General features: G+C 41.4%; 1 protein-coding gene across 1 annotated transcript; it reads left to right on the forward strand.

Annotated features, from left to right (window-relative positions):
* The first annotated feature begins 323 nt into the window (after positions 1–323).
* PHEX (phosphate regulating endopeptidase X-linked) lies at positions 324–240261 on the forward strand. Its single transcript, XM_075850790.1, has 22 exons — positions 324–611; positions 25746–25811; positions 73358–73519; positions 81381–81467; positions 83119–83345; positions 85177–85245; positions 100312–100428; positions 103211–103294; positions 105773–105918; positions 120738–120831; positions 122199–122327; positions 135535–135636; positions 190792–190869; positions 215038–215141; positions 219333–219391; positions 226028–226082; positions 231004–231071; positions 231232–231362; positions 234873–234938; positions 235510–235614; positions 236068–236144; positions 239844–240261. The coding sequence occupies exons 1-22, from the start codon at positions 488–490 to the stop codon at positions 239944–239946; spliced, it is 2253 nt and encodes a 750-aa protein (XP_075706905.1). The 5' UTR covers positions 324–487; the 3' UTR covers positions 239947–240261.
* Positions 240262–576716: the final 336455 nt, after the last annotated feature.

Here is a 576716-nt window from a genome sequence, read left to right on the forward strand (position 1 = left end):
GAACTCTCATTGAACACAATGTTACAAATAGTGTATGTCACAAAATATACACTCCTTTCCAGCTTTATATGATTCCAACCATCCAGCTAGCAATATGTAGATAATCTGAGGCTCACATGACAGCCCAGCACTGCAGCATACTTTACAGACCACAAAAGTTTGTGAATATGAAAAGTCACCATTCATTTTAGCAAGTCCCAGCCGGTGAGCTGTGTGTATTTTTTGTATTTTTTTTTTTTCAGAAGAGGAGGGATAGGGAAAGCCCTAGATTTTTTTTTTATTGTGCTCCATTCCCCCACCCCTCTATAGAAGGAGGAGAGACAGAGTCTGATGATTGAAAACTTGTAAAGATGTGTACTCTATGAAGAAGTCGTAAAGGCTAGAAGCTCATTCAGAACATGGGTTTGTGATTAAAAACCCTCAAGAGGAACATTAAAGGGAGAAGGAAATTTGTCCTCAGGCTTTTCTCTTCTCTCACAAGCGGTCTATGGAAAGAGAAGACATGGGCACTTCAAAGTCAGGCAACCAAAGTTCTACAAGTAGAACAATTAAAATAGCCCTGATCATCTTCATATGCATTACAGGGATACTTGCTTTACTGCTTCTACTAGGTAAGTAACTAATGTAACAACATGTGTAAAATGATAAATTACATTGGAATGTCTAGATTGTTAAGTTTAAATAATAATTTGCATATGAATAATACACAGCATAGAAGTACAATGTGATACATGTAGAATATACTCTCATTATAAAAGTATCTACCAATGGGCACGGAGGGGTATATATAAGCAAACTTAGTGTATAGCTTGGTGAAACGTATATTACATATAATTCTTAATATATTTGGGGGGATTGGCTAATTTACGTGAACTATCTGGGTAATAAAAGTTGTGATAGCTACGGAAGGATAGGAGGATTGTGGTTTGGACATCACATTGAGAGTGTCGAATAGTTTAGTAACAGGTAAATACAATGTGCTCCACATGTTAAGACTTTGTGATTAGATTAGGGATCCAGTTCAGTTTTTAATGTGCTGTAAATGGATACTATAATACTTATTTTGGCATTAGTTTTCATCAATTCCATTGGAATTTCATTTTTTAACATCCAAAAAAGATATATTTTTCCTTCCTTTTTTGATAGTGAGGTAAATAGAGCTACAGAAAAAAACCAAAAACTTTACGCTGTGACAAGTTTTCTTTATGTTTTTCGTGAACTGTTGGAGCTTTTCAATGTTTTTGTAAACTGTTGGTCCATTGACATTAATTAAAAATTATTAAAAAAGCATAACATTTTTTTTTTTTGGAAGAGAGCATAAATAAATAAATTTTCCCTAGAAGTAGCTTCATTTAAGATTTCCTATGTTACATAGAAATTATGCTGTAATTGGAATTCCGTCATCATAATATCCACCCCGTTTCTGCACTGATTGTGTTTAAATATGATACAAAAGTTCAACTAATATTTAAAAAAACGTCTGACATGTCACAAGTTTTGATCGGTGGAGGTTCGAGCGCTGAGACACCCACCGATCACTAAAACAAAGCTGCAGAAGCGCTCAGGTGAGCGCTGATCCACTTAGTTTCTAATTGGCTTTTCTCGGTAACTCGAACAATTGGTGTACGAGCTCATAGACTATCTATTGTTTTGTTTAGTTACCCTTTAACATACTCTCCGGGATGTGTTTTTTTTATTTTCATGCAAAGCAAAGGTGTTTCTGCTAACAGGAGAGAAAACTATTGGAATGAGCTCCTGTGTTGAGTACTATATGCACAGAAACGGGATAAGAATCAGGTCTATTGCTGGCCATAGATGGGTCAATTTGCCCCAATGCAACTCTTGCTCCAGTATTTTTCTGTATCAGGCATACATTGCAAGAAATCTACAATGATTAAAATGATTTCCCTGATTTATCACTTGTATTTTGCAGTACAATATTGATTGAATAATGATTAAATTCTACAATTATCAGTAACGATAGAATAAAATAGAAAATATTGAACACAAATTCTCAATCTGCTATAAACTATAGAACAAATGCACATAAACATACTGATCATACTGATAGGTTAATTGGCTGCCTTTAAAATTGACCTCAGTGACTCTCTCTGAGAAATTAGATTAGGAGCTCCTTTGGGGACAAGGACTGATGTGAGTGATGACAATCTTCTGTACAACTCCCTGGAATATGTTGATGCCATATAAGCAATGGAAAATATATAAATATTTTCTGATTATTGTAAACAATTATTTGTTACACTTAAATGCAGGCACAAGATGCCTAGAGGCAGTTAGGACAGTGGGTGTATAGCAGAGCTCGGGGGTGCTGTTCTCCTTTGTTCTGATGGCTCTGTCAGTTAGCTGCTATTTTCCAGTCACTGATGCCAAGTGTTAAAGCTCTGCACCCACTGTCTTGACTACTCATTGGTATCTTAGGCCATGTTCACACATTCATGATTTGATGTAGATTTAAGCGTGGATTCCATGTCTAAATCCTCATCAAATCCGCTCACATTCCACATTCAATGCAAATGAATGGGATAGTTTATAACCCATTCACATGAAGTGGAAAAAATCTCTGTGGTCATTATTCAAACTGGTCATTATTCGGATTTAAAATCTGCTGCATTCTCATTATTTGCATGGATTCCGTACAGAAAAGCTATAGATTAGCCCCCATTGAATGGCAATGTGGCTAATCTGTGGCACATCCACGGGAGAAATCCAAGTTTCAGCCTTGGATTTCTTCCATGTTTTTTTTTTTTTTTTAAATCCACTACAAATTTGCCTATACCAAATCGCGAAAGTGTGAACACACCCTTAGGGAGGTTGGTCTCAGGGGCGGACATACCGCATGTGCAGCCGGTGCAGCTGCACAAGGGCCCCGCGTGGGAAGGGGGCCCGTTCCTCTGCTGGCCGACTCAGTTCTCAGCTGCGCGATGCTGAGGACTGAGACAGAGGCCCGTGGACCACTGGCGTAGCTATAGGGGTCGCAGCGGTCGCAATTGCGACCGGGCCCCGAAGCCAGGGGGGCCCACGGCCCCCCGCACCACATCAATAAAAAGTTACTATAGTAACTCGGGCCGCGGGCCCCTGTTACTATAGTAACATACTTTACTTACCTTCCTGGTTCCGGATCGCAGCGGAGGTCCTGACGTCAGGCGCTGTGCGCAGCACATGACGTCACAGCGCTATGCGCCGCGCACAGCATCGAGACGACAGAACTCCCGCCGCGGCCGAAGAGGAAGGTAAGATAGCCCTGACTGGCGGGGTCCGACTCCTGGGACCCGCCAATCAGCTGTTTTGAAGGGGCCGCAGCACTCGTACGAGAGCTGCTCCCCTTCATTCCTGTCACTTCATTCCGGTCACACTGTGAATCGGTTTCGGCGATTCACAGTGTGGGCGAGTAGTGAAATGAAGGGGAAGCAGCTCTCGTACGAGTGCTGCGGCCCCTTCAAAACAGCTGATTTGCGGGTCCCGGGCGACACATCAGCTATTGATGGCCTATCCTGAGGATAGGCCATCAATGTTTAGGGACTGCACAACCCCTAAGCCTACGATGTAGCAGGCTTAGGGGGCCCATGAGACAGGATCACAGATTGTGTGATGCTGTCTGCTGGGCCCTGTATCTAAGCCAATCACATGGTAGGCTTAGATACATGGCCCATGCGTGATCCTGTCTGCTGGGCCCTGTATCTAAGCCTACCACACTGTAGGTTTAGATACAGGGCCCCAGCACACAGTAATCTTATACTGTATAAGATTACTGTCTGCTGGACCCTGTATCTAAGCCTACCTTGTGGTAGGCTTAGATACAGGGTCCCACAGACAGTATCACACATGGGCCCTGTATCTAAGCCTTAGGGTATGTGCACAGACACTAATTACGTCCGTAAGTGACGGATGTATTTCGGCCGCAAGTACCGGACCGAACACACTGCAGGGAGCCGGGCTCCTAGCGTCGTACTTATGTACGACGCTAGGAGTCCCTGCCTCGCTGTGGGACAACTGTCCTGTACTGTAATCATGTTTTCAGTACCGGACAGTTGTCCGGCAGCGAGGCAGGGACTCCTAGCGTCGTACATAACTATGATGCTAGGAGCCCGGCTCCCTGCAGTGTGTTCGGTCCGGTACTTGCGGCCGAAATACGTCCGTCAATTCCGGACGTAATTAGTGTGTGTGCACATACCCTAACACATGTGTTACTAATCATTTTTTGTGTGTTTTCTTACAGGTTCGGTCGTTGGACTACGGCGGATTCCAGGACTACTTCGATGACAGCTTTTTTTTTTATTAATAAAATGGTTAATGAGGGTTGTGTTTTTTTTTTTTATTTCAATAAAATATTTTTTCTATGTCTTTGTGGTTTTTTTTAAACTATATTACTACCGCCTTAGTAATGGCCGCCGGCTGATTGACAGCATCCATTGCTAAGGCAGGGCTTAGTGTTAGCCGGTGCAGAGGCTAACACTAACCCCCTTTATTACCCCGGTACCCACCGCCACCAGGGGTGCTGGGAAGAGCCGGGTACGATCCAGTACCTGACCATCTGTAGTGATGGTCGGCCACTGGGGTGGCCGCAGGCTGGTATTATCAGGAGGGGAAAGGCCAGATACAGTGGCCCTTCCTACCCTGGTGATGCTAGGCTGCTGCTGCTTTATTGTATCTGGCTGGTTATGAAAATGGGGGGGACGCCACGTCATTTAAAAAATAATTGGAAAGAACGATGTCGGGTCCCCCCCAATTTTCATAACCAGCCAGATACAACACAGCAGCAGCAGGCAGCATTACAAGGGTGGGAAGGGCCACTGTTTTTGGCCTTCCCCAGCCTAATACTACCAGCCTGCGGCCACCCCGGTGCCTGCCCGTCACTACAGCTGGTCGGGTACTGGTTTGTACCCGGCTCTTCCCAGTACCCCTGGTGGCGGTGGGTACCGGGGTAATAATGGGGGTTAGTGTAGACTCTGCACCGGCTAACATTAAGCCTCGCCTTAGTAATGGAGGTTGTCAATCAGCCAGCGGCCATTACTAAGGCGGTGATAATAAAGTTTAAAAAGATACAAGCACATAGAAATTTTTTTTATTGAAATAAAAACACAACCCTCATTAACCATTTTATTGAGAATAAAAAAAACGCCGTCATTGAAGTCCTCGTATCCGAAGTCCAACAACCGAACCTGTAAAAAAAACACAAACACACAAAAATAATCAGTAACACATAAAGAAGCAAAATTATTATTCTTACCTTTCCTGGGTCCAGCGCTGGAGCCGCAATGTCAGCGAGCTGGGCCCTGTATCTAATCCTATCATGTGTGATACAGTCTGCTGAGCTGTGTATCTAATCCAATCATGTATGATACTGTGCTGGGCCCTATATCTAATCCGATCATGTGTGATACTGTCTGCTGAGCCACTGTATCTAATCCTATCATGTGTGATACTGTCTGCTGAGCTGTGTATCTAATCCTATCATGTGTGATACTGCCTTCTGAGCCACTGTATCTAATCCTATCATGTGTGATACTGTCTGCTCAGCCACTGTATCTAATCCTATCCATAGTTTATAGGGTCGTAGTGCTATAGATATGCTATGCTGTCTCCTATACACACACTTTTTTTTGGGGCGGACACATATGTATTGGGGCTATTTCCCGGACATTTTAAGCCCTGAGGGTATGTTCACACGGCAGCGTCTGTTACGGCTGAAATTACTGTGCTGTTTTCAGGAGAAAACAGCACCGTAATTTCAGCCGTAATGGCATGTGCAGGCGTCTTTTGCTGCGTCCACTACGGAAGTAATTGAAGCTGGTTTTCCATGGAGTCCATGGAAAACGGCTCCATTTACATCTGAAGAAGTGACAGGCAGTTTTTTACGCGCCGCCTTTCGACAGCGGCGCGTAAAAAAAAATGACCATCGGCACAGAACATCGTAAGACCCATTCAAATGAATGGGCAGATGTTTTCCGACGCTTTTGAGCCGCATTTTCGGATGTAATTCAATGCTAAAACGCCCAAATTACGTCCGTAAATAGTGTGTGTGTGAACCCAGCCTTAGTGACGCCCCGGCTGCTAGTGCTGCATTGTTGGGTCACTTAGGAGACCCAGCGATGCAGCTGAAAGCGGACCGTCGGCCATGAGAAGTTTGCGGGGTGGGGGGGGGGGGGCCCTGGCACATTATCTGCACAGGGGCCTTTTGCAGTCTGTGTCCGCCACTGGTTGGTCTAATGACAGTGGCACTTTAAGTTAGAAAGATACAGCTGTTTCTTTTAACTGTGATTTAAGTAGAAGGTTGTTGTTGTAGTGATACCTTCTATTGGTTAGGCCCTGTTCACATATGCATTCGGATTTCCGATGTTCTGCTCTGTCAGAGGAGCAGAACAACCAAAATTCTGAAAGGCCTGGCTCCGTTGTACAATGGTGACAACCGGTGCCTGACAGAACCAATTGACTTTAATGGGCTCCTGCATTCTGCGCTACCGTTTTTGATATTTTTTATGGAATCTGCGATGGAGGCCCCTAACAGAGCCTTCAACGCAGATGTGAACAGGCTCTAACTGGAAAAGTTGAAAGTACAAGCTTTCAAAACCCCTTACGTTTCTTTGTCAGGCGTGTTACAGAACTGAATGTAAAAATCATATATTTCTAGCTAAAACATGAGAGAAGTTACAATGTTACCTCCGAAACACATGAAGGATAATAGCTGTTATAAAATCAAAGATACATGGAATATTGAAGGTCCAGTCTGATATTGCGTATGAGCAGCGATAGAAAACCGCACTTAAAAAACGCATAATTTGGTGCGTTTTTGATGAGGTTGTGGTAAACAAAAAAAACGCAACCACATCAACAAACACACCAAATGATGCGATTTTTCAGTGCGGTTTTTTTTGTTTTTTTTTAAAACTAGCATTTTTGGCCAAGTTATGACCATTTTTATATTTATGCAAATGAGGCTTTCTAAAGTACAATTGGGCGTGTTTAAAGTAAAAGTACAACTGGGCGTGTATTATATGCGTACATCTGGGCGTTTTTACTTCTTTTACTAGCTGGGCGTTGTGAATGGGAGTGTATGATGCTGACGAATCAGCATCATCCACTTCTCTTCGTTAACACCCAGCTTCTGGCAGTGCAGACACACAGCGTGGTCATAACTTGGCTAAAAATGCTCGTTTTTAAAAAAAAACAAAAAAAAACGTTACTGTTATCTACATTGCAGCGCCGATCTGCTGCAATAGGAGATAGGGGTTGCAAAATCTGGTGACAGAGCCACTTTAATGTCTGAATGGAACCCTAGGGTAAAACGATCAGGATCAGAGATAATAAGGAACCGACACATGATGATTAGTTGTGGCTCTCTTCACACTTCACAAGTGTGAGGTGTTAGAAATACAGTGTCTGTAGAGCTTTGATCATGGACAATATACATGGCAATAACATTGTTGTAATCCTCAAAAATTCTGCCTTTTGTAATTAATTTTTACGCAAATTCAGAACTCGAGAAGGAAGCTAAAACTGAGAAGGTAAATGTGTCGCTATACTAAATACAAAAACTTTGTTGCCATGTAAGTCTGATGAAAGTTCTGTGCGAAAGAGCTTTGATGTGTGAAGGGAGCTTATCTCCAAGCCATATGTCAGCTCCTAAATTACTCTAGTTTAAAGGGAATGTGTTGCCAGAAAAACATGTTTTTTTTTTAAAAATTAAACATTTAGTGTGTGGGTGATTAAACATGGTTCAAATTTTTTTTATTTTTTTCACGAGTCAGGAAATAGTCAGGAAATATTATAAATTAATTCTAATTTATAATACTACCCATTTTTGGTCACTAGATGGAGCTAGTTCCCAAAATTGCAGCATTGCAACATTGGGTTAAAAGCCCTCGCTCTAGTGAGCTCTCAGCATCCCCCCCTCCTTTATCCTGGCTAGTGCCGGGATAAACGAGGGGTTTGAAAGGTTTAACCTCCTACACTGTGTGTCGCCATTTTTTGAGGTAACCCACAGTGTAGTAGGTTTACATACAGTAGTAAACACACACAAACACTAACATACATTGAAATCTCTTACCTGCTCCTGCCGCCGCGGCTCCCTCCGGCCCGTCCGCTCCCTTTGCTGCCGCTGTTCCATGTGCACAAGTCCGGAAGCCGCGACCGGAAGTAGTAATATTACTGTCCGGCCGCGACTTCCGGTCCACATGAAAATGGCGCCGGACGGCGCCAATTTCGAATAGGACTGTGTGGGAGCGGCGCATGCGCAGTTCCCACACAGACGCCGTACACGGCAGTCAATGGGACGGGAGCCGTTCGCAGTCCCTATGGGACTGTGGCTGCCGTACTACATGTCTGTGTGTGTCGTTAATCGACACACACAGAAATGGAACAAAAAATGGCAGCCCCCATAGGGAAGAAAAAAGTGTAAAAATAAGAAACAGTAAAACACAAACACACAAATGAAAATAAACGTTTTTATTAAAGCACTAACATCTTTAACATATAAAAAAATTATTTGTGATGACACTGTTCCTTTAAGTTATACAGATAGTGATCAGGTACCGCAGAGTCAGACTGGCCCACCAGAGTACCAGGGGATCAGGGGCCCCATAGCAAACTTTTGACTGGGCCCCCCTCCCCTGGGTGCCACACACAGCCCGCCCTTGTAGATAGTGCTATACAGCCCCCCTGTAGACAGTGCTATACAGCACCCCCTGTAGACAGGGCTATACAGCCTCCCCATACAATGCTATACAGCCCCCCTGTAGACAGAGCTATACAGCGCCCCCTGTAGACAGGGCTATACAGCCTCCCCATAAAATGTTATACAGCCCCCCTGTAGACAGTGCTATACAGCGCCCCCTGTAGACAGGGCTATACAGCCTCCCCATACAATGCTATACAGCCCCCCTATAGACTGTGCTATACAGCGCCCCCTGTAGACAGGGCTATACAGCCTCCCCATACAGTGCTATACAGCCCCCCTGTAGACAGTGCTATACAGCGCCCCCTGTTGACAGGGCTATACAGCCTCCCCATACAGTGCTGTACAGCCCTCCCTGTATAATACAGTATAATGCCCACACAGATTCCCCCATACAGTATAATGCCCCACACAGTATAATGCCCCCTTATAGCTGCTCCCACAATATAATGCCCCCCAGAGCTGCCCCCACACTATAATGCCACCCATAGCTCTCCCCACAGTATAATGCCCACCATAGCTGCCCCACAGTATAATTCCCCGACAGTATAATGCACGTCATAGCTGTCCCCACATTGCAATGCCCCCATACAGTATAATGCAGCCCATAGCTGTCCCCACAGTATAATGCCCCCGCAGTATAATGCCCCCATAGCTGTCCCCACAATATAATGCCCCCACAGTATAATGCCCCCATAGCTGTCCCCACAGTATAATGCCCCCACAGTATAATGCCCCCATAGCTGTCCCCACAGTATAATGCTCCCACAGTATAATGCCGTCCATACAGTATAATGCCTCTCATATAGTAAAATGCTCGTATAGCTGCCACCATATCTGCCCCCCTTCCCTACCCAGTATAATGCCAAATAGTGCCTAATAGAAAAATAACATGACGGGTGGTGGATCCTTTCCCTCCGGTCTGTGCTGTGAGTGACTCGGCGCAGACAGGTGCGAGGCCACTCACGCCAGAGTGAATGCTGGAGCAAGGAGCCGTCTGCTCCTTGCTCCAGCATTCAGGAAGTGGGACCAGCGTGGTCAGTGCTGTGTGGTTACGGGAGCCCTGTGGGCCCCCCAGGCTTAGAGGCCCAGCCTGCAACCCCTAGAGCTACGTCACTGTTACAGTAGCCTATGGCAGAGCAGGGCGATACCTACCTGCTCTGTCATAGTGTTCAATAGCAACTGAAGGTAGCAGACACTATTGAATGTGGTGTCGCTACTGCTGTAGCAGCCATAGCGGCTGCTAGCGGCGCCTCCAGGCATGGCAGCATGGACCCCTCATGCCGTGTTACGCCACTGCAGGGGATCTTCAATGGCAACAGGGTCTGGCACTCTTATAATGGGCCTCAGCAGAAGACATTCTAATTTGGATCTGACATTGAAACAAAGCATTTACCTATAGGCTCTATTTATTATGGGAAGAGTCACAAATAACTTATTTGATTCGTTCAAGAATAAATCCTGCTTGTGCAATAATTACAACAAGATTACAAAGCAATAAAAAGTGGACATGCACATGTTCTGTATAGATGGGACCTCAGAATCAATTAACCCCATTTCAACACTGAGGATCAATGGTCCCTATCCTGTAGCTCCCCTGCTGTTGCTAATTGATTGACCGCCAGCTTGTTATGGCAGCGGTTAACATTGGCGATAACCCTAAGGGTATGTTCACACAGCCTATTTTCAGCCATTTTTCGGGCCATAAACGCCCATGAAAAACTGCTAAAAATACGGTGGCTGAACACCTCCAAACATCTGTCCATTGATTTCAATGGGAAAAACGGCATTCCGTTCCCATGGGGCGTTTTTTACACGGCCATTTTTAAAAACGGCGCGTAAAAAAGCTCCCCGTAAAAAAGTGCATGTCACTTCTTGAGACGTTCTTGGAACCATTTTTCATTGTCTCAATAGAAAAACAGCTCCAAAAATGGCCGTAAAAAAAGGCATCAAAAAATGCCTGATGCATAAAAAACGACTTTTAGGCTATGTTCACACGGGGTATTTTGCAGAGTTTTTTGACGCGGAAACCGCGTCGCAAAACTCGGCAGAAACGGCCCGAGAACTCCTCCCATTGATTTCAATGGGAGGCGTCGGCGTCTTTTTCCCGCGAGCAGTAAAACTGCCTCGCGGGAAAAAAAAGCGACATGCCCTATCTTCGGGCGCTTCCGCCTCCGACCTCCCATTGACTTCAATGGGAGGCAGGAGAAAGCGTATTTCTCGCTGTTTTATGCCCGCGGCGCTCAATGGCCGCGGGCGAAAAACGGCGCGATAATTGCCGCGAAAATCGGCGTGCAGGGAGAGGAATATCTGCCTCAAAGTTCCAAACGGAATTTTGAGGCAGATATTCCTCCCCCAAAATACTCCGTGTGAACATAGCCTAAATCAGAAGCTATTTTCCCTTGAAAACTGCTCAGTATTTTATAGCCGCTTTTTGTTAAGCGTGTGAACATAGCCTCAGAAAGGCCCCCATGGCTGCCATATATAGTTGCCTATTAGGCTATGCCTTAGGCATTGCCTAATACAGCTGGTGCCTATTAGTTTTTCACTGTCAGGCACTAATTCAATGGAATATATAGGTAAAAGCCCGCTACTGAAACAAAAAAAACAAAAACTTTAATAAAGTTGTTTAAATAAAAATAAAGTATAAACACATTTTTTTTACAAAGACTAACGTTTATTGAATAAAAGTCAAATCAAACATAAAAATACTGTACCTATTTTGTATCCCCGTTATTGTAACAACCTGCAGAAAGAAGGTAACATATGTTTTATACAGTATGTAAAAGCAAAAACCTTCAACATTTTTTAATACAAGTTAAAGAGGCTGTCACCACATTATAAGTGCCCTATCTCTTACATAATGTGATCGGCGCTGTGATGTAGATTACAGCAGTGTTTTTTATTTAGAAAATCTGTCAATTTTGACGGAGTTATGACCTATTTTAGATTTATGCTAATGACTTTCCCAATAGACAACTGGGCGTGTTTTTACTTTTTGACCAAGTGGGCGTTGTAATGTCGTATGACGCTGACCAATCAGTGACCAATCAGCGTCATACACTTCTCTCCATTCATGTACTCAGCACATAGTGATCTTGCTAGATAATGATGGGCTGTCACTTACTCACACATTAACGTTACTGAAGTGTCTTGACAGTGAATAGACATCGCTTCCAGCCAGGACGCGATGTCTATTCACAATCCGGACACTTTGGTAACGTTGTGTGGGATTTACAGCACAGCAAGCGTGATCTTGCTGTAAGCTGTCATTTACAGCGTGATCTCGCAAGATTACGCTTGCTGTCATTAAGTCCCACACAAACGTTACCAAAGTGTTGGGATTATGAATAGACATCAGGTCCTGGCTGGAAGCGATGTCTATACACTCTCAAGACACTTCAGTAACGTTAATTTGTAAGTGACAGCACATACTGATCTAGCAAGATCACGATGTGCTGAGTAAATGAATGGAGAGAAGTGTATGACGCTGATTTTTCTAAATAAAAAACTGCTGTAATCTACATTACAGCGCCGATCACATTATGTACAAGATAGGGCACTTATAATGTGGTGACAGAGCCTCTTTAAACGCTAAGATATACAGTATGTACCCCAAAATAATACAACTTGTCCTACAAAAAACAGCCCTCCTATATGTATGTGAATTGAAAAATTAAAAAGTTATGTCTGTCCAAACGCAGTGAGACAAAGGGAAAAAAAAATCCCCGCATCCTCAAGTCCAGAATTGGCTGCGTTCTTAGGCTGGAAACGCACACCGAGTTTTGCTGCCGATGTTAATGTAGATTCTTGAGCCAACGCCAGTAGTGGATCCAGGAGAAATGAGAAGTTGTTCTTCCTTTATGTTTCCCATTCCTTTTGAATCCACTTCTGGCTTTGGCCCAAACATTTGCATAAAAAAATCTGTTTCAAAATCTGGAATAAATACTTGATGTGTTTTCATCTTGTGTATCATGGAGGAAACATTGTAACCGCTTTTATGTTTTGGCTATAATTGTATGTTTTTTACATTCAGTTTTGTAACATGCCTGAAGAAAAACCCCTGGTGTTTCAAAAGTGTTCAATCCCAACCCAATCTTTCTATTTAGCATTAGGGTATGTGCACACGTAGTGTTTTCAGGCGTATTTCGTGGCGTTTATGTCTCGGAAAACGGCTGAAAAAACAGAAGCAGAACGCTTACAAACATCTGCCCATTGATTTCAATGGGAAATACGGCGTTCTGTTCCGACAGGGCGATTTTTTACGCCTGCCTTTCCAAAAATGGCGTGTAAAAAGATGCCCATAAAAAAGAAGTGCATGTCACTTCTTAGGATATTTTTGGAGCCGTTTTTCATTGACTCTATAGAAAAACAGCTCCAAAAACAGCCGTAAAAAATGCCGCCAAAATCGTGAGTGGCTTGAAAACAGCTCTGTATTTTCAGACGTTTTTGATTTTGTGTGTGCACATACCCTTTGGCTGGATTCACACGAGGTCATTACGTTCGTAATTGATGGACGTATTTCGGCCGCAAGTCCCGGACCGAACCCAGTGCAGGGAGCCGGGCTCCTGGCATCATACTTCTGTACAATGCTAGGAGTCACTGCCTCGCTGCCGGACAACTGTCCCGTACTGAAAACATGATTACAGAGGCAGGGACTCCTAGCATCGTAAATAAGTATGATGCTAGGAGCCCGGCTCCCTTCACTGTGTTCGGTCCAGGACTTGCGGCCAAAATACGTCCGTCAATTACGGACGTAATGACCTCGTGTGAATCCAGCCTTACACTAACAACAAACCTGGTCCAGGTAAATTTCAGTGGACATTTCGGCCACTTGTAAGAGCAATCTGCTGGGGTCGCAGTTTAAGAAAATGATTTTTGTTTATTTTAATTACATGAATATATACATTGAGGAATGTTAAAAGAACCCTAAACTCAACATAATGAAACAGTCAGGAATCCCCCCCCCCCAAAAAAAAACAGACATTGGAATCCAATGGGGGAAAGGAGGCTTTTATGAAGAAGGAGGAAGCTACACAGACATATGCACACACCATCAGTGGCATTCTGGAGGCTGGGTCAAAAATCCGATTTTTCTGACATATCTGCTATTCATAGAAAGCTATGTCGGAAACCCATTTGATATGGATTCTATATTTGTTTCTTATTTTATGCAAATTTCAACAAAGTCAATTATTATTGGTTGTTGTAGGTGATAATTATAAATGCAATATTAAGGAGCTAATGAGATTATTCTGCAATGCATTATGGTTCTTGCATGCCAATGTTTCAAAAAAAATTGATATTATTACAATGGAATCTTAACCAAATTGAAAAAATCATTGTAGCAGCCCAAGATAATTGAAACCCTTCTCATTCAAAATTAGGCTGTAGACAAATCGACAGGTACCCAGTGGTAACTCCAGTCCACTTCTTGTGCGTCAGGCTTCTGGCCTTGCTTTGCATTCAGGAGCCTTTGATGAATGACCCTTATTGTGGCACATTCTATGCCTGTCAAAATATTTTTTCAGTCTCCTGAGGCGTGACTGACCCTATCTGAAGTAATGTAGCAGATAATCGGGCTTTGTGACAGGAAGTGCTCTTCAGAAATCACATCAAACGCACCACACATGACAAGAGCTTTCTGCATTGCTCGGCAGAATCTGTGCCAGGCTGAAGTTCACACAGCAGAAGACAACAGAACCACATTACCAACCACAATTACATTACACTGCTAAAATGCCTTTTATTTCTCCACTGCTCAATACGTGTCGCATGGTCGCTGTGAGCTCATCCCATCATCTTCTCATGAGATTAATTACAAAAACATGACAAATCTGACGAGTTTATGGGGTATCCGGACGCAGCAGAGCTGAATATGTGACTGAATTGTTTCTTTTGCAAACACAATGACTAAGGCCTGATTCACACGAGCGCTGCGCATCTCGGACATGAAAAACTTCAGTTTTTCACATCCAAGGTGCATCCGTGCTCAGCGCTCTGGGACGCAATGTCACGCATCCCCCATAGTTGATAGTCTATGGAGGGATGTGTGATGCGTGAAAAGAGTGGACATGTCCTGTTTTCCCATGGACCCTTCACACGGTCCATTGAAACAACGGCTGTGTGAACGGCCACATTGAATTACATAGGTCCGTGGGATGGCCGCTGTTTCAACGGCTGTCCCACGGACGTTTAACACGCTCGTGTAAATAAGCTCATGGGCTAGCACAGAAGGGTTACCTACAGTCCTATGGAAAACTACCAACATCACATCTGAGTATGACAATTAGGTCTGCTACATCTGTATTTCTTTGCAACATCTGTGAATTTATATTGATAGACACTGCTTATTTTTTCTTGTTTTGCTATTATCAGTGCAATGCAGATGGGGTCGACTTCAGTGCATCGTCTTATTTGCTGTAATAGCAACACAAAATGGTACATGATATTAAAAAATGCTGCTGGTTAAGACTAAAATGATATGTAATTTGAAAATAATCTAAGATCTTTAAGGGAAATAGTTTACATAAGACTACATTTCCTGCATTTTGTGGAAAATATGCAGCATTACATATCATTATGAGGCATTTTATTATGGGGGCCTAATTTAGATGTATTTTCCAGTACGAACTGCTAACAAGACCAAGCTGATAGTAAACATTCTAGCACCAGTTTGTGGACTTCTTGGAAATCTTCCATGTCATATATGCAAATATTTATATAATTACTGTGTCTTTAAGACCCCCTGCAGACGCTGCAGATTTTGTTGCAGATTTTGTGCTTGCTGCAGAAATAACTACATTCAGATGAATAGAACTGATTTTCAGTCAAAAAATGTAATCTGTAACGTGTGCAAGGGGCCTAATACCATTAATTTAGGGTCGTCTTGCTCGACTAAATGCACATGTTCTTTTAATAAAAGGGATTGGTAAGCAGCAGCCAAAAAAGAACAGGATCAGGCAGGTAAAAATTCAACCCCAGCAATCTGTGCTTGCCCTGGTTGTGAACTGCTAAGTGCTATAAAAATCAGATTGTGAAGTGGTCCCTTCAACTAGATCTGCTGAATAAAAGCTAATGTCCATGTAGCAGCAGCTATCCCATTGTTATTGTCCTAGTCGATAACTCTGGGTACCATTTTGTGCTGCCCATAGGGGTTGTTCCACTCCATGCACAGGAGAATGGGGCTGGTAAAGATCTTTACTTGTCTGGGTCGGTTCACATCAGCGTTCGCTTTCTGTTGAGGGGTTCCATCGGAGGTTTCTGTCTTAGAACCCCGCAACGGAAAGTCAAACGGAAACCACAGCTTCCGTTTGCATCACCATTGATATCAATGGTGACGGAAACATTCCTAATGGTTTCCGTTTGTCACCTTTCCGGCAGGTTTAGGGCGGGTTCACACGTGGCGGAATTTCACTGAAATTCCGCTGCGGACACTCCGCAGCGTTAATCCGCAGCGGTGCCGTTTGTCCATTGACTTACACTTTAATTTAGCAGTGTTCGTTTAGACTAGGCGTAAAATTCCGCTGCGGAGCATAGGCTGCGGAGCGGAATTTGGTGTCCGCAGCATGCTCTGTCTGTTGCGGAGCAGTGGCGGACTCATGGCGGAATTTCTCCATTGACTTCAATGGAGAGTCAAAATTCCGCAATGAAGTCCGCAGATCTTATGTGTGCTGCGGAGCGTATTCGTTTTACTACCATGACATTTCTTCATTCTGGCTGGACCTATGTATTTCTAGGTCTACAGCCAGACTGAGGAAGTCAATGGGGCTCCCGTAATTACGGGAGCGTTGCTAGGAGACGTCTGTAAATAGTCACTGTCCAGGGTGCTGAAAGAGTTAAGCGATCGGCAGTAACTGTTTCTGCACCCGGGACAGTGACTACCGATCCCAATATACATGTATCTGTAAAAAAATAGATAAGTTCATACTTACCGAGAACTCCCTGCGTCTGTCTCCAGTCCGACCTCCCAGGATGACGTTTCAGTGTAAGTGACGGCTGCAGCCAATCACAGGCCAAGCACAGGCTGCAGCGGTCACATGGACTGGCGCGTCATCCAGGGAGGTCGGGCTGGATGCCGAAAGAGGGACGCGTCACCAAGACAACGGGCGGTAAGTATGAATTTCTTTGACTTTCACTAGGGAAAGTGCTGTCCCTTCTCTCTATCCTGCACTGAATAGGGAGAAGGGAAGCACTTTTCCTGCAGTCCGCAGCGGCCAGTCCGCATCAATTTTCTGCACATTTTGTGCAGATCCGCAGCAGAATCTGCAACGCAGATTCTGTGCGGCATTGATGCGGACAGTTGCGGAGGAAATCCGCCACGTGTGGTCATGCCCTAATGCTTTTTCGACGGAATCAATAGCGCAGTCGACTGCGCTATTGATTCCGTCGGAAAAAAGGAAACCTGACAGAACGGTGACAAATAAACTCGGAGCCCAGATGAGACTCCTAAATTAAATCATACCTCAGATAAAAAGCCCTTTCATGACCAAAGGTCATTGATGCCCCTGTGTACAGGTCGAACTTTCCATTTCTGATATGCACTTCTTTACGATAATATCTTTGCAACCGCTTTGAATATCACAACTATTTTTACTTTGTTTTTTTATACAAGACTTATGAGGCTTTAATTTTCTAGATTAGTTTAATTAATTCTGCGTTTTAAATTTTTATTATGAGCAGACAAATCACAAAAAATGTGAAAAAATAACCAATTTAAAATAAATTGTTATTTTTTATATATATATATATTTATCTATACTATACTATATATATATATATATATATATATATATATATATATATATATATATATATATATACATACATACACTGTACAGCTCTGTAACAATTAGTCTTCTTCTCTCTCCGTCACCCTGGATCGCTGTGGGGGGAGAGTGAAGAGGGATATATGCACACGACAGTAATAAAAAGTCAACAACGGATCAACTGTCAGTTTTTCATGGCTGTTTTACATCAATGTGTCTCAAACTTTTAATCTATTTCCCGGCCCTCTGACCGTTTTTAACCGCCATTTGCCATCTGTTTTTCATGGACATTAAAAGAAATGGATACATTTTTAATTGTATGTTTTTTTTTGACCCAACCCCCTGAAAACACCACAGTGCCCATGTAGATAGTGACACAATAGCACTGTAGATAGTGACACAATAGCACTGTAGATAGTGACACATTGCCCACATAGATAGTGCCAGTGCCCACATAAATAATGCCCACTGTAAATAGTGTCACAGTGCCCAGATAGGGCCACAGTTCTCCCTGTAGATAGTTCCCACATAGTGCCACACACAGTGCCCATGTAGATAGTGCCACAGTGTCTCCTGTAGGTCGTGCCAATATAATGCCACAGTGCCCATGTATATAAGGCCACACCACCTGTATATAGCACCCCTGTAGATTGCACCAGCCCCCTGTACATAGCGCCTCTCCCCTGTAGATAGCAACATCCCCCCTGCAGATAGTGCCACCCCCCTCGAAAATAGCAACCCCTTCCTGTAAATATCACCACTGTAGTGCCTTGTAGGAGCGGAATCCCTCTGGCTGGGGATTCTGTACCTACAGGGAGCCCCTGATGTCTCTGTCCATATATGGACAGTGACGTCAGGGTTAACTATAAAAGCGGAATCCCCTGCCAGAGCGGGGATTCCGCTCCAGGAGTAGCCCCTGGCGTCACTGTCCATATATGGATAGTGACACCAGGGGCTTCTCCAGTAGCGGAATCCGCGGCCAGAGCGTCGACCAGGGATTTCGCTCCTAGAGAGAGCCGCTAACGTCACTGTCCAAATGGACAGTGCCATCAGGGGCTCTCTAGAAGCGGAATCCCTGGCCAATGTGATCTGACACCGGGGATTCCGCTCCTAGAGGGAGTTCAGGTGGCGCTATTTACAGTGGTGGGTGCGATGCTATCTACAGCGGGGGGGGGGGGGTTTGCTATCTGCAGGGGTCGGTGGCACTATCTACAGTGGGGATGGGGAGATGGTGGGGGCTCCCTCTAGGAGGGGAATCCTCGGCCAGAGCGCTGGCTGGGGATTCCGATGCTGGAGGGAGCTTAGGTGGCGCTATCTACAGAGGGTTTTGCGCTACCTACAGGGGGTTGTGTGTGGCGCTATCTACAGTGGGGGTGTATGCCGAGGCTCTCACAGCCCCTCACATGAGAGTGCAGCGCTGCTCACACTGAAGCTGCACTGCACTCATTAAACCCATTCCAGGCGGCGCGTAAAAAAAATGACCGTCGGCACAGTACATCGTAAAACCCATTCAAATGAATGGGCAGATGTGTGCTGACGCTTTGGAGCCGTATTTTCGGATGTAATTCGGGCTAAATTACGTCCGTAAATAGGGTGTGTGAACCCAGCCTTATACTTATCTCTTCCTTCTCTTGGCTTCTCTCACCATGTTCAGGACCTTGTGTGCTAGACACCTATGAGGTGCTTGCATTAAAAAAATAAATAGATAATTGTCCTGTCAGTCTGGCTTAATATTTACAGCTGAGCAATAATGAGAGTGATTGGATGAGGCCATCTATATACAAACTCCACCCCAAAGAATTATACAGGGGTAGGCAAACCCCTTAGACTTCTTCACATCTTTGAAATATAATAATGTTTACTCTGATCATGTATTATAAGATGGTGGTTAACATTTGCTGGTTGCTTTTTTCGTTATATACTCTACATCTGTAATGTTGTAAGATCAAAGACTGAACTCATCTATATACGAAATACTTAAGAGAAACAAAACATGTTTTGAAAACGGCAGTGGGTTGTTTGACAGTAGGTTACTGTTATTACTGAACAACAACACAGTTTTACTGACGCATGAATGTCAATGGTCATATGGTTACTGTATAAATAAAGGAATCATTTTTCAATATAATGTCCTTTTTTTAAAAAGAGAATACATAATATGAGTAGACTACTTAGGGCAATGCACTGTGCACAGACCCTGTATGGTGGGACAACGAGTCCCTACAAGTTCGTAATAACCCATGTGCCATCGTATAGTTCATCCGTAGAAGGGATGCATTATGCCATGAATTTTTCTCGCAGATTCACATAAAATCCATGAGAAAAAAAACTGTGCGTGGCTCCGCATATAGAAGTATATGGCCAGTGTATTCAAAAAAACATAATACAGTCATATGCATGGTACTTTATTCATATTGGTACCCAGGGTACCTCAGGCGGCGCCACTGAAACCAGCTGCTGCCACCGCCACCTCCTGCTGCACTATAATTGTACCTGCATCTAGGAGACAGATACAATTACTGTACATGCGCTGCATAAGCGCTGGATGGCAGAGCACATTCCGTTCCCAACCAATCAGCGCCTTTCAAGGACGTAAGCAGCGCGATGACATCATCGTACTGCTTGCATCGTTGAATGGAAGGGCAAGGCACCCTGCCAATCAGCGCCTTTCAATGACGCAAGAAGCGCGATGATGTTATTGCACCGTTTGCATCGTTGAAAGGTTCTGATTGGCGGGGCAGAATGCCTTGCCCTGCTATTTTAATGCTTTAATGCTTTAATGCTTTTAATGACGCAATCGATGCAATGACGTCATGACATGCTCAGAAGAGAGCAGGCCTCCATTGCAAGAGGACGGCGTGGGAATGGGATCAGGTGAGTATGTAAAGTTTTTTTTCTGTTAAAAGTGTGAGGGGCTATATGTGGAGCACTATCTACAGGGAGGGCTATATGTGGGGCACTATCTACAGGGGTAGGTATATGTGGGACACTAGCTACAGGGGGGCTAAATGTGGGGCACTATCTTCAGGGGGGGCTATATGTGGAGAACTATCTACAGGGGGTCTATATGTGGGGAACTATGTACAGGGGTAGGTATATGTGAGGCACTATCTACATGGGTAGGTATATGTGGGGCATTATCTATGGGGGCTATATGTGGGGCACTATCTACAGGGGGGCTATATGTGGGGCACTATCTACAGGGGGGCTATATGTGGGCACTATCTACAGGGGACTATATGGGGAGCACTATCTACAGGGGGCTATCTACATGGACTATCTACAGGGGAAGCTATGTGGGTCACTATGTACAGGGGCCTCTATGGGGGGCACTATCTACAGGGGACTCTATCGGGGCACTATCTACAGGAGGCTCTATAGGGGGCAATATGTATGTGGGGCACTGTCTACAGGGGGCACTATGTAGGGCACTGTCTACAGAGGGCTCTATTTGGGACTCTGTCTACAGGGGACTCTATGTGGGGGACTGTCTACAGGGGGCTCTATGTGGGGCACTGTCTATAGGGGGCTCTATGGGGGACACTATCTACAGGGAACTCTATGGGGGCACTATCTACAAGGGGCTCTATGGGGGCACTATCTACAGGGGGCTCTATGGGGGGACACTATCTACAGGGGGCTTTATGGAGGGCAATATCAACATGAGGCACTGTGTATGGGACACAGTGTATGGTGCTATTATACTGAGGGACGCAGTATATGGCGCTATTATAATTAGGGACACAGTGTATGGCGATATTATAATTAGAGGTGCAGTGTATGGCGCTATTATATTTAGGGGCATAGTGTGTGGCGCCATGAGAATTTTATCTTCATTTATAGGTGCAGAAATGTTTGAAAAGTGAGAAGCTGAAGACATCTGAGCGACATACTACAGAAATGGGCTGTGGCCAGGAGAAGTCATCATAGAGGTGTGGACCAGATGGAGCAGAAAAGAGAAAAAGAACAATTAGAATCTGAGAAGACGTCACCTGTGAGTCACTTAATGTAAATGTTTATTCTGCCTCTAAACAGTACTGTAGTCACTGTATGATCTGCGCGAGATGATGGGTGGTATTATTATTTTTTTTTGTGTGAAACAGCAGCTCCCAGTATATTCTTACCATTGTTTGGGCCATTCTGGGAGCTGTAGTTTTACGCTGTACAAACCTATATGGCAGGGGGCACACTAAATTGAGCTGTATTTGGGCTGGTGCTGTATTTATGTACTGAGCTTGATTCTGGTGTTGTATTTATGTACTAAGTTTGGCTCTGGTGCTAAATATATGTACTGAGCTTGGTTCTGGAGCTGTATTTATGTACTGAGTGTCACGATCTGTGGGTATGTGGACCCACTAGGTCGCCCTGCCGTAGCAGAGTAGCAGCTGACCAAACAACAGTGTACCAAGTCTCTACAAAGTCCAAGCACAAGGGTACCTGTAATAGTCCAGACAGTAGCAAGGCTAGGCTCAGATGGTACTTTGACGGCAGGTGATGCAAAATGTGGCAGGATGTACCAGGCGTGGAAGATGACACTAGACGGGGTGTATGACTTCAGGTGTAGCAGACAGCACAACACGACTCCAACACTAGAGAGGGCACAGGAACAAATACAGCACGGGATACAGGATACAGGTAGCAGGGCACGGGGACACTGGGAACAGGATACGACTAAGGGACCAGGCAAGGCGTGAAAGGGCAGGGCCCTTTTTATAGTCCAGGGTGATCTGGGAGTAATTAGTAAATTCTTTACATGTGCCCATTGAGGCCGGGAATGAGCTCGTCTGCGCACCCTAGTGGTCACTGGACCGCTGCATGTGCTGGTATCTCCGGGGAGGGAGACGTCAGCAGGATGAGAGGGGTCTGTGGTCCGCGACCACGGCCTTTACACTCAGCTTGGTTCTGGTGCTGTATTTATGCACTGAGCTTGGTTCTGGTGTTGTATTTATGTACAGAGCTTTGTTCTGGTACTGTATATATGTATGAGCTTAGTTCTGGAGCTGTAATTATAATGTAATGTAAGGATATATTTATAATAAAATTGCAGATGGAATGGTTTTCAATTCATTGTATATTTAATGGGAACCTGTCAGGTAGTTTTAACCCCTTGAACCCGCCACCATACGGTAAAACATGACCTGACAATTTTTACAAACATTCCCTTGTATGTTTTTTTCAGATGCAGCAAAATCTATAAAATCCGCTTTTAAATCGGCACACACTATATGCTAATTTCTTATTAAAGGGTCATAGGGTGGTGCCGCTATCCTGAAGAGTCACATAATCCTGCCTCCAAACCCACCTTTCCATGCTTGATTGACATCCCCCTGTCTGTTATACATCACTACCAGTTTCCTACAACCTTCTCGTATGTGCCATTGCCATTGGGCACGCATCGTGCAGCGAGGTGTACTCTGCTCGGCTTCATCGCTGCACCGCGCATGCCAGTGGACTACAAGGCGACGGTGCACCAGCAAGAGTTGGAGGAGGCTGCTAGTGATGTGGAACAGCCAGGGGGATGTCAATAAAAATCTGGGGGGCGCCATTTCAAGTTTTGCCTCAGGCAGCAGAATAGCTAAAATCGGCCCAGTTGGTATCTTCGTCCTTTCTAAGTTCAGTATTTCTTCATTCTGGTGTTCTAGGGATATTCTAATATTACTGAAACATTAGATATTGCATGTCAGTGCTCATTTAGACACAAACACATTTTGATTATGGTTTTCAATATAAAATGTACCGGCTTTGTTTATGACTCAAAATATGCGCTTTATTCATTAACTTATTTCCCATTGCTTATATAGAAACAAAATATTCTGCAGCCCTGTGAAGAGATTGTCACCATTCTCATCAGTCTCTGTCCCCTTTGGGGTTTATAATCTAATTTTCCTATTTCAGTTACACACTAGAGACAATATCATAGGAAGCCAATTGACGTATCAGTATATTTTTGGAGTGTAGGAGGAATCCGGTGTACCCAGATAGTACCCATAGATGTTTGTCCATATACTGGGATTTATATGGATGTGAAAAGGTAATCTTTCGTCCTTAGGAGACTTTTCCACCATCAGCTCACTGAATGAGACACATTGAAATACAAAGTTCTCATCTTCTTATCTTCTTTGAAATGTATTACGGTCTTTTTCAAGCCCTAAAACAACCCCAACAAATATCATGTGCTTGTATTTTGAATGATTGTATTAGGTGTCAGGAGTTCTAATAATATGAAGGCAAAAAATGTTAGGTGTCAACATTAAAGGGGTTGTCCACCTTCTGACAACTGATGACCTATCCACCAGATAGGTCATCTGTATGTGATCGGTGTAGGTCTGACACCCGCACCCCGCACCGATAAGCTGCTCCGGTGGCCTACAAGCACCCGATGTTGTGGCACATAATGCTATGTACGGAGCCGGAAGCAGTTGGCTCCATACGTAGAATAGCGGCCGTGCTGTACAACTGCAGGTCCGCTCCAATTCATTTGAATAGGAGCAGAGCTGCAGTACTGCAGCTCGGCCGCTATTCCGCAGCTGGAGATAACTGCTTCAGGCATGTACAGTACGTCTGGTGCACGGAGGCACCGGACTAGGTGATCAGTGCTGGGCCCAGGTGATGTACCCCCACAGATCATGTACTGATGACCTATCCGGTGGATAGTTCATCAGTTGTCAGAAGCTGGAAAACCCCTTTAAGCAAATATACAATAGAGTAAAATATACATAGGTTTAGAAAAGACAGAACAACAAGTGGTAAAACAAAAATGTTGAATCTTGCTGTTCCTAAGAAGCTCAATGAGCCATAAAAAGTGAAAACAACATTTTCATAGAGGTACATTTTTTAAATTCTGGCTTCCTGCAGTCACAACTAGGGGGACTATAAAACTACTGTTGACTTCAATTTATAAACAGAATGCAGCAAAGTTCTACGTTCCACTAGTGGTAACTGCACACCAGCAATGAATCACGTCCGTGAAGTATTTGCAAAATGGGCGTCGAGTGTGGTGGGTCTCCTGATCGATATCCATTACCTTTTGGGGTTAACCGCAGTGAGGAGGACATTGAATGAAGTGGAGGTTGAGTATACCGCTCCATTCAAAGACTATAGGCATGACAGAAACAGCTGAGTACAGCGCTTGGCTGTTTCCGTCAATCCCACAGATATTGAATGGAGCACGGGCACATGCTTGACCACTGCTCCTGTCGAGCTTACTACAGGGGGTGCAGTGAATAGAAACTGGGGTATGGAACCCCCATTTTCGCAATCTATGAGTTTTAGTAGTGGGGCCCCCAGCAATCAGACAGTTATCACCAATCCTGTGGATAGATGAAAATTGTGCATTCTAGCAATATCTCTTTAACTACTTTTGGATCAGTGTTTACTATACTAGTATATTTCTACAATACTGCTAAGGGTCATTTGTTTTTTTGTACGTATGTGATCTGATCAGGTCTCCCAAGTTCTATTTTTGTACTGACTTTTTTAACGACTTGATATAATAAAGCTGAATATTTTCTTTATTTTATATTGGTCCTGCACTATTTGTTTGATTTTGGTATGTTAACCATGTCTAAGTGCATTTTAGACACCTTTGACATTTGAGGGAGATGCGATAGGTGCTACTTTTTGTAACTAAATTACTATACAGGAGATTTGAAGCTCTGTATCATAAAAATGGGGGTCCAGGTGCTATAAAAATACATTAAGAAAGTAATCAGTACAACATTTTGGACACATTCTGAAAAATAAAAGACAAAATGGTGTTATAATAGATATTCACTTTAATTTATACTGTTGAAAATTTGCTCTTTGTCCTTGCACAATGCTACATGAATCTAGAATTCTGCTGCATGATATCATATAATCTATAATATATATCATAAATCTGCCCTTTTTATTCTGAATTTCTGATATGTATCTAATATGTGAAATTTATATGTACCTTTATTTTGTATACTTGTCAGTGTCATTCGCTTTTATGCGTTAAGTCTTCCCTATAAATTTGTTCCATAAAACTTATTTTAAAAAGCCAAGCAAGTACATTTATATTAAAATGGACACAAGGTAAATTGATAGCTCTAAGAAACGGGTGAACAGAACATGAAAAACATCTGTATGTAATAATGGGGAACCAGATTGTAGTATCTATAATAATCACCATAAAAGGGAATGTTCTTCGCTTTACAGTTCTGTGCACAAAGTAGGTATTTGTATTTTACAGGATGCAGCACTCTGCGAAATGTCATAATGGCGATAACTAATGCAAATCTGTCTTCTTATTTTTTTAACAGTCACTCAAGGATTTATTAACTTTCACAAGGAACGCTATTGTTTAACTCCAGAATGCATTGAAGCTGGTAAGACGGAACAAAAGATACAATAATATATAATCCCTTAAGTAACTGTAAAAAGTCATATGAACACAACTTTCATTAGTCTCCTTTATTTCCTAAATGTTGTCTTAGGACTTTTAACACTGAAGCTGCTACTCTGCTTTAATTTCTCTGGAGACATTAGGCTTTGTTATCGGTGCGGATTCTAAGCATTAAATCCCTACTTCAGCTGGCATTGTAGAAATAGCAAACATGCTAATATAGCAAATTAATGCTCAGATATGGCAAAATATAACAATACAATCTACAATATTCTTAGGTATGAGGACACGGCTTGTAGATTCCATATTAATACATATGGGGCAGCAATATTTTAAACTACATTGCATTGACACCAAAAGAGTCTCGACAATCACATTGGGTTATCTAATATAAAACCTATTGATAACTAGTAGATTTTTAGCCTTAAAGGGGTTCTCTAGTTTACAAAACCTACTTTTAAAGGCGCTATTAGGGAATTATGAGTTAATAGATGTCGATCTTCTATTCAGAACTCTCATTTGTTGTCAAGAGTGGCTACAAAGAGCGTCTCCCTCCCTGAATAACCCAGCATGTTCAGGCATTACATAGACTAGTCCATTGATTTCAGAGGGAACTGTGTAATTCTTCATCTCCCCTGCAGTGGTGCTGCAGGGGAATTGAACACTTGCTGCTGGATACCGCCACAATCACAGCTGATTTCTTGGGTCCCAGGAGCAGGGTACCTTATGATCATCTTATCCTTAGGGGAACCTAATAGCAAACAGGAACTGGGCAAAGACAATTTTTAGCAATATTATACATTTGTTGAATTTTTTCTTTTTTTTTCTTAATGACAGATATGTCTTACTTAAGGTACACAATCTTTTTTTCAGCAGTATTAAGCATTATTAACCCAAGAAAAAGGTAAAAAAATATTGGTCATTGTCTGCTGCTTATTTTGATGTATACTTTATAGAGGTTAGGGTTTTTACATTGGGACTAGAGGAATGGAAAGGATTGGCAATACTTTTTTTTATTAATATATTTATTAACCCTAACGTCAGCTTAGGGTGATGGGGTATATGTATGTACAGTATGTAACAGGAACTGCTCACAATCAAAGCTAAGAGGTGCAGTTACGGCTGCTTCCCCTATTGTAATGGTCTTCAACGTGTGACTTTCCAGCTGCTGTAAAACTACAACACCTAGCATGACAGCTGAAGGAACTATTGTATACACAAGTGGTCACCAACCTGTGGCTTTCCAGCTGTTTCAAAACTAGTTTCGTAACAGATCGACACCAACAGCGACATCAAAAGACATTGCAGTAGGTTGAAATTATATGGTAAAATTAAGTGAAATTATTCACTGGTTATGAATCAATAACATTTAAATATCTCAAATTTTTGGCAGATAAATTTTATGTGTAGTTATATTTATAGTGTATTTACAGTGATAGTAGTAGTATGAATCATGGTAAGTAAAGTGATTATTAACTGTTTTCTAGTTAGGTAGCTTGCTCTGTATGGTTATATGAGCAAAATTCATATTGCAATGCTGTAATTCAACTTGAATACAAAGTTCTGATGTCACCTGGAATCTCCACATCGTTATATGAAAAAAAAAACCCTTCTAATCCAGAATTTAAGATAGCAAAAATTCAGGATTGTTGGATAGGCATGGTAAAAACATACTGTTACCTGTCTATATATTCAGATATTTTATGGTAATTCCAAATAGAAAGAAACTTAATAATGGTACATAGAAGGCCACAATATCCTCATACAACTTGAGTTAAATTGAGTTTCCATGAGGCATTAAAGGGCAATCTTAAAAACTCTTGATGTCAGGGTTATGATTTTTGACTTTTTTTTTAATCTAAATTAAACAGATCCCAATATTAAAGTTTATTTACCACTTTACATGGTAAGTAGCTTCTTATTTAAATTGTACCATATTCTGTGGTGCTTTTCTTTACCCACAGTTTATGCAGTAAACAACATATATTAGGTAATAGTATCTTTAAATATGTCCGCTGGAATCCTTACAAGCAAGTACATCCTATGAGAATTCTACATGTACTAAGTAAAAATAGATATCAAATGTCTGTCTTATGGAAGAGCACAAATGTGGAGGAAGGGATTCATTATTAATTTTTCTTGGGGTTGGGGGAACTTAACTGTTAGGCTGAGTTGACACAGGGCGGATAGGCTGCGTAAAAGCACGCAGTGAAAATCCACACCAAACTGTGGTGCAGTTTTTCGCCCGGAATATCCTCTGTGGAAACTGCAGCATTCAGACCGCTGCAGCCTGTGATTGGCCTGTGATTGGCTACAGCAGTCACATGGGATGAAATGTCATTCCAGAAGGCTGCGCTGGAGGGAGGAAGAAACACAGTCTTCTGTGTAAGTATAATATATCTTTTTTTATGAGTTGCATTTTTTGTGGTGGAATCGCTGTGATCCTGCTGAAAAAAACCGCAACAACTGCTATTTGTTGCGGTTTTTACCTTTCCATTGAATTCAATAGAGAAAACAAATAAGCGGAGTTTACGCAAATACAATTGACATGCTGCGGAATAAAATTCTGCACCACAGGTCAATTTCTGAGCAGTTTTACCGCTCACTATTTACACAGCGTGTGGATGAGATTTGTTTGCTGCTACTGTATTTGCCGCTGACTTTTCGCAACGAATTCCGTTGCTGAAAACCACAATATTTATGCTACGTGTGAACTTACCCTAAGGCCTAATTCACAGGACAGTGTTCGGTCCATGATATACGGACCGCATGTCGGACGCATTTCCCGTACCGAAAACAGTGCAGGGAGCCGGGCTCTTAACATCACAGTTATGTATGACGCAAGGTTCTCTGCCTCCTTGCGGGAAAGCTGTCCCGTGCTGAAAACATGATTTACAGTTTGGGAGAGTTTTCCCACAGCGAGGCAGGGGCTCCTGGCATCGTACATAACTATGATGCAAGTAGCGTTCCTCCCTGCACTGTGTTCGGTCCGGGAAATACTGCCGACATGCGGACCGTATATCACGGACCGTATATCACGGACCGAACATGCTCGTGTGTGGGAGGGCTAAATGTTATGTGTAGGGTTGTCACGAGACCAGAATTTAGACTTCGATACCGATACTACATGTAGTATTGTGATTCTCTATACCAAAACGATACTTTGCCAACAATAAGAAGAAAAAAAATAAATATATAAAGACCTTCCATTTTCTGAACATAAAATTTTTATTGGATTGAATCTGATAGGGGATATGTGTGGTTGCTGGGTGTCGGCCACTGGGTCCCCCAGCAATTAGCAGAACAGGGACCGAAAGTCCCCCGAAGTGCTACATGAGAATGGAGTGTTTGTGAGAATAATTGGCCAGCGCTCCAGTCATTTCTATGGTTCTTCTGGGACTGCTGTCTCCATCACTGGAGCTCTGGCTGAACATGCACACCAATGCTCCATTCACATGGAGCACTTCGGGGGACTTTCGGTCTCATTCTCCTCATCACTGGGGGATTAATGTGATTTGTGGGAAGACCTCTTTAATAGTAATGGCAACATTAGGGTTAATGTTGGTCACATTAACCCCAATGTTCCTTAATGCTGGCTGAAACAAATAGTACTGCCTATATTTTAGGCTTTTGTTCTGGTTTAATACCTGCCTGGGGCTTTCTTCTCAGTTACTACACTGCAGCGCGGTCCTGATTCCAAACTTAAGGCGCGAGCGACACAGGCATGTCAACAGGAACCCACTGCCTGTGCCACTCGTGTCATTCTCCTCCCTCCCTGCCCCTACACAAAGAAGCAGAGCCTTCCTCCTTCCTACTCTGACGCGCCCAGAATTAATGATGAGCGTCACGCTATTCAACTATTGAAATACATGAAGAGAACATAGCGCGCACACAGTACAGCACCCGCGATGTTGTCTTCCTTCAGTGATCGCCCCGATCACTGAAGGAAGACAACATCGCGGGTGCTGTACTGTGCGCGCGCTATGTTCTCTACATGTATTTCAATAGTAAGCTGTGCGGACGCACAACTTAGTATCGAAATATGTAAATTGACGGTATCAAATTGTTTCCCAGCGCACAGCATCGAAATAGTATCAAAATTTAGATGCATCGCACATCCCTAGTGGGGTGAGGGGATTCTGTTTAAAGGCTATGTAAACCTTGGAAAACTTTTTTTTAAATAAAAATGGCTCCCAGTGTATTTGGTGTAACTTTGCAATTACAGTTTATTAAAAACTATTTTTACTTTTTGACATGCAGCTGCTTTATATCCTTTTACCAGGGCAGCTGTATCTAGTTCTCAGACCTGAATCCATCAGGTCAGCGGGACTGACGGGTTCAGTGACAGCGGTCGAATCAAGCTGTTATCGATCACATCTTTGTTCATAACTTAGACGTGATCAGTAAGTCCAGGCTCCCACATAGCGTAAACGCTGCGTAAGTTCCGCAACGGAAATCTGTGTGGAAATTCTGCAGCATTTACAGTAGCAGCAAAGAGGATGAGATCTCATGCCCATGCTGCGGAAATAAAACGCCGCGTAAACGTTAATAAATTGACCAATGGTGCGGAAATAAAACGCAGCATATAAATTTATGCTGTGGTTTTGTTGATTTTCTGTTGCTGGTTTTCTCCATTGAATTCAATGGGGATGCAAAACCCGCAACAGAAAGCCAAGTGTTGCGACGTTTGTGGCGTAATTACAGCATTTACAATGCAAAAATTGCAAAAAAAAAAACAACATACATACCCAGAATTACTCAGAACGCCACCCTTCTTCCTGCAGTCCGGCCTCCTGGGATGATGTTCCATCCCATGTGACCCGCTGCAACCAATCACAGGCTGCAGCATTACATGGCCTGCAATGTCATCCAGAGAGGCTGGAGCGAACATGAAAGGAGGGATAAAGTATGAGCGCTTTTTTGCGGAGCGGAATTTCCGTCCTAAAGACCACACCACAATGTCCTGCGTGTTCCAGGTCGGACACGCTGCATGATTTTTATGCAGCGTATCTGACTCGTGGGAACCCAGCCTAACAGCTAGATCCTGCGTGCCACAGACACGCAGGACCCGCTGACACTGAACCCGTTAGTCCCACTGACCTGATGGATTCACTTTACAGCTGCTCTGTATCTCAAAAAGTTTAAACCAAGAAAATATGATCGACTACGGCACACAATATTGGAAAAAATATACAAATTTTATTAAATTACAGACATAGGACAATTTAAAAGATGGAATAGGGAATAAGTCACACAATAAAAAGACGTCGCATCAATCAAAAGGTCGGATATGAGTATTGTATCAACATGTAAGCAGTTTACATTGTGGCAGCAAGAGGAAATGCATATGATCACAGAGGAAACTGTGTCCAGTTGAGATCACAGCAAATAAGAGCCAGACATGTCCAAAAACAACGATATGGTCAGTACAAAGATGAGGTACTAGTGATTATAGCGATATCCGAATAGGAATGAGAGGTAAGTATAAATCGCAGGAAGTTAGGTAAACAATGTTAGAGGACAGTGTTACATATCGAATATATTTGGAGTCAAAGGGAAGTAACCAAAGATGATGGACATAACAGGGCAATAGCTGCTAGACAGGATAAGAGTTATGAAACATACCGGTGGACATGATGGAAGTGTGAGATGAGACGTCTGAACCCGACGCGCGTTTCGGCAACTGCCTTCGTCCGGGGTTAGGGTCAAACTACTTGTGCCCAGCTATATATAGTACACAGACCGTATATTTTATTACTTGATTAATTAGAACAGTGAAGGAGGAGGTGGCATGAACAAGGTGGAGGGAATCGGCGTCTGATGCGGGGTACAAAGATGGGGCTGCCCCACTTCCTGTACCACGTCATCAGAGAGGATGCGAGACGGCGAGGACTGACCACGCCCCCCCACATCCTACTCCAAATGCAGACAGCGGTCGGAAGAGGCCAGAGCCACTCCCCCCCCGAGAGTATGTTGTTACAAATTGTAAACACCATCAGCGCACAGCCACCCATGATACATATGCCGGCAATGTGTTGAACGGGAATGATATGTGAATGAGTGATGCAGCGAAAGTGAGTGTAATAGGGTATGACATGAGTGGTACGATGTAGAAGGAAAGTGAAGCGGATTACCTGAGATATGTAAGTGCAGAGATAAATGAGTAAATGCAAACATGAAAGTATAATAATGAATGAGAATGTGAGGGGAGGATAGCAATGAGAAAAAACGGCAGTTAAAAGTTAAAATAATATGGTGGAGTGGATGGGCAGTGATGAATGAAGAGTGGATGAATGAAGTTGTGCAGGGATATTGATGCATGAGTGAGAGGATACGTGAAACATGAAAGTGTAAGACGGTGCCAGAAGAATAATTCTGGGGCCGATGATATGAGTGATGAAGAATAAAAGATAAAAACAAGCAAAAGAATGAAAAACGGTGGATTGATGTGAGAGGCGTATACAAAAGAGATATTCAATAAAAGAGGAACTGCCCCTAAACAAGGAGCTGTGATGCAGCGTGTGTTGAGTACATATGACGAAATCTTGTAAAAGGAATAGAGATTTATACTTATACAAGTGCCTGATACGACCACACATGTGAAGTGCGTATTGTATTAAACGAAAATGCAATCGTATATCACATAAAGAGAGCATACTAAAAGTGGTGCATATAATGCCTCTGCGTAAGGAAACATATACCACGTGTATAAATAAAGTGACTAAAAATATTGTTGCAATGTTAACATTATATATATATGTATATATATATATAAAAAAAGACGGTAATAAAACAGTGAGATATACTATATTTATATTTTATGTTAATATTAAAATCGCAGCAAAAGTTAATGTAGACATAAACACAGACAAAATGTGCAAGATTCAAATTCTCGTTCTTGTTTTCTTTTGTTGAAAAGTTTTTTTGACAGAAGTCCGATCAGTGACCTCCTAATCACCAGGAGACAACATGATTCTGTGTACAAAAATGAGCAGAAAGAGGGTAGTTAGTACTAAAAAGTGACAACGGAAATGAGGGAAGGGTAAAAACCAAGACCCACAACAGGAGTCAATGGCTACAAAAACGGAGCATAGCTCAGAGATTCATTTAATCCATGTGGAAACATTGTCCCAAGAGTCCAGATCCAGCGAGTCTCGCATTGTGCGAGCTTTTGTTTTATGGCCCCACCTCTCATGCCACATATGATGTGGTCAATTCCCCTCACCTTTAATTTAGAGGGGTCGCAGGAATGATGCAATTTGAAGTGCCGGGCCACAGGTTTCAAGTTCTCCACATTCTCTGCCCCCGATGCCCGCTTTATGTCGGCCATGTGCTCTCGTACACGAACATTCAACTCTCTGGAAGTGAGACCAACATAAATTTTTGGGCAAGGACAAACCGCATAGTACACGACAGCTTTAGTGGTGCATGTGATGGAGTGAGTGATATTGAAGGTCTTACTGCCAGAGGCATCAGTGAAGGTAGTAGCTTTTTCTACGTTAGGGCACGCGACACATTGTCCACAAGGCTTGCAACCCCATTTTGGACCCTTGGTCCCGAATGGATATTTTGTTTTTGTCGGGTCATAATGGCTTTTGACAAGATGGTCTTTCAGATTTTTAGATCGTCTAGCTGTGACGCTAGGATATTTCGTAATAAATCTGTCTAAAGTGGGGTCAGTCAGTAAGATCGGCCAATACCTCTTTAAGATTTCTCTCATCTGTGGCCATCGGGAATGATACCCAGTAATGAATCTTACCTGACTGTGTTTGTCTGGCCTTTTCTTGGGAAATAATAGGTCATCCCTGGGTGTACGTTTAGCCCTTTGGTAGGCTTTTTTGATGGATCTCATGCTGTATCCCCGTTCCAAAAAACGGTCTTTGAGGTCATTTGCCTGTCTCTCGAATAATGAGTCAGAAGAGCATATCCTCCTTATTCGTAAGAACTGTCCAATGGGGATCGCTTGAATAGTCTGTAAAGGATGAGACGAGGAAGAGTGTAGGATGTGGGGGGGCGTGGTCAGTCCTCGCCGTCTCGCATCCTCTCTGATGACGTGGTACAGGAAGTGGGGCAGCGCCATCTTTGTACCCCGCATCAGACGCCGATTCCCTCCACCTTGTTCATGCCACCTCCTCCTTCACTGTTCTAATTAATCAAGTAATAAAATATACGGTCTGTGTACTATATATAGCTGGGCACAAGTAGTTTGACCCTAACCCCGGACGAAGGCAGTTGCCGAAACGCGCGTCGGGTTCAGACGTCTCATCTCACACTTCCATCATGTCCACCGGTATGTTTCATAACTCTTATCCTGTCTAGCAGCTATTGCCCTGTTATGTCCATCATCTTTGGTTACTTCCCTTTGACTCCAAATATATTCGATATGTAACACTGTCCTCTAACATTGTTTACCTAACTTCCTGCGATTTATACTTACCTCTCATTCCTATTCGGATATCGCTATAATCACTAGTACCTCATCTTTGTACTGACCATATCGTTGTTTTTGGACATGTCTGGCTCTTATTTGCTGTGATCTCAACTGGACACAGTTTCCTCTGTGATCATATGCATTTCCTCTTGCTGCCACAATGTAAACTGCTTACATGTTGATACAATACTCATATCCGACCTTTTGATTGATGCGACGTCTTTTTATTGTGTGACTTATTCCCTATTCCATCTTTTAAATTGTCCTATGTCTGTAATTTAATAAAATTTGTATATTTTTTCCAATATTGTGTGCCGTAGTCGATCATATTTTCTTGGTTTAGTCTCTTGTCAATCATTGATCGATGCACCAAGTATATCTTGGTCATTACTCAGGATCCAATATAGTGCATGTAATACAGTTGGCAACTATGCTTTACAGTTTACTGGTTATCTTTTCTTAGCACTACGTTTTATTGCATTCTGTCTGTTGGTATTCTATCGGTTTATATCTCAAAAAGTTTAAATAATTTTTAATAAAATGTAATTGCGAAGTTGCACGAAACAAACTGATAAAAATTTTTATTAAAAAAAAGTTTTCAAAGGTGTAGCCTTTAAATAGTTTTTGTGGGGGAGGGGGGATTTGACTGTAAATGCCATGTGTGTGGGAACTTATTTAGCATATATTCACAGGTTACGGTCATATTTCGTTTTTCTTTTTTTTGCAGAGATATTCGCAAATTCATGGCAAATGTCATTGTTATAAAGCAGTTTAAGGAAAACTGTTGCAAAAAACGTGATTTGACCTCGACGTGTGAAGAGAACCTTGTAGTTCATTCATGTAAAAAGTTTAGTTATAGTTTTTGTGCGGGGGAGGGTATATTCACCTGTAGCGTTTGAGGTACAGTTAAAAAAATGCATCAAAACCACGCTATTGATTCCGTCAAAACAACGAAAATCTTACAGAGCAGTGACAAACGGAAACCATTTGCAACGGATGCGTTACCATTGAAACCAATGGTAATGCAAATGGAAAGCAATGATTTCCATTTGTTCCAGTTTAGTTTCCATTTATGGGTTCCCCTGATGGAAAAGTCAGACGGAACCCATGAACGGAACCCTGACGCAGATGTGAATGAAGCCTTACATATATGGACATGAGGAACAGCCCCATAGTCCCTGGGCTAGTAGAAGATCTGCCCGGGAACTCCAGCCCTGGGAAAGCTCCACTCCACGGATGACGTATCCCACTGTATGCCATACACTGGGATATGTTTTGGCTAAATTGAACAAAATCCAGGGCATGAACCGGTCACTGCCTGCTTCATGTTTTCGTTCACTGTAATTGACGTTGGCACAAAAATCGGTTAACGCGTATAACGTACAAACATGTGCGCCACACTTTCCGTTCCCATCCCTGGTAATGGAGGGGGGCCCAGTCATCTTGGCTGTGTGGGGACCAGAAATTCCTGATAGCGGCCCTGTTAGGGACCACCATAAACACTTCGCCCAGTCATGATTTGTCTCTACCAGAGTTTGCTTCCCAGACATCTCCTTGCTTTTCCAGACCCCTCCCCACCTTTTCCTCACTGTCTACCCAAACTAGCCATCCTGCTCTTACCCGAAATTTTGTGCCTATTGCTGCCCAATTTGCACCTATTGCTATACCTGCTGTATTGTACAAAAAACCCAAAGACCGTACTCCAGAAATTATTAATAGTGCCACAAAGTGTTGCCAGACAACAATAGTGCCAGAAAGATAGTAACCCAGAGAATAATGGTGCCCCAGATGGTAATAGTGCTCCTCTCAGTAAAATCACTAACTTTGTGTCCACACAGTAATAGTGCTCCCTTTTGCGCCCCACATAGTAATAGTGCCACCTTAGATCCCACACTATAATAGTGCTCCTCTTAGTGCCCCACACAGTAATGTTCCCCTCTTTTATGCTCCACCCTGTAATAGTGACCCCTTTAGGCCCCACACTGTAATAGTTCTCCTCTTAGTTCCCCACAAAGTAATAGTGCCCCCTTTGTACCCCACACAGTAACTCTGCCCCCTTCATGCCCCCAAACAGTAATGACACTCCCCTTTGTGCCCCTACACAGAAATAACCCACAATTTGTGCACCAAATAGAATCAATGGCCCCCATTACTCTGCAAACACATTAATTAAATACCCTTTTGTGCCTCCCATATACGTTTAACTCTTTCCCGTCGCTCCACCGGTGATTTACGTTGGGAAAGGGTTTTAAAAAATGGCGCCAGCTCAGAAGCTGAGCGGGCACCATAGTCGCCGGGTCTCTGCTGTATTACACAGCAGGGACCCAGTGGCAATGCTTGTGATTAGAAACATCTCTGATCGCAAGCATTTAACCCCTCAGATACTGGTGTCAGATGTGACCACTAACATCTGCGCGGCGAGATTGCGGGAGTCCGTGTACTCTTCTAGCACCTGGGAACCTTCTGAATGCTCCCAGCCCTGCTATAGCAATGCATTGATTTTGCCATAGACTGTAATATTGTGATATTGCAGTCTATGGCATAAAAAAACGAATGATCGCACGTTCAAGCTGGGGCTAAAAAATAGTAATAAAAAAACATATTAAAAAAAATATAAAAATATAAATCACCCCCCTTTCCATCTTTCCATGTACAAAAAGACGCCTAACGCCTTATTGACACGAGCATATTTCACGTCCGTGTTACGCGTGTTAAAACAACAGACGTCACACGGACCTATGCAATTCAATGGGGCCATTCAGACATTCAGGGTTTTTCATGCAGCGTGTGTCCGCTGCGTAAAACTCACTGCATGTCCTATACTTTTTTTTGCGCATCACATTGAAGTCAAAGGGTGCGTGAAAAAAACACAGCACACAGACGTCAGCCATGTGCTGTCCGTGTTTTTCACGTACCAGTTGCTATAGTAATGATGAGGAAAAAATAAAACACCTCCTTCAGTTTTTTTGCTGATGTAAAAAACGCGTGACATACGGATGACATACGCGCATAAAAAATGCAGACACGTACCGTACACGGAGGCCACACAAAACTGCAATGCAGGAAAAACGCTGCTTTTTTGTTACGCGTGCAAAATACACACATTTGTGTGAATAAGGCCTAACACAGCTCTGTACACACAAATATAAAAAACTTACAGGAGTCACAATATGGAGATGCAAAAAAAGTTTTGTTTCTTTCAAACATTTACATTTTTTAACCCCTACCCGCACCAGGACGTAACTGTACGTCGTTGCGGGAAGTTACTTCCCGCACGAGGACGTACAGTTACTGAGTTAATCCCAGTGCACACTGTCGGCGACAGTGTGCACCGGGAACCAGGAGGTCAGCTGTCGCCGACAGCTGACACTCCCCTCTTGCCGGCCAGCGGTCCTTTGCCGCTGATTTCGGCGCATTAACCCCTTAAATTCGGCGATCGGGTGCAATCGCCGAATTTTAGGGGTTTCTAACATATCGGCAGACCCCCGTCCGAAATCGCGGGGTCTGCCGATAGTTAGTATGGCAAACGGAAGCCAAACAATGGCTTCCGGGTCTGCCACGGACAGAAGCCCATCAGGACCAACCTTCGGCTGGTCCTGATAGGCTTCCTGTCAGAGTGACAGAAAGTCACTGTGCCGTTCCCGATGCACACTGTCGGCGACAGTGTGCATCGGGAACTTGGAGATCAGCTGTCCCCGACAGCTGACACTCACCAGTGTTGCCGATCAGCGGCTCATCGCCGCTGATTTCGGCAATTAACCCGTTACATGCGGGGCTCGATTGCGATCTCCGCATGTAGCGGGTTTGTAGCGCATCAGCAGCCCCCATGCAATCGTGGGGGCTTCTGATGCTTGTGATGGCACCTGGGGGCCAGACAACGGCCCCCAGGTCTGCCATGTATGTCAGCCTATGAGGATCAGCCTCTGCTGATCCTCGTAGACCAACTGTCAGAGTGACTGTGACGTCACACTGACAGTTGGAATACATTACACTACCTAGGTAGTGAAATGTATTCCAGCAGCGATCAGAGCTGCAGGTCAAAAAAAGAAAGTGTAAAAAGTAATAGAAAAGTTAATAAACAAAAATATAAAGTGTAAAAAGTTAATAAAAATGTTTTATAAAAGTGTAAAAATAAAAGGTTTTGTTTTCCTATAATAAGTCATTTATTATAGGGAAAAAATGAAAACGTTAAAAAAAAGTACACATATTTGGTATTGCCGCGTTCGTAACGACCCAATCTATGAAACTATAATGTTAATTTTTCCGCACGGTGAACGCCGCAAACAAAATAAACGGAAAACTGTCAGCATCGCTATTTTTTGGTCACCACCCCTCCCAAGATATAGAATAAAAAGTGATCAAAAAGTCGCATTTACCCCAAAATGGTACCAATAAAAACTACAACCCGTCCCGCAAAAAACAAGACCTCCCTCAGCTTTTTTGACGAAAAAATAAAAAAGTTACGGCTCAGAATAGCGTGTCCCAGAAAATAAATTATTTTATAGAAACTTAATTTTATTGTGCAAACGCTGCAAAACGTAAAAAAAACTATACACATATGGTATCGGCGTAATCGTACCGACCGGCAGAATAAATTAAAACGTAATTTATTGCGCACGGTGAACGCTGTAATAAATAAAGAATTTAAAGCGCCAAAATCGCTGTTTTTTGGTCACCCTAGCTCTAAAAAAGATCCTGAGGGGCCAAAATGATCACTATACCACTAGAAAAATTCCTTGAGGGGTGTAGATTCCAAAATGGGGTCACTTTTGGCGGGTTTCCACTGTTTTGGTCCCTCCGGGGCGTTGCAAACCCGACATGGCACTGAAAACCAATCCAGCAAAATCTGCGCTCCAAAATCCAAAAGGCGCTCCCTCCCTTCTGAGCCCTGCTGTGGGTCCAAACATCAGTTTACGACCACATATGGGGTATTGCCGTAATCGGGAGAAATTGCTTTACAAATTTTGGGGTGCTTTTTCTCCTTTATTCCTTGTAAAAATGAAAAAATTCTATGTTTCCACAGAAAAATAGGTGATTTTCATCTTCACAGACTAATTCCACTAAATTCTGCAAAAAAACTGTGGGGTCAAAATTCTAACTATACCCCTAGAAAAATGCCTTGAGGGGTGTAGTTTCCAAAATGGGGTCACTTTGGGGGGGTTTCGGCTGTTTAGGTACCACAAGACCTCCTCAAACCTGACATAGTGCCTAAAATACATTCCTAAAAAAAGGAGGCCCCGAAATCCACTAGCTGCTCCTTTGCTTCTGCGGCCTGTGTTTCAGTCCATTAGGACACTAGGGCCACATGTTGGATATTTCTAAAATCTGCAGAATCTGGGCAATAAATATTGAGCTGCGTTTCTCTGGTAAAACCTTCTGTGTTACAGATTTTTTTTTATTACAAATGAATTTCGGCAAAAAAAATGAAATTTGTAAATTTCACCTCTACTTTGCCTTAATTCCTGTGAAACGCCTAAAGGGTTAAAATATTTTCTGAATGTGGTTTTGAATACCTTGAGGGGTACAGTTTTCAAAATGGGGGGATTTATGGGGACTTTCTAATATATAAGGCCCTCAAAGCCACTTCAGAACTGAACTGGTCCCTGAAAAAATGGCCTATTGAAATTTTATTGAAAATATGAGAAATTGCTGCTAAAGTTCTAAGCCTCGTAACGTCCTAGAAAAATAAAAGTACGTGAAAAAAAATGATGCAAACATAAAGTAGACATATAGGGGATGTTAACTAGTAACTATTTTGTGTGGTATTACTATCTGTTTCACAAGCAAATACATTTAAATTTAGAAAAATGCTAATTTTTGCAAATTTTTGCTAAAATTTGAAGTTTTTCACAAATAAATATTGAATTTATCGACCAAATGTTTTCACTAACATAAAGTACAATATGTCACGAGAAAACAATCTCAGAATCGCTTGGATAGGTAAAAACATTCCGGAGTTATTACCACATAAAGTGACACATGTCAGATTTGAAAAAATAGGCTGTGTCCACAAGGCCAAAACAGGCTGTGTCCTAAAGGGGTTAAAAGGTACGAAAACATAACAAAAACTATATAAATTTGGTATCAAATTTAAAAAAAGCCCTCATACAGCTCAGTTGATGAAAAAATTAAAAAGTCATGTTTCTCACAACATGGCGAAAAAATACATTCCTTAAACAAAAGGAATTTTATTGTGCAAAAAGTTGGATAATATAAAAAGTGCTATAAATTTGGTGTTGCCGGAATCGTACTAACCCACAGAATAAAGGTAACATGTAGTTTATAAGGCATGGTGAACACTATATAAAAAAAGAAAAAAAAAAACTTGCTGTTTTTTTGGTCACCTCGCCTCCCAATAAATAGATAAAACTGATCAAATAGTCGCATAAACTCCAAAATGGTACCAATAAAAACTATAGCTCGTCCCGCAAAAAAACAGCTCTCATACCACTACATCTATGAAAAAATAGAATTAGTTAAAGCTCCAATAAGTCAGGAAATAAAAACATGCAGTTGTGCAGGCCCGAGGGGAACATTTCTTCTGTTTCAAGAGGCGATTTATCATGGCCCTAAAATTAGGGAAACAGGAAGGGGAGGACACAAACATATCTGCTGGAAGCGAGGGCTCCCGTATTATACCTGGACAACACTTCCCAGCAAAATTCCCCAAACTGAAAATGTGCGGAGTGTGGACCAAAAGGGGGATAAGAAACTACACCATTTATCAGTACGACACTGGCCTGTGCATGAAGGATTGCTTCACGGCGTAATACACATCTATGGATTATTTTATTGTTTTTTTTTTACCCCATTATTATGCCAACTGACTATGCCCCTGATGTACTCTGCCCAGCTTACATATGCCCCCACATTATAAACAGAAATACCAGTAAAACTCCAAACAAAACTGCTAGTAAGCAAAATCCACGCCCCAAAAGCCAAATGGCGCTCTCTCTATTCTGAACCCTACAGTGTGCCCAAACAGCAGTTTACTTGCACATATATGGCATTGCCGAACCAGGGAGAACCCTTTTAACAATTTTTGGTGTGTGTGTCTACAGTGGCACAAGCTGGGCACAACATATTTGCCACTGAAATGGCATATCTAGGGAAAAATTAACATTTTTACTTTACACCATCCGCAGCGCAATCATTTAGGGCGGGTTCACACATGGCGGAATTTCACTTAAATTCCGCTGCGGACACTCCACTTTAATTTAGCAGTGTTCGTTTACACGATGCGTACAATTCCGCTGCGGAGCATAGGCTGCGGAGCGGAATTTGGTGTCCGCAGCATGCTCTGTCTGTTGCGGAGCAGTGGCGGACTCATGGCGGAATTTCTCCATTGACTTCAATGGAGATTCAAAGTTCCGCAATGAAGTCCGCAGCTGTCATGCACATGTCATGTGTGCTGCGGATGCGTCTTGCTTTTTTAACTTGACATTTCTTCATTCTGGCTGGACCTATGTATTTCTAGGTCTACAGCCAGACTGAGGAAGTCAATGGGGCTCCCGTAATGACGGGAGCGTTGCTAGGAGACGTCTGTAAATAGTCACTGTCCAGGGTGCTGAAAGAGGTAAGCGATCGGCAGTAACTGTTTCTGCACCCGGGACAGTGACTACCGATCTCAATATACATGTATCTGTAAAAAACATATAAGTTCATACTTACCGAGAACTCCCTGCGTCTGTCTCCAGTCCGGCCTCCCAGGATGAAGATTCAGTGTAAGTGACGGCTGCAGCCAATCACAGGCCAAGCACAGGCTGCAGCGGTCACATGGACTGGCGCGTCATCCAGGGAGGTCGGGCTGGATGCCGAAAGAGGGACGCGTCACCAAGACAACGGCCGGTAAGTATGAAAGTCGTTTACTTTCACTAGGGAAAGTGCTGTCCCTTCTCTCTATCCTGCACTGATAGGGAGAAGGGAAGCACTTTTCCCGCAGTCCGCAGCAGCTAGTCCGCATCAATGTACTGCACATTTTGTGCAGATCCGCAGCAGAATCTGCAACGCAGATTCTGTGCGGCATGGATGCGGACAGTTGCGGAGGAATTCCGCCATGTGTGGTCATGCCCTTATGGAAAAGATCTGTGGAGTGAAAATGCTTACTACAACCCTTAATAAATGCCTTGAGGGTTGCAGTTTCCAAAATGGGGTCACTTCTCAGGGGTTTCATTTATTATCTCACATCAGAGCCCTGCAATTGTGAACCAATACTTGGTAAATCACCAAATTAGGCCTCAATTTGACATGGTACTCTTTCACGCCTGAGCCCTGTCGATCATCCAGGCAAAAGATTAGCGCCCCATGTAGGGCGTTTCTAAAATCAGGAAACACAGCATAATAATTAGAGTGCTGTCTTTTCATGGTGGCGCAAGCTGGGCACCACATATTGGCATACCTATGGGAAAATTGCCATTTTCACTCTGCAACATCGAGTGTACGCTAATTTCTGTAAAACACATGCAGGGTTAACATTCTCACTACACCCCTAGGTTAATACCTTGAGGAGTGTAGTTTGCAAAATGGGGTCACTTCTGGGAGGGTTTCTACTGTTTTGGTCCCACTAGGTGCTTTGTAAATGCGACATAGCACGCAGAAACCAATTCAGCAAAATCTGGACTCCAAAAGCCAAATGCCGCTTCTTCCCCTCTGAGCCCTGCCGTGTGCTCAAACAGCAGTTTATGATCACATATGGGTATTGCAGTACTCGGGAGAAATGTTGGGGTGCCTTTTCTCCTTCTATTTGTTGAGTAATTGAAAAATATTGAGCTAAACTACGTCTTATTGGGAAAAAAAATATTTTTTATTTTCACTGCCCTATTCTAATAAAAACCATGAAACACTTGTGGGGTCAAAATGCTCACTACACCCCTAGATGAATTCCTCAAGGGGTGTAGTTTCCTAACTGGAGTCACTTTTGGGGAGTTTTCACTGTACTGGTCCCTCAGGGGCTTTGCAAATGCGACATGATGCCGAGAAACGAATCCAGCAAAATCTGAGCTTCAAAAGCCTATTGTGGCGCCTTCACTTCTAAGCTCTGCCGTGTACCCAAACAGCAGTTTATGACCACATATGGGGTCTTTACATACTCTGGAGAAGTTGCTTTACAACGTTGGTGGGCTTTTTCTTCTTTATTCCTTGTGGAAATTGTTGTTTTTTTTTAGCTAAAACGACATCTTATTGGAAAAATTAAAAAATGTTTATTTTCCCGTCCAAATTCTAATAAAATCTGTGAAACACCTGTGGGGTTAAAATGTTCATTACGCCCCTAGATGAATTCCTTGTGGAGTGTAGTTTCCAAAATGTGGTCTCTTTTGTGGTGTTTCCTATGTTTTGGCATTACTCTTCAAACCTGTAATGGTGCGTAAAATCTAATCTAATAAAAAGAAGGCCCCAAAATCCACTAGGTGCTCCTTTGCTTCTGTGGCCGGTGCTTCAGTCCATTAGCACACTAGACCCACATGTGGGATATTTCTAAAAACTGCAGAATCTGGGCAATAAATATTGAGTTGCGTTTCCCTCGTAAAACCTTCTATGCTACATAAAAAACTAAATTAAAAATGAATTTCTGCAAAAAAAAACTGAAAATTTGTAAATGTCACCTCTACTTTGCTTTAATTCTTGTGAAACGCCTAAAGGGTTAAGAAACTTTCTAAATGCTGTTTTGAATACTTTGAGGGGTGCGGTTTTGAAAATTGTGTTACTTATGGGTCTTTGTATTTTATGGGCCTCTCAAAGCACTTCAGAACTGAACTGGTCTATGAAAAAATAGCCTTTTCAAATGTTCTTGAAAATGTGAGAAAAATAAAAGGATGTTCAAAAAATGTTGCCAGTCTAAAGTAGACATATGGGAAATGTTAATGAGCAACTATTTTGTGTGGTATAACTAGCAGATACATTTAAATTAATAAAAATGCAAATTTTAGCCATTTTTTGCAAAATTTTGGTGTTTTTCACAATTAAATACTGAATGTATCGACCAAATTTGACCAGTAACATAAATTTCAATGTGTCACGAGAAAACATTCTCAGAATCACTTGGATAGGTAAAAGCATTCCAAAGTTATTACCACATAAAGTGAGATATGTCAGATTTGAACAATAAGGCTGTCAGGAAGGTCAAAAGTGGCCACAGCGGGAAAGGCTTAAGGAAAGTACCATAACTCCCTTGAAAAGTGCCAGGTTCAAGAAAAATATAATATATATCTTTCTAATCTAGAAATAACTACTTTGAAAGTAAAAATATAGAAAGAAATTAGAGTAGTGAATATAAGGAAGAACGGTTTATGATAGGCATATTAATTAGAGAATAGAAGAAAAGTATATTGAAGAAACAGTTAATTATTCTTAAGAAAAATAAATCCCGTATTTTTCGGACTATAAGACGCACCTGATTAAGACGCACCCAGATTTTAGACCACAAAAAAATTGGAAAAAAATAAATTTTTTACTATTTTTACAAAGCAAAAACTATTTGTTAAAAAAAACTAATTTGTTCTGTTTCACCACATTCTGAGGGACACTTTTTGGTACATACAATATTTTTTATCACTTTTTATTTCATTCCCTTTTTTTTATTTTTTACATTGTGCTTGGGGAAAAATTGTAAAATATTTTATTTTTAACTTTTAATATTTTTTTACACTCCTGAAAATGTATCTAACTTTTTTTATTTTTTTACACATTTTATTAGTTCCCCTAGGGGACTTAAACCAGCAATCACTGCAATACATGAATGAGTTACAGAAACAGCATAACTTGCTGATCTACGCTGTTTCAGTAACTCCCATAGTAGTGAATGGCAGTTACAGAAGCAGCGTAGCATGCTACGCTGTTTCCGTAACTACTATTCAGTTCTATGGGAGTTACGGAAACAGCGTAGCTCAGCGAGTTACGCTTTTTCCGTAACTCGACCATGTACGCAGTTTTCGAAGCTACGGAAACAGCGTAGCTTGCGTTGCTACGCTGTTTCAGTAACTCCCATTCACTTCTATGGGAGTTACGGAAACAGCATATCTCAATGAGCGCTCAGCTGTTTACGTAACTCCCGACCATCTGACCAGGAAGTGTCCGAGAGACAGCGGTTAAGTAAGAAGCGGTCTGAAGAGGTCAGGGGGCTCGACTGCCGACTATAAGACGCAGGGACTTTTTAGCAAGATTTATTCTTGCTAAAAACTGCATCTTATGGTCTGAAAAATACGGTAAGAAGAAGGCAAGATTATTTATTTAAGAAATACCGGTGGCTCTGCTACCCAAAAATTTACCTTATGAAGATATTGAATATATAATTCTTGTCATCTGTATCATATGATTTGTTGAAGTCTTCTTCTGCTGTCCAGAATATTTGAAACCTATAAAAAAAATTATTAAAAAGAGTTGTTACAAATTGACTAGAGTGAAAAATAAAAAGTTACGTACAGTAAATAAAAGTTCTTAAAATCGAACTTATTTCAGTATTAATTACATATATATTACATTTATCTATACTGTTATTGTATGTTTGGTTAGGCAAGAAGCAGAGAGAGAAAACTTATAGTGCTTTGTCGATACAGAGTTTGAAGTGGAAGGAAAAGAAGGATGAGACAGATGATGTACAAATTGAAATGCTGACATATATAAAGATCATGACCAAAGAGATATAGTTGAGTCATAGAAGTTAATGAGCAGACTGAGACTGCAGGCATGAATGAAGAAGAGGAGGAGTTCACGGATAGAATCTTAAGGTACACCAATATAAAGAGGAAAAAAATGGGACATGGTGTGCGATTGGCGCTCACTAAATGTCTGACTATTAGTAAGATATTTAGTAGGAAATATGGTGAAATAAAAGGCACAGAATCCTGAATCATATGGACTGCAATAACATGTGCAAAATGGTTCTATCAATTAAAGTGTAAATAAACCTTCAACAATCTTCTGTCATATCATAGTGACGTCAGAACTTTCGATCAGTAGGGGTCCGCGCACTGAGACACCCATCGATCACTAGAACGAAGCTGCAGAAGTGGGCGTTGAGCTGCTTAGTTTCTGTTCGGCTTTTTTCGGGAAGCTGATGTAGCGGTGTATGGGCCCATAGACTTTCTATTGAGTCCGTACACAGTTACATCGGCATTCCGAGAAAAGTTGATCAGAAACCAAGCGGCTCAGCGCTCACACGAGCACTTCTGCCGCTTTGTTCTAGCGATCGGTGGGGGTCTCAGTACTTGGACCCCCTCCAAAAATTCTGACATATCACTATGACATGTCAGAAGTTTATTGAAGATTTAGTTACCCTTTAAGAACAAGACTGTAAGTACCTGGTAATAATAATTAGACGGATAGAGAAATCTTTTACTGGCAGCATATTTAGGGCAGCTTAGGATGGGCAGAGGAGCTATCACTTTAAAAATAATAGCCCAAAACTGCCAAGGTATACAGACTCAAATAGACCCCCATTATTATCAATCGCTATTCACTTGCCAGCTTTCTATTGATAATGTTAGTTGCAGTCAGGCTGGCACAACGCCCACATCAACCAACCCTTAGCATAACTACCTCTTATTTGCTGTTTGCGCTGTCTGCCATGTTGTCACAGTTTACAGCAGTCATCCCTCTCTATATACCAAAAAAGTGCTCAGGGCAAGGGAGAACTGCATTGGCAGAACAGCATATCACATGGCAAATCATATGTGCAGAGGAGAGAAATCATTAAAAGCAGAAACTGAAGGAAAGATAAAAGAAACAATAAAAAAAACCCTAACAAATATGAGCCCAGGCGCAGGCCCCATCATTCCCTACCTCCCTAGGCACTAGAGGAGCAATGTCTCAATTGAATAAATACCCCTGATTAGAGATTTGCAAGTAAATTTATAGGTGGAGCTCCCCTTTATTTTATTTTTAAGTTAACTCCAAAATCTCCCTCTCTCTTTTTCTTTAAAGTTCACTGCAAATGGAATAAGCATGTAGCCATAATTCACATATGTCCGGCGTCCGCTTCAGTTTACCTCCGGCGTGTAGAAGAAAAGCCGGAGGCAAACTGATGCTATAACGGATCCCGTAGCTTTCTATGGGATCTGTTCTGGCACGGAGGACATCAGTTGTGGCACCGTACCTCCCTGGGAGCCGGATCTAAAAACGTTACCTGCAACGTTTTTGGTTCCGGCTCCCATGGAGGTCTGGCGCCATATCCTATCTATTTTAACGGTGGCTGGATAAATGCCGGGTGTTGCCGCATCCACCTTCCGGCAGCACCCGGTGGGAAGGTGGATGTGAGCTAGGAGCGGAATCCCCTGTGTGGCACTACCTTCAAGGGGACTGTGTGGCACTACCTACAAGGGGGCTGTGGGCTGTGTGGCACTACCTACAAGGGGGCTGTGTGGCGCTACCTACAAGGGGGCTGCGTTGCGTGGCGCTACCTACAAGGGAGTTGTGTGGCGCTATCTACAAAAGGGCTGTGTTGCGCTACCTACAAGAGGGCTGTGGGCTGTGTGGCGCTGACTACAAAGGGGCCTGTGTGGCGCTACCTACAAGGGGGCTGTGTGGCGCTACCTACAAGGGGGCTGTCTGGCGCTACCTACAAGGGAGCTGTGTGGTGCTACCCACAGGGGGGCTGTGTGACATTATCTGCAGGGGGCACTGTGGCATTATATACAGAGGGCACTGCAGAATTATCTACAGGGGCATGTGTGGCACTATATACCGGGGGGGGGGGGTGTGGCACTTTATACAGGGGGTGTCGCACTATCTAAAGAGGGCACTGCGGTATTATGTACTGGGGATGTGTGGCACTATATACAGGGGGGTGGCACTATCAACAGAGGGTTTCCGTTTCCATCACCATTGATTTCAATGGTGACGGAGCCGGTGCCAGTGGTTTCCGTTTGTCTCTTTTGTGCGCTGGATCCGTCGTTTTGTCGGAAACAATAGCGGGTCTGCTCAGGGTCCCTTTCTGATGGAAACCCCTAACGGAACGTCAGAACGGGACCCCAAAGCAGATGTGAACGGAGCCTAAGAGTAGTAAAGAGTAAGTCTACAATAGAAACAGATGTTGGTGTTGAGCACAGATTTCTAATGTATCCACTGTGTCTGCAGCAAATGAGGACAATTTGATCTTCAGTATATGCTTGCACTGCTTAAATGAATGTGAAATAAATTTAATTTGTCACAGACCTATGGTTATGTAGATGTGTAAATCGTGGTTTGTCAAAACCTTTTGATATATATGCATGTGTCTGAACTTAAACTTATAACAATGTGAATAAAATTACAGTAAGATTGTACCCAGTCGTAATACACACGACTATCTAAGATTTGCATGAAGAAGCTGTATTTTATTTAGTATAACTGTGGCTGAATCATCTTCAATTCCAAAGAAATGCTAATTCTTGAAGCAATCCAAAAATCAGATGTATAAAATGCATGAGGTCATGGAAGTTTCCAGTGTTTTGTATTTTTCGGTACGAATATTGACCTTAGTGTTACAATAATACCTAAGATATTATGGTAATAGAGATTATAATATAACATACAAATGTCCATACTAAGGCTTCGTTCATATCTGCGTTGGGACTCCGTTCATGGGTTCCATCTGAGCTTTCCGTCAGGGGAACCCATGAACGGAATCCAAACTGAAAAATACAGAAACCATAGGTTTCCGTTTGCATCGCCATTGATTTCAATGGTGACGGATCAGGTGCAAATGGTTTCCATTTGTCATCCTTGTGCAAGGGTTCCGTCATTTTGACGGAATCAATACCGTAGTCGACTGTACTATTCATTCTGTCAAAAAGACCGAACCCTTAAACAACGGGGACATATGGAAACCATTTGCACCGGATCTGTCACCATTGAAATCAATGGTGATGCAAACGGAAACCTATGGTTTCCCTTTGCTTCAGTTTGGATTCCGTTCATGGATTCCCCTGACGGAAAGCTCCGACACAGATGTGAACGAAGCCTAAGCTGCTATTGGTTTCTGCTCTGTGACAGAGAAGGAATATCTGATAAAGCATTGTCATTTTCCATGTATTATGAGAAGTGACAGAGCATCATGCTCAGGTCCAAGGTAAGAAGAATAGGAACACAGAAGAAAAAGGGCAAATAAATAATTTTTACGTCCTGTTGAAAGAATGTCAATTAGTCAAAAAAATAAAAATAAATGATCAGCTGAGTTTCATCTTTGAAAACCATTGTAAAGTTTACGTACAGATGTTATCTATGCCAAATTTACTATAGTTATTCACATCAGGCATTGTATAGTAATATGGTATAGGAAAAACGATCACTCCTAGAACATACTGCAGCAGAAAGCATCGCATTATAGGGGCTGTGCTAAGCTGCTAGGGGTGTGTCTGTCAACAAGCTGTTGACTGATTTTAGTAGGCAGTAACCACCAAACTGTGTATGCAAGACTTGGCAATAATACAATCTGTATCTCGGATAAATAAAACCTATCATTAACAAAGTTGCTCAAACTTTTTTTTGTAAATCTCTAAGATTTACGTACAGTATGTAAAAATTTTCAGGTCTGTATAAATCAACTTTATTGTATAAGATAAACACTATGTTTTCTCTCCATTTATTACATATTATATGTTGCATTTTGATCCCTAGGCTCTGATCTTGGCACCCTGGCCACAAGGGCTACATGGCTTGTTTATATGCAGTACATATATTACTAAGGAACTTATTTACACATTTCTCACCATGGAATGTCTGTGTGTCAACGTTCTAAAATAAATCTCATATTTATCCTGCTTCTGAGGAGACATTGTGCTTACAGGTGGACTAGCGTAACTAGTGATGTTACATTTTCCTTTACTTTGGATCCAACTCTACTCTATGAATATTATAAAATCGTCACTTCTACATTCCTAGGAGTACCCTCATAATATAACATAAATGAGTGTGTAACAGCGCTAGATAGGTATATTATCCCATAACCTTAGTACAGGGGCAGGTTCAGGACGGGCTATATATTTACACCAGATTCTATTGTAGCCCTATTTCTAGTATAGAACACTTTCAATGACAGTAATGCAATGTAATGGGAGGATTGCAATATATGCCTTACTTGAGGCAACACATTTAGAAGTAAGTACAGCAGGATCACTGTATTTCATAGGGTTTTCTTTCTCTTTAATTCTTTGGTTACGTGATGAGGCGTTGTCAGTATTTTGGGAATATTCCTGGAGCTGAACTGCTGTGTTAAAATACTGATGTTATCACAAAGTTGGCTTGGTCAGTGTGCCCCATGGAATTCAGATGATCTCACTCATAAACTATACACACCATCGCTCAAGTTATGTTCTGAGGCTGGTTGGTAAGCTGATTTGTTACCTTGCTCTCCAGTACAATATAATGGAAGAATGAACAATTCTCCTGTTTATTTATGCTAATGAGGAGGCATTTTTCATTTCTGTTTTTTAAGCCTGTACTAGAAGAAAAAAATAATACATTTATTTCCCCTCTAATCTCATTTCTCCTGTAGTCTGGCAGATAACTAAAATGAGTACATAAATAAGTACACATTGATATGTTACTGGAAGCAACACATTCATTTATATGTCTGAGACTCAATTGAAATGTTAAATCCCCCTAAAACTGTCCCACATCAAATAATAATAAACTTTGTGATATACCCACCTTTAAAATTTTGCCTCTGTGGTAATCTACTACTCTATGTTGTGATGGTGACATGATGACTTCAGTGTCGTTCATAATGCTTTTATGTCACATGATCAATTGCTGTCATGAACCATTATGTTTTGTCCATGGTAATCTCACGCCTTGCGACAGCGATAGTGTGTTGTCATGGTCAGAGCCGGATTTGGAATTTCTGGGGCCCCAAGGAAAGTTAAGTTTGGAGGCCCTAATAAAAGACACCTGTAGAGAGTGCCACACACAGTGCGTCCTGTAGGGAGTGCCACAGACAGTGCCCTCTCTAGAGCGTTTTACACACAGTGCCCCCTGTAGAGAGTGTCACACAAAGTGCCCGCTGTAGAGTGCCACACACCAAGCCCCCTGTAAAGAGTGTCACACACAGATCCCCCATGTAGCATTCCACAAACAATTCTCCCTTAGATAGTACCACACACAATGCCCTCTGTAGAGAATGCCACACACAGTGCCCCCCGTAGAGAGTGGCAAAACATAGTGCCTCCAATAGTGAGTGCCACATACAGTGCCCCCTGTAGAGTGCCACACAATGCCACCTGTAGAGTGCCACACACAGTGCCCAAATAGAGAATGCCCCCCAAACAAATAATAAAACTTATGCTTACCTATGCATGTTCCAATGATGGACAAAGCTGCACAGCAAGCCTCCTTAGGCCACATTAGGCCTGCAACCGATGAGACGCCGAGATAGGACCCGTGCATAGACCGGCGCAATGCAGTAATGTCATTGTGCCAGCCTGTGCAGGGATTCTGTCTCATAGGCTACAGGCCTTACATGGCATGTAGCCTAGTGAATGATGGAGCAAGGACCTGACAGCTCCCTGCACTGCCATAGTATTCATTTTATCTACATCCTGAGAGTGCAAATATAATTGAATGTGGGAGTCGCCGGTGGCATCGGGCCAAAGATCTGGGGCTTATGACAACTGTATCTGCGTTGAAAGATACAGTTGAAAGTTTTGGCACTGTCGGAACCCAACAAGGGCCCCCTGACCTATGGAGTACCACGCAATTGCGAGGTTTGATTGCTTGTAAAGACTGCTACTGTTGTAAGGTCACCATCACAAGATTATAAGAATATTATAGGTGGGGAGGAATAATGTATTAGACAATAATTACTGCAGATTTTAAGGTGGAAGAAAAAAGGATGGGACAGATGATGTACAAATGGTAACATTGGCATGCAGAAAGATCAGGACCAAAGAGATATAGTGGAGTCTCATATCTCTCAATCTAGCTGGCCTTGAAAACCATAGAAGTTAATGAACAGACTGAGACTGCCGGTATGGATGATGAAGAGGAGGGGTTCAGGGATAAAATCTTGAGGCACACCAATATAAAGAGGGAAAATTAGGACATGGTGTGCGAGGTAACAGCAGTTTAGGGATAACACAAGCCCCATTGCACTGGACTAGTAGAAGATCCCAATCTGACACTTCATTACTTTTTTCTCTATTGACTCAAAGTTGTCTACACTCATGACCATAAAGACTGATTAGAAGTTCTTCATTAAACTATACTGGTATTCTGCATAAGGAACAGAAAATGCTGCATGAACAAGAATGTGTATTAGGGGGATGAAGTATTTTAATGAGTGGAACAAGAATTTAAGGCCTAATTGTCATACAAGGAGTAACTGGCAATAGCTGTTAAATTCAAATATACTTCCATATATCATTTTATAATCAGCTTTAAAGGGATTGATACTAGACTAATGGAGAAACAATATAATATAGGTGGGAATAATTGCAGTTTGGCTACATTGGTTTCATTTTGCTCTTTTATATATTACATTCTGCTGTTTTGTATAACATATTAAAGGGGTTGCTTGGTTTAGAAAACATATTTTCAATATATAGGAACTCTAAATTAATACAAGGGTGTGAGATAACCATTTTAGCTACAAAAAGCTCTGGAGGGCCTAGCATGTCCATGCCTTACATAAATAGCACATTGATTTTAAATGATGTAATGTGTTGTTTCTCCTGTGGTGGCGCTGCAGTGCAATTAAACACTTACTACCGAGTTCCCTCACACATTGTAGTTTATTGCTAGGACTCCCAGCAGCAGGATTTGATTACCCTATAGTTGGGGAACCTTTTAACAAAATGGTATTGTCCAAAGTAGAGAACCCATTTAAGCCGTGCAGCAATTTGCTTATATTTTTGTTTAACCCCTTTACACACATTGGCTTAATAATACGTCAAGAGCGTCGGGTAATTGAGGCACATTGAAGTACTATGACATCAAGGTGATTGTATGGGCACAGTGGGGCAGGAGGATAGCTGTAATACACAGTTACACTTTTGCTGCAACTGCTAGGATCAGGGACAAATTTTGTCAGTTAACCCGTTCAGTGCCAAGATCAAACCCTGTATCCATGATCGCCTGGCCTCACTATGGAGACACCCTGGCATTAGACAAAGGTCATCAGGGTTGCCTTTTGTAAAACCCTGTTAGAGTGTACCAATTAGTGTGCCAGTATAGTGTAGCTTAATGTCAAATTAAAGTCCACTTATGGGATAAAATTTTTTTATAAAATAAAGTATTTTGAATTTTATTTTAATTTTATAAAACACATATAAAGTAATGTAAGCCCAATATATTTGGTATACCCATATCCATCACAACATGTACTATAAATATAGTCACTTATTTTAAGTCTGCAGATACAAAATATAACGTAAAAAAACAAAACGTGGTGAAATGTACGTACTCCAAAATGGTACACGTAGAAACTACAACTTGTCCAGCATATTGCTGTGCTGATGCAAAATGTTTAAAGTTATTGGTTCAGAAATGCTAAAAAATAGAAACATTTTGTGTAGTCCGAAAGACCAAAAATGGTTTGGTCCTTCATGAGTTAAAGGAATTGTCCCCTTTGAACAAGACCTCTCCATTTGACAAGTTCCCTGTTAAAGAGATTAACTGGGGGAGTGGTCTGATCATTAAAAAAATAACATGGTGCCCATAGAGATGTGATGTATGTAGAGTGATAACATCTCTTTGTTCTGGCTAATAAAGAGACCTCAATTGGGGGACTCCCTTCTTTAATAGGGCATGTGGAACGGACTTATCCAAAGATAAGATAAGATTATTTTTCCGAAAAAAGGAAAAGGCTTCAAGATGTCCGCTGAACCGTTTTCTTCTGCCTCTCATTTTGTAATTATAACTTGTACAATGTAACATTAACACATCACTATTATTAATAGAAATGTGACATTTTCAGTAGGATGTTCTATTTTAACATTTAAAGTATACATTTGCTCTGAAGTAAGTCATAATAAAGATTATATTCCTCACTTCTCAAGTGTCAGGTTTGTGGAATATTTAGCACTTGGCAGGTCAGAACAATTTTAAACCTTTTACTATTCGCTTGTTTTGGCATCTTGTCGTCAATTATGTTCCCACATATGGAAATTCTATATATATTTTAGGAATTTTGGACGTTTTTCCTTGGTATTTAGTTCTTTAGTTTAATCTCCATAAGCATTATATTCTTAGACACATTGCGCTAAGTCGCGGGACATGGAACATTCAAGCCATAAATAATAACTCTATTAGGGTGATGTCATGATGCAGGAAGGAGTAACTAATCTTTAAGACTAAAAACGCCATGTTGTGAAGTTTGGATAGGTCCGAGCATGCACCATATACTTCTGCATCAAGTAAAATTATTTCAGACCATATTCCAGCTTTTCCTTTGTGCTTTTTTTTTGTATCTAAATCTAATCTAGTTTTAATTTTTATGATTTGCGGACACAAAGTTGAAAGGTGGTGCCAAATGGAGCATATGAGCGGCACCACTCAAGCACATCTGCCTGACGTCCAAATAACAATAGACATTTACTGGGTGGAGATATTCGATCAGTACGTTATTTTACTGAATTTCAATTTACAACTGCAAAAATTCTATTTATTGTACAGCAATGCTTTCAATTCAAGTAGCACATGGCAATGTAATGTAAGAGGAGCTTCTTCTTTTTTTTTTAAAGGTATGCTGAAAAAAAAAGGTGCAACTGTATGCCCACTATATACTCTCTATTGACAAGTCTGTGAAAAATAGGCATACAGTTGCCATCTGTTTGACGGATCCGTTTTTTTTTTAAAGTGGAAGGGACATTTCTTACATATACTGTGTAAACGTATGCAACTATAGAGCCATATATTTGGATATGTCTGTCACTGATATACTATCTTGTTTGTGTATATATATATATATATATATATATATATATATATATATATATATATACATTATAGTGTAAACAAAATCGTAAAAAAGGGAAAGTGTGCCTGACATTTGCCAGAAAAATGTATGCCGAAATGACACATTTTGATATACATTGGTTCCATAGAAAACAATGGGATATTTTACATATCCTTTTGAATAATAAAAAAAAACCATAATAAACAATGTAGTAAAAAATGGAGACGTGCAACGGATATTTTTTTTTCACTCAATGATGTTGCAGTTATAATTTTATCCACTAGATGGTGGTACAATAGCATAACTCAAATCTAACTGTAGAGCTTGTTGCCAACAGATATAGAAGGTTTCCTTGGTAGACTGGCATCTGCTATATCTCTACGTACTATAGACATAATCTACTGTATGCAGTGGTTAAACAGTAGATAAATTAGGCTATGTAATATTTTAAATGGCGAGTAGTAAGGGATCTGAGTTTTTGTTCTACTGTATGCTTACGGGAAGGTGCCCGTGCCGTTGAAAAATATAGAACATGTCCTATTTTAGGCCGTAATTACGGCACGGGCAGGCCCATAGAAGTCTATGGGGCTCCCGTAATTACGGGTGACTACATGTGTGCACCCGTAATTACGGGAGCGTTGCTAGGCGACGTCAGTGTATAGTCACTGTCCAGGGTGGTGAAAGAGTTAAACGATCGGCGGTAACTTTTTCAGCACCCTGGACAGTGGCTACCGATCACAATATAGATAAAGCTGTAAAAAAAAGATGTTCATACTTACCCAGAACTCCCTGCTTCTTCCTCCAGTCCGGCCTCCTGGGATGATGTTACAATCCATGTGACCGCTGCAGCCAATCACAGGCCAATCACTGGCTGCAGCGGTCACATGGACTGCCGCGTAATCCAGGGAGGTCGGGCTGGATGTCGAAAGAGGGACGCGTCACCAAGACAACGGCCGGGTAAGTATGAATTTCTTTTACTTTTACTACGTAAAGGGCTGTCCCTTCTCGCTATCCTGCACTGATAGAGAGAAGGGGCTGCTGATTTGTGCAGTGCAATTTTGCAGAGAAAGCGTGCCCGTAAATACGGGTGGAATACTGGTGACACCGGACCCGTATTTACGGGCACGGGTCCGTAAATACTGGTTCAATACGGGTCGAATACGTGTGACCAAGGACCCGTATTTACGCCAGTATTTACGAGTGGACAAAAATACGGTCGTGTGTATGGGGCCTTAGACTGTGAATGAGAGGTGTTAGGGCAGATTCACACGAACGTTGCGTTTTTGCGCGCGCAAACAACGCGGCGTTTTGCGAGTGCAAAAACCATTTGACAGCTGCGTGTGTCATGCGTGTCTGATGCGCGGCTGCGTGATTTTCGCGCAGCCGGCATCATAGAGATGAGGCTTGTCGACGCCCGTCACTGTCCAAGGTGCTGAAAGAGCTAAATCTTTCAGCACCCTCGACAGTGAATGCCGAACACAACAGCGAAAAACCTGTAAAAAAAAAGATAAAGTTCCTACTTACCGAGAACTTTCCGGCCGTTGCCTTGGTGACGCGTCCTTGGTGACGCGTCCTTGGTGACGCGCCTCTCTTGACATCGGGCCCCACCTCCCTGGATGACGCGGCAGTCCAAGTGACCGCTGCAGCCTGTGATTGGCTGCAGCCTGTGCTTGGCCTGTGATTGGCTGGAGCTGTCACTTGAACTGAAGTGTCATCCCGGGAGGTCGGACTGCAGGAAGGAGACAGGAGTAATCGGTAAGTTAGAACTTCGTTTTTTTTTACAGGTTCATGTATTTTGGGATCGCAAGTCACTGTCCATGGTGCTGAAACAGTTTAACTCTTTCAGCACCATGCACAGTGAATGTCTCCGACGTCGCGGACCGGAAATTTTTTTGCCGGGTTCGGCCAAAACGAGTTTGGCCGAAACCGGTGAAGTTAGCTTCGGTTGTCGGGGTTCGCTCCTCGCAAAGACACTCCGTTTGGATGCTTGGAAACAGAAAAGCACGTGGTGCTTTTCTGTTTCCATTCATCCTTTTGACAGCTCGTGCGCTGTTTCAGTCGGTTTGCATGGAAGTGCTTCCGTGCGACCTGCCTGGTTTTCACGCACCCATTGACTTCAATGGGTGCGTGATGCATGAAATACGCAGAGTTATTGAACCTGTCGCGTATTTTTCGCAGCGAACAAACGCTGCGCAAAATACACGGACTGTGTGTACTGCCCCATAGACTTCTATAGGGCATTGCGTGCCGCGCGAAAACCACGCGGCCTACACGCTGCCAAATCACGCTCGTGTGAATCCCCCCTTAGTATGTGAACTCTGTGAGGCACAAGGATGCGATGTTGACGTCTTCAGATAGACATGGCCTCTTCATCACCTGGAAATATGGTTTGGTCCCAGCAGTTGGACTTCCACTTATCAGACATTCATGGCATATCTAGTTGATATGTCATAAAAACAAACGTTTCTTTTACCAACGTGTTGTTTATAGGTCCAATATTCTGTGCTGCTTTCTTAATATAACTTTTCAGAAGTTTAAGCTCTTTTTTAGCTGATTCAGAACTCCAAATTCTGTCTGTTTCTAGGGACCACTAAGGGTAGCCTAGAAGCTTACAGCATACTGTTTTATTGAAAGGTTCAATGTATAAATGTATGCAATAAGCGCCCCCCCCCCCCCCGCAGTGGCAGCTGCAGTCAGACAGATTTTTATCATTTAACTGTCTATGCAGGGGATTTAGAGTCAAAATAAATTAGAGCTCCAACCAATGTAACCGATATATTAACAGAGTTTTCCCCACTAAGAACCTTTATCACCTATCCACAGGATAGATGATAAATGTATGATCACTGGGGAAAGTACCAGTGGGACCCCCACTGATTAGTTGAGTGGGGGTCCCAAGCCCCTGTTCCTTCTCAATGTATGATTGCAGTAAGGAGGTTTTTAAATAGAGTAGTGGTTGCGCATATGCCCTAACGCTTTATTTAGTGTTTATGGGGCTGATGGAGACAGAGGAGAGAGGCACAGATGCTGCAACAGTTTATATTAAAGGCCATGTACACCTTTGTGGGCATTTTTAAACAAAAATAAATAGCTTAGTCAGTGTGTTTAGTGGAAAAGGTGCAATCCAGCACTGGTATGTTTAAAAGGAAATGGTATTCCAACTTTATTTCAGATAAAAAATAAAATCCAATATGTATGACTGGATATAAATGCAGGTTGTTTTGTTTGCAGCTTTTATAATGTGCCAGGACTAAGGACAAGCGATCTGTCTGAAACGCGTAGGCTTATTGCTGAGGCAACCACCCCCATACATATTGGATTTTATTTTTATCTGAAATAAAGTTGGAATACCATTTCCTTTTAAACATACCAGTGCTGGATTGCATCTTTTCCACTTGTTCCGATTATACCGTGTGCCGCCACGAGGATCCGTGCGCAGTCTAAACCTGGACATACAAACTGGTGTATTTAGTGTCAGAGACATGCAGGACCCGCCGACACTGAACCCGTCAGGTCCACGGGACTGTCAGATTCAGTGTAAAACAAGCGCTACAGCTTTTCTGTATAGAGAATGAAAAGTATCTCCAAAAGTAAAACCATTTTGTAATAAAGACTAATTACAAAGTTACACTAAACACACTGACTAATCTATTTGTTATTTATTTATTTAAAAAAAAAAAAATGCCCTCAAATGTATCCATAGCCTTTAAGTGTTTTATCTCACGCCAGTGCTGGATTCACAGCTACACTGCTCATTACTGCTGTATAATGTCTATGGGGCTGCAGCTTCTATTTATATGTACTAGATTGAGATAAGAGAGCAGCATTCTGCTCTTCTATGTGTGAGGTGCATAGCAAACATGATAGCAGTTACGTTCCGCCCACTAGCTGGGAAAAAACTGAAAATTAGAGCTAGAGCCTGAAGAGGGGAAAACTGTTAAAAAAAAAGCCATATACAGATTTAGCAATCCTAGAAGTTATCTTGACACTGATAACTTACTGCCGCATGATAACTTATCACATACGCCATTAAAAACCATTGATAAAGTCAAGTTAAAGTTTCTTGCCACTGCAAATTCAACACGTTAAAGTCAAGTTAAAGATTGCTACATCTGTATAAGTCATACGGATGTAGCCATCTTTATCTTGATACTAATAACTTGCTGCAGCGTGATATCCCACGACAAAAGCCATTTAAAAAGTCAAGATCTAGTGATTATTTATTTAATGTGTTAAAAGTCAAGGTAAAGACAGCTACATCTGTATAATGGCCAGAAATAGTTTTATTCCTCATGTACAAGCATGTAACCGCTTATTCTGAAACTCACATGAAAGGTTAGGTATTCTTTAAAGATAGCAAGCTGACTACCTGCAGCCTCCACTAGACGCAGATTAGGAGGTAACTGCATTCTGTCATACAGTAAACTTTATAATAACATAGTATGCAGTAAGCTCCTAAGCTCCCTCTAGTGGGGGCTGCAGGTAGCCAGCATGTTATTTTTAAAAATTATGTCTATGTAGGGGATTTGGATCTCCAACCACTATTAAGATAGTGTTAGAAGTTAGGCACATAAAAGGTGGAATCTTTGCCTGTAAATTGCAAAATATTTAGCAAATGTAGCAAAATAAAGCAAAGTGTAACATGTAGCAGCTTTATTGTGCACCGTGAAGCACATACCATATATCCTAGACATTCTAATAATGTATTTCTTTTAATGTCAGGCAACAGTAAGGACTTTAAAATGTTGAAGTCTATGAACAGTCTATTAAGAACTTTCCTATAACTGAAAAGTTCTTTTAATCCATGCTTCCAAGCCTTAATTATCTGCCTGCAAACAGATAACTATAAAAAATGATACGTGTTGTAAATTGTAACTCTAACTAGTTTTTTTTCAGTAAGATGGATTTGCTGGCAAACTGCTTCTTTGATGTGAGCCGCTGACTTCATCTAAAACTGGCATCTTGAATTCTGCAATCGTCTTGGTTGTGATGACCCACCTGTGTGGGGGTATTGATCAGTTTCATTGATTGAGAACTCTTGTAACATAGCTGCTCTCTCTGCAGCTTATTGTAACATCTATTTTACATCCTGGAAAGTAAAGCTGCTCTGTTCCAGTCCAGAGGATGTTTGTCTGAATGTATGCGAGTCCACCATGTTCCAGAAACACTGTGCTATCATGAGAATTAAAGCGTGATATCAAAACTCATTGTACCATAAGACTCGAGCATTTCAATTTACTTATCTAATACACTAAATTCATGTAACTGTTAAATAAACATAAAGTTATTAAAAGTGTTTATATATAATAAATTGCTATTGTAAAGGATTTGCCAGACATAGCTTCTGTGTCAACGCCCGTGGGCAATCAGTCTGCACCTGCTCCTATGTCTGTGAGACTGACTCCATCTTCCACCACTCAGGATGGCAGGCTTAGGAGTGGGAGAGCCTATCACAGCCTGGCAAGGCGGAGCTAGTCCCCGCCCACTGTCTATTTATACCTGCCTTTCCTGTTCCTCCTTTGCCTGTGATTCTTCTATGCTTGTTTCCTGGCTTGCTGCTGCTGCTTGTACTACTCATCCTCTGCTTGTTATTGACCTTGGCTTTCTGACCACTCTCCTGCTCAGCGTTTTGTACCTCGCTCTCTCCTGGTTTGACTCGGCCCCAGTGCTGGTTCAGCCCAACCAAATGGAGCCATTCATCGTGGAGGTTGACGCCTCCGGGGTGGGAGTGGGTGCTGTCTTGTCCCAGGGTACCAGGTCCCTCACCCATCTCCGTCCCTGTGCCTACTTCTCCAGGAAGTTTTCGCCCACTGAGAGTAACTATGATATTGGCAACCGCGAACTCTTAGCCATTAAATGGGCATTTAAAGAGTGGTGCCACTTCCTGGAGGGGGCTAGGCACCAGGTAACGGTCCTTACCGACCACAAGAATCTGGTTTTCTTAGAATCTGCCCGGAGGCTAAACCCGAGACAAGCTCGATGGGCGTTATTTTTCACCAGATTCAACTTTTTGGTCACCTATAGGGCTGGGTCTAAAAATATTAAGGCTGACGCACTGTCGCATAGCTTCATGGCCAGCCCTCGTTCGGAGGAGGATCCTGCTTGTGTTTTGCCTCCAGGTATAATAATTTCCTCTATTGATTCTGATTTAGTCTCCGAAATTGCGGCTGATCAAGGTTCAGCTCCCGGGAACCTTCCTGAGAACAAGCTGTTTGTTCCCCTGCAACTCCGGCTAAGGGTACTTAGGGAAAATCATGACTCTGCACTATCTGGCCATCCAGGCATCCTGGGTACCAAGCACCTCATTGCCAGAAACTACTGGTGGCCTGGGTTGCTTAAAGACGTTAAAGCCTACGTTGCCGCTTGTGAGGTTTGTGCTAGGTCCAAGACTCCCAGGTCCCGACCAGCGGGCTTACTATGTTCTTTGCTCATTCCCCAGAGACCTTGGACCCATATCTCCAGGGATTTTATCACCGATTTGCCTCCATCTCAAGGCAAGTCGGTGGTGTGGGTTGTAGTAGACCGCTTCAGTAAGATGTGCCACTTTGTGCCCCTCAAGAAACTACCCAATGCTAAGACGTTAGCTACCTTGTTTGTCAAACACATCCTGCGTCTCCATGGGGTTCCTGTCAATATTGTTTCTGACAGAGGGGTACAATTTATTTCATTGTTTTGGAAAGCCTTCTGTAAAAAGTTGGAGATTGATCTGTCCTTCTCCTTGGCTTTCCATCCTGAAACTAATGGCCAAACGGAGAGGACTAATCACTCTCTAGAACAACATTTAAGGTGTTTTATCTCTGACTGTCAACATGATTGGGTCTCATTCATTCCCCTCGCTGAATTTTCCCTTAATAACCGGGTCAGTAACTCGTCAGGGGTCTCCCCCTTTTTCTGTAATTTTGGGTTTAATCCACGGTTCTCCTCTGTTTCACCTGGTAGTTCCAACAATCCCGAGGTAGAGGTCGTTCATCAGGAACTGTGCACAGTCTGGGCCCAGGTTCAGAAGAACCTAGAGGCGTCCCAGAGCATACAAAAGACTCAGGCAGATAGAAGACGTTCTGCTAACCCCTTGTTTGTGGTCGGGGATCTGGTGTGGCTATCTTCTAAACATTTGCGCCTTAAAGTCCCGTCTAAGAAGTTTGCTCCCCGGTTTATAGGGCCGTACAAGGTCATTGAAGTCCTTAACTCTGTCTCCTTCCGACTGGAGTTACCCCCGTCTTTTCGAGTGCACAACGTCTTTCATGCCTCCCTCCTTAAACGCTGCTCCCCATCCTTGGCTCCCTCGAGGAAACCTCCGGTCCCTGTTCTCACCCCTGAGGGGGTAGAATTCGAGGTGGTCAAGATGGTGGACAGCAGGATGGTCCAAGGCTCCCTCCAGTACCTGGTCCATTGGAGAGGATACGGGCCTGAGGAGAGGACTTGGGTACCCGCCCGGGATGTTCACGCTGTGGTATTACTCAGGAGGTTCCACCTTCGTTTCCCCAATAAACCAGGTACACCTAGAAAGGGTCCGGTGGCCCCTCATAAAAGGGGGGGGGGGTACTGTAAAGGATTTGCCAGACACAGCTTCTGTGTCAACACCCGTGGGCAATCAGTCTGCACCAGTTCCTATGTCTGTGAGACTGACTCCATCTTCCACCACTCAGGATGGCAGGCTTAGGAGTGGGAGAGCCTATCACAGCCTGGCCAGACGGATCTAGCCCCCGCCCACTGTCTATTTATACCTGCCTTTCCTGTTCCTCCTTTGCCTGTGATTCTTCTATGCTTGTTTCCTGGCTTGCTGCTGCTGCTTGTACTACTCATCCTCTGCTTGTTATTGATCTTGGCTTTCTGACCACTCTCCTGCTCAGCGTTTTGTACCTCGCTCTCTCCTGGTTTGACTCGGCTCGTTCACTACTCTTGTTGCTCACGGTGTCTCCGTGGGCAGCTGCCCCGTTTCCCTTGCTTCTGTGTACCCTTGTCTGTTTTCTCTGTCTTGCACTTACTGAGCGTAGGGACCGTTGCCCAGTTGTACCCCGTCGCTTAGGACGGGTCGTTGCAAGTAGGCAGGGACTGAGTGGTGGGTAGATTAGGGCTCACCTGTCTGTCTCCCTACCCTGTCATTACAGCTATAATATAGAATTTTTATATTGATGGCCTTGGTGGATACGTCATCAATACTTTATAATTGGGGTCAGACTCCAGTACTACCGGGGATAAGCTGAATGACACTAGTTGTAGTATTGCTACTTGACTTTGCAGGAAAAGTTTATTTACACTTGATAACAGGGTAGAGAAACACATTTTCAGGAGTACTCCATGCTTTATTGTATATTCTGCACATTTAAAGAGGCTCTGTCACCAGATTTTGCAACCCCTATCTGCTATTGCAGAAGATAGGCGCTGCAATGTAGATTACAGTAACGTTTTTATTGTTAAAAAACGAGCATTTTTGGCCAAGTTATGACCATTTTTGTATTTATGCAAAAGAGGCTTGCAAAAGTACAACTGGGCATGTTTAAAAGTACAACTGGGCGTGTATTATGTGCGTACATCGGGGCGTGTTTACTACTTTTTTTTTTTTTTTAAATATCCTTTTTGTTGTCAGTTTTCACATTTTCTTACAAACATTTCACGTAAGAGTTACATCATGAGTGCGCAGCACTCAACTGTCATGGGATTAACTTTTAAATTAAATTCAACATAACATATAAACACACCAACATAGAAAATATGGCATAATTGTCGATCTTCAGATGGACCAAACAAACATGACTCCCCCAACTCCAACACCACCTAGATCATCAATGAGTTTCCACTCATCCTTTCTCCCCCAGCTGGTTCACAGTTGCATCCTCCCTAAAACGCCTGCCAAGAGCTGCGTGTAATACCACTTTGTGTACTGGAAAGGCCTAACAATTTCCGCTATTTCGGCTGTTGTACATTGCGTTTCTATAAATACTTGCCACTTATCAAATAGCTTCTTGGTTCCCGTTTCCTTCCGCCTTTCCACCTCCACCCTCTCAAGAACCAATAACTGTTTCAGCCGTGACACAATCAATTCTAACCCCGGCGTGTCTGCCTCTAACCAGTGACTCAGGAGGCATCTCAAAGCTACCAGTAAAATCGTGTGCACCAACACGGGAGGTGATCTCACTCCTCGAGCACCCTCTTCCTCTGGCGGCCGCGCCTGATGGAATAGTAGCGCTTGAGGCGTCATTGGGAGATTCGTTTTCCAATGGTCCTTAATATATTTCTGTACCATCTCCCAAAATCTTTTCGTATGCACACACCCCCACACTCCATGCCACAAATTCGTCAGTGGTGTATTGCACTTGGGACAATTTGTAATGCGATCAGGGAAAGAATGTGAGGGCAAGATATTAAAGCCATATATAGCTGCATGCATCAACTTAAAATAGGTTTCCCTCCAGCTCTCATTTATCACACTCTTCCATACCGTCTCCCAACCCCCCAGTATGGTCTCTCCTATATCTGGATCCTGAGTCCACCGTTCCCAGCTTTTAAAACGAATCCTTAATTGCGGACGAACAAAACCCTCTCTCAATGCTCTATACATTCCTGTAATGGTCGCCCGCCCAGTTGTTGGACCTATGACCTCATCCAGAGTGTGCGTAGTAGCTTCCTTACTCAAATCCCTGAGCCTGGAGGTACAAAATGTTCGTACCTGAAGTACTTGCAAAAAATTGACTCTATCTACTATGGGTCTGAGTTTAGCGGTGATTTCCTCCCCAGTTAACCACCTCTTTTCCTCTGTATGCATAAGATCCCCTGCGCTACCAATGCCTACCCTCCCCCATGAGGCAATTCCGTCCCCCTTGTCCATTCCCGGTAAAAACTCCGGATGACCGCTCAACGGCATATACTTCGATACCAGGTGGGGTAACCCAAACTGCTTACGTACCACTTTCCAAGCTAGAACTGTATCTCTCAATACAATGGAGGTTTTGAGATGGCACGGAAGAGAAGCGATTCTATAATGTAACAAAGCTTTCAGGTTCCAGGGTGAAGCATACTCCCCTTCCAGATCTAAATTGGAATAATTACTTGTTTCATGAAGCCAATCTACTACATGACGCAAAAGACAGACCACGTTATAACCCCTGACATTCGGAAAGTTCACACCCCCTTCTTGTTTACCCATCATGAACTTGGTGAGCGCTATACGCGGCCTTTTTCCTGCCCATATAAATTTAGTGAATGAAGCCGTCAATTTCGAGACATCCACATGCTTCAATAATAGAGGAAGTGTTTGAAAGGGGTATAGCAATCTAGGAAAACTAACCATCTTGATCAGATGACATCTTCCCAAGAGGGACAACGGCAATTGGCCCCATCTAGTGAGTTCCGCTTGTATTTTTTTAATTAACGGGGGATAATTTAAGCCATACAGAGTATCTGGTACCCTCCCTATTTTGATACCCAGATAGGTAATGCAATGCTCAACCGGTGATATCCCGCAACCCAAGGATTGCCAAAAGGTCTTTGGCAGTGGCCTGCCCAACTCCAGCAGTTCGCTCTTAGCTATATTGACTTTGTACCCCGAGCATTGCCCAAATTCCTGCAAAAATTGAAAAACCTTCCCTAAATGCTCCTGAGGGTTTGACATAAAAAGTATGACATCATCAGCGAACAGGGCTAATTTCACTGCACAAGATCCCACTTGAATGCCTCTGAACATATCCGATTCCTCCAAGAATCTGGCCATAGGTTCCAGTGCTAGATTGAATAGCAGGGGCGACAAGGGGCAACCCTGTCGTGTTCCTTTATGTAATTGGAAGGGATCTGATAGGAACCCCAAGGAGTGAACACGTGCTTGCGGGCTATTGTAGACTCCCTTCAGGAAGACCCGGAAATCTCCCTGAATGTTCATTTTGTCTAGCACCATCCCCAGTCATTCCCATTGTATGTTATCAAAGGCTTTCTCTGCGTCTAGCGCTAAAAGTGCCGGCCTGGTACCTGGCTGGGGATCGTGCCTGACTGTTTCTAGCACCGTCAATACCTTGCGTAAATTTGTCACTGCAGCCCTGCCCTTTACAAAGCCTACCTGAGATTTTCCCACCAGTATGGGTAGATACATAGCCAGTCGATTGGCCAAAATTTTTGTGAGCAATTTCTGATCTTGATCTATCGGCGAGATGGGGCGGTACGACCCCGGGTCAAGAGGATTCTTCCCCTTCTTGGGTAACACCTTTATATGCGCTACCTTGGCCTCTGCTGGTAAAGCTCCCGTTCCTAGTAAAGTATTATAATATGCCACCAAGGTAGGGCTGATTTCTTCTCTCAGAGATTTGAAAAACTCCCCTGTGAATCCATCCGGACCCGGGGCCTTCCCGTTAGATAATGTTTTAATGGCGCTCCAAACTTCCTCTAGTGTAATCTCCGCGCTCAAATGACCATTCTGCTCCTGGGTAAGCCCTGGCAACTTCACCTTCTCCAAAAATTCCCTCCCTTTTTGGAGATCTATGGGTGTTTCTGAGTAAAGGGCTTGGTAATATTTACTTAATATGGTATTGATTTTTTTTGGGTCCGAGGTAGGAGTTCCGTTTGATTCTTTAAGTGTTGAAATATGTGCCGGTGCATACCTCCCCTTTGCTAACCGCGCTAATAATTTGCCCGCCTTATTGCCGAAACGCATTAAATCAGCATCAAATTGGGACCGGTAAATACTCTCTCTTTTGTCTAACCATTGATCAAACTGTCGCTTGGCTTCCTTCCATTCCTCCCCCAATAGCATTGATGGCGAATGTAGGAATGCTGTGTACGCACGCCGCAATCTGTCGCTCGCTGCCTTGTATCCTTCGGTCGTCTTACGTTTAAGATTAGACATATACTGCATGATTTTCCCTCTTATTACCGCCTTGGCTGTACGCCAATACAATGACGGTTCCGAGCGATGCGCTACATTATCCCCATCGAATTCCATCCACCACCCCTTAAGCTTCTGTGTAAAGCCCTCATCCTTTGCCAGAAAAGCGGGAAACCTCCAGATAAAATCCGTTCCTCTAGCTACTGTGTCAGCCAATGTAATGGTAACCGGAGCATGGTCCGAAATAACTAGATCTTCAATTGCCGCTTCACGTAAACGTCGCGCCATTGCGTCACTAACTAACAAATAATCAATACGCGACCATGACTGATGAACATGAGAGAAATGTGTATATTCCCGCGCATCTGGGTGTAAACTCCTCCACGCATCTATTAGGGCCGTGTGTCTTAAAAAGTCGGGCAAGATCTTATCTCTATTTCTCTGCGAACTAGTCCCTGCGCTCCTATCCTCCTTTGAAGACCTTACAGTGTTAAGGTCTCCCCCTAAAATCAAAAACCTAGTGCGATCCTGCTGGAGTTGGGTTTCCAAGTGACCAAAAAAACCAGTGTTAACCGTATTTGGGCCATACACATTATAAATACTGATGGTTTCCCCTGCATGCTCCATCACTAGATGGATCCAACGGCCCTCGTCATCCCGCTCCAGGGACACCAGCGTAAACGCAAAGTTTTTATGTACCAGAATTATAACTCCCGCCTTACCCTCCCTTGCCGGCGAGCCAAAAACCTGACCCACCCAGAACTTTTGCAAATACTTAAACTCCGGCTCGGTAAGGTGAGTTTCCTGCAATAGGGCCACATCAGGATGCAATCGTTTCATGTGCCTTAAAAGTTTAGTCCTTTTCTGTGGGGATCTCAGCCCTTTAACGTTCCAAGAAACTATTTTCATGTTATTGGACCGTGTTTAAGATGAGCTAAAGTGCCTAAAAGTCGTGTGGAGTCCAGGGAGTCAGATCCGTCTTTTCCCAAGAGCCATGTACAAACATTAACATTAACATCATAACCAAACCCTGGCTTGTAAGCCAGAACCAACAAGGCCAACCATCCCTTACCTAACAAAATCATAAAATCACCTGCGGCAAGGGTTAGCATTCCCTTAATACCCACTGGTGTATGTGACTTCACTTTTTTCTGTTATGCCAGAACGCGCCCCTCCCTCCCCCTCCCCCCCCAGCCTGCCTATATGGCTCCTTCCATGAGGAAGTAACACCTGCCCTTGCCCCCTCAGTACCTCTTTGTCGCCTGCGCACCCTTATGTACATTCCCTTATCATTACTTTAACAGCCTAGAGTCCGTTAGGATTGCATCCTCACATTTCCCTATGAACCTTGCTTCGCTTCAAGGTTTCCCTACCTCCGTGTCCCCTATCTCCTACCACAATTTCCCTCAGTCTGCCATTGTAACAGATAACACTAATCCCTTGCGTGGGGGAGGCATTGTATCACTCCCGGTCAATCCCGCCCACCAGGGACAATCTCAGATCCTGATCTAACTCCCTCACAAATATCTTGCAGTGAAAAAGCAGGGAAATATCAGAATGCATATACTTCAACCTTGATAACATTGTAACATTGTAACAATAGGTCAACTATTGACCGGTACATAGTGCTGTATAAGACCGCAAAATATCCCCCTCAATAACTTTCAGATTATCTGTAAACTTATCTGTAGCTGGTCGGAATCTGCAATTGGTCTACAGCGTCCACAAAATCATCATCACAACAGCTTAAATAAAATGCGCCAAAAAGGACTTCGTCCGTCAATCAGGAGACGTGGATCGGGTGCGGTCCCGTGTTCGCCTCTGCGGCTTCGGAGAGTCACCTCTATTTCCGGCTCGACCCCCTCGGGATCTTCCAGGTGTGGGCATTAAGGCTTCTGCCCAGGTACGCTCCATATTTAGCCGGTTCCTTTTGTCTTCTCTTGACTTGAGCTGCGGACTATGTACTGGACTGTGACGCTCCTCTTGCTGTGATCTGTTCCCACAAAGCTCCGCAAGTGCGTCCTCCGCTTCCTGTGGAGTGGTGAAAACCTTATTCCGCCCGTTCTCTTGAAACACCCGCAGGATGGCTGGGTACTGCAGGCTAAAGCGTATTCTCGCTTGGAACAGCGCGGTGCAAATCTTGCTGAAAGCCCGCCTTCGTTTTGCAACCTCCGCCGAGAAATCCTCAAATAGTAGCACTTTCATGCCCATTATTTCCAAAGGACGCGATCTGCTGCGGAAAGCTTTCATGAGTGCCACCTTGTCATTGTAATCCAACAGTTTGAAGATCACTTGTCTGGGACGATGTGAATTGTGGTCAGCTGTTGCTGGGAGGTTTCTGGGGTCCGGCCCCACTCTATGCGCCCTCTCCACCCGGCATGGACGGGGGAGACCTAAGGCTTCCGGCAATGTCCTCTCACACACTCGTTGCAAATCAGCAGATATCACCGCTTCTTTCAGCCCCACCAGTCGCAGGTTGCTCCTCCTGGAGCGATTTTCCAGATCCTCCACCTTGTCCCCCAACTGCGCAGTAACAGACAGCACCCCTCTGAGTTTGGATTGCAGGCGTTCATTTTCATCCTCCAGCAGCGTCATACGCTGTTCTAACTCATCAGCTCTCATAGTGACTTGTGCCAACTCCGCATGCACGCGGTTTAGAGAATCTTGCACCGTTTTTTCCAGCGCCTTTTGCAGGTCTGGCGCTATCTGTTTGGCTACTTCACGGGCCAGGGTTACATAGTCAATGGCTACTGGATGAGCGGACAGTACATGCTCTGCCGGGCTTGAAAGCTGGGACTGATGGTGCTGCAGCTCATCTTCCTGTGTGTATAGCAGGGTCGCAGTGGCGGGAAGCGCCGCCATCTTACCTCCCTTTACCACGGCCGCGGCTGATTCCTCCATGGCTGGCTTCTGCGCGCTTCTGAGGAGGTACCTGTCCATACAGGCACCACCGATGATGTTGCCGTGTGCAGGGCTGGTGACTTCCCCGCTGATTATCGTCGCCGTAGCGACTATTGCGAGCTTACAGGCTGGACGGGAGCGGGAGCTCAGTCACTCGCGTCCTGCATCCCCAGCGCCGGAACCGGAAGTCGTTTACTACTTTTACTAGCTGGGCTTTCTGACGAGAAATATCATCCACTTCTCTTCAGAACGCCCAGCTTCTGGCAGTGCAGACACAGCCGTGTTCTCGAGAGATCACGCTGTGACGTCACTTCCCCAGGTCCTGCATCGTGTCAGACGAGCGAGGACACATCGGCACCAGAGGCTACAGATGATTCTGCAGCAGCATCGGCGTTTGCAGGTAAATCGATGTAGCTACTTACCTGCAAACGCTGATGCTGCTGCAGAATCAACTGTAGCCTCTGGTGCCGACACGATGCAGGACCTGTGAGTGACGTCACAGATCTGCACTGCCAGAAGCTGGGCGTTGTGAAGAGAAGTGGATGATACTTCTCGTCAGAAAGCCCAGCTAGTAAAAGTAGTAAACACGCCCCGATGTACGCACATAATACACGCCCAGTTGTACTTTTACTTTTCAACACGCCCAGTTGTACTTTTGCAAGCCTCATTTGCATAAATACAAAAATGGCCATAACTTGGCCAAAAATGCTCGTTTTTTTTAAATAAAAACGTTACTGTAATCTACATTGCAGCGCCTATCTGCTGCAATAGCAGATAGGGGTTGAAAAATCTGATGACAGAGCCTCTTTAAGTTACTTGAGATTCTGGTATAACATCTGCTGGACCAGCCAGTAGCGTTTCTGCAGATTAACTGATACTAGAAATATTTTGACCCATGTGATACTGTCACGATCTAAGGGTATGTGAACCCAATAGGCTGCTCCGCCGTAACGGAGAGGCAGCTGACCAACTTACAGTCTATGCACAAAGTCTTTGGTAGGAGTTTAGCACGAGGGTACCTGGGATAGTCCAGATGGCAGCAAGGGCTCTGGCACAGATGGGGCTGGAGGTGGTGGGTTGCGCCAGATGTGGCGGATGACAGGCAAAACCAGACGTGGAGTATTTCAGCAGGCAGAGCAAGGCACGGCTCAGGTACTATACAGACTCGGGAAAAAGGCACAGCATGGGATACAGGATATAGTAGGCAGGACAAGGGAACACAGGGAACATGAAAACACTAAAGGAACATTTGCAATACAGATATGGGAAAATGACAACAACGCTCAAGCAAGGAGTGGAAGGGCAGGGCCCTTTTTATAGTCTGGGGTGGTCTGGGAATTAATTAATTACATATGCACACGCTGGCCCTTCAAGGCCGGGAACCAGTGCGCACATGCCCCCACTCTGGGGAAGGCGATGTCGGCCTCAGAGAGGAGGTCTGAGGTCTGTAGCTAAGGGAAGGCTGCGGTCCGTGACCACGGCCATTACAGATACACATTATATATATATTGTATTATATACAAAGCGCTCATTAAATGCTGCATATATAATAATCAAGATGGTAAAAGCAGTAAAGGAAATAAAAAACACTGTCTTCTCCCTGGAGACCTTGGCAGTCACTTTGAGTCTGTTCTTTTGTCCTATGTTTTCACAATCACTCACTAGGAGGAATATATTCTGTACATACTTATAGAATTGTTTACAGTGTGGTTTGCAAGTGGTTAAAGAGGCTCTGTCACCAGATTTTGCAACCCCTATCTCCTATTGCAGCAGATCGGCGCTGCAATGGAGATAAGAGTAACGTTTTTTTTTTTTTAAAACGAGCATTTTTGACCAAGTTATGACCATTTTTATATTTATGTAAATGAGGCTTTCTAAAGTACAACTGTGCGTGTTTAACGTAAAAGTACAACTGGGCGTGTATTATGTGCGTACATATGGGCGTTTTTACTTCTTTTACTAGCTGGGCGTTGTGTATAGAAGTATCATCCACTTCTCTTCACAACGCCCAGCTTCTGGCAGTGCAGACACACAGCGTGTTTTCGAGAGATCACGCTGTGACGTCACTCACTTCCTGCCCCAGGTCCTGCATCGTGTCGGACGAGCGAGGACACATCGGCACCAGAGGCTACAGTTGATACTGCAGCAGTATCAGCGTTTGCAGGTAAGTAGCTACAGATGTAACGAACACAATACACGCCCAGTTGTACTTTTACGTTAAACACGCCCAGTTGTACTTTAGAAAGCCTCATTTACATAAATATAAAAATGGTCATAACTTGGCCAAAAATGCTCATTTTTAAAAAAACTAAACGTTACTCTTATCTCCATTGCAGCGCCGATCTGCTGCAATAGGAGATAGGGGTTGCAAAATCTGGTGACAGAGCCTCTTTAAAGCATATGTCCAGTCATACCAGACTGTACTGCAGACAGGAGCCTGGGAGTCAGAGCTACAGTACCAGTCACAGCCCCTGGACGACTGCTGCGACTGTGTAAGCAATGGTATCCAGTCAGCGCAGTGGCTCCTTTATTCTGCTGATTGACGTAGGCCTCAGGGGTCAAACCCCTTACGATTACACATTGATAGCCTATTCTCAGGAGAGGCCAACAATGTCTGACTGTTGACTACCACAAAACACATTAAATGAATGATTTTATAGAATGAAATTGTCGGCCAACAACACTATGCTTCCTGGACCTTAAAAACTTGACCTCATGGAAATCAATTTGGATTCATCTTTCCTTTTTCTTGCAGTGGTAAAAAAAAAATCTAAAAAAAAAATGAAGAAATGTATCTGAATGGTTTCTTTGAGCTCAAGTGTTTGTATGATTATCATGGGAAACCTGTAACTGAGGTTATGTTAGACTTTTTTTGGGCTGGTCTACAGTTGAAACTATTTACATATGGGGTGATTATCCGTCAATCGTTCATCATTTCGCCAAAGTAAATTTTTTACCACATATTTTGTTCCTCAAGTTGATCTATCAATTCAGTCTCATGATGTTTGATTGATCAGCCACACGATAACCAATCGAAATCTAATGTGTATAGCCAGCTTAAGACAAAATATATTCACATAACTAAAACATAGTAAATTGTACATCTGATAATGCTGTAATAAATGTAATAACTCTGGTAAATTAAATTTAGATTGATAATACAAGTTCGTCATTTGTTAGAGCAATCATTTGGTCATTGGTTAGGTATCTGTTAAAATTTAGGACCGCATTTCTCAATATGTTGTAGCTAAGACCATCGCACACACTATAGAGACACAGGGACTCTGTATGCTGCCGATTCGTTCCTCTGTTTAGTGCCCCATGCATGGTACTATTCTCCCCTTTTAGCAATGCTGAATCCAACAGTAAAAAACATCTGTATGCCTCCATATTAAACTGCATGTACCTCTAAGAATGCCTTATTATAGCTCTTTACTTAAGGGTGTGCAAATATTTGTTAAGTATTTTTGTTATATACAATTGTAAAAGTTTCTAATATAAAACCTTTTCCCCATTCTTCAGCTGCATCTGTACGAAACAAAATGAACCTTTCTGTTGATCCTTGTGACAACTTTTTCCAGTTTTCTTGTGGTAGCTGGATCGAAAGTAATCCAATTCCTGATGACCAATCAAACTTTGGAATCTATCCATGGTTGAGGAATAACGTGGACCTTAAAATTAAAGGTACGTTTTTGTCAGCTTTGTAGTAAATATTACACATATGGAATTATGTGTCACGTTGGGTACGTGGACCCACTGGGCCATACCGCCTTAACGGTATGACAGCTGGCCAACAGGACACAGGTCAAAGTCTATAGTTCGTATAGGTGTACATGTGGTAGCTTCAGACAGTAGTGTGGCAGGCTTGGAAGAGACTTTGGCAACAGGCGGACACCAGGCGTGGTGTAACAGGACAGGCGTGGTACACAAAACAGCACGACTCCAACTCCATACGGTATCTGACCAGGATAGCACGGGATACAGGTTACAGGTAGCAGGAACGGGAAACACTGGGAACTGGACGATACTAGGAAGCAATTTGCAGAGACAAACTAGGGTAACGACAAGAAAGCTCAGACAATGCAGGGAGGGCCAGAGCCCTTCTTATAGTCCAGGGTGATCTGGGAGCAATCAGCTCAATCTCACACATGTGTGCGCTATGGTTCCTTAAGGCTGGAATGAGCTCGCGAGCGCACCCTAGTGGTGGCTGTGGAACAGGACGGCCGCATGTGCAGACATCTCTGGAGAGAAGGGCGTTCACAGGATGGGAGGAGTTCGTGGTCAGCGACCATGGACTTTACATTATGTTTGTTGCATAGAAACTTTTAAACATGATAGAAAATATCTTTGTGATATCTAGGGATGCCCTCTACATAGTACTCATATACTGATTCATCAACGAATGGGAAAATCACCAGAGCTCAGTGCAGTCTACGTCACACGGTATATGTATATATATATTTATATCTATATATCTATATATATATATATAGATATATACAAAGTCCAGCAGCACCTGCAGCGTGTGGGTGCAAGCTCAAAGCCACAGACCAAGTCCCAGATACATAGAAATCCAAAAAATGAGCAGCAACTCCAATATAAAGGGTGAAAAATTGGGTACTTTAATGCCCGTGCAACGTTTCAGCTCCGTTCACTGGAGCCTTTCTCAAGGCTTGAGAAAGGCTCCAGTGAACGGAGCTGAAACGTTGCACGGGCATTAAAGTACCCACTTTTTCACCCTTTATATTGGAGTTGCTGCTCATTTTTTGGATATATATATATATATATATGGATCTATCTATCTATCTATCTATCTATCTATCTATTAGAAAAATATTATTCCTATGAATAGCAAGATGATAAATATACTACAAAACAATCTTTTTACCACATCTAAAATACTATAGTATATAGCAGATGCAGTCGTTTATCGCTCAAAAGGTATTGGGTTAGTTTATAGCCTATACCCTGAATCAATATACTACAAATATACACTAAAATTGCATATTTCATTTAACCCCTTTGGGCTAAGTGAATTCAGGGAATAAATGCAGTACACTTCCTGTTGTAATAAACGGATCGGAAGTTGCTCGTCACCTGATGCCCCTACCTCCTCCAGTACACACCACCTGAGCTTGCATGCTCTATGTTTATCTTCGAAGAAATGACTAGCTACCATCGTCTTTCCGAATTTCTTAAAACACTCACTATCTTTCTTATCTGGACCTTTCGGAATAGCTTTTTTTTGTGCATATGATCTTTTGCTGATAGATTCTTATTTACCTGAATTTTTAAAACTTTGACCCATATACGTTTTACCACATGGACATTTTAACAAACAAATAATGTTTTTACAGTTGCAAGTAAAATACCATCTGATTGAAATTTTATAACCCGTTGTGTGGTGGCAAACATACAAACCTCTTATAGCTTAACAATTCTGGCACCCTAAACATGGGAATTTCCTATTCTATTTTGTTTGTAAAAACATTTGTTTGGATGTCTTCCTCTTTCTAATATCTGCCAAAACAAACTGATTTCTTAGCTTGCCTTTTCGATACACAAATCGGTGTCATAAAAAAGATTTCCATATTTGCCCTCGCCTTTCAAAATATTCCAGTATTTATTAATGGTGTGTTTTATCAAATTTGGATAATTATCATAAGTGGAAACATACAAAGTTTTGCTATCCTGCACTATTTTAGGCGGTGTCCTCACGTTATTTTGAGATATACTCCCAACTTCGTGTTCCATGTTTAACACCTGGAGTATTACTGTATATTTACTATGATTCTACCACTAATTATGTATTAAAAAGATAGGAAAGAGTAATTCAATGCTTGTCATGCATTCTAAGGCCGGATTCACACGAGGGTGTGCGTTTTGTGCGTGCAAAAAACGCAACTTTTTGCACATGCAAAAGGTCCATAAAAGCTCCGTGTGTCAGCAGCATATGACGTGATTTTCGCGCAGCCGCCATCATTATGACACTCTGTTTTTCTGTTTGTAAACAGAAAAGCACGTGGTGCTTTTCTGTTTTCATTCATAGTTTTGACTACTGTAGCGCGAATCACGTGCGGCACACGGAAGTACGTCCGTGTGCCGTGCGCGGTTTTCACTCACCCATTGACTTCAAATGGTGCGTGATGAGCGAAAAACTGGCAAATATAGGACATGTCGTGAGTTTTACGCAGCGGACATACACTGCGTGATAATCAAGGACAGTCTGAACAGCCCCATTGACTAATATAGGTCCGTGCGATGCGAGTTAAAATCACGCGCGTAGCACGGACGTATTATACGTTCATCTGAATAAGCCCTTATACTGTGGACCCCATTTACATAACCACAATACTGTAGTATAATTGGATTTACTCACATAATTAAATGCTGTTGTAGCTAAATCATAAAATAAAAATATATCAGGAATTGATTTGTAGGCAGATCACATGAGGATGACTTTGCAGAATTATAGAGGTATTTGAGATTGTAACTTTTTGCTTTAGGCTTATAATTATTTTAAGTCAATTGCAGTCAGAGCAGCACATCCCAACAAGAGGCAATGCAGCCTAAGCCTTGCCCTTTCCCAAACCAAATGTTCCCATAGTCTAAGGAGGAGGGGGGAGAGACTCCGTCCAGAAAAGTATATATATATTTTTTTAACCCATTTAGTTACAATTTGAAGCACAAAAATATAAAGGAACTACAAAGTATTTTTTTTCCTTTAGTTGTAGTTGTAGACGTAGACATGTATATAGCTAGTGTTAAGTAGTTATTGATATTCTATAGTCTATAGTTTTTTTTATAAATATTGCTAAACTGATCCAGCACATGTAGTTCTCACATGTGATACAGATATTTTCCATGACTAGGGTATTTTCTTTCTTCTTTTTTTTTTATCTCATAATGATTAGACAATATTTACCAATATTTGACATGTGATGTGTTTAACCCCTTAATGACCAGCCTATTTTAAACCTTAATGACCAAGCCATTTTTTTAAGTTTTTCCATCGTCGCATTCCAAGAGCTATAACTTTTTTATTTTTGCGTCGACATAGCTGTATAAGGTCTTGTTTTTTGCGGGACAAGTTGTATTTTTTAATAGCACCATTTTGGGGTACATATAATTTATTCATTAACTTTTATAAACTTTTTTTGGGGGGAATAGAAAAAACCTGAAATTTCGCCTCTCTTTTTTTGCGTCCTAAATCTAAACGGTTTACCGTGTGCTATAAATAACACAATAACTTTATTCAAGTGGATGTTACAATTGTAATGATACCAAATTTGTACAGATTTTGTATGTTTTACTACTTTTACTATTTACTATTAATTTTTTTTCTCAAAATGATTTGTTTTTCTGTCTCCATATTTGAAGAGCAATAACTTTTTTATTGTTCCGCCGATGCAGTTGTATTAGGGCTTTTGTTTTGTGGGACGACTTGTAGTTTTTATTGGTACGATTTTTGAGTAGATGCGACTTTTTGGTCACTTTTTATCAATTTTTTTTTCAAGGCAGGATTCACAGAAAACAGTAAATTTTCCATTGTTTTTTATATTATTTTTTACGGCGTTCACCGTGCGGGTTAAATAATGTAATAGCTTTATAGTCAGGGTCATTACGGACGCGGCAATACCAAATATGTGTAACTTTTTAAGGGGCAAAAAGTGGGTTTTGCTTTTTTGTTATTAACTTTATTAAACTTTTTTACTAGTCCCACTAGGGGACTTTAATATGCGATCATCCGATCGCTTTTATAATACACTGCAATACTTTTGTATTGCAGCGTATTACTGACTGTCCGTTTAAAACGGACAGGCATCTGCTAGGTCATGCCTCTGGCATATCCTAGCAGGCATTCACTACAGGCAGACCTGGGGGCCTTTATTAGGCCCCTGGCTGCCATCGCAGACACAGACACTCGGCTATCTTATCACCGGGTGTCAGTGGGATGAGAGGGAGCTCCCTCCCTCTCTCCAAAACAACTCAGCTGCGGCGCTCGCTATTGAGTGCCGCATCTGAAGGGTTAAATGAGTGTGATCTATACTGATATCAATCTCACCCATTCGAGCAGGGACGCCCCCAGCCCTCAGCTACGTCTGGTAGCTGAGTGGAGGGAGATTTAACGGCTCCCTGCTCTGTTTATTTATTCTGATGCAGCTCCTTGAAAAGGCTTATGCATCAGAATAAAGCCCATTAGGGATTAGAAATCTAGTTTCTCATGTAGATTACTATTTGGGGTTCATGATAGTGGCTATAGGTATGGCCAGTGTTAGGGTACATGTTTTGTTTTTTTTAATTCTTTTTTTTTAATGTTAAGAGTAACCAGAGCTGTTCTTCAGAGTTATTCTCAGTCTTGTTAAACCAACGAGTTCTGCCTTCCTGAGCGGATTATAAAGTATAGGGCACTGTTGAATGCTGCATATAATGCTGGTGAACACTCTTGTTATAGAATGTGGCAATATTAGTCCTATTTACTTTTCTTGGCTCAAAACCATATGTTATTATCAGTCAGCATGTATAAGGTCCCATGGGTGGGCTGCCAAGCAGAAAACATTTGGAACCCACTTGTAAACATTGCAGCAGAAACAATATCTTCAGCCAAATACATAAGAATTTCTAGTGTCCAAGAACATTCAGTACAAATTTATTAGAAACACAGGTTTACATGTAACTGAATGTTGTATGTGGTATACCATCACACAAAATGCTTTAACATTTAATATTTTGTCCTGTTAATAAAAATGTTTGGAAGAAAAACATGTAATACAGAAAGAAAACTGTGAAATCATCACTTACTAAAAGATACACATATTTCATAAGCATTTTGATGTGACAGAGGAATCTGTAAAATTTCAAAAACTTAAATATACATTCAGTACTCCTTAAAGAATTTCAGGATACAGCATTTTACTCCCATTTTCTCCTGTCAGGGGTCAAGCGGGAATTTGATCAGGAGGAGCCATACAAGGAAAGACAATGGGGGAAAAACACACAACGATACCTTGATGGATAGGGTATGCTGCCGTTCTCTGCCTCAATGTGTGAATAGGATTTTATGAAATCTTGTTCACTACAATGGTATCTATACCCACAGTGGTAAATTACTGCAGAGACCAAACCCTATGAAAAACGACCTCTTAAAGGGTAGTTACTTTTTCACATGCGTGACATGGGTATTGGATAACTTTGATTCTTAAAGCCTACCTATCATCACAAAAGATAAATCATAATCAATCCATAGCAGGGTTGCCAACCTGCTCTTCAGAAATTTTTGGACAACTGATCTAAAATTCCCGGACAGACCAACATTTTTACGGACACATTACAAAATCATTGCCTGTGCACTGTGCAGTGTTCTAGGAGTGACTCACCAATAACAGCTCCAATTGTAGCTTTCCCCCGCTAACTTCACATCCCTCTCTTTCTCCATCCAGCCCAGACTGATGTGAACACTTATTTCAGCCACGACTCATCTCTGCAGAATTTGACACACAGACATGTTGGTTTCTCGCTTATCCAGCAACCTCCACACCTATAACCCATCCTCTAAACAAACTCGTAATCTACAGTGCCTTAGATGGTAATAATGACACCTCAGTGCACGACACAATAAAAGTACCCATACAGTAAACGTGCCCCCTGCATATAACACCACACACAGCACCCCTTGTAGATTATGCCACACAGCCCATCCTTGTAGATAGCACCACACAGACCCCCTTGTGGATAGCACCACATAGCCTTCGTTGTGGATAGCGCCACATATCTCCCGCTGTAAATAGCACCACACAGCCCCCCTTGTAGATAGGGCCACATAGCCCCCCTTGTAGATAGCGCCACACAGCACCCCTTGTAGATAGCGCCACACAGTCCCCATGTAGATAGTGCTACACGGAACCCTTGTAGATAGCGCCCCACACAGCCCCCTTGTATATAGTTCCACACACAGCCCCTTGTAGATAGTGCCACACAGCCCCTCATTGTAGATAGCGCCACACAGCCCTCCATTGTAGATAGCGCCACACACAGCCCCCTTGTAGATAGCACCACACAGCCCCCCTTGTAGATAGCGCCACACAGCCGCCCCCTTCTCTTGTACTTAGTGCAAACAGATTGGAGAGCAGTAGCCTACCGCAACCACTCTCCGCTTTGCCTGATGCGACTCACCGTCAAAAGGAGGTGGTCATGCGGCGAAGCTGCGGTGGATCACTATTGACTGGGGTCGGTGATGGCACAGGAGTGGACCAGTTCAGTCACCTGACCTGAGTGACCTGACCTCATGTCAGGTGACAGGTCAGGTGACTGGATTGGTCCACTCCCAGCACCGACCTTACTTGGCATCGGCCAGCCTGCATATTTTCAGATTCCGCAGAAGTCAAGCGAAAATATGCCCAGCCACAGCCTACTATTTCTATGCATTGCGCATGTACATTTTGGCACATGCGCAGTGCAAAGTTCCGGTAGACAGCAGAAAAATCCCGGATGGTGCTTTTTCCTGCCGGACGCTATGGACAGCAGAACAAAACACCCATTTTTGTGGACTGTCCGTAAATTTACGGACGGTTGGCAACCCTATTCCATAGGCAATTCCAGATGTATAATAGATAGGGAAGCAGGGATGGGAGCAGCACTCTTTATATTACCTGGTGGAATAGTGGTGCACGCCAAACCAGGTTCATGGTCTCAGCCTCCCCAATAGTACAGAAAAAAATGGAAAAAGCTGGATAAAGGCTTACACAAGCCGAAAGGTCGCTGTATACTGGAATAAACCACTGGTGATTCATCTACACGTATAATAGATAGAAATATTGTATCTAGCCTGCATAATTTAGGTGTTTTTCCTTCTGCAGGCTTATATAAATAAATATTTTCTCTCTCCATACTTGCTGAGTAGGTTTGTCTCTTCATGGTTTGATCTCAGAGCTCTAATCTAAGGAGACATCTCTCCTCTTGCTGCTAGCCCTCTTCTCTTACAGAGTACAGTCCCACATACAAACAGAGAGAGAAACTGCAGCTGCATCCCCCTCCTTCTCCCTGTCTAGTATTTGCTGATTTTTTAGAGACGGAGTACGTTAAATTTGCTAAGAGCCTGCAGGTAGGGAAACGGGAAATACAGTCTGCTGGAAAGTGAATAAGATGCCACTTTCTCTAATAAGATATATTATAAGGTTTTATGTATTTACATCTCCCACTGATTTATGTAAGAAAAACTGATAGTGATAAGGGCCCTTTAAATGGATCATTAATAATAAAAAACACATACAATGTATATGCTTTTGTTTTTACCATTTTAAAACAGCTTAGCACTGCAATATCATACATTCTAAGGTTTGAATTATTTACTAGATCCAACCCTATACAAGACATAGCATTAGAAGTGACATACAGTACTTTTCAGCTGCCAACACAAGGGACTTATTGATTGTTGTGTATTTAATTTGTCATGCCTTATGATATTGACATCACGGTGTTCATAGAGAAGTGCACAGTCATATTCTTATTGAGAGAAGCAGAAAAACTGTCATTGTTTATTTCCTAGCTCTTCTGGAGAAACCTATAAGCAAAAGACGGGATTCCGAGGCTGCACAAAAGGCAAAGACATTTTACAACTCTTGTATGAATGAAAGTAAGTGACAAATGGAATCTAGCATGACATTAATGGCCTGTGTACTGTATTTTCTATTGATAACTACAATGATTAATATAAAATCGTGATTATATTATATACCTATTATTCTTCTTATACAGCACTGTCATAATTTACATTGAATCTATTCCTTGCCATACCTTATCAGACGATCTTGGCTAATAAACCTATCAATGTTTATGATTGTGATAGAAATAGCAAATACCAAAGGAATTGAATCATCCCCAAATGCTGCAAGACAGAAAGGTCTGGTGGCTAGTGCTGTTGTATGGGTGTGGACTGGTATGTGTACGGCCCTGTGCAGGTGTCTCACGGCAAAGATAGTACGAAGACAGGAGATTTCTTGCAACCGTAACTTTACTAGTACAGTGTTTATGGCACACCCGGGCACAGCAGGAAAAATAATAACACATCACAATATGAGAGGCAGAGTTCTTAGACATGGCTCAGGCAGGTGGATGATGTCTGGCTGGCTTACACTTTGTCTGGGACAGATCCAAGGACTGTCCTTCCTGATACAGGGGTTGTTTTGGAAATTTCAGGTCTACTAGGCCGCAAATGACTTCACTGTACAAGCTGTACGCTCATACACATGAGAAAGCTTCATACCCTCCACAGCTCACACCACTCTCTCCCATTACGGGAAGGCTTCTGTCTGTCACTCGCAACTCGCTACAGTTTCAGGCCCAACAATAGTGCCGTCGCTTCCACATCTTCTCACGCAGCAACTCCTGCTCTCTATCTGTCACAGCCAGGTTCCTCGTCTTTTTACTTGAACAGTCACTCGTGGGAATAGCAGCTTTTAAAAGAATAGATGCCGTCCCCAGTGTCGGGATGTGACATAGCCACGCTGGGTTGTCCTGACGCTGTAATGCAGAAGTACAAAATTTAGCAAACATGGTGTCCGAGCAAGTAATCTAGACCAAGCCACTGAGCCAACCATCATTTGCCTTACAAATGAAAATGGTGACATTATAACATTACAGTGCAATAACATTGGCACAACATAACAGGTCTTAAAGTGATCACCTCCTGGGGGAAAAACACAGTCAAAGACATATCATGTACACCTTGGCCATTATTGGCCACATAAGTAAGTACACAGGCCAGACTAGCCACTCCACCTGTAAAATACCACCTTGGAGGATAAAGACAGCAGTAATAGCACAAATCAGCACATGTTGAGGAGCGGTGCACCAATAAATTACCCATACTGGTATATATAAAAATTAGGCAGCAATGTCTATTTCAAGAGTTGGGAATTCGCTCCAACCTCCTTAAACTGTCACAGGAAATACAACATATTTGTGGAGTAGTTATGTGTGACACATAACTCACTTAGGTATTGGTTTCCAGTCCGTTTCAGGAGCTTGACAAAACCCGGTCAACCTTGTCCTCGCTACACCCCCTTCATTCCTTCATCCTCCTCACCTGGCAAGACTGAGTAGTTATTACTATTAGAAATTAGTGTTTTTCAGATGAAAGTTCTATATTCATGTTCTATTCTAATTAGTATTTAGTATCTAATCTGTCCTAATTCTAATAGTGTGATGTTTAACACGTGAATGAGGGCTGAATCTTCATTATTTTACTTTTTTGATGTGTTCTTCATTTCTGTGCTATGTTCTAGCGGAAATAGAGAAAGTTGACGTCAAACCTCTAATAAAACTTCTAAAGCAGTCATCACTTCGCTGGCCGGTGCTAGAATCCAATATTGGAAGTGAAGGCAAGTGGTCAGAGAGGAAGTTTAACTTTCTTCAGACTGTAGCAGAACTACGGGGACAATACAGTACTTCAGTCTTCATGCGTGTCTTCGTGGCCACAGATGACAAAATATCGAATAACATTATAATAAAGGTAAGGATTTAGCTACATAAATTTTATGCATGTAGGGAATATCATACCTTATTTTTTATATATTTTTGACAACCAAAAAGGACCAATTCATTTCTTATTGAAATTTTTTTAAGATTAATTATAATTATCAATTATTACAAATTGGTTGCACTGGATAGATAAATCTACAACATTATTTAGCAAGGTCCAAACCATCTATGTATTGTGTATTTACAAAATACAATCTGCTGCTATCACTGTTAGGTCCGGTCTATATATTGCTGTATACAGCTCAGATCTATTCAAGTCAATGGGAACCGTATTTAACTGTTTGCAGCGTGGACTAGTGGCAGCAGCAGAGCACCAAGATTTTTGCCAGTTAAAGATTCAGAAGATGGTACTGCGTACTAAATAATTTACCATTTTTATTATTTCTGGTTTATAAGATATACAAATTCAAATTCTCTTTGATGACAAATTCAGCTTTGCTACTTTTGTATTTATTATATGAGTAGTCAGAAAGTAAGGCTCCCTGTTATCTATTTTTTAATATAGTCAATTGGCATTGAATTTTTTATTCTACTGATAAGAATACAACCCTAGTCTATTCAATAGACTCACCCTCTATTTCTCAGCTACTTAAGATAATCTAATGAAATCCCTCATAGTAAAATCTATCTTGTTAATGTAAACAATTTTGGAATTTCTTTTCTTTGTTGCCATTGGACAGGAAATATATAACTTCATCTCCATAAAAAGATGGAGACCAGGTGCTAAGTCTGGGCTTTAGGAAGGATGCTTAAAATTTCTTAATCTCAACTTTCCAAGAGATTTAGAGTGCCATCAGCAATATGGTGGCCATAGTCAACAACTTCAGCCTCCTGCATTGAACGGGGAAACTCGGAGGCATCTATACCATTGAGTCAGCTTTATTCTCTGGAGTGTAATTGAATAACCAAGTTTCATCATCTGTAACGATTCTTCCTAAGAAAAACCCTCTACGACGAATTGCTGGAAGAATGGGAACGAGGTCACCATGAGGTTCTTCTTGTGTTCAGCTGTCAGTTGCTTTTGAATCTACACACTACATACTTTTCAATATTGTAAATGCTTATGAACAGCGTCCCATATTGTACCATGACATTGTATTGTAGCATTGGAACATATCCATCTGCCCACAAAACTGCTTCAGTTTCTTGAATGTGATCAATGTGATTTATGGATGCCTTCTTCTTTTTTATCTCTACCATGGTAAATCAGGTTATTGGCCGCTGTGCATAACCATGCGGCTGACATACCGCTTCTTGTCTCACCGCCGCTCTCTCCATAGCAGTGTGCGCGAGAGATCTGCTACATCTTAAAGGGATAAGTCTTTTTTAAAACCGCCTATTTTTATGAATGGTGGCTACAGGAAATTATGTACAATGTTTAAACACTGCGGACAGCTGTAGAGCATGTATTGAGTTATTATTTTATGTTTTAAGGCCTCATGCACATGACTGCTTTGGTTTTGCGGTCTGCAAAACCACAGGTCCGTTGCGGTCCGCCGGACCGCAAAAAAACCTTGTTGTGCATTCGTGTGTCATCCGTACTGACGTATCCACAACAATTCACCAGTATTGCTGAACCCGCAAATCCGGACTGTAATATGACTTGTCCTGAGTTTTTGCAGTCCAGATTTGCGGCCCCCACAGCGATCCGTGTAAATCACGGTTGTGTGCACGAGGCCATAGAAGAGAATAAGTCTACAATTTATCCGCAAAAATGCAGGTAAATTGCGGCTGCAAAAATTCGGTCGTTTTTTAAGCATACATTTATTGAAATAAAAAAATTATTCATTTTTTATTTGCAGTTTGATCAAGCATCCCTGTCGTTATTTTCTCACGAGGATTACCTTGATAATAGCACTACCGCACTTAGAGTAAGTACCATATGAGCACTAATATATCTACTGAACTCTGAAATATATTCGTTTTTATTATTTAGACTTTTGCTTCTTTCCTTGTGCTCAGCAAGTGCACTTTGTAAGCACTTCTACTAACCTCATTGGAGGTGACAAATATTGTTGTGCGCTGCTCCTTTAAGACCAAAACACAGCGGGACATATTTACTATTTAGAGTGTGCCAGAATTCTAGCTCAAATTGAACCAGACTGACGCACATTCCGTGCTCCACACTTAAGATTTGGTTAAGACACTCTTTGTGCCTCACTAGACAACGAACTGGGCGTGACTTAAAGAAAAAGGGTGCGGCTTAAAATGTAACAAATTGCACCAATATTGTAAAAAGCAAATCATCCAAGAGGCTGTGTAAAGTTAGACGAAAATCTTTAACATTTCCAGCAAGATACACAACATTTATCATACAGCGTGAACCACTGTGATACATTTTCTGCTTGCCTAGTCTAGTTTTAAGCTGTCTAAGTTTAAGACAGTATTGATAAATCTGTCTTGGCCCCGCACCAGTTTTGCCTCGACAGTTCCTTTAACTGATGGTGGAGATTATCAATTAAAACATATCTCCAGCCAAATATAAAAACTTGATTGTGTGGTAAAATCCTTGTGTGCAGTAACTGTATGCAGTCTTTTGCTTTTAAGAAATACCTGTCATGTCCTCTGACATCTAAAACCAGTTGGATAGCGTACCAACTGCTGCAGCGCTGAGTGCAGCTCTGAGTTTAGCACTGGTTTTCTTTTCGTTCTAGCCACCCGCGTTCCCCTGCCATTGGTCCCGTTAGTTTCCGTGACGTGTACGAGTAAACTGTCAAGTGTGCGGTCCCCAGCGCTTAGTGTCAATGGTTAAGATTGACTCTGAGTGCTGGGAACTGCCCACTTGACAGTCTACTTGTACAGGTCATGAGAACTAATGGGACTGATTGCAGGGGAATGCGGGCAGCTAGAAAGAAAAGTCCTTTTTTAAGGGACTGTATCGCATATATATATATATATATATATATATATATAAGTCCAAATACAATGTCAGCCGCACAGCCTTGTAAATCGTAGGTGGGTGCCGACCTGCCCAGGTCAGGGCTAACAGACCTGCTGTAGTAGAATCCAAAAATCAGGCAGCACTCCAAGGTATAAGCAAGATAGAAAAAGGTGCTTTATTGGTCCATATACACACGACGTTTCAGCTCAACACAGGAGCCTTTCTCAAGTTGAGAAAGGCTCCTGTGTTGAGCTGAAACGTCGTGTGTATATTGACCAATAAAGCACCTTTTTCTATCTTGCTTATACCTTGGAGTGCTGCCTGATTTTTGGATTCTATATATATATATATATATATATATATATTTATTTATTTGTTTAGCTGATTAAGAGCAGAGGATGATACAATATTAAATTTTTTTGTTGATTTGTATTTGCTTATTGTAGATTTTTATATTCTATTTCCTGTACGTGATTATGGGATCAGCCATCTTGCCTGAGCTGCTGTTAACAGCATTTAAAGATATGCTTTACAGCAGCCACATGGACCATAGGAAAAATAGTCTTAAGATGACCCATTAAGTTGTATGGGAGAGTTTTCTAGGCATGCTCTGTGACCTGTGCAGAGGTCATTATGTAGGAAGGGATAGAAGGGAGCTGTGTCCATCACCTATTGTCAATGGTGGATCCTCTGTTTTCTATATATAGGTGTTACCTTTCATCATAATTCTGCATGTGATGATAAGGCCATGACTGCTGAGATGTGATCTCTACAGAACAGGAAGTGTCAGTCTATTGTAATGGGGGTTTTACACTGGAAGATTAAAAAAGTAAAAGATTATCGTTGTCGGCAGCACATCTCCCTGTGTAAACAGGGGGACGTGCTGCCGACATGATAATAATGGATGGGGATGAACGGAGTAACGACCGCTCGTCCCCATCCATAGCTCCGTGGGACAGGAGCAAACGAGCGCCAATCAACGATGTCTTGTTGATCAGCGGCCGCTTATTGGCCGGTGTAAAAGGGTCTTAAGGCTCAGTGGCCAGAGGGAAAACGGCAAGCTTTCAGGACTATTTGTATACATATATATTTTAAAATATAATTAAAAAAATAAAAATAAATATATATATATATATATATATATATATATATATATATATATATATATAATGTGTAGATATATAGTGACATGAAAAACAAATAAAAAACATTACCAAAAAGTCTTAAAAAATATGTTTAACATAAAATCTTGATTAAAACCATATTTTCTGATGACACATTTCCTTAAAAGTCAGTTCCATGCATCTGACTGGGCTTGTTTCTACAGCATACATATACAGTGGAGGAAATAAGTATTTGATCCCTTGCTGATTTTGTAAGTTTGCCCACTGTCAAAGTCATGAACAGTCTAGAATTTTTAGGCTAGGTTAATTTTACCAGTGAGAGATAGATTATATAAAAAAAAAAAAAGAAAATCACATAGTCAAAATTATATATATTTATTTGCATTGTGCACAGAGAAATAAGTATTTGATCCCCTACCAACCATTAAGAGTTCAGCCTCCTCCAGACCAGTTACACGCTCCAAATCATCTTGGTGCCTGCATTAAAGACAGTTGTCTCACATGGTCACCTGTATAAAAGACTCCTGTCCACAGACTCAATTAATCAGTCTGACTCTAACCTCTACAACATGGGCAAGACCAAAGAGCTTTCTAAGGATGTCAGGGACAAGATCATAGACCTGCACAAGGCTGGAATGGGCTACAAAACCATAAGTAAGACGCTCGGTGAGAAGGAGACAACTGTTGGTGCACTAGTAAGAAAATGGAAGACATACAAAATGACTGTCAATCGACATCGATCTGGGGCTCCATGCAAAATCTCACCTCGTGGGGTATCCTTGATCCTGAGGAAGGTGAGAGCTCAGCCGAAAACTACACGGGGGAACTTGTTAATGATCTCGAGGCAGCTGGGACCACAGTCACCAAGAAAACCATTGGTAACATATTACGCCGTAATGGATAAAAATCCTGCAGTGCCCGCAAGGTCCCCCTGCTCAAGAAGGCACATGTACAGGCCCGTCTGAAGTTTGCAAATGAACATCTGGATGATTCTGAGAGTGATTGGGAGAAGGTGCTGTGGTCAGATGAGACTAAAATGGAGCTTTTTGGCATTAACTCAACTCGCCGTTTTTGGAGGAAGAGAAATGCTGCCTATGACCCAAAGAACACCGTCCTCACTGTCAAGCATGGAGGTGGAAACATTATGTTTTGGCGGTGTTTCTCTGCTAAGGGCACAGGACTACTTCACCGCATCAATGGGAGAATGGATGGAGCCATGTACCGTCAAATCCTGAGTGACAACCTCCTTCCCTCCACCAGGACATTAAAAATTGCTCGTGGCTGGTTCTTCCAGCACGACAATGACCCGAAACATACAGCCAAGGCAACAAAGGAGTGGCTCAAAAAGAAGCACATTAAGGTCACGGAGTGGCCTAGCCAGTCTCCAGACCTTAATCCCATCGAAAACTTATGGAGGGAGCTGAAGATCCGAGTTGCCAAGCGACAGCCTCGAAATCTTAATGATTTACAGATGATCTGCAAAGAGGAGTGGGCCAAAATTCCATCTAACATGTGTGCAAACCTCATCATCAACTACTAAAAATGTCTGACTGCTGTGCTTGCCAACAAGGGTTTTGCCACCAAGTATTAAGTCTTGTTTGCCAAAGGGATCAAATACTTATTTCCCTGTGCACAATGCAAATAAATATATATAATTTTGACAATGTGATTTTCTGTTTTTTTTTTATATAATCTATCTCTCACTAGTAAAATTAACCTAGCCTAAAAATTCTAGACTGTTCATGTCTTTGACAGTGGGCAAACTTACAAAATCAGCAAGGGATCAAATACTTATTTCCTTCACTGTAGCTTTATGCAAGCCCCAATTATGTAAATGCACATCCGTGTGCGGGGCGTGATTTGCGCATCAATTCAATTGAAAATATTAATTTAAAAAAAGATGTGCTTTGCGAGTGAGTGAATAACGCATGCCACTCGCAAAGCTCACTGATGCATAACGCAGCACACACGGACCAGATGCACGTGCGTTTTTCACACGTGTGAATCTGATACGCTCGTGTGAATGTAGCCTTAGGCTAAGTGCCCTGTTAGGATCCATTACCTCTATGTGTTGACTGCACACTATCAGTAGCTGATGTTGCCATGTACAGTAGCTCAGTCCTTTATAGAGTAGAAATGAGTTATTTAATTTAATCTGACCCTTCCTTTATTAAAAATATCATACAATTGCTTTTTCTTTTTTTTCCCCTGCTTTATCTGCCCTGCGTTTTCACACAGCTATGGCATTGTACTTGTTTATTTACTGTATAATTAGAAGACTTTATTTCACAATTTTTAAACTAAGCTTCGGCTTGTCACATAAGGGGATGTAGTACGATGATGTGAAGTCTGCAGGCATCGACTCAGATGAGCTCCCGTCAGTGCTGATTCTATTGAGGCCAGTTATTGATCTAGCTTTATATCCTATCAAAAACACAATGCAAGGTCACTCTGTCACTCACAAGCAAAAACCTCACCAACCCTTTCTGGTCTGTTTCGCACCAAATGAACTGATTCTGATTTGTTTGAGCCTTGAAACAACACGGCAATTGACTGATATTTTACATTAATAGACTATAATCTTTTATATTTTTGAATCCTTTAGGATATTTTTAGAAAAACAAAGTTAAGTTTAATAGAATTAGGCCAACAAAGAACAAATATATGCAGGACCAAAAAAATTCCAATAAATGTATCACTTCATTTTATTAATTTATTAATAATAGACAAACATATACATATAGATATTAAAAACTGAGTGCGGACACAGGCTGGAAATGAAACAAGATGGTGGGCAACCCGGATGTCAGAAAAAGGTATATAGATCCTTATATACAACAGTATATACAGCATAAGACATAAAAAAACATTGTACACCAGGATGTATGCAAACAGAGCTCTCTAGAATTGGAAGTAATGGTCAGTTATGTCACAAAAACCCCCCAAGGGAGCAATAACGACACAACATTGAAAGTGTAATGAAATATACCAATGACGCTCGTAGTCACAGCCTAGAAAGGACACCAAGAGGCCAACCACCACTAGGACATAGCAAAAGTGAAATGTAATATTTCAACATATCCTCTATACTTTTACTTTTCATTTATCCGAATGAATGTGGTAAGCTATGACTAGCATTATGATCCTAACAGAGTTTTAGCCACAAAAATGTGTAAGTCCGTCTAAGCACATAAGCACAAAATCAGAAAAACCACCGGAATGCATATTTTATAATACTTTCATCAGCAAAATTAGAAAACAAGTTAACTTGATTAAAACAGATTACAGCAGGACTAGACAAATCGTACCCAGGCCAAGGAGCCATCTCCTAAATGCTGGGTTCACGCAACCTGGTTTAAAGAGGCTCTGTCACCAGATTTTGCAACCCCTATCTGCTATTGCAGCAGATCGGCACTGCAATGTAGATAACAGTAACGTTTTTATTTTTTAAAAACGAGCATTTTTGGCCAAGTTATGACCATTTTTGTAGTTATGCAAATGAGGCTTGCAAAAGTCCAAGTGGGTGTGTTTAAAAGTAAAAGTCCAAGTGGGCGTGTATTATGTGCGTACATCGGGGTGTTTTTAATACTTTTACTAGCTGGGCGCTCTGAAGAGAAGTATCATCCACTTCTCTTCAGAACGCCCAGCTTCTGTCGATCTTACCTGCAAATGCTGATGCTGCTGCAGAATCAACTGTAGCCTCTGGTGCCGATGTGGCCGACACGATGCAGGACCTGTGAGTGACGTCACAGATCTGCACTGTCAGAAGCTGGGCGTTCTGAAGAGAAGTGGATGATACTTCTCTTCAGAGCGCCCAGCTAGTAAAAGTATTAAAAACGCCCCGATGTACGCACCTAATACACGCCCACTTGGACTTTTACTTTTAAACACACCCATTTGGACTTTTGCAAGCCTCATTTGCATAACTACAAAAATGGTCATAACTTGGCCAAAAATGCTCGTTTTTTAAAAATAAAAACGTTACTGTAATCTACATTGCAGCGCCTATCTGCTGCAATAGCAGATAGGGGCTGCAAAATCTGGTGACAGAGCCTCTTTAAGTGAATTTGATGTACTCCTTCCTTCCTTCACCAGTAACCATAACAAAGCTTCCTGTTAACAGGAGTCACAGCACTATCTCACTATCTCACTACTATTCCCTCAGTATTCACAGCAGTTACAGGCTCCCTAACTTCCTCCAGCTGTCACATGGGGGCCTCTACTGCCTCCACCCCCAGCAGTCATTGTAGTGCCTACCGACTGCTGTATGAAGCCCTTCCCCCCAATTGCTGCAATGTATATCTATATATGAATAAAACCTATTTAAAGCAGTGCATGCATTTGTATTTATTATTTTTTTGGTAGAGCTGTCCTTTTTACATGCGTCAAATTATATGGAGAGGTCAGGATGAAGCTTTAAAGTCATAGATATAAGATATATGTTGGCACATTCTTATTATGTTTTAAAAGCTTGTGACAAGAAGATTATTTCAATAAAGCCGAGACCATCACCTCCTACTTGTAACATCCGTGGTCGCTGACCACAAACTCCTTCCATCCGGTCCACGCCCTTCTCTCCAGAGATGTCTGCACATGCGGCCGTCCTGTTCCATAGTGACCACCAGGGTGCGCTCGCGAGTTCAGTCTAGTCTTAAAGGCATGGTGTTGCCCGAAAAACATGTTTTTTTTTAAAAAATTAAACATTTAGTGTGTGGGTGATTAAACATTGTTCAAATTTTTTTTATTTTTTTCGCGAGTCAGGAAATATTATAAATTTTTTCTAATTTATAATACTACCCATTTTTGGTCACTAGATGGAGCTAGTTCCCAAAATTGCAGCATTGCAACATTGGGTTAAAAGCCCTCGCTCTAGTGAGCTCTCAGCATCCCCCCCTCCTTTATCCTGGCTAGTGCCGGGATAAACGAGGGGTTTGAAAGGTTTAACCTCCTACACTGTGTGTCGCCATTTTTTGAGGTAACCCACAGTGTAGTAGGTTTACATACAGTAGTAAACACACACAAACACTAACATACATTGAAATCTCTTACCTGCTCCTGCCGCCGCGGCTCCCTCCGGCCCGTCCGCTCCCTTTGCTGCCTCTGTTCCATGTGCACAAGTCCGGAAGCCGCGACCGGAAGTAATATTACTGTCCGGCCGCGACTTCCGGTCCACAGGAAAATGGCGCCGGACGGCGCCAATTTCGAATAGGACTGTGTGGGAGCGGCGCATGCGCAGTTCCCACACAGACGCCGTACACGGCAGTCAATGGGACGGGAGCCGTTCGCAGTCCCTATGGGACTGTGGCTGCCGTATTCCATGTCTGTGTGTGTCGTTAATCGACACACACAGAAATGGAACAAAAAATGGCAGCCCCCATAGGGAAGAAAAAGTGTAAAAATAAGAAACAGTAAAACACAAACACACAAATGAATATAAACGTTTTTATTAAAGCACTAACATCTTTAACATATAAAAAAATTATTTGTGATGACACTATTCCTTTAAGGAGCCAAAGCGCATACAGGTGGGAGATTGAGCTGATTGCTCTCAGAGCACCCTGGACTATAAGAAGGGCCCAGCCCCTTCCTGCCTTGACTGAGCTTTGTTGTCGTTACCCTAGTCTGTCTATGCAAATGGTCTCCTAAGTATTTTCCAGTTCCCAGTGTTTACCCGTTCCTGTGACCTGTATCCCGTGCTATCCTGGTCAAGTGCCGTATTGAGTTGGAGTCGTGCTGTGCTGAGTACTACGCTTGTCCTGCTTCACGACGCCTGGTGCCTGCCTGCTGCCTAAGGCCTCATGCACACGACCGTAGCCATGTGCATGGCCGTGATTTTCGGGTCGACCGGCTGTGGACTGTCAGCCGCAAGCCGCCCGCAAATCGCGGGACATGCACATGGCCGCGGCTATTATTTTCAATGAGCCTGGACCGCAGAAGACGGCCGTAATAAGACAGGTCCATTCTTTCTGCGGTGCGTGCTCCTGGGCCATGCACGGACCGTAAAAACTACGGTCGTGTGCATGGCCCCATAGAAATGAATGGGGCCGCAATTCTCCCGTGGATTTTCGGGGGAATTGCGGCCGCAAAAGCACGTTCGTGTGCATGGGGCCTTAGTCGCAGCCGAGCCAGTCTTGCTACTGTCTGAGCTACCACAGGTACACCTATACAAACTATAGACTGTGACCTGTGTCCTGTTGGCCAGCTTCCATACCGTCAAGGCGGTACGGCCCAGTGGCTCCACGTACCCAACGTGACAGTAAGCTCAGGCCATGGACCCCGCTGGTCAATCCAAGACCACGATGACGTCACAAGAGATGCGCGTGGATATGCTAGACCTCCGGTCTCGACAGGACCAACTCTTCCAGGCATTGAACATTGTTGCACATCGGCTGGATGTGCAAGCTGCCGTTCCTCAACTACACCTCCTGGCAGTAAAAATCATCCGACTACACCTCCTGGCAGTGCTGATCCTCGATTCTCTTTGACGCTTCCTGACCGCTATGATGGAGACGCGAAGACCTGCAGGGGATTTTTGAACCAGTGCCGGATCCACTTTAGTTTGTATGCAAGGGCATTTTCATCTGACGGCGCAAGGGTCGCTTTCATCGTCTCTCTCCTCACTGGCAGGGCCCTTGCAAGGGCGAACCCTATCTGGGAGAGACAAGGACCAGAGACCCGTGACTTCCAGGGGTTTCTACGGACATTTTGCACGGTATTTGAGGAGCCTGGATGAGTCGCGTCTGCAGCTGCCTCCTTGCTGAACCTACTCCAGGGGGACACCTTCGTTGGCAAGTACGCCATCCACTTCCGCACCCTGGCGGGAGAATTGTTGTGGAACAATGGGGCCCTGGTGGCTACATTCTGGCAGGGACTGTCTCCTGAGATTAAGGACGAGCTTGCCGCCTGAGATTTACCGTCTACCCTGGATGAACTCATCCTTCTGGACGCCCGGATTGATATAAGGATCCGAGAACGGTAACAAGAAGCTCGTCGGGAAGGACGACACTCTAGCCCGGTTCCTACTTTGCAGCAACCCCTGCTGTCCTCAGATGCTGATCCTCCAAAGGAGTCTGTGAGGACAGACCAGTTTAAGCTGTCTACCCAGGAGAGACAACACAGACGCACCTCGGGACTCTGTCTATATTGCATCCTTGGAGGCCATCTTGTGCGTCTGTGCCCCCAAAAGCCCCAGAATCTGGGGTTGGTGGGAGAGATAACCCTGTGCAAAGAAGGACTTTTGCCTAAATTGTCCATTCCCGTGACCATAGTATCTGGTGAAAAAACGCACCGGGTTTCTGCTTATCTGGACTCTGAATCCGCTGATAATTTCATTCGAAGAAACCTGGTGGATCTTCTCCAGTTGCCCACAAACCCTCTGGAGAGGCCTTTGATGGTTGCATCTGTGAATGGGCTACCTCTGTCAGACCCGGTTGTAGCTGTGTCCAAGTCACTGAGGCTCCAAGTGGGAGCCCTCCATTCCAAGCTCATCTCGTTCTTTGTCCTGGCTAAAGCTGTCAACCCTGTGCTGCTGGGCCTGCCCTGGCTCTGACTACATGCCTCAGTCCTGGACTGGAATTCTGGAGAAGTTCTCCAGTGGGGTTCCGAGTGTCTCAACCACTGCCTGGTACAGATTCGTTCGGCTCAGCCTCCTCTGCCTCGGTCCTTGGCAGGATTGCCTTGTCATTATTCTGCATTCTCAAATGTTTTCAGCAAGAAAGAGGCGCAAGCGCTGCCCCCACAATCGGGCATATGATTGTCCTATCGAACTGGTTCCTGGTACATCCTTTGCCCGTGGTAGTGTATATCCTCTCTCCTTGCCAGAGACTATGTCCATGTCCGCCTCTGTTAAGGAGAACTTGGAGAGGAGTTCCATACGGAAGTCCTCCTCCCCGGCTGGAGCCGGGTTCTTCTTCGTCAAGAAAAAGGATGGTTCTCTGCGTCCTTGCATTGACTACCCTGGTCTCAACCAGATCATGGTAAAAAAAAATCTTTATCCGTTGCTATTAATTTCTGAACTGTTTGATCGCATACGAGGAGCTAAGATTTTCTCAAAGCTAGACTTGTGTGGGGCTTACAACCTAATCCGGATTCGCCGGGGTGATGAATGGAAGACGGCATTTAACACCCGTGATGGACACTATGAATATCTAGTAATGCCCTTCGGCCTGTGTAATGCTCCCGCGGTCTTCCAAGAGTTCGTTAATGACTTCTTCCGTGACCTCCTCTATGTTTGTGCTATGGTCTATCTTGATGACATCTTGATTTTTCCTCCAGATTCTATGACTAATTAGAGACATGTCCGTCAAGTTTTGCTGCCTGGTTAAGGGAGAACCGCCTGTAGGCCAAGTTGGAGAAGAATGCTCTACCCTTCCTGGGCTGCATCATCTCGGATCAAGGCCTCAAGATGGATCCTGAGAAGGTAAAAGCCGTCCTGGAATGGCCATGCCCTGAAGGCTTGAGGTCCATACAGCGCTTCCTGGGATTCGCTAATTTCTACAGACAGTTCATTGCAAACTTCTCACTGACATATCCTATCTTTAACCTCACCAAGAAAGGCATGTACTCCAAGGTGTGGACTCCTGAAGCAGAATGCGCATTTTATAGCCTGAAGACTGCCTTCACATCAGCCTCTATCCTCCATCATCCAGATTTATCTTGACAGTTCTCGTTGGAGGTAGACGCCTCCTCTGTCAGTGCTGGTGCACTCCTGTTCCAGAGAGGTTCCAAGGGCAAGACAATGGTATGTGGCTATTACTCCAAACTCTTCTCTTCTGCAGAACGCAACTAGTCGATTGGGGATCGGTAGTTACTGGCCATCAAATTGGCTCTGGAGGAGTGGAGACATCTACTAGAGGGCGCAGTTCATCCCATCTTGATATTCACAAACCTCACCTATCTCCAAAAGGCCCAATGACTGAACCCTCGTCAGGCCAGGTGGTCTCTGTTCTTTGCCCGGTTCCAGTTTGAGCTCCACTACCGTCCGGCTGACAAGAATGTGAGGGCCGATGCCTTGTCCAGGTCGTTCGAGACAGAGGAAACTATGGAGTCTCCACAGAATTTCATCAATCCATCCTGCATCATCCCAGTCAACCCTCTGCAAGTTAGAGACATTCCCCCAGGGAAGACTTTTGTGCATCTGGCAGACAGAAGAAGAATCCTCCGCTGGGGACACAGTTCTAAACTGGCAGGTCACGCGGGTGCCCGAAAGACTCAGGACCTGATTGCTCGTCAGTTCTGGTGGCCCACGCTGCCCAAAGACGTCACAGACTTTGTCTTCTCCTGCACGATGTGTGCAGAAAATAAAGTTGCCCACTCCAAACCGGCTGGCCTACTCCAGCCACTGAATGTACCCAATGCTCCCTGGCAACATATTGCTATGGACCTGCCTCCCTCTGCGGGATGCAGTGCGGTCTGGGTGGTGGTGGACCGATTTTCGAAGATGGCTCACTTCGTTCCGCTGACCGGTCTATCTTCTGCTTCTCGACTGGCCGCTCTCTTCATTCAACACATCTTCCGCTTGCACGGCTTGTCTAGGCATATTGTGTCTGATCGGGGGGTTCAGTTCACCTCGAATTTCTGGAGAGCCCACTGTAACCTCCTCAATGTAAAGTTGGACTTTTCCTCAGCCTACCATCCTTTGTCCAATGGTCTAGTCGAGAGGATCAACCAAATCATGGAGAACTACCTACGACACTTCATCTCCAAGCAGCATGATGACTGGATGCAGCTTCTTCCTTGGGCCGAGTTCTCGTATAATAATCATACTAGCGAGTCCACAAGAAACACACCGTTCTTCATAGTTTATGGCCAACACCCACGACTCCCTCGCCTGGTGTCCGTTATGTCCGAAGTGCCCGCAGCTGATTCTGCTTTTAGGGACTTCCTGTGGATCTGGAAGCAGACCCGTTCCTCCGTTCTGCTGGACAACATGAAACGTAAGGCATACACAAGGAGAAGAGAACCTCCCCAGTTTTCTGCAGCTACCAAGGTCTGGCTGTCCTCCAGAAATATCCAGATGAGGGTGCCATCTTACAAGTTTGCTCCCAGGTTCCTCGAACCCTTCGAGATCTTGCAACAGATTAACCTGGTCTCCTACAAGCTTCGGCTGCCTCCAACCCTCTGGATCCCCAACTCCTTTCATATTTCTCTCCTGAAACCTGTGGTCCTGAACCGGTACTCTAACACTCTTAGCCCTGCAGTTGCCCCCAGCGGTTCTGCCGAGATATTTGAAGTTAAGGAGATCCTGGACACCAAAAAAGTAAGAGGAAGAACCTTTTATTTAGTAGATTGGAAGAGGTTTGGTCCAGCAGAGAGGTCCTGGGAGACAGAAGAGAATCTTAATTGCTCCTCAAAGTTTCTCTCTCATTCTTGTCCCAAGAGGAGGGGGCGTAAGAGGGGGGATACTGTAACATCCATGGTCGCTGACCACAAACTCCTTCCATCCGGTTGACGCCCTTCTTTCCAGAGATGTCTGCACATGCGGCCGTCCTGTTCCACAGTAACCACCAGGGTGCGATCGCGATCGCGACATCAGTCCAGTCTTAATGAGCCAAAGCGCACACAGGTGGGAGATTGGGCTGATTGCTTCCGGAGCACCCTGGACTATAAGAAGAGCCCAGCCCCTTCCTACCTTACCTGAGCTTTGTTGTTGTTACCCTAGTCTGTCTATGCAAATGGTCTCCTAAGTGTTTTCTAGTTCCCAGTGTTTCCCGTTCCTGCTACCAGAAACCTGTATCCCGTGCTATCCTGGTCAAGTGCGGTATTGAGTTGGAGTCGTACTGTGTTGAGTACTACGCCTGCCCTGCTACACCACGCCTGGTGCTTGCCTGCTGCCTAAGTTGCAGCCGAGCCTATCTTGCTACTGTCTGAGCTACCACAGGTACTCTATACGAACTATAGACTGTGACCTGTGTCCTGTTGGCCAGCTGCCATACTGTCAAGGCGGTACGGCCCAGTGGGTCCACGTACACAACGTGACACTACTGCTCAAATTGTGTCATGTTTATTACACTAGTATGAAAACCCTGTCAAGATTCATGAGCAGTTATAAAGTAGCCATAGATATTAGATATATTCAATGTTGAAGGAAAAATTTATTAAGTTGGATTTTCCTGTCCAATGGTTTTTCCTTCGAGATGCCACCAACATAATTTCTGTCAATTCAAGAAAATTTTTGTTCAGCTTCAGCCCTCCTTCGCATATGAAAGCTCATTACTTTGTTAGGATGGATTATAGTTTGTCTTTCCCAAAAATATTCATATGCTTGTAAAAACTCTTCAACATCTATACTCTATTCACCGTTACTATACTATACAAGAAAAAACTGCAACAGTTACTCTGGAAAAGCCTATAAATCATGCTGTCATATTTGTAATCCCCATGATAGCATTTGGGTTGAAGCCTATTGTGCGAATCTTTTTCTTTAAATGAATAAGAAAGCAGCCGCACAAACAATAGGACATTCCAGGTAGAACAAAATAAGAAAAATAGAAATCTTATCACTGTATAAAGCACAATTTGTCCACCATTTGAAATGTGGTTCATTGGATAGAAGTAAAGATTAATGTTAGCTCCGCTTTCTTCACTTCCCATCATTGTAATCACCAGTCATGATTGCATAAATCACCAGCAGTTTTATCTTATTGCATTTGTTCATTGTGGCTTAGCATGACTCATTCAAATTGCCTCTGTAGCTGACAAACAGTAAAAAAAAGATAAAAGTGTTTTATTCCTTAGTCAATACTATCAAACAAATAGGAATTATACTGTACTGAAGTAAGCGCACTGGAAAGACTAGCTCATTTATCTGGTTACTCATTTTAGCCAGTCATTCAGCCCTTGTAGACCACTTTTAATTTTGGGATAGGTATAATGGAGTTCAACCTCAGTTTATTGTGAAATAAAAATGAAGGGTGCTGTGTTTTTCCCAGAGTTGAGTGTGCCCTTCATTCCGAAATTTTACTTGCCTTTCTGGAGTTTCAAAGTTGTCAGATCCTGAGCAGTCAAGGTCAAGGCTTGGTCATGAGTTGGGAGGCTCAACTAAACTTGTAGCCTGGAGCATCACTTTATGGATTTGTGCACGTGATCGTTTTTTTGCAAACATTTTTGTGGCTGTACCATACACCTGAATGGGGTTTATAAAAATCCATGCTCTGCAGCACTAATAACCCGATCAGCGGTATGGTATGCATTTTCAGTTGTAGAAATTTCTGCAACAAATCTGACACGTGTGAACATTCCCCCATTTGTAATAAACATCAGGTAAATAATTGTGTAGTTAAAAATTTTACTGACCGCCATTCCGTTCCTTCCATTGTACTACATGACCGCACTCTAACTTTTCGGATCCTACAGTATGGACTTATGGTCCACACTGAACACGCAGTTTGATTTGAAGAGTCAGAGTACAGTTACGTGGTACAACGGAAGGACCGGAATAGAGGCTGCTAATTCAAGAAGAAAGGGATCGGAAAGATTTTTATCTGCACAACTATTTACCCGATGTCTATTATAAACGGGGTCGAAATATGAAAAATTATCTGGGAGTTCTTTTTTAGTACCTGAGGATATTGCTCACCTACTATTTAATTTATTCAGTGTTTGCTGCTTGGCTGCTATTTAGCCATGCTTTATTAGGACATCGCTATGATCAGTGACGGCAGCTCCCTAAAAAGGGAAATATATTAACCTTTCAATATTGAAATAAAGATTTAAAAGGACCTTATGTTCATATTTCATTGTAATAAATGTATTTCACATAGAATCAGATATGAAGACATTTTATAATACATACAGAAACAATTTACCTATTTGAGGAAGATGTTTAAATATATCACTGAGGAGGAAGTTGCAATGAGGAAACCATAAAGTAAGTCTATTCTTAGTTTCAGGATTTTATTTCACAGTATAATGATCTGTATTTTCTTCTACAGTATAGAGATGCTTTATTTAACTTCATGGTTGACGTGTCAGTTTTTCTTGGTGCCAATAAGACTCGAGCCGAATCTGATATGAAGGCATTAATTGATCTGGAAACAAAAATTGCTCAGGTAAGAACAAGTAATAGTTATTTTATACATAACAATATCTTTACTAATGTGAGCCAACTCTACTTTACATACCAACAGAAAATTTCCATTGCGTCTGCGCTTTATACAAATAAATCTACCTAAGAAGGGGTTGTACAATATGACCAAAACTTTGAATTGATAAATGATAACAAGAAATTATTGATTAAAATTCTTTGATTTGATATAGAGATAAATTATCCATTATTTACATGGTGGCAACATATTTTGGAGAACTAAACAAAGAATTTACGTCATTATATTAGCCCCTGTCCCTATTAGGCACACAGCATTACACACATGCTAGGGCCAATTGTATAGTCAGCCAGTAAGGCTAAGAATATTTTTGAGAAGTGGTATCAAAGAAACCAAACATGCAAACATGGAGCAAACTTTTTTAAGATATTGGATTGATTTTTGACAGTGTTCCAAAGCAGCAGTGATAACTATTGAGCCAATGTGCCACCAGTTTATATTCCATCTTGCACTCTATTTTAAGTTTACTGAATTGTAATTGTCATAATGCACATTACTATTGCAAACTATGTATAAATATAATAATAATAATAATAATAATAATAATAATAATTTTCCAATAGCCCAGCACCACATTTAAAACATTCATATTTATTAACTGGTTTTAATAGTCATTAAGACACATTCTGGAAGATTGTGATTCAATGTGAGAAGCTATTCTGCTGAGGACACTGCTAAAAGACATTACTTAGAGGTCATTCGGTAAAAATGGATTGAGCTAAGCGCATCTCCTCTGTCACAAGAATTAAATCATACATAATATGCCTTTAAGTGCGTTCTTATGTTCTGCTTATGGTTGTAAAAGTAATTCCCTATTACCCTGAGCTTTCATGCTTCAGGAGAAAATCATGTTCAAATCACAGCTCCACATATAATTTGTTAAGATAAGACAAAATTATGCGTTTCCAAATGTTAGAGCCCATTTTCAAATCTTACGAATCAGACTATGATGTTATAATGAACGTTCTAGCTGTGGTGGAATAGAATTAGGATGTCCTGGATGGAGGTGAGAGATAGACTGGCCTATAAGAGACCAATTCACTGTCAATGGTTATGTCCCCATACCTTTGAGAAATTCTAATGTAAGTGTGTGGAGAATGGTTTCCCAAATATTTATGTTGCCCATTTGGGATTCAGTGCCTGGCTACTAGTTTCATCATATGGCCATATCCCGTATAATAGTAGCTGATGTTATGTGATGGCTTCATTGGATGGCGCAAGGCTCTCCTTGACAGGTGGGCCTCACACATTAATGTTTGTGGCATTCATTGCCCGAGCTTCACACTTTTTGAAGACCATAAGAATGCCCTGGTAATGGATACAGTCACGTGATTGTGTATAACATGACAACTATCAGTTACGTTGATATGGATGAACTCGCCCCTGGTTTCTGTAATATTATTTATGTGGCTTGTGGCAGTACTGACTCTCGGAATAGGGGCACGACTACCTACACATGGACTACATTAGTATGTGAAATAACTTTTTATGGTAGGTATTGAGTGCAAATTTTATAAAACCAGATAACCCATTAAAGTTTTTTGTCTTAAAAAAATATTTTCCAATGTTTTGCTGACAATGATTTGCTTCCACAGTGCATGCCAATGTCTTCAATAGACCATTAACATTGACAGATAAGGTTTTCTATAGCTAAATAAATAAATTCTGATGCTGGGAACAATAGTATTGAAATAACAGAATACTCATAGACAGTTTCAATTCAGCTTTTTTGCTATTGTTGGTGATAACATCAGACCTGAGTTGCTCCCGTTGATTTTCATAGTACATAATGTTCACTTGTGTAAATAGAAATACAAGTTAATGCTAATATAAGCAATTTATATCTAATTTATTGCATCAATACACAAATATAATAAAATAAGTCTACAATCACATTTTTTTAATCAGAAATACAAGAATGAATTGTTGAAAAAAGAGACGTCTGAACAATTAAACCATTAAAGAGAACATTTCACCGTCCCATACATGTACAGTTGAGTGCAGCATGTAATAGGCAGGGCTTCACAAACACTGTCTCACTTGAAATCGTTTTTCTAACTTCCTTCATTATTTACAAATCGGTGCCGTTATAATTGCCGCCTGATATGTAAATAAGCCCCTGAACTGTCAATGGGGTGTTTCTGCCTGACCAAATGGCGTGATCTCTTCGCTCTGACACTGTCCAATCAGCTACAGACAGTGTCAGGGCGGCTTGCTCTGTGTTCCATCCCGCGAGAACACACACAAACTGAGGGAGCGCTCTGTGTTTGTGCAGCCCTGCCTATTACGTGCTGCACTCTGCTGCACATGTATGGGCAGGTGAAAGGTTCTCTTTAATCCTAAAGATGATGTATATCTGTCCTGCAGTCTTTTCTTTTTTTTTTACTTTCATTTGCAAATATACTCATGTCCTTCTATTAATATTAGGCTGCTATATAGTAATCCAAATAATATGTTATTCATATAACCCTTTGAAAATCATGGTGATTATCGAGTATTGTGTTTTTTAATAAACATTTATACTTACATAGATCGTACATAAGACATATGTCCATCAAGTTTAATGTTTGCAATATTTTGATAGAAATATTATGAATTTGCATTTTTCATGGTATACTGTATGCCAATAAGTGTCATTTAAGAGATAGTATATTACCAACTCAAGACAAAAGAATATTTTATTCTAATTTGGAGAGAATTTGAAGTATTTAACCTTTTGCTATTTTAGATTATTGTACCCCATGAAAACAGAACTAGTGAATCTATGTATAATAAGATGAACATCTCAGAGCTGAGTTCTACAATCCCTCAGGTATGTTACTAGATCTGTTTTCTTCTTTTAGAATAAAATTAATATTCATGGAATTGGAGAAGATTTTCCATGAACTATTAGATATTTAAAGTGGTTATTTCTTTATAGTTATTTAGGAATTTCCACCACAGACCCAAATTATATTTTTACCTATCAATCATTCCAGGACCTTCCTCAGAAACAATTGTCTGGTATCTTGCGACAAATGTCGAAGAAATGTGAGATGCTAAACAGCAATTTTTTGCATGGTGGTATTTCCAAAATACACCCAATTATTTTTGCATCGATCCGCTGTGTGTAGAAGTTCTTTTGTTTTCTTGTCATTGTGAATTAGGATCCTACTTCTGGAACCACAACTTTTTACACAGATTGTCCAGGAGCTACATTACTTTCATGTTATTGCAACAAATTCATATTTTCTCAATTTCACTTCTTTAGTATCAATTTAGGGCATATTTATCAGTGTCTTTACGCTAGTTTTCAGGCCAAATGTCATATTTATGAAGAACCTATAGCCCTTTTACATACACATACAAATGTTTGGGGAAAAAGTGGGCAGGGCTTCAGAGTTGCACCAAGTGTAACTCATTTATGTGGTGGAAAAAAATGGCAGCTCTAACCGGTTGATAAATCATCGCAGTGTTGCATGGGGGAGAGATACTGAATTGCCCTCATATGTATTACACTTTAAAAGCAACAGTTTGAAGTGTGAACATTAACACCATACATTATCTGGCCAAAAGTATGTAGACACCTGACCATTCCACCTATATGAGCCTGTTGGACATTCATTCCAAAATTATAGGCATTCATTTGGATTTGTTCCCTTTTTTGTGTGAATATAACTGCCTCCACTCTTCTAGGAAGGCTTTTAACAAGATTTTGGAGTGTGTCTGTGGGAATTTGTGCCCATTTATCTAGTAGAGCATTTCTGAGGTCAGACACTGATGTTGGACTAGAGGGCCTTGCTCACAGTCGGCATTCCTATTAATTCCAAAGGTGTTCGATGGGGTTTAGATCCGGGATTTGTGCAGACCACTTGAGCTCCTCCACACCAAACTTGCCAATCCATGTCTGTGGACTTTGCATTGTGCACAGGGGCACAGTCATGCAGGAGCAGGAAAGGGCCTTCCCCAAACTGTTCCCACAAAGAGGAAAGCATACAATTGTCCAAAATGTCTTTGTATGCTGAAGCATTAATATTACCCTTCACTTAAACTAAGAGGCCTAGCCCAAACCCTTAAAAACAGCCTTGGACCATTATCCAACAAATTTTACAGTTGGCACAATGCTTTCAGTAGGTAGCATTCTCCTGACATCCGCCAAACCCAGATTCCTACATCAGACTGCCAGATAGTGATGTGATTCATCACTCCAAAGTACATTTTCCACTGCTCTAGAGTTTAGTGATGGCATACTTTACACCACTCCAGCACACGCTTGGTATTGGGCATGGTGATCTTAGGCTTGTGTACAACTGCTTGACCATAGAAATCTTTTTTATGAAGCTCCCAAGGCACAGTTCTTGTGCTGATGTCACTTCTTGATCCACTCTGTAGTGAGTAATATATCAAAGGATATGCAATTTTTACGCTCCATGCACTTCAGAAATTTGGTGTCCCTGCTCTGTGGTCTACCGAATTGTGGCTGAGCTGTTGATTTTCATAGACGCTCCCACTTCACAATGATAGCACTTACAGTTGACCGGGGCAAATCTAGCAGATGAGAAATGTCAGAAACTGACTTGTGGCAAAGTCAGATCATGTGACAGCGCCACATTTAAAATCGATGATCTCCACAGCACAACATATACTTTTACCTATGTTTGTCTATGTTGATTGCTGTGTACTTGATTTTATGCCCCTTTTTTGGTGTCACTAAATCACTTGAACCCAATAATTAGGAGGGGTGTCTACATACTTTTGGCCATATTGTGTATATCTACTATACAGTAGATTACTTAAATGTGACTCATCACACAGTAGTATATCAAACAGGAGTTAGGTTTTGCCATATGTCTTTACTACCTTATAGGGGTTCTGTACTTTAATCAAATGATACCCCATTGACAACTTATTAATATACAGACCTTCCTATTTCTGCCTCCTCATTCCAATCTCAGGACTTGCTTAGAAACAAAATGTGGTGGTAGAGATCCAGGAGAGCATATTTTAAAGGACTCATCCAAGAAGTGAATCTCCTATGTACAGCGCCTTTAGCCATGCACATATTTACCACTGTTTTCCCGTAAGACGGATCGGTGTAGAAGCAGACTATAAACAGGGTATATATCAGTTACCCCCTGTCCCAATGCTGACGAAGCATAAGTGTTTTGTGAAAGTGTCGGACCATTTTAATATTAGATATGATGTTTTGTAATTAGGTATATATTTTAATATCATGTATATGATTGTATAAGAATGTAGAAAGAGTTCTTTTGAAAATAACCATTTCCTTGGGGCGTTTGTATTTTCTCAGTTTGACTGGCTAACCTTTTTGAAGAAAGTCATTGACTTCAAGATGTATCCTCATCTCAAAGATATTGATTCTTCAGAAGAAGTGATTGTCCGGGTGCCACAGTATTTTAAAGATCTGTTTAGAATACTAGAAAATGAAGATAAAAGGTATAATTTTCATTCTTTCTGTACAATGGCAGTTTATGAAACAATTCACAAGCAAATATAGTAAATAAGGATTAATAAAGATTTTTTATGTTAAACAATATATTAAAATGAATGCACATTCTGTGGATTTTTAAAGTGAAAAAAATTAACAAATTCTCTGCAGGGAACATACTTAAATATTCAATTTTTTAATGTTTTTTAATGCACCATGTCACGTACATGAACGTAACAGCTGCCAAGGGGGAAGTATGGAGTGTGCTCATGGACTGAGCATGCTTCATACTGAGTGGGTGTCAGCTGTATGTTACAGCTGACACACACCACTGCAACAGGCGGAATCGAAGATCACTTTGATTCCACCCAGTTAACCATCTAGATGCCGTGGTCACCAGCGACACGATCACAGGGTGCCGATGGTTGTCATGGTAGTCTGTGGGCCTAATAAAGGTAGTACTCTTTGAAGTACTCTTTGTACTCCTGTAAAAGTTTAAAAAAAAAACCTTTTCCCAAAAGTAATGTTAAAAAAAGAAAAAGTAACATAACTAGTATCACCATGTCCATAAAAAAAAGTCTGAACTATTCTAATATAACATTATTTAACCCGCAAGGTGAACGCCGTATATATAAAAAATGCCAGAATTGCTGTTTTTGGTCACCCTAGCGACCTAAAAAAAATGGATTAGAAAGTGATCAAATAAGTCGCATGTACCCCAAAATGGCATTAATAAAAACTACAGCTTGTCCTGCAAAAAAATAATCTTTCATACCACTCAATCAACAAAAATCTTAAAAAATTATGGGTCTCAGAATGAGGCGATACAAAACTATTTTCTTTTAACAAATAGTTTTTTTTTTTGTAAAAGTGCTAAAACATAAAAACTATATAAATTTGGTATCTTTGTAATCGTATCAACCTGTAGAAAAAAAGTACACATGTCTAGGTGGAATCGCTGTTTTTTGCCCATTTCACCCCATAAAGATTTTTTTTCAGTTTCCCAGTACATTAATTGGTACATTAAGGTGGAGAGAAGAAACAAAATGGACAATAATCTGAAAATTGTCTGTGTCTCCAAGGAGTTACAGAAAATCTGCCACCAAAATAGTATTTTATGATAAATATATTCTGCACTATGGGTGGAAGTTAACAACGTTTCTACCCTAGTTTTCTGATACTACTAATACTGTCTTAAATTTAGACATCTTAAAATTAGATCAGATGTGCTGAATTGATCACAGTGGAAAAATGCTGGATGGTAATTTTGTAACAACTTTAGACACTTCTATCTCATTTTATACCGACTCTGGGTTGGCTTATTTTAGACCACATTTTTGTGCCGAACTCTTGGTGCAATTTGGTACATCTTAGACACACTCCCTTTGACACTAGGCCATGCCCCTTGTCGAGTTATAAAAAGTGTCTAAAGCACTTTAGCGCAAGTTGTGTGCACCAGAATTTTAGCTTCATTTGAGCCAGACTTCTGGCGAATTTGATTAGTAAATCTGCCCCAGTGACTGCAGCTGTCCTGAAATGTATGTATATTAACAAAATGGCTGCTGATGAATATTTATCAGCGTTTCCGCCCTTGTCCAGCCCTCTTAGAATATAAGAATTAGCAGCTTATTGGTCGATTATGTGACCTTACATACTTTGCTGAACTACAGATGTAGCCATCTTTATGTTGACTCTGATAGCTTCCTGCAGCGTGATATCACACCACAAAAGCCATTGAAAAAGTCAAGATAAAGGATCTTGCCACCGTGTATTTAATGCGTTAAAAGTCAAGATAAAGACGGCTATATTTCTATACTGCATTTTATTGGTCAGAACCCTCACTGCGGCCTCCAACCCCTAGGGTATGTTCACACATGGCAGATTTGTTACAGAAATTCCTGCAACTGAAAAATGCGTTCCCTACATGGGAATGTGGAAGTTGTTTTCAATATGTTAATAGATTTCTGAAGGTTCTAATTAGATTAATGGGATTGTTGCAGAAATTTCTTCAACAAATCTACCGCGTGTGAAATTACCCCTCAAACACTAAAAAAGTCAAAGATTTAATTTATCTAAATGTCCACCAGGGAATATATCAGAAACTAATACTAATTACACCTCAATAATTAGTAACAGATACACTTTAATTTTTATTTTCATAGTGGAAAAATGTAGATTAACTTGCTGGATTTTGCGGCATTTTATTGTAAATCTACCCCCCCCCCCACGCACCTTCCAACCCCACAAACACTCCCTCCCCCCCATATACACGCACGCACATCTTACCTGCTGTGCTGCCATTCTTCATCAAAATGGCGCCGACTTTCCACCCACAAACCAGCTTCTCTGCTGGTCACTGTGAACTGCGCATGCCACAGAGCATGCGCAGTTCAGTCAGAACGGCAGAAGAATAGGAGATAGTCGGCTCCCGACTCTATTTCCTATGCCCTGTAGCTGCCATTGGGATTTATGTTACTGGCAAAATTTGCTCGATATGTTCAGTATTTAATTGTGAAAAACACCAAAAATTTGCGAAAAATTGCAAAAATTAGCATTTTTCTCAATTTAAATGTATCTGCTTGTAAGACAGGCAGTTATACCACACAAAATTGTTGCTAATTAACATCACCCATATGTCTACTTTAGATTGGCATCGTTTTTTGAACATCCTTTTATTTTTCTATGACCTCACAAGGCTTAGAACTTTAGCAGCAATTTCTCACATTTTCAAGAAAATTTCAAAAGGCTATTTTTACAGGGGCCAGTTCAGTTGTGAAGTGGTTTTGAGGGCCTTATATATTAGAAACCCCCAAAAAGTCACCCCATTTTAAAAACTTCAGCCCTCAAAGTATTCAAAACAGCATTTAGAAAATGTCTTAACCCTTTAAACATTTCACAGGAATTAAAGCAAAGTAGAGGTGAAATTTACAAATTTCATATTTTTCTGCAGAAATACATTTTTAATACAATTTTTTTTATAACACAGAAGGTTTTACCAGAGAAATGCAACTCAATATTTGTTGCCCAGTTTCTGCAGTTTTAGGAAATATCCCACATGTGGCCGTAGCGTGCTACTGGACTGAAGCACCGGCCTCAGAAGCAAAGGAGCACCTAGTGGATTTTGGGGCCTTATTTTTGTTAGAATATATTTTAGGCACCATGTCAGGTTTGAAGGGCTCTTGCGGTGCTAAAACAGTCAAAATCCCCCAAAAGTGACCCCATCTGGGAAACTAGACACCTCAAGGAAATTATCTAGGGGTACAGTGAGCATTTTGACCGCACAGGTTTTTTACAGAAATTATTGGAAGTAGGCCGTGAAAATTAAAATCAACATTTCTTCAAAGAAAATGTAGGTTTAGCGATTTTTTTTCTCATTTCCACAAGGACTAAAGGAGAAAAAGCACCGCAAAATTTGTAAAGCAATTTCTCCCGAGTAAAACAATACCTCACATGTGGTAATAAACGGTTGTTTGGAGACACGGCGTGGCTGAGAAGGGAAAGAGCGCCATTTGGCTTTTGGAGTTCACATTTAGCAGGAATGGTTTGCGGAGGCCATGTCACATTTACAAAGCCCCTGAGGTGACAAAACAGTGAAAACCCCAAACAAGTGACCCCATTTTGGAAACTATACCCCTTGAGGAAATTATCTAGGGGTATAGTGAGCATTTTGACCCCACAGGTTTTTTGCAGAAATTTTTGCAAGTAGGCTGTGAAAATGAAAATCTACATTTTTTCAAATAAAATGTAGGTTTAGCTAATTTTTTTTCATTTCCACAAGGACTAAAGGAGAAAAATCACCATAAAATTTGTACAGAAATTTCTCCCGAGTAAAACAGTACCCCACATGTGTTAATAAACGGCTGTTTGGACACACGGCGAGGCTGAGAAGGGAAAGAGCGCCATTTGGCTTTTGGAACTCAAATTTAGCAGGAATGGTTTGCGGAGGCCATGTCACATTTACAAAGCCCCTGAGGGGATAAAACAGTGGAAACCCCCCACAAGTGACCCCATTTTGGAAACAACACCCATTGAGGAAATTATCTAGGGGTATAGTGAACGATTTGACACCACAGTTTTTTTGCAGAAATTATTGGAAGTAGGCCCTGAAAATAATAATCTACATTTTTTCAAAGAAAATGTAGGTTTAGCTAATTTTTTCTCATTTCCAGAAGGACTAAAGGAGAAAAAGCACCACAAAATTTGTAAAGCAATTTCTCCCGAGTAAAACAATACCCCACATGTGGTAATAAACGGCTGTTTGGACAAACGGCAGGGCTTAGAAGGGAAAGAGCACTATTTGACTTTTTGAGATCACATTTAGCAGGAATGATTTGCGGAGGCCAGGTCACATTTGCAAAGCCCCTGAGGGGACAAAACAATGAAAACGCCCAAAAAGGGACTCCATTTAGGAAACTACACCTCTTGAGGAATGCATCTAGGGGTGTAGTGAGCATTTTGACCCCACAGATGTTTCATAGAATTTATTAGAATTAGGCAGTGAAAATAAAAACAGTCCTTTTTCTTCAATAAGACGTAGCTTTAGCGCAAATTTTTTCATTTTCTCAACAAATAAAGGAAAAAAAGAACCCAACATTTGTAAAGCTATTTCTCCCGAGTACGACAATACCCCATATGTGGTCATAAACTGCTGTTTGGGCAAACCGCAGGGCTCAGATGGGAAGGACCGCCATTTGGAGTGCAGATGTTGCTGGATTGGTTTCTGGACACCTGTGGGCCCAAAACAGTGGAAACCCCCCAGAAGTGACCCCATTTTGGAAACTACACCCCTCAATGCATTTACCAAGGAGTGTAGTAAGCATTTTAACCCTGCAGGTGTTTTGTAGAAATTAGTGTGCGCTCAATGTTGCAGAGTGAAAATGGGATTTTTTTCCATAGATATGCCAATATGTGGTGCCCGGCTTGTGCCACCATAACAAGACAGCTCTCTAATTATTATGCGGTGTTTCCCGGTTTTAGAAACACCCTACATGTGGCCCTAATCTTTTGTCTGGACATATGACAGGGCTCAGAAGTGAAGAGTACCATGCGGAGTGGAGGCCTAATTTGGCGATTTACAAAGTATTGGTTCACAACTGCAGAGGCTCAGATGTGAAATAATAAAAAGAAACCCCTGATAAGTGACCCCCACTATGGAACTGCACCCCTCAAGGCATTAATTAAGGGGTGTAGTGAGCATTTTCACCCCACAGGTCTTTTCCATAAATGAATGCACTGCGGATGGTGCAAATTAAAAAAAAATATTTTTCCCTAGATATGCCATTCAGTGGCAAATATGTCATGCCCAGCTTATGATGCTGGAGACACACACCCCAAAAATTGTTAAAAGGTTTCTCCCGGGTATGACGATGCCATATATGTTGAAGGAAACTGCTGTTTGGGGACGCTGCAGGGTTCAGGGCCGAGGGAGCACCATTTGGCTTTTGGAGAGCGGATTTTGCTTGGTAGTATATTTGTTTGAGTATTGCTGGTGTTTTATAATGTGGGGGTACATGTAAGCGGGGCGGAGTATATAAGGGGCATAGTCAGGTGGTATAAAAAAATAAAAATAATCCATAGATGTGTGTTACGCTGTGAAGCAATCCTTTCTGCACAGGCCGGTGTCGCACTGATAAATGGTGTCATTTCTTATCCCCCTTTTGGTCCACACTCCGCGCCTTTGTAGTTTGGGGAATTTTGCTGGGAAAGTATTAGCCTGGTATAATACGGGCACCGTCGCTTCCAGCGGATATGTTTGGGCTCTCCCCTTCCTGGTTCCCTAATTTTAGGTCCTTGATAAATCGCCTCTTGAAACAGAAGAAATGTTCCCCTCGGGCACAACTGCATATTTTTTTATTTCCTGACTTATTGGAGCCATAACTAATTTTATTTTTCATAGACGTAGCAGTATGAGGGCTGGTTTGTTGCGGGACGAGCTGTAGTTATTATTGGTACCATTTTGGGGTACATGCAACTTTTTGATCACCTTTTATCCTATTTTTTGGGATGCTAGGTAAACAAAAAAACGCAATTCTGGCACAGCTTTTTTTGTTTTTTTTATACAGCGTTCACCACGCATTATAAACTACATGTTAACTTTATTCTGCGGGTCAGTCCGATTCCGGCGATACCTAATTTATAGCACTTTTTTATGTTTTACAACTTTTTGCACAATAAAATTACTTTTGTAAAAAGAATGTATTTTTTCTGTCGCCAAGTTGTGAGAACCATAACGTTTTAATTTTTTTGTCGACGGAGTTGTATGAGGGCTTGTTTTTTGCGGGACGAGCTATAGTTTTTATAGGTACCATTTTTGGATACGTGCGACTTTTTGATCACTTTTTATTGTAATATTTGTAGGGCAAAGTGACCAAAAAACAGAAACTCTGGTAACGTTTTTTACGGTTTTTTTTTATGCTGTTCACCGCGTGCAATAAATAATATAATATTTTGATACCTCCGGTCGTTACGGTCGTGGCGATACCAAATACATATGGTTTATTATTATTTTTCAATAATAAAGGACTTGATAAGAGTAAAAGGGGGATTGTGTGTTATTTGATTACTTGAAACTTTTATTGTTTTCAAACCTTTATTTTTTGCACTTTTTTTTACACTTTTTTATACTTTTTTTACACTTTTTCTCAAGTCCCACTAGGGGACTTGAAGGTCCAACGGTCAGATTTTTTTTTTTCTAATACATTGCACTACCTATGTAGTGCAATGTATTAGATCTGTCAGTCATTCACTGACAGCAAGCCGTTTAGGCTTCGCCTCCCGGCGGGGCCTAAATCGGCTTCCGTAATGGCAGAGCAGGAGACCATTGTGTCTCCTGTTGCCATAACAGCAGTCGCCAGTCCCGATTGCCTGTCAGGGCTGGCGATCTGCTTGTAACTGCTACGATGCAGCAATCGCTTTCGATTGCTGCATCGAAGGGGTTAATGGCAGGGATCGGAGCTAGCTCCGGTTCCTGCCGTTACAGGTGGATGTCAGCTGTACAGTACAGCTGACTTCCACCGCTGATGACGCCGGATCAGCTCCTGACCCGGCGCCATCTTGCCGGCAGCTACGGAAGCCGATCAGGCTCCGCCGCCGGGCGGATCTTGACCGGCTTCGGTGCTAGGCAGACCGGGAGGCCAGTATTAGGCCTCCGGTTGCCATTGCAGCCACCGGAACCCCGGCAATTTCATTGCTGGGGCTCCGATGAGCTGCAAACACCTTAAGTGCAGCGATCGCGTTTGAGCGCTGCACTTAAGGGGTTAATGGCGGGGATCGAAGCTAATTTCGGTCCCCGCCGTTACAGTCGGATGTCAGCTGTAAGATACAGCTGAGATCCGACGATGATGGCACCGACTCAGCTTCTGAGCCGGTGCCAAACGTTTGACGTACATGTACGGCATTTTGCGGGAAGTCAATGCTTTCCATGACGTACATGTACGTCAAATGTCGGGAAGGGGTTAAATAAAAAATTGAAATAAATAAAAAACACATCAAATAATATAACATTTTTATGACACCTTTCCTCTAAGCAGGGTCGTAGGTATATGAGGTGCAGAAGTAGCAGTTGGAGAGATCTGCCCATATGGCTGGCCTAAAGGGAACCTGTTACTATCAATTCACGTATTGAACTCTACTCAACCCTCGCTGGCTGCTGCTGTGAAAAGTTCATTGGCGTTATCCCCTCTCCTAAACTCCAACCATAAATAACGGTCTGCAAATATTTTGCGCCTTTTATGGTAATAATCCATCAGTCTCGTTCGTTCCTCTTGCTGGTGACAGGTTCCCTTTAAGCTAGCCTTACATAAAATGACAGTTACTGGGGAGGAGGCCTCCACCAAATTGTATGCCCAGGGTTATCCACCTACCTTGATCCATCAATGGTCTACACTTAATAGTCTTAGGCTCCTCTAAGCGGCTGACTAAAGATCTGAAAATAAAAACAACTAATTCTCCAAAGTGGTAAATAAATGGGACTCCCCTTTAAACCATTTTTTCAGACTGAAATCTCACATTCCTTTTTATATAACAGTCATGTATACCCTTGTATTATTTATATGTGTATGAGTTATTGTTTTCCGTACATTTTATGGGGCACTGCTATCACAAGTATTCCGATTTTCTGCCATTACTCATTTTCACCATTATAACTTATGACACCTTAGCTATAAAAAACACTTTTCTAATACCAACGCCCAAGGCAACATGGAGTTGACTGATAATAAGATGCCTTTTTTGTCTTGACGACTATAAACTATTGAATAGTAATAAAATACCTGAGTGAAATAAAAGAGATTTTTTTAAGCACAAACCTACTTCCCTTGAGCAATTTTTGATTGGTGGCTTGTGACAGCTCTAAGAGGCGCTGGATATAGGACACTTAGCTGTAGATTAATAGAAATCCACAATCTCATCAGATGTCAGCACGACGTTTTTCAAAGCAAGACATTTCATTTAAGATTAAAGGAATTCCTGTGAAGACTTGAATTATTTCCTTAACAATGTATGTAGCTGCGGCCATCCAGGGGATAAGACACAATAAAATATCCCAAACGGCTGCCTCTAACTCGGGATCCTATTTTGTGAGCACATGCTACTGCCGTAAACATATTTTTACAGTTAAGCGTAGTATTTGCCAAGTCATTTTGGAAATAAATAATTTCTATTTTTTAGAAATGCACCTTCTCATGGCACTAAACAGATATTTCATGTAGTCCATTTTCTTCCTGTATCAGGGAAAATATAGGCTGTGACGAATCTGCAGACCATTCTATACCACCCTCTATGCTGTGAAAATTAATGAAAATTAATGTCATCCATTTGTTTTGTTTTTTTATATGTCATTTATCTAGCAATTTGGAATGAGAAAAAATTTGATGAATCTTCCTGTTGATTTATGGGACAGAGAGGCATTAGATTGAATAATCAAAATCTACTATAGTACAGGACAACAGCCTACAGCCCAGATAAGATTAATGGAGCCGGAGTAAAAAATGCACTTATACTGTATTTATATAATATGATACAAATGGCCAAATGTCGGCTTAGCACTTTAAGCAGATGTTTACATGGATTCCAAAATGTAAGCACAGGCATAAAATAATAATCAAAATTGGGTCCCCTTGTAATGCGGGGTTCACACCATCATACCCGTCCCCCATCATAGGGCAGTAGCCTGGTATGTTCAACTTTTCCAGTCCCATTTCTTTTAGAAGTGAAATATGACTTGACCCTTGACAAATTTACCTATCTCTTGTTTTCTAAGGGTGGGTTCTGGAATCCCGAGAAAAACTATAATTTTCAGAAATTAAATTAGGATTTTGCCGCTGCTTTCACTCAATACAATCCTGCAATTTCCACAAGAATTCAGCAAATAATAGGTCATATGATGAATTTTAATATCTGCTGCATGCCCTAAAACCTGCACTGATTATTTTTTTTTGCACTGGGGCTTAGAATCCCGTTCACTAACATCAATTGTTATGGAATCAACCCTGAGGCTGGAGTGACTCTGGAGAGGGAGAGACCTCGGCAGGTTTAAACTCGAGGCGGATGGGGTTGAGGCCAACCTTAGTTTGAGCCACACTACTCCTTCTCTTATATGACCCTATAATAGCCACAAGGGGTACCTCTATAGCATGGTCTATCTTACGAGATGTATATCATGATCAGGAAGTGTGATCACAAGTACATTTCTCTCCTCCATACAGTACTACTATGTAAATTAAATATTTGATGTTATCACTTACTATTATAACACTGTAGGTTTTCACATCATAGAATTTTAGAATATAGAGCATTATGCAAAAAACGTCTTTATATTACTAAGGGGGAGTTCACACTGAGTGTTTTGACACGTCTTTTGATGCGGAAACTGCGACAAAAAACAGCCGAAAATGCTTCCCATTGATTTCAATGGGAGGCAGAACCGACATACCCTATCTTCAGGCGTTTATGTCTCTGAAGTCCCATTGACATTAAACGGAGGTGCTCAATGGCCGTGGGCAAAAAACGCTCTGAAAAACGCGACAAACGGCATGCAGCAGATCAAAATCTGCCTTCAAATTCCAGACGGAATTTTGAGGCAGATTTTTCTGCCTGCAAGATACTCTGTATGAAAAGGGCCTAAGGTTAGAATCAAACATGCAGTTTTGTGTCAGTTTTTGATGCAGTATTTTTTTTTACCAACGCCGGAGTTACAAAAGGAAAAAAGGAATAGACGAGAGACTGATACATCTCCTCTCTTGTATCCACTCCTGGCTTTGGCTTAAAAAACTGCATTAAAAACTGAATGTGTCGGCAGATCATAGATTATCCTTTACATTATATTCTTTGTTTCTTACTTATGTTTACATAATTTTTTACAAAATTAGGTGACTCTATAAAATAAAAAATACTAGATATGTGCTTGCACATATTTGTGGTCATTTTTGGAGGGATGCAGTAATTGGGAGGACTTTTGACTTACAGATAACTTTATTATATTATATGTATTAGCTGATTTTTCAATTATACTTTTTTTTAATTGAATTTTTTATTTTATTTTACCTCAGAGATATCCAGGTCTACTGGAAGGTCATGTAAAGAATGCATAGACAGATCGCTGTTTTTTTTTTTATTACACACAAGCCTTGCTTACAAAGCACGGGAAAATAAAAATACAGTAACAGAGCCTTAATGTACATCATCAGTTTAGTCTCTCACTTTATTTTAGTAAGAATATGCTTAATTAATAATAAACAACATTTTTTGTACTTTTTGAACAGCTTCACCTAAAACAAAATACAAATGCATTACTATAAGATGGCATGAAAACAACAAGATCCCTATATGTTGTGAAAAGAACTAAGCGAAAATTATTTGAGTAGTGTAATGTTAGGCTGTGTTACATCATGAAATAGCGTTTTTCATGCTGTTTTTTTTTTTTGGGGAGGGCTATAACGCATCAGCCAGTGGTTAGTATAATGTCAACAGTAAAATATGTGAACGTCTACATACAAAGCATTTTAGTTTGTGGTGTTTTTGGGGTCAGTGGGCTTTTTATTAAAACAGAATCACTTTTTAATGCAATTTTTATAGGCTTCTCAATATAACTACAAGTGGATCTGTAAGTAAAATGTTAGCAGCATATTATAAGAATAGTTTCACTATAGCTGAAATACAAAACGGCACAAAAAAAAATACTGAGGTGTTTGCATAATAGCAAATTAGAAAAAAATACAGCGGACTCTTGCTTTGCTTTTTGAGGCCGTTAAGAAGAGGGTTGGAAGAGGCGGGTAAGCGGCGTGTAAACATAAGTCCACTTTATATGTTCTAATCAGCTATTATTAGGGGCGTAACTAGGAATGACTGGGCCCCATAGCAAACTCTTGACCGGGCCCCCCCGGGTGCCACAAGCAGCCCCCCTTATAAATAGTGCATGTATTTGGCTGTCGCTATCACCGGGGCCCCAAAGTAGCGTCACTACCGCTGTAGCAGCCATAACGGCTGCTAGCGGCGCCACCAGGCATAAGGGGGGCGTGTCGGCTGGCGGCACAGTCCCCTTCAAGACGCGGGCCCCGTAGCAGCCGCTACGGCTGCTACCGCGATCGCCACTGGCTATTATGCAATTAGAATAAAAAAAATTTGCGGAATGGCATAATAGTTCAGCAGACCTGGCATTATAATATACCGTCTTTAACTAAAGCGTATGACAGATCTTCTTTAAATAATTGCCCTATTTGTACTGTAGCTCAATATGCTGTACTTTGTAATGTAGAACTAGCTTTAGCATATGCCATAAAACTCAAACTATTGTAGTCACTTATACTAAAATTGTAATTAACAATACAACTGCAAGAGCCCAGAGAGCATTTTATTGTTATGATCACATTAGCTTACATTGTTTAATTATATCAGTCCGTGTTATCCACCTAATAAGATTCACAGTCTATCCTTGCAGGCGTTGCAGCTCTGCTGCTAAGCCTTTATGTCCACAAGTGGCCAGCAAGTTGTTCTGATGCCACTGTGAGCAAATGTATTGAAGATTGTAGTTATTGCTATGTAAAGCCAGCCATGTGCATGAGATAGCTGTGGAGATAATGGTGGAGTCGAGAGAAAAAAACAGTCGACCGGAAGGTCACTTCAATGGAAAAAAGGGAAAAATAATCCAACATGCCTGAACCCTCTTTCCCCTGATGGCAGAGGGACAGTTGGAAAGTCCCCATAAACATCAACCAACTTTTATGTCATGTGCATGACCAGTTCAAGGCTCTGTTTATACTGACATAGATTAAAAAGATTTAACTGGGGCCTCTTCTGTTGCTGGGAACACCACCGCAATCCCTAACCACCTGGGACATGAGAACTTTAAGCTTTATTGTCCCCTACCTCCTTGATTCCAGGGTTAATTAACCCGTTAGTGACCACCAATACGCCTTTTAACAGCGGCCACTAACGGGCTTTATTCTGATGCATATGCCTTTTTACGGCACTGCATCAGGATAAAGTAAACAGAGCAGAGAGCCGTCCAATCTCCCTGCTCTCAGCTGCTAGAGGCAGCTCAGGGCTGGGGGCGTCCCTGCTCTGCCGTGTGAGATCGATATAAGTATCGATCTCATCCGTTTAACCCCTCCGATGCGGTGCACAATAGCGTGCACCGCATCTGAGTGGTTTTGGAGACAGGGAGGGAGCTCCCTCTTTCTCCCACCGACACCCGGCGATACGATCGCTGAGTGTCTGTGTCTCCAACGGCAGCCGGGAGCCTAATAAAGGCCCCCAGGTCTGCCTGGAGCGAATGCCTGCTAGATCATGCCGGAGGCATGACCTAGCAGATGCCTGTCCGTTTTAATACAAAATTGCAGTGTATTATAATAGCGATCGGAGAATCGCATATTAAAGTTCCCTAGTGGGACTAGTAAAAAAGTAAAAACAAGTTTAATAAAGGTAATTAATAAAAAATTTAAAAAAAAATTAAAAACCCAGCTTTTCCCCTTACAAAATGCTTTACTATTAAAAAACCAAAATAAAGTAAAAAAGTTACACATATTTGGTATCGCCGCATCCGTAACGACCCAGACTATAAATCTATTACATTATTTAACCCGCATGGTGAACGCCGTAAAAAATGTAATAAAAAACTATGGAAAAATTGCTGTTTTCTGTGAATCCTGACTTTACAAAAATGTGATAAAAAGTGATCAAAAAGTCGCATCTACTCCAAAATCGTACCAATAAAAACTACAAGTCTTCCCGCAAAAAAAAGCCCTCATACAACCGCATCAGCAAAAAAATAAAAACGTTACGGCTCTTCAAATATGGAGACACAAAAACAAATAATTTTGAAAAAAAAGCGTTTTTACTGTGTAAAAGTAGTAAAACATACAAAAACTATACAAATTTGGTATCGTTGCAATCGTAACAACCCGCTGAATAAATTTATTGTGTTATTTATATCACACGGTAAACGGCGTTGATTTAAGACGCGAAGAAGAGTGGCAAAATTTCAGGATTTTTTCTATTCCCCCCCCAAAAAAAGTTAATAAAAGTTAATCAATAAATAATATGTCCCCATAGCTGTGACAGGATAAATAATAAGTCAAAATGGTGCTATTAAAAAATACAACTTGTCCTGCAAAAAACAAGACCTTATACGCAAAAATAAAAAGGTTATAGGTCTTGGAATGCGACGATGGAAAAACTTAAAAAATGGCTTGATCATTAAGGTTTACAATAGGCTGGTCATTAAGGGGTTAATCACACCCTTTGTTTACGAACATTAAAGGGCCTGTGGAAAAGGGATCATTGCACCGATTCTCACAGGTTCTCACCACTTATCAAAATTGGGGATACATCCAAACTGGACTTCCTCTACAGTATTTATGCCCTTGTCTAAGCTACTGTAAAGCTTTGGTGGCAACATTTAGGCTGCTTTTCTTCAGTTTGGTCAAAGGCTCTGATAAAGCTTAAAGCTTACCTATTGTTTGTGTGACTCTTCAGAATAAGATGTCGTGTGTGTACACGAGGAATTTCTGGCCATTATATGACTTGTGCATGGCATTTTAACCAGTTTTACCCTCCGTATGCTCTAGCTCTACTAAGTTTTGCCTGAGCTAGGGGGAAGGGACTAGCTGCTATGATGTCTCCTATACATTGCACACAGATAAAAGAGAAGATCAAACTCTCCTATCTCTCAGTAGCACACCCTCAGAAGCGGCAACAATATGGAGGAGACTATACAGCAGTAATAAACAGAGTAGCTGTGAATTCAGCAATGGGGTGAGGTATAACACTAAGTAGAAGCTGCAGTAGTATCTCTGTATGGCTCTGCCTCTGTCTCCCTCCATCAGCTCTTTCCTCTCCCCATAGATTTCTTTGGGCAGCATGTAACCTGATCCTTCAGTGAGCTTATAATCTATCTGGTCTCTCAAGATGGATTTTAGTAGTGAATTGAGAGTGAGTGACTAGTGCAAGAGGCAGGGGGAGGGGGAGAAGTGGCTTATAAGTGGAAAAAATGGGTTTTTCTTTAATAAGATATATTACAAATTTTCTTATATACGCTTGTACTATTGATTTATGCAAAGCTTGCTGAAAGGTCAGTAACCATTCAATGGAGTAATGGTACGGTTTATATAGGCATAAGACTATATGTGAGATGCTGTTATATGTAAATTTTTGCACATACGTTAGCACCAAATGTGAGTAAAAACCAGATCTAATCATAGAAATTCTCAAAAATATTCACCTGCTAATCGGTAAAAATATATTATGTTATAATAGACTAAAAATTATATAATTTTGGAATAAATGTGAATTTTCTAGATGTTCATATAACTCGGATTTGTTATTTTTACAGGACTATTGCAAATTACCTAATATGGAAATTTGTGTATTCAAGAATTCCAAATCTCAGTAGGCGTTTTCAATATAGACAACTCGAATTTATACGGGTAAGATTATGTATATTCTATTCATCTGTATTTTCTAAAGAAATATGTCCTTATATAAACCTTGGAAAGCTGTTATAGATTTTAACAATCTGCAAGAAGTTTGCTGTGAGACTCTGCTTTTTTTTATCTTCCTTTTTGGCTTTTGAGATGAGTTTATATATTACACAAGTTTTGAAACTTATGACAATATTGGGTTCATTTCATTGGAGCCAACAGTCTAGAATTTCTATGGACAGTCTAAGATTTTAAATATTTGGAAGTTCTGAGTTACTGACCACAAATATCCCACTTCTAAATATGTTAAAGAGGATTTCCACCAAAACGTAAAAAATTTGTGGCTGCAATTTTTGCAAAATTGGGAACAGGAAGTGCGGCCATATTAATTGTCACTTCTCAGCAACTGATGACAAAATGTTAGAGTGCATTCATTTATATCAGTTTTATCCGTTCAGTTGCATATTTTTTGCTTTAGCTGGACACAACTGATGGAAAAGTTGTCCGCTTTGTTCACCTGTTTGGAGTACAGTTTCTTTTTCCGGCTTGGAGGGATGTGCAGTGACTGATGCCATAGTAAACTATCAGTTTGGTCATCAGTTTCCCTTCAATGCTTTTTTTGTAGTATGCCAGAGGGAATAGAGACTGGAGGGCCAGACATATGTAAACCAACCTACCATGTTCCCTCAAAATAAACATGTAGAGTAGCTAATACAAATGTGACAACCAATAAGGATGCACTTTCTGTTGACACTTTTGCAAAAATCTCACCGTAACAGAAAAAATACAATATTTCTGCTATAACTCATGAATTACTTATATATAGCCATTTTTACATTTGGTGAAAATCCTCTGTAAGGCTGGGTTCAAACTGAGTTTTTTGCGGGCAGAAAATATGTCTCAAAATTCCGTTTGGAATTCCGTTTGCTCTGCCTGCATGCCAATTTTCATGGCTTTTTCGCTGCGTTTTTTGCCCGCGGCCAAAAACCGCTGTGAAATACGCTTCTTCTGCCTCCCATTGAGGTCAATGGGAGGTCAGAGGTGTAAATGCCCGAAGATAGGGCATGTCCCTTCTTTTTCCCGCGAGCCGTTTTTTCGCTAGCGGGAAAAAAAACGCCTCCACCTTCCATTGAAATCAATGGGATGCATTTTTGTCCGTTTTTTTGGCGCGTCTTCCGACGCGGTTTCCGCTTAAAAAAATGTGTAAAAGAACTCTGTGTGAACTGGCCCTAACAATCATAGTGCAAGCTTTATCAACTAGGTTTTTGCCACAATGTATTTATATTCTATCATTAACAGTCTCCTTATATATTTACTCTCACCGTCTTTTCAATCTGATTACATGGCTTTACAAAAATGTTTTTATTTTGCAGGTTCTTTTAGGTACAAATTCTTTAGCTGCACGCTGGGACAGATGTGTCAATTATATTGAAAATGCTCTCCCTTACGCTGTAGGAAAAATGTTTGTGGATTCTTTTTTCCAAGAGGACAAGAAATTAATGGTACTGTTCAATACATGTATATATATATATATATATATATATATATATATATATATTTATTTATTTATTTATTTAAGAAAGGGAGTTGACTTAAGCCGAAGTCAGCAGCAGTGAGCAGTCAAAGTCTCAGGAGATTTTGACTGCTCTGTGTGACTTCTTGCTTCTATGCTTGGAGAGTCCACTGTGATGGCTGGGGGAGACTGTGAATGTGCAGCTGTGTATAGAGGGGAGATCTCTGCTCCTATCTTACTTCATGATGGATATAGTTATATTAGCAGCAATATAACATGGATTCCTGTGTATTATGGATCAGCAGCAGGAGGAGGTTAGAAGAAGCAGCAGACATTAGAGAGGAGAAAGCTGTGACAGGATTTACTGTTGCTTTTTCTAGTCTCCTCCACCTGCTCCCTGGCTCTCTGTGTATGTAGTGATAGACTCAGATTAACACTTTACAAGCATCTGTATCCTACTCCTCTAGCAGATTAACCATTTACAAGCAGTTGTGTCCTCCTCCTCTAGATGAAAATCTGACTAGATAGCTGATAAGATAACAATATTCTGTATGAAGTAAAGTTCAGGCTCCTGGCTGGAGTGGAGTCAATTTTTTGCCTGATTTGCGTTTCATTGATTTGTCACCCATTAGGATGCATTGGAGATTTATTTCACCAAATTTAAGATTTGCTTTTGGTGAATTTTTTAGAAAAATAGGCAAATCTTTTGTCTTATTGTATTCTATGGACCAGCAAAATTACAGGTTAGCAAAACAGACAAATTAATTTGCTCATCTCTAAGCTGGGCCAGAACTAAGCACAAGGCACAAATTAAACATTTAGGTCCGGCATAGAATAAGCTCCTCCCCCACACAGTCACTTCCTCTCAGAGAAGAAGAGAATCTCCTGATATTTAGACTTCACTCTGCCGAATGATAGTAGAAACTATGTCCTGTAATATTGAGGAAAATCCGCTGTTCTGCTAAAGAGATATATATATGAATTCATTATTATTATTCAATTTACTGTCACTTTTTGAGTTTTTCTCCGAACCGATGACATCTTTAAAGGGCACCATTAATGGGACAAAAGTTGCATATAAATCACATGTAAATGACACATACAACTTTACGCAATGTTTAAAGCAAGATATTATGCTCCAGATGTTTCACATTGACAGTCGCCATGTAGCCCTAGCTGCATGATCTTTTTTTCTGTATGTTTTTTTAAAATGTATATTATTGCACTTGTTTTTCTATAGCAAATAATCGCATAATCCTCTGCATACTTTTGCCCAGGTGTTGCCGCCGTTATAGATACATTTGAATGCAGCCTCATTACAGCCATCTTAACCGGGCTAAAGATTGCTGTGTAGAAATGATTGTAAAACACCCACCTGACTGGGATTCTGTGGGGAGTTTAAAACCCCTCAAAATGCCCTCTTTATCACAGGATTGCTTCTGCTTGTAAAAAGGGCATTCCTGTGACAAAATTATAATATGGCATTTTCATCTATGGAATTCCCTATTGCATTCAATAATAAAGTTGAACTTACACTTATTTTTTTTAAAAGTGTATTCCAGCCGTGGAAATGTATCACCTATCCACAAAATAGAGTAGGTGATTAACGTTCAATCGATGGGGGTCCCAGCAGTTAGATAGAGACTAGTACCCCCATCCTTCCCCATCAGTATGTCTGCAGTGGGGAGGAGTTATATGGAGCGGTGGTCAACCATGTGCACTGCCACTTTAAATAGCTCTAGGAGAGCTACAGAAACAGCTGAATGGGAGCAGATGTGCTCATTGAGAGGGATAGAGGACTGGGGTTGTCCCTTCCAGCCACTGGTAAGAGAGTAACAGTGGTCACCTGTGGATAGGTGTTAAAGGGGTATTCCATCTGTGGCATTTATAATGTCCAAACAGTCTATTGATATATGTAATACTTATTTAGGATTTTGTTGTAGATTTCTACATAGTTTTGGCTTGGTAATCCAAATTATGTTCTCTAAACTTTTATCACTGGCTGCTTCTCTTTTTGAGAATGCACAGTCAGTTTTCATTAGAGAATAAAAACTGTATTGTTTCGATTAATGCCAATTGCACGCAAATGTCAATGTTTTGGATATTTAAAGCAGAGCCAAAAAATTTTAATATGCTGACAGATAACTTTTCATGGTTCTAGCCAATAGATGTGGGTTATGGAAATAGCAGCGCTGTGTGCTAACAATGTAATTCTAAAAATATATATTTTATGGAAATATTTCTCTAGGTTCGATGAGGACAAAAGTACAGTAAACCAAACCATATTCACTACCATGTTCCCTCACACATTCTCCTAATTCTTTGTGATTCCATGCTCTACATACAGAGTTATTTTATAGAATATTTTATGAAATTGCATAAATAGCAATTCATCAATTTTCTGTTACTGAACCAAATCCCCAAATTCTCCAATAAGTTGGTTTTTCAGGATTTCATTAAAGGGCTATTACAGTTTTAGCAAATAATTTTATATTGATAAGTTCTGCAGTTTTCTTATTTTCTTTTTGTACCAATGCCGCATGGTTTTTAAGATGATTTTCTATCACTAAATAGCAACCTTTGTTTACTTCCAGATGATAAAAATCTGTTCTGGTTATGTGATGCTCACACAGTTGCCGCCATAAGAGAGCTCTCATAACTGTCCTGTAACTGTATAATGATAGCAAACAGAAATCTTGAAAACTGAGGAATTAATTCCCAAAATATATTAGAAAATTGTATAATGTTTCATGATCTAATCAATAGGCTTAATTAGCTGAAACCAAAATACCTCTTTGATATTGCACTATTGATTCAATTAAAGGGCTATGCCATAAATGTCTTAAATGGGAATAACCCTTTAAAGAGGAAGTGTCAGGGTTTTTATGCTGTCCTGTCTGAGGGCAGCATAAAGTAGTGACAGACATGCAGATTTCAGTGGACTGTCACTTAGTCCGTTATCTTTAGTAGTTTAGGAGAATTTACATATTATATTTGCAGCGTGTGGCCAAATATAACATATAAATTCTCCTAAACTAATGAACATAACTGACTAAGTGACAGCCCACTGAAATCTTCATGTCTGTCACTACTTTATGCTGCCCTCAGACAGGACAGCATAAAAACCCTGACACATCCTCTGTAATGCCACTACATCATTATTTGCCACTGTTGCTTTCTCTATAGAGGATCCTGAAATCACGACCTTTTGGGATAATTTTAAGACCATATCAAGAAACACTAATATTTATATGTATATATATATATATATATACACATACATATATATATATATATATATATATGTACCTGGAGAGGTTCAAGTTGGACTATGCTGTATTTTCAAGACATGCTTTTTCTGACATACCTGCTTGTGAAGTTGCAAGCTGTGAGTTCACTGGGCGTTTACTGTGACCCTCTACCCTTCCTTCTCTCAAGGCTTGTGTGTCCTCTCCCTTAGTCGACCATATACATAACCTGTTCTGAGCACAGTTGCAGCCACAGTTTTTAGGAGGAGGTTAGCATGAAGCAAGGGGCTGAGGTAGGGGCATTGACTGGGCCCCTAAGTCTGGGGGGCCCGCAGAGCCCCCATTGCCACACAGCGTGATAATGATAATGATAGTGATAATGATTTAATACATTTTCTGTGCCATGGCATCGGCACTTCCTGGTTATAGTGTACCATGTGACCGTGACGTCATGTGAGGGGTGTTCCAGCCAGCGTGAAAGAGCCGGTGCGGAAGATCCTGGAAGACTCCAGGTGAGCTGCAGAGGGAGCTTGTAATGTATATGTATTGTACTGCCGGTGTTTGCGTTAGAGGGGGGAGAGGGGGGCCGTTAAATTACATCTCCCCTCCTCCACCTCTCTCCACCGCAAACTGCACAATGCAATACATTACAAACTGTGCGTCGTGACCCCCTGGGGGTCATGTGAAGACCTCCGGGTGGTCGCGAGTCACTCACTGAGGTCCCGGTTGCTGTTGAATTCAATGCTGGAGCAAGAAGCTAACGGCTCCTTGCTCCAGCATTCACTGTGCCTTAAACCATTAGCGTCTCGGCACAGACAGGCGCGATGTAGTGACGTCATCGCGACAGTCTGCGCCGAGTCAGCACAGGCCAAAGGAGAAGAAGTATCTCCACCACTCGGCATGGGATCAGGGTTAGGTAAGTAATTTTTATTTATTTATATTATGCACATATGGGGGGGGGGAGTATTATACTGTGTTGGGGGGCTGATAAGGCGAGGGGGCATTATACTTTATGGGGGCTGATATGAGGGGGGCATTATACTGTATTGGGAGTTCATATAGGGGCATTATACTGTACAGGGGGCTGATATGAGGGGAGCATTATACTGTATGGGGAGCTCATATGGAGTGCATTATACTCTATGGGGGGCTGATGTGAGAGGGCTTATATGGGGGGAGCATTATACTGTATGGTGGGCTGATATGGGGGAGCATTATACTGTATGGTGGGCTGATATGGGGGAGTATTATACTGTATGGTGTTATGATATGGGGGAGTATTATACTGTATGGGGAGCTGATATATTGTATGGGGGATGATATGAGGGGGCATTATACTGTAAAGGGGGCTGATGTGAGGGGGGTTTTATACTGTATGGGGGGCTGATATGAGGGGGGCATTATGCCATATGGGGAGCTCATATGGGGGCATTATACTGTATGGGGGGTTTTCTATGAGGGGGCGTTATACTGTATGGGGGCTGATATGAGGGGAGGCTTTATAGTGTATGGGGGGCGGATATGAGGGGGCATTATACTGTATGGGGGGTTTGATATGAGGGGGGGGGGGTGTTATACTGTATGGGGGCTGATATGAGGGGTCATTATACTGTATGGGGGGGCTGATATGAGGGGCTCAAGATACTGTATGGGGGGCTGATATGATGGGGGCATTATACTGTATGGGGAGCTGATATGGGGGGGCATTATACTGTTACTTGGCATTATACTGTATGGGGGGGCCGATATGAGGGGGCATTATACTGTATGGGGAGCTGATATTGGGGGTATTATACTGTATGGGGGGAGCATTATACTGTATGGGGGAGCTGATATGGGGGCATTATACTTTATGGGGAACGGATATGGGGGGCATTATACTGTATGGGGCAGCTATGTGGGCATTATACTGTATGGGGGCAGATATGGGGAGCATTATACTGTATGTGGGGCATTATACTGTGTGGGGGCAGCTATGGGAGCATTATACTGTGTGAGGGCAGCTATGGGGGCATTATACTGTGGGGGTGGCATATATAGGGAGCATTATACTGTATGGAGGCAGCTATGGGGAGCATTATACCATGGGGGCCATTATGGGGAACAACATACGGTGGGGGGCAGCTATGGGGAGCATTATACAGTGTGGGGGCAGCTATGGGGAGCATTATACTGTGTCGGCGCAGCTATGGGGGCATTATACCATGGGGAGGCAGCTATGGGGAGCATTATACAGAGGGGGCAGCTATGGGGAGCAATATACTGTTGGGGGCAGCTATGGGAGCATTATACTGTGTGTGGGCAGCTATGGCGCATTATACTGTGGGGGGCAGCTATGGGGAGCATTATACTGTATGGGGACAGCTATGGGGAGCATTATACCATGGGGGGCAGCTATGGGGAGCAATATATTGTGGGGGCAGCTATGGGGAGCATTATACTGTATAGGGGCAGCTATAGGAGGCATTATACTGTGTGGGGGCAGCCACTGGTGTAGCTATAGGGGTCGCAGCGGTCGCAATTGCGACCGGGCCCCGAAGCCAGGGGGGCCCGCAGCCCCCTGCACCACATCAATAAAAAGTTACTATAATAACTCGGGCCGCGGGCCCCTGTTACTATAGTAACAGACTTTACTTACCTTCCTGGTTCCGGATCGCAGTGGAGGTCCTGACGTCAAGCGCTGCGCACAGCATCGAGACGACAGAACTACCGCCGCGGCTGAAGAGGAAGGTAAGATTAGCCCTGACTGGCGGGGTCCGACTCCCGGGACCCGCCAATCAGCTGTTTTGAAGGGGCCGCAGCACTCGTATGAGAGCTGCTCCCCTTCATTCCGGTCACTTCATTCCGATCACACTGTGAATCGGTGTCGGCGATTCACAGTGTGAGCGAGTAAGTGAAATGAAGGGGAAGCAGCTCTCGTACGAGTGCTGCGGCCCCTTCAAAACAGCTGATTGGCGGGTCCCGGGAGACGGACCCCCGACACATCAGCTATTGATGGCCTGTCCTGTGGATAGGCCATCAATGTTTAGGGACTGCACAACCCCTAAGTCTACGATGTAGCAGGCTTAGGGGGCCCATGAGACAGGATCACAGATTGTGTGATGCTGTCTGCTGGGTCCTGTATCTAAGCCAATCACATGGTAGGCTTAGATACATGGCCCATGCGTGATCCTGTCTGCTGGGCCCTGAATCTAAGCCAATCACATGGTAGGCTTAGATACATGGCCCATGCGTGATCCTGTCTGCTGGGCCCTGTATATAAGCCTACCACACTGTAGGTTTAGATACAGGGCCCCAGCACACAGTAATCTTATACTGTATAAGATTACTGTCTGCTGGACCCTGTATCTAAGCCTACCTTGTGGTAGGCTTAGATACAGGGTCCCACAGACAGTATCACACATGCGCCCTGTATCTAAGCCTAACACATGTGTTACTAATTGTTTTTCTTGTGTGTTTTCTTACAGGTTCGGTCGTTGAACTACGTCGGATTCCAGGACTACTTCTATGACGGCTTTTTTTTTTATTATCAATAAAATGGTTAATGAGGGTTGTGTGTTTTTTTTTTTTTATTTCAATAAAATATTTTTTCTTTGTCTTTGTTTTTTTTAAACTATATTACTACCGCCTTAGTAATGGCCGCCGGCTGATTGACAGCGTCCGTTGCTAAGGCGGGGCTTAGTGTTAGCCGGTGCAGAGGCTAACACTAACCCCCTATATTACCCCGGTACCCACCGCCACCAGGGGTGCTGGGAAGAGCTGGGTACCATCCAGTACCTGACCATCTGTAGTGATGGTCGGCCACTGGGGCGGCCGCAGGCTGGTATTATCAGGAGGGGAAAGGCCAGATACAGTGGCCATTCCCACCCTGGTAATGCTAGGCTGCTGCTGCTTTATTGTATCTAACTGGTTATGAAAAATGGGGGGGACCCCACGTCATTTAAAAAAAAAAAAAAAATAATAATAATTGGAAAGAACGATGTGGGGTCCCCCCCAATTTTCATAACCAGCCAGATACAACACAGCAGCAGCAGGCAGCATTACCAGGGTGGGAAGGGCCCCTGTTTTTGGCCTTCTCCAGCCTAATACCACCAGCCTGCGGCCGCCCTGGTGCCTGCCCGTCACTACAGATGGTCGTGTACTGGTTCGTACCCGGCTCTTCCCAGTACCCCTGGTGGCGGTGGGTAGCGGGGTAATAATGGGGGATAGTGTTAGCCTCTGCACCTGCCAACATTAAGCCCCGCCTTAGTAATGGAGGTTGTCAATCAGCCAGCGGCCATTACTAAGGTGGTGATAATAAAGTTTAAAAAGATACAAGCACATAGAAATAATATTTTATTGAAATAAAAAAACACATCCGTCATTAACCATTTTATTGAGAATAAAAAAAACACCGTCATTGAAGTCCTCATATCCGAATTCCAACAACCGAACCTGTAAAAAAACACAAACACACAAAAATAATCAGTAACACATAAAGAAGCAAAATTATTATTCTTACCTTTCCTGGGTCCAGCGCTGGAACTGCAATGTCAGCGAGCTGAGCCCTGTATCTAATCCAATCATGTGTGATACTGTCTGCTGAACCACTGTATCTAATCCTATCATGTGTGATACTGTTTGCTGAGCCCTGTATCTAATCCTATCATGTGTGATACTGTCTGCTGGGCCCTATATCTAATCCTATCATGTGTGATACTGTCTGCTGAGCCACTGTATCTAATCCTATCATGTGTGATACTGTCTGCTCAGCCACTGTATCTAATCCTATTATGTGTGATACTGTCTGCTGGGCCACTGCATCTAATTCTATCATGTGTGATACTGTCTGCTGAGCCACTGTATCTAATCCTATAATGTGTGATACTGTGCTGAGCCACTGCATCTAATCCTATCATGTGTGATACTGTCTGCTCAGCCACTGTATCTAATCCTATCATGTGTGATACTGTCTGCTGAACCAATGTATCTAATCCTATCCATAGTTTATAGGGTCGTAGTGCTATAGATATGCTATTCTGTCTCCTATACACACATTTTTTTTTGGGTGGACACATATGTATTGGGGCTATTTCCCCTGACATTTTAAGCCCTGAGGGTATGTTCACACTGCAGCGTCCGTTACGGCTGAAATTACGGGGCTGTTTTCAGGAGAAAACAGCTCCGTAATTTCAGCCAAAAAGGCATGTGCAGGCGTCTTTCGCTGCGTCCATTACGGACGTATTTGGAGCTGTTTTTCCATGGAGTCCATGGAAAACGGCTCCATTTACGTCTGAAGAAGTGACAGGCACTTCTTTGACGCGGGCGTCTTTTTTACGCGCCGCCTTTTGACAGCGGCGCGTAAAAAAAATGACCGTCGGCACAGAACATCGTAAGACCCATTCAAATGAATGGGCAGATGTTTGCCAACACTTTTGAGCCGCATTTTCGGACGTAATTCAATGCTAAAACGCCCAAATTACGTCCGTAAATAGGGTGTGTGAACCCAGCCTTAGTGACGCCCCTGGCTGCTAGTGCTGGATTGTTGGGTCACTTAGAAGACCCAGCGATGCAGCTGAAAGCTGCGGAACGTCGGCCATGAGGAGTTTGCGGGGGGGGGGGGTGGGGGCCCAATAAGAACTTATGCATCGGGGCCCATGAGCCTTTAGCCACGCCCCTGGGGGCAGCTATGGGGGGCATTATACTGTGGAGGCAGCTATGGAGGGCATTATACTGTGGGGGCATCCATGGGGGCTGTGCATAGGAGCGCGCAGGGGTCTGGTGGTGTTGGGGAGGGGTAGGGGGCCTAAGCTGAATTCTTGCACCAGGGCCTATGAGCCTTTAGCTACGCCCCTGGGTAGGGGAATAACATATGACTGCAGGACCAGACAGCACTAAGGCCATGTTCAGACGTGGTGGAATTCATATTTGACAGGTAATTCAGACTTTGTGGATATCACAGCAGACTTGCAGCAGATTTGCAGCAGACTTGCAGCAGATTTCAGCCTTTGCAATGCAAAGGCTGAAATCTGCAGTGAAATTCCGCTGCTTCTCCGCAACATAATGAGCATCCTGCGGAGGGAAAATTCTGCACCGCAGCCTAAATTCCGCACCGTTATTTAAATGTATAGAAACAAATGTAAAAAACGGCTGCTGCAGAATTCCACTGCGGACTGTCCGCAGCGGAATTCAGCAGTAATTCCGCCATGTATGAATGTGCCTTAAGGGTTTGTTTGTAGTCTGTAACCATGGAGCAGCAGCGGCACATAGCATGGTAGCTGTATAGATATTCTTAAACAAAACTAATTGCAAGTTGCCATATATTGAGCAAAGAAAAAATGATTGAAAATGTTCATATAGCCTTTATTGTAATCAGATCGGCTCCTTTCTACTGCAGGAACATTTTCATGAAAACGTGTCGCTGCCCTGCAAAGCCCCCAGCAGATACAGAGAGGGAAATTTATCAACTTTGTTGTTAGATCTATAATTTATGAAAATGCCGCAACTCCCTAGGCATGTTATTCACTCTTCCTTACCACACCTAATGTACTTTACGCCAATATTTTGTTAAGAAAGTGTGCTATTATGTATTTGAAAACTCTTTGGCCTCATTCACACTTACGTATTTGATCAGTAATTTGCATCCGTTTTCTTTCAAGCCAAAATCTGTAATGGATGCAAAAAAGACAAAGATGTATAATTTTTTCCAGTATATATTTACTGTGTTTAGGATTCACTCCTGGCTTACCTTTTAAAAGGATGCAGAATACTGATTAAATATGCAAGTGTAAATAAGACCTTATCCATGTCCTTTTTCCAAGACACTTTTCAAAACTGTGGAGGTAGGTGTAAAAAAAGTGTCTAAAACATGTAATAAATTCAGCGCACAGCATGTATTTCTGTTACAGTTGTCTTATAGCACTGAGGTCCCATGTGAATATGATCAGGGGAAAATCTGCAAGGTTTATATGTTCTCACTGTGCCTTGGCTTCCTACCACATTTCAAAAACTTACCGATAAGCCAATTGGCTTCCTATAAAACTGGCCCTGATTATATATATATATATATGTGTGTGAAAAGGGGGAATTTGATTGTCCCTCTGTGGACAGAGAATAATATAACAATTTACAATCTTTATACAGTTCTGCTGAATGTGTAACCCTAAATAAACAGCGGGAAAATAAAGTAATAATATTAAATTATTTTTCATACTATAACACCTAAACCACTTTGAAAATGCAATTGAATGGGTTGTCTGTCTTAAAAAAAAATGCATTTTCAAATACCTGATTAGGTAATTCGGAGTTAATAGAGGGTAGTCCCCTGATTAAGACCCTCATTTATTAGCCAAAGTGGGGAATGGCTTCAAAGAGCATCTCTTGCTCTGGAGGACCCAACACGTCCATGCATTATATGGACTGCCCAGTAATTTCAAATTGTAATTGTTTATGTCTGATTTTTAATGTGGGGATGCTTAACCCCTTAGTGACCAGCCTATCTTAGGCCTTAATGACGAAGCTATTTTTTAAATTTTTCCATCGTCTTATTCAAAGAGCTATAACTTTTTTATTTTTCCGTCAACATGGCTTTATAAGGACTTGTTTTTTGCGAGAAAAGTTTTATATTTTAATACCACCATTTTGGGGTACATATAATTTATTGATTAACTTTTATAAAAAGAATTGGGGGGGATAGACAAAAACTGTGATTTTGCCACACTTTTTTGCATCTTAAATTTCCACAGTTTAACGTGTGGTATAAATAACATAAGAATTTTACGATAGCAACAATACCAAATTGATATAGTTTTTTTTTATGTTTTACTACTTTTACACAGTAAAAACACATTTTTTTTTTCAAAATTATTTGTTTTTGTGTCGCCACAAAAGAACCATAACTTTTTTACATTTTCCTCCGATGCAGCTATATGAGGGCTTTTTTTTGCGAGACGACTTGTACTCTTTATTGGTACCATTTTGGAGTACATGCGACTTTTTGATCACAATTTTATGAAGGCAGGATGAACAGAAAACAGCAATTCTGGCATTGTTTACTATTTTATTTTTACAGCGTTCACTGTGCGGGTTAAATAATAATAATCGTTTTATAGTTCGGTCGTTTTGGACTCGGCTATACCAAATATGTGTAACTTTTTACTTTTGTTTGTTTTTTCATAATAAAGCATTTTGTAAGGGGAAAAAGTGGGTTTTTCATTTTTTTTTTACTTGGGATTTTTATTTATTTATTTATTTTTTATTAACTTTATTAAACTACTCTTAACTTTTTTTTTAGTCCCACAGGGGACTTCACTATGCGATTATTTGATTGCTTTTTATAATACACTGCAATACCTCTGTATTACAGTGTATTATTGCTTGTCAGTGTAAAACTAAGGGCACGTCCAGACGTGGCGGAATTGCTGTGGAATTTCGCTGCGGACAGTCCGCAGTGGAATTCTCCAGCGGCTATTTATTACAGTTGTTTCAATACATTTTTAGGAAAGTTAGTTCAGACGTTGCGGAAAACTCCGCTGTGGACCATAGGCTGCGGTGCGGAATTTTCCCTCCGCAGCATGCACTGTCTGTTGCGGAGAAGAAGCGGAATTTCACTGCAGATTTCAGCCTTTGCAATGCAAAAACTGAAATCTGTGGCAAATCCGCTGTCTTTTCTGCAACGTCTGAATTACCTGTCAAATATGGAAATGTTTGTGCAGAATCGTTGCATAATTGCCCCAAATCTGCACCAACATTTGCAGCGGAAAAACTCTGCCACGTCTGGACGTGCCCTTACAGGCATTCACTAGAGGTAAACCTAGGGGCCTTATTTAAGCCCCCGGCTGTCACAAAAATTATTGGCACACCGCGATCGCATCGCGGGTGGGTGGGTACCGATGGGATGGGAGAGGGAGCCCCCTCCCTCTAAAATCACTGAGATGCAGCGGTCGCTATTGACCACCGCACCTCAGGGGTTAAACAGGTGGGATCGATGTGGATTTCAATCCCACCCACTTGAGCGGGTTTGCCTCTGGTAGCTGAGAGCAGGGAGCGTTTACTGCTCGCGGCGGCGTAAAAAGGCATATGCATCAGAATAAAAGGCCTATGGGTAGTCACTAACAGGTGAAGGGAAATTGAATAGTTTGGGGATTCCATGCAGATTACAGCTGATCGCTGAAGGTGACGGCAGCAGAATACTCTGTTCTCAGCTGATCAGGGGCCATTTTTACTCAGAAAAGAACAATGTCTAAAGCACAAAACCTACTTTAATTTTTTTTAATCATGTAAATAGTTGCTACGTTTATCGAAGCCTCAACATTGATATATAACTAATATAAAAATAATGCTGCCCATACGTATCATTATTGTGCCTTTATAGTATTCGTTTAATCAACCAACCACATGTCAAGTTCAGCCTAAAACCGGTCACTATGACAAATCCTAACATAGAACATTAGTGTGATCCACTAAAAGAGTTATACTATCCTCTAACACCCCCCATGTCCCAAATAGGAAGACTAAACAAAAAGCATTTCCTGTCTCTATGAAGTCACATGATGCATCACATGATCACATCCAGGCACTCAGCAGCTGGAAAAAGGATCATGTGACATACGCTTCAGGACTCATCGGAAACTTGAGTCACAGAATGCACCACATGATCCAAGATTCTATTTAGATCACCCCCTTTTGGTACTTTGGGGTGCTATTTAGTTGGTGTAAATATACCCTCTAGTATTATTCTATTAGAGTATCACATTAATGGCCATATTTTAATAGATCTGTAAAATTATCACCTTTCAGAATAGTCCGATATGAATATTTAAATGTAAAAATGTACTATTATTAGAACTATTGTTACAACGATTTGTTTCAGAGATTGTTAGATTGTACAGGTTCAGCAATTTTTTTTTTAAGGTAATGTTACTGTATTGAACTCTTTACAATATAACAAATTTTACTTCTGTTGAATAGATGGAAGAAGTTATTGAAGGAATCCGCTGGGCATTCATTGACATGTTGGAAAAAGAGAATGACTGGATGGATGAAGAGACCAAAAATAAAGCCAAAGAGAAGGTACTGCCGTTATTTATTTTACAATCTTAAACTTAAAGTATTTATGATTGCATTTGCTATACAGAATTAACGAGGTTTGTGCCAATAGAGGTAGCGTTCATGTAGGAGTAACAACATTATGATTTTTACATTTTGCATTTATTTTGATTTCTCTAAAAAACACTAAATTAGGGTTTACATTTTACCCTTTATCTTTCCCCAAGAGACTTTTATAATTATATAGCAGATGCCACCGAAGCTGCTGTCTGCCAGTCATGAGAGGATATTACGATATCAACTGACGCAGCATAGAGGGACCCACAATCATTGTCTAGCTAGTAAAAAGCCATGTCTCCTTTAGTAAAACACTGGTTAACTATCATGTTGAGGCGCTTTGGATTAAAGAATTCCAACATGTTTCAGTACCAAATGTTAGGTTGACACATGCGGTATCTTTAGAAAAACCCTCAATTATCCAATATCATACTGGTCTGGTAATTCATATTAAAATTTTGAGAAAAGAATGCCTAAAAACATGTATTGGGAAATTAGAAGATGCAATAAATTATATTATTGTCCATTATCCTATGAATGAGAACATGTGTTTAAGTAAATGAGAAAAAAAGTTAAATTTTCAGACAATAATGCTGAGATTCTAGGATGGCATTGGTGGAGGTCCGTGAGTTTGAACATTCTCCGGTCACCAGACTAAATGGGACCATTGTGTTCTACCAAGCTCTGTGCCCATTTGGCTTAGAGTTTAGAGACTTTTGTATTTTGTAAACTCCATCGATAGCATGCGTGCATTACAGTTCCAAGGAAGTTCTAGGTACATTTCCACAAAACGAAAAAAATGGAGGGGTACATTTGTTCTAGTAATCAGTGGGGGCCCCAGCTTACAGACCTTAACAATGCTATCTTCTGACATGCCTTAACTGACATGTCAAAATATAGATACATATTACATTTATTCATGTTGAATGTATTAAAAACCACCAAAGAAATTCTTCAGCACTAAATACTGAATTTATGAGAATGGGTAATACAATTGATATAGAGGTGGTAAAAAAAAAAAAAAAAAGAGTAAAAAAACAACACATACAAACGACATGGTGTTAAAAGGTGGACATTCACTTTAAGCATATCCTACTACTTTACCCTACAGGATACACCCCTGAGCTGGCCATATACTGTTATAGCAAAAGTAGTTGAGTACTGGACTACCAAGCTCAGTTTTAGGGATTCGGGATTTTCATAATTCTAAACTGCCCGAAAAATAATCCCTTTAAATCGTTCATCATTATTTTTACATGTGAAGAATTAAAGGTTTATCGTATGTGTGATGTAAAGCTCCACTTTATTTTAATGACTATTATACTGGTAGTTTCACACTAATTTAACTAATTTCATCTGACAAATGTTGCGGGAAAGTTATTGTTATACACTGAGTATTTAGATTACAAAATTCCAAATGTTAATTTTGAGGAGAGTCCAACTCTGTGAGTCATTTACAATCAGTACTTTCTAGAAGAGTTTTCGCACCCAATTAAGTAATTAATGCTTTCTTGCCAAAAACTTTTTTCTTCTAGGAAAAGGATTTTAACTTGTCAAGTGGACCACTATGGGACTTAAAACATTACTTTAGATGCACTTCTTGGTATATAGTTTTGAATTTCTTAAATATCAGTTGATATTTGAATCATTCTTGTCATTTGGGACATAGTATTTAAACATGTGCTTTGTCTAAACATTGAAATGGCTTTCTGCTTCCTGTATAGGTTGTTACTGAATCGTAGCAACTAGGGGCCCTTATCTTCATGACAAATAATTTCTTATTCTACAAAATTAGTGTTAGACTTCATCTCAGACTATGTTATTGCCTTTGTCTATTCAGGTGACAATAAGTACTTGCACATTCAGATGTGTCTACCCTTAACTTGATTTACGTTAAGTTATACAATTTGTCATGATACCAATTCAATACAATCTCGCGCCATCCAGTGAAAAGAACCTATATGTTAAATGTATACTTTTTTTTAACATAAGAGTCTATGGGCGACGGAAGGCATTGTCAGGTGGAATCCGTTGGAGGTATATGTTTTTTTTTTTACATGTTTTCCTAACATCTCGCGCCATGCAGTACATTTTAGGATATTTGGGGTTTAGAGACAAGTTAAGGAAGGACACATCTGTAGCTAAGCTCTGCCCTAAAGATTAAGAAAATGGTGGTTGGAAATGACGCATCATGGGATGTCACCAAAATAATAAATGATTGTGGGTGAAGCACTGGGGCGATCAAAACTGATTCACTTGTGAATTTTTCCAGAACACATTTTAAAATTTTCAGAGAGTAGAGCATAAGAAAAAAAAAGGGGCTGAAAACAATGTCTGTGATGGTAACTAGATGTTAGACTCATATAAGTAAACAGATGAGTAACCGCCACATGGCAGATAATTTCAATCAGGGCCCATATCTCAACCTCTCAATGTACAGTACAATGCCGGACATTACAAAATATGGGCATGGCAAAAGGTGGCACAACAAAGTATTAAGTAGGTGCTCTGAATACCAATAGGTTCATAGCTGCACAATAAAAATATTCTTCTTTCTTTTGGTTGAGTTCGTAACAACCTTTGGTGCTTCAAAACATATTAAGCCTACTATTATGATTGTGTGGTATTACTGCTAGTTGTGAGTGCCAGCAAAAATTTGAAGATTTCCAGCTGTCTGACATTCCTTATAGGCAGTACAAGACTAGACCTTGGTAGGACAGGATGGTTCATTATTGTATAAGTATAAGCAATAAGTATGCAAAGAATGTGCAACGGTAGACTATGTGTTGCTCCGTACAAGCTCTGCTCTGCGCATAAGACCTTACATTGTATTCTCTATGAGTTGATCTCAACATATTCTTAAGTCCGAATTCTGCTGTTCACTGCCATTTGCAAGTATGTAAAACAGCACAAAAATGTATATTACCATGTGATATAATCTAGGGGCTATAATAAAATTCAGAACAGGCAAGTAAAACAAATGTGGCAGAAGTTAAAAAAAAAAAAGAAAAGAAAATCATAAGAAAATGGAAATATATTAGGTTAGTTAAATGTAATGTTCAGTGTTCAATAAGTGTATGACAGTGTGCTGTGAGAGACTTCTAGTATGTCTTACAAATATGCAAATGAATTGCTTTACTTCCGTATACATTGCTAAGGTATTAAGCAAGATTTGGCTGTAAATTAAAATTTTATTCTCATTTAGAGGAAATTGTGAATGGATATATGATTAGATTTCAAATAGGAAATATGAGATCTAATTGCTCCATCCTAGACAAATTGGGTAGAAGCAGTGCTGGAGCATTACAATGGTGCACAGGTAAATGGAGTATTTTAGTAGATAAGATATTTCCTACTGCGATCTGCATTTTCTCAGCCATATGCTTCCACTAAAATGCACTGGGTGGAGCTCCTGTTACTTCTAATAGCTGTGCAAAATGTAAATCCTGGCAATGACCACTAATGGGCTGCTTGGTATTCATTGTATAGTCCAGCTTTCATTTGTTTTTCTACTTTGCAAATATTACTTCATTAAGCTATTTTAGATTGTCTTAGAATAATCTAAGTTTTATAATCAGAACTTTCTTCTATGTGCTCTTGGCTGAGTGTTATTTTTTTTATCTCCAGTGCCCACCAGGATACATTCTCTTTTTATTTCTATCTATGGCCAGTTTCTGTCTATGTGATCCACTTGTAATCAATCACATCTCTTAGATTGATAACAGCTCTATCCTGCGTCCGCTGACACTGACCTGACGAATACATGTTTCAGTGCTAGATACAGCTGCTCTGTATACAGGATACAACGCAGCTGTAGCGCAAAAAGTACAAATTATTTTTAATAAAAAGTCATTAGAAAGTTGCACCAACCACACTGATAGACATTATATATTGTGACAACTTGGGGACCACTTAGCTCACAGGATCGCCATCTCCCGGGTGAGATGGTTGGCACACATAGAAAGTTCACTCCAACTCATGGAATAAAAGTTTAAACCAGCCGCAGCTAGCTTTATTGTCTTCACCACAGCAAGCAGTGTTACAACAAAAACATACAAAATTAACCCTAGGCCGTCCAGCCTCTAACACACACATTCAGTGTCCCTCACTACGAGACACTGTGCCCAGCACCTCAAAACCTTCACAGTTTTACCTCACACGGTGGTGACTCTCACAGGCTAGCATGCCTGTCTTCCCCAGACTGAGAGCCCTGTGTGAACAGCACACACCTGAATTAAAGAGCCGTCTCAGGTGAAGCCTAACTAGGCTCATCAGACAGCCCAAGACATGGACTGTCTGTATTGAGTGGAAGCCGCCCTTCTCCTTCACACTTCAGCAAACCAGGCCCTATTCCGGGCTTTACACCCAAGCAACAGCAGAAAAAAACCCTCTCTGCTGTACATGCTCCCTGGTTGCTTAAAACCTGACAGTTTCTGCACTGTCCAGTAGCTGCACTGCTACAATTTATATATATATATATATATATATATATATATATATATATATATATATATATATATATATATATGAACGTTTTCAAAGATGCACTCTTTAAGGGAGTATTATTTGGATATTTGCCTGGTATTTTGGCACTATTTTGTACTATTATGCGGGCTCTATATAGCAGCGTTATTTTGCCATATTGTATGATAGTATCATTAAGGGCTTGTCCACACGTAACGGAACTGCTGCAGAAAATTTCTGCAGCAATTCCGTTGAAAGTAGCAGACTTTCCGCTGCGGCAAAAATGCACCATCTCCTCTGTTTTGACCGCAGAAAATGGTGCGTATTTTGCTGCGATTTTCTCAATGTTGGGAGATGGTGACATCTCCTCTGTAAAACGCAGCAATTCAGTTCACTTTCCTCAGCAGAAATGTACGTGCTGCAGTACGGAAAATATGCACCGCAGGTCAATTTCTGCTCAGAATATTTATGCAGCGTGTGGATGAGATTTGATAAATCTCCCTCACTTTGCTGCTACTGTATCCTGCCGCATTTTTTCCGTCCGCAATTTTGGACGGAAAAAAACGCAGCAATTCCGCAACGTGTGGACGAACCCTTAGGCTGATATAACTAGAATAACAATCTATAAAATCGCAAGGGGAAAACCCAGGCACATTCTGTATCCATTTAAATTCTCTAGACACTAAGTCCTCCTTTATGTCTGAATGTTTTTTTTATATACTGCTATTTTTTTTATTCATTGCTTAAAAACCCCTTAAAGACATGCCACGTACATATACATGACATCCATTAAGGGGAGGTATGGAGCGGGCTCACGTGGCTTAGATGTGTAATACAGCCGGCACCTCACTGCAACGGGTTTCCGGTTCGCCTGATTATTAACCGCAATAATTCTCAGCACATCATCAGAACCTTATTGGATGGAACAGCTCTCCTGAAACTGTGGGGTATAGCCGTTTCTGTCCCGGAGAAACTCCCTAACAATGTTCCCCAACAGCTTAAGGATGATTGACAAGCTGTAAAGCATCGTAAAGAGCCTATGCGTTGAGGAGATTTCATATGAGGCTATTACCTATTCCCTGTAAAGGGCTGCAGATCAGAACTTTCCTATGTTTAAATAATCCAATGAGGTATTTTACTTCTATATATGGTGCTAAGATGGTGGCCATTCATGGTTCAACTTTCAACTGACTGTTCTCCCCCCCTCCTATTGAACAGCTGCATCTGTTCTTATTTCTTTGCTTTTTAGGGACTTGTGATGTCCCATTTTGATTGTTTACTGTTATTTCTTGTTTATATTTTAGCTAGCATGCATAAAAAAGACCAGCTCTACAACCAGCGGACCTACCTTACACTGATCCGACCTATTTTTGGAAATGTAATGTTCACAATTACTATTTGTAGTGAGATTTTGCGGTTATCAGCATGCCTCTGTAATGAAAAATGGTTCTCACTTTAGGCTCCTTAAATGTAAATGGGCTTAATAGCCCACATAAACGTGCTCGAATGTGGGCGGAAGCTAAATCTTTAGCATGCGATGTTTTCTGTGCCCAGGAAACGCACCTTTTAAACACCGATGCCCATTGCATGAAACATAATTTATTCCCCCATATCTTTCAATCCCATTTTATGACTAAATCGAGAGGCGTTCTAATAGCTATCAGAAACTCGGTTGCTTTTCAGTTAATTCAAGCTCATATTGACCCTAATGGTCATTTTATCATACTAATCTGTATGATTAACAATGTGGTATATACCCTGGTGACCCTGTATGCTCCTAACAGACACCAAATCCGATTTTTACATAAAGTGTTTCAGTTTATGTAAAAACACATAGAACACATAAAAACCACACAGAATCAATGTTTGTAAACAAACATTTACAAGGGAGATTGTTGATATGTGGAGATTTTAATACTATAGTTGATGCCATGTTAGACACTAAGACACGCTCTCGCTATGTTCAGGCAACATTAAGCAATCTGTTTTGGAACAATAACCTATACGATGTATGACGACACAACAAATTGTGGAGAAAGATTACACTTTCTTTTCTAAAACCCACCACAATAGCTACTTACGCATTGACATGTTTATCATTGATAAGGAATTGCTCCTTCTAGCTAAAACCTCGACTATAGAGACAATAAAATGGTCGGATCATGCTGCAGTGACCCGAACCTTAGAGGAACACAATAATGCAAACCTATTTATGGAGATCTAATTTATTTTTACTTTCTCATCCATTGCATAAAAAGGATATAGAAGGAGACATTCGTGAATACTTCCATACGAATGACACTCCAGATATCAATGTGTACTCACTGTGGAACACTCATAAAACGTACATTAGAGGTACCCTAATAGGTATAGGTCATATAGTGAAAAAACAAAGATTAGCTACTATATCTTCCCTTACAAAGGACATTCAACACCTTGAATCACTAAATAAAGATACTCCAACACCACAGCGAGCAGATCAACTATTTAATCTCTGCCAACGTCTTCGCAATAGCTTATTATTAGACGATGAAAAAAACTTAGGAAGACCCAAGCTAGATACTATACTCAAAACAACGAAGCAGGAAAACTGCTTGCTTCCCGTCTCAAAACTCATCAGAAATCCAGAATCCCATTCCTCATAGATCGTAAAGAAATCAGCAGCACAGCCGAAAAGGTTCCTTATGAGGGAAACAAGGTAAATAATCCCTAGCAAGGGATGGTGCATGCAGCACAAATGTCCCAGGTCCAACGGGACAACTTGCACACAGTAGATTGAAGAAAAACTGCAGCACTCAGATATCCAAAAAAGTGTTGGTCTTTATTCACCAAGCAATAAAAACGACAACGTTTCAACCCCTGTTGGGGGTGACAAAGACCCAACAGGGGTTGAAACGTTGTAGTTTTTATTGCTTGGTGAATAAAGACCAACACTTTTTTGGATATCTGAGTGCTGCAGTTTTTCTTCAATCTACCATTCCTCATAAATCCTCGCACAAAGAGGAAAGTGTTAAACCCCAAAGACATAGCTAACCAGTTTAAGGATTTTTACTCCTCACTGTATAATTTGCCTAATGACCCCTTTTCCCCACACCCAACTGACAGAGATATCCAGAATTTCTTACAAAAGGTAAACCCTACCCAAACTGTCGGAGCCAACTGTATAGTCTAAACTCCCCAGTATTGGAAAAATAAATTTCTGAAGCTATTCAGAAATTACCTAATGGCAAATCTCCAGGCCCTGATGGACTTTCCAACACTTATTATAAATCCCTACATGACATTCTTGCTCCTTATCTATGCAGATTTTACCAAAAGGCCATGACATCTGGGATCCTCCCAGCAGAGAATCAATCAGCAGAGAATCAATCAGCATTGATTGTTACCATCCCAAAACCAGGAAAACCCTGATTTTTGCCCCATATCTTTGTTAATCACAGATATTAAGCTATATGCTAAAATTCTAGCGACTAGACTCACCACCCCTTTTGCCCTCGCTGATAGTAGAGGAGCAGGTGGGGTTTGTGAAGGGTAGACAGGTTTCTGATAATGTCCAAAGAGTTTGGGGTCTTTTACATCATATTGAAAAGCTAAAGTCACCATCGGTTATGCTAGCACTTGACGCTGAGAAGCCGTTCGACCGCATTCATTGGTCGTATGCTTTCTCGGCCCTCGAAACAATGGGATTCTGTGGAGATATACTCAGCACCATTAGAGGATTGTATTCTGCACCTTCAGCTAAAGTACACAATGGTGTTTTGTCAGACAATTTCCAAATATCCAATGGCACCCGTCAAGGCTGTCCACTCTCACCACTCGTATTCATTCTATCTATGGAACCGCTGGCTCAGCTCTGGAGAACACATAAAGACATACAGGGGATACAAGTTGGTACCAGAACCCACACTATTTCTTTGTACGCAGATGATATAATTCTTTCTTTATCTTACCGTGAGGCTGCAATAGAGGCCACACTGGAATGCATACATGCCTTTGGACAGATTTCCCTATACAAACTTAACACTCAAAAATCCCAAATACTCCCATTATATCTCACTCCTTCAAAACTCCACTTTCTAAGAACTAAATATCTCTTTGATTGGCAGAAGAAGGGAATTCAATACCTAGGCAATACCTTGACACCTATACATAAATCCTTATACTGAACTAATTATGAACCTCTTCTAAACGTGATACAGTCTGACATTTCTAAGCTTTATAAATTTGTGGTATCGTGGGTGGGCAGGGTTGCAACATTTAAATTGTTACTACTACCAAAGGTTTTATATTTGTTCAGAACGCTCCCAATAGCTATTCCGAGGGTATTTTTCCAACGTCTTCAAAAAATCCTTACGAGATTTATTTGGTCGAATCATAAACCATGAGTTGCTTCCTATATACTTACAATGGACAAAAAATTAGGTGGTCTGGGAATTCCTAACATGTATGGTTACTATATAGCCCCTTTGTGGCACAGTAAACTCCAGGATGGCATGCGAATCTCTCCAAACACTGGGTCCATATAGAATCGTCCTACATTTCACGTACCAGTCTAAAAACACTCTTATTTTTGTCTTTTTGTAAGATCCCGCCCCCTTCCCATTTATCACCCCTCACATCTGCTGCATTGACATGCTGGTCTTACTTTCAAAAGGAATCAATAGGCCAACTGCCTATTCCTAGATCGCACATCACTATAGATCTCCTTGAATTGGCTATCCCTAATCTAGATCTAACTAGCTGGAAGGGAAGGGGTATTCTGAATCTCTCACACATCTATCAACAAGACCAACTGAGCCATTTCAATTTTCTAGTGTCAAAATTCTCACTACCTCAAAGTGATTTTTTTAAATTTTGACAAGTTAGACATTTTCTTTCGAATCATGATAGTTTACGTCCCACTTGTAACTTGAAAATCTTTGGCTGGTTTCAAAAGGAAACATTCTAAAAACCAATGTGGGTTTCAGCAAACCCTATCCTATTAGATTATGGGAGAGAAATTTAGGAACCACATTTGATGACAAACAATGGCTACAAGCTTTTAGATTCATTGACATCTCATTACAATGTAGTTCACACGTGGAAGCAGCTATTAAAACTTCCCTACACTAATGCTATACCCCTGACCGTTTACACCAGATGTTCCCGAATTCTAAGTAGTCTGATTGTTGGAGAAATTGTCGTCATAAAGGGACACTCCTTCATATACTATGGGATTATCCTATTATTCATGATTATTGAAACAAGTGTTTAACCTATTGAAATCTCTGTTTACCTTTGAAGTTCCCATGTCTCCACAGCTAGCTCTACTTTTTCTGAATCTTGATATTGTCCCCATTCAGTTTAGGAAGCTGACTTGTAAAATCTTAGTTATGGCTAAACTTGTCTTGACTAGACATTGGAAAAACGCTACTGCTCCCACCTTACAAGAATTGCTGTCCTTGATCAGCACCTCTTATATGTATGAGAAAATAATTGCATATGGCAACTTTGCCTTTCTGACATTTGCAGGAATATGAACAACCTGGGCTATCAGCCCTTTTTGCTCTAATAGGTCATTTCCTTCAAGATCGTGAACAGTCTTGTGCTCTCTAACTAAATGTAAACTAAATTTGTAATTGCGTTTATGCATATGACAAATCCTGCTGGCTCTATGATTTCTATTTCATTTATTTAATTTATTTTTTTCTATATTCTTTATCTTGTTTACCTTTTGAAATATTTGCATTATTTTTTTGGCTGTGACTATGCTTTCTGTTCGGGTACGTTCACACGCTTTACAAAAAACGGCTGAAAATACGGAGCTGTTTTCAAGAGAAAGCTTCTGATTTTCAGCTGTTTTTTATGCATCAAGCGTTTTTTGCGGCATTTTTTACGGCCTTTTTTGGAGCTGTTTTTCTATTGAGTCAATGAAAAATGACTCAAAAAATGGCTCAGGAAGTGACATGCACTACTTTTTTGGGGTGTCTTTTTACGCGCCGTTATTTGAAAATGAGGCTTAAAATAACGCCCCGTCGGAACAGAACGGCGTATTTGACATTTGAAATCAATGGGCAGTTGTTTGTAGGCGTTCTGCTTCCGATTTTCCAGCCGTTTTTTGGTCTGTTTACGCCCCAAAAAGCGGCTGAAAATAGCCCGTGTGAATATACCCTTATGCTTTTATTCCTGTATTCTTGCTTCTTTGAAATTTTAATAAAAACTATTGAAACGAAAAAATAAATAAAAGTGAACATAACTGTTTTCTGTCCGTAAAACTCAGAACTATCACAATATAGCATTGTTTAGCCCGCTAGATGAACACCGTAAAAAAAATAATGTATAAAACACGTATATTGCTACTTTTTGGTCACCTTATCTCTTCAAAAAAATTGAATAAAAGTTATCAAAAAGTCGCATATCCCCAAAATTGGTATCAGTAAAAATTACAGCTCGTCCCGCAAAAAATAAGCCCTCACATCACTCAATTGACAGAAAAATATAAATAGTTAAGGGTCTCAGAATGTGGCGACACAAATCAAATTTTTTTCTTTATCAAATCGTTTTTTTTTCTAGAAGTGGAAAAACATAATAAAAACATATACATTTAGTATTGCTGTAATCATATCAACCCGCAGAATAAGGTGAACATGTCGTTTTTATCCTGATGGACGCTGTAAAAACCAAACACCTCAAAAAATTGTGTAATCGCTGTTTTTTGCCCATTTCACCCCACAATTTTTTTTTCAGGTTCCCGGTATATTATGAGGTACAATAAATGGTGCCATGAAAAACTACAACTTGTCCTGCAAAAAAAAAAAACAAGCCCTCATACGGCTATGTCGACGAAAAATAAAAAAGTTCTAGCTTTTTGAAGGAAAAGACAAAAATGAAAAAACTAAAATTAGCCGTGTCCTTAAGGGGTTAAAAAGACCAGTTATACCCTTCACCGATCAAACAGTCAAAACCTGTGTTTATCTTCTTTGGGATTGGGGGGAGGGGGCAGATCTGCATTCTAAAAGCATCACACCACTTTACTTAACGCCATCACTTTAGTCCTTTAAAAGATATCTTGGCTGTTTCAGTCACATGCACTTTATGGATTAAAATAAATATGGATGAGATAGAATTAGAACTCTTTGTTACATGTGTCACCTTTGTGTTTTTAAAGCCTTTTACTATCCTAGTTGAAGAAAACCCGTACATTTGCATTTCTACAGAAGTGCAAATGGAAAGTGCAAATGTGAATCTCATGATAGTTTCTGAGATGATAACTGATCTCTAGGATAACATTGGAAAATGAGGCAAATGGGCAGGCAAATATTAGATGTTATTCAGATATTCACTGTCAGCGAATGGGAACTATTATTATTATTATTTTTTAAACCTATCCAAACTGATTGATGGATGAATATATCAGTTTGCATCAGTCTTAGGGTATGTTCACACGGCGGGGGTCCGTAACGGCTGAAATTACGGTGATGTTTCAGCCTGAAAACATCCCCGTAATTTCAGCCGTACCGGCATGTGCAGGCGCTTGAACGCCGCATCAATTACGGCCGTAATTAGCGCTGCTATTCATTGGAGTCAATGAATAGCGGCTCCAATTACGGCCAAAGAAGTGACAGGTCACTTCTTCTACGCGGGCGTCAATTTACGCGCCGTCATTTGACAGCGGCGCGTAAATATACGCCTCGTATGAACAGACAAACGTCTGCCCATTGCTTTCAATGGGCAGATGTTTGTCAGCGCTATTGAGGCGCTATTTTCGGGCGTAATTCGGGGCAATAACGCCCGAATTACGTCCGTAAATAGGCCGTGTGAACATACCCTTACAATAAACCATTGTAAGGCCTCATTTACACGAGCGTATTATACGCGCGTGCGACGCGCGTGCTTTTCACGCGTGTCGTGCGCACCTATAATAGTCTATGGGGCTGTTTAGACGATGCGTGAATTTTGCGCAGCGTGAGTGCGTTGCGTAAAACTCACGACATGTTCTATATTCTTGCGTTTTTCACGCAACACGCACCCATTGACTTCAATGGGTGCGTGAAAACAACGCATGCCACACTGACGGTCCTGCGTTGCATGCGCGAAAATCACGCAAGAGCTGTCAAAAGGATGAATGTAAACAGAAAAGCACCACGTGCTTTTCTGGTTACAAACATCCAAACGGAGTGTCAAATTAGAGATGAGCGCACCGAACTTCACCGGGTTCGGCCGAACTCGTTTTAACCGAACCCGGCAAAAAATGTTCGGGTACGCGACGTCAGGAGACAGTCACTGCCCACGGTGCTGAAAGACTTAAACTGTTTCAGCACCATGGACAGTGACTTTCGATCACAATATACATATACGTGTAAAAAAAAAAAGAAGTTCTGACTTACCGATAACTCCCGGCTTCTTCCTCCAGTCCGACCTCCCGGGATGACAATTCAGGCCAAGTGACAGCTGCAGCCAATCACAGGCCAAGCACAGGCTGCAGCCAATCACAGGCTGCAGCGGTCTCATGGCCTGCCGCGTCATCCTGGGAGGTGGGGCCGGATGACAAGAGAGGGACGCGTCACCAAGGCAACGGCCGGGAGACCGGACTGGAGGAAGCAGGCAGTTCATGGTAAGTGTGAACGTCTTTTTTTATTCACAGGTTGGTGTAGATTGTGATCGGCATTCACTGTCGAGGGTGCTGAAAGAGTTACTGCCGATCAGTTAGCTCTTTCAGCACCTTGGACAGTGACGGCCGTCGACTACCTCATCTCTATGATGGCGGCTGCGCGAAAATCACGCAGCCGCGCATCATACACGGATGACACACGGAGCTGTCAATTGCCTTTTGCGCACGCAAAACGCAGCGTTTTTTTGCGTGCGCAAAACGCACACGCTCGTGTAAATGAGGCCTAATACAGTTAGAATAATAGGATTAAAAACACTTGAATTCACATGGGTGTTGTTTTTTTATTTGTTTTTTTTATGTTTTTTCATTAGAAAATAATAAAAAAAATACAGATTCATTTCTATGGGACTCAACTGGTGATTAAATTAAACAATGCACTTTGCTAGTTTAAGTTCCATAGAAATGCATGGGATGTATCGAGGCCAGGACCAACTTTACAACAAACCAATGATACAAAAATGTCAGGAAGAGAATAAAAAAATTAATCAATTAGTAATATATGGCGCAAGGCTAAACTAATATTGAGACAAAACATGTTCACCAGATGTCACAGATATGTCCTTTATTGTAAAGACCCATACTTACCTAGAATTTGCCTATTGAGCGAACTAGTAAAATTTAATTTTGTAATAAACTATACAAACAGTGTTGGTGGCCATCTCCAATTATTGCTGGTCCACTCTGTCACTACTGTGGATTCATCAGCAAGATAAATAAATCTTGTGAGCAAAAGTACTGAAGGAGTCAAAAAAGTAGAACCCACTGGCAGATCACTCCACTTTTCAATTTACATATATTGTACAGTGCAGGACATGCAGGGAAATTAGGGAAGTGGAGAATTAAAAAACTGACCAACTGCCTAGCGATCATTATGATTTTCATTTGATTTTGATTCTGACAGAGCAGTAAAGACTCACTGCTGCCTGTGGAGAGACTTTAGCTCCGCCTCTTAAATTGGCCAAAGCTTGTTAATGGGACAAAGCTTTTAGCATTAAATTAGAGAGGATTTTTTTCCCTATAAATATTTGAGAAAAATTTTGTTTTTTGGTCTCTTATTATTTCAAGAGGTTTCCAGGAAGTTATAGGCACTGTTCACACAGAGTTTATTTCAGGCAGAAAAAATCGGACTCAGAATTCCTTCAGGAATTTTGAGGCAGATTTTGAACTGCATGCATGGATTTTTCCACGTTTTTACAATGCGTTTTTCGCCCAGGGACATTGAAACTAATGAAAGGACCATGGGCAAAAAACACAGAGAAAAATGCTAAGGGTATGTGCACACACACTAATTACGTCCGTAATTGACGGACGTATTTCGGCCGCAAGTCCCGGACCGAACACAGTGCAGGGAGCCGGGCTTCTAGCATTATAGTTATGTACGATGCTAGGAGTCCCTGCCTCGCTGCAAGACAACTGTCTCGTACTGAAAACATGATTACAGTACGGGACAGTTGTCCTGCAGCGAGGCAGGGACTCCTAGCATCGTACATAAGTATGATGCTAGGAGCCCGGCTCCCTGCACTGTGTTCGGTCTGGGACTTGCGTCCGAAATACGTCCGTCAATTACGGACGTAATTAGTGTGTGTGCACATACCCTAAGAAACAAACTCTGCAGTTTTTTTTTTTGCCTCCCATTGATTTAAAAAGGACATGCCAATTTTTTTTACCCACGAACGCCCAAAAGCCTCCCGGGAAAAAGAACGTCTCTGCCTACCTTTGAAATCAATAGGGGGCAATTTCGGCCGTTTGCTGTTTCCGCATCAAAATTAGCACCAAAAAACTTTCTGTGAACTGACCCATAGGTAGTCTTTAAGATCATAATAAAAAAGATCAACAATCAAGGCTGCAGTCACACATGCAGTATTTGTGGCAGTTTCTTTTTTAATCAAACACAGGAGTGGATGTAAAAAGAAGAAAAATTTTAAGGCCAGGATCACACACACAATTTTGATGCAGTTTTCGTGGCAGTTTTTGGCTCAGTTTTTTGAGCCACAGCCAGAAAAAAAGGAAAGGTATAAAGAAAAGACTGTTGCATCATCTCTCTTTTGTGTCTGCTTCTGTGTTTGGCTCGAAAAACTGAGACAAAAACTGCACTAAAATTCTGTGTGTGATCCTGGCCTTAGGCCTCATGCACACGACCGTAGTGTTTTTCTGGTCCGCAAATTCCAGGACCGTGTTCCGTGAAATGTCCTCTGCAGTTCATCCGTATGTAATCCGCAGTTCATCCGTATGTAATCCGCAAAATGCGGATAAAAAAAAAAAGCCTAGGTAAAACAGGATGACGACAGAACTCATTCCCGGTCGTCGCCTAGCAACACTTCCGCAAATCCGCAAACTGCGGTTGACACACGGAGGTGTACCCGCATTTTCCACGGGCCCATTGACTTCTATGAGCATGTCCGCATCGAATTTGCGGGCCGTAATAAGACATGTCCTGAGTTTCTGCGGCACGGATTTGCGGACATGCGGAGACCCGTGAAAACACGGATAGTGTGTATGGGCCCATAGAAATGAATGGGTCCGCAATTCTCCCGTGGATTTGCGGGGGAATTGCGGACGCAAAAACACGTTCCTGTGCATGGGGCCTTAAAGGAGCACTCCACTTTATTTTTTTTATTGCACCCTCCATTTGTACATTGGTGTTTCAGTGGGGTGCTGTGTGAAAAAATACTTACCGATCCCCGCATCTTGTTGTTTTTTGGGTCCAGCGCTGCTCACGTGATCTTCATTCTAACCTGGTCTGGAATCGCTGCTTTTCAGAACACCGAAAGTCAGGCTCTCAGTGCATTCCTATGGACCCTTGTTCTGGCTCCCATAAGAATGCATTGAGAGCCTGAGTTCCGGATTTTTCAAAAGCACAGTGACTCCAGACAAGTCAGAGGGAAGATCACGTGAGTGGCGCTGGACCCGAAAAAGACCAAATGCGGGGATCGGTAAGTATTTTTGCACACAGCACCCCACTGAAACACCAATTTACAAATGGAGGGTGCAATAAAAAAATAAAGTGGAGTGCTCCTTTAAGGAAAGACTAATATGAATATATCCAACAAAGAGAGACGAGGCAGCACATCCAAAAAATGAGGAATTTATTCACCCAAATATAGAACGTTTCAATCCAATAGGACCTTTCTCAAGCAGCAGTCTCTCTTTGTTGGATTTCACCACAGGACTTTGGATGAGGTTCTGTTGGGGCTTGCACCCATATTATCTTGCATCTCCTGCTGTGATACCCCATTGTTTGACATAATACGTGCGGTTTTGCTGCGCGGAATTGCGTGCGGCAAATCCGCAGCGTAATACAGTTCCAGCATAGTCAATGAGATTCCAGGAAATCTCATGACCAAAACCTGCAGCGTGAAAACGCACCGAAAAATGCATCAAAAAGCGCGCGATCTGGTGCGAGTTTTGGTGCGTATTTTGCTGTAGAAAAACGTGTGCATGTAGCCTACATGTGCATAAGGACTATGTTTATGCACAAAATACGTGCATAAATCAACCTGCGGTGCGGATAATAAGGCTGGGTTCACACGTGGCGGAATTTCACTTAAATTCCGCTGCGGACACTCCGCAGCGTTAATCCGCAGCGGGGCCGTTTGTCCATTGACTTCCACTTTAATTTAGCAGTGTTCGTTTAGACGAAGCGTAAAATTCCGCTGCGGAGCATAGGCTGCGGAGCGGAATTTGGTGTCCGCAGCATGCTCTGTCTGTTGCGGAGCAGTGGCGGACTCATGGCGGAATTTCTCCATTGACTTCAATGGAGATTCTAATTTCCGCAATGAAGTCCGCAGCTGTCATGCACATGTTATGTGTGCTGCGGATCCGTCTTGCTTTTTTAACTTGATATTTCTTCATTCTGGCTGGACCTATGTATTTCTAGGTCTACAGCCAGACTGAGGAAGTCAATGGGGCTCCCGTAATGACGGGAGCGTTGCTAGGAGACGTCAGTAAATAGTCACTGTCCAGGGTGCTGAAAGAGTTAAGCGATCGGCAGTAACTGTTTCTGCACCCTGGACAGTGACTACCGATCACAATATACAGCAACCTGTCAAAAAATAGAAGTTCATACTTACCGAGAACTCCCTGCTTCTGTCTCCAGTCCGGCCTCCCAGGATGACGCTTCAGTCTAAGTGACGGCTGCAGCCAATCACAGGCCAATCACAGGCTGCAGCGGTCACATGGACTGGCGCGTCATCCAGGGAGGTCGGGCTGGATGCCGAAAGAGGGACGCGTCACCAAGACAACGGCCGGTAAGTATGAAATTCGTTTATTTTCACTAGGGAAAGTGCTGTCCCTTCTCTCTATCCTGCACTGATAGGGAGAAGGGAAGTACTTTTCCCGCAGTCCGCAGCAGCTAGTCCGCATCAATTTACTGCACATTTTGTGCAGATCCGCAGCAGAATCTGCAACGCAGATTCTGTGCGGCATTGATGCGGACAGTTGCGGAGGAAATCCGCCACGTGTGGTCATGCCCTAAATCCGCAGCATATCAGTTTATGCTGCGGATTCGCTGTGCATTTGTTGCAGAAGTTCCTCATTGAACTTAAAAAAGATATGTCACTAGTTTATTCATTCCCTATCTCCTAACTACTGATTCGTTTTAATTTTTTTTTTATTATTTGCAAAGTATTGAGCATTTGTCTAAATATGCGAATGTGGCTCTAATAGCCAAATGGGAGGTGACACTTTCTTGTCACTCTGGGTGGTGTAATGTTTTCTGTATGACGCTGTCCAGTCAGCCTCATACAGTTCTCCTCTTCCCAGCCCAGCAATACAGTGTGATCATATAGTATACAGCTTCCATTCCTGACTGTGTATTCAACTGGTGATATCTCCAGTTGTTTCACAGCTAGAACTGTGATTTTGGTGCCATGTGAAAGACTAGAATCTGTTCTATGTGGTCCACAGCCCGAGAGATGGCTGTTTGAAGTGATCGCCCTTCCCTCCAGCCTCAGTCTCTCACACTGTGTGAAGCAGCTTCATGCTGATAGGACAGCGTCAGAGGCTGTGAGGAGGCTCCACCTCAGGAGAATCGCTGGTGTTACCTCCCACTTGTCAAGTATTGCCTCATTTGCATATTTAGAAAAAAGCTCATAACTTTTAAAATAATAAACGTTTTGGGACACAATTTTCCCTAGCATTATCAGTGTGACAGCGCCTATTAGATTAGCTAGGAGATTGGGCATTACTAAACTAGTGACAAATCCTCATTAACTGTCAAATTCCGCAATAAATGCTTTCGCTTGTGGAATTTACTGCGATTACGCTGCATATTTGCAGCAAATTGCGCAGTTAAAATGTTTTAAAAATAAAGCCTATGCTTACCTCTCGCAGTGCTAACATAGCAACACGTCTTTGCTCTTCGGGCTGTTCTGTGTCGAGGTGGTCTCCTGTGATTCATCACATGTAACCCTTACAGCTAATCGCAGGATGCATTGGTCATATGTGATAAAATCTCATTAAAGTGGTTCAGCCTTTTCTCCCATTCACATCAATGGGAGAAGGCTGCAATACCTGTGAATCGCCGCTAAATGCATGTCGAAGATTCACAGTGAGCAAGTAGAAATAAAGGGGAAGCAGAGCTCATACGAGCGCTGCATTCCCTTCAAAAGAGCTGGTCGGCGGGGGTTCCTGGGAGTCGGACCCCAGTCCATCAGCTATTGATGGCCTATCCTGAGGACAGGCCATCAATTTTTACTGCCTGGAAAACCCCTTTAAAGGAGCATTGCTGAAGCAATGATAGGAGTGGTGAGTATAGGCCATTTTTTTTCCTCTGGCAGCTGTATTCTGCGACGCACAATATGCACCAAACTAATCACAATTTGGTTTAAATATTTGGCCTGGATTTTCTGTGTTCTGGTTCGCATACGCTGCAGACTTTTCCACAGCATATATGCCCTTTGTGAACATACCCTTAGGCTTTATTCAGACGAACGTGAATTACGTCCGTGCAACGCGCGTGATTTGCACGCGCGTTGCACGGACCTATATTAGTCTATGGGGCCGTGCAGACATGTCCGTGATTTTTACTCAGCGTGAGTCCGCTGAAAAAAAGTCACGACATGTCCGTTCTTTGGGCGTTTTTCGCGCATCACGCACCCATTGAAGTCAATGGGTGCGTGAAAACCACACATGTCGCACGGAAGCACTTCCGTGGGACAAGCGTGATTCACGCAACAGCTGTCAAAAGGATGAATGAAAACAGAAAAGCACCACGTGCTTTTCTGTTTACATTCAAATAGAGTGTCATAATGATGGCGGCTGCGCGAAAACCACGCAGCCGCGCATCATATGCTGATGCCACACGGAGCTGTTAAGTGGCTTTTGCTCGTGTGAATGAGGCCTTACAGAGATCTAGATGTCCGCACAAAAGTTGACAATGGATATTTTAACAAAGACTTTAACAGTATTTGCATTAATGTTGCATTATGTTCCCCCAAAATTACTACAACAACGATAATATCATATATTATATTACCAAAATAATTTGATAGAATTCCTGAAATTTCCTGTAAATTTACATATAATAAGGGAAATTTGCATGAATTTAAGAGACAGAGGAAATGGTGCAAAATGTATCAAAATAGCACACGTGACATGATGATTTTGGCACATGCCTTGTACTTAACTTTGTGTGATCAAATTTTAATGCATTTTACTGCTTAAATCTCCTCTATACAAAATTTCCTTGACGTTACATTTTGCTCTTATTAAGCTTTATAACAAGATAGCAAGTACAGGATGTATATGTGACATGAAATATGAGTAGAGATCTCTGATATTTGATTTATAGTATGTTTGTTTTTACAATAGATGCCATAACCCAATTTCTATATAATGGCTGGCAATCCAAGATCACCAATAATTGCTGCTTTGTAGCACCCAGTAACCATCTTTTAGACGTTATTGACAAAGCCTGAATGGTGAAAGCCATTATAGATCATTAATGTCCATCCAATTCCGTTCTCCTTAACGATCTGCCCTGTAATGGATATAACAAGTTAGTAAATAGTGTTTTAATGTATATCTACGGACAGGAGCCAGAGCGGTCTAGGCTTCTACGCCTGATGCAGTTTCGTTTACTTGCTTGTTACTATATGTATAACTTGCTTATTGGTTAAGTGTCTAGTCTGTGAATTCTAAGTTGTGTAAACTGCTAAGCAAGATGTTGTGTCAATTTGATGCTATAATGTTTAGATGATCAGGTAATGTGGTTTGTTTTATGCTGCCGTAGGATTTTCTTCTGTATAAACAGAATATATGGAAAGTGCACATTTACATAATTACCACATGGATTTCTGATCGTGCATTTTCAGGTTTTATGTTATCCATAAATGAATGTATAGTAAAATGTTCTTGCCTGTTAGGATCCTAAGATTGTGCATTACTCTAGCTCTGAAGGATGATGACTGATATAAAATACATTGCTCCTGTTATAAGCTTCACAAAATTGGGGGGGATAATTCTATAAATGTAAACAATTAATATTTCTAAAAGTTTTTTTTTTTTTTTATACATTATTATTATATTATTTTTGTTGTCCTTTTTATGAAAGTTCCATTTATCCAATAAAAATGAGTACCAGTCCTGCTGTGACTTATTTATACTGGAAAACCCCTAATATGCTTTAACTCCTTCTCGCCACAGCCATTTTGCATATTTTCATTTTCGTTCTTTTCCTCCCCACCTTTCAAAAGCCATAACTTTTTTATTTTTCCGTCTATATAGCCATATGAGGGCTTGATGTTTGCGGGTCAAGTTGTAGTTTTTTATTGAACGATTTATTTTAAAAGGGAAAAAATTCTTTGTAGAGTGGAATGAAAAAAAACTGTGATTCCTCCATTGTTTTTTGTGCTTCGTTTTTATGGCGTTCACCGTGCATTTAAAACGACATTTTAACTTTATTCTGCGGGTCAATATGATTACGGCGATACTAAATTTATATAGTTGTTTTTATATTTGTCTTGTGTCGCCATATTCTGAGAGCCATAACTATTTTATTTTTCCATCGATTGAGCAGTATGGGGGCTCATTTATGAGCTTTAGTTTTAATAGTACTATTTTGGGGTACATCCAAGTTTTTTGATCACTTTCTATTCAGTTTTTTTTTGTGGGAGATCAGGCGACAAAAAAATCAGCAATTCTGGGGTTTTGATTATTTTTACAGCATTCACTGTGCATGTGATAATGTGATATTGTAATAGTTCACACTTTTACACCAATTATGTATCTTTTTTTTACAATGCTTTAGGGAAAAAATTAGAATTATTTTTTTTTTAAACTTTGAATATTTTTTTGTAAATAAAAAACCCCTTTATTTTACTAATGTATTGCAGAATATCTTGATTTTGTCTCCTATTAAGCCATGCCGGAGGAGTACAAAAATTGCAGACCTGGGGGCCTTCAATAGGCCCCCAGGCTGCCATGCCAAACATCGGAACCCCACATTGCATTGCGGGGGTTGCCAATGGGCTGTCAGAGGGGGTTATCCTCCTATTTCTAACGCCTTAGATGCTGCGATCGCTATTGATCGCTATTAAACAAGTGGGACTGCTCGTTACAGTGAAGTGTCGGCTGTAACATACAGTTGACACCTGCGTTGTATGGACAGGGTTCAGCCCATAAACCTGCACCATACTTCCCATATGCGGTTATAAAGTAATTATATATGACATACGTCAGGAAGGGGTTAATATAAAATTCATGACCATTCTAAAATATTTGGGAAGAACGTTTTGTGGATGGTTGCTTCATTTTCCATTCAATTATATTCTTTCAACAGTAATGGCTATCATGTTTCCAAAGCCCTGGTAAGAACTAGAATATAGTGGTTACATCCTTTCCAGTCATGGATAACACTACTCTTTGGGGTAGATTTACTAATGCTGTTAGACATCATAAACTTAGACCAGGTGTAATGGCTGCCGTTCCCCGCCACCATATACTAAGCTCAACAGAGTGTTTTCTGGTTCCTAACCGGCGCTGCGCCCCTCCCTCTCATAGATCTTCCTCTCTTAGGTCTTCTTACGGCCTCTATCGATGCTGCTCTTCTTCTTAACTTTGGGCACTTCCTAATGTGCATGCTGGCCCTTCCACCAGTGTGTGCCAAATTACAACCCAGTTTTCCAATGTATAAAAGGTACATTTCCCTATCAATCCTTGCCTAAGCAATAAGGTTTCTTTTAGCTTTCTAGATTTAACCTGCATTAATGTTTGGTTGGATTTTCTGAGCTTGACCTCTGCCGGTACGTTGACCTTTTTCCTGCTTGCCGTTTGCCCTGACCTCTTACTTATTGCCCGTGACGACCCTCTGCTGGCTGCCCTCACCTTTGGCTTTCTTAACCATATATGATCGTCTGCCACCTCCCCTGACCTACGCTATACTGGACCCTGTATACCTGTTTTTAGTACCTTTCCTGTCAATGTCGGCCGATGCAAAGGGAAATTACTCTAGAGTTAGTATAGGGGATAAAGGGTGAATATCTGGGGATCCCTTATACTCTGTTCCCTGGATTAGCCCTAAACCAAATCCCTTGGTAACACTGTGGGTTAACGCCATCCTCTGTAGGCCACGTGACATTATCCACAGGACCCCTGACACCAGGCACCTTAAAAATGCTCCAAATTTATTACTATTGCTGCATGATAAATTTGGTTCATCTTGCTAGACATGTTAAACACTTTTCTCTTCTTTTTTTAATTGTTATTCTCTTTTTATTGAATATTTTTAACATACAAAATAAAACAGGTTATTTGTGTAGAATAGCAAATACAAGCATGAAAGGCATATACGTATGTGATGCATTAAATAGTACAGTCACTACACATGGAATCTTATCATGAAGGCATTCAAGGAGAGAATATTACAACAGAAAGCAAAGAACTATATATACACAGTTCCAGAAATAGATTAATCACATATTACCCGTTAGGTGAGCAGGTGAGGGGATGGGAGGGTAATAAGGGTTAAGGGAGGGGGGATGAGGGGTGAAAATCCTTTGGGAATTCGTAATACAAATGAAATAGTTAGCAAACACAGTCCACAATTAACACAAGGAGCCTCTATGTTCCCTCCAGACTAACCAGGTGACAGCGAACACATCGTGTCTTCTATCTGCCCAACTAGCTAATTCCTCCAACCTACAAATGTGGTCTACTTTGTCTACCCATTCTCTATAGGTTGGAGGAGAAATGGATCTCCATTTGAAAGGTATCAAGAGTTTGGCTGCTGTCAGTAAGTGGGTGGAACGATTTTTACCGGAGGGTTTAAAAGAGTCAGATGGAGCCCAAAGAAATATCATTGTTGGGGAGTGGGGTGCATTCCACCCAGTTATTTGGAGTATACTAGTTAATATCTCTAGCCAAAAAGGCTTGATTAAAGGACAGTCCCACCATATGTGGAGATATCAGCCCTTCTCTCCCAAGCATCTGCAGCAACGATCATCCAAGAGCGGGTTTATTTTATGCAGAAAAACTGGTGTACGATACGACCTGGTCAGTAATTTAAACGAATTTTCCTGAACCTTCACACATCGTGAAAAGCCATGAGAATTTTGGAGGATAATGGTGATCTCTTCTTTAGACCAGGTCATTGATAATTCTCTTTCCCGAGCAAGTATGAAGGAAGGTTTAGGAGGTGCATCCCTCCCTACAAGTTCATTGTACATTTTTTAAATCATTTTTTTCAGAGGGGAGGGGAATGAAAGTAGAGTATCTAACCAAGATGGAGATGACAAAGTTGCAAATTTATTTAGAAATTGTTTACTCATAGTTTTTATGATCTCAGAGTGAAGGAAATTATCCAGGATAACATCTAAACTAGGAGGTGTAGAGGATTGGAAGGTTTTATAAAGGGGTACATTATTCATATTGCTCCAAATACTTCCTTCAGTAAGTGAATAACCCAGCGTGAGGGAAAGTGGATGCTGGGGATATAGTTCTTCCCAGGACTACTAGAGGGAGTTTGTGTTTCCTGACATGGGAGATCAGGTGGATTAAACGTGATGTATTGTGTTTCCCATCTCTTCCTTGGACAAAACCTGTCTGTTCAGGACGAATGAGGGCTGGAAGAAGTCCTCCAATCCTATTAGCAAGTAACTTAGCCCACCATTTTAAGTCTGTGTTTAGGAGGGAAATAGGACGGTAATTCCCACAATGTTTTGCGTCTTTCCCCTCTTTAGGGAGTAATGTGATGTGAGCCTTTAAGGCTTGTGGAGGAAGGGTCGAACCCCGCATGAGGGAATTACAGACCTCTAAAAACTTAAGGAGGAGGGTGTCTTCAAATTTTTTATAATAGTAGATTGGGAGACCATCTGGGCCCGGGCTCTTTCCATTAGGAATGGAATGTAAGGCTGATTTTAATTCTGCTAGTTGGAAGGGTACAAGAAGACGTTCCTTATCAGTTTCAGATAATGTTGGTAATTTAATAGAGGATAGGAAATTAGCAGATAATTCATCTATGCCTGTTGTGGAGGGGATATTGTAAAGTGAGTTATAGAAGGATAAAAACTCCCTAGTGATGCCATCAATATTTGAAACCTGAGAGCCAGACTCTGTGATAATGGAGGCAACAAAGGACTGTTCCGTTCTCTTTTTTAATAGAGCCGACATTATTTTAGAGCCCTTATTGCCATGAGCATAAAACTTATACTGGCTGTGTTGATATAATTTTGCTGAACGAGAATTAAGAAGATCTTTTAATTTTCTTCTAAGCTCCTCCAAGTCTGTTTGCACATTAATAGCTAGAGACCTCTTACACAAGGCTTCCAGCGTGGCGATTTGTGCAAGTAGGGAATTCAGTTCCGCTTGCCTTTGTTTCTTAAGTTTAGAGCCCACGGCCAGGAACTCTTGTTGGATGAACGCTTTATGCGCCTCCCATATCAAGGACTTGGAAACCCTTAGTGTTTCATTAAATTCGTAAAACTCAAGTAAGGCCTTTTTGAACCCCATCACCACAGAGTCTCCATCTAGCATGGATTCATTCAATCTCCAAAACCATTCCCTAGGAGTAAGATTCGTCAGTACGAATCTCAGTAATACAGGGGCATGATCTGACAATGTTATGTGGTCTATTGTCGCTCAGGTGATTAGAGGGAGATGGGAGCTGGAAATAAACAGATAATCCAGTCTGTGATAAGAATTGTGTGGTTTAGAGTAAAAGGAGTAATCATTTACCTTTGGATTTAGAAGCCTCCAGGCGTCAACCATACCCATCGCCGCTAGTGATTTCTTAAGTTTGCTTACGGAGGAAAAAGAATGTGCAGAAGTTTTAGTAGATGCATCAATAATGGGTTAAGGGTGATATTAAAATCTCCCCCAATAAACTTCACACCTTTTGCAAATTCCTCAAATTTCTCAAAGACTGATATAAGCCAGGAAATTTGATTATGATTAGGGACATAAATATTTGCGATGGATATGGATGTGCCCGCAAGGATCCCTTTAATAAAGAGAAACCTTCCTTCTGGGTCAGTTAGTGTGAGAATGTGGGAATATGGGAGATTTTTGCGTAAAGCTATACTAAACCCCCTGGAGGAAGAAACGGATTGGGTGCTATGAAACCACCGTGAGTACGGACCAAATGAGAGAGACGGGATCTTGGAGGTTTTGAAATGGGTTTCCTGTAGGAGAACAATATCGGTGCGGAATTTTTTAAGTAACGTGAGAATCTGACTCCTCTTCCTAGGTTAGTTTAAAGAGGCTCTGTCACCACATTATAAGTGCCGTATCTCCTACATAAGAAGATCGGCGCTATAATGTAGATGACAGCAGTGCTTTTTATTTAATAAAACGATCTGTTTTCACCACTTTATTAGCGATTTTAGATTTATCCTAATGAGTTGCTTAATGCCCAAGTGGGCGTATTTTTACTTTAGACCAAGTGGGCGTTTAACAATACTGAAGTGTTTAGACAGTGAATAGACATTCCACGGGATGTCTATTCACAATCTCTGCACTTTGTTACTGTTTTTGTGATAGTTACAGCAGAGCAAAGCGTAATCTTGCTGTAACCTGTCATCTAATCTCGCGAGACTACGCTTCCTCTGCTGTAACTACCACAGACAGAGTAACGAAGTGCAGAGATTGTGAATAGACATCCCGTTGAATGTCTATTCACTGTCTAAACACTTCAGTTTTGTTAATGTGTTAGTATAAGACAGCACATAAGGATCTAGCAGGATCCCTATGCGCTGAGTAAATGAATGGAGAGGAATGCATGATGCTGATTGGTCAGCGTCATACACTCCTCTGTACAACGCCCACTTGGTCTAAAGTAAAAATACGCCCACTTGGGCATTAAGCAACTCATTAGCATAAATCTAAAATCGCTAATAAAGTGGTGAAAACAGATTGTTTTATTAAATAAAAAGCACTGCTGTTACATATATTATAGCGCCGATTTCCTTATGTAGGAGATAGGGCACTTATAATGTGGTGACAGAGCCTCTTTAAGCCTCCCACATTGCATGAGGCCAAACCAACAGAGTCACTCGCCATTTGTGTGTTGTATGTGGGGGAATGTGGGTGTACGTCCAATACAAGGATTCCCAAGGGGAAGGGTGGAGGGTGGAGAGGAATATAAAGTATGTGTTGTGATTGAAATAGAGCTAACGTTCTAGAACTGCTCAACACCAATGGTAGAGGTATTAGCCTCATCTCTGTATGATACATGGCGGTTATTAGCACAAGTAAAACGCATATGTATGTTACTCTCTTCACTAGGAAGAGAGAGCAGTCAATAGTGTGGGGAGGGGAAATGACTGGGTTTGTAATTTTGTATAGCAAGAGCGGGCAGCCAAGCCACTCTAACGTATTGCAAAAAGAACCGTTAAATAACATTTAAATATGTAACAGTATCAGTAATACCTGCTTTGAGAAAATACACAAAATTCAATAGGTCAAAGCTCAATGAATCTATGTAGGAAACATCAATACATTACAGTATAAGCACAAAAAGACCAAGTAACAAAGAGAGGCAAGAAAGAAGGCTCATATCCTAATCATAAATGCTAAAATTAGCCAGTATAAAAAGAAGGAGACCCTGTTCTAGGAGTAGTAGGATAAGAGACTAGCATCAATATCAGCAATTAATTTGACAGGATTAACTATACACGGTTATACATTTTTGCAAAGCAATGCAGAAAAACATTTCCTGGAATGCTCCAAGGAGCAATTAAAAGGATATTGGAGCCGTAGATTGGCTCAGGTGCAGTCCATATCAATCCGTTTCAGGGTGAGGTTCCCTGCGCCTTTACGGGATCTGGCATTTTTGCTGTAGCTCACTTTCCCACGGAGTGAGATGCGGAATTGCTGGCAAAGTTCCAAGTTCCTGAACCCGAGCCCAATCCGGAATCTGGAGATCCTGTAGATCAAGAGCCGAAACGACATCTTTCAGATCTTCATGTCTACGTATCATGAACCTATTCGACGATCTCTCAAGACATCATTCAGAGGTTTCAAAAGTCTCCTTTTGGAAAGAGTAATCGTAGAAAGGTCTTGGAAAAATGAAAGTTGAGATACTTCAAACATAACTTTGTCACCCTCTCTTGCCTTTCGTAGTATATCATCTCGGACTCTGGAGTTGTACAACCTGCAGATTATGTCCCTTGGGGGGTCAGGTGGTTTAGTTCTGGCCCTCTGAGCCCTGTGGAGACGTTCAATTGCAATTTCTTCCTGGTAACCATCACCTAGGACGGAAATGAATATTCGCTTAACCGTGGGTAGCATCATTTCGGGAGGAACCGATTCAGGAACGCCTTTGATCCTGATATTGTTGCGTCTACCTCGGTCACCTTGATCTTCTATACCGTCCGCTAAAGAATTTAAATGAGATTGGAGGGAGCAAAAGGAGGAAGCAGTGGCTGTGGTGAAGTCAATCAGCTGAAATTGGGTATTTTCCAACTGCACTACTCGTGGCCCGAGCTGTCTAACCTCTTGTTTTATATCTTGAAGTTCCTTCACCACTGGTTTTTGCGCCTTCCTTTATACTTTACTGATGAAGGAGCGGGACACAGGAAGTTCAGAGCTGGAAGAGGCATAATCTAGATCGCTGTCTTCAGCAGCATGTTGATCCAGTGGGCCTTTTGTGGGAGGCATTTTATCCTGTGATTTGGTATGAGACGCGTCTTTCACCGCCTGTGGATAGTGAGACTTGCGGTTGAAGGTATCCAGGTTTCCGCTTTTAGGTGTATCTTGAGAGTCCCTTGCTTTACTAGGTCCAATTTTGACCATTATAAGATGTGCAGGTGATTCTGATTATCGAGGAGTGGGTGGCTGCCCTGTAGTGCTGGGAGAGCTATCACATGGTGGCCGTTCTCTGGCTCTCCATTAGGCCATTAAAGTAATGTAGAAGAAAGGGTGTCGCTATTTAGCGCCAACACTCTCACTAGGACGTGCCCACAATACTGCCCGACACCAGTCCACAGTCAATTGCTAGCAGTGGGCGGCTTGTGTGGGTGTGGCAAATGATCCACGACTTAAAAATAGAGGCCGTGGTTTCAGGTGTGGCCTGAGTTCACCCGGACAGATGTAGCTCAATGCAGCTACTTAAGCCATGATCGTTCCAGTGGGAGTGGAGCAGGACACGGTCAGCGGATGGGGTATGGTTAAGGCACAACAGGTACCCAGCAGAGACAATGAGATGGCAGTATAAGTATGATAATAGTCTTTAGGTTGGACTAAAATGGCGGCCGTGCCTCAGGGTAGTGCTCCATGAGAAGCGTGCACAGTCCCCAACGATCTCACTAACCTTGGTGGAAAGTGTCCAGCAACCTAGTATCCTCTGGTAGTGCCTGCTCTGCGTTTCTTGGTACAATCACTGGACTTCCGGTTTGGCGAGGGCACGGCCCGTGCACTTCCGGTCTAAATTGAGGCTGGGGATCCAGTGTCACTGCTAGGCCCAAATGTGGAAATGATCCAAACCAGCCAAAATTGGTATTAAAATGTACCCCAGAGCAGCGGGCATCTGATGTGGGTGATTGCAGGGATGCTGTAATGTCCAGGAGGGCAGTTGGAGTAAGATTGTGGAAAGCCTGGCGGAGCTCTGCAGGAACACGTCTGCTCTCCACCACGTCCAGGCCACGCCCCCACTTTTCTCTTCTTTATACCAACTAGGGGTTGGTTTAGTTTTGGTGCATTCTAAGCCATGTCGCTTTCCCACTACATCATGCTCCCCCTCTAGACACTTTTAAAAAGTATCTAGTGAGGTGCAAACATCTGTTCTTATATGATTCTAAAATTAAATACGCCAAAATTTGGTGCATTTATTGACACATTCTAGGCACAGACATCTTGTCAATCTTGTCAAATTTACCCTTGTAGAGTGACTTATTTATTAGCTCAGGAGAGATGACTGCCCCTATGGTCACATAAAGATTTTTATATATGTATGTATGTGTATATGTATGTATGTATATATGTATATATATATATATATATATATATATATATATATATATATATATATATATATATATATATATATATATATATAAAGAAACTAAAAATATATTGAAAATAAAAGAGTCAGTATCTGATTTTAATTAGTAAAGAAAATATAGGTGATTCCTTCCCATTTGGACTAAATGTTCTACAAGAAATGGCAGAACCTTTGTAGTAACTAAAAAAAGATCAAAAAAATAAATAAATATATATATATATATATTTTAAAAAATAATGTTTTTTAATACTTCAATTTCCTTCTAATTTGTATTTTAAATATTAAAGATTTTAATTATTCTTTCTAATGTAATTCTTAGCAAAATCTGTAACCACATCTCTTTTTTACTTCATAATCGGTTTGGATTGTGCATTTTCCCGTATTGTACAGTTCTTACGCCAGCTGTTAAAAACCAAATTACTGCATGAAGTTAAGCCCAAATTAGAGGGATAACAATGAAACACTAGAATGAAATGTTTGTTTTTAAATACATTTCTGAATTCCAAGCCTCATTAAGATTAGTTAAGCAGATTAAGGGATGCTGTGATTTTATACTCATCGAAACATTGCACTCTTCCATAGTCATTGTGTTTCCACTGATGACAGGGAATTACCCTGAACCCATAACCTCTTCTCTGCTTGGAGCGATGGGTATGAGTAGCATGCCAAATCACTTGAGCCTGTTTAGCTATAGAGCCAATGACAACATGAACTAAATGAAGGTGATACTAAGAATATCATTGCATTTATACTGGGAAGAGCTCCAGATCGTTATTATCATTACGAGCAATGAACATGGCTCTTCATCAGACATTTCGACCAGCTATCTGCACATTAAACTGGATCTAAATGTAACCAAACTAGATGGCTACCAAATTCACCATATGAGCTGTGCCCTATAAAAGAAAGCATTACCGTTGGAGTTATACAAAAAGTTCTAAACATTTATTAAAAGAATACACAAAACAGTGATTTTTTTTTCCTAGGGCTATTTAGATTGTTTTCTCAAAGAAGCACTCTAGATTTTTTATTTTTTACCCCACCATTTGCAAATGTAATGTTGTGCAATGTACCTGTGTGACCTTCTGTCTGACTCCCTGTATCCTACAGCATCTGCAGTAAGGACTGGAAATCAGTCACTCAATGGAAGTCTGGTGGAAGAAAATAGGCCAGAGTGCTTGTTTAATCTTAAGGTGCAAAATTCTGTGCTAATCAGTTTCTTAATATAGATTTCTAGTGGTCTGAGCACCACATTCCTGCATAGACATATTGTAGTGTTAAAGGGAATGTGTCATCCGAAATTGACCTATTGTTTAAAACTTTTTTATGCTTAACATATTTCTTTAAGAATTTTTGGTAATTTTTTATATTTTCTATGTCGTTATCTATATTAAAAAATAATCCTAAAATCTTGCAGTTTTCACTCAGGGCACTAGGCCTAATAGTAGGCTGACACTTTCTGTTCTGTAGAGATCACTTATCAGCAGTTATCTATTATCATTACAGGCAGGATTACAATGACAGGTACCACCACTATATAGCTAACACAAGATCCACCATTCATAATAGACTGACACTTCCTGTTCTGTGGAGATCACTTCTCAACAGTCATCTCATTATCATCACAGGCAGGATTACAATGACAGGTACCACCACTATATAGAGAACACAGGATCCACCATTCATAATAGACTGACACCTCCTGTTCTGTGGAGATCACTTCTCGGCAGTCATCTCATTATCATCACAGGCAGGATTACAATGACAGGTACCACCACTATATAGAGAACACAGGATCCACCATTCATAATAGACTGACACTTCCTGTTCTGTGGAGTTCACTTCTCAGCAGTTATCTAATTATCATCACAGGCAGGATTACAATGACAGGTACCACCACTATATAGAGAACACAGGATCCACCATTCATAATAGACTGACACTTCCTGTTCTGTGGAGATCACTTCTCAGCAGTCATCTCATTATCATCACAGGCAGGATTACAATGACAGGTACCACCACTATATAGAGAACACAGGATCCACCATTCATAATAGACTGACACTTCCTGTTCTGTGGAGTTCACTTCTCAGCAGTTATCTAATTATCATCACAGACAGGATTACAATGACAGGTAACACCTCTATATAGATAACACAGGATACAACATTGACAATAGGTGATGGACACAGCTCCCCTTCTATCCCTTCCTACATAGTGACCTCTGCACAGGTCACAGAGCATGCCTAGAAAACTCTCCCATAGAAGTCAATGGGTCCCCTCCTGTTCACAGGTTTCTATATGGTCCATGAGGCTGCTGTAAGGCATATCTCTAAATGCTGTTAAAAGAAGCTCAGACAAGATGGCTGCCCCAATAATCAAGTTCAGAAAATAGAATAAAAATCTACAGTCAAAAAATCAAACCAGATTTGAAAAAAAAAGATTATGTTTTACTATCTGGTTTTAGTTAGGAAAAAAAATAAATATAGGTGATACATTCCCATGAAAGTTAACTGTAGAGCCTATTGTTATACATGGAACTCAGTTTAAAAAACGTACACAATGAGCTCCTTAGCTCCCCCTAATTGTGGCTGACGGATGCCAGAATTTTAACATTTAACTGTGTCTGTGCAGGCGATGTGGAGCGCTGCATCAGAAAAACCTAAGCTTCAACTATTATAAGATATAATAATAAATGAATCAGCCCAAAAAGAAAGATCTTAAACTGACACAATGATAAAAGGTGGACATTTACTTTAATGTTTTATTATTATTTTTTGCTAGAATTAGGACTTTTCATATGATGGTATTTGTTTTTTACAGTTATTTTGTATTTCATTTTATTGTTTGGAAGAACTTAGATTTATAAAACCAGCAGCCATAACACAATAGGGCTATGGTGATTGCAGCTTGCAGATGGGACAACAATGGCATCATGCTGCGAATGCAGCAATAGTGACATTTCCAACATTGATAAAGAGAATTTCTCCTAGAAAAAAAAAAGAATATTTTTGCAAATATAATTCGCTACGCTGTGCTCTTCCATTCTGCTATTTCTCCTACCAAGGTAACAGATGTTGGATTTCCAAAGGTCACAACAAACATTATTTGCATTTATTATAGCGCCTGGAGATGTTATCATGCATCTTTCTACAGACACTGAATGGCATATAAATCTGTATTATCGTACACATCTACCTTGCCCCTGCTCTTATTCTATCTTACTGCTCAGTCTGTAAAAGTATCAGTCTTCATTGTGATTCTACTCATGAAACATTGGGATCAGCATCACGGTTATAGGTCTACCCAAACAGGAGTGTTTGAAACTTCTGCAGCTTTTGGGAAAGAAAATTGGTTAAAACTGAAAGATAAATATTTTTTAACAACACATACTTTCAAATACTATGTATTCCACACATTTAATATAAGGAGTGGCAGTGTGAACAGAGCCTGTATAATTGGACAAATAATGCTTACTTCATTGTAGATTGGTGTGAATTTGTAAACAAATTGCGTTATTTTTTTTTCAAATAAAGATTATTTCTAGGTTTTCCTTCTTTGTAGACGATTCAATAATTCGTTTTTGAATTAAAGGCTATGTACACCTTTGAAAGGATTTTTTTAATAATTCCCTTTTATATTAAAAAAAAAAGTTTACCTTTATACAATACAGCTTCTATGTATCTTGTATACATAGAAGCTGATACATTCTCTCTCAGCCGAATCCGTCAGTTTAGCTGAACTGATGGCTCGGCTGAGAGCGGGTCCTGGGTGTCTCTGACACACAGGAACCAACTAATACCGATCACATCTAAGTTATGAACTTAAAGAGGCTCTGTCACCACATTATAAGTGCCCTATCTCCTAGATAAGGAGATGGGCGCTATAATGTAGGTGACAGTAATGCTTTTTATTTAAAAAAACAATCTATTTTTACCACTTTATTCGCGGTTTTAGATTTATGCTAATGAGTTGCTTACTGCCCAAGTGGGCGTACTTTCACTTTAGACCAAGTGGGCGTTGTACAAGGGAGTGTATGACGCTGACCAATCAGCATCATGCACTCCTCTCCATTCATTTACACAGCGCATAGGGATCCTGTTAGACCCTTATGTGCTGTCTTATACTTACACATTAACAATACTGAAGTGTTTAGACAGTGAATAGACATTCCACGGAATGTCTATTCACAATCTCTGCACTTCGTTACTCAGTCTGTGATAGTTACAGATAGTTACCGCGAGATTACGCGGTAAATGACAGGTTACAACGAGATCACTCTTCCTCGGCTGTAACTACCATAGAAACAGTAACGAAGTGCAGAGATTGTGAATAGACATTCCGTGGAATGTCTATTCACTGTCTAAACACTTCAGTATTGTTAATGTGTTAGTATAAGACAGCACATAAGGATCTAGCAGGATCCCTATGCACTGTGTAAATGAATGGAGAGGAGTGCATGACGCTGATTGGTCACTGATTGGTCAGCGTCATACACTCCCCTGTACAATGCCCACTTGGTCTAAAGTGAAAGTACGCCCACTTGGGCATTAAGCAACTCATTGGCATAAATCTAAAAACGCTAATAAAGTGGTAAAAATAGATCGTTTTTTTTAAATAAAAAGCATTACTGTCACCTACACTACAGCGCCGATCTCCTTATGTAGGAGACAGGGCACTTATAATGTGGTGACAGAGCCTCTTTAACTGAAGGATTTGGTTGAGAACGATACAGCTTTTAAGTATACAGGATACAAAGAAGCTGTATAGTAAAAATAAAAATAAAATTTGTATAAAAGTCAGTTTGAAAGTTGCTTAAAGAACACATGACACACATGTACTGTATGTTGCTTTTATTTATTTTTAGTACATATAGATTGTAATTTCCACTGGGACATAGCGTGATCTAAATGACAGTGTGTCAAATTACAATTGACTTGAAGATGGCATATATACTGGATCTTGAAATTAGCACCTCTACTTTTATGAACAACTTATGAATGGTCCAACATTTTTAAAATGTTGTATAGAGATGTGTACCCATTAATTCAGCATATTATATCAACTTGTTTTTGCTATATTTTCATAAAAAAATAAAAAACAGCGTACAACCAGGACTGTTTTTACATTGCTTAACACTATCACAAACCGCTTAAGACATCAGCACAACGCAAAGTAAAATTCATGGACCGTTTATGGCAGTACACAGAGTTCCTACAGGTTCTTATTACAGACCGATAGGCACTCCGTGTTAAACCTCATGGTGACTCCGCGAGGCACCGTATTCTCCCCTAGAAGCCGTACATTGGAACATGCCACGGTGGGTTTCCTTATAAAATCGGAGGTACAGCATGAGCACATAGCTGCTTGGGCGCTGCATAAGGGATTCTTACAACATGTTCTCTCTATATAGTATATATGAGATATATAAATGAGGTATAACAAATAATGCTAATACATATTTGGAAACAAAATAGCAACATTTATTAAGATATGTATTTGTCTATACCATACATTCTCAAAAGCTCTAAATAAAATTGTAGTTCTTTTGGATTTTGTGAGTTAAATACAGGCATTTTAGGGCAATACTGAATGATATTATTTTAGCAGTCTGATTCTTTTTTTACTGTACACGACTGCAGTGCTAAGCAAACTGCAATAAATCAATGTGCCCCGATGATTTATTCTGAATAATAAAAAAACAAACTGCAGAAAGGAACATACTTTCAAAGAAAAGTAAGCTGAATTAATCTTCATAATTAAATGGATAGTAGAATTGCTATTAAAATTTAATTCAATGTTAGTTTTTAGTCAAATGTAATTGTATGGAAATGATGAGTCTGGACTTAAATGTCAATGTGCATAACACAGACTATCTCAAACAATAAGAGAACATTTTTATTATTCACTTTTGTTTATTCACTGCAGACATGGAAACACATTATTCAGTTATTAGCTAATCTGTCTGTTTGCTTGTACACAATCTTCTATTTAGTGCCAAATATCTTTACAGCGCTGTTTCAAACAACATTAATGCAAAGCACAGTATGCTAAATCTCATTTTGTTCCTTTGGCATTCCTTAATTTCGTGTACTTACAATAAGACATCTCTTGGTTGCTAATGGCCAGAAATCAGTTACAGGGCTATGAGTGGTCAGGTTTGATAGGCATTGCAGTATTCGTAGTAGTAGAGACCTTAAAGAGGACCCGTAACCAGGTCCTAATATCCAATTTACATATATTACCTTTAGCCGGCTCCCTCCCTGTTTCCAGCGTAGTTTTCCTTTTTGTTCTGCTCCACCCCGTTCCTGAGTAATTGTGTGCCACTCTTTAGGCGCCCGATGTGGTAGTAATTCACTGTAGTTAGCCAATGGGGCTTAAACTACAGTGAATCTCCCTTAGTGGAGCACCTTCGCTGCCTCTGATTCTGTCCAATCAGTGTGAAGCAGCTTATGACAAATGTGTTTGATTAGAAGTCTTGCCCAGCGTGGTCTCGCGAGATCACGTTGGGCAGGGCTTGTTATAAGCTGCCTCATGCTGATTGGGCCTCGTCAGAGGTGCTCCACTCTGGAAGATTCAATGTAATTTACACCCTGTTGACTAACTACAGTGAATCAGCATATCGGGTGCCTAAAGTATAGAGAAAAATTACTAAGGAAGGGGGGGCAGACCAAAATGAAAAACAGAGCTGGAAACGGAGAAAGAGTACTAAAAGTAATATATATAAATTGTATATTAGGACATGGTGACAGGTCGTCTTTAAGATAGACATAAATAAGCCACTTTCTGGTCACACTCAATAGTTGAGCCAATAATTGTACTGTGTATGAGACGGGGGATATCAAATTCTTCAGACAGAAGATATTTTACAACATGGCAATTAACCTATTCATATATTTTATCATTAAAAATAGAAAAAACTGATATACGTACCACAGAGGCAGCACAATAGTCACTATGTGGCCTATTAAGAGGAAAAGGAATTGAGCGTGGGATGGCCACATCCCACTTCCCCATGGTTCGTGTCAACCTATTAAGAGTTTCCCATTCTAAACAATGAAGGAGGAACTGGCCCAAGAATTACACTAATCTTTCTGCTAAAATCAATGGCAGTTGGTAGACAAAAAAGCATTGGTGTTCTAGGGCAGGCTAAGGGTAACTATAATTAAATTTTATTTAATCTGAATAGTTTAGAGCTCAGTTTTTCTGATACAGAGATCTAAACCCCGATTCCCTTCACACAGTTATAAAGTTACATGATAAAATCAGTCTGTCTGCCTGCAGTCACCACTAGGGGGAGTATAGTGCACAGCAATGTATACATCTCCTATTAAACTCTATAGTAAATTCATATGCAGTGAGCTCCCCCTGTGGCATACAGAGCTACTCTTGTTGTGAAAACTAGGCAAACGAGGCAAAACCCTGACAGACCCATAAGTGAACGGGCTCTGTCAGGTACTGTTCTGATCTGTCGTATGAAGGTTCATAACAGATGTGAACAGAGCCTTAGAATTTTCCACTTTTGATTTTAAGGATTATATTTGAGGTTTTTTTTTGTTTTTGTTTTTACCTTAAGAATAGCCACCAATATTTTTATTATTCAGGCCGTTTTCAACATTGGGTTACCAAGTTTTATCATATTACAAGTATGCTTGTTATGAAACCATTATTCTGTAATATCATTAAAAAATGTGTCTATATCCAAATCTGTACATCCTTACATGTACCAGTGAGGAATTACTGCTTTATTTTATCACTTCTACCAAATATTTATGATTTGTGACATGGTAATCACCTCTGAGGTCACAGCCGTATAATAGTAATTGCAATTTCATTGTTGTGATGGAAACTGTCAGGTGTCTTTCAAATGTTTATGATGCCACCGTTGCCAACCATTATAAAGGCATTCTTTATTTGACTGTCACTATGTTGTCACCATTGCCATGGTAAAACGTATCTTGTCATAGTTGCCTTGATCTTCAACAGAATGTTACGGTTGACATTGGAACTCAGTTATGATGTCACCAATTGCATGTTTACTGGTGCTAGGTTAACCCTTATGATATCATTGTAACTTAAGCATGTCAAGGAAATTACTGTATCAACCTCGTATTGACAACCACTAAGATGTCGCCATTGGCATTGTAACCCTTATAATGTCACTGCATCCTAGGCCTATATTAGAATTTTACAGTCGTCATACAATGATGATATCACTGCTGATGTAGCAGACATTAATATGTTTACGGTTATCCTTCTAAAGTCATCTGGGCATTGATACAATTACAATGTCACAGTTGTCTTGGGAACTACTATGATATAATCGCTGTTGTATAATATATCGAACTCTGATATTAAGGTTTCCATGGCAACTTTTATATCAACCTCTATGTCATAACAGCTATAGGAATTCCATGATTGTCATATTAATTATTATGATGTCACCGCTGTCATGGAGAAAGTATGATCACAATTGCCTTGGTTTTATAATTCATCTGTTGTCATCAATTCCTTGACAACCACTGAAAAGTAGCAGTTGTCATGGTAACCACCTTAATCTTGCGATTTCCATGGCAAACCTTATCATATCACTGTTAACATGGTAGAGAGATCACAAATATGTTGGCATGATGTCAATCTTGGCATGGTGACTCATAAAGTTACGATAAATAATATATCTTTGATATCATGTCAACAATAATGATGTTCAAGGTCACCAATATAACCCTTATGACAGGGGCGTAACTAGGAAAGACCGGGCCCCATAGCAAACTTTTGACTGGTGCCCCCCCTCCCCTGGGTATCACTCAACCCCCCCCTTGTAGATAGTTCCTCCCTATAGTTTCCGCCACACAGGACCCCCTATAGATAGCACCATACAGCCCCCCTGTAGATGTCATACAGCCCTCCCCTTGTAGATAACGTCATACAGTCCTCCCCCTGTAGATAACGCTATACAGCCCTCCCCCTGTAGATAACGCTATACAACTCTCCCCCTGTAGATAACGCCATACAGCCCTCCCCCTGTAGATAACGCTATACAGCCCTCCCCCTGTAGATAACGCTATACAACTCTCCCCCTGTAGATAACGCCATACAGCCCTCCCCCTGTAGATAACGCCATACATCCCCCCTGTAGATAACGCCAGACAGCCCCCCTGTAGATAACGCCATACAGCCCCCCTGTAGATAACGCCATACAGCCCTCCCCTGTAGATAACGCCAGACACCCCCTGTAGATAACGCTATACACCCCCTGTAGATAACACCAGACAGCCCCCCTGTAGATAACGCCAGACAGCCCCCCTGTAGATAACGCCAGACAGCCCCCTGTAGATAACGCCAGACAGCCCCCCCTGTAGATAACGCCAGACAGCCCCCTGGAGATAACGCCAGACAGCCCCCCTGTAGATAACGCCAGACAGCCCCCCTGTAGATAATTCCAGACAGCCCCCCCTGTATATAGCACCAGACAGCCCCCTGTAGATACCGCCAGACAGCCCATAAATCACCCCTGTAGGTAACGCCATGCAGCCCCCAACAAAAAACGGCCTATAGTTTGTCCTACAAAAGACATGCATCCCCTATCCACGGGATAGGGGATACATGTGTGATCGCTGGCAGCGATAAGGAGAACGGGGGACCGAAAGTCCCCTGAAGTTCTCCATGACAAACCTTGGACTTCGGCGTCTGCGCAGTTCAATAAAAATAAAAGGCGCGCTGGTCACGCATGCGCACAAGCGCGACCGGTGCGCAAGTCACTTCTATGGAGCTGCAGACAGACCCCGGAAATCCGAGGTCTGTCATGGAGAACTTCGAGGGACTTTCGGTCTCCCGTTCTCCTTATCGCTGGGCGTCCCAGCGATCCCACATGTATCCTCTATCCTGTGGATAGAAGATGCATGTCTTTTGTAGGAACAACCCCTTCAGTGGCGTCGCGCTATAGCAGCCATAGCGGCTGCTAGCGGAGCCTCAGGCCTTGGGAGGGGTGGCCCGTGCCGGCGGGCGAAGCTGGCCCCCTGCCCTCTGATGTCCTCTTGATTTAGAAATCCTCTGGTTTTGAAAGATGCTGCTCTACTTAGTCTAGTTTCATATGCCTTGCTTAAAGTCAAAATCTTAGTTTACACTTTTTACGCTCTTCTATGTGTAAAGGGCGTCTCGGTATGCTGGTCATTAAAACTTTGTATTCCACATTTCCTTGTCCTACAAAACAAGCCTTTTGTGACAAACTACTTACATAATATTTGCTCATTCTCCCTCAGCGCCAGACTGGGGTTAATTGTGCCCACCAGAAGAAATGGTTCTGAAGTCTATATAAAACCTATGAGAGTCCATTTTTAGTTGTATTATCAATCTCATTGTATAGTTGAGCCACGCAGCCTTGTTTATCTGGCATTGCGATGCATCTGTCACCTTCTTGATATGGAGCTCCCATCTGGAAATATAATATCCAAATCTTTTGCTACCCTAAATGTAAATTAGACAACCCATTTTCCATGTGCTATAGAAGAATGAAAAATTCCCTTTAAAAAATAGGGCACTAAAATGTCCATGACTCTATCTGATTAGATCAACCTTTTAACGGTCAAACTATTTCCTTTTTGTATAGGGGCGTAGCTAAAGGCTCATGGGCCCTGGTGCAAGAATTCAGCTTGGGCTCCCCTACCCCTCCCCAACACCACAAGACCCCTGCCGTGCCTATGGCCAGCCGCCTTGCCCAACAGCCCCCCCAGTATAATTCCCCCCATAGCCGCCCCACACAGTATAATGCCCCCCGTAGCTGCCCCCATACAGTATAATGTTCCCCGTAGCTGCCCCCATACAATATAATGCTCCCCATAGCTGCCCCCATACAGTATAATGCTCCCCGTAGCTGCCCCCCACACAGTATAATGCTCCCATAGCTAACCCCCCACACAGTATAATGCCACCCATAGCAGACCCAATACAGTATAATGCCCCTCATAAATTCCCCCATACAGTATAATGCCCCCATAGCAGCCCCATACTGTATAATGCCCCTCAAAGCTGCCACCACACAGTATAATGCCCCCCATAAAGTATAATGTCCCCTATAAAGTATAATGCCCCCATAGCAGCCCCATACAGTATAATGCCTCCATAGCTGCCCCATACAGTATAATGTCCCCCATAAATGCCCCATGCAGTATAATGCCCCCATAGCAGCCCCATACAGTATAATGCCCCTCATAGCTGCCCCCACACAGTATAATGCCCTCCTTAGCTGCCCCACACAGTATAATGCCCCCATACAGTATAATGCCCCCATAGCAGCCCCATACAGTATAATGCCCCCTTTAGCTGCCCCCACACAGTATAAAGCCCCCATAGCTGTCTCCCTACCGTGTACTGCCCCCATAGCTGCCACCATATCAGCCCCCCAGACAGTATAATGCCCCCATAGCAGACCCCATACGGTACAATGTCTCTCCTAGCTGCCCAACACAGCATAATGGCCCATAGCAGCCCCATACAGTATAATGCCCCTCATAACTGCCACAATATCAGCCCCCCAGACAGTATAATGCCCCTCATAGATTCCACCATATCAGTCCCCCATACAGTATAATGCCCCTCATAGCTGCCACCAGGGGCGTAGCTAAAGGCTCATGGGCCCGGGTGCAAGAATTCAGCTTGGGCCCCCCTACCACTCCCCAACACCACCATCATCATTATCATCAGACCCCTGTGCGTGCCTATGCCCAGACGCTTTGCCCAACAGCCCCCATAGTATAATGCCCCCACAGAGTATAATGCTCCCATAGCTGCCCCCACACAGTATAATGCCCCCCCATAACAGCCCCATACGGTATAATGCTCCCCATATCAGCCCCCATACAGTATAATTCCCCCATATCAGCCCCCATTCAGTATAATTCCCCCATATCAGCCCCCATTCAGTATAATGCCCCCATCTTATCAGCCCCCATGCCATATCTGCCCCCATGCAGTATAATGCCCCCCACACAATATCAGCACCCCCCCCCCCATACAGTATAATGCCCCCATATGTGCATAATAAAAGAAATAGCATAATTACTTACCTATGCCCGTTCCCACGCCGGGTGCAGGATCCTTCGCCTCCTCCGGTCTGTGCTATGAGTGACTCGGAGCAGACAGGCGCGAAGATGTCGCTACATCCCGCCTGCCTGCGTCGAGCTGCTCAGGGCACAGTGAATGCTGGATCAAGGAGATGTCAGCTCCTTGCTCCAGGATTGAATGGAATCGGGACCTCGGTGAGTGACTCGCGACCCCCCGGAGGTCTTCACACGAATCCCCAGGGGGACGCGACCCACAGTGTAGGGATGTCACGATACCAAAATTTGGACTTTGATACCGATACTTCGTTTACAGTAATAAAAAAAAAAAGTTCTTTCGTTTTCTAATGTGAGGCACGAGGTGTGATGCTGAATTTTGAATGTGCCTCACGTTAATAGTAATTAATCCCGTCATGTTTCTCAGTCATAATGGGTTAATGTGTGAGGTACATGATGGGGTTAATTACTATTAATGTGAGGAACATGGAGGTTAAATTCTTCACACCTTGTGCCTCACAATAAGTGATAGAAAGCAGTTTATTTTATTTTTTTACAGCGCACACATCACAAATAATGCAAAAAAAAATCGTTGTGCAGGTTATTACGGCCGCGCCAATACCCAATATGTGTATATTTTATGTATTGAGAACTATTTTAATGTTTATAGTAAAAAAGGTGAATGTGTGTTTTTTTTATTTAACATTACTTTGTTTTTACTTTATTTTTAAACTTCAATGTATTGGCATATATCAGATATATGTCAGTACATTAACCTGTGGACAGATAGCACACAGGCAGTTGTTAGGACATACCTCAGTATGCCCTAACAGGAAATATGGTAAGACAGCCCTGGGGTCCTTCAATAGACCCCAGGGCTGTCTGCCCATATATGGTATGGCCCTCGATCGCGTCACAGGAATTCCCTGTGACACGATCCAGGGGCATCCCCCCTTCTCACTTTCCCCTGAATGCTGCAGTCGGCTTTGATCGCAGCATTCAGGAGAATAGCGGCGGAGATGAGAGGTTTCTCTGATCTCCGCCGTTATAGAGCGGGGCTGCGACTGTGTAATACAGTCATTGCCCCGCTCCTGACAACAAGTGCACGCGCGGTCAGCCTGAGGTGATGCGGCCGGCGCTGCACTAATGAGCGGCGGTTCAGGCATTGAGGACAGAACATGGGGGTGTTTTGCAGTGCACCCGCCATGTTCTGTCTTCAGTGCCGCAGATCATTAGTGCAGCGCTGGCCGCATCACATCATGCTGACGGCGCGCACATGTCAGGACTCAGGAGCGGGGCAATGGCTGTATTACACAGCCGCAGCCCCGCTCTCATAGTCATGTGTACTATACTGTATTGTGTTGTATTGTGAAGTTTGCGGTGGAGAGAGGAGGGGGGGCTGTGATTTAACGGCCCCCCCCCCCCTCCTCTCCACCGCAAACAGCACAATACATTACAAGGCATCACAACACATTACATCACAATACATTACAACACAACACAGACTGCAGCTCACCTGGAGTCCTCGGCACCGACTCTTCCACTCCACTGTCCGGAAGACGTGTCACGTGACAACACGGTCACATGGTACACTAAGTGTACCATGTGACCGTAACCAGGAAGTGCCGGCTTTACGGCACAGAAGATTTTTTTTGGAAGCATACAGTATGGCAACGGGGGCCCGTGGGCCCCCCCAGGCTTAGGGGCCCGGTCGCAAGTGCGACCGCTGCGACCCCTATAGCTACGCCACTGGCTGCCACCATATCAGCCCCCCTCCTTATACAGTATAATTCCTCCATATGTGCATAATAGAAAAATAATAAAGTTACTTACTCTTCCGCACCGGCTCTTCCACAGTGGCTGGAACGCCACCTCACGTGACGTCACGGTCACATGGTACACTGAGTGTACCATGTGATTGTAACGTCTAAACAAACCATGCCCGTAACCAGGAAGTTCCGGCATCAAGGCACATACAAAATTTGTTTTAGTACGCTGCGTGGCAACGGGGGCCCCGCGGGCCCCCCAGGCTTGGAGGCCCGGTCGCAACTGCGACCGCTGCGACCCCCTATAGCTACGCCACTGTTTCTGGATAATGCTTATATTGTAAGGGAATGAGCGGTTTGAACGTGGATACCCTGCGTCCACCAGAGGAAATGATTCAAAGGACTCACCCATCTGTAAATAACCTCTGCACGTCCATTTCTGCTGTTATCAGTACACATTCTAATAATGTCTAATATGTCATTTATAAATGAACCCATAAAAAAAAGATCTAGTGGTTAGTACTTGGCTCCAAAGTCAGCTCCACATGGGGTTATCTTTTTGATAAAACATTGAAGCCTTATTGTAGTAGGGGTCTAATATTGTGCCAGGTTTCCGGACTACCAGAGGATCCTGCATTGCATTGGGGGGACTGTCTGAGTTGCCATTTCTTGGGCTTGATGGATACAATATAATGAACACAGTCCACTCCAATGCTTTAATATATCCGACCTTAACTAGCTTTAAAATGAACCCTTGTTGCCTTAAAATCATTTATATTTGTGTAATAAACACATTTCTTTAAAAGATGCTTTCCTTTAAATACGTAGAACTTGGAACAATTTATAATAATCCCTATTCATTGATCAAACTGGTTCAGGCTAGTATATACATATATTCACACATAAACAAGTACGTGCTTATGGCTATGCTGCAGTTTAACTTTGTAATCCCTATGACGTGTTTGGATTCTGATTTGCTGCACCCAGGATGCTCCACTAATTGTCCACAGTGTTGCTGAGCACCGCACTACGCCGCAATGGGCCACTCCATGCCGTTTTATTTATTACCTGCCACAGTGCACCCAGATGTTACTATGCAGAAACAATTGTAAGAGCTCATCATTCATACTGGTACAGGATCAGATTCACCACTATACTTCAATAACTGAATGACTTTGCACTTATAATAGTCTACCTTTAGCTAAAAACACAAACCTATGATGTAATCAACAAGATGCAGCAGGGCTAAGGTGGGCAATGCAGCATAGTTGAATTTGTCATTTAACTTAAGTCATCTTGATAATACAGCATGTTATCAATGCTTTTCAATAGGACTGTAGGTGAACTGGATTACCACAAATTCAGCTATACTACTACATAGTTCCATAGTTAGTACAGTAGAAAAAAGACACATGTCCATCAAGTTCAACCAAGGGATGGCAAAAGGAAAGATAACATTTTCTACGCATTCCCATAAGAGCTGATATTTTTTCGTTCTAAGAAATGATCTAGGCCTTTTTTAAAGCCTTCTACAGTCCCTGCTGTGACCAGCTCCTGCGGTAGACTATTCAATAGATTCACAGTTCTCACAGTAAAGAAGGCTTGTCGCCTCTGCAGGTTGAACCTTTTTTTCTCCAGACGGAGGGAGTGCCCCTTGTTTTTGAGGGGTTTTACATGGAACAGGATTTCCCCATATTTCTTGTATGTGCCATTAATATATTTATATAAGTTAATCATGTCCCCCCTTAGTCATCTCTTTTCAAGGCTAAATAGGTTTAGTTGTTTTAATCTTTCCTCATAACTTAGATTCTCCATGCCCCTTATTAGCTTCGTTGCTCTTCTTTTTATTTTTTCCAACTCCAGGGCATCCTTTCTATGAACTGGAGCCCAGAACTGAACTGCATATTCTAGATGAGGCCTCACTAATGCTTTGTAAAGTGGTAATATTACATCCCTGTCCCGCGAGTCCATAGCTCTTTTAATACAAGACAATATCCTGCTGACCTTTGAAGCAGCTGATTGACATTGCATGCTGTTATTTAGTTTATGATCTACAAGTACACCCAGATCCTTCTCAACAAGTGACTCCCCCAGTGTAGCTCCCCCTAGGACATATGATGCATGCAGGTTGTTGGTACCCAGATGCATAACTTTACCTTTATCTGCATTAAACCTCATTTGCCAAGTGGAGGCCCAAACACTCAGTGCTGAACTGGTCTTGTTGATATATATGAGACGTATGGATAATACCTCTGGTCTTCCAGCTTGTTAAATTGAGGACAGGAATGGCCAATTCTAAAATGTTAATAGGGGTGTACGATTTAGGGAGTGAAATTTGGTCAATTGATTCCCTTTGTAGGTAAGACCAGCATGCTAGAGCAGCAGTTGTGGGTGTGGAGATACGGGGAGGAGGGGAGACATTCCAGAATTCAAGAAAAAGGATTGCTTTCATATTAGAGGGGAAAATGTAGAGAGATTCGATTTGAACCCAATGTTTAGAGGGGTTCACTTGCCAACCTGGACTTAAAAGTTCCACCAATGTGGCTACATAATATTCATACGTGTTAGGGATCCACAATCCTCCCAAACTTTTATCTCTAGTTAGTATATGGGAAGCAACTCTTGGTTTACGATAGGACCATATAAACCCCATGAGAACCTTTTGGAGGCGTTGGAAAAATGTCTTCGGAATAGCAATTGGGACTGTTCTAAATAGATATAAGATCTTTGGTAGCAATAACATTTTGAATGTGGCAACTCTACCCACCCATTATTCCTCAAATTAATGTAGCCTAGTAGTTTCTGATTGAATGACTGTTAAGAGGGGTTCATAATTAGCTCAGTATAAAGATTTATGTAGAGGTGTCAGAGTGATACCCAGGTACTGAATACCTCCTTCCTGACAGTCAAAGCTATATCTGTTTATGAGAAGATGAAGCGTCGAGGTGGAAAGATTCAGCAGGAGTATTTGAGACTTTTGGGTATTAAGTTTGTGTAAAGAAATCTGGCCAAAGGCTTGAATATATTCCAGAGCAGATTGCAGAGAGTCCTCTGGGGATGATAGTGAGAGTATAATGTCATCCGCATACAGTGAAATGGTATGGGTTATATTGCCTATTTGTATCCCGTAAAAATTATCATGTATTCTTGAAAGTTCTGCTAACGGTTCCATGGATAAAATAAACACTAGGGGGAGAGTGGGCAGCCTTGCCGAGTGCCGTTAGTGATTCGAAAACTATCTGATAACACACCTTTAGTATAGACCTTAGCTGAAGGGGTTAAATATAGTGTCTTAATAACTTTAAAGTGTAGCTAAACGTTTGACAAACTTCTGACATATCATGGAGACATTATTAATAAAATATAGTAAGGATGCACTCCTAATAGTTGGTGCTATTAATAGGTTTGGGTTGTACCCCAATTGTAAAGATAAAGAAACCTATAAGCACTCCAAATGATTGTGTAGATTTCCAAAGGCAATTAGAATTTTTTATTTTTTATTTTTTGTTCATACCAAAAGGTATAGTGTGCACAGAAGAACAGAAATTGAATGCAAGCGATAGAAATTATAGGACGTTTCGGCCCAACCAGGGCCTTTCTCACATTCACTGCAACTATATATAATCAAGAAGGAAGGTGTGGGATCTGAATAGCGTCTGTATATGAATCTGCATATGATCAAGGATAAGGATATAATAGGCGTCTGCTAGACGCTCCAAAGTCTGGCAGACGCCTATTATATCCTTATCCTTGATCATATGCAGATTCATATACAGACGCTATTCAGATCCCACACCTTCCTTCTTGATTATATACAGTTGCAGCGAATGTGAGAAAGGCCCTGGTTGGGCCGAAACGTCCTATAATTTCTATCGCTTGCATTCAATTTCTGTTCTTCTGTGCACACTATACCTTTTGGTATGAACAAAAAATAAAAAATAAAAAATTCTAATTGCCTTTGGAAATCTACACAATCATTTGGAGTGCTTATAGGTTTCTTTATCTTTATATCATGGAGACATGTCAGAAGTTTGGATTGGTGGGGGTCCGAGCACTGAGACCCCCGCCAATCTCTAGAACGAAGCAGCTGAAGTGCTCGCATGAGCGCTCAGCTGCTTCGTGTGTGTTCGGCTATTTCCGGAATTAAATGTATCGGTGTACGGACTCAATAGAAAGTCTATGAGCCCGTACACCGATACATCGGCTTTCTGGAAAAAGCAGAACAGAAACGAAGCAGCTGAGCGCTCACATGAGTGCTTCAGCTGCTTAGTTCTAGCGATTGGTGGGGTTCTCCGTGCTCGGACCCCCACCAATCCAAACTTCTGACATGTCACATGTCACTTCTTGTCTGCCCTTCACAAATCCTACCTGATTTTCTCCAATTCACGAGGGAAAGATGTTCATTTAGAGGAGAGGAGTAATTCTTTATCAGCAAGAAACATGTCAATGCGGGAATAGCTATTGTGGGTTTGAGTGTAGAAAGAATAGTCCCTCTCTGCACTATGTTGAGCACGCCATACATCATATAAGTCATATTTCCAGAATAAATTCCCCAACTGGGTTTGTTGTTGGCGGGAGGGATTCGTAGTATCTAGGGAGGCATCAATTATAGAATTGAAATCTCCACAAATTACTATTCTGTCTTGTCTAAGTTTGTGAACTTTATAGCCACCAGAACACCTCTTGACTTAGTCGTAAAGTGGGATTGGTATATGTGAGGAAATAAATTGTGATTAATTCGAGCGGCATCTTTTTGTAAAAGGTGTCTTTCTTGAGCACATAGAACATCGCATGCCGAGGATTTGGCTTCTATCCACATATGCGCATTGTGCGGGCTGTTAAGGCCATTAACATTCAAGTATGCTATTGTGATAACCATTGTATAAGAAGAAGGTGTGCTCATGGCTGCAAAACATTAAAATAAACATTACACGTCTGTGTCATAAAATGACCAAAAATAAAGTGGATTAAGGCGAGGCAGTCCTGGCTGATATTAGGCCGGTTTTCTATGACTCTGCTAGCTAAGAAATAAAAAAAGTAAAACAGCAAACAATCAAAATGAGACACCATGGTTTCCCTAGGAGACGGAAAACAAGAACAGTGAGGTCTGTTCAACAGATGGGGGGGGGACGGGGGACAGTCAGCTTGATGTTGAGCCAAGGTAGTCACTTCTGCACCAAGAGGATCTGCATGTGTAGCCTCATGTGAATCAAGATGAGATGCAAATTACGTACTCCAGTTACGTGTAAGGGACAGTAGGAAGCTGTATAGGTATGTCTTGTCAACGCTTTTGTGGTTTACGGTGAACTACAACTTGCCAATCATCGTGCAGTCGATGAGGGTTGGTATTAGGAGGTTTTTCTGGGGTAGTCACTGTTATATCCCACTGTCTCAGGAGAGCCACGCCGTCCGAAAGGGTCTGGACAATGTGAAGAGAATTGTTGCGGTGAATAATTAGGCGAACTGGAAAACCACAGTGGTACAAAATCTTGCGGTCATGTAAGGCCAGTGTGACAGGGGCCAGTTGTCTACACAATTGCAGTGCAACAGCAGATAGGTCCGTGAAGATGGACAGCATTTTATATTAAGAAGGAATAGCGTATTTTTTCCTAGTAGATGTCATCAATAGCTCTAAAATGCGGTAAAAATGGACGCGGGCTAGGACGTCGCGTTGCACATCTTCTGCTAGATATTTTGGTCTCGGGACTCTATGCACTCTGTCAATGATAATGTCTCTCGGGGTGCATCGAGGTAGCATAGTTTTGATAAAGCGTTGTACATAGTTGGTCAAGTCCTGCTCCGCAACATTTTCCGGGATCCCCCCGAAATTTGACATTATTCCGGCGAGACCTATCCTCCAGGTCCGCCATTTTAACTTTAACCTTATAAACCCCATGCTCCAAGTCATTATGAGCGTCAATTAGTTCGTTATGAGAAGTAACGAATTCGCTGATTTTGGATTCTACATGTTGCACTCTATGCTCTACTTCCTGCACTGCCATAGGCATGGGGTGAAGTAATTTAGCAAAGCCTGAATGTAAAGAAGTGCTGAGAGCTTGAAGCATGGTCTTCATGGTAAGCTCAGTGACTGGTTTAATGGAAGAGGGCAGATCTCCCAAAATGTCACCATAATTAAAGGATAGGGGGTCATGGGGTACATCTTCCCCTACCTTGTCTTTTGGCAAATCCAGAGAAAGCAGTCTCTGTCTCTGCTTTGTTGGGCTTTTGGATTCAGAGATGATGGAGAGGAAGGAGCGGAGCCGTGTGCAGAGTAAAAAAGTTGGCGCCCATGGCTAGCGGAAGTTGGATTTTCGGCGTCGTGTTAGCAGCTTTCAACGGAGTCGTTGCAGGTGGTCGAAAGGCAGGAGAGCTAAAGCCGGTACTGGGCTTCTTCTCTTTTGCGTATCCGCTTCAGTCGTGTGCCGGGCGGTGAATGCGGAGGCGGTTCAGAGGTGAGAGATCCGGTCTGGGAACAGGCATCTCTGCCATCATGTCCTCCGTCAGCATGTCGAGAAAGGTAGAAATCAGTGAGCCGGGTGGGTCTCACCACTGGCTTGCGGCGTCTGGGCATCTCGGTGGATATAGCTTTCAGAGGAGGGTAAACTGCTGCAGATCGGTGCAGTATTTGAGGCATACGTCGCTTAATTAGCTAGGATGGTGCAGGAGCCGAGCTGTCAAGTGGCCATCAGGTTCAGCAGCCAAGCCACGCTCCTGACAGGCAGTTTCTCAATGTTCCTACCCAAGTACCCCTACAGAACATCAAAGTACCCTCGAGGCTATGATCATAGAACAATGTGCACATTCCCTAGAGACTTGGTGTGTACTCCCTTGAATACACGTACCACAGGTTGAGAATCTAGATGTTTTCAATCTTGAACTAAGTAGGGTCACTAACATAGAGTGAGTACAATATATAGCAAGAGAGCAGCAGATAATGCAGTTAGAATCAAATCATATTTCCATTTGAATTCCCTATCTTTTATAAAGTTTCATAAGTCAAGGATCTAAAAATCGAAAATTATTAAGCACTTTAACCTCAAAGATACGCCATATTTAAAGAGCCACTGTTTTTTCAGGTTTTTTTTCTTCATTTTTAACTAGAATCATTGTTAGTTTTTTGGTATATATTATTCATTTATATAAATTATGTATGTAAATTATTTTTTGGTCTGGTTGAGTTAATTTTTCAAACATGCTAATTAGGTATAAACAAGTCTAATAGGTTTGCTTACCTCTGAATGGGTCTCTAGGGTGGGGATTGTAGACTTGTTCAGTGAGAACTTTCACCAATCATGTTCACTGCTGCTAAAAAGGTCACATGTTGGTGTCAGCATGTAATGTAGGAAGGCTGGAAAGGGAAGGGGCTCATAATAAATCTTTATAAGCAGCCATTTTGAATAAGAAATACAGATAAAATTCAGGGGGATCCCTAAGTAAGTAATCTTAAGAAAATTACCCTTTTGACAGCAATTTATTTGTTACATTATTTAAAAATAATTTGAGCAAAAACAGAATTTTTATTAGGGTGTTTTCACATATGTGAACACACCCTTACAGAAACATAATTTACATGTTCAGGATTAGACATGGATTTCGGTCCAGATCCTGTGCTGTTTCAAATTCGCAAACATTCCACATCTAATGCATGTGAATGGATTTTTTGTAAACCTGATCACATGCAGCGTAAAAAAAATCAGCACAGAATGTTGTCTGTGCTACACAGAAAAAAAAAAAAATCGACAAGAATAAGTAGTATGCTACTTATTCCCATGAATATAACATGGAAAAAATGGTGGATTAGCCCCATTGGATGGGGTTAATCCTTGTGTGGATCCCGGCATATGGAACTGCACATCTGTGTCAGAAATCTGAGTGTCAGCCTCGGATTTCTGACACAAATCCTGTAGTAAATACATGTGTGAATGGGGCCTTGAAATTTAGGTTTACATTTTTTTTATTTAAATATATATTTTTTATTTTTAGTACGGTATTTTTTCATATTTAACCCACTTGAGTGTTTTAGGTCATCAAACTACTTTTAATATTAGACAAAGATAACCCAAGTAAACACAAAATGCTGATATTAAATGATGATTTCATTTACTGAAGGAAAAAAGTTGTTCAGCTCTAACTGGCTCTACAGCAAAATGTAAATGCCCCCATAGCTATTAAATCAGCCAACTAACAAATTTCAATTGACAATTGAGTTTAATTTCACTAGCCACACCCAGGACGTGTAGAATCTAAAAATCACTTAAATAAAACCTGTCAGGCAATGTGAAACGGGCTAGAAGGTCTCAAAAAGCAGCACATGATGCCACGTTGTAAAAAGATACAAATACAGATGAGAAACAAAGTAATTCAAACCTACCAGTCTGGAATGGCTTACAAAGGGATTTGCTAAGGCTCTAGGACTGCAACGAACAGTGAGAGCCATTATCCACAAATGGAGAAAAAGGAAGAATGTGAACCTTCCTAGGAGTGTCTGGCCTACCAAAATTCCACCAAGAGCGCATCAATGACTCATCCAGGAGGTCACAATAGAGCCCAGACTGACATCTAAAGAACTGCAGGCCTCATTTGTCTTAGTTTAGGTCAATGTATACGATTCAACAATAAGAAAGACACTCGGCAAAAATGCCATTCATGGGAGAGTTTCAAGGTGCACTTCCTTGCTGACAAAAGAGAACACCAAGGCTCATCCCGCATTTTCCAAAAGAAACCCAGATGACCCCAAGACTTTTGGCATAGTATTCTGTGGACTGATGAGTCAAAGGTGGGACATTTTAGAAAACATGGGTTTTGTAACATCTGACGTAAAGCGAACACCGCATTCTACCATATGAACATTGTACCAACAGTCAAACATGGTGGTGGTAGTGTGATGGTCTGGGGCTGCTATTCTTCTGCAGAAACTGGCCGACTTGATGTGAAAGACTCATTACAAGTTATCGCAAACGTTTGATTGTAGTTGTTACTGCCGAGAGTGGCAAAACCAGTTATTAGGGTTAATGGGGGCAATTACTTTTTCACATGGGTGTAATAGGTTTGGAATAAATATTTATTCTCAATAAATGGAATAAATGTCTTTATCTTATATTAAAATTTGTAGAATTATCTGAAACATTTAGATGCGACAAATTTGCAAAAATAGAAGAAATCGGGTAAGGGGCTAATACGTACTTTATACTTTAAATTTGCTGACTAGTAATTTATTTATATATTTAAATTTATTCACTCCCTATGTAGAAAATAAATAGCATCTTGTCAGTATAGAGCAATACTGTGCTGCATTTACTTGAGAAATATTGAGTAGGATATCCAGTAAAGTGCAGACCAGCCACAGTGTTATAGGTTACAGCCCATATAACTTGTGATTTAATGTGAGTGTAACGTCGTATCTCTTCTCAATCTTATCACATAAAAGTACGTTCAATGAAGCCATAAGCAACCAAGCAATAATGTGTCAGCACATGTTTAAATGGCCCGGCATTAACCTGTATGCAGCTAAAGTAGGAAGCGAAAATACATTGCTTATTCAATGAAATACAACGCTACAGGTACAGACCCGGCAGAAGAGCTGCCACCCACTACTACATCCAACTACACCCATGGGGCATTTTCATCTAAGCGTGTAATTGACACATTTTATTATTGAACTTTAATATAAGATGTCAGCATATATTAGTGTAACCATCACTGGTAGATCAACAAACTGTACAATATATTGCAAAAATGCAGCCGTTCTCTTTTACCTGTGACATTACGTGTCTTTCAATATGATTACAGTTTTTCCACTTTTGACTATGTCTTTAACACTCACACACCCCCACCCCCATACCCACCCCAAAACACACCACAACACCTAGATTAAAAGCTTATGACCGTCAAATGTTATTTTTTTAATGTGTCACAAGATTTGAAAAATACCTCTGCAAATAAGTCCTGACACTGGATTGTAAGTTTAGACGGCAGTAAACAAAGATCCCTGAAGAACATTATGCCAAAAATCATCAGGTATCTTTTTTTTTTATAAAATCAATGTTTTGCTGTAGGTTCTGTGTTGGAGGCCTGAAGCAAACCATGTCTGGATGTGTACACCTTTGAAAGGCATTTTTCTTTTTAAATAAAAAGGTCAATCAGGGTGATTGGTGCAACTTTAGAAATAATTTTTATTAAAAATTATTTTTTACTTTTTGAGATACAGCTGCTCTGTATACAGAGCAGCTGTATCTAGCGCTAAATCCTGTTCTCCACAGGTCCACCGGACTGACAGGTTCAGATATAGATATGTCCGGGAGGTAAAGAAAAAGATCGGCACTGCTATGGCTCTTGGAGTACTATAAGTGTATGTGCACAGGACCTCTTTTCAGACGTAATGGAGGCGTTTTACGCCTCGAATTACGCCTGAAAAGACAGCTCCAATACGTCGGCAAACATCTGCCCATTGCTTGCAATGGGTCTTACGATGTTCTGTGCAGACGAGGTGTCATTTTACGCGTCGCTGTCAAAAGACGGCGCATAAAATTACCACCGCGTCAAAGAAGTGCAGGACACTTCTTGGGACGTAATTGGAGCCGTTTTTCAGTGACTCCAATGAAAACCAGCTCCAATTACGTTAATAAAAGACGCTACTTGTAAATGCGTGCACTTGTAATTTCAGACGTATTTGGCGTTCAGTTCAATTCAAAACTGGTGGTGCTTAGTGGTTGGAAGATTAAGTAATGGCACAATAATATTTGTAGAAAAATTCCACGGCACTCACAATTTATTGTGGCAGACAGATAAAAGCAGTATGGATGTGCAGCTCAAGCATCCATCCGTTTAGCATGTTCCAAAAAGTTAGTTGGTCCAAGATACAGCTGCTCTGTATTCTCTATAACTTAAAGTGATAGATTACAGGTGGATCCTGCTTGTCAGAGACACGCAGGACCCACTGGCACTGAACCTGTCAGTCCCGTAGACCTGAGGGGAACGAGATTTAGCGCTCGATACAGCTGCTCTGTATACAGAGCAGCTGTATCTCAAAAAGTAAAAAATGATTTCTAAAGTTGCACCAATCACCCTGATTGACCTTTTTATAAAAAAAAAAAAAATGCCTTTCAAAGGTGTACATAGCCTTTAAGTGTCATCACATCCAGACGCTATGCTATGGTAGGATCGGATTTTAATGACTTTCGATATGAGGTGAATCCTGTTTGTCAAAGACACGCAGAAACTGCTCTCAACCGAGCTGTCAGTTCAGCTGAACTGATGTAATCGGCTGAGAGAGAACGATACAGCTTCTATGTATGCAGGACAAAGTGCCGTGGAATTTTTCTACCAATATTTTATATATATATATATATATATATATATATATATATATATATAGATTTTTATATGGAGAAAAATGTGATTAATTAAGCATTATAATTGTGGAATATATTTTAAGTCAGAACATTATTTTCCAGGCACCGGATGTCATTGTGCAGTATGCTATGTATGGAGCCAGAAGCAGTTGGCTCCGTACATTGTTTAGCGGCCGTTCTGCCAAACTGCAGCTCCGCTCCTATTCATTTGAAGTACTGCAACTCGGCCGCTATTCCATGACTGGAGCCATCTGCTTCTGACATGGACGTCGGACCTGCACCGATCATACACTGAAGACCTATCCGGTGGATAGGTCATCAGTTGTCTGGTAGTGGACAACCCCTTTAAGTATAAAAAAAAATTCTCATGGTTAACAGTATTTTTATTTCCTTGACACAGGCAAAATCTGTATTGGCGAAAGTGGGCTATCCTGAGTTTATAATGAATGAAACCTACATAAATGAAGACATTAAAACAGTAAGTAAAATGCTGACATTTATCGTTTTCAAATCAGTTTCTCTGGTCTTATTACAGCTTGTCTGGCTCGTTTTAGCGTGTACTATGGTTTTGGAAAATACTTATTTTATTTTATTAAACAAATATACTAAGGGGATATTCCTATGATAGACATTTATAGTATACTGTATCTATAGGATATGTCATAAATGTCTAATAAATTGTGACCCTACTGCTGGGACCCCTATCTACTGGTATAACATGGGTCCTGTGCTTGGGTGCAACTCCTTTCATGATAGTCTGGTCAGCTGCTAATGCAAAAGTGGGACACGTGATCCTCACTCTACCAATAAGAAGACTTTTATAGCTTATCCTATGGCTGGACTATGTATATACTATAAATGTCTAGCATCGGAATATCCCTTTAATTTGAGTCATATTTTTAAAGTTGAATAGATTAATTTAACATTTTACACTCTTGAGGAAATAGTGGATTGAAATAAATATAATGTATAGGGAAAGATGTGAAAATATGATGCTGTTAATAATTTCAGTGCCTGACATTATGCAATGTCAAATACTTTTGTGTCAAAAAAGACAAAAGTATAGAAGGTATGATACCTTTATTGTCTAACCATAAAAGTTCTATATGCAGCTTTCAGAGCACACAGGCTCCTTCTTCAGGCAAGTTTACAAATGAATGACTGAGAAATAAAAGAGCACAACATTTAAGATGTTACACAAAGACAATTAGTACATGAGGTGATACATCAGTAAGATAAGCCGGGGCAATAAAACTGAGGTTATAGGGGTGATGACTTAGGAGTTAAGGCATCTGGAGTCAGTCTAAAGGGGGTGTGACGTGTGTCCATGTAGTGGCTCATAAATCCTGCTGTAAGGCTTTATTCAGACGAACGGGAAAAACGTCCGTGCAACGCGCGTGATTTGCACGCGCGTTGCACGGACCTATATGTGTCTATGGCGCCGTGCTGACATGTTCGTGATTTTTCCTCAGCGTGAGTCCGCTGAAAAAAAGTCACGACATGTCCGTTCTTTCGGCGTTTTGCGCGCATCACGCACCCATTGAAGTCAATGGGTGCGTGAAAACCACGTATGCCACACGGAAGCACTTGCGTGCGAACTGCGTGATTCGCGCAAGAGCTGTCAAAAGGATGAATGTAAACAGAAAAGCACCACGTGCTTTTCTGTTTACAAACATCCAAACGGAGTGTCTTTGAGATGAGCGAACCCGGACAACCGAACCGAACTTCACCGGGTTCGGCCGAACTCGTTTTGACCGAACCCGGCAAAAAAATTATCGGTACGCGACGTCAGGAGATAGTCACTGTCCATGGTGCAGAAAGAGTTAAACTGTTTCAGCACCATGGACAGTGACTTCCGATCCCAATAAACATGAACCTGTAAAAATAAACGAAGTTCTGACTTACCGATAACTCCCGGCGTCTTCCTCCAGTCTGACCTCCCGGGATGACAATTCAGGCCAAGTGACAGCTCCAGCCAATCACAGGCCAAGCACAGGCTGCAGCGGTCACATGGACTGGCGCGTCATCCAGGGAGGTGGGGCCCGATGTCGAGAGGCGCGTCACCAAGGACGCGTCACCAAGGCAACGACCGGGAAGTTCTCGGTAAGTACGAACTTTTTCTTTTTTTCAACAGGTTTTTCGATATTGTGTTCGGCATTCACTGTCGAGGGTGCTGAAAGAGTTTGCTCTTTCAGCACCTTGGACAGTGACGGGCGTCGACTAGCCTCATCTCTATGATGGCGGCTGCGCGAAAATCACGCAGCCGCGCATCAGACACGGATGACACACGCAGCTGTCAAATGGTTTTTGCGCGCGCAAAACGCCGCGTTGTTTGCGCGCGCAAAAACGCAACGCTCGTGTGAATCCAGCCTTACAAAGAGCACTTCCACACCCTTTATGAGGACCTGCATCTGTATACGGACAAATTTCAGGCCTTTTGTCAGATGTCTGTCACAACTTTTGATCGGCTGCTGGAGGAGCTGCGTTCCGGCCTAACCTTCAGAAATACGAACATGAGACGCAATATTTCTCCTGAGGAACGTCTCATCATCAACATGAGGTAAGAATACATACTGTCTGTCTGTGTTTAAAACTAATCTCCAGTGTGCTAGTGTAGAACTAAGATAAAAAAATTTCCGTGACGCGACGTCAGGAGATAGTCACTGTCCAGGGTGCTGAAAGAGTTAAACTGTTTCAGCACCCTGGACAGTGACTTCCGATCACAATATACATGAACGTGTAAAAAAAAAGAAGTTCTGACTTACCGATAACTGCCTGCTTCTTCCTCCAGTCTGACCTCCCGGGATGACAATTCAGTCCAAGTGACAGCTCCAGCCAATCACAGGCCAAGCACAGGCTGCAGCGGTCACATGGACTGCCGCGTCATCCAGGGAGGTGGGGCCGGATGTCAAGAGAGGCGCGTCACCAAGGACGCGTCACCAAGGCAACGGCCGGGAGGGAAGTTCTCGGTAAGTACGAACGTTTTTGTTTTTTTTAACAGGTTGCTCGATATTGTGATCGGAATTCACTGTTGAGGGTGCTGAAAGAGTTAACTGCCGATCAGTTAACTCTTTCAGCACCCTGGACAGTGACTGACGTCGACTAGCCTCATCATACACGGATGACACACGGAGCTGTCAAGTGGTTTTTGCGCACGCAAAACGCCGCGTTTTTGCGTCCGCAAAAACGCCACGTTCGTGTGAATCCAGCCTGAGATTGAGGCCTTGTGTCAATGACTGGAATTTTATCATCATCTTGAATTACCAAATTTTTCTTTCTCTGTTGTTTTTAAAATGACCCTTCAGAATTAGTACCTTGTACCTGACATTGAGCACCTCATAACATTTACGGCAGCTTGGACCAACTAACTTTTTGGAACATGCTATGCAAAATAGACTTTTTATTCAATTGGATGTTTTTGTTTTTTAATGTAAAATACTATACCTTTTATAGGCAGTGTGTATATATATGTGTACATATATATATATATATATATATATATATATATATATATACATATATATACCCACACACACACACACACACACACACACACACACACACACACACACACAAACACAATAAGTATTTGATCCCCTACCAACCATTAAGAGTTCAGCCTCCTCCAGACCAGTTTCACTCTCCAAATCAACTTGGTGCCTGCATTAAAGACAGCTGTCTTAAATGGTCACCTGTATAAAAGACTCCTGTCCACAGACTCAATTAATCAGTCTGACTCTAACCTCTACAACATGGGCAAGACCAAAGAGCTTTCTAAAGATGTCAGGGACAAGATCATAGACCTGCACAAGGCTGGAATGGGCTACAAAACCATAAGTAAGACACTGGGTGAGAAGGAGACAACTGTTGGTGCCATAGTAAGAAAATGGAAGACATACAAAATGACTGTCAATCGACATCGATCTGGGGCTCCATGCAAAATCTCACCTCGTGGGGTATCCTTGATCCTGAGGAAGGTGAGAGCTCAGCCGAAAACTACACGGCGGGAACTTGTTAATGATCTCAAGGCAGCTGGGACCACAGTCACCAAGAAAACCATTGGTAACACATTACGCCGTAATGGATTAAAATCCAGCAGTGCCCGCAAGGTTCCCCTGCTCAAGAAGGCACATGTATAGGCCCATCTGAAGTTTGCAAATGAACATATGGATGATTCTGAGAGTGATTGGGAGAAGGTGCTGTGGTCAGATGAGACTAAAATTGAGCTCTTTGGCATTAACTCAACTTGCCGTGTTTGGAGGAAGAAAAATGCTGCCTATGACCCAAAGAACACCGTCCCCACTGTCAAGCATGGAGGTGGAAACATTATGTTTTGGGGGTGTTTCTCTGCTAAGGGCACAGGACTACTTCACCGCATCAATGGGAGAATGGATGGAGCCATGTACCGTCAAATCCTGAGTGACAACCTCCTTCCCTCCACCAGGACATTAAAAATGGCTCGTGGCTTGGTCTTCCAGCACGACAATGACCCGAAACATACAGCCAAGGCAACAAAGGAGTGGTTCAAAAAGAAGCACATTAAGGTCATGGAGTGGCCTAGCCAGTCTCCAGACCTTAATCCCATCGAAAACTTATGGAAGGAGCTGAAGATCTGAGTTGCCAAGCGACAGCCTCGAAATCTTAATGATTTACAGATGATCTGCAAAGAGGAGTGGGCCAAAATTCCATCTAACATGTGTGCAAACCTCATCATCAACTACAAAAAATGTCTGACTGCTGTGCTTGCCAACAAGGGTTTTGCCACCAAGTATTAAGTCTTGTTTGCCAAAGGGATCAAATACTTATTTCTCTGTGCAAAATGCAAATAAATTTATATAATTTTGACAATGTGATTTTCTGGTTTTTTTTTTAAATATAATCTATCTCTCACTGGTAAAATTAACCTAGCCTAAAAATTCTAGACTGTTCATGTCTTTGACAGTGGGCAAACTTACAAAATCAGCAAGGGATCAAATACTTATTTCCTTCACTGTATGTATATATATATATATATATATATATATATATATATATATATATATATATATATATATATATATATATATATATATATATATATGTGTATATATATATATATATACATACTAGTCCTTTTCAATGAATTAGAATATCATCAAAAATGTTATTTATTTCAGTATTTCATTTCAAAAAGTCAAACTCTACAGTTATGACTACTCAGAAGGCTGGCGTACTGTGTGCTCTTCATAGGATTTGATGTCTATCCTCTGTTTGGGATGTATCCTATTTGTAATGTTCTTTTATTATGCGGACACATTTTCTCTGAATGTGTTGATAAATGTTTGTATTAAAACCAATAAAAAATGTTGAATTGGGGAAAAAAAAAAAGCCAAACTCATATATTATATAGATTCATTACACACAGAGTGATCTATTTCCAGCATTTTTTTCTTTCAATGTTGAAGATTATGGCTAACAGTTAATGAAAGCCCCAAATTTAGTCCCTCAGAGAATTAGAATATTGGGTAAAAGTTCAAGATTGCAGACTCATGGTGTCACACTCTAATCAGCTAATCAGTACAAAACACCTGCAAACGTTTCCAACATTCTGATTCAGTAGGTTACACAATCATGGGGAAGACTGCTGACTTGACAGTTGTCCAGAAGACAGTCATTGACAGTCTCCACAAGGAGGGTAAGCCACAAAAGGACATTGCTAAAGAAGCTGGCTGTTCACAGAGTACTGTATCCAAGCATATTCTTGGAGAGTTGAGAGGAAGGAAAAAGTGTGGTAGAAAAAGGTGCACAAGCAACAGGGATAACCGCAGCCTTGAAAGGATTGTCAAGAAAAGGCCATTCAAGAATCTGGGGGGGGGGGGGGGAGGATTCACAAGGAGTGCACTGTTGCTGGAGTCAGGGCTTCAAGAGCCACCACACACAGACGTATCCAGGACATGGGCTACAACTGTAGCATTCCTTGAGACAACATCAGAAATGTCTTACCTGGGCTAAGGAGAAAAAGGACTGGTCTGTTGCTTAGTGGTCCAAAGTCCTGTTTTCAGATTAAAGTAAATTTAACATTTTATTTGGAAATCAAGGCCCCAGAATCTGGAGGAAGAGTGGAGAGGCATCAATCCACATTGCTTGTGGTCCAGTGTGAAGTTTCCACAGTCAGTGATGGTTTGGGGAGCCATGTCATCTGCTGGTGTTGGTCCACTGTGTTATATCAAGTCCAAAGTCAACGCAGCGTCTACCAGGAAATTTTTAGAGCACTTCATGCTTCCCTCTGCTGACAAGCTTTAAGGAGATGCTGATTTCATTTTCAATGGGATTGAAGTCCTATTACTGGGTATGGGGAGTAACAGTGACTTAGCCCTGTTATACATACAGTATGTGGGGGATGTCATCTTTTTCTATAACTGACATTTTCAACAGTGAAAATGTAATGTGTTTTATGTGTTGTATTTCAGTTTCCTCCTTTTTATTATTCACGGGGGTACACATTTTTACAATACAAAAGCAATTAAGATTTTCATATGGAGAAAAATGAGATTAATTAAGCATTATAATTGTGGAATATATTGAAAGTCAGAACATTATTTTCCAGGCAAGGTAAAATAATACATTATCTTAATTTTACTTAACTGAAAATTGAAACGGATTATCCTTTAAGTTACTTTAATTGATTGCCGAGAAATCAAAGTCTAGGAGAATATTTAATGTTTATATTTACGAAGCATTATGCCAGAGAACACCTTCACATAATATGGCTAAATACATTGTACAGTGTCATACCGTGCCAAGCTGTACATTTACTTTTATTGGCTTTCAATAAATTCATAAAACTTGTTGTGCAATTATTGCATTTCAGTAGATGTTCCTAAATTATTATAAGTACTGTACAACATAATGACATGTGGTTATGACACCACAAATCATGTACATTCTGTGCATACTGTTCTGTGCAGTTTAGCGTTTGTACGGAGCCATAATAAAACACCCTTAGACCTCTATGGGGCACTATTGTACCTCTGTATGCCTCAGGTTTATATATGGGGGCATGGAGAGTTTTTTCTGTAAAAATGTGTCACTCTCCATCACATGCTTCATTACAGAGCTATTATCCACTATAAGCATTCCTTCTATGGGATAATATCTCCTACATGGTGCACAGAGTCCCTGCGCTTCCATAGTACAGAGCCACAGGAGACTCTGTGTGTCACCGTACAGCATCTAGAACTTTGCAAAGGCCTTACCTAATGTAAACCTTTGAGTTTCCATCAGATACCTCCAATCTAAGCTCATCTGCAGTAATAGATTACCACTTTACCAACATCCAACCTGCATAGGACCTATCTAGGACTCAATGGTATGATTCCTTTAATCTGATATTTCGTTACGTAAAGTATTTCTACACATCAGTGCACAAGATCATTGACATTTTAGGTCTCTCTTGTATCCTGACTACATTTGGGTGCTGACCAACATTGTACTATGTCAGGAACAACAGGTTGGTTGGTTTCTAATAACAACACTGGTGCTGGTCTTCCCTGGTGCACCTAAAGGTTCAGTTCACTGTTGAGTTTTTTGGAGCTGATTTTGATGTGGAAAATATATTGCACTTACCTTGCCCTGTTCATGCGACGGACATAGAGCTGCACAGGCTGCAGTGACATCATCACGCCGGCCTGCGCAGGGAGTCTTCCCGGCACCCTATAGGCTGCAGGCCTAAAGTGGCCTGCAGCCTCAGGGCTGCTTCTAGCTTTTCTGCTGCCTGAGGCAAAAATTGAATTTTGATTGACATCCCCCTGGCTGTCCTACATCACTACCAGCCTCCGCAAACTCTTGCGGATGTGCCGTTGCCTTGTATTCCCCTGGCATGCATGGTGCAGCGATTAAGCAGGCCAGAGTACACCTCGCTGCTGCATGGTGCTTGCCCAAGTAGTACAAGGCAATGGCGCATCCGAGAAAGTTGTAACAGCCAGGGGGATGTCAATCAAACATGGAAAGGTAGGCTTGGAGGCAGGAGTTTGTGACTCTTCAGGAAAGCGGCAACGCCCCATGACCCTTTAATGAGTAATTAGCATATAGCGTGCGCCGTTTTAAAAGTTGATTTTATAGAGTTTGCTGCATCTGAAAAAAACATACATTTGGAAATATTGTCAGGTCATGTATTACCGCATGGTGGCGGTTCAAGTGGTTAAAACTACCAGACAGGTTCCCATTAAATATACAATGAATTGAATTCCATCTGCCCTGCCATGTTGCTATTATAAATATATCCTATATAATTACAGCATCCGAACTAAGCTCATACATATATACTGCACGAGAGCCAAGCTTAGTACATATATACAGCATCGGAACCAACCTCAGTACATAAATACAGCACTTGAACCAAGCTCAGTACATATATACAGTAACAGAACCAAGCTCAATACATATATACAATACCAGAACCAAGCTCAGTACATATATACAGCACCAGAACAAAGCTCAGTACATAAATACAGCACCAGAACAAAGCTCAGTACATATATAGAAACACCAGAACCAAGCTCAGTACATATATACAACACCAGAACCAAGCTCAATACATAAATACAACTCCAGAACCTAGCTCAGTACATAAATACAGCACCAGACCCAAGATCAGTACATATATAAATCACCAGAACCAAGATCAGTATATATATATATATAAATATATATAAAATCACCGGAACAAAGCTTAGTACATAAATACAACTCCAGAACAAAGCTCAGTACATAAATAGAGCACCAGAACCAAGCTCAGTACATATATACAGCCCCAGAACCAAGCTCAGTACATATATACAGCACCAGAACAAAGCCCAGTACATATATACAGCACGAGAACAAATACAGCTCAATTTAGTGCAACCCCTGCCGTATAGGTTTGTACGTCGTAAAACTACAGCTCCCAGCATGGCCCGAACAATGGTAAGGATATGCTGGGAGATGCTGTTTCACATAAAAAGAAAAAATAAATGATATCATAATCAAACCACCCATCATTTCGCTGCAGATCATGCAGTAACTACATTACTGATTAGAGGCAGAATAAACATTTACATTAAGTTACTCACCGGTGATGTCTCAAATTCTAGTTTTCTCTTTTCTTCTCCATCCGGTCCAGACCTCTATGATGATTTCTTCCGGCCAAAGCCCATTTCTGCAGATTTCCGCTCAGATGTCTTCAGCTTCTCACTTTTAAAACATTTCTGCACCTATAAGAAAATATAAAAATCTCAACACCCTTAAATATAATCGCGCCATACACTGCACCTCTAATTATAATAGTGCCATACACTGTGTCCCTGATTATAACAGTACCATACACTGTGTCCCACACACACACACACACACACACACACACACACACACACACACACACACACACACACACACACACACTAGTGCCCCTATAGCCCCTGTAGATAATGACCCCCATAGAGCCTCTGTAGATAGTGCCCTACATAAAAGCCGCTGTAGATTTTGCCCCACATACATTCCCCTGTAGATAGTGCCAACATATCGTCTCCAGAGCTGCAAGGCAATAGTGCTAACCACTGAGCCACCATGCTGCCCTATATATAGCTCCCCCTATAGATAGTGCTCCACATATAGCCCACCCCTGTATATAGTGTCCCACATATAGCCCACCCCTGTAGACAGTGCCCTACATATAGCCCCCTATAGATAGTGCTCCACATATAGCCCACCCCTTGTTTATAGTGTCCCACATATAGCCCACCCCTGTAGATAATGCCACTCACAGTTTTATTATAAAAAAACAAAAACTTTACATACTCACATGATCCAGTTCCCGCGCCGTCCGGTGGCAATGCAGATCTGCTCTCTTCTGAGCAGGTGTGCTGGGGCTGAATGACTCAAGCGGTGCGATGACGTCATAGTGCCGCTAGCATCGTTGAAAGGCGCTGATTGGCAGGGCAGAATTGTTTGCCCCGTCAATCAGCGCCTTTCAACAACAGAAGCAGCGCGATGACGTCATCGTGCCACTAACACCGTTGAAAGGCGCTGATAGGTGGTGCAAGTCATATTGCCCTGCCAATCAGCGTCATTGTAAGGGGCTGAATGGTCACGGAATGTGCCCGGTCATTCAGTGCTAATGCATGTATTTGTACCTGCGTGCTATAGACGCAGGTACAAATAGTGCAAGATGGGGTGATGGCACTTGGTTTCAGAGGCACCGCTGCCCCCTCAGAGTGGCAGCAGCAGCCTATAATATTAATTTGTATCTATGTCCAGAGGATGCAGATACAAGTGAATGTGGCTGTCACTAGCACCGGGGCCCACTCCGTGCTTGCGTCGCCACCGGGCTTGAGCAGGGCCCATGCCACCTGGCCCATAAATATTAGAGGCTGGGCGGCACATACCCCGTAGCGGCGTCTCTACCGCTGTGTCTACCATAAGGTCTGCTAGCGGCGCCACCGGGCATGGGGTGCCCCCCACATGCCGTAGGCTCCCTGGCAGCTGCTACGGCTTTTACAGCAGTAGTTACGCCACTGAACTGGGCCAAAGATTGCACATTACTTCTCATCGTCATTGATTGAGTGATGTTCCTGATCCTCAAGTACCAAGAGGCCTACTATGGTAAAATTTATTTTATTTAGCATTAACAACATCACATTTCATACACTTTTCTATGTTCCTTTTTTAACTTCTGAAAATTGTCAGGATTGGAGGAGCCTTCGATCCTGGACATTTAACAGTTTGATCACCGCGGTCCATAGCAGCGGCATGATCAAGGGGGACTCCCCCTTTCGGTTGCATACCCAGGATGCTTAGTGACCCAATCAGAGACTGGATAAATCCTGTGGAGTCAGCCCTGGGGACCCAGAAAGGACCCCAAGACTGTCTGTTCTGTAAGCCTGCTGTTAGGGCACATTATGGGTATGTTCACACGGCAAACTAAAAACGGCCGTAAAATGTGTAAAACAAGGGAAAACAGCTCCTGATTTTGAGCCGTTTTTAAAGCATCAAGCGTTTTTTGATGTGTTTTTTACGGACGTTTGTGGAGCTGCTTTTCTATTGAGACAATGAAAAACGGCTCAAGAAGTGACATTTTTTCAAACGGCTGTGTAAAAAAACGCCCATTGAGAACGAAACACCGTTTTTTGGGTAGATGTTTGGGTAGATGTTTGGAGGCGTTCAGCTTCCGTTTTTAAGCTGTTTTTCGGGCGTTTACGGCCTGAAAAATAGCTGAAAATAAGTGTTCTCCTAACAGCAGCCTGTGTCGTAGTGACACATTATAATGTATTAGTATACAGGAGTATGCTAATACATTGTAAGTATAAAACAGAATTGTTAAAAAGTTATCCCTTCATGGCATTAAAAAAAATATATATATTATTATTAGAAATCATAATAATAATAAAGAAATGTCCACCAAAAAAATCTTTAGCATAAAATATATTTTATTGCCCATACATTACATAAAAACAAAAAACCTACATGTTAGGTATCTACACGACCGTAATAACCTGAAGAATTAATTTAACAGGTTATTTTGTGTAAGACGTGAATGGTATAAAAAATAAACAAAAAATATAATGCCAAAAATAGCTTTTTCCTATATTCCTGCTTCAAAAATAAATTCCATAAATTACACAGTAACTTGTACCCTCAAAACTGCGCAGAAAAAAAATATTATAACAAGGCCTTAAACAGCCACGTCAATGAAAAAGTAAAAAAGTTATGTTATGTTAACAGTTTGCTGAAAGACAAAAAAGGCAAAAACTAAAAAACTTAGCTAGTCATTAAGGCTTTTTCAGGCCTGGTTATTAAGAGGTTAGCAATATATTTGATGATAATAAAATGTGTTATATGTCCTCTGTTTAATCGCTATGTTTGGCAAGGTTAAAAGAATGAATCACACCAATACTTTTATACCTGAAATGTCCCCCTTCTATTTATTGTCATGAGTAGTGCTGAAAAACCCCTAGCTCAGCAAAGAGCCAATAAAGCAGCTCTAATAAATGACTTAAGCGCTCTACCTTCTGAGACTCTTATATAAATGACACTTAATGTAGACAGAACGCCTAAAGATATACCAGGTATGGAATAAATCCATCACAAGTCAGAAGAATTAAATGTTACCTTTCATTTTTATCAATAAAACAAACTGAAGCTTGAACAGAAGAATAAATCTTGGCGCTTATAATGTTCTATGTTCTTGGGAGGTGCGTGATTAACCCAGGAACTTGTTAGCTCAGCCAGAGGAGAAGACAAGAAAAATAGGATCTTCCCGGTCTTATTTTTTTCAGATAATCTTTTATACATGACAGCTGTAGTTACCGTTTCCATTCCATAGTTAATATATGCACGCAGTATTGATTTTTTCCTTAAACACTCATGTACTTTTTGCTGAGATAGAATTTGCTATGTAAAGTATGATCTAAATACCATGATTTTTCCCTGTATGCGGCGACATTTTTTCTTTGTTGCATATAGTCACACACTAATAGTTTAGTTACTTGATTTTAACACTGTTAAAAAAAATATTCATAATTGTTATGAATTGAATATAAACAGGATGAAAAATATTATTCTGCTCCAGTAGTGCCCATAGTGGACAGGTGAAGCCATAGCAAAACTAAAACCTTTCAGGTGCCGCTTAACATTGCCATACCCGGCTGCCCCATCACATTTTCATGACACGAGTGCATTTTCTACTCTATTATTTGCTAACATTGCAGTACCTGTGGAAACCACAACTCTGTGTAAGCGGAATAGGCCCTTTTGTCCAGGGCTGGCTCTATGGCACATACGGCCGTGTTCTGCTACCTTTGGCCGTGTTCACACAGGGTGGATACCTTATCTGCACCTTCATAAGGAGTATATCAGTAATGTGTCACCACTATATTGTCATCCTTCTTGCATAGGACCTATCTGACACATGACTATTATGATTACATACATATTTTTAAATGCCTTGAAAGAATATTTTCCGCATTGTTCCTCTCGGCGCCAATATATTCAGCAGCACTGTGCAAATATTGTCACTACCCACTTCAGTCCCTGTCTCCAATGGGGCTCACGATCTAATTAATATATTTTTGGAATGTGGGAGGAAACCAGAAAAACCCACACAGACATATGGAGAACATACAAACTCCATGCAGATTTTGTTCTTGGTCAGATTTGAACTGGAAATGATATTAGATTTCCTAACCTCCCAATATTTATATTATCAATTCTATTCATTTATATTGTTTTAACCGTTTCCGGACATTTTGAGGAACTAAGTATGAAGCCTGCTCTATACTCAGCAGGAGTTCGCTGTATGTTATAACCAACACTTCACTATACACTTCAGATAACTCTGAGCCTGGCTGTTTAACCACATACATGTTGCCATCACTAGAAACCGCGGCATCCAAGCCATTAGAAAGAAGAGGGGGTTCCGCCATCACCCTATCAAAGCCCTCCCCGTGATATGATCACGGGATGCTGATGGTTGTTAGGGCAGCCTGGGGGTTTAACCCCTTCCCGCTCCTTGACGTACTATTACGTCATGGCAGCTCTATCGTTCGCGCTCCATGCCGTAATAGTACGTCTTGCAGTTAGAACAGCGGTGCGCGCGCCCGGCGCGTTCATGCGCTGTGATAGCTGCTGTTTCTGACAGCAGGCTATCACGGCATAATGGGACGGGACCATTTACTATGGTCCCGCCTCGCCGATCGCCGCTATTGGCTAGTCAGTGAGTAACTAGCCAATAGCAGCGATCGGTCTCATTCAGCACAGCAGTGCTCGAGCCCGGCGTTCCTGAGCTGTGATAGCTGCTGTTTCTGACAGCATGCTATCACAGCATAATGGGCCGGGACCATTTACTATGGTCCCGCCTCGCCGATCGCCGCTATTGGCTAGTCAGTGAGTAACTAGCCAATAGCAGCGATCATTCTCGTCACTTCCTCTCTCTGACCTCACATCCTGCTGCAACCGCCCTGAACGCCCTGTTGGAGTTAGCGAGGCGTTGAGATCGGTTGTGAGCAGAGAGTCAGAGAGAAAAGAAGTGAAAAAAAGTGAAAAAAAGTTTCTAAAACAACGTTTTTTTTGCTTCCCACCACCCCATCCACTACCCACTCCTGTTCCCTTCCTCTTTGAGTTCTACCCACGTTTTTTGGTCAGTGATCTCCTATCACTGACCACTTTTCAGTCTTCAGGACCACATTTCTTGGTCCCTGGGGATTTTTTTTTCATTTTTTTCTATATAAAACATAAAACAAAAAAAAAAAATATAAAAAGAAAAAAAAGAAACAAAAAAAAATAGTTAGTTTAGCCAATTTTGAAAATTTAACTGGTTAGTTTAGTATTAGGGTTAGTTAGTGTCAGGGAACCGTCAAAAAGCGTAGTTAGGTATAGTGTCAGGGAATTTAGCGTCAGGAATCGGTCACCGTAGATAGGCTTAGCGTTAGGGATCCATCACCGTAGTTAGGTTTAGCGTCAGGGAAGCTCGGAATAATTAGATAGGTTTAGTGTCAGGCACCCGTCACCGTAGTTAGGTTTAGTGTCAGGGAAGCTTGAAATAATCTAGATAGGTTTAGTGTCAGGGAATCGTCGCCGTAGTTAGGTTTAGCGTTAGGGAAGTCCACATAAAATTTAGTTAGGTTTAGTGTTAGGAACCCTCGCCCTAGTTAGCTTTAGTGTCAGGGAAGTCCACTTGCTCTCTAAAAACAAAACACACATTTGTGCTAGTTGTGCTATCCTATTGCTCCCAGTTAGGGATTTATTTTTTTGCAGTATATAAATTTTGTCTTCGCACAACAAGCATGTCCCAACGGACATTTACTGCTGAAGAGGCGTATGCATTTCTGGCCTCCGACACAGACTCGTCGGATGGCGATACACTATTTTATTTGTCTACCTCCTCATCCAGCGATGAAGAGGAGGGACCCCCTAGGAGACGCCCCAGGACCACCACCATAGTAGAAATCCCTGAGAGAAGTGACCCCACAACAAGTGATACCCCTGAGCGAAGTGACCCCATTTGGACGCCCACACCAGACCATTATGAACCCCAAATCCCTGAGTACACGGGCAGCCCAGGCATCAAATTTAACACGGCAGGGTTCAGTGAGATGGACTTTTTCAAGTTCTTCTTCACTGATAACTTTATAGAGCTAATGGTCACCCAGACTAATTTATATGCCCAACAGTATATCACCAAGAACCCCAACTCATTTTATGCCCAATCCCAGAGGTGGACTCCTGTAAACGCAGCAGAGTTGGGCAAGTTCTGGGGACTGCTCTTGAACATGGGGCTTCTAAAAAAGCCATCCATTAGGACCTACTGGAGCACGGACATCCTATACCACACCCCGATGTACCGTATGGCCATGTCCAGGATGCGTTATGAGGCAATACTTCGCTTCCTACATTATGCCGATAATGAGCAGTGCCCACCCCGAGATGACCCCAGTTTTGACCGTTTATATAAACTGAGACCCCTATTAGACCATTTCAGTGCCCGGTTTGCCCAAGCATACACCCCCGAGAAGTGTATTTCCATTGATGAGTCCCTGGTACATTTTAAAGGGAGGCTTCAATTCCGCCAATACCTGCCAAGTAAGAGGGCAAGGTATGGCGTGAAGTTGTATAAGCTGTGCGAGAGTGCATCAGGGTATACATATAAATTCAGGATATATGAAGGGAAGGACAGCAGTATTCAGCCCCCAGAATGCCCCCCCTTACTGGGAATTAACGCAAAAATTGTGTGGGATTTGGTGCACCCACTGCTGGACCAGGGTTACCACCTCTACCTGGATAATTTTTATACCAGCGTCCCGCTCTTCAAGTGCCTCGCTTCCAGAAGGACTGCGGCATGCGGCACTGCTAGAAAAAATCTTAGAGGCCTCCCTAAAACACTGCTTGGGCAAACACTCAGAAGGGGTGAGAGCAGGGCACATTCTAGTAGCAACATATTGTGTGTCAAGTACAAGGACAAGAGAGATGTCCTTGTATTGACAACAATACATGGCCACACCAGTACCCATGTACCTGTACGAGGTACCAGTACAGAGACCCCCAAACCAGATTGCATCCTGGACTACAATAGGTACATGGGAGGGGTGGACTTGTCAGATCAAGTCCTGAAGCCCTACAGCGCTACGCGGAAATCGAGGGTGTGGTATAAGAAGCTGGCCGTGCACATCATACAGATGGCATTGTACAATGCGTACGTGCTACGTCGATGTGCAGGCCAGAGGGGAACTTTCCTGGAATTTCAAGAGGTGGTTATAAAGAACCTAATTTTTGGCGACCAGGAAGGAGGGGCACCCAGTACTTCTGGAAGCGAGGCCACACGCATCGTACCAGGGCAACACTTTCCAGGAGAAGTTCCCCAAACTGGCAAGAAGGGAAAAAGTCAAAAGAGGTGCAAAGTGTGCTATAAGAGGGGGATAAGGAAGGACACAACATACCAATGCGACACGTGTCCCGAAAAACCAGGGCTCTGTATGAAAGATTGTTTTAAAATTTACCATACATCCCTTGATTTTTAATTTACCCTGATGCACTCCGCACAGCTTATCCCCCTCATCTTTCCCTTTTGAGCCCTGCCATGTGCCCAAGCAGCAAATAACAGCCACATGTAGGGTATTGCCGTACCCGGGAGAACCCACATTACAATTTATGGGGTGTATGTCTCCGGTGGCACATGCTGGGCACAATATATCGGACACTGAAATGGCATATATGTATAGGAAATTGCAAATCTCACTTTGCACCATCTACTGCGCATTACCTTTTACACAATAACTGTTGGGTCAAAATGCTCACTACACTCTAGATGAATGTCTTAAGGGGTGTAGTTTTTAAAATGGGTTCACTTCTCGGGGGTTTCAACTGTACTGGTACCTCAGGGGTTCTGCCTACATGACTTAGCACCAGAAAAGCTCCAGTAGGCTAAATGGTGGTCCTTCCCTTCTGAGCCCTGTCGTGTGCCCAGGCAGCTAATAACAGCCACATGTAGGGTATTGCCGTACCCGGGAGAACCCACATTACAATTTATGGGGTGTATGTCTCCAGTGGCACATGCTGGGCACAATATATCAGACACTGAAATGGCATATATGCATAGGAAATTGCAAATCTCACTTTGCACCATCTGCTGCGCATTACCTTTTACACAATAACTGTGGGGTCAAAATGCTCACTACACCACTAGATGAATGTCTTAAGGGGTGTAGTTTTTAAAATGGGGTCACTTCTCGGGGGTTTCAACTGTACTGGTACCTCAGGGGTTCTGCCTACATGACTTAGCACCAGAAAAGCTCCAGTAGGCTAAATGGTGGTCCTTCCCTTCTGAGCCCTGTCGTGTGCCCAGGCAGCTAATAACAGCCACATGTAGGGTATTGCCGTACCCGGGAGAACCCACATTACAATTTATGGGGTGTATGTCTCCAGTGGCACATGCTGGGCACAATATATCAGACACTGAAATGGCATATATGCATAGGAAATTGCAAATCTCACTTTGCACCATCTGCTGCGCATTACCTTTTACACAATAACTGTGGGGTCAAAATGCTCACTACACCACTAGATGAATGTCTTAAGGGGTGTAGTTTTTAAAATGGGGTCACTTCTCGGGGGTTTCAACTGTACTGGTACCTCAGGGGTTCTGCCTACATGACTTAGCACCAGAAAAGCTCCAGTAGGCTAAATGGTGGTCCTTCCCTTCTGAGCCCTGTCGTGTGCCCAGGCAGCTAATAACAGCCACATGTAGGGTATTGCCGTACCCGGGAGAACCCACATTACAATTTATGGGGTGTATGTCTCCAGTGGCACATGCTGGGCACAATATATCAGACACTGAAATGGCATATATGCATAGGAAATTGCAAATCTCACTTTGCACCATCTGCTGCGCATTACCTTTTACACAATAACTGTGGGGTCAAAATGCTCACTACACCACTAGATGAATGTCTTAAGGGGTGTAGTTTTTAAAATGGGGTCACTTCTCGGGGGTTTCAACTGTACTGGTACCTCAGGGGTTCTGCCTACATGACTTAGCACCAGAAAAGCTCCAGTAGGCTAAATGGTGGTCCTTCCCTTCTGAGCCCTGTCGTGTGCCCAGGCAGCTAATAACAGCCACATGTAGGGTATTGCCGTACCCGGGAGAACCCACATTACAATTTATGGGGTGTATGTCTCCAGTGGCACATGCTGGGCACAATATATCAGACACTGAAATGGCATATATGCATAGGAAATTGCAAATCTCACTTTGCACCATCTGCTGCGCATTACCTTTTACACAATAACTGTGGGGTCAAAATGCTCACTACACCACTAGATGAATGTCTTAAGGGGTGTAGTTTTTAAAATGGGGTCACTTCTCGGGGGTTTCAACTGTACTGGTACCTCAGGGGTTCTGCCTACATGACTTAGCACCAGAAAAGCTCCAGTAGGCTAAATGGTGGTCCTTCCCTTCTGAGCCCTGTCGTGTGCCCAGGCAGCTAATAACAGCCACATGTAGGGTATTGCCGTACCCGGGAGAACCCACATTACAATTTATGGGGTGTATGTCTCCAGTGGCACATGCTGGGCACAATATATCAGACACTGAAATGGCATATATGCATAGGAAATTGCAAATCTCACTTTGCACCATCTGCTGCGCATTACCTTTTACACAATAACTGTGGGGTCAAAATGCTCACTACACCACTAGATGAATGTCTTAAGGGGTGTAGTTTTTAAAATGGGGTCACTTCTCGGGGGTTTCAACTGTACTGGTACCTCAGGGGTTCTGCCTACATGACTTAGCACCAGAAAAGCTCCAGTAGGCTAAATGGTGGTCCTTCCCTTCTGAGCCCTGTCGTGTGCCCAGGCAGCTAATAACAGCCACATGTAGGGTATTGCCGTACCCGGGAGAACCCACATTACAATTTATGGGGTGTATGTCTCCAGTGGCACATGCTGGGCACAATATATCAGACACTGAAATGGCATATATGCATAGGAAATTGCAAATCTCACTTTGCACCATCTGCTGCGCATTACCTTTTACACAATAACTGTGGGGTCAAAATGCTCACTACACCACTAGATGAATGTCTTAAGGGGTGTAGTTTTTAAAATGGGGTCACTTCTCGGGGGTTTCAACTGTACTGGTACCTCAGGGGTTCTGCCTACATGACTTAGCACCAGAAAAGCTCCAGTAGGCCAAATGGTGGTCCTTTCCTTCTGAGTCCTGCCATGGGCCCAAACATCAGTTTATCACCACAAATGGGGTATTGCCGCACTCAGGACAAATTGGGCAACAAAATGGGGTGTTTTATTCCTTGTGAAAATAAGAAATTTTGAACAAAAATTACATCTTAATGGAAAAAAATATCATTTTTTTAATTCACAGCCCAATTCAAATAGGTGCTGTGAAAAAACGGTGTGGTCAAAATGATAACAACAACCATAAATGAATTCCTTGAGGGGTCTAGTTTCCAAAATGGGGTCACTTCTGGTGGGTTTCCATTGCTTTCATACCTCTGGGGCTCTGCAAATGCGACATGGAACCCGAAAACCAATCCAGCAAAATCTGGACTCCAACAAACACATAGCGCTCCTTTCCTTCTGAGTCCTCCCATGGGCCCAAACGGCAGTTTATCACCACAAATGGGGTATTGCCGCACTAAGGACAAATTGGGCAACAAAATGGGGTGTTTTATTCCTTGTGAAAATAAGAAATTTTGAACAAAAATTACATCTTAATGGAAAAAATATCATTTTTTTAATTTCACAGCCCAATTCAAATAGGTGCTGTGAAAAAACGGTGTGGTCAAAATGATAACAACAACCATAAATGAATTCCTTGAGGGGTCTAGTTTCCAAAATGGGGTCACTTCTGGTGGGTTTCCATTGCTTTCATACCTCAACACCTCTTCAAACCTGGCATGCTGCCTAAAATATATTCTAATAAAAAAGAGGCCTCAAAATGCACTAGGTGCTCCTTTGTTTCTGAGGCTTGTGTTTTATTCCACGAGCGCACTAGAGCCACATGTGGGACATTTCTAAAAACTGCAGAATCTGGACAATACATATTTAGTAGTATTTCTCTGGTAAAATCTTCTGTGTTACAGAAAAAAATGGAATAATATTGAAATTCAGCAAGAAAAATGAAATTTGCAAATTTCACCTCCACATTGCTTTAATTCCTGTGAAATGCCTGAAGGGTTAAAAAACTTTCTAAATGCTGTTTTGAATACTTTGAGGGGTCTAGTTTTTAAAATGGGGTGTTTTATGGGGGTTTCTAATACATAGGCCCCTCAAAGCCACTTCAGAACTCAAGAGGTACCTTAAAAAAAAGGCTTTTGAAATTTTCTTAAAAATATGAGAAATTGCTGTTTATGTTCTAAGCCTTGTAACGTCCAAGAAAAATAAAAGAATGTTAAAAAAACGATGCCAATCTAAAGTAGACATATGGGAAATGTGAACTAGTAACTATTTTGGGTGGTATAACCGTCTGTTTTACAAGCAGATGCATTTAAATTCTGAAAAATGCAATTTTTTCAAAATTTTCTCTAAATTTTGCAATTTTTCACCAATAAACACTGAATATATCGACCAAATTTTACCACGAACATGAAGCCCAAAGTGTCACGAGAAAACAATCTCAGAATCGCTTGGATAGGTTTAAGCATTCCGACGTTATTACCACATAAAGTGAAATATGTCAGATTTGAAAAATGGGCTCTGAGCCTTAAGGCCCAAACTAGGCTGCGTCCTTAAGGGGTTAATGAGGACAGAGGAAGGACTTAATAGGAGCAGGTAAAAATGACAATGCACTGCAATACAGTGTATTGTACCAACAATGAAAAAAACGCTTGTTCAAGTACACTGGGGGACTTAAACAATGTTTTACAAAAAAAATGTAGACACATATTTTTTTAAAAAGTTTAAAGATCCCCCTTTTCCCATTTTTTCCCTAAAGTAATGTAAAAAATAAACATAATTGATATCGCCACGTCCGAACTAATATAATATAAAGTTATTTCTCCAGCAGGGTAACTGGGGTAAAATATAAATAAATAAAAAACGCCAGAATTGCTGTCTTTCGATCACCTTAGTACCTAAATTATGAAATAAAAATGTTAAAAAGTCGCAGTACCCAAAAATGGTACCAATAAAAACTACAGCTCGTTCCGCAAAAAAAAACACCTCACACCACTTCAACAACGGAAAAATAACAAAGAACAAATTGTTTTTTCTTTGTAAAAGTATTAAAAATAAATATATATATATATAAATTTGGTATTGCCGTAAATTGTGTTGACCTGCAAAATAAAGTTAACGTCCTATTTACAGCACGGTGAACACCGGAAAAAGACTAAACTAAAAACCAATGGAGGAATTGCTGTTTTTTCCCATTCCACCTCACAAAGAATTTTCTTTCAGTTTCCCAGTACATTATATGGTACATCAAATGATGCAATAAAAAACTACAACTCACCCTGCAAGAAACAAGCCATCATACACCCATGGTAATAAAAAAAATTAAAGTTATGGCTTTTGAAATGCGGGGAGAAAAAACAAACAAAAAAAAAACTTAGAACTGTAATGACAGGGATAGGGAAACAGACAAGTGAGCCCTAATCTACCCGCCACTCAGTCCCTGCCTACTTGCAACGACCCGCCCTAGGCGACGGGGTACAATTGGGCGACGGTCCCTACACTCAATAAGTGCACGACAGACAACAGACAAGGAAACACAGAACAAAGGGAAACGGGGCAGTTGCCCACGGCAACACCGTGAGCAACAAGAGTAGTAAACTAGCCGAGTCAAACCAGGAGAGTACGAGGTGCCAAACGTAGAGCAGGAGAGTAGTGAACAAGCCGAGTCAAACCAGGAGTGTACGAGGTACCAAACGCAGAGCAGAAGAGTAGTCAGTAAGCCAGGGTCAATGCGAAGCAGGGACAAGAGTTCAAGAAGCTGCAGCAAGGCCAGGAAACCAACAGAGAAGAATCACAAGCAAGGAGGAACAGGAAAGGCAGGTATAAATAGACAGAGGGCGGGAGCTAGCTCCGTCTGGCCAGGCTGTGATAGGCTCTCCCACTCCTAAGCCTGCCATCCTGAGTGGTGGAAGATGGAGTCAGTCTCACAGACATAGAAGCAGGTGCAGACTGATTACCTATGGGCGTGGATACAGAAGCTGTGCCTGGCAGATCCTTAACAATAACCTTACATTCTCTACTCTACTAGTATCTGCTCCTGTCACCACATTATAAGTGCCCTATCTCCTACATAAGGAGATGGGCGCTATAATGTAGGTGACAGCAGTGCTTTTTATTTAGAAAAACAATCTATTTTTACCACGTTAGGAGCGACCAATCAGTGACCAATCAGTGTCATACACTTCTCTCCATTCATTTAGTCAGCTCATAGTGACACTGCGTTATTCACTATGTGCTGTATTATACTGGCATATTAACGTTACTGAAGTGTTTAGACAGTGAATAGACATTCCTTCCAGCCAGGACGGGATGTCTGTTCACAATCCCGGCACTTCGTTAACGTTTCTGTGGTACTTACAACAGAGCAAAATGTAATCTCGCTGTAACCTGTCATTTACAGCGTGATCTCGCGAGATTACGCTTGCTCTGCTGTAAGTACCATAGGGAAGTTACCGAAGTGTCGGGATTGTGAGCAGACATCACGTCCAGGCTGGAAGGAATGTCTATTTACTGTCTAAACACTTCAGTAGTGTAAATATGTCAGTATAAGACAGCACATAGTGAACAACATAGTGTCACTATGCGCGGAGTAAATGAATGGAGAGAAGTGCATGACGCTGATTGGTCAGCGTCATACACTCCTCTGTACAATGCCCACTTGGTCTAAAGTAAAAACACGCCCAGTTGGGCATTAAGAAAGTAATTAGCATAAAGCTAAAATCGCTAATAACGTGGTAAAAATAGATTGTTTTTCTAAATAAAAAGCACTGCTGTCACCTACATTATAGCGCCCATCTCATTATGTAGGAGATAGGGCACTTATAATGTGGTGACAGAGCCTCTTTAACCATTTATTTTTAGTACGTGATTATGCTCACCATGGAGCTTTCTCACATACAAATAGTGTATAATAGTATGTACCATCTGAACATCAGCTCAATATGATCATGTAACACAATGCTGTTGTTTAGTCAACCAAGGCCAAGTTAATATAGAACGGGGATGTTTAGCCTTTTCTGGTCTAAGGGCCACATTGTTAGCTTGTACCGCTCTCAAGGGCGGCAATTAAACTTTAAAGGATCACGCTGGGTAAAACTGATGCACTGTGTAAAGCCCAGTGCAGGTCGTGAGGTGATTCAGAGAGCACCGAGGAAGGAATACCAGTTATGCATCGTCCCCTCAGGTCTGCACTAATCATAACAGTAACAGTTTTGCCTGGGTTGCTCCTTTTACGTTGCTTAAAATAGAATTCATACTGACCCACATTGCCCCCATAACACTTTCAGCCACCCAGTGCCCCCATAACACTGTCAACTACAGAGTGCACCATTAGCACTTAACTGTTCCTTCTCCCGTGCTGCACCCTGTACCTCACTACTGTTAGCTGCCCGTCTTCACTCTGACATGGAAACTACAAGTCAGCGCTGCACTGGTATCTATGATCAGTGCAGGGAATAGAGAACAGAGCTTCCATCATTAGCTGCTGGTCTCTGCATCAGAAGTATATGGCTGTCCTTTGACAGACATGTTTTTCTGAACTATTGGGACACAGACAAACATGTCTGTGATGGTTGAGGGCTGCACAGAACGACATTGCGGGCCACATGTGACCCCCCTGATATAAAAGCTAATAATTAGCAAGCACATTTTTCTGTGAGTTTCAGGATTTTAGAATTTCCTAACCTTGCTCGAAATGTAGAAATATTCTGATCAATACATTTAATTAAAGTATAATGTCTCGTTCACATCTGCATTGGAGCAATAGGGGCGCCAGTCTCAGACACTGTAAAAAATTCTCTATTTTATCCAGTTGGCGGAAACCTGATGGAACCCATTCAAGTCAATTGTTTCCGTCATGCAACTGATCTGGTGCTTCCGTTTTTTTTGTTGCTCTGCTCCTTTGACGGAGCAGAGCAATGGAAATACCAAACGCAGATGTGAACGAGGCCTAATTTTTTTTTTTGTATTCCTCAAATATTTATATATAAACATTTCAAATATTTCTTTCACATGAACTATGAACAATAGACTTGTTATACTATATACTGAATAGCAGATTATTTTATGTAATATTCATTGATGTGACACATTTAATGAACTATTTTTTTTTTTTTATTATATCCTTGGTAAATGAATAATTTATCTTTCATTTTTTTTAAAAGATTAATGCATTTAATGTGTTTACTTGTTTTTTAAGCTTTTAAATGAGCAAGCAAATCTGACTTTAATATATTAATATAAATATTGCTGGAATTTTGGCCTTTGTTTCTGATGTTCAGTTGAAATCTTCAGGTTTTTCCACTTTAAAGGTTATTGTGAACATGAATTTTGCATTCAAATATTTATAAGCTTTTGCCGGGGGTTCGTAGAATTGTCAGTATAAATTACACATTTCTCATTTAATCTATAATATTTTTAAAATACACTGTATGTCTTTCTCATGCAGCTGAAATTTTCGGAGTCAGACTATTTTGGAAATGTGATGCAGACAGTGCATTTTCTATCACAATCAGATTTCTATTGGCTGAGGAAAGAAGTTCCAAAAAAAGAGTAAGTGATGTATTTTACTTGACATATTTATTATGCGGCAGTAAATTCATGTTTGATATATAATGAGTATTATTTTTGTCCTAAAACATACCTCCAGTAATCCACTTCAAATATTTTAGGATTTGTGCCTCATTCAGGTATCTGAGTGCCCTATGTTGTATATTAGCTTCATTCACTTGAAGGCTGCTCACTACATTAATGTAAATATGAGGCAGAGCAGGAGGGGACTTGACTTACTGGGGCCTTTTACTTTCTTCTTGCTTGAGAAAGGTAGAGATATAGCTAAAATCACTTGAGTATATTTCTTAAACAGGGAAATGCAAGTGTCTATCAAGAGACCTTGCTAGATAATACAGTACTGTGATCGCAGCAGCAGAATCGGCCCTGATTCAAGCAGGTAGTCTATTTATTTCTGCAGTGTGAGATGGGTGGCAATTGTAATGTGAGCTAGAAGGCATGTAGACACAGTGACCAGGACCGGGCTGCAGTTCCACTGCATCTGTAACATGACAACCAACAATAACAATTTATTTTTCACTGAAGGTGCACCGTAAAGGGGTTGTCCTATCATTAAATATTAATTTACACTATGAGATCATGAAAAATATAAAAAAAAATTCAATTGCTATAATTTAAACATTTTTCCTGTGTCTAGATATTGCTGTTACTTGTAAAGGTGCCTCATGGTGTTCTTTATATTCTCTCTCAGAAAGTCCACCTAATATGTTTGGTGTCGGTAGACTCACATGCTTAGGAGCTCAGCACTACCATCTGCAGCTTCTTGTATACGGGCAGCGGAGTAACACAAAAAAGTAGAAAAAATCCTCCAGCTCACCTGGCACACTCCTGTGTGTCGTTGATAGCGCCCGGATCCTCGTGTCGGCACACGGAGTATCAAGTAGAAACAAAGGGAGAAGGTAGGATCCAGCGCTGGATCCTACCTTCTCCCTTTGTTTCCAGCGGAGTAACAACTATAATGTGTACTTTACCGCTCTAACAGCCTGTGTTAGCACAAAACCATCCAATCTCTTCAGATAACAGTTGTTCCGATCAGGACTCAACCATCCACGAATAGGCGTCCACCTGCACAGGTGTTGCTCTGTGTGGTTCCGCTGGGACTTGTATTTAACACGATCTCCACTCCCAAAGGTATGTAATGGGACTTTTTGAGAGATAGTTGTTTCAAATTAGAAAGGTTTCAATCATACTCACAAAGTTAAAATATAAAACAATCTTATCTAAAAACAACAAGTAATCAGCCCGATCCAGGGTTTTGCCTTTCCATCTGCTTCCGGAGCCTACATGACGACAGTGGAGTCGTTTCTGCTATTGGGCAGGCTAGCCTATAATAATCAGCGGACTAGAAGTGACTTCTTCTCACCAGCACTGAAAACATTGAATGGACGTTCTGAGAGGGGATCAAAAGAACACCATTAGGTGTCGTAACAACAATATTTAGACTCAGGAAAATCCACTTTAATATATAATAATTCAATATTTAAAGGATTCTCTTTTTGTATTGCTCCGTTTGCAATGCCACAGATAGTAACACATTTTGCAACCACAATTATTTTGCAAATGACTGTTTATTGTTGATTATACTGTGAAAACTCATATCACAATCCTTTTAACAACAGTACATTACAAATGAATTAGTAAAGCAATTTCATCAAAAAAATTCTAAGAATGTAAAACTTTTCTTTTTTTGTATATGTCACCTTTCTTTTATTAAAACACTTGTTTAAATTTGACCACCTAGCCTGAAGTTCCTTTATGATAAGCATTTCCAGGCAAGCAGGTTCCCTATTTCCCATATTTATTGGATTTGACTGATTATGGTACAAAAGAGTTACATTTGCCAGTCTGACCCTCCCTTATAATAGTATTTTACAGCTGCTTGCCAGGTCACTGCAGTTGGTTTTGGAGAGCCCCAAACATAGAAATATCATATCATAGAGCCAGTTACAGTATTTCTGCCTAAATTTAAGCCTGTCCTATAAACATGAACTCACGTTGTCTATATGACCTAAGTATTTACATGGTGTAGTTTACTAGCTAGTAGAAGTCAAGTAATAATTAGGGTACTCTAGGGAATCTGTGACTATTCAAGAAGCAACCCAAGTTTTCTATTGTTCTTACTATACTAAAGCCCAATTACACTCTCTTGTACCCAAACACTTCTACTAACTACTTTTAAAGGCAAGTGAGGAATAGTTAAGAAAGCTGGTCCTCTATTATATCAACTTATCTCAAACACATATCATGCACTTACTCGCTGATTGATATATTTCATTAATTTTCTTGTAAATTTTAAGAAATATATATCTAGCGTCAATAAGTTACAAAACTTTTTTCCACTTTTGCCATTGCGCTAGTTGTAATAAATGTGCCCCAGAGGATGCATTTCTTTCTAAAATCCTTACAGCCGACCTCAGTTATGATTCACTCAGGGATATCTACAACTCCTTTGCTACTCATGTTTAATCAGATTAATTGTGTTACATAAATCCTCAAAGCATTTTAGCTTCATTAATTAATATCCGTTTCTCTGAGGCACTACAAGAATTAGACACTGAGCGGTACAGCTTTTTGTAGGGCTGCCTGTGTTTGGATGCAAGATGAAATATCCCCTGCTGTGCTCATATTACACAATATTCTTGTGTATCTCCATCAAAGTCCCTTGCCTTCTATCCCCTTTCCATTTCTTACTCATTAAAATATAATTGTTTTATTTTTTGTTGTTGTATTGTTGTTTAGAAAAAAAATCTTCATATATTAGTTTATGTGCCGCAATTGACTAAACTTATTTATGCATAGATTTAGCGATTGTGCAGGTGTAGATAGAATAATAAAAAGTTTTATTTATATAGTGCCAACATGTACAACATGACAAATACAGAAATGAACCATCACTTACAGATGAGACCAATAGAGTGAGGACCCTGCAGTGAGAGCTTACAACCTCCGCATGGCGTCCTGAACGACTCTATACTACGGAGCCATCCCGAACCCTTGTGTTGCCGTATAATGCTTAATGCTTTTTAATGGAGAAAAGCTCTGTACATCCGACATGTGCATGCCACGATTGAAAACGGAGACATATGGAGCTACTATAAAGTTACCATGCACCTCTTTTGTGCCCTATTACGGCTCCATAATGCAGCCTTGTGCACAGGACCTAAAGAAAATGAGAAACAAAGTGCTGACTTGGTACACTTGGCAATCCTCTTGTGCATCCAATAGTAGTAATATAAATAAAGCTGCACAGAAATAAGATACTTTGTGAACCAAATAGAGTATTAAAGTTTTAGGATAGCAGAGTCGGCATATCAAGGAAATTTTTTTTTTCGGGACATAGGTAGTAATTATATGACTTGGGTGTCCTACAAGGCACTCTTACAGCTGTTAATGTTTGAGGTCTAATGCTCGAGAGCAAAGCAAAGCGTAGAGAGAAGTCCTGAAAATGTTAAAGAATAAATGTAAGGTAAACTGAGTTTTAAGGTGAAAGCCAACTGGTGCTTTCGGGTACTATTACCTCTCCTCTGTATAATTTTATAATTTCTACAAAGTTCTCTTGGGTCCAGAGCTGAGACTGCAGTTATTTTGCTAACAGAACAATATGAATCTACTACAGCAAAAAGAAGAGCATGGCATTCTAGCAAAAATGACCCACAAATGCCGAGGGCATTCACTGGCTAAGGGGTTTGTGGAAATGGAGGCCCTATGTCAGGCTGTCCACATTTCGCTACCCCATGAGCCATGTGAACCTATGCAGGGCTCCAACTCTACACAGGAACTGTCCTTAGGGTTATGCAACCGTTTTACTCTAAAAAGGGATTGGAAAGGGGAGGTAAATAAAAAATGTAGTGATTTGAGCCAGCACCAGGACAGGTTCCATTTTTATTTTTGATCTTCTCTGTATACTGTATCTCTTATGCATATTTGTGGGCTCAATTGTCCTCTCTATACAATACATTATATAAATGTTTAATTACTCTTTAAAGAACCTAAGTAATAGTTTTCTATATCTTTCCTTATATGACTTACATTGTCTCCTCTGATAAAGTCATGTATTTAATATAGGAAAACATCTGTTTGTACTTAGTACATTGCAATGAGTTAGTTGAAAATATTGAGTGTTGTAATGCAGTTTATAATACCTACATGTGTTCACATTGTTTTTCTTTGCAGATGGTATACCAGTCCTACCACTGTGAATGCATTTTACAGTGCATCTACAAACCAAATTAGTAAGTATTTTTATTGTTTTATTGCTTACAGTGACCATGAAAAGTTATACTGATGGGTCTGATAGGGATTAACTATTAGAAATGACCGCACTTACTTTCTTCCATTGTAATTGGATGTCTTCAGTCTTGAAATAAAGTTGGGGTTAGGATGGCTTGTAGCCAACAAACTAATAAGAGTATTTATAGGAGCAGGAGATGAATGGGCTAATGATGAGAAGACCTTGATGGGTCTAAAAGTGTGTTAGTGTGAGGCAAAACTGGAGACACTATCATTAGCATGACCCGCATAAACAATTGGGTGTTTTCAACATGTGTTAACATGATCTAATATAAACCCACTTTACAGAGCCAATGTAAAACACAGTGTAGCAATATATGGCTATTGGCTAAATCAAAATTCAGTAAACATTCTTGTGGGCCTCTCGATAACTGAGCTCAAAGCTAAAAATGACAGATTAGTCAACCTTCCACTCCTGAAATCTTTCTTACCAAAGGTCCACAAGGCTGAGATCTTAATGCCTCTTTCACATGGGCATATTTTGGTCAACTGGCAGGTATGTGGACCCACTGGGCCGCTCTGCCGTAACGGAGTCTGTGAGAGTCAGTAATGATAAAGTACCTGGAAGGTCAGAAGTGGATATATGCCAAAAAGACACTACATTGCTCAGGCAAAGTGGAAGTGGGCAGGGTCATTCTTAAAGTCCAGGTTGAGCTGGGATTGGACAGGGACTAAGTTGCTGGTGCGCGCACTGGCCCTTTCAGACCGGGGATGAGCACGAGTGCGCACCCTAGGAGAAACAGCAGGGGGAGACGGCAGTGTGTGCTGGCATCTCTGGGGGAGGAGATGCCGGCAAATCCTGAGAGGCCTACGGTCGTAGCTGCCGGTAAGTGGGGAATGCCGGCGGTCATCGACCTCGGGCATTACACATTAGATACTATACAATGCTTATCCTAGACATATCAAAACAATGAGCAATGTATACCTCTAAAATCCAAACGGAGGTGTTAATAAAATGGATTTATCAGAAAACAGTATATAATAAAATGGAGACTAATAAATTCCTCTTAAAATATAATACGCATATAATAGAAATTTAACGGTACAGACTCTTGCAATTTCTGTCAATTCAGTACAGTCTACACCAGGGGTCTCAAGCATGCGGCCCCTGGGGCTGTCATCTGCGGCCCGCGGGACACAGACCCGCTAGTATCGGCTCTGCTCCGAGACTCTGGAATTCCCTGACATCGCTGTCCACATATGAACAGCGATGTCTGGGGCTTCCCCAGAGCCGGAGTCCCGAGCAGAGCGCTGGTGTCGGCTCTGCTCCGGGACTCTGTGGAATTCCCTGACATCGCTGTCCACATATGAACAGCGATGTCTGGGGCTTCCCCAGAGCCGGAGTCCTGGGCAGAGAGCTAGTACAGGCTCTGCTCCGGGACTCTGTGGAATTCCCTGACATCGCTGCCCATATATGGACAGTGTGTCAGGGTCTTGCCCAGAGCGGAGCAGAGCGCTGGTGTCCCGCTCTGCTCCTGGACTCTGTGGAATTCCCTGACATCGCTGTCCACATATGAACAGCGATGTCTGGGGCTTCCCCAGAGCCGGAGTCCCGAGCAGAGCGCTGGTGTCGGCTCTGCTCCGGGACTCTGGGGAAGCCTCTGACATCGCTGTCCATACATCGACAATGATGTCAGGCGTTTCCCCAGAGCAGGAGTCCCAGTGATGTCAGGAGCACAGCTGGAGTCCCAGGAAGAGCCTACTAGCGCTATGCCTGGGACTCCAGCTCTGGGGTTGCCCCTGACATCTCTGTCCATATATGGACAGTGATGTCAGGAGCAGAGCTGGAATCCCAGGCAGAGTGCCAGAAGTGGCTCTGCTCCGAGACTCCAGCTCTGGGCAAGCCCCTGACATCACTGGGGCAGCCTCTACAGAGGGCACTGGGGCAGCCTCTACAGAGGGCACTGTGGCAGCCTCTACAGAGGGCACTGTGGCAGCCTCTACAGAGGGCACTGTGGCAGCCTCTACAGAGGGCACTGTGGCATTATCTACAAGTGGGTGTGTGGCAGTATCTGAAGAGGACACTGGCATTATCTAGGGGTGTGTTGCATTATCTACAGAGGGCACTGTGGCCTTATCTACAGAGGGCACTGTGGCCTTATCTACAGAGGGCACTGTGGCCTTATCTACAGAGGGCACTGTGGCCTTATCTACAGAGGGCACTGTGGCCTTATCTACAGAGGGCACTGTGGCCTTATCTACAGAGGGCACTGTGGCCTTATCTAGGGGTGTGTTGCATTATCCACAGAGGGCACTGCGGCAGCATCCACAGAGGGCACTGCGGCAGCATCCACAGAGGGCACTGTGGCAGCATCCACAGAGGGCACTGCGGCACTATCTAAAAAGGGGCTGCCCAATCTTGACATGTGTGCTAACTGAGCCGCCGGACTGCATTTAGCGACACTTAAACTGGAAAGCTGGATTGTTGAAATAAGCACGTGGAGAAATATCTCAAATTTTAAACCTAGCGCTATTATTATAGTAATGTAGTATTATTATTCTAGTAATATAGTGTTCTAGTAGTTCAAATAATTAATTGATTAACAATAATTTTGTATTGTATCAAATTTGAAAGTAATGCGTCCCGTCAACTTCCCATTTTTTCTATATGCGGCCCACTTACCCGGCCGAGTTAGAGACCCCTGGTCTACACTGTCCTCCACCAAATCTAACCACAACTGTACAACACAGTTTTTATTTTCATGGTATCTATGTGATGTTAAATCTAATTTCTACTTGAAAGTTGCCATACAATGGTCCTCACTGATGACCGTTCGGCCTCCTTCACACCATTGTGTGTTGGCTACGCTATCTTGTCATATGGAGTAAATACAGAATATGGAGCCAATGTTCTTTTTCGAGATGTTCACTGATTGTTTCCCGTGTAATATGGCATCCATATTAAACGATACTGTGCACTGTATAGTTATGTAATTCACAGCATATTACAGACTAAAATTCCCACGCAGGTGTTAAAAAAGGCCTGAAATAGAGCAGCACAATCACTAAACAGGTCAGTTCTCTATAAATTGACTAAGAGCATTAGGGTAAGTTTCCACGTAGCAAATATGGATTTTCTGAAATCTGAATGGTGTCATTTCTGTGCTATTTTGCACAAATCTGCCAAGTGTGTAGAATCCCTATAAGAATTCCTTCACACACATCCTTTTTTCAGCTTTTGTAGTGACATTTTTGGGTGCTGCTTTTTCTTTAGTGCAATTTTGTACATGCTTTTTTTCTGAAATTTTTTAAGTCTATAGGAAAACCCCCTGAAAAAGAAACGCCATACCCAGAACATTCTGCATTTTGAAGAGAACGCCAGTGACCACAAATATGCTTAAAGAAAGGCACAAATTAAAACACAGTTGTATGTAATACATTTTATGTTTTACTACAGCCTTTTATCTAACATCTGGCCACACAAAAAATAGGCATAAAAATGCAGCAAAAAACACCAGAAAAACACCACAAAAACGTACAAAAATGAAGCAATACGCTGTGTGCATGAATTCAGCCTGGTTTACAGCCATAGTTTCACATGTAAAGCCTAATGTTCGGTCCATGATATATGGTCCGCATGTTGGCCAGACCGAACACAGTGCAGGGAGCCGGGCTCCTAGCATCACAGTTATGTATGACGCTAGGAGTCCCTGCCTCCCCACGGAACTACTGTCCCGTGCTGAAAACCTGATTACAGTATGGGACAGTTTTCCCGCAGCAAGGCAGGGACTCCTGGCATCATACATAACTATGATGCTCTTAGCATTCCTCCCTGCACTGTGTTCGATACAGGAAATACTGCCGACATGTGGATCGTATATCATGGCCCGAACACACTCATGTGAATTAGGCCTAACAGTGAGCTTCAGCTGTCTTGCTTTATATTATAGCTCTGATTTTAAGGGTGTATTGAAATATCGATGTAATTTTGCATTTCTTTCCTCCGATTTTTGCAAAATTAGGGCAAATGTTTTTTAATTGGATGCTACATATGAACACACCCTTTCAGAGCTACAGTGGAGGAAATAAGTATTTGATCCCTTGCTGATTTTGTAAGTTTGCCCACAGTCAAAGTCATGAACAGTCTAGAATTTTTAGGCTAGGTTAATTTTACCAGTGAGAGATAGATTATATAAAAAAAAAAAAAGAAAATCACATTGTCAAAATTATATATATTTATTTGCATTGTGCACAGAGAAATAAGTATTTGATCCCCTACCAACCATTAAGAGTTCAGCCTCCTCCAGACCAGTTACACGCTCCAAATCAACTTGGTGCCTGCATTAAAGACAGCTGTCTTACATGGTCACCTGTATAAAAGACTCCTGTCCTCAGACTCAATTAATCAGTCTGACTCTAACCGCTTTCTAAGGATGTCAGGGACAAGATCATAGACCTGCACAAGGCTGGAATGGGCTACAAAACCATAAGTAAGACGTTGGGTGAGAAGGAGACAACTGTTGGTGCAATAGTAAGAAAATGGAAGACATACAAAATGACTGTCAATCGATATCGATCTGGGGCTCCATGCAAAATCTCACCTCGTGGGGTATCCTTGATCCTGAGGAAGGTGAGAGCTCAGCCGAAAACTGCACGGGGGGAACTTGTTAATGATCTCAAGGCAACTGGGACCACAGTCACCAAGAAAACCATTGGTAACACATTACGTCGTAATGGATTTAAATCCTGCAGTGCCCGCAAGGTCCCCCTGCTCAAGAAGGCACATGTACAGGCCCGTCTGAAGTTTGCAAATGAACATCTGGATGATTCTGAGAGTGATTGGGAGAAGGTGCTGTGGTCAGATGAGACTAAAATTGAGCTCTTTGGCATTAACTCAACTCGCCGTTTTTGGAGGAAGAGAAATGCTGCCTATGACCCAAAGAACACCGTCCCCACTGTCAAGCATGGAGGTGGAAACATTATGTTTTGGGGGTGTTTCTCTGCTAAGGGCACAGGACTACTTCACCGCATCAATGGGAGAATGGATGGAGCCATGTACCGTCAAATCCTGAGTGACAACCTCCTTCCCTCCACCAGGACATTAAAAATGTCTCGTGGCTGGGTCTTCCAGCACGACAATTACCCGAAACATACAGCCAAGGCAAAAAAGGAGTGGCTCAAAAAGAAGCACATTAAGGTCATGGAGTGGCCTAGCCAGTCTCCAGACCTTAATCCCATCGAAAACTTATGGAGGGAGCTGAAGATCCGAGTTGCCAAGCGACAGCCTCGAAATCTTAATGATTTACAGATGATCTGCAAAGAGGAGTGGGCCAAAATTCCATCTAACATGTGTTCAAACCTCATCATCAACTACTAAAAATGTCTGACTGCTGTGCTTGCCAACAAGGGTTTTGCCACCAAGTAATAAGTCTTGTTTGCCAAAGGGATCAAATACTTATTTCTCTGTGCACAATGCAAATAAATATATATAATTTTGACAATGTGATTTTTTTTATTTTTTTTTATATAATCTATCTCTCACTGGTAAAATTAACCTAGCCTAAAAATTCTAGACTGTTCATGTCTTTGACAGTGGGCAAACTTACAAAATCAGCAAGGGATCAAATACTTATTTCCTTCACTGTATAGTATAAAGCAAGTACAGCTTAAGTTCACTGTTACATTTGCAACAACTTTGACCTGTGGGTTTGATTTGATCTGCTGCAAGTTTTGCTTTTGATGCTTTTGGACACTCCATAATGTGTATTTTAGATGTTAAACAGTCATGAAATTCAGGGGTTGGAAGTCACAATGTTAAAATGACATTAGTGTTTGATTACGTGGTCTATCGTACAATATATTTCATATATTAATTAATTGATTTGTTGAAGTCTTTATTAGTATCTGTTAAATATTATGTGTTACAATATTAATGTAAACAGTATTCACCTGAAAGGGTTAATTACACTTTTTCTGTCATTCACAGTAGACCCAGCATGGAATTGAATTTATATGTTAAAGGGGTATTCCCATCTTAGACATGTATGGCATACTCACAGGATATGCCATAAATGTCTGATAGATGCAAGTCCCAGCACTGGTACCCACACCTATCTCTAGAACGGGGCGCACTGACCCCCGTCCTACCTTTTCTCGCTGTTGCTGAGTTCCGGCCACTGAGTTATGAGGTTAACGGAAACAGCGTAGCTCGCTGTGGTATGCTGTTTCCGTAAGAAGTACTTGCCGTAACTCCCATAGAAGTGAATGGGAGTTAAACAAACAGCGTAGCACAGCGAGCTACGTTGTTTCCATATGCCCAGCCATCTTTACACAGTCTCCACCTGGATGGGGTGCCCAGCGGTGCCTCACCAGGCAGGGACGGGGGACCTATGTTCTCAAGATAGGTGCAGGTCTCAGAGCTGGGACCTGCATCAATCAGACATTTATGGCATATCCTGCGAATATGCCATAAATTACTAGGATGGGTATGTTCCTTTAAGTTCATATTTGTAGTCTTCCATATGTGTGGAAACAAAAGCACCTTAATATTAAAGACACGACTGTCTCTTTGGGTATACATGACAGTATTAAGATCAACGCATCTTTTTAAATTTATTCTCTGTTTATGTGAACTTTAGGATTCCCAGCTGGAGAGCTTCAAAAACCTTTCTTTTGGGGAACAGAATATCCACGGTACGTAAACACATTCAGAATAGTGGAAGTGATGATAGTATTGAATAATGTTGAAGACCATAACTCTAAGGCCGGATTCACACAAGCGTGTTTGGTCCATGATATACGGTCCGTATTTCGGCCACATTTTCCGGACCAAACACACTGCAGGGAGCCGGGCTCCTAGCATTATAGTTATCTATGACGCTAGGTGTCAATGCCTTGCTGTGGGAAAACTGTCCCGTACTGTAATCATGTTTTCAGTACGGGATAGTGGTTCCTCGGGGAGGCATGGACTCCGAGTGTCATAGATACCTATGATGCTAGATTTCCCTAAGAAAAGCTAATTGAAATAGCACACTGCCGCGTTTGGACTGGTGCAATGTATGTTAGTGCTAACATATATCGATAAAAAAGTAAGAAAAAAATGGGGGTTGGTCCTCTAAAAATGTATCGTTTGTAAGGATAAGGGTACATGACTGGCTTTAGTTGTCAGCATCACCTCACTACTGGTTGCAGAATGGAATTTTCCATTTGATAATGTAATAAAATCATGGCCAAGGCTACATAACAAATAGTAATTGCAGACCCATTATAAGTGTCAGTGTGCCAAGAATGTATATGTTTATTAAGAGTTAAAGGATGATCTAAATGATTGAGAAGAATACCTTGATACAAATAAAAATGATAAAAAGTTGTGTAGAATTTCAGACTTTCAGACCCGTCTGACCACACTTATCCTAATCTTTATGCTCGGTTGCTTGAACTGACGCCATTATTATTTTGTTTGGCCACAAATGTAGATGGTTAAATTAAGCAAGGTTTGGTAACTCAATACTTTGGGGTGTACATCAGGATCATTTCTGGTTCCCCTTTACGTATACACTTGTCTACCGAGGTCATCTATAAGACTCTACTTTTTCAAATGTCCAATAATGGTTATGTAAATTTTCATAGGATAGTCATTGAGGATTATTGTTATTTTAATATGTAAGATTATTTAAAGTAGTTCCTAAGGATGCCTCCACATTGCTGCAATATATTTAAGCAATTACTGTACTACACTGAGAAAGCGCGTGGAAAAGATATTGAGGCTACAGCTAGTCCCTTGTCTGGTGTATCCGAATGGAAGCCAGTATGAATAATAGTAGAAGAAAAAATAATAGGAATTTCAGCACTGCCATAGGAATTTAGGAAGTACAGTATGGTCAAGATGCAAGCCTCCTTTCTTACTAACAAATCTTTTATTAATATTAAACAACCACAATGTATTTTTGGACAGATCCAGTCTTCACTGCTATGTCGGCTGCGAGCGTGGGATTGAGAAACATGGCTGTGAGGACTGGATCTGTCCTGAAATGAGTTGTGTTCGCTTACTATGAGTTTGTTTTTCACCCAGCCTGATTGTCAGCAATGATATTCCCATTTTCCTTTCCTTAACCACCCACATATTATCCATTTTTCTTCCATTAGTGGCAGGAGTATGTCACAGCAAGGCAACAAGGGAAAAAGGGAATTGCTATTTAATGGGGAACTGGTAGAAATTAAAGATCCCTTTTGTATTATTGATTAAGAAGTCTTTAGGATTCCCTAATATAAAATATCTACAAGCGTTGTGCGTAGTAGGCACTATTTCAATAGGTATGGGCAATAGCCGATGGCACCACTTGATCTTCACTGGAGACTGGGAATTTACACACTTGCATTTTGTCGGATGATGTGGAGGACAGTGGAGAAGACACCATAGGGAGATACTTCATCTAGGTGTTTGATCCCGGTTTTATTGATTACAGAGCTCCAAATGTCCTGTTTCTCTTTATATAGCCATAGAATTAAATGATAAAATTTTGTCTCCTTTCAGAATCACTAGTGGGATCCTTCTGCATACATATTTATACAGCTCCCATTAAACACAATAATAATTCCATATACAATAAGATCCTTAGCTCCCCCTAGTGGTGGCTACTTTCAGTCAGAATTTTATCATTTAACTCAATGGCTATTTCAAGAGAAGCAGAGAATTTTCATCTCTGTATTGAAACACAGACCATTGACCCCAATAATGATGTTATGAAATTTATAAGTCCAGAATTTTTGGACCTAAAAATTTTCTCTTTAAGCCGTCCTCCCATATATACTTGAACAATAGGTTCACCAAAGGTAAAAGCACACAATGAAAAGAGATGAGTCAAAAGACAAAAACAAAGGCTGGTTATTAGTCACTGTTTACAGGGGTTCAAGCTAAAGGAGACTGGAATTACGCAGTGCGCTAATAACCTTGTTATGCTAGGCCTGACGAAATGTATGGTTTATTTTTTTCTGAACAGTTACAGGAAATATGTGCAGCTTTGCCTCACGTCTCTGATAATAGAGAGCAGGACTTCAATATGCCTTATTTTAGCATTTATCGAAGACAACACTTTTGATATAAAAGCCTTAATGATGGCAGCCGGCCAGTTTCTCAATTTTCTAGCTCCCCAATTAAGCACAAAGCTTTCTCTGAGCACCTGAAATGATTGTTGCTCTCTTTATTTGTGACCTTATGAAAAACTGACAGTAATAACCTCTTGCTTTAAACCACTCAGGTCAAAGTGAGTGTTATAAACTCTTAACAGAAAATACCATTAAAGCTTATATTGATGTATTTGACAGTTCTAAGAAGGTCAAATGTCAGTGCTTACTCCACTATATAATGCACCCGTAATTTGTATTTCCTTTTTATACTTAGCTGGAGCGTTTATTTCATAGTAAGCAAAAACACTATTTTTTTTTTTATAATTATACTGCTTTCTGTAAGGCCTGTAAAATGGTAATTTGTGGTTGGTGATAATAGTTTTAAAAATTGTTAAAGCTAGAACTATATTCACATTGTGAATGTCTTGTGGCAGTTAATAACAAAAACATTTATCTCACTAAGAAAAAAAAGACACATTTGGTTAAATGGTTTTCACTGCAATTTGCGGGCATTTATTTTTCTTAAGGGATTCTTCCCATCTTATAAAGTGATGACATATTCTTAGGGAATGCCATCACTTTATGATCAGTGGAGGTCCAACCTGTGGTACCACCAATCCTGAGAATGAAGGGGCCACAGCGCTGATTTAGCGCTGCGTGTCATTCTAGGATTTCCCTGCAGGGTGGTGCTCCAGGCCATGGAATAGGTTCTCTGCACAGCTGGTGGCCGGGGCACCAATGTGCAGGGAAATACAGTCAAGGGGACGCAGCGTAGCAGCACCTTCATTCTCAAGATTGGTGGTGGTCCCAGATGTCGGTTCCCCACTGATCATAAATTGATGGCATATCCTAGTGATATGCCATCACTTTATTAGATGGGAATACCCCTTTCAAGAAACACTTCAAAACTAGAATGCCCCTCGAATTGTTTCTAATGAAATCTAATATGTGGTAATGAATGTTAAAGTACACACATTGTCAATAGGCAAAACACATAGGTAAAACACAATACAACAAAAAATTGATGTTAACTAGTTCTGGACTCTTAAAGGATTCTGTCTCACTTACAAATCTTTAGTGGCAGGTACATGAAAGAGTTAGCAGCCTAATGAGAAATAGTGTGCATTAAGTAGGGAGCATATCTGGCATTTCACAATATTCTCATGTGCTCTGTATAATATACAGTATATGGTAGTGCAGCATTCTGTATACATTCTGATGATCACATGCCAAGTGGTCCCTGGGATGCTGGGTTGGGACACGGTCGTTGGGTCATAAAAGACCCCAAAAAAACTGACCAAGGCCTTATTCACATAAAGCAATTTTGATGCTTTTTTATGTGCCTTTTGTTCCCACTTGTAGGGGACGTGGCCCAGAGTCAAGGTTGGCTTGGCCTGGCAGCAGGGGTGCTTCTGGGCCTCTGGCTTACTCCCTCGGGGGTTGCAGTATTGTGGTGGCGGGTGCCGCCGTGCGGTGCTTCAACCAATAAAGTAGGGACCCACTTAAAGGAGGTCCCCGTGATGTGGCAAGTGGTCTTATACAATTTGATCAAAATGTTAACAAAGAACCTCATGTTCATGTTTACTGATTAATATTGTGGATGTGCGTTCCTTAGTTTCCCCACTTCAATTTCAGTTTGTAAGGGAACCTGGCAGCCAGCGAGTGATCATTTCCCTTGCAGTGCCACCACAGGAGAAATTAAGCTTGTTATGGTACCTATTGAAATCAATGGGCTATATGTGTAATACACAGATGTGTTGGGTCTTCCAGATCAATAGAGAATTTAAAAGCCACTTACTGCTCAATCTAACTAATGGAGGTCACAACTTAAAGGGATATACCCATCCCAGAGATGTTTATGGTATATCCACATGACATGCCATAAATGTCCGATAGATGCGGGTACCACCTCTGGGACCCGCACTTATCTATAAACCAGTGCCCTATGACCACTGTCCTACCTTCTACCGCTGTCACTGGTCCCCTGCCACTGAGCTACGAGGTGACCCGAGAGTAAGGAAACAGCAGAGCTGCTGAACTACATGAAACTGTAATGCTGTAATTATGTTCTAGGAGACATTCTGCATTTACACTTAACATGGTGATTTCATGTACCGTATAATGAATAATAATTATCAACATGGATGGATATGAAACAGATTTCTGAAGTTTTCTGTTTGCACTGGAGGTAAGATGAAACTGGCCGCCAACTTGAAAATATAATGAAAATGGAATTTGCATGCATCAGTGTCAAACATTTGCCAACTTTCCCAGGGGAAATGATTAGAACTGGCAGCCCGATGATCCCATTTCATCTTTGATCTGTGATATTCCCAGGCAACATTGTGAAAATGAATAATTAAATTCTGAATCCTAGCTGGTTCCTGATAAGAAAATAAATGATGAGGTGAACATCAGAACTCTTTATGTAATAGGGGATTTGGCAGATTTTTTTGATATTTAGAAGCATTTGCGTGTTTTTTGACAGATCCCTCAGCTATGGAGCAATAGGAGTCATTGTTGGCCACGAGTTCACGCATGGATTTGACAGTAATGGTGAATATATTTTTTTATTTTCTGTCTATGTAAATAAAAAGCATTTACTTTTTTCGTATCCAGTTCCCAACCACAGCAATGTTCCATCTCAAAGAACAATACATGCAATATTTCAAATAATATACCAGTTGATCAAGAATAATGTATTTGTGTTATATAGGCCGAAAGTATGACAAAGATGGAAATTTGCATCCATGGTGGACTACAGAATCAGAGGAAAAATTCAAAGAGAGAACAAAATGTGTTGTGGACCAATACAATGACTATTACTGGAAGCTAGCTGGAATGCATGTAAGTGTCACAGCAAAGCTCTTTGATAGTTTGAATGATACAGTAATTTTCTGTGAAGCAATGTTAAACAGAAAGTAAAAACAGATCTCTCAATAAAATACGCTTCCTTATTTAAGGGCAGCATATTATAATGACAAGTCCGATAAGTTATTACACCAAACACTGCAAAAAATGTATTATTCATATACATTAGTTCATCATATTCCTGAGCATGGCGATCCACCCACCACTCCCTGATATTTTCAGCCCGCTTTAACAAGGATTGATGGCCACTGTTGAAAATGCCTGTACACATTGGTGGCTGTCAATCATTATTAAGGAGATGGGGGGAGCATTGGCTCATGATTACAGCCGATTCATAACTATAAGTCTACTGTATTCTGAGCTAGTGAGATACCTAGAAGACTAAATTGTTCAGGTGTATCAATCATAAACCCTCTTTTCGGTTGTGTAGTCAGTGAGGCTTGTCCAGTTCAGTCTTTCCAAGGACTAAATGTTAATCTATGAATCTAAAAGAAAAAAATTACACAAGGTGCCACCAATAAATGATGGATGAGTGAATAATGGAAGTAACACCGCTCACCTTTTAGGCTACATGCACACGTAGCGTATTTTGCTGCAGGACACCCTGAAGGTGCGTATTTATATGCGTTTTTCGGTGCGATTTTTACGTTTTGCTGTGTAAATAACTGCGTTTTCATGTTGCGGGTTTTGCTACGTATTTCTTTTGAACTACATTGATAGAATTCGCAAGCAAAATCTCATAGACTTTACTGGTACTGTATTACACTGCAACCGCACGTAATACGCAACGTGTGCATTCAGCCTTAGAGTTGTACAAATATAGGTTACAACACTGTTGTAGGCAGGGTTAAATAATAACGTCGGCTGCAGGTATCCCCAATTTGGTGGGCGTGAGGAACCACCGCAGTTAATGTGTAGAAAGGAGAAAAAAAGCAGGGGAAATACCAACGCAATGCTTGAAAAAGGTCCTAGATGGACGGAAACGTTGCAGCTTGTGCTGACTGAATAAACCACCTTTTCTTACTATATTGGAGTTCTGTGGGATTTCTTATATATATATTTATATATATATATATATATATATATATATATAGACAGGCACTTTTAAGAGGACTCTGTGAATAAGTGATAAAATGTGACAGCATGGAGCCCAGCACAGAATAAACGTATACTCCCACTGAGTGAGAGCTTAGTGAATGTTAATCTAGGGGTTATTTATGATTATGTAGTGTGAATTATGTAATGTGACTTTAAGACACACTCTTTAGCAAGAAAAAAATCTTTCTAAAAAAGTGTGTGCATGTTATAGTCCTCAGTCAAGGGGACCCCGGCAGTGCATGACCCCGTGACTGCTTCCTGAATAATCGGACAGAGCCCTCATAAAGGGCTGTACCCGATCATTGAGAGAACTGAGAGGCTGCTCATAGCTGCACTTTGTCAGACAGAGGGTTAAATGGTTAGATGCTCCCCTTGTGTAAGATTATATAAGCGTCCCCCTTAAGCAACTTTGAAAATAGTTTCTGATTTTCTATAGCTTTTTTTAAATATACTGCTTATATAAAGACCTATACGTCTCCATGGTAACAGACTACAAGCAATCCATGTATAGTCTGAGCTGGCAGTTGTACTATATTCCCTCTGTCCCCTTCTTGCTTGCTAACCTACCAAATGAAGATAGTCTCTCCCCCCAGGATCATCTAAGGAACCTTTCTTCCCCCTCCTCAGTACTATATCATCTAACGATAATATCCCCCCACCAAATTGTTTCTTCTTCTCTAACTCACCCAAGATCATCTCTTCCCCTGCCATCCAGGTATCATCTCTCATCTCCAAGAGGTACCACTCAATATTTCCACGATACTACGTCTGTCTCACGTATCATCTACCGTCCCTCCCCCAGGTTTAATCCCCCTTAGGTGTTACCCCCTAGGTACCGCTCTCCCAAGGTCTCTACTCCTACCCAGATATAATATCCCCCTCATAGGTATCATCTCACTCCTGTCCACAGGTATAATCTAACTCCTCTTTCCCAGGTATCACTTCTCCCTCCTCTCCCAGATATCAACACTCCTGCCTCTACTCTCCAAGCCAATATCATCTCTCCCCTTCCCTCAGTAATATCCCCCAGTATCCTCTCTCCCCTTCAAAATATAAACTCTCCCCTCTTCCAGTATAATCTGACCCCCCCCCAGTATTATCTCTTCCTAAGTATAATTTTCTTTCCTCACCCCAGTATCATCTGTCTCCCCCTGTATTACCCCCACAGTATTATTCACCCTATAAAATAATCTCTCTTCCGCAGTATTATCTCACCGCAAGTATTAACTCCCCCCAGTATCAGCCCCCCCTCCAGTATCACCCCACATCTAAATAAAAGGCAGCTGTCTTACCCACTTGTCAATACCATATCCCCGCTAGACTTGCAGCACAGTAACTAGAGAGAGGAGGCAGTTTCCTCTTACATGTTACGAAGTACAGGAGCTATGAGAGCCATGGGTTAGAGCTGCTGACAGCTTCTGTTGCATGTACTGCAGTACTATGCTTCAAGTCTAGAAAAGATATGGTGCCGTAAAACAGCTGCCATTTATGGGGAAGTATGGGCAATTATGCTGTCTGGAGTTGCAGTGCAGGTTTCCTATTTAAAATAACAGCGCCCCCTGTCTCGGGATGTGTGATGCACCCTGTTAAACCAAACAAGTCACACACCCTCAGCCCTGTTAGACAGGACACCACGGGACACATGGCTGGAGTCTGGGGAGGTGAGTAAACACTAGACCACCAGGTATTAAACCCTTATTTTAGCATAGATCACAAGGGAACAAAATATTTATCCCCCTTCTACTATAGAACAAGTGAACTAGGGCCACGAACCCTTTTACTAACTTACACTACCAGGAAAATTTTAATCAGTATGAAGTATTTTATTTTTTATTTTATGTTGTCTAAATTTGGGAGTGCTCTATAGTCTAAGGCGTCTTGCAGTCTGAAATATTCAGGAAAATGTTTGAAGGCAAATAATAAGAACACTTTTAGAATTTTCTACCTGTGCTAGAAAACATGGATTCTCATTGGTTGCTCTAAAGCCCAATATCTGTAGTCCACTAAGATGGCAAAGCACAGGAACAGAAAGTATTGCCATGTGAAGCTATTCTTATGTTGATAGATTTATAAGGATAGTAACCAATTTGAAAGATACTTATAAGTCCAAAATTAAATCCCAGATGCAGCTCTATGCTCATCAGAATTAATCCAGAGTTCCAGATTGATCTGGATTTACTTAAAACGGCAATGTATACCTAGGTCCAAGGTATAGACTTGCCACTTTGAATATCAATAGCCCATTTAAGTAAAATGGTAATACAGAAAGATACTTTACATGTATTTTATGTGATATTTATTCATCTTTTGTTTCATGCTGCTCTATCATGTTTGTGTGATCATATACTATTAATATGTTTGTGTGATCCTATAATATTAATATTTTAGGTAAAAGGAACAAAGACTTTGGCAGAAAACATTGCAGACAATGGGGGAATGAGAGAAGCTTTTAGGGTAAGAAACTGTATATTATACAAAAAAAAAATGACAACGTTAAGTTGAAAAATCAATCTCTTAATTTAAAGTATGTGACTTACTAATATTAAAAATGCAACCACCTTTCTCCTTCCTTTCAACTACTTTCCCCTGTGTACTGGACCAAATGCAGGAAGTAGCAGCTAAAAGGGGATTGAGAGGTCTCATTATTACCAGTTTTACATGTGGAGAACATGCAGGGGACAGCAGAACAGGAAGTCTGTGAGATGCAGCTTCAGCCAATAGTTGCAGAGTATTGAGTGATGTTAGCATCTTCTCTAGTACAGCACAGTGACATGCATCACTAGCTGTTATTGCCTGTAATTGTGATTTTTACAGTTAGGAATGTCTTATCATTATGTTTTAATCAATGTAAATTCAATAAAAAATATATACAAATATTGAAAAACGTATTAATTACATTTTTTTTTACATTTGAGAGTAATAAAATATACTTTCCATCAAACCCAAACAATTCAATTGCTCTTCTAAATCAGTGACATGTACTGTACAAGACAAAAACAAAATGTGTTATTTTTCTATATGTTAGGCCTATAGAAAATGGATTCAAGAAGAAAGAAGTGGAAAAGAGGAATTGCTTCTTCCCGGCATAGATCTTAACCACAACCAACTGTTCTTCATAAGCTACGCCCATGTAAGTCATAGAACAATGGCACATGATATTGCTAATATTCCACTTTAGCTACTATCCATTTTTGCCAATTCAGTGGTATTTTCACATTTGGGTAAATTTTTACTTATCAATGCTCTGCGGGTACTTTAGTGAATTCTTTCTAAATTAGACCAATTTCAGACAGGCATAATATGGCCACCTTTTAGGATTATTTTATTATGGCTGCAACCCCATCAACCCATGTGTTTCTATTGAATTGAACTAAGATCTCCATGGAACCCTTAGGTGATCTAACTTAAGTTCTTAACTACAGTCATGTCTGGTTTTGGGGAATATTACTTTTTTGCAGTCCCTTGTCTTTTGTGAATTTGAGTTTATCATGACATTTTCATGTTTCAGATCATACTGTGCAAAAATCTATATTAACACAATTAGAATGCTCCTAAATGTATCTTCTCTATTTAATTTCTTAAGGTGAGGTGCAATACGTTTCGCCCTGAAGCTGCAAGAGAAGGAATCATGAATCAAGTACATAGTCCACCTCAATTCCGGTGAGTCCCAGATCTGTGTACTATATTTGAAGTTCTATTTATTACTCTATGGCAATATCTTACACATGTCATAATTATGATAGAGACTACTGAGGATTAGGTAACCTTAATATCTTCAAATACGAATTAGAATTTTTACAGATGCACCAAATTCTGATGAAATCCTAGGGCATTCCTAGAAAAAAAAAAAAAATATATCAATTTTACGGATACAAAGAGAGAGAAAGTGTAGCTGCACCTCTCCTTTCCTCCCTCTCTAATATTTACTGTATTACTACAGAAGGATTGTTTTGGTGATTGAGGAGGTTTGTGAACATTTACAGTACATGTAGGCAGTAAAATGTGTACTACAGGTTGCTAAAAATAAAGAGGAAGACGCCACTTTCTCATGAGTTATATATTACAGTAAGAGATACATGTATTCACATGTATACTGAATTATGTGGGGGGAAAAAGAGTACCAGTACGCCTTAAATATTATACATTCATAAGTAATGTTGTTATATTACTGATTATAACAAAGAAATATATATAAATTCAAGTCAATCACCAGCAAAAGACTGGACACTGAACTCAGGTAAGAGATTACACTTACTATACTGAAAGTTTCCTTAACCCTTTGGAGACACAGCCAATTTTCGCTTTTTAATTTTAGTTTCTGCATCGTCATTACAAGATCCATTTCTTTTTTATTTCTCCGTTGACATAGACGCATGAGGGCTTTTATTTTGCGGGACAAGTTTTATCTTTAAATATATTATATAATGTACTGAGAAACTTTAAAAAAAATATTCTGTGGGGTGGAATTAAAACAATTTGTTCTGTGTCTCCATATTCTGAGACTAGAAATGAGCGAATTGATTCTAAATTAATCGAATTTGGTCTGAATTTCCCAAAACTTTCGGATTCAACAAAATCTAAAACTTTTAGAGCTCATGGCCGCCAGTGTTGTGTCGCAGCAGTAGTCACATGGGATAAAACAACATCATCTCAGGAAGCCGGCAGGGACGCGTCGCTATGTGAGACCAGGAAAGTGGAGCATGTTATTTTTTTTTATTTTAGGGGTAGAACTGCAAGTCCCCTGATAGCCCTGTTTGACTCTGATGTCTTTTAGGCTGGTATCGAACTTAGATACAAGTCCTAGAAGACATCAGAGAGTCAGACAGGGCAGTCGGAGAACTTGTGAGTTGCTGCAAATTTGCTGCTAATCTAATTACACAGCCGATTCGATAGAATCAGCCCTGAAACTAATTTTGAGAAATTGGCTCATCTTTATCTGAGACCCCTAACTTATTTTTCTGTCGATGGTGTGGTGGGGAGACTTATTTTTTTTGCGGGACAAGCTGTACTTTTTATTGGTACCTTTTTGGACTTTTTGATCACTATTTTTTCCATTTTTTGGGGAAGCATAGTGATAAAAAAAAACAGGTATTTCTGGCATAGTGATATTTTTTTTACCTGGCAGGATAAATAACGTGATATTTTAATAGTACAGATTCTGCAGACACAGCGATACCAATTTACTCTTTTTCCCGTTTATATTATTGTTTGCAAAAGAAAGGAAAAGGAATATATTTATAAAAATTTTATGAAACATTTATTTTCTTTTTTTAAATTCCCCTAGGGATGTCTCTAGGTTGTTAAAGAGGTTGTTTAGTGACAACCTTTAAGAATTCAGCCCTGCTGCTGTAACCCTTCCAAATCAGCTTTTATATGGGAAGAGAGATGCTTGTGCCTACCTTTTCCCCCAAAATGATGTAATACATAATCATACCTACATCCCAAGGTCAAGAGGTGCTCTTCGTGGTGGCTCTTTGTATTGGCTAATTTAGGGGGAAAAGGCCATGGCTTATCCTTTTAACCCGTTGACAAAATATGAGCTACATGTACATCTTTGGGGGAGATAAATCCTGCACAATGTCATACATGTACCTCATCACCATCGCATGGGTATAACAGCTCTGTGCGATCACCAAGGAGAGTGTGGCTGTAATTAGTCATCACTCCCCTGCAGAAGCAGACTAGCATCACAAAAAACACAAATCATTTTCATTTAATAAATGTAAAAAGAAACTGTTAAAAACATATACATATTTGTTATCCCAATACATATAATCAATACATACTACAAAGTTATTGCATATGTAATGTTAACGCTGGACGGTATAAAAAAAATAAATAATGAAAAAGCAATGGCAAAATGCATTCCACTATCATGAAAATCCAAAGGCCTTGATTAGCCACGCAGCCTTAAAAACAAACTCTAACCAAAACAAAAGTTTGCTATGTGTTTCATTAAGTAATTCCATGTGTCAGTCTGTTACCTGTTCTATCACTGGGAATCACACTGGGGCCATTGCATTTCTTGAGTCAATGGAGATAAGCCTGTCTCACTCATACAGGCACCAGAACTTCCTGTATCACAAAATTGCATGGACTGTTCCAAATAGACTTTACAGGGGAGGAGAGGATACTAATTTCCATCATAGCTACTGCTGATGATTAGACAGAATCCTGTCACGCAATTATAATGAAAAATATTACAGTTCAGGATCCCTGGCTCTATGCTTATAATCTATTATCCTTTTTAGGAGAATATTAAGGGAACGATAATCACACTGTCCTCCCAGCAGCCAAGGATGGTACTGGTTCTAGCTTCTATGCTATGCCATTAATCATGGGATGGATAGCAAAGAACAGAGGAAGAGAAAGCAGGGTGAAATCTAAAATTTAGGATGGTGTCTGATCAAAATCAGACCGAAGGCTGGATTAGGGGGATGTGAGTACAATACACATAAATGAAGTCCAGAGATGGAAAGACAGTTGGGTGGGGGGGGGGGGCATGTTGATAGAAAGTTGTGTTTCTTCTGGAGGACTTCTTCAAAATGAAGCAAGTTACGACTAAGGGAATTTGAGGAGGCAACAACAAGCAAAATACTCTTGTACTTGAAGGCCAACATTGTCTCGATCCTTAATATATTAAGTAGAAAATGTACAAGAAAAATTGGTCCGCTCACCACTCATTTGAAGTTAGGACGCCACATTCCATGATTGATCGGTGCACCAGAAGAGAGCTACGTCGGGAGTAGGTGGAAATCCAAGGAAAAAAGTTAGAGGTCCAGCACACGATATGATATGAAAAAAATACAAAAAGTCAAAATTAAAACAAGAAATTAAAAAATCCCAGGGAGAGAACGCCTACGCGTTTCTTGATTTAATTTTGATTAAATAAACAGTTTTGTATTTTTTCATATCATATCGTGGGCTGGACCTCTGACTTTCTTCCTTAATATATAAGGGGGTCACCAGTTTCCACTAGTTACTAGGGTTACCATGGCTATATGGCATGGTCACACATAATGGTGTGAAATTTGCAGACTTGAGTATACTGCAGGAGCTTTAGTGCTACAACAATAGTAACAAGCCTTCCCTTTTTTATGTGAATCCGTCAGCAGGTACAGGCTGTTTTACAGCTTATAGTCTGCAGCACATTCACAGAATATAGGCTTTCTAAAAAAAAGGTAATATATAGTCTCTGCACTTAGGAATGCGGTGCTTTTAATAGTTTTAACATCTGCCTCAAATACTACATGAATTATGGATATTAAGTTATTTGTACTGTGCAGGTAAAATAAATGTAGATAACCGTGCACAGAAACAATAAATTACTTTAAATATTTCATTTTTTTCCCCCCACAGAGTAATTGGTGCAATGAGTAATTTTGAAGAATTTCGTAAAGCTTTCAATTGTCCAGAGAACTCCTTAATGAATCGTGGAAATAATTCATGCCGAGTTTGGTAGAAATGAAAACTCATTTTATGTAATACGAGGACTGCTGTTTGAACTGCTGTATAAATTGTTTTATGGTATTTCATTTTTTTGAACCAAAGAGGATAATCCACTTTAATGTCTTAGAGCTATTTGGAAAATATATTATTGTGATTAAATGTCAATGATGTTTTAGGATTGCTCATGGACATATCTAAGATAGCACAGCCAAGTATATGCTGCCCTTGTGTACTGTAACACTGAGGTGGACGGACAACAAGCTATCTACTGAACGGTCTTTGTGAGAGTTGGCTATAAGCCAGTAAATAAAAATCAAAGGTTTATAATGATTGTTCCAAAAAGTTCTTTTTTTATTTAGTAAATTTAGAGTAACTTGGAAAATAACAAGACCAATTCAAAGAGGTTCTATACTTTTACATATTGAGGGGAAATAACTGACCACTCAATGTGCTCCAACTATTAAATATGTCCTAAGTCTGCCTTTATATAGGCCTCCAGTTCGCCCCATTCTGAGTTATATGAGAGTATTTGGGACCTCCCTCGTTTAGCCCAAGTAGAGAGCGGCTACTAAGAGCATCTTTCTCTCTGGATCTCTCTTTGGATTAATTTCAATGGGCACCATGTAATGCTTCATTTGACCTGTGGTGGCGCTGCACGAGAGTAGAACACCTGATGCCAGGTTCTCCTGCAAATTACAGCTGATTGCTGGGGGTCCTAGGAGTAAGAAAGACTAGGTACATCTAGTTTTTAGGGAACTCTTCTAACAAAATGGAATTGTCCTAAGCAAATGTTCCCTTTTAGTATTATGACAATTCCATCTCTGCTGCATATGAACATTACTACGTCTATCTACATAAGTAATAGTTATCAGTTCTCCTGTAGCTGTTGCCCCCAAGATTTGTATTTGGGGAACATTTTTTACATATACTATATTAAAAAGTTACATTGTACATTCAGTGCTCAGTTGTATGAACCCCAATAAGCCAAAACAAATAAAAAGCTTTATGAAGATTGCATTATTTTTTTTACAATAAAACACAGGTCAATTAAATATTACATGTTGCTTAGATATTAAAATGTGAAATAAAGAAATACACCCTATTAAAATGTATACACACATTTTATAATTAACTGGTCTATATTTCCCTTGTCTTTTTTAGTTCCGGTGTATTTTTGTCATATGGTACTTCAGTATTTTTATTTATCTCACAACAATTAAGAATTGGGCCATATTCTCGTACCACAAACTTTTTCTATTTTGCATATTTTCATTTTGCAACCCATAATCATTACAATTCTTTTATAGAGTTTTAATATAGTTTACTGGAATTTATTCTTTATATATTGATTGACTATAATCAGAATAATTTAATAAAAATGTTGATACATATGATACCTAAATACAGGGTTATTTACTTCTCCCAATTTTTACTTTAGAAGGCAAAGACAAATATTCTTAACCCCAGAATCTTGTGGTGATACAATTCCTTACATTAGCTTACATTGCTAGATTTATTGCAAGATTCCATAGAGTTTTCAGGTCAGTCATATTTACCCGTTTTTAGAGATACAGTTTAGTTTCTACTCATACTTATGCATCACCACCCAGTGGTTGCCATATGCAGCACAATGTGTTTAGCGCAGATGAGCAAGAATATATTTACTGTATATGTCTGAAAAATGCCTTAACCATTGCCATTTGTTACTTCATCTTAAATGCAATATCTGTGGGATAAATCTAAATATATTTACCAAGAGGGTCAATGATAGAGATCACTTTGGTAAAATTAAAAAAATATGTGTGTTTATACACAGAAAGATAGTAAATAATAATCATGTTAAAGGGGAGAACAGGGCAAACAGTGATTGGGGTGATGGGAAAAGATTTATATTCAACCCTGATAAATCTTTTTAAAGTAGTTCCATATTACAGTCTGGATGATTGTGCGTTCAGAAAAGTTTGTGCCAAATCTATTCTTATAATCTCACCACAATTGCATTGATTGACAGATTGGAAGAAATCACTGCAGAGATATCACAACTCTCCACCTGGACTTTGATGGGTTAAATTACAGTTAATGCAAGAACCTTAAAATCATAAAAAAGGGTTATCCCAAACCTGCTCAGAGACCCCTCTTTATCATGTTTCTCCAAATAAAAAGAAATAAGGATACAGTGGCGTTTCAACATGTGCTGAAATCTAGTGGCCACTTAAGGCTCTACACTACAAATCAGTTTAAAAAAACAAAAACATTTTGCTGTACAGCTTAGGCTTCATTCACATCTGCGCTAGGGCTCCGTTCCAACGTTCCGTCGGAGCTTTCCATCGGAAAGACACAAACGGAAACCATAGGTTTCAATTTCCATCAATATTGATTTCAATGGTGACGGATCCGGTGCCAATGATTTCCGTTTGTCTCCGTTGTGCAAGGGTTCCATTATTTTGGCAGAATGAATAGCGCAGTCGACTACGGTATTGATTCCGTCAAAACAACGGAACCCTTGCACAATGGAGACAAACAGAAACCATTGTGTAAAGACGGGGTAGGGAGACAGACAGGTGAGCCCTAATCTACCCGCCACTCAGTCCCTGCCTACTTGCAATGGCCCGTCCTAGGTGACGGCGTACAACTGGGCGACGGTCCCTACTCTCACTATGTGCACGACAGACAAACAGACAAGGGTACATAGAAGCTAAGGGAAATGGGGCAGATGCCCACAGCAACACCGTGAGCTACAAGAGTAGTGAACAAGCCGAGTCAAACCAGGAGTGTACGAGGTACCAAACGCAGAGCAGGAGAGTAGTCAGTAAAGCCAGGGTCAATATGAAGCAGAGGACAAATAGTACAAGCAGCAGCAGCAGAGCCAGGAAACAAGCAGAATCACAGGCAAAGGAGGAGCAGGAAATGAAGGTATAAATAGACAGAGGGCGGGAGCTAGCTCCGTCTGGCCAGGCTGTGATAGGCTCTCCCACTCCTCAGCCTCCCAGCCTGAGTGGTAGAAGAAGGAGTCACTCTATCAGACTTAGGAGCAGGTGCAGATTGACTAACCACGGGCGTCGACACAGAAGCTGTGTCTGGCAGATCCATTACACATTGGCACCGGATCCGTCACCATTGAAATCAATGGTTATGGACACAGAAACCACTGGTTTCTGTTTGTGTCTGTCAGGGCTCTGGTCCGATGGAAAGCTCAGACGGAACGTTGGAATGAAGCCCTAGCGCAGATGTGAACGAAGCCTTACAGTGAAATTGGATATCATTCACTCGTAGGTTAAGGATTAATGAATTTAATGCATTGCCTCAGACTAGACACAGAAGGAAATGGGTTAACAGCTGACAAAGACTAAAGTGAGGGGTGTGGCTAAGTGTGGAGGGCTTGTGATGTCACTGTGTCAAGTTCCAGCCTCTAATGACTCAATTCTGGAGCATTCCTTTATTGCTAGAAAGAGAGGGTGGTTGGCAGTTTTGTTGAGGACTGTCTCCAATATGTAGACAAAGTTTAATGCGTTAAAATAATTAAATTAAAATTAATGAATTTAATTGAAGACATATTTTACATTCACTAGCAGTTGGTTCTTTAAATAGGCTGAGATAATTGATGGAAAAAGTGTCCCTTTAAGCCCAAGGTCCCAATGACCTTTTCATCACAGTGCTTATCACCATTAAAGCATGGCACATGACATATATCAGGGATGGAAGAAATCTTGAATTAATAATAGAATGCGATAAAATAATGTGAATAACTACTGAAAATAGGTGCAATGTTAATTAGGTAATTTGTTTACTTAAAGGCTATAATTTCTATGGTAACACAGCATCGCCTGCAAGTCGCAGTAAATAACCTTGATTTTAAAGTTTCCATATGGGGAAAAAAGAAGTTGCAAGCGACCTTGTGACTGTTGTAAAAAATCAATCCATGCCTCGTCAAATTTTTTTTTTGAAGACCATGGCAAAACCACTCTATTTTTGTATATATATTTTTCCCATACGGAAACAGTTAAGTCATGGTAATATTGCAAATTTACTGCGACATGTGGGTTACGCCATGTTGTGGAGCCTTAAAGAGAGCTAGCAGGAAGAGGAATTCTTCTACTATTGGGATTCATTTTGGACAGATTAAATGGAAACTTGGCATCAACACATTTTAAATATATTTCTTTACTTGTAATGTTTTTGCTATTATGCTCATTCCATTTCATATTTTTACATGTAAAATAACCTTTAGGGTATGTGCACACACACTAATTACGTCCGTAATTGACGGACGTATTTCGGCCGCAAGTACCGGACCGAACTCAGTGCAGGGAGCCGGGCTCCTAGCATCATAGTTATGTACGATGCTAGGAGTCCCTGCCTCTCCATGGAACTACTGTCCCGTACTGAAAACATGATTACAGTACGGGACAGTTGTCCTGCAGAGAGGCAGGGACTCCTAGCGTCGTACATAACTATGATGCTAGGAGCCCGGCTCCCTGCACTGTGTTCGGTCCGGTACTTGCGGCCGAAATACGTCCGTCAATTACGGACGTAATTAGTGTGTGTGCACATACCTTTACATGTCACTGTTTTACATTTCTCCATTGACGTGTTTAAATTGTTTCTCCTCTATGGAAGCACTGAACTGGATAAAGAACAATTCCACAAAATACCTATGTTAAAAGCTTGCTGTTGGGTTAGGAGGACAACTCTGTTAAACTGCTCTGTTAAAGCAATATATATTTGCAGTTACCTTTACCTGTAAGTAATCTTTTAATAGAGATTTACAACTCACAATGTCACAACATTTAAATATTATATGACAATATTCAATTGCTTTTAAGTCTAAATATTGTTTATATATTGTTTGCTTTTCCTCAAGATAAGTAAATGAAAACAGGGGCGTAGCTAAAGGCTCATGGGCCCGGGTGAAAGAATTCAGCTTGGGCCCCCTACCCCTCCCCAACGCCACCATCATCAGACCCCTGCGCGCGCCTATGCCCAAGACGCCTTGCCCAACAACCCCCATAGTATAATGTCCCCACACAGTATAATGCTCCCATAGCTGCCCCCACACAGTATAATGCCCCCCATAACAGCCCCATACCGTATAATGCTCCACATATCAGCCCCCACAGTATAATACACCACATAGCTGCCCCCATACATTATAGTGTCCCCCATATCAGCCCCCATACAATATAATGCCACATATCAGCTCCCCATACAGTATAATGCCCCCATATCAGCTCCCCATACAGTAAAATGCCCCCCATATCAGCTCCCCATACAGTATAAGGTCCCTCCATATCAGCTCCCCATACAGTATAATGCCCCCCATATCAGCTCCCATACAGTATAATGCCTCCATATGAGCTCCCGATACAGTACAATGCTCCCCATTTGAGCTACCCATACAGTATAATCCCCCCATATCAGCCCCCATACAGTATAATGCCCCTCATATGAGCTCCCCATACAGTAAAATGCCCCCATATGAGCTCCCATACAGTATAATGCCTCCATATGAGCTCCCCATACAGTATAATGCCCCCCATATGAGCTACCCATACAGTATAATCCCCCACATATCAGCCCCCCATACAGTATAATGCCCCCATATGAGCTCCCCATACAGTATAATGTCCCCCATATGAGCTCCCCATACAGTATAATCCCCCCATATCAGCCCCCCCATACAGTATAATTCCCCCATATCAGCCCCCCATGCAGTATAATGCCCCCATATCAGCCCCCCATACAGTATAATTCCCCCATATCAGCCCCCCATGCAGTATAATTCCCCCATATCATCCCCATGCAGTATAATGCCCCCCATCTTATCAGCCCCCATGCCATATCAGCCCCCCATGCAGTATAATGTCCGCATATGTGCATAATATAAAAATAGCATAATTACTTACCTATCCCCATTCCCATGCCGGGTGGAGGATCCTTCGCCTCCTCCGGTGTGTGCTATGAGTGACTCGGTGCAGACAGGCGCGATGATGTCGCTACATCCCGCCAGCCTGCGTCGAGCCGCTCAGGGCACAGTGAATGCTGGATCAAGGAGACGTTAGCTCCTTGCTCCAGCATTGAATGGAACCGTGACCTCGGTGAGTGACTCACGACCCCCCGGAGGTCTTCACACAAATCCCCAGGGGGATGCGACCCACAGTGTGTAATGTATTGTGTTGTATTGTGCAGTTTGTGGTGGAGAGAGGAGGGGGGGGGGCTGTCATTTAACGGCCCCCCCTCTCCACCGCAAACAGCACAATACATCACAATACATTACAAGGCAACACAATATATTACAATACATTACAATACATTACAAGCCAACACAATACAACACAACACAATACATTACAGACTCTGCAGCTCACCTGGAGTCCTCCGTACCGACTCTTCCACTGCACAGGCTGGAAGACGTGTCACGTGACAACACGGTCACATGGTACACTAAGTATACCATGTGACTGTAACCTGGAAGTGCCGGCTTAACGGCACAGAAGGTTTATTTAAAAAGCATGTGGTATGGCAACGGGAGCCCGTGGGCCCCCCAGGCTTAAGGGCTCGTTCGCAAGTGCGACCGCTGCGACCCCTATAGCTACGCCACTGAATGAAAACTTAAATGTCAAACAGTTTCTAGCACATTTTCTGTCATTTATGTAGTAACCATAAGCACTAGTTATTTATATTACATATTTCTTTCCCTTAAATGGAATGTGTCACCTTCATTTTATCACCTTAATTTTATTATTTAAAACTATGTACTGAATCTTATTCTATTTCTAATCTGTTTTTACTTTCTGATTGTAATATGTACTTTATATAACTATGGGATCAGCCATCTTACTTGAGTTGCTGCTCCGAGCTGTGAACAGCAGTTCAGAGATTTGCTGTACAGCAGCCACAAGGAAATAAGAAACCTCAATCAGAAAATTACCTATTGACTTCTATAGGAGAGTGTTGTGGGCATGCTCAATGACCTGTGCAGAGATCACTGTGCATGCAGGGGAAAGCAGATGAGCTATGTCAACCATTTACTGTCAATCTTGTGGTCCTATGTTATAACAGAAGTGGGACTTTTCATTATAATCCTGCCTTATGATGAGAATGAGAGGACTGCTGAGAAGTGCGTATCAGCCTATTGAGAGCCCAGTGGCAAGTGTGAGAACTGCAATAATCACGTTTATTTTTAAAATATATAGTTATGGGAAATTATGAAAATCTCTGCCAAATTAAAAAAATTATGTCTAACATAAAAAGTTAATTTAAATACAAAGTCATTTTTTGACGATACATTTGTTTTAAGGCTATCGCTTACATAACTTGTCCACATGCTGATTAAATATCATTAGTATTTATCCAAAAAGTTTTTCAAGGGAAATGCATTTGCATATAAAACACATATCCCAAAGCTAATACCCATTCTTAATATAAGTAATGGAATCAGATTCTTTAAGAACATCTGTTGATGAAATGTTTTATATCATCTATGTGTGTGTGTATCTCTCTCTCTCTCGGGAGATATCTATCTATCTATCTATCTATCTATCTATCTATCTATCTATCTATCTATCTATCTATCTATCTATCTATCTATCTATCTATCTATCTATCTATCTATCTATCTATCTATCTAATGAAGTTATAATGACATAATAAGACATAGACATAATGATAGTTATGCCTCTGGAATGTATTTATTTTTTATTGTGGATTCGGCTCTTTTATCTTTGACAGAATTTATTAATCCTCTGTATCCTTACTGTTCTTGTAGGCATAAGTCCACAGTATAAACCCTTCAGTATACAACCACCAATGTAGGATAGGTATACTTATCAATAGACAAATGTGTTGTTGTTTTGTTACCAGATGGCAATGCATAATGTTATCACACGCCACCTAGTTTCAGGAACATTTAATACAAAGTAATTCAATACAAAGCAAATTCAATTGTTATTTTTTTTAATGTGTTTTGCAATTTATAGGTGTTATAGTATTTTATTGATCTATCAGATACTGTTGAAGAGCTCTAGTGCCAACATTTTGTTATTGTGACTTTTCATAAAGAAAAATTTAAAAAATTGGTGAAAATTCTTAATTATCAGAAAAAGTCACAATTGTGGCATGATCTGAGGAAGGACGAGCACATAAGGCATTCCAGAAATATTGATGAACTGACACACATTTGCAGGGAGGAATGGTCCAAAATGCCTTCTCAATGTTGTGCAAATGTTATTTAGCTACAGGAAGCTGCTGAAGAGGGATCTACAGGTTATTACATTCAAAGGTTCACTTACTTTTTCTCCCTGCATTTTACTAAATGTGCTCAATTAGTCTAGTTAGATTGTGTTTGTCGGCAATTGTGACTTAGATAACAATCAGACCACATTTTATTAGTAATCAATGCAGCACACAAAGTTAATGTTCTCGTACTTGTTTTAGTGAACATTGACACATTTTAATTCATGCCCCCTTTAGTTAACCATGCCCATTTTCACAATCAGCCATGCCCTCTTTTTGAGACACTTTAAAAAGTGTCCAGTGATGTGCAAACATCAAAATGGCATCAAGTTGTGCCAAAATGCACTAAATGTAACAAATGTGTGCCAAATTTTGGTGCATTTTTTGACACATTCTAGACCCAGTCACAGTCACAGTCACAGTCACAGTTGTAAATATGCCCCAGTATATTTAGCAATGCATGTGCAATCCTCAGGACAGGAAACCCTCAAGATGGAAACACAACATAGCTTGTAGGAGAAATATTCAATAATGACAAGCCTTTAATAACCAGATAATGGGGATGTACTATTTAATGCTGTCATTTTTCAAAAGGTTTTTGAAAATTGAAAGGTGGAATCTAATTGTTTGCTATCGGCAACTACTCCACTTTTGTCTTGCACTAATTTTGATACATCTATTCGACTGGGTGTGATTTGATATAATCTTCATATACTTTATGTTACAAGTAAGAGCATAAAATATTCCTGCAGTATCTTATGAGGCAAGTTTACTTCTTTATGTTATGTAATGTATACTGTATCTTTGCTTACATTATATTATATTATTATAAAATATTATTACATTTATTGTATATTTATCAATCAACCATGGTAAATTTGTTAGCACCATGTCTAAATAAATCTTGGAGTCAGTATTGAATTCAACCTCTTATTAACAAATGTATTAATCAGCTAAAATGAAAGAGGATTTTAGATAAAAAAAAATTTAATGGCATACCAATCAGACATGCTATAAAACTCAAATCTAGTCACTAGCGATTCTGACAGGAGAAGTGGATCCTTGAAATGCAATATTTTTAGCGCTGGTTAAACTGAGACGCGGTGTCTAAGGAATCTCTCCATTCTTCACCATTAACCCCCGTAAGTAGGTATGGACTTTCCAATTCAGAATACCAGGTTGCAGTCGTCTGAGTAGTCACTGATTGGTGGTGGGTACACTCAATGGCGGATCATCATATGGGCGTTTCGGGCGACCGCCCGGGGTCCGAGGCACGCAGGGGGCCCATTGCTGCCCAAACTGCACATAATCGTAAAAACTATGCAGCGCACTTGCGCTGCTAACTGTCACTGCAGAGAGAAGGTGCAGGCAGAACAATTCGGGGCGGGCTTAGCCGGGATAGTGAAAGTTACCTCTCTACATAAATGTGCTCCGAGTTGAAGGCTAAAGGACCTTTGATGACGTCGTGCCCATGTGACCCCCGCCCACCAATCAGGTCCGTCTATCACAGTGAAGGAGCAGAATATCTGCAGGGAAGAAGGCCCGCCCACCAGTCAAGTTTTTACACAGAGCTCCAGGCTGGTGAGTGCTTTTCCAAACCCCCATCCCTTCATCACTCACTCCCTCCATCTGTTCATCCCTCCCTTCATTCCTCCATAACTCACTCCCTCCCTTCATCACTGCTGTGTGTGATGCTATCTACAGGGGCTGTGTGTGTGATGCTATCTACAGGGGGCTGTGTGTGTGACGCTATCTACAGGGGGCTGTGTGTGTGACGCTATATACAGGGGGATGTGTGTGTAACGCTATATACAGGGGGATGTGTGTGTGATGCTATATACAGGGGGATGTGTGTGTGACACGCTATCTACAGGGGCTGTGTGTGTGATGCTATCTACAGGGGCTGTGTGTGTGTTTGGTGCTATATACAGGGGGATGTGTGTGTGATGCTATATACAGGGGGATGTGTGTGTGACTCTATATACAGGGGGATGTGTGTGACGCTATATACAGGGGGATGTGTGTGTGACGCTATATACAGGGGGATGTGTGTGTGACGCTATCTACTGGGGGGCTATGTGTGGAGCTATATACCGGGGGATGTGTGTGTGACGATATATACAGGGGGATGTGTGTGTGACGTTATCTACAGGGGGATGTGTGTGACGCTATATACAGGGGGATGTGTGTGTGACGCTATATACAGGGGGATGTGTGTGTGATGCTATATACAGGGGGCTGTGTGTGTGACGCTATATACAGGGGGATGTGTGTGACGCTATATACAGGGGGATGTGTGTGTGATGCTATATACAGGGGGCTGTGTGTGTGTGATGCTATATACAGGGGCTGTGTGTGTGATGCTATATACAGGGGGCTGTGTGTGACGCTATATACAGGGGGCTGTGTGTGTGACGCTATATACAGGGGGCTGTGTGTGTGTGATGCTATATACAGGGGGATGTGTGTGTGATTCTATATACAGGGGCTGTGTGTGTGATTCTATATACAGGGGGATGTGTGTGTGACACTATCTACAGGGGCCTTTGTGCACGTGGTGCTTTACTATACAGTGTTTGACACAATTATATTCAGGGGCGCAGTGTTTGGTGCTATTATATTTAGGGGCACAGTCTGTGGCACCATGATCATTTTGTTTTCGTTTATAGGTGTAGAAATGTTGGAAAAGTGAGCAACAGAAGACATCTAAGTGGCAAATTCTGCAGAAATGGGTCATGGCCGGGAGAAGTCGTCATGAAGTCTGGACTGGATGGAGAAGAAAAGAGGAAAAAAGTTACCAGAATCTGAGGAGTCGTCACATGTGAGTCACTAGATTTATAGAGAATCTGTCACCTCTCCTGACATGTTTATTATAGGAAATCCTTGTGTTTCACAAAGTCTTTGTGCAGTCCAGGACTGATAGACAAATGAGTGTTACCATTCCCCTTGTTAGGAGGATGTTTCCCTGCACAGTGTAATACTCTCAGCGATGGTTGGAGACTGTCAGTATGTAGGGACACAGCCCTTTGACAAGGGGAATCGTAACACCCATTTGTTAATGCTTGCACAAAAAGATAGTGTTACGGCTCGGCGGGGGAGAAGGGGGGCCCAAGTTTGGGTAACAGCCCAGGGCCTATGGTCTACTTAATCTGCCACTGGGTACACTACTAGGAATGTTAGCAGCAGAAGAAAAGATGATGACAGGAACAAAGCCAGGGGTCAGAACTGGTTGAGCTGTTAGGATGCTACAAACCAGGGTAGACGGATATGTAAACAGAAGACAGGCCAGGAGTCAAAACTAGGCGAATGGACTAGAAGTGCCAGGTGACAAATCCAAAAGAGCAAAAAAAAAAAGTAGGGTCCAGAGGCAAGTCCCAGGTCAAGATTAGGACCAAAGACAATTAATCAACACAGTTAAAACATCGTAATCCACAGGCGACAGTGAAGACCCTGATTTCTCTTTAAATATGCTGCATCGACTGAAGTCATGGTTGCTATGGCAACTCCATGTGGCAGGAAGCAGGGAAGCGTGGCCGACACCAGAAAATCATTTTTTGCTTGGGGAAAGGTAAGTATCAATAATGCTGTAAGGCAGCACACAGACTTTTCCGTGGCTCCGTATTATAGAGTCACAGGAACTCTGTATTCTGCTGTACCATGGTATATCGGGCACCGTTTGTACGGAGCTCCATATATATAGCATCTAATTGTAATGACGAGGAAGGGAGACAGACAGGTGAGCCCTAATCTACCCGCCACTCAGTCCCTGCCTACTTGCAACGGCCCGTCCTAGGCGACGGCGTACAACTGGGCGACGGTCCCTACGCTCAATAAGTGCACGACAGACAAACAGACAAGGGTACACAGAAGCTTGGGAAATGGGGCAGTTGCCCACGGCAGCACCGTGAGCAACGAGAGTAGTGAACGAGCCGAGTCAAACCAGGAGTGTACGAGGTACCAAACGCAGAGCAGGAGAGTAGTGAACGAGCCGAGTCAAACCAGGAGTGTACGAGGTACTAAACGCAGAGCAGGAGAGTAGTCAGTAAGCCAGGGTCAAAATGAAGCAGAGGACAAATAGTTCAAGCAGCAGCAGCAGAGCCAGGAAACAGGCAGAATCACAGGCACTGGAGGAGCAGGAAGTGAAGGTATAAATAGACAGAGGGCGGGAGCTAGCTGTGATAGGCTCTCCCACTCCTAAGCCTCCCAGCTGGACTGGTAGAAGATGGTGTCACTCTCTCAGACTTAGGAGCAGGTGCAGACTGATTACCCACGGGCGTCGACACAGAAGCTGTGTCTGGCAGATCCTTTACACTAATGGACCATGCCACAATTTTTTTCTGTCAGATTCATACAGCATCCAACAAAACCTGTATGCCTTTGTATATGAAATTGGAGACATACGGAGGTACAGTAATGCCTCATGCACCTCTATAGGTGTCCTGTTATGGCTCTGTACAAAATACGGCTGTGTACATGAGGCCTAAGTGTGAGTGCAGAGGTGGCCACACACATGCAGTTCCTCTCTATGAAAATGGACGGTTATATAAGTCTATGGGTAAGAGCATTCTGACACCAGTACGTGTCCTTCTTGCTAATTTATTAGAAATGTCTGGCATTACCTTCCTTCCTCTCTCTTTCCAGTCCCCACTCACACATTGTTTCAATACCTGTTGAACTTTTTTTTTCCTAACTCAACAATATTAGAATTATTATTTTGATAAATTAAGTCTGTTGAGTAAACACACTTGACCTAAGAGCCTCATGTTTGCTTGCAGTGTCTGACATGTTCAGGAATAATGCCGGTTTATGAAGAGTACTTATCTATAATTAGTGCTTAGTAACATTCCTTTCAAAATATATATTTCATTCAATTATACAAAAGAAACCCTGTCTGGTGAATAACATAGGGCAGCTTTTTTCAATATTCATTTTGCTAGTTTGTATCGATGATGATGTCAACATCTTATTCATTTTCCATGTACGACATCACAGGGAGCTCTGCAGAGAGTGTCCTCAATCACATTAGGTGTTTCTTTATTCTCGCGGTAATTTAATTAAGGTCCCACCTCTAGATGACACTATTTCTCTTCCAGGGAAGCTGAAGGAATTATACATCTTTCCTTTTCTGTCATAAACTGTCTAGCCACATCATTTTAGTCCGGACAGTGAAAATGACCTTATTCTTTCTCTAACAAGTCTTTTCAATGAATTTTTTGGAGAGATTCCAAGTTCCCAAATAGCATATTTATATCATGTTTTTATATGGCAGCCCATTTTGAAACTGTAATGTTTTGGAGATATCTCAGCAGGTAGGTTGACTTTGTTCAAATCATTATCCTTAATAGCAATTCTAAAGAATTTCAGGGTATAAGATTTAAAAAAACAGTATAATGTAAAGACGACCATTATTTTGAGAAACTTTATTCATAAAGGTGTGTAAAAAATGGAAAGATGTCTCACCAACACCAGAGAAAATTGAGGCATCTACATGCCCCCGTAATTTTTTTCTTTTTTTTTCCTTTAGCGATCCTCCTATGTTATCATAAACATCCTGAACTGGGTCAGTATTCGTGTTATATGGCTAGCTATAGGGATACAGTAGGACATTTTCCAGGGATATATTTGGTTACTCTTAGAGCTCCCTGCAGTATATACTATTGTATATTGACTTTTTGCAGCAACTAGGGCAGGGGTCGGGAACCTATGGCTCGCGAGCCAGATATGGCTCTTTTGATGGCCGTATCTGGCTCGCAGACATGAGCTTCATAACCCCCTCCATTTATATTCGTTGTGCTCCGCAGCTCTTACTTCCGCGTTGAACCGTGCATCTTACGTCGTGCTGCCACTGGTGCGCATACGCTGCCAGCAGATTCCATTTACCTCTATGGAGAGAGAGGGAGCAGCGTGACGTAAGATGCAGGGATCAACCCGGTAGTCGGAGCTGCAGAGCACAACGAATATAACTACATATTCGGCAGGTACCGATCGCTGCTAGTTCACTCTTGGGGGGCTTTAAATCAGTTTCTTATACCCCCAAGAGATGATTTAAAAGCCCCCAAGCATGAAATATAGGTGGCAGAAGTCCTTTAATTCCAGGGGAGTCCTGAGGGAGAGGTTTTATTTGGGGAAATGGCTATGTTCACACTGTAGAACAGATTTTATCTGTCGCTGAATCAGCGGCAGATAACATCTGCCGTAATCAAAATTTTCTCTATGCAGATTTCACTGCATTATGCTGATGCTTATTTATATTTACGGGAATGCAATCTGCAGCCCCGTAGAAGTCTATGGGAGTTCCGCCAAATATAGGACACTGCAATAGGTTGAATCGCAGCAGATTCTGCAACTGTGGCATGGATGCAGAATCCGCAAGTCTCCATAGACTTCTATGGATAGCAGATAAAATCAGCGCATATTTAAAAAAAAAATCTGCAGTGTGAAAGCAGCCTAATAGTGTCACAGGCCAATCACCGCTAACTGATGCCTGTATACAGCACTTAAGGCAGTGACACCCCGGTGCTTTCCAGGATTGCGGTGGAGGTGATAGGATGTGACATCTTGCACAATCCTATCACAGCCAGCGCTGCAGCCTCCACTATTCCAGGCAGCGGTATACAGGCAGCGGATAGCAGTGATGGGACTGTGACATTAGTGGTGGTCCTCTACTGTTAGAAGCCCACCGCTTCCACCAGGTGTTTTCTAAGACACCCCACGTTTTTGGGTGACAGTAATATAAGACTGTCTTATTCTCAGAGAAACTAGATTTTTGGCACACTTAGGCTCCTATTCACACTGAGGAATGAAGCACTGAAAATTGTACTTCATTCTTCAGTGTTGGCGCGATGAACATGACACTGACAGATACAATTGCTCCAGCGGTCACTTAGTACACAAAGGAGTGTTCCTCTCTGCTGCACTAAGCCACCGCTGGACCTAAACAATAATTCGCTGTAAAATAATAAAATAGATAATTGACATAACTGACAATGCGTTGTGTGACATGTCCAACATTCCAGCTTCTTTCTTCTGCGAATGCCTCAAAGCTGGCATTCTCTCAACATCAGGTGGGAAGAATGCCAGCTTCCAGTCATGCGCAGGAAAAAGAAGAAGCCAGACTGCTGGACTGATGTCATGCATCGCAAGCTCACAATGTAAGTTATTTATTTAATTTTTTTACTGCTAATTACCATTGTTTCAGTCCAGTTGTGGCTTTATACAGCAGGGAGGAGCATTCCTTGCTGTACTAAGTGAACATTGGAGCGATTGATCTGTCAATGGCCCTTTAAACATATTGTACGGCTCTCGCGGAATTATATTTCAAAATATGTGGCGTTTACGGCTCTCTTAGCCAAAAAGGTTCCTGACCCCTGAACTAGGGTATGTATTATACTGATAGAGGAATGCAGCATTTCCAATATTTTCCATTGCTTCCAGCCAATTCCCACTACATTGCCCCCAAATACAACTAGCAACAGTGCTCTCACAATACCACTAGTGTCAGAGCCAGTGTGCACAGAGACTTACAGTTCCAAAAATAACATTTAACCTTTCCTTTTACAGTAATTTAGTATATGTATAGCAAGATTAAATGTTTCACACAAGACAGTTTTAAAGTAACTTGTGACCCTAAAACAAAAATACATTTTCTTAAAGGCTATGTGCACCTTTTGAAAACGTTTAAGTTTTTTGTTTTGTTTTAATAAAAATGTGTATCAGTGTGTTTGGTGCAACTTTCTAATTACTTTTTATTAAAGTTTATTTTTAGTTTTTGAGATACAGCTGCTTTGTATCCTGTATATCGAGCAGCTGTATCCAGCATTGAATCTTGTATCCGTCAGGTCAGCGACACTGATGGGTTCAGTGAGAGCAGATCCTTTGTGTCTCTGACATCAGAGCTCTTATCGATCAGATCTAAGTTCATAACTTAGATGTAATCGATAACATGTGACACACAGGACCTGCTGACACTGAGCACATCAGTCCCGCTGACCTGACGGATTCAGTTCACAGAGCAATATCCAGCAGCTCTGTATACAGGATACAAAGCAGCAGGATACAAAGTTGTGCCGAACACACTAATACACATTTTTATAAAAAACAAAACAAAAACGTTTCCATAGCCTTTAAGAGGACATAGCAGAGCCATTTTCACCGTGTTGTATTAGAACATATAATGCTTGCACTTGCTGACATTTGAAAAAAACATCTTGCCCACAAAAAGGTCACTTCATTGTTGTCCTAAGCTGCACTTAAGGTTTTAACAATGGGTTTAGTACATTTTCCTGAAAAGCATATAGAGCCCTTCCAAACCCCAAACACTGTGCTCCGAAATAAAAGGATTGCCTTTGGTTGAAAAAATAGAGTAATTTTGATTTTGTGTCTAGTAGATGGGAAAAGAACATTAACAAAAAAAATGTAACCCCATAAGGACAAAACCCATTTCAGACATAAAGACCACAGGAAATATTTTCATTTTTATGTACCTAAAGCAGGACCATATTTAGAGTTGCTGCTGCCCTGGGCACTTTTAGTAGTGACACTCACTATAACTGTCAAAGTCACGTAAACAGCGTAGCTCGCTGACTTTGCGGCTCCAGCGCTGGACACAGAAAAGGTAAGTATAATAATTGATTTACTCTATTATGTGGCACTATTTTTTTTTGTGCTTTCTGTTTTTTTTTTTTACAGGTTCGGTTGTTGAACTACTTTGGATTCGAGGACTACTTCGATGATGGCTTTTTTTAATTCTTACTAAAATGGTTAACAAGGGTTGTGTGTTTTTTTTAAATTTCAATAAAATATTGTTTATGTACCTGTGTTTTTTTTTAACTTTATCACCACTGCCTTAGTAATGGCCACTGTTTGATTGACAGCGTTCGTTACTAAAGCGGGTCTTAGTATTAACCGGTGAAAAAGCTAACACTAGCCCCTCCATTATTACCTGGGTACCAGGGGTACCGAGAAGGAATGGCAGTGAAGGTCGTGTACTGGGGCAGTCGCAGGCTGGTATTATTAGGCTGGGAAAGCCCAAAACCCAAGGCCCTTCCCACCCTGGTACTGCTAGCTTGCTGCTGCTATGTTGTATCTTGCTGGTAATGAAAAATGGGGGTGACCCATATTGGTTTTTTTTCAATTATTTATTTATTTATACTGATACTCTGCCCGAGGACTCCAGCGCTAGGGAAGCTCCTGAAGTCACTGTCTATATGTGGACAGTGATGTCAGGAGCTTCCACAACACCAGAGTCCCTGGTAGGAGCACTAGTAAACGCTCTCCCACGGGACTCCGGTCCATGAAAAGCTCCTGACGTCACTGTCCATATATGGACACTGATGTCAGGGGCTTCCCCAGAGTCGCGGAGGGCAGAGCGCTAGTAGAGGCTCTGTCCTGGAAATCCTGCCCTGGGAAAACGCCTGACGTCACTGTGCACATATGGACAGTGACATCAGGAGCAGTGCTGTAGTCTACGGGCAGAGCATATGGACAGTGACGTCAGGAGCAGTGCCGTAGTCCCCGGGCAGAGCGTTAGCTAATTCTCTGCTAGGGGTCTCCAGCGCTAGGGACGCTCCTGAAGTCACTGTCCATATATGGACAGTGACGTCAGGAGCATCCACAGTGCCGGAGTCCCTGGCAGGAGCGCTAGTAAGTGCTCTGCCTCGGGACTCCAGTCCCGGAAAAGCTCCTGACGTCACTGTCCATATATGGACATTGATGTCAGGGGCTTCCCCAGAGTCGGATTCCGGACCTGGGAAAACTCCTGACCTCACTGTCCACATATGGACAGTGACATGAGGAGCAGTGCTGGAGTCCCCGGGCCGAGCGTTAGCTGATGCTCTGCCAGGGGTCTCCAGCGCTAGGGAAGCACCTGAAGTTACTGTCCATACATGGACAGTGACATCAGGAGCTACCACAGCACCAGAGTCCCTGGCCAGAGCGATAGTAGATGCTTTGCCCCAGGACTCTGCCACCACAAATCCCCACCCCCGTGAGTAACCTGACTGCGGGTCAGTCAGGTCACAATACATTTTTTTTTAAGGAAATGCCCCTGCAGCTGCCTCCACCACTGGACACCCTAGGCACTGCACCCTCAGTGCCTAGTGGTAAATACCGGGATGTCTATAAAAAGGCATGACATATATATTTTTTTTATTTGGTTAGAATACATCAAAAAAACCTGTTCATTTTTTTTAACATAGTTTACTGATCACCATAACAATTGTGTTGATAATAATAATAACAATAATAAAAATAATAATAATAATAATAAATTGTTATGGCAATGGGCAACACCTGGAAAAAAATCTCGGGGAACTCCTACCAATACATTTTTGTCAAAAGAGCAAAAATAAAGGCTAAAAACAAGTAATAAGAAAGTACATATAAAAAACATTACCGTAAAAAAAAATAGATGTCAGACCCCAAAATGAATTCAGATGACAGATTCCAAAATTAATTAAAATGCTAGACCACAAAAATTGTTCAGACCCCAGACAACAAAATTAATTTAGACCCAGATGTCAGACCCCAAAATTTATTCAGACCCCAGACTGTGTGACAGCACTCACAGTTTACACAGCAGCACTGCAGCTGATCTTAAAGGCTATGTACACCTTTAAAATAAATATATATATTTTTAAATAAAATTGTTTATCAGTGGGTTTTGTGCAACTTTCTAAATACTTTTTATTAAAAATTATTTTTACTTTTTGAGATTCAGCTTCTTTGTATATTTTATAAAGAGCACTGTATCTAGCGCTGAAACCTGTATCCGTCAGGTCAACGGGACTGACGGGTTCAGTGTCAGCAGGTCCTGCGTGTGATTGAGCTGTTATCGATCACATCTAAGTTCATAACTCTGCTGCTCTGCCCTAGTGACATGCCTTATCCACTGCTTGTTCAGATTGGTTATTATATATAAGCACGCAAATTAAATTCCATTACAGTAAGGATAAAATGACAATAAAACACCAGTGGGCAAATTATAAGATGCATCAGGTAACACTGACACCTATAATGAGGTGAATGCACTTCAAAAAGGGGAATCTTGGATATTTCATTCAAACTTTCAACTTATCAATACATTTATACAAGCCAAATAATGTAGGAAATGTGCGCTGAGGCATCATTTTTCTAATAGTTGTGTATGTAGGAAGACTTGAAGTACCAGTACATCTGAAAATAATAATAAATGTTTTCCCTCTGGAGAATAGAGATTTATATAGCCTATCAGAGGTCAATTATTTTATTGTAAGAAAGAAGTAAATAGAATGCCATGTTGTACAAGTACAAAAAAATTGATCTGCCCTAATGATTTTAACCTAAGCAAAGACACAGACAACGTATTGAATGCTGTTGTTTTTTTGTGAAATCATTAGTTTCTCTGTCAACTAGCAATATGTACTATGAAGAAATCACAACAGGTCAAGGATAGGAGAATTGTTTACTGCATGCTCTCATTGCCCTAACCACTGCAAGTGGAATGACTTAGAAGTCACACTATATGTAATGTTGAGATTGGACTATTGCACTAACAATATCTGAGCTCAGAGTTCCATTTATAGGTTGTATTACCCGAGGCCTCAATAAATAAATATATCCAATATAAGAACTAACAAAATATGAATTCAGCAGACTGGCCAAACAGAAACCAGAGGGTTCTCACGCTGCATTGAAGTCAATGAAAAACCAAACAGCAAGGCTCGCTCATACAGAAATCTACAAGCTATGAGCCAAAAGGACATGGCACTTGGAAAATCATCATGTGGGCCCCCTACGTTGTAATGATCAGTGGGGGGAATCAATGTGTAAACAACCCACTGATATCTTTACAGCAAGATTTTACCGCTCAGACGGCACTGGTAACACAGTCCAATTTGTAATCGATATGGACACTCTCCCAGTAAAAATGCAGTAGACAGTCCGCAATCCAGTGAGGGTATAGATGGTAATTCTTATCCTTGTAGTTCCACAGAGCTCTGTACCGTCTCTCGACGTTCAAAAGACTCCTGGTAGGACAAAATCGTATGTTTCTAATAGATGAAAGAAAGAGACATGGTGCAAAACCCTCTAAAAACTGTTCACTCCACGCTAGGTTTAATCCATACTCACAAAAGTAACAATAAATAAAAGCATCATATAGGTAAAAACTATATAAGTTCGTAGAAGGCACGTCAAACACTCTCGCCTGACCCTGGGTTTTGCTCTTCCTCTGGGGCACTGATATCTTTGCAGCTGCTGATGCCTAGCACAGTCATTATGCTCTCATAGGTTGAATACGGGGAACTTGGATGTCCAGATCCCACAGGAAAAACTATAGCTATGTAGTGAAAGAGGTCCTAAAAACCAGACACTGACTGACAAATAGCTTTTACAAGCATTTAACTTGACATGCAATGTACAGTATAGCACATACCAATTTTCCAGCCAATAGAACCAGTGGCGTAACTACCGCGGTAGCAGCCGTAGCGGCTGCTATAGGGCCCGGGGCTTGAGGGGGCCCGTGCCGCCAGCCGACACGCCACCCCATATGCCCGGTGGTGCCACTAGCAGCCGTTATGGCTGCTACAGCGGTAGCGCCGCTACTATGGGGCCCGCGCCGCCGAGCCTCCAAGTATGGGCTGGGCGACACAGGCCCTTTCATGCCTGTAGGTGTCGCTAGGACTGTAGGGGGCCCCGGTGCTAACGGCAGCCAAATACATGCATTAGCACTGAATGGCCGGTCATGTTCCGTGCCCGACCATCCAGTGCCTTACAATGACAGTGATTGGCTAGCGGCGCAATGACATCATCGAGCTGCTTCCATGCTTGGAAGGTGCTGATTGACGGGGCAAGTCATTCTGGCACGCCAATCAGCGGCATTGGACAACGCTCAGAAGAGAGCATGTCTGCATCGCTAGTGAACAGCGTGGGAACGGGATCATGTGAGTATGTCAAGTTTATATATTTTTTTCTCATAAAAATGTGACTAGCATTGTCTATAGTGGGGGGGTCTATCTACAGGAGGGGTCGTCTTTATGTGGGCCATTATATACAGGGGGGGAGTCTATATGTGGGGCACTAGCTAAAGGGGAGGTCTGTATGTGGGGATGTGGGGCACAATCTACAGGGGGGTGTACAGTGAAAAAAATAAGTATTCGATCCCTTGCTGATTTGGTAAGTTTGCCCACTGTCAAAGACATGAACAGTCTAGAATTTTTAGGCTAGGTTAATTTTACCAATGAGAGATAGATTATATTAAAAAAAAAAATATAAAATCACATAGTCAAAATTATATATATTTATTTGCATTGTGCACAGAGAAATAAGTATTTGATCCCCTACCAACCATTAAGAGTTCAGCCTCCTCCAGACCAGTTACACACTCCAAATCAACTTGGTGCCTGCATTAAAGACAGCTGTCTTAAATGGTCACCTGTATAAAAGACTCCTGTCCACAGACTCAATGAATCAGTCTGACTCTAACCTCTACAACATGGGCAAGACCAAACAGCTTTCTAAGGATGTCAGGGACAAGATCATAGACCTGCACAAGGCTGGAATGGGCTACAAAACCATAAGTAAGACGCTGGGTGAGAAGGAGACCACTGTTGGTGCAATAGTAAGAAAATGGAAGACATACAAAATGACTGTCAATCGACATCGATCTGGGGCTCCATGCAAAATCTCACCTCGTGGGGTATCCTTGATCCTGAGGAAGGTGAGAGTTCAGCCGAAAACTACACGGGGGAACTTGTTAATGATCTCAAGGCAGCTGGGACTACAGTCACCAAAAAAACCATTGGTAACACATTACGCCGTAATGGTTTAAAATCCTACAGTGCCCGCAAGGTCCCCCTGCTCAAGAAGGCACATGTACAGGCCCGTCTGAAGTTTGCAAATGAACATCTGGATGATTCTGAGAGTGATTGGGAGAAGGTGCTGTGGTCAGATGAGACTAAAATTGAGCTCTTTGGCATTAACTCAACTCGCCGTGTTTGGAGGAAGAGAAATGCTGCCTATGACCCAAAGAACACCGTCCCCACCGTCAAGCATGGAGGTGGAAACATTATGTTTTGGGGGTGTTTCTCTGCTAAGGGCACAGGACTACTTCACCGCATCAATGGGAGAATGGATAGAGCCATGTACTATCAAATCCTGAGTGATAACATCCTTCCCTCCACCAGGACATTAAAAATGGCTCGTGGCTGGGTCTTCCAGCATGACAATGACCCGAAACATACAGCCAAGGCAACAAAGGAGTGGCTCAAAAAGAAGCACATTAAGGTCATGGAGTGGCCTAGCCAGTCTCCAGACCTTAATCCCATCGAAAACTTATGGAGGGAGCTGAAGATCCGAGTTGCCAAGCCACAGCCTCGAAATCTTAATGATTTACAGATGATCTGCAAAGAGGAGTGGGCCAAAATTCCATCTAACATGTGTGCAAACCTCATGATCAACTACAAAAAATGTCTGACTGCTGTGCTTGAAAACAAGGGGTTTGCCACCAAGTATTAAGTCTTGTTTGCCAAAGGGATCAAATACTTATTTCTCTGTGCACAATGCAAAAAAATATATATAATTTTGACTATGTGATTTTCTTTCTTTTTTTTTAATATAATCTATATCTCACTGGTAAAATTAACCTAGTCTAAAAATTCTAGACTGTTCATGTCTTTGACAGTGGGCAAACTTACAAAATCAGCAAGGGATCAAATACTTATTTCCTTCACTGTATATGTGGGAATGTGGGCCACTATATACAGGGGGCTCTATATGTGGGCCATTATATACAGGGGGGGTCTATATGTGGGCCACTATATACAGGGGGTCTATATGTGGGGCACTAGCTACAGGGGATGTCTGTATGTGGGGATGTGGGGCACAATCTACAGGGGGGTCTATATGTGGGGATGTGGGCCACTATATACAGGGGGCTCTATAAGTGGGCCACTATATACAGGGGGCTCTATATGTGGGCCACTATCTACAGGGGGGTCTATATGTGGGCCACTATCTACAGGGGGGTCTATATGTGGGGCACTATATGTGAGACACTATACAGGGGTGGGCTATATGTAGAACACTATCTATAGGGGAGCTATTTTTAGGGTACTTTCTATAGGGGTGGGCTATATGTGGGACACTATATACAGGGGTGGGTTACCTGTGGGGCACTTGCAGCAGGGTGGCTATATGTAGTGCACAGTCTACAGGGGTGGGCTATATGTGGGACACTATATACAGAGGGAGCTATATGTGAGACACTGTCTACAGAGGTGGGCTATACGTGGAGCACTATCTATAGGGGAAGCTATATGTAGGGCAGCACGGTGGCTCAGTGGTTAGCACTATTGTATAATCTATGTGTCACCCATCACAGGCTTCAGCAGTTCCTGTACCGCACTAGTTTTGCACAGGGGGGACAGAAACTTATATCTTCAGCTACTACTGATACTTAGACAGGTTACTGTCACACAGGTATAATGTAGAAGAATATAGTGCAGCCTCTCTGTCTGTATACTTATGGTTCCTCAGCACATTTAGGAGAATATAGAGAATCATAATCACAATGTCCCCCAGCATGCAGAAATGGTATGGTATTTAGCTGGTCATGTGATGCTGTGCTGAAGCATCATGGGATTGATAGCAAACCAGAGCAGAAGAGAAAGCTGGGAAATCTAAGAATCAAGATAGAGGTTTTTTTTAAAGCACAGCCAAGGCAGCAGTTCATAAAGTAAGTACAGAATACATAAAAGAAATGTAGAGTGTGGTATACAGTCAGGTGGGGAATGCAGACATGGAAAGTTGTCTTTTCACTGGAGGTCTTCTTTAACCCCTTCCCGCCGCAGCCCTTTTTCAGATTTAAATTTTAGTTTTTTCCTCCCCACATTCCAAAAGCCATAACGTCTTTATTTTTCCCTCTATATAGTACTATGAGGGCTTGATTTTTGCGGGACGAGTTGTAGTTTTTCTTAGCACCATTTATTTTGCCATATAACGTACTAGGAAATGGGAAAAAATGATTTGTGGGGTAGAAAATTAAAAAAACAGCGATTCCTCCATGTTTTTTTGCGCGCCGTTTTTACGGAATTCACTGTGCAATTAAAACAACATGTTAACTTTATTCTGTGGGTCAATACAATTACGGCGATACAAAATATATATTGTTTTTTCTATATTTTATTACTTTTACAAGTAAAAACCTATTTTGTGTCACCAAATTCCGAGAGCCATAACTTTTTTATTTTTTCGTCGATTAAGTGGTATGAGGGCTTATTTTTTGGCGCAGGCAGGACTTAATAGGTGCACAAAGATGGCGGACCTGGGGGCCTCCATTAGGCCCCCAGGCAGCCATAGCAACCATCGCCCCACCCGCGATTGCGTTGCAGGGGGCGCGATGAGCTGTTAGAGGAGGTCGCCCCCCGCTTTCTAACGATTTAAATGCTGCGGTCGCTATTGACCGCAGCATTTAATGAGTTAAACGAGCGGGATCGCGCTCGAGCTCGATGCCGCTCATTACTCTGAAGTGTCGGCTGTAACAAACAGCCGACACCCGCATCGTATGGAGCGGGTTCACTCCGTGAGCCCGTTCCATACTTCCCCTACCCGACTTGGGCGTATGGATACGTCAAATGTCGGGAAGGGGTTAAGGAATCAACTATTAAAACAAACTGTTGTAAAAAGTTCCAGGATCTTACAGTGCTAACAATAAAGAAACCCCTTCTATGCTGCCAGTGAAATATTTTTCCTTTTACACATAGTGGACGTGAAACTTAAAGTTTATCTTTGTACAATTGTCAATTTGGTGTGTATTTGATAAAATCAACAGGTAAAAGAACAGTATCTGTAGTCACTGTAACACTGTAACATAGTTTTTAAGGCTGAAAAATATACATCCAGTTCAGCCTATTATTCTGCAATGTTGATCCAGAGGAAGACAAAAACCCGAATGACTCAAAAGCCAATTTTCCTCATCTTAGAGAAAAATATTTCTTCCCGACTCCAAAATGGCAGTCGGAATAAATCCCTGTATCAACCACCCATCTCCAGTACTACAGTAACCATAATTTGTAATATTATTACACTCAAGAAACATCCAGGCCTCTTCTGATCTCTTTCAGGGAATTCACCATAACAACTTCCTCTGGACAAGCGTTCCATAGTCTCACTGCTCTTACAGTAAAAAATCCACTTCTATGTGTGTGTAGAAACGTTTTGTCCTCTAGATGTAGAATATGCCCCCTTAGTATAGTTGCAGTCCTGGGTATTAATAGATAATGACAGAGATCTCCTTATTGACCTTTGATATATTTATACAGAGTTATTATGTCACCCCTCAGCAGATTTTTTCTAAACTAATTAACCCAACTTTTCATAATATTTCTAGGTACTGTAGTCCACTGTGTTACTGTATTACTTTAGTGGCTTGCCTTTAAACCTGTTCAAGCTCTACTATATGTCTTTCTTTTGTACACGCACATACACACACACACACACACACACACACACACACACACACACACACACACACACACAGTACCAGTGTTGGTGTGCTGGTGTTGTACATAAATACAACATCAGCACAAATACAGCTCAATTTAGTGCAAGCCCTACTGTATAGGTTTGCACTAAATTGTATACAGCTCCCAGCATGGCCCAAACAATGGTAGGGATATGCTGGGAGATGGCGTTTCACAAAAACAAAATCATACCACCCATCATCTAGCTACAGATCATACAGTGACTACAGTGCTGATTAGAGGCAGAGTAAACATTTACGTTAAGTAACTAACAGGTGACGTCAGATTCTAGTTGTCCTTTTTGTCCTTTTTTCTCCATCTGGTCCAGACCTCTATGATGATTTCTCCCAGTCACAGGCCATTTTTGCAGTTTGCCGGTCACATGTCTTCAGCTTCTCACTTTTCAAACATTTCTGCACCTATAGACGAAGATAAAGTTCTCATAGTGCCACACACTACGCCCCTAAATATAATAGGACACTGTGTCTCTGATTATAATAACACAATACACTGTGTCCCTGATTATAATAGCACAATATGCTGTGTACCTGATTATAATAGCGCCATACACTGTATCACACACACACACACACACACACACACACACACGCACACACACACACACACACACACCGTGCCCCCTGTAGTTAGTGCCCTACATAGATCCCCCTGTAGATAGTGACCTCCATAGAGCCCCTGTAGATAGTGCCCCACTTATAGCCACCCCTGTAGAAAGGGCCCACATATAGCCCCCCTTTAGATAGTGTCCGCACATAGGCCCCCCTGTAGAAAGTGCCCTACATATAGCCCCCCTGTATATAGTGCCCCACATATAGCCCCCTCTGAAAATAGTGCCCCACATATAGCCCACCCCTGTATATAGTGTCCAACGATAAGCCCATCCCTGTAGATAGTGCCTACATATAACTCCCCTATAGATAATGCTCCACATATAGCCCACCACTGTATGTAGTGTCCAACATATAACCCACCCCTGTATATAGTGCCTCACATATAGCTCACCCTATAGTGTTCCATATATAGCCCACCCCTATATATAGCCCCCACTGTAGACATAGCCCACCCCTGTATGTAGTCTCCAACATATAGCCCACCCCTGTAGATAGTGCCATACATATATCTCCCCCTATAAATAGTGCTCCACATATAGACCACCCTGTATATAGTGCCTCACATGTAGCTCCCCCTACAGTGCTGGACATACAGCCCCCCCTGTAGATAGAGCCCCCCTGTAGATAATGACACACCTTTTTATTAGGATAAAAAAGAAACATACTCGCCTTAATCCTGTTCCCGCGCCGTCGGGTGGCAATGCAGACATGCTCACTTCTGAGCAGGTCTGCTGGGGTTTGACGATGCAAGCAGCGCAATAACATCATCGCGCCGCTTGTGTCTATGAAAGGTGCTGATTGGCAAGGCAGAATGACTTGCACTGTCAATCAGCGCCTTTCAACGACGCAAGCGTCGCAAAGAAGTAATCGAGCCGCTTGCATCGTTGAAAGACGCAGGTACAATTAAAGTCCAGTTGCGCCCGGGGCACATGCTGCACCTGCCCCCTAGCTACGCCCCTGGTGCAATCCCTCTACAAGATCATTAATAAATATATTAAACAGAACAGGGTCCAATACTGACCCCTGTGGTACCAATAGTAATGGTGACACAATCTGAGTATGTACCATTAATAACCACCCTGTTTTCTATCACTGGGTCTGTTATATAAGTGGGTAACACTTACGCACATTTTCCCCTAGTTCCAGCATTCTCATTTTATGTACCGACCCTTGATGTGGCACTGTATCAAATGCTTTGAAAAAAATCAAGATACTGTATATGACATTCAATGTCTCAAGTCCCCAAGTCTAGTCTAAAGCTTACTTCCTCATCGAAAATTATTCAGATTAGTTTGACATGACCAATCCCTCATAAAACCATAATGATACGGAGTTCTGCATTTATATCCATTGGTATCTCATAATAACACTGATCATTTATCATATTGTCATTGTGTGATGCAGTTGTTTTATTTCCTATGCTTACATCGAAGTAATTCATGACAGAGCTGCTCCATTGTTACGACCAGAACAGCCTTCAGCTGTGGCCTAATAAAGCAGAGCAGGGTATGTCCAGAGTGATACCATTCTGGTAAATGAAATATTGGGGACGAGTAGAGCTTCATCGATAAGTCTGGCCAAAAGCTACATTTTCAGTTTGTGCCTGCAGTTAGAATTTACAGATGAATCATCGAGGTTATACACCTTACCCTTTTTACCTTATGACTAATGATATGAAAATAAATTCTTACATTTAATAATAACTTTTAAATTAAGTTGATGATCTATTGTTCTTCTTAGATAGGTATAAAAAAAGCTTGGGCAAAAAGTGAAGAGAAAATAAGTCAACGAGACAAGGACAGAGTGATAGGAAAAAAGATCATGTCCAGTCAAGATGATTAGTAACTGCGTCTCTTAAGAGCAAAAGATTAATATCACCAACATCATAAAGGGCTAGGACTACATTAGAAGGACTAATTGAAAATTCAGTTCATTTGACCCTTTTTTAATCTCTAAGGGACAATCCGTTATTATAAAAAATTGTGTCCTGCAAAAAGTCCTTCAAAAGTCCATATCTAGGACTTAGATAACATTATAGACTCATGGATAGATCTGAAATACACTTAGAAAGTTGTGATGATCCTTATGCATTGTCCATAGTCAGCAGTGGATTAAAGTGCAGATTCTAATGTTTATAATGTATCTTATTTGCATTTTGCATTATTTTGGAGATACACTTTCCCGACTGCCCTATCCTTTTCTGTGTTCTCCGTCAATTCATCTCTTATGTTAATTCAAGACTGTGAACAAACAGCCTAAGGCTTCGTTCACATCTGCGTCAGGGTACCGTTCTGATGTTCCGTCTGAGTTTCCCGTCAGAACGGCAACCTGACTGAAACTAACAGAAACCGTCGATTTCAATGGTGACGGATCCGGTGCCAATGGTTTCTGTTTGTCTCAGTTGTGTAAGTGTTCCGTCGTTTAGAAGAAATCAATACCGTAGTCGACTACGCTATTCCTTCCATCAAAATGACGTGTGACATTATCTACAGGAAGCAGTGTGTGGAGTTGTCTACTGGGGCCAGTGTGGAGCACCATCTTCAAGGGGCACTGAGTGTGGCACTATCTACGCTGGATTTTACACTGCCAGTAGTGGTCAGCACATATCGCCTAGCCCTAGGGATAAAGTGAGACGTCACCTGCCTGTAAACAACTGGATAACCATATAGCTACACTGGCCACCATAGTCGTCAGCTAAACTAGTGCTGAAATTCTTGTTCGTTTATTTGTATGTAGAAATTCTGTAAAGAAAGCCACGCCCCCATTAGCCACATCCACCAGATAAACTACACCCCATAAGACACACCCACCAAAGACACCACACCCTAAGTGTCCCTCATTGTTCCACAACAGTTCTCCCACCAGGGTATGGAAGTGGATGGCGTAGGTTCAGCAAGGAGGCGGCTGCAAACGAGTCTCATCCAGGCTCCTCAAATACCGTGAGAAATGTCCGTAGGAACCCCTGGAAGTCACGGGTCTCTGGTCCTTGTCTCTCCCAGATAGGGTTCGCCCATGCAAGGACCCTGCCAGTGAGGAGAGAGATGATGAACGCGACCCTTTCACCATCAGACGAGAATGCCCTTGCATACAGGCTAAAGTGGATCTGGCACTGGTTCAAAAATCCACGGCAGGTCCTCGCGTCTCCATCATAGCCATCAGGAAGTGGCAAAGAAAACCGGGGATCAGCACTGCCAGGAGATGTAGTTGGAGGATCAGTACTGCCAGGAGATGTAGTAGGAGGAACTGCAGCTTGCACCTCCAGCCGACGTGCAATAATGTTCAATCCCCTGGAGGAGTTGGTCCTGTCAAGACCAGAGGTCTCGCAAATCTGCCCGCATCTCCTGTGACATCGTCATGGTCTTGGATTGACCAGCGAGGTCCATGGCCTAAGCCTACAGTCACGTTGGATATGTGGAACCACTGGGCCGTACCGCCTTGACAGTATGGCAGCTGGCCAACAGGACACAGGTAGCAGTCTATAGTTCGTATAGTGTACCTGTGGTAGCTCAGACAGTAGCAAGACAGGCTCAGCTGGGACTAGGCAGCAGGCAGGCGCCAGGCATGGTGTAGCAGGACAGGTGTGGAACACAGCACGACTTCAGCTTTACATGGCACTTGACCAGGATAGCACGGGATACAGGTTACAGGTAGCAGGAACAGGTAACACTGGGAACTGGAAAACACTTAAGAGACCATTTGCATAGAAATACTAGGATAATGACAACAAGGCTCAGGCATTGAAGGGAGGGGCAGAGCCATTCTTATAGTCGAGGGTGCTCTGGGAGCAATCAGCTCAATCTCTCACCTGTGTGCGCTTTGGCTCTTTAAGTCTGGACGGAGCTTGCGAGCGCACCCTGGTGGTCACTGTGGAACAGGACGGCCGCATGTGCAGACATCTCTGGAGAGAAGGGCGTCGACCAGATGGAAGGAGTTCGTGGTCAATGAGAAATCAGCTCCAAAAATGCCTCAAGAAGTGACATCATACTTCTTTTTACAAGTCGTTTTTTTAATTCAGCATCGTAAAAATACACCTCATGTGAACAGCACTATGTATTTACCTTTGAATTTAATGGGAAGTTGTATGTAGGCATTTTGCCAGTGTCTTTCCACGTGTATTTCAAGGCGTTTAATACCCTGAGACTGTTAAAAGCAGCTACGGAGAGTTTGTTTTTGTCACTGTTCTCAATACCCAATACTTTCCTAAATACTCAATATACTTATGAGATCAGTTTATATGATGACTGCATTCTAGCGTAAATCACAATAAGGGTTAGAAAAACCATCAGGGATCCAGCTGTTGATTAAGTTACATGGACACTAAAATGCTGCTGTATTATAGCTGTGTGAAACTGGCCCTTAGGGCTTATTCACATGAGCGTAGAATACGTCCGTGTGACGGCCGTTATAACAACCGCTGTCACACGGACGCATGTATTTCAGTGGGGTCGTTCACACAGCCGTTGTTTCAACGGACCGTGTGATGGGGCCTTTGTAAGATAGAACATGTTCTATTTTCTTCTGTTTTCATGGATCCCTCGATAGACTCAAGTCTACGGGGATCCGTGAAAACGGGTCCCGCACGGGTGCAACTCGGACGTGAAAAACTTCAGTTTTTCTTGTCTGAGTTTGCACTCGTTCGTGAATCTGGCCTTAAGGAATAAGGCCAAGTTTATACTTTGTAGTACAGACGCTCAGTCCCATTCATGTGAGTTGGAAGAGCTACTCTACCAGACAAAGCCGTGTAAACAATAAAGTAAAATGCTGCTCCTATGCATATTAATAATGCAACCACATACTGCACATATAAATAATGCTGCCATATACTCTATATATAAATAATACTGCCTAATATTGTATATAAACAACATCACCAAACACTGTTCATATAAATAATGCCACTATATACTATATAATGTTATAATAGGTGTTATGAAGGCAGTAGGGCCAATACATCCCTCTCCCATCCTAGGACCACAGTGAAAGGGGGTCATAACTTTTACTGAAAGGGCATCTATATGAAGGGGAGCACAAACTCTCTTCCCCTCCTTTCTGTTTCAACTACTATTATTGAGTTGTCTACATCATGTTGTAATTTATTGCAGTAACTGTCAAAGATGGAGAAGGGGCATATAGGGTTTGCATCAGGTCTTGCTTGAATGAAAAGGGATGATGACGTGAGGGGGTTTTTTGCCTGCAAGCCTTTCTGTATGCCAAAGTGTAGAATGTTTTGAGGGGAGCAGCATGTGCTTTGGCTTAAAGGAAAAGCATGACATTCAGGGGTGCAGCGGAGAGGAGGCTTTAGAAGAAACATAAAGCAGCAAGCCCGCTGTAAATTGTTTCGGGGACTTATGAGCGGAGCCTCTAATACTGATCAAAATAAGCAGCTCCTTTCTCCTCTGCTCTGAAACTGCTATAGTCAGGGTTGAACCTAGCCCCTCTGCCGCCTGAGACGAATTATAAAAAGGCGCCCCCCCCCCCAAAATCTATCGGCGTTTTCTCATTCCTAGCTTTACACATCGAACACACAATATATACATTTTTTAAATAGGAAAGCATTTGATGTTTATTTGTTAGGCCCTGTTCACATGGAGTATTTTGACGAGTTTTTGGGCGCGGAAACCGCTCCGCAAAACTCGTCAAATACCGGCCGAAAATGCCTCCCGAGAAAGAAGGGACATGCCCTATCTTCGCGCGTTTACGCCTCTGACCTCCCATTGACATTAATGGGAGGAAGAGAAAGGGTATTTCGCAGAGTTTTTTGCCCGTAGCACTCAATGGGCGCGAGCGAAAAACGCGGTGAAAATCGCGGCAAACGACGTGCAGGAAGGACAAAATTTGCCTCGAATTTGCCTCGAAATTTAGCTCGAAATCCCAAACAGAATTTTGAGGCAGAAGTTTGAAGTATGGAAAATATTTAAAGAATTATTCTTACTGCCAATCAGTGCAGTGCAAATAGTACAGTCTGCCCTGCACCATATCTCTCCTCGGCAGCCAGTCTCATTTGCGGCGTCACTCTCTGCAATTACATTCAGGCCAGTCCAGGACGGATCGCGCTTAACGCTGTTTTGAAGCGGCACTTCCTGGGCCGGTTTCTTTGCTCTACCTGCTGTATTGTTGTGGTCTGCTTGTGCTGGCTTGATGCCAGTGGTGGATTAATATGATCTTAGGCCCTGGGCTGTACATATGTTATGGGCCCACATCCCACACGTAAGTATCACCTACATGTCAAAGTACATCACATGCCACTCTGCAGACTGTCTCTTACCCTGATCATCTGCTGCCACACTCACACTTCCCCACAGCCCACACCACAGTAATTTACATAGATTGTAAGACCAACATTACCAATAATATCCCATACTGTTACTGAATAATACCCCCATACTGTTACTGAATAATACCCCCATACTCTTACTGAATAATACCCCCATACTGTTACTAATACCCCATACTGTTACTGAATAATACCCCCATACTGTTACTGAATAATACCCCCATACAGTTACTGAATAATACCCCCATACTGTTACTGAATAATACCTCGATACTGTTACTGAATAATACCTCCATACTGTTACTGAATAATACCTCCATACTGTTACTGAATAATATCCCCATACAGTTACTGAATAATATCCCCACACCATAACCACATAGTGACTGAATAATATCCCCATACTGTTACTGAATAATACCCCCATACTGTTACTGAATAATACCCCCATACTGTTACTGAATAATACCCCCATACTGTTACTGAATAATACCCCCATACTGTTACTGAATAATACCTCCATACTGTTACTGAATAATATCCCCATACAGTTACTGAATAATATCCCCATACAGTTACTGAATAATACCCCCATACTGTTACTGAATAATACCCCCATACTGTTACTGAATAATACTCCATACTGTTACTGAATAATATCCCCACACCATAACCACATAGTGACTGAATAATACCCCTGGATCGTACCCAGCTCTTCCCGGTACTCCTGGTGGCGGTGGGTACCGGGGTAATAATAGGGGTTAGTGCTAGCCTTATTACTGGCTAACACTAAGCCCCTTCTTAGTAATGGACGCTTTCAATCAGACAGCAGCCATTACTAAGGCGGTAATGAAGTATTAAAAAACAGAGACATAAAGAAATTTATTTTATTGAAATGACAACTCTTCCACACAATCCACTTTAACCATTTTATTAAAAAAAAAAAAATAAAGCTTAAATCAGCGAAGTAGTCCAACGAATCTACGACATAGTCCAAATGGTCCAGCGGAACCTGCAAAACAAAAATGAGCAGTATGAAAAATAAAAATAAAGTTGGCTGTCCCCACAGACGTACAAACATATGAATAAATAGCTACCTTCGGGAACATATTAAAATAATTAGAAAAATTAGGCCCATATAATAAAACATATCAAATAAAAAAAAAAAATTATAACACCTTTCTTTTAAAGAGAACCTTTCACCTCCCCATACATGTACGGCTGAGTGCAGCATGTAATGGGGAGGGCTGCACAAACTCTGTGGCACTTTAGATATTTTTCTTAGCCTCCTTCGTTATTTAGATATCAGTGATGAAATATTTGGCGCCCGATATTTAAATAACCCCATGAACTGTCAATGGGGAGGTAATTGGCAAGGGGGCGTGTAACATCGCCATGACACTGTCCAATCAGCTCCGGTCAGCGTTACAGCAAGAGCTGGAGAGAGCGCGTGCACGCAGCTCCGCCACCACTAAGGAACACAAGAGGAGAAGAAGAGTGTGAATTCTTCTTCTTCTGTTCCATGGCATCAGAGCTGTGCGTGCACGCACGCTCTCACTCTTTAGCTCTCGGCAGACAAGGACGATAAGACTGATCTCTCACCTGAGATCACAGTCTTGTACTTGCCTGCCGAGAGCTGAAGAGTGAGAGCGTGTGCGCGCACATGATCTCCTCTCTCCAGCTCTTGCTGTTGACATTGTCCGTAGCGGATTGGGCAGTGTTACAGCGATGTTACATGCCCCCTTGCCAATTACCGCCCCATTGGCAGTTCATGGGGTTATTTAAATATCGGGCGCCAAATATTACGGCACCGATATCTAAGTAAGGAAAGAGGGTAGGAAAAAATATATAAAGTGCCCCAGAGTTTGTGCAGCCCTCCCCATTACATGCTGCACTCAAATGCAAATCTGTGGGCAGGTGAAAGATTCTCTTTAAAGTGTAACAACTTTTTAAAAAACTTTTGACATGTCAGAAGTTTTGATCAGTGGGGTCCGAACACTGAGACCCTCCACTAGTCGCTAAAACTAAGCAGCAGAAGTGCTCGGGTGAGCGGTGTGCCGCTTCAATTCTGTTTGGCTTTCCTTGGAGCAGTGTACGGGCTCAATAGAAAGTCTATGAGTCCGTACACCGCTCACTTGGCTGAAAGCCGATCATAAATGAAGCGGCACAGCGCTCACCCGAGCACTTCTGCTGCTTCGTTTTAGCGAACGGTGGGGGCCTCAGTGCTCGGTCCCCCACCGATGAAAACTTCGGACATGTCACTATGATATATAAAGATATCTATTAATGCGATTGGTGCAAATTTTAATTACTTTTTATTGAAAATGATTTGTACTTTTTAAGATACAGCTGCTTTGTATCCTGTATACAGAGCAGCAGTATATAGCGCTGGGACCTGAATGCATTAGGTCGCCTATTACTGATCACATCTAAGTTATGAACTTAGATGTGATCGGTAACAGCTCGATCCTGCAGGATTCGCTGACAATGAATCAGTCAGTCCCGCTGACCTGACGGATACAGGATACAGCGCTATATAGATTATATAATATATTTATTTTAATTAGCGGGGGCAGGTTTATGGGGAAGGATTAGGGCCTGTTCACATCAGCGTTGGCTTTCCTTTCCGGGGTTCCGTGGGAGGTTTCCGTCGGGTGAACCCCGCAACGGAAAGTCAAACTGAAACCACAGCTTCCGTTTCAGTCACCATTGAAATCAATGGTGACGGAAACATTGCTAATGGTTTCCGTTCGTCACCATTCCGGCAGGTTTCCGTTTTTGTGACGGAATCAATAGCGCAGTCGACTGCGCTAATGGTGACAGAAACGGAACTGTGGTTTCAGTTTGACTTTCCGTTGCGGGGTTACCTCCGACGGAACCCCAGAACGGAAAGCCAACGCTGATGTGAACAGGCCCTAAGGCTTCTTTCACACTAGCATTAATATACGTTTACCTCTCTTCCGTCAGAGGAAGAGAGGATCAATACGTTAAACGGAAAGCAACGGTTCCATTAGAATTACCATTGCTTTCAATGGTAATTCTTTTGTATCAGTTGCTTTCCGTTTGTCTCCGTTCGCTAAGTTTCCTTTCTTTTTTTTAAAGGAAACAAAAGTGCAGTCTGCAGAACTTTTATTTCCGTTCAAAAGAACGGAAACCTAGTGAACGGAGACAAACGGAAAGCAACTGATACAAAAGAATTACCATTGAAAGCAATGGTAATTCTAATGGAGCCGTTGCTTTCCGTTTAACGTATTGATCCTCTCTTCCTCTGACGGAAGAGAGGTAAACGTATATTAATGCTAGTGTGAAAGAAGCCCAAGACAAGATATAAATATAAATATATAAAAAAAAAAAAAAAAAAAACCCAGCTGGGATTTAAACCTTCAACCTTCCATGTGTAAGGCAGACAAGCTAACCACTACACTATAGAAGCCGTCATAGTCAATGTGTCTGAAACTGAAGTAGTTGAGGGTTTATTCAACGACAGGCACTATTAGTCTCTCCTGTCTACTGCGTGTGGGTGGTGACTGGTCAGAGACTCACAGTCAGACTGAATGCCGCAGCTGCTTCATGCAGTGTGCACTGGGAGTGACTGTGAGACTCACCAGTCACAGCCCTGATTGTAGCTTTCCCACGCTAATTAAGCACAGGAAAGCTACAAAGCCAGGAGTATACTGCAAGGGGGGGGGGGGATCTGGGCGTTATACTGACAGCAGAGGGCTCTATAGAGCCCTGACTAGTTACTATACTGAAAGGTTAGGGTGGTCTGAGCATCTGACTGACTGCTCTAAAGGGGGTGGGGCAGAATCCCCCCCCTATAGAGCTCTCTGCAGTAAGTCAGACAGACGCTCAGACCCTCCCCCACCCACACTAATCCTTCCATTATAGTGATGTGAGGGCTCTATGGGGTGGATTATTCCAGCCCCATAGAGCCCTCTGCTGTTGGTAAAATGCCCAGACCCCCCCTTGCAGTATACTCACGTCACGGGTCCCGGTCCCAGCAAGGCAGGAACTTACCTCGTGCTGCTCGTGCTGCTCGTCGCTCCTCCTGCAGACTTGCTCCTCTCTGGCTGCATGTGCTGTGTACAGCGTCAGAGAAGAGGAGGAGGAGTGTTACAGACGTTCGGCACGTCTGCTATGTGCGTCTGCATGGCCCCTCCCCCCGGTCCAGTCCGTCCAGGGCTGAAAATGCCGCCCCCCCCCCCGTTTGGGTAGGTGGTGCCGCCTGAGGCCGTCGGCTCACCTGGCCTCATGGCAGATGCGACACTGGTTATAGTATAGTAAGCATGCACATGGCACAATCAGAAGAAAGTGAATTAGGAGGGGGCAAGACCACCAGAGGATCCCTAGATCAACCGGTTGGCCAGTCCAACACTGCTTGGATATAGTTTATAAATCCTGTATAGTAAATCCAGCTTTGAAGCTTGTTACATAGTTACATAGGTTGACAAAAGACACAGGTCCATCAAGTTCAACCTTATTCAATCAATTACACATTTTTATTGCCATTCGTCAGTAAATAAACATCTAGCCCTTTTTTAAATGCTGACATGGTATCTGCCATTACTACCTCTTGGGGTAGGGCATTCTGTAGTTTGACTACTCTAAGGGTCAATTCACACATTTAGAATTAGTTGCGGAAAATCCGCAGCAAATACAGTAGCAGCAAATTGGATGAGATAAAAACAAATCTCATCCACAAGCTGTAAAAATATTGAGCAGATAAAACGTTCAGAAATTGACCTGTGGTGCGGAATTTTATTTCGCAGCGTGTCAATTGTATTTGTGTAAACGTTGCTTTTTTGTTGCAGGTTTTCTCCATTGAATTCAATGGAGAGGTAAATCCCGCAACAAATAGCAGTTTAGATACTTACCCAGAAGTCTGTGTTCCTCCCCCCACCACGGCCTCCTGGAATGACGTTTCATCCCATGTGACTGCTGCAGTCAATCACAGGCTGTAGTGGCGGTCACATGGGATAAAACATCATCCCAGGAGGCCGGCTTGGATGATGTCGGAGGGCCGGCCTCCTGAGATGACGCTTCATCCCATGTGACTGCCGCTTATGTCAATCACAGGCTGCAGCGGTCTCCTGGGATGAAAAGTGCTGCAGTTTTCCGCAGCGGTCATTCTGGGCAAAAAACTGCACCACAGTTTGGTGCGGTTTTACGCCCGGAATTCCCTGTGGCGCACCGGGCGGATACGCTGCGTGCTTTTACGCAGAACTCAGCCTTTCTGTAAAGAACCCTTTCCTATATTGATATAAAAAAGTCTTCCTTCCACATGCAATGAATGTCCCCTGGTCCTTTGTAAAGTCCACGGATAGAACAGATTATGTGCTAGTCCTTGTCTACTGCATAATCAGGGATTGACAAACATAACTTTCATACTCACAATATACAGTATAATATGGGAATTAGGGCTCATACACATTACTGTATTATGGCTCTGTATAACCTCCAAGCTATATAGAACCATAATACGTCACCTATAGAAGTCTATGGAGCCCTGCTGAACGTCTGTATGCCCTCCATTTTCATATGTGCCATGTTCCATCCGACGTTATATTACATAGCTATTCTCCCCAGAAGCAGTTCACTATATCTCCATAATATTGTGTTGTTCATAGGTGACAAAGACAATGCCTTAAAGTACGAGGCCCACAGAGACTTTGCATGTCTTCTTACAAGCTCCGTGCACATTAATTGGCACATACTTTGAGAGGCTTTAGATGTAGCAATAATCTAGCAAATTGACGTAAATTGCCCTATGCAATTTGTATGGTCACAGAATTTTATTTTGGCTTTATGGTCGCTTATTTATTTAATATCCCACACTCATCCACTGCAATGACCCCTGTTTATTATTATAATTACATTCAATTAATTCATACTAGCACGAGGATACACAATTGTTATATTTTGTGTGTATGAAATGAGCCACATTTTTGTTTTTACAGGATAGAAATAAGATATATGTGATTTTATTTGATAAGTAATCATTCAGTGTGTTTAAATGGTGAAAGAAAATTGCCTACAATCTCCGCCACCAACACAGGCTCAAATTAATCATCTGCTATGTTCAAAATGGGTTTTATAATGACACGTACAGTAAACACAGCAATTTATATTTGTTATCAATCAAATGGCCTCTGGGTTTGGTGTTCAATCTGCTATTGTGAATCAATGAGGCAAACCATAAATTGTATCCAATTAGGTGTAATTGAGCCAGCCAGAAAATCAGAATTTCCTATTATGCAGCAGCATTGTGCATTATGCAAAAAAATAAAAGTAATGCAGACAGAAAATTGTTGGTGGCTGAAATACAGAAATGTGATTTCCATACAAAAAAAGTTATTTAAATGTTACCTGAAAATGTTATTGTTTAAACAATAGAAATATAAATATTCTGTAGAAATTAGTCGGGTAGCCTTTTCTCATTTACTACATTCACATGTGTGATAACCACATATATAATTATTAATGCTCGTAGAAATTATGCATAAACTGTAATACTAAGAATAATAACGAAAATAATGCTGTTCATAAGTGTGCTGAGTAAAGGTGAAACTTAACTAATTGCATGCTTGATTTAAAAAAGGCAAGAATTCAGCCCTTACATTAGCCAACAAAACATAAAATGTGTGCAAATATAATAATAAAGATTGTTGACTTAAAGGCTACGCACACTTTTGAAGGGAAATTTTATTTTTTATATGTTTGATGTGATTTTAAACAACTTTTAAAATGTTTTTTATTTTAAAAAATTAACTTTTTGAATAAAAACTTCTATGTATCCTGTTTACATAGAAGCTGTATGTTGCCGTCAAAGCTGATTTAGTCAGGTCAGCTGGACTGACGGGTCGGCTGCAAGCTGGTCCTGCGTGTATAACACACAGGATTCTGCTACCAACGATCACATCTAAGGGTATGTGCACACACACTAATTACGTCCGTAATTGACGGACGTATTTCGGCCGCAAGTCCCGGACCGAACACAGTGCAGGGAGCCGGGCTCCTAGCATCATACTTATGTACGATGCTAGGAGTCCCTGCCTCGCTGCAGGACAACTGTCCCGTACTGTAATCATGTTTTCAGTACGGGACAGTTGTCCTGCAGCGAGGCAGGCACTCCTAGCATCGTACATAAGTATGATGCTAGGAGCCCGGCTCCCTGCACTGTGTTCGGTCCGGGACTTGCGGCCGAAATACGTCCGTCAATTACGAACGTAATTAGTGTGTGTGCACATACCCTAACTTAGATGTGGTCGTTATTAGCTGGATGCTGCATATCAGGGACACTCAGGACCAGCTTTCAGACGAGCAAACAGTCTAACTTTTATAGAATACATTGAAGCGGTATCTCAAAAAGATACCAAAAATAAAAACCAATTTGACAATCGCTTAAAATAATTTCAAACATGGTTTTATATATATAAAAAAAAAAAAACTTGCGTTCAAAGGTGTATATAGCCTTTAATTAAAGAAGCACACTTTTTTTTGTGTAAATCATTAGGTACCTATTCCCCCAATATATATAATCAGTGAGTAATTCCTTATTAAAGGGGTTGTCCACTACTGAACAACTCATGATCTATTCACCAGATAGGTCATCAGTATATAATTGGTGTTAAGCCGCTCCGGCTGCCTCTGGGCTTCGGATGTTATAGCCCATTACACAATGTATGGAGTCAGAAGCAGTTGGCTCCGTACATAGCATAGCGGCACTGCTGCCGAACTGCAGCTCCTATTCACTTGAGTCAACTGCTTCCAGCATGTACGTCCGGTCCTCGGAGGCAGCCGGAGCGGCTTAACAGTGCGGGGTCCGGGTGTCGAACCCCCACAGATCATGTACTGATGACCTATCCGGTGGATAGGTCATCAATTGTCCAGTAGTGTACAATCTCTTTATGTTAGTTCTTTCTATCTGAATTCTTCTCTTCAGTTGGGTCATGTGATCTCACTCTTAACTGATAACATCTGCAGCAGTTAATTTAGATAAGAGTCAGTCTATTCCCTTCCTGATTTATGGATTGTACCAAACAGGATCTCAACAGAGGAAATACAGAAACAACTGTCACTAACTACTGATGAGCAGACACATGACTATCATACAGTTATAAGGAAGCATGTCGCAGCTGAGCCTCCTGACTTATAACTGTGTGACAGTTATGTGTCTGCTCATTAGTAGTAGGTACTGTAACACAGTTTTCTCTATCCACCCTGTGGAGAACTTGTTTGGTACAGTCCATAAATCAGGAAGTGAAGAGGCTGACTCTCAATTACATTAACTGCTGTAGATTTTATCATGTCAGAGTGAGGTCACATGACCCGACTAAAGAGATGAATTCAGATAGAAAGGAATAACGAAATAAAGTAATATATATAGCAATAGAAAGCAGCAGCACTCACTAGAAACAAATGTGTAGGTGCCAAGCAAGTCGTCCAGATCCAAGGACAAAGCAGTATATAAAAGTCGAAATCTTGCAGCACTCCAAAATGTGAAAAATAAGTGGTTTATTCAGCCAACAAACAGCGACGTTTCTGTCCTACAATAGGACCTTTATCAAGCATGGTGACATACTGAGTGATAAGAGCAAAAGAGCATTAACATAATTTATCTCATTAAAATACAAATAAAGTGCAAAGTGCCAAAATTACAAAGCATTGTGTGTATGAATGGTATCAAATACAATCAAGACATTGATACATAAAGTGCAAGTGCAGATATATATATAATAAACAACAATATCGCATGATAAACATGCAACAATACGTGATTACAACATAATCATATATACAACAGTTGTGTCAGAACTAGTCACGCTAGTTCCCCTCACCAATCAGAGCTTCAGGACCTTCATCATCCAAATTGCGTACAGGCTATATATATAACAGCACTCAGTACACAAAGCATGGTATTGTAAGATATGTGGGTGTGTGTATATACGTTGCCGACATCCGGTTAGAAGACCGGAAGTTTTTACGTCGCTATGCAACAGGATGCTTCAGGAGCGCAGTGATGACAACGCATTCTCCGCCCCGAGCACCTCCCTCGCAAAGCGTCCACCGTTGTCAAGCAACCACCAATCACGAAGCACTGTGTGATTAAAGAGGTACATGTTGTAACACAATTACAGCTGGTATCGTATATAGTCCCAACCAAGAAAAGGATCAAAACTTGCTCTAAAATAGGCTCGTGGAGATAGTCAGTATTGTTATAGCAATATCTCTAGCGATTAACATATGTTGACGGATAAAGTGCACCCAAAGGTCCACACGCGGGTATACCAGATCCCTGGCCACACTTCCGTGGTCAGGAGGGAACTAGTCCCCAGGAACTCTAGGATCCAACCAAACACAATGTAATGTATATGGGGAATCCAAACAGATCACAAACGTGTAACGGACCTATATTCATCGATGCAATACCAAATCCGCAAAAGCGATATTAATATCAAAAAAGTTTGTACCTGGGTATTTAACCCCATCTTATCTACTGACTATCACCATACGAGACAAGAAATAAGCAATGTATATTGAGAATTATCTTTATTGTATAGGTTGGGACTAGATCTAACACCAGCAATCAATTTTTGCAAATACATATGGACCAATGATGATGAGAGAATGGTCCCGAAGTTCTGTTGGAATCTAGAATGATACAAAATAAATATATTAATAACAAGGAAAAATACTAATAAAGCGTAATATAATAAAATCATGTCACCAAAAAAGATGACCAATGAGGATCATATACGAGAGTACATGGGGGAGAGGGGGAGACAAGATGTTACACAGTAATCCTATCCACATTAAATTCTACATTGAGTCCATTAGGTCTCAATGTATTCAGTAAGAATATCCATTTCCGTTCCCTCTTATGCAAAGCCATATGTCTATCACCAACATTGTGTAATGGTGGAATATGGTCAAGGATCATAAATTTTAGATCTCTCTCAGTGTGTCCTTTCTCAGCAAAATGTTTTGCAACAGGTATATCTAGTTTTTTCTTCCTAATTTAAAATCTGTGATTATTTAGGCGAGTTTTAAACGTGCAGGTAGTTTCCCCCACGTATATTAATTGACAAGGGCACCATAGCGCATAGACAACCCAATCAGAGTCACAGGTAAGTGTGTGTCTGATATTATAGTTTCTCCCAGTTTGAGGGTGTATAAAAACATTACCTCTGCACATATATGTACAATTTACACAATGATAGCAGGGAAAATTACCCAATTTCAGTGGTTGTAATAAAGACTGTGAAGCATTTTTACATTCTTTGACTTTTGTCTTAACCAGTCTATCTCTAAAGTTTTGTGTACGTCTATATGACATCAATGGTCCATTGTTTAGTTCATCGATGTGTTCATAACTATCTTTCAAAATAGGCCAATGTTTGTTCATTATCCTAGAGATGTCCCCACTTAATTCATTGTATGTGGAGATAAAAGGGATTCTTTTGGGTCTATGTTGTTTTGAAGTTTTGAATAGTTTCTCTCTCGGTATATCACAAATTTTATCTCTATGCCTTGAGATTAATGATCTGGGATATCCTCTCTCCAAAAAATTGGAGGTCATGATATCCAAAGATCTAGACAGATCATCATGATCATCTGTAATCCTCTTTACCCTGATCATATGGCTGTAAGGTAATGATTTGATCCTATTTTTAGGGTGACAGCTTTCATATCTCAAGAGTGTATTGCGATCAGTGTCTTTCACATGCAATTTAGTTTTCAGAGTAGTATCGATGGCCATCACTGTAACATCCAAGAATTGAATAGATTCTGTGGAATATACCATGGTGAATTGAATGTCAGTATCTAAGGAGTTGAGAAATTGATGAAACTCTTTTAGTGAGGCTTCTGTATCAGTCCAGATGAGGAAGATGTCATCTATGTATCGCCACCACCTAATTTCTACTTATATATATATATATATATATATATATATATATATATATATATATATATATATATATATTTATTCGGAGGATAAGTATCTAATGATAAGAAAAAAAAACCCCTGTAGTCCTTCTTTATTTTTGTGTTAGGCTAGGTTCATGCTGGATTTGGGCATTATGTTAGGCAGGAGCGTTGGAAAAGTGCTCCTGAACATATGCCCCAGACATATGCAATTGTATCCTTATCCAGTTGCTTGGGCTTCACTGAAACTTTCTGTAGCAGATTTTATAGGTAATTATCGAGTGACAGCTGCAGTCCACAAGATTGCATACAACTCATTGGATTCCTTCTGACTGCAGCTGTAACTCCATACCTAGAATCAATCAGTTGCGCTGCTAAAAGTTTCAGTGTAGCCGAGGCCTAAATCTGCCATTGACATCCATTTAAGCCCTTCCAGCTGCAGCCATTTTTTGTTTTTTGTTTTCGTTTTTTCCTCCTAGTCTTCCAACAGCCATAACTTTTTTATATTTCTGTTGAGATATAACATATATTGTACTGAAAAACAGGAAAAAAATTCTTTGTGGGGTGAAATTGAATTCAAACAGCAATTCCTCCAGAGTTTACTGGGTTTCATTTTATGACATTCACTGATCACTAAGATGACATATTAACTTTATTCTGTAAGTCAATTTATATATATATATTTTTTATGTCGTTCTATTTCGAGACCCATAACTTTTTTATTTTTCCGTTAATGTGGCCTTGCAAGGCGAGCTGTACTTTTTATTGGTACCATTTAGTTATGACTTTTTGACCACTTATTATTCTGTTTTTTGGGAGCTGAGGTGACCAAATACAGACAATTGTGGAGTTTTTTTTTGCTTTTTTTTTTTATGACGTTCACCCTGCGGGATAAATATTGTTATATTGCTATAGTTTTTTATGTTTTACTTAACTGGAAAAATGGAAATAGGGGTGTTTTTTGAACTTTTAATACTTTGTTATTTTTTTTGTACAACTATTTTGTACAAGCTATTTTTTCCACGTTTTTTTTAGTCTTTGGGACTTTAACAAGCGATTGCATGGCACAGGGGTCGGGTGTAGTCACAGAGGGGCCTTGCTCCTCTTCCTAACGACATAGATGCCATGGTCGCTATTGACTGCGGCATCTAAGTGGTTAAACCAGTTATTTCTGATCCAGGCCATTAGTGCGAAGTGTGAGTGTAATATACAGCAAACACCCATGGTGTATGCCGTGTGAAACTAGCCTGACCTGTTTATTTTTATTACATTGTTATTCCACTTAATTTGGGAACTGTAAGGGTAACGTGACTATTTTGCCCATCCAGTGCAAAGGAAACTGGTGGCACAGAGCCATGATGCCAGTGTGAACAGAGCCTTACAATTCTAATCTACAGGTTAGAGGGTCATGCTCTCAAGTTTAAAATCTATAAGAAATGGAAAATGACACAAGAGGGGCAAAACTATATTTACAGTGGTGAACAAACCACATACCAATGGAAAGGGATATTTACCATGCATCCAGATAAGATTGAATATACTAAAAGAACAAGTCATGCCATATAGTTCACTGTGAACAATTAAGTGCTCTGCTTGCTCGTGGTACAAGGCTAGTTGAGTGGAGAAAGTGTTAGAAGGAGATAGGACTAAGGATCTGTTCACATCATGTTTTAAGTCTACGTTTCACATTTATATTTAACGTATACGCTACAAATCTGAACAAAAGTATGTCATTCTAATGCTTCTGTCTACTTTTTTTAAATTTATACGGTAAATGTATAGGCCTCAATATGTGTATGCGTTAAATGCATGTTTTTTTTTCATTCACCAAAAAGGAGTTAAAAACATATATGTTTAACATATGCAGACTAAAGACGAGTGAATATCCTGAAATTCGTTTAGGTCCAAGTAAATAAAGTTCCCTGATTGCCCTGCCTAACTCTCTGATGTCTTCTATGACTATATCCAAGTTGGATATAGTCCTAGAAGACATCAGACAATCAAACAGGTCGATCGGGGCACTTGCGATTCCACCCCTTAAATAAAAAAATTAACCTACTCCCCCCTCCCCTGGTCTTCCATAGTGATGTGTCCCTGCCAGCCTCCTGAGATTACATCATTTTGTACCATGTGAATGCTACAGCTAATCACAGGCTGCAGCAGTCACATGGGACAAAACAACGTCATCTCAGGAAGCGGGCGGGGACACGTCGCTACTGGAGACCAGGGGAGGGTGAGTAAGGTATTTAATTTTAAATCGTCTCTTCCCTCTTTTTTTCTCTAATCTGGAAAATGGCCGCCGGAAGTTTTGCAGATTCATGTGCCGCGAACCCCAAAAGTTTCATATTTCGGTGAATGTAAAACTTTTGGGAAATTCGGACCAAATTCAAGTGGTGCCGAATCAGTTCGCTCATCTCTAATGCAGACGAAAATAATTAGGTTTGCTTATGTTACTGACTGAATATAAATAAAAAAACAAAAACTTATATGTTGATTTTACATTTTCTTTGGAGGACAGAATAGCATAGTAGAATGCACTGTTCTGCTTTTCCCAAAAAAGTAAAAGCAGTTTAATAGGCACTGCATTTTGAACAAATTTCGCATAAACCAATAGTATAAGCGAATATAAAAAACAACTTTGTAATATATCTTATTAGAGGAAAATCTCTCTCTCTCTCTCTCTCTCTAATTGTCAGGTGCCATCCTACCCCCTCCCTCCTAAATTGTTCACTCACTCTGAATTTACTAATTTCTCTTTCTCATCTTAGATAATGGATCAGGTTACAGCTGCCCATAGAAGTTTATGGGGAGGGGAGGGGAGAGGAAGGGGAGTGGAGAGGAAAGCTGGAGCAGAATGAGAGAGAGGAAAAAGTTGTATATACACTACTTTGCAAAAGTTTTTGGTAATTGTGAAAAAATGCTGCAAAGTTAGAATGCTTTCAAAAGTAAAAGTGTTAACCCTTTAATGACCAGCCTATTTTAAACCTTAATGACCAAGTTATTTTTTTCCATTTTTCCATTGTCGCATTCCAAGAGCTATAACTTTGCATCGGCATAGGTGTATAAGGACTTGTTTTTTTGGGACAAGTTGTGTTTTTAATAGCACTATTTTGGGGTACGTATTATTTATTGATTAACTTTTATTAACTTTTTTGGGGGGTAATATAAAAAAAACGCTATTTCACCACACTTTTTTGCATCCTAAATTTACGCCATTTACCGTGTGGCATAAATAACACAATAACTTTATTTAGCGGGTTTTTACAATTGCAACAATACCAAATTTATATAGATTTTGTATGCTTTACTACATTTACACAATAAAATCTTTTTTTTTCAAAATTATTTGTTTTTGTGTCTCCATATTTGAAGAGCCATAACTTTTGTATTTTTCCGCGAAAGCAGCTGTATGAGGGCTTTTTTTTTGTGGGACGACTTGTAGTTTTTATTGGTACTTGCGACTTTTTGATCACTTTGTATCACATTTTTTTTTAAGCCGGGATTCACAGAAAACAGCAATTTTTGCATTGCTTTCATTTATTTTTTTACGGCGTTCGCCGAGAGGGTTAAATAATGTAATAAACTTTATAGATGGGGTCATTACGGACGTGACAATACCAAATATGTGTAACTTTTTTTTACGCGTTTTAATAATAAAGCCGTTTTTAAGGGGAAAAAGTGGGTTCTTTATTAAACTTTTCTTTTTTACTTTTTTTTACCAGTCCTATTAGGGGACTTCACAGTGTGATCATCCGATCGCTATTATAATACACTGCAATACTTCTGTATTGCAGTGTATTACTGCCTGTCCGTGTAAAACGGACAGGCATCTGCTAAGACATGCCCATAACATGGCCTAGCAGGCATTAACTGGGGCAGGGTGCAGGTGGGGTGAGAGAGGGAGCCCCCTCCCTCTCTCCAAAACTACTCAGATGCGGCGCTCGCTATTGAGCGCCGCATTTGAAGGGTTAAACTAGTGAGAACGATACTGATATCGATCTCGCCCTTTCGAGCAGGGATTCTCCCAGCCCTCAGCTACCTACCGGAGGTAGCTGAGAACAGGGAGATTTAACAGATCCCTGCTCTGTTTATTTATTCCGATGCAGCGCCGTAAAAAAGCTACTGCATCAGAATGAAGCACGTTAGTGGCCGCCGTAAAAACACTATGGGTCGGTAACTAACGGGTTAATAGTTTTTTTTATCAATTAATAGAATTCAATGTAAATGTACAGAAGAGGCCACCCTTTGCCAACAAATCAGCATGAATTCCTCTCGGCAGGGAGGTTGTTCCAAACATCTTGGAGAACTGACCACTGACTGTGGATGTGGGCTTCCTCAAATCTTTTTGTCTCTTTATGTAATCCCAGACTCGATGTTGAGATCAGTGCTCTGTGGGGGCCATATCATCACTTTCAGGGCTCCTTGTTCTTCTTTACGCTGAAGATAGTTCTTAAAGACATTGGCTGTATGTTTGGGGTCGTCCTGCTGTAGAATAAATTTGGAGCCAATCATACACCTCCCTGATGGTATGGCATGATGGATAAGTATCTCACTGTATTTCTCAGCATTGAGGACACCATTAATTCTGACTAAATCCCAAACTAAATTTTCAGAAATGTAGCCCCAAACTTGCAAAGAACCTCCACCCGTTTCACTGTTGCCTGCAGATACTCATTATTTTACCGTTCCCCTGCCCCCTGCCAGAACACCTGCTGCCTTTTTTCTGCACAGTTCCTATGTTTTCGTGCATAGTTGAGTCGCTTTGCCTTGTTTCCAAGTCAAAGGCATTGCTATTGGGCCGCAATACTTCAATGAAGACCACTTCTGGCCAGACTTCTCCGAACAGTAGATGAGTGTACCTGGGTCCCACGAGTTTCTGCCAGTTCTGAGCTAATTGCACTGCTGGACATCTTGAAAAAGTACCCGGCGACCATGGTACCCTTAATCCACCCCTGTATAGAAGACATGATAGCCATTAGGCTCTGCCCACTAGCTTAGAAAAAACTGAGAATTAAAGTCTGCAGATCGGAAAACTGCTAAAAAAATCTGCACAGTACAAGTCATATAATGTCCAGAAATAATGTTATTCCTCATGTACACACACACACACACACACACACACACACACACGACAGCTTTTTCTGAAAAGTCATCTCAAAGTGTAGGTACGCTTTAAACATTTTGACATCCAATCGTATACGCTCCACAGACAACGTAAAACTGATGTGAACTGCACCTAAGGAGTAAAACCACTTTAGTACTTAAATTGAATTGGTATGTTTTTAGGAACATATGAAGTATGATAAAATAGATAATAGCATTGCAGTCGTGGAGGTGAGAAGGGTGGAAGGCCCTGAATATGGAGCAGTTGAAGACATACCATATGTGCAACCTTTGCAGCTGTACAGGGGCCCGAATCTCGTTCGTCCACATACAGTTCAATGATTGCTCCATATATCTGCCGGTGTAAAAGGGCCCTTAAAGGGGGTGTGCTATGCTTAGCTATGTAAGAGCATTGGGCCCATATACTGTTCTAGCACGGGATCCCTCTGCGATCTGTGTCCGCTACTGTTATAAGAGTGTAGGTGCGTGATCAAGGACAAGGACAACAGTAAGTCATTTGTAGTTTTTGGCTAGGTACATAAGTAGAGACAAGAGAAGAGAGATGAGCGGGAGGAACATTGTTGATAGCTCTAAATCCGAGAGCAATGTATAAACAGCCCCAGGAGAGCTGCAACATCACTTTTATTCTATACAGACTCACACAGTATTTTCCGTTAATTCAATTAGACTAGTGAACTTCTTTATATAACAATACCTTGGATTATTTTTTCTTAACCAAAATACTGTTACCTTCGATTAGAATATTTATGTCAAACTTATTCAAGTATATGATGTTTTACTCACAGCACAATAATATGGGGCATGGCCTAGGGGGGAAAATATGTATGACCTATTTCAAAAAAGGATTTGATGTAATTGTGGAAATTGCCAGGCTTTGATATAACTAAAAATAAGGAATAGATACAATTGCCAAATGACAAATACCTTTCTTTAGAAATTGGCTCATTTGTAAAGACAGTATAACTAACATACAAAGGAAACTTAAACAAGATATAAGCACTCATATAACAAAATATTATCATGGATTTCCTATATCGACAAATTTTATCAAAGAGGTTAGACTGTTTGAACAAAATGAGGCATGCTGTTTGTGGAGGGTGCCACGTCTAGGAGGATGGGTCATCAGCTTTAAGAAGAACTGCTTTGTAAATTCTGAAAATGAAGCATTACACGTCCATCAATGAAAAGAATAAGTGTACATTTTGTTTCAATATGTTATCAGTCTCCCAGTGCAAAGAGCTGTTGATAAAAAGTTAATGACTCTAGCTAATATAGGAGTCCTCAATTGCTCTTTGAACAAGAGTTTAAATCATAGAAAATATTTTCAAACAGTGTATTTCTGCATCAAGTATTTTTTTTGGCCATGGCTGAGGCTTTCAAGGTCTAGGCCCTGATTCAAAATGTGTACCAGGGCCATCAAGGCCGACCTTAGGGGTGTACCACCTGTGTAGTGCCTCAGGGGCATTTGTAACCACCAGAAATCGTATTATTATTTGTATAGCACTGTTATTAAGCTGCACATTTAGCCGGGGGCGTAGGTTAAGGGTGATGGGCAAAAGTCCTTCCTAGGCAAACCCGCAAACTTCTTCTTAGTGACCCAATGATGCAGCACTAGCAGCTAGGGGCGTCGCTAAGGTCTTAAAACCTTAGTGTTTGTTTGTGTGTATATATATATATATATATATATATATATATATATATATATATATATACATATAGTAATGTAGTATTATAGTAATGTAGTGTTATAGTAATGTAGTATTATTATAGTAATGTAGTAGTATTATTATAGTAATGTAGTAGTATTATAGTAATGTAGTATTATTATAGTAATGTAGTATTGTCATAGTACTGTAATATTAGTATAGTAAGGCCTCATGCACACAAACTTATTTTTTTCCTCCCGTAAATACTGGCGTAAATACGGGTCCTTGGTCACACGTATTTGACCCGTATTGCACCAGTATTTACGGACCCGTGCCCTTAAATACGGGTCCGGTGTCACCAGTATTGCACCAGTATTTACGGGCACGTTTTCGCTGCAAAATTGCACTGCACTAATGATGCGGCAGTCCATGTGACCGCTGCAGCCTGTGATTGGCTGCAGCGGTCACATGGGCTGAAACGTCATCTCGGGAGGCCGGACCGGAGGAAGAAGCAGGGAGTTCTGGGTAAGTAGGAACGTCTTTTTTTTTTTACAGGTTGATCTATATTGTGATCAGTAGTCACTGTCCAGGGTGCTGAAAGAGTTACTGCCGATCCTTAAACTCTTTCAGCACCCTGGACAGTGACTATCCCCTGACATCGCCTAGCAACGCTCCCGTAATTACGAGTGCAAACACGTAGCCATCCATAATTACGGGAGCCCCATAGACTTCTATGGGCCTGCCCGTGCCGTTATTACGGCCTGAAATAGGACATGTTCTATATTTTTCAACAGCACGGGCACGTTCCCGTAAGCATACGGGAAGGTACCCGTGGCCAATAGAAGTCGATGGGCCCGTAATTACGGGCGTTTTTACGTTCGTGTGCATGAGGCCTAATATAGTAGTATTATAGTTATGTAGTATTATAATAGTAATGTAGTATTGTTATAGATATGTAGTATTATTATAGTAATGTAGTGTTGTAGTAATGTAGTATCATTATAGTAATGTAGTATTGTTATAGTAATGTAGTATTTTTATAGTAATGTAGTATTATTATAGTAATGTAGTATTGTTATAGTAATGTAGTATTTTTATAGTAATGTAGTATTATTATAGTAATGTAGTATTGTTATAGTAATGTAGTATTTTTATAGTAATGTAGTATTATTATAGTAATGTAGTATTGTTATAGTAATGTAGTATTTTTATAGTAATGTAGTATTGTTATAGTAATGTATTATTATTATTATTATAGTAATGTAGTATTTTTATAGTAATGTAGTATTATTATAGTAATGTAGTATTGTTATAGTAATGTAGTATTTTTATAGTAATGTAGTATTATTATAGTAATGTAGTAGTGTTATAGTAATGTAGTATTTTTATAGTAATGTAGTATCATTATAGTAATGTAGTATTGTTATAGTAATGTAGTATTGTTATAGTAATGTAGTATTATTATAGTAATGTAGTATTTTTATAGTAATGTAGTATTATTATAGTAATGTAGTAGTGTTATAGTAATGTAGTATTTTTATAGTAATGTAGTATCATTATAGTAATGTAGTATTGTTATAGTAATGTAGTATCTTTATAGTAATGTAGTATTATTATAGTAATGTAGTATTGTTATAGTAATGTAGTATTGTTATAGTAATGCAGTATTGTTATAGTAATGTAGTAATGTTATAGTAATGTAGTATTTTTATAGTAATGTAGTATTGTTATAGTAATGTATTATTATTATTATTATAGTAATGTAGTATTTTTATGGTAATGTAGTATTATTATAGTAGTTCATATAACTAATTGATTAAGAATAATTTTGTTTTGTATCAAATTTGAAAGTAATGCGGCCCGTCAACTTCACATTTTTTCTATATGTGGCCCACTTACCTGGCCGAGTTTGAGACCCCTGGTCTAGACCATTGCAGGTTAGGGAGAAAAATGGAAAATTATATTTGTCCCTCCTTCTTGATTATTGTTTTTTGCTACTTTGCATTGTAGTATTCTTAATAAAATAGGTCATGGGTAGTGGGGCAAAATATTTTGGGTGGCACAATTGCTTTCAGCTGTAACTATGGCCCATACTGTATACCTGGAAGTTGCCATAGCTACAAAGTTATATATTATATTGTAAACCTACCTGGACTTGACAAATTCTTTCCAGAAACTCATTATTCCAGTAGATCACACACTTGCCCTGGTATATTTTACCTCTTTTCATGTCTTAGCTGCAAGCATTACCTTATTGCTTCTCATTTGCTTGACTGGATAATATAACTTCTCCAACATGCATGAGTTAATGCTTCTTCTTTCTTCTTCCTAGATACAGATTTTAACATTTCAGAGAGTCAAAGCAAAACCCAATCTTTTATCTTGAAAATTACTGCTGCTTCTCTATGCCTCTTTTATGAAAGGTGATGGCTAAAATATACAGGCAAGATTAAATATATGCCAGCTCATGATTCTGCATATTTTATTTCTGCTACCTACCATTCCTATCTGTTCATGACTCATACTGATTCATAATGTAATTTATCCCCACAGAAGAAAAGTGTGATATTTAAAGAGGCTGCATCACTGCCTATTCCTTAGGCCCTGTTCACATCACGTTGTGAGATACTGTAAAGGTCTACATTTTATTGTAAACATAAAAAAGTATACCTTGAAAAAAAGTACACAAGCGTATATGTCTTTTTAACCCTATATAAACATTATTTTTCATTTGTGTTTAGCGTATTTTCATACTTCTGTGTACATTTGTATACGTTTTTTAAAGAAAAAAAATGCATATGCAATCTACGTTGGGGTTCCGTCTGAGGTTTCCGTCAGAATGGGACCCTGAGCAGACACAAACTGACACCGACGGAAACCAGAGGTTTCCGTTTCCATCACCATTGATTTCAATGGTGATGGATCCGGTGCACATGGTTTCCGTTTCGGCCTGTTGTGCTTGGGCACCGGATCCGTCACCATTGAAATCAATGGTGATGGAAACGGAAAGCTCTGGTTTCCGTCGGTGTCAGTTTGTGTCTGTTCAGGGTCCCGTTCTGATGAAAACCTCTAACGGAACGTTAGAACGAGACCCCCAACGCAGATATGAACAAAGCCTAACTTAGTTGAAATACAGGAAGTAGGTGGGAGTGTTTTTTCTGGCGGAAATTGTGATGAGATTTTTTCAGAATGGCAAGGAACATTATCCTGCTAAAATAGGCCTCTGCCATTAGGAAATATCGTTGCCATGAAGGGGTGCACTGGTTTAAGTAGTTGGTACTTGACACAGTCTGATTGCCATCTACTTATAGTACATTATGGTGCCAGCTCTTCTCCAGGAAAGTATGACACACACAGCCGACCATCCACACATAGTCTTTGTTCCCCTGTACACCCAGTCTGCACACAAGTATACACAAAAACTCCTCTGCTCTCTCCACTCTTTTCTCCCTTTCTTCTCTCTGTCTGTCAGTCATATCTATGTAGGTATTCCTACACTGAAGTAACAACTCCTAAATGACAGCCCACATGCACCATAAAATATATAAATGCACACTCCAGTTTTTAGGATCTCAATGGAAGAAGTAGTCATGTAGAAAAACCGCTATAAAATAATAAGACGGGAAATTATTAAATTATGCATACAAATATTTTCTAAGAAAACGTATTAGTGTTGCCCATAGGAACTAATAATTTTTCCCACACGCTGTAGAAAAATGATAGCAGCGTTATGACAGTAATGGGCAAAACTGACTTTGTTAGAAGAGTTTTTATGCATAAAGGTTCTAGCATTTTATCTCATACAGTATTAGTATATGTGTATACTTACAACATAATAAACAGTAACTTCATATAATTACACAGTGCACATTTTACAAAAAGTAGAAGAGAAGCAAGATGAAAAAGCTCAGGGAAATATATCTGACAGTGTAATTAAAGTTCAGAATAAACTCCTGTCATCTTATTTTGGAGAAGTATAGTCTTCAATTTGTTTTAGTAGTAGCCATGGGAGAAATTCAATGAATAGATGTCTTAGTAATCATAAAACAGTTCACAGGGGAATTTAACAGCCTTGAATACAGGACATTTTAAATAATTTTTGACCACAAATAATATAATTTTGTCACATCAGGAGGATTTTCCATCTGTGTTTATTTCACTGTCCTTGAAATGCTTAGCATTTTCCTACTTTTAAATGTTATTACTTTATAGAGTGGAGGTGCACCTGACAGCTATACTGTCAGCATTTATATATATATATATATATATATATATATATATATATATATATATACACAGCATTATACTGCATGGGAGCATCTGTGTGGGCATTATACTGTATGGGGTCATCTGTGTGGGCATTATACTGTATGGGGGCATCTGTGTGGGCATTATACTGTATGGGGTCATCTGTGTGGGCATTATACTGTATGGGGCATCTGTGTTGACTTTATACTATATGGATGCATCTTTGGGGGCGTTATACTGAATGGTAGCAGCTATGGGGGCATTATACTGTATGGTAGTAGCTAGAAGGCATTGTTCTGTGTGGGGGCAGCTGAGAGGCATTATACTGTGTGGGAGGCACTATGGGAGCATGATACTGTGTGGGCTGAGATGTGTGGGTGTGTATGGGCGGGATTGGAGGCGTTGCTTAAAAGGAAAAAAAATTGTCACGCTGTGCGATAATTGAAAGTTGGGAGGTATGATTTAGGCTGTGTCCTTATGTAACAAAGTTTTAGCAGCATTTACGCATGAAGTAGCGAACAATCCACAGCAGAAAATCTGCACCATTTCATACTTCTTTTTACTGCAGAATTAGGAGCGGATTTCCACTGCGGAAAATAGTGCGGATTTTGTGCTGCAGTTTCTGCTGCGTTTTACCACAGTTTTGTGAGCTTTTTCGCCCGGAATTCCCTGCGGCACACAGGGTGGATAAGCTGCATTCTATTACGCAGAGTATCCACACCGTGTGAACACAGCCTTAGAGTATTTCTTATGCTTTACCTCCTTTTAGGATTCCTTCCTGGCATTGGCTATTCAAAAGCTGCATCAAAACAGCCATATGTGAATCTAGCCTAACCTTTAAAATGACGGTCAAAAGTGAAGCTACACATATGCTTAAAGTAGAGGTGGTATATTTGTTGAATATTTATACCACATAAATGTTTTTATCTCTGAATTGGAAATGCATGAATCACTGTTTTAATTTCTGTTACTTTCAGAAAATACTTTACTCGATTGCCCTCTGAGCTGATTTAATCTACTGTATGTTTGGCATGAGAATGAGCCTGCCAGTGTTCTATACACAGATAGCGGATTATTTTTAGCTCTTGAAGATACTTGGTGAACTTTATACTGCTGTCTGATATGTTCACACAAAGAAGGTAGAAATATGATTATTGATTCTTACTGAGATTCTCAGTCTGGTGTCCCCTTGAAATGCAGAAAGAATCATAATGATATCACTTAATTTTCATTTCTACCATGTAAAAAATAATTTTGAGGGAGATTTTGACCCTCCTGCACTTTCTTGCCGCAATATTCGCTATGTTTATAGCTGCGTTTTTCACCCGCGGTCATTGAGCGCCGCGGTCAAAAATCGCCACGAAAAGAGGATTCAGTCCACCCCTTCCCTCAGTGTATAGTGACGTCAGGAATGACGTACCCGCCCATTGAGCCAGCTTGAAAAGGGAAGTAATAGCTCATGTACGGGGCAGCGCTGAAAGTTCAGATTTTACTGTTGGAGACGTATCACTTGACCGGCTTTGGATTATGGTGTTAGAAACAACAATGCAAACGCAAGTATATTAACCCCTTAATGACCAGCCTATTTTGGACCTTAATGACCAAGCAATTTTTTACGTTTTTCAATCGTCGCATTCCAAGAGCTATAACTTTCATTTTTGCGTCGACATAGCTCTATATGGTCTTGTTTTTTGCGGGACAAGTTGTATTTTTTAATAGCACCATTTTTAGGTACATATTATTTATTGATTAACTTTTATAAACTTTTTTTTGGGGGGGAATAGAAAAAAATCGGAAATTTCGCCACTCTTTTTTGCGTCCTAAATCTACGCCGTTAACCGTGTGGTATAAATAACACAATAACTTTATTCAGCGGGTTGTTACGATTGCAACGATACCAAATTTGTATAGTTTTTGTATGTTTTACTACTTTTACACAGTAAAAACACTTTTTTTTCTAAATTATTTGTTTTTGTGTCTCCATATTTGAAGAGCCGTAACGGTTTTATTTTTTCGCCGATGCGGTTATATGAGGGCTTTTTTTTTTGCGGGAAGACTTGTAGTTTTTATTGGTACCATTTTTGAGTAGATGCGACTTTATGATCACTTTTTATCACATTTTTTTAAAGTCAGTATTCACAGAAAACAGCAATTTTTCCATAGTTTTTTATTATTTTTTTTACGGCGTTCACTGTGCGGGTTAAATAATGTAATAGATTTATAGTCGAGGTCGTTACGGACGCGGCGATACCAAATATGTGTAACTTTTTTACTTTATTTTGGTTTTTTAATAGTGAAGCATTGTGTAAGGGGAAAAGCTGGGTTTTTCATTTTTTTTCAACATTTTTTTTAAATTAACTTTATTAAACTTTTTTTTAACTTTTTTACTAGTCCCATTAGGGGACTATAATATGCGATTATGCGATCGCATTTATAATACACTGCAATACTTTTGTATTGCAGTGTATTATGCCTGTCCGTTTAAAACGGACAGGCATCTGCTAGGTCATGCCAGAGGCATGACCTAGCAGGCATATACTACAGGCAGACCTGGGGGCCTTTATTAGGCCCCCGGCTGCCATCGCAGACACAGACACTCGGCGATCGTATCGCCGGGTGTCGGTGGGGGAGAGAGGGAGCTCCCTGCCTCTCTCCAAAACCACTCAGATGCGGTGCTCGCTATTGAGCACCGCATCTGAGGGGTTAAACGTGTGAGATCGATACTAATATCGATCTCACACGGCAAAGCAGGGACGCTCCCAGCCCTCAGCTGCCTCTAGCAGCTGAGAGCAGGGAGATTTGACAGCTCCCTGCGCTGTAAACTTATTCCGATGCCGCGACGTAAAAAGTCTATGGCATCGGAATAAGGCCCGTTAGTGACCGACGTAGAAACACGATGGGCCGGTCACTAACGGGTTAAAAACTGCATTCCTTTTAGATGTTTAGTTTACTAGGATTGAGTAAATTGGTTCCGGAAAACCCCTTTAACATCCATTGTGGGAAAAATGTTTGAGGGGCTATTGAGGGACTATATACAGGAGTATGTGACAAAAAATTTAATTGTATGTGACAGCCAGCACGGTTTTACTAAGGACAGAAGTTGTCAAACCAATCTAATTTGTTTTTATGAAGAGGTGAGCAGAAGCCTAGATAGAGGGGCTTCTGTGGATATAGTGTTTTTGGACTTTGCAAAAACATTTGACAATGTCCCCCATAGACGTCTAATGGGTAAATTAAGGACTATAGGTTTAGAAAGTATAGTTTTTAATAGAATTGAAAATTGGCTCAAGGACCGTATCCAGTGAGTTGTGGTAAATGATTCCTACTCTGAATGGTCCCCGGTTATAAGTGATGTACCCCAGGGTTCAGTGCTGGGACCACTATTATTCAACTTACTTATTAATGATATAGAGGATGGGATTAATAACACTGTTTCTATTTTTGCAGATGACACCAAGCTATGTAGTATAGTTCAGTCTATGGAAGATGTTCATAATTTACAAGCTATTTTGGACGCACTGAGTGTTTAGGCATCCACTTGGCAAATTAAGTTTAATGTAGATAAATGTAAAGTTATGCATCTGGGTACCAACAGCCTGCATGCATCATATGTCCTAGGGGGAGCTACACTGGGGGAGTCACTTGTTGAGAAGGATCTGGGTGTACTTGTAAATCATAAACTAAATAACAGCATGCAATGTCAATCAGCTGCTTCAAAGGCCAGCAAGATATTGAGGCATGGGCTCGTGAGGCAGGGATATAATATTACCACAAAGCATTAGTGAGGCCTCATCTAGAATATGCAGTTCAGTTTTGGGCTCCAGTTCATAGAAAGGCCCAGGAGTTGGAAAAATACAAAGAAGAGCAACTAAACTAATAAGAGGCATGGAGAATCTAAGTTATGAGGAAATATTAAAAGAATTAAACCTGTTTAGCCTTGAAAAGAGACGACTAAAGGGGGGACATGATTAACTATACATATAAATATAGAGAAATCCAGTTCCATGTACAGCCCCCTCAAAAGACAGGGGGGCACTCCCTCCGTCTGGAGAAAAAAAAGTTCAATCTCCAGGGGCGACAAGCCTTCTTTACTGTGAGAACTGTGAATCTATGGAATAGCCGACTGCAGGAGCTGGTCACAGCAGGAACGGTAGTTGGCTTTGAAAAAGGCATAATTTCCTAGAACTAAAAAATTTCAGCTCCTATGTTAATGTGTAGAATTTTTGTTTCATCCCTTCCCTTTTTCCCATCCCTTGGTTGAACTAGATGGACATATGTTTTTTTTCAACTGTACAAAATACCAAAAACCAGGGTGCACTATGGGAAGAAGGCAAGCTGGTAGAGACAGTGTGTTTCTCTGGGCAATGTTTTACTGAAAAACTTTGGGTAATCCTCAGGGCTCTGGAAATAATCTGCAAAGAATTCCCGGGTGCGGAGGCCAGATGTCCCAGGTCTTTCTTGCGCTGTATTGTCAAAAGTCAATGATCCAGTGGACATGAGGTGTTCCACGTCACCATCGGTTGCTGCGTCGTACATTCGTGTATAGTTGTGCAGGATGACACATGCTTTGATGACTAAATTTACATTATCTGCATCCATTTGTTTGACATAATCCCAGAGGCACCCTCCACATAGCGACGAGCTCTGGTTAGCCTGTAAGTGAATATGCGCCTTCGGTCGTCCAATGCACGCCTAGGATAGGGCAGCATAACATGTATGGATAGTCCAAAGGCCTCAACTGCCGTTATCACAAATTGTGCAGGGTGTCCAGAATATACGGGCAGTAGGCGGGGTTCAGGGAGGTATAGCTGGTTGCTTAGAAGCCGCTGACCAATTCTGGAAGCCCTGAAGATGCCAGCATCGCAGTGCTTCCATAGGAACCGATGTCTGCAATCACTGCCAAAGCCAACAGTACTACTGAGACAAACTGTTTGTAATTGTAGAAACGGGACCCTGAGTGTGGCGGCTTCCTTACCCGGATATGTTTTCCGTCCAGAGCCCCAATGCAGTTGGGGAATTGTGCGTTGTTCATTAACCCATCTACTATACTTAGCCACTGTTCTGTTGTGCGTTGAGGCATCACGGTATCTTTCAGATGACGCCAGATTAGATCAGAGGTAGAGACCTGATAATCCCAGAAATGGTCGACGTCCCCACTAGGAATTAGAAATGAAGGGACGCAAACGAATTTCCAGTGGCAAGGAATCTGAAGATAAAATAACGAAAATTAATAACATAAACTTAGTTATAATTGATAATTTTATCTTAGTTCTACACTAGCACACTGGAGATTAGTTTTAAACACAGACAGACAGTATGTATTCTTACCTCATGTTGATGATGAGACGTTCCTCAGGAGAAATATTGCGTCTCATGTTCGTATTTCTGAAGGTTAGGCCGGAACGCAGCTCCTCCAGCAGCCAATCAAAAGTTGCGACAGACATCTGACAAAAGGCCTGAAATTTGTCCGTATACAGATGCAGGTCCTCATAAAGGGCGTGGAAGTGCTCTTTGTAAGTATGTTGGGAGACAATGGGATGAACCCAATGCCGCCTCCTCCTCCTCGGTTCTTCCTCCATAATATGGCGTCTTTCTCCATATGTGTGAAAGATCAGCTATAAAATTAGAACATGGTCCATAGCTTTGGATGTCATGTTCACACAAATAAAATACTATAAAATCCCAAAACAACAAGCACAGGAATCACACCAACCTCTCTCTATGCTGTACAGCAATAGGAAATGGAGAATCCCGACCATATTACCTTTCTTGGGTGTTGCCAGAGGGTTGAGACCAAATTTTAGCTTATTAAGTTGCTCTTTCAGTTTTTTACGCGCCTGTAAATTGCATGCTACACATGCGTCGTACGCCAACAATCGGAAGCACAATGCATGCACTCACGCATGTATAACGCATGTCATTTGCGCGCGCAAATCGGACACGCTCGTCTGAATGGGGCCTTAGGCTGGTGGTCTTAAAGAGGCTCTGTCACCAGATTTTGCAACCCCTATCTGCTATTGCAGCAGATAGGCGCTGCAATGTAGATTACAGTAACGTTTTTATTTTTAAAAAACAAGCATTTTTGGCCAAGTTATGACCATTTTCGTATTTATGCAAATGAGGCTTGCAAAAGTACAACTGGGCGTGTTGAAAAGTAAAAGTACAACTGGGCGTGTATTATGTGCGTACATCGGGGCGTGTTTACTACTTTTACTAGCTGGGCGTTGTGTATAGAAGTGTCATCCACTTCTCTTCAGAACGCCCAGCTTCTGGCAGTGCAGCACTGTGACGTCACTCACAGGTCCTGCATCGTGTCGGCACCAGAGGCTACAGATGATTCTGCAGCAGCATCGGCGTTTGCAGGTAAGTCGATGTAGCTACTTACCTGCAAATGCTGATGCTGCTGCAGAATCAACTGTAGCCTCTGGTGCCGACACGATGCAGGACCTGTGAGTGACGTCACAGATCTGCACTGCCAGAAGCTGGGCGTTGTGAAGAGAAGTGGATGACACTTCTATACACAACGCCCAGCTAGTAATAGTAGTAAACACGCCCCGATGTACGCACATAATACACGCCCAGTTGTACTTTTACTTTTCAACACGCCCAGTTGTACTTTTGCAAGCCTCATTTGCATAAATACGAAAATGGTCATAACTTGGCCAAAAATACTCGTTTTTTAAAAATAAAAACGTTCCTGTAATCTACATTGCAGCGCCGATCTGCTGCAATAGCAGATAGGGGTTGCAAAATCTGGTGACAGAGCCTCTTTAATGTTATAGCTGAACAGTGCATATATATATATTGGTTATATGAACAGGATACATACGGAATTCTCCATGTATAAAAGTGAAAGACGTCATTTAAAGGGAACCTGTCACCAGCATTTCACCTATTAAACCAGCATACCTGGTTTCTATATAACCTATAATTGTCTTCTTAGGCTATGTTCACACGGAGTATTTTGGGGGAGGAATATCTGCCTCAAAGCTCCAAACGGAATTTTGAGGCAGATATTCCTCCCCCAAAATACTCCGTGTGAATAGCAATGATCGCGCCGTTTTTCGCCCGCGGCCATTGAGCGCCGCGGGCAGAAAACACGCTTTCTCCTGCCTCCCATTGAAGTCAATGGGAGGTCGGAGGCGGAAGCGCCCGAAGATAGGGCATGTCGCTTCTTTTTCCCGCGAGGCAGTTTTACTGCTCGCGGGAAAAAGACGCCGACGCCTCCCATTGAAATCAATGGGAGGCGTTCTCGGGCCGTTTCTGCCGAGTTTTGCGACGCGGTTTCCGCGTCAAAAAACTCGGCAAAAGACCCCGTGTGAACATAGCCTTAGTCGGCTCTGTAGCTGTAGTATTCAGTTTTTTAGTGTTCTTACACCGTATGCTAATGAGAATAAAAGAGTCAAATCTTCATTTGAAAAGAGTCCAATCTTCGTTTGAAAAGAGTCATATCTTCATTCCTCAAGTCTTTCCGAGTTTACCCCGCCTCCTTACTTTTGATTCACACCTCCTCGCCTTCCCCCAGGACACAATACCCTGCGCTTGTGCGTTGATGTCCTCTTCTGTTGTGTGCACACAAAGGGACACCGGATTATTACAATAAAAGGTGTGAAATGCTTGCAGACCGTTATTTACATTCGGAGGAGGAGTTTAGGAGAGGGGATAATGGCAATGAACTTTTGATAGCAGCGGCCAGTGAGGGATGAGTAAAGTTCAATCGGTGAAATTCTGGTGAAAGGTTCCCTTTAAATCTGTAATAAGAAATTGCTCCAGAAGTACTGTTGCCGGGATAATGGAATTTACATAACTCCTATCTTATTCAGCGGAGAAAGACTGTGGGGGGAATTTATTAAAGTCTGTGCGCAATAATTGCAGCGATAAAAGTTGCACATTTTAGCGCATGTTTTGTGCTGCCCTCACCACTTTTCTAAAAAGTGTGTGGGGCTTAGCAGAAGGGCTTCCACAGCTAACAAATTCACTATAATTTACAATTTACAATTTTAGTGTAAATTGTAGCGCAACTCTACACCAGCTCATAGCTGGTGTAGATTTTACTTTCTGGCGCAAATTACTTTAATGGGTACCGTCGGGTCTCCATCATGGTTTTCATGATTTTACCAGACATAATAGTGCAGCATGCTGCACTATTTTGTCCAACAGAAACTGCAAAATATGTAATGGAAGCCCCTAACAGAGCCTCAGACACAAAAGTGAACAACACTTAACCCCTACAGGACTGAGCCTGTTTTGGCCTTCAGGACGAAGCCGATTTTTCAAATCTGACATGTGTCCCTTTATGTTGTAATAACTACGGAATGCTTTTGCCTATCAAAGTGATTTTGAGATTGTTTTCTCGTGACATATTGTACTTTATGTTAGGGAAAAAATTTGGTCGATAAATTCAATATTTATTTGCAAAAAACACCAAGATTTGAAGAAAATTTGCAAAAATTTGCATTTTTCTAAATTTAAATGTATCTGCTTGTAAAACAGATAGTAATACCACACAAAATAGTCACTAGTTAACATTTCCCATATGTCTACTTTAGTTTGGCATCGTTTTTTGAACATTCTTTTATTTTTCTAGGACGTTACAAGACTTAGAACTTTAGCAGCGATTTCTGATATTTTCAAGAAAATTTCAAAAGGCGATTTTTACAAGGACCGGTTCAGTTCTGAAGTGGCTTTGAGGGCCTTATATATTAGAAAGTCCCCATAAATCACCCCATTTTGAAAACTGCACCCTCAAAGTATTCAAAACAGCATTCAGAAAGTGTTTTAACTCTTTAGGCGTTTCACAGGAATTAAAGCAAAGTAGAGGTGAAAGTTACAAATTTCATTTTTTTTTTACAAAATTCATTTGTAATAAAAAAAATTCTATACCACAGAAGGTTTTACCCGAGAAATGTAACTTATTATTTATTGCCCAGATTCTGCAGTTTTTAGAAATATCCCACATGTGGCCCTAGTGCGCTAATTTACTGAAATACAGGCCACAGAAGCAAAGGAGCACCTAGTGTATTTTGGGGCCTCCTTTTTTTAGCATATATTTTAGGTACCATGTCAGGTTTGAAGAGGTCTTGTGGGGCCAAAACAATAAAAACCCCCAAAAGTGACCTCATTTTGTAAACTACACCCCTCAGGGAATTTATCTAGGGGTATAGTTAGCATTTTGAACCCACAGTTTTTTTGCTAAATTTATTTGAATTAGTATGTGAAGATGAAAATCTACTTTTTTTCTGAAAAAACGTAGGAATTTTTTATTTTTTTCAAGGAATAAAAGAGAAAAAACTCCCCAACATATGTCAAGAAATTTCTCCCGATTATAGCAATGCCCCATATGTGGTAATAAACTGCTGTTTGGACCCACAGCAGGACTCAGAAGGGAAGGAGCACCATTTGGATTTTGAAATTCCGATTTTGCTGGAATAGTTTTCAGTGCCGTGTCGCGTTTGAAATGCACTGGAGGGAACAAAATAGTGGAAACCCCCGGAAAGTGACCCCATTTTGGAAACTACACTCATCAAGGAATTTTTCTAGGGGTAAAGTTAGAATTTTGACCCCACAGTTGTTTTGCTGAATTCATTGGAATTATTCTGTAAAGGTAAAAATCTACTTTTTTTCTGAAAAAAAAGGTAGCCATTTTTAATTTTTACAAGGAATAAAGGAGAAAAAGCACCCCAACATTTGTAAAACAATTTCTCCCGATTACGGAAATATGCCATATGTGGTAATAAACTGCTGTTTGGACCCACAGCAGGGCTTAGAAGGGAAGGAGCGCTATTTGTCTTTTGTAGCTCAAATTTAGCTGAAATGGTTTTTGGGTGCCATGTCGCATTTGCAAAGCCCCTGAGAGGCCAAAACAGTGGAAACCCCCAAAAGTGGAAATTACACCACTTAAAGAATCTATCTAGGGATATAGTGGGCATTTAGAACACACAAGTCTTTTGCAGGATTTATTAGAATTAGGCCGTGAAAATGAATATCGACATTTCTTCCACTAAAATGTGGCATTTTTTAAATTTCACAAAGTATAAAGGGGGTAAAAGCTGCCCAACATTTGTAAAGCAATTTCTCCCGAGTACGGCAATACCCCACGTGTGGTCATAAATGGTTTTTCATTAGAAAGTAATTAAGGCTGGGTTCACACGAGCACATTAACGTCCGTAATGGACGGACGTATTTCGGCCGGAAGTCCCGGACCGAACTCAGTGCAGGGAGCCGGGCTCCTAGCATCGTAGTTATGTACGATGCTAGGAGTCCCTGCCTCTCTGCAGGACAACTGTCCGTACTGTAATCATGTTTTCAGTACAGGACAGTAGTTCCCGGAGAGGCAGGGACTCCTAGCATCGTACATAACTATGATGCTAGGAGCCCAGCTCCCTGCACTGAGTTCGGTCCGGGACTTCCGGCCGAAATATGTCCGTCCATTACGGACGTTAATGTGCTCGTGTGAACCCAGCCTAACCCTTTCTGGACTGATCCATTTTTTTCTTTTCCTTTTTAGTTTTTTCCTCCCCGCGTTCCAAGAGCCACAACTTTTTTATTTTTCAGTCAATAGAGCGGTATGAGGGCTTATTTATTGAGGGACGAGTGGTCGTTTTTATTGGTACCATTTTTTGGTACATACAACGTTTTGAGCACTTTTTATTACATTTTTAGTTAGAGCCAAGGTGATTTTGCCATTTTAAATGCTTTATTTTTCACGTGAGACGCTCCATACATCACCCCCCACACTACGACATGCTATGTCGTGGTGCGCGCAGGGGTTAATGTGCAGCGGATGGTGCAGAGTGAAAATTTAAATTTTCCACTCATATGCCATTTTAGTGCACTACATGTTATGCCCAGTTTGTGCCACCGAAGACAAATACCTCATAAAATATTAACCGTGTTCTCCTGGGTATGGCGATGCCATATCTATGGACGTAAACTGGTGTTTAGGCACGCTGCAGGTCTCAGAAGGGAGGGAGCGGCATTTGGCTTTTGGGGCGCGGATGTAGCTTGGTAGTAGTTCTGTTTGGGGTTTTACTGGTGTTTCAGTTTATAATGTGGAGGCATATGTTATCTGTGCGGAGTACATCAGGGTACATGTTATCTGTGCGGGGTACATCAGGGTATAATAAGAGGGTATAATAATGCAGTAAATAAATAATCCGCAGATATGTGGCCGGGGTCGCACTGATAAATGGCGCCCGATCTTATCTGCTTTTGTAACACTCTGCACATTTTGCATCACCATATTCTGAGAGCCAGAACTGTTTTTTTTTTCTCCACCGGAGCTGTGTGAGGGTTTATTCGTTGCGGGACAATCTGTAGTTTTCATTGGTACCATTTTGGGGTACCAGAAATTTTTTTGATCACGTTTTATTCCATTTTTTGGCAAGAAAGGTGACCAAAAACCATCAATTCTGACAATGTTTTTTTATTCTTTTTTTTTATGGCGTTCACCCTGGGCTATAAATTACCATTATATTTTATACTGCGCCTCGGTACGATTATGGCGATACCATATGTATATAATTTTTTTTATGTTTTGCAGCGTTTGTTCAATAAAATCACTTATTTATAAAATAAATAATTTTTTGTGTCACCATATTCAGAGAGCGATAACTTTTTTATTTTTCAGTAAAAAATGCGGTGTAAGGGCTTGTTTTTTGCGGGACGGGTTGTAGTTTGTATTGGTACCATTTTGGCATACATGCGACTTTTTGATCACTTTTTATTGTATATTTTGTGAGGGTTGGTAACCAAAAAATTGTGATTCGGGCACAGTTTTTCGTTTCTTTTTTTTGCGGTGTTCACCGTGTGGGAAAAATAATATTACAGTTTTATAGTTGGGGTCGTTACAAACGCGGTGATACCAAATATGTGTACTTTTTTTAACGTGTTAATTTTTTTCCTATAATAAAGGACTTATTATAGAAAAAAAAAACATTCTTTGTTTATGTCATTTCTAACTTTTATTTTTACACTTTTTAAAAACATTTTTATTATCTTTTTTTTACTTTTTTTACTTGTCCCACTAGGGGACACTTAGACTTGCAGCTCTGATCGCTGCTGGAACACATTACACTACACACGTAGTGTAATGTGTTCTAACTGTCATTGTGACGTAACTGTCACACTGACAGGAAGCATCGGAGTACTGACCGGAGGCTGATCCTCTGAGGCTTCCGTACATGGCAACCCGGAGGTCATTGTCTGGCCTCTGGTTGCCGTGAGAAGGATCGCCAGCCCCCGCAAATACATGTGTGGGGTTGCCGATCCGCTGTAAACCTCTTCAATGTGGTGAGCGCAATCGACCACCGCATCGAAGGGGTTAATTGCCGATTTCAGCGGCGACAGGCTGCTGATCGGCAACGGGGAGAGCAGGGCTGACACCCTGCACAGTTAACCGCCGCTGCGGTGTAGCGCCGCGTGGCGGTTAACTGTCAAAGCACTGACGTTAGTGCACGTCAAGGTGCGCGTAGTTACTGCACACATTGACGTGCATTAACGTCAAGGTGCGGGAAGGGGTTAAATGTTCCATTGTTTACTATTTGGTTAACCACTTCCGGACCGCCCATAGACTATAAACGTCCGGGCGGTCCGCAATTAACTCTGCAGGGCCGTTCCAGAACGTCCTGCAGAGTTAGCAGGTTTGCCGCTCCCGGCGGCCTTTAGCTCCGCGATACAGCTGTCTCTAGACAGCTGTATCATGGAACTTTAACCAGAGACCACTCAGCGTGGTCTCCGGTCATGTGATCGTTGTGACAACCTGTCACAACGATCACATTGCACCGAACAGCAGCTCTTACATGCCGACTGTGAGGAGCTCTGTGATACAGCTGTCTAGAGACAGCTGATATCACAGAGCTTTCACCCGGAGACCACTCACGGTAAGGTGCTCAGCTATGTGAACGCTGTGACAGCTTGTCACAGCTATCACATGCGTGCTGACGCTAAGGAGTTCCATGATATAGCTGTCTAGAGATAGCTGTATCACCGAGCTTCAAAGTGGTCTCTGGTCAGTTGATCGCTGTGACAGCCTGTCACAGCGATCACCAGTTGAATCTTCTCCCTCTCTGGCAGATTGCCAGAGAGGGAGAAGAATAATGTAATGTAAAAAAAAAACACACACTTTTTTTTTCTATAAAATTTTTCTCTATAAATAAATTTGTCTATCTGCTACACGGCGACTTTGGCCATGCACAACACAGGTTGACCGGCCAAAGATCCCTATGTCCCGTAGCCTACATTGCATGTAATAAAAGTCAATGTGGTTGTGTCGCAGGTACTTGCAGGTCGCAACGACCACATTGACTTTCATTACTTGCGGTGTAGGCTATGGGACATAGCGATCTTTGGTCGGACTACCTGTCCACTGAGTATTTTGCAGGCAGAAAAGAATCTGCCTCAAAATTCCTGAAGGAATTGTATGGACAGTATGGAGAGTGAAGTGAGGGACTTCTGGAGCCGTCCCCTACAGGAAGGTAGTGGGGGGTGCCATCTATGGGGGGAGACTATGTACAAGGGGGCTGTGTAGCATTACCTACAGGGGGGCAGTGTGGCACTACCTACAGGGGGCTGTGTGGCACTACCTACAGGGGGGGCTGTGTAGCACTATCTACAAGGGGGGCTGTGTGGCACTACCTACAGTGGAGCTGTGGCAGTATCTACAGAGGGCAGTGTGTGGCATTATCTACAAAGGGAAGTGTGTGGTAAAAAATTTACAAATGAAATTCATTCGATCTTAAAACGGACAGGGGAAAAAACGGATGCAAAACGGGTCAAAATCGGCAGTTGAAAACGGAAACACAGACCGGAATGGATGCAAAACGGATGCAAAACGGCCGGGAAAAAAATGCAATTTTTATCGGCCGACACTCGGACCCTGTCGTATGAGTAGAGCCTTAGCCATCAATATCTGATTGGTGGTGTCCCGTCTCCCTGCAGCCCCACCGATAAGCTGTTTTGAAGTGGCCGCGTACCATCGTCGCTTCCCCTTCATTTCCTTTACTGCTCACACTGAATCGCGGACACTTGTAGCGGCGGTTCATATTATTACAGTATACACTTGAATGGGAGAATGCTGTAATACTGTGAACCGCTGCTACAAGTGTATCTGTGATTCACAGTGGAAGCAGTGCTCGTATAAGCACTGTGGCCCCTTCAAAACAGCCGATCAGATATTGATGGCCTATCCTGAGGATAGGCCATCAGTTTTTGTGGACTGGAAACGCCACAACATCTATAATGGTCGTATGGTGTCAGTGAACCAGCTTTGGAAATTTTTTCTCTAAAAGGCAGTTTGCGTACCATTCTTTGTAAGCGTCACCTTGCACCCAGCGTGTAAGAAATGCATACATATTTGGTATAGTTGAAGTTGGTAGAAATTGCCAAATATGTATTCAGGTGTGGTTACCCAGTGGCATGCACCAGATGTATTTAAAAAAAAAGTAAACTATATCTATTAGTTTTTTTTACACAATATGGAAGCCCAATATGTTCTGAAAAAACACAAGACCAAATACAAGTTAGTTGGAAAAATAATAGCACAACAATTTGCTTTTAAATTGGCACATGGCCAAAACTTGAAAATGGGCCTGGTCAGGAAGGGTGGTAAAGCTCCTGGTCAGGAAGTAGTTTTAAGCTAAAAAAAAATGATTATATAACAATGTTTTTTTGGTGGAAATGCATGTTTTCCAATTTTTTTTTCATTGAATGCTAATTCAAGTAGATTCAACCTATTTTTAAAGAGGATTTTTAATTTGAAAATTAACAATTATTTAATCAGGTTTTTATCATATGCTTATTTTTTTTTTACATATTTGGTGGCTTTTTTTCTTCTATTTGGCTATTTAACTATTAATACAAAACATATCATGAATATTATAGTTTTCATATTAGCTACTAGATCAATTACGATAGGCTGATATTTCCGATATTCTGCAACTCACTTTTCAGCTTTAGGCCTTATTTACACGACATCGCACGGACCTATGTTAGTCAATGGGGCCGTTCAGACAGTCCGTGATTTTCACGCAGCGCATGTCCACTGCGTAAAACTCACGACATGTCCTATACTTTGGCGTTTTTCGCGCATCACGCACCCATTGAAGTCAATGGTTGCGTGAAAATCACGCGCAGCACACGGAAGATCTTCCGTGTGTCGCGCGTGATTCGTGCAACAGTAGATAAAGAAATTAAGCAAAAAATAAAAGTACTTCCTTCATTTCTTTCTCTAAACATCAAAAACGCGTATCGTAAGGATGGCATATGGGTGAAAATCACGCAGCCACGCACCATTCACCGATGACACACGGAACTGCAATGCGCGCAAAACGCTTCATTTTTTGCGCGCGCAAAACGCACACGTTTGTATGAATAAGGCCTTGCAGTGTAGATTGGGACAGAGTTTGCAGAGGGTGAGCGACTTGATGAAAGTTCTGCTATACTGCTGGAAACCTAGAAAAGGCAGGATAGCAAGGCTATACACACAGATAAGGCTGTATACATACACCCCTGCCCCTTGCCCATAAGGGGACTGTACTCCATCTATTTTGTTTTTTGAAGACTGTATTAGTTTATTTAATTTTTTTTAACTCCTACTCATTGCAGCTGCCATAAAGGAAAGTTTATAAAAAAGAAAAAAAAGAAATAGCTACAGCATCTTTTACAGAAATAAAAAAAACCATATATATTTATATTTTTTTTATTTACTTCCCATGCATACACCGTGTTCCAAATTATTATGCACATTGGATTTAAGTGTCATGAACATTTAATTATTAGTTTTTCAATGAAACTCATGGATGGTATTGTGTCTTTGTAATCAATCTCAAACACCTGTGATAATTAGTTTGCCAGGTGTGCCCAATCAAAGGAAAACTAATTAAGAAGGACGTTCCACATTATTAAGCAGGCCACAGGTTTCAAGCAATATGGGAAAGAAAAAGGATCTCTCTGAAAAGCGTGAAATAGTGAAATACCTTGGACAAGGTATGAAAACATTGGATATTTCAAGAAAACTTAAGCGCGATCATCGTACTGTGAAAAGATTTGTGGCTGATTTAGAGCACAGACGGGTTCATTCAGATAAAGGCATAATGAGGAAGGTTTCTGACAGACAAATTAATAGGATTAGGAGAGCAGCTGCTAAAAAGCCATTGCAAAGCAGCCAACAGGTATTTGAAGCCGCTGGTGCCTCTGGAGTCCCGCGAACCTCAAGGTGTAGGATCCACCAGAGGTTTGCAAGTGTGCATAAAGATATTATTTGGCCACCACTAAACAATGCTCACAAGCAGAAACGGTTGCAGTGGGCTCAGAAATACATGAAGACTAATTTTCAAACTGTGTTGTTTACTGATGAGTGCCGTGCAACCCTTGATGGTCCAGATGGATGGAGTAGTGGATGGTTGGTGAATGGCCACCATGTCCCAACAAGGCTGCGACATCAGCAAGGAGGTGGTGGAGTCATGTTTTGGGCTGGCATCATGGGGAGAGAGCTGGTAGGCCCCTTTAGGGTCCCTGACGGTGTGAAAATGACCTCTGCAAAGTACGTAGAGTTTATGACTGACCACTTTCTTCCGTGGTACAAAAAGAAGAACCGTGCCTTCCGAAGAAAACTTATCTTCATGCATGACAATGCACCATCTCATGCTGCAAAGAATACCTCTGTGTCATTAACTGCTATGGGAAGAAAAAGGAGAGAAACTCATGGTGTGGCCCCCATGTCCCCCTGACCTCAACCCTATTGAGAACCTTTGGAGCATCCTCAAGCAAAATATCTATGAGGGTGGGAGGCAGTTCACATCAAAACAGAAGCTCTGAGAGGCTATTCTGACATCCTGCAAAGATATTTAAGCAGAAACTGTCCAAATACTCACAAATTCAATGGATGCAAGAATTGTGAAGGTGATATCAAAGAAGGGGTCCTATGTTAACATGTAACTTGGCCTGTTAAGTTTTTTTTATTGAAAGAGCTTTTTGATTTCTGTAAATATGACCTCCTGATGCTGCAAATTCAACAAATTACCATTTTAGTTCTCTTTACAAGCTTTAAAATGTTTTGATCTCTGTTGTGCATAATAATTTGAAACAGTGCATTTTGAGTTTTTTACTTCTAAAAAGAAATCTGTTATCATTAGGAGATTTGTTCAATAAAATTTGCATTATACTCCAACAGTTGATGGCTTGAAGATTATACTGACTGTCATTTGCATGGACTATTTAGGAAAATCAGCAAAACATAACATTTGCATAATAATTTGGAATGCGGTGTATACACTACCATTCAAAAGTTTGGGGTCACCCAGACAATTTTGTGTTTTCCATGAAAACTCACATTTATATTTATCAAATGACTTGCAAAATGACTAGAAAATATAGTCAAGACATTGACAAGGTTAGAAATAATGATTTTATTTGAAATAATAATTATCTCCTTCAAACTTTGCTTTCGTCAAAGAATGCTCCATTTGCAGCAATTACAGCATTGCAGACCTTTGGCATTCTAGCTGTTAATTTGCTGAGGTAATCGGGAGAAATTTCACCCCATGCTTCCAGAAGGCCCTCCCACAAGTTGGATTGGCTTGATGGGCACTTCTTGTGTACCATACGGTCAAGCTGCTCCCACAACAGCTCTATGGGGTTGAGATCTGGTGACTGCGCTGGCCACTCCATTACAGATAGAATACCAGCTGCCTGCTTCTTCCCTAAATAGTTTGGATAGTTTCCATAATTTGGAGGTGTGCTTTGGGTCATTGTCCTGTTGTAGGATACAATTGGCTCCAATCAAGCGCTGTCCACAGGGTATGGCATGGCGTTGCAAAATGGAGTGATAGCCTTCCTTAAAATCCCTCAAAATCCCTTTTACCTTCTACAAATCTCCCACTTTACCAGCACTAAAGCAACCCCAGACCATCACATTACCTCCACCATGCTTGACAGATGGCGTCAGGCACTCTTCCAGCATCTTTTCAGTTGTTCTGCGTCTCACAAATGTTCTTCTGTGTGATCCAAACACCTCAAACTTCGATTCGTCTGTCCATAACACTTTTTCCCAATCTTCCTCTGTCCAATGTCTGTGTGCTTTTGCCCATATTAATATTTTCCTTTTATTAGCCAGTCTCAGATATGGCTTTTTCTTTGCTACTCTGCCCTGAAGGCCAGCATCACGGAGTCGCCTCTTCACTGCAGACGTTGACTCTGGCGTTTTTTGGGTACCATTTAATGAAGCTGCCAGTTGAGGACCTGTGAGGGGGTCTATTTCTCAAACTAGAGACTCTAATGTAATTGTCTTGTTGCTCAGTTGTGCAGCGGGGCCTCCCACTTCTCTTTCTACTCTGGTTAGAGCCTGTTTGTGCTGTCCTCTGAAGGGAGTAGTACACACCGTTGTAGGAAATCTTCAGTTTCTTGGCAATTTCTCGTATGGAATAGCCTTCATTTCTAAGAACAAGAATAGACTGTTGAGTTTCACATGAAAGCTCTCTTTTTCTAGCCATTTTGAGAGTTTAATCGAACCCACAAATGTAATGCTCCAGATTCTCAACTAGCTCAAAGGAAGGTCAGTTTTATAGCTCCTCTAAACAGCAAAACTGTTTACAGCGGTGCTAACATAATTGCACAAGGGTTTTCAAGTGTTTTCTAATCATCCATTAGCCTTCTAACACAGTTAGCAAAGACAATGTACCATTAGAACACTGGAGTGATGGTTGCTGGAAATGGGCCTCTATACACCTATGTAGATATTGCATTAAAAACCAGACGTTTGCAGCTAGAATAGTCATTTAGCACATTAACAATGTTTAGAGTATATTTCTGATTAATTTAATGTTATCTTCATTGAAAAAAACTGTGCTTTTCTTTCAAAAATAAGGAAATTTCTAAGTGACCCTAAACTTTTGAATGGTAGTGTATATCAAATCATTTTATTTTGGGGTTTTTTTGCAAAATATTATTGTACATTAATATAAACCTTTATTTATCTGAAAGTTTCATAAGTAAATCTTTTAATGCAATATTTAAAAAATGTAAAACCATATTATTTTATTCACAGGTTTACAGGTATTCAGCTCTTCTGTTCCCAAATGAAAAAGGCAAGATGTTGCTGCTTGTAGGCTTGCATTTTCACACTGTGCAACTGACATGGCACAGAAGGCATATACTGACCTTGGCTGGGAACAGTACGGCATGACACAAGTGACATTTTCTACATGTTTTTATGAGTGTTAGAGATTTAAAATGTATTCTGCATCACGGACTCCTGTTAAAGGTCAAAGCAAGCATTCTATGAGAACAGCCTTCTGAGATCAGCAGGCTATTTCTGAGCCTTTTCAGCTAGAGATACATTATTTTACATAGAAAAATATCATTACCAGCATACAGTATCATATCCATGACTTCACAATGGACAATGAGGGTCATACATGTTTATGGTAGAGAAGGACATTATATTATTATTATTATTATGATTTTTAACCCCTTCCCCCTGCTTGCATTCTGGGCCCTAATGTCCAAGCCATTTTTTACATTTTTCCATTGTCACATTCGAAGAGCTGTAACTTTTTTATTTTTGCGTCGGCATAGCTGTATAAGGTCTTGTTTTTTGCGGGACGACTTGCAGTTTTTATTGGTACCATTTGAGAGTAGATGCGACTTTTTGATCACTTTTTATCACATTTTTTTTAAGTCAGGATTAACAGAAAACAGCAATTTTTCCATTGTTTTTTATTTTATTTTTTACGGCGTTCACAGTGCGGGTTAAATAATGTTATAGATTTATAGTCGGGGTCGTTACGGACGCGGCGATACCAAATATGTGTAACTTTTTTGCTTTATTGTAGTTTTTTTTAATAGTAAAGCAGTTTGTAAGGGGAAAAAGTGGGTTTTTCATTTTTTTTGTTTCACTTTTTTTTTTTTATTAACTTTATTAAACTTTTTTACTTTTTTACTAGTCCCACTAGGGGACTTCACTATCCTCCGATCGCTATTATAATACACTGCAATACTTTTGTATTGCAGTGTATTACTGCCTGTCCGTTTAAAACGGACAGGCATCTGCTAGGTCATGCCTGCGGCATGATCTAGCAGGCATTCGCTCCAGGCAGACCTGGGGGTCTTTATTAGACCCCCGGCTGCCATAGAAGACACAGACACTCGGCGATTTTATCGCCGGGTGTCAGTGAGATGAGAGGGAGCTCCCTCCCTCTCTCCAAAACCATTCAGATGCGGTGCTCGCTATTGTGCACCGCATCTGAAGGGTTAAACGGGTGAGAACGATACTAATATCGATCTCACCCGGCAGAGCAGGGACGCCCCCAGCCCTCAGCTGCCTCTAGCAGCTGAGAGCAGGGAGATTTGACACTCCCTGCTCTGTTTACTTTATTCTACAGCAGCGCCGTAGAATAGCGGCGCTCTAGAATAAAGCCCACTAATGACCGCCGTAAAAAGGCGTATCGGCGGTCATTAAGGGGTTAATAATAGTATTATTATTGTTATTACTATGAAATGCACATTATAATTCACCATAAGTTAACATTGCATTTTAATTTTTTAATTAAAGGATTTAACATTTTATAAAAAAAACACCATTTTTTTATGTTGTGATGGCTGCCCCAACCCAAAAAACTTAAATATTAACAATAACTTTGAAGAAAACCATGTGCTATTGTGTTTATTGTTACTTATGTTCTTTGTGATTTTCTAATGTAATATTTACTTAAATACAGTATATGTGAGCTTTAGATATTATGTCACATACACTAAATACCCTCATTTAACAGATCCATCGAGGGGTCGCTAGTGTATATAAAGATAATAAAAGACAGATCTCTTCTGTCATCTGATGTTCATCAAAATGTACTGTACTTATTGACCAAATCCTTTAATACACTGAGCTGACATGCAGGATTTAGAATGCATGTTTAGAGGATTAACTATACAGAAGGTTACATCGAGAAAATGTCTTAGTCACAAATAGAATGTGATTTTTATGTAAGGTAGAGAGGGACCAGAGATTTAAACAGACAGATATGCTTATCTGTTTAGCAAAGAGAAGATGGATGGTGTGGTCAATGGCAAGAGATGAATGGGAACAGGTCTTATCAAACATCAAGGACAGTGTTGCCTGTCAGTAAATGGTAATTGGAAATCTTGTATAGGGGAAAGAAAGACTCATTGACATTTGGATAACATGGTAAATGACTCCTACATTCCTTCTTTAAAATATTTTTCTTAGTCCTAATCAGGTTATATTTGGGGAACCTCTGTATAAAACTAAGTTTTAATATGTAGTGTTAAAGGGGTTTACCCATGAGAGACATTTATGACATATCCACAGGATATGTCATAAATGTCAGATAGATGCGGGTCCCACTTCTGCGACCTGCACCTATCTCCAGAACGGGGCCCCCTAAGCCCTGTACAGCTGCTCTGTGTTGTGGCTAAATGAGGTGAATTCCGACCATGAAAAAGGTTATATCGTCGTGAGTTATGTAAACAGCGTAGCTTGCTGAGCTACACTGTTTCTGTAACTCCCATTGTAGTGAATGACAGTTACGGAAGCAGCGTAGCATACAAAGGTGTTTCCATAGCACCTTTAAAAATGGGATCTGACACCTTGAAAAATGTGTGCACCCCAACACTTAACATTTTTCCGGTTGTCTTCTTTCAGGAAATATAAAACTCCTAACTAATAGAACAAAAGATCACAAGAAGTGCTTGACAAAAAAAGTTAAAAGCTGTGTCAGGCCGACGGTTTAGCCACAAAAGAGTTTCAAAAATAAATTTCCATGTGTCCAAACGTTACAAATAACACACATGTCTATATCTATATGCACAAATCTCACATCCAAGCAGAGGCTTAAACACAAAATACATTGTAAGAATAACAATGTGTGAAATGTTTGTGTACATATACGTCTTCATCTTTTAGATCTTGTGCTCAGAAAAATTCTAAAACAGTGGTCATGCAACATCTGGCCTTCACCAGCAAATTTGCTAGGAAAATATATTGAGCATCCCATACTGCTACTGTACACAACATGCTCTCTGTAAAAATAAAAAAAATCACTAATAATTGCACTCACAATCACCTTCATACAACTTTGCATCAAATATTTGAAGCTAAAATTACCAGATGTCTAATGCAAAATAAAAAAATAAAAAATACTAATTCATACATATTACGCATGTCTTTGTCCACTGGCATGCGTGAAATAGTTTTTGCATTTCAATTGCATGAAAGCAGGAATTAAACATAAATATATAATCCCCCCCCCAAATTAACTCTAAAATTAATACACAATTCCTAATCCTTAAACCTAACCTATAACCACAAATAAGGGGTTTTCCAGGATTTAAAAAAAGGTTCTGTTTTTTTTTTCTTTAAGCAACGTCACTCTTGTCCATGTGCTGTGCTTGGTATTGCAGGTCTGCCCCTTTCACTTGAATGGCAGTGAGCTTGAATATGAGAAACAACAGATGGACAAAATTGGTGCTGTTTCTGGAAAAATGTAGACTCACTTTCTTTGTGAAACTAATTGGCAACAATCAGTGAGGGAAAATTTTCTTTCTGACTGAATTCATGTCCATGAATTTGAAATGTATTGGACATTCTTCTCTAATGGTAATTCTTACCGCTATGATACCTTTTTTATAAGGTACATTTTATTAAAGAGACTCTGTCACCACATTATAAGTGGCCTATCTTCTACATAAGGAGAGGGGCGCTATAATGTAGGTGACAGCAGTGCTTTTAATTTAGATAAACGATCTATTTTTACCACTTTATGAGCGATTTTTAGCTTTATGCTAATTAGTTTCTTAATGCCCAAGTGGGCGTGTTTTTACTTTAGACCAAGTGGGCATTGTACAGAGGAGTGTATGACGCTGACCAATCAGCGTCATAAACTTCTCTCCACTCATTTACACTGCATTAGCGATATAGTTATATTGTTATGTGCAGATACACAAACACAAAGACTAATGTTACTGCAGTGTCCTGACAATGAATATACATTACCTCCAGCCAGGACGTGATGTGTATTCAGAATCCTGACACTTCTGAATCTTTTCTGTGAGATTACAGCAAGGCAAACGTAATCTCGCGAGATTACGATGTAAACTGTCATTTAAAACGAGATTAAATTTGCCTTGCTGTAATCTCACAGAAAAGATTCAGAAGTGTCAGGATTCTGAATACACATCACGTCCTGGCTGGAGGTAATGTCTATTCATTGTCAGGACACTGCAGTAATGTTATAGTGTGTTTATGCGGCTGCGCATAGCGATATAGATATATCGCTAGTGCTGTGTAAATGAACGGAGGGAAGTGTATGACGCTGATTTGTCAGCGTTATACACTCTTTTGTGCAACGCTCACTTGGGCATTAAGAAACTAATTAGCATAAAGATAAAAATAGCTCTTAAAGTGGTAAAAATAGATTGTTTTTCTAAATTAAAAGCACTGTTGTCACCTACATTACAGCGCCCTTCTCCTTATGTAGGGGATAGGGCACTTATAATGTGGTGACAGAGTCTCTTTAAGTCCTTCAAAGAAACAAAGGAACACAAAATGCATAATACAAGTGCAATGTACAAAAGACGCACAGGAGGTACCAAATTACAGAGGTCAATAAACAAGCAAACGACAGGAGATATACAGTTATGATGAGACATAGAAAACACAACATAAAAACAAAAAACAAAACAAAATACAGCTTCACAATGTAGCAGATACATAATGGACTTTAGCAAGAAAAATAGTACATAGTAAAATCCCGATGAAGGACTGGGCAGGGCAAAAGACACAAAGGTGAGCGCCATCCAGTAGAACACATTTTAAGAATAAGAAAGAAAATTATTAGGGACTAAAGACTAGTGTGTGGATTGGCTGTCCAGGAATGCCATATCTTGGTAAATTACTCTGAACAGCCCCTGGCTTTATAGGCGAGTTTAAAAAGGGGAAGACTATAGTTAACTACAGAGATCCACGCTTGTAGCATAGATACCTTGGGATGCTTCCAGTGCGCGAGAATAGTCTTTTTGGCATAAAATAAAAGAAGCATCATAAGTGGCCTGGATGCCACAGTTCCACAACCAAGAGCAGAAGACAGATCTTGTGGCCCAGTACTCTCGGGAGGCTTACCTTAACTCCAATATATTCCATAACATCCAGAAGCCAAGGATGATCAGGCGGTCCCAAAACATATGTATAAAGGAGCCCTCCGACTCCAAAGCAACGAGGGTCAGTGGGAGAGGCTGCTCATTTTAAACAATTTAGCAGGAGTGTAATAAATTTGGTGAAAAAAGTTACCTGAATAAGACGGTCTCTGGCTGAGATTAAAGGACCAATCAACGAGTCTAATAGCTCCCCGTGTTCCTCATCAGATAAAGAGGGGATGGTCTGGGACCATCGTTCTAAAGCCACACTTAAGTTTGTTAGAGGAGACACGTAACAGCTGCTTATAAAATAGGGACAGGGGTTTAACCAATGTGTTCTGCATCACCCAATCTTCCAAGTGGGAGGTACAAAGCCTGACATTATAACCAGCAAATTGAGACCAGTGGGTGTGCCTATGTTGAAAGTACTGAAACCTCATGTGGGGTGGAAACTGGTGTTTAGAACTATTCAGCGTGAAGGTGGCAACCTCGCCCTCCACAGCATCTCCCAGAGTCAGTATACCTAGAGCTGCACACTCACCAGGGTCAGGGATCATACATATATGTGGCAGAAGAGAATTGTACCGCAGCGGCGTAGCAGGTGCCCAAGTTCCTTCTTCAATGTGAAATAACAGCAAGGACCTCTGCCACACCTTAGAAGTAGTCTGTATGAGAGTGGAGAGGGAGTGGCCTGGCGGGGGTGCCAATCTATAGAGAGAATTCACTTGGAGATGTGGCAATTGGTGCGTACTCTAGCTATGGGCTGGGAAAAAAGAAGTTATATCCATTGATTAAACTTGGGACCAAAGCCAAACCTACTCAGTACAGACCAGATATACAACCATTAAACTGAGTCAAAGGCCTTTTCCAAATCTAATGAAGCAATAACTCGGGAACCAGAATTACTAGGAGCGGATGATAGGTTAGTAAATAATTAGCATAAATTAATATCAGTGGCCTAGTCTGGCATAAAACTGGACTTATCAGAGTGAATTATATGAGAAATAGCTTTATGTAAAGGCATCACTAAGACCTTGGCAAAAAAAATATTTCACAATTTTGAAGCAAGATGGGTCGATAGGATCCATATTCTTTAGGGTTCTTGCAAGGTTTAAGAATAAGGGCTATTTGTGCCTCTCTCATGGTGGGCGGGGGGCGGCCGCAACAAATATGGATCAGAAGAGGGAGTGGAGACAAGGGGTAATCAGCTCAGCATGAGCCTTACACCACTCAATAGGCAAACCATCCAAACCTGGTGTCTTCCTCTTTGGAAAGAGCTAAAAGCTGCAGAGATCTCTTGGACCTCAAGAAAATTAACATCTTCATTATCTAGGGTAGTAAAGGGTATAGTATCTAAAGAATCTTCCAAGTCAGGTGGGGTTTAAGCTTCTTTAGAGAAATATAAATCGCTAAAATATTTAGCAAATTCACGATTAACAGATATAGGATAAGTGAGCAACTCCCCTTCCTTAGACATCACCTCCATAATAGGGTGGAGATCTGTGCCATCTCTGGACAAATACACGAGCAACAACCCATTTATATCTCCCCGGTTAAAAATCCTCTATTGAGAATATGATGTATTTTTCCTACTTAATTCAGTAAGTAACAAATTATAGTCCCGCTGCTTTGCCGAGCAATGGGAGAAGGCCAAATGGATCCCTAGAGTGAAGATATTCCACTTCCGAGGCCACTAGGTCAGCCTCAGCCTGTAAACGCGGTTGGGCGAGTCCACGTCTATGGTAGGAGATAGCCCGTACGACAACCCCTCTGGTGTAAGCCTTAAAGGCATCCCAAATAATCACAGGGGCAGATGTACCCACATTAGGGTCTCAATAATTGGGTATTTCTACCTCTAAGGAGCTCAACATCTCTACAGGATAAACATAGGGGCCTCAGCCTCCAGATCTTACACTTAGCTGTCTCAGAAAACCCCAGCATGACCATTAATGCGGAGTGGTCTGAGATACCACGGGGTAAGTATTGGGCATTTACAACAAATAGCAGGGAGGCTGCGTTACCAACCGCCAGATCAATTCAAGAAAATTACCAATGGGCAGGAGAGTGACATGAGTAAGTAAGTGAGAAGGGATGACGCATATGCCAAATCTCCTGCACAGCCCAATGTGTCAGGGAAATAGGACCATTAGCCACCCCACCAAAGCAATCTAAGTCAGGGCGCAGTAGTAGATTGAAATCGACTAGTATTAGACGTGGTGCAGGGCCTAACCTCGCCACTAATAACGTAACATCATTAAGTAGTGTAGTGGTTTCCGGCGGAGGGTTATAAATATTGACCAGAATAAAGGAGGTGAAGTGTATTTGGCATAACATCACAATAAATCTCCCACTAGGATCTATTTCTACAGAGGTAACTGCAAATTGAAGAGATTTGTGTATCAGAAAGGAGACCCCAGAGGAGTAGCTGGCAAAAACCGAATGATAGCTGCGACCCACCCATGAACGCTTGCGGGCCTGTACTCTGTAGCCCAAGAGATGCGTTTTTTGAAGAAAAACTATATGCGGGCTATATGAAGAAAGAAAATTAAAGACTAAAAACCTTTTCAATTTATCATTGAGACCCCTTACAGTTCAGGAAATTATCTTAAGGTGTGTCAGTGTCTCCATGGGAAATAAAAGGGTAAACATAGGAGTTGCCCTGAAGGACAAACAGCACCTTGGAATAGGGTCCGCAGCAAAAAAATAAAATAAGGAGTTAGCAGTAATTGCAGAGGCCAGCCCACTGATCCACTGATCTACACTTGTCAAAGCATAAAAATTTGTATGGTGAAACAAACAAATCCTACCCACTCCCACCCTACCCATCCACCCAAAGACGAGATAAGCGTCATATCCAAAAGTACATATATACCCGTACAGTAAAAACAGTACAAAATAGTATTGTTAAATGGTTAGATGTGGGGGCAACCACTTTCCTCTATAGGCATTATATTTGCAAAGAGTAAATAGTGAAAATACTCTAAAACCATACTATACCAACATACAGAGCAGTGGATCCACTTATAAACCATGAGAGAAAATGGATGCATAATGTAGTGGTAGCAAAACTGTGGGAGTCCAACGAGAGTAAGTCAAGCAAAGGTTTCTTCCAGCCTGACATGGAGCACTGTAAAAAAGAAAGTGGCTTCATCGCTACACCATATCTGAAAACTGCATTGCAACACAGCAAAATATCCTGGGAATATATACAGCAGAAGAAGGAATAAGGCACATCAGTAGCTAGCCAGGAGGGAGGTTAGATCCCAGTACAAACACGTATTCCTGTCTATCCAGAAATGTTGTAGAACCGTTGTGCATCAACCTGAGCTTTGCAGGGTAGACCATCGAATAAGGGATTTGCTTGTCCCTCAAATGCTTCTTAGCTTCCGTGAATTTTTGGCATTGTTTTTGCACCACCAGCGAAAAGTGAGGGAAGACTCGGACATCCTGAGTAGTAAGTTTCAAGGGGCTATGTTTCCTTGCTAGTACCAGCAGCTTGTTCCTGTCCTTATAATTGAGGAACTTGGTTATGAACATGTGTGTGGGGGGCATCATGTGGAGGGGCACTTGATGGAATTCAGTGTGCCCGTTCCACACAGAACATAGGGTAAAAGGCATCATGACCATAATCAAACAAATCAGACATTGCACCTCTGTAAACTGTACTCTATGTCGTCGATTTCGGCTTGCCATGCAGAGACTCCAAATTATGGACTTCAGAGTATATGAGGGCTACTGTGTCTTATAGATTTTGTAGGTCTTTCACAGAGAGTATGAACATTCGCCCTGAGTAGACCAAAGTCGTCTGGAGAGCATCTATTATTTTGGTGAGTCCAGAATGAGAATCAGTAATGACCCTCAGGCCATCTAACATGGATGGTTCTGCTGGTAAGTCTGAAGAGGTGGAAGGTGGAGGAGTGGAGGCCAGCTATTATGGGATCCAGCCGCACCAACAGCCGTCTTTTCCATCTTGTCTGTAATTTTGAACTGTTTTGAGGGAGCCATGTTAGGTCTACCATAAATCAAATAGTTTAAGACAGGAGTGTAAAAGGAAGGCTCAGGTCAGCGCACAGAATTAGCAAAATGAGGAAGAGGGGGAAGTCCTGTAGTTATCACAGCATAATTCCAGGTTCGGAAGTACAGCTCTTTGGGATCCAGATCTCAGAAATCAAGGCTGCTGCTTTCAGGGCACAGCAGGCCGCAATGACAATCACAATAATAGTCCCACACTTAATGGGTTAGGACTCCAACACTGAATTGTGCATGTCGAGGTAGCATTTTCCTGCGGAAACATGTCTGCTAAGGCCAGCAGTGATACAAATAGGACGCAACATAGGGGTGGTGGGAACTATTGTAGGCAGTGTAAACCCCGATGTAGAGTGTTGGAAAGGTAGGAGGTCAGGACAGCCTCCAGTTTATAATTGGGCATCCACCTCCTATCTGGGCAGGTAGGATGGCCTTAACAATTCACGGCTGAAAATTTAGTACGTGGATCAGGTCGGCATGCTAGGCCCATATTTTCCAGACCAGTGATCCGGACAAGAAAGTTCCCAAAACACTCCACAGGAGGTAAGGAGTGTAATGATATTGGTGATGTTGCAGCTGGTGGGAGATGATGGCATCAAAATTCCCGTGAAACAAGACGTCCGTTCTGGTCCGCGTCTTGGCCATGTCCCCTCGCTATGATGACTTTGGTAAAAGAAAAAAAAGATTGTGGTATTTTCCACTGTATTGTGAACTTATTCTTCACTGGAAGTATTTTCTAGAGAAGAACACATTTTCATAATGGCACAGGAAGTCCCTAAATGTCTATAATACAGAGCCCTGAAATGATTGCTCATGACAACAAACAGGAAATGTGATTTCTGACTGACCGAAACTTGTTCTGTTGGTCAGAAATGTATTGGACAGTCTTCTATAGCAATAATCATTATTACTTAGCTTGCAACAAGTGGTACAGTACCTGAGTAGCAATCATAGGGATTAATACTTAAAGAGTTATTTTCATCACACAAAGTGATGGCACATCATTAGGATATCACTTTGCGATCGGTGAGGTCCGACTGCCAGGTCCCCCTTGATCCTGAGAATAAAGGGGCCACAAGCTGCTTCTCAGTTTTCCCATGCCCAGCGGCACTCCTGACCCTTGACTGCACACTTGAATGGTGCTGTGTTGCAATTCCCTGCACAGCGAGGGAACAACTGAAAAAGGGACACAACGCTAAAGCAGCGCTGCAGCCCCTTCATTCTCAGGATTGTGAGGGGCTTGGCTATGAGACAACCACTGATTGCAAAGTAATGGCATATCCTAGTAATCACTTAGTCTGATTGGAATAATTCTTTAAGATTGGACACATAAAGCGGTAAATAAAGTGTAAAATGTAAATGTAATGTCAGGATAGGGAGACAGACAGGTGAGTCCTAATCTACCCGCCACTCAGTCCCTGCCTAATTGCACAGCCCGTCCTAGGCGACGGCGTACAACTAGGCAACGGTCCCTACGCTCAATATGTGTACGACAGACAAACAAGACAAGGGAACACAAAAGCAAAGGAATGTGGGGCAGTTGCCCACGGCAATACCGTGAGCAACAGAGTAGTGGACGAGCCGAGTCAAACCAGGAGTGTACGTGGTAACAAATGCAGAGCAGGAGAATAGTCAGTCAAGCCAGGGTCAATATGAAGCAGAGGTCAATGGTAACAGCAGGAACAGCAGAGCCAGGAAACAAGAGAATCACAGGCAAAGGACAAGCAGCAAATGAAGGTATAAGTAGACCAAGCGCGGGAGCTAGAACCGTCTGGCCAGGCTGCGATAGGCTCTCCCACTCCTCAGCCTACCAGCCTGAGTGGTAGCAGATCGAGTCACTCTAGCAGACCTAGGAACAGATTCAGGCAGATTAACCACGGGCGTCGACACAGAAGCTGTGTCAGGCAAATCCTTCACAGTACCCCCCCCCTTTTATGAGCGGCCACTGGACCCTTCCTAGATGGACCTGGCTTGTTGGGGAACTGAAGGTGGAACTTCCTGAGCAATAACCCGGCGTGAACATCCCGGGCGGGTACCCAAGTCCTCTCCTCAGGCCCGTATCCTCTCCAATGGACCAGGTACTGGAGGGAGCTTTGAACCATCCTGCTGTCCACAATCCTGGCCACCTCGAATTCTACCCCTTCAGGGGTAACAACAGGGACCGGAGGTTTCCTCGAGGTAGCCAAGGACGGGGAGCAGCGTTTCAGGAGGGAGGCATGGAACACGTTGTGTATTTGAAAAGACGGGGTAACTCCAGTCGGAAGGAGACAGGGTTAAGGACCTCAATGACCTTGTACGGCCCAATATACCGGGGAGCAAATTTTTTTGAGGGAACTTTAAGGCGCAAATTTGTTGAAGACAGCCACACTAGATCCCCGACCACAAACAAGGGGTTAGCAGAACGTCTTTTATCTGCCTGAGTCTTTTGTATGCTCTAGGACACCTCAAGGTTCTTCTGAACCTGGGCCCAGACTGTGCACAGTTCCCGATGAACGACATCTACCTCGGGATTGTTGGAACCACCAGGTGAAACGGAGGAGAACCGTGGATTAAATCCAAAATGACAGAAAAAGGGGGAGACCCCTGACGAGATACTGACCTGGTTATTGAGGGAAAATTCGGCAAGGGGAATGAAGGAGACCCACAATGAGTTCAAAAACAGGGGTATGCTGCGTAAAATAACCATTAGCAAGTGGGGTGGAATCGATACCCACTACCGGGACAGGTTTAGGCAAATCAATCAATGGCATGGCTAGAGACATAGCAAATTCCACAAACATAATATTAGCAGAAGACCCTGAATCCACGAAGGCACTGCCAGTGGCAGACCTACCGTAAAAAGAGACCTGAAAGGGAAGCAAGATCTTATTAGGTTTCATATATATGGGAAATACCTGTGCGCCCAAGCGACCTCCCCGATGGTCACTTAGGCGCGGAAGTTTTCCGGCTGCTTATTCTTACGTCTAGGACAGTCGTTCACTTGATGCTTGCCATCCCCACAGTAGAAGCAGAGACCATTCTTCCTGCGGAACTCTCAACGTTGTTGGGGAGACACGGAGGCCCCCGAGTTGCATTGGTTCATCCGAGTTTTCCATGGAAGAACGAAGTAACGGAGCCTCGGGGGCCATCATAGGGGAGCCAGAGGAGAATGCACAAAAACGTTCAAGTCGTCGTTTCCTGAGACGTCGGTCAAGACGTACCGCTAAAGCCATAACCTAATCTAGAGAGTCACAAGAGGGATAACTAACTAATTGGTCTTTCAGAGCGTTCGACAGACCCAATCTAAACTGGCACCTCAAGGCAGGGTCATTCCACCGAGAAGCTACACACCACTTCCTAAAGTCAGAACAGTACTCCTCAACGGGTCTCTTACCCTGACGTAAGGTCACCAGCTGACTCTCGGCAAAGGCAGTCTCGTCAGTCTCGTCATAGATGAGTCCGAGAGCCGAAAAGAAAGTCAACAGAATAGAGTTCAGGGGCGTCAGGGGCCAAGGAGAAGGCCCATTCCTGGGGGCCGTCCTGGATCCGGGACATAATTATACCCAATCGCTGGCTCTCAGAACCTGAGGAGTGGGGCCTTAAACGGAAATAGAGCCTACAACTTTCCCGAAAGGAGAAAAAAGTCTTCTGGTCCCCTGAGAACGGGTCAGGCAACTTGAGGTGGGGGTCAAGAGGTGGGATGGAGGGCACTACCTGGGTAGCATCATGCTGGTTGCACCTCTGAGCCAGGTCTTAGACCTATAGGGAGAGACCCTGCATTTGCTGAGCCAGGGCCTCAAGGGGGTCCATAGTGTGTCAGGGACCAGGGTAGAAAAGGTATATGGGCCTGTGATTATGTAATGTCAGGATAGGGAGACAGACAGGTGAGCCCTAATCTACCCGCCACTCTTTCCCTGCCTACTTACACGGCCCGTCCTAGGCGACGGCGTACAACTGGGCGACGGTCCCTATGCTCAATAAGTGCATGACAAACCAACAGACAAGGGTACACAGAAGCTAAGGGAAATGGGGCAGTAAATTTAAACACACATTGCACATATTTACAGTTGAATAATATACAGGGAGCATCTTTTCAGGAGGGAGGCATGGAACAAGTTGTGTAACTGCAAGGAACTGGTCAACGGTCCCTACGCTCAATATGTGCACGACAGACAAACAAGACAAGGGAGCACAAAAGCAAAGGAATGTGGGACAGTTGCCCACGGCAACACCGTGAGCAACAGAGTAGGGGACGAGCCGAGTCAAACCAGGAGTGTACGTGGTAACAAATGCAGAGCAGGAGAATAGTCAGTCAAGCCAGGGTCAATATGAAGCAGAGGTCAATGGTAACAGCAGGAACAGCAGAGCCAGGAAACAAGAGAATCACAGGCAAAGGACAAGCAGCAAATGAAGGTATAAGTAGACCAAGGGCGGGAGCTAGAACCGTCTGGCCAGGCTGCGATAGTCTCTCCCACTCCTCAGCCTACCAGCCTGAGTGGTAGCAGATCGAGTCACTCTAGCAGAAGTCACTCTGCGAAGCTGTGTCAGGCAAATCCTTCGCAGTAAAAACCTTAGTAATAATGTGTTCATGTGTGTGGGGTTCCTGGTTACAAGGCCTCAGGACAGCAATAAATGACCGACTGGTCACCTGATCACTCCCATATTTTAGCTCTAGAAGGGCACTACTGGTACATTGGTTACGTTATTAAAACGTCCTTTCCTGTTACATTAAATAAAATCAGAAATTAAACAGAAATTAAGATTATTAAAATATATCACTCTCTTGATATATCTGGGATTTTAGCCTCAAGAGCCAGATGAGCGATTTTTATTTTAGTAAGTCATGTTTACACGGCGGATATTTCAAGTGGAAAAGTCCACTGTGGATTTGGACGAGAAGGCATGGCAGAAGTTCAAGGCTGACCCTCAGATATCTGCTGCGGATTTGAAGTTTCCTCTGCCGCTAACCCGCATGCCCCATTTGATGGAGCTAATTTGCGTGTGGCTCCACAAAGTGATTTTCGCTCGGTATACATGTTACATTTTTTTTCCCATGACACGGTTTTCAATTCATATGAGCCAATTTCTGATAAATATCAATGGGATGCTCTGTCTAAGTGTTGTATTGCATGTATTTCGGAGCAGATTACGTGCGGCTTCCACATTGAAAAACGGGTGAAAATCAGGCGTGTGAACATGGCTTTATAGTCTCCTTTGATGCCGTGCAGAATTTAGTTTCTCTAGATACTTACAAAATAAGTAACTAAATATACACTAAATGTAGTTTGCATCTAGTATGTCCAAAAATAATACCAATGTCTTTTCTTTATAATGCTGTTTGATATTTTTCTATTCTTTGAGGGGCAGTGGCTATAGAGGACCAGGATTATGATCTTATCTGTGATACAACACTTAATATAACAAAAAAAAGCACGAATTCATAGAGTAAGAAATTGGTTTTCTGTGTGTTTTCTCACCAAGCCAAAACCCAATATTCTCAGTAGACTACATTCTATAATTTCTATTTTATGTTCAATTTTATCGGTGGTCTACACTTTCTAATCCATGCAGCATTTTTCTTGTGATGTATGAGCATTTTAAATGCATTGCTCTTCTTAATTTCTTTAAAGATATTTTCTGGAGTGTTAACTCACATTATAGGTAAAATGGCCTAGATTTACAACAATGGCGTGTTTAAATGTTTGACAAATTCTCCCATTATTTTCACCAATAAGTTTATTTTGTTTGATATATATCATATTTAGTTTTATCTATGCTGTAGTTAAGAAAAATGACCTTATATTTATATATTTTGTATCTGTGTATATACTGTGTATTACAATAATTACTCAAGGAAAATGTATAATGTGCAATGTACTTTAGAATTGTACTACTTTAAAAGGGTGTGAGATTAGACGGATATATAAAGATCTACGAGGCAGTGGGGGTGGCAGGCTTTAGAAGTCATAATTTGAGATGAGGGGATCTTTATTATTTCTTTTATACATTGATTTCCAAAATACAAATCACTCGGATTTAATGCAATTCTTAAACCATAAAATAATAAAAATAAAATGAATTTATTAATTTACCCAACATGGTTGTTTGTGTGCAATGTTCCCAAAAAAGGTTGAATCTGGGATATGTCTAATAAAAGTCTCACAATTTGAAATATAAGCCTCCCCTACATGAACTCTATTCATCTGACCAATATAACTGGTATGATGAGAAACTACAATATTGCAACTTTTAGGCCACTTCCATTTTGAAGAGGCTCTGTCACCAGATTATCAAATCCCTAGCTCCTATTGAATGTGATGGGCGCTGCAATGTAGATAACAGCAATGTTTTTTGTTTTTTTTTAAAACGATCAGCTTCTGACGCCTGGAGCCGATGTGTCTTCTCTCTTCCGACGCCAAGGTTGAAGGACCTGTGGGTGACCTCATCGTTCCCACCCAGCTTCTTTCACTGCAGACACACAGCGTGACGTCACCCACAGGTCCTTCAACCTTGGCGTCGGAAGAGAGAAGACACATCAGCTCCAGGCGTCAGAGGGTACAGTTGAATCTGCAGCAGCATCACCATGTGCAGGTAAGCATAGCAAACTCCCTAGAGACGAGCATTACCCTTTTGGATGCCTGGAGTCGATGTATCTTCTCTATCCGACGCCAAGGTTGAAGGACCTGTGGGTGACGTCACGCTGTGTGTCTGCAGTGAAAGAAGCTGGGTGGGAACGATGAGAAGTGCATGACGCTGATTTGTCAGCGTCATACACTTCTATTCACAACGCCCAGTTAGTAAAACCAGTAAACACACCCAGTTGGTAAAAACACAATACACGCCCAGTTGGTAAAACGAGAAAACACGCCCAGTTGTCTTTGCTGTTATCTACATTGCATCGCCGATCACATTCAATAGGAGATAGGGATTTGATAATCTGGTGACAGAGCCTCTTTAAAAAGGAAAACAAAAGCTACTGGATCTATAGATAAAATTGAAAATTGTGCAATTACATTGATATTGACAGGGAGATAATAAGGGCAAATCCTATACAATATAAAAAAACAAAAAACCTGGGCCTCATGCATGAAAACTAGTGCAGACAAAAACGGATGGTGTTTTCCATTACAACTAATTAGAATTTCGTTTTTTTTAAAGAAGTCTGAAAATGAAAACGGTGTTAACATTGGCTACTATTGTCAACCCCTACTGTTGCTGTCCGCACAAGTTTTCATACATGGTGCTTACTGACAGAGGATCATTTGGGCCTTATTTATCAAAACTGTCTAGCGGTAAAACTGGCCTTGTAACCCATAGCAACCAATCACAGTGCAGCTTTCGTTTTTCCTGAGAATTTTAAGAAATTAAAGCTGAGCTCTGATTGGTTGCTATGAGCAATAAGGCCAGTTTTTCTGTTAGACAAATGAGACCTATTGTGTTATGATTGTACATTTTGTTATATTTGTCAGCTTTTTCTATTCAAATGATTTTTAAACTTATTGCTGATGTTTTGAAGTACTGTAACTATTCAGCAATATCTTGCGAGTTTATGTACGTGTCAGGCTGTAAAATAATTGAATACAACCAGACATTCTGTCATTCCAATTTCAAACAGGGTGGAACATGATTTCTGCATAACTAAACAATAATGTTCACTTAAGAAAATCAAATCTGATTAAATAGATTCAATTGGTCATGGTAAATTTGAACAAATTTCCAAAGACAAAAGTATAATGGCAGCTTACATTTGTAGTATGTAACAATAAAGAATGAATTATACTCCGCATACAGCGTGATACTAATATTATCAGGATCACAATAAACCCCATATTTTCCTCTAAGGTTTTGTCAAGTTAAATCTGTTGTTCTGCAGTAAAGTATTATGGTCAGTAAAAGTTGTAAAATAATCTCCTAAGGGAGAAGATGATCAGTTTTTTTTTGCGTTCTAAAGCAGCAAATTTCTGATAAAACCCAATGTGTAGGTTCACTTCTTATTAGGCAGCTGGCAAAAAGATCCATATATTTGCTATAGAGTATACTTTCATTAGATTTTGACACTTGGTTGTCTCCTGAAGCATCTTTCCGAAGTCAAAATCGAAATGGAAAATCAATTGGCAGCAGTCTGGTTGTGTAGTCTAAACCCCCCCCCCCCCCAAAAAAAAATGTCAGCTTGCATGTATAGTCTAGAACTGTGTTACTAAGCTAAGTACCCCAAAACTCAAATAAATTATGCCAAAGTACCTCCAGGGCTATGATAATACACTTTACTGTACGTTAAACGCATAGGGAAGAACCTAGGGTCTGGAATTGGCCCCATATCAGTAAGTCTGAACTACATTTAATTTTTATACAAGTTTAAGTTCTCTTTCACATTTCATTCAATATGAAAGAGGATGCAAGAACAGAATCTGGAATGGCTTTGAACTTGTTTGGTTTTGAGTTGGAATCTCCCAGATGTACTGGAATGTAATACAAAGGAGATAAATGATGAATAATTTGGTGTTTAAGCGGATCTGTCATCTTACCAAGCTGCCCTATTTAGGGGAACATAGTAAGGGGCCATGTCCGCTCTACTTTTAGCCCAAATGACTTAAAGTAATATTGTGCCATTTAGTTAATAGAGCCTAATAATTAATACTGAGTACTTTTAGTTATGAGTCCACTGTATTCACAAGGGAAGCACTCACTCTGCCCCTCTTACCAGTTACCGGTAGGCTACAGTGTATGTGCATGTATATATAGCAGACATCAATCACTGTTGAGAGGAGACCACACAGTGTTGCCTTTAGATAGGTCACAATATTATGGTGACAAATCCGCTTTATGGGGCCTGTATGAAATTAAAAAAATATTGCTGTTTATATTTTCAAGAACAGCACCACTCTTGACCATGAGATCTATACGGTATTGCTGCTCAGAGCTATTTAAGTAAATGGACAATAGTGATACTGTTTCTAGAAAAAAACAGCCATGTTTTTCTAAACTCATAAAACTCCTTTAATGCCGAAAACCCAAAACCTTGAAACCGTACTACTATAGCTGCTGAGATTTATCTTTAGCGTATTCATAAGTCATATGTAAGTGTATTAAATAAAATATGCTGCATTGATTTTGTAAATCCTATATAATCTGACGGACTATGTTTTTATTTGTCTATCTTTTCTCCGTAGATTTCTAATTTTGTATAAAATGGTGCCAAAAATACCGTAGTTTAGAACTTTGCATGTTGTATTAATGAATCATATTGGAAATAAAGGGAAAATGGCTGATGCAGCTTTAAAAATATCAAACTAGCAATAATTAAAGCTCAAATTTTGTCTGCAATTGTGGAATGGGCCTAGGACTAAATATTACAAAGAACATGGTTAGTCAGCTTCTCCTAAAACATGAAATAAATATGCAGGTGTTAATCTGCTGTGACTTTTATGCAACATGTTTAATGACAAGAAAAGGATGCAGATGAACGCTGCAGGTGCTAAGACATATATATATATATATATATATATATATATGTGTATATATATATATATATATATATATATATATATACGCATATATATATAATCACACTTTCTATATTTATTATACATTTTTATTATTTTAAATTGCATTACTGCTATATTTATTATACTTATAATTGTAAGGTTCTTAACGCTCAGTTTCATCAAATTGTGCGAGCCCACCAGCCAGGACAATGCAAACTCATACAGAGGGACCCTACACTCTCATACAGAGGGGCCCTACACTATCATACAGAGGAACCCTACACTCTCATACAGAGGGGCCCTACACTATCATACAGAGGAACCCTACACTCTCATGCAGAGGGACCCTACCTATGGTCGACCGTAGTGAGGAGGATGTTGAATAGAACGATAGTCGAACATACGTGCTGCTGCCCCATTTAAAATCCATGGGAATTATAGAAACAGCCGAGTTCAGCGCTCGGCTGTTACCATCATTCTCATCGACATTAAACGGAGTGGCAGGTGCATGCTCGACCTCTGGTCCATTCAGGCTCCTCCTCACTGAGAAGATCAGGACACCCATTCTCACGATTGGTGGATAGGTGATAATTTATGAATCCGAGAAAACCTTTTTAATTTGAAAATATATATTAATATTGTTTGACGATTTTTGTAAGCTAAAGTGTATATGACATATCCTTTACAATCCCAGTACCTGAAAATAACAATAATGGTCTTTCTTTGGCTCAGTTTACAATTTTTCATCTACAAATTGATTTTTTTCAGGGTTGATTAATATTGACTTATAATTCAATATTGCAAGTGCTCTGGGAGGGAGTTGAACACTCTCTAGAGAAAGCTAAACTTAGGGATAACGATCAATTTGTTCTTGGCAAATAGAATAATTGTTTAATTCATTGTACAACCTGGGAAATGTATATGAATAATGAGCCTATGCATGTAGTTTTGTCTTCTTAATATAGTATTAAGGGGATATCATTAATGTATTTAAGGATGCTCATATAGCAGGTGTACATCAATAAGTCTAACATTTTTATTGTTCTACAGTTAGATTTTGGACATAGTACCATATATAAATGTATTTGAAAATAAAACTTCAGTACAAATATTGCAATATTTTTAATTATATTTTCATAGATAGTACAGGTGCAATGCAAAATAAATTATTTGCATCTAGAACAAATACTTAAACATTTCTGTAACTAAACCAGTCATTTTGGGTATATTCTACTTTACATGCACATCACTAAGTAAACTGAATTATTCAGATTTTCATTAAAACTTAAAATGGAAAAAATCTTAAATGTGGGTATACAATGTCTAAAAAGTAAAGGGGAATTAAATTGCTGCCCTTTATTCAAGGGAATGTATCATCAGAAAATGACATATTACAAAATTAATGTTTGTATTATAAACATATTTTTAATTTTTATATTGCTTTTCTTGTTTTTTTTTAGCTTTTATGTGACTATCCACATAAAAAAAAATAATAATCTTGAAATATTGCAGTTTTTACAGCCACTGTAGCAGACATAGAAGGCTGACATATGTTGTTTTCTGCAGGTTTGCTGTATAGACTAGGACAGGGTCGGCAGAGGATTCAGATTTAATAATGACTCTGTTGGAGACCTATAAAAAGGCAGGATAAGAGTCATTATGTGAAATGGTGTACTATATATTACCTGGCTTGTATTTTAATATAATGCATTGTATATAACACCTAGTGGTATTGTACTCAGTCCTGCTGATCCTATGATTTAGTGCTCATAAATATCTGGTGACCTTGACTGGGTGCTCCTGGACCAGTGATTTGATACTTTGGGATCCAATTATTTGGCCTTGAGTACTGCTGATTTAGACATTTAGTTTCCATTCTTAAAGATCCAAGGGTTATGTGTTGTGAATAAATGCATTATTAGTCATTTCTGGGGGCCAAGTGGCCATCCCTGGTGATCTTTTAAAATAAACCGAGCAGCACAATGTTGTCAAGAAAACTTGTTTCCAGGGATGCATTGTATCCTTAAAAGGGAAACTGTCAAGTCAAACATGCACCCCAATCTGCAGGCAACATGTTAGAGAGCAGAAAGAGCTGAGCAGATTGATATATAGTTGTGTGCAAAAGGATTAGGGAAATCTGGAATTTATTGATTTAAAAAACTGCTCACTGTGGGCTTAAGAGTCTAGTGGGCTCTAAAACAAGTTGCCCGCAGATCTGATTGCATGTTTGGCGTGACAGATTTCCCTTTAAGTCGGATTATTCCCCAGAAGAATACAGCTTGACATAGAAATAAAACAACCACAATTTCAGTTAAAACAAATAACTAAATCATTATTTACCCACAGTGATGTGACATTTGCCTAACATACTAACTTTATGAAGGCCAAAATGTTGAGGCTGGTATATTTCTAAATTACAACTACCCTCTGTGCTCTAGAATTTTAGTAGCCATATTTGGTGATCAAGTGAAGGTTCCTCATCATTGCGAATTATACAATTATACAAAAATGCAAATACAGGAAATCTGGGGAATGTCATAAGGACAACAGGGACAGTGATAGGTATGCCATTTTTTGCAATAATTCATTATAGAAGGAATCATATAGACTGTAGATGGTGGTGTGAGACCACTTTGTCACCAAGGGATTTGATGTAGGGCTAAACCGGAGAGCGGTGTCTAACAGAACCCGCGGTATTCACCCTTAAACCGCTATACAGGGATCTTGACTTCGCTGCAGTGAAACCCACGTTGCTACCCACAGAGTAGTCTATCTTTGTGACAGCTAACGTAAACAGGCATAATGCAATCTCAATAGGCAGTATGTGCAGTCAGGTAAAGCAAAAGGTCAGGGCAGGCAGCATTAGTTTGTTATGGGTCACTAGCCAGAGGTCAGGGCAGGCAGCAGAGGATTGTCATGGGTCACTAGCAAGAGGTCAGGGCAGGCGGCAGATATTTGCCACGGGTCACTAGCAAAAGGTCAGGGTAGACAGCAGACAAGGACGGGCATAAGGTACAGGAAGAGGTCAAACACAGGCAATCCAAAAATGATATAGCAGATTACCACTAGACTAGCTAGAAAGAACCTAATTGCTCAAGCAAGGAGCACAGGAAAGGAAGGACCCTTTATACTCTGGAAATCTGGGTGAATATTTTGCCGCATGCTGGCCCTTTAAGACAGAGAGAGAGTCAGCAGACGCACAAGGACAGAGCAGAGTTTTGGTGGTGTGGAAGGCCGACAGATGCGAATAATGGAGGAGAGGATTGACAGTGGCCAGGAGGGAGAAGTCGCTGGGGGCAGGTAAGTAGACAGCGGGGAGCGGCGACCACTACAGTAGACAATCTAAAGAATATTTTTTCCAATGTTTGTTATTCTGTATGTTTACTGCTTCCACTGCTTGTAAAGTGGGCTGTATTGGTGCTATATTATTATTATTATTATTATTATTATTATTATTATTATTATACTTCTCCATATTTACTCTATTTCATCAGTTCTCATTAGTCAGCTAGACATATTTTGGGGAGAATTTTATTACTGATATTGTCTGTCTGTCTGTCTGTCCGTCCGTCCGTCCATCTATCTATCTATCTATCTATCTATCTATCTATCTATCTATCTATCTATCTATCTATCTATCTATCTATCTATCTATCTATCTATCTATCTATTTCATACAAGCTTTACCCTGCTCAGAAGGCATTTTTCTGCACGTAGTCTTTCAGACAGAAACCTTAATGAACCAGAGAAGCATGTAGCCTTTCTGTTGCGTAGCAACAAAACAATCACTGAGATGATAAGACGTAGCGTGCCCAGAATAAAAAGTGCCACAGCTAATCAAGAAATAAAATGAAAGCTAGATACTGCACCTAAAATGAGAAAGCTACCTTGTATTTAAAAGGAGGGTCAGAAAGATGCAGGTTTGACGTATCATTATGTCTCATTGAACATGCTCTAAAACACATGTAATAAAATAATATGCTTTGCCGTATGCAGAATTAATTTGCATTCATGCTTTTAATAACTGATTGTATGATGTTAAAGAGGTTTTCTGACAATAGACATTGATAGCATATTGCTAGGCTATGCTGTGAGTGTTTGAGAGGTGGGGGTCTGACCTCTGGGTCTTGTCAGTCGATACACCTGAGTGGGTGCAGGCTTGATGGTTTTTCTCATACACAGTGCCACTCACATTCTATTTCTGTGGCGGAATACAGCTATATTCACTTGAATAGGACTGTGTTGAGATACCTAGACCCAGAGCTTGGGCATTAGCAATTACGTTGCTCTAAGCATAGGTGGACTGACCATTCGAGAACCATGTGAAGAAGCGACCCACAGTCCAATATGTGGAGAGTGCATTTACGCTTAAAGGGGCAATGTAATGTCACTCATGTCTGGAGCAGGCCGAGTTAAGTCTAGGTTCATATAATGTTTTTGCATCTTCTTGAAAGGTGCTTCTTTTGCTTTTGTATTTATTGAAAGAAATGTACCTTTAACCGGTTCCCAACCCATGACGAAAATGTGCAACATAGACGGGTGTCAGTCAGACAATTACATACTTAATCATGGCGATCTCACGAGCACTGCCGGAGCACCTGTGAAAACAGCAGCAGGAGCAAGGTAGTAATACACAACCCTGCTTCTGCCACATTTATCGGGATTGGAGTGTGGCAATCAAACAAAATTGCACTGCTAAACAAGGGAGGGAGCCCCCTTGTAATGGTGATGGACGGTCCCGGCGGCATAATCGTAGGACTGGCGTCACCATTGGGACAACCCAGGACTAGATAAAGGTCCCCAGGCCTACTCATGTGTATGCCTATTACAGCATACTTGTAGTATGCCCTAATATACACCTGTGTATATATCTATACACAAGCACAATATGCCGGCATGCAGAAGTATGCTAGTATATTAGAAATGAAAACATTAAATGTAAAGTTAAAGGCCCTATATTGAACACAAAAAAAAATTATTTTTGTGCAAATAAATAAAAATACAGACACCAATTTTTTTTAAAATCAAATGTATTTTATTTCATTTTATACATATGAGCTTGTCTTCAGTTAACCTCTCCTTTCCAAGAAGAGCCAAAGTAATCCCATCACAGCCAAAGGGTCCCTGCGTCTTCAATTTAGCGACTGGTCCTCACCAGTACCTGGACCACCACCGATCAGAACTTCTGACATGACATGACATTGAAGTAAAAATACAAATAAAATTGTACATTCCAGAATACTGAGATGAAAAAAAAAAATGTCTGACCCTTGAGCCCAAATATTGACCATGGAACTTAGAGGCTTAGAACAGTATGCAACAGGACACAAAAATGAAGCAAACTGCTTTGTTCCATTCTATTGAAAAACAGGATCCATCTGAATCCTGTTTTATTATTTTTGTACAATAGAATGGAAACAGGATACAGGATGTTTTAAATTGTGTTCCCTTTCAACAGGTTACAAAAATGTGGTGTAAACCAAGTCTAACATAATCTTTCCCAGCTGCCTGGGCCTAGTGGTGGAGAAGACTGCTATACCAGCGAGCTGTCAGTCTGGGGCCCTCCCACCACCGTGCAACCAACCTACACGTACAAGCTATGAAAACATGTAGAGAACTAATACTAATCACAGCCAAGAGATCCAATTTAGGCTCATTTACGTTTAGGCGTTTGACCTACACGGATACATTATAGCAAACCAGGAGACAGGAGAGAAATGAGTGCTGCTGCTGTTTGCATTGGGTAATCCCTACAGGGTAGAAAGGAGATTTACCATACACAAAACTCGTGAATCTGCAGGGGGTCTATGTAAGCAAGGAGGTGCACTGCCGAATTATAAGGAAAACGACAGTGCTTCTTACTGGAATAGATTGCACGAAGAGACAGTGCCAATGATTCCTATACATCTAAATTACTAGTTGATTGCCATCCACCAGATACATTATTGAGGGGCAAGGGGTCTATTTGCTGTTCTTGCCTGTGTGTATGTCAATAGCAGATCAGTGAAAATTGTCACCACATAAAACTTATAATTCTGTACAGATCAGATACATCAAGCAGCTATTCTTTAATGCAGCCATGCCATACAGGAAAAATGTATTAGTAAAATATATTAGCAAAGGGCAGGCTTCATAGTTGGTGTTATAGGTGTTGTCTAATCACAGACAGCCCCTATCATACAGAAGCCGGCTGCCGATACCCTCGCCAAATTGCTGATTTTGCCGGGGAAGCCGCGGGTAGCCAGTTATTTGTGGCTGCTGCAGGGAAAGGTAGTATTACATAGCGGTCATTTAAATGCTCAAGTCCAGTGCAGCTCTTCATTCTGGGTATAATGTGGCAGACCACATGTTGCAAAAGTAATCCATAGATTGATTTTAATCCGAATGACCTTGCTCTTTATTGCAGTATACCCTATACTACTTTGATGGCAGCCTTGTTTGTCTATGTACTTCACAAAAAAATTCTAAACACTATGATTGATATTAAACATATCTACTTTTTCTCGGAGCCACTTTAACAAGTTCTTTTCATGGATGCTTGATTTTGGTGGATAAACTTTACTCGATAAATTTCCATCTGTCTATTTCTTGACAGCGCTCAGAGGATAGCAAAGACCTTTCAAGTCATATTATGTTCTTCCTTTGAAAAATTGCCTTTTAGTAACTGTTTTCCTGCTAGTTGACCTTCATAATGCAGCATTTGTTTAGAAATGTGTTCACCAGTTGTAGGACCTTTCATTGTTAAGGTAGATTTATTTTGAAGTCAGAAGAAAAATCTATGGCCTCCATAGAAGTTACTGCATCTCAGGACAGAAATAGGCAAATCTTCATAAATATTGCCAAGAAAAATAAAAAATTTCCCCTGGTGGTTGCCAGTAGGCATGTTGAAGACAGTTATACAAAATACATAAGATCTCTAGAATAAGGATAACATTTTAGGCCTCAGTTCTAGCCTCGTGTCCATCATGACTACCAATTCAGCCTGATTAAACATAAGCTATATTGTGAACATGCAATTGCACACTTAGCATTTAACCTATTAATGTATTCAGTAACCCCTGGAGGACCAATTCAATTTTGACAGCATTTCTTTTGTTTCATGTCACCACATTCCGTCAGCCATAACTTTTTTATTTTTATGTCTAGATAGCTGTTTTGAGCCTGATTTGTTTTGTCTTGTTGTTTTAGATAATCATAAACGTCAATTATTTTTTTTATTTTTTTAGTTCCATGACTTTTACTTTAAAAATAGTTTTTAACTGTAATGTAACTTTATATTGCATAACTGCCTGTGTATAAAAAATGAACACGGCATCACGGCACAGGGCATAACTAAGGTAGCCATAACAGAGAGTTATGCTGGACAGTTCTAGGGGCCATTGTTAGGACAAGTGCATACCAAGTTTTTGGCCTACGTTTAGCATGTACATTGGGAAAGCTCCTGGCGTACACACTAAACGTGTATTAGCCCAACGAAGGCCAAAAAGAGTGTCTTTCTGGCCCCTATCGGTCTGGTATATGTCAGTATACTTTTTTTTTGAAGGATGGAATAACGTAGTAGACTATGTTATTCCATTCTAAGGGATCCCGCAAAAATAATGTATACCGCATTAATACTGCACATTAAACGTATACATTGGGGAGCTTCCCCAGTGCCGGAGTTCCTGGAAGAGCATGACGCTCTGCCCAGAGATTCCAGTCTTGGGGAAGCTCCTGACAACAGCTGCTGATGCTCTGCCCTGTGACTCCGGTGTTGTAAAGCTCATGACATCACTGACCATGTATGAATAGTGACGTCAGGAGGTTCCATAGGGCCGAAGTCCATGACCAAAGCGCTTCTGATGCTCTTGCCAGGGATTACGGTATTAAAAACTCCTGACATCACTGTCCATATATAGACAGAGACGTCAGAAGCCTCCCTGGGCCCAGCACATCAGATAGCGCTCTGCCCGGGGGGTTCGGGTAGCGTATCCTATTGTATGCCTATACTGTGGCATATGATGAAGCCTTCACTTTGAGATATACGCTGGATGTCCCAAACGTAAGGAAAAAAAATGATCTGAATGGAGCCTTACGCCCCTGGCTACCAGTAAGAAACGTCATTCTCGGCAACTGCCATGGCCTCCATTTGTCAATACAACAAATTAGCATTGATTGCAGCACAGAAACGGTTAAATGGCTATGATTGGAGTTAGTGCTGTAGGGTCGCTGGCAATCACAGATGTCCTCTAGCAGGAGATCACTAAGGACACAGCTTGTCAAGGTCTGCAGCAGAGTCAGAGTCTAGTGGCTGAAAAAAAATCTGTCAGCGGGATAAAAATAGAAAGAGTATTCAAGTAACAGTCAAGGTTCGATACACAGATAAGCAGCAATAGGTTGTAACAGGAGGCAGAAGCAAGATCAGGAAACAATCTAAGTTCGGTCCACAGATGAGCAACAAGAGGTTGTACCGTGAGGCAAAGAAAACCTAAAGTACAGTACAGCAGAAAGCTCAATAGTCTGGCAATCAGGGCAGACTGCAAGGGCCAGACTTTATAGTAAGCAAAAAGGGTGAGACCAGATATCTAATGTGATCCCCATCATTCCTAAATATATGTAACCCATCATAACTGTATATATAAAATGGTGCCGCTATTGAAACAGAAACAAAGAATGAACGGAGCGGACATTGAGGAGGCTCTGGACCAATAGGATGCCTCAAAGCCGGGACTTCTATATACCCAGGTTTGAGGCATCCTATTGGTCCACAGTCCTCTCAATGCCCGCCCCGTTGAATTCTTTGATTACGCCTCAATGCCTGCCCCATTTTCTTCTCATGCGCTGCCTGGCATGAAAAAAATATTGTCCCTGGAAAACCCCTTTAAGTTGATGATACATTCCCATTCAACATCAGAACAATTATGCTTCTCTCGTCTTTTTGTTACTATTAAATCAACAGTAGTAGATAAGTGAAAATGGGACTGTAGTTTAATAATTGGAATCTTGATTTATGTAACATTACAAGTACAGTTCATAGAGACATGAGTCTATAAGTAGTTAATATGGGAAATAAATCTCTTACCTGATACTTCATTGATTCATAAGGTGTATTTCATGAGGATGACTTGTATTTGACATGCAGTATTGTGAGTAATATTCATCTTTAACATTAGCTCCTTAATTAAACTATCTTTAGCATATCTCATCTTCAGATATTTAGACTAGTCTTTGAAACATTGCCGTGATCAAGACCTACTTTAGACTAATTGTTCTTTTGGCATTAAGCATGGATTCTAAATCACCACCAACATCGCTCAAAATGTCTCTCTTTTCTGCATATTTGTCTGAAAGAGTATATTGCACTATATAACTCTTTATACTGTATATAGTCATAACCTATATAGAAATTCAAGTAACATTGTAGGAACATTGCATTGCTTAACTCACTATTTATAACCTGTATTATAGTACAGAGCTGTATTTACAATTCAGCTGGATGCTCATGGTTTTAATCAGCAAACATGTTTACAGTCACACCTCTAACAGCTTAGGCGAGCTCCTATAATCTAAAGAGGCCGTTGCTTTTTTTACTATTATAGACTAATGTTCAATGCTTTGTGTAAAAATGACACTTTCCAGAATACAATCTCTGGGCAGATATTGACCCACCAAGGAATGCTGGGAGATCTCAGCTCTGAATCAGAATTGTTAATGCATCTCTGGGCTATAATATAGGAGGTAACTAAGGATCAGTACAAGATAAGTGTAATATAGTTTAAAGTTGCTCAACATTTTACATAGATTTAATTCTATATCTAAATATTAAAATATTGTACAAAGGTGAACATACGCTTTAACTCCTTAACGACTGCCCACCGTCTTTTGACGCCAGACGGTGCAGGTGCTTTGTCTACAGCGACGTCTTTTGGCGTCACTGTAGAAGAAGCTGATGAGCGCTCCTGTGATCGCTCATCCTCTAAGCAGGAGCTGTAACTTACAGCTACTGACCTTAGAGCAGCCTGCTAAATACAGCTGGGGTCGGAATACATTCCAACCCCAGCTGTTTAACCCATTGATCGCTGCGATCCGTGACCGCAGCAATATCAAAGGGAACTCCCCTCTTTGATCTCGTCATTGAAAACCCGGTGACGTGATCATAGACCGGGGAATCCCTCTGCAGTCATCCCTGGGGACTAGAAAGGACCCCAGGGCTGTCTGTTCAGTTTGCCTGCTGTTTGGGCACACTATGTGCTGCCCTAACAGAAGCCTGTGTCAAAGTGACACAGTATAATGTATTAGCATACAGTAGTATGTGAATACATTATAAGTAAAAAAAATAAAGTTGTAAGTAAAGTTATCCCTTAATGGGATCAAAAATAAAAGTAACAAAAAAAAATATATATATATAAAGAAATATGTTCCAAAAAAAAGGTCATTATTTTGCATAAAATATATTTTATTGCCCCTACATTACATAAAAACAAAAAACCTACACGACTGTAGTAACCTGAAGAATTCATTTCACAGCTTATTTAGCGTAAAACATGAACAGGATAAAAAATAAACAAGAAAAACTATGCCAAGAATCGCTTTTTCCTGTATTCACGCCGTACAAATATTTTTTTTCTACCCCTAAATTGCGAGAAAACAAAATAACTATTTCTCTCACATAAAACAAGGCCTCACAAAGTCACATCAATGAAACAATAAAAAAGTTATGGCTGATGAAAGGCAGAGAGGCAAAAACTGAAAAATTCAGCTGGTCATTAAGGCCTTTTCAGGCCCGGTCATTAAGGGGTTAAAGAGGTTTTCCTGTTTTATGTAAATAACAGTTAAAGGGGTTTTCCAGTCCCAGGATGGACAATCAATAGCTGATGGGCCAGGGTCCGACTCCCAGGACCCACGCTGATCAGTTGTTTTGAAGGGGTGCAGCACTCGTACGACCCCCCCCCCCCAACAGCAGGTAAGATATCAACATGCTTAAACCCTTATCAACCAGGCTTTTTTTGGCCTTAATGACCAAGGATTATTTTTTATTTTTGAGCCATAACTCTTTTATTTTTTCATCGACATACATGGAAATCCATCGGCGCCCACGATCGCATTGCTGGGGTGCCGATGGTGTGACAGAGTGTGCTCCCTCCCTCTGTCAAACACATTAGATGCCACTGTCGCTATTAACTGCGGCATCTAAGGGGTTAAACTGCCGCAATCAGAATACTCTACAATCTCGGCACATGTGGCAGGAGCCTTGCTGTGTATGACAGATGCGCACCTGTCGCTGATCTCGTGGGTACAGCGTCAGTACAAGCTCAGAACTAGTTCCTGCTTGTGATGGATATATCTGTAACTCGTCATTAAGGCGTTAAAGGGGTATTCCCATCTTGGCAATCCTATTTAATCAGATAGATAATGTAAATATATTTACTTTATCAGATACATTTATTTTTCAAAAATATATTGTTATCCAGATAAAGATTCCTCTCCACCCAGGCTCCTCTTTATTGTTTGGCAGCCGTTTTCTATGGTTACAACCACTGCTGCAGACCAGCAGGGACGGCTGCGCTCTCATGTGCATCAGCTCTCTGCTCGGCCACCTCACTGTAGCTCTATTCAAATCTATAGGACGGCTCCTGAGCATGCGCAGCATCCTGGCAGCCATTCCATAGTGCTGCACACGGCACATAGTTACCGAGCCCAGATGAAGGAAGTCACTGTGTGAGGTGGATCGGGGAAACCATAGCGATCGTGGCAACCACACTGACCATGCTGGTTGTCACGAGTAGAAAGTGTTTCTTTACTCCCAGAGCATACAGAAGCATCGGGAGCGCCCATGGTGGAGTGACAGTGGGATTGTACCACCCACAACAGCTCCTGATCGTGGGAATGTGGAGCTGCCAAGAAACATTATAAAAAAAATCAGGTTAAGAAAATGTAATCGACAACACAGGGAGGTTCTGTTTTTATTGTGCATTTTAGCTACAGATGTAGCCGTCTTTATCTTGACTTTTAACGCATTAAATACACAGTGGCTAGATCCTTTATCTTGACTTTGTCAATTACTTTTCAATGGCTTTTGTGGTGTGATATCACGCTGCAGCAAGTTATCAGAGTCAACATAAAAATGGCTACATCCGTAGCAAAAAAAACCTCCAAGATAGGACGAACCCTTTAATCCTTTGTTACCACGGGACATAACCCATTGCCTGGAGGGTCTGGTAGTGGATTATTCCACTCTGCCTGTTGAAATAAACTATAATGGCCGTTGCCGTTGCCACTTGCTCTCGCCACTGCTTAATAACCAGTCTGCGGCATCTTTTGGCTGCTGACTGGCACCGCGTCTGTACTCCACGCTGCTGGCTGCCTTTGCCGCTGCTGCTCTACTTCAGCTCCATGGTTGGACACTAGTTTGCGCACGCTGACTCTTCCCTTCTTAAAGGGACAGTGTGCACCAAATGTACCCAACTTTCTGGGTACTTAAGGTATTCGTCCACATTGCTCTTTGCCTGAGCAATTAGGTTATTTGGTCTAGATTTCTAGTACTTCTCTTCTGTAATAACAATTGAATTTACTGTTACTGATTCTGCTTAAACTTGACCATCCCTGTCTGCCGCCTGCCCTGACCTTTTCATATTCACTATGAGTGAATGTCTGCCGGCTGCACTGACATACGCCTTATCCAGACCTAGAATCTAGTCTGCTGTCATTGTACTTAGCCTGCCCACATCGGCCGTTGCCACTGGAAACTACTCTGGGGTAGCAACCTGGGGATTTTTGCGGCCAAGTCCACATCTTCATGCACAGGTTAAAGGATGAACACCTAGCTATCTCTTACATTCTGCTCCCCAGTTTAGCTCTATGGCAAATCCCTTGGCAACACAGTGGGTCCACACCATCCTCTGTTGGCCCTGTGACAGTCTCTAATATCTATGGGCTCATAATATAAGCATGCACGCTTGGAATAGCGGACGATGCATGTTTATGGTGGAGTTGGTAGAAAAAGCTGATGGCTGAATGAGTGTATGTGGCCAGGTTTATATACTTTATATTTCAATCACCTCCATCTTTAAGATGGGCAACTCTGTTGGTGATAAGTGTTAAAAACGCTGTTGGCTACATACGATATATATGTTTTATACTACATCTAGAAAAAGTGAACCTCCCCAAATTCCTATCACCCTCTCCCTACCCAGTAGATACATAAGACCCTCTCCCTACCCAGTAGTATACACATAAAACAAATAAAACAATTTTTTCCCCATAAAAAAATTGTTTTATTTAGTAAAAGTGTAAAAATAAAATGAAAACTACACATATGTGGTATCACTGCAATAGTAATGACCCAAAAAATAAAGTTAGCATATTATTTAAACCGCAAGGTGAACGCCATAAAAAAAACAAAAAAAAAACAATGGCAAAATTGCTATTTTTTTCCACTGCCCCCCCCAGAAAATTATAAAAGGTTAATCAATAAGTCATATGTACCCCAAAATGGCAGCAATGAAGTCCTACAAAAAACAAGCCCTCATATTGCGACATTGATGGAAAAATAAAAAAAGTTATGGCTCTTGGAATGCGGCGATGCAAAATAAAATAATTTTAGTTCAAAAGAGTTTTTATTCTGCAAAAGTAGTAAAACATAATAAAAACTATACATGTGTGGTATCATCGTAATCGTACCGACCCATAGAATAAAGGTAATATGATATTTATGCCGCACGGTAAACGGTGTAAATGTAAAATGCATAGAACGATGGCTAAATTTCTGGTTTTTTTTATATTCCCTCAAAAAAAGTAAATAAAAAAATTCTATATACCCCAAAACAGTGCCATTGAAAAATACAACTGATCCCGCAAAAAAACAAGTCCTCATAAAGCCATGTCCACGTGAAAATAAAAAAGTTATAGCTCCTTGAATATGACAATGGAAAAACTAAAAAAATTGCTTTGTCATTAGGGCCCCGAATGCATGCAGGGGGAAGGGGTTAATGGTTCTCTGAGGATTATTATGACACGCTTAATGCACTTGGGCACGCAAACCATAAAGATTAGCTGCTAGCAACTCGCTTTGCAATTGCCGACCAATAATGTCCCTGATGTGCTAGCGGGGAGGCAGCTGGCCAAACAATAGAGTACCCAATAATACAAACTCCAGCACAAGGGTACCTCAATAGTCCAGATAGTCGAGGTGCTAAGGAACAGATGGTACTTCAGACGGCAGATGATACAAAGCGTGGCAGATGACACCAGGCGTGGTGTAACACAGTAGGCGTGACCAGAGGCACAACACGACTCCAACTTCTAAGGCACAGGAACACCATTAGCACGGGATACAGGATACAGGTAGGAGGTACGGGAACACTGGGAACAGGATAACATTAAGGGCCCATTTGCAAGACTAACATGGGTAAACACAACAGCGCTCAGGCAATGAGTGAAGGGGCAGGGCCCTTCTTATAGTCCAGGGTGGTCAAGGTTTAATTGGTAATGGGGCACAGCTGAATGGAGCGGAAGTGAGCGCTGGCGTCTCCTTGGGAGGAGATGCGGCCCAGCGCTCCCTGATCCATGGCTGTGGCCCTAAGGGGGTGAGTAATCCTGACAGTCCGTGGCCATGGGCGCTACAATGGGAGACAAGTCCGGAGATGCTGCAGGCCATGGTAGCACGTTTAGGCACTGCAGGCTGCTCACAGTAGTACAACCAACATTCGGCCTGGCATTGTCCTCTTGAAAAACGGCTTCTGGGATAATTTGGAGAAATAGCTGTACCACTGGTCCCACGATTATATCAATGTAACGTCGAGTTGTAAGTGTACCTGAAATGAAGACTAGAGGGGTCTGGCTACCGTACGTTATGCCACCCCACACCATAATCCCGGGAGTAGGACTGGTGTCAGATTCCATTGTGAAGGCCTCAACATGGCATTGCTCATGTGGTCTCCAGACAGATGTGAATTGAGATGTGCAAGTTTTATATCCATTTTGATAAGGTGTGAAGTTGCGTAATGCAATTTAAGCTGCATGGTCTGCATATAGCTGGGCTTTTGCAACTTACAAATACTTTATTTTTACAAAAATAGTTCAAGCAGCATCATCCGATTAAATTGCCCATGAATCTCCCACTCTCCCTTCCCCATTGGTGGAGAAAAACAGAGAAGGAAAAAAAAGTCATAGTCTAAATTAGTCGTTACCCTGAGTATTTATGTGTTAATGGGTCACTATAATTTTTTACCCCTCTCTCAGTCAAACATCGGGAAACGAGAGTCCAAATTTGGACAGTAGAGTTGCTGATAAAATTGTACAACACCTGAAGAGTCTCATGCATAGCTCTTATTAAACCTGGGAGGCACGTCAGTATCCATGGACATATTTGATACATTCTTGCTACTAAAGGCACTAGCTGAGGCTAGGTCGCAGTCTTACTGAGTCTTGTTTTAAAGCTAAAATTCTTGTCTCTTGCCGGGATGTAGCCTGAGCTAGAACAGGTTAAATTGAGAGCTGCATATACTTGCAGCTCTCACGTCAACCTGTGTTGCTAAAGACTTTAGCTCAGGCAAGGTTACAGCTAGAGCTGCAATCTAGCCTCAGATAAAGCAGGTTGAAGTAGGATTCATATATTTGCAGCTCTCAATTGAGCCCGTGTCGAGAGAAGTAGGGGGTTGGGGGCGGAGCATGTGCTGGCAGCATGCATCCTGTCCCTGTATGACTGTTGATTCCCCCAAGGGGGGTAATGTCATCAACCCCCCACTCCTTTATCTATCAGAGAGCAAACTTTTTTTAAAAAAAAAAGGAGTGAGAACATGAGCAGTAGCTCATCTAATCACTCTTTTGCTCCTAATTAGGTTGTTTATTGACTTCATGACCCAGACATTTACCAGCACCCGAATTGTGGCATCAAAAATATGTCACCAAACACTCGCACGCACACAAACACACAAAAATAATTATTAATAAAGTTTATGCATTTTACACTGTTCCCATCCTGTCTGTACGCGATCTTTAGCGTGAAATCTAGATAAGTATGTCTAGAATTTTTCTGACAGATGGAAAAGATTTCGGTCAATCATAAAAGAGATTTTCATATACTGACGGTCGACATAAACGATGATTTCAAACTAGTTCTACTAAAAATAAATAAATCAGTATTAGTTAACGCATTACATTAGGTTTAGGGATTAGTGACTATTAATTAGGATTAGGCTGTGTTCACACGTTGCTGTCAATTTGAGTTTTTGCTGCAATTTTTGCAGAATTGTGGCAAAAATTGTGTTTGAACTGCAACGTGTGAGCGCATCTTAAAATTTGTATAGGGGGATGGGAAATTATATACTTATTTAATCCCCAATTTAATTTGCATACACAATTTGGTAGGTGCACTTTATTTGTTTTATAACACACCTGTTATCCACCTGAGAAATAAATGTGTGGTATGTATGAACTCACATCTTACAGTTTTTTGCAGAATACATTTTGTTTGCATAAGGGGTCTGCTTGAGTATGTGTTTTAGTGGCACAGTTGAATTTTAATTCAATTTTTGCTTCTAATCACTGTCCGATGCAAAGTTGCGTGAAGGTGCTAGGGTCTATAAATTGATAAGTTGTATTTTTATACATGCTATTCTTTGCGTTCTCAAAAAAATGTAGTTTTGTAACAAAGTAGCTGTTTGCCGTGTGCACTATATATTTTGAAAACATTTGTGGATCATGGTCAAATATTACATGGCCTTTGTTTCAGCGTTTTTTTTCTTGTTTATGCAGATGCTTGTGGTATATATAAACTTTACACACCTTTGTCTATTATTTTTATATTGTTTTTGTATGTAAACCCCTGCGTGTATGTGAGTTGCTGCCAACAGCACACCAAGACAACTACAGTTGTCAGGTTTTCTGTTTTCAGAAAATATATGGGGGTTTTGGGTGCACTTTCAAGGTGTGTAATCCCTGTATTTTATAGGTTGTTACTTTTAAGTGATTTTATGAAGATATGTGCATGTAGACTAGGAATAAGTGGTATGTATGGACTTTACATTTATTACAATTTTATTTTTAGGATGTGCGGTGTCTTCTAATTTTCTACTTGACTCACTTTTAGTCACAATTATCAATTTTCATGCATTTTTTTTATGAAAAATTACACTTCACACAAAATTGCATGACAGGGCTTGTGTGTATAAAGTGCTGAGTGGCATTTTGACAATGACACTTTCAGAAAATATTTGGGTTTGTGGCTTTGTTATGATTTTTTTTTTGTGAATTATGTTGTATTTGTATATGTCTAAAGTGTGAAATTTGGGTGTCATACCGCGCTCCCTGTGTTTCTCCACACCCAACGTTAGATTAGGCGGGAGAACAGAATTATAGTGACCAGTTATCTACAACCTATTTATAGAAGTACAAGCAGTATAAAGGTACATATACTTGCTGATGGTTTCCAGGTAGCTACGGGGTATCCTTTTCATATAATAGTAAGTAAAAACAACAAAAAAATAAGAGAAAACAGGTTGATTGACAGCTCTTCCTGTATGAGTTTGTACACATGTAGGGCTGCCGATTATTCTATGTGGGAAGGCGGGGGGAATCAGTACTCACAGGCTTTCGCTATAAGTTCTGGCTACATATAAAAAAAAAATTCCGGGAAAATACTGAATCAAATCATAGAACACTATATAACCCGAGAGCAGAATCTCCCCCCTCTATCCTATCCTCAGACAGGGTGGCATAAAAGACTTGAGTCGCTTTAAGAAAATGCAGTGTAAAAAAAATAGACAACACATTATTTACTCACCAAATGTGCCAAATTGCAAACTCAGCTACATCATTATATATGTATCTAGGTGTATTTCTGTATTAGAACACAAACATGTTCTTTCCTGTCTATAAAGCAGTCATTTAAAGCGGTATCCCAAGACTCTTGATAAACACCTGTACTGTGCCAGGCAATGTGCTAATAAAATTTGTCTGTAATACACTTGTGTTTAAATAACCGCCTGTGTTCATGGACACTAATACTATATTTAGCAATTAGATAAGATGCCAAAGTGCTTACTTAGAGCTCATTCACAAAAGCGTGTTTTAAACCAAGAGTAGCTTCTAAGGCCGTATTCACACGGGCGGGTTCGGTCTGTGATATACGGTCCGTATGTCGGCTGCATTTCCCGGACCGAACACACTGTAGGGAACCAGGCTCCTAGCGTCATAGTTATCTATGACTCTAGGAGTCCCTGCCCCTCCGCGGGAAAACTGTCTCGTACTGAAAACATGATTACAGTACGGGACAGTTTTCCCGTAGCAATGCAGGGACTCCTAGCATCATAGATAGTTATGACGCTAGGAGCCCGGCTTCCTCACGGACCAAACACGCTCGTGTGGATCCGGCCTTCTTGTAAGACACCAGACACAGGTGTAAAGTTAGTTAACGCAGCTATTCACAGATCTACAATATGGAAGAAAATACCTAAAAAATATAATTGTTAATATTGATGAGAAAATAGACAATATGGAGCTAGTTAGATATTAAACATTCAAGACACTGAATAAAAATTCGAAATGTATTTATTCCCAGTAGATATTTTTAAACACAGACAATATCAAGATTAACAATAAATCAAGAGTTTCAGAATGTTCATGAAATTTGTCTTCTGTCATGTAAAATACTTTACTTTTTTGCTTAAAAGATTGCTATGCTTAACTGTCAAATTAGTTGCGGTTGAGCAATTTGGTTGCATCGGTTTCCCTTTCCCTACTGTAAACTTGCCTTTGTACACATTGTGTGACATTAAAATGGATAATCCGTGTACAGTGCATTAGTCATTACATATACCCTGTCCCGGGGTCGACGAAAAAATAAACAGCTTCTTTTTTAAATAAAATTTAACCCTGCAGCAATATAATTAAAACTATTTCAATATGAGTGCGATGTTTCCAAACACAACAAGGCTCTTTGATATCAGATACAGTTCACATTAAATTTGGAAAGCAATCATTTCACTTCTAAGGCTGAACAGTCAGAGTGGCATGCCCATGGATCAGCTCCACATAAAGACCCCATCTGCTCTATAAAAATATTCATTGGGGAAACATATCAAAGTCAACTTATTGTTACAAGCACATTAAAGGCACTCATGGAAGCAAACTATTAAAGAAGCTGTGTCCCCATTTGTTGGCTGTTGTCACTTTCTCATAGTAACTGCTACAGAATACAGTGAAATTGCTCCCTGAGGCATTGCAAATGATTGTAACCGGTCCACCTTTAATACAGTTAACTGGTATGTGTCAGCTCAAGTAGTAAAATATCTATATGTGGTCACGACATAATTACTTTGAGCTTTCTTTTAAACACTCTAAAGCGTTGCCCTTCATTTATATGTATCTAAATGTTTATGTAACCTAAGAAAATGTGTGGTGATATATAAAGGGTCATGTATCAATGCAATTCTAAAAGTTATCCGGCTTTATTATGTATAAAAAAAATAATAATTTAAAGTGAAACTCCGGGCACATTAGTGTTCCATCTAAGCTGTGAGCTCTGGAAAGTGCTAAAACAAAAAAATCAAAAGCTCTACCTGACTACAGGCTGTAGATTTTTTTTTATCTGTATCATTTCCAGAGCACACAGCTTAGAGGAGGCCATGACCAGGATAATTTGACATACCAAAAGCAGTAATTATTTCAGACCTGTCCCCCAAATGCAAGTTTCCAAGGTGCTCTGTACACTATAGGTCCTTAAAGGTGTTTTCCAGTTTATAAAACCAATTTTCATATAGCCTATTTGGGAGTTAATAGATGGGGGTCCTCTGTTCAGGATCCTAATCTCTTGGGCAGAGCGGAGAAGGATTACAAAGAGTGTCTCTCTTAGGCACTGTTCATACAGAGTTTTTTGGCTCTGATTTTGACGCACAAACCGGAATCAGCACCGCTTCCCATTGATTTCAATAGGAGACAGAGGCATTTTTTTCGACATGCTCTTTCTTCCCGCGGTTCCATCTCTGACCTCTCATTGAAATCAATGGCAGGCAGACAAAGCGTTTTCACTGCGTTTTTTGCCCACGGCCAAAACATGCTGCGGAAACCACAGCAAGAAAGTGCAGGCAGGTGAAAATCTGCCTCAAAATTCCTGAGTTTTTCTGCCTGCAAAATACTCCGTGTGAACAGGTGTCATGAAGGGTTTGTGGACCCACTGGGCTGTACCGTCTTGGCGGTAAGGCAGCTGGCCAATAGGATGCAGGTGAATGTCTATAGTTCGTATAGGTACCTGTGGCAGCTCAGACAGCAGCAGGGCAGGCTCGGCTAGGACTAGGCAGCAGGTAGACGTCAGGCGAGGTGAAGCAGGTCAGACGTGGATACAGCACGACACGCCTTTGGCACAGCACAGTGCTCGACCAGCACGACACGCCTTTGGCACAGCACAGTGCTCGACCAGGATGGTATGGAATGCTAGAAACAGGAACTGGAACAGGTACAGGAACAAGAACAGGAACTGGGACAGGTACAAGAAACAGGAAACACACTAGGAGGCCATCACATAGACAAACTATAGGGAACACAACAACGCTCAGGCATAGAAGCAAGGGGCTGGACCCCTCTTATAGTCCAGGGTACTTACGGGTCAAAGTTCATCAGAATGTCTACAGGATCTGGCTGAGGTGAGTGGATGCGAGCGCTGGCGTCTCCTGAGGAGGAGGCTGGTGCCAGCGCTTGCTGACGTCTCGCAGCCACGGACATTAGGACCAGTCTTGTCCTGCATTACACAGACAACCTATTAAATTCAATGGGAACTGTGAATTTACCCAGTGGTGCTGCAGAGAAATTGAACACTTACTGACAGTTTCCCTCACAGATTGTAGCTGATTGTTGGGGTTCCATAAGGGGAACACTTTGTGATCAGGTTATTGTCAAGGAACCCTTCCGAGGAGTCACAGGAAATAACAAAATCATTGCATGTTACAGGGCTATACAGGAAAAGTTGCCAAAATGACTATTCTCTGACATGGCTGAAGCTATACACACAGACTACTTGCTCTACCTACCCCCTGCTTATAATACTGTTAATTCTGATAGCTCTCTGCTCTCATGAACGCCCTACCTTTATCGCCACAAAGGACTTTTCCGCTTATGTCAACAAAAAGAGGGTTGAACATCCAGTCACATAAGCACTCGTTTACTAAATGTTCTCCACCATTATTCTATGTCTGCCGAACTGGAAAGGGGCCGTGTCACTGCTACGGACAGTGTAAGAGCTGGGGAGTGCTTACACTGTCCGTAGCAGAGACACGCCCCCTTGCGAGTTTGGCAGACAATACAAGACTGATCTCTCGCAAGAGCTGAAGAGATGAGAGCGCGCATGCATGCTCTCCTCTCCCCAGCTCTTACACTGTCCGTAGCAGTGACACGCCCCCTTGCCAGTTCGGGTGAAAAGACTGCCATCGCACACTCTCTCTCCTCGCACTTGCTGTGGCACTGTCCATATCTGATTGGACAGTGTCACAGCCATAGTAACACGCCCCCTTGCCAGTACACGCCCCGTTGACTGTTCAGGGGGTTATTTAAATATCGGGCACCAAATATAACGGCACCGATATCTAAATAACGGAGGGAGGTAGATTTTTTTTTTTAAAGTGCCCCAGGGTTTGTGCAGCCCTCCCCATTACATGCTGCACTCAGCTGCACATGTATGGGGAGGTGAAAGGTTCTCTTTAAATAAGTGGAAGTAAACAACGGCAGGTGAAACGTGGCATTGTTCATTAGTGAGGGCTTCATTCCTATACATGTATATGCAGCCTCTTTAGCAAAGCTTCTGATTTTATACTGCCAGGGGCATAGCCATGGGGTGCACAGGTAGCAGTTGCATCTGGGCCCTGGCACCTGTGGGGGCCAAAATCTCCATCTGCCCCATAAAATGATACCAGTATTATAAATGGCACATGTTAGATGCATGGCCCTGTTATAGATTTAGCATCGGGGCCCAGAGGCTAGAACTTACGCCTCTGTGTACTGCCTAGGCTACAGAAGTAGATGCGCTACAGCTGGCACTTTTTTAAAGATTTAGGCAGAACTGTTGAATGTCGTGTGAATGGAGATACACTTTAATTGTTTCAGATTTGCAAACAAAAGACAAAGACAATCTGAGTAAACACAAAATACAATTCTTAAATTATAAATGTTTTGAAGAAAAAAATGGTACATGTATTGAAGAAAAAAAGTTATCCAAAATCAAGTGGCCCTGTGTGAAAATGTATTGCTCTCTAAAACTTTATTCGGACGAGCGTGTGTCAAATTGGCCATGAAAAACTTGAATCTATTCAGGGATCCGTGAAAACGGCCAAAAATAGGACATGTCCTATTTTTTCATGGGCCCTTCACACGGTTCATTAAAACAACGGTTGTGTGACTAGCCCCATAGAATTACATGAAGCTGTGTGACGGCCATTAAAAAAATGGCATCACACGGACGATTTATACTTTTGTCGGAATAAAGCTTTAGAGTGTATTCAAACTTTGCGGTCACACAAATATGTCCTTCCATACCTTTCCTCATATATCAACATATTCCAAAAAGTGTGGCGCGAGATGTATAGCTTTGAAAAGAAAACAACATGATTTTGCGATACTATGTCACGAGATGTTTATGCTATATGTGTCTATGTTTGACCACCCAGTGTTTGTGATGTGGATTGCAGTTTCTCCTCTGAAGACCAGGGGAGGAAGATCACTACTAGGCGCATGGCAACTTTGGTGGGCCCAGTGCATAAGTTTCATGAGTGGCCCCCCCCTTTCAAATAGACTGCAGCGCTGAGGGTTATTATCGTCTTTGTTCCCTGTCATCGGGTTGCACTGAGGGCTGTGAGTACCAAGGCTGTGCTGTAGTGTCCTGTAGTTATCACGCGGTCTCCCGCTCTGCTGTGCAACCCTTCTTCCTGATCCTATATTCCCTTCCCTGAGCCAATCTGCTCGGTTGGCACTACGCTCTACCTAGCCTGACCCCCTGGGATACACTGTGACCCTGACGAAAGGGAATGCTACAGAGTGTTTAGTAGCGCTGCAGCAAATTGCACGACTCTGAACAGAGCTACAAGTGAGAGAACGGCTTGACCAACACAAAAGGCGAGAAGGAAGACAGACAGCCAATAAAGGTAAAGTACGCAAGGGCTAACGAGACACAAACACAGGGGGAGATACAGTGGTGTAACTACCGCGGTAGCAGCTGTAGTGGCTGCTACGGGACCCGTGGCTTGAGGGGGCCCGTGCCGCCAGCCGACATGCCCCCCTATATACTCGGTGGTGCCGCTAGCAGCCGTTATGGCTGCTACAGCGGTAGCGCCGCTACTATGGGGCCCGCGTCGCCGAACCTCCATCAAGTATGGGTCGGGCGACACAGGCCCTATCATGCCTGTAGGCGTCGCTAGCACCATAGGGGGCCCCGATGCTAGTGACAGCCAAATACATGTATTAGTGTATTAGCGTTACAATGACGCTAATTGGCTAGAGGCGTGATGACGTCATCGCGCCGCTTCCATGCTTGAAAGGCGCTGACTGACGGGGCAAGTCATTCTGCCCTGCCAATCAGCGTCATTGGACGACGCTCGTTCAGCTCCTGCAGACATGCTCAGAATAGAGCAGATCTACATCGCCAGAGAACAGGAACGGGATCATGTGAGTATGTAAAGTTTTTTCGTTTTTCCCCCCTCATAAAAATGTTAATGGCATTATCTATAGTTGGGGCTCTATCTACATGGGGATCGTCTATATGTGGGACACTATACACAGAGGGGTCTGTATGTGGGGATGTGGGGCACAATCTACAGGGGGGGGTCTATATGTGGGCCACTATATACAGGGGGGTCTATATGTGGGCCACTATCTACAGGGGGTCTATATGTGGGGATGTGGGGCACTATCTACAGGGTGGTCTATATGTGGGGCACTATATACAGGGGGAGCTATATGTGAGACACTATACAGGGGTGGGTTATATGTAGAGCACTATCTCTAGGGGAGCTATTTTTTAGGACACTTTCTATAGGAGTGGGCTATATGTGGGACACTATATACAGGGGTGGGTTACCTGTGGGGCACTAGCAACAGTGTGGCTATATGTAGGGCACTATCTACATAGGTGGGGAAGCTATATGTAGGCCAGCACGATGGCTCAGTGGTTAGCACTATTGCCTTGCAGCTCTGGAGTGCATATGTGGGCACTATCTACAGGGGCTTCTATGTAGGTCACTATCTACAGAGGCTCTATGGGGGTCACTATATACAGGGGCTATGGGGGCACTATCTACAGGGGGTACGGTGTGTGTGTGTGTGTGTGTGTGTGTGACAGTGTATGGTACTATTATAATCAGGGACACAGTGTATGGTGCTATTATAGTTAGAGGTGCAGTGTATGCTGCTTTATTATATTTAATAATATGTGTCGCACTATATACAGTGGGAGCTGTATAGCGCTGTGTACTTTATGGCTTTATGATGATATCTACAGGGGGGCTGTATGGCACTGTCTACAAGGGGGAGGTGGGGGCGCTATCTACAAATGGGGTGTGACACTGTCTATAGGCGGGGCTATATAGCACTGTCTACAGCGAGCTGTATGACACATTCTACAAGGGGCACTATTTATAAGGGGGGCTGCTTGTGGCACCCAGGGGGGGCCCCTGTAAAGTTTGCTATGTGGCCCAGTCTTTCCTAATTACACCCCTGGGGAGACACATAACAATGCTGCTTTCCCCTTTGTCTTTGGGTGTCCACTCCCAAATACCCCTTACAAGCCTTCAACTGCGTCTGCATCCAGAGGATACAAATACAGTTGAAAATGGCGCCGTCACCAAGGTGCCATAAAGTTAAGTTGTCCCTGACTGGGTGTGCATGCAGTCATCTCAGAACTGATAGAGAGAACAGGAAGACAGTATTAAAGTAAGCAATTATTATAGCGGTAACACCTTTTAAATGTTAATTCTATTCCCATTCACACTTGCACCTGATTTCCAGTGCATATACATATAAAGCTGCATAAAGTAATCTTAACGCACACTGCTTTCTGGTATCTGAGCTGTAGCTAAAGGCGAAGATCGAGTTGGAGTTGGACAGTTGAAAAATAAAGGAGTTAGATTTGCAAAAGTTTGGCTTACCAACTCCACAGTCCTGGAACATTCTGACCATTGCTACACGTAAATGGAGCTAAACGAGCACCGATTGACATGCTATATTGTCGATAGACGCTCATTACCGGGGAATATTGCTGTGTAAACCTACCCTTGCTGCCAGTCCTGCTGAATCTAAACATCTATTAAACAGAACATTTCCAGGAATATGAGGTGCTAAAAAGCAGCACACCATGACAGAGTCAAAATGGATTCCTAAAGAGTAGAGAAAGGAAGTTACTGAAATATATTAGTCTGGAAAGGGTAACACAACTGTTTGGTATTCCAGTGAACCACAGTGAGAGCCATTAGCTCCAAAGAGAAAAAAATTAGAACAGTGCTGAATATTTCCAGAAGGTGCCAGCCGACTAAATTTTCTTCACAAATGCATAGATGACGCATCCGGCAAGTCACATTGGAACCCCGATTAACATAAAAAGCCACTGATAACTAAGAGGACAAAGTCTTGTCTCAAGTTAGCCAAAACACAACTTGACCCTTAAGCATTTTAGCAACTGCCTCCGGCGGGCACTGCACTAGTACTGCCGCATACCCTAGGGAAACCTTAATAAACAATCAACAACAACAATTGGATATGTATAGTGGCATAATAAATATACTGTGGTGAATTAAATAGATCAATTTTATTAGAACAAATTAAACAAATTCAAATTGACCCTGAAGCATTTTAGGATAATGTTCTGTTAATTGATAAGTCACAGGTAGAACTTTTTGAAGACATGAGTCCTGTTACATGAGAGCACAGCATCCCACAGAAAAAACATCATACCCACAGTCAAACATGGTGCTGGGTGTGTAATGTGTGGATGCTTTGCTGGGCCATGTTTGACAGAATCATGAATACTGCTATCCTTTAAAATCGTGAATGAGAACGTCTGGTAATCAGTCCGTGACCTAATGCAGCAGTGTAATAGGGTTACGCACAAGATGACAATCTGAAGCACAAATCAGTTATTGCTCAAAAGCCTTTCAATGTGACTGAATGAAAGCAATTCTAAAGAGTGCGCCAAAATTCCTCCACAGCGATGTAAACTATCTTTGGTTAGGTGGCACAACAAGGAATTACGTTTAGGGAGCCGTTACCTTTCCATGTGGGTGATATAGGTGTTTAAAAACGTATTTCTTCAAATAAATAATTTAAAAAAATCTGTATTTTGTGTTTACTCCCCCTGTCTTTGTCTTGTATTACATTTTTTTTGTAGATCTGACACAATCAAGTGTGATGAAAAAATGGAGGAATCAACAATTCCCCTCATCAGGTCATGCTTACTGTCCCCTTTAACATTTTCAGGATATAGCAATTTTGGGCCTTGAGGATACAACGATTTGTTTTAATTTTTCATCGCTGCGTTCCAAGAGCCATAACTTTTTATTTTTACCATTGACGTCGCCGTATGAAGACTTGTTTTGTGTGGGATGAGTTGCATTATTTTGGAATACATATAATGTATTGAAAAAGTTTTATTATTTTTTTAGGGAAGGAATAGAAAAGAAAACAGGAATTCTACCATTGTTTTTTGGGTTTATTTATTCACTGTGCCGTAAAAATGACATGTGAACTTTATTCTGCTGGTCAATACGATTACGACGGTACCAAATTTACATTTTTTTGTAAAATAACTTTGCACAATAAAATCACTTAAAAAAAAAGTCATTCGTTTTTTGGTCGCCATATTCTGAGAGCCATTTCTATTTATATTACTTTACTGTTGACGGCGTTTCATAAGGGCTTGTTTTTTACAGATCGAGTTGTAGTTTTTATTGGTATCATTTGGGGTCAAGGACTTATTGATTAGCCTTTATTCCTATTTTTGGGAGGGGAATGAACAAAAAAATGCAATTAAGCAACTTTTGTTTTAGGGTGTTAACACATGATATATCATGTGTTATTATTAGTGCGCTTCGTTACTGATGCGGCTATACTAATCATGTGTACTTTTTTAATATTTAAATTTTTCTATAATAAAGCAGTTGTGTAATTGGAAAAAACTGGAAAACTGGAAGACACACACACACACACACACACACACACACACACACACACACACACACGGCATACTTGGGGGCCATCTTCCATGACCAGACACCAGGATGGAGACCCTGCTCTAGGCCACCAGGGAAACAGATATTAACCTAATGCCTGCCCTAGATCACCAAGGAAGCTGGCATTAACCCTTCACTGCCCTAGACCACCAGGGATGTTGGCCTAGACACTATAAATCTATTTATCTAGACACTATTTACCTGGACATTATGTGATTATGTGTATGTGGTTGCTGCATGACTATTTGATGTTTTAGATTCATCTGACAAGGGAACAGTGACCAGGGCCTTTACTGCCCATTCACTAGCTACAATGGCTTAGAAGAAATGTATGTTATACTTTAATTTTACGTTTCTGCTTAAAGTCTATGTGCACCGTTGAAAACAATTTTTTTATTTTACTAAAAATGTGGGTCAGTGTGATTGGTGCAACTTTGTAATTACATTTTATTTAAAATTATTTTTATTTTTTCAGATACAGCTGCTTTGTATCCTGCAGAGCAGCTGTATCTTGCGTTGAGACGTGAATCCGTCAGGTCAGTGGGACTGACGGGTTCAGTAACAGCAGGTCCTGCGTTACCTGTTAGTGATCACATCTAAGTTATGAACTTAGACGTAATCAATAACAGCTCGATCATGCGTGTCAGAGACACGCAGGATGCGCTGTCACTAAACCCATCAGTTTGCTGAACTGACGGATACAGGTTTCAGTGATAGATACAGTTGCTCTGTTTACAAGATACAAAGCAGCTATATCTAAAAAAGTACAAATATTTTTTAATAAAATGTAATTACAAAGTTGCACCAATCACACTGATACACATTTTTATTAAAAAAAATAAAAATGTTTTCAAAGGTGCACATAGACTGCACATAGGTGCAGAAATGTAACATTATAGTATAACCAATGTTTCTTCTGACCATTGGAAACATTTGCAGGTTCTCACCATACTTTGTGTGGGCTTCCTCCAAATAAAATATTGGTTAATTTTTTTGTAGACTGTGTGTGTGACATACGGAAAGTACATTAGATAAAGTAAGGGACTTATAAATTTCCATTTAACAATTTTAATGTCCAACGATGAGTGGTGTCCTTAAGGGTTTCATCATAGGATATTCATTATACTTGTAATTAAAATGTAGTTATAGTATTCGGTCTATGGTATATACTTTATGTAGCATTAGTATTAATGAATGAATAGATACTTCTAACCTCCAGAAGTAAATCAGAATGGAAACTGTGGACAATATATCCCGAAAGAACTAGTAATTGCCAGTTTTTATAGTTAAATGGAATAAGGTTTTGCTTCCTAAACTGAAATAATCACTTAGTCTAATGATGTTTAGTAATGTCTGAGTGGTTACACATACATTTGAATTTAGCTTTCATTATTTTAAATATCTTAGCTTTTGAGGTAGAGGATTTCAATATTATAGAATACCAATGAAGGAATCATGGAACGGTTGACTAAGTTCATCATAGGCTCATTTTTTTTCTCACTCCCTAACCAATTACTATGTAAGCAAAAAGTTTAAATATCTATGTTAATTACATTTATTACTGCTTACTACAGCGGTTTTCACAAATGATCCAATCTGCTCCACGCAGCTGCTAAGAGCAAGGCTACACATTATTAATTGCTTTGTTACAATGTAATAGTTCATATGAGAACTTTACAGAATGGATTATTCAGAGGAGTATTTATCAATTGTTTAATTTTAAATGGTCCATGCAAATCTTCATTTCAACAGAAAAGCAACTTAAGTTATATTAGTGATAATTTGAATGTTACATTTATTTTGGGTGATATTTATAAATTATAAATTGTGTCTGTTACATTTTAATATTCAGAAAAAAATGGAGATTGAAATCATTATTCTACCAGTAAATGATCCTCCAACTAAGATCAATTAAGTCAAGCCATCAGCCCTCATTCATTTTTTTTTTTTACCAGACAATGAAAAAGCTTCGGAGTTATGGAATACCACCTGCCCCATATGGTGCCACTATAAGGCACCGCATTCTCCTCTAGAAGGATGCCAACATTTGTTTTCTTACAGATTCCATAGAAAATTGGAGGCACACAAGGTACAATATAAATGGTACATGACAAATTATTGTCACCATATTATGGACTTGTACAGATATTTCCTTCCTTACCTTTCTTCTTATCTCAAAATATCCTGAGATGTGTGGTGTGAGATGACCAGCTTTGAAAAAAAAAATATGATTTTGTTATACTCTGTCACGAGATGTCAATGCTATATGTGTTTATATGCAGACACCCAGTGGTTGTAATGGGAATTGCAGGCTATCAGGGTTTTTTCTAGCATGTCTTAATATTGTAATGAATTAGTTGGAGTCCTTAACCAAATTCAAGCAAAGGTGAGGGTGGACACATCTGAACAACTCGGATCCATATAAATGACTGTGTGAACAAGCTCTTAGGAAGTGTCCCAGCAGGGAAATACTCGTTCTCCTCCAAAATTACATGAGAGATAATAAAAAAAATGCTGTGTTGCGACAGCCATTTTAGTGGATTTAAATGGGCTCCCAAGACTTTCAGACCTACACAAAAGAATGGAGGCCTAGATATATTACTAATATACCTCAACCAGAGGTGCTAGGCAATGGTCTAAACATACTTAAGCTTCTACTTAGAAACAGCAAGATAAATAACAATTCCTTAAATGACAATTCCTTAAAGAGTCTGAAAGACTTACTAATAAAATATTACATTTTATACCTTGGGGTACCCATAATTTGTTCAGAGAGTCCTTGGTTGAGCACTTAGGATTTATAACTTCTTGCACTTCTGATTGGCAGCAAGTCACACTGACTTTTTAATAAAAGATTACAATAATGCCCAGAGAAAAAAAGGGAAAATGTAGAGCCTGAGGTGCACTTTCTATGGGACAATCCAATCCAAATCCTCTATTCCTATTAACACAATTGATCTTTTTCTGAATCTATAATTAAATATTTCACTAACTTTTTTTTGTTGTTGTAACTAATTTGTTATTTAAAGGAGTTATCTCATCTGGACAAACTCTAATCATATGCACTATTAGAGGATATAGACATCATAGAGTGGATCCCTCGCTTAGGAACTCCGTCTAAGAACTATTATAAAGAGCCGCTAACAAGCCATAGCTCTTGCTCGGGCACATCGTCTGTCTAACTCCTGAGACCCGAGGTACAGGGGTAATGTAGTATTACATATGGCCATTGAAATAAATGGTCGTCCATTTAATAATATTGTCTTATAATGTTTAATTTTTATCAGTATAAGGTTTAGATGATGTGTTAGGGGCACACAGGAGCCACAGTCAGCCAACCTGTCACACCAGCTTACTGACGGATCTGGCTGACAACAGCGCTCTATAGCTTCTATGTACATAGAAGCTACAGAACTGAAATGGAGAAAAGATTTTTTTAATGAAAGTATCTTTAAAAAGTGATTTGTATGCAAAAAAATACATACATTTTAGTAGAAAAAGTAGGGTAGTTAAAATTTTGCAACACAAATAATTGCACAAGTCTAAGCTTAACAGTTATCTTATTATTTAGTGATGTTTAAAGAGGATCTGTCACTAGTTTAGTAATGCCCAATATCCTAGCTAATCACACTGATAATGCTAGTGAAAATTGTGTCCCAAAAGTTATCCTTTTTTTTCTAATAATGCAAATGAGTCTATACTAGACAAGTGGGTGTCAACACCAGCGATTCTCCTGAGCTGGAGCTGCCTCACAGCCTCTGCCGCTGTCCTATCAGCATCAAGCTGTGTCACACTGTGTGAGAGACCGAGGCTGGGGGGAAGGAGGATCACTCCAAATAGCCATATCTCCTGCTGTGGACCACCTAGAACAGTGGTTCTGGTGTCATATGAAAGATGAGATTCGAATCTAATCTAATCTAGCTGTGAAATGACCAAAGTTATCACCAGTTCAAAACACAGTCGGGAATGGAAGCTGTATTTTTTTATTGAAAGCCCAAGCTGTGCTTTCTCTCACCCAAGTGCATAAAAAGTGCAGAGGTGCCACACAAAAAGTGCACAAGGATGCAGTCTATCACAGCCCTTCTCTTTAAAGCAAGAGGCCCCGGATAACCATTCCCCAACCCTTCAAACCATAGCTCTAGAGGATCGAGGATCAATGATCCACCCTTGCCGAAGCTTATGGAGACCCAACAACACTCCAAGGCTTCTACCTGGGCTCCACCTTGGAGCCTGCATCTGGTTGCACCTCCCCTCCGAAGAAGGGAGGCCGGGTTGCAGGGGAAAAAGGAACCAGAAGGCCACACATTTTCACCCTAGACCTTGGAAGGGTCCAAGAAGGAAACTGCATCCAAAAATCCTGTGACATACGTGACAAACACACAGTGAAAAAACAAAATTAAATAATAAATGGATGTGCGCTGTAATACAGCCTGGACATCTCCCAGCCAGAAGGCCGGAAGAATAAAGATGTGTGCTCAGAAGTGTGAAAGCGGAGTGCGTGCAAATGTGCCTTCACTCAGTGGCACCCCAGGGTCACCAGCCCTGGGGCACATAGCAACTCGGGCTTCCAAACTACCCGACCTCAATCCGGTAGTCTCCTGGTCACCTACAAATGGTACCTTTAAACCAAATGCATACACTAGAGCGATGGCAGTTGTGGTTCCCTTCCCTCACCTCGGCGTTCTGTCATTTCTCTACGATGGCCATCTTCCGCCGGCAGGGATGATTACTAACCTCAGCTTGAGCAGGTACTACACTTGATCTTAGACAAAAGGCCGAGAAACGATGGAAGCTGTATACTATATTATAACACAGTGTTGCTGGGCACGGAAGGGGGAGACGCTGTATGCTGATTAGACAGCTTCACACAGAAAACATTACACCGCCCACAGTGAAAAGAAAGAGTCACCTCCCATTTGGCTATTATAAACAAATTAACATATTTTGAAAAATGCTCATAACTTTGCAAATAATAAACGTTTTTGAAAATAAATGACACTGTAGTTATCAGCATCATAGCACCTATAATATTAGTTAGGAGATAGGGAATTAATAAACTAGTGACAGATCCTCTTTAAGTGGTTTAATGGGTATACTGAATTGCTAAAAAGTCATTCACTATCAATACAAAATGAAATATGACCTTATGTTTTTCTTTCGAAACATAACATTTTTATTTTAACAAAAATGAATTGCATATAAAAATAGTCGTATGTTATAAAAGAATGCAGCACATAATGCAGAAATAAAATGCATGGCACTAGCATGTTCATAAAATACTATAAGTACATCTATTTCACAGTCCTTTCCAAAACAAAAGAGGAAAAAAAATATTAGGGCAACAAAGGAAAAAGGTACTGTTGGTGAACAAAGAAAATGAAAAAAAGGTCGACAGTTGTTCCATAAATGTATTTAGATATTAACAAAGTGAATACCAATTTTAACAACAAATTTGGTGTAAGAAGAAAACCTTCCACTATGTTTTTTTCATTTTTAATACGTGACCTCCCTAATAAAAATTCCAAGAAATTCCTCTTTAAATGTTGAAATATTTTCTAGTTCTTCTTTATCCAGTGTAACAAAACAGTGGGTTGGTTGGGGTTAAATTCTTTGCTGCTTCTTTCTATAGTATATAATTACTTTGTGACATTTACTATTGTAACTTTCCCATATAGATTATTAGCTTTTCAAAGCTTATTTTGTTCCAGGCAAGAAGTATAAAGCTAGGAATTCAGGTTTCTGCAGTCCACACTGCATTTTTGAAATGATATATGATACAAAATTTCACTTTAATTTTAATTTTAAAAGTGAAGCAAAAAAGTAAAAGCTAACAGTAAAATTTTGTATTTTGTAATTTTCCTCACTGTACTAGAGCCACCGCCCAGCTTGTCCCAACCCTTCATTCAACTTTCAGAGCAACAGTTTATTAGTACGTTGTTTGTTTTTGAACTAATATCTATACTAAAAAATTGAAGCCCCAGAAAAACTTTTTGAAGTATTTATGTGAGATAAGATATTTATTTCTGTTGCTTATATAGCACCAACATATTCCTCAGGGCTGTACAGAAGTTTACCACTAACTTTCCCCATTGGTGCTCACAATCTAAATTTCCTTTATGTATGTGTTTGGAGAGAAACCTATGCCAGGCAAGAGGGCTAACCACTGAGCCACCATGTTGCCCAATAAAATGGTTTGGTATTGCATTCAGTTGAATAGAGCTGAGCTGAGCTGCAATGCCAGGCACAACCTGCAGATAAAAGTGGCACTGCTTCTGTTGGAAAAAGCACGCGTGCACTTCATCAACAGATGTTCTTGAAGAATCTGATTCCATTACCTATATTAAGATGGGGTACACGCACTCCTCTACCTACCTACCTTAACCATAATAAATTGTAAGTGATTTAAATAGCGGTCGCTTCATCCACTCATACCTGAAAACATCGACAGTGCAACAAAATTGTGCTGGTCTGATCATGCGACATTGAAGCCTAAATGTACATTCTTTTATAATAAAAAAAATTGTAGCTTATTGCAAGAAAGGATATTTTTTCCCTAACAAAATTATTCTTACATGATTCCACATAAAATGGAAATTTCATATGTTTGTGTTAGCTTGAAAGGCTATTTGATGCTCATAGGGAATGTGTATTGTATTTATTATAAATGAGATTATAGTTGAGACTATTGTCTATGAGGTACATTCATATAAGTAAAATCCTGGAAGTAGGTTATGCCACAGTGGAATGTCAAGATTAAAGGGAAATAAGAACAAAGGATATGAACACAATATGTAAATTTCACACTTGATTATCAGGTAATTAATGAGGTCACGCCAGCAAAAATGCTGAGAAATACGTTATATGTATTCTTATTACTGAGTTCGCTTTTTACCTGCCAGGCAGTTTATGTCTAATATTGTATTAAATTACGCTTCGCAACTATTCCAATGACTCTTTGTCTAGAAGTGCTATCGGTTAGTTTTTATCTCCAGTTCCACTGTACTAAAATGACCAGAATGACATTAAAAGTTATAGATTCAATTCTTTAAAGCCCAGTTCACACAGGCCTGTACGGGACAGTATTCCCGCGGGGAGGTAGGGACACCTAGCGTCATACATAACTATGATGCTAGGAGTCCAGCTCCCTGAACTTTGTTCGGTCCGGGAAATGCGGCCGACATGTAGTCCGTATAACACGGACCGAACGCGGTTGTGTGAATAAGGCCTTAGACTGTATAGGGAGACACCATATTAACAAGGGGAATGGTAACATTACGTTGTTCAGCTACAGTATTCATACATTTCTAGAAGGAATAAAAGAGGAACAAAACAATTTAGCGCTTTAAGAAAGGGTATTACAGCATTGTTTCATGGAGACTACAAGTATTGATATGTAGGAGCACTAAAAGGTTCTCTTTAAATTGGTCCAATCTTGATTAAATGTAGTATTGCACAAAATAGCAAAGCATGATGGCATTGTTTTAGGACAGGGCATGTCAATTCAACTGTTAAAAGATAGATAGCGAACAAGTGACACCAATGTTAGACGCAAATTCTCATAGATCACTGTATTGCAATGTTAGATATGTAAATACTGTATATAAACTACATTATATGCTTGTTTCTTGATTTTTCATACATGCATGACATGCTACAGCTGTTTTACATGATTTTGTCTGTGACTCTGGAATGTCAAATGTTCAGCCAAGAACTACTTGATATTTACATTTTTATTCTTGGATAATTTTGTTAGCTTGACACAAACTATTGTTGAATTACAGACCATGGCAGCTGTTCAGACACTTAAATGTGCAAAAAAAAATAAAAAATACCACATATTTAGTGGTCTAATTTTACGAAAACTGTAAAAACAGAAAGAAAAGTAGTTACATAAAAAAAACCCTACCTTACAAAGTAACTCTAAACCATATCATATAATGTATGACACTCATGTAAAGATATGAAACATTCCATACTATTTCCATAATTGCATACTGGGGCATATGTGCATACAAAAAGCAAACAAAACAATGGAATCATATAACAGACAGTGAAAAAAAATAGTTTAGTAAAATAAATGACATCACTGACAGTAAGAACTAATGTGCTTATTCTCTACTTTTCTTTTCAGCATGAAGTGCTGACAACCAACGTAAAAAGTAGGAAGTGATTAATGACAACCCATTCCCTCTACATGCCCCATGCAAACTCTCAATACACTGTGCAAAGCAGAGACTATACAGATTAAGCAGAGCTAAAAATATACTTTACTTATTCCCTGCAGTTCTCATTATATTATTATATGCAATAAAAAAAATACATACCGTATTTTTCCGACTATAAGACGCACCTGACTATAAGACACACCCAGATTTTAGACAACAGAAAATAGGAAACAATTTAATATTTTACTTCTTTTACAAAGAAAAAGCAATTGGTTAAAACAAATTATTTGTTCAGTTTCACCACATTCTGCGAGACATAACTTATATTTTTCCATTGTTTGAGTGGTGTGAGGGCTTATATTTTTGCAGTACGAGCTGTAGTTTTTATTAGCACAATTTTTTTGGTACATATGATTTTTTTATCACTTTTTATTTCATTTTTTTTAGCGCTATGGTGACCAAAAGACAACGATTCTGGTATTTTATTTATTTATTTTTTTACGCCGTTCACTGTGTGAGTCAAATAATGCTATATTATTATAGTTTGAGGCTTTTACGGATGCAGCAATACCAATTATTTTATAATTTTTTAATTTTTAAATTGTGCTTGGGGAGAAATGGGAAAAGGTGTTTTTTTTTTACTTTTAAACATTTTTTATTAGTTCCCCTAGGGGACTTGAACCAGTGATCATTAGATTGCTGGTACAATACACTGCAATACATGGATGAGTTAAGGAAACAGCTTAACTAGCTGAGCTACGCTGTTTCCATTACTCCCATAGTAGTGAATGGGAGTTATGGAAACTGCGTAGCTCAGCGAGTTACGCTCTTTGCGTAACCCGACCATGTAACCAAGAAGTGAAGTGGCTGGAAGACAGCGGAGTCGGGTAAGATAGAATGGGGTTTAGGGGTCCCAGAGGTGGGACCCGCATCTATCTGACATTTATGACCTATCCTGTGGATATGTCATAAATGTCCTTCATGGGAAAACCACTATAAATGCCGCAGGCGCTATTGACCACGGCATTTAACTAGTTAAACGGCCAGGAACAGTTCCTGGTTGTTCCTGGCCGTTAGAGCAGCGTGTCAGCTGCTGACACCTGCAGTGTATGGAGCGGGTTCACGCGCTGAGCCCGCTCCATACATCATCCCCTTCCTACTCCATGATGTGCTGGCACATCATGGGTTGGGAAGGGGTTAAGTTATTAGCGGTCAGGGGGCCTGGCGCTGCCGGGTCCCTTGACTGCTGACTATAAGATGCAGGGACTTTTTAGCAAGGTTTATTCTTACTAAAAACTGTGTCTTATAGTCTGAAAAATACGGTATATGGATATACAAATGGACAATCACTTTGAGTTAATGAAGCAAGTGTACCTGCACTTTAATACTTTGGCGACATGTCACTTACATGCCCTATAGGGGCACTGATAAAAAAAAAGTGTAAAATACAGTTAAATAAAGATTTTTTTTAATGTACAAACCCCAAAAAATTTTAAAGTTTTTTTTTTTTTAAAAACACCTTTTTGCATATTTCCCCTAAAGTAATGTTAAAAAACCCTGTCCATAACCACGTCCATAAAATTACAATATAATGTTATTTATAATAATAATGAATAATGAATTATAATATAATAATGAAAAAATATTATTTAAATCGGATTTTTTTTTAATTATAAATTTTATTATAAATGTACATATTTTTAAATAAAATAATTTGTTAGTGCTGTTATTGTTATTATAATTTTTTGTTCAATGCACATAAAAGCAAAAAACTTCTTGCAATACTCTAGATTTTACAATGACAACTAGAGCAGACACAAAACAAAAACACGTATGGAGCATTTTTGTTGCATTTTTTTACATCATCGCGCTGCTTGCATCGTTTAGCCCCAGCAGAACTGCTTAGAAGAGAGCAGGCCTGCAGTGCAAGAGGACGGCGTGGGAACGGGATCAGGTGAGTATGTTATGTTTTTTTTCTTAGTGTGAGTGGCATTATTTACAGGGGGCTCTATCTACAGGGGGCACTATCTGAAAGGGGGGCTATATGTGGGGCACAATCTACAGGGGGCTATATGTGGGGCACTATCTACAGGGGGCTATGTGTGGGGCACTATCTACAGGGGGGCTATATGTGGGGCACTATCTACAGGGAGACAATATGTGGGGCATTATCTACAGGGGGCTATATGTGGGGCACTATCTACAGGGTGCTATATGTGGGGCACTATCTACAGGGAGACAATATGTGGGGCATTATCTACAGGGGGCTATATGTGGGGCACTATCTACAGGGGGGCTAGTGTGTGTGTGTGTGTGTGTGTGTGTGTGTGTGCTCTATTATAATTAAGAGTGCAGTGTATGGCACTATTATATTTATGGGCGTAGTGTGAATTGAGAATTTTATCTTGGTTTATAGGTGCATAAATATTTGAAAAGTGAGAAGCTGAAGACATCTGAGTGTCGAACAGCAGAAATATTCTGTGGCCGTGAGAAGTCATCATAGAGGTCTGAACCGGATGGAGAAGAAAAGAGAAACATAACAAATAGTGAAATAGAGAAGACGTCACCCGTGAGTTAATTAATGTAAATTTTTATTCTGCCTCTAATCAGTACTGTAGTCACTGTATGATCTGCAGCGAGATGATGGGTGGTATGATTTTTTTTGTGAAACAGCAACACCAAGTAAATCGTTACTATTGTTCGGGCGGCCATGCTGGGAGCTGTAGTTTATACGCCTGGGGTTGCACTAAATTGAGCTGTATTTGTGCTGGTGCTATATATATGTACTGAGCTTTGTTCTTGTACTGTAAATATGTACTGAGATGGTGCTGATGCTGGTGCTGTATATATGTACTGAGATTGGTACTGGTGCTGTATTTATGTACTGAGTTTGGTTCTAGTACTGTATATATGTCCTGAGCTTGGTTCTGGAGCTGTATTTATGTACTGAGCTTGGTTCTTGTACTGTATGTATGTATTGAGCTTCGTTCTTGTGCTGTATTTATGTAGTGAGCTTCGTTCTTTGTGCTGTATATATATATATATATATATATATATATATATATACACTGTACAATGAATTGAAAAGAATTCCATCTGCCCTGCAATTTTATTATTATAAATATATCCTATATAGTTACAGCTAGAGAACCAGGCTCATATATACGGCACGAGAACCAAGCTCAATATATATATATATATATATATATATATATATATATATATATATATATATATATATATATATATATAGAAACAAATATATAATAGGAGCAGCACTGTGCAAAAAAACAAGTACAGCTGGTGCTAGGCTTCAGATAACAGGGAGTGACGTTCTCCCAGTGTGGTATATGGAAAAAATCGAGCAAAGAAGCAGCACTCAATAGCAAAATATGAAGTTTATTCACACAACACAGCAACGTTTCACTTCCTCCATGGAAGCATTTTCAAGCCTTTTCTATATATATATATATATATATATATATATATATATATATATATATATATATACACTGTACATCCATATAACATAAGGCCTTGAGGACAGTGACATTGACTAACTTTAGCTCCATGTTTGGGACCTTCCAAATAAAATTTAATTTCTGGATGATGCTTAACTTGAAAGCAAACTATTAATATGCAGAAGAATAGTAAATTGAGTTGCCTATTTATACAGCCTCTTTTAAAACGTCCTACACGGGCATCTTGATGTATTGAGTAATTTGGTGACTTGGCCTAACTCTATTAGCCTAAATAACTTTTGCCTTGGAAGATTTAGGTTGACCATTTGGATCAATAGACGGCCATTGTTTTCTGGGTCACTGCAGAGGAAACAAGAATTTAGCTCTGGGTTCTTTTTCTGATAACATAATTATTTCCAAATTGTTATGGTACAACTAAAGAAATGGGTCTTGTCCAAACCAGACAACCACTTTTACAATATTGGGCCAAGGGAATCAATCAAGACAGATAGTAACTTGACATTTAGGGCAGAAAGCTCTCTATATTGTGATATGTTAATAAAAGTGCATAATACTGGTCCTCTGGTGCACTCACCAGATCGCTGTGAAACAAAGAGGCACAATTTTAGGATGCACATTTAGTTAGGAGAACAGTAGCGTGGCTGTTGCTTCACCAGCAGACCTCGTACACGAAACCAGGAAAATCAATCCAATAAAGTGGTAAAAAGCAGGATCTATCTGGCGCCACCATTGAAGTTAGAGGAACAAAGGATTGTAAAATCACAAAACAATTTATTGTCAACGTAGAAGTCGGCCTAACTTCATCAAGAAGTTAGACTGACTTCTAAACACATTCTATGTTCACAATAAATGGTTTTTGGATTTTATGATTCTTCATGCGTCTAACTTCACTAATGGAGCAGGATAGATAATGCTTTTTACCACTATATTGGATTAAATAACTTGACATTGTTAGTTTTAAGAGGATTGTGCCATGTTTTAATGTTGGACTAGTTCTTAAAACTCCTTACTGCTATTCAAGCCGCACAATTTCCCTTCGGTTCTCGGGGTTGGAACGTCAATATGTTACTTGGTGTTCTTTTCTATTTAACATAAGTTGCCCAATAATGACAAAATAATAAAATAATCCTTTCAGCCTCTTTTGGTATATATGGATATAAATGGACTAACAGGCAACTGTTAATGATTGTGTTCCATTATGGGAAATCAGGGAAGGTCCATCCTCCAGCTTGTAATTAAATTAACAATAATTAGAAGCACGGATCCTGATTTCAACTTTTACCTATAAAAAGTTAATTTGTTGAATAGAAAGCACTAATGAATCCTATAGAATCCTAAGGAAGAAACTGCAGTATTGCAGCATTTTTTAAAGCCCATTATTAGTGAAACCTAATCTTCATTTGTTAAATAATGCCAATATTTCAAGTTTCCAATACTGTTGGTTTTAACATAATTGTTCATTCACAGTTAATTTAACCAGTCTCAGCATTATTAAATGTATAGATAAACAATTAAGCCTTTCATTGTACTGCACTAACTATATGTAATGGATGGAAACCTGGTAAATCCAACTGCTAATTATTCCAATTATGTTTGCTACATATGTTTCAAGATGGACATACAAATAAGGCTGCAAAAGGCTGAGCCACTATGTAGGAAAGGGTTAATTTTAGTTGGTTTTGCCACTTTAGCTTTAACTTCAGCTTTAGTTTTTGGAATCATGTACCGAGAAGTTGTTGTTAATAATTGCTCTTAATTATTTGTTCTAAAATGTATGCTAATTAAAGATGTGAAGTCTTGAAACTTCTAGAATCAGGGAATTTGCAATGGGTTGTGTAGAGGGAAACTAAAACCCATCAGGGTAATAAGAAACATTCGATAGACTAAGACTGCAGAGCTCAACGCGAACTGTAAGTGTCCAGTACCCTGTGCTGCTCTCATAAGAATTTCTTGGTGTTGTGATATACTGTACTGTACTTCTCTATGTAACCTGTCTTTCTAAGTAAACAGAATGCTTCAATGGATGTTGTGCTACAGCTGTAATCTCTACATAGAAAATCAAACTCAGCCGATAAAATCATTCAGCAATTATATTTTACATTCCTATCTTATCCATATTTAATCCATGAATGGCAAGGGTAAGAATACATAGCTTTCTACAATACAAAACGAATGTGCACATAAAAGTTGAGCTAAATACTGTATGTATAAAATTATCTGAACATCATCTCTACATTAAGCTCCATATTATTTATGTAGTTTGATACTTTTGTGTGAACAGAATATTAAGGGATTGTCTGCTTTGGACAATCCCATTTTGTTAGAAAAGTTCCCCAATGATAAAATTATAACAGGGAGTCCCACTGCTAGGATCCATAGGAATCAGCTGTAATCTGTGTGGACAAGTGTTGAAGTTTCCCTGCAGCGCCCTCGCAGGGGAAATTAAGCATTACAAAGTTCTCAATGAAATCAATAGGCTATGTTTGTCATGCATGGATGTACTGTGTCCACCATAGCAAGAGATGCTCTCTTTAGCTGCCCTCCCTTCCGACTAATAGGTGATTCCTGCCCGGGTGATTTCCTCTATTAACTCAGAATTCCCTAGAAAGATATAACAAAAATGAGTTTTCTAAATAAGACAACCCCTTTAAGATAACTCAATAGGTTTACTAAGTTCCTTGAAGCACTACAGATACATTGTGTCAGATGATCAATTCAGCTCTTTTAGGCATTATTTTACATTCATACATATAAGAAGCTGTTCATTGTGTTAATATACTGTTATATATTACTAAAAGGAAATATGAAATTGATTCATTGGGTTTGTTTTGATCCAGACAAAACAGGTTAAAAACTCTTTGTCTAGGTTCATCTATTTAATTAAGTCATGTGCATTGATGTCAATAGAAATCTGACCTAATGTCACTGTATCTCAGGTGCTCCAGGAACACATGGATTGTTATGAAAGGTGAGAGCTTCATCCATCCATCATGGAACTTCTCTCCATGCTTTTTAGAGTAGTCGGCTTTACAGAATACATTTAATAAGCATTACAGTCAAAGGTCAATATCACATATCTCATCCAAATGTGTTCATAGTCAGTATAGCTAACCGAGGAAGGGGATAACTCACTTGTGAAGATTTACTAATTAAATTGATCTGTTTTGCTGTTAACATCAGGAACTAAAGTGTTGATAATAAAATACAAATGTAAATGCTGCTCCTTTGACTCCTGGAAATCAATGCACAAAACACTGCTGCTTCACTTTTTGAATTTACAGTCTAGAAAATTTAGAAAAATAGACAATTGTTGTAAAAAAAAATTAAAGAATTATGTATTCTGTTTATTTATAATTGGATTCTATGTAATCAATTTTGGAAGCCATTGCTGGTTCATGTGTTTGTGTAAAAACAGAGTCACTAACCTTCAAGAAATGATTTTACTATCTAAAAATTATTGAACTTCAAGCAACTTAAAATATGGGCAGCAATAAATGTAAATTATGTTCACAGCTAATCAATAGAAAAAAGCAATTAATGAACATTCAGGAACCGACTATTGAAATGGCCTTTACCTTATATCCATCATGAAACCTGGAAAAAATGAAATACTTGGTTAGTGATCTAAGAAATGTAATAACATGTGCTGTATATTCTTCATTAAGGCTTCGTTCACATCTGTGTCAGGGCTCTCTTCCAATGTTCCGTCTGAGCTTTCCGTCGGAATGGAGCCCTGACTGACACAAACTGAAACCAAAGGTTTCCGTTTCCATCACCATTGATTTCAATGGTGACGGATCCGGTGCCAATGGTTTCAGTTTGTCTCTGTTGTGCAAGGATTCCGTCATTTTGACGGGATGAATACCGTAGTCGACTACGGTATTCATCCCATCAAAACAACGAAACCCCTGCACAATGGAGACAAACTGAAACCATTGGCACCGGATCTGTCACCATTGTGGAATAAATAGATATATACGACTATAGGTAGTAAAATCAATGATTTGTAAGGTTCTGACCTATATCCTAAAATCTCAGCGAAAATACCATATTTCATGCTTTGTACTGAAAGTGGTGGCATGTACTATTTGTTCTAACACAAGACCTTTTAGGGAGATTAATGAAAATGAACTAGTAAAATGGAAAAAAGGAGTAGTTGAGCATGGCAACCAATCTGGGTTCTCCTTACATTTTCCAAATTACCTCTGAAAAATGAATGGTGGAATCTGATTGGCGGTTATGGGCAACTACTCCACTTTTCCTTTGCACTAGTTTTGATAATTTTCCCCCAGTTTATTTCACATATACATTAAGGTATTTCTGGCACTAAAAATCAGTGATGTTTCTGCTAATGTAAATAGATTTTCCAGGATGACAAGGTTTTTTAAATTTGTGTGGCCATCAAAAGTGACATCATGTACTTTGATCATGTGACCTTACTACATACGTACAGTACTAGAGCTGCTATAATGGTACGTGTTGTCACACTTAGTATACATACATGAATATACAGCACACATTACTGCCATAAAAACAGTCCTTATTTATCTCTATGTTATAACTATATTTCACTGCTTTAAAGCAGTTTGTAAACTTGCCTGACGAAGGAGCCTGTGCGCTGAAAACTTGCATATAGAACTTTTATGGTTAGCCAATAAATGTATCATACCTACTATACTTTTGTCTTTTTTGACACAATAGTATTTAACATTACATACTGCTTTTTGATGCTTGCAAGGATAGGAATGAAACTTAAAAGGGTTTTCCAGAGTTAAATAATAATAGCCTATTCTTTTTTTTCAAACTCTTTATTTGGTAAAAAAGACATAACAAATCTGTAAACATTCCCACAAATCGGGAGCATATTTAGCTTTGCAGAGCTATGATAACATTTCTAGAAGGAAACGTTGTGATAGAGTTTAATATCTAAACAGATGTTGCAGAAATATCAAAAAAATTGTCCATATGATGATATTGTTATATCAATGCAGTAAAGGATAGTTATGAGTACGGTGTTAGGAAAAAACACATAACCTCTTCCTAGTGTATGATGAAGTAAAACTCAGTAAATGTTTGTCTCTAGATGAAGTTGGGTAATCCGGCTCGAGATTGTAGAGACAAGCAAGGAAGGTTCAACAATTAAACCAAAATATTTAAAACTTGGTGCAGCTAACTTTAGTAATGAATCTAATGCTTATGCTAGACAAATGAGTCCTAGAAACTAACTAAAGGCTCTAAGCGATTTCTACAAGGACCAACCCAGCCACTGGGCTTCACATTGTGGCAATCTGTTTTCCAGAATACTAATTCATTTCTCAAAGTGGTGTATCTCTTTAATTTTGTTGAGTGTCCTCAGAAATGGGATATTTAGGGATTTCCAGCTAATGGCTACTGTCCATTAGGCTGCTGATAGAATATGCAAGATTAATTTTCTATTTTGTTTGGGTACATCAGGAATGTCTGCGTTCAGCAATGCCGACCAAGGGGATAACTTTATTTGTAAATGTAATTTAGAAATAATAAGGCGCTCAATTCGTTTCCAATGAGCCTGTACTACTGGACAGGACCACCAGATATGAGCCATAGTGCCCCTTTCCCCACAGTTTCTGAAACAAGCGTCAGAACTACCTGGAAACAATTTAGCTATTCTATCTGAATTAAGGTACCACCTTGTTAAAATTTTATACGATGTTTCTTTAATGTTATTTGATTGAGAGACTTTAGCTGTGCTGTCATATATTTGTTGCCACGAGATCGAGTCAGGTATATTTCCCAACTCCCGTTCCCACGCTAACATATATGAAGTAGGACCATTGTATGTTTCACTTCTGAGTTGTGAGTACAAGACTGAAATCAGCCCTTTTCCCCTTGGTGAGTCTCGACAGTTTGCTTCATAAAAGGTCATACTGGAGTCGTGTGGTAGAAAGACAGAGCCTGAGAGAAAATTGTGTATTTGTAAGTATCTAAAATGTTCCCGGAATGGGATTTGATAATCCTGATGTAGGGCCTCAAAAGGAAGGGGTTTACCATCCTTGCATAATTTAATTAATGAAGTGAAGCCCGATGAGGTCCACCACTGGAAGGCCTCCGGGTGCAATCCAGGTGGGAAATCAGGATTAAGTAATATTGGTTGTAAAGCAGATGGATATGATACAAGTTTAAATTTTTCCCGACAAAGTAACAAGAGTGTGAGAGAGTGTTTGATAATGGTATTTTCGATGCCAGGAATGTGAGTTTTTAAAATTGGAGACCACATCAGTGCCCTAAGTAAGGATGGAACTGTGGAAAGGGATTCAAACTGAACCCATTTTACGGTGTTGGGGTCACAGTTCCATGCTGCGATCTGCGAGATTTGAGAGGCGTAATAATATAATTTCAGGTCTGTGAGGCTAAGTCCCCCACTAACCGTGGAGCGATGTAACGTGGATTTACTGAATCTTGCTCCTCTATTCGCCAATATGAATTTATTTATTATCCTCTGTATATGTGAGATGGCATAAAGCGGAACCCTAACAGGAAGGGCCCTAAATAAATACAGCAGCTTGGGCAGAATGGTCATTCGAACTGCAATGAGTCTGCCAATCCAAGATAAGTGGTATCTGGACCACTCCTCCAGAAGTTTCCTGATAGACGCAAATTTTTTAGGGTAGTTACTTCTATATAAAGTAGTTGGATCTCTAGCTAGAGCAATTCCTAAATATGTCATGTGGGACTGTTTCCACTGAAATCCAAAATTAAGTTTTAACAATTCCACCTGAACTACCGACATATTAATTTGTATAGCAGTGGATTTAAGCGGATTTACAATTAATCCCAAGTATGATCCAAAGCGGGTTAGAGTATCCATGAGATTCGGTAAAGAAACCAGTGGCGTTGTAATGAATAGAAGCATATCATCTGCATATATACTAAATTTAAATTCATGGGTTTTCAAACTGTATCCCTTAATGTCTAGATTTAGCCAAATATGCTGTGCAAGAGGCTCCATGGCGAGAGCAAACAAGAGAGGAGATAGTGGACATCCCTGTCGTGTCCCTTTTTGTATCTTAAAATAAGGGGAGTATTGACCTAAGAATTTTACTCTAGCTTGAGGAGAGTGATATATTGCCCTGATAGCTGCTAGGTACGGACCCCTAATGCCAAATTGAGTAAGTGTGCTATATAAGTAGTTCCAGTCCACAGAATCAAATGCTTTCTGGATATCTATCTCAAGATTAGTAATTGGCGTTTGTGAGTAGTAGCATGGAGAATGATATTGTGAGCCAATCTAACATTGTCCGTTGCTTGTCGTGACGGTATGAGACAGCCTATTCTTTTGATGAAGAGGCCACACCAGAAAAACAATGCTCCAACAAACGTAGCGGGTACAGAGTCATACAGACGAGCCGCTGTGCCTGTATAAACAATTTCCAGAGCCTTCATTCTAATGATCGGCAAGGGTCTGGATCCTTACCAATATCACAATGATTTAAAGAATAAAGCATTTCTGAAATACCCTCTTCGGGAATTTGAGTTTATAGAATTCTATTAATCAGAATGGTGAGCAGTCCATTGATTCGCACATTATAATGCTTCGTTTTTCTTTTAGCGGTAACGCTGCAGGGAAATTTAATACTTGCTGCTAGAATACCCCACATATTATCACTGATTGCTGGAGATCTCAGTACCAGAACACCTTGTTATCAATTCACCAAGGGAACCATTCTAACAAAAAAAGTGATTTTCCAAAGGGGATTTACCTGCTATCACTTTTTATAACATATTATAAGGAACTAAGGAAGAGAAAATAGGTAACCACCAGATGTCTGATTAAAATGCCATCAATCACTTCTTTGGCACAACTCAAGCTAACTATGGCTTACTGAATTATAGTTAAAACTGTCTGCCAGTTTGTATTAAAACAAACTTCATTGTTCTTGTAATATATATACTGTCATCCATTAACCTGCATCAATGCTGGATTTCATGAAAGCAAGCAAGAACATGATGGATGGAAGTACTTTATTCTGCCAAACATAAACTAATTGTAAAGTGCTTGAGTATCAGAGACCTTGGCATGAAGCAGTTTGCTGGATAGGGAAGAGAACCTACAAAAAAAGCTTAGTGGTTTGTATAAATAATCATTTATTTGTTACATTTTTATTCTCTAAAAAAAAATTCTGCTTAAAGCGGACCTTCACTAGGTCAATTAAGTTGTACTGGTTAACTGAACTGAATAGCGCCGTCTCCCTGATTCCAGCTCTTTTTTTTTCCTGGCCCCCCACGTTCCAGAGATATGGCCCACTGTTGTGTTGGCTTCCTGCATGCTAATTTGCTGTAGTTAGTCAATGAGGTGGAGCTAGCTTTCCTGTCTATGATGCTGACCAATAAGCGGGAGGAAGCTTGAGTGTAGTAAACACCCTGTTGGCTAGCTACAACAAATTATCATATTGGGAATAAATAAATAGAACAGGGAGCCATTAAATCTCCCTACTCTCAACTACCAGAGGTTAACAAGCCTTTTATCCGACTATCTTTTCTTATATTAGCAGCCAAGACCTCGATAAGCAGGAGAAACAGCAATGGAGAAAGGGGACACCCCTGTCTAGTGCCTCGAGACAATAAATAATAGGGAGAAAAACCTCCACCCATAATATCTATCCTTGCTTTAGGATTGGAAATATACAATTTTTACCCATTCCACAAAATTATCCCCAATGCTAAATGACCGAAGTACCTCCCATAAAAAAAAACAAAAACATTTCACCATATCAAATGCTTTACAAGCATCTAGAGACATTAATGCACCATTTTGAAAATTTCTACCTCCATATTGGATATTAGTAAAGGACCTCCTAAGATTACAGGAGATTGATTTACCAGGAAGGAAACCAGTCTGGTCCGGAATAAAAAAAATAGAGGAATAACTGTTATAAGGCGATAAGCCAACACTTTAGTTAAGATTTTCATATCTGAATTCAAAAGAGAAATAGGCCTATATGAATCCACATTTATATACACTTTTTTTAAAATTAAAATAATATTTACTCTGAGTAAATGAAACATAAATACATTATGAAGATGTTCTAAGAGAATATCTTGATACCCAATATACGGTTGCTAATTTGAGAAAAGATCAACATAATGGAGTTAACGATAAGAAACATGCTTATTTTCATTGATCCAATTATTATTGACGTTGTCAGATGTATTTGATCTTGGGGGGGTCTATTTTAATCCTTGCCCTGTTGGCCAAACTCCCTAGAAACCACCCTGATAGTTGAGCCCGCAGTAGTTATTATAGTGCGGGGGGGGGGTGATTGCTGAGGGTTCTATGAAGGGTATAAGGGTATGTGCACACACACTAATTACGTCCGTAATTGACGGACGTATTTCGGCCGCAAGTAGTGGACCGAACACACTGCAGGGGGCCGGGCTCCTAGCATCATAGTGATGTACGACGCTAGGAGTCCCTGCCTCTGCGTGGAACTACTGTCCCGTACTGTAATCATGATTACAGTACGGGACAGTTGTCCTGCAGCGAGGCAGGGACTCCTAGCATCGTACATTACTATGATGCTAGGAGCCCGGCTCCCTGCACTGTGTTCGGTCCGTGTCTTCCGGCCGAAATACGTTCCGTACATTACGGACGTAACATGGTCGTGTGAACCCAGCCTTATACTGAAAGGGGGTGTTTAGCTGACTGACTGCTGAGATCTCTATTGCAGGAATAATATTGCAAGGTTGTAAAAGTAGTAAATTGTAAAAAAAAAACTCTATAAATTGGGTATCACCTTAATCGTATTGTCTCAGAAAAAATTTAATTTGTCGTTTTTACCGCGCGGTGAAAGCCGTAAAAACGAAACCCCCAAAAACAATGGAGGAATTGCAGCTTTTTCCAATTTCAGCCTGCAAAGAATTTTATTTTCAGTTTCCCAGTACATTAAATGGTACTTTAAATGGTGTCACTAGAAACGACAACTCCTCCCGCAAAAAATAAGCCCTCACACCACTCTACTGACGGAAAAATACAAAAAGTTATGGCTTTTGGAAAGCGGGAAGGGAAAAATTTTAATGAAAAGGCAAAAAATGGATCAGTCCTGAAAGGGTTCATGAATTTCTAATGAAAAACAATTTATGACCACGTGGGTTATTGCCGTACTTGGGAGAAATTGCTTTACAAATGTTGGGGTGCTTTTTCTCCTTTATCCTTTGTGAAAATGAAATGATTTTTGTGGAAAAAATGTTGATATTCATTTTCATGGGGTCTAAATTCTCACTATACCACTAGATAGATTCCTTAAGGGGTGTAGCTTCCCAAAAATACGACATGACACTCAAAAACAATTCCCGCAAAATTTTAACTCCAAAAGCCAAATATTGCCTCTTCGCTTCTGAGTCCTGCCGTAGGTCCAAATAGCAGTTTATTACACATATGGTGTATTGCCATAATCAGGAGAAATTGCTTTACAAATTTTGGGATTCTTTTTCTCCTTTATTCATTTTAAAAATTTAATTAGAAAAAAAGTAGATTTTCACGGTCTAATTCCATTAAATTCAGCAAAAAAAAACTGTGTGGTCAAAATGCTAACTATACCCCTAGAAAAATTCATTGAGGGATGTAGTTTCCAAAATGGGGTAACTTTTGGGGGTTTCCACTGTTTTGGTCCCTCCAGGGTGTTGCAAACGCGACATGGCACTGAAAACAAATCCAGCAAAATCTGCCCTCCAAAATCCAAATGGCGCTCCTTCCCTTCTGAGCTCTGGGTTTAAACAGCAGTTTATTACCACATATGGGGTATTGCCGCAATAGTGAGAAATAGCTTTACATATTTTGGGGTGCTTTTTATTCTTTATTCCTTGTAAAAATTAAAAATTTTATATTTTTTCAGAAAAAAAGTAGATTTTAATTTTCACAGACAAACTCCAATAAATAAAGCAAAAGACCTGTGGGGTCAAGATGCTAACTATACCCCTATATAAATTCCTTGAGGTGTGTAGTTGCCAAAACTGTGTCACATTTGTGGTGTTTTGGCACCACAAGACCGCTTCAAACCTGAGATGGTGCCTAAAATATATTCTAAAAAAAAGGAGGCCCCGAAATTCTCTAAGTGCTCCTTTGATTCTGAGGCCTGTGTTTCAGTCCATTACCACACTAGGGCCACATGTGTGATATTTCTAAAAACGGCAGAGTCTGGGCAATAAATACTGAGTTGCGTTTCTCTGATAAAACCTTCTGTGTTACAGAATTTTTTTTATTACAAATGAATTTCGGCAAAAAAAAAAAAAAATTGTACATTTCTCTTCTACATTGCTTTAATTCCTGTGAAACGCCTAAAGGGTTAAGAAACTTTCTGAATGCTGTTTTGAATACTTTGAGGGGTGCAGTTTTTAAAATTGGGTGATTTATGGGGTCTATCTAGTACATTAGGCCCTCAAAGCCACTTCAGGACTGAACTGGTCATTGAAAAATAGCCTTTTGAAATTTTCTTGAAAATGTGAGAAATTGCTGCTAAAGTTCTAAGCCTTGTAACGTCCTAGAAAAATAAAATAATGTTCAAAAAACGATGCAAATATAAAGTAGACATATGGAATATGTGAAATAGTAACAATTTTGTATGGTATTACTATCTGTTTTACAAGCAGAAACATTTAAAATGAGAAGTTTTGCAAATTTTCTTTACATTTTGTTGTTTTTCACAAATAAGCAAAGAATTGATTCACCAAATTTTTCCACTAACATAAAGTACAATATGTCACAAGAAAACTATCTCAGAATCTCTTGGATAGGCGTTCCAGAGTTATTACCACATAAAATAACACATGTCAGATTTGAAAAAATGGGGCTGGTTCCGAAGGCCAAAATGAGCTCGGTCCTGAAAGGAATAAAAGATGCCGATTCCAAATTTGTAAGTTGAAATCTTTAGACTCATATTCCTTGGTGATATAATGATATAAGACTCGTCTTCAGCATGCACCGCATGGCCGGTATGCAGGCTTTTAGCAGGGAAATGCAAGTAAGTAGAAAGATAAAACTTACAGATTCAGAATTAGCGTTGTACTATTTACTGTAGTTGAGGGGGGTTTTGGAAGTGACAGAGTCTCTTCAACCAGTAATCTTGTGGGGATATTATTACTACAGATAGTAGGCTGTATAATTCATGTTTGTTATAGTAGTAATGGGAAAGTATTAGGCCCTGTTCACACGTAGAATTTTGCAGGCAGGCAGATTTTCACCTGCCTGCACTTTCTTGCCCTGTTTTGCCTGACATTTTTCTCCTGCGGCCATTGAGCGCTGTGAAAAAAGCTTTTTCTGCCGCCCTTAGATTTCAATGGGAAGTCAGAGGAGGAACTGCGGCAAGAAAGAACATGTGGCTTTTAAAATCAATAAGAGGCGGTTTCTGCCTTTTTGGCTCTGATTCCGACGCGGTTTCCGCATCAAAACCAGCACCAAAAGCTCAGTGTAAACTGGGCCTTACATATCATGTTAGTTTAAGTGTTATTTGGGCATATTGGTACTATAGATGGCGAACAATATCATTCATTTTTGTTATAGTGCTAATGGGAAAGTATTATATATCATGATTGTTCAAATGGTAATGGGGCATTGGTACCTTTGATGATAAACATAACCATAAATGTGTGTCATAGTGCTAATAGGGGAGTATTACATATAATAATGTTCATGTGCTAATATGGGGTATTAGTACTATTGCTGAAAATCATAATCATTCATGTTTGTTATAGTACTAATGGTATAAGGATTTTCTAGAAGTTTTGGATCTGTCCATGGTGCTGATTTCTTGCTAAATATATTGCAGTGTCCTAGACTTTTTTTTTATCTGTTCATTTTTCAGTTGCATCTTCCCATACAAAAGAATTTGACAAATTTTACCTTATTGCAGTAGGCACAAATCATTACTGCGTTTAATTTCTATAACTGGGTAGGCACTTGGTAAAAGGTACTTTTCTAAAATGAGTCCTCATGACATTATTTATTGCAGCAATGAAAATATAATTTCACTATATCTGCACTATGTACAGAATAACATTTGTAAATATGACTAATCTCAACAGCTTTAGTCACTGATGCAAGTAAACTGATGAAAACCATTTTCTAGAAAGGAATAATAAGTTGCATAAGAAACTAGACTTACATGTAGAGTTGAAAAAATATTGAAAATCTGCCGATAGGCCAATTTAGGTTGAGCTATCAGACAAACCACTATTGGATGTCCATATTAGTTCCAAATACTGAGTAAATGATAAAAAATGAATCCTGAAAAAATATTCAATATGAACACTATTTGTATTTGCTATCAGGTTCATTTTGAAGTATTTTCCCCAAAAACTTAAAGAGGCTCTGTCACCAGATTTTGCAGCCCCTATCTGCTATTGCAGCAGATAGGCGCTGCAATGTAGATTACAGTAACATTTTTATTTTTTTTAAACGAGCATTTTTGGCCAAGTTATGACCATTTTTGTAGTTATGCAAATGAGGCTTGCAAAAGTCCAAGTGGGTGTGTTTAAAAGTAAAAGTCCAAGTGGGCGTGTATTATGTGTGTACATCGGGGCGTTTTTAATACTTTTACTAGCTGGCCGTTCTGATGAGAAGTATCATCCAGCTTCTGGCAGTGCAGACACAGCCGTGTTCTCGAGAGATCACGCTGTGTCGTCACTCACAGGTCCTGCATCGTGTCAGACGAGCGAGGACACATCGGCACCAGAGGCTACAGATGATTCTGCAGCAGCATCGGCGTTTGCAGGTAAGTAGCTACATCGACTTACCTGCTAACGCCGATGCTGCTGCAGAATCAACTGAAGCCTCTGATGCCGATGTGTCCGACACGATGCAGGACCTGTGAGTGACGTCACAGATCTGCACTGCCAGAAGCTGGGCGTTCTGAAGAGAAGTGGATGATACTTCTCGTCAGAACGCCCAGCTAGTAAAAGTAGTAAAAACGCCCCGATGTACGCACATAATACACGCCCACTTGGACTTTTACTTTTAAACACGCCCAGTTGTACTTTTGCAAGCCTCATTTGCATAACTACAAAAATGGTCATAACTTGGGCAAAAATGCTCGTCTTTTAAAAATAAAAACGTTACTCTTATCTACATTGCAGCGCCGATCTGCTGCAATAGCAGATAGGGGCTGCAAAATCTGGTGACAGAGCCTCTTTAAGGGCCATATTGATTTTCACAATAATTATTATGGTGGAGATTAATTGTTGAAGCTTTGTCAATTCCTATTTCTAGCCATTATTTCCCTGCCTCCCTAACACTGCCCCTGTCCTTATGTCACTCTGTCACTCTGTGTCCCAGACTCCCTGTTACTGTACAAGCAGCAAACAAACACTGACTCAGAGTGTTCCCATCTCTCCTTCATACATGAAGGCAATTTGTTCTATCACACAGCTTATTCTGAATATATATGAGATGCAAAATGTGCAGAATTTTTTTTGCAACTTACTTAACTGTGCAAATACCCAAAATCTGTGGCTAGGCAGCCTGCTTACCCCTTATGACAGACATTGTTATCCTACAAATTGTATGATAACGTTTATAACTCTCAAATACATGAGTAAAATATGTTTTATAAATTCTAGGAACACTGTAAGCTTATTAAATCAAGCTTAATAGGTTATCCAGGAAGTGATTTTTTTTTTTAGTAGGGGCTGCAGATCAAATAAATAAACCAAAAAAGCAATACTTACCCATCCTTCCCTTGAGATCAAGCCCTAAGGCTCCGGCGGCACTCCCAGCTGTTGTTTACATGAAAGTAGTATGTGACCGCTGCAGCCAATCAGTGGGCTCAGCAGTCATGTATTGTATTTCTGGCATTATGGCAGAAATACAATTCGTCACCACAGAGTCCCGTTGAGCCCTCTGATTGGCTGCAGCGGTTACATGCATGTAAACAACCACTGGGAGCCCTGCCGGAGCCTAAGCAATATTTCACTTCCTGCATGGCTCCTTTAACAGCAAATTTTCTACTTTTGTTATGTTATGTTATGTTATTTAAAAGATGGCTACCATGACAAGTCCATTGTAAATTCTATATTAGGTCATGAGGTGTAATAGACAGTTGGACCCACCCTTTATTAGCCACAGCTATGGTCCTTGGTTTTGCAGGACAGTCATTACCAAATTAAATCAATAGACGCTGTATTGGTTCTGTATAGGTGTAATTGAGAGTGTAGGCTAGCAGCCTTTCTGATCCAAATTGCAACACTTTTTGAGTAAATCTGTTGCAGGACCGAAGTGGCATCAAATATAAGTTGTTTTTTTTAAAGTTTACTGCGTTTTGTAAGGTGTCCCGGGTCCTCCTGCTTGTTAATATAGTTTTAATAAAAATTGCATTTATTGGATGGCCAGTGATGCCACAATGAAAGTTTGCAGTGTTTTGCAATTCTCATATGTAATAGTCTAGTTTCTGACACTTGCAGCAAAAAAAAAGTATCAACTGGGTAAATTCATGACGCAATAGGTCAACCTAGATGGGAGAAGAGCTGGTAGCACTGTAGAAAATTCAATTAAAAACTTATACGGCCCTGGGCAGACATCCAAATGTCTTGTGGCTGTCATAGGAATATGTGAGCATTCTGGGCACAGTTATCTAAAGTATCCACAGTGGCTGGGGGAGACCAGGAAAATCCACCACTAGGCACTCCAGATTGGTTAGTAAATACATCCGTTACTGTGAGTCAACACTTGTATCATAATATAGCATAATACTATAATATAGCATTTATTTACTGTTGGATTAATTTGTCTACTAAAGCTGCATAAAACAATTGTAAGTTACTGAGCTGTCATTATTAATTAGATAAATCCCTGTGTTTTTCCTTGCAAGGACCATAAGGTATCTGAGCCCATCCTACACCCCCACTGATCACACTTTTAGGCTTTATTCAGACAAACGTTGTATACGTCCGTCTGCTGTCCGTTAAAAACAATGGTAGATTTTTTTTTTTTTACAGCAGTGGGAGTGAAACTTTTAACAACAAGTTCCTTACTTGGGCAATAATAGGTACGCTTGTGGCATGCAATGGTGCACTTAATGGTGACATACAGAGCTCAATTAATACATCCACAGTACTCACTTAATACCAACATAAACACACCACACATGTGCACTACACGTAAATACACACCTGTCAGTTGTACATGATCAGCAACAATACTACATGGCAAATAATGGTAGTGATAATCTTAATTATTAATATTTTTGTGCGCTTTGTTTTATGATAACAGGACATATGTTGGCATTAATAATGTTCAGCCTGTTAATAAAAGTTAGCAAATTCCTATCAATCTAGAAGATTTTGCTTATTTTTTTTTTTTTTTAAATCATGTCAAAAGTGCATGCAATGAATCACATGTGGAAAAAAAATAACCCCTCAAGGTCACTTTCTCTAAAGCATCAACAATATCCCTGAAGGCAAAAGTGGAAAGGTGAAAAGCATTTTTTTTGATTGCACACGCATTTAACCACAGGGAATCCAGGGTGATAAAACTGTGTCTGAAAACCCTTGAGTTACCCTTTGCACAACCTGAAATTGTAAACATTTTTTATTATTTACAAAAATAAAAATAGATTTTTTTTTTTATATGAAAATTAGTTTTCTTTTTTTTCCTGATTGGTCATTTCTTTTCCATGATAGACCTTTTAAATGTTCCTGTAAATATTCTTAGATATATTTTTAGCCTTTTATACGGTTATGTAAGGCTCTTCAATTTACTATGGGACATTGTGCATCAAACAGTGTAACAGGACTCACATTTAAGGCTTCCAGTTTTCCCAGGACAGTCTTAGCTTTTGTCTTTGGAAACCAACCGAAAGGAAGAATGCAATGACTTTCATGGATGAAGTGCAACCCCATGACACTACATCGTGCCAGTTTCGCTCTTTGGAAAATGAGAGATATTCTTTTATTAGGTTAAACATTTATCTGCATTGTTATATTATGTACAAGACATTTTTGTCAAGTTTGAAGCATTTTTATATTGTACCATATTTAAATTGTTATGCTTGTAACATGAGAAATACTACCATCAGTTTCTAACAAAAATTTAAGATAAGTAATAAATTATTGCGAGTTAAATAATAATATAAATAAATAAATTACTATAAAAAACAAAAGCAAAAAAAAGGGGCCCATATCACACTCATGCCTTTTACAGACAAAACATTTTTCTGTCTCATAAAAACAGCAGCTAAAATAGATCCTATTTTATTTATTTTTTTTAAACGTACCTTTATGCAGTTTTGTCTTTCTTAGCAATTGTGACTTTTCTTAAAGAAGCAGTACTATGAAATTCTCCTAAGGTTGCTTTAATAGAAAACCGCTCGTGAAAACCAAAACAATGGTTATGCCCAGAGAAGTCAATGTAAAAAAAAAAGTACTTAACTGCAATAGATAGGGTGAGCTGTACGTCACAGTATGAGCAATTGAGGAATGAAGGGGAATCAGCGCTGGTACTGCCGTGGCCCCTTTAGAACAGCTGATCGCAGGTTTGCAGGAAGTCTGACCCCAACCGATGAGATGGTGATGGCCTATCAATTTCTTATGAGGGCATGGCCCCACGTGGCGGTTTTCTTCCGCATCTGTCCGCATCAATGCCGCACAGAATCTGTGTTGCAGATTCTGTGGCGGATCTGCCCAAAATGTGCAGTTAATTGATGCGGACTGGCCGTTGCGTATTGATGGGAAAGTACTTCCCTTCTCTCTATCAGTGCAGGATAGAGAGAAGGGACAGCACTTTCCCTAGTGAAAGTAAAATAATTTCATACTTACCGGCCGTTGTCTTGGTGACGCGTCCCTCTTTTGGCATCCAGCCCGACCTCCCTGGATGACGCGGCAGTCCATGTGACCGCTGCAGCCTGTGATTGGCTGCAGCCGTCACTTAGACTGAAACGTCATCCTGGGAAGCCGGACTGGAGAAAGAAGCAGGGAGTTCTCGGTAAGTATGAACTTCTTTTTTTTTTTACAGGTTGATGTATATTGTAATCGGTAGTCACTGTCCAGGGTGCTGAAACAGTTACTGCCGATCGCTTAACTCTTTCAGCACCCTGGACAGTGACTATTTACTGATGTCGCCTAGCAACGCTCCCATAATTACGGGTGCACACACGTAGTCACCCGTAATTACGGGAGCCCCATTGACTTCCTCAGTCTGGCTGTAGACCTAGAAATACATAGGTCCAGCCAGAATGAAGAAATGTCATGTTAAAAAACCAATACGCATCCGCAGCACACATAACATGTACATGACATCTGCGGACTTCATTGCGGAATTTAGAATCTCCATTGAAGTCAATGGAGAACTTCCGCAATGAGTCCGCAACCAGTCCGCCACAGGTCCGCAACATCGATTATATGCTGCGGACACCAAATTCCGCACCGCAGCCTATGCTCCGCAGCGGAATTTTCCACCTCGTCTAAACGAAGCCTACTAAAAAGAAGTGGAAGGCAATGGAGAAACGGGTCTGCTGCGGATTAACGCTGCGGAGTGTCCGCAGCGGAATTCCGGAGCAATTCCGCCACGTGGGGCTTTGCCCTGACTGGACAACCCCTTTCATTTTTTACCTAAAGACAAAAAGCTTTATGTGTATATATATATATATATATATATATATATATTTATATTTACACTATATATATATATATATATATATATATATATATATTTACACTATATATATATATATATATATATATATATATATATAGTTTTCCCCATACTTATATATATATACATATATATATATATATATATATATATATATATATATATATATATATACAGTAATGCAAAAAATAGGCAGTACTCCTGGATGTCAAGGTGAAAAAAACAAGTGGTGAACTTTAATCCATAAGCGACGTTTTGACAGATGCAACTGCCTTTCTCGAGCATTGAGGAAGTCATTTGCATCTGCCGAAAGATCGCATATGGATTACAGTTTGCCACTTGTTATTTTTACCTTGACATCCAGGAGCGCTGCCTATTTTTTGCATTACTATACATAGGATATAGCCTTTATCCTTAGGCTTGCACCCAGCTTTGTATATATACTTAAAATTCCGTTTTTATATTGTGATCTTCCTGCTGAATACTGCAATGAATAATGCTATAAAACCTCTTCTAAAAGCTTCTGAATGTCCACCTGACAGAAAAAAAATGTATAAAAAAAATCAATAAAAAAATCATTTCTGATCAATTTTTATGATATTTATATAGCAGTCAGAGCTGCTATTTTTTTTTATACAGAGCCCCAAACTCCTCTCATATACATTCCCGAATTCATACATTAACCCCTTCCCCCTGCTGGCATTCTGGGCCCTAATGTCCAAGCCATTTTTTACATTTTTCCATTGTCACATTCGAAGAGCTGTAACTTTTTTATTTTTGCGTCGGCATAGCTGTATAAGGTCTTGTTTTTTGCGGGACGACTTGCAGTTTTTATTGGTACCATTTGAGAGTAGATGCGACTTTTTGATCACTTTCTATCACATTTTTTTTAAGTCAGGATTAACAGAAAACAGCAATTTTTCCATTGTTTTTAATTTTATTTTTTACGGCGTTCACCGTGCGGGTTAAATAACGTAACAGCTTTATAGTCGGGGTCGTTACGGATGCGGCGATACCAAATATGTGTAACTTTTTTGCTTTATTGTAGTTTTTTTTAATAGTAAAGCATTTTGTAAGGGGAAAAGCTGGGTTTTTCATTTTTTTTTTTCACTTTTTTTTTAAATTAACTTTATTAAACTTTTTTTACTTTTTTACTAGTCCCACTAGGGGACTTCACTATCCTCCGATCGCTATTATAATACACTGCAATACTTTTGTATTGCAGTGTATTACTGCCTGTCCGTTTAAAACGGACAGGCATCTGCTAGGTCATGCCTGCGGCATGATCTAGCAGGCATTCGCTGCAGGCAGACCTGGGGGTCTTTATTAGACCCCCGGCTGCCATAGAAGACACAGACACTCGGCGATTTTATCGCCGGGTGTCAGTGAGATTAGAGGGAGCTCCCTCCCTCTCTCCAAAACCATTCAGATGCGGTGCTCGCTATTGTGCACCGCATCTGAGGGGTTAAACAGGTGAGATCGATACTAATATCGATCTCACCCGGCAGAGCAGGGACGCCCCCAGCCCTCAGCTGCTTCTGGCAGCTGAGAGCAGGGAGATTTCACGGCTCCCTGCTCTGTTTACTTTATTCTACAGCAGCGACGTAGTTTGGCGGCGCTCTAGAATAAAGCCCACTAATGACCGCCGTAAAAAGACGTATCGGCGGTCATTAAGGGGTTAAACTTAATAATAATAATAATAATAATAATAATAATAATACAGTATGCAGTAAGCTTCCCCTATGGTGGCCTCAGGCATTTAAAAAATGATCATCTATGCAGAGGATTTGAAGCTCTGTAGCAGTAAAACTGAGTTTAAACCGCCATAAAGATATATTATGAAATTGATCAGCGCAGAATAGTGGAACTAAAAAAACCATGCTACTATAAGGTGGACATTCAGATGTAGCCAGCTTTATCTTGACTCTAAACGCTGCAAGTTACCAGTCAAGATAAACGTGGCTACATCTGTATGTACCTATTGAGGTAAAAAAGAAAAAAAAAAACTCTAAATCCCAATTCTTTCCCAATATAATTAAACCATCATTTAGATACATCTAAATTAGAACTAGTGTTTCTAGAAAGCTACTTTTCACATAGACTCTTCGCTGCAGTCTGTTTACTTTTCAGACCATCTGTTTTATGTGGCATTTTGCCTATTTACAACTGAAATATGCCAGACTTCTTATAGCATTTCTGGCAACTCGGTATGTTCCTGTGTGGACCACTGCCACACTGTAAGAGTACAAGAAAGATATGATTTATTACTGGATAATATGCTATTAGAATTTAGAATTAAAGGGATGTAGCTCACTAGATTTTAAACTGACACTTTCTAATATCTACCTGATTTTTTGTATATTTTTATCTTTCCTGATCTTCTAATGGCTGCAGTAATGTAATGTAAAAACTGAGCTTGCTTGGTAGCATCAACAGACGTAAGTCGGCCATACACTAACAAGTTTAGTCGATGTGAAACAACAGATTTAGACCATCTCTTGCTGTCTGTCAGCCCCATAAAGATGAAATCTTGATCTAACATGGTTGCTGCTCAGGTGTAGTCTTTCTCATATTTTTCCTATATTTTTCCTCTTATTCAATTATCATTAGGATTCATTAAGCAATTTTATTTCCCATTATTCGAAATCGTTTTAGTGATTTTTAGAAAATAATATGTAAATCGTTTCTCCCATTGAATTCTTTGGCGGACAATTAGTGAACCGTACCACGAACCGCTGAAATGTGAAATTACTTTTATACTCTAGTAAAACAATAATATTTTTTTTTTAAATAACCTGCATCACATCCTGCGATATTCATATTCACATGAACAGGGTGGGTTTAAATACTTTTTCATAAAGACAACCCCTACCCATAAGCCTTTATTCTTTTGTTCTGTATTGTGTAATCTACAGTAAATGTTTGCTATTTTACGTGTTTTGCTACTGTTTTAGGATATTACTTCTCAGGCACAGCTACACACTGATTTAGAGATAAGGGAGAATAATATGATCTGTATGTAGTCTTTCAAGCCCATCATATATTTTGTTGGTCCATAGAAAAGGGGTTACGTAAAACTAATTTGGGATTATACATTAACACTTATGTGAAATGAAGAACATCATGTTAGGAACCAGGTTTGCCCATTCTTACCTATTTAATAGTGCCATTTAGTTTAATAATTGAAACCTCTCATAACAATCTACTAGGTATTGACTGTTGGGTAGGTTTGTGGCATGCCACTTGTCAGTTTAGGCCTTTTTTTTTTCCTGCGCCCCTGACAGCAATATCATCTGTACTACCCTGCTGCAGACTCTGCCTTTGGCCCACCAGGGGAAATGATTCTTAGGGCCCACCCTCTATCTAAACAGAACATTTACATGTTCACTTTCAATTGCATGGCAAACTGGTGAACAAATCCATAAGACATAGACCCTAAATTCAAGTGACTGGCTCCATAGTCAGCTCCAAATGGGGTTGACTTCCGCTACAGCTTTTAGGACCCTTATTGTGTCAGAACCCAGAGGATCTGCTAGTAGATAAACCCCATACTAAGTATTAAACATATTGAATATTTGTAAGGATCTGCCAGACACAACTTCTGTGTCGACGCCCATAGGTAATCAGTCTGCACCTGCTTCTATGTCTGTGAGACTGACTCCATCTTCCACCACCCAGGATGGCAGGCTTAGGAGTGGGAGAGCCTATCACAGCCTGGCCAGACGGCGCTAGCTCCCGCCCTCTGTCTATTTATACCTGCCTTTCCAGTTCCTCCTTTGCTTGTGATTCTTCTCTGTTTGTTTCCTGGCCCTGCTGCAGCTTCTTGAACTACTGATCCTCTGCTTGTGATTGACCTTGGCTTTTCTGACAACTCTTCTGCTATGTGTTTTTGTACCTCGCTCATCTCCTGGTTTGACTCGGCTCATTCACCTCGCTTGTTGCTCACTGTGTTCCCGTGGGCAACTTCCCCATTTCCCTGGCTTCTTTGTACCCTTGTCTGTTTGTCTGTCATGCACCTATTGAGTGTAGGGACCGTCGCCCAGTTGTACCCCGTCGCCTAGGGCGGGTCGTTGCAAGTAGGCAGGGACTGAGTGGCGGGTAGATTAGGGCTCACTTGTCTGTTTCCCTACCCCGACATTACATAATCACAAGCCCATATACCTAGTCTACCCTGGTCCCTGACACTACTATGGACACCCTTGAGACCCTGGCTCAGCAAATGCAGGGCCTCTCCCTACAGGTCCAGGCCCTGGCTCAGAGGGACAACCAGCCTGATGCTACCCTGGTAGTGCCCCTCACCTCACCTCTTGAACCCCACCTCAAGTTGCCTGACCGGTTCTCAGGGGACCGGAAGACTTTTTTCTCCTTTCGGGAGAGTTGTAGGCTCTATTTTCGCTTAAAGCCCCACTCCTCTGGTTCTGAGAGCCAGCGGGTGGGTATAATTATGTCCCGGCTCCAGGACGGGCCCCAAGAATGGCCTTCTCCTTGGCTCCTGACGCCCCTGAACTTTCCTCCGTTGATCTTTTCTTTTCTGCTCTCGGGCTCATTTATGACGAGACTGACAAGACTGCCTTTGCCGAGAGTCAGCTGGTGACCTTACGTCAGGGTAAGAGACCTGTTGAAGAGTATTGTTCTGACTTTAGGAAGTGGTGCGTAGCTTCTCGGTGGAATGACCCTGCCTTAAGGTGCCAGTTTAGATTGGGTCTGTCGAACGCCCTGAAAGACCTGCTAGTTAGCTATCACTCTTCTGACTCCCTAGATCAAGTTATGGCTTTAGCGGTACAACTTGACCGACGTCTCAGGGAACGACGACTTGAACATGTTTGTGTTTTCTCCTCTGACTCCCCCATGATGCCTCCCGAGGTTCCGTTGCTTTGTTCTTCCACAGAACACTCGGAGGTACCTATGCAACTCGGGGCCTCCGTGTCCCCCCAACAGCGTAGAGAGTTCCGCAGGAAGAATGGTCTCTGCTTCTACTGTGGGGATGACAAGCATCAAGTGAACAACTGTCCTAGGTGTAAGAATAAGCAGCCGGAAGAACTTCCGCGCCTAAGTGACCATCGGGGAGGTCACTTGGGCGCACAGGTATTTCCCGTAAATATGAAACTTAATAAAATCTTGCTTCCCTTTCAGGTCTCTTTTGGTGGTAGGTCTGCTACCGGCAGTGCCTTCGCGGATTCAGGGTCTTCTGCTAATATTATGTCTGTGGAATTTGCTATGTCTCTAGCTATGCCATTGATTGATTTGCCTAAACCTGTCCCGGTAGTGGATATTGACTCCACTCCTCTTGCTAATGGTTATTTTACACAGCATACCCCTGTTTTTGAACTCCTTGTGGGCTCCATGCATTTGGAGCAGTGCTCTGTACTGGTGATGCAGGGATTATCGTCCGATTTGGTTTTAGGCCTTCCCTGGTTGCAGTTGCATAATCCCACTTTTGACTGGAATACTGGGGATCTTACCAAATGTGGTAATGAATGCATGACGTCATGTTTTCCTGTTAATTATATTTCTGTCCCTGAGGAGGTGAACACTCTACCTGAGTTTGTTCAGGACTTCGCTGATGTTTTCTCTAAAGAGGCCTCCGAAGTGTTACCACCTCATAGAGAATATGATTGCGCAATTGAATTGGTACCAGGAGCTAAGCACCCCAAGGGTAGGATATTTAATCTCTCTTGTCCCGAACGTGAAGCCATGAGAGAGTATATCCAGGAATGCCTGGCCAAGGGTTACATTCGCCCCTCTAATTCTCCGGTAGGTGCTGGCTTCTTCTTCGTAGGGAAGAAGGATGGTGGTCTTAGGCCATGCATTGACTACCGAAACTTGAATAAGGTCACTGTAAGGAACCAGTATCCCCTTCCTTTCATTCCTGATCTCTTCAATCAGGTTCAGGGGGCCCAATGGTTCTCTAAGTTTGATCTACGGGGGGCTTATAACCTTATCCGCATCAAAGAGGGGGATGAGTGGAAGACTGCGTTTAACACGCCCGAAGGTCATTTCGAATACCTCGTCATGCCCTTTGGGTTGTGTAATGCTCCCGCGGTCTTCCAGAATTTCATAAATGAGGTTTTAAGAGACTACCTGGGGGTATTTCTTGTAGTGTACCTTGATGACATACTTGTGTTTTCCAAGGACTGGTCCTCCCACATTGAGCATGTCAGGAAGGTGCTCCAGGCCCTTCGGGAAAACAAACTGTTTGCTAAGACCGAAAAATGTGTGTTTGGGGTGCAGAAGATACCGTTTTTGGGTCAAATCCTCACTCCTCATGAATTCCGCATGGACCCCGCCAAGGTCCAGGCTGTGGCACAATGGGTCCAACCTGCCTCCCTGAAGGCGTTACAGTGCTTCCTGGGGTTCGCTAATTATTACAGGAGATTTATTGCTAACTTCTCGGTCATCGCTAAGCCTCTTACGGATCTCACTCGCAAAGGTGCTGATCTCCTCCACTGGCCTCCTGAGGCTGTCCAGGCTTTTGAGGTCCTTAAGAAGTGCTTTATCTCGGCCACAGTGCTGGTTGAGCCCAACCAAATGGAACCATTTATCGTGGAGGTTGACGCGTCCGAGGTGGGAGTGGGGGCTGTCTTGTCCCAGGGTACCAGGTCCCTCACCCATCTCCGCCCCTGTGCCTACTTCTCCAGGAAGTTTTCGCCCATTGAGAGTAACTATGATATTGGCAACCGCGAACTCTTAGCCATTAAATGGGCATTTGAAGAGTGGTGCCACTTCCTGGAAAGGGCTAGGCACCAGGTTACGGTCCTTACCGACCACAAGAATCTGGTTTTCCTAGAATCTGCCCGGAGGCTAAACCCGAGACAAGCTCGATGGGCGTTATTTTTTACCAGATTCAACTTTTTGGTCACTTATAGGGCTGGGTCTAAAAATATTAAGGCTGATGCACTGTCGCGTAGCTTCATGGCCAGCCCTCCTTCGGAGGAGGATCCTGCTTGTGTTTTGCCTCCAGGTATAATCATTTCCTCTATTGATTCTGATTTAGTCTCTGAAATTGCGGCTGATCAAGGTTCAGCTCCCGGGAACCTTCCTGAGAACAAGCTGTTTGTTCCCCTGCAATTCCGGCTAAGGGTACTTAGGGAAAATCATGACTCTGCACTATCTGGCCATCCAGGCATCCTGGGTACCAAGCACCTCATTGCCAGAAGCTATTGGTGGCCTGGGTTGCTCAAAGACGTTAAGGCCTACGTCGCCGCTTGTGAAATTTGTGGTAGGTCCAAGACTCCCAGGTCCCGACCAGCGGGCTTACTATGTTCTTTGCCCGTTCCCCAGAGACCTTGGACCCATATCTCCATGGATTTCATCACCGATTTGCCTCCATCTCAAGGCAAGTCGGTGGTGTGGGTTGTAGTAGACCGCTTCAGTAAGATGTGCCACTTTGTGCCCCTCAAGAAACTACCCAATGCTAAGATGTTAGCTACCTTGTTTGTCAAACACATCCTGCGTCTCCATGGGGTCCCTGTCAATATTGTTTCTGACAGAGGGGTACAATTTGTTTCATTGTTTTGGAGAGCTTTCTGTAAAAAGTTGGAGATTGATCTGTCCTTCTCCTCTGCCTTCCATCCTGAAACTAATGGCCAAACTGAGAGGACTAATCAGTCTCTAGAACAATATTTAAGGTGTTTTATCTCTGACTGTCAATATGATTGGGTCTCATTCAGTCCCCTCGCCGAATTTTCCCTTAATAACCGAGTCAGTAACTCGTCAGGAGTCTCCCCCTTTTTCTGTAATTTTGGGTTTAATCCACGGTTCTCCTCTGTTTCACCTGGTAGTTCCAACAATCCCGAGGTAGATGTCGTTCATCGGGAACTGTGCACAGTCTGCCCAGGTTCAGAAGAACCTAGAGGAGTCCCAGAGCATACGAAAAAACTCAGGCAGATAGAAGACGTTCTGCTAACCCCTTGTTTGTGGTCGGGGATCTGGTGTGGCTATCGTCAAAGAATTTGCGCCTTAAAGTCCCGTCCAAGAAGTTTGCTCCCTGGTTTATAGGGCCATACAAGGTCATTGAAGTCCTTAACCCTGTCTCCTTCCGACTGGAGTTGCCCCCGTCTTTTCGAGTACACAACGTGTTTCATGCCTCCCTCCTTAAACGCTGCTCCCCGTCCTTGGCTCCCTCGAGGAAACCTCCAGTCCCTGTTCTCACCCCTGAGGGGGTAGAATTCGAGGTGGCCAAGATTGTGGACAGCAGGACGGTCCAAGACTCCCTCCAGTACCTGCTCCATTGGAGGGGATACGGGCCTGAGGAGAGGACTTGGGTACCTGCCCGGGATGTTCACGCTGGGGTATTGCTCAGGAGGTTCCACCTTCGTTTCCCCAATAAACTAGGTCCACCTAGAAAGGGTCCGGTGGCCCCTCATAAAAGGGGGGGTACTGTAAAGGATCTGCCAGACACAACTTCTGTGTCGACGCCCATAGGTAATCAGTCTGCACCTGCTTCTATGTCTGTGAGACTGACTCCATCTTCCACCACCCAGGATGGCAGGCTTAGGAGTGGGAGAGCCTATCACAGCCTGGCCAGACGGAGCTAGCTCCCGCCCTCTGTCTATTTATACCTGCCTTTCCAGTTCCTCCTTTGCTTGTGATTCTTCTCTGTTTGTTTCCTGGCCCTGCTGCAGCTTCTTGAACTACTGATCCTCTGCTTGTGATTGACCATGGCTTTTCTGACCACTCTTCTGCTCTGCGTTTTTGTACCTCGCTCATCTCCTGGTTTGACTCAGCTCGTTCACCTCGCTTGTTGCTCACGGTGTCTCCGTGGGCAACTTCCCCATTTCCCTGGCTTCTTTGTACCCTTGTCTGTTTGTCTGTCATGCACCTATTGAGTGTAGGGACCGTCGCCCAATGTACCCCGTCGCCTAGGGCGGGTCGTTGCAAGTAGGCAGGGACTGAGTGGCGGGTAGATTAGGGCTCACTTGTCTGTTTCCCTACCCCGACATTACAATATTATTGATTATTTAAATTGACAATTCACTCAAAAAATACATTTTATGCATAATATTCAGATTCATCCCTTGATTTATATAAAAATACATAAAGGTGTCAATCCAAAGAATGATTGCAAAATGTATGCTCGTTAAAAGTGTAAATGTTCAGTGTAAATCTACATTAGAAAAAGAAAATCAAGCGATCTGAGCAACTTCAAACAAGGCATTGTCATTGGTGAGAGACAAGCCGGGAATAGTATTTAAAAAAACTGCTAGCCTTATGGGGTTTTCATGAAGAACAGTGTCAAGAGTAAACTGAGAATGGTGTGATCGACTAAAAACATTCAGCGAAAGGGGATCCTGCGGACGTCAACAACTCGTGGAAGAAAAGGGTCAGAGGAGGATGTCAAGAATCGTTCTGACAAACAGGCAGTGCACAGTCAAGCAAACTACAGCTGAATACGACGCCGGTGCAGCAACTAACATGTCTGAACACACAACTCGTGGATGGACGTTTGAACATTGGGGCTTACCTAAACATTGTGGCCAACCACGTTCATCCCTTTCATTGCAGCTGTTTGCCCTATGGCAGTGGATACTTTAACGGCAACTGCGAGAAGGTATCCTGTCTACATGGGCCAATATTACTGCAGAACAATTTCAACACCGAGTGAAATCTATGGAATTGCAGTTGTTCTGAAGGTCTTACACGCTACTAGATGAGTGTCTCTAATAAAGTGGCCATTGAGTGTATATTAGATGGGGTGCAGACAGAAATGTGTCCATCCTGCATATTTTAGATATTTTTTCTTCTGTCTATAGGCCTCTATAAATGCGAAGTTTCTCCTAATAACTGCTGAATGAACAGGCTTTTCCTAATGTGATGTAAGATATGTGCTGTGAGCCAATTAGATGTCTTTCCTCTGCTCGGGGGGAATACTAGAATAAGACTAACATGACCCACCCCCTACATCTAACAGCCTTAAACATAAACCCTGGGGAAAAATACTGCTGTAGCTGCCCCCTCTCACCTGTTCGTCCCTTTCTTATATTTACTGAAAGCATGCAGGGAGAGGTAAGAAATTGACAGGCAGGAGGGGAAAATGCCACTTCCCCCTAATAAGATATATCACTAATTTTATGAATTTATTCAAAAATCTACAAATTAAATTACTATTTTATTGCAGCTTTAAAATTGTTGTTTTATCATGGCAATTCTCGCCACTAAAGGGAGCTCAGGAGCCTGCTGCATTCTGTTATACATTAATCACAATAATAAGACAGTATTCAGTAAGCTCCTAAGCTCCCTCCAGTGGTGGCTGCAGGCATGCAGGCAGCCAGCATGAAAACTATGGGGGAAATTTATTAATGCCAGTCTTAATCTAAAGAGCGCTGGAGTAAGACGCTCCACAAAGTCAAATCCACTCCAGCCATTTTGGGTGCTGTACATAAGAAAAAGGGTTTACGTACATGTCATGAGACAATAAAAACAACATGTACAAAAACATGAGCTTAAAGGGGTTTCCCAGGATTAGAAAAACATGGATATAGCATCAGAAATAGCATCACATCTGTCCATGGGTTCTCTCTCGTATTGAAGCTCAGTTTTATTGCAATACTAAACACAACTTATGGAAAGGTATAGTAATGTATTTGGAAGAATGCAACCATGTTTTTATAATCATTTAATAAATGACAGACTGATACAAAAGGAGAGAGGACCTGCCCACGGGGGCTTACAATCTATAAAGGAAGAGGAAAGGAGACAGTAGGTGAGGGTAGAAGCTGTTCGTCGGGCAGAGCAGTGGCAGCAGAGTTTTTGAAGATTGTAAGATTTTCTGAAGAGGTGAGTTTTCAGGTTGATTTTCAAGGTTTGGATGGTGGCAGAGTCTAATATGTGTTGGGGTAGATATGGTAGGTCCAGATTATGGGGAACGCACAGAAGAAATCTTGGAGACAATGATGTGAAGAGCAGATAAGAGGAGAGCAAAGCAGCAGGGCTTGTGAGAACTGGAGATTATGTGTGGGGGGTATATTATGGCAGATATATATGGAGGGGACGGTTTATGGACAACTTTGTATGTCATTGTTAATATTTTTACTGAATTCATTGGGCAATGGGTAGCCAGTGAAGGGATTGACAAAGGGGGAAGGCAGAGGTGACACAAGAGGACAGGTGGACTAACCTGGTAACAGAGTTGAGGGTGGATTGAACAGGCCGTGTAAGCGGACCTTAACAAGTAGTGATTGTCAAAAGCGGAAAACATCTTTCAGGAAGAATATTATGTGTGCACACATACAACTGTCCATAAGCTAGGTGGAAAATGTGTATATTGTATCAAGTATAAAGGGTGCTTTAATGTTTTTTTTATGTTTGCAATTGCTACTATGATCTTACTTTAAATGTTAAAAATGTCTAATTTGAATTCTTAAAAAAGTGAATCAGGTCATCAAACACATCAGTTGTACTCAGACTCTGGCGATGTAATCATTTTTTGCCTTATTTTATTTACTATTTTAAACATAAATGAATTGAAAGCAAATGTCAAGAAAATGTATTGTAGCCAATATAGTTGAATACAATTGTTGTGAACACACAGGACCCTTACCCCCATCTTCATTTATTTATTCCTTACTAGGCAAATATAGCAAATAATAACAAAACTAAAGGAGTAAGGAGCATAAACTGTGCTAAAGTAGATCTAATAAAGTACTTGCCATGAGCAGTTTTTTTTCCTCATAAATATTACTAGGGTTCAACATTATAACCCCATCTGGTTTATGTAAAGTCCCCAATTACGTGTAATATTGGAATTTATATTTTCTTTGGAACAAGAACACATAAAGAAAATTCTGCTTTTTGACCTCACATGAGCTCTTGTTATCATACAGTGAAGCCCTGAGCTACTGAGATTCCCATGAACTCAACTCTGGCTGACTACAAAACAATACTTGACTAATATAAAAAAACAACAACAAAAAAAGCAGAGCACAAGCCGTGAAACCTCTGTGCTGCAGAATACCGAAGGGTAAAAATGAGCAGATGTTTAAGTATCCCCAGAAGTCATTCAGCAGGAAAGCTTTTGTATGACCTTTCAGAAACACTAATGATTTGCTATAGAAGAGGTCTCTTTGCCATATGGTCATAAAACAGATGATTCATTAGACAAGTTTTGTGTTTTTTGTTTACATTAAAGCTTCTTGGTTCATTGAACAAATTGTTTTAGACAATTCCTTGTCTGCGAATTATAATGGATTATGTCACATGCAATTTCTTTTCTAAACTGTAGGTAGAAGATTAGCAATAGGTGTTGCAACATAAGACATCAACAGCTCTGCAAGTGGATGGTGTGAATATGTATGTTATATCATGTTTATTGTATTTTGCTTATTGCACAATAATATAATCCCGCTACTATTATACGTCAATATTTGATTGTCTTAAGATCCTGCTATGACATGCCATGTGCACTTTGGACCAGGAGATGTATATAAACATCCTACTTACAGACAATTATCTGAATGTAAGATGTTTAACCCATCACTTGAAGGCACTGACCCATCACTATGTCCAGTATGGTAGGTGCTGATTATCTAGGACCTCTTGCACTCATAACTGTGTAATAAGTAGAGATGAGCGAATCGATTGTAAACTAACCAAATTGCAGTGTACAAATCGGCAAAACGACGGCTGCTGGACGCCATTTTATGCATCAGAAAAAGTAAGAAAGGAGAAGAGGAGATAAACATAAATACCATACACGTCTAGTCTCCCATAGTGGCCAACTCTTGGGATTACGTTGTTTTTTCCCATGTGAAGAGTCCCCGGCGGTCTCCTGAAAATACGTTATTTTGTCCCATGTTACTGCTGCAGCCAATCACTGACAAAAAGTGAAAGAATACCTCTGCATTCCCCACCTGACTGTATATCACACTCTACACTGCTTTTACGTATACTGTACTTACTTTATGGACTGCTGCCTTGACTGTTCTAAGAAAAAGCCTCCATCTTGATTCTTAGATTTCCCCAGCTTTCTCTTCCTCTCTGCTTTGCCATCAATCCCATGATGCTTCAGAACAGCATCACATGACCAGCTAAAGACCATACCATTTCTGCATTCTGGGGGAATCTGATTATTATTCTCTCTATGTTCTCCTAAATAAAATGAGGAACCATAAGGCCTTGTTCACACAGAGTTTTTTTGCAGGCGGAAAATTCTGCCTGGAAAAAGCAGCTCCATTTTTTTTAACCACTTTAGGACGCAGCCTGTTTTGGTCTTGTGGCACAGACGATTTTTTCAAATCTGACGTGTCACTTTATGTGGTAATAACTTGGGAATGCTTTTACCTATCCAAGCGATTCTGAGACTGTTTTCTTGTGACATATTGTACTTTATGATAGTGGAAAAATTTGGTCGATAAATTCAATATTTATTCGTGAAAAACATACAATTTTTTAGAAAATTTGCATTTTTCTAAATTTAAATGTATCTGCTTGTAAAACAGATAGTAATACCACACAAAATAGTCACTATTTAACACTTCCCATATGTCTACTTTATGTTTGCATCGTTTTTTGAACATCCTTTTATTTTTCTAGGACGTTACAAGGCTTAGAACTTTAGCAGCAATTTCTCACATTTTCAAGAAAATTTCAGAAGGCTATTTATACACGGACCAGTCTAGTTGTGAAGTGGTTTTGTGGGCCTTATAAATTAGAATCCCCCAATAAATCACCTCATTTTAAACACTGTACCCCTCAAAGTATTCAAAACAGCATTCAGAAAGTTTCTTAACCCTTTAGGCGTTTCACAGGAAATAAAGCAAAGTAGAGGGGAAATTTACAAATGTAATTTTTTTTTTTGCCGAAATTCATTTGAAATTAAAAAAATTATGTAACAGAAGGTTTTACCAGAGGAATACAACTCAATATTTATTGCCCAGGTCCTGCAGTTTTTATGAATATCCCACATGTGGCCCTAGTGCCCTAATGGACCGAAACTCCGGTCTCATAAGCAAAAGAGCACCTACAGGATTTTGGGGCCTGCTTATTTTTAGATTATATTTTAGGCACCATGTCGGGTTTGAAGAGTTTAAGTGGTGCCAAAACAGTGGAAAACTCCAAAAGTTACCACATTTTGGAAACTAGACCCCTCAAGGAATTTATCTAGGGGTATATTTAGCATTTTGACCCTACAGTTATTTTGCTATATTTATTGGAGTTAGTCTGTGAAAATGAAAATCTACTTTTTTTCTGAAAAAACATAGAAATTTTTAATATTTACAAGGAATAAAGAAGAAAATTCACCCCAACATTTTTAAAGCAATTTCTCCCGATTACGGAAATACCCCATATGTGGTAATAAACGGATGTTTGGACACACAGCAGGGCTCAGAAGAGAGGGAGCACCATTTGGATTTTGGAGCGCAGATTTTGCTGGATTGGTTTTTAGTGCCATGTCGCGATTGCTACGCCCTGGAGGGAACAAAACAGTGGAAACACCACAAAAGTGACCCCATTTGGGAAACTACACCCCTCAAGGAATTTGTCTAGGGGTATAGTAAGCATTTATACCACACAGTTTTTTTTGCAGAATTTAGTAGAATTAGGCCGTGAAAATGAATATAAACATGTTTGTCCACTAAAATGTTGAATCTTTTCATTTTCACAAGGGATAAAGGAGAAAAAGTCGCCCTAAATTTGTAACGCAATATCTCCCGAGTATGACAATAGCCCACATGTGGTAATAGTTTATTCTTTTAATAGAAATTAATTAACCTTTGCAAGACTGATCCTTTTTTGCTTTTCCATTTTAGTTTTTCACTCCACGCCTTCCAAACGCCATAACTTTTTTATTTTTCCATGAATTGAGTGGTGTGAGGGCGTATTTTCGGCAGGACGAGCTGTAGTTTTTATTGGTACCATTTTTTGGTATATACAACTTTTTGATCACCTTTTATTACATTTTATTTAGAGCTTTGGTGACCAAAAAACAGTGATTTGGGCGTTTTAAATTCTTTATTTCTTACGGTGTTCATAATGCGCTATAAATGATCATTTTACTTTATTCTGCGGGTCGGTATGATTACGTCGATACCATATGTATATAGTTTTTTTGATGTTTTGCAGCGTTTGCACAATAAAATCACTTCTTTATAAAATAATTTATTTTCTGTGTCGCCATATTCTGAGAGTCGTAACTTTTTTATTTTTCAGTCAAAAAAGCTGTGTAAGGGCTTGTTTTTTGCAGGACGGGTTATTGTTTTTATTGGTATTATTTTGGGGTACATGCAACTTTTTGATCACTTTTTATTCTATATTTTGGGAGGGTTGGTGACCAAAAAATAGTGATTCTGGCATTGTTTTTAGTTTGTTTTTTTGCGGCGTTCACCGTGCGGTAAAAATAACAGAGACTTATTATAGGGAAAAAAAATCTTTTATTTTTACACTTTTGTAAAACATTTTTATTAACTTTTTTTTACTTTTTTTTCTTTTCTTTTTACACTTTCTTCTTTTACCTGCAGCTCTGATCGCTGCTAGAGTACATTTCACTACCTATGTTGTGTAATGTATTCCAACTGTCAGTGTGACGTCACAGTCACTCTGACAGTTAGTCTACGAGGAACAGCCAGAGGCTGGTCCTCATAGGCTTGCATACATGGCAGACCCGGATGCCGTTGTCTGGCCCCCGGGTGCCATCACAAGCATCAGCAGCCCCCACAATTGTATGGGGGCTGCTGATGTGCTACAAACCCCCTACATGCGGAGATCGCAATCGAGCTCCGCATTTAACGGGTTAATTGCCGAAATCAGCGGCAATAAGCCGCTGATCGGCAACAGTGGAGTGTCAGCTGTCAGGGACAGCTGACGTTCCGGTTCCCGATACACAATGTCACAGACACTGTGACCGACAGTGTGCATCACGAATGGCAGTGACGTCCTGTCACTCTGACAGGAAGTCTATCAGGAGGCTGGTCCGAGGTCTGCCGATGTGCTAGACACCCCTAAAATGCGGCGATTGCAATCGATCACCGCTATTAAGGGGTTAATTGCCGAAATCAGCGGAAAAATGCCAATGATCGGCATACACCGGAGTGTCAGCTGTCAGGGACAGCTGGCCTCCCGGTGCACACTATTGCTGACAGTGTGCACCGGGAACTGCGCAGTAACTATACGTCCCCGTACGCTGAGACACTGGCCACCCAGACGTACAGTTGCGTCATGGTGCGCCTAGGGGTTAAAGAACATTTGCACCACAGGCGTTATTCAACGTGTCTTTAGGGGTTTCTTTGCATAAAACGCTTAAAAAAAACGCTGCGGCCGTTCGCGGCAGTTTTTTTCCATCTCCCATTGATTTCAATGGGGTTTTTGAGGTGGAAAACGGCTCAAGATAGGACATGTTGGTTTCACCCCCCATTGAAATGAGTGGCAATTCCGTACGTTTTTTTGCCACAGTTTCCGCAGCAGAAAACCCGGCAAGAAACTGTGTGTGAATAGGGCCTAAGTATACAGCCAGGGAGGCCGCACTATATTCTTCTACATTATACCTGTGTGAGAGGAACCTGTCTAAGTATCAGTTTTAGCTAATGATAGCAGTTTCTGTCCCCCATGTGCAAAAAGTTAAAGAAACTGCTGAAGCCTGTGATGGGTGACACATAGATCTCCACAGACTCAGAGAAATCGTGTCACCGAGCCTGATTCACGCTGCTGCTAAGCAACCATCCCAGTCTGATATATAGAGATAGAAGCAGAAGGAAAAATTACAGGTGAGAGACTGACACATGGAATACCATAATGGTACACATGGGAAAGCTTAGTTTTGGCAGGAGTGTCTGGTTCTTTGAATGCAGGAACACAAAAACAAATAATTTTTTTTATTATGCAAAATTAGTTATAGATAAAAAAATATATACATATTTGGCATTGCCATAATCATACTGACCCATAGAATAAAGGTTACACATTATTTAAACCGCGTGATGAATTAGATTTAAAAAACAATAGCAAAGTAGATGTTTTTTTCAATTCTATTGCCAAAAAAGTTAACAAAAGTTAATCAATAAACCATATGTACCCCAAAATTTGGACTCGTCCCGCAAAGACAAGCCCTTATATAGCTATGTCGACAGAAAAATAAGTTAGGGCTCTTGGAATGCTGAGATGAAAAAAAAGCTTGGTCAATAGGGCCAAAATAAGCCTGGTCATAAAGGGGTAAAATTACACATGTAAATTATGTATAATCATCGTCCCTTAATTTCTATCCATTTAAATAATGTATTTTAATTTATTCCTTGCTATTTTGTTGTTTTAATCTCATAGAGTCAAATGAGTCTCTGAGCGTTTGCTCTACCTGAAACATATGTTAGCAGATTGTTATTTCCCATATGTTGAGTACAACATGTTCAAGAGAAATGTGTGGGCCAAACTCCCAGCTTACAACCTCAATGACCTCGTAACTGAAAACAGAGACCAGAGGATAATGTCCTAGGAGATATTATAATACTGAAGGCTAAAAGTATAAGGTAGGGGAGCACTATAAATTATGAGTGTCATAAAGATTGTATTTGTCTTGTAAATGTAGTGAGGGCTGCAGTGTCTTGCTGAATTGGATATCACAGAAATGCTACTATCAAATAGGAATAAATACAAAGTGTTCACTGTATTAAATTATATCTGCTAGCAAAAATTGTGGTTACGCAGATACATCTATGAACTACAAAAGTAATACATGCAATTCGTATCTAGCTTCAGGGCTGATTTGATCTAATTGAACTAACATTACACATGTAGCAAGATTGATTTTGTCAAACTTAGGTTTTGTTTTTTTTTGCTTGATTTATAATAAATAATATAATAAATCCATATTTGTATAAAGAACATACTAGCAGTCAAACATGGCAGTGGTAGTCTGATGGTATGGGATGATTGGCAACTTCCATCCTTTATCCCTTGCTACCAGAGATAAACTTTTCCATGTAGCTGATAAAGGCTGATTATACTTTATCACCAGTATTGCACCTTTACCCTGAAAAAAACTTCTTAATGGGAATCCCTTGTCACACAATTACCATTTAAATTATCTTTTTATCTTAAAAATATTTGTAAAAAATGGCAAATTTCAATCTGACCACTGAGTGCTCAAAATAGACTGACACTTCCTGTTCTGTAGAGATCACATCTCAGCAGTCATCTCATTATCATCACAGGCAGCATTACCATAACAGCTAACACCTCTAAATAGAGAACACGGGATCCACCACTCATAATAGACTGACACTTCCTGTTCTGTAGAGATCACTTGTCAGCAGTCATATCATTATCATCACTGGCAGGATTACAATGAGGTACCACCTATATATATGTAGATGACACAGGATCCACCACTCACAATAGACTGACACTTCCTGTTCTGTGGAGATCACTTCTCAACAGTCATCTCATTATCATCACAGGCAGGATTACAATAACAGGTAACATCTCTATATAGATAACACAGGATCCACCATTTATAAAAGACTGACACTTCCTGTTCTGTAGAGATCACCTTTTAACAATCATCTCATTCTTATTAACCCCTTAACGACATCCGATGTACTATTACGTCGCTATCATTAAGTACTTAATGCAACACATCGTATGGGTACGTTGTGTTGCTGGTTCGGGCTCAGAAGCTTCTGCCCCTCTGTGCAAAACTAGTGTGGTACAGGAACTGCTGAAGTCTGTGATGGCTGACATATAGATCTCCATAGACTCAAGTAGAGGAAGCATGTCACCGAGCCGGATTCACACTGCTGCTAAGCAACCATCCCAGTCTGATATATAGAGATAGAAGCAGCAGAAGCTGAGCCCGCATCATCGTCAGCGGTTGTCAGATGTATATTACAGCTGACACCCTGCTGCATGGCCAGGACCGGAGCTAGCATTCGATCCGGACGATTAACCCCTTAAATGCAGTGCTCAAAAGCGACCGCTGCATCTATGCTGTTTCCTAGCAGATCGACATGCAAATCGCGGAGTTCCGATGGCTGTTCTGGCAGACGGGAGGCGGGCCTAAAAGGCTTCCAGCCGCAAAACAAAGAAACAGCCCCCGATCTCAGCTGTATGTTTCAGCTAACACCGCGCTGTAACGGCAGGGAACGGAGATGGCTCCGATCCCAGCCATTAACCACTTAGATGCCGCGATCAAATGTGATCTCGGCATCTTAGTGGTTTGTAGCGATCGGCATCGACACAATGTGATCGTGAGGATGATGGTCGTTACTAAGGCATCGGGAGGCCTAACAGTGGCCTCCTAGTCTGCCATGTATGATAGCCTATTCGGCCCCGTCCAGAGACGGGACCCAATAGGCTTGTTGTCAGTGAATGACTAACAGCTCTAATGCATTGCACTAAGTCGGTAGTGCAATGTATTAGAGTAAAGATCAGATGTGCAGGCCCTCAAATCCCCTAGTGGGACAAAAAAAAAGTTGAAAAAAGTTGAATAAAAGTGTAAAAATAAAAGTTTCAAGTTAATAAAAACAAACACTGCCTTTTTTCCTAAAGTAAGACTTTTATTATAGGAAAAAAATGAAAACGTTAAAAAAAAGTACACATATTTGGTATTGCCGCGTCCGTAACGACCCAAACTATAAAACTGCAATGTTATTTTTCCCGCACGTTAAACACCGCAAAAAATAAAAAATAAAAATCAATGCCAGAATCGCTATTTTTTTATCACCACCATCTCAAAACATGGAGTAAAAAATGATCAAATATTCGCATATGCCCCAAAACAGTACCAATAAAAACTACAACCAGTCCTGCTAAAAACAAGCCCTTACACAGCTTTTTTGACTGAAAAATAAGAAAAGTTATGGCTCTCAGAATATGGTGCCACAAAAAATACATTTAAAAAAAAAAGTGATTTTATTGAGCAGACGCTGCAAAACTTAAAAAAAACTATATACATACAGTTACATAGTTACATAGTTAGTACGGTTGAAAAAAGACACATGTCCATCAAGTTCAACCAAGGGATGGGAAAGGGAAGAGAAAAATTTCTACACATAGCAGCTAATATTTTTTGGTTCTAGGAAATGATCTAAGCCTTTTTTTTAAAGCCATCTACTGTTCCTGCTGTGACCAGCTCCTGCGGTGACTATTCTATAGATTCACAGTAAAGAAGGCTTGTCGCCTCTGCAGGTTGAACCTTTTTTTCTCCAGACGGAGGGAGTGCCCCTTTGTTTTTTGAGGGGGTTTTACATGTAACAGGATTTCACCATATTTTTTGTATGTGCCATTAATATATTTATATAAGTTAATCATGTCCTCCCTTAGGCCTCATGCACATGACCGTAGCCATGTGCACGGTCGTGATTTTCGGGTCGGCCGGGTGCGGAGTGTCACCCGCGAGCCACCCGCAAATCGCGGGCCGTGCACATGGCCGCGTCCATTATTTTCTATGAGCCTGGACCGCAGAACACAGCCGTAATAAGACATGTCCGTTCTTTCTGCGGTCCAGGCTCCTCGGACATGCACGGACTGTGAAAACCACGGTCGTGTGCATGGGCCCATAGAAATAATGGGGCAGCAATTCTCCTGTGGATTTTCGTGGGAATTGCGGCCGAAAAAGCACGTTCGTGTGCATGAGGCTTTAGTTGTCTTTTTTCAAGGCTAAATAGGTTTAATTCTTCTAATCTTTCCTCATAACTTAGATTTATATTAGCTTCGTTGCTCTTCTTTGTTTTTTTTCCAACTCCAGGGCATCCTTTCTATGAACTGGAACCCAGAACTGAACTGCATATTCTAGATGAGGCCTCACTAATCCTTTGTAAAGCGGTAATATTACATCCCTGTCCCATGAGTCCATGCCTCTTTTAATACACGATAATATCTTGCTGGCCTTTGAAGCAGCTGATTGATATTGCATGCTGTTATTTAGTTTATGATTTACAAGTACACCCAGATCCTTCGCAACTAGTGACTCCCCAGTACGGCTGGTATCGCTGTAATCGCATCAACCCGCAGAATAGTAAAATTTAATTTATAGACCACGGTTGACACTGCAAAAAAATAAAAACAAAGTATAAATAACATTATCAGAATTGCTGGTTTTTGGTCACCCTGCTTGCCAAAAAATTTAATGAAAAGTGATCAAAAAATTGCATATACCCCAAAATGGTACCAATGAAAATGACAGATTGTCCCGCAACAAATAAGCCCTCACACAGCTCCGGTGGTAATAAAAACGTTCTGGCTCTCAGAATATGGTGACGCAAAATGTGCAGAGCGTTCCAAAAGCGGATAAGATTGGGCACAATTTATCAGTGCGACATTGGACACACATCTATGAAATATTATTTATTTACCACATTATTATAGCCTCTTATTATGCCCTGATGTACTCTGCACAGCTAACATATGCCCCCACATTATAAACTGAAATACCAGTAAAATCCCAAACAGAAAAACTACCAAGCAAAATCTGTGCTCCAAAAGACAAATTGTTCTCTCTCCCTTCTGAGCTCTGCAGCGTGCAGAAACAGCAGTTCACATCCACATATATGGCATCGCCATACTCGGGAGAACCCGCTTAACATTTTAGGTGGTATTTTTCTTCGGTGGCACAAACTGGGCACAACATATTGTGCACTAAAATGGCATATCAGTGGAAAATTGCAATTTTCACTTTGCACCATCCGCTGCGCATTAATTTCCTGTGGGGTCAAAATGCTCACTATACCCCTTAAAATGCCTTAAGGGGTATAGTTTCCAAAATAGGGGTCACTACTTGGGGGTTTGTTTTATTATTTGACCTCAGAGCCCTCCAATTGTGGGCTAATGCTGTGAAAATCACCAAAATAGTCCTCAAATGCGCATGTTGCTCTTCACTTCTGAGCCCTGTCATATGTCCAGGCAAATGATAAATGCCTTGAGGGGTGCAGTTTCTAAAATGGTGTCACTTCCACTGTACTCTGGTACCTCAGGGTTTTGCAAATGCAACATGGTGCCCAAAAACTAAGCCAGCAAAATCTGCATGCCAAATAGCGCTCCTGGCTTTCTTAGCCCTGCCATGTGTCCAAACAGCAGTTGACCACATGTGGGGTATTTCCGTGATCAGGAGAAATTGCTTTTCAAATGTTGGGGTGCTTTTTCTCTTTTATTCCTTGTAAAAATTGCACATTTCCAAGTTTTGTCAGAAAAAAAAAAATAATTTTCAATTTCACAGTATAATTCCACTAAATTCAACAAAATGTTTGTAGGGTCAAAATGCTCACTATACTCCTTGATAAATTTCTTCAGGGGTGTGGTATCCCAAATGGGGTCACTTTTAGGGGATTTCCACTGATTTGGTCTTGCAGGGGTTTTGCAAATGCGACATTTCACCCGAAAACCATTCTAGCAAAATCTGCATGTCAAGTAGCACTCCTGCCCTTCTGAGCCCTGCCGTGTATCCAAACAGTTTATGACCACATGTGGGATATTACCGTACTCGGAAGAAATTGACTTACAAATGTTGCAGTGTTTTTCTCCTTTAACCCTTGAAGAAATTAAAAATATCAACATTTTAGTGGAAAATATAATACCACTAAATTTCACAAAAAACCTGTGGGGTCTAAATGCTCACTATACCTCTCGATAAATTCCTTGAGGGCTTTAGTTTCCCAAATTAGGTCACTTTTGGGGGTTTCCACGGTTTTGGTCCCTCAGGGGCTTTGCAAATACGACATGGCACCCAAAAAGCATTCCAGAAAAACTGGTGCTTCTTCCCTTCTGAACCTTCACGTAGGTCCAAACAGCAGTTTATTACAACATATGGGGTATTGCCGTAATCTAGAGAAATTGATTTTCGAATGTTGGGGTGCTTTTTCTCCTTTATGCCTTGTAAATGTTGAAGATTTCTACATTTTTTTGGAAACAATTTAGATTTTCATTTTTACATCCTAATTCCACTAAGTTCAGCAAAAAAAACTGTGGGGTTAAAATGCTCACTATACCTCTTGATAAATTCCTTGAGGGGTGTAGTTTGCCAAATGGTGTCTTTTTTGGAGGGGGGTTCTACTGTTTTGGCACCATAAAACCTCCTCAAACCTGACATGGTGCCTAAAATATATTCTAATAAAATAGAGGCCCCAAAATCCTCTAGGTGCTCATTTGCTTCCGAGGCAGGTGTTTCAATACAGTAGCACACTAGGGCCACATGTGGGATATTTCTAAAAACTGCAGAATCTGGGCAATAAATATAAAGTTGTGTTTCTCTGTTAAAATCTTCTGTATTAATTAATGAAAACAGATTTTCTACAAAAAAAATTAATTTGTCAATTTTACCTCCACTTTGCTTTAATTCCTGTGAAAGACCAAAAGGGTAAAGAAACTTTCTAAATGCTGTTGCGGATACTTTGAGGGGTGCAGTTATTAAAATGGGGTGTTTTATAGGGGGTTTCTTATATGTAAGGCCCTCAAAGCCACTTCAGTACTGAACTGGTCCCTGAAAATATGGCCTTTTGAAATTTTCTTGAAAATGTGAGGAATTTCTGCTAAAGTTCTAAGACTTGCAACATCCTGGAAAAATAAAAGAATGTTCAAAAAACGATGCAAACATAAAGTAGACATATGGGAAATGTAAACTAGTAACTATTTTGTGTGGTATTACTATTTGTTTAACAAGTAGATACATTTAAATTTAGAAAAATGCTAATTTTTGCTAATTTTCTCAAAATTTTGGTATTTTTCACAAATAAACACTCAATGTATCGACCAAATTTTACAATGTGTCTCGAGAAAACAATCTCAGAATGCCTTGAAAAAAAATAAAAGCATTTCAAAGTTATTATCACATAAAGTGAATATGTCAGATTTGAAAAAAATTGCCTGGTCCGGGGGTTAAAGGCAGGATTACAATGACAGGTAACACCTCTATTATAAATCTGGAGGCAGATAACACAGGATCCACCATTGATAATAGGTGATAGACGTAGCTCCCGGTCCTTCCCCTCCCTGCATAATGACCTTAAAGTATGCCCACAACACTCTCTCATAGAAGTCAATAACATCTACAAGACAAAATAAATAAAAAGGTTACACAAGTTTGTATATTACAAGCTTCTTTCTGTCATGAACTTCTATGCATTGTGCATTAACGTTATTATTTTGTATTTTTGAGCTTTGGAAAAACAGAAAACATCCAAAATGATGGTGACTTACCTCCTGTCTGTTAAATGGACCACATATGCATAAATGTAATCTAGAAATAACCAGTTAATGTTCTTTATTAACCACAATGCTGATGTCTGGCAAGATGCTCCTAGGAACAAATGGTAGACAGGACTAATTATCTTTTGAAGCTTGATTGATTCTTAATTATCCTATGACTCACAAGGTGCGCTACTTGAAGGTAATAATTATTACAGTATGTTTGCTTGGATACTTTACAGCGGCATGCAGAGGCACACAGCCGTACAATGTTCTGTATATATTGAGTTATTCTCCCCTGTAAGCAAGAATGGCACATATGGCACGCAATAAAGCTGATACGAATTTTTGGGAAGTTTATATTGAAGAAACCAACATATGTCTCCGTATGAAATCAAAGGCTTACAAAGGTACAATAAAGCCTTTGTACAAAATCAGGCCATATTACGGTGGTGTGCACAAGGCCGTAGGTAAAAACGTGGTAACCCCTTGTGAAATTCATACATAAAATTGACTGTCGATGGAAGAAAGAATCCTTTGTTCTCTTGAGGTGTTTGGCAGTGTTAATACTCCTCTCCCCATTGAAATAAACAAGCATGTTCAGTCAGTCCAAGCATGCATGTGTATGGCGAGGTCGAGAGGAGATAGCTGCTGGCCAAATGACTCTTTGGTCTTCAGCTATCCAATGACTATAGCAAGCTTAAGTCTTATATACTTAATGTTTTACATGTACTGGCTTTAGCTGATAATGACTGAAACTACATAATTCACTTATTATGAAACGTTTAAACCTTGTCTTATATATGCAGCAGTTTTTATGTTATGATCATGAGTTCATCAGAAACTGGTGCGGATTGCTCCCTACTTGTAAAAATGTACACAAATTTATACCTAAAATATTTTTCTAAAATAGTTTTGATAATATGGATACAGTGTATGAAAGTCCAGAGATCTTTTTGTTGAGAGAACAGAGTTATGGATTAATATGTGTTTATTTTATTACTCCCTCCTAATTATCAAATTGTTTTCAATTAAAAATGGCAGAAAATTCTGCTCATTTAGAAAATAGAAAACAATTTATTTTACATGGATGGTTCATGACTTATTGCTCCTAAAAAATGTATATAAACTAATTACAGATATGTCTCTGAAAGCATATATTGAGATCCTGCTACTGTTCCATAAAAGCAAAACATGGAATTGGGCACCACCACACCATGACGCCAATTAGCAGCAAATGATTTCATGAAATGCTTATGATTGTTTTGGTCTTCATTCTGTCCCCTTTGACAACACAAAAATAAATAGCACTGTGGTTACTTAACCCCTTAATGACCGGGCCATTTTGCACGTTAATGACCAAGGATTATTTTTTGTTTTTTCACGGTCGCATTCCAAGAGTCGTAACTGTTTTTGTATTCCGTCTATATAGCCGTATAAGGGCTTGTTTTTTGCGGGACGAGTTGTATTTTGTAATTGTACCATTTTTAGATGCTTATAACATATTGATTAACTTTTATTAACTTTATTTTAGGAGAGAATTGAAAATAAGCAGCTATTCCGGCATTGATTTTCACGTTATAAATTGACGCCGTTTACTATGCAGCGTAAATAACATGTTAACTTTATTCTATGGGTCGGCACGATTACGGGGATACCAAATATGTAAAGGTTTTATATGTTTTTCCTACGTTTGCACAATAAAAACCCTTTTAGAAAAAAATTACTTGTTTTTGCATCGCCGCATTCCAAGAGACGTAACGTTTTTATTTTTCCGTCGATGTGGCCGTAGGTGGGCTTGATTTTTGCGGGCCAATGTGTAGTTTTCATTAGTACTATTTTGGGGTACATATGATTTATAGATTAACTTTTATTTTATTTTTTATGGGGGGAATGGGAGAAAAGAGAGAATTTTGCCGCTGTTTTTTGCGTTTTCTTTGGACGCCGTTCATCCGGCGGTTTAATTAATGTGTTCATTTTATTGGTCAAGTTGTTACGATCGCGGGGATACCATATATGTGTATGTGTGATTTGTTTTGACAGTTTTACTAAATAAAACCACTTTTTGGGCCAAAAAAGTAGTTTTATTTGACTTTGACTGTAATTGTTTTTTTGTTTTTTTCACCAACTTTATTTAACTGATTGACATTTTTTTTTAAAGTCCCATCAGGGGACTTCACTATGCGATGTGCCGATCGCATATATAATGCTTTGGTATACTTAGTATACCAAAGCATTATTGCCTGTCAGTGTAAAACTGACAGGCAACCTATTAGGCCATGCCTCTGGCATCGCCTAACAGGCAGATGCTGAAGGCAGACCTGGGGGTCTTTGTTAGACCCCCGGCTGTCATGGAAACCCGACGGCGACCCGCGATTTGTTTTCGGGGGCGCCGATGGGGTGACAGAGGGAGCTCCCTCCCTCTGTCAAACACATTAAATGCCGCTGTCATTATTGACAGCGGCATTTAATGGGTTAAACTGCCGGAATCGGAGCGCGCTTCGATTCCGGCAGTTGCAGCAGGAGCCAGGCTGAGTATAACAGCCGGGCTCCTGCCGCTGATCGCGTGGGTACAGTGACAGTACCCGCGCCATCACAGGACGGATATATCCGTCCTCCTGCGCGAACTAGCAGCTGCTGAGGACGGATATATCCGTCCTTCTGCGTTAAGGAGTTAACTGGACACTAACTTATCAAACAATTTATGCTAACCTAATAGTATACCTGATATAGATCAACTGTCCAATTTTCTTACTGTTAAAATGTTGTATTATCAATGCAGATTCTGTGTGAAGTTACTGCACGAGGTGTCTACCTTTCTGTACCCTGCTGTCAACCCTGTGTTGTTAAGCAAAACCTGTCCCTAGTTACAGAGCAGTGAAGACAGACTGCAAGAAGCAGGGGGGGGAGGTGCTATTCACAGCCTGCCTATAGAAGTCTATTGAAAGAGGAGGGGGAGCTGAGTGATCAGACACAGACACGCTGCCCATACAAATCTATGGAGATGGGAGGGGGAGCAGGAGGAGGGAGAAGAGTGAGTCATACACAGACACGCTCAACATACAAGTCTATGGAGAGGGGGAGCAGGAGCTGAGTGCGAAAGAAACACGCAGTCGTGCTTCAGCTTCCCTGTAAGTGTTGCCGTCTCACTCCAGTGCTGGATTCTCAGCTACACCGTTATTTCTGCTGTAAAATGTCATCCATGCTACTACAGCTTCTACAGTATATACAGTGAAGGAAATAGGTATTTGATCCCTTGCTGATTTTGTAAGTTTGCCCACTGTCAAAGACATGAACAGTCTAGAATTTTTAGGCTAGGTTAATTTTACCAGTGAGAGATAGATTATATTTAAAAAAAAACAGAAAATCACATTGTCAAAATTATATATATTTATTTGCATTGTGCACAGAGAAATAAGTATTTGATCCCCTACCAACCATTAAGAGTTCAGCCTCCTCCAGACCAGTTACACGCTCCAAATCAACTTGGTGCCTGCATTAAAGACATCTGTCTTAAATGGTCACCTGTATAAAAGACTCCTGTCCACAGACTCATTTAATCAGTCTGACTCTAACCTCTGCAACATGGGCAAGACCAAAGAGCTTTCTAAGGATGTCAGGGACAAGATCATAGACCTGCACAAGGCTGGAATGGGCTACAAAACCATAAGTAAGACGCTGGGTGAGAAGGAGACAACTGTTGGTGCAATAGTAAGAAAATGGAAGACATACAAAATGACTGTCAATCGACATCGATCTGGGGCTCCATGCAAAATCTCACCTCGTGGGGTATCCTTGATCCTGAGGAAGGTGAGAGCTCAGCCGAAAACTACACAGGGGGAACTTGTTAATGTCTCAAGGCAGCTGGGACCACTGTCACCAAGAAAACCATTGGTAACACATTACGCCGTAATGGATTAAAATCCTGCAGTGCCCGCAAGGTCCCCCTGCTCAAGAAGGCACATGTACAGGCCCATCTGAAGTTTGCATATTAACATCTGGATGATTCTGAGAGTGATTGGGAGAAGGTGCTGTGGTCAGATGAGACTAAAATTGAGCTCTTTGACATTAACTCAACTCGCCGTGTTTGGAGGAAGAGAAATGCTGCCTATGACACAAAGAACACTGTCCCCACTGTCAAGCATGGAGGTGGAAACATTATGTTTTGGGGGTGTTTCTCTGCTAAGGGCACAGGACTACTTCACCACATCAATCTGAGAATGGATGGAGCCATGTACCGTCAAATCCTGAGTGACAACCTCCTTCCCTCCACCAGGACATTAAAAATGGCTCGTGGCTGGGTCTTGCAGCACGACAATGACCCGAAACATGCAGCCAAGGCAACAAAGGAGTGGCTCAAAAAGAAGCACATTAAGGTCATGGAGTGGCCTAGCCAGTCTCCAGACCTTAATCCCATCGAAAACTTATGGAGGGAGCTCAAGATCCGAGTTGCCAAGCGACAGCCTCGAAATCTTAATGATTTACAGATAATCTGCAAAGAGGAGTGGGCCAAAATTCCATCTAACATGTGTGCAAACCTCATCATCAACTACAAAAAACGTCTGACTGCTGTGCTTGCCAACAAGGGTCTTGCCACCAAGTATTAAGTATTTGTTTGCCAAAGGGATCAAATACTTATTTCTCTGTGCACAATGCAAATAAATATATATAATTTTGACAATGTGATTCTTTTTTTTTATATATATAATCTATCTCTCACTGGTAAAATTAACCTAGCCTAAAAATTCTAGACTGTTCATGTCTTTGACAGTGGGCAAACTTACAAAATCAGCAAGGGATCAAATACTTATTTCCTTCACTTTATATATATATATATATATATATATATATATATATATATATATATATATATATATATATTATATATATATATGTGTGTGTGTGTGTGTGTGTGTGTGTGTGTGTGCGTGCGTGCGTGAAAGATAGATAATGGAAAGCAGGATTCTTCTCTTCTATTTGTGTAGTGTATGGGAGACATGATAGCAGTTGACTCCACACACTAGTTTTGACAGAACGGAGAATTAGAAATAGAGTCTGCAGAGGGGAAAACTGCTTAAAAAAAAATGCCACATACTTGTCATATAGTGGCCAGAAATAGTGTTATACCTCATGTACACACATATGACAGCTTATTCTGAAAAGTTAAGTACGCTTTAAGGAAATATGCCTTTAATGGTACAAATCTAGGCGCTCATTAATGCCTTAGCAGAAGAAAATGGGAGCACACCAATAAATAATGTAGACACTTTATGCATTCCTGTGTGACGTTTCAGGCCTTATGCACACGACCGAAGCCATGTGCACGGCTGTGATTTTCCGGTGGGCCGGGGTCGGAATGTCACCCGCAAGCCGCCCGCAAATCGCGGGCCGTGCACATGGCCGCGTCCATTATTTCCTATGAGCCTGGGCTCCTGGGCCATGCACGGACCGTGGAAACCCCGGTCGTGTGCATGGCCCCATAGGAATCAATGGGGCCGCACTTCTCCCGTGAATTTAAGAGGGAATTGCGGCCGAAAAAGCACGTTCGTGTGCATGGGGCCTTAGTCCACTGCTTGACCTACTGTATCTCAAGCTTTTTTCTCCTTGAGAAAGGTCATGCTGTGAACCAAGACATCGAGCGCATATTTAAGTGCCTACATGATATATTGAAGAATGAGTGCTGCCACTTTTTTTTTTGCTTTTCTCCCAAAAAAACAGTAAACGGCTTCAGTGTCAGGGCTGTTTCTTTTCCTGAGTATTATATTTTTTCTAGTTAAGGATAATTTTGTCATGGATTGCTGTAGAGGTATAAATACTTAAACTGCGCTGGATAGTATATTAATAAATTAGATTGTAAAATTAATTTGTAAAATGAAAAATTCAGTTAAATGAAATAATCACTTTTATTGCTTTTTAATTAAAATTAAGTTATTCGTGCCATTATATCTTCATTGAATGCAAAATTAATTAAATTCATAAAAAATCTGAGCACCTTAAAAATTATCTGTTTAATTATATATCTGGTAGAATATCTGCATTACTGTAATAATGTGGTAATAATTCAGTACATTTTTATCATCATCATCAACAAACATTATTAATAAAAAATATTTATATATATATATATATATATATATATATATATATATATATATATATATATATATATATATATATATAAATCTTAATTCTTCCCATACCTAATAGAACTGCATTATTATTGTGACATGCTGGCAGAAGTAAAGGGGGTTTTACACTGGGCAATTATCGGGCAAACAATCGTTCATAGAATGCTGGATCATCTGCTGATCGTATCATTCTAAAAAAGTAAAATATAATCTTTGTCGGCAGCACATCTCCCTGTGTAAACAGGGATAGGCGCTGCCGACATGATAATGTATGGGGCGAGCGATCGGAGTAACGATCGGAGTAACGACCGCTCGTCCCCATGCATAGCTCGTGACAGTAGCAAATGTGTGCCGATCAACGAGCGGTCTCGCTGATCGGCGCTCGCTGCACGGGCCAAAATCGGTCCCCTTTAGCAGCGGCTTATATTCATTGATATCCCGGGGGATTTACATTGTGTTAGCTAGTGAATGTGACTTAAATTACGTTGCTTGCTATCCAATGGACGGAGTGGGGGGGAATACATGATGGTACTTGTAGTTTACTGAGCACACAGAAATGACAAGTCCCGCATAATTACTGAAGGACTACTCGCCCCTGCAATGTTACATCAGCAATCGGTGTGTAACGCAGAATTTATTTTTCATTCTTTTTCATGAACAGTAGTTGAATCATAATATACAAGTAATTTAGTCAGTTGGTGGCTTTTTTTCCCCCCAGGTAACCCCTTTAAGATTGTTTGGTAATTTTCTTTAAGGGGGCATGTGTGTGTGTGATATATTTATCCATAGACCTCCTGGCTCTTGACACCATCAGCCATCTTATCTTGTGAAATGTGGCTCTGGGAACCACCATTAAAGTTCAATATGGGTTCATCTTTCTTATTCTCCTAGTTACTATGTTTCCCACATTTTAAAGAGTTTTTTCAAGATTAGATAAAAAGGGTTGTTGTTTTTTCCCATGATACAGCATCACTCTTGTAAATGGTCTTTGTCTGATATTGCTGTTCAGCTCCATTCAGCTGCAATACTGGATGAAGATAATTGAAAAGAGTGGTGCTGTTTCGGGAAAATAAAGTTGTTTTTTTCTAATCTGGACAACTTTTTTAACCGCTTACTGACCCATGGCGAGCATATTTTTCATGCTGATTGAGCAGACACCTTAAGGGCATGACCACACATGGCGGAATTCCTCCGCAACTGTCCGCATCAATGCCGCACAGAATCTGCGTTGCAGATTCTGCAGCGGATCTGCACAAAATGTGCAGAAAATTGATGCGGACTGGCCGCTGCGGACTGCAGGAAAAGTGCTTCTCTTCTCCCTATTCAGTGCAGGATAGAGAGAAGGGACAGCACTTTCCCTAGTGAAAGTCAAAGAAATTCATACTTACCGCCCGTTGTCTTGGTGACGCGTCCTTCTTTCGGCATCCGGCCCGACCTCCCTGGATGACGCTCCAGTCCATGTGACCGCTGCAGCCTGTGCTTGGCCTGTGATTGGCTGCAGCCGTCACTTACACTGAAACGTCATCCTGGGAGGCCGGACTGGAGACAGACGCAGGGAGTTCTCGGTAAGTATGAACTTATATGTTTTTTTACAGATACATGTATATTGAGATCGGTAGTCACTGTCCCGGGTGCAGAAACAGTTACTGCCGATCGCGTAACTCTTTCAGCACCCTGGACAGTGACTATTTACAGACGTCTCCTAGCAACGCTCCCGTCATTACGGGAGCCCCATTGACTTCCTCAGTCTGGCTGTAGACCTAGAAATACATAGGTCCAGCCAGAATGAAGAAATGTCATGGTAGTAAAAACAATACGCTCCGCAGCACACATAAGATCTGCGGACTTCATTGCGGAATTTTGACTCTCCATTGAAGTCAATGGAGAAATTCCGCCATGAGTCCGCAACCAGTCCGCCACTGCTCCGCAACAGACAGAGCATGCTGCGGACAACAAATTCCGCTCCGCAGCCTATGCTCCGCAGCGGAATTGTACGCATCGTGTAAACGAACACTGCTAAATTAAAGTGAAAGTCAATGGAGAAACGGCTCCGCTGCGGATTAATGCTGCGGAGTGTCCGCAGCGGAATTTAAGTGAAATTCCGCTATGTGTGAACCCGCCCTTACTGTGCACATGCGATCAGGAGTGGGACATTCGCTATTGGAGTCCTGCTCTAATGGCATAGATCAGCAAAAGTTGTTATACGTGACATATAATGAGAGGGACAGCAACTAAGGGGGGAACCCCTCTTTGATCACAGTTGAGGACTGCCTGCATCCATTGAAGTAGATATCCACTGTTTTCAAAGAGGTGAGAAATTTCTCAGCATTCCCTGTATCTCCTCAGCAGGACCCCCATAATTAGTTTATACTGGGTGCATTCTAAACAGAGGTTGTTAAAATAAGACCACACATGGCGGAATTCCTCCGCAACTGTCCGCATCAATGCCGCATGACCACACATGGCGGAATTCCTCCGCAACTGTCCGCATCAATGCCGCATGACCACACATGGCGGAATTCCTCCGCAACTGTCCGCATCAATGCCGCACAGAATCTGCGTTGCAGATTCTGCAGCGGATCTGCACAAAATGTGCAGAAAATTGATGCGGACTGGCCGCTGCGGACTGCAGGAAAAGTGCTTCTCTTCTCCCTATTCAGTGCAGGATAGAGAGAAGGGACAGCACTTTCCCTAGTGAAAGTCAAAGAAATTCATACTTACCGCCCGTTGTCTTGGTGACGCGTCCTTCTTTCGGCATCCGGCCCGACCTCCCTGGATGACGCTCCAGTCCATGTGACCGCTGCAGCCTGTGCTTGGCCTGTGATTGGCTGCAGCCGTCACTTACACTGAAACGTCATCCTGGGAGGCCGGACTGGAGACAGACGCAGGGAGTTCTCGGTAAGTATGAACTTATATGTTTTTTTACAGATACATGTATATTGAGATCGGTAGTCACTGTCCCGGGTGCAGAAACAGTTACTGCCGATCGCGTAACTCTTTCAGCACCCTGGACAGTGACTATTTACAGACGTCTCCTAGCAACGCTCCCGTCATTACGGGAGCCCCATTGACTTCCTCAGTCTGGCTGTAGACCTAGAAATACATAGGTCCAGCCAGAATGAAGAAATGTCATGGTAGTAAAAACAATACGCTCCGCAGCACACATAAGATCTGCGGACTTCATTGCGGAATTTTGACTCTCCATTGAAGTCAATGGAGAAATTCCGCCATGAGTCCGCAACCAGTCCGCCACTGCTCCGCAACAGACAGAGCATGCTGCGGACAACAAATTCCGCTCCGCAGCCTATGCTCCGCAGCGGAATTGTACGCATCGTGTAAACGAACACTGCTAAATTAAAGTGAAAGTCAATGGAGAAACGGCTCCGCTGCGGATTAACGCTGCGGAGTATCCGCAGCGGAATTTAAGTGAAATTCCGCTATGTGTGAACCCGCCCTTACTGTGCACATGCGATCAGGAGTGGGACATTCGCTATTGGAGTCCTGCTCTAATGGCATAGATCAGCAAAAGTTGTTATACGTGACATATAATGAGAGGGACAGCAACTAAGGGGGGAACCCCTCTTTGATCACAGTTGAGGACTGCCTGCATCCATTGAAGTAGATATCCACTGTTTTCAAAGAGGTGAGAAATTTCTCAGCATTCCCTGTATCTCCTCAGCAGGACCCCCATAATTAGTTTATACTGGGTGCATTCTAAACAGAGGTTGTTAAAATAAGACAATGCTCTTAAAATTGTATTTTGGATGAGCGAAATTCTGATTGGTTCCTGCAAGTCAAACTAGAAAGTGAACACAGAGGATAAATTATAGCAATTACGGCATGATACAAATTATGTATACATGAGTCACCTAGAATTATTTCCCTTTTGTAAGTCGAGTCAATGTCATTAATACTGAGGCAAGTGCATAGCAGAGAATGCTGACTGGACGTTTGTCAACAGATAAGATTGATCATGTGGTGGCAATGAGCTGTGTGATAGATGATAACACTTTATTTTCTCTCAGTCTAGTAATTAAAGATTTTTTTTCCATACAACTAGCCTCTGGGTGTATGTATTTGTACTTTGCACAATCTTGCAAGGGACATATTTAATTTCTGGCACCTAAGTGAAAATATGGTCCTAGGAAAACTCCTGCTAAAGGCTTTTTTTTGAAGCATTTATATTTACTATATGTGTGCACAATAATTGGTCATACAAAAAATTATAATGACAATAAAACCTTTAAACTTACACTAACTTTTCAACAGATTTTGAATAAATTAACAGTGCAAGCGATTGACAATCTTTACAATATATCTTATTTTTTTTTTAAAAATGGCTCCTCCTTCCTCCTAACTGTTCACACACTCTGAATTTACTGCTTTTTCTGATGGGTCATCAGCTCACTGAGGGATCAGATTACAGTTGCTCATAAAAGTCTGTGGAGAAGGGAGGAGGAGGGAGCTGCAGGAGGGAGACAGAGTGACACAGACATGTTAGCATCCTCCTAGTAAGTGTTCTATCTCTCCCCAGTGCTGAATTCACAGCTATACTGTTCATTTCTGCTGTGTAATCTCCTCCATATTGCCACTGCTTCTATGAATATGTGATACATAGAGATAGGAGAGCAGGATGTTCTTTGCTCTGTCTGTATGTGCTATGTGTAGAAACATGATAGCAGTCAGGCTCCACCCACTAGCTTAGGGAAAATCGAAATTTAGAAATAGAATCTGCAAAGGGGAAAACTGTTAAAAATTGCAAATACAAGTCATATAATGTCCAGAAATAGTGTTATTCATCATGTACACTGAAAGGTGAGGTATGTGATAAAGGTGAGATGAAAAGATTGAATATGTATGATTAAATATTCAACTCACTATTAATCCCCCTCCCAAAAAATACATAGCCTTTAACTATACAATAAGTACATTAAACACAATAAATAAATAACTAAAAAAAATATATTCTATGCACAGACTAATATTTATTAAGTCTATGCATAAAATATATTTATTTACTTATAATGTCTAATTTATTTATTGAATAGTTAATGAGCCCTGCTTTTAGGCCAGTTCCGCCTTGTTAGACCCTGTTCACATAGACTTTTTTTTGCAGGCAGAAAAAACAGCCTCAATATTCATTCAGGAATTTTGAGACAGATTTTGACCTGCCTGCAAATTCCTGCGGCGTTTTTCACAGCGAAAAACTCTTTCTCTTCCTCCCATTGATTTCAATGGGAGGTGAGAAGCAGAACTGTGGCAAGAAAGAGCATGCAACTTTTTTTTTACCTTAAGTGGCTAAAAACCGTTGCGAAAAAAAACGCCTCCTTGATTTCAATGGGAGGCGGTTTCAGCAGTTTTTTGCCGCCGATTCTGACGCAGTGTCTGCATCAAAATCTGCATAAAAACGAACTGGGCCTTATTGTAATAGTGTTGGTGATAGTGTTGAACCTGACGTAGGGACTTTATTGGTCCTAAAACGTTCATTCATTAAATTCATTCATTAAAAGAGATTAACTGGTGACCACTTTATTGGTGAGATTGCTACTCCAATACAAGAAACCTGCACTGTAAGTGGTCAAGGGCGGATCCAGGATTAAACCCTGGGGAGATCGGAAACATAGCAGCGTGCCACTCGCGCCTTGAACTTTTTTGCTTTTTTTGGTCACTCCACCCGCCACTTCCTTAAATATGTAAACCACACATTAACATTATCACGCTACAGACGACCATATAGTGGTAAGATACCAGTTCTACACTGGTGGTCTGCAGAGTATCATCATACTGCAGACTATACAAGAGAGTACAGCACTTATCAGATGCTGTTACAGGCAGAATGCTCCAGACTTGTTATCTCAGGAGAATACAAAGATTTACTATTACAGACATGCCAGAAGAGTGGACAGCTCATGTATTAATCCATTTACTCACAGGTGACATTTTCTCTGATTGTAAACATTCTCTTTCCTTTTCTTCCCCATCCAGCCCAGACCGCTATGACGACTTCTCCTGATCACTGCAGAGTTTTCTGCCACTACATTATTGGCCCCTCACTTCTGCAGCCACCCCAAACTCTACAGCAACACAAATAAATTAAAGAGCAGACACCTAAATTATTCAGACGAGGCCTATATTTTACAGACCCTAGGCCACTTAAATTAAACAGGCCACAGATCAGACCCTGTAAATTAATTAGAGCCCTTAAAATTAATCAAATGCCCTAAATTATTTAGGCATAAACCAAATCCCTTAAATTAATCAGACCCCCTAAAGTTTTTAGACTCCAGACCAGGTAAATTAAACAGACCCCAGAACAGACCACCTAAACCTCCTAAATGAATCAGTCTGCAGATCAGACTCTTATACTCACTATTTATGGCAACCAGCTCTGGCTCTCAACTTCCCACTCTTCAGCTTCAGGCACCATTTGCTGCACACTACGTTCTGACGCTGGATACCTTCAGGACCCAGAGCGACGAAAGGGAGTGAGGAAGGTAAGTATAATTTAAATTGGTTGTAATCTTTTTGATAAATCCAATAGGTAGAGGCCAATTGAAAAAAACAATGCAGTAGTCTAGCGAGGGCCATTGCCCCCATTGTGACCAATATATGAAAAAAAAAATTCCATCCCATTTATAATATTTTTATTTCATCATCATCATCATCATTATTATTATTATTATTATTATTATTATTAAATGCAACCTCCACTCTACACACAGCTTTTCTATTTCTTCTCCCCTTATAATCTTTTAAATAACTCAATTTTTTCTATCAAATATATTGCCACATTAGAAGTGCATGTTCAGTATGTTAGCGTTACTATCTTCATGGTCTGTAAAGGTGCATACTGCTGACAGTGCTGCTTTCGTCCAGGTTTTATATTAGATTATACAGTGCCACAGAAGATAATGGCACTTTGAAAATACATAAACCTTCATTTCAATTGCTTTGCAGGCACTACCATGTCCAGTGTCTGACTAGGTTCATATCCCTGCTGATCCAGATTTGCACTACCCTGACTCCTTTGTCTCTGTTTCTCAATATTTTTAGATTGTTAGCTCTCATGCTTAGCTCACTTAAGCATGATTATACCAAGAGAATATGATGAAAATATGTGACCGAATATATAAATAATAGTAGAAATGTATATCTTGTTAAGATGAATGTAAGGTATAATTTCATATTTTAGAACTTCTATTACAGCCTTACTCATGTGAAAATCAAACCATGTTCCAAATACCTTGCTGAGAAAAACACATTTATTTTATCCTTTCCCTGAAGTGTAGATAGGAACTTTATGGTTAAAAGCAATAAAATTAAGAGAGCAGTTTAATGAGACTCTGAAACAGTAAAGTGTATTGTGTGTTCTGTATTGCCATATAAAGGTAGAAAGCCTTTGGGGAAGATTACATATATTGATCCAAATCACTTTCTAATGGACAGAACACACCTCTATATTTTAGTTGATGAATTAGCCCCTAAAATGCCAATAAATTTATACTGTGAAATGGTTTTATGCTGACCAAAATCAATTTATATAACTAGTTTTTTGTTCCTGGGAATACAAATATTTTTACAAACCAATGAGAAATGGGATTGCAAATCATTTAAGAAGAAATGCAATGTCTGCATTTTAGGTTTTTATAGAATTTAACTCATTTCTATGTATATTAAAGTATTAATATACATAGTTACATAGTTACATAGTTACATAGTTAGTACGGCTGAAAAAAGACACATGTCCATCAAGTTCAACCAAGGGAAGGGAAACGGGAAGGAAAAATTTCTACACATAGGAGCTAATATTTTTTTGTTCTAGGAAATTATCTAACCCTTTTTTAAAGCCATCTACTGTCCCTGCTGTGACCAGCTCCTGCGGTAGACTATTCCATAGATTCACAGTTCTCACTGTAAAGAAGCCTTGTCGCCTCTGCAGCTTGAACCTTTTTTTCTCCAGACGGAGGGAGTGCCCCCTTGTTTTTTGAGGGGGTTTTACAAGGAACAGGATTTGACCATATTTTTTGTATGTGCCATTAATATATTTATATAAGTTAATCATGTCCCCCCTTAGTCGTCTTTTTTCAAGGCTAAATAGGTTTAATTCTTTCAATCTTTCCTCATAACTTAAATTCTCCATGCCCCTAATTAGCTTCGTTGCTCTTCTTTGTATTTTTTCCAACTCCAGGGCATCCTTTCTATGAACTGGAGCCCAGAACTGGACTGCATATTCTAGATGAGGCCTCACTAATGCTTTGTAAAGTGGTAATATTACATCCCTGTCCCGCGAGTCCATGCCTCTTTTAATACACGACAATATCCTGCTGGCCTTTGAAGCAGCTGATTGACACTGCATGCTGTTATTGAGTTTATGATTTACAAGTACACCCAGATCCTTCTCAACAAGTGAATCCGCCAGTGTAGCTCCCCCTAGGACATATGATGCATGCAGGTTGTTGGTACCCAGATGCATAACTTTACATTTATCTACATTAAACTTCATCTGCCAAGTGGACGCCCAAACACTTAGTTTGTTTAAATCTGCCTGTAATTCATGAACATCTTCCATAGTCTGAACTATATTGCATAGCTTGGTGTCATCTGCAAAAATAGAAATAGTGCTATTAATCCCATCCTCTATATCATTAATAAATAAGTTGAATAGTAGGGGTCCCAGCACTGAACCCTGGGGTACACCACTTATAACCGGTGACCATTCAGAGTAGGAATCATTGACCACAACTCTCTGGATACGGTCCTTGAGCCAATTCTCAATCCAATTACAAACTATATTTTCTAAACCTATAGTCCGTAATTTACCCATTAGGCGTCTATGGGGGACAGTGTCAAATGCCTTTGCAAAGTCCAAAAACACTAAATCCACAGCGGCCCCTCTGTCTAGACTTCTGCTCACCTCTTCATAAAAACAGATTAGGTTAGTTTGACAACTTCTGTCCTTAGTAAAACCGTGCTGGCTGTCACTTATAATGCTATTTATTGTCACATAATCCTGTATATAGTCCCTCAATAGCCCCTCAAACATTTTCCCCACGATGGATGTTAAGCTTACTGGTCTATAATTACCCGGGGAAGACATAGAGCCCTTTTTGAAAATAGGCACCACATTTGCCCTGCGCCAGTCCCTTGGCACTATACCAGTCACTAGAGATTCTCTGAATATTATGAAAAGGGGGACAGAAATAACTGGACTAAGCTCTTTAAGAACTCTAGGGTGTAACCCATCTGGTCCCGGGGCCTTGTGCACATTTATTTTATTTAATTTAGCTTGGACCATCTCTACATTCATCCAATTCAGTATATCAACTGATATATTAACAGCACTGGCACCGGCTACATCAGCTGCTCCTTCTTCTGTTGTATATACAGAGCTAAAGAACCCATTTAGAAACTCTGCCTTCTCTTGATCCCCTGTGATCAACTCCCCATTACCATTATCTAGGGGTCCCACATGTTCAGACCTGGGCTTTTTTACATTTATATGCTTGAAGAATTTTTTGGGATTTGTTTTACTATCCTTGGCCACCTGCCTTTCATTTTGTATTTTTGATAATTTTATTACATTTTTACAGATTTTATTAAGCTCCTTATATTTTACAAAGGCTACAGCTGTACCCTCAGATTTGTATTTTTTAAATGCCCTTTTTTTGTCATGTATTGCCCCTTTCACAGAATGTGTAAGCCATGTGGGGTTTAATTTGAGTCGTTTATACTTGTTACCTGTAGGAATAAATTTTGCACTATAATAACTCAAAGTAGATTTGAAAATCTCCCATTTATCATTTGTCCCATTATTTGACATTAGTTCTTCCCAGTCTATATCCTGAATTGCCGCCCTCATCCTGGGGAAATTGGCTTTCTTAAAATTATATGTTTTTGCCCTCCCAGCCTGTGTTTGTTTTTTACAGTATAGGTAAAATGTAACTATATTATGATCACTGTTACCGAGGTTTTCACGAACATTGACATTCCCAACAAGATCTGCATTATTAGAAATGACCAGATCCAACAGAGCTTCACCTCTAGTCGGGTCTTCCACAAACTGGCCCATAAAATTTTCCTGCAACAGGTTGAGGAAATGTCTCCCCTTTGCAGTTGAAGCCGAACCATGACACCAATTAATATCCTGGAAATTAAAATCTCCCATTATCACTACAGTACCCGCCTGTGCAGCCCGCTCCATCTGTTTATATAGCTGAACTTCCATCTCCTCAGTTATATTGGGGGGTCTATAGATTACACCAAAAGTAATTTTTTCAGTGTTTACCTCCCTTTCTAGTTCCACCCACAAGGTTTCAACCTCCTCACAGTATTCACCCACTATTGTCTCTTTCACACTCGCCTTCATATCATTTCTCACATACAGACATACACCACCACCTTTCCTATTTGTCCTGTCTTTCCGAAAAAGTGTAAAACCCTGTAGATTTACAGCCCAGTCATGTGAAGAGTCCAGCCATGTTTCAGCAACACCAACTATATCTATATTTTCTTCCAGTATCAAGGCCTCCAGCTCCCCCATTTTGCTTGCTAGACTTCTGGCATTTGTGAACATACACTTTAACTTGCCTGTCAGTTTTTCACTTTTATTATCAGAAATGTGATTTGACATTAATCGGGCCTTTTTATTTACACTGATGTTTTGTAACGAAAGGATCTCCTTATCCTGTTGTCTAGTCCTCTCCCCACATTCTGTTTCTCCCCCCACCAATATAGTCTGACCCCTCTCTAACCTGGCTACCCCTTTTTTTTCTACATTGACCTCCCTCCTCAGCCCTAGTTTAAATACTCCGCCACCCCAGCTAGAATTCTCTCCCCCAGCACAGCGGACCCCCTTCCATTTAGGTGCAAATCATCTGCAGAATACAGTTTGTACCCCAATGAAAAGTCAGCCCAGTGCTCTAGGAACCCAAATCCTTCTCCTCTACACCAAGACTTCAGCCATGCATTTAACTCCCTGAGCTCCCGCTGTCTTTCCTGTGATGCGCATGGCACAGGCAGTATTCCTGAGAATACTACTTTGGAGGTCCTTCCCTTCAGCTTGTAGCCTAGTTCTTTAAAATTATTCTTAAGGCTCCTCCACCTACCATTTATTCTGTCGTTGGTACCGACATGGACCACGACAGCTGGATCATCACCAGCCCCTCCCAGCAATTTGTCCACCCGTTCCACCACATGCCGAACCCTGGCACCAGGGAGACAGCAAACCATTCGGTTGAGGTGGTCTTGGCGACAAATTATTCTATCCGTCTTCCTGATTATAGAATCCCCTACGACTATCAATTGTCTTGGCTTACCTGCATTACCATCCCGCCGACTACTAGCTGGGCTGTTCTCCCGGCTGTTAGGGAGATCAGTATCCACTAGGGCTGCCATTTCTGAGACTGACACCCCCGCATCATCACCCAACTTGGCAATTTTGCCTGGAATGTCAGAAACCGGATCGGCCTTCCTTGTCTTTGACCCCTTTCTACTGCCCCTAACTACATTAACCCAGCTACTTACCTGATCCTGCTCACCCATGTCTTCACCCTCCAGTTGTAACCCACTAACTGCATGCTCTGTGAGCAGCAAGCTCCGCTCAAAATTGTCTATCCTCCTCAGTGTTGCATTCTGCTCCTCCAGATCTCTAATACGAGATTCCAGGTGAACAACATGCTCACATCTGCCACAGAGATATTCACCCTGGAACTCCGGCTCCAGTCGTGCATACATATGGCAAACTGTGCACTGAAGAAAACCTCCAATCTTGCTATCCATTATCCAAGTTACAAAAAAACAGCAAACAGGTGTTAATCAAAAATAAAAAGAAGTAGAAGAGCACTTACTGGGGCTTTAACTCCTCTTTTTAACTCCGGTTTTTGGAACTCCACTTGATATACAAACCACTTGTTTTTTTCAAACCACAGAGCAGGCTCTACAGAGTACTGAGGCCTGATTTATAGCACCTGGTAGCAGCTAACCCCTCCCCCTTACTCAGCTACTCAGCAGGAAGGAAACTGCAAGGGAAAAAAAAAATAGTTTTAAATAATGTCACTTTTGCAAACTTTGTAGCAAGCAAGCAATCAATACATATATCACATACAATGGCCCCCCACTTTGTCACACACAACACAGTAAATCAATCCGGTTTTTGGAACTCCACTTGATATACAAACCACTTGTTTTTTTCAAACCACAGAGCAGAGTGTTTGTTTTTTTTTGCCTTCTCTTGATCTCTTTACTACTCCGGTAATATACCTATATATTACATTACTGCTTTCTCTGGGATTACCATAGTAACATCAACAGACTAAGGCCCCATGCACACGACCGTAAAAACTCCCGTAATTACGGGCCCATAGACTTCTATTGGCCACGGGTACCTCCCCGTATGCTTACGGGAAGGTGCCCGTGCCGTTGAAAAAGATAGAACATGTCCTATTTCAGGCCGTAATTACGGCACGGGCAGCCCATAGAAGTTTATGGGGCTCCTGTAATTATGGGTGAATACGTGTGTGCACCCGTAATTACGGGAGCGTTGCTAGGTGAAGTCAGTAAATAGTCACTGTCCAGGGTGCTGAAAGAGTTAAACGATCGGCAGTAACTGTTTCAGCACCCTGGACAGTGGCTACTGATCACAATATAGATAAAGCTGTAAAAAAAAAAAAAAAAGACGTTCATACTTACCCAGAGCTCCCTGCTTCTTCCTCCAGTCCGGCCTCCTGGGATGACATTACAGCCCATGTGACCGCTGCAGCCAATCACTGGCTGCAGCAGTCATTCAGGGAGGTCGGACTGGATATCAAGAGAGGGCCGCGTCACCAAGACAATGGCCAGGTAAGTATGAATTTCTTTTACTTTTATTACGGAAAGGGCTGTCCCTTCTCTCTATCCTGCACTGATAGGTGAGAAGGGCTGTCGATTAGTGCAGTGCAATTTTGCAGCCAAAAACGTGCCCGTAAATATGGGTGGAATACGGGTCGAATACCTGTGACCAAGGACCCGTATTTACGCCAGTATTTACGGGTGGACAAAAATACGGTCGTGTGCATGGGGCCTAACTGTGCATGAACATCCTATCATTTGACTTCCACTCATAAGATTTTTTTTTATAAGAGTAGAGGTTACATGATGGGATGTCCATGCACAGAAGAGTAAAGCTGTGTTCACATCTGTTAGAAGCTCTGTAGCAGATTCCCTCAAATTTGCCAGGAAAAAAAGTGCTGCATGCCGCTCAGCAGAACACATCATAAGTCAACAGGGTCTGTCAAGCAGCACCGATATCCATTAGAAATGGAAGCTATGATGCAGATATGAATAGGGCTTTAGTCTGCTGATGCAACCATTGGCAAGCAAAATATTTACATTACTACAGGGGTAAGAAATACAGAAGAGGAAAAAAAGAACGTACTAAATAGTATCTCTCTTTATTAAGTTCCAAAGTTAAAAAAAGAAATAAAACAAAGAAGTCTATGGGGCTCCTGTAATTATGGGTGAATACGTGTGTGCACCCGTAATTACGGGAGCGTTGCTAGGCGAAGTCAGTAAATAGTCACTGTCCAGGGTGCTGAAAGAGTTAAACGATCGGCAGTAACAAAGCAAAGATAAATTCGAGTAAACCTACCTCACAGTACCTCCAAGGCGTTCTTCCACAACTGGCACCACGCTGCTGTTTTGCTTGATGTTGCCTGTATTTTTTTTACATTTTGCTACCTCTTTGACTCCTTTGTACCTGAACTGGATTTCTACCTACTATGTTTATTAACCACAGCAAGATTTCTGATTAAAAATAAGTTTGTGCACTAGTTTTGTCACCATGATTTTCCCTAAGCAAAGTCATTGTAAAAGAGGGTGCTTATAGTGGCTTATAGTACAATCCAATGTAGTTATTCTTTGGGGTTCAGCCACACATATCCTTAATACGGCTTCATTTTGTACGAAGCCATACCAACAGTTCTTATTCTAGTGCATGGTACCTGCTTATGCTTAAGTCAAACAGAAAAAAAAAATTGTGGCATGCTCCATTGGATTCCATTTATACAGTAGTATTCACTGCTATAAGCATTACTTTTAGGGTAGGATAGCTCCGTACATATGGCACCCAACAGTGTCTGTACAGCTCAGGCCTAACTCAGAATAAGGTTTAGAAAAAAAAATACATTGAATAACATTGCTAATATTTTTTGTTTGTTATAGCAAATTACTACATTTTTGTGATCCTATATTCTGTGTGTAGACAAGTCCTTAATTTCGGATAGTTACATGGTGGTGCATAATGTTCCTTCAAATGAATTTTTATTTATTTTTTAAAAATATAATTTCATACAAATCATGGCATTAATATTTATGTAGTAAAAGCATGCAAATAAGATAGGATAAAATGCTTACAATCCACTGAACGTGTAATAATCTCTAGAGTATGATTTAAGGACTTCAGAGTGCCATTAGACTGCATTTTAATAATACATTTTTGCTACATATGGACACACAAACAAAAGCAAATATAAGCACATGATCCAAATGTGTGTGCAAAAGCCAGCATTATTAAAAAGTACAGTAAATCCAGCCTTCATGTTTACCACTTTATCCATGAACACAGAAAAAGAAAGAAGCAAGGATTAAATTAGTAGTACATTCCAAAAAATATATATACATTTATATCTATTATCACACACCATTGCACAATTTACATCTAGATATACTTTATACTTGTTATTATTGGTTGAGTTAAAAATTCCAATATGCAATTAAATACTTTCCCAGATATATTTCCCTAGATAAACCTACTTTCCCAGATAAGCCTGCACATTATATTCAATAAAAGCTGCAGGGTATTAGAGTAACTAGTGAATGAGATATTCAAATACATGTTTGACCAGGTTCAAGCTGTGAAGCTTGAGCGATATCCTGTAGTCAGGCATGAGAGAAGTTTAAAAAATGGAGGATAAAAGAGAATGATTTGAAAGTTTTGTTAGGGCCATTTTGTAGATCCAATAGATGGGGAGGAGTAAAGTGTTTTAAAGACTAACTTTGCCATCGATGAGCATCCTCTGTAGAGAGACTGAACCAGGACAGGCTACTGGTATATGTACTGGAGGTGAAGAAAGAAAGAACAGCGGAATACTCGAGGGCGTAGCCGTGAAGTAATTACTCCGTCACCATATACGTACGGTGTGAAACGGTGGAGAGTGAAATCCAATAAGGGTCAAAGATCATTTATTTTCACATATAAAATTACGCATTTCAAGGCCGCACCGGCCTCTTCATCAGGTTAGGTACAAATGATGTCTTGGTATATGTAAGCTCAGAGGAAGGCAAAAGCTTGTGAATGTAGCTGAATATTAGAATGCTTTGAAGATGTAACTCAAGGTCAATGCAAAAACATTTTACTAAGAATATAATTTAAGAAGTCAGCAGATCAGTACAAGGAGCTAAATTGTCTATAGGTGCATGCCTCAATTCACTCAAGTCCCTTTGCAGCATAAAAACAGAGAACAAGGCAGCAGTGTCAGTGTACGATCCTTTATTTACCCATACAATGTTTCAGCTTACACAGGGGGCTTTTTCAAAGCTCTATATTATGATTAGACCTAAATATAAACGAAAAATATTTAATTTGTATTTAAGGATGATTTTTACATGGTCATTGATAAGTATAGCCGAAACTAGAGGTTTACATACTAAAGACTCTGTCAAGTTCTGTAGCAAATTCTGAGTCCAGTGGCTGAAATGATCTGGCAGGGAAGCAGGGGAGTGATAATAGTAAGAGTAGTCAAGTAACAGTCCAAATCCGGTGCACAGATAAGCGGCAACATGTTGTAGCAAGTTGCAGAGACAAGGTCAGAAAGCAATCTAAGTTCAGTACACAAACGAGCAGCAACAGTCTGTAGAGTGAGATAGAAAGGAACTAGACTACAGGCAGTAAAACCAACAGCCTGACAACCAAGTAGTACAAGGACCAGTTTATAGCAAGAAAACCCAGTGAACTGTAATCAAGGAAAAGAATCTAGAGTGAAAAGTCAAGTTAGACAACTGATTCATCAGTGGAGCTGTCCAGCATCACTAATTAACTCAGTGAGAAGAGCTACTCCCTGGATCACAAGATTTCTGGGTTTAAATCCCGACAGACCCTTTGTTACTCTAGACACCTACTGCTACACTCCTTGTGGCAATTCAGTTTATTGACAAATTCTGAGGGAACTCTGGGTTGCAAATCAACCTGATTAAATCCTTGTTTTGCACAAAGAGAACAACTTTACTTGTAATGTCAATACTCTCTGCGGGTTAAGAGTAGTCACTTAAAAAGGACTTGTCATCTCTCCTGCCATATCTGGTGAGTTTTGTCAAATATTTATGCCGCAGGGTCTATTTTCAAATTTGTTGTAAATCCCTGTATTTTACAACACTTTATATAAATTCCACCTCTGTATTCTGCAATAATAATTTATTAAATTAAATATGCATAATATCCTTTTTCTAGTAAAGCCAAAAATTCTGTTATACTCCATTCAAACTTTCTTTTTTTTTCCTAATTATTTATATTTTTATACATTTGTTCATACATATTCAAAGGGGTGAAGAAAAACTTAAATGGATATTTGAGGTCAATTTGGAGAAACAATGTTCTATCTTGTTATAATATTCATCTGTACTAAATGATTCATCTCTTTAAACCAGAAAATGTTCACTTTGCCTCACTTAATGGCGTAATTTACTTAATTTGCAATATTATTTCCTGTCTTTTGTTCCCATTAATACGTTTGCATTGGACAACTATTTATGGACAGAATAAGCTGTTTAAGTTAACTGTTTGGAAACTACTATTCCATTAACTACTGTATATGTATTTGAGAAACTTATGAAGACACTTTCTATTTTTGTACACAAATCATTTGTACTACTTTCAAGAGCATCAGTGGTGGAACCTGGGATTTATAGATCACACAGCTATGGCCTTGCAAGCCATGAATAAGGATTCCTGCATAAATAACCAGGTACTAGGAAGCTAATTTTCATATTTTGAAAAGAATGAATACAAAAATGTTAAAGGAGTGGGAAAAAGAGAGGTTGATTAAAAAGGATCGAAATATAATTACTTGATAAAAAAAAAAAATATTAGTATCTGGTCACTGCCAGTTTACGAGCCAGAAAACTGCACCATCAAAATGGCACTTATGATAGAGCAAGACTGAATGTATACAGAGATGTGCAATAAGACTGATTTATTATAAAAAATATACTTTATTGTGTGCAGCTGCAGACACTCATATGGGATTCCATGACCTCTTAGATCTAATAAGATGAGTGTAGAGGTTTGAAATGAATAAGTATGAGAGGGTAAGTGGAGTCAGATAGGTGGAGATCATGGGACTGACAAGTGAACGCATATTTATGTTGTAGAAAATGATAAAAGGAGAGTTTGGTTACATTTTAATGAAATTAAATTAGTTGCTAGAAGGACAACAGAGTATCTGTCTCATAAATATCTGCTTGGCTGGTTACCCCTGCACTTTCCCAGGCTGTCAATGGAAAGAATAAAGAATTAAAGAATAAAGTCTACCCTGTCCAAAAGCTTACAATCTGAATTATATAAGACAAGGTGTCAGTATCCACTAATTAGGAAATGTTGACATTGTTAATGCACTTCTGAGATGACCACACACACACTAATGTATTTTCTATAAAACTTAATAGCATAAAAATGAATCGGTAAATCATATTCTTCTGAAGTTAATATCTTCTCAGTTGTTGATATAGACATGATGATAACTGTGAGTAGTGGCAGATGCTTCCTAAAAATACAATTTTTGTTTCATTTGTTAACACAGCCAAAATAGGGAGGAAACCGATTTGAGCCAAAAATTTGAAATATTTGAATAAAAATGAACTCATAACTTTCAAAGCGCAATTTATCTAAAATGTACTTGTTTAATAGGAATTGGTCCAAATTTTTAAGATTATAAATGAAAAAAACTATTTAGTGAAATTATCTGACAAAGGATGCAATACTTTAATGTGGTTTTTTTTCCCCCTCCACTTTACTCCTGTAGTAAAGATAACACTTAGATAATACTTCTCAAAATCTCATATATTATTTAACTGGAATACACAACACAAGGACAATCAATTTTTGATGAGGTCCAAGTGATACAAATATGTTCTGTAAAGCAGTTTTGACAAGCATGGGTACAAACATTTAATAAACACAAGACCATCCTGTGGACAAACAGTGGGATGTGTTGGTGTGTGTGTGTGTGTTTAAAATCACTGAAAAAGGCCATACTTAGTTATACAAGGGAAGGGCAGGTACAAACACCAGTTACCTTATGGGTATGTTCACACGCAGAGATTTCAGGTGTAATTCAGTGCATAAACGCCTCAAAATACGCCTGAAAAAATGCTACCTATATGCCAACAAACATCTGCCCATTGAATTCAATGGGAAAAAACGGTGTTTCGTTCAGACGGGGCATTTTTTTATGCCGCTGTTTTTAAAAACTGTGTGCGAAAATACGCTCCGTAAAAAGGAGCATGTCACTACTTGAGCCGTTTTTGGAGCTGTTTTTCATTGTGCCAATGGAAAAACGCCTCAAACAATATTTTCAGCTTAAAAAATGGCTGAAAATCAGAGGCTGTTTTCTCTGCAAACAGCTCTGCCATTTTCAGCCGTTTTTGACTTTGCGTGTGAACATACCCTTTGGATGCAAACAAACCACATTGCTACATAAGGGGAGATTCAGGTTCAAAGTACTGACAAACATCCACTCTCACGCCTACTCTTCATGGGGAGGGTGGCTGCTCTGTATAATTTGGCTTTTATAGCCAAATTAGCATATTTAGAAAAATTCTCATAACTTTGCACATAATAAACATTTTTGAAAAAAATCACACTGTAGTTATCAGCATCATAGCACCTATTATATTAGTTAGGAGATAGGGACTCAGTGGCGTAACTATAGGGGTCGCAGCGGTCGCAAGTGCAACTGGGCCCTACAGCCAGGGGGGCCGAGACCCCCGCACCACGTCTATAAAAAGTTACTATAGTAATTGGGGCCTAGGTAATAAACTGCATGGGCCCCTGCTACTATAGTAACTGGCAGTATACTTATCCTCCTGTTTCGGAGTGCAGCGGAGGTTCTGATGACTCTTTGCGTCATGACGTTACAACTCTGTGCGCCGTACATGACGTCACGACGCTGGATGGAGTCAGGAGAACTCTGCTGCGGCCAGAGCTGAAAAGGAGGGTTAGTAGTCTGCTGCAGCCAGGGTAGTCCAGTACCTAAAAATTGCTGGCCTATACTTTAAAAGAGCTGACTGTTGGGGGTCCCGGCATTCAGACCCCGACCCATCAGCTATTGATGGCCTACCCTGAGGATAGGCCATACGTTTTTAGGGACTAGTCAAACCCTTTAAGCCTACTATGTGGTAGGCTTAGATACAGGGCCCCAGCAGACAGTAATATTATACTGTATAAGATTACTGTCTGCTGGGGCCCTGTATCTAAGTATCTTGTCATCACCACATGGTAAGCTTAGATACATGGCCCATGTGTGATCCTGTCCGATGGGCCCTGTATTTAAGCCTACCACATGGTAGGCTTAGATACAAGGCTCCAGTAGACAGTAATCTTATACTGTATAAGATTACTGTCTGCTGGACCCTGTATCTAAGCCTACATTGTGGTAGGCTTAGATACAGTGTCCAACAGACAGTATCACATATGGGCCCTGTATGTAAGCCTACCACATGTGTTACTAATGTTTTGTTTTTTTTGTTACATAGTTACATAGGTTGAAAAAAGACACAGGCCCATTAAGTTCAACCTTTCTCAATAAATTACCCGTGATTCATTGCATGATTAGTTCTAACCATCAATGCCATTCGTAAATAAATATGCATCTAGCCTTTTTTTTTAAAATGCTGACATAGTATCTGCCATCACTACCTCTTGGGGAAGGGCATTCCATAGCTTAACCACCCTTTTCTTTATTGATTTCTGAAACGTCAACATGCAATGGATGTCACCTGGTCCTTTGTAGAGTCCTTGGAATGAACAGATCATGTGCTAGTTCCTTGCATTGACCACACATATACTTATACATATTAATAATATCCCCTCTAAAACTTATTTTTTCCAAGCTAAACAAGCCCAATTTTTCTAGCCTTTCATTGTAAGCGACACCTCCCATCCCATTTAATAATCTCGTTGCCCGCCTTTGAACCCACTTTTTACAATGTGGAGCCCAAAACTGAATTCCATATTCTGTATGGGGCCTTGCATGGACTTATAGAGTGGTAATATTACATTTGAATCCCAGGTTTTTATCTCTCTTTTTATACACCCTAAAATCCTATTTGCTTTTGCAGCTGCTGCCTGACATTGAGTACTGCTGCTTAGCTTATTTGTTACCAGAATATCCAGGTTCTTCTCTTGTTCCGTTATACGTTCTCGTTTAATATCCACAGTTATTCCATTTAACGTATATGAATTAATACTATTATTGCGTCCTAATTGCATTACTTTACATTTATCAACATTAAATTTAATCTATCATGTTTTTGGCCCATGCTGCCAGCTTATCTAGGTCTTTCTGTAATATTTTAAAGTCAAGCTGAGTTTTAAGTTTCCTACAAATTTTTGTATCGTCATTAATATAGAGATTAAAAAGAGTTGGGCTTCACACCGATCCTTGTGGTACCCCGCTGCTGACTTCAACTCATTTTGAGTAAGTTCCATTTATAACGACTTTGTTTTCTGTCCCTTACCAATTCTTTACCCACTTGCATACACGTTCCCCCAGTCACAGGGTCTGTAGCTTCAGAACAAGACTGTTGTGTGGAACAGTATCAAATGCTTTTGCAAAATCCAAATAAATCACATCAGCCGCATGACCAACATCCAGATTTGCATTTAGCTCCTCATAGAAACTAAGCATGTTGGTTAGGCATGACCTGTTTTTCATGAATCCATGCTGGTTATCAATAATTAGACTTTTCTCTGCTATATAATTTTGTAATTCATCTCCTAGAATACCCTCAAATACTTTACATACCACATATGTCAAACTTACTGGATGGTAGTTACTCGGTTCCACCTTTTTACCCTTCTTAAATATTGATACAACATCAGCCGTCCTCCAATCCTGTAGCACTGATCCTGTTACAAGAAAGTCTAAGAAGATGAGATACAATGGTCTGTCCAATAGTGAGCTTAATTCTCTTAACCCCTTAAGGACGCAGCCTAGTTTTGGCCTTAAGGCTCAGAGCCCATTTTTCAAATCTGACAAATTTCCCTTTATGTGGTAATAACGTCGGAATGCTTAAACCTATCCAAGCGATTATGAGAATGTTTTCTCGTGACACATAGGGCTTCATGTTCGTGGTAAAATTTGGTCAATATATTCAGTGTTTATTGGTGAAAAATTGCAAAATTTAGAGAAAATTTTGAAAAAATAGCCTTTTTCTGAATTTAAATGCATCTGCTTGTAAAACAGACGTTTATATCACCCAAAATAGTTACTTGTTCACATTTCCCATATGTCTACTTTAGATTGGCATCATTTTTTGAACATTCTTTTATTTTTCTTGGACGTTGCAAGGCTTAGAACATAAACACCAATTTCTCATATTTTTAAGAAAATTTCAAAAGCCTTTTTTTTAAGGTACTTCTTCAGTTCTGAAGTGGCTTTGAGGGGCCTATGTATTAGAAACCCTGATAAAACACCCCATTTTAAAAACTAGACCCCTCATAGTATTCAAAACAGCATTTAGAAAGTTTTTTTTAACCCTTCAGGCATTTCACAAGAATTAAAGCAAAGTGGAGGTGAAATTTGCAAATTTCATTTTTCTTGCTGATTTTCAATTTTATTCCATTTTTTTTCTGTAACACAGAAGGTTTTACCAGGGAAAGACTACTAAATATTTATTGTCCAGATTCTGCAGTTTTTAGAAATGTCCCACATGTGTCTCTAGTGCGCTCGTGGACTAAAACACAAGCCCCAGAAGCAAAGAAGCACCTAGTGCATTTTGAGGCCTCTTTTTTTATTAGAATATATTTTAGGCAGCATGCCAGGTTTGAAGAGGTGTTGAGGTGCCAAAACAGTAGGAATCGCCGAATAATGACCCCATTTTGGAAACTACACCCCTCAAGGAATTCATTTATGGTTGTTGTTACCATTTTGACCGCACAGTTTTTTCACAGCACCTATTTGAATTGGGCTGTGAAATTAAAAAAAAATCATTTTTTCCAATAAGATGTCATTTGTGATCAAAATTTCTTATTTTCACAGGGAAAAAAATACCCCATTTTGTTGCCCAATTTGTCCTTAGTACGGCAATACCCCATTTGTGGTGATAAACTGCCGTTTGGGCCCATGGGAGGGCTCAGAAGGAAAGGAGCGCTATGTGTTTGTTGGAGTCCAGATTTTGCTGGATTTGTTTTCGGGTGCCATGTCGCATTTGCAGAGCCCCAGAGGTATAAAAGCAATGGAAACCCACCAGAAGTGACCCCATTTTGGAAACTACACCCCTCAAGGAATTCAAATATGGTTGTTGTTACAATTTTGACTGCACAGTTTTTTCACAGCACCTATTTGAATTGGGCTGTGAAATGAAAAAAAATTAACTTTTTTCCAATAAGATGTCATTTTTTATCAAAATTTCTTATTTTCACAGGGAACAAAATACTCCATTTTGTTGCCCAATTTTTCCTGAGTGCAGCAGTACCCCATTTGTGGCGATAAACTGCCATTTGGGCCCATGGGAGGCATCAGAAGTGAAGGAGCGCTGTGTGTTCTTTGGAGTGCAGATTTTGCTGGTTTGGTTTTCAGGTGCCATGTCACATTTGCAGAGCCCTAGAGGTATCAAAGCAATGGAAACCCACCAGAAGTGACCCCATTTTGGAAACAACACCCCTCAAGGAATTCATTTATGAGTAATGTGACCATTTAGACACCATAGTTTCTTTACAGAACTTATTTGAATTGGGCTGGGAATTAAAAAAAAATAATATTTTTTCCAATAATATGTAATTTTAGCTAAAAAATTCTTATTTTCACAAGAAATAAAATACTACATTTTGTTGCCGAATTTGTCCTGAGTGCGGCAATACCCCATTTGTGGTGATAAACTGCCGTTTGGGCCCATGGGAGGGCTCAGAAGGGAATGGAGCGCTATTTGTTCTTTGGAGTCCAGATTTTGCTGGATTGGTTTTCGGGTGCCATGTCGCATTTGCAGAGCCCCAGAGGTATCAAAGCAATGTAAACCCACCAGAAGTGACCCCATTTTGGAGACTACACCCCTCAAGGAATTCATTTATGGGTGTTGTGACCATTTTGACCACATAGTTTTTTCACAGAACTTATTTGAATTGGGCTGGGAATTAAAACAAAATTAATTTTTTCCAATAATATGTAGTTTTGGCTGAAAATTTCTTATTTTCACAAGAAATAAAATACCCCATTCTGTTGCGCAATTTGTCCTGAGTGCAGCAATACCCCATTTGTGGTGATAAACTGCCGTTTGGGCCCATGGGAGGGCTCAGAACGAAAGGACCACCATTTGGCCTACTGGGGATTTTCTGGTGCGAAGTCATATATGCAGAAGCCCCTGAAGTACCAGTACAGTTGAAACCCGCAAGAAGTGACACCGTTTTAAAAAACGACACCCTTAAGGCATTCATCTAGAGGTCTAGTGAGCATTTTGACCAGAGACATACAACCCATAAACTGTAATGTGGGTTCTTACGGGTATGGCAATACCCTCAATGTGGCTGTTAACAGCTGCCTGGGCACACAGCAGGACTCAGAAGGGAAAGATAAGGGGGGATAAGCTGTGCGGAGTGCATCAGGGTAAGTAAAATTGGGGTAAATTATAAACCAAGGGATTTATGATAAATTTTAAAACACTCTTTCATACAGAGCTCTGGTTTTTCGGGACACGCCTTACATTGATATATTGTGTCCTCCCTTATCCCCCTCTTATAGCAGACTTTGCACCTCTTTTGAATTTTTGCCTTTTTGCCAGTTTGGGGAACTTCTCCTGGAAAGTGTTGCCCTGGTACGATGCGTGTGGCCTCGCTTCCAGAAGTACTGGGTGCCCCCCCCTTCCTGGTCCCTAAAGATTAGGTTCTTGATAACCACCTCTTGAAATTCCAGGAAAGTTCCCCTCTGGCCTGGACATCGGCGTAGCACGTACATATTGTACAATGCCATCTGTATGATGTGCACTGCCAGCTTCTTATACCACACCGCATGGCGCTGTAGGGCTTCAGGACTTGATCTGACAAGTCCACCTCTCCCATCTACCTATTGTAGCCCAGGATGCAGTCTTGTTTGGGGGTCTCTGTAGTGGTACCTCGTACAGGTGCATGGGTACTGGTGTGACATCTCTCTTGTCTTGTACTTGACACACAATATGTTGCTGCTAGATTGTGCCCTGCTCTCACCCCTTCTTGTTTGCCCTGCAGAGTCTTAGGGAGGCCTCTCAGATTTCTTCTAGCAGTGCCGCATGCCGTAGGACTTCTGGAAGCGAGGCACTTGAAGAGTGGGACACTGGTATAAAAATTCTCCAGGTAGAGGTGGTGACCTTGGTCCAGCAGTGGGTGCACCAAATCCCACACAATTTTTGCATTAACTCCCAGTAAGGGAAGGGAAGGAAGGGAGGAAGGGGTGTGGCATTATGGGTGTTGAATACTGGTGTCTTTCCCTTTATATATCCTAAATCTGTAGGTATAGCCTGATGCACTCTCGCACAGCTTATACATCTTCACGCCATACCTTGCCCTCTTACCCGGGAGGGACTCGCGGAATTGAACCCTCCCTTTAAAATCTACCAAGGACTCATCAATAGAAATACACTTCTCGGGGGTGTATGCTTGGGGAAACCGGGCACTGAAACGGTCTAATAGGGGTCTCCGTTTATACAAACGGTCAAAACTGGGGTCATCTCGGGGTGGGTACGGCTCATTATCAGTATAATGTAAGAAGTGAAGTATTGCCTAATTTATTTATTTTTTTAGGTTCTAGTTCAGTTCTGAAGTTGCTTTGAGGGACCTATATATTAGAAACCCCTATGAAACACCCCATTTTAGAAACTAGACCCCTCAAAGTATTCACAACAGAATTTAGAAAGTTTATGAACCCTTTAGTTGTTTCACAGGAATTTAGAGCAAAGTAGAGGTGAAATTTACATTTTTTTTTTTGTCAGAAAATCCTCTTTATACCATTTTTTTTATAACACAAAAGGTTTTACCAGAGAAACGCAACTCAATAGTTATTGCCCAGATTCTGCAGTTTTGAGAAATATCCCACATGTGGCCCTAGTGTAGTAATGGACTGAAGCACCGGCCTCCGAAGCAAAGGAGCACCTAGTGGATTTTGAGGCCTCCTTTTTATTAGGCACCATGTCCGGTTTGAAGAGGTCTTGTGGGGCCAAATAAATAAAGCTATAAGCAACTAGCAGGTACTCTGTGTAGATTCTGCCAGTCTGTGACAGGATGGGGTATGACAGATGATAGGATATGAGTGTCTGCGTCAGCCGCTGCAGACTGCTGAACGCACGTAGGTGTCACTATGTATAGTAGTACAGACGCTAGTATATTATAGCAATTTAAAAATGTATTAGCCCCCCCGACATGTTTAGCTGTAAACACAGCGTCCTCAGGGGATCACAATGGGGCCTAAGCTATACATAGTGACACCTACGTGCGTTCAGCAGTCTGCAGCGGCTGACGCAGACACTCATATCCTAGCATCTGTCATACCCCATCCTGTCACAGGCTGGCAGAATCTACACTGAGTACCTGCTAGTTGCTTATAGCTTTATTTTAACCCATTGTGCTTTGTTGTCCATCCTTGGACCTTTTACAATTATACAATTAAAAGTTATATTTTATTTATATTCCATTGGTAGGTGGGAAACTGGGTTTCATTGTGCCTTAGGCACATTAGTTCTTCGATTTAATCACATACCTGCCAGCTACTAGGGTCTTCTCAGTATCTTAGATCCTCTTAAGGATCCCCAAAAGGGTTGAGTTTTAATGATTTTCCACTGTGATGTGAATGTGTCTGAGAGATTGACTTAGGGCCTGTTCACATCACCGTTCATTTCTGTTCCGGGGTTCCGTCGGAGCGTTCCGTCGGGTGAACCCCGCAACGGAAAGTGAAAGTGACAGCACAGCTTCTGTTTCAGTCACCATTGATCTCAATGGTGACGGAAACATCGCTAATGCTTTCCGTTAATCACCATTCCGTCTGGTTTCTACACTATTGATTCCGTCGGAAAACTGGAAACCAGACGGAATGGTGACGAACGGAAAGCATTAGCGATGTTTCCGTCACCATTGAGATTAATGGTGACTGAAACGGAAGCTGTGCTGTCACTTTCACTTTCCGTTGCGGGGTTCACCCGACGGAACCCTCCGACGGAACCCTGGAACGGAAATGAACGGTGATGTGAATAGGCCCTTACATATATCTTTTAACTATCAGTCTTTATGAATGAGCTATTTGAATTGGTAAACATCAGTTTTGAATAAAATAATAATGGAAAATGTATTGCGTTTTATTATGCCTAATATAATTTGTCCCTGAAAATAGATATTTCTTCCACAGTTTTGGTGTTTTTTGTGACCTCTTTTATATATATATATATATATATATATATATATATATATATATATATATATATATATATATATTATTTATCTTATTTCATTTAACCCCTCCCCGCATTTGGGCATTATTGTATGTCCTTTTTAGACGTAGCTTCCAGCAAATGGGCGTACAGTAACGTCCTGAGTATGAAGCGGGTACAGGAGCTGTGCGCGCTTCATCTTCAGCGGTTGTCGGCTGTAATGTACAACCAACATCCCTCTGCAACGGCAGCTATCACAGTTATCTCTGATGGCCGCCGTTTAACCCCTTAAATGCTGAGTTCAATAGCGACAACGGCATTTAAGTGATTGACACATAAAAAAATATATAAAAAACAGTGAGAGAATTTCATTTTTTTTGGTCTCCTCACCTCCCAAAAAATATAATAAAAACTGATCAAGAAATCGCATGCACCCAAAAATGATACTAATAAAAACTACAGATCATACCATAAAAATCAAACACTCACACAGCTCACCAATGAAAAAACAAAAAGTTATGATGCTCGGACCGCAATGGTGCAAGCCGCCGGCCAAGACTAATTTATTTTTCATCAGTTCTTCACCTAAAACCCCACGTCATCATTTGCTTGGCCCCACAGGTAGACCCTGTAAATGCAGCGGAGACTATGAGATTTTGGGGTCTTGTGCTACATATGAAGCTATTGAAGAAGTCAAAGATTAGGCAATACTGGAGCGCAGATCTTTTGTACAATACCATGGACACCCTGTATAAATGTGACTCCTGCCCCCAAAAATCTGGCCTGTGCATAAAGGATTGGTTCAAAGTGTACGTCAATATCAATGAATAATTAATTGTATTATTTATATACACCATTATTATACGCTGATATACTCCACGACGCTTACATATGCTCCCACATTATAAACTGAAACACCAGTAAAACCCTATACAAAACTACTACCAAGCAAAATCTGTGCTCCAAAAGCCAAAAGGCGGTCCTTCCAAGCCTGGCAGTGTGCCCAAACAGCAGTTTATGACCACATATGGGGTATTACTATACTCTGCTTAAAAACTTATCAGTTGTGTGCAGGGCCGGCCTTAGGGTAGCTGGCGCCCCACGCCATCATAAAAAACGCCCCATAAAAAACTATGATGCCCCCCCACACTATAATACCCTATATAGTGCCCCCATACAATATAATGCCCGTTTAGTGCCCCACACACAGTATAATAATAATATTTAATGATATAATATATTATAACCCATTCAAGGACACAGTATTTTGTCCTCTAATTGTGCCCGCACAGTATTATTTGCCCCCTAAGTGCCACAAACATTATATTGCCCCCTGTGGTGCTCCTACACAGTATAATGTCTGGTTAGTGGCCTCCACACAGTATAATGCTCCCACAGCCCCCCTTGTAGAAAGTGCCCCCTGTAGATTGTGCCATACAGCCTCCCTGTAGACAGTGCTATAATCCCCCACCTCCTTCTCGTAGACAGTGCCATACAGCCCCCATTTGCCCCTTGTAGAGTGTCATACAGCCCCCACCTCCCTCTTTACACAGTGCCCCCCACCTCCCCCTTCTAAATAGTGTCATACCGCCCCCACCTCTCCCTTGTAGAGTGTCATACAGCCCCCCACCTCCCCCTTGTAGAGTGCCATACAGCACCCCTCGCCTTGTAGACAGTGCCATACCGCCCCCCACCTCCCCCTTGTAGACAGTGCCATACAGCCTCAACCTCCTTGTAGACAGTGTCATACAGCCCCCACCTCCTTGTAGACTCTGCTATACAGCCCCCACCTCTCCTTTGTAGACAGTGCCCCTGAAACAAAAAAATTTTACTCACCTAGGCCCCATTCCCACAACGAATGGCTCTACACCACAATGTCAATGACAGGATCCTTGCGTAGGCTGTCGTGATCCAGTGATGTCATCACGCCGACCTGCGCAGGGATCCTGTCCCTGCGCCTCATAGGCTGCAGTCGCCTCTGTAGCCTAGTACAGAGTTTCCCAACCTTTTCAACTTGAGACACCCCTGGAAAAAAAAATTCCTCTGGGCACCCCTGACAAAAATTGTTTAGAGAAACACAGAAAACTGCTAAAAATAAGAACTACACTCTTAGGGTATGTTCACACAGCGTGTTTTGTAAGGCGGAAAAAAAATATCCGCTTTTGAATTTTAATAGACAGCATAATGTGATGTTTTTTTGCGGTTTTGTTTTTAAGCCGTTGAAGCTAATGCAAAGGACATAGGCAAAAAAGCACCAAACGAGGTGGAGGTCAGAGGTGGAAACCACTTGAAGACCATCAGCCCCCCACTCACAGTAAAATGACTATCAGCCCCCCACTCATGGTAAAATAACCATGAGCCCCCCACTCACAGTAAAATGACAATCAGCCCCCACTCACAGTAAAATGACCATCAGCCTTCCACTCACAGTTCCCTTGTAGGAAGTGCCACTCACAGGTGCCCCCTGTACATAGTATTATAAAGAAATAAATAAAAAAGTCTTTATTAGATTTGCAACAGGAACATTGGCCCCGATACCCCTGAAGACGCTACATCGTAGCGAAACATGTCGGGGGGGCTTCTACCTTCATTTTAATATCTGTCCTATTGACACTCTAGAATTTAACTATCAATTTACTGAATGTGGAGCTCTGTGGCTGTGGCACTTAGCCCTTTCTAACACAGAGTCTCTACGTCTGGCACTATGCTGACTGCTGTCAGAAATGGACACTAACTTTTAAACTTTATGTAGTCTGTCCTGTTGCAAATCTAATAAAGACTTTTTTATTTATTTCTTTATAATAGTTGGAAAACAGGGCTTCTTTTTGCCGCTAGGCAACCGCTTTTGAATTTAACTGTTTGACGCCCACCAACTATTGAGGTCCTGTTCTTTGTATTCATTCCCTGTACATAGTGTCCCAGTCCCCTGTAGATAGTGCCACACAGCCCCCTTGTAGGTAGTGCCACACAGCCCCCCTGTAGGTAGTGCCAAACAGCCCCCTATAGGTCGTGCCACACAGCCCCATTGTAGGTAGTGCCACACAGCCCCCCTTGCCACACAGCCCCCTTGTAGGTAGGGCCAAACAGCCCCCTTGTAGTGCCACACAGCCCCCGTGTAGATAGCACCCCCACCTTCCTGTAGATAGCGCCACTGTAGCTCCCTGAAGGAGCAGAATCCCGCTCTGGCTGGGGATTCAGCTCCTTGACGGAGTGCTTGATGTCTCTGTTCTTATATGCAGGGCTGACGCTGCCGTTGTTAAGGCATCACTGTCCATATATGAACAGTGATTTAAGAAGGAGAAGAGTCCCAGAGCAGAGCGCTAGCGGCTCTGCTCCGGGACTCCGTCTCTGGGAAATCCCCTGACATGGCTGTCAGGACCAGAGCAGTGTCCCAGCCCGACCACGCTGGTCCCGCCTCCAACTGAGCCTGCATCCGCCGCAGCTTCAGTTGGGTTGAATGCTGGAGCCTCGCTCAAGCATTCTTTGTGCCGTGAGCAGCTCGGCACATGCAGGCTCGATGTAGTCTATAACGGCGGGGCTGTCTTACCATATTTCCTGTTGTTAAGATATACTTAGGTATGTCCTAACAACTGCCTGTGTGCTATCAGTACACAGGCTAATGTACTGGCATATAGATATATGCCAGTACATTAAAGTTTAAAAATAAAGTAAAAACATAACGTAATATTAAATAAAAAAAATACACATACACCTTTTTTTACAATAAACATTAAAATATACCTAAATATACACATATTCAGTATTGGCGCCGTCGCAATAACCTGCACAACAATTTTTTTTGCATCATTTATGGTGTACGCTGTAAAAAAATAAAATAAAAACTGCTTTATTTCACTTATTAATGTAAGGCACGAGGTGTGATGAATTTAACCTCCATGTGCCTCACATTAATAGTCATTAACACCATCATGTACCTTACACATTTCCCTATTATGACTGAGAAACATGATGGGGTTAATGACTATTAATGTGAGGCACATTCAAAATTCATCACACCTCATGCCTCACATCAGAAAAGGGAAGAACTCTTTTTTAAAAAATTTTAATTACTGTTGGCAAAGTATCGTTTTGGTATCGAAATCTCAATACTACACAAAGTATCAGTATCGAAGTCCAAATTCTGGTATTGTGACATCCCTACACCACATGTCGTGGGAACGTGGGGGTAGGTAAGTAATTATGTTATTCTTTTTCTATTAGGTACATATGGGGGCATTATACTAGGTATGGGAGGGGGTCCTATTGTAGCTGCTCAGGGGGCATTATACTGTATGGGACAGCTATGGAGGGCATTGTACTGTATGGGGCAGCTATGGGGGGCATTCTACTGTATGGTGCAGCTTTGGGGGGCATTCTACTGTATAGTGCAGCTATGGGGGCATTATACTGTATGGTGCAGCTATGAGGGGCATTATACTGTATGATGCAGCTATGGGGGGCATTATACTGTATGGGGCAGCTATGGGGGGCATTATACTGTATGGTGCAGCTATGGGGGTATTATACATTATGAGGCAGCTATCGGGGGCATTATACTGTATGGTGCAGCTATGAGGGGCATTATACTGTATGGAGCAGCTATGGGGGGTATTATACTGTATGGTGCAGCTATGTGGGCATTATACGGTATTGGGCAGTTATGGGGGCATTATACTGTATGGTGCAGCTATGGGGGGCATTATACTGTATGGTGCAGCTATGGGGGTCATTACACTGCATGGTGCAGCTATAGGGGCATTATACGGTATAGGGCAGCTATGGGGGGCATTATACTGTGTGTGGTGCAGCTACTGGGAGCATTATACTGAGTTGGTCAGCTATGGGGGGCATTATAGTATGTGGGGGGCAGCTATGGGGGCATTTTACTGTGTGGGGGCAGCAATGGGGATCATTATACTGTGTGGGGGCAGCTATGGGGAGCATTATACTGTGATGGTCAGCTATGGGGGCATTATACTGTGCGGGGGCAACAATGGGGCAATGGGGGGCATTATACTGTGTGGGGGCAGCTATGGGGGGGTCATTATACTGTGGGGGCAGCTTTGAGGGCATTATACTGTGGGGGCATTCATGGGGGTCTGTCTGGCAAGGCAGCTGGGCATAGGCGTGTGCAGGGTTCTGGTAGTGTTGGGTAGGGGGGCCTAAGCTGAATTCTTGCACCAGGGCCTTTAGCTACGCCACTCCCAGGCAGAGTGCTAGTAGTGCTCTACCTGGGAATATGGATCTGGGGTTGCTCCTTACAACACTGTCCATATTTACCTGGGAGGGGGGGGGCTGTGTGGCACTATCTACAGAGGGCACTAAATTTATGGGGGTACAAACTGGGGGCCTAACTTCTATATGGGGGCATAAACAGGGTCTAACGTCTATATGCGGGCACAAAGTGAAGATTTTTGGCATTTTACTGCCACCGTGAGTTCCCTCGCAAAGGGACCCACTAAGTCTGTGTCGCCCAAAGGACCACATAAACCTGGAGCCGGCCCTGCTTATATGGACAGTGACATCAGGGGCAACTACTGAAGCGGAATCCCTGTCCACAGCGTTGACGCTGTGTCCAGGGATTCCACTCCAACAGAAGTCCCTGACGTCTCTGTCCATTTATAGATGGAGACATGAAGCGCTCCGTCCAGGAGCGGAATCCCCGGCCACAGGGGGATTCCGCTCCTTCAGGGATCTATGAACAGGAAGGGGGGTGGGGGTGCCATTTACAGAGTCAAGGGGTGCCATCTACAAGGGGTTCGCAAAAAATCTACTCCTCCTCACATCCACTTCGAGCTGTGAGGAGGAGAGAAAGCACGTCCGTGGCAGTTCCCTGCTCTGCTATAGTGTTCAATAGTATCTGTGTCCTTAGCAGGGCCGTATTTACAGCTCACACTGCCCTAGGCACTAAACCTGAATATGCCCCCATTAAAGGCCTATTTAGTTTAGCTAATTATCATCATGATTTGCCAGTTTCCGACCAACTATAATGATATTTGGTCAGTGTTCACAAAGGAGAAGATCAATGATAAAATCCTTGTTTATCGTTGCTCTGCAAATGTAATGTAAAAATAATTGTTATCAGTGACACGATTGATAAATGTGAATGCCGCTCATAGTGAAATCTACACTTGACATTGATGCCCTGTGCACAGTATGGTCCTGGTATCAGGTGGTGTGGACTGTGTTACTCAAAACTCATGTGTTCTATTGGGAAATACAGGGCATACTATTTTTATAGTATATTATAATAATATAATGCTTAAATATTACCACTATGACTAAATAATACCACCATACTGTGACTAGATAACACCGCCATACAGTGACTAAATAATACCACCATACTGTGACTAGATAACACCGCCATACAGTGACTAAATAATACCACCATACTGTGACTAGATAACACCGCCATACACTGACTAAATAATACCACCATATTCTGACTAGATAACACTGCCATACACTGACTAAATAATACCCCCATACTGTGACTAGATAACACCGCCATACACTGACTAAATAATACCACCATACTGTAACTAGATAACACCGCCATACACTGACTAAATAATACCACCATACTGTGAATAATGCCGCCATGTATAACAAAGAAAAAAGTTGTGCACAAACTTGCGAACATTCCAAAATGTCTGATAGGGAAACATTGAAATTGATGATCATGTCATCCTAATGCCAAAATTCTAGCCTTATAGCCAAGTCTACTCCCCCCCCCCCCCCCCCACACACAAGCAAACTATAACTAAGCTTCACTTTGCCACACATTTTATTTAGGATGTATTCACATGTTGCTTTCATATTTTGCCGCAATTTTCACCAAATTAAATGCAGCAAAAACTGAAATATGGCTGCAACATGTGAATATACGATTCTCTGCAACGGATTACATTGCGTAAAATCTGCAGTATAATACAGTAGCAGCAAAGTGGATGAGATAAAACAAATCTCATGTCCACACAGAAACTGTACATAAATTGACCTACGTTTTTTCAATCTGCAGCATGTCAATTTATGCTGCGGAATCGCTGCTCTTGTATTGTAAGATTTCCCCATTAAATTCAATGGGAGGTAAAACCCGCAACAAAGTCATGTGTTGCGGCAGAAATGCTGCGATTCTGCCACAAAAATCTCAAATGAGAAAAAAAGGTAATACTCCCGGCCGTAGTCATAGCAATGCATATTCTGTTCTGAGCGTAACCCAACCTCCTGGGATGACGATTCATCCCATGTGACTGCTGCAACCAATCAAAGGCTGCAGCGATCACATGGACTACAGCATCATCGCAGGATGCCGGGCTGCGCTCAGAAGAGAGGGGCTCGTCTCCATGACTATGGCCGGGAGTATTACCTTTATTTTTTTTATTTCTGCAGTCTTTCCGCAGTGGACATGCCACCAGAAAAACTGCACCAACATTTGGTGCAGTTTTTCAGGTGGAATTCCCTGCGGTTTCCAGGACGGATACTCTGTGTAGTTTTACGTATCCGTCCTGTGTGTTCCTACCGTTATAATCAAGTTGCTATCCCTCACAAAAATTATCTCTAAAGAATCCTTTCTCCCTCCCCCATATGATTCATAATAAGCTCCTACACCACAAAATAAACTATACAGAAGTCCCCCCTCCCCCACAAAATCGATCTATAAAGAATCCCCACACACAAAGCACTTATAACCTAGTCTCCCCTCCCCCACAAAATCGATCTATGCAAAAAAAAACATTCTGTTACACATGATTTATAGATCAATCTTTCCTCCTCCCTCACACACCACATAAATTAACACAGATTAACCTAAAGCTGCTGCTCTTACCTGACATCGGAGGTCCGTGGAGGAATCTTCTCTGTGGCAGCAGCAGAGGAGGGAGAAGATGCAGAAGGCACTGAGTCTGTGTGGCTATGCAGTACAGACTGTGCTGATTGGTGGAGCAGACAGAGGTCTCTACTGCTCCACCAATCAGCGCTCACTTCACAAGGCAGAGGAGAGGAAGGAACATTTCTCCTCTCTGATGTGCGGCCCGTACGTGAACCCCCTGCTCCGCACACCCCTAAGGCCGGCCCTGGGTGTGTCTCTCCAGTGGTACAAGCTGAACACAACATATTGGGCACTGAAATAGCATATCTGTTGAAAAATGGCAATTTTCAATCTGCAATATCCATCGTGTTCTAATTTCTACAAAACGTGTGGGGTCGAAATGCTCACTACACCTCATGAAAAATGTATTAAAGGGGTGTAGCTTCCAAAATTGGGTTACTTCTCAGGGGTTTTCACTATACTGGTATCTTAGCGCGGTGCAACAAGGCGTCAAAAAACTATTTTGTAAAATCTTCACTCCAAAAACTAAATTGCGCTTTTTCCCTTTAGAGCCTTGCCGAGAGTCCAAACAGCCGTTTACAACCACATATGGGGTATTTCCTTACTCAGGAGAAATTGTGTAACAATTTTTGGGGTGTCTTTTCTCCTGTTTTTCTTGTGGAAATCAAAAGGGCACTGGACTACCTCCACAGCTTGCAGTGACACTGTAATAGTAGCTAACTGCAGCAATCATTAGTAGAAGCTCACTGCAGACAAATGCTTATAGCTCCCATTGAGTTCAATACTCGCTGTATAAATCCATGAGTAAGCTCAAACTAGTGGTGATTGACTTCAGCCAGAATTACAATTCAGAAAAACAGAGCGCCTCTATACCGATATGTTAGAATATGAATCAGCACAGAATGTTGAACCTACAAACAGAATTTTGGACTTTATTAAAGTTGTAATCGATTTAGTGGAGCTCTTAGGGCACATTCTCAGTTTTGCTAATGGGCCCTAGCTAACCAGTTAGCTTGATATTTGAAGAATATGCAGAGGAAATCACTCTGTGACTTGAATATGAAATACATAACTAGATACTGTGAGCAAGCAAAAGATAAAACGTGTGTGGATATTTTCATAAATATTTGCTTTAATGTGATAAAGTTGAGTTGCTAAATACATTGTGAAAGAATCTTTCAGGGCTTCTGTTCCCACAAGCAGGTGTGATCACACTATGAAAGACGCTGCCTTAAGGGCAATTAAATTTAACAACATACAACTGAATTATTAAACCTCTATTTTCTCTATGGATTAGAACGTAAGAAGCAAAAGCAAAATAATGACAGTTCTCTGAAATGGAATATTTATACAGTTATTTTTTTCACAATAATACGGAAATTTATGAATTTGTCAAATAAAAAGACAATATATTTAAATTCAGCTTAGACTCTCATTATAAAGGTTTTCCCCATTTTACCTTTTTTACATCGTAGCCAGGAAAAGATTGTAATGACTGACATTTAAATAGAGATGAACAAATCAATTGTACACAAATCAAATTGATTACGAATTTCAATCTGAAACTTTTTGGATTTGTTCCGCACAGTCAATAATGAGATATAGAGGGTGTGAGTCACTGATGACAGTCAAATGAGTCATCATAGCCAGGGCCTGGCTTTAGGCAACTTGAGGCCCTGGGCAAAATTACAAGTGGGGCCTTAAATTTTAAAATATTGTACCAACAACATAGTCTCATTCAGGAAATCATTGGAATGATAGCTATGACTAAGAGCACTTGTTGTGCTTGAAACGCATAGGCTCACTATACCTACCTGTTGCTGCCTTGTTACCAAGTCTGCCTGTTATCCTATTTTAAAATTATATATAACAATAAATTTATAAATAAACAATAAAATGATATATTAACAAGAAATTTAGGAACACGTTCCTTTTTAAAACACTCCTACAGCGCTGGATCAACTTTTTCTATTTCCTCTACTACCCACCGTGGACCGTTGCGGAGACCCGGGCGAGGTCGGAGTGTCAGGCGTTGGACTGGTGAGCTGAAGATTTCCTCCCTTTGTCTTATTATAGTCTCATTCAGTCAATTCGGTAAATGAAAACAAATATGCTCATGTGAAAATATATGTTTAATTTTATTAAACAAATGAAATAGAAAATAAACCACAATCTATTAATAAACTTAAAGGCTGGATTCACGTGGTCGTGTGTGTTTTTGGGGCCCACCCATCTGCTATATAGAAATAATGCGAGCACTCTTGATTGTGTAGTATAACGTGTGTAGTAAACCAAAAATCAATATTACCAGTATATAGTGATCATATAGTGGCAGATACAAGTCCTATACAGGCGCTCTGAAGACAATATAAGTGATTACAGTACAGGGATATACAGTGACTCACAGATTACGTCTTCTCACATTGGAGTCGTTCACTTTGCCTTTTCTTCTTCATCCGGCCCAAAACGCCATGATGACTTCTTCCAGCCACGAATCGCCTCTGCAGAATTTTGCAACACTAATAACATCTTTGGCTCTTCGCTTTCCTGTACCCTCCCCACCTATTCCCCACCCTCTACAAAAACTCACTATTTCTAGTGCCCCAGATGTAAATAATGCCCCCTCTTGGTGCCCCCACACTGTGATAGTGTCTTGCGCACAGTAATACTGCCCTCCCTACATAGGAATGCTTTCTTAGTAGTAAGGTCCCCCTTTGAACTCCCATATATTAGTTAGGACCCCTTTGTGTACCCATGTTATTAAGGCCCCCTTTGGTGCCCCTATATAGTGGTTAGGTCCCCTTTGTACTCTTTTAAAGTATTTAGGACCCCTTTGTTTCCCCATGTTAGTTAGGTCCCCATGTGTGCCCCTATATATAGCAGTTACGCCCCTTGGTTACCCCATATAGTAGTTATGCCCCCTTGGTGCCCCTATATAGTAGTTAGGCCCTCTTTGTGTCACCATATTGTAGTTAGAGATCTATGGTGCTTCCATATAGTAGTTAGGCCCCACCTTATGCCAATCTATAGTAGTTAAGCACTCTTTATGCCCTCTTTATAGAAGTTAGACCCCTTTGTACCCTCCATATAGTAGTTAGGCCTTCTTGTGCCCTCCATATATATGTGTGCGACCCGCCTTGTGCCCTCCATATAGTAGTTAGGCCCCTCTTATGCCCATAAACAGTAGTTAGGCTATTTTTGTGCCCTCCATATAGTAGTTAGGCCCCTTTGTGCTGTCCATATAGTAGTTAGGCCCCATTGTGCCCTCCATATATTTGTTAGACCCCCATTGTGCCCTCCATATAGTAGTTAGGCCCTCTTTTGCCATCAATATAATAGTTAGGCCTCCTTGCACCTTCCTATAGTAGTTAGCCCCCTTGTGCCCTCCATGCAGTAGTTAGGCCCTCTAGTGCCCTCCATACAGTAGTTATGCCCCCTTGTGCCCCCATATAATAGTTAGACCCCCTTGTGCCCTCCATACAGTAGTTAGCCCCCTTGTGCCCTCCATGTAGTAGTTAAGTCCCCTTGTGCCCCCATACAGTAGTTAGGCTCCCTTGTGCCCTTCATACAGTAGTTAGGCCCACCCTTGTGCCCTCATTACAGTAGTTAGACCCCCTTGTGCCCTGCATACAGTAGTTAGGTCCCCCTGTGCCCTCCATGTAGTAGTTAGGCCCCCTTGTGGCCTCCATACAGTAGTTAGGCCCCCTTGTGCCCACTATATAGTATTTAGACTCCTTTGTGCCCTCCATATAATAGTTAGGCCCCCTTGTGCCCTCCATGTAGTAGTTAGGACCCCTTTGCAACCTGCATGTAGTAGTTAGGCCCCCTTTGCGCGAATGAAAAAAAACTCACCTAGGCCTGACCCCACAACGAGCGGATATGTCCTCCTCTGTAGCCCAGTGTTGTGACGTCACTGCATCTCCGGCGTCAATGCGTCCCTGGCACCGTGATGTCATTGTGTCACCAGCGCCAGGATGCCGACATCCTCCTGACCTCTAGTAGGCCACAGACCTTGAACAGCCTGTGACCTACAAGAGTACATGGTGGGGCAGTGAGCCCATGGCTCTCTGCCCCTATGGCTTGAGAGATGCAGCTCGTCGCCTGGGCCCACATGAGGATCTGGTGGGCCAGTTCGACACTGCTTCTCTCTCTCTCAATCTGATATAGCTGCCTGCCCGTTTACTTCCACGGACAGACAGATGCGCAGCTAAACTGCAGTGGTGGTGCTGAAGACAGGAGCCCCTTTGGGGATAGGGGCACTGGGCAATTGCCCAGTTTACCCCCTCAGACCGGCCCTGATCAAAGCCACTATAAACAGTCCAACCAGGAAATGCTGGTTCTTTGTGGGGCGAGAGAGAGAGGTGAGACAAGATGTCAGACAGAGAGTTAGAGATAGTAAAACACAGAATACAGATAGATAGTGGTAGATTAGTGTCAGTGAGTGTGTTTCATAGTAAAGAGAACAGATTTAAGAATAGATAAAATAGATTTACAATAATTTAAATGAGAGATAGATTTTAGAGAGCGATAGGAGTTAGTCAGTGTCAGTGTGTTAGTTAGATAGCCATTGCTGAAGTGAGTGCTGCTGCAGCTATACAGTTCAGAATGTTTTTCTACATTAATTTGTGATTGTGAATCACCAATCTTCATCACATCATTAACAAATCTTGTTTAATAATATTAATCTTGGTCCTGACAGCGTGCCACTACCTGCTGATACAGATATCATGGAAGTGAAATGAGTCATTATGTTGTATTTATTTAATAGTGCCACCAAAAATGTACCTATTTTTTTTAGGTCAAGCATTTATATAGCGGCAGCACCGTTATACTTTGGTCTGTATCAAAGTGACAATTTATTTTTTAATAAATAGATTTTAATTGAAATATAAATACTGGTGCTGATAGCTTTCTGCTGCCTGCTGACACAGATGTCATGAACGTGACGTCACTCATTGTTTTGCATATATCTAATAATGCCACTAAAAATTGGCGTACAAATAACTAGAGTAAAAAGCCATTGCTTCTTCACTTTACAGGACGAACACGCACACTGTCGCTGGCACATGTAGTCATGGCTGTGAAATTAGTACGTATATATATTTTTTTATAAATTAACCCCAAACTGTTGCTACTGCCAAAAAAGGGGTAGTTTATGGACCGCTTGTTAAAAAGCTGTTTGCTTTTTCTGATACCATATACCATATATATATATACAAACAGGCTTGGGAAACAAAGAAAAAGGGTGGGCACGACACTATATGTAAAAAAGTGCTTGGAGTGCTGACTCAACAACTGTGTATCAATTTCACACAACAAAAATTAAGGAAAGACAAATGCTATTAAAGTCGCACATCCAAAAAAAATTTAAATTACTTTATTACATGAAAAAGTACAAACAATGAGCACAGCAGTACTCAAAAGGGAAAAAAAAACAAGAGAAAAAAATTAGAGCTCATGTCCCTGGACTGAATAAATGCCAAAGGGACCCCCACTTTTTCCCTGTAAGAATTTAAACAGGAGAAATGTCACTTAAAAGAAAAAACACCTGGAAAAATCTGCATTTGAATGACTGAAAATGTAATGTCAAATATACAGTAGAATGCAAAGACAATGCAAATAAATAAAGACATTGTGCAAGATAGGAAATAAGTGATTACCACACCATGCTGGTGGAATTAAAGGCCCCTGATGATGGAATTAAAGAGGTACCCCTGATGAAGCCGTACCAAGGGCAATACGCGTGGGGTCTCAGCCCCACTCTTGACCTCACAGGAGCCGGCCTTTAATTCCACCAGCATGCTGTGGTAATCGCATCTTTTCCTATCTTGCACACTGTCTTTATTTATTTGCATTGTCTTTGCATTATATAGTTGACATTATATTTTCAGTCATTCAAATGCAGATTTTTCCAGGTGTCCTTTATTTTAAGTGACATTTCTCCTGTTTAAATTCTTATAAGGCAAAAGTGGGGGTCCCTTTGGCATGTATTCAGGCCAGGGACATGTGCTATCTTTTTTTCTTCGATTTTAATTGTTTTTAGGGTTGTTTTTTTCCCCTTTTGAGTACTGCTGTGCTCATTGTTTGTACTTTTTCATGTATATTGTAATAAAGTAATTAAAATGTTTTTGGATGTGCGACTCTAATAGCATTTGTCTTTCCTCTTCTTTTTGTGTAAATATAAACAGGCATCTGCTACTAAAAAAATTATAATTTTTGGACTGTTTCATTATTTTAAAAAACATAAAAAATATGACACTGCAGTGTGTTTTTAAACAGGCTGTTTGTTGCCACCACATAACATTCATTTAGTCATAGCCATATATATTGCCACTTTGACATTACTAATACTGTACTGGCGTTAATGACCTTGAGGTGGTTGGACACAGTCCTAGAATACCTTAGAGAGTCAGGGCAATGGGGGCATTTTCAGTTAGAACGATTCAACAAATTTATTCGGATCGACTTGAATCTGCCGGCCGGATTGATAGACTCGGACCAGAAACTAATTTAGTTAAATTCGCTCATCTCTACATTTGATATATCTGGGCCTTGTACTGTCAAAAGCTCAGGGCCTTACTGGCTATCTCCCATCTTCTGGTAACCCACTATGTGCAATTGAAAGGAAACTGAGGTAGGATGTTTTGGGGAAAGGGTTACATGATCAATTAGTATAAGGACAACTCTAAGTTTCACATAGTGGAAGAGGGCAGCTGGCAGGTGATGGGAGCCATTTTTTCTCATTAGCTAGCTTGCCGCCTGGCTACTGTACCCCTTGTACTGCCCTGATGGCAACCCTGCATATCCCAAATCATCTTTATTAAATTATTTTATAATTACAAAAGATATAATTATGGACATAACATTCTTAGTGACTGTTATAATGTTGAAAACTTTTAATATGGGCTTGTGAAAACTGAAACAAAGGAATATAGCACTGAAAATCCCATCTGTAAGTTTAAATAGACCTTAGAGTTCTAAGAGTGGGCTAACTTATCAAAATATTTTGTGCAATAGGAGCATATTAACATGAAGTAGAAGAATCTTGCAATGTCTATAAAGCTAGATGTAGTATCAAAGAAAAGGAGAAATAGCAAAACAAATAATTTCTTCCTGCTAGTGCTGGTTCATTCTATCCTACTTTTTCAAATATTTAAAATTTAGAAATTTGTGTGAAATTCTAACATGAGCTGGAGAAAAGTTTAATTAATTGCTATTGATATTTTACAAAGTGAGTTCTTGAAGACTAGAACTTTGGTTTGGAAGGCTATCATATTGTTATTGGTGATCCCTATCATTTTATTTTTTAAGTAGTGGAAACGGAAAGCAACACAAGAAAGTATTCCTAATAACATTGTTGAAGTGTTACTGCTTTGTATTCTTTATGCAATTAGCAATAAAAAAGATTTCTATTCCATTGAGAGATTTGAAAAGGGCACGCTGCTGAAACATGTGGTTGACTCACTGTACAAAAATGGAAAATTTGTGAGCTTGTTATTGTCTTGGAATGAGCCTGAATTATTCACAGGATAGTACTGTAGTTTGAAGAAGTTATACATATGCAAACTGAAACAAGGAATACTGTTTTGCAGTTTCAAAAGCATTTAATGAAATATCCCTTTATATCCTAAATATCCCATAGATTTATAGCTCCTTACATTGCGTTATATCCAAGGCATTTAGGAACAGAAGACCTTAGCTATTAAGTACGTAATTGTATTTCTGATTTAAAAGTGTTAAACTTATTTTCCCGCAAATTCATTCGATATAACAGTTTGTGACTTGGCACTTGACCAATAAAACTGAGCCATTAGGCTTGGTTACTGGCCTATAATCTCCATGATTAACCCCTTCAGCAAACCGATCAATGCTGATCAAGATGCTGACAAATGCTGGGGCTGCTGACACATGCCCAGCAGCCCCAGCATTTGAAATGCAGGGTCTGATGGTTCTATATAGACAGCCCAGGGCCTAAGTAAGGTTTTTAGGACACTAAGTAAGGCCCCATGCACACGACCGCAAAAATCATCCCTAATTACGGACCGTAATTACAGACCCATTCACTTCTATTTTCCATGGAAACCTTCCCATTTATTTACGGGAAGGTGTCCGTGCCGTAGATAGCCACCGCAAAACATAGGAGATGTCCTATCGTTTGCTTTTTACGGACCGTGCTCCCATGCTTTGTATGTGAGCACGGGCCGAAAATGTGTGTCGCTGTCTGCGGCCGTCGGTGGCCAGCCATGCCCGCAATCACAGGCTGTGATTACGGGCACGGTCGTGTACATGAGGCCTAACACTGACATGGAAAAGGAATTTAATAAACTTAACTGTAGCAACCAGTTTCAGGCAGCTTCTGTCAAGACCAATGAGTAGAGATGAGCGAACTTATGAAAAGTTCGGTTCGGCTAGTTCGCCGAATTTCACTAAAAAGTTTGATTCTGACCGAACCTGTAAATTCCGTGCGCCGAGCATGGTACTGTCCAGGGTGCTGAAAGAGTTAATGGGCTGCACTAAATCTTTCAGCAACCTTGACAGTACCATGTTCAGCGCGCGGAAAATAAAATTTTAATGTAATAAAAAAAAATACGTTCATACTTACATTCCTCCTGTCCGGCCTCCAGCGATGACATTTCATCCATGTCGCCGCTGCAGCCAACCACAGGCTGTAGTGGCGGTCACGCACGTCAGGATGACGTCAGAAGGCCGGCCTCCAGGGATGACGCTTCATCCCACGTGACCGCCTCTGCAGCTAATCACAGGCTGCAGCGGCCTCTGCAGCCAATCACAGGCTGCAGCGGCCTCTGCAGCCAATCACATGCTCCTCTCCTGAAATACTCTGTGCTGCCTTAAACTCTGTGGATAGGTCAGGATCCTGTTTCTTTTAAATGCTGCTGGGGAACCCACTCGATCCACTATATAAGGCTGCGCTACAGTGCAGAATTTAAAAGAAACAGGATCCTGACCTGTCCACAGAGTTTAAGGCAGCACAGAGTATTTCAGGAGATGAGCATGCAGATTCAGTGCTGCTGTGAACTCTGCTCTTACCATTACGTAGCTCTCAGTCTGTTACCTCTACTCCACTCCTGTCCTCAATAACACCTTCACATGATTGGCAAGTCACCACGTAATGGTAAGAGCAGAGTTCACAGCAGCACAGAGTATTTCAGGAGATGAGCGTGCGGATCTTGTGCGGGGTGGTGACTTGCCAATCATGTGAAGGTGTTATTGAGGACAGGAGTGGAGGAGAGGTAACAGACTGAGCTACGTAATGGTAAGAGCAGAGTTCACAGCAGCACAGAGTATTTCAGGAGAGGAGCGTGCAGATTCAGTGCTGCTGTGAACTCTCCTCTTACCATTACGTAGCTCTAAGTCTGTTACCTCTCCTCCACTCCTGTCCTCAATAACACCTTCACATGATTGGCAAGTCACCACCCCGCACAAGATCCACACGCTCATCTCCTGAAATACTCTGTGCTGCTGTGAACTCTGCTCTTACCATTACGTGGTGACTTGCCAATCATGTGAAGGTGTTATTGAGGACAGGAGTGGAGGAGAGGTAACAGACTGAGAGCTATGTAATGGTAAGTGCAGAGTTCACAGCAGCACTGAATCTGCACGCTCATCTCCTGAAATACTCTGTGCTGCCTTAAACTCTGTGGACAGGATCCTGTTTCTTAGTTTTAAATGCTGCACTGTAGCGCAGCCTTATATAGTGGATCGAGCGGGTTCCCCAGCAGCATTTAAAAGAAACAGGATCCTGACCTGTCCACAAAGTTTAAGGCAGCACAGAGTATTTCAGGAAATGAGCACGGCCGGCCACGGACAGCCGGTCGTTTTTCCGAGCCGTGCTCCCATTATAAAGTATAGGAGCACGGCCCGTAAAATAAAAAAATAGAACATGTTCTATCTTTTTAACGGCACGGGCACCTTCCCGTGAGAAAACGGGAAGGTACCCGTGGCTAACAGAAGTCTATGGGCCCGCTATTTCGGGTCATAATTACAACCCGTAATAACGGGTGTTTTTACGGTCGTGTGCATGAGGCCCCGTAATGACGGGTGGTTACATGTGTGCACCCATCATTACGGCAGCGTTGCTAGGCGACGTCAGTAAATAGTCACTGTCCAGGGTGCTGAAAGAGTTAACTGATCGGCAGTAACTGTTTCAGCACCCTGGACAGTGAATTCCAATCAGAATATAGAGTAACCTGTAAAAAAAAAAATATGTTCATACTTACCGAGCACTTTCTGCTTCCTCCAGTCCAGTCTCCTGGCCGTTGCCTTGGTGACGCATCCCTCTCGACATCCGGCCCGACATTCCTGGATGATGTTACAGCCCATGTGACCTCTGCAGCCAATCACAGGCTGCCGCGGCCTCTGCAGCCAATCACAGCCTGCAGAGGCCTCTGCAGCCAATCACAGGCTGCCGCGTCAGAAAAGAAGCTCGGACTGGAGGAAGAAGAGGGACTCGTCACCAAGACAACGACCGGGTGTAATGTCCGTGGCTGCGGGCTGTCAGCTCCAGCCTCCCGCTGACAGCCACAGCCACGAGTCGGCAAGCGCTGGCCCCAGCCTCCTCCTCAGGAGACGCCAGCGCTTGCATCCACTCACCTCCGCCGGAGCCCGCAGGGTGCGCGCGCACGCTCGTCCCCGCTCTTAAACGGGCAGCGCGCGCACCGGACATCTTGAACGACCTTTGACCCGTGAGTACCCTGGGCTATAAGAGGGGTCCAGCCCCCTAGTTCGATGCCTGAGCGTTGTTAGTTTTCCCAGTCTGTCTTGCAAATGGTCCCTTAGTGTTTCCCGTTCCTGTTGTTACCCGTACCTTGTTCCCCGTTCCTGTTTCCCGTGCTTTGCCCTAGTATCTAGTCGTGCCACGTCCTGTGTCATCTGCCACGTCCAGAGGAATCTGCCACGTCCCGTGTCATCTGCCACGTCCGGAGGAATCCGCTACTTTCTGTGTCATCTGCCACGTCCGGAGGAATCCGCCACGTCCTGTGTCATCTGCCACGTCCGGAGGAATCCGCCACGTCCTGTGTCATCTGCCACGTCCGGAGGAATCCGCCACGTCCGGAGGAATCCACCACGTCCTGTGTTATCTGCCACATCCGGAGGAATCCGCCACGTCTGGCGCAACTTGCAGCTCCTGTGTCATCCGCCACGTTTGGCGCCATCTGCTGCACCCATCTCATCTGTGCCTCAGCTGCGGCCACCATCTGGACTATTCAGGTACCCTTGTGCGGGACATTGTATTTCTGGGGTGTCCTGTTGTTTGGCCAGCTGCCTCCCCGCTGCGGCGGTACGGCCTAGTGGGTCCACTAACCCGCTTTGTGACACCGGGTACGTATGAAATGCTTTTTATTTTATTTATCAGTGATTGATAGAGACAAGTGGCTGCCGATTTGTATAATATTTTTGACCGGGTTCGGTCAAAACGGGTTCGGCCGAACCCGGTGAAGTTCGGATTCGCTGCGAACCGAACTTTTCCCGATGTTCGGACCGAAACCGTTTAGTAAAATACGATTTAAAAATATACATAATAATTTTTTTTACCATTTTCTACCAATTACTATTTCTTTTCGATTTAGAAAATGGGAAATGTGGAATTTATCGCATCATGTGACAGATTATTGCTCCCTGCCCATTTTTTTCCCACATATGTTATTAGAATAAGTGTCCTATTATAAGACAGAACAAATAATACAATTCCACCTTTCCACATTTTTTGTTCCAGGATATAGAAGAGCTGGAACCATTATGAAGAGTTCTCTATAAACTCAAACATCATTATCACACACTAAATAGATTTCTATGCCAGGTCTTTAGTGCTAAGTTCAGCTCTGGCAATGCATCAACCTGACATTAACTAATGTAAATGCAAAGGCTTCTAAAATCCTAGAAAGCAAGACATATGAACAGTCTCTGTGATCGTTTAAGCTGAAAATCATATATTGTACATATTTTATAATTGACAGCATTATTAGATCCCTATACTAAATCAAATTACTCCCTGCTGTTGAGTTTTTTCATATATATATATATATATATATATATATATATATATATATATATATATATATATATATATATATATACAGTGAAGGAAATAAGTATTTAATCCCTTGCTGATTTTGTAAGTTTGCCGACTGTCAAAGACATGAACAGTCTAGAATTTTTGGGATAGGTTAATTTAACAGTGAGAGATAGATTATATTAAAAAACAAACAGAAAATCACATTGTCAAAATTATATATATTTATTTGAATTGTGCACAAAGAAATAAGTATTTGATCCCTTTGGCAAACAAGACTTAATACTTGGTGGCAAAACCCTTGTTGGCAAGCACAGCAGTCAGATGTTTTTTGTAGTTGATGATGAGGTTTGCACACATGTTAGATGGAATTTTAGCCCACTCCTCTTTGCAGATCATCTGTAAATCATTAAGATTACGAGGCTGTCGCTTGGCAACTCGGATCTTCAGCTCCCTCCATAAGTTTTCGATGGGATTAAGGTCTGGAGACTGGCTACGCCACTTCATGACCTTAATGTGCTTCTTTTTAAGTCACTCCTTTGTTGCCTTGGCTGTATGTTTCGGGTCATTGTCGTGCTGGAAGACCCAGCCAAGAGCCATTTTTAATGTCCTGGTGGAGGGAAGGAGGTTGTCACTCAGGATTTGACAGTACATGGCTCCATCCATTCTCCCATTGATGCGGTGAAGTAGTCCTGTGCCCTTAGCAGAGAAACACCCCCAAAACATAATGTTTCCACCTCTATGCTTGACAGTGGGGACGGTGTTCTTTGGGTCATAGGCAGCATATCTCTTCCTCCAAACATGGCGAGTTGAGTTAATGCCAAAGAGCTCAATTTTAGTCTCATCTGACCACCTTCTCCCAATCACTCTCAGAATCATCCAGATGTTCATTTGCAAACTTCAGACGGGCCTGTACATGTGCCTTCTTGAGCAGGGGGACCTTGCGGGCACTGCAGGATTTTAATCCATTACGGCGTAATGTGTTACCAATGGTTTTCTTGGTGACTGTGGTCCCAGCTCTTTGGTCTTGCCCATGTTGTAGAGGTTAGAGTCAGACTGATTAATTGAGTCTGTGGACAGGAGTCTTTTATACAGGTGACCATTTTAGACAGCTGTCTTTAATGCAGGCACCAAGTTGATTTGGAGCGTGTAACTGGTCTGGAGGAGGCTGAACTCTCAATGGTTGGTAGGGGATCAAATACTTATTTCTCTGTGCACAATGCAAATAAATATATATAATTTTGACAATGTGATTTTCTGTTTTTTTTTTTTTATATAATCTATCTCTCACTAGTAAAATTAACCTAGCCTAAAAATTCTAGACTGTTCATGTCTTTGACAGTGGGCAAACTTACAAAATCAGCAAGGGATCAAATACATATCTCCTTCACTGTATGTATGTATATATATATATATATATATATATATATATATATATATATATATATATATATATATATATATATATTTATATATATTTATATATTTTTTTTATAATATAAATGGTTTAATCTGACCAGGAAAATCACTTAAGTTTTTAATATTTGCAACCTATGCAAATAGTGAGAAATGACTGAAACGTGGCACCGGTGTCTATGTATTATATGGACTGCGTGAACACAGTTTGCTTTGAGCATTGCAATTCAAAATAATTTAAGACTGTCATCGGTGCCACTTAACACAGCTCCATTTATTGCTAGGAACATTTTTGAAGGGCCCATCGTGCTGGCTTAGCCCTTCATTCTTAGGATTGGGGGGGGGGGGGGGTACGGCAGTCTTATTGATATGCCATCACTTTCTGTAATGGGAAAACCAAATAATTTAACTAAAGTTCTTTATGCATTTTATGGTAGTTTTGTAAGATTTTGGTATTGTTTTCAACTGAACAATTTACATTTAAGCTGATCTATATCAGTGTTGCAGGTTTTCCATTCTTATTACATGATTCGATTTAATGTTTATAATTTTATGATTTTATTGAAAATACTATTGAAGATACATTTTAGATTTTAGCCGCTTGTTATGCTATATATCACATTCTAAGTTTACATATTCCACGTTTAGTCCTGTTAGGGATGTCTTAGCTGCATGTTGATCATGAGTAAACTAATAGAGAATCATGAGCTTTGCATGCATCCAATAGAATAGAGTGATGATAATGAATCGGGGCAAGGATTTAATGCAGAATTTAGAGTATAAATGTATAAAAATGGAGCCCCCCTCCGAAGGCAAATCCAATGAAACAAGCTAAAAGTGTTAATGCGCCCCGGGCCGGTTGTGAATAAACCTTATATGGCTTTACCGTGAGAACGGCAAGTGGAATGACAGATACCAATTATAATACTCACTGGTGGAGGAAGAGCAAAAATCATCTCTGTTTCCTGGCCTGTAACAGTAGGCTTTTCTAAGTTAATTTAAACATTACATATTAAAGCTGCCTCCTCAGACAAAGATCAGCAATTGCATTAACAGTTGCTAAAAAGGAAAAGGAAAAAGACTCAAAACAAATTACATGATGTTCATAGTTTATCATCTAAAGATAAGGAAACACAAAAGCCTGCTACAGCTCCATCTGCCCCACCATATAGTACATTTTTGATGGCAGCTAAAAAAGTGTCCAATAAAAAGTAACTCTGCAGAGTAAATAGGGGAAGATTGTAATGGAACATGTACTCTCTAGTAATTCAGATTTTAAACATGGTGGTTTGGTTCATAGGGGGAAGTAGTTAGAAGTTTTGGCTAATAATGGGAAAGATGGAATTGCCGTGATAATCTTGCTCGCTGGACTGAACAAACATGGCCTAGGGAAGGTTTTTTTTTAACAAAAATACACGCAGCTAAAGGCTGTGTTTATCGGCAGTGGGGAGACCCAGGATGAGTGTATCAGTATAGTGTATGTAGGAATGTATGAGCATATAGGAAAAATATTCTAGGTTTCTACCCCTGTTGCAAAACGATTCAGCATAATGTGCAAGTATAGTTGAATGCATGTCTTAACGTCATCTATAGTAACTGTGGAGTCAAAGTAAAATTGTGGTCCCCAATTGAATGCATTCGCTCTCTTAATGTATGGCAGGGCTTCTTAATATTTTTCTACAGCCGCCTCACCAGCCTGAACTTGGTGATGTCTAGGCCTCACCATTGGTCGTAGGCCACGCCAACATTAAAAAAAAAATGCAACTAAGAGAGATTTTTTTTTTGTTAGTCATAATAGATTTGGATGCGTTGCTGTTTGAGTAATAGACAAGATATTTTTGTGTTTGCTTATGTTGTGAATTTTCACATTCTAGTTATGTTCGTGTTTGTTTTTAGACTGGAGGTGATTTGTTACATCATATCAAGACAAGAGGATTAACTTTTACGCTTTGTTCAACGGGTAATATGCTCTGACGCGACAAATGAAACTGTGATTTGTGATTCAATGGGAAACTGCAAATACATTCTTTAAAATCTATGCGGTATAGACAATGAGCTCAAATTTAAAATGCTAAAATAATTGTTTCAAACAATTAAACAAATTAATACCACATTGTGATGAATAGGCATTATTTGTGTTTGAATGTTTGTTCCTTGCATGTTCTATATGTTGTCACGGAGGTAACAGCCTTACATTATGAGTTGAAGGCAAAACAGAAGATATGCCTGATGAAGGCACTGGGCCGGTTCCATAAAACATAGTATTTGCTAATCAAAGTAGCTTACAAGCTACCACACAATTTTCTAGCCTGATCCTGCAGCGCTCAATATTCTGTACCTGCATTGTCACCATTCTTCACATCATGAGTTGAAGCTTGATATAAGTTCTGTATGATTTTACCGACATTGGTTCCCTGGTTATGCCTCCATAGTCAACCCTGCCTCTAAATTGTTACAAAAGCTCCATCTTTGAATGGACCAATTTTATGGACTAATGATCAAAAAATAAAAAACTCATAGTTACCCAGAATTCCCGCCTTCTTCCAGCAGTCTTCCCTCCTGGGATGATGTTGCATCCCATCTGACTGCTGCAGCCAATCACAAGCTGCAGCGTCACATGGCCTACAACGTCATCCAGGGAGGCCGGAGTGGACTTCAGAGAAGGACGGGGGTAAGTATGAACGGCTTTCTTCCACAACGAATATTCAGCTTGAAAAACCGCACCACAATGTGGTGTGATTTTTCAGATGGAATGTAGTGCGGGTTCCAGGTCGGACACGCTGTGTAAGATTTTTTACACAGCGTATCCACCCCGTGGGAAACCGGCCTAATAATTGCTTTGCTTTTTTATGTGTCACTAATGTTTTTTTTATTTGTTTGTGTTTTTGTTGAAGGGCTGGTATAATGGCGGGTTTCACCTACTTGTGTCACCCACTATTTCTACCTCCTTTATAATCAGGGTCACTAGGGTCATGCCTAGATACCCTACCTTTTCCTTATACTAATGTTAATCTACTTGCTTTGCTGCTATGTAAGTGTATACGACTCAGTAAATACAATTGTATAGTAAATAAAGGGTAATATTTATTACTAACAATAATCACACTTACATATAAAATACACCAAACACAGAACACAGTAACCGATCACAGTATAGTATCAGTAAACCCCAATACATATAACACGTTAATATATACTGAGTATACTCACACTATACGTAGTACAGTACAGTATAAACATGATATCACAATCCTAATTATACCGCCACCCACTTACCTAAACATACATAGAAGTTACGTTACAACACAATACACATGCTCACTGTTTCTGTTCCACTCCCACCTAGCAATAACTATCTCTGTACACTAAGGGTTAATCAGGTAACAGGGACATCAAGGGTTAACTTAGGAACTCAGAAGGAAAAAGGGATAACAATGGGAATGGGTTGCTGTATGCCAGGGGATAGCAGGTACTGCAGGGCTAGCAAGTTACTGCAGGGGTTACTTAGGGATAACTATGGTTACTGCAGGGGTTACTCAGGGCCACAAGGGGTAGTAGGGGAACTCAGTGCTACAAGGGTTAACAGGGTATGGGAATGTGCAGGTGAGGAGCTTGAGAGAAAGGGTTACTTAGGGTGTATAGGATAGAATATATTTAGCGGGTTTATGTGGTCGAAAGTTGGTGTGTTCTCTCAGGAAGGGCCATGAGGCAAGAGCAGACCAGGAGGGAAGGGGCTTCCATTGGGAGCAGGAAATAAGAGAGCGAGTGTGGAGCAGTTGACCCTCTTATAACTTGTCCGTGCACATCTGTGTGACATCACATGCTCAGGCACGTGCAAGGGGGGGATGGCATGGGCTTATGGCTCCCTCATGGAATCTCACTACCTGGTTGGGGGATGGAAGGGCAGTTGGAACTTCCTGCTTCCTGGATTTGTTCACAGCTTATGGCTTCCATCCACCAGGGTGTCTCATTACCTGGTGAGGGGAGGAATATACACCTTTCTGGAGGGACGAATATATATATCTACACTCACATGTACATAGATATAAATATATAAAACACTTCCCTTTACAGTTATCTTATTGGTTTGGTTGTTGGACTAATTCGGATTCGAGGACTACCTCGATGAAGCGTTTTTCTTATTTTCGATAAAATAATTAACAAGGGTTGTGTGTTTTTTGTTTTTTTTTTCAATAAATTTTTTTTTCTGTATGTCTGTGTTTCTTTTTAACTTTATTACTATTGCCTTAGTAATGGCCGCTCTCTGTTTAACAACGTCCATTACTGAAGCAGGGCAGAGTGTTAGCCAGTAAAAAGGCAAGCGCTAACCCCCATTATTACCCCATACCCACCGAAACCAGGGCTACTGGGAAGAGATGGGTATGATCCAGTACTCGACCATTTGAAAAGCAAAGTTTTTTTTCAATTAATATTATTTTCCTTAAAAAAAATGTGAGGTTGACCCCAATTTTTAATAACCAGCCAGATACAACATAGCAGCAGCAGGCTAGAATTACCAGGGTGGGAAGGGCCACAGTTTTTCCAGCCTCCTGCCGCCCCCGTGCCTGACCATCACTTCAGATGGTCGGGTACTGTCACGATCTCGGGGTATGTGGGCCCACTAGGCCGCTCCGCCCTAGCGGAGAGGCAGCTGGCGAAGTCACAGTCAATGCACAAGTCTATACAATGAGTTCGTACCTGAGATAATCCAGACAATTGCAGAGGCTTTAACATGGATGGGGCTGGATGTGGCAGGTTGTGCCAGATGTGGTGGATGACAGTAAGTGCAGCTGGTTGTGCCAGACGTGGTGGATGACATTAAGTGTAGCTGGTTGCGCCAGACGTGGTGGGTGACAGTAGGTACAGCAAGTTGCACCACAAGTGGCGGATGACAGTAGGTGCAACAGGTTGCGCCAGACATGGCAGACAACAGTAGGTGCAGCAGGACACGACCCCAACACTAGACAGACTCAGGAACAAAGCACAGCACGGGATACAGGGTACAGGTAGCAGGGCACAGGAACACTGGGAACAGGATACAATTAAGGGACCATTTGCGATACAGACATGGGAGGTGGAACCAGTGCGCACCCCCTTGTGGACATTGCAGGACAAAGCGGCCGGATGTGCTGAAGTCTCTGGGAAAGGAGACATCGGCCACAGGAAGGAGGTCTGTGGTCGCCAGCAGGTAAGGGGAGGCTGCAGTCCACGACCGCAGCCATTACAGTCCCAGGTTATCCCCAGGTCATTGGCTTACTTAAGCCAGTGAACTTAGATAACTTGCCACCACATTATGTAAACTAATCAATGACAGTTTAGAGGTGTGACTGCTAAGTTTACTGAGACTTGTAAGTGGCGCAGGATCATCCTAAATGCACCAGAATTTTGGCACATCTCTGGTGCGGGGACTCCTTTAGATGTGCCACAAGAAAAGCGCCAAATGCAGAGGAAGGAAACTGATTGTTTCAATTGTATCCTATGGATGCGGATACACTTGACGCGACCGCCCGTCTCAGGGACTGTGACATATAACATGGTAAAATAATACATTCATACCTTGCCTAGTGCCCTCCAGTTGTGCCCTGCATCTGTCGTTCCCCTCAGCGCTGTCCAGAAATGGCTACAGCTATTCTTAAATTTTGTGTCTGAGCAGGGCCCGCCTTAGGTTGGATGGCAACATGTGCAGGACTCTCTATTGCTGCAAGCCACAAACCAAACAATAAACAACATACACACACACACACACACACACACACACACACACACACAAATATAAATATATACATACTGCAACATATACAAATACATAAATGCACATATATATATATATATATATATATATATATACATATATATATATATATATACATATATATATATATATATATATATATATATATATATATATATATAAAAGCACATCTTCAAGACGCAGATGCAGTTGAATCTAATGCTGAAGCAGGGAACCATCATCACCCTGCTTCAGCATTCAACTATGGATTTCTGAGCCAGAGCAGCGCATGCTCTCTGGCCAGGGACTCCTGTCTTGGAAAAGCCCTTGACATATATGGACAGTGGTATCAGTGGCTCCTCCAGGAGCCGAATCCCCGGCCCGAGCATTGCCAACACTCTTGCCAGGGATTCCAAAATCTTAAAGCCCCCTAACATCACGGTCCATATAAGGACAGTGATGTCAGGGGCTCCTTGTGGGGCGGAATCCCCAGCCAGAGAGTTTCCGACGCTCTGGCCAGTGATTCCACTCCTAGAGGGAGCCACTAATGTCAATGTCCATATATGCCCACATATGTATTCCACAACACTACATTAGAACTAGAAATGTGTTGCTTTTTATGAGAAATACATTCATTTTCATTATGTACAGTTCTTGCCGTCTGGGCGATACATTCTAACAGTCTGCACCGTTAGGATTTTTTCCATGATTTATTCTATTCACATTCTGTGCCAGTTATTTTATTTCATAAATTCTTGATATCAATTGAGGCCAATGGGTTTAGAAATCCATGAAAAAAAAGAACGTCAGATACTCCTACTTTGTTATAATTAAAAGCATATGCACCTTTTAAAACTGAAATATTTTTAACTTGGTCAGTCTAATGTTTATTCTTTTTCATACTGTTGTATTGAAATTAGTCTAGGTTGATGGTACCTGTAAAACCAATATTATGCAAATGAGTAGACAAGATGAAATAATGGTTGAGATAAGGATGGTCAGGGTTTAGGTGCAGAACACAGGCAAAAAGATCATTAAAGGGAATGTGTCGCGAATTTAAAAAAAAACGTAAGCAAGTTACTTATTTTTATTGTATTTTGTTTTCGTTATTTTGGTGTATTTTATTTTCTTCCACAGGGTGGGAAGCATTAAAAATTAAATAATAATTTGACATGTTTCTCTATGTTGGCCACTAGAGGGAGCACTACCCAGAATTACAGCAAGTTGAATCTAGTAAAGCAACCTCACTCAGAGCTGCTGTAAATGTGGGAGGGAGACTCATCCCATCCCTATTTTTGGCTACAAGCCAGGAAAAGGTGTTTTCAAAGTGTCAACCAATGACTAACTGCCATTTTGGGAGTTATTTTTACAAATGCAGCTGGCAGAGCTCTAGGACACACCAAAAGGCTAAGAATGATGAAAGTCAAGAGGGAAGACCCTGTGATGAATGACTTTTCAGTTGTCAAATTTCACACAGCGTGTATTTTACGCGTTTTTTGGCACATTTTATGCGCCAAAAAACTGCATTAAAAAAATGCGTGATTAAGCTTCTCATTTACATCAATGTTAAAGTGTGCTGTTAGTACATACAATGTGCTTTTTTACATGATCATTGTTAAAAAAGAGGTGTCAGGTCAATTCTTTTGTGTGTAAAATGCGCCAATTTTTCCCATAGTCAGTGGGAGTCCTAATTATGCAACAAAAAACGTGCAAAAAGCACGCATAAAAATGCACATTTTAAATAGTGCTTAACAAGAAACGCTAGTGTATTTGACACATTGTTTTTTTTGAGCGCCGTGTGAATATGCCCTAAGGAAATTATTGTATATACTGTATATTATCCACTACTTCCACCGCCATGTGCCAGTGACAGTGTGCCTATTGATTTTAGAAAGCGAAGAAGCAATGGCTTTTTACTTTACTTATTTTCTAAAAATTCCCTTTGACACATACTGATGCATAAAGGCGCTGTATAACTGCCTGATGCAGAATATTACTACATTTTCAGTGGCATAATTATTAGCAGTTACATAGATGCAAAACAATGAGTGACGTCTGTATCAGCAGGAAGTGGCATGCTATCAGCACCAGGATTTTAACTAAAATCGATTTATTTAAAAAAAATTGCATTTGGACACAGATTGAAGTATACCAGCACTGTATAAATGCTTGACACAGAACAATACACAAGTTTTTGGTGGCACTATTAGATAAATACACAACAATGAGTGATGTCACATCCGTGATGTCTGTTTCAGAAGGCACCGGCCCGCTATCAGCAGCAGTATTATCGCTATCTCTCTCTAAAATATATCTCTCTATCAAATTATTGTAAATCTAACTATCTATTCTCTTCTCCTCACTATTAAACTGACTCACTGACGGTGAATTGATCCACTACCTATCTGTATTCTGTGTTTCACTGTCTTTCACTCTTTGTCTGACGTCCTCTCTCTCCTATCTGTATCCCACAAACCACCAGCCTTTCCTGGTTAAACTGTTTATAGTGGCTGTCTTATATGACTATCATTCAAGGAGTCAGCAGAGGCTCACACCTCTACCTCATTATTGTCTGTGCTAGAGGGAGGGCTGCCTGCAAAGCATTATGGCGAAGACCCTGCCGCCTGAAGTCATGTAAACTTTCTTCTTTGTCTTCTTCTGATCTGTAAAATGTTGGCTGTTATTTTAACTTGTTCCCGACCGCTGGCTGTGTATTCACGCCATAGACTATTTACGGCGCGGGTTTTAACTTGCTGCCCGAGTGATTGGGCAGCTGAATGTCGGGTCTCCGGCAGTCAGTGACTGCTGGGGACCCTGAGGAGAAGATAGAAGCAGCTTTCGCTGCATCTGTCTTCTCCGTTCTCTTTTACACAGCGCTCAATGAGCGCTGTGTATAGGAATAGAGGCAGTGGCCGCACCGCTGTCTCTATTGGTCCCGGTGATCATGTGACTGGTCACATGATCGCTGGGTTCCGTTAGTGGCAGACTGCTGCTGGGTCTTACTAGACCCAGCACAGCCCTATTAGTGACAATAGTCACTATGAGAGGGCTGATTTTCCCTGTAAGGGTATGTTCACACGAGGGCGTCCGTAACGGTTGAAATTACGGGGATGTTTCAGCCTGAATAACGGCTCCAATTACGGCCAAAGAAGTGACAGGTCACTTCTTTGACGCGGGCGTCTATTTACGCGCCGTCTTTTGACAGTGGCGCGTAAATTACGCCTCGTGTGAACAGACAAACGTCTGCCCATTGCTTTCAATGGGCAGATGTTTGTCAGCGCTATTTAGGCGCTATTTTCGGACGTAATTCGGGGGAAAAAACGCCCGAATTACGTCCGTAAATAGGCCGTGTGAACATACCCTAACTGGGGCTTCTGTGCAGCCCCAGTTACAGTGGAAAAAGATGGTGTAAAAGAAAGAAAAAATATAAATAAAGTCCCCAAAGGTCTTTTTTGACCCTTGAGGGACAGACCATAGTAATAAAAAAATAAAAGTAAAGTGCAAAAAAAAAATACAATACACATAAAATACGCACCCCAATAAAACGTTCCCCCCCTGCCAATCATTGTCACGACGCTAGCCCTGACCCAATTACCCTAATATAGACATGTAATATATTAAAATTTATGGTAGACAATGAAGATCACAAATAAAAGGTCTATTTTAGGGTAAAATGATGTTATTACCAAAACAAATAGCAGAAAATAAAAAAAAGCGTATTTTTTTAGTATTATTTTCAAATTTTAAGCCTAATAAATTCTAAAATAGCAAAAAGGATGTGTATAAACATGATAAAAAAAGAAACCTGCAATGTCTATGGAAAAAACACCGCAAAAATAACGTCGCTAGTCCAAAAAATTAAAAAGTTATAGCCATTTAACTAACACGTGCTAAAAATGGCTAAATGGTGTCTGGTCCTAAAGGCTCAAAATAGCCCGGTCTTGAACTGGTTAAGTGATTCATGCGGGAGGAATCCCAAAATTTTTGGATTCGCTAAAATCAGAAACTTTCGGAAATACGTAACAAATTTATTTGCCCATCTCTACCCTTCATCAGGCTTAGGCCGGATTCAGACGAACGTGAGCGTTTTGCGCGCGTGGCAGCAGCGTGTCAGCTTCGTGTGCCTTGTTCATATGGATGCGCGGCTGCGTGCTTTTCGCGCAGCCGCCATCATTATGACACTCCGTTTGGATGTTTGTAAACAGAAAAGCACGTGGTGCTTTTCTGTTTACATTCATTCTTTTACTGCTGTTGCGCGAATAACGCTGGTCCCACGGAAATGCTTCCGTGGGGCATGCGTGATTTTCACGCACCCATTGACTTCAATGGGTGCGTGATGCGCGAAAAACTCCGTAATATAGAACATGTCGCAAATTTTACGCAGCGGACTAACGCTGCGCAAAAAACATGGACTGTCTGCACTGCCCCATAGACTTGTATTGGTCTGCGCGAGCCGCGTGAAAACCACGTTCGTGTGAATCCGGCCTTATGGCGCTCCACAATCTATGTAACATAGATTCCCCTCTGTGCTGCACAGACTGCGGGCACTCCACTAAACTGATAAAGGGCATATGCCTGAAACATTGCAACAGCTACAATTTACACAATGGTGTTACTACCACTATGGATAAATTGCAATACAAATTATATGTATACTGACCTATTAGTTTCTATTTGTCGCTTTGCTGGATTGTTTGGGTGGTAAGGGGGTTTTCCACAAGGTCCACAGAGTCCTGGCACTTGAAAATACCTTTAATAACATATAAGAATGCTGCCTGAACCACTTAGTCCGAAGTCAGATTACACCCATGTTTTTTTTTATAGTATGTAACCACTAAGACATGTAGATTTGCATGGGAGCTGTAAACACAAAAAGTAGGTTTTTGTTTTTTTAATCAATACTGTTTGCAAAGTTCCTTAATTTTTTTAAAATCTAGGTGTAGTGGAGCAATACAAAAAAAGTTGTTGCAAAAGTGCACATGCTCTTCAACCTCTTAAGAACCCGGACAATTTTAATTTTTTAATTTTTGTTTTTTCCTCCCCGCTTTCCAAGAGCCATCATTTTTTCATTGACATAGTTGTATGAGGGCTTCTTTTTCGTGCAGAGGTTTATTTTTTTAAAAGAACCAATTAATATACCATATTATGGACCAAAAAACTGAAAAAAAAGATTTTTGTGGGGTGGAATAGGAAAAAACAGCAATTCCTCCATTATTTTTTGGGTTTTCATTTTACGGTGTTCACTGTGTGGTAAAAATTAATGTTAACTTTATTGTGCAGGTCAGTGTGATTACGGCGATACCAAATTTATATTTTATTTTTGTTTTAACATCATTACATAACAAAAACAATTTGCTAAAAAAATCGTTTTGTATTGTCATATTCTGTAGCCCATAAGTTTTTTTATTTTTCCTTCAATGGAGCTGTGTGAGAGCTTGTTTTTTTTTTTTTTTGCAGGGCGAGCTGTAGTTTTTCTGGTATCATTTTGGGGTACATATAACTTTTTGACCACTTTTCATTCCACTTTTTTGGGCAAGCAAGATAACTTAAAAACAGAAATTCTGGATTTTTGATTTTTGATTTTTTTTTCCTATGGCGTTCACCCTGCAAGTAAATAACATGATGTTTAATAGTTCTGAAATTATAGTCCAATGTAATATCATTAATGTCTTGTATTTTTTAACAATCCTAAAGTGGAACTTGTATTCATTTTTAACAGGACTTCCAAAATATTCTACTGTATACTATGAGCAGTTTTATTTTGATGTTTAATCCACCCCGCAATACTTTGTCACAATGATTACTAAAACAGCTAATAAGGCGGCTATTTCACATAGCATTAATTTATTTTTTATAATTGTTATTACTTTACCTGCCAAAATAGCTTCAACTGAAGTAGGACCATCTGGAGTTGTTATAGTCACATGGATGGAGAATTAATCACAAATTGAGCCTGTTCAGTCCTTCTCAAAAGATCTGAAAAGGCTGATGCTCACTTTTTTGCACATTTTGCCTTTTTACAATCCATTAGTCATTTTTATTTGAGATATAAAAATGCATTGAAGTACACAAGCTAACTAATGCTTGTAGGAACAGATCTTCTAACATTAGCTACTATTATTCTACTTGGATGAATATTTAGAGCAAATTAGGTATATGCTGATGCACTTCAGGCAGTCTAAATAATATTACATGGCCTTCATATAATCTTTTAGGATATTTTTTCCAGATTGTTAGGGAAAAATCTGCCACTGCAAACAGCTATCGCATGTTTAACAACTCGACAAAAAATATATAATTAAGTTCAAGAGCAATTACAGCAGATCCTGAAATTAAAAGTGAACTGAGAAATCACTTATTTCTACACTCAGAGTGACCATGAAAGACTGGGAATGTTTGCAAGAGGTTTAATATCTGAAGAGAAAAAAAATTACTTTGAAGAAATGTAGAGGCTATATACACCTTTTGGGGATTTTTTTAATTTATTTTTTTAAATATGCATTTACAGTATATTAATTTTGACTTGATCAGAATTGAGTTTAGAAGATCAAACAGGAAGGCAGGAGCTGCTGTACAATGATCCGACAGACCAGCACTTTGACGGATTCGACTGAGAACAGGATTCTGTTGTTTCTATGTACTATGATACATAGTAGCTGCAGAGGCTAAATTGTAAAACTTTTTTTGATAAAAGCAAATAAAAAAAATTTGTTTTTATGTAAAACTACACCAATTTTCAAAAATGTTTAAAAAAAAGCACCCCTCAAAGATGTCCATAGCCTTTAAAATACAGAAAAAAATGTCTGGTTTGTAAACCAACACAATCTTATAATTATAATGTTGGCAGTGTCATAGGACCACACTAGCAATGGGTGTAAGGTAGATTGTAAAATTGTGTCCATCTTTTAACACCATATCCTTTTTTAGGTCAAGTATTCTTTGGTGATTAATTTTTGAATATATCTTTAGTTGCCAGAGAACCATTTTTCTGATACAAAGGCCTAAATCCCCTGCTTAAAGTTAAATGATTATATTCTGTATGTATATACCATAAGTAGGGGGAAGGCGTTTAGGAGCTTACTGCATAATAATTTAAAATGGAGATAAATGCGGGGAAAAAAAAGGAGCAAACTCCTAAGCTTCCACTAGTGGTGGCTGCTGGGAGCTAGAATTTATCATTTAACTCTGTGCTAGGGATTTGGAGCTTTAGATTAGAAAAAATTGAGTTCTGATAGCTATGAAGATATACTGTAAATAATTTATCAGAGAAAAATGTTACACCGATTAAGATTGAAAATAAAATGGTGTTTAAAAGTGGATCCAACCTAAATACTGGTGATTCAATGAGAGGTCATACTAAATAGATATTAAAAGTCATTGGTCCACATGTATAAAGCTCCATGTACCAAGTTTTGGCAAATTTTTTTGTAGAAATAATTTCTTATAATGATACCTGATTTAAGTATTTGTGCCATAAAGGAAAACAGTTTTTACAGCATTTACCACTTTACCATTCTTGTTAGCTAAGTGGGCAAGGTTTGGATAGAGTTACTTTTTAGCCATTTTAATGAAATGCGATTTTTTATAAAAAAAAAAAAGTTGCATTAGCATATCCAGGGCCAGGAAAAGGTATATTGGTGCCCTAGTCTGATTAGGCAAAAAAAAAATAACAATAAATGAACCTAATAAATCTAAATAGTAAATTCATAATATTGTTTATAGCTGAAGCAAAAACTGTTTACAGATATCATTATGTTTTGTTTTTTTATAAATTATTTTGCTATTTTTCTTCCTAATTGGTCAGGCCCTCGCCATTTCCTTAAATTTATAAGCCACAGAAACACCCCATCACTATACAAAGACCAATATAACCAATACTTCTATACAGTGATCATATAGTGGTCAGATACCTGTTCTGCTCAGGTGGTTCACAGTGTATTAGGATACTCCTACAAAGGACAGGTACACTGAACATTTTCCGTCTAGATTTTCATGCGGAAAATCCGTAACGTATTACAGTAGCAGCAATGTGGATGCGATTTTAACAAATTACATTCACACACTACTGAATATTTAATTTTTTTTAAATCCGAGGCATGTCAATTTATGTTGCAGATTTTAACCGTGAATTTCACTACTTTTATGAGAGAGATGAAAATCATGTTGAATACCGCATTAAACTCTGCAGCAAAATCTGAATGTCTAACAAGTGTAAATACAAGCAGACTTCCAACAGAAATTTCTGTACAATGGGAACGTAGCCTTATCACAATGCAGACCATAAAAGAGAATACAGTACTGAATAGACACAGACACAGGTAGAATACATAACTATTATATACTGTGACTCACAGGTGATGTCTTCTCTGATTAGAGTCGTTCACTTTCTTTTCTTCACTATCCGGCCCAAGCCGCCATGACGACTTATTCTGAAAACTGCAGAGTTTACTGCCTAGACATCTTTGGCCAGGGTTGCAGCTATTAGGAGTGCAGGGGCAGCAGTCACACCTGGACCTTGGAAAGAAGTTATAAAAACGCTACCAGTATTATAAATGGCACACCCGTATTATAAGACACCAGTATTATAAATAGCTTGTGATAGGTGGAGGCCCTTTTGTAGATTTTATATTGGGACCCAGCAGATTTAACTTACACCTCTGACTTTAGCTCATTGTTTCTACAGCACATCTCCACACTGTATAACAACACAAACCCCCATCGTGCTGCCCCATTTAACACTGCCATCCAGCTGTTACCACAAAAACTGTGCCTGCTGTTTGGGTCTTGAGCCCAGATTTGGAGGAATTTATACAGAGCGGTGGTCACCCTTGTACCCTGCCACTCCATTCAAGTCTACAGGACTGACGGAGATAGCCAAGTACAGCACTTGGCAATTTCTGTCAGTTCCATAAACATTGAATTGAGCAGCAGAGCGCATGTATGACCACCGCTCCATTCAAATAGCTGTGAAATCGGTGCTTGGGACCCCCTTTCTAGTGATCATGGGGGTCTCAGCAGTCTAAGCCCCTCTCCTGTGTATAGGTGATAAATGTTTGTTGTTTGATAACCCGTTTTACAAAGACCCCAGACCAGACCCCAAAATCAACACAGACCCCAGTTCAGACCCTAACATTAATTCAGACACCGCTTTAGACCCCACAATTAATACAGACCCCCACATAAGAGCCTAGAATTGATACAGACCCTAGATCAGACTACAGGCCCCTGATCAGACTGTAGTCCTCTATATTCATATCCCAGCCTAGACAAAAAGTTAACTCACCCTTCCACGCTCCTCTTCTGCTCCAGAAGCCATCTATGCTGCACTGGTTCCTGTCTATAGTGTGGACTTTGGGCCTGGTGGACCTTGGAGCCAAGAGCGGAGAGTAAGTCCAACCATGTTCACTGCTCCCCAGTCCTTCTGTACCAACGAGCGCATCCATTACTGATGGAAGCGCACACTGGTTAGAAAATTAAGCGCCTAAAGATTATTTTTTTTAATAAAAATTGTTCCGCACACCCTCATTGGCAGGGTGGCGCCCTAATTGCCACAGTCACCTGTTTTTGCCTACCCCTTGTGCAGGCCCTGCATCTCACCAGCAGGATGGTGTTAATGTAAGCCACAAAACGAAAGTAAAATCCCCAACCCGTTTCAAACAAGCGCAACAATTTTAATAAATAGTGTGTAGCATTTGATAAATTTGTCGCAAAATAAGCTTGCAAAACCTGCCACAAAAAAAAAAAACAACACTGCCACAGAATAAAATAATATTAACACAGGTGAACCAGTAAATCTAAAATCACAGTCATGAGGAATTTCGATTATTTTAAAAACCATTAACCATAACCAATAGAAAGAAGAGAAAGATGGTGGTTGACTATAAAATCGTATTTCTGCTTTGGTTGCTCATTATCAATGAATATTTTATTTGATCAATTATTACACCTCTATTCTAAGAGTTGGATAGAATTAATGTGAGGGGGTTTGGTGCAAATTATTGAAAATAATTTTCAATCATGCCGTCTAATATTTCTATACAGTCAGGGCTCTTGACGATGGTACATTTCTTTGGGCGCTGCTACAAGAAGAATTGGTCCTGGACTGTACTGGAGAAAATGATACAACTGATAACAGCATTTGTTTGATTTTAAGTCATTTATCATCCATTCTACAGTGGGACAGAAAAGCATTTGGTATAAAGAGATGAACAAAAAGGTAATTAGTAAATATGTTAATATTTAATAAATTAATAACGTTTACAACAACTCTGTCCTAAAAAGTTACATAGACATTTTTTTTATTTTGTGAAGTGACTCCAAAAATCCTATAGAAAACTTGAAATAAAAAAGTAAGACTTTATGCGAAGGAGAAAACAAATGCTTTCGGCTTATACTAATCTAATTAAGATAAGCCTATTCCCGGAAACTAGACGGTACAGACAAACAGATGCCTCTACCTCCCTTGTCATTCTAGAAGCTCTGTCTGTGCTGTCATTTCAAATATTCTACATACTGAATTCTGTTTATCAAGAAAAGGAGTTTAAAGCTCCTTACAAAGAAGGACAATAACTTGTAATCTTGTGCTTCTGACCTGCTTTAGCTTTCAGGCTTTCTCCCTAGCAATGCAGACTCTCAAGGGTTTACTCTTAAACATGAATTTTCCATTTTAGATTTCAAAATGTTTTATATCTCCATATCATAAATTATCTACTTGGATACATGAAGAACATGACAGCACATGAGTGGTCATTTATAATAAAATATACAGTACTGTATAAAGCCATTTCCCTCTTTGGGATGTTACTATGAAGCCATCAATGTTTTATATGAGGAGTACATTTTTTTATTTTTAGTAATGTGGATGAAAGAGGTTTAAGAAGCCCCTACAGATAACGTTTTAGTCATAGTTATGAACCAATGTGCATGCCAAGTTTACAAACACAATTTCTTTTAATGTATCAACATGTGATGCAACCTTTTAAATAGAAATATTTTAAATCCACATTTACTGAAGATTTCCAAATTAGACCCTTCAATACTTTTTTTCCGCCAATTTTCTAAAAAGTCAATTAAAAAGAACGTGGTTAAAACAATTTTTTTTTTTTTAAAAAAAAAGTGGAAAATGGAAATTAAAGCAATTTTATATAAGTACATACAGTAAGTAAAACCACACTTAGCACTCTCATATAACCCATTGCTTATTTCTATTATATCTTTCATATTGTTTTGATATTTTTTCCAAATTTTATCATTTTCTACCATTTATTCCATTATAATAAGAATCCATTAGTCACCTCAGTCTTCAAAGGAGTAGTCTCATCATAAACAACCTCTTTTGTATGGTAGCCACTGGGGTGGTCAGCAATCACTGTGAAACCAGCTTCTGAGACCCTCAGCTAATAGCTGATATTGCCTGAGGGTAGATGTGATACATGAGCCTGCCAGAACTAGAGCCACTGACTGCTAGTAGCTCTCCACTGTGGCTTAAAGAGGAAGATTTCCGAGCAACCCTCGGCATATGGGCACATAGGCAGGTATTGTCCTGATGGGCAACCCCTTTCCAACATTTTACATACATGTATGTCATAGTCAGGATGGGTATGTATGGAGCGGGCTCAAGAGCTGAGCTGACACTTCACGCTAAAGTAAAGCCATCAGCATAATGATCCTTAACTCCATGTGATATAACAATATATATTTTAATGACAAATTAACAAAAATCAGAATGTATGGCAGTGTAACTGGATTTATTTTGGGGGAGGTGTTGTATTATTATTACATAATTTCTCTTTATTGCTCAAGGGCCGGGCTGCAAAACAAACTTGAAAGCCACAGCATATAATTTTTAAAGTTAAATTGGCTCAGATTTTATTTATAATTGCCGAAATAGTGATTATAAATAACTGTATTTATGATTCACAAAATATAAGAATTAGAAAAATTTCCTCACTATTTGTAAATCGATTCTGTCCCCTTTTGTATAAAGAAGTGAAATAAAGTATGAGCTTATGTTATTGATATTGTACGGACAGATTAAGTCATAACTAACCCTCCCTTAGCACTAGTTGACCTACTTAGACAACTGGTTAGAAAGGATGCTGCTATAAACATATTTATATAATTATCTACATAGGATTGTATAAGTTCTGGACCTTAAGCAGTTGCTTCGTGTTCTTCTCTAATTACATATTTACTGGCATTCTCTGTGCAAAATCCAACAAACAGACACCTTAGCCAATTTTCAGTCAGCATGAAGTAAGCTTGGCAAGTGTGTTTGTGTTTGAGTAATTGCAAAATGTCAGACACTGGAAAGTCAAGCCTGGATGCTGTTGCAGGTGGATAACTCCAAACAGGATGAATTATGTTCCTATGCATACAGAGCTGTCAAGGCTAATTTCTTTTCCAATTTCTGTTTCAAAAACTGTTAGTTATACCCACTAGAGTATTATATTTTTTTCTACAAGACAACAAAATTATGTTCATTCATCTATCACCCTAATTTTCAAGATATAGGGATAAAAAAAATCAGTGCGCTACTGAATGTTATATGGCATTATAGGTGCATCAATAGATATACATGATATGTATCTAAGCCATAAAAAACATTCTTATAAAATATAATGCAGACTGGGGCAAAAAAAATAATTCAAGTTACAGCTATTATAACCCCTTAACACTGGAGGTATTTTTGGCCTCCATGACTAAAAAGAGTTCAGCATTTTTATTCTATGTAAATATATTTATATGTTTAACGTATGCTTATATGTTTAACTTATTACGTTCATTAGGATATCCATGTTATTTTCGCTCCTTGGCTCTTTTAAATGTTATTGTTAGGTCTTTTAAAATAGTAAAAAAATTCTGATTTTAAAACTTCATATAAGGCTAAGTTCACAGTTGCTTTGTATAATCCGTTACTCTGATCTGTTTTTATATTAAAATAACTGATAAAAACGGATCCGTTAAAAATCACATTGAAAGCAAAGGGATTTTTAATTGTATCCGTTAGCATTCGTTTTTTTTAAGGATATAAAAGTGGAGAGTGCAGGACTTTTTTCTCCATTAAAAAAAACGGATGCCTAGGGGCCTGTTCACATCACTGTTACCCTTCCGTTGAGGGGTTTTAACTGAGATTTCCGTCGGGTTAACCCCTCAATGGAAAGGCAAACGGAAACCTAAGCTTCCGTTTCCCTCCCCATTTATATCTGTAGCGTCCATGGCCGCGGGCCGTCGGGTTTACTCACATCCCGACGCCCACAGCCATGGATCCGTGAGCGCTGGCCCCTATCTCCTTCCTAGGAGACGCCAGCACTCACTTCCGCTCTGGTCTGCTGGGTCCGGTAGGGTGCGCACACAAGCTCGTACCTGGTCTTAAAGGGCCAGCGCGTGCACAAAGGAAGTTGTCATCGTTATCAACTGCCACGATTTCCTGGTCTATAAGAAGGCCCCAGGCCTTCTGATCCTTGCCTGAGCGTTGTTAGCTTTCCCAGTCTGTCTTGCAAATGGTCCCTTAGTGTTTCCCGTTCCAGTTGTTACCCGTGCCTTGTTACCTGTTCCTGTTTCCCGTGCTGTGCCTTTAGTATTGAGTCTGCCACGTCCTGTGTCATATGCCACGTCCGGAGGAATCCGCCACATCCTGTGTCATCTGCCACATCTGGAGGAATCCGCCACGTCCTGTGTCATCTGCCACGTCCGGAGGAATACGCCACGTCTGGCGCAACCTGCGGCTCCTGTGTCATCCGCCACGTTTGGCGTTATCTGCTGCACCCATCTGCATCAGTGCCAGAGCTGCGGCCACCGTCTGGACTATCCAGGTAACCTTGTGCGGGACATTGTATTGCTGGGGTTTCCTGTTGTTTGGCCAGCTGCCTCCCCGCTACGGCGGTACGGCCTAGTGAGTCCACTAACCCGCTTTGTGACAATATCTATCTAATGTGACAGGATACTGTTGCTCTTGACGGAACCAATAGCGCAGTCGACTGCGCTATTGATTTCATCATAACGGTGACAGGCGGAAACCATTAGTTAGGTTTCCGTCACCATTGAGTTCAATGGTGAGGGAAACGGATGCTGAGAATTCCGTTTGCTTTCTGCTGATAGGTATATGGGCATACCCAAGGAGATTCTTGCAGACTAGGGGACTCCTTTCATGTCTAAGGTCACTAAAGAAATGTGTAAGCTCTTGAAAATTGAACACCCGCGTACATCTGTATATCATACTCAAACGGATGGCCTGGTTGAAAGGTGCAGTAAGACACTAAAGGTCATGTTTAAAAGGGGGGTTAGCAAGGATGGGAAGGATTGGGATTGCCTTTTGCCCTATGTTTGCAAGTCATGAAGTTCTGCAATCCTCCACAGGTTTTTCCCCATTGGAGCTGGTGTATGGCAGACACCCACGAGGATGCCTTGACATTGCTAAGGAATCCTGGGAACAGTAGCACACCCCCTACAGAAGTGTAATAGAACATATTAGTCTTATGCAAGACAGAATTGCTGCGTTTATGCCAATAGTAAAGGCACACTTAGAACAGGCTCAGGAGGCTCAAAACTGTGTGTACAACAGGTCAGCTAAAGTTAGAACCTTTAACCCTGGTGATCATGTCTTGGAGTTAGTGCCAATTGTAGAGAGTAAATTTCTGTCTAAGTGGCAATGGCCATACGAGATAATTGAGAAAGTGAGAGAAGTAAATGATAAAGTGTACCAGCCTGGTAAGAGCAAGCCAGAACAGCTGTACCACGTGAAGTTGCTCAAACCTTGGAAGGACCCAGTCAGCAGTGAGCTTCAATTGTAATGTTACTCCAAAGATGCCTGTGACAGGGGTAAACACCTCTTGTAACATCACCTAAGATGTGCATATACCAGAGTCCCTGTCTAAGACTCAGACATAAGAAACAAAAGAGTTTGTCTTAAGAAACACTGATGTATTCTCAGAGTTGCCTGGGCGTACCTCAGTGATGAAACATTATATTGTCACGGAGCCACAGGTACGAGCTCATTTGAAACCTTACAGGGTACCTGAAGCTCCTAGGCAAGCTATAACTTAAGAGGTCAAAAAGATGTTGGACCTTGAGGTTATTGAGGAATCAAAGTGAGTGGTCAAGTCACATTGTACTGATTCCAAAACCAAATGGTACGTTGAGGTTCTTTAATGATTTTTGAAAAATTGAATGGTGTCAAAGTTTGACGTATATCCAATGCCAAGAGTTGATGAGTTAATTGAGCCACTTGGCCATGCTAGATATTTCTCTACACTTGACCTAAGCAAGGGATACTGGCAAGTGCCCCTCAATGACGGTGCTAAAGACAAAACTGCATTAGTCACTTCAGATGGTCTCTTTCAGTATGTCTGATTGCCGTTTGGGTTACATGGGGCTCCGGCAGCTTTCCAAAGGTTGATGGACATACAGTAGTACTTAAACCTCATCGTGGATATGCTTTGGCATATCTTGACAATATTCTAATTCTTAGTGACAACTGAAAAAGTCTTTTGCCAAAAGCGTAGGCAGTATTGGATTCCCCTAGGCCTCATGCACACGGCCGTGCCCGAAATCACAGCCCGCGAATGCGGGCTCAGCCGGCCGCCGACGCCTGCGGGCCACGGGCCACATTTTCGTGCCGTGCTCCCATACAAAGTATGGGAGCACGGCCCGTAAAAAATGAAAAGTAGGACATGCTCCATAATTCCCGTCACAATTCTACAGCATGGACACCCTTCCATAGCGATATGGAAAGGTGTCTGCGGCCAATAGAACCAGGCGGGTCCGTAATTGCGGACCGTAATCACTGACATTTTTCACAGTCGTGTGCATGGGGCCTTAGGGGTTTCTCACACTGTAAAATTTTTCATTTTCAGTGGAGCACAGGTCAGGTAAACTACATGGGAATGCAGAAGCCCTATCCAGAACACTCTGTATGTGAAACAGTGACAGGTTAAAGTGTTAGGGGATTGCTATATTTCCCAAAGATTCCTCTCATATGTGTACTAGGCTCCAGGAAGTGTCTGTCTCATCTAGGGAAAGCTGGATAAGATGGAAGGAATTCAAGAAAGCTAAGTTTCCTTATCAAGGCGTAGTTTTGCTAAGGACTTTGGTAATTCCGAAGTTCGGGCCTGGATATGTATGGAATGATAGGCAGGTTGGTATTGGAGCCTATTATTCCCTTCCTGGCCAGCATGGAATTTTCTCTGCAACTCAGGTGTTTCAGTTCAGCTTATCACTGAGCTGTAAAAGATGTGCACTCTGTGTATTTGGTGAGGTGATGTGGAAAAAGACAGAACCTGTCCCTTTTTTTTAGAGACAGTAATTTTGAGGTCTGCTAGCCTCCTGCTGAACATCTACAGTTTGTGTAAGGTAACACACGAGTTTGGGTCTTTTGTCGGGTGGTTGGTAGTATGCCACCCGTATAGTGAGGCAAAAATGTGTTTAGTTAGTGCTCAGCAGAGCAGAGTTTATTATGTTTTGTGCCTGAATGTAAGGCTGTACGTTTGTTTTTGTAGTTTGCCACCAAATAAAGAGCAGGAAACCCACCTGATTGAATCGAACTTCTGTGTCACTGTCTCTGCAATTTGGACTCATTTTGCCGACTGCTACAGAGCTAATTCCCACAGCGCTTTAGGGTATTTTGGTGAATTGCAGACAGAAATTATTATTTTCATTCTTACATTTTAAATAGTGCAGAATTATACTTAGGGGCTACTATAACTGTACACGTTTTTTTTTTACTGTACAGTTTTACCGTATCTAGTGCTGCCATAGAAGATCCCCTTTGATAGGAAAACTGCTACCAGTTTGACAATTGTCACACAGTTATAGTTTGTCTAGTTAGCCTCAGTAGCCCTCCCTCCTAGTTTGAGCTCAGTGACCAAGTATCAGTCACGTGATAAAAGGGCTTCCTCTTCCAGTCTTTCCATACATGCTGTTTTTTGAGCACTCCTTATTTAAAGGGGTTTTCTCTCACCATGAGAAGCCTTGTTTGAAATTAAGCAGGCTCAGGAATCAGCTGATCGCAGTGGATCCGGGTTCTTATCACCAGCTGTGGCCGGCCATACATTTCCATTGTACATTTCCACTGTTAGAACTGCAGGGCAAATGAAGTATTACATGGCAGCCATTTAAATGAATGGCCATCCATGTAATACATGGGCAGGGAGGTCCACTTACTTAGCAGGTCTTCTGTGGTTCATGAGTGGAGAACCTTCCTCTATGACATTCATATTCCCCATAAGAGCATATGGAAAAGGTTGTCATAGGGAAACAACACCTTTAACAATTGAGAAGGTAGAAGCAGTAAAGAACAGTTTAGGCGGTCTCTTTGGTATCACTGACAGTCAGACCCTGAAGCTACAGTCACAATTCTCGAACAAAGTAAAAAAACATGGGCCCTCATTTATTAAGGTGTTTGACACAACATTAGTTGTGGAAAAAAGGCGCATGGCTTTTTTCGTTGTGCTGTAAAAAATGAACATTTTTACAGAACGCACCTCATTTTTACAAAAGGGGTGTGGCTTAAAAAGCGCGCATGGCCACAGCAGCCCAACAGATTTATTATCTTTTACACCTAAAAGTGGGTCAATTTCTTATGAAAATCAGAGCTGTCGTAGATTTTAAACCCTTAATGCAAAATCACGTAGATGTACGTGATAAGGGTTAAGGGGAAGTATGGAGCGAGCTCCATACACAGCGGGTGATGGCTGTTACACTCAGCCGACACCTCACCGCAACGGGCAGAATCAAAGTTCACTTTGATTGCGCCCGTTTAACACCTTAAATGCCGCCGTCAATTTAATCGCGACCGCGGCATTTGAAGTGTTGGAATCAGGGGGGCGCCCCCTGAAACAAGACGTCGCACTCCCCCCCGTGGCATGTTCGGCCAGTGCAGTGACAATGGTTGCTATGGCAGCCTGGGGCCTAACAAAGGCCCCCAGGTCTACCATCTTTGTACGCCTTTGAAGCTCTGCCTCTGGCAGGGCTTCAAAGAAGACTGTCAGAATCACGATATACTGCAATACATTAGTATTGCAGTATATCATGCAAGCGATCCAACGATCGCTGCTTCAAGTGTCCTAGGGCTAACCAAAAGTCTCTTTACTGAGGAGAACGTCCATAAAGTGCAGTAATAATTCACAGTAATGCAGTCTCTCATTACAAGTATAGTGGAATGTGCATGTGAGGAGGACCCCTTGTTAGCTGACTTGCAGGGATATGCTTGTGAGGAGTGATGCTGACACAGTACTTTCCTCAGATTATGCAGTTTATGGTTTTGGGGGAGACACAGTCCTTATTATGGCTACAGAAGGGATCTGCACCTGTTGGCTCCCGGCAGCTGAATAACTTGAGGGAAATGTAGTTACTCGCGGTTACTGGGCTGCGATATCCGACTGCCGGACGCGGACCTAAGACACGTGGCTTGGAAACCACGGAGCACTGGACTTGACAGGAGGCCTACTTTAAGGTCCAGGATTGCAGAAAGGCTCCTCTTGAAACTGCTCCTTTCTGGCAGATAGATTCTCTCCTTCTCGGAGGCGGAAGAAATGTATATGTTATCCCCTCTGTATGGACTGGTGAAGGGTCCTAGGAATATCTGTGCTTTGCATGGGCCGTGAGATTCACCATGCGGCTCCTAGGCATGGCAGGTAGACAGCTGTAGATTCCCTGCCATCTCTTGCACAGCATGGGTTGCTGGCACCTCACTCTAGACTCCCCAGAAGTCATCTGCACTGGTTTTCCTGCCCTCTGCTAAGAGGTAGGCTGGGCTAAAGTCTCCACCCACAGAATGCTAGAAGCTTCTGGAGGGAAAACTGGCTATGTCTCAGGAGTGATTGAAATCCTACACTCACATGCACTTACAGTGGGTCAACCATAGATGGCAGCAAAGTAATTAAGACATGGAAACATACACAGTGTATGCACACAGGAAATATATGATATACAGAGGCATACTGACACACAGTACTATTACATTGTGAAAAACCTACTACCATACGACAACTACTCCTATTATGGAAGTAGTGAGTGTACTGGGACACTACAGTCATTCTATTGTTCTGCTCCATCAAAAGAGCAGAACAAGAAAATAAATAGAAGCGTCAGCACTGTTGCACCACGGAAACCACCAGTGGCTCAGGGAACCCATTGACTTTAATGGGTTCCATCGGGTTTCCTTGAGGGTGTCCGTGGTATTACCGGAAACAATAGAGCTTCATGAAGCAATCTCAGGACTTTGTTGTATAAACATTAAAGACTATGACTAAGAACGCAGTTGGCGTTTGAAACTCCTAAGCGTACTGGTCCTTTGTCTCTATGTGCTGGTTGGATTTTTAATGTTTATACAACAAAGTCCTGAGATTGCTTCCTGAAGTGCTGTATCATACCTTTTGTTTGCTGTTAAAATAAGCTTCATGAACAATCCCATATGATTTAGTGCACATGCGTGGCAAGCGCCCAATCACAGAATATCAATCACAGCATATTTGGAGATGGAGGAGGAGTGGGTGGGCTTTAACAAAAATGGGATTGTACTGGGCAGTTCAGCATCTGCCTGGGAACCTTCATGGGTGGAGCCTTACTCTTCTTCCTAAACCATGAGTCAAGGCTTTGTGGTCACTGAGAAATGTAATTTGACTGAGAGATGCAGTCAGGAGACATCATTTGAAGCAGAAGGGGGCGTCACACAAGAAAAATACAGCAATCAGAACATGGTTTATCTGTTACACATGATGGTTTGCTATTGAACCAAGGCTTTAAAGAGGCTCTGTCACCAGTTTTTTAACTGCCCTATCTCCTACCTAATCTAATTTAATGTAGATAACTACTGTTTTTTTTTTTATATTGTTTATTTTTGACCAAGTTATGAGCATTTTAAGATTTATGTAAATTTGTTCTTAATGTCCAACTGGGCGTTTTTTTACTTTTCACCAAGTGGGTGTTGTAAAGAAAAGTGTATGATGCTGACCAATCAGCGTCATACACTTCTCTTCATTACAGCCCAGCTTGATACACAGCACGGCGTGATCTCGCGAGATCACGCTATGACGTCACTTCCTCCCGCAGGTCCTTCATCGCAGCGACGGAAGAGTGAAAAGGCATCACCTACAGCCGTGCCAGGACGTTTATCTGAATTTGCAGTGGATGGAGGCGATGTCTGTTCAGTCTTCCATCGCTCCGGTGAAGGACTTGCAGGATGAAGTGATGTCACAACGTGATCTCATGAGGTCACGCTGTGACGTCACTACCTCCCGCAGGTCCTTCAACGGAGCGACGGAAGAGTGAACAGACATTGCCTCCAGCTGTGCCAGGATGTTAATCAGAATCTGCAGCGGCTGGAGGCGATGTCTGTTCAGTCTTCCATCGCTCAGGTGAAGGACTCGCGGGATGAAGTGTCATCAATGCATGATCTCACGAGATCACGCTGGGATGTGGATCAAGCTGAGCTGGAATGAAGAGAAGTGTATGATGCTGATTGGCCAGCGTCATACATTTTTCTTTACAATACCCACTTGTTGAAAAGTAAAAAAAATGCCCAGTTGGACATTAAGAACAAATTTGCATAAATCTTAAAATGTTCATAACTTGGTCAAAAATATATATATATATTTTCTTTAAAAAACAGTAGTTATCTACATTAAAGTGCCTATTAGATTAGGCAGGAGATAGAGCAGTTATAAACTTGTGACAGAGCCTCTGGAAATTGCAATGTAATGCATTGAATAAAATAATGCAGATAACATAAATAGTGTTTCAAGGTAGCATGTAATAATAGTAGAATTCTTGAGATAGAAAATCTTAAGATAGTTTTCATAAAAGGAGAGAGGTCTTGATAGCAATATAGACCGCAATTTGGATATTGTATTGCATACAAAAATGTAAAAAAAAAATTGTTAAAAACATGAAAAAATAACACATTGTATGAAATGTTATACCTAAACATGGGGGATGGGGTACATTACTTTATATAGATAGAATTGTTAAATAAATTGCATTACTTCTTTCATTTTTAATAAAGTTGTCCTGGGTTAGACCATTGAAGATAGCTTCATTTCAACCAATTGATTGCAAGCAGTTTAGCCAATATCTCCTATCAATATTAATTACTTACATTGATTGGTGTTTGGTAAGGTATAAGTAGAATAATGATAATTAGCATAGCTCACATTGATTAGAGTGCAGGAAGCGGTTTTCTCTGTTCATAAACTACCAGTAATTTGTTTGTAGATTAAAAAGGTAAATCTATATTTCTAAAAGAAAATGCTGTGCAGTCTGTATCAATTGTAAATTGTCCAGACTTATGTAATCTGTTTTTTAGAATAGTTCATTATAAATTGATTGAATTAAATCTTGTGCAAGTACACAGGAGGAAATCTGTGCACATACAATATTAAAGGGTATTTGGAATTTAAGTGCACCCATCAAAAGGTACAATTTAAACAGGAGCATGTAAAAAAAATCCCATATAATGATAACCTTTGTTCAATATAAAGACCCCTGGACCAGTGTTTCAGGGGTTCAGACTGCATTTGATATACACATGGGCGATACAGTCAGAGGAAGCATCAGTAGTGTTGCTAGACTTTGAAAATACCTGGTGTACTGGTCAATTGAAGAGTGGGGGTTTGTTTCTTAGATTAGGGTTTCCATAATAGCCACACCCTAAATTATTGGCCCAATCATATACAGGCTTTGCATAAAGTGGTTAAATAATACCACTAATCAAAGAATAAATAATACCACAATTACCTAATATTACCGCCATATAGTGATTGAATAAAGGTGCATTCACACTAGTGCTAAAAGAGAGAGGATGCAGCCACGGGATAAATCATTAGAGGGAATCGTCTGTGTTACTGGGTAGCTTCTACTAATAGAACCTCACTACAGAGTAGACTGATTGTAGTCACAGAACACTTCACACCAGTAGCAAATACACAGAGGAAAGGAACTAAACTAAGGAGGCAAAATAGGTGTCACGATCCGTGATTATGTGGACCCACTAGGTCGCATCTCCATAGCGGATTAGCAGATGGGCAAACAACAGTCCTAGTACAAGAGTACCTTTGATAGTCCAGACAGTAATGGAGGCTCGGCACAGATGAACTTGCAGACACCAGATGTGGTGTATATCGGCAGGCATGACAGGTGGCACTACACGACTCCAACATTCTAAGGGACTGGAACAAATATAGCACAGGATAAAGAATACAGGTATCATGGCACGGGAACAACGGGAACAGGATAACACTAGGGACCATTTGCTAAGACTAACATGGGTAAACACAACAACGCTTAGACAAGGAGTAAAGGGGCAGGACCCTTCTTATAGTCCAGGGTGATCATGGCTAATTAAGCTACGGGACACAGCAGAAAGGAGTGGAACGGAGAGCTGGCGTCTCCTAGGGAGGAGATACAGGCCAGCGCTCACAGATCCACGGCTGCGGCCATCGGGGGGTGAGTAATCCTGATTGTCCGTGGCCATGGACGCTACAGTATCCCCCCTCTTACGCCCCCTCTTCTTGGGACCAGAGCTAGAGAGGAACTTCTTAATGAGGGTAGGAGCATTGAGGTTCACTTCTGGCTCCCAGGACCTCTCCTCTGGACCAAACCCTTTCCAGTCCACCAAATAAAAAGTTCTTCCTCCTACTTCTTTGAAGTCCAGGATCTCCTTAACCTCAAACACATCGGAAGAACTGTTGGGAGCAACTGCAGGGCTAGGCATTTTTGTGTAGCGGTTTATGACCACAGGCTTCAGGAAGGACACATGAAAGGAGTTGGGTATCTTGAGGGTAGAAGGCAGCCGAAGCTTGTAAAAAACAGGGTTAATTTGCTGTAGGATCTCAAAAGGTCCGAGAAACCTAGGCGCAAACTTGTACAAAGCCACTTTTAGACGGATATTCCTTGAAGACAGCCAGACTTTGGTACCCGGAAGATACTGAGGCGGCTCTCTTCTTCTAGTATCCGCCTTTCGCTTCATGCAATCGACTGCCAGCAGAATAGAGGACCGGGTTTGCTGCCAGATCTGTAGAAAGTCCCGGAATGCAGAGTCAGCTGCAGGTACCTGGGACGTAGCTGAAGCAGGAAGAGGAATTCGTGGATGTTGGCCGTAGACAATGAAGAACGGTGTAGAAGCAGTGGACTCACTTGTGTGGTTGTTGTATGAGAAGTCGGCCCAAGGAAGAAGCTGTACCCAGTCATCATTTTAAAGCTATTGGTCACAGCAAAACCTATGCTTTAATAAAACAAATTACATTTCATAGTACTTGCAAAATTAACAACCTGTTACAGTCCCTTAGATCAGCATTGTGGAACAGAATTTTAGCCCTATCTATGCTAGTTGTATATATATTTATATATAATGTATGTCATGGTCTGTGGGTATGTGGACCCACTAGGCCGTATCGCTGTAGCGGGGAGGAAGCTGGCCAGACAACAGAGCACTCAATCAATACAAAGTCCCACACTAGGGTACCTGAATAGTCCAGACAGTGGCAGGGGCTTTAGCATGGATGGAGATCAGTGCAGCAGGTTGCGCCAGACGTGGCAGATGAGAGCAGGTGCAGCAGGTTGCGCCAGACGTGGCGGATGACAGCAGGTGCAGCAGGTTGCACCAGACGTGGCGGATGACAGCAGGTGCAGTAGGACACAACTCCAATCACTAACAGGCTCAGGAACAAGGACACAGTTCGAGATACAGGTAGCAGGGCACAGGTAAACACTAAGGGACCATTTGCAAGGACTAACATGGGAATACTAACAACGCTCAGGCAAAGGGGCAGGGCCCTTCTTATAGTCCATGGTGATCATGGGCTAATTGCTGATGTTTTTCATGTGCGCACACTGGCCCCAAAAGGGCGTGCGCTCACACCCTACGGGACACAGCAGAGTGGAGCGGAAGTGAGCGCTGGCGTCTCCTGGGGAGGAGTTGTGGGCCAGCGCTCACCAGACCATGGCTGCGGCCGTCGAAGGGTGAGTAATCCAGATGATCGGCGGCCATGGATGTTACACTGTACTCCAAGAGAAGAATTATTTTTTTATGAAAGTTTGGCAATTGTTCATTGTAGCAAGAATATAAGTTTTCCCCCCTAAAATGTTGATATAATTTGTGACTTTATTAATTGATTATTTTATGGTATTGTCTTTCTAATGTCTATATAGATGAAAGATTAACCTATATAGTCTACAATTAACTTGAAAGGTTTACATTTTTTAAGCTATTGAGTTTGAAATAATGACTATGTTCAGCTAGAGGCACTTTCTTCATTAAACTACAATTAGCATGATAAATGACTTAGGTTTTTGGTTATAGCTTCACTTGGAAACAAATGTTCATCCATAATTAAATGCTGTACAGTAGAATTTCAAGATTAGCAAAAAACATGTATAAGATTAAACAAAACAGAGAAATATAATTTAAAAATTATCTACATATGAATTGAATTCTAAGAAACTACATCTATTTTATTCCGCAATAGATTTGAATCAAAAAGATTCTGGGAAAGCTCTATATTATTCATTGCAAGCAAAATTTGAATTAGTACTCAACACTTCAAAGTACAATACTGCTTATATTGTAGAACACTCTAATAATAGTTCTTGAAGGGTTATCAAATAAATAATTATGTATGTTGTTCACAAATAAGTTGAGGTAACTCTATGAAAAACTAGTAATTCCATAGCCCCCAAAATATCAATCAAAAATATGAAAAAAAATTAAGATAAAAAAAGAAATATAGCATATACAGATAGAGCAAGTCCTTGCATACAGGTCAGAACTAGCTGCTGATAGCTAAGAGAATCACTTTGTATGTTCAGAACAGGAGCTTCTTCAATATAGTACATACCGCATACTCTAACAATAAATTGGAGCTGCTTTAACAAAGTATCTAAAGAAGCACTGTACTGTACACTGTACTTACACAAGCATTTCTGCCGCTTCCTTTTTTTGCGATTGGGTGGGGGTCTCAGTGCTCGGAACCCCACCAATACAAAATTCTGACATGTCACTATGACATGTCAGAAGTTTTTCAAACATTTAGTTACCCTTTAATACACTGGCACAACGTTTGGATCTATTTGCCCCAATATGACACCTGGATTGGTTGTAGACTGTGACCAATCATAGACATTTTATCACTCATGTGCAAATGTGCATGCTGATTGGTTAGTTGCTGCAGCCAAACACATGCACCACCGATAGGCACTTCCTGTGGCATTGTAAGTTGATTGAAATCGCCCAGCAAGACATGAAAATATTATATGCTGAGGCCCTTCTAAACTGAGGGACCACTGTATGAGTCACCACTCTTTTGGCAGTGCATCTGTATGGTGTTTGTACTGATTTTAAAGTTGTATGTTGTATATATTGGTTAAGGACCATGTGATGTAACTGTAGAGCATGTGGCCCTGGACTGTAAACCCAGTGCCACTGCCTCTATTGGATCCAGCGATCATTTAATCACCACGTACCCCTGGTAGGGCAGAGCTGTTGTCTCTTACCAGACCAGATTATCTTTGCCAAAGACTGATTTCCACAGGGGTCTATTTTCCCTAGTTACTGGGGCTAATATAAATGCCCCAGTTACAGTGGCAAGAATTCTAATACAAAAACAAAAATGCAAAAAGATACATACAAATTAAAAAAATAAAATAAAACTAAAATACAAATAATGTAACCAAGAACACAATACACCACCTGTCAACCCAAATTTTCGCTATAGCTGCCACATCACGAGACTAAATATATTATATAAATAAAGATATGTATATACATATCTATTACAGATTAAAAATATATAACGATATACAGAATATATATATATATATATATATATATATATATATATATACACACACACACACACACACACACACACACACACACACACTGTAATGACGGGGTAGGGAGACAGACAGGTGAGCCCTAATCTACCCGCCACTCAGTCCCTGCCTACTTGCACAGCCTGTCCTAGGCGACGGCGTACAACTGGGTGATGGCCCCTACGCTCAATATGTGTACGACAGACAAACAGACAAGGGTACACAGAAGCTAAGGGAAATGGGGCAGTTGCCCACGGCAACACCGTGAGCAACAGGAGTAGTGAAGGAGCCGAGTCAAACCAAGAGTGTACGAGGTACAAAACGCAGAGCAGGAGCGTAGTCAGTAAAGCCAGGGTCAAAATGAAGCAAGGTCAATAATAATAGCAGGAGCAGCAGAGCCAGGAAACAGGAAAGAATCACAGGCAAAGACAAGCAGGAAATGAAGGTATAAATAGGCCGAGGGCGGAAGCTAGAACCGTCTGGCCAGGCTGTGATAGGTTCTCCCACTCCTGAGCCTACCAGCCTGAATGGTAGCAGATCGAGTTACTCTATTAGACCTAGGAGCAGGTGAAGACTGATTAACCACGGGCGTCGACACAGAAGCTGTGTCTGGCAGATCATTTACACACACTCCTCAACATTGAAATTGCACCACCAAGAAAGACAAGCCGTAAGGTTATGCAAATTGAGGAAGAAGCAGGTTTAGCTAATGATAAAATTTTCAAGCCCCTGGCTACAAGCTGTGGCATGTGGGTGGGACATAAAATCCAGATTGAAAGCAAAGTTTTTTAGCCACATGAAACCTCAAAAATCAGATCAAGTGTTGTGGGATGATTGAGTGATCCCTCCTGTTCGTCGACATGCCAGTTATCGCTACTTATCTCACACTGAGAGGGATAGAAGCCTTGAACTGGGAGACCTTGGGTTATCACTTTGGGCGATCGCTATGAGCCTAGGCTGAGATGTCAGCACTGCTCAATGTTGTGTGTTCTGGAGGTTGAATGAACAGGAATGACAGCAAGTGGTTCGTGGAGGCGAACCTCTGCAGAGACGGATTGTCTGATTGGAAGAATGGCTTGTACTGATCCATTCTGTACTGCAAGTGAAATTGGATATCACATCCCAAGCCTAGGGTGGCAATCAGTGTTGACACAAACCCTCAGAAGGCATTTGCATGACATTGGGCTATGAGCCAGACGTCCAGCAACAGGTGTTCCAGTGACCACACACTACCGCTCTCAAAGGCCATCATGTTGGACAGCAATGTAGGCTGGAAAGGAGGTCTATCCTTTACAGCGATGAGTCTCGCTTTTGTCTCAGATGGAATGATAGCCTGAGTTTGGTCTGGAGACCACGTGGGCAACTCCATGAAGAAGCCTTCACAAGGGATCATCACACCGGTCCTACTCCCAGGATTATGGTGTGGGGTGGCATAATTTAAGGTAGCCGGACCCCTCTAGTCTTCAATTCAGGTACACTAACAGCTCTGCGTTATATTGATTTGGTCGTGGAACCAGTGGTACAGCCATTTCTCCAAAGTGTCCCTGCAGCCGTTTTTCAACGCCAGCCCGCATGTTGCTCGTGCTACTGTGAGCAGCCTGCGTGGCCTAAACGTGCTACGATGGCATTTAGCTTCTGCAGACTTGTCTCCCATCAAGCACATCTGGGACGTCATTGGTCAGTAATTGCAAAGCGAGGTGCCAGCAGCCAATCTTTATGATTTCCGTGCCCAAGTGCATTCAGCGTGGTATAACATTCTTCAGACAACCATTTAAAGCCTCAATGATAGCATGCCATGGCGTGTAAGTGTGCGCTTATACTCGGTATGAATAAATCAAGATGTTTGGAATATTTTGTTTCCATCTTTGTTTATCATTTGCATATCATTAACATGTCTATCGATCCTGTGATTTCGGCAATTCCAAAACTTTTCCTTCTTGGTGTTGCAATTTCAATGTTGAGGAGGATATCTATCTATCTATCTATCTATCTATCTATCTATCTATCTATCTATCTATCTATCTATCTATCTATCTATCTATCTATCTATCTATCTATCTATCTATCTATCTATCTATCTATCTATCTATCTATCTATCGTAAAGAACTATACATTTATATTGTATAGATTTCCCCCTAATAATAGACAATAAAAAAATATTACTATAAAAATGGTATAAACAAACAGCTCTATGTTATGTCACAAAATGTTTTTTTGCAAAAACTGATTTTGGTCATTGAGGGGTTAAGGATTTTTTTATTCATATTTTCTCCAATATTTTCTCTCATAGTGCACATACAAATATGCAGAAGACTTATGAGAAGATAAATTGTGCAATCTGAAATACAAAATTATCACTAGTAAAGGACTTCTCATTAATGTATTATTCATTTCATAAAATGACTTAAAACTTTTTCGTTATACTATACTGCACATATGTTTACTGAATTTGATTCTTAATTCCTCTAACAAACATTCAAGAAAACTAAAAAGAAAATAAAGTAGTTTTGCTCCTTGTAATGCTGCTGACACGGGTGTACACAGTGGTTTTCCGGTTCTCCATAATAAAAGGGCCTCTATAGTAAAAGAAAGATCCACTTCCCAGTTGTGAATTTTGACTCCTGTCCTAACCACTCTCACTGTATCCTAGCAATCACATGCACCCTCAGCAGCCTTGGTTAAGACTGCTTTATATAATCTATATACATAGACATGTGTCTTATTTAACAAAAAAATATATGATACATATAAAATACTGCCATCCATAATAATTATACATCCTATAGTGGATATACTGTATAATAGAACTAGCCAAATATATGTTATAAAATGCGAAATAATATAACATTAACCACATAATATCTGCCATAGTATAACAGCTATGGTACCCACATAATGCCAGTGTTAGTGCCCCATAATGTCATTCAGTCTCACATAATACTAACATCAATCATACCACTCACATAATACTTGCAATAGTGCATATAAAATTCTGCCCACATGTGACTTCTTCTACCTGTTTTGACATTGGGAGCTCTCCTGTGAGACAGCTGGGTGCTGCCTTGCTATATGGAGTATAATCCAGGAGAGTCAGCAGTCACTGTTACGGTATGTTCACACGCAGTAGCAAAATACGTCTGAAATTACGGAGCTGTTTTCGCCTAAAAACAGCTCCTGAATTTCAGACGTTTTTGTAACTACTAGCGTTTTTCGCTGCGTATTTTACGGACGTCATTGGAGATGTTTTTCAATGGAGTCAATGAAAAACGACACCAAAAACGTCCCGAGAATTGACATGCACTTCTTTTTCGCGGGCGTCTTTTTACGCTCCGTATTTTGACAGCGACGTGTAAAATTACACCTCGTGGGAACAGAACATCGTAAAACCCATTGAAAGAAATGGGCAGATGTTTGTAGGCGTAATGGAGCCGTTTTTTCAGGCGTAATTCGAGGCGTAAAACGCCAGAATTACGTCTGAAAACAGTGCGTGTGAACATACCCTAACTGGGCTCTCACTGTTCGTCTCCAGAACAGAGTAATGTGCCTCTATTACATACTGGAGCATTGAAACTAAATTCAAAACCAAAATGCAAAAGATACTAGCACGTAACTGCATCTATTATTTTATCGTAATCCTTTCTACAAAAATTTCTGTGTATCACAGGAAGTAACCACTCTGTGTTTCCTTCCTTGGTGCTACAGCATGGGAAGAAAGCTGCTTATGGAAAGGAGATTCCGCTGAAAAAAACTCACGACATATCCTATCTTTGTGCGCTGTTCGCGCATCATGCACCCATTGAAGTCTCTCTCTCTATCTCTCTCTCTCCTATGCGGGGCGCTCCCGTAGGTGAGATGTGCACAATTTGCGATGACGAAGAACAACTTATTTGTAATGGCAGGGGGTAGGGAGACGGACAAGTGAGCCCTAATCTACCCGCCACTCTGTCCCTGCCTACTTGCAACGACCCGCCCTAGGCGACGGGGTACAACTGGGCGGCGGTCCCTGCGCTCAGTAAGTGCACGACAAACACGACAAACATACAAAGGAACACAAGCAAGGAAAAGGGTCCGTTGCCCACGGCAACACCGTGAGCAACCAGAGTGGTGAACGAGCCGAGTCAAGCCAGGAGTGTGCGAGGTACAAAACGAAAAGCAGAAGAGTAGTCGGTAAGCCAGGGTCTGTATGGAGCAGGATCAAAAATAGCAGGAGCTGTAGCTGGGCCAGGAAACCACAAGGAAAGAGTCACAAGCACCGAGGGACAGGAAGTGCAGGCTTAAATAGACCGAGGGCGGGAGCTAGCTGAGTCTGGCCAGGTTACGATAGGCTCTCCCACTCCTAAGCCTGCCAGCCTGAATGGTGGAAGCAGGAGTCAGTCTCAGGGATGTATTCTCAGGTGCTGACTGATTAGTTCTGGGAGTTAACCCCGAAGCTGTGCCTGGCAGATCCTTTACAGTACCCCCCCTTTTATGAGGGGCCACCGGACCCTTTCTAAGTGGACCTGGCTTACTGGGGAAACGCAGGTGGAACCTCCTGACCAATACCCCAGCGTGAACATCCCGGGCGGGTACCCAAGTACTCTCCTCGGGCCCGTATCCTCTCCAATGGACCAGGTACTGGAGGGAGCCTTGGACCATCTTGCTGTCCACAATCCTGGCCACCTCGAATTCCACCCCCTCCGGGGTAAGGATGGGAACAGGAGGTCTCCTCGAGGGAGCCAAGGACGGGGAGCAGCGTTTGAGGAGGGAGGCATGAAACACGTCGTGTATCCGAAAAGACGGGGGTAACTGCAGCCGGAAGGAGACAGGATTGAGGACCTCAATGACCTTATACGGCCCAATAAACCGGGGAGCAAACTTCTTGGACGGAACCTTGAGACGCAAGTTCCTAGACGACAACCACACCAGATCCCCGACCATAAACAGGGGGTTAGCAGAACGTTTTTTATCAGCCTGAGTTTTTTGTACGCTCTGGGACACCTCTAGGTTTTTCTGAACCTGGGCCCAGACTGTGCACAGTTCCCGATGAACGACCTCTACCTCGGGATTGTTGGAACTACCAGGTGAAACGGAGGAGAACCGTGGATTAAACCCAAAATTACAAAAAAAAGGAGAGACCCCTGACGAGTTACTGACCCGGTTATTAAGGGAAAATTCGGCGAGGGGAAAGAAAGAGACCCAATCAAATTGACAGTCAGAGACAAAACACCTTAAGTATTGTTCTAGAGATTGATTAGTCCTCTCCGTTTGGCCATTGGTTTCAGGATGGAAGGCAGAGGAGAAGGACAGATCAATCCCCAACTTGATACAGAAGGCTCTCCAAAACAATGAAACAAATTGTACCCCTCTGTCCGAAACGATATTGACAGGGACCCCATGGAGACACAGGATGTGTTTGACAAACAAGGTAGCCAACGTTTTGGCGTTGGGTAGTTTCTTGAGGGGCACAAAGTGGCACATCTTACTGAAGCGGTCCACCACCACCCACACCACCGACTTGCCTTGGGATGGAGGCAAATCGGTGATAAAATCCATGGAGATATGTGTCCAAGGTCTCTGGGGAATGGGCAACGAACGCAGTAAGCCCGCTGGTCGGGACCTGGGAGTCTTGGACCTAGCACAAACCTCACAAGCGGCGACGTAGGCCTTAACGTCTTTAGGCAACCCAGGCCACCAATAATTTCTGGTAATGAGGTGTTTGGTACCCAGGATGCCTGGATGGCCAGATAGTGCGGAGTCATGATTTTCCCTAAGTACCCTTAGCCGGAATTGCAGGGGAACAAACAGCTTGTTCTCAGGAAGGTTCCCGGGAGCTGCACCTTGATCAGCAGCAATATCAGAGACTAAATCAGAGTCGATCGAGGAAATGATTATACCTGGAGGCAAAATACAAGCAGGATCTTCCTCCGAAGGAGGGCTGGCCATGAAGCTACGCGACAGTGCATCAGCCTTAATATTTTTAGACCCAGCCTATAGGTAACCAAAAAATTGAATCTGGTAAAAAATAACGCCCATCGAGCTTGTCTCGGGTTTAGCCTCCGGGCAGATTCTAGGAAAACCAGATTCTTGTGGTCGGTAAGGACCGTTACCTGGTGCCTAGCCCCCTCCAGGAAGTGGCGCCACTCTTCAAATGCCCATTTAATGGCTAAGAGTTCGCGGTTGCCAATATCATAGTTACTTTCAGTTGGCGAAAACTTCCTGGAGAAGTAGGCACAGGGGCGGAGATGGGTGAGGGACCTGGTACCCTGGGACAAGACAGCCCCCACTCCCACCTCAGATGCGTCAACTTCCACGATAAATGGCTCCATTTGGTTGGGCTGAACCAGCACCGGGGCCGAGACAAAGCACTTCTTAAGGACCTCAAAAGCCTGGACAGCCTCAGGAGGCCAGTGGAGGAGATCAGCACCTTTGCGAGTGAGGTCCGTAAGGGGCTTAGCGATGACCGAGAAGTTAGCAATAAATCTCTTGTAATAATTAGCGAACCCCAAAAAACACTGTAACGCCTTCAGGGAGGCAGGTTGGACCCATTCCGCCACAGCCTGAACCTTGGCGGGGTCCATGCGGAATTCATGAGGAGTGAGGATTTGACCCAAAAATGGAATCTCCTGTACCCCAAACACACATTTTTCGGTTTTGGCAAACAGTTTGTTTTCCCGAAGGACCTGGAGCACCTTCCTGACATGCTCAATGTGGGAGGACCAGTCCTTGGAAAACACCAGTATGTCATCAAGGTACACTACCAGAAAAATCCCCAGGTAATTTCTCAAAATCTCATTTATGAAATTCTGGAAGACCGCAGGGGCATTACACAACCCAAAGGGCATGACGAGGTATTCGAAATGGCCTTCGGGCGTGTTAAACGCAGTCTTCCACTCATCCCCCTCTTTGATGCGAATAAGGTTATACGCCCCCCGTAGATCCAATTTAGAAAACCATTGGGCCCCCTGAACCCGATTAAAGAGATCAGGAATCAAAGGAAGGGGATACTGGTTCCTTACCGTGACCTTATTCAGGCTACGGTAGTCAAAGCATGGCCTAAGACCACCATCCTTCTTCCCAACGAAGAAGAAGCCAGCACCTACCGGAGAAGAAGAGGGACGAATGTAACCCTTGGCCAGGGATTCCTGGATATACACTCTCATAGCTTCACGTTCGGGACAAGAAAGATTAAATATCCTACCCTTAGGAAGCTTAGCTCCTGGTACCAATTCGATAGCGCAATCGTATTCTCTATGAGGAGGTAACACTTCGGAGGCCTCCCTAGAGAAAACATCAGCGAAGTCCTGAACAAACTCGGGTAGCGTATTCGCCTCCTTAGGGGGAGAAATAGAATTAACAGAAAAACATGACGTACAACATTCATTACCCCATTTGGTTAGCTCCCCAGTATTTCAGTCAAACGTAGGATTATGCAACTGCAACCAGGGAAGACCTAGAACCAAATCGTACGATAATCCCTGCATCAACAGTACAGAGCATTGCTCCAAATGCATGGAGCCAACAAGGAGTTCAAAAACAGGGGTATGCTGTGTAAAATAACCATTAGCAAGAGGAGTGGAGTCGATACCCACTACCGGGACAGGTTTAGGCAAATAAATCAAAGGCATAGCTAGAGACATAGCAAATTCCACAGACATGATATTAGCAGACGAACCTGAATCCACGAAGGCACTGCCGGTAGCAGACCTACCACCAAAAGAGACCTGAAAGGGAAGCAAGATCTTAGTACATTTCATATTTACGGGAAATACCTGTGCGCCCAAGTGACCTACCCGATGATCACTTAGACGCGGAAGTTCTCTGGCTGCAATCTTACGCTTAGGACAGTTGTTCACTTGATGCTTGTCGTCCCCACAGTAGAAGCAGAGACCATTCTTCCTGCGGAATTCTCTACATTGTTGGGGGGACACGGAGGCCCCGAGTTGCATAGGTATCTCTGAATCTTTCGGGGAGGAAAGAAGCAACGGAGCTTCGGGAGGCATCATGGGGGAGTCGGAGGAGAAAACACATAAACGTTCACGTTGTCGTTCCCTGAGACGTCGGTCAAGTCGTACCGCTAAAGCCATAACCTGGTCTAGGGAGTCAGAAGAGGGATAGCTAACTAGCAGGTCTTTCAGGGCATTCGACAGACCCAACTTAAACTGGCACCTTAAGACAGGGTCATTCCACCGAGAAGCTACGCACCACTTCCGAAAGTCAGAGCAATACTCCTCAACAGGTCTCTTACCCTGACTTAAGGTCACCAGCTGACTCTCGGCAAAGGCAGTCCTGTCAGTCTCGTCATAAATAAATCCGAGAGCAGAAAAGAAACAATCAACGGAGGAAAGTTCAGGGGCGTCAGGAGCCAAGGAGAAGGCCCACTCTTGGGGCCCTTCCTGGAGCCGGGACATAATTATACCCACCCGCTGGCTCTCAGAACCTGAGGAATGAGGCTTTAAACGAAAGTAAAGCCTACAACTCTCCCGAAAGGAGAGAAAAGCCCTCCGGTCCCCTGAGAACCGGTCGGGCAACTTGAGGTGGGGTTCAAGAGGTGCGGTGAGGGGAACTACCAGGGTAGCATCAGGCTGGTTGACCCTCTGAGCCAGGGCCTGGACCTGTAGGGAGAGACCCTGCATTTGCTGAGCCAGGGTCTCACGGGGATCCATAGTGGTGTCAGGGACCAGGGGTAGACTAGGTATGGGCTTGTGATTATGTAATGGCAGGGGGTAGGGAGACGGACAAGTGAGCCCTAATCTACCCGCCACTCTGTCCCTGCCTACTTGCAACGACCCGCCCTAGGCGTCGGGGTACAACTGGGCGGCGGTCCCTGCGCTCAGTAAGTGCACGACAAACACGACAAACATACAAAGGAACACAAGCAAGGAAAAGGGGCCGTTGCCCACGGCAACACCGTGAGCAACCAGAGTGGTGAACGAGCCGAGTCAAGCCAGGAGTGTGCGAGGTACAAAACGAAAAGCAGAAGAGTAGTCGGTAAGCTAGGGTCTGTATGGAGCAGGATCAAAAATAGCAGGAGCTGTAGCTGGGCCAGGAAACCACAAGGAAAGAGTCACAAGCACCGAGGGACAGGAAGTGCAGGCTTAAATAGACCGAGGGCGGGAGCTAGCTGAGTCTGGCCAGGTTACGATAGGCTCTCCCACTCCTAAGCCTGCCAGCCTGAATGGTGGAAGCAGGAGTCAGTCTCAGGGATGTATTCTCAGGTGCTGACTGATTAGTTCTGGGAGTTAACCCCGAAGCTGTGCCTGGCAGATCCTTTACATTATTATTTATTTTAAATGAATATAAAATAACAAACACTAGTACAACATGCTACGCGTTTCGACCTATGACCTTTTTACTCTAATCCTCACTTGTCCTTTTGCAGCATAGATCACGTCTTTACGACTCCCATTTCCTTCCCTTATTATCTTCTGCATCGAATCTGTCCACTCCATAGTCATAACACAATCCTGTGGTCTCCTGCTCCTCTGGATTCCCAGCATCCACCTCCCCAATGTGGTGCTTAAATGACTCCTTACTCTTCTGTAAAATGACCTCGGAGTCTTAGAACCGTGGTTAAAAAAGGTATTTTAAACTCAATGTGGGCTCAGTGTCCTCGTCAATCACTCTATGGAAAGTCGCTAAATTTACCCTAACGCCAACTGCACACGATGCATATTACGTGCGAATTTGCCGTGCATATTTTTCTGCGGCAAATCCGCAGTGTAATACAGTAATAGCAAACTAAATGAGATTCCGAGTAATCTCAGCTACACGTTGAGGAATTTTTCCATACATAAATTGACTTGCGGTGCCTATTTTAAAAAGCGCAGCATGTCAATTTATGTTGGGTTTTCATCTCAGAATAGTGTCTGACAAATAAAAACAAAAAAACGCATCAAAATCCGCAGTATAAAACCACACTTATTTCCGCATCAAAATGTAGAACTGCACCTAAAAACGCTTAAACAACGCACTATTAGGTGCAGATTTTAACTGCTGAATTTCCTGCGTTTACCTGTGTTTTGATGCAATTTTCTGCACCCAATTATGCAACGTGTACATGTAGCCTAAGAGACCAGCTGATTGGGCACACATCGCGGGCGAAAAAACGCAGAAATTAGCGCATAGTCTTTTTATAGTCTCAAGGGGACAGAATGCCAGGCTGCCAAGCAAGGGATAATGTCCGTCGAGTCGCTCTTTAAGCTCATATTATCTCAGAAAGAGGACCTTTTGGTTTGTTCTTATCTCTCAATATTAATAATGTATCTGTAAAGGATCTGCCAGGCACAACTTCTGTGTCGACGCCCATAGGTAATCAGTCTGCACCTGCTTCTATGTCTGTGAGACTGACTCCATATTCCACCACCCAGGATGGCAGGCTTAGGAGTGGGAGAGCCTATCACAGCCTGGCCAGACGGAGCTAGCTCCCGCCATCTGTCTATTTATACCTGCCTTTCCTGTTCCTCCTTTGCTTGTGATTCTTCTCTGCTGGTTTCCTGGCCCTGCTCCAGCTTCTTGAACTACTGATCCTCTGCTTGTGATTGACCTTGGCTTTACTGACCACTCTTCTGCTCTGCGTTTTTGTACCTCGCTCATCTCCTGGTTTGACTCGGCTCATTCACTTCGCTTGTTGCTCACGGTGTCCCCATGGGCAACTTCCCCATTTCCCTGGCTGCTTTGTACCCTTGTCTGTTTGTCTGTCGTGCACCTATTGAGTGTAGGGACAGTCGCCCAGTTGTACCCCGTCGCCTAGGGCGGGTCGTTGCAAGTAGGCAGGAACTGAGTGGCGGGTAGATTAGGGCTCACTTGTCTGTCTCCCTACCCCGACATTACAGTATCTATTTTTTTTAGCTTGGGACTGAATTCTCTGATCCTTCAAAAATGGTGATTTGGCTCTAATTTTCTGCAATGGCTCTTTGCCTTATACGCTAACCACATTGCCACGGTCTGGTTTGCAAGCTTCTCCTCTCCCTCATTTTCTATAGCGAGAGGTACCAGGCAAGGTTGCCCTCTTTTACCCATATTATTTGTTTTAGCAATCGAGCCTCTGCCCATACTCATCAGAGCAGACGCTAATATTCAGGAAATTTAGGTTGCTGGAGTGCGCCGCAAAAGAAACCTTTTTGCAGATGATATTCTTCTCACTATGTCCCAACCTCACATCTTCTTACTCAACCTCCAACAACTCCTTTCTTGCCTAGCCTCAATTTCAGGTCTTACAATAAAACCTGACAAGTCTATAGCCTTTAATTTTTCCCTTGAACTACACAAACTCTAACTTTTACAATCTAATTTTCCTTTAGGTGGACAATTTCCCATCCGTGCAATCTTGGGATTAAATTTACATCCTCTTATTATGACCTTAACACTGCTATTTACTCACCACCAGTACCAGCACCACCATACTCTCTATTGGCCCTCATGGACTCCTGGAGGACATAGTGTCCCCCTGTACATAGTGCCACACACAGCCCCTGTGGATATTACACACCCCCATAGATAGCGCCACACACAGCCCCCTGTACATATCACACATCCCCCCCCGTAGAGAGCATTACACACAGCCCCCTATAGATACAAATTAATATCCCCCCAAACGGAAATCTTTAGCAACGTTTCCATCACCATTGAGATCAATGGTGATGCAAACGGAAGCTAAGGTTTCGATTTGCCTTTCCGTTGAGAGGTTAACCAGACGGAACCCCTCAACAGAAGGGCAGCGGTGATGTGAAGAGGGCCCATGTGCATGTGTGATACTGTTTGTTGGACCCTGTATCTAAGCCTAAGGTAGGCTTAGATACAGGGTCCAGGCAGACAGTATTCTTATGCAGTATAAGCTGGTTCCCTGTATCTAAGCCTAACACACGGTAGGCTTTAAAGGTTGTCCAGTCCCTAAACATTGATGGTCTATCATCAGTATAGGCCATGAATAGCTGATGGGTCGAGGTCCGAAACTCGGGACCCCCGCCAATCAGCTGTTTTGAAGGGGCTTGCAGCTGCTCGTACGAGTGCTACTTCCCCTTCATTTCCCTCACTTGCTCACACTGTGAATCGCTGACACGTCCGTGTCGGCGATTCAGTGTGAGAAAGTGACCAGAATGAAGGGGAAGTATCACTCGTACGAGCGGCTGCAACCCCTTCAAAACAGCTGATTGGCGGTGGTCCTGGGTCTCGGACCCCAACCCATCAGCTTCAGCAAGACACTAAAATTAAACTTACCACCTCTTCGGCCATAGGTCCTCACTCCATCAAGTGTCGTGACGTTATCCCCCGTAACCCCCGATGCGCTCCAGGAAGAGGAGGGGTAAGTACTGTCAGTTACTATAGTAACAGGGGCCCGTGTAGTTTATTACACAGTTACTATAGTAAGTTTTCATTGATGTGGTGCCCCCTGGCTTCTGGGCCCGGTCGCAATTGTGGCAGCTGTGACCCCTGTATTTATGCCACTGAATGTGGCTGCCGCTAGCACCGGGGCATGAGGGGGGCCGTGTAATCATGTGTGGTTCGGCCGGCCATGGGCCCCCCAGGATCCTGAACCGCCCTAATGATAATCCGCCACTGTGTGAACCCAATACGAATACACTCTTTGATATAGCTACCTCCCCAATCAGTCTGCTCACCTGGCATTCACTTTCTGTATGGGATTAAATATTTGAGCTTATTTCAAATCACATGCCCATCACCCATATTTATGGAAATCCCAGTTTTCCACCAGGCCTCACCTCCCTCTTCCTCCCTGCGTTTCCATGATGCAATCCCAAATGTATTTCTTAAGTTACATCATATTTTCATGGATTCAGGTTTTGTACCACTATACCTCATACATCTGGTCTAATTTTGCTACTGTGCGCTTTCCTGAACAAATCTCATCATCATACACAACATGTGGAATAACATGCATGGGAAAGGGATCTGGCATTAAACAGAGACCCCTCGGACAGGGAGGACATGTGGATGACTATGTTTAAATGCTGAATGAACACTATTATGTTAGAAGCGGCCTATAATGTCCCTATGAGATGGTACTTGGTTCCTACTAGGATTTCACACTATGTAGTGAACTACTCCTCTTTTTGCTTCAGGGGCTGTGTCAATACATGTGATATGCTTCACATTTGGTAGTCATGCACCAAACTTCTTAATTTTCAGTCTAGAATTTATGGTATTATACAAAGTTTATTCGGTGTTATCCTACGCTGGAATTCCTGTATCGCCCTCTTGCATTACGAGGCTAAAACTCTCACTTGCCTCCAGTTTTGCCTCCTTACCTTTTCTCTTTCTTGCTGCTATACAAATTATTGTATAGTCATGAAAAATGAGAGATGTTCTATTGCAGAAGGTTAAGGTGAGGATATATTCCTTATAGATGAAAAGCTCTCTAGCGTTTTATCAGCTAAACATGATAAATTTATTCAGATTTGGCAACATTGCGGATTTGGCAACGCCATCTGCAATTATCACTATATGATATCACCCTGGCCTAGTGTGGTTATCTGACATGTTTTCTTTTCCATATATTCTATTTGTTTGCTTGCCTTGGGTTCCCATCCCCCCCATGTTTTTTCTCCTCTACCCCTGCATCTTTGTCTTGGTTTGGTCTGTTGATCTCTCATGGAATCTCTTGCTTCGCTCATTTGTCTTAAAATCCATGATCTCCTTCTGTTAGCACGTGGAACCTTGCTATCTCTTGATACCAGGTCAATATAGTGCTTGATTTACCATATCTTCATGTATGATGTTTATTATATTGACTGAATTACTCATACTGCTGTGATCATCTGACACGTTTTATTGTACACTCTAAATTACAATTATCTCGTAAGAATTTTGTATTTTTCTATCTTTTTCAAAAAAAATGTAATAGAAAATACAATATACAGATTCTTTCACTTTCTAACTGTGTTCAGAAGTTCCCTTCCATGAATACATTGTGTATTAATTAGGTAATTTTTCTTTGGCATTGTAATTAAGTTGCATTATATCCTAATACAACTGGCTGATGTAGTTAATGTGTCCAAGTCTTGAGATGATTTATTAAGATACTTAAAAAAGTATTTGTTTGCACTGATGAAAAAGATTCAGAAATCTTAAAACTATAATACACTATGAAGCTTTTTTAGATATCTACCGTTGAAAATACAAATGTATTTAGACAACATGGAGGTTCTTTTGTTAGAAGAATCCCTAAACAATAAGCTGATTATAGGGTGTCCCACTGATGTGAACCCCAGTGATCACATATCATTTACTGGGGAACCCAGTAACAAGTGTTAAATTCTATTACAGTGCCACCACAGGGGAGACAAAGCATTACATGCCGCTGACTGAATTCAATAAACTGTCAGTGTAATGAACAGATGTTGTTGGTCCTCCAGAGCAAAACCTGCTCTCCACCCAGGATAATTGATGGGGGACTGAAACAAAAGACCCTTTCTATTAACTCAGAGTTTCCTATTAGGGTATTTGAAAATGTTTTTTTAAACCAAACAAGTACTTAAAGGGGGTGGCTATCTCGGACATATACGACATATCCGCAGGATATGCCATGAATTTCTGATAAATGCGCGTCCCATATCTGGGACCCACACCTATATCTAAAACGGGGCACCCTGACCACCGTACTACCTTCTGCTGCTGTCGCTAGGCTCTGGCAACTTAGTTGTGAGGTGGCCGGGTTTTCTGAAAACAGTCGAACGCATTTTGCGCTGTTTCCGGAACTCCTATCGAAGTGAATAGAAGTTGTAGAATCAGCATAGCACAGCGGGCTACACTATGCTACACTGTTTTCGTAACTTTGGAGATTTGGAAATAGTGTAGCAAAACTCGCTTGGCTGTTTCTGGAAAGCCCGACCACCTCATAATTCAGTTGCCAGCGCCCAGTGACAGTTGCAGAGATAGGAATACAACTTTAAGCATTTTCTCATCAGAGGCAAAAAGATTCTTAGAATGATAGGGTCATGCAATTGGATGTGTAACATGGATGTACAGTTACAATATTGGCTTTGTCATTTTAATACTGTTTGTGCAACGATGAAACCCATTTAAAACAATTAACTATAGAAAGTTCAGTCTGAAACGCAAAAACATCTTAGCTATGGCAGGTGGCACTTTGAACTTTAAAATGCATTTACTATTTTTTGCAACTGCATAATGGGCCTGGATTTTTGTAGATTGAAATGCTATTTTAATTAAGATGAATTTTATATTCATTATAATAAATGTTTCTCTTCAACATCTCTAAAAACAAATACAAATATAAAAATAAGAATAACGGTATAACTTAAAAATATGTGATAGAATAAATAGTGTGTACATATAATGGGAAGCGGATACAGTATGATCTGAAACAAAATGGAAAATATAAAACATAATCAAAGGTCAAACATCAACAAACTAATTATAAAAATACCATGATAGCAAAATATACGCAAAGACATTTATTTATGAAAAGGGCAAAAACAACAACAATTGCAAGCAGGTATGCCAAAACATTCTTATCTGCATTTTTGTGTTGCACACAATTACCAAATATTAATCACAATTTCTGTAGAGATACAGCTTTTCTTAAGTTATGTTCATATCACTACAGAGAAGAAACCAGAAAGTTTTGCTTCATTGGTGGATCCAGAGTTAGTGATAAGTATCTTCTTGTCTCTAAGGAAACATTTTTAAATCGGTATTGAGGTTCATGAACTATATGCAGCTATATATTTCCTTAGCAAGTTCTATTCTACTACTCTAAATCCAATTAATAAATATTCTTACGCTAAAATCTCTAGAGTCTCTAAATTCTTAACTGATCTTGATGCCGGCAGCTCCTTTGCTCCTCTGTCGTCATGGCAACTCTTAATGTCATGTGCTCTGGCTAGTTGCCATAGGATCATTGTATGGATGTAAACAACATCCAAATCAATGTCTTTCTTTAGCTTGAACAGCTGTAGTTGGTGTGTGTGGACATTCAGGTGAATAGTGACTTGGATGCATATTCAGTGCGTAAAGTTACGAATAGAAACTATATAAATGCAGTGAAGAATTCTATCAGGGCTAATTCTAGCTTTTCTGCTGCCTATGGCGAAAATTGAAATGGCGCCCCCCAGATATTGATTGACAACCTCCTGGCTGTTCTACATAAGTACCAGCCTCCTCCACCTTTTGCTGGAGGAGACTGGTAGTGATGTAGAATAGCCAGGAAGATGTCAACCAAGCATAGAAAGGTGGGTTTGGAGGCAGGACTACGATGACATCAACGCGCCGCTTGCGTCATTTAAAGGCGCTGAATGGCAGGGGAAGCAACTAGTTCCTTGCCCTGCCAGCGCTAGTGATCCATGTAATTGTATCTGCATCCTGTTGACGCAGATACAATTATAGTGGAGGAGGGGGTGATGGCGGTTGGTTTCAGTGGCGCCGCTGCCCCCTCAGAGATGCTCACTTTGCCTCATAGACCGTGCATCCCTGCATTCTATTCATTTTTTTCGAAAGTAGAAATAAGTAAGGACCCATGCACATGACTATAGTTTTCATCCGTAATTACGGATGAAATTGCGGATCCATTCATTTCTATTGGACACAGAAACCTTTTCATATATTTACGGATGTGTGTCTATGCCGTAGAAATGATCCGCAAAATATAAAACATGTCCTATTCTTGTCCGCAATTGCGGCACGGACTCGCCCATAGAAGTCTATGGGCGCTTCCACAATTTCGGACGGCTGTGGATGTGTATTCGTAGCCATCAGATCGTTATTTGCGGACAGTAAAAACCCTTAGGGTCGTGTGCATGAGGCCTGTGTTCATTTGCTCATTTTTTTTTTTTATTCTGCACACTTGGCAGTCCCCTTATCATACTGTTTGCAGAAATTGAATTTTACATACAGAGGTAATTGATCATATGTGGCTCATACATCATATCATGACAGCCACATGACATCTATTTGCTTAGTGTTTATTCCTGATTATAATACTGACAATTAGAAAGAACGGATTTAAGCCTGATTTGATAACGTATTGGAATTCTCATTGGTGCTAATTAACATATACAGTACATTGACAAACTTTAAGATTGCTCTGTCCCATGAGTTTCTTTAACTCAATTAATGTCAACACATGACAAGTCTGTGTATTCTAATACATAATCCTGCACAGAATCTACTTGTAAATCTTATATGGTAACCTGTGCATATATTTTAGTAAGTATTTTCAGACTAATTGAACTAAAACCATTTTTTGGGTTGTGAAATCATATTAATCTAGTTTTATCTTTGTATTAGGTATGTTTGTAAATTTCACATATACACTTAAACTGCTTTAAAAAAATTCAACATTTTCTTTTACTCAATGTTCTAAATACAAATTGTTTGAAGTTACTATAGTTCATTATCTTTGGTGGCATATATTTAGGGACATAGCTAAAGGCTCTTGGGCCCCGATACAAAAGTTCAGTTTGAGGCCACCTGCACAACTTCTTCCAGGAGAGGAATCCCCGGCCAGAGCATCAGCAACGCTTTGGTCGGGGATTCCGGTCCAGGAGGAGCCCCTGACATCACTGTCCATATATAGACAGTGATGTCAGGAGCTCCTCCAGGAGAGGAATCCCCGGGGAGAGCGTTGTCGAAGATCTGGCTGGGGGTTCTGGTCGTAGAAGAGCCCCTGACATCACTGTCCATATGCCCAAGTTTGTTGGCACTTGCTGTGGACCAAACCTTTGTCATCCAATTTTACAAATAAATTTTCATATATTAATAACATCAAGATACCCTATAAAAGTTGTTCTAAGTGCATGCGATAAAGTGGCAAGCCCTTGGCCTAAAGGCCCTTTTACACGGGCAAATGAGCGTTCATGTTCACGCTCGTTCATGATCATTGCCGTGTGTAAACAGGGCAACGATCAGCCGATGAACAAGCAAATGCTCCTTCATCGGCTGATTGTATTGTTTATGCTGCAAGAAATATTATCGTTTTCAGCAGCACATCACCCTGTGTAAGTAAAGAGACATGCTGCCGACCTTATAGAAATGTATGGGGACGAGCGATTGTAGTAACAGTACTGACCATAGCCCCTTGTGAAAGGAGCAAACGAATGTCCATCAACGAGCTGTCTCGTTGATCGGCGCTCGTTTACATGGCCCATGTAAGAGAGCCCAAAGTCAAACACTTTTATAAAAAACTTATCTCTGTCCCCTTGGACAGGGCATCTAGGAAATGTGCAGCTACTGAGTAAGTTTTATTTTGCACTTGTGTTGTAGCTCTTTTCAGTGGGATTTGTACCTTGATCTGAGCTGATACCCGTGATCACTCCTACCCATAGAAATATTCGCAGTTATCATATTTTTTTTAATCTGAAATGTGTCTTAACCTATTTTTTTTTTACCTACTCTGAGAACAAATGAACACACTTACACACATACCTAATATTTTGGGAAGCTGAATGAAAACAATCTGTATTACCTGGGAAGGCCTCTCAAGGTCTCTCAGTAGGAGATAGGTGTGCTGGGAAGGTTGGCACCGGTCTGCCAGGGCTGTTCTGCAGGCAAATCAAACAGCTCTAACAGAATTTACCAGCAACAGCTGTAAAACTTGGGGCATACCAATTAGATCTTACCAAACTGATCTTTGCAGTCTTGGAGGCATATGTGAGGTCACACACCATCAATGCAAATGCCATCAAGTGTGCCTTGGTTGCTACCAGTTTACCTTCCTTATCCGTCCACATTCCATCAGAATCTGGTTTTCACGCCTTATGTTCCCAGTTGGACAGTTTCTGTGGAGAACAATCTTTTTTCTGCATAATCATTAATTGATCTTAATCAGGTAATTTAATTGAAGGAACAAATTTAAAAAAATGACAACTTTAAGTTAAACATATCATATTTAGTATGGAATATGTGCTGACCACTACTGGTAGCATAAAAACCAGCATAGAAAGTGCTACACATTGCCCCTTGTAGATGGTGCTCCACACTGCTCCCTGTAGATATTGCTACACACCGCCCCTGTAGATAATGCCACAGTGCTCTCTGTAGATATTGCCACAGTGTCCTCTGTAGATACTGCCACAGAGCCCTCTTTAGATAGTGTCGCACACATTTTCTTCATAGGGATCCATTGTACATCTGTTCAATTTGATTACTGTCAGGAAGTTAAAGGGGTTTTCCAGGGACACTACTTTTTTTCATGCCGGGCAGCGCACAAGCACTGAGTAATTTTATTAATGGGAGGCAAATGGGCAGGCATTGAGGCGTAATCAAAGAATTCAAAGGAGTGGGCATTGAAGAGACTGTGGACTAATAGGATGCCTCAAACCCGGATATACATCAAAAGTCCCGTGTTTGAGGTATCCTATTGGTCCACAGCCTCCTCAATGTCCGCTACTCTCATTCTTTCTTTCTGCTTCAATAGTGGCACTATTTTATAGCTACAGTTATGATGGGGTACATATATTTAGGGATTACATTAGATACCTGAGGTGCGGTCACAGTATTCTGTGACCGCACCCCAGATAAAGCAGGTGGGCAGGATAAACGAAAAGGGAAGGGAGAACTAGTGGGGTGCCAATAGACACAAAGGGTGTATTATAATTTGTAAAGAACAGCCATGTTTCGTTACGTAGGTCAGTGAGGTATCGACACAGGTCTGTGTGTATTCTAACTCTCGTGCACGAGCCTGTGTCGAGAGAAAAACAGACACATATGAAAATCAGAACTTCCGTCAGGGTAGAGGTAGCGAGAATAGGAAGGAAAGTGTTCAGATTTAATGCAGACTATATATTAGGAACTTTATTAAATATTTACATAGAATATTAGGTCAAAAATTTTGTGTCCCTGGATAACCCCTTTCATTACATTTTTTTAACTGCGCCTTTCTCTTCTATTGCATTGTAATTTAGTTCAAATTGTTAAAGAATAATAATTTAAAAAAAACTTGTATGTGTTAAAGAGGCTCTGTCACCAGATTTTGCAACCCCTATCTGCTATTGCAGCAGATCGGCGCTGCAATGTAAATAAGAGTAACGTTTTTATTTTTAAAAAACGAGCATTTTTGGCCAAGTTATGACCATTTTTGTATTTATGCAAATGAGGCTTGCTAAAGTCCAACTGGGTGTGTTTAAAGTAAAAGTCCAACTGGGCGTGTATTATGTGTGTTACATCTGGGCGTGTTTACTTCTTTTACTAGCTGGGCGTTCTGACGAGTAATATCATCCACTTCTCTTCAGAACACCCAGCTTCTGGCAGTGCAGACATAGCGTGTTCTCAAGAGATCACGCTGTGTCGTCACTCACTTCCTGCCCCAGGTCCTGTATCGTGTCGGATGAGCGAGGACACATCGGCACCAGAGGCTACAGTTGATTCTGCAGCAGCATCGGCGTTTGCAGGTAAGTCGATGTAGCTACTTACCTGCAAACGCTGATGCTGCTGCAGAATCAACTGTAGCCTCTGGTGCCGATGTGGCCGACACGATGCAGGACCTGGGGCAGGAAGTGAGTGACGTCACAGCGTGATCTCTCGAGAACACGCTGTGTCTGCACTGCCAGAAGCTGGGCGTTGTGAAGAGAAGTGGATGATACTTCTATACACAACGCCCAGCTAGTAAAAGAAGTAAAAACGCCCAGATGTACACACATAATACACGCCCAGTTGTACTTTTGCAAGCCTCATTTGCATAAATACAAAAATGGTCATAACTTGGCCAAAAATGCTCGTTTTTAAAAAATAAAAACGTTACTGTAATCTACATTGCAGCGCCGATCTGCTGCAATAGCAGATAGGGGTTGCAAAATCTGGTGACAGAGCCTCTTTAAGTGTATTATCTGTTTGTCGGCAATATTATGATATCTGCTGGTAGCTGCTTAAAATACTTAAAATTTTGCTTAAGGCTGCATGCACATATCCGGCAGCTGTTGTACGGCCAATAATGACGGATCCGTGAAACATGGACCGCACAGGGATGGCTTCCGTTTGCAGTCCATTATTTCACTGACCAAATCAATTAAAAGGCCGAGACTGTTCTGCCAAAAATGGACAGGGGTAGGACCTGTCCTATTTTTGACGGAATGGCTGCACGGTTCCGTTAAAACAACGGAAGTGTGCATGGAAACATTGAAATGTATGTGTCAGGGTGCTATCAGTTCAAAAACGGAAAGGCACCCTGAAGAAAAAAACCGAAGTGGGCAGGAGGCCTAAGTGCGCAAGTAAATCTATCACTGTACCTAATGTATGATAATACTGCACTACTTGATAGTATACCTTTATGGTCACAAAGACAGAAAGATGTAACAATAAATGTATAAGTTTGAGCTTTGAAACATAACAAGTAAATATCTATAGGAGTACAATAAGCCAGACAGAGATGCAGTTTAAAGTATACCTTAACTTTTAAGATTAATCAGTGTTCCCTGATGACTGAGCTCTCTGGGAAGTTTAGTGTTAATAACTGATAAATGCTTATAGTAATAAATCCATGGGGCAAAGGATTCCCTGTTGGGCCCAGACTCTGACAAAATAATGAACCCCAAAGACTTTCCAATTTGGTGCTGATTTCATCTATTTCTTATGAGTTGAGTTACAGATAAGCCAGGACCACCCACTGTAAATATACATCGACATCCGCTGGGCTTTGTGCAGAACTGACATATATTTTCATCCATGCTTCTGCTGGTGATTGTGGCTCCCACTGCAGCCCAAACACCTGGATCAGGATGTTACTGACAGTCTATGGTCCTGGTGACATCATTGGGACCTGAGTAGGGGAGAGGAGGGACATTCCATTGACTTGGAACTTAGTGATTTAGGTCACAATCATGTGATAATCATGACAACCAATCATGGACCTCACAAATTTTCCCTGAGTTTGTGCTGTATAAAATATACTTTCTCTCCATCTCCTGTTAGAGTGAAATCTGAGGAAAGAGAGAGAAAATGTTACACAGAAAGGAATTAGCTATTAACCCCTTCCTGCCTGCCACACTTAAATTAACAGGCTACTGGCGCAGTCCCCGCCAACTTATGTGCTCTCACTCCTACGCACAGTGCTGGAAACTGTACTGTGACAGGGAAGGGAAATTTTAACTGTTGTAAAAAATTGTAACATTTTGCTCTAGGCATTAAGGCCCAAAACATCCCCAGCCATAAAGGGTTAATGATATGTCATGTGTGCGCAATGATAACAACAAAAATAGAATGTGCACATGTTCTCCATAAGTGGAGGGCTCAAGAAACTCCATTGTGACACTGTCAGTGGCTAGGATGACACAGCTTAAAGGGGTTTTTCCGTCAGGGACATTTATGACATCCACAGCATATATCATAAATGTCAGATAGATGCGGGTTCCACCTCTGGGACCCGCATCTATCTGACATTTATGACATATCCTGTGGATATCAAGAAAAAAAGGATTTTTGAAGCAGCACTAATCCCGAGTATGATGCGGTGCACGCTGTCAAGCCAAGCAAACCCACTCCGGCACGATGTAAATTTCAAAGAAGTAGTAGGACAACAGCACACGTCTTCAAATCATCAAAGACCCCTCACTCACTATGGGTCGAAACGTTGCCTGTCGTTTGTGGATGTCTTGACAATAAAACCACTTTGATGATTTGAAGACGTGTGCTGTTGTCCTACTACTTTTTTGAAATATCCTGTGGATATGTCATAAATGTCCCTTATAGTAAAACCCCTTTAAGTTATTATGAAGCCCGGATCTTAAAAGGTAGACTTTCCACTAGTTAATACATGCTACACTAAATATACAGGACCCAGTACTGGATTTACATCTCAGGAGTCTGTAGGCACAAATTGTCTGGGACCTTAGACAAGTAGAAAACACCTTAAAGGGTTTGTCCAGTTTAGAAAACCCATTTTTAAATAACCCTTTAGGCCCCATGCACACGGCCGTAATTTTGAACCACAATTACGGACCGTAATTGCGGATCAAAGTACGGACCCATTAATTTCTATTGCCCACGGACACCTTCTCGTATATTTATGGACTGTGCTCCCATACTTTATAATAGGAGCACGGCCTGCAAATGCAGATGACTGTCCCTGGCCAGCCGTGCCTTTAATCACCGGCCGTGATTATGTCACGGCCGTGTGCAGGTAGCCTAAGGGAGTGATGAGGTAATAGAGGGGTTCCCTGTTCAGGATTCTCATCTCTTGGCCAAAGTATAGAGAACTTACAAAGAGCGCATCTGTCTCTAGAGGACCTGTCCTGCATTACACAGACAACCGATTGATTTGAATAGGCACCGTGTCATTCTTAATTCCCCCGTGACGGCACTGCAGGCAAATTTAACACTTATTGTCAGCTTTCCCTACCGATAACAACTGATTGCTGGGTGTCCCAGGAGGAGGACTCCTTGTTTGCTTATCATCAAGGGTCCCTTGCAACAAGTAGGTAAGTATTCATTCGTAAAAGGTCTCCCTTTTAAAAGGTGCCCTTCCCCCAAGACTTACTGTGTCTATACGTAAATCCAGCCTTGACTGTACCTTCTATACTACTACATACATTCTACATTGCCATCAGAGTATTAATACATTTCTGCTCAGCAGCAATATTACGTTTTGGTTGGGATATGCCATATTAGCAAGTGTCTATTTTTATAGGCTGGTGCTGAGCAATGTGTTTAGGCTTCACAATGTGCAGTGTGATATAAATATGCTGCGTTAACAACATCGTTTTTCCCTTGCATTTTACATTAATTCAAAGACAGAACAGAACCTACGTCCTTATGTTTGTTTATAACTTCTATGGAATATACTTAAAACATTTTAATCATCAACGAGTCATAGTATTGAGGTGTGTGTCTATCTCGCCTTCTGTTGTTATTTAATACGCTTATTTGCATATTTTTTGTTGTTCTCTCATTATCTATTAATGACATGTGTGATTCTGACATACCATTCTTTAGTGCGCATTATGAGTTATAGCTTTGAAAGATAATATGCATGGAGGCTTTTAATTTATTCATTCTTCTTGTATGACTTAGGGAACAGAAAACTGTTTAGCTAACACATTTTGAGTATAAAAATGAATAGAGGGAATAATAGCTTAGAAATATGTTAATGTACATGGTTTTCTTTATTTGTAAAATAATATTTTGCACGTTTTACCGAGATAATCGTGAATAAAACAATGATAATGAAGGTAACAATAATAATGATAATAATAATAATGATAATAATAATAATAATGATGATACTAATAATAATAATGAGAATAATAATAATGATAATAATAATAGTAATAATAGTGATAATAATGATGATGATAATAATAATAATAATAATACTAATATTAATGAGGTCCCCTTTCACTTATCACTGGTCATACAATTTGCAGAAAAGTATATGAAGGTTCCTTCACTGCATGCCTTCTACATATTAGGCCAGTTAGTAATCCAAAAAGTCACATGTGTGTTATTATGGAAGTAAGGCCAGTTTCAGACAGCTGCTAGATCTGTTACGGAGTCAACAAGAATAGACAACCGCGTGTTTTTTTTGCATTGCAGATGTACACACGTTACGGTAAGTTTCAAACAATTTTCAGAATACAGGTTAAATTAAGAGACATCAGCGTGAGCGGCTGATGATGAGCATCACAAACAGCCTTAAACACACCGCCAGGACAAGGGGGTCGGTGCCAGAATTAGTTCAGAGTTCATAGTCCAATACGCAGGTTACAGTCCCTTTAGGACTAACTCAGCACACCATAGCAGACTTTAAAGGAACAGTGTCATCACAATTTTTTTTTTAATATGTTAAAGATGTTAGTGCTTTATTAAAAACGTTTATATTTATTTGTGTGTTTGTGTTTTACTTTTTCTTATTTTTACACTTTTTCTTCCCTATGGGGGCTGCCATTTTTTTTCCATTTCTGTATGTGTCGATTAACGACACATACAGACATGGAATACGGCAGCCACAGTCCCATAGGGACTGCGAACGGGTCCCGTCCCATCCACTTCTGTGTACGCCGTCTGTGTGGGAACTGCGCATGCGCCGCTCCCACACAGTCCAATTTGAAATGTGCGCCGTCCGGCGCCATTTTCCTGTGGACCGGAAGTCGTGGCCGGACAGTAAGATTACTACTTCCGGTCGCGGCTTCCGGACTTGTGCACTTGGACCAGCGGCAGCAGATGGAGCGGACGGGCCGGAGGGAGGCGTGGCGGCAGGAGCAGGTAAGAGATTTCTATGTATGTTCGTGTTTGTGTGTGTTTACTACTGTATGTAAACCTACTACACTGTGTGTTAGCTCAAAAAATGGCGACACACAGTGTAGGAGGTTAGACCGTTCAAACCCCTCGTTTATCCCGGCACTAGCCAGGATAAAGGAGGGGGGGGGATTCTCAGAGCTCATTAGAGCGAGTGCTTTTTTCCCAATTTTGCAGCAAAAAGCAATGTGGTTGCTTTACCACATGCAATGCTGCAATTTTGGGAATAGCTCCATCTAGTGACCAGCAATGGGAAATATTATAAATTAGAATCTAATTTATAATATTTCCTGACTCGTGAAAAAAATAAAAAAAATTTGAACAATGTTTAATCACCTCCACACTAAATGTTTAATTAAAAAAAAAAACATGTTTTGCTGGCAACACATTCCCTTTAAGAAAGAACAATGAACTTCACTCAGCTCCATACAGGAGGGGGTGGGGCGCATTGACCGATACTGCTAAATTTAACACAACATCGCAGTTATAGAATATTCCTAACAGTAAGAATGGGCAAAAACTCCAGCGTGTTACCTCCCCCTTTGTCCTTGTGTTTTTGGTTATTCTTCCTGTTTGGAATATCTCGTGATCTTTAAAGGTACAAGAACATTGTAATTTTATCGTATTTAGATTTATCATGGGTTGCTTAGTCTTTATTTATGAGTAAAGCAGGGCTTAGTCAATGATTGGCTATCCTGTAACATGTAACCCTCCACTACAAATATTTGACCTCCAGCTATTGGTTTGCAGGGCCACATGACTTCTCTATCTTAATTGACATTATTATCTCTCTGTATATTTAATATTTCCTCTTCATATTAAAACATTGCAGGGATTTCATTCATTCATGGAGGTTGTTCATTTATAATATTTTATGTAGTTTATTTACAAAATTACTGGGTGGATTTTGGCCGGTATTAGCTCTTTATTAAATACTGGGTTTATTTACACACTTTTACCATTCTATTTCTATTCTTTTTATCCGTGATATTTTGATATGTATCTTTAATGGTATGATTCTGTATGGAATTATATTTTATCCTTTAGGGAAAAGAGAACTGTTTTTAAAAGTATGATGGTATTTTGTATAAATATTTTAAATAATTTTGAGGTAGCCATGCCCAGAAAGAAACCATAAGGGCGAAAATCGATTCAGGACTCCTGCTTTTGGACTTCTGCTGTTGTTGTTTTATACTATACTATACTGTATATAATATGCTTTTATTTGTTGGATATCTTGTGAGTACAAAACATTTTTGCTCTTTAACCCCTTCCCTTCTCAGCGATTTTTCGGATTTTCACTTTTGTTTTTACCTCCCCACTTCCAAAATCTATAATTTTTTTTATTTTTCTGTCTATATAGCCATATGAGGGTTTATTTTTGGCGGGACAAGTTGTAGTTTTTCATGGCACCATTTATTGTACTGCACAATGTACTAAGAAGCTGAAAAAAAATGATTTGTGGGGTGAAATGGGAAAAAAAAAACGATTACGCAATTTTTGGGGGGGTTTTGTTATTATGGCATCCATCAGGCAGTAAAAACTACATATTCACCTTATTTTACAGGTTGATACGAATACGGCAATACCAAATTTGAATGTTTTGTTTTATGTTTTACCACTTTTAAAAAAATAAAACTATTTTCTAAATTCAAAAAATCTTTTGTGTCGCCATGTTCTGAGAGCCAGAACTTTTTCATTTTTCCATCAATTTAGCAATGTGAGAGCTTACATTTTGCACGGTGAGCTGTAGTTTTCACCGATAACATTTTGGGGTATATGCAACTTATTGATCACTTTTTATTTCATTTTATATATCTTTTTTTTATGCCATTCACCGAGCGGGTTAAACCACCCTATATTGTGATAGTTTGGACTTTTTCGGACGCGTCGATACCAGTTATGTTAACTTTTAATTTTTAATATTGATTTAGGGGAAAAATGTGAAAAGGTTTTTTTTTTGAACTTTTAATATAAAATTTTTTTTTGTAACATAAAAAAAACGTTATTTAACTGTTTTTTTTTAAAGTTTTTTCACTTTTTTTTATTAGTATCCCTAAGGGACTTGAAACAGCGATCGTTGGATCGCTTGCATGATATACTGCAATACTAATGTCTCCTGAGGCAGAACTTCAAAGGAGTACAAAGATGGCGGACCTGGGGGCCTTTGTTAGGGCCCCAGGCTGCCATAACAACCGTTGTTACTGGCCAATCGTGCTGCGGGGGGGGCACCTTGGCATGTTTGAGGGGGCGCTTCCCTGCTTCTAACACTTTAAATACAGCGGTCGCGATTGACTGCGGCATTTAAGGTGTTAAACGGGCGGAATCAAAGTGAACTTTGATTACACCTATTGCAGTGAGGTGTCAGCTGTGTAACACAGCCGTCACCTGCTGTGTATGGCGTGAGCCCAGCCTGTAAGCTCGCTCCATACTTCCCTTTAACCCTTATCACGTACAGTTACGTGACAATGCTTTAAGGGGTTAAGGAGTTTGTGTATTGCAGTACTTCAGCATAGGATTAGTGATAAGAATGGCATTGCTGGTAATATTTCTAGTAGCAACCTAAAATTCTGAAGTGCAACTTGCTAGTCTAATTCACAAGCAAAGTGGTAGAGTATATAAATATCTTCAACTTCTGTGGTAGATTAATCAGAATCTAAGCTGATGTTCCAAGATCGCTCCAATCAATTTTTATTTCAAGGACAAAACTGTGTTAGTTGTTTAAAAGAGTTAATATGTTACAAAAATGTTTTTTTTAATATTTAGGTGCACCCTGGACAGCATGCAAGACATTGTTCTGGTCATAAATAAACCTATGGTCACAAAGCAAGTCTAACAATATGCCACCACGAAATATGCCACCACCCAAATAAGAAATAATTGCCAGTTTTTCCATTCATTATCTTGCTCCTGGTCCAAAGTGATGCTTTAAGACTAAACTTGATAATCACTACCCGCCTGGCCCATTTGCCTCCAATGCCACTGTACCCAACACCTTGAGTTCTGGAGTGGGTGGTTAGTCAAGTGGCAACCGTCAAATTAAAAGACTAATTGAAAGATTGTATACTGTCACTTAGAGACAATTCTTAAAGTAAAATGTTGCAATGTATTCTGACAAGAGTAGTGTTGGCACTTTACCAGGACAAACACAAGCGGTAAGTAAGTCAATGTATTTACTTTATCTCATAGCAGACAAAGTGCTGGATGTTCCAAAACTGCATTGCATTGTTTATGCCTGCACCGTGGAGCTTACAGAGACTCTGTCACCACATTATAAGTGCCCTATCTCCTATATAAGGAGATGAACGCTGTAATGTAGGTGACAGTAATGCTTTTTATTTAAAAAAACGATATTTTTTCACAAAGTTAGGAGCGATTTAAGTTTATGCTAATGAGCTTTCTTAATGCCCAAGTGGGCGTACTTTTACTTTCGACCAAGTGGGCGTTGTACAGAGGAGTGCATGACACTGACCAATCAGCATCATGCACTCCTCTCCATTCATTTACACTGCACTAGCGATATAGTTATATCGCTATGTGCAGCCTCATACACAAGCCCTAACATTACTACAGTGTCCTGATAATGAATACACATGAAATCCAGCCTGGACGTCATGTGTACTCAGAATCCTAACACTTCTGAATCTTTTTTTGTGAGATTCCGGCAAGTGAAACCAAATCTCGCGAGATCACGGAGCTAAACGAGATTTGGTTTCACTTGCCGGAATCTCACAAAAAAAAGAGTCAGAAGTGTCAGGATTCTGAGTACACATGATGTCCAGTCTGGATTTCATGTGTATTCATTATCAGGACACTGTAGTAATGTTAGGGCTTGTGTATGAGGCTGCACATAGCGATATATCTATATCGCTAGTGCAGTGTAAATGAATGGAGAGGAGTGCATGATGCCGATTGGTCAGCGTCATGCACTCCTCTGTACAACGCCCACTTGGTCGAAAGTAAGGCTGGGTTCACACGTGGCGGAATTTCACTTAAATTCCGCTGCGGACACTCCGCAGCGTTAATCCGCAGCGGAGCCGTTTGTCCATTGACTTACACTTTAATTTAGCAGTGTTCGTTTAGACGAGGCGTAAAATTCCGCTGCGGAGCATAGGCTGCGGAGCGGAATTTGGTGTCCGCAGCATGCTCTGTCTGTTGCGGAGCAGTGGCGGACTCATGGCGGAATTTCTCCATTGACTTCAATGGAGAGTCAAAATTCCGCAATGAAGTCCGCAGATCTTATGTGTGCTGCGGAGCGTATTGGTTTTACTACCATGACATTTCTTCATTCTGGCTGGACCTATGTATTTCTAGGTCTACAGCCAGACTGAGGAAGTCAATGGGGCTCCCGTAATGACGGGAGCGTTGCTAGGAGACGTCTGTAAATAGTCACTGTCCAGGGTGCTGAAAGAGTTAAGCGATCGGCAGTAACTGTTTCTGCACCCGGGACAGTGACTACCGATCTCAATATACATGTATCTGTAAAAAAATATATAAGTTCATACTTACCGAGAACTCCCTGCGTCTGTCTCCAGTCCGGCCTCCCAGGATGACGTTTCAGTCTAAGTGACGGCTGCAGCCAATCACAGGCCAAGCACAGGCTGCAGCGGTCACATGGACTGGCGCGTCATCCAGGGAGGTCGGGCTGGATGCCGAAAGAGGGACGCGTCACCAAGACAACGGCCAGTAAGTATGAAAATCGTTTACTTTCACTAGGGAAAGTGCTGTCCCTTCTCTCTATCCTGCACTGATAGGGAGAAGGGAAGCACTTTTCCCGCAGTCCGCAGCAGCTAGTCCGCATCAATGTACTGCACATTTTGTGCAGATCCGCAGCAGAATCTGCAACGCAGATTCTGTGCGGCATTGATGCGGACAGTTGCGGAGGAAATCCGCCACGTGTGGTCATGCCCTTAAAGTACGCCCACTTGGGCATTAAGAAAGCTCATTAGCATAATGAAACCAAATCTCGCGAGATCACGGAGCTAAACGAGATTTGGTTTCACTTGCCGGAATCTCACAAAAAAAAGAGTCAGAAGTGTCAGGATTCTGAGTACACATGATGTCCAGTCTGGATTTCATGTGTATTCATTATCAGGACACTGTAGTAATGTTAGGGCTTGTGTATGAGGCTGCACATAGCGATATATCTATATCGCTAGTGCAGTGTAAATGAATGGAGAGGAGTGCATGATGCCGATTGGTCAGCGTCATGCACTCCTCTGTACAACGCCCACTTGGTCGAAAGTAAAAGTACGCCCACTTGGGCATTGAGAAAGCTCATTAGCATAAACTTAAATCGCTCCTAACTTTGTGAAAAAAGATAGTTTTTTAAAATAAAAAGCATTACTGTCACCTACATTACAGCGCCCATCTCCTTATGTAGGAGATAGGGCACTTATAATGTGGTGACAGAGTCTCTTTAAAGAGGCTCTGTCACCAGATTTTGCAACCCCTATCTCCTATTGCATCAGATCGGCGCTGCAATGTAGATAAGAGTAACGTTTTTGTTTTTTTTTAAACGAGCATTTTTGGCCAAGTTATGACCATTTTTATATTTATGCAAATGAGGCTTTCTAAAGTACAACTGGGCGTGTTTAAAGTTAAAGTACAACTGGGCGTGTATTGTGTATGTACATCTGGGTGTGTTTACTTCTTTTACTAGCTGGGCGTTGTAAATAGAAGTGGATGATGCTGACGAATCGGCATCATCCACTTCTCTTCGTTACCACCCAGCTTCTGGCAGTTCAGACACACAGCGTGTCCTCGCGAGATCACGCTGTGACGTCACTTACTTCCTCCCACAGGAACTTCATTGCGTCGGACGAGCGAGGACACGCTGTGTGTCTGAACTGCCAGAAGCTGGGTGGTAACGAAGAGAAGTGGATGATGCCGATTCGTCAGCATCATCCACTTCTATTCACAACGCCCAGCTAGTAAAAGAAGTAAACACACCCAAATGTACATACACAATACACGCCCAGTTGTACTTTAGAAAGCCTCATTTGCATAAATATAAAAATGGTCATAACTTGGCCAAAAATGCTCGTTTTAAAAAAAACAAAAAACTTTACTCTTATCTACATTGCAGCGCCGATCTGCTGCAATAGGAGATAGGGGTTGCAATATCTGGTGACAGAGCCTCTTTAACCCCTTAACGCTCAGTGACGTACTATTACGTCATGGAAAGCGCCCTGTTCGCGCTCCATGACGGAATAGTACGTCTCGGGAGTAACGGCCGTTTCGGCCGTCCTCCCGACACATACAGGAGCTGTGACAGCTGCTGTCTCGTACAGCGGCTGTCACAGCTCCTACAGCGGGGACCGATCGCTGTGTCCCCGCTGATTAACCCCTGAAAAGCTGTGTTCAATAGCGATCACGGCTTTTTAGGGGTTAAGCTGCCATCGCCGGCCTGCTACACGATAGCGGCCGGCGATGGTGACTATGGCAACAGGACACCAAACAATGACGTCAGTGGCGGACACAGACTGCAAAAGGCCCCTGTGCAGATAATGTGCCAGGGCCCCCCCGCCCCCCCCCCCAATACCGACAAAGTTACCTAAACATATATATGCATATAAAAATAAACCTTACTAATAAAAATTATGAAGGAAGATTTATATTGTACATTTTATTACCAGTTTAGAACACAAGTAACACATTTTTTTCCGGGTTAAATTCTTATCTAAACTAAGTCCCTAAATGTGGGCAAAGAAAATGAAAAACCTATACTCACCTCCTCCGGCGCCTCCGTTCCCCCTCCGCAGCCCCTATCCCTTTCTGTGTTTACAAAGCTGCTGTGGTGACGCGCGGTCGATGGCACATGACCGCTGCAGCCAATCAATGCCCTCAACAGCGATTTGCTGTGGAACTACTGTCCTCAGCAGCACACCAATGAGGAGTTATTGGCAGCAGCGGTCACGTGCCATCGGCAGCGCGTCACCAGTGCAGCCTTGTACACTTGTAACACAGACCGAGACAGGAGGATGGGGGCTGCGGCGGGTGAACGGAGGCGAGGGAGGAGGTGAGTATAGTTTTTTTATTTTCTTTGCCCACATTTAGAGACTTAGGTTAAATTGAATCATTGAATATAACACAAAGCACTCATGCAACTGAGATGCAATAATTTAGATGATCTTATCATGCTTAGCTTACTGCACTGTTACCTATCAAGCAGGACTGAATCTCAAGATATCTACAGAGGGGGCTGTATGGCGTTATCTACAGGGGGGACTGTATGGCGCTATCAACAGAGGGGGCTGTATGGCGTTATCTACAGGGGGGACTGTATGGCGCTATCTACAGAGGGGTCTGTATGGCGCTATCTACAGGGGGGTCTGTATGGCGCTATCTACAGGGGGGACTGTATGGCGCTATCTACAGGGGGGACTGTATGGCGCTATCTACAGGGGGGACTGTATGGCGCTATCTACAGGGGGGACTGTATGGCGCTATCTACAGGGGGGACTGTATGGCGCTATCTACAGAGGGGGCTGTATGGCGTTATCTACAGGGGGGCTGTATGGCGTTATCTACAGGGGGCTGTATGGTGTTATCTACAGGGGGGACTTTATGGCGTTATCTACAGTGGGGTCTGTATGGCGTTATCTACAGGGGTTCTGTATGGCGTTCCCTACAGGGGGGGTCTGTAGGGAAAGTCATACAGCCCCCCCCTGTAGGGAACGCCATACAGACCCCCCTTTAGGGAACGCCATACAGACCCCCCTGTAGGGAACGCTATACAGCCCCCCCTGTAGGGAACGCTATACAGCCCCCCCTGTAGGGAACGCCTTACAGCCCCCCCCTGTAGGGAACGCTATACAGCCCCCCCCCCTGTAGGGAACGCCATACACCCCCAATCACTCAAAAAAATGCGACCTACAGTGTGAAAAGACAAAAGACATGTATCCCCTATCCACAGGATAGGGGATACATGTGTGATCGCTGGCATTGATAGGGAGAGCGGGGGACCGAAAGTCCCCCGAAGTTCTCCATCACTCACCTCTGACTTCCGGTGTCTGCGCAGCTCAAGTGTGACCGGCGCTCCATTCATTTCTACGGAGCTGCCGACACAGACCCCGGAAGTCCGAGGTTTGTGATGGAGAACTTCAGGGGACTTTCGGTCCCCCGTTCTCCCTATCAATGCCAGCGATCACACACGTATCCCCTATCCTGTGGATAGGGGATACATGTCTTATGTTTAATGGCAGAGCGGGGAGATACTCCCTGCTCTGCCGTAGTGTTCCGTGGCATCGCGCTGTAGCAGCCATAGCGGCAGCTAGCGGAGATTCCGGCCAAGGTGGGGGCCCGTGCCGGCAGGTGACGCGGGCCCCCTCATGCCGCGGCCCCGTAGCAGCCGCTACGGCTGCTATAGCAGTAGTTACGCCCCTGTGTTAGGGGGAGTTCACACTGAGGTTTTTTTCGCGAAAAACGTCAGAAAGTGCCTCCCATTGAAATCCATGAAATTTTTCCTGCGAGCAGTAAAAACCGCATGCGGGAAAAAGAAGCGCAATGCCCTTTCTTCGGGCGTTTCTGTCTCTGACTTCCCATTGACAACAATGGCAGGCAGAAAATGCGTTTTTTGCTGCGTTTCCCTGCCCACGGCCCGATGGCCGAAAAACGCCACAAAAAAACGCAATGAAAAACGCGGGAAGTGTTCTACCGGCAGGTCAAAATATGCCTCAAAATTCCGGAAGGAATTATGAGGCAGATTTTTCTACATAAAAACTTCTCCCTTCTGACATGAACTTTTTAACTTCATCTACCTGTCCTCTGCAGTCTGCACGTCCTCCACTCGTCCTGTGTCTGTCCTCCGCTCATCCTATGAGTTCTCCGGCAGTCCTGACTGTACTGTCCAGCCGCCCGAAGTCTTACGTCGCACCGCCCCCTGTCCTCTCCCCTGCCTGAGCGCTCCTCCTACCACCAGCATCGCCGTCCTGTCCTATTCATCTGTGCCAGATTGGCAGTGCAGTGTAGCGGCTATCACCGGGCCCGGGCACCCGCCCCCTCCCTCCCGATTGGTAGTGCAGTGTGGCGGCTATCACCGGGCCCCCGCCCCCTCCCTCCCCTCATGCCTAGTGTTGTGATGCTACTAGGCATGAGGGGGCCCGTGCCGCCAGGCCTGGTACATAAAATGTAATGTGCCTGTCAGGGCGACACGGGCCCCCCCATGCCGCGGGCCCCGTAGCAGCTGCTACGGCTGCTACTGTGGTAGTTACGCCACTGAACGGGCCCCCTTCCCACGCGGGGCCCTTGTGCAGCTGCACCGGCTGCACATGCGGTATGTCCGCCCCTGAATGACGTCCGGCTATGCCATCGACGGAAGCCTAGTGGGTCTTGACAAAGTCAGGACCCACTATGCTTGCTGTCAGTGAGTAGCTGACAGCTCTAATACACTGCACTACGCATGTAGTGCAGTGTATTAGAGTAGCGATCAGGGCCTTCTGCCCTCAAGTCTCCTAGTGGGACAAAGTAAAAAAGTTAAAAAAAAGTTAAAAAAAGATGTGTAAAAATAAGAAAATAAAAGATTTAAAAGTAATAAAAGTAAAAATCCCCCTTTTTCCCTTATCAGTCCTTTATTATTAATAAAAATATATAAACAAACAAATAAACTATACATAATTGGTATCGCCGCATCCGTAATGGCCTGAACTACAAAATTATTTTATTATTCATCCCGCGCGGTGAACGCCGTAAACGAAAATAATAATAAACCGTCCCAGAACCACAATTCTTTGGTCACTTCACCTCCCAAAAAATGGAATAAAAAGAGATCAAAAAGTCGCATGTACCTAAAAATGGTATTGATGGAAATTACAGTTCGTTACGCAAAAAATAAGTCCTCACACGGCTTTATTGATGGAAAAATAAAAACGTTATGGCTCTTAGAATAAGGTAAAAGAAAAAGTAAATGATTTTTTACAAAACGTATTTTATTGTGCAAACGCCATAAGACATAAAAAAACTATAAACATCTGGTATCGCCGTAATCGTATCGCCCCGCAGAATAAAGTGAATATGTCATTTATAGCGCATAGTGAACGCTGTAAAAAAAATAGAATAAAAAAACAATAGTAGAATTGCGGTTTTTTAGTCACCGCGCCACTTAAAAATAGAATAAAAACTGATCAAAAAGTCGCATGCACCCCAAGAAAACTACAATGAATTCCTCAAGGGGTCTAGTTTCCAAAATGGGGTCACTTTTGGGGACTTTCCACTGTTTTGGCACCACAAGACCTCTTCAAACCGGACATGGTGCCTAATAAAAAGGAGGGCTCAAAATCCACTAGTTGCTCCTTTGCTTCGGAGGCCGGCGCTTCAGTCCATTACCGCACTAGGGCCACATGTGGGATATTTCTCAAAACTGCAGAATCTGGGTAATAAGTACTAAGTTGAGTTTCTCTGGTAAAACCTTTTGTGTTATAAAAAAAGTGGTATAAAAAGGATTTTCTGACAAAAAAAAAAGTAGATTTCACTTCTACTTTGCTCTAAATTCCTGTGAAACACCTAAAGGGTTCATAAACTTTCTAAATGCTGTTGTGAATACTTCGAGGGGTCTAGTTTCTAAAATGGGGTGTTTGATTGAGGTTTCTAATATATGGGCCCCTCAAAGCAACTTCAGAACTGAACTGGAACCTAAAAAAATAAATAAATGAGGCAATACTTCGCTTCTTACATTATACTGATAATGAGCCGTGCCCACCCCGAGATGACCCCAGTTTTGACCGTTTGTATAAATGGAGACCCCTATTAGACCGTTTCAATGCCCGGTTTTCCCAAGCATACACCCCCGAGAAGTGTATTTCTATTGATGAGTCCTTGGTACATTTTAAAGGGAGGGTTCAATTCCGCCAGTACCTGCCGTGTAAGAGGGCAAGGTATGGCGTAAAGATGTATAAGCTGTGCGAGAGTGCATCAGGGTATACCTACAAATTTAGGATATATGAAGGGAAGGACTCCCTTACTGGGAGTTAATGCAAAAATTGTGTGGGATTTGGTGCACCCACTGCTGGACCAGGGTTACCACCTCTACCTGGATAATTTTTATACCAGCGTCCCACTCTTCAACTGCCTCGCTTCCACTCCTGTGGCATGCGGCACTGCTAGAAGAAACCTGAGAGGCCTCCCTAAGACTCTACAGGGAAAACGCTCAGAAGGGGTGAGAGCAGGGCACAATCTAGCAGCAACATATTGTGTGTCAAGTACAAGGACAGGAGAGATGCCACACCAGTACCCATGTACCTGTACGAGGTACCAGTACAGAGACCCCCAAACCAGACTGCATCCTGGGCTACAATAGGTACATGTGAGGGGTGGACTTGTCAGATCAAGTCCTGAAGCCCTACAGCGCCATGCGGTGTGGTATAAGAAGCTGGCCGGGCACATCATACAGATGGCATTGTACAATGCCGCGTACGTGCTACATCGATGTACAGGCCAGAGGGGAACTTTCCTGGAATTTCAATAGGTGGTTATCAAGAAACTAATTTTTATGGACCAAGAAGGGGGGGGGGCACCCAGTACTTCTGGAGGCGAGGCCACACGCATCGTACCAGGGCAACACTTTCCAGGAGAAGTTCCCCAAACTGGCAAGAAAGGAAAAAGTCAAAAGAGGTACAAAGTCTGCTATAAGAGCGGGATAAGGAAGGACACAATATATCAATGTGACACGTGTCCCGAAAAACTAAGGCTCCGTATGAAAGAGTGCTTCAAAATGTATCATACATCCCATGATTTTTATTCTACCCCAGTTTTACTTACCCTGATGCACTCCACACAGCTTATCCCCCCTCGTCTTTCCCCTCTGAGCCCTGCTGCGTGCCCAGGCAGCTGATAACAGCCACATTGAGGGTATTGCCATACTCGTGAGTACCCACATTACAGTTTATGGGGTGTATGTCTCCGGTCAAAATGCTCACTACACCTCTAGATGAATGCCACAAGGGTGTAGTTTTTAAAACGGGGTCACTTCTTGGGGGTTTCAACTGTACTGGTACCTCAGGGGCTTCAGCATACATGACTTTGCACCAAAAAATCCCCAGTAGGCCAAATGGTGGTCCTTTCCTTCTGAGCCCTCCAATGGGCCCAAACGGCAGTTTATCACCACAAATGGGGTACTGCCGCACTCAGGACAAATTGGGCAACAGAATGGGGTATTTTATTTCTTGTGAAAATTAGAAATTTTCAGCCAAAACGACATATTATTGGAAAAAATAATTTTGTTTTAATTCCCAGCCAAATTCAAATAAGTTCTGTGAAAAAACTGTGGGGTCAAAATGGTCACAACACCCATAAATGAATTCCTTGAGGGGTGTAGTTTCCAAAATGGGGTCACTTCCGGTGGGTTTCCATTGCTTTGATACCTCTGGGGCTCTGCAAATGCGACATGGCACCCGAAAACCAATCCAGCAAAATCTGGACTCCAACAAACACATAGCACTCCTTTGCTTCTGAGCCCTCCCATGGGCCCAAATGGCAGTTTATCACCACAAATGGGGTATTGCCGCACTAAGGACAAATTGGGCAACAAAATGGGGTATTTTGTTCCCTGTGAAAATAAGACATTTTGATAAAAAATGCCATCTTATTGGAAACAATGTCATTTTTTTTATTTCACAGACCAATTCAAATAGGTGCTGTGAAAAAACTGTGTGGTCAAAATGATAACCACAACCATAAATTAATTCCTTGAGGGGTGTAGTTTCCAAAATGGGGTCACTTCTGGTGGGTTTCTATTGCTTTGATACCTCTGGGGCTCTGCAAATGCGACATGGCACCCGAAAGCCAATCCAGCAAAATCTGGACTCCAAAGAACAAATAGCGCTCCTTTCTTTCTGAGCCTTCCCATGGGCCTAAATGGCAGTTTATCACCACAAATGGGGTATTGCTGCACTCAGGACAAATTGGGCAACAAAATGGGGTATTTTGTTCCCTGTGAAAATAGGAAATTTTGATCATAAATGACATCTTATTGGAAAAAATTTCATTTTTTTAATTTCACAGCCCAATTAAAAGACGCGCTCTGAAAAAACTGTGTGGTCAAAATGATAACAACAGCCATAAATTAATTCCTTGAGGGGTATAGTTTCCAAAATGGGGTCACTATTGGGGGATTCCTACTGTTTTGGCATCTCAACACCTCTTCAAACCTGGCATGCTGCCTAAAATATATTCTAATAAAAAAGGGGCCTCAAAATGCACTAGGTGCTTCTTTGCTTCTAGGGCTTGTGTTTTAGTCCACGAGTGCAGTAGGGCCACATGTGGGACATTTCTAAAAACTTAAGAATCTGGACAATACATATTTAGTAGTGTTTCTCTGGTAAAACCTTCCGTGTTACACAAAAAATATTGAATAAAATTGAAATTCAGCAAGAAAAATGAAATTTGCAAATTTCACCTCCACTTTGCTTTAATTCCTGTGAAATGCCTGAAGGGTTAAAAAACTTTCTAAATGCAGTTTTGAATACTTTGAGGGGTCTAGTTTTTAAAATGGGGTGTTTTATAGGGTTTTCTAATACATAGGCCCCTTAAAGCCACTTCAGAACTGAAGAGGTACCTTAAAAAAAAGGCTTTTTAAATTTTCTTAAAAAAAAGAGAAATTACTGTTTATGTTCTAAGCCTTGTAACGTCCAAGAAAAAGAAAAGAATGTTCAAAAAACGATGCCAATCTAAAGTAGACATATGGGAAATGTGAACTAGTAACTATGTTGGGTGGTATAACCGTCTGTTTTACAAGCAGATGCATTTAAACTCTGAAAAATGCTATTTTTTATACATTTTCCCTACATTTTGCAAATTTTCACCAATAAGCACTGAATATATCATCCAAATTTTACCACTAACATAAAGCCCAATGTGTCACGAGAAAACAATCTCAGAATCGCTTGGATAGGTTTAAGCATTCCGACGTTATTACCACATAAAGTGAAATATGTCAGATTTGAAAAATGGGCTCTAAGCCTTAAGGCCAAAACAAGGCTGCGTCCTTAAGGGGTTAAAGAACATTATATACACTTTTTTGGATTTGTGCTGGAAAAGTACTTAATTACTCTTGGGGATAGGCTTTGTTTTAACCCACTTTCTTGCCATTAACAATACTTAAAAGTTATTCTATCCTTTATGGTAATCTGTTTATTTTGCATGCAAAGTCGATCATTATTATTAGAAAAAGCAGGGCTGATATGTCGCATGGCACACAATATAAAATAATATGATTTTCTTATTGCGGGTGTTAATATTAGGCTCTGTTCATATTACATTCAGAACTTACGTTTAGTGTGCACGTTTGAAAGCACCATTGAATATATGCCCCAGATTTATGCAACTATATACCTATACAGTTGCATAGGTTGGCTATTGACTCAATTAAAAAAGATATAGTAATGTATACCAACCGAACGTAGGCCAAAAGTGCACTCTTTAGGCATATATTCGCCTATTGGCAAGTTGGTATATTCAGTGCTCCCAACATATACAATGAACACACAACACAGACGTCATGTAATCTGACCTGTAGCCAGCCTGCTGCTTCAGGTAGAGCATGAAATTGCTTCACCTACACATTAAAGGGGAATTTTACTTTCAGGATTATATATTGAGCAACTATTGTGTATAGCAACGGTCCCCAGCCTTCAATACCTTGTGAGCCACATTAAATTTTGAGTGATGGCCGGGTGCCAGATTTAAGTAAAAAATTTTAAGATATTATACGTAGAGAAACAGAAAATCATAAAATTTAAATTTTCAGGTAAATATTATAGTTTGAAATTGAACACATTGGTATTCCAGTACCCAAATTGGCACTTTTCTGGGGATAGGAAATGTCTGTAATATTGTTGATGTGGATGTCATATTGTAGTAAGAGAATATGGTTATGGCTCAGTGTTCCTATGACGAGTCACACTGCAGGGTGTTGCGAGTCACATGTGGCTCCCAAGCCACTGGTTGGGGACCACTGGTGCATAGTGAACAGCTTCTATAAGAATATATGGTATCAAACCCCAAAAAATACTGATTAGGAAGAAAGGAATACCAGTTACAATACGTTTCATAATGCACTGCTATAAGAATGAACTATATTCCTACGAGTATTTCAAACCTTTAACACTCAAAATACATTGAGTAAATTATAAATTTTTTAAGTGTATTAATGAATAAGGTAAAAATTAGATAAGAAACTAAAATATTAATGCCAAAAGAAGGTAAATATTGATAAAATATGTAAAATATTTAAATTTATATTTATCTAACAATAAATATGTCCGACCTCTTACATATCATCAAATCATCATATTAGATTCAGCCACCAGTGTGTTGAGCTTCCGCTATTAGCCAAGAAATAGTTAAGGAGTTTGTTTTTCTGTCAGTTATTCTTTAGTAAATATATTTTTCGATTTTGTGAATTTTGTTTCTCAGCCAAAAGAATACGCCTGCTGAGCGCAATTCACCTTTCTGAACTTGAAATCAAGCAGAGAAAAAGATTAAGAAAATGCTAATATCTGGTTTTCTAACACGCGTATTGAACCCTTTTGAAAATCATCACAAAAAGAGCATAGTATACATGTCACTGGGTTTAATCATCTCTACCTGAGTGCCGGCTGATTTCCTTTTACTCTTTTTTTTTCAGATTTGTAAATTAACACCTAGCATCTAGATGCTGATCTTCATTCACAAATTCCTATGCAATGCACCATTTTTGTTGTCTCAAAAAACTGATGTATCCTATGACAGTTCAAATCTGTTCCATACTGAGAGATTTATCAAAACTAGTGCACACAAAAATGGAGGAGCTGTCTATAGCAACCAATCAGATTACAGCTATCATTTACAAGGCACTTTGTAAAATGAAAGCAGTGATTTCATTGGCTGCTATGGGAAACTGACTCACGTTTTCATTGTTCTAGTTAAATTAAATCTCCTCCATAGGCTTTTGAAAAGAATCATGTTCCAGAACATCATGTCAAAATGCCACTACACAATGGAGGAGAATTTACTAATGTGTCTGCGCCTAGAATGTGTCAAAAAATGCACCACAATTTGGCGCATTTTATTTTAGGACAGATTTTTTAATCTCTCTAGAGAGAGAAAAAAATCCCGAAAAAAGGGGCAGGGTTTTGCAAAAAAGGAATGTGGCTTAAAATGCTCCAAAGTGCAACAACGATCTGGGACAAATTTCTGTCGCAAAATAAGTCTAAGGTGGTATAAGGAGTAGAGAAGTGTCTAGCAAGACGAGCAAGATGCACCACATTTTTCATACAGCATTTACCACTGTGATACATTTGCTTGGTCTAAGTTTACACAGCTTAGTAAATCTACCCCAATGTTCTCTAGAGGAAAGCATTCAGTCACAAAGATATAATATTGATCATTCCCTAGCTATAGAAGTATCCACTAGGAACATATAATCTCTACAACTGACAGCTAAGCTAAAGAGGCTCTGTCACCACATTACAAGTGGCTTATCTCCTACATAATGTGATCGGCGCTGTAATGTAGATCACAGCAGTGGTTTTTATTTCGAAAAACAATCAATTTTGACAGAGTTATGACCTATTTTAGATTTATGCTAATGACTTTCTTGATAGACAACTGGGCGTGTTTTTACTTTTTGACCAAGTGGGCGCTGTAAAGAGAAGTGTATGACGCTGACCAATCAGTGACCAATCAGCATCATACACTTCTCCCCATTCATGTACTCAACACATAGTGATCTGTCACTTACTCACACATTAATGTTACTGAAGTGCCTTGAGAGTGAATAGACATCACCTCCAGCCAGGATGCGATGTCTATTCACAATCCCGACACTTCGGTAACGTTTGTGTGAGACTTACAGCACAGCACATCGAGATCACATTGTGCTGTCATTCACAGCGTGATCTCGCTTGCTGTCATTAAGTCCCACACAAACGTTACCGAAGTGTCGGGATTGTATATAGACATCGCGTCCTGCCTGGAAGCGATGTCTATTCACTCTCAAGACACTTCAGTAATGTTAATGTGTGAATAAGTGACAGCACATCGTGATCTAGCAATATCACGATGTGCTGAGTAAATGAATGGAGAGAAATGTATGACGCTGATTGGTCAGCGTCATACACTTCTCTTTACAACGCCCACTTGGTCAAAAGCTAAAAAAAACACCCAGTTGGGCATTAAGTAAGTCATTAGCATAAATCTAAAATAGGTCATAACTCCGTCAAAATTGATAATTTTTCGAAATAAAAAACACTACTGTAATCTACATTACAGCGCCGATCACATTATGTAAGAGATAGGGCACTTATAATGTGGTGACAGAGCCTCTTTAAGGTTAAACACTATGATATTAGGTCTCCTGTATATTCACAAGTGGCAGATTTGTTGCAGGAATTTGTGCCACTGAAAAATCCTTTTAGGTGTATGAGATAGTTGCAGAAATTGTGCAACTAATGTGACAGATTTGATCATATTCTAAGGCTGGGTTCCCACAGTGCAGATTTGCTGCAGATTTTGTCTGCATTCTGTAAGCCAAAACCAGAATTGGATCCAGGAAACCAGACCTATAAGGCCTTTATTTATATATTTCTTCTGTTTAGGTTCCGTTTCTAGTTTTGGCTTAAAAAACGCATTTAAAATCTGCAGCAAATCTGCACTGTGGGAACCCAGCCTAAGGGTGCAGTCACACGAGACGTAATTTTCCATCGCAGAAAAATCTCCTGCTAAAATTTACACCATATATTCCTAAGGGTGAAAAAAATCTGTGAAGAATTTCGCCACTATGGAAATACTTTAGAAAGCATTATCAGTATGCATTGCAGAGTTTCCCCATGGACTTATTTATTTCAGTTACTTATATAGCAATAACATATTTGATAGCACTGTACAGAGGTCCTCTTTTACTGTCCCCATTGGAGCTCACAATCTAAATTCCCTATTGGTCAGTTTTTGGGGTGTGGGAGGAAACTGGAGTACCAAGGGGAAACCCATGCAAATGGAGTGAGAACATACAAACTCCATGCAGAAGTTGTCCCTGGTTAGATTTGAACCCAGGACCCCAGCACTGCAAGGCAATAGCGCTAACCACGAAACCACTGTGCAGTAACACTACATGAAATTATGCATGGAAATACACAACATAAAAATCCACAAAAGTAATTGTACTGTGGAATTTGCTGCAAATTTTCTGTTGCTTATTTTGCGGCGTATTTTTACGCCACATGTGACTGCAACTTTATAGCAATCCTTTGATACACACAAGCTGCCACCATTAAAACTTCAGGCTGAATGTTCTGATCTCCTTATGGTAGTATTACTCTGCTATTATTTAAAATCTCTTCTCATCAGTTTGTCATTGTTATTCTGGGTTCCTATAACTCCGCTCCTTAAATATTTCCTACAACCAGCAGATTTACCAGCATTTTGCAGTCATAAAGTTTTATAAACTCTGTAAAATAACTTTATTCCTTATTCAGATTTTTTATAATTACTAAAAAAAAAGAAAAATCATAATATATATTTATTGGATCAAATTACTTTAAAAAGACAGAAAAACTTAGCAGTGTATTCAAATACCAACAGAAAGTGGAAAGTTTTTAACTGTTTACGCTAATTTTTTGTTTTTCTCTACCTAACAGCTTGTTGACAAATCTGTTATTTGTATTATGCGTGTCTATCTAAAGGGGTATAAAAGTTTAAGCCAAAAAAAATCTTACTCATTGCGTAACACAATTTACAAATATACTTACTGTAACAATTCAGTTTTTAGGATCTCTCCTTGCATTTATTTAATTACAAACCTTCGTTATTACCTTCCAGGTGATCTAAATCTGTCCTGGTCATATGATAAACACAAAAGTGCACAGTTACTTACAAGACAGAGCTCTGATAACTGTACTGTAACTAAAAAAGACATGCACCTGTGCGTCCATAACATGACCAGGACAGGTTTTTAGCACCTGAAAGAAAATAATGAATGTTCCTACTGAATGACTGTAAGCAAAGATCTTGAAAACCATGAGGAACCATGAGGAACAATTTCAATGTTGAGGTGTGTATGTGCATAAACATGTTCCATCTGTAAACAATTAATAGAGTAACTATTTGAATTACCATCTACATTACTGTTTAGCGAATAATAAAAAAGGGTTAAACACAAACAAAAAAAATATTACTTTACACTCTCTATAGTGCCCCAAATGTAAGAATCATCATAGGATTCCACCCTTGAAATTCTGATCTGCTAGATCTATCGTGGTCAACTGTATGTGAAGTAGAAGCATCTAGGAGTAACAACAAGTCAGCAGCAAAGTGGTAGACTATGCAAATTTGCAGAGCTGATTACTGAAGAACGTTGAGAATATTCTGTTGTATTACTTACTGAAGAGCTCCAAACTGCCTCTGGAAGCGACATCAGCACAAAAACTGTGCATTGGGAGCTTCAATAAATGGGTTTCCATGGTCGAGCACCAGAACACAACCCGTTAGTGACCGGCCCATTGTGTTTCTACGTCGGTCACTAAAGGGCCTTATTCCGATGCCATAGACTTTTTACGTCGCGGCATCGGAATAAGTAAACAGAGCAGGGAGCTGTCAAATCTCCCTGCTCTCAACTGCTAGAGGCAGCTGAGGGCTGGGAGCGTCCCTGCTCTGCCGGGTGAAATCGATATTAGTATCGATCTCACCCGTTTAACCCCTCAGATGCGGTGCTCAATAGCGAGCACCGCATCTGAGTTGTTTTGGAGAGAGGGAGGGAGCTCCCTCTCATCCAACTGACACCCGGCGATAAGATCGCCGAGTGTCTGTGTCTCTAATGACAGCCGGGGGCCTAATAAAGGCCCCCAGGTCTGCCTGGAGCGAATGCCTGCTAGATCATGCCGCAGGCATGACCTAGCAGAAGCCTGTCTGTGTTAAACGGACAGGCATAATACACTGCAATACAAAAGTATTGCAGTGTATTATAAATGCGATCGCAGAATCGCATATTATAGTCCCCTAGAGGGACTAGTAAAAAAGTGAAAAAAAAGTTTAATAAAGTTAATTTTAAAAAAAATGTGAAAAAAAATGAAAAACCCAGCTTTTCCCCTTACAAAATGCTTTACTATTAAAAAAACAAAATAAAGTTAAAAAGTTACACATATTTGGTATCGCCGCGTCCGTAACGACCCCGACTATAAATCTATTACATTATTTAACCCGCACGGTGAACGCCGTAAAAAATGTAATAAAAAACTATGGAAAAATTGCTGTTTTCTGTGAATACTGACTTAAGAAAAATGAGATAAAAAGTGATCAAAAAGTCGCATCTACTCCAAAATGGTACCAATACAAACTACAAGTCGTCCCGCAAAAAAAATCCCTCATACAACCGCATCGGCGAAAAAATAAAAACGTTACGGCTCTTCAAATATGGAGACACAAAAACAAATAATTTTGAAAAAAAAAGCGTTTTTACTGTGTAAAAGTAGTAAAACATACAAAAACTATACAAATTTGGTATCGTTGGATCGTAACAACCCGCTGAATAAAGTTATTGTGTTATATATATATCACAGGATAAACGGCGTAGATTTAAGACGCGAAAAAGAGTGGCGAAATTTCAGGTTTTTTTTCTATTTCCCCCCAAATAAAAGTTAATAAAAGTTAATCAATAAATAATATGTCCCCCAAAATGGTGCTATTAAAAAATACAACTTGTCCCGCAAAAAACAAGACCTTATACAGCTATGTCGACGCAAAAATAAAAAGGTTATAGCTCTTGGAATGCGACGATGGAAAAACTTAAAAAATGCCTTGGTCATTAAGGTCTAAAATAGGCTGGTCATTAAGATGACCATGCACAGGGCCAAGCATTGGTTGGAGTGGTGTGGAGCAATAGAAATGTGTTCTCTGGAGGGATGAATTACCTATCACTATCTAGCAATCTGATGGAGGAATCTGAGATTGGGAGATGACAGGAGAATGCATAGTGCCTATTATAAAATTTATGACAATAGGGATAATGTTCGAGGCTGTTTTTCAAGGTTCGGGCTAGTCCCCTTATTTTCAGTTAAGGGTAATGTGAATGCTATAGCACACAAAGACATTTTGGACAATTATATGCTCCCATGTTTGTTGCAACAGTTTGGGGAATGTTTTTTTCCAGCTTCAGCCTGATTGTGCTCCTATGCACAAAGCGAGATTCATAAAGATATGACTTGTAGAATTTGGTGTGGAGTAACTCAAGCTGGCTGCACAAAGCCCTGGCCTCAATCCCATTGGACAACTTTGGGATGAATTGGAACACCGAGTGCAAGCTAAATCTTCTCGTCCAATACCAGTGCCTGGCCTCACAAATGCTATTTTGGCGGAATGGGCACAAATTCTTGTAGCTAGCCTTACCAAAAGAGTGGAGGATGTTATAGCCACAAAAGGTGGCCCAACTCCATATTAACACCCATAATTATGGAATGGGATGTTCAACAAGCTCATATACTGTAGGTGTTATGGTCTGGTGTCCACATGCTTTTAGCCATATAGTGTACTTGTTTTGGCAGTGTCCTGTGAGGCACAAAGTAGCTATCGAATACTTGATGTCAGTAATTCTTAATTGTGTGTTTGTTGCACAAACTGTAATTCCGTTTTGCCTAAATTAAGCATCGGGCTTTTAATTGATTATCTCAGTCTATATTCTTTATAACTACGTGAGCTGTAAGCTAATAACTTAGAGCACCACAGGTACTTTTAGCTAGGAATAATACAAACAGTAATCATATGAATGGTGGAATGATATCACATATCAGTTTGGTTGTGTTACTGCCGTGAGTTATGACTTATGACATTAATATTACATAAATATAGATAAACACACCCTCTACTTCCCTTATGCTAAAAAAAAACACATTATTCATTTTATTTTTATTAAATGGTTGTACTACACATTGATCTATAAAAGAAAATAAGATCCAATAGGATAATTCTTGTCCGAGCTATGCTTAAAACTTTGTCATTCAGAAGTTCTTCTAATACTATCCCAAATGCAATCATTAAAGCGTAACTAAACGTTCGATCAACTTTTTTATTTTCTAGCAGCATGTGTAATACAAATATATTTTGTAATAGACTTTATTAATGAATTTGGGCTCCTTTTTGTGTTATATGTGTTTTAAATGGCCACTCTGACACTTTTCCACCACATTTTATTTCTTGTATTTTTCCTGTTGCTAGCAGAAATTTGTACACCGTTTGAATGTACTCGGTGTACGTACTCTGCTGCCTGTGTGTACAGGTGGGCGGTGGCTAAATCCGGATGTCAGATGTGCACGCCCCCATCGTGACGTCAGGAAGGTCTCTCTGCCTCTATGTACTATACAGTTCTCTGTAGAGTATATAGTGTGCGACAGGCGCTTCACTAGAAGAAGCGCAGGTCTGGTGGCGGCTCCCTGTACCCTCTTCCCCCTTTCCATACACTGCTGGACCTGGAAGCAGCAGAGCGCAGTGAAGAGAATGTGATGCGCTCCGCTGCTGTCCGGTCTATAGTGTGTGACAGGCGCTTCACTAGAAGAAGTTCAGGTCTGGCAACGGCTCCCTTTACCCCCATTACCCCCTCTATACACTGGTGGAACCGGCAGCAGCAGAGCACAGGGAAGAGAATGTGATGCACTCTGCTGCTGTCCAGTCTATGGTGTGTGACAGTCACTTCACTAGAAGAAGAAGCGCAGGTATGGCGGCGGCTCCCTGTACCCCCATTCCCCCTCTTTATACACTGATGGAACCGGCAGCAGCAGAGTGCAGGGAAGAGAATGTTTAAGGGGAATGTTATTTTACATGCTATTGTATTTTGGGACCTCTGTGGTATTGTATTACGAAAGTCTAAAATTGCATGGTACCTTTAAAAATGCTCTATTTTCAGCTGTTATCTACAACCCCCCACCCGGTGGCGTTGCAGAGGGAGAGGGTTAGTCAGGCCACTGCAGCAGACATTTATGTTAGGTGGCAATACGGCCTGTGTATATTATGTTTTTAACATCGTTTTCTTTGCAACTATGGCGACTGGTGATTGACTTGCTGGCTCTTTAAATTTTTAGCACTGGGACTAGCGGCCTGGATGCCATGTCTGCTGTATAACAGTCTGCTAAGTAGATTGAAGCTGTTGGAGATGCGGCTGCAGACAATGGTGCTTATCGTTGCGCCTGTGGGAGAGGTACTATAGAACAAGCGGTGGTTTGAGGCAGGAGTCTCTCCATTGTGTGGGGTGCGTTTGTGTGAGCAGTGCTGAGTGTGTGCAGAAGCTAGCCCATGAACAGCAAGGTATCAGCCAGCTATTTTGTATCCTACTTGGCCTTAATGGCAGACCACCTCCTGTAACAGGGATGGATTGCCTGTCTGCAACAAAGAACTGAGCAAGCCGGTCACCATCAAGTCTGCATAGGCTTTGTCTAAGCACTCCGCCTCTCATATTGGGAAGAACTGTGTATACGTGTTGCCGTGTGCACATAAAATACAGTTCACAACTACCTTGGCCGACAGCTATTCCTCCCAAACCCCACATGCACATACACACACAGCTAAGCATTCATGTGCGCTCAATGGGGAGAGGGGAATAAGTTGCTGGCAGACACCTCTGGTGGCAGCTTATCTCCCATGAGACCAGGGGTAGGATTAGGCATGTTGAAATCCAACTTCTTTCCTTCGACATCTCCCGATTGGGGAGAGTCAGAACACTCTCATATTCATTAGATAGTCGGACAGCTGTTATGTTGTATGGGCACCTTTAAAGAGGCTCTGTCACCACATTATAAGTGCCCTATCTCCTACATAAGGAGATGGGCGCTATAATGTAGGTGACAGCAGTGCTTTTTATTTCGAAAAACGATCTATTTTAAACCACTTTATGAGTGATTTTTAGCTTTATGCCAATGAGTTTCTTAATGCCCAAGTGGGCGTGTTTTTACGTTAGACCAAGTGGGCGCTGTACAGAGGAGTGTATGACGCTGACCAATTAGCGTCATGCACTTCTCTCCATTCATTTACACTGCACTAGCGATATAGTTATATCGCTATGTGCAGCTTCATACACACATTATAACATTACTACAGTGTCCTGATAATGAATATACATCACTACCAGCCTGGACGTGATGTTTATTCAGAATCCTGACACTTCTGAATCTTTTCTGTGAGATTCCAGCAAGGCAAGTGTAATCTCGTTTGAAATGACAGGTTACATCGTAATCTTACGAGATTACGCTTGCCTTCCTGGAATCTCACAGAGACGCTACAGAAATTTTAGGATTCTGTATAAACATCACGTCCAGGCTGGTAGTGATGTATATTCATTATCAGGACACTGTAGTAATGTTATAGTGTGTGTATGAAGCTGCATATAGCAATATAACTAAATCGCTAGTGCAGTGTAAATGAATGGAGAGAAGTGCATTACGCTGATTGGTCAGCGTCATACACTCCTCTGTACAACGCCCACTTGGTCTAACGTAAAAACACGCCCACTTGGGCATTAAGAAACTCATTAGCATAAAGCTAAAAATCGCTCATAAAGTGGTTTAAAATAGATCGTTTTTCTAAATAAAAAGCATTACTGTCACCTACATTACGGCGCCGATCTCCTTATATAGGAGATAGGGCACTTATAATGTGGTGACAGAGCCTCTTTAAATTGTCACTGGATCTCGTCAGAAATGACGGGACTTGCTGACATTAATCTTACATGTATGGAAGCTTAAACCTACTGTATAAACAAATGATAACAAAATAAACAAAATAAAGCAGAAGCCGTCTAACTGTTATTTTGTAGGACTGCAAAATCATGAAACAAATGGTCTTGCCCAGGGCCGGCCATCATAAAAAAATGCCCCATAAAAAAGTAGAATACCCCCACAGTATAATGCCCTTTTAGTGCCCACACACAGTATATTGCACCTTTCAGTGTCCCCCCACAATATAATGTCCCCTAAGTGCCCCCACACAGTATATTGCTCCCACACAGTATAATGCTCCTTTAGTGCCCCCCTCACAGTATAAAGCCCCTTTAGTGCCCCCCAATACAGTATAATGCCCCCATGGCTATCCATACAGTATAATAATAATAATATTTAATAATATAATATATTATAACTCCTTTAAGGACACAATATTTTGTCCTCTAAGTGTTCCCACGCAGTATAATGCCCCCTAAGTGCCACACACAGTATATTGCCCCACTGTAGTGCTCCTACACAATATAATGTCCCCTTAGTGGCCCCCACACAGTATAATGCCCCTTTATTGGCCCCCACACAGTATAATGCCTCTTTAGTGCCCCCAGTATAATGCCCCCTTAAGTGCCCACCCACAGTATAATGTCCTCCTTTAGTGCTCCAACACACCATCATGCCTTTTAGTGACCCCACACAGTATTATGCCCCCTTTTGACCCCCACATAGTATAAATAATGCCCCTGTATGCCACCCAACACACAATATAATGGCCACTTTATGCCCCCACTGTCACACAGTATGATTATGCCCACCCCACACAGTAGACAGCCCCTTTATACCTCCGCTGTGCCACTGTGTATTTTAATATTTATGTGTAAATAATGGATGCATTGCAGCCTGGAGACCCGGGAACTGAGTGGTGGTTGATTTTACCCACCACTCGTCTGGGCGCTCCTGAGTCCTTCTCTGTTCTGGCCTCGGCGCTGCACTGTGACACACACGTTGCATTGTCACGTGACACGTCATCTGTCAGTCTCAGTGCATCAAAAAGCTGCTTCCCAGCCAGGCACAAATAAACCTAAACTCTGTTGTTCTTCAAATTATTTTTCTAAGTACGCTAGCACTTGTTAAGGAAGAAAACAGATCAAGAACGATGGAGATATTATGGTAAATATTGCTAATTATTGTCTATTTTTAACTAGTTTGCCTTCAACTACCTTTGCACATGTTGCAATCTTGACTTGAAAAACCATACCCACTGATGGATATACAGGTTTATTGGAAAAACTTGTACATTATAATTTAAATCGATTGACATTAAAATTTACCCATATTTTATATGGGTACCCATCAGTTCCCTAGGTATGGCATATACAGTATGTGAAATCTGAGAGTTTCTAGACTTCTTTAAGTCATAACTGTTGCACAAAGAATCCAAATGAGCTTAACTAGAGATGAGCGAATGTCAAAGAGACAGCAATATATATGGCCATGGGTAAACAGATTGTAGATGGTGGTAATAAACAGCCTGCTTAAAAACACAGTGGATTTTCTGTTTTTTTTTTTAATGCATTTTAATATAAAAAAAATTGTACAAATATTATTCCTTTTTGGGGAAAATGACTGCCTTTTTGTGGTGCAAAAATTATCATTTTTTTGGGAGCAGTTTCATGGTTCTTATATTTGACCTGTGCAGCATAGGGTTCCCAGCAGCAGTAGTACAGTATGGAGCAGCTTCAGCAGCAGTACAGTACGGAACATATTAGGCAGGCAGACTGTGTGATAAATAACCAGCTCTCACTGTCAGCAACTGACAGATCTATTCATTGGCATCAAGGGAAGTGTGTGAAAATCCTCACGGATCCATAACTGATTAATTTTTACAAATGTAATGTTTTTCACACTTGTGAAGGACAATTTTGTCCGCTTCGGTGTGATAACGCCACCTACCGTGCTGAACACCCTCTCGGGACAGTGCACTGAGGGGCAGAGAAGACAGTACCCGGATAGCAAACTGAGCCAGTTCCTGCCACAGGTTCAATCTGCTGACTCAGAAATCCAGGGCTCTGGGTACCTTTCAGGGAAAGGGCACAGTTCAGGTACAACTGAAGCTGGTTGTTCAGGCGGTCCGTATCAATTTCCTGATGTGCGTCAGGTTGGCGCGGAAGATGAAGAAACTGTTCCATCATGTTCAGCAAACTGTATCAAGTGCTGCTGGTGCTGCTTCTGTGACTTGATGTAGCGGCAGCGGTGGCAGTGGAAGGGCGACTTAGTGGGGAGGGGAGAGGGGCCTGCCAGTCAGACATGCATCTGGCAAGCATCTGCTAAGCTAATTTTTGGTGGCACTATTATTAACAATTACATAAATGCAAAACAATGAGTGACAACACGTCCATGACTACTGTATCAGCAGGCAGTGGCACACTATTAGCAACAGGATTTTTAATTAAAGTATATTTATTTGAAAAAAATTGTCACTTGGACACAGACTGAAGTATAGTGGCACTGTAAAATGATTCATTACGCTGAATAATATGCCAATGTTAGATGGCACTTTTAGATATATGCAAAACAATGAGTGACTTCACGTCCATGATATCTGTTTCAGAAGGCACGCTATCAGCACCAAAATTAATATTATGAAAGATTTGTGAATGATGTGATGAAGATTGGTGATTCACAAATTAATGTAACATTTGTATAGCTGCAGCAGCACTCACTCACAGCAATGGCTGTGCCTGCCTAACTAACTCCTATCTCTCTCAAAATCTATCTCTCTATCAAATTATTGTAAATCAAACTTTCTCTTCTCTTCTGCTCACTATGAAACAGTCTCAATGACGCTAATCTATTATCTAACTGTATTCTCTGTTTTACTATCTCTAACTCTATATCTGACGTCCTCTCTGTCTCCCCATCAGCATTTCCTGGTTGGGCTGTTTATTTGTAAGTATGGCCTTTTTCGGTGTTTTTGTATATGTTTTTGTATATGTCCCTGTGTTTTTATCGGTTCTGTTTGGGCTGTTTATCGTGTCTATGACTCCGATGGCTGTCATCCACTGAGTAATCAGTGACTCATACCTATACTCCTCATAATCGGCTTTGCTAGAGGGAGAGCTATCTGCACAGCATTATAGAGAAGCCCGCCGTGACAAAGCTCGAGGTCATGTGATCCTTCTACCTTGCCTTCTTCTGATCTGTAAAATGGCAGCTGCCATATATGAGCGATTTGTGCAAGACTAATCCCAAAAGTTTCGGATTCGCTAAAATCCGAAACTTTTGGGAAATTTTAAACGAATTTGCATAGAATCAATTTGCTCATCTTTAAGCTTAACACTTTATTCATGTTAGCGAATCTACTTGTAATCACTACTGAATGTCAGGATTATGGAGCTGCCACTTCACACAAGATATTTGTCCTTGAAAGCAGGGGAGTTGTCATAAACACCTGGTATTTATAAACCTCATAGCAGATTGGGATGGTCATAAACAGAGAAATGCTTGATGTTTTATGGAAATGTAAGTTCTATCTTTATAGTCAATGACATCCTTAGAGACTGTTAATCTGCTCTTTCCAGCACTGCCAGTTTGTTCATATAAAACTTGTTCAAAAAAGGTTATTAAAGGCACCATAATAAAAAGATCTAAAGCTCCTTTTGCAGAATGTAACTTAAATGGAATAATGGGAAATTCTATCATTAAAGCAGAATATGCTCAGGCTTAAAGTTATATAATAGCATTAAACAAGAAAATTATTTAGATTTATTTAATATTTTTTGACATTTTATTGTATGTCCATAAGGGGCACATATTATATATCACCGTACATAAAAGACTTTGAAACTAACTTATTGACTGAGAAAGATCATGTTAGTCCAATGAATTAGAAGTCAATTATTCATTTTGGGGGGCTGCTTAGTGGGTGTTATTGTAATCATTAGTATAACACCATAGAACCTTGAATTATGCTAGTTCTCTTTTAAGGGAATTTATCGGTGAAAAATTATCTGTTTAAAACAATTTTTTTTTTCTGTTAAAATATTTTTTTAACATTTTTTTGGGGATGTTTTATTTAATTTCCCATGCCGCTATTTATCTTTAAAAAAAAAAGACTGAAATCTTGCAGTTTTCAATCTCTCTCTTTCTCTCTCCATTAAATGCTCTGTAATAATCACAAAATGGAGCCTGTGGAGGGCTGACCCATGACCTGCTCATTAACCCCTTCCCGACATTTGTCGTAAGTATATGTCATGGAAATCTAGTGCTTCCCGCAATTTATACTTAAGAAAAACTGATGGCAGTGGCTCAGAGGATGAGTTTGTGCCATCAGCCGTAGGTGTCAGTTGTATGTTACAGCTGACACCCTGCTGTAATGGCAGGGACCGAAGTTATCTCTGATCCCGGCCATTAACCCCTTAAATGCAGCGGTCAAAAGCGACCTCTGCATTTAAGGTGTTTGTAGCCAATCGGCACTCCAGCGACGAGATTATCACTCTGCAACATCAATTGCACACTAATTTCTAGAAAACACCTGTGGGGTTAACATGCTCACTACACCCTTAGGTGAATACCTTGAGGGGTGTACTTTACAAAACGAGGTCAATTCTGGTGGGTTTCCACTGTTTTGGTCCCACAAGGGCTCTGCAAATGCGACATAGTGACCAGAAACCAATTCAGCAAAATCTGCACTCCAAAAGCCAAATGGCGCTCTTTCCCTTCTGAGCCCTGCCGTGTGCCCAAACATCAGTTTATTACCACATATGGGGTATTGCCATACTCTGGAGAAATAGCTTTACAAATTTTGAGTCTTTTCTCCTTTTCTTTGTTGAGAAAATGAAAAATGTTGAGCTAAAGCTACATCTTATTGGAATTTTTTTTTTTTAATTTTTCATTTCACTGCCAAATTATGATAAGATCTATGAAACAACTGTGGGGTCAAAATGCTCACTACACTCCTAGATGAATTCCTCAAGGGGTATATTTTGCCAAATGGACTCACTTTTGGGAACTTCCACTGTACTGGTACCTTAGGGGCTTTGCAAATGCGACATGGTGTTGAGAAACCAATCCAGCAAAAGCTGTGCTCCAAAAGCCGAATGGCGCACCTTCCCTTTTGTCACGCTGCGGGGTGTGGATGTCACGATGCGGGGTGTGGACCCACTGGGCCGTACCGCGTAGCGGGGATGACAGCTGGCCAAACCGGAAGGTACACAGTTCAATGGTTCAGCGAGAGTACCTGAGGCAATCGTAGGCAGTGGCGAGGCGGACATGTCCAGAACCAGGCGGTGGGAAGTCGTTCGGTGAGGCGTAGCAGGGTAGCGTAGACTGTAGCACAGCACGGCAATAGCACTAGGTAGCACGGAAACAGGATACGGGATACGGAATACAGGAGCAAGGTACACTGGGAGGCTGGAAGACACTGGGAGACCATAAGCAAGACGAACAACGGGAAAACTAACAACGCTCTGGCAAAGGGCAAGAGGGCAGAGCCCTTTTTATAGCCCAGGGCATCCTGGGCCAGAATACAGTTTTTTACAAAAACGCGCACACTGGCCCTTTGAGGCCGTGCACGCACGCGCGGGCGCGCGCACCCACCGGAGACACTCAGAATCCGGAAAAGAGTGCCGGCGACTGACTGGGGGACGACACTGCAGGCAGGTAAGCTGTCCATGGCCACGGCCGTCGGGGTTAACGACCGATCGACGGGCCGTGGCCATAGACGTTACAGTATCCCCCCTCTTACGCCCCCTCTTCTTGGGACCAGAGCGAGAGAGAAACTTCCTCACAAGAACAGGGGCATCGATGTTCTCCTCTGGCTCCCAAGACCTCTCTTCTGGGCCGAACCCCCTCCAGTCCACCAAATAAAATGTCCTTCCTCCCACCTTCTTGGTGGCCAGAATCTCCTTTACCTCGAAAGTCCCAGATGGACCGGCAGGAACCACTGTGGAACTAGGAGTCCTGGAGTAGCGGTTCAGGACCACCGGTTTTAGCAGGGAGACGTGAAAGGAGTTAGGAATCCTGAGAGTGGGGCGGAGCCGCAGCTTGTAGGATACCGGGTTAATTTGTAGCAGGACTTCAAAGGGACCAAGGAACCTCGGGGCAAATTTGCATGACGGCACCTTCAGCCGGATATTCCTAGAGGACAGCCAGACTTTAGTCCCTGGAAGGAACTGCGGAGGCGCCCGTCTTCTTGTGTCTGCCTTTCTCTTCATGCGGTCCACCGCCAAGAGGATAGAAGATCGGGTCTGTTGCCATATCTGTAGAAAGTCCCTGAAGGTGGAGTCGGCTGCAGGCACCTGGGACATAGTAGAAACAGGAAGAGGTATACGAGGATGTTGGCCGTAGACGATGAAAAATGGACTGGATGTGGTCGACTCACTGGTGTGGTTGCTATAGGAGAACTCTGCCCATGGGAGCAACTGCACCCAATCATCATGGCGCCTGGACACAAAGTGACGTAGGTAGTTCTCCATAATCTGGTTAACTCTCTCGACTTGCCCGTTGGACTGGGGATGATAGACCGAAGAGAAGTCCAATTTCACACCAAGGAGCCCGCAGAGTGCTTTCCAAAACTTCGAGGTAAACTGGACACCTCTGTCTGAGACAATATGCCGGGGCAATCCGTGCAGACGGAAGATGTGCTGTATGAAGAGGTCAGCCAACCGCGTAGCAGACGGCAGAGCGGTCAACGGGATGAATTGAGCCATCTTGCAAAATCGATCCACCACCACCCAGATCACACTGCAACTCGCAGAAGGAGGAAGATCCGTGACGAAGTCCATAGCGACATGTTGCCACGGGGCAACGGGCACAGGCAGTGGTTGGAGCAAGCCCGCAGGTCTGGAGTGAGCAACTTTATTTGCTGCACAGACTGTGCACGAGGAGACAAAGTCCATGACATCTTTGGGCAGCGTGGGCCACCAGAACTGACGGGTGATTAAATCTTGGGTCTTACGAGCACCCGCGTGACCTGCCAGCTTAGAGTTGTGACCCCAGCGAAGAATTCTTCCTCGGTCAGCCAGACGCACAAAAGTCCTACCCGGAGGAATGTCTCTGACTTGCAGGGGATTCACAGAGAAGATACAGGATGGGTCAATGATATTCTGTGGAGATTCCATGGCGTCCTCGGTTTCGAAAGATCTAGACAAGGCATCGGCCCTCACATTCTTGTCGGCGGGATGGTAGTGGAGTTCGAACCGGAACCGAGCAAAGAACAACGACCACCTGGCTTGACGAGGATTCAACCGCTGGGCCGTCTGTATGTAGGTCAAATTCTTGTGATCCGTGAAGATCAGGATAGGGTGAACCGCGCCCTCCAGTAGGTGTCTCCACTCCTGCAGAGCCAGTTTGATGGCCAGTAACTCCCGGTCCCCAATCGAGTAGTTACGCTCTGCGGAAGAAAACAGCTTGGAATAGTAACCACATACCACGGCCTTGCCTTTCGGTCTTTTCTGGAACAACAGTGCACCAGCACCCACCGAGGAGGCGTCCACCTCTAACGTAAACTGTAAGGACACGTCCGGATGGTGCAGAATGGAGGCAGATGTGAAGGCTTTCTTTAAGGATTCAAATGCGGCTTCAGCCACCGGGGTCCACAACTTGGCATTCATACCTTTCTTAGTGAGGGTGGAGATAGGTGCTGTCAAAGATGAGAAGTTGGGGATGAAGAGTCGGTAGAAGTTGGCGAATCCTAGAAAGCGTTGGATGGCCCTTAAGCCTTGGGGGCGTGGCCACTCCAGGACGGCCTTTACCTTCTGGGGATCCATCTTGAGACCCTGATCTGAGATAATATAGCCCAGGAAGGATAGAGACTTCTTCTCAAACACACACTTCTCCAATTTGGCGTAAAGTCGATTCTCTCTTAGACGGAGCAACACCTGGCGGACATGACTTCGATGAGTTACTGGGTCTGGGGAAAAAATCAGAATGTCATCGAGATACACCACAACACAAACATACAGGAGATCACGAAAAATGTCATTGACAAATTCTTGGAATACTGCGGGAGCGTTACACAGGCCGAAGGGCATGACTAAGTATTCGTAATGCCCATCACGAGTATTAAAGGCAGTCTTCCACTCGTCACCTCGACGAATCCGGATCAGATTATAGGCCCCCCGCAGGTCCAGTTTAGAAAAAAAAATTTCCCCCCGGATGCGATCAAACAGTTCCGAAATTAAAGGCAGAGGGTACCTGTTCTTCACCGTGATCTGGTTTAGGCCTCGGTAGTCGATACATGGTCGTAATGATCCATCTTTCTTTTTAACAAAGAAGAACCCTGCTCCGGCCGGGGATGAAGATTTACGAATGAAACCCCTCTCCAGGTTCTCCTTGATGTAAGCCGACATGGACTGGGTCTCTGGCAAGGAGAGAGGATACACTCTACCACGAGGAGGAGACGATTCCGGAACCAGGTCGATTGGGCAGTCATATGCCCGGTGTGGCGGCAAGGTCTCGGCCTCTTTTTTATTGAAGACATCGCTGAACATAGAGAAACAGAGGGGCAAACCTGCCAATGACTGAAGAGGAGCGGGCTGTGGCGACTGGATGTGACTCAGACAGCGGTCAAGACACTTCGGGCCCCACTGGAGAACCTCTCCAGAGTTCCAATCGAGGACGGGGGCGTGCAGACGAAGCCAAGGCAACCCCAACAGCACGGGGTTGACGGCCTTGGATAGGACGAACAGGGAGATGATCTCAGCATGAAGGGCTCCCACTTGGAGTTTCAATGGCTTGGTTATGGACACAACTGGGTCCGGTAATGGCAGTCCATCCACCGAGGCAACGATCAACGGCCTTTCGAGCGGGATAGTGGGCAACTGTAGGAGATCCACAAGATCCTGGCAGATGAAGTTGGCTGCAGAGCCGGAGTCCAGATATGCGGAGACCTGATGAGACCTCTCGCCAGCAATAATGTTTACAGGAATAAATAGTTTGGAGGAGAGTTCTTGCTTTAATGTGTTGACGCCCAGGGTTGTCTCTCCAACCAAGCCTAGGCACTGTGGTTTTTTGGCTTGTGAGGACACAGACGCACGACGTGGCCAGCGAGGTCGCAATATAAGCACAGTCCAGAGGTGCGCCTGCGCTGTTTCTCCTGGACCGATAATTTTAGTCGGTCAACTTGCATCGGAAACTCAGGCAAAGCGATAGAAGCAGGCAAGAGGGGTTGCTGAAAGTTGAGCGCCAGTCTAGGATGCCGGCGCTCCTGACGAACCTCATGGGATCTCTCCCTCAGCCTTATGTCAACCCGAGTGGCAAGCAGAATCAAGTCGTCCAATGCGGGAGGCAGGTCTCGAGCAGCCAGTTCGTCCTTGATCTCGGGCGACAGACCATGCCAATAGGATGCCACAAATGCCTCATTGTTCCAGGATAGCTCTCCTGCCAGAGTCCGGAACTGAATAGTATACTCGCCCACGGAGTTGTCCTCTTGGCGAAGGTTGAAGATGGCGGTGGCGGCTGATGAGACTCGTGCTAGTTCCTCAAAAACGGTTCGGAAAATTCGTGCGAACTCCTGGAAGTCTCGGGTCTCGGGTCCCTGACGTTCCCAGATAGGGTTAGCCCATGCCAGGGCCTTGCCGGTCCGGAGGGAGATGATAAATGCGATCTTGGCTCCATCTGACGGAAATGTCCGAGAGTGCAGGGTAAAATGAATGTGGCATTGGTTCAGGAACCCCCGACAAGCACTGGCGTCTCCATCGAACCGAGAGGGCAATGGCAGCGAGAACCGAGGGTCCGTACAGGAACTGCCAGGAGGAACTTGCACAGAAGCAGGAATGGAGGCAACTAGCGTCCCTAGCTGCTGCGCCATAGAGTCCACGGCCACGAGGAGCTGGTCCTGCCTAGCTCGGAGATCCAGCAGATCCGCCTACATGGCTTGGGAGGGTGACAAGCCCTTGAATTGGCCAGCGGGGTCCATGGCCAGAGCGTACTGTCACGCTGCGGGGTGTGGATGTCACGATGCGGGGTGTGGACCCACTGGGCCGTACCGCGTAGCGGGGATGACAGCTGGCCAAACCGGAAGGTACACAGTTCAATGGTTCAGCGAGAGTACCTGAGGCAATCGTAGGCAGTGGCGAGGCGGACACGTCCAGAACCAGGCGGTGGGAAGTCGTTCGGTGAGGCGTAGCAGGGTAGCGTAGACTGTAGCACAGCACGGCAGGTAGCACAGCACGGCAATAGCACTAGGTAGCACGGAAACAGGATACGGGATACGGAATACAGGAGCAAGGTACACTGGGAGGCTGGAAGACACTGGGAGACCATAAGCAAGACGAACAACGGGAAAACTAACAACGCTCTGGCAAAGGGCAAGAGGGCAGAGCCCTTTTTATAGCCCAGGGCATCCTGGGCCAGATTACAGTTTTTTACAAAAATGCGCGCACCCGCCGGAGACACTCGGAATCCGGAAGAGAGTGCCGGCGCCTGACTGGTGGACGACGCTGCAGGCAGGTAAGCTGTCCATGGCCACGGCCGTCGGGGTTAACGACCGATTGACGGGCCGTGGCCATAGACGTTACACCTTTGGAGCCCTGCCGTGTGCCCAGTTAGCAGTTTATGACCACATATGGAGTATTTCCGTACTCTGGAGTAGTTGCTTTCCAAATGTTGAGGAGCTTTTTCTCCTTTATTCCTTGTGGAAATTGTTGTTGTTTTTTAGCTAAAACTACATCTTATTGGGGAAAAAAATAAATTTTTTAATTTTCATGTCTAAATTCTAATAAATCTATAAAACACTTGTGGGGTCAAAACGTTCACTACACCCCTAGATGAATTCCTTGTGGGTATAGTTTACAAAATGGGCTCTTTTTTGCAGTGTTTTCTTTGTTTTGGAACCAGAAGACCTCTTCAAACCTTACATGGTGCCTAAAATATAATCTAATTAAAAAACGCCCCAAAATCAACTAGTTGCTCCTTTGCTTCTGAGGCCTTTGTTTCAGTCTAATAGCTCACTTTGGCTACATGTGGGATATTTGGAAAATCTGCAGAATCTGGGCAATAAATATCGATTTGTGTTTCTCTGGTAAAACCTTGTGTGTTAGGCCAGATTCCCACGAGCATGTTTGGTCCGTGATATATGGACCATATGTCGGCAGTATTTCCCAGACCGAACACACTTCAGGGAGCCAGGGCTCCTATCATCATAGTTATCTATGACGTTAGGAGTCCCTGCCTCACTGCAGGAAAACTTCCGTACTGAAAACATTGCAGTACGGGACAGTTTTCCCGCAGCGAGGCAGGGACTCCTAGCGTCATAGATAACTATGGTACTAGGAGCCCGGCTCCCTGAAGTGTGTTCAGTCTGGGAAATTCTGCCAAAATATGGTCCGTATATCACGGACCGAACATGCTCATGTGAATCTGGCCTTACAGAAAAAACATTATCAAAATGGAATTTCTGCAAAAAAAAAAAAAATGTTTACATTTCACCTCCACATTGCTTTAATCCCTGTGAAATGCCTAAAGGGTTAAGAAACATTTCAAATGCTGTTTTAAATACTTTGAGGGTGCAGTTTTTAAAATGGGGTGATTTATGGGGGTTTCTAACATATAGGCCCCTCAAAGCCACTTCAGAACTGAACTGGTCGCTAAAAAAATAGTCTTTTGAAATATTCTTAAAAATGTGATAAATTTCTTTTAAACTTATAAGCCCTGTTAAGTCCTATAAGACTAAAATGCTCAAAAAGCATTGCCAATATAATGTAGACATGTGTAAAATGTTAATTAGTAAATATTTTGTGTGGTATAACTACCTGTCTTACAAGCAGATACATTTGCATTTAGAAAAATGCTTAACTCGTGCAAATTTTCTCATAATTTTGGTGTTTTCACAAATAAATGCTGAATGTATCGACCAAATTTTACCTCTGACATAAAATACAATATGTCACGAGAAAACAATCTCAGAATTGCTTGAATAGGTAAAAGCATTCCAAAGTTATTACCACATAAATTGTCAAAAGTATATGCAGCGGGAAGGGGTTAAGGGCCCATGCATGACTTTGCTTTGCATGTGTGATGCCTAAGGCCTGTGCCAAGGTAGCATGAAATTGTCATAATCCAAAAACATACATCAGCAAGTGATGTTGGTGAATTAACCCCTTCCCGCTTTGGCCACTTTTGACTTTCCTGACAGAGCCTCATTTTTCAAATCTGACATGTTTCACTTTATGTGGTAATAACTTCAGAATGCTTTCATCTATCCAAGCGATTCTGCGATTGTTTTCTCGTGACACATTGGAATTTCTGATACTGGCAAAATTTGCTCGATACATTCAGTATTTAATTGTGAAAAACACCAAAATTTAGTGAAAAATTGCAAAAATTATGATTTTTCTAAATTGAAATGTATCTGCTTGTGAAACAGGCAGTTATACCACACAACATTGTTGCTAATTAACATCCCCATATGTCTACTTTAGATCAGCATAATTTTTTGAATATTGTTTTATTTTTCTAGGACGTTACAAGGCTTAGAACTTTAGCTGAAATTTCTCACATTTTCAAGAAAATTTCAAAAGGCTATTTTTACAGGGGGCAGTTCAGTTGTGAAGTGGCTTTGAGGGCTTTATATATCAGAAACCCCAAATAAGTTACCCCATTTTAAAAACTTCACCACTCAAAGTATTCATAACAGCATTTAGAACGTTTATTAACCCTTTAGACGTTTCACAGGAATTAAAGCAGTGTAGAGGTCAAATTTACAAATTTCCTTTTTTTTTGCAGAAATTAATTTTTAATCCATTTTTTTTGTAACACAGAAGGTTTTGCCAGAGAAATTCAAATCAAAATTTATTGCCCAGAGTCTGCAGTTTTTAGAAATATCCCACATGTGGCCCTAGTGTGCTAATGGACTGAAGCACCGGCCTCAGATGCAAAGGAGCACCTAGTGCATCTTGGGGCCTCCTTTTTATTAGAATATATTTTAGGCACCATATCAGGTTTGAAGGGCTCTTGCGGTGCTAAAACAGTGGAAATCCCCCAAAAGTGACCCCTGCTACTTTTTACTACCTTCAAAGAGACTATGCAGGTTAATAAGGTCAGACTATTGGACCAAGAGCAGCAGCACAGACATTCTGCTAACTTGTGCATGTACTGTGAAGGAAAGGGTCATTCTGTGCGTCATTGTCCTCAGAAGTCGGGAAACTCCAGCACCAGTTGATAGGAGAGACTACCCTAGCTGAACAAAAAACCTGTGCAAAATTCTCTCCTAGACTCCTGATTACTGTCTCTATCTTCACAAGTGAAACATCACATTCTGTCTCAGCCTATCTGGATTCTGGAGTGGCAGGGAACTTCATACACCAAGCCTTAGTAGACTGTCTCAATTTACCCACGACTCTCCTAAAGAAACCTCTAGTGGTGGCTTCGGTGAACGAACATCCATTGTCGGAACCAATTCTCTCCATCACTGAACCATTGAGGTTACAAGTGGGGGCTACACACAGAACAAATAACCTTCTATGTCCTACATGAGGCTATTAACCCAGTCCTGCTGGGACTACCCTGGCTTTGCAAGCACGCACCCATCATTGACTGGAATCCTGAAGAATTTCTTCAGTGGGGACCCTGTTGTCAACAGAACTGTCTGCCTGTGATTCGTCCTACCAACCTCCAGTGCCTGAGTTGCTCCTTCGTCTGCCTTTGCAATATGTCTTCTATACAGATGTGTTCAGCAAGAGGGAGACTGAGACCTTGCCTTCGCATTGCCCATACAACTGTCCAATCGAGTTTCTTCCTGGGACTTCACCTCCTGGACAAGTATATTCTCTGTTTCTGCCCAAGACTGAAGCCATGTCGGCCTATGTCAAGAAAAACCTAAAGAGAACATTGATGCTCCTGCACTCATCAAAAAATCCCTCTTACGCTCTAGACCTAAGAAGAGAGGACGTAATGGGGAAGGTACTTGCTTGTCCTCATTGCCGACGTCTCCCTGGCCAGGGATGCCAGCACGCTCTGCTCTCTTCTCCTCCCCCAGTCTGTGCCCGCAGGGTACGCGCACTCATCCCAGTACTTAAAGGGCCAGCGCACGCACCAGTAATATTGCTCCCAGCATATTCAAGCACACTCTGGACTACTTAAAGAACTCTGCCACTTCCTCAGTGCCTGAGCAATGTCGTTACTAACCCAGTGTTAGTCTGCAAAGGTTCCGTAGTCTGTTCCTGAAACCTGTGTTCGTGACTAGTTCTGTATCCGTGTGCTGTCCTCTATCTGAGTCCAGTGCTTGTGACGAGTCCAGAATCCGTGTCCAGTGTCCGTGACCAGTCCAGTGTCCTTGACGAGTCCAGTATCCGTGTCCAGTGTCCGTGACGTGTCCAGTGTCCATGTCCAACTTCCTTGCACAAGCCTGCTTCCAGCTATCCTGCACAATCCTGCTTCCAGCTACACTGCACCAGCCTGCTTCTAGTAATCCGGCACCAGCCTGCTTTCAGTAATCCAACACCAGCCTGCTTCCAGTAATGCGGCACCAGCCTGCTTCCAGTAATCCGGCACCAGCCTTCTTCCACTGCCGGCAGTCTGACCATGTCCAGCCTGCCTCCATAGTGGTCAGTTGCAATTCTAAGGGTAAGGCCACACGGTGCAGTCACGGTGCATTTATGTTGCGTTTTTAAACTGCAGCAAGTAATTTTTCTATAGAAGTCAATGGTGAAATTATTGTCATGGACAGACTGCTGCTATTATATTACAATGTGTTTTTTGTGCAGTTAACTGCATATTCATGATGTCCGACCGCATGCAGTTAATGACCGTGCTGCCAAAGTTGTTGCTGAACTGCTTGCGTTTTTGTAACAGTTCTGCAATGTATTGTAATGAACTATATACATGAAGCACCTAACAAACTTCAACACGGGTGAAAACTATGTCCATCAACTATTTCCTTTAAAAACGCAACAGAACTGCAGCATTACAGAGACAAAAAACAAATGCAGTTGACCGCATGAGGTTTTCAAATGCAATAAAATTGCATCAATGACGCACCGTGTGGCCTTGCAAGAACCCAGTATATTTTTGTGCCTGAGGTAGGTCTAGGATTAGACCAAAACGTCTACACTGGCATGAAAATAAAAAATAAAAAATTACTCTAACTGGTGTGCATAGTACCTCTTCACAGTTGATATCGGGTTGGTCCCCTACTGATACACCCATCAAAACCTAGTGAACCTCGACAACCTGCCATCAAGGTACTATCTAAGAGTGATTGTCCAATTCCTGTCTAGCCAACAGCTACTCCGTTACGGCGGAGTAGCCTAGTGGGTCCACATCCCCAGTGGACGTTACAATGACTAGGCATTTGTGTTGCGATCAACCTGATCTGTACTAAAATGAACGCAGCAAGCAAACTGCAATAGCTCAGCAACAACAGGTTGAATGAATATATATAACAGTCCGTTACTTCTAGCAACAGCGATAACCAGGATACGGCAATGCTTTGAGAAGTCTCACTTTGAATCAGAACAGTGTTTGTTAATTAAACTGAGGATAATTTCAGAAAAGTCTAATAAGACAACTCAGTCCACCAAATAGTCTGGGAGGCTGCTCACTTCGTATTATGCTTTCCAGGCACCAAGTGCTCTTTTCTGTATAGATGTCTCTTTCTGGCTGTTCTGCGATGCAGCTTAGATGGAAACCTCACACTGGTGCTGACCACCTCTCAGATTCCCGGTGTCTGACCACCTTGTCTTCTCAGCTCCAGCTTTGGATCCACTCAATGTACTCACTTGCCTGCTTCTGTGAACACAGCTTCTCTGCAGCTTACACCTGCCACCACTGAAACAGTTCTCCTACACTTCCCCGGAAGCAGCCTCTCCAAAAACAGTGCTTTTTTCTATACGTTACAGCTGAATCCCTTATTTTAGTGAGTGGTGAGAACCTGTGCATTGATCCCCTCCCCACTTGTCCTCCATTGTTAACAAAAAAGGGTGTGGAGAATAAATCCAAGAAACATGGAAAAGAGAAAACAAGCACCAAATGTTCCTGCCCCATGTGTTTAGGGGTATGCCAGTGTTTACCAGCATTAGAAGGGGGTCCCATTTAAATCTTTGCTATGGAGCTCCCTTACTTATGTGTATACCCCTGAAAGGGACTATACTATAGATGGTGATTAAATCAGATGAATGATAGGTGATGATAACATACTAAAGATTATAACCTAACCCCAGGAGTTAAAGTGAATGTAAATATGATCACATAAACATATGCTAAAGAGCAATAGTTATATGAAACATTTTCTACACGTGGTGCCTGTTTGTTTTATTAATTTTGTTTTATTTAATATTTATAAGGATTGTGCAGTATGTAATACACTATCTTTCAGTGTGAGACACATTCTGTGCTATATAAAATAATTTATTGTGAGGTGTGCTTATCAGCAGAATTAGAAAAGCCTGAAGGCTTAGTCATTAACACAGCACACTGCCAAGTGGGAAACCTAATTTTGATACATTGCCTGTCTGGCTGCGTTTCTATGGCTGATTGGGAATGATCATGCTGTTCATACAACACTTGCAGTGCCAGTTTGAAGCTACTGTAGGTACAGCTTTGTAAGAACCAATTGAAATTCTGCCAGAAAGCTTTGGAAGTGAAATAAAAAGATTCTTCAAGAAGCAGTACAGCAAATCTACAGTTCTGTTACACTAGAGGTTGGATAAAGCAATAAAATAGTTTGAATGTAAAAATAGCTGGGTAAGACGGGCAGCGTCCATTTTCTGTAAATACTATTTTTATATATTTTTTTTAAGATAATGTAAAATATTAAAGACACATGATCTGCTTTGTAACACTAAAACTCTAACAGCTTAAGAGAAAATTACAATCCTCCCTTCCCAAATGAGGCTCGATTGCCTCAGTAAATGTGTAGTAATTAAAGGGGTTATTCTGGGTTTTAAAATTGATGGCATCAGTATTTGATTGGCACCCCCGCTGATCACCTGTTTGAAGGGGCCGCGACGGTCTTGCAAGCTCTGCAGCTTCTTTATTGTTTGCATCGATTTCTGTTCATACTTGCACACTTTGTTACATTTACTTGAACGGGACGATATTGCAAAAACTTTCACATCCGATGTGAAAGTAACAGTGTGCGCAAGTACGAACACAAATGAAATAGATGTAAGCAAAAAAGCGGTTGCAGCACTCATATGACCGCCAGTCTGCCCCAGCCCCGCTAAACAGGTGATTCACGTGGGTGTCATGAGTCGGACCAAATCGATCTGATACTGATCACCTAAATATAGTCCATTCGTTTTAAAATCCCGGATAACCCCTTTAACCTGTTTGCGCACCACGACATACTATTGCGTTGCGATGCGGGGGGTGATGTTTGGAGTGGTCTCACCCACTGAGCCCGTTCCGTATGCAAGTGGGTGTCAGCTGTGTTTTACAGCTGACACCGAGGACTAACGGCCAGGAACAGCGATCACGCTCTTCCTGGCCGTTTAACCCCTTAGATGCTGTGATCAAGCACGATCGCGGAATCTAAGTAGTTAAAAACAGCTCCTGGCCCCCCAGCAAAGCGATCTGGGGTGCTGATGGCTGTCATGGCAGCCCAGGGGCCTAATAAAGGCACGTGGGGCTGCCTTTCTTCATCTCCTGTTAAGCCCTGCCTCTGGAAGGTCTTAACAGGAGTCTGTAAAAATTACAATATTCTGTAATACATTAGTGTTGCAGTGTATTGTACCAGCGAACTAACGAACGCTGGTTCAAGACCCCTAGGTAGACAAATAAAATATTTAAAAAAAGTAAATTAAAGTTTTTAGTAGTGTAAAAATTACAAAGTAAAAAAAACACCTTTTCCCATTGTTCCTCCGAAGTAATGTAAAAAATAATGTAAAAAATATACAAAATATATAACGCTGCGTCAGTAAAAGTCAGAACTATTACAATATAGCATTATTTAACACGCTCGGTGAACGCCATAAAAAACAAAAAATATATAAAATGCCAGAATCGCCGTTTTTTTGGTCACTTCATATCCCACAAAAAATAAAATAAAAAGTGAACAAAAAGTCTCATGTAACCCAAAATGGTACCAATAGACACTACAGCTAGCCCCGCAAAAAATAATCCCAAAAATGGCTGCGTCCTGAAAGGGTTAATTGATAATTGTTGTTTCTTTTTCTCCATGCAACGACTGTTGAATCATTGGGAGGTGGGTTTATGCTTATAAACAGAAGACAGTCTTTAACCCTTAATGACCGACGTGTAGTATTTCTATGTCGGCCGTTCCGGGTTGTTCTTCTGAAGTGCTGCCTTTTCACTTTGGCACTTTAGCAGAAAAATGAAAAAGTTATGGCTCTTAAAATATGGTGACACAAAAACAAATAATTTAGAAAAAAAAGTGTTTTTTCTGTGTAGTAAATTAAAAGTAGTAAATTATAAAAAAGGATATAAATTATGTATCGCCGCAATTATAACGACCCGCTGAATACAGTTATTATGTTATTTATACCGCACAGTAAGCAACGTAAATTTAAGAAATAAAAACACAAACATTTTTTTGCAAAGTTTCAGGTTTTTTTTCTATTACCCCAACAAAAAACATAATAAAAGTTAATCAATGAATTATAAGTACCCCAAAATGGTGCTATTAAAAAAATATAACTTATCCCGCAAAATACAGGTCCTTATGCAGCTATATCGATGGAAAAATAAAAAGTTTTAGCTCTTTAAATGCGACAATGGAAAAACTTAAAAAATTGCTTGGCAATATGGTTTAAAATATATTCGGTATTAAGCGGTTAACAAACAGCAGGGTAATGACGCATAATGGGGAGTGACACACTAAGTTTCTGACATCATGAGGTAGATTTATGATTCCAAAATACACCTGCAGGGCTCTGTAGTTAAGCTAGGGTCCATGTCACGGACCATCGGCACTCCATATGCTGCAATATGGTGCCCCCATCAGGTACGAGTATGCTCCTCTAGAAGCAAAGCTTCCCAAATTTTTCTCCAAAAATGATAGCACATGGAGTAACAGTATAGGCACATAGCTTGCTATGGGCACCATATTCAGAATCCAAGCGATCCAGACGCACGCCAAAATATGGACAAGTGTATGATACATACATTTGTTTACCTTCTAGGCATTTTTTTAAATCAAAATGGAGCTTCATACTATGTTTGTATTTTTTTACCAATTTTCTTAATTTAAGAGAGTATTACATATAATTCCTAGTGTCAAAAGGTTCCAGTTCTGTATATACGCTGAGTTGACGTTGTAAACTATATATCAGGCATGAATATCCTGCAATAGATTCATTTGAGCATAAGGAAAGTATCCAAACAATTAAATGTTAATATGTTTAGCATTTTTTCTATCACTGAGCTTACAATGAAAACTGTTGGATATTAGGCTACTGTTTTTCATGTAGTTACTTTGTAGCCTACTATTTGTTAAATCTGAGTTCTGTTTATCAGTGAAGCAATAAAGCAATGTATAAAAATCACAGATTACACTGCGTTTGCTCTCTCTGTTTGACATATACACCGGGAAAAATTCTCTCATTATCGTTTTATGACATATGCATTAAACCAATCCCATAAAAGTCTATGGGTGACGGATGCTACTCGTAGGAATCCAACACAGGCATCCAATATCGATAGGCTATTACGGCATCTGTTTAAGGGAAACGTCATAAAAGATATTGAAAAGCTCAAGATGCATACATTAAATGGATGCCTGTGATTGATGTCATACAGTGGTATCCGTCACCCATAGGCTCCTATATTAAAATATATATATATATATATACGGTGTGGTATGTTTTTTTACGGGATGCCTCTGGATAGAATAATATAGTCCAAAAGACGGCACGTAAAAAAGACGCCCGCATCAAAGAAGTGCATGTTACTTCTTGGGACGTAATTGGAGCCGTTTTCCATTGACTCCATGGAAAAACAGCTCCACTTACGTCCGTAATGGACGCAGCGAAAAGCGCCTGCACATGCCATTACGTCTGAAATGCCGGAGCTGTTTTCTCCTGAAAACAGCTCCGTAATTTCAGCCGTATCGGACGCTGCCGTGTAAACATACCCTTACGTTAAGTTTGCACTTTATTTGGACATTAAAGGCTATGTAAAAAGGTCAGTCAGTGTGATTGGTGCAGCAACTTTATAGATAGTTTTTATTAAAAATTATTTTTCTTTTTTGAGATAAAGCTGCTCTGAATTCTGTATACAGAGCAACTATATAATTCGCTAAATCCTGCTCCCATCAGGTCCGCGGGACTGACGGGTTCAGTGAAAGCGGGTCCTCCGTGTCTCTGACACGCAGGATCCACCTGTAATCTATCACATCTAAATTTCACACTGACTGAACTTTTTTTTTTTTGTATGCAGATGTATTAAATGGACACTCTTTAAAACTCTCAAAACTGCTGAGAAGTTGATATAGGGGAGGGGAAGGGCATTTTAAATGTACCTTTTTCTCGTTTGCATGACCAAGAAACCGACGTTTGATTTCTCCAGCATGGCAATCGCTGTAAGGTATGTTAGGGTATCTTAACCCGCTTAACAGAAAACAGCTGTAAAATACTAAACTGTTTTGAAGCGTTTTGGATGCGTTTTTTACGGCCGTTTTTGGAGCTGCTTTTCTATTGACCCATTGAGTAACGGCTCCAAAAATGGCTCAAAAAGTGACATGCACTTCTTTTTTACGGGGCTTTTTTTAAGCGCAGTTTTTAAAAACGGCTACGTAAAAAACGCCCCGTTGGAATGGATCGCCGTTTTTCCCATTGAAATCAATGGGCAGATGTTTGGAGCCATTTTTTGGGGCGTTTACAGCCCAAAAAACGGCTGAAAATAAGTCGTGTGAACATACCCTTATTCTCTGTTCTGGCTCTAGCAGCCAATCAGGACACCCCTTGAGTCGTCACTCAGAGCAGAGGGGTGGGAATTTCAGCGTGCAGTGCAGGAGCACTTGCAGATCGCACGTACTTGCATGACTGAGAAAAAAGGTGAGTTTAAAATGCCTCTTCCTCTCCTATATCGCCCTGACAGCAGTTTTGAGGCCTTAAAATTTCTGACAGGTTCCCTTTAGGCATACATTTGGATAATGATAGCATAGAATAGAGCCTAATCGTGTGAATTTAGCATCAGCGGTATGCCAGTATTAATAAGTATGTGCCAATGTATATTATTTATGTACCGTGACAAGAACCCCAATTTTCTGATGTTTCCTGAAGTGGCTCAGTTAAAACAGAGCAGCAACATGTAATATATTGTGTCTTTTTTTTTTTTTTGCATACTTCTGGGAAAGCAAAATCTACAGTATTCACAATTGATTCGATTTTCTTTAATTCAGCTAACCCAGATACTCATCTAATGCCGATGTCTGTGGAGAATATGACAGTTACATTTTACATATATCCTCTCTTTCCAAGAGTGGAACACTGAACATCATTATCTGTTGTCAGGATGAGTTAAATACAAATATATTACTGATCATGGCAGGCAAGAAATGGAGCGTTAACAGAACGGAATCTGCAGGTGACTGATAAACTTCTAAGAAACGAAAACCTAATTACTCACCTCCCCCAGGGGCACGTTACCTGTTAAGGATGTGTAACGCTGGGTAAGACATTACAGCTGTGTGGGAGGTAAAGCAGCATTGTCACTTACTGGCATGACTCAGAAGATTTGTGATCTATGCAGTCACATATCGGCCTCATTTACGCTTTTGTATGCTGGAAATTTGGGACGTTTGTAATTTATTTTACACATTGTAACTTTATTTAAGTTCACAGCTCTTATGAATTAAACATGTGCGTCAGGCAATGCTGACCTTAATGTGTGATTTAGCTTTTTGGGAGAATATGTGATTCATTCTGTTAAAAGTGTTTCATTCTGTATTACGTAATGATATACATATGGAATTTATAATGCTTATGACATAATCAATGTCCGTTTAAGGTCCCACCAAGTCGGGTTGCGCTAAAGAGAGAGTTGGCTCTTAGCCGTCCTTCTGTGCCGCTATGGGTCTCAGAGAGGCCTCTCTCTGGCCCAGCCTACCCCACCTTTGCAGCACACATGGGCTTGCGCTAGTTTGAAATCACACAGCGCCAGTGGCGTAACTACCGCGGTAGCAGCAGTAGCAGCTGCTACGGGGCCCGGGGCTTGAGGTGGCCCGTGCCGCCAGCCGACACGCCCACCCAAATGCCCGGTGGCGCCGCTAGCAGCCGTTATGGCTGCTACAGCGGTAGCGCCGCTACCGTGGGGCCCGCGCCGCCGATCCTTACAAGGCCCTCTCATGCCTGTAGGTGTCGCTAGCACCGGAGGGGGCCCCAGTGCTAGCTGCAGCCAAATACATGTATTAGCACTGAATGGCATGTTCCGTGCCTGACCATCCAGTGCCTTACAATGACACTGATTGGCTTGCGGCGCGATGACATCATCGCGCCGCTTCCATGCTTGGAAGGTGCTGATTGGCGGGGCAAGCCATTCTGCCCCGCCAATCAGCGTCATTGGAGGACGCTCGTTCAGCTCCTGCAGACATGCTCAGAAGAGAGCATGTCTGCATCGCCAGTGAACAGCGTGGGAACGGGATCATGTGAGTATGTCAAGTTTATTTATTTTTTTCCTCATAAAAATGTGAATGGCATTATCTATAATGGGGGGGTCTATCTACAGGGGGGGGGTCGTCTTTATGTGGGCTATTATATATAGGGGATCTATATGTGGGGCAGTAGCTACAGGGGGGTCTATATGTGGGGGTGTGGGCCACTATATACAGGGGGCTCTATATGTGGGCTATTATATACAGGGGGCTATATATGTGGGCCATTATATACAGGGGGGTCTATATGTGGGGGTGTGGGCCACTATATACAGGGGGCTCTATATGTGGGCCATTATATACAGGGGGTCTATATGTGGGCCACTATATACAGGGGGGGTCTATATGTGGGGCACTATATACAGGGGGTCTATATGTGGGCCACTATATACAGGGGGTCTATATGTGGGCCACTATCTACAGGGGGGTCTATATGTGGGGCAGTATATGTGAGACACTATACAGGGCTGGGCTATATGTAGAGCACTATCTATAGGGGAGCTATTTTTTAGGGTACTTTCTATAGGGGTGGGCTATGTGTGGGACACTATATACAGGGGTGGGTTACCTGTGGGGCACTAGCAACAGGGTGGCTATATGTAGTGCTCAGTCTAGAGGGGTGGGCTATATGTGGGACACTATATACAGGGGGAGCTATATGTGAGACACTATCTACAGAGGTGGGCTATATGTGGAGCACTAACTATAGGGGAAGCTATATGTAGGGCAGCACGGTGGCTCAGTGGTTAGCACTATTGCCTTGCAGCTCTGGAGTCCATATGTGGGCACTATCTACAGGGGCTTCTATGTAGGTCACTATCTACAGGGGGCACGGTGTGTGTGTGTGTGTGTGTGTGTGTGTGTGTGTGTGTGTGTGTGTGTGTGACAGTTATATTTAGATGTGTTGAGAATTGTAACTTTGTTTATAGGTGCAGAAATGTTTTAAAAGTGAGAAGCTGAAGACATCTAAACGGAAAACTGCAGAAATGGGTCATGGCCGGGAGAAATCCATCATAGATGTCTGAACCGGAGGGAGAAGAAAAGAACTAGAATCTGAGACGTCACCGGTGAGTCACTTAATGTAAATGTTTATTCTGCCTCTAATCAGTAATGTAGTCACTGTATGATCTGCAGCGAGATGATGGGTGGTATGATTTTTTTTTGTGAAACCGCATCTCCCAGCATATCCTTACCATTGTTCTGGCCATGCTGGGAGCTGTAGTTTTACGCCGTACAAACCTATACGCAGTGGCGTAACTACCGCTATAGCAGCCGTAGCGACTTCTACGGGGCCTGCAGCATGAGGGGGCCCGTGGCACCCGCCGGCACGGCCCCCTCCCATGGCCGCAGGCTCCGCTAGCAGCCGCTATGGCTGCTACAGCGCGACGCCACTGAAGGGGTTGTTCCTACAAAAGACATACATCCCCTATCCACAGGATAGGGGATACATGTGGGATCGCTGGGACGCCCAGCGATGAGGAGAACGGGGGACCAAAATTCCCCCCTAAGTTCTCCATGACAAACCTCGGACTTCCGGGGTCCGTGTTGGCAGCTCCGTAGAAATGAATGGAGCGCCGGTCGCGCTTGTGCGCATGCGTGACCAGCGCTCCTTTCATTTTTATTGAGCTGCGCAGACGCCGGAAGTCCGAGGTTAGTCATGGAGAACTTCGGGGGACTTTCGGTCCCCCGTTCTCCTTATCGCTGCCAGCGGTCACACATGTATCCCCTATCCTGTGGATAGGGGATGCATGTCTTTTGTAGGACAAACTATAGGCCATTTTTTTTGGGGGGGGGGGCTATATGGCGTTATCTACAGAGGGGGTCTGTATAGTGTTATCTACAGAGGGGGCTGTATGGTGTTATCTACAGGGGGGTCTGTATGGTGTTATCTACAGAGGGGGCTGTATGGTGTTATCTACAGGGGGGGCTGTATGGCGTTATCTACAGAGGGGGTCTGTATGGCGTTATCTACAGAGGGGGCTGTATGGTGTTATCTACAGAGGGGGCTGTATAGTGTTATCTACAGAGGGGGTCTGTATGGCGTTATCTACAGAGGGGGCTGTATGGTGTTATCTACAGGGGGGGCTGTATGGCGTTATCTACAGAGGGGGCTGTATGGCGTTATCTACAGGGGGCTGTGTATGGCGCTATCTATAGGGGGCGCTGTGTGGTGGAATCTATAGGGAGGCACTATCTAAAAGGGGGGGGGGGTTGTGTGATACCCAGCAGAGGGGGGGCCCCAGTCAAAAGTTTGCTATGGGGCCCAGTCTTTCCTAGTTACGCCCCTGCACAGCGCCTTTGTGTTACTTAAACATGTATGTAGGACTAGTCACTTGTTCCCTTTATGCCATAGCAGTCCACGCACTCTTAACGTCCAGAGTATGAGGCCGTTCAGCAGTCCTCAAATCAGTCAGTCTATCTCACTCTTTGTTCAGCCCGACTCTGGACATAACCACTTCCAGGCTCTCATGATAATGGCTTTCGCAGTCTCTAACTGAATTTCTCCAGGCCACCAGTAGGACAAGCGCAGCAGGTCCCTCTAACACTACAAATGGTCTCAGCCGCACTGTTGACTCTCTTCTACAACTAGGGACCTCTCCTAGGCTGTAGCTTCATATTTCCGGGTCAAACTACCACTGAGGCCAGAAGCAAGCTCCCATGGTGAAGAGAAAGACAGACAACAAGGGAAGCACTGGACAGGCACATAGGAAACACACATACAACCAGTGAAAACTGCACAAATTAAAGTAACAGCACTATTTAAAGGTGCAGTGTTACCCTCTTACATAATGCCTGCTTTATCTTAAATCAAAGAGTTATTTTAATGCACAAAAAAAGCAGCCCCAAATAATTAATAGGGTTGTACAGGATTATAAACCGAGGCATAGCTAGGTTCTCCAGCACCCGGGGCAAAGATTCAGTTTGCCCCCCCTAACCTCCTTCCCGACATCTCCTTTCCCCTTGCCATGTTTGTTTTCTCTACCAATCAATGAGGTGTCATTCTTTCTCCCACATTTTTTTTATGTAACTCGAGCATAAAGCCATTTGTACAACATTTTACAAGCAATATAGTTACATATACAACACCAGAACCAAGATCAGTGCATAGATACAGCATCAGAACTAAGATCAGTACATATATACAGTGCCAGAACCAAGCTCAGTACATATATAAAGTGCCAGAACCAAGCTCAGTACATATATACAACACCAGAACAAAGCCCAGTACATATATACAACACCAGAACAAAGCCCAGTACATATATACAACACCAGAACCAAGCTCAGTACATAAATACAACACCAGAAACAAGCTCAGTACATATATACAGCTCCAGAACCAAGCTCTGTGCATATATACAGTTCCATAACCAAGCTCAGTACATATATACAGTTCCAGAACAGAGATCAGTACATATATATATAGCACCAGAACAAAGCTCAATACATATATACAGAACCAAGCTCAGTATATATATACAGTATCAGAGCAAAGCTGAGTACACAAATACAACAGCAGTACCAAGTTCAGTACATATATACAGTATCAGAGCCAAGCTCTGTAAATATATACAACACCAGAACCAAGTTCAGTACATAAATACAAAACCTGCACAAATACAGCTCAATTTAGTGTAACCCCTGCCATATAGGTTTGTACTAAATTATATACAGCTCCCAGCATGGCCCAACAATGGTAAGGATATGCTGGGAGATGCAGTATCACACAAAAAAAATCATACCACCATCATCTTGCTGCAGATCATACAGTGATTACAGTGCTGATTAGAGGCAGAATAAACATTTACATTAAGTGACTCACAGGTGACAATCTCAGATTCTAGTTGTTCTTTTTCTCCTTTCTTCTCCATCCAGTCCACAGCCCATTTCTCCTGGCCACAGCCCATTTCTGCAGTTTGCAACTCAGATGTCTTCAGCTTCTCACTTTACAAACATTTCTGCACCTATAAACAAAGATAAAGTTCTCATGGTGCCAGACACTGTGCCCCTAAATATAATAGCACCATACACTATACCTCTAATTATAATAGTGCCATACACTGTGTCCCTGATTATAATAGCGCCATGCACTGCAGGTCTAATTATAAAAGCACCATACACTGTGTCCCACACACACACACACACACACATATACACATACACACACACACACACACACACACACACACACACACACACACACACACACACACACACACGTGCCCCTTGTAGATAATGCCCCCATAGAGCCCCTGTAGATAGTACCTCACATAAATCCCCCTGTAGATAGTGTCCCACATATAGCCACCCCTGCAGATAGTGCCCACATATAGCCACCCCTGTACATAGTGCCCCACATATAGCCCCCTCTGAAAATAGTGTGCCACAAGTAGCCCCCCTGTAGATAGTGCCCCACATACAGCCCCCTGTAGATAGTGCTCAACATATAGCCCACCCCTGTATATAGTGTCCAACATATAGCCCACCCCTGTATATAGTGCCCTACATATATCTCCCCCTATAAATAGTACTCCACATATAGCCCACCCCTGTATATAGTGCCTCACATATAGCTCCCCTTTAGTGTTCCATATATAGCCCACCCCTGTATACAGCCCCCCTGTAGATATAGCCCACCCCTGCATAAAGTGTCCAACAAATAGCCCACCCCCAAAAATAGTGCCCTATATATATCTCCCCTAGTGCTGCATATATAGCCCACCGCTGTATATAGTGCCTCACATATAGCTCCCCCTATAGTGCTCCACATATAGCCCACCCCTGTATATAGCACACCCCTGTATATAGCCCACTCCTGTATATAGTGCCTCACATATTGCTCCCCTATAGTGATCCACATATAGCCCACCGAGCTATATAGTGCCTCACATCAAAACCACAAAAAAGGCCATACTTACTAGGTGGGTGGGTGGGTGAAAACCTGTTCCCAGCAGGACACAGACAGGTCAAAAAATGCTGCAGAGGGAGTGTGCATTAAATAGTGATAGCCACTCCCACTAGTCTTGAGGGGAGTGGCGAAC

This window comes from Rhinoderma darwinii, chromosome 2, assembly GCF_050947455.1.
Source record: "Rhinoderma darwinii isolate aRhiDar2 chromosome 2, aRhiDar2.hap1, whole genome shotgun sequence".
Taxonomy (NCBI): domain Eukaryota; kingdom Metazoa; phylum Chordata; class Amphibia; order Anura; family Rhinodermatidae; genus Rhinoderma; species Rhinoderma darwinii.

What these genes read in the sequence shown, in the direction of transcription:
- PHEX (XM_075850790.1), top strand. Translation starts at nt 488, where the DNA reads ATGGAAAGAGAAGACATGGGCACTTCAAAGTCAGGCAACCAAAGTTCT. An exon ending in TCCAGAATGCATTGAAGCTG is followed by an intron (nt 25,812 to 73,357) that starts GTAAGACGGAAC and finishes CCCATTCTTCAG; the next exon opens with CTGCATCTGTACGAAACAAA. An exon ending in TAAATGAAGACATTAAAACA is followed by an intron (nt 190,870 to 215,037) that starts GTAAGTAAAATG and finishes TTTCTCATGCAG; the next exon opens with CTGAAATTTTCGGAGTCAGA.